The 487587-nt window shown below is 32.9% G+C and overlaps 8 protein-coding genes across 13 annotated transcripts; 6 read left to right on the forward strand and 2 right to left on the reverse strand.

The window, feature by feature from the left end:
• The first annotated feature begins 15964 nt into the window (after positions 1-15964).
• LOC126887648 (zinc finger protein 664-like) lies at positions 15965-61748 on the forward strand. Of its 4 annotated transcripts, XM_050655260.1 has the most exons (3): positions 15965-16357; positions 53835-53906; positions 58384-61748. In XM_050655260.1, the coding sequence occupies exons 1-3, from the start codon at positions 16126-16128 to the stop codon at positions 59646-59648; spliced, it is 1569 nt and encodes a 522-aa protein (XP_050511217.1). In that variant the 5' UTR covers positions 15965-16125; the 3' UTR covers positions 59649-61748. The 4 variants fall into 4 exon arrangements, with proteins under 4 accessions (XP_050511217.1, XP_050511219.1, XP_050511218.1 ...); XM_050655262.1 differs by lacking the exon at positions 53835-53906; XM_050655261.1 differs by lacking the exons at positions 53835-53906; positions 58384-61748 and adding an exon at positions 25821-29203.
• Positions 30221-33886, forward strand: LOC126887645 (uncharacterized). The gene is made up of 2 exons (XM_050655253.1): positions 30221-33003; positions 33760-33886. The coding sequence occupies exons 1-2, from the start codon at positions 30781-30783 to the stop codon at positions 33832-33834; spliced, it is 2298 nt and encodes a 765-aa protein (XP_050511210.1). The 5' UTR covers positions 30221-30780; the 3' UTR covers positions 33835-33886.
• Positions 61749-70410: 8662 nt separating the features above from the next.
• On the forward strand, positions 70411-74431 carry LOC126888718 (zinc finger protein 234-like). The gene is made up of 3 exons (XM_050657102.1): positions 70411-70518; positions 73048-73228; positions 73419-74431. Exons 1-3 carry the CDS (start codon positions 70411-70413, stop codon positions 73910-73912), a joined length of 783 nt encoding a protein of 260 aa, XP_050513059.1. The 3' UTR covers positions 73913-74431.
• Positions 74432-92484: 18053 nt separating this feature from the next.
• Positions 92485-115916, reverse strand: LOC126887649 (proteasomal ubiquitin receptor ADRM1). 2 transcript variants are annotated; one of them, XM_050655265.1, is made up of 6 exons: positions 115758-115916; positions 108962-109188; positions 105816-106021; positions 99431-99768; positions 97181-97332; positions 92485-92881 (listed from the first exon to the last, which is right to left on the reverse strand). In XM_050655265.1, the coding sequence occupies exons 2-6, from the start codon at positions 109121-109123 to the stop codon at positions 92639-92641; spliced, it is 1101 nt and encodes a 366-aa protein (XP_050511222.1). In that variant the 5' UTR covers positions 109124-109188; positions 115758-115916; the 3' UTR covers positions 92485-92638. The 2 variants fall into 2 exon arrangements, with proteins under 2 accessions (XP_050511222.1, XP_050511221.1); XM_050655264.1 differs by lacking the exon at positions 115758-115916 and adding an exon at positions 115491-115748.
• A 330-nt stretch (positions 115917-116246) lies between these two features.
• LOC126887647 (protein misato) lies at positions 116247-149698 on the forward strand. 2 transcript variants are annotated; one of them, XM_050655258.1, is made up of 6 exons: positions 116247-116544; positions 125304-125747; positions 132086-132403; positions 140437-140686; positions 141602-141883; positions 149328-149698. In XM_050655258.1, exons 1-6 carry the CDS (start codon positions 116386-116388, stop codon positions 149534-149536), a joined length of 1662 nt encoding a protein of 553 aa, XP_050511215.1. In that variant the 5' UTR covers positions 116247-116385; the 3' UTR covers positions 149537-149698. The 2 variants fall into 2 exon arrangements, with proteins under 2 accessions (XP_050511215.1, XP_050511216.1); XM_050655259.1 differs by lacking the exon at positions 116247-116544 and adding an exon at positions 116725-116766.
• A 2207-nt stretch (positions 149699-151905) lies between these two features.
• Positions 151906-154393, reverse strand: LOC126887650 (protein BUD31 homolog). Its single transcript, XM_050655266.1, has 2 exons — positions 154177-154393; positions 151906-152360 (listed from the first exon to the last, which is right to left on the reverse strand). The coding sequence occupies exons 1-2, from the start codon at positions 154268-154270 to the stop codon at positions 152020-152022; spliced, it is 435 nt and encodes a 144-aa protein (XP_050511223.1). The 5' UTR covers positions 154271-154393; the 3' UTR covers positions 151906-152019.
• Positions 154394-238949: 84556 nt separating this feature from the next.
• LOC114330165 (cartilage oligomeric matrix protein) lies at positions 238950-351308 on the forward strand. Its single transcript, XM_050655267.1, has 15 exons — positions 238950-239212; positions 270982-271152; positions 276925-277145; positions 287173-287461; positions 288629-288877; positions 296829-296999; positions 318847-318947; positions 321631-321846; positions 328183-328437; positions 333149-333253; positions 338412-338758; positions 338840-339015; positions 341915-342230; positions 344365-344786; positions 351041-351308. Exons 1-15 carry the CDS (start codon positions 239134-239136, stop codon positions 351145-351147), a joined length of 3225 nt encoding a protein of 1074 aa, XP_050511224.1. The 5' UTR covers positions 238950-239133; the 3' UTR covers positions 351148-351308.
• Positions 351309-365133: 13825 nt separating this feature from the next.
• LOC114330164 (excitatory amino acid transporter 3) lies at positions 365134-486349 on the forward strand. The gene is made up of 9 exons (XM_028279483.2): positions 365134-365306; positions 427296-427722; positions 431007-431049; positions 456028-456064; positions 456117-456309; positions 467273-467506; positions 476157-476348; positions 482075-482209; positions 484710-486349. The coding sequence occupies exons 2-9, from the start codon at positions 427298-427300 to the stop codon at positions 484873-484875; spliced, it is 1425 nt and encodes a 474-aa protein (XP_028135284.1). The 5' UTR covers positions 365134-365306; positions 427296-427297; the 3' UTR covers positions 484876-486349.
• The last annotated feature ends 1238 nt before the right edge of the window (positions 486350-487587 follow it).

The following is a 487587-nucleotide window of genomic DNA, read 5'->3' on the forward strand; positions in this document are numbered from 1 at the left end:
AAAATACAGGGTGTTCCATTTAAAATTACTGAGAAAATAATGTACTTACGTTTTGACTCACCCTGTATTTGATATAAAGAAAATTAGCAATATCAATCATTCTTAAAAATTTTGACAATACGCAAAAAAATATGGCATTAATAAATCATTGCTGTTTTGTTTATTTTTTATTATACAGGGAGTTGAACTTGTTACGATTTTCATATAAAATTTGTTATAACTTTGTAAATACCCTGTATAACATAACAAACCTTTATATTTTTGTAATGGAGAAGTTAACAGGATTTCGAATTTAAAATAAAATATAGGGTGTTCCATTTAAAAAAACATATGTTTGGTCTGCCACTGTGTTATCGAACACCCTGTAACATTCTAATAATTTTGTAATGTGAAGCTCAAAGGTGGCTAAAATATTTGTTTTTAACTTTTATTGCTATCTATTACTATAGCGGATCTATTGAGCTTTACCCTACTAATCAATCACCCTGTATATATATATTCAGGTAGGCAAAATAAATATTTAGTACAAAACACTGTTAAAATAATTTTTAATTTTAAGTTAATTATACCAGTTTATAAACCAATGCTGTGGTGTGTTTTTTTTCTTTATACTATACAGTGAGTTGAACTTGTTGCGATTTTCATAGAAAATTAGTTATAACTTTGTAAATACCCTGTATAACATAATAAACCTTTATATTTTTGTGATGGGGAAGTTGAGAAGAAAGAGAACTATACAAAATTTACAATCAACATGCAGTAGAAATAAACAAACCAAGACACGTTAAATGCTACTAGGAGCACTCCCGAATCATAATTTACAATGTATATACATTGTAAATCCCAAATAATGATTTCCAAAGTTTATATATTGTAAATTTTGATTCGAGAGTGCTCCTAGTAGCATTTAACGGGTCATTGTTTGTTTATTTCTACTGCACCTTTAATGTAAATTTAGTATAAATAATTGTCCACACTCCATAGTTCTTTAAAAAAAAAACACTAAATAAATAAAAAATAAAGAAAACTCTTTACCAATTAATATTAAAGTCTAAACAAAACGCGATTAGATAAATTGTAACCACATTCTGACACATGCGATGCTTACAGATGTTTACCACAGCATACACGCGGCTCAAATTAGCGTGTTCCAAAAAGTTACCAAAAAATTAGTCAGAGTTCACGTTAAATAGTGATATCACTGATTTGATGACGTTTAAGCGTGTACCTAACTTTTTTATTTGCGTACACGTTAGCGTGTACGTTAAACCAGGTTTATTTATAATCCTCAAACCAGGAGAAATTAAATGTGTACCGGACGGGACCGGTATTTTACGAGTGTTATGGAATATCGTTATCGGTGTGAAGCGGTTTAAGGGTGTGACAGAATACCTATACAAAATACCTACCTACTGAGAAATACGATTCTCGATATGATTATCGGTACTCGAATACAAAAGTAACAAAAGTAATCATAGTAATCAAAGTAACGAATACTGTTAATGATTACTTTATACAAAAGTAACGATTTATCCCTTAAACAGATCGGTGAAGATTGTTGTTATATCGGAATACCTATACAAAATACCTACCTACTGAGAAATACGATTCTCGATATGATTACCGGTACTCAAATACAAAAGTAATCATAGTAATCCAAAGTAACGAATACTGTAAATGATTACTTTATACAAAAGTAACGATTTGTAACGAATCCGCGAAAGTAACTATAATCAACATCACTACTATGGTGGACATTCCTTTGCCCCTACAGTGTAGGCAACCACAACCGACATTAATATCGTTTTTCTTTATACAATTTTAAATTTTCATTATTTTCAATTAAAGCCAGTTTATTTATAATCCGTAAACGAGGAGCAATTAGGTGATATGGTTATTTAGCAATTTTACGGCTTTTTATACCCAGAAAATTAAAATTTATTTTTAGCGCTGCGCCGAAATCTCAACTTTTTATTTGGTTATATCTCGAAAACCGAAAATCCGCAAATAAAATTTCGAATGGAGGGATTATCCTCAAATCAGGAGGAATTATTTTAGATATGGTGGATAATACTTTTGCTAATACAGTTTAGGCCCACCAAAATGGAAATCTTTTTTCTTCGAAAAATTCTTAATTTTTATGATTTTTAGTTAAAAGTTAAAAATTTTAGTTTAGTAAAAAGGTATATTCATAATCCTCAAACGAGGACGAATTAAAAGATATGATTATTTAGTGGTTTTACAGCTTTTGATATCTACAAAAAGGCAATAAACACTTTGGTGCGGCGCCGAAAATTTTTATTTTTTTATAACTCGAAAACGGAAAATCCGCAAATGAAATTTCGAATGGAGGGATTTTCTTAAGTCAGAAGCAATCATTTTAAATATACATTACAATACAGATAATACTTTTGCAAATACAGTTTAGGACCACCAAAATGGAAAATTTTTTAGTTTTATGATTTTTAGTTTAAACCAGGTCTACTCGTAATCCTCAAACCACGAGAAATTAAATAATATAGTTATTGTTATTTTTACAGCTTTTAATAAATATCTCGATAATGGAAATACAGTAGAACCCCGCAAATCCGAACTAATTGGGGGGACAGCCTGTTCGGATTCCGAAAAGTTCGGATTATCCGAAAGTTAGCCTAAGAAGCTAACGAAGATGATTTTTAAAAGATTTGGACTGCCACCGATCCCTTTATGAAACTCTATCCGCACGTTTATGCCTCCAATATTCTAAAGCTGAAAAATATTTAGATCACTGAAATATTAAATGGCTAAGGCCAGTAGTTTTGTTTCGTCACGGGACATGGGAATTCGGCCATGTACTTAAATGATTCATTTAATTTGTAATCTGGATATTGATTACACTATGTTTCTCATGTTTCTTATCTTTTTCAATGTTTTCGTTCATAGTATACCATGGAAAATGTGTATTATGCACATTCCTTTATTGATTGTGTTTAGTCTAACTCGACGCTTTTATTCATCCATTAGTGTTCCAGTGTTTAATACTGTAATTATATCTTACGTAATTATTTTCTCACATAATAAACATGTTTTTAAATTTTTATTTTGAATTTTTAAAAAATTTTTTCACTTTCCGTTGGTTCGGATTTGCCGAAAGTTCGGATTTGCGGGGTTCTACTATACTTTGGCGCTGTCCCGAGAAATTTCATTTTGATATAACTTGAAAATGGAATATCCGCAAATGAAATTTCGAAGGAGGGATTACCTTTAAGTCAGGAGGAGTTATTTTGACTATGGTACATACCACTTTTAGCGTTACAGTTTAGGTTTACCAAAAGTGAAAATTATTCTGGCATTCCTTAGCTCCTACAGTATAGGCAACCAACATTAATATCGTTTTTCCTTTATAACATTCTCAATTTTCACAATTTTCAATTAAAACCAGTTTATTCATAATCCGCAAACGAGGTGCAATTAAGTGATATGGTTATTTAGTGACTTTATTGCATTTTATACCCTGAAAATCGACATTTATTTTTAGCGCTGCGCCGAAATCTCCACTTTTGATTTGCTTATATATCTCGAAAACGGAAAATCCGCAAATGAAATTTTGAATGGTTCAATCAAAGAATACATATCTCTCACGTATTCTTTGGTTCAATTATCCGCAAACGAGGTGCAAATATTTTAGCTATGGTAGAAGTCAAAATAACGACTTTGAAAAAACCGTTTCGCTAACTTTATGACGCTCCACATCTCTGATATAGGCACAATATAGGCAACTCAAATTACACGGCCTGTCAAAATTTCCAGCACCTTGTATGTCTCTCTCTAGGATCTCTCTCTTGTATCGTGGCTGCATTAATTTTCTTCGTGCGCCTGTTCCATCCGTATTGACATGACAGATGGATAGTTCATCGGGCATAATGCCCAATGAACTGTCAACACGGATGGAATGGGTAATTGCCTTAGACAAGGAAAGAGAGAGGACGAGTAATCCTATGACCAAAAGTGAAGCCAAACTGACACCAGGGATTTTGATCATCGACGTATCTTTGGGGTATTGTTATGCATTGAGTATTTAAAATAAAAACATGAAATGTATTTAAAATGAAGAATTTGTGTATGGTAAATGTTTTATTAAGTTGCTCATATTACGTACATATGTTTCAATACATACATATGTTTTTATTACGAATTTTAGATGATGATTTACTTTATTTTTATGAAATTTTAACCTTCAACGAACACCCACCACTGGCAACCCATTGTTATTTTTGACGTGACCGCCATGTTTCTGGTGACAAACAAACCAAAAACTGGCTTCACTTTTGGAACGTGTGTGTTAAATGGGTGTTACCCGTCCTCTCTTTTTTCCTTGTCTAAGGTAATTGCCGCCAGGATGAGAGAGTCTAGTCAGGGAAGGATAGAAGATAATCGCCATCTTTCGTAAACAAACAAATTGATAGTGGTAATCAGGGTTGCCAGCTTGGGGTATTTTCCTACAATTTTGGAGTAATTTAAAAGCGTCTATGGGATTTTTTCCAAGCAGAAATGGTTGGGGGATATTTTGGGGGGAGAGTTATGGAAGATTTTAAGGAGTCATGGGAAATTAAATTTGCGAATATACATAGAACTGTATATTATGCTCTCATATAATCGAAGAAGATAGGACCTATGAATTATTTCCAGGGTCCTCTCTGTTGATAAGTAGTATAATTTTGGTTTACTGTTCTCTACATTTGAATACTAATTTATTAACATGCAGAAAATATTTTAATTTGGGGGATTTGAGCTTAATTTGAGGGAATTACAGTTTCTAAGTGGGGGATTTATAAAATCACATCTGGCAACTCTGGTCATTATGATAATATCCAACCAATTGAAGAAGTCAAATTTTCCCTGACAAGCTCTGTCTCTCTCTAGGACCTCTCACTTGTTATGTACTTGGATCTACAGACCGAGCGCATCTCATAAATTGCACGGCTTCGCGCAATCGTACTTAATACACTGTGTCAGGTCACGGTTATTAGACTTTAGGTTTGTTCCAACATGAACTTTTGGACGGTCCAGAAACCGTCACGAAACTACTTGTACCGTTTGTTGTGCGCATGTTCGTAATTGTATCGCCCAGTTATCGTCCCATGACGGTAATCATATATTTGTCATTTTTGTTGGTGACAGCTTGTGTGCTTTTAGTCGATCAAAGGCTCAAAAACTTTAAAGAATTAAATCCTAGTGCGCAAGTCAGTCCAACCAGCACATTATGCATTTGCCCGATTATTGAAATGATCATCACGAAACCGTCACCGAAAGATCACAATTCTTGTTGGAACAGTGGGAAGGACGATCCGATGACGATCATATTTTTGTTGGAACGGATTTTGTTTACTGCGCAGAAGCGTTACCGTTTCGTGACGGTTCTCGGTCGTGTTGGAACAAACCTTTTATTACGGTTGTCTTGTCCGACGGTGGTGGGGAGACTTATATTTTTGACTTTACGTCACAAGAGTTTACATTCCCATATTTTTAAATGATTTTCGATCATTGAATGTGTGTTATTGTGTATATATGTGTATTATTTGTGTTATTATGTATTATTAATCCTTTCTCCGCAACTGATAGGGTATCTTATCAACTGTATTGTTTTTAAACAATAGATGATAAAATAAAAATATTGACAGTTCAAAAATGTGAACACTATTGCATTGTGTGTGGCCTAAGTTTGGGCTGAAAACTAAAATGCATTACATTTTTACAAAATTTTGGAATATGTTTAATTACGTAGACCAACTTTAACAGTTATTTCCAATACAGATTTCAATCCTGTACAAATAGTTTCTAATGTCTTTTGATGTACAATATTTATTAGGGAAGCTGGAATTCAACAGTTCAGAATTTTACATTGAGTTAATGCAAAATTTTGACGCATGTCAAAATTCTCAATGTGTTTTAATTGTATTCACTTTTTTCGAATCCTGAGAAAACTAATAAATATTTTTGAAAAATTTAAACTCAGAATGAAAGACTACATTATTACCGAGGGCTGAAAGTCCCTGAAAACTTCTATAATGTTTATTTTAATAAGTTACAGGGCTGAAAATAAAAGAGAAGTGTGATATTTAATTTCAAATATTTCATTCAATAGAATCTGCTTGTTCATTCTAAGGGGCTTTCCGCCCTCGGTAAAAATGTAATCTTGCATCCTGCGTTTAAATTTTTCTAAAATACTTGGTTTTGTCAGGATTCGAAAAAAATTATATTACGATTCAAATGACAGTAAACTCTCGTGACGTAATCTCACCCTTAATGTTCATTGGATAGTCAATTTAGGCAACCGTAGTAATGTCTAAGAACCGTGTTGTCAGGTGAGGTGTTTGAAAATTTGAGTAACTTGATTCTGTGGTGTGAATTTCTAAAACTTTTAAGTGTGGTTTTTGACCGTTGTGAGAAATTATTTATTTAGTGTTGTGTTTATAATTTAAAATTTTGTTTTATTTTCAAAGTGTTCTTTTTGATGTAAGTAGAAAATGAATCGTTGTACTAAGTTGTAACATAAACTTTTTGAAATCTTCTAACTTGACAGCACATGTAAAAAGAAAACATCCAGGTAATATCATATTTTATACAGGGTGTTTGGTAAAGAATGGGCCATAGCTTAACCGTAGATTTCTGAGCTTAAAATAGGCCGATTTAAGCTAACTTACCTTAGTACTAAAGTTGATAATAACCGAAATACAGTTTGTCAAAATTAAACTTTTATTTTATTTATTATCTTGAATATTGAAATTTGGTAAGCGGGGGTTTTTTGGGATGAGAAATCACATACGTCTTTCATCGCTCATTTAATACGTTCAATTTTTTATCCCCTACTTTATACATAAAACTAGTGGAGGTGTTACCTTTAGCTATATATATATATATATATATATATATATATATATATATATATATATATATATATATATATATATATATCAAACAAATGAAATAGAGAATGTGGAAAAATCCCCTTACGAACAATTCACACATCCACCATTTCAGGTTGGGAAAAATTTCTTGAATAGAATCAATGATCCAAACACCTGTTCTTAGAAATGTGTTTCGCCCTCTTCAACCTCTCTGGGCTTATCAATAAAGATGAGAGGTTGAATATCTTTAGACACATTCCATCAAAAAACAACATTCGAGACCCAGACATAGTAGGAGCGTATATCTACGCCGCATAATCTGACCATGACAGCCTCACGTTTTAATTCCCTAATTACTATAAGTAAAATATATGTTTGAAAAACAAAAAAACAAAAGATGTAAATCTTTGAAACACACTCAGTGATCAAAAGATCTAAGTTATTGGTTTACCGACCAAACGTAACTAAATCAAACAAATGAAATAGAGAATGTGGAAAAATACCCTTACGAACAATTCACACATCCACCATTTCAGGTTGGGAAAAATTTCTTGAATAGAATCAAAGATCCAAACACCTGTTCTTAGAAATGTGTTTCGCCCTCTTCAACCTCTCTGGGCTTATCAATAAAGATGAGAGGTTGAATATCTTTAGACACATTCCATCAAAAAACAACATTCGAGACCCAGACATAGTAGGAGCGTATATCTACGCCGCATAATCTGACCATGACAGCCTCACGTTTTAATTCCCTAATTACTATAAGTAAAATATATGTTTGAAAAACAAAAAAACAAAAGATGTAAATCTTTGAAACACACTCAGTGATCAAAAGATCTAAGTTATTGGTTTACCGACCAAACTGTTTGATTTAGTTACGTTTGGTCGGTAAACCAATAACTTAGATCTTTTGATCACTGAGTGTGTTTCAAAGATTTACATCTTTTGTTTTTTTGTTTTTCAAACATATATTTTACTTATAGTAATTAGGGAATTAAAACGTGAGGCTGTCATGGTCAGATTATGCGGCGTAGATATACGCTCCTACTATGTCTGGGTCTCGAATGTTGTTTTTTGATGGAATGTGTCTAAAGATATTCAACCTCTCATCTTTATTGATAAGCCCAGAGAGGTTGAAGAGGGCGAAACACATTTCTAAGAACAGGTGTTTGGATCTTTGATTCTATTCAAGAAATTTTTCCCAACCTGAAATGGTGGATGTGTGAATTGTTCGTAAGGGGATTTTTCCACATTCTCTATTTCATTTGTTTGATTTAGTTACGTTTGGTCGGTAAAAACTTAGATCTTTTGATCACTGAGTGTGTTTCAAAGATTTACATCTTTTGTTTTTTTGTTTTTCAAATATATATATATATATATATATATATATATATATATATATATATATATATATATATATATATAATTTTACAGCTAACAGGGCAAATAAATGATTTAGTTTTTTTCGAAGAATTAAATTAAGGCTGTACAAAAAATTGTAGTCCCGATAAAACCCACCATAGATGCTATAAGAAATCAAAAAGATATCAATTTGGGTTTTCCATCCACATCCAGAATACCCTCTAATAAAAAAATTATACCCCAAAGGAAGTTTTTTCCAACAAAAAAGATTAAAAAGGGAAAGAAAAGTTCAAAATTGCAAAAGCCGTCCTCAGAAGAAGCCAATATGCTAGCTGCAAAAGTTTTAATTCAAAAATAATTTACTTTTTTATGTGTCAGTATATATGTTTTAAAATAAGTTTTGTGTTATTTTTTTGAGAAAAATTAGAAAATACAGCATACTTACAGTACTTTTTTTGAAATGCTATTTTCCGAAGTTTATAAAATTTCTTACGCTCGATTTTATATTAATAAAGTTAAAGTGGACTTTAAATTTAAAGTTTTCTTTAACTGTAACAATTGCATTTTTTAAGGTAACACACACTTTAACTTTATTATGAAATCGAGCGTTAGTCAAAATTCTAAATGCTCAGCAAATAATAACAGCAATTAGGTACTTGTGTTGAAAACAACATATTTTGTAATTTGAAAAAAAAAACAACATATTTGTAACATAGATAACAAAACAACATGCTTTGTTACGTATTTTAAAAACTCTCCATCATGCATGCTCCATGAGAAAAGAAAATATAAAACTAATTTCATCCTTATATCGTGTCTCAGATGGCATAGCTACTTTTGCTATAACTACTCAACGCTTTGCTACTCTACCTACCTACATACAATTTGTATTATTTTCAGTGGCGGCTCGTAGAATTTGAGCAGGGAGGGCGCAGATAATAACAATTGCACACAAAAATTTGCCCTCAGGGATTTAGTAGGAATTTGATCAGGGGCAGCGGGTTTTCATTTTTCTATCGGGTGCAAAGTGGATTTCCATTTACTATTGGAACGGTGTCTTTGCAATTTTTTCCCTAGAATGTTTGCTGAGAACTATTGTAGGTTTATATACGCAGATGGGCAAATATGACGGCAAAGCTTTTGACGCGGCAAACGGTTTCAAGTTCGTAGAAAACATTAAATTGGCGTTACGCAGGTAAACGCAATGAAGGGCAATACTCAAATAGGGGCAATAATTTTTACGATGGGCTGGTCGGCAAATTTCTCAAATTATGGGAAAAACCAACCTTACCGACTTTCGGCTCTGGTCAAAATAAAATAGTTAGGTACAACTTACAGGAATTAGGTACCTACTACATATTTAAATTTTCAAATACAAACAAATTTGATTTATAATAGTTTAATAGTTCTATTCAAGAAATACACTACGACATTGCGTTCATAATAATTAATACATTACAATTACTTTTTAAAATTAAAATCGGCTCTACGGTCTTTCATAGCAATAAATTTTTCCATAACTTTTTCCTCGAAATCATTGATCCCATCATGAAGTAAATTTCGGTTTATGGACATCATAGCTAGGGCATTTAGTCGATCATTAAGCATTGTGTTTCGCAAAAATGTTTTTATGCGCTTAAGGGTTGAAAAACAACGTTCCGATTCTGCAGTTGTCATTGGAGTTGTCACAATAATTTTTAACACCATTATTGTTTCTGCAAAGGTTTCGGCAAGATTATTCTCTAACATAAACGTGAGAATGTTCATAGCTCCAACAATTTCTTTTAAGTCTGGCCTCGAATATATTACTTCTAATTCAGTCTTTAATCTGGTCTTGCATAACACGGGATAACAAGTAGTTACAGCATCTAGAATATTAACTGGAAAAGTTTTCGAATATTTTTAGTACATGTCTTTGTTGAATAGTTCAGCCGCTTGCAAATGGCCCCGATAAGAGAACCTTTCCTTCATTTGTGTTGTTATTACATCACACACCTCCTTGGCAATAACACTTCGCATATTATCATCAGTTCTTCTTCTTTTAGCACTTTCAAAATTTGATTCAACACTTTCTTTAATTTCATCAGTATCATTTCGAATGTTGGTAATACTTTGCTCAAAAATTTCTAAGTCCTTCTTCAATTCAACACTGTCCTTATTTCTTGATTGGAGTTGATTATAAAGTATATCGACTTGCGGCAAGACTTTATGGAAAATCGTTAACCAAAACATAAATTCTGGATCTTCTAACGCTCGCCTCAAGCCAGAAGCCTCATTGGAAGTAACACTCTTTTCACATCTGTCCTCGACCTCTTCAAAAACTTCTATAAGTTTCTCACGATTTTCATATACAGAATTAACCGTACGAATATTATAGTTCCATCTAGTGACGGCCACTCTCGGTAATCTTTTATTTACTATTTCTTCTAAAATATCACATCGATGGGAAGAATTTGAAAAAAACGCTGGGATAGCTGATAGATTATTAAAAAACACTCGCACTTTAGGGTTTTGCGATGCGGCTTTCTGCATAATTAGGTTTAATTGATGGGCATAGCAATGTATAAAATGTGCACTGGGATATTTCTGTTTAATTTGGATTTGAACACCGCTGGTAGAACCGCTCATAACATTTGCACCATCATAAGTTTGCGCTATTAGTTTTTGAGGAGTTTTTAAAATTAACGGATCTATTTCGTTTTCAATGCAGGTTTTTAACCCAGCTGCTGTTTTATCCATAACCCTTAAAAAGCCCCAAAAATTTTCATAAATGGAATCTTCGTAGAAATACCGTAATATCAATACCATTTGACAATTATTTGAGACATCGGTGGTTTCATCGCATTGGATAGATAAAAAGTCGGCCTTTTCAATTTGATGGGAAATTTCTTCCCGACAAACTAGTAGCATACAGTCCAAAATATCATTTTGTATGGTCTTGGAGGTTCCTTTAAACACAGTTGCTTTCTGTAAATGTTCTTTAAGTGTAGCATCCAACTCTGCAGTAAAATCTATCAACTCTCTAAATATTCCTCGATTTTCAGATCCCTCGCTTTCGTCATGACCTCTAAGTGCTAGTTCAAAAGAACCGCAAAATTTTACACAGCTAATAATTCTTTTCAAAATGTGTCGGTTTTTTCTGACTTTATTATTGTGTAGTACTAAAGACTCCCTGTATGCAGAACTCAATTGTGTTAAAATATTGACTTTGCCAAGCAATGCGAACCCTGTGCATGAATTAATATGACCACGAGACGATTCATGTTTTTTTATTTTTGCAGGAAGTTGGTGAAGATCTTTTATCCCTGTTCTTGCCCAATTTCGGTCCATCCTTGATCCGGCATTGTAAAGTAATAAACACGGGAAACAGTACAATAAATTCGAAACGTCACAACCACAAATCCAATTATTTCTTGTATAAATGTCTCTTGAAAAATGGCGGGTGAAACTTCTGTGTTCTGCTTTGCGTTCACTAATATAATTTGCGTTAACTTCAAATTTGGCAACGGCCTGCCCAATTCTTTAATTTTTAACTTATCTTCAAGTGGCAGATTGGAAAAGTTCGTATTTAATATATTATGAACAGTATTCATGATGCTAAAATAAATTCGTTCTAATTAGCCCATGTGTTATAATATGAAAAATATGTGTACTTACGTAATAAGAATAAGTGAAACTTTAAACACTACTACTGCAAACTTTTCCACTGCTTTCGCTTTATTGTTGTCAGAGATAACTGCTTGCAAAGCTTCTTGCCGCGTGCTTTCTTGCTCACTGAGGCCGCTAAAGAAGTGCGGCCAAAATGCAACATCACGCAACGTCTGAAGATCAGTGGGAGTGTTGGTCGACCGTCCTCGATTGCTATGGTTACGTGGCCGCACTTCTCTTGCGCCCAAATATCGTGCGTGCCCTCTCAACGTGGTCTCAACCATCGCCTACGTCCTATAAAGCTATGACAAGCTGGTTGAGCGTCGGAAAAATATCAGACAGTGTTTTTATGTGAATTTCAACAAATTAAAATTAGAATAGAAAATGTTGAAGTTGGTTGTATCAGAATTTTTTAACCAACATTATATCTGGGAGGGCGCGCGGCCATGCGGCCTCAAAGAGGAGCCGCCACTGATTATTTTATAAAAAAACAAGCATTTACATACTCTGCAAATTGTATATTTTGCTTTGCATTTTCATATGAAAAAACCGCGGTATTTTTGAACTTTTTTTGAACAAGGTGCAATACTTAGGTAATATTAAATTAATTAATTATTAATAAAACAAAGTATATTAAAATACAATGTTAAAAACTTTAATAATATTAGCAATATTTAAAAACTTTAATATATTATAGTACATATATACATTTATGAATCAGTAGAAACGATTATATTTAAATTTGGTAAATTATAACTCCACTCGACCAGAGCACGACCACACAACTCAAAACACAAGTACGCAAATACGGTTGCGTGAAGCGTGGCTCGAAGTCGTGCAATTTACGAGACTCGCTCGGTATGTAGATCCGTGTCTTGTATGTTGGCCGCAATCTAGCTTCATGTGATTTGAATGGGTCAATAGGGCTTTTCATCGATTGTCATTTGTTTCGAGCTTCTGTCATGTGTCACATAATATTAACATATCCACGTCATACGTCTTTGGTTTGTATCATTGATATATACCAATAACGTATGACGTAGATATATTAATATTTATTTATTTATTTATATATATTTACGAGCAAAGCTCATTGCCATAAAACATTACAGAAGATATGAAGAACTAACAAAATATTACAAATATACGTAAAATACAATAAACACTACGAAAATAAAGCAAGTCAAAAAGTAAAAATAACAGGTAAAGATATATAATCACAAGTTTAAAATATTCAAGAACATAAAACTAGAGGGTGCAATCCTTTAGCGTTTTTAAAAATCGCGAACTATCCGCAAAGAAATCCACACAATTGGAGCAAGCATTTGCCTGTCTAGAAACCCTCGAGATGAAAGAATTTGCAGTGAAGTTAGTTCTGCTGATGGGAGTATGAAACGTAGATCTTGAACGTGTGATTCTGGAGGGAATATGTAAACCTACTTCCTCCAGGAGCTCGGGGCAGTCGTGAATTGAATTTATAATATTATACAACATGTACATGTCCTTCTTTTTCCGTCTGCTTGATAAGGTGTCAATGTTAAGTTCTAGTTCAAGATCCATATAATTCCAGTCTCTACAGTTTGTTTTGAATGCGACGAACCTAAGGAATAGGTGCTGGATCCTTTCAATCTTACAGTTGTATGTCTCATAGGCGGGTGACCAGACGCAAGATGCATATTCCACGATTGGCCTCACCATTGCACAGTACAACAGTTTAAACGATCTCAACTGCCTAAAGTCTTGGGAGCATCTTTTAATAAAACCTAACAGTTGAAGCGATTTTGAGATGATATTGCTTATATGAATATTGAAAGATAGTCCAGAGTCAAGTGTAACTCCAAGATCTTTTATGGATGTGACTGTTGTGATATTTATATCACCTATTTTGTATGTGAAAGAGATAGGACTTTTCGAACGCGTGAATGAAATGTGAAAACATTTGCAGGAGTTGAGAACCATGTCATTGTTGCTGCACCATTCATTCAACCGATTCAAATCGGACTGAAGCCTTAAACAGTCGAGTGGATTCCTAATGTGGCAGTAAAACTTAACATCGTCAGCAAATAAAAGAAATTTCGCATATTGGAAACAGTCTTTTATATCGTTAATAAAAACATTAAACAACAAAGGTCCAAGATGAGATCCCTGCGGTACGCCCGAAGGGACAACTATTTCGTAGGAAAAATAGCTGTAGAGCTTGACGATTTGTTTTCTGTCCAGAAGATATTCCCTAAGCCACAGCAGAAGTGAACCATGTATCCCTAATCGCTGCAATTTTTCTAATAGAATATTGTGATTAACTCTGTCGAAAGCCTTAGAGAAGTCGGTGTACAGGGCGTCCACCTGTAGTCCTTCGTCCAAGGCGTTCAGTAAGAAGTTAGTATTGGCTCCGTGCGTCTCCCCTCTACGTACAGTCACGTGATACGCTGTCAGATTTTGTAAGGACGTTTTAACATTGAGTCTTATGGGATTATTTTGTTAAACTTGAATATTTTATTTTGTAGTGATAATAACCGAATACAATTGTTAGAATTCATTAGTTATTAATTTATACTGTAATTTATAGTGCAACAAAATATTTTCTTTTTCGTTAATAAATATTTATTGACATAAACTGCGATAGTGAGGTTATGCATACAAAATCAAACTGATAATCAATATTGGAAAGTGAAGAATTTATAGTGCGTTTTTATTTTCTGTTTATATTAATACATAATATCACTAGCGTGACACGACATTTTTTTAAATGTCTCATTTAAACATACACAAAGCGTCCTTATAAAATTTCAAAAAACCGCCACCATGAGCAGGTCGGTCGATTTTGCTTTGACACTTTGTTAACGCTCGGAGCGAATATGTCAGCAAATTGAGTTCAGTTGACTTATGGCGCCTGAAACCAAACTGCTGTTCCAATAGAACACCGTTCAAGGAGGGTGTAAGGAAATCGCAGACAAGTGATTCGAATAGTTTAGGAATAGAGTTTAGGATACTAATAGGTCTATAGTTGGACACAAAACTTTTGTCACCTGTTTTGTGTAAGGGCAATAGGAAACTGGTCTTCCAAACATTTGGAAAGCTTTCACTAGCTAAAGACTTGTTAAAGATGAGAAATAATGGCCGAGCTAAATTAAATGCACAGTACTTGAGCAAGCTTGATGGGATGCCATCAGGTCCCGGGCCTTTAGAAGGATTGAGGTTACACAATTTAGAGTAAATGTCAGAGATGGATAGTTTACATGATGATAGGTTTAAGGGTGAAGAAGTGATGTCTTCGGGGAAATCAACAACAACAGAGGAGTAAACTGATGAAAAGAAATCAGCAAATAAATTCGCAATATCTTTACCAGATGAACTAGTTTTACCGTTGTGAGATAACTCAGAAGGAATTCCATTTGATTTTCTTTTGTTATTGATAAAAGACCAAAACTTATTCAGACCGCCGGGAAGAGAGTTTTCAGTAGACAATGTAAAGTTTAAATAGTCACGCTTGGCAAGTATCTGGGACTGAGATCGGAGCTCTGAGAACTGTTTGTAAAGGTAACTGGTTTTTGGCAGCTTGGACTCTTTAAGTCTCCTGTGTGCTGTCTTCTTTCTAATAATACACGATTTTAGTTCCGAAGAGTACCAGATAGGAAATTTTCTAGAAGAGAATTTTTTAACAGGAACATAGATGTCAATAGCTGAGTACAGAATATCATATAAAATGTTAACCATTTCATCGACTGAACATCCAATCATTAAAGTATCCCAGTTGACACAATCGAGATAGCCTTTAATTAGAGAAAAGTTTGCTGATTTAAAGTCATGATAGTAACCCTCCGGTAAAAGTCCCTCATTATATCTGGTAGTTATGGGTAGTTCAAACACCAGTGGGGGATGATATTGGTCAGGAGGGATTAAAATGTCTGTATGTTCAACAACGGCGATATCTTTATTTTGGACCAGTATCAAATCTATATTATGTGACACATGACAGCAGCTCGAAACAAATGACTGTGAATGAAAAGCCCTATGGGACGCGGACGCCCGGCCATGGCATGGCCATTATTCCATCGATCCGTGTTGACTTTGACAGTTCATTGATAATGCGGCATAATGGGCAACAACGGCAAAATGCAATTTTAAAACGTTGATTAGTCGTAATCGTCGTAATTCACTCTTATTAATCAGTTTTCGGGTGTAGTGTAAATATACAACTAAAATTGGTACATAAATAAAATTTATTACCATGGAAGTAAAACAAGAAACGAGTGAGAATGAGAATACTTGTAAAATAGAAATAGATAATGAGACATGTATTGATCCTTTGGATTCCTTTAAAATTGAAATTAAAGAAGAACCCAAGAAAGAAAGTGCATACGACGCGTTTGTTTATTTAGATGTAAACACTAAAGTGGAACAAGAACAAGATGAATATAAATTTACTCCATTTGAAGAAAAGCAAACAACAAATGAAGAAAGTAAGTAAATAACATTGGTTTTTATTTGGACGGCGTTATGCATAACTCGACCAAGCCCGAAAACATAGTTTTGAGATAAATGGCTTCAAAGTTTTTCGTTTCTTGGTTGCTTAACCCTTAAACGCCCAAGGTTGGGTAAAAAATGTCCACCTAATGCGTATTCCCTTGTAACATATTTATTAGGTGTTTAAATTTTTTTTAAAAATTATTTATTGTTATCATCGAATGTTAATTTGGTTCTACCAATATTTTTGAAAATAAAATCAGCATCTTGAGTTAAATATGGATGGGCATAAAAAGTACACCCTTGGCAAAACTTGTTACTAAAGGTTTCTATATAATTTTTCGTTGGTAGGAAGATGATCCATATAATTATCAATGTATAATTACACAATCTACATAATTATCCGCCAGTGAGATGGCTGAAAGAAAGAATATGGAGAAAATCGACAAATCTGAATTACTGGTATGTTAATTTTGATGTACATTGTAATTTTGTTGTAAGGTTTGTAAATTGTTTATATTAATATTTTAGAAGATGCTGTGTTTATTAAGCATAAGATTTTTAAGTTTAATCCATTTTCAACAACTCTCAATAAATATATTAGCTATTTTCGAGGTGGACATTTTTTACCCACCCTTGGGCGTACATGGAACCTAAAAAAGGTTGGGCGTTTAAGGGTTAATGGTCGCTTAATGGTAAGTGGATTAATGTCACTTGGTTTAATTTTGTTTTTCTTAGTAACCGTTAACGTGACAATAACAGGGATTTTTTCCAAGATAGTTTTAGCTATGTGTCACCAGAATCCGCTGTTATCTCGATATTAAAGAAATGGCACTTGGTCGAGTCATGCATAACGCCGTCCATTTTATTGATTAGCATCAACCAATTTGCTGTACTATACAGCAGAACCCCGCAAATCCGAACTAATTGGGGGGACAGCATGTTCTGGTGTGAATAGGATTAGTTTTTCTTGTCTCCTGAACAATCGTGATTTTGTGGTTACGAGGTATTAGAAAGACACAGATGATATTCATTTTTAAGAAATTTTAAATGACAGTCATGTTAATCCTACATTGTTCAATCTACTGGTTTTACTCTGTATAATAAACATGTTTTTAAGTTTTTGTCTTGAAATTTACATTTTTTTTCTACGACCGTTTAATAACAAGCTCATTATTCGCTATTTTTTCATAGATAATAGCACCTATTACTGTACCCGTGAGTAATAATTCATTACTCACGGGCTGAAGTTACTCACGGGTCATTACTCACGGGCTGAAGTTAGATTCAAGTGGCGCATACCTCTTTTAATATTAATCGTATATAAACTGCAAATAAAATTACATAAACTTGTTTATTTAATACAATAATTATTGTAATTTATACCAATAATTAACTTTGAAAATTTTTTAAAGAAATTTTAACTGTAACAATGTCAGTATATTTTGTACGTTTATATCTTGTTTACTAAAAATTTTGATGTTTATCATTTAATTTAGTGACAGTGACATTAGCGCATTTTGTTTATGTTAATTGGAATTTATAACTAATATTGTGTTTGTTTTTCAAGTTATATTGTGTTAAATATGTTATAACATATTATGTATAGTTATATAGTATTATATTATATATAGTTAAATGTAAATATACATTATAACTATATATTATGAAATACGTCCACCGACAACAACCATTTCATATATTTATTAGATTCACTGACAGTAAGTACAAATTTAAGCTTATAATTTTTCGGAAACGAATAGAACTTATATTGACTATTTCTAGTTGTATTTTTAAAATAAATAGGAATTTAGTAATAGTAGGCAACCAATTATTCAGCCACGTACTAGGGGTAAATAGCATTTAGGTATTTTTGTAAATTATAATAATTTAAATCTCGAGTAGTTGATAATTAAATTTTTTACTAAGTAATATAAAAGAGTCGTGGAAAAAGTATAGTATTCTACTCGCATGTAATGGCTATTACTCACTCTGATGAATTACGACACTCGCCTACGGCTCGTGTCACAAACTTCATCATCGTGAGTAATAGCCATCATTACATGCTCGTTGAATAATATACTATATATTAATGTCGTAATTACTAAGTCACAAATAGGGCCATTGGATTTTGAGATTAAGTAGCTGTGAGATAGTCAGCTATGCCCTATAATACGTAAACACGTTAGTTTCACAAACAGCTGGTGATTTAAGTCTATCTTGTACATACCAAGATTCGATTGAGGGCTTTACTGTGTGTCGAGTTAATTGTTAAAGAGTCCATTCGTTTATCACTTTTTTCTTAACCCAGGAGTAGTCAGATTCTATCTCACAATACGAATTTAAATACGAATTTACAACAAATTTTTATTTTATAGTAGGTAAGTATTTTTATTTACTTGTTATGTTAGAAATATTATTTCTAACAATTATTAAAGCTAATTGGCTCTACCCAAAGCCATAAACTCCACAAAAAGAAGAAAAAAAAATTTAAAAAAATCCTACGCATTACTACACCCTTCTTCGAGGCACTTACGAAATTTTTTCAAAATTGCAAAATTTTTCATCAAGTTATCGTGAAAAAGGATAAAATGTGAGATTCTATCTAACGGCGTGACTACTCGTGGGTTAAGGAACGATTTGTACGAAACAGACACTAAGTTCACTAACACTGAAGAAGCACTGTGTATTGCTTTTTTTGTGTGAATTTGATGGCATTTGCTGAGCCAATAAGCCTTTTTTGGTATTTTAAATAACAAACAATTTTTTTTTTCAATCAGAGCAATTTTTCTGTTTTTTTAACTTTAAATACATGACCTGGCTAATTGGTCTTTACCGAAGCCATCAAATTAAATAAAAAAAATACATGACAAACTAACATAGGTATGTACTATAATTATTATCTAAGTAATACACTGGTTTGGTTGTAGTAAATATTTTTCTGTAAATATTTATTTTTTTGTATTTTATTTTATTTTAGGTGTTTTTAATTTGATTTTTTTTATTATTTTTTATTAAGAGGATCGGTACGTATTTTCGGCTGCAATGCTATTCAAATGGGGATTCATTTTTTTCGAATCCTGAGAAAACTAATAAGTATTTTTGAAAAATTTAAACGCAGAATGAAAGATTACGTTATTAGCGAGGGCCGAAAGTCCCTGAAAACTTCTATATTGTTTATTTTAATAAGTTACAGGGGTGAAAAACTAAGAGAAAATTTAGTGTGATTTTTAATTTCAAATATCTCATTCAAAATAAACTTTTTATTTATTCTAAGGGACTTTCGGCCCTCGGTAATAATTTAGTCTTTCATTCTGCGTTTAAATTTTTCAAAAATATTTATTGGTTTTTTCAGGATTTGAAAAAAATGAACACAATGCCGTGGTAATATTTTCCAAATCTATCTTTGTCTTACAACGCACTCAGCCGAATATAATATTGTCAGCATATACTGTCAGTCAGACACTGACAATCAGTGACAATTTTAAATATTTGACATTGCATCGGGAATATTTTGAGTTATCTATTAAATATTATTGATATATAGTGTATTTGATAAATAATTGATTTAAGACGTGAACTTAATAAAAAGTTATTTATTGTGTATTATTTGTGGAAGCTCCAAGCAAAGAATACATCAGGATAATATATTCTGTGATCCAAGTATTTTGTTGTTAAAGATGTTCAAAATTGTAAGCGTTCCATAACAATATATTATTAAAAAATCACTTTAACACTTTTCCTCTTTTTTCGATTGAGTATTAGTTTTTGTTGTACAAAAAAATTATTACAATCACTGAATACATAGTTAGTGAAAAAATTATCACATTTATTAACTGAATTAATAATTTGCAATTATAAAAATAACAGTTATCCAAGCAAATTCAAAACCCATCTCTTTAAATTAATGATGACATTTTCAAGTAGAATGACATTCTAGTAATGTTTACATATCCATACCAGTGTGAATTTTACTACACGTAATTTGCCGTGTAAAGACAGAAAAAGTAGGGATACACGTAAAATATTTGCGAATTATGTACCCATAGCCTTAATTGTTTTTTACTATGGTAAGACATAAACCCAATTCAACATCTCATAGGTTTACATCTTCTAATTTTTTTCTTTTTTTTTTCTTTTTTTCTCTTTTTTTGCTTTTTTTCTCTTATTTTTTCTTTTTTGCTTATTCTTTTCTTTTTTTTTCAATTATAATATACAATAATTACTTAAATCTACAGGATTTAAAAAAATAACAACAAAACAAACATGTTTGTTTTGTTTTAACAAACATGCCTGTTTTGTTTTAACAAAATGACTTAAATATAGGGTAAATTTTATTGTTACAGTTTATATTTACATTTTTTTACATGTTCGTAAATTGTTTTTGATGTATTAGGTAATACCTTCAGAAAAAATCAAATTGTTCAGGTTGATGGCATGATTGTTTCTCTGGCATGAAAATCTGCTTTCTCATTTCCTTGAAGTCCATTGTGTGATGGAACCAATATAAAGCCTACTTGCTGCTTAGTGTTCTTTAGTACATGTAATTGTTCTTTTATTAAAATACCTATAGGATTACTTGTATATAACTGTTCTATCATATTAGTGGAGTCAATGAAGGTGGATATGAGCTATTACCTCCGATTTTGTTGAACCTCCATCGATTTGCATGAAAATTGGTGAGTGGTTAGAAGATATCTCAAGGAACAAAGGTGACATGGTGCCAACTTGCGCTTTTACCCTGGGGGTGGATGCCACCCCTTCTCGGGGGTGAAAATTATTTTATTAAAAATAACCCCATAATTCGATAGAGGTACAAATTTCAAGCAAAATTTGTTATATAAAGTTATTAAAATAAATCAAAACTTTTTGAGTTATTAATGATCAAAAATTTTAATTTTTCTTGAGAAAAATGCATGTTTTTAACCAATTTTTCATCAATAACTCAAAAAGTATAAGTTTTTACAAAAAAGTGGTTATTATCAAAATTGAAGATAATAAAAAATAAAATAAATCGCTTACTAGAAAAACCTTTTCCCGAGCTCCCGAATATGTTCATAGCGTTAAAATTTATGCTCCAAAATTTTTTCAAAATTTATCTTTTAAAAGTTTTTCCAAAAAATGTTATTGTTTTTTTTTAATAACTTCGTTCGTGTTTCCGATATCAGGTTTATCTAAAAACTGTTTGAAAGTTAATTCTAAGTGCTATTTAAGCACGTTTAACCTAATCTTCTAAACCCCTTACTTTTTTTAAAAAATTAAAGGTTAAATGACCCCGGTTGCATGGTTCCCACAGAAAAATTTAAGATTTAAACGTTTCTATCTCGGTTATTTTTTACCCTATAGAAATATTAAAACAGGTATAATATTTGTCACAGAAAAAACTAAAATTTGGTTATATATAATTTTTTACGTATATTTAGTATTTTTGGAGTTATTATCAAAAGAATAAGATAATTACAATAATTTTAAAAATTATGATTTTTTTAAATTATATCTTTTATTCAAAAATATGCATTCTAAACCGGTCAAAATTATCGAAAACATTACTTATGCTAATATAAAGAAGTTGTAAGGATTACTATAAATTTTAATTTTTGTGGAAATGGCGTATGTTTTATTTTTCACATTTGCCTAAAAAATTCGAAATGGTTCTTTTATTTTCATTATAACTTGCTTAATTTTGACGGTATTACCTTGCTCTGAAGCTCATTTGATAGGTATTTTGAAGTACTTTGACAAATGTTTAGCAGGAATATTTTATACATTGCATCGTTTTCCCGTTATTTAAGCTTGAATACTTAGATTTAAGTACTCGTCGAAAAAAATACACATTCAATTGCCAATAACTCATTTTGAACTAACATTGGTTTAGTTCTTTATGTGAGGAGTGTATTCAATTTTTTATTATCTTCAATTTCAGTAATAATAACTTTTTTGTAAAAGCTTATAGTTTTTGATTTATACGTGAAAAACCGATTTAAAACAGTATTTTTTTACGAAAAAATAAAATCTTTGGTCTTTAATAACTCAAAAAGTGTTGATTTATTTTAATAACTTTATATAACAAATTTTGCTTATAATTTGTCCCTCTATGGACTTATGGTATTATTTTAAATAAAATAATTTTCACCCCCGAGAAGGGGTGGCATCCACCCCCAGGGTAAAAGCGCAAGTTGGCATCATGTCAACTTTGTTCCTTGAGGTATCCTCTAATTACTCACCAATTTTCACGAAAATCGATGGAGGTTCAACGAAATCGGAGGTGAAAACCTTCAGTGACTGCACTATATGTAATGCAAGGGAGAGTCAGTAATTATGTCAGATTTTGGAATTTTTTTAGTACAAATATGAATGAGGGCTTGCAGAATTGAATATAGTTCTCCAGAGTAAATATTGCAAGTGGACGATAATTTAAATTGTAATATAGTGTTCAAATCTACAACTGCTGATCTCACACCATCGATAGTTTTAGATGATTCTGTATAAATATGACAATAATCTGGGAAAGAAGCAAGTATGTTGAGAAAGGATTGAATAATTGTTGCGTGGGGGGTATTAAGCTTATTGTATTTACAAAGAGTTAGGTCACATTTTGGGACTTGAATATTATGGAGAGATATCTTCTGATTCTTTTGTAAAAGGGAGGGTTCATTCTTTTTTATTTACATTAGTTTCTTGAAACTTTCTGCAATAGTGTGATGTGATTTTATTGCACATATGGATGATGCCTATGTTAATGACAAGTACATTCTTATGAAATTTAAAGGTGGTTCTCAGGTTAAATGTTGTAAACTATTAATGGGTCTATTACGGAATGCTCCTGTGGTTATTCTTAATGCTCTATTTTGTATGACTTCTAGTTGAGCAAGAAGTGTCTTCTTTGCAGATGAGTCAAAGATCATTCCTATAAATTTTAAGTGTTCCACATACAGTTGAGTCTACGAGTCTTTACCTGTGCATCATTAATACCTGGCAATATAAAACACATACTTTTTTTTTAGCATCATTCTCTTCCACGCATGAAACTAATGACAAACCAGGTACTGCATGTTATTAAGTAAAAACACATGTTATTTTTATGAACGTTGTATAGGCCTGCAGTGTACCAAAAAAATCGATTAATAGCATGCTGAATATTTGTTAATAGCTTTAACAGTGTCTAGTCGCACAAACTTTGATGTACAGAAACACTGAAACAGGAATGGTGTTGCACAGAATTATTTGGGGCACATATTCAGAAATGATAAGTACAAGTTATTACAGTTGATTGTGAGGGATAAAATCGAAGGAAAAAGGGGTCCTGGTAGACGACAAATATTCTGGCTGAAAAACATTCGCAACTAGACAGCAAAAGACAGAAAAGCAGAAAATAGAGACGAATTTGCAATGGTTATAGCCAACAATCATTAGTAGAGTAGGCACTAGAAGAAGAAGAATGCCCCTATAACACGCTTCAACTCATTATTCAGATCTTTTCAAAGTCCCTAAATTAACTAAATTAATCCATTAGATATTTATTTATAAAACAATAAACATCAAGCACATGTTTTAATTTCGCAACTAGAACAGGGTAGAGAAGTAAATAAATCACGCATGTATTTTTGCAGACATCTGCAAGGTTGTTTATGATATAATAATAAACTTGACACAGTAATGAAAAAACAACTACAAACATATTTACATAACGATATGTTGATAAATAAGGGAACTTGAGTAGATAGGAGAGTTAGTTGGTTGTGGAGTTTGCTACCATTTAGAACAGAATAATATAATCAGCTGTCAACTTAACACACTTATATGGTATTTTTTCACTGAATGTGAATAAACGAGATCTGAGTATTTTAGTGTATTCCTGCTATCCAACCTCACGTAAGGGTAAAACCAACTCCAAAAGCCACCATACTTCGGTAAAATCAACTGGTTCTACTGCCTTCTCGCACTATAATTTTACTTTATTTATTTTTTTCTGTATTTCTGAAAAACAATTTCTGTAACAGTTTACAGTTGTTTTGTATTTTTAGATTGTCACCAAGTGGAAAATAAAATGGAAATTATGGAAACGTTACATTCATCTCATAAAGAAAAATGTACAGGTCAACACGCAGAAGGAAAAATATCAAATAAAGTTATGGAAGTTAGGACTGGGCAAAGATCTTACAAGTGTGAAATTTGTTTTAAGCAGTTTACCCAAGCAAGTAGTTTAAAAACACATTTAAGAGTACACACTGGAGAAAAACCATACAAGTGCGAAATTTGTCTTAAACAGTTTAAACAAGCACATGGTTTGAAAGGTCATTTGAGATTACACACTGGAGAAAAACCTCACAAGTGTGAAATTTGTTTTAAACAGTTTAGTGAAGCAGGTCATTTAAATGTTCATTTGAGAGTGCACACTGGAGAGAAACCTCACAAGTGTGAAATTTGTTTTAAGCAGTTTAGTGAAGTAGGTACTTTGAAAAAACATTTGAGAATGCACACTGGAGAAAAACCTCACAAGTGTGAAATTTGTTTTAAGCAGTTTAGTGAAGTAGGTACTTTGAAAAAACATTTGAGAGTGCACACTGGAGAAAAACCTCACAAGTGTGAAATTTGTTTTAAACACTTTAGTGATGCAGGTCATTTAAATGTTCATTTGAGAGTGCACACTGGGGAAAAACCTCATAAGTGTGAAATTTGTTGTAAGCAATTTAACCTATCATCTAATTTAAAAGTACATTTGAGAATTCACACTGGAGAGAAGCCTTACAAGTGTGAAATTTGTTTCACACAGTTTAGTCGAGAATACATTTTGAAAAATCATTTGAAAGTGCACACTGGGGAAAAACCTCATAAGTGTGAAATTTGTCTTAAGCAGTTTAAACAAGCACATGGTTTGAAAGGTCATTTGAGATCACACACTGGAGAAAAACCTCACAAGTGTGAAATTTGTTTCAAACGGTTTAGTCGAGAATACGTTTTGAAAAATCATTTGAAGGTGCACACTGGAGAAGTGCCCTACAAGTGTGAAATTTGTTTTAAACAGTTCACTTATAAAAGAACTTTGGATGGACATATGAAAGTTCACAAGGGAGAATCGTCTTACAAATGTGAAATTTGTTTTAAACAGTTTAGCCAAGAAAGTAATTTGAACATACATATAAAACGTCACATTGGAGAAAAGCCTTAAGTGTGAAATTTGTTTTAAGCTGTTTCCTGCAAAAGATAATTTGAAAATACATTTGAGGGTGCATACACTTATATGGTATTTGTTCACTGAATAAACGAGATCTGAGTATTTTAGTGTATTCCTGCTATCCAACCTCACGTAAGGGTAAAAGCAACTCCAACAACTACCATACTTCGGTAACATCAACTGGTTCTACTGCCCTCTTGCACTATAATTTTACTTTAGTTATTTTATTTCTGTATTTCTGCAAAACAATTTCTGTAACAGTTTATAGTTGTTTTGTATTTTAGATTGTCACCAAGTGGAAAATAAAATGGAAATTATGGAAACGTTACATTCATCTCATAAAGAAAAATGTACAGGTCAACACACAGAAGGAAAAATATCAAATAAAGTTACGGAAGTTAGGACTGGGCAAAGATCTTACAATTGTGAAATTTGTTTTAAGCAGTTTACCCAAGCAAGTAGTTTAAAAACACATTTAAGAGTACACACTGGAGAGAAACCATACAAGTGCGAAATTTGTCTTAAACAGTTTAATCATAAATGTAATTTGAAAACGCATGCGAAACTTCACACTGGAAAAACGTCTTACAAGTGTGAACTTTGTTTTAAGCAGTTTAGTGAAGTAGGTACTTTGAAAAGACATTTGAGAGTGCACACTGGAGAAAAACCTTACAAGTGTGAAATTTGTTTTAAGCAGTTTACCCAAGCAAGTAGTTTAAAAACACATTTAAGAGTACACACTGGAGAGAAACCATACAAGTGCGAAATTTGTCTTAAACAGTTTAATCATAAATGTAATTTGAAAACGCATGCGAAACTTCACACTGGAAAAACGTCTTACAAGTGTGAACTTTGTTTTAAGCAGTTTAGTGAAGTAGGTACTTTGAAAAGACATTTGAGAGTGCACACTGGAGAAAAACCTCACAAGTGTGAAATTTGTTTTAAGCAGTTTAGTCGAGCGTACGTTTTGAAAAATCATTTGAAAGTGCACACTGGAGAAGTGCCCTACAAGTGTGAAATTTGTTTTAAGCAATTTAACCTATCAAGTCATTTAAAAGTACATTTGAGAATTCACACTGGAGAAAAACCTCATAAGTGTAAAATTTGTTTTAAACATTTTAGTATAGCACATAATTTGAAAAGACATTTGAGAGTGCACACTGGCGAAAAACATCACAAGTGTGAAATTTGTTATAAACAGTTTAGTGAAGCAGGTCATTTGAAAGTACATTTGAGAGTGCACACTGGAGAAAAACCTCACAAGTGTGAAATTTGTTTTAAGCAGTTTAGTGAAGCAGGTCATTTGAAAGTACATTTGAGAGTGCACACTGGAGAAAAACCTCACAAGTGTGAAATTTGTTTTAAGCAGTTTAGTGAAGTAGGTACTTTGAAAAAACATTTGAGAGTGCACACTGGAGAAAAACCTCACAAGTGTGAAATTTGTTTTAAGCAGTTTAGTGAAGCAGGTCATTTGAAAAGACATTTGAGAGTGCATGCTGGCGAAAAACCTCACAAGTGCGAAATTTGTCTTAAACAGTTTAAACAAGCACATGGTTTGAAAGGTCATTTGAGAGTGCACACTTGAGAAAAACTTCACAAGTGTGAAATTTGTTTTAAACAGTTTAGTGAAGCCTGTAATTTGGTAAGACATTTGAGGGTGCACACTGGAGAAAAACCTCACAAGTGTGAAATTTGTTTTAAGCAGTTTAGTGAAGCAGGTCATTTGAAAAGACATTTGAGAGTGCATGCTGGCGAAAAACCTCACAAGTGTGAAATTTGTCTTAAACAGTTTAAACAAGCACATGGTTTGAAAGGTCATTTGAGAGTGCACACTTGAGAAAAACCTCACAAGTGTGAAATTTGTTTTAAACAGTTTAGTGAAGCAGGTCATTTAAATGTTCATTTGAGAGTGCACACTGGGGAAAAACCTCACAACTGCGAAATTTGTTGTAAGCAATTTAACCAATCACAAAGTTTAAAAAAACATTTAAGAGTACACACTGGAGAAGAACTTCACAAGTCATCCTATTAGAGGTAATACCCACTAAGTGCACTTTTTTGAGATTTTGACATTTTATTTATTTATTTATCTATTTATTTATTAATCATACGGCAAAACCCCATTAATAGTGTAATTATAAAGTAAATAATAACAACTAGCATCAACACAATAAAAGTAGTACTCATAAGAGGATACAATGCAATAATACAGTCATAATATACCTAAAATATAAAATGTAACAAATATAACATGTAACACTAAATTTAACAAGAAATATTAACAATAATGAAACAGATGTTCTTACAACAATGAACATCATAAAGCCAGAGATCTCTTCAGTTGATCCAATGATATATTAAAAACATCTGTACAATAAATATATTATACACGGCTCACTAAAATAATTAGTTACGCCCCTGTACTACTGATTTCTTAAAACTCAAGTAGTATTTATGTAGACCTTTCTGGAAATACCAGGTTATTGGGGACACTTGCATTTCAACCCCTCGCAGCTAGCAGATGGTAAAACGTCACCAAACAGTAATCATCTCTCATCATTCGACTCTCCCGCTATTTGTGGAAAAAGCCGCATTTTGCCTGTATTTTTGCTAATCGTTTGTTACCGCTTCATATTGTTCAATTTTGTTCAGTATTACCAACGATAATTTATTTAGCATATTAGTGAGTGCCTTACAACTATTATGGTTCTGCAAATGGATTATGGAATTCTATCAGAGCTCTGATGACGGCAACAAGGAATAAACTGTAAGTGTTGAACTCTACATATATTGTGAAAATAACTTATTAACCGTGATACTGTATGCATTTTGAACCATATACCTCTCATAGCAAATATTCTGTGTGCAATTTATGCAGATAACACTTTAAGTCACATTTGAAAAATGGTTTATCTACTCTTAACCAGCTATACCTATGGAAATATATTTCTGTAACCGTACAATTACAGGTTACCATTGTTGAGGATACTTCATGTATTGCCTTAACAACATCAACATTACTACTATTCAATAATCCCATAAATAGTCGGTTCGCTAAACTCAGACACAACTTTCCAGTGATTTTAGTAAGTAATTTTGCCAATTTGGTATATTAAATAAAAGTATGAAATTTGGGACTAGACAAAGACCTCACATATGTGAAATTTGTTTTAAGCAGTTTAGTCAAGCAGGTCATTGGAAGACATTTGAGAGTGCACACTGGAGAAAAACCTCAAGTGTGAAATTTGTTTTAAACAGTTTAGTCAAGCCGGTGATTTGAAACGACATACGAGATTGCACACGGAAGAAACACCTTACAAATGTGAAATTTGTTTTAAGCAGTTTACTACTACCAGTCGGTTGAAAACTCGCTTGAGAATGCACACTGGAGAAAAACCTCACAAGTGAGAAATTTGTTTTAAGCAGTTCTCTCATAAAGGCATTTTAAAAACACATTTGCGAGTACACACTGGAGAAAAACCTCACAAGTGTGAAATTTGTTTTAAGCAGTTTAGTGAAGTAGGTACTTTGAAAACACATTTGCGAGTACGCACAGGAGAAACACCTTACAAGTGTGAAATTTGTTTTAAGCAGTTTACCGATAGAAGTATTTTACACAGACATTTAAAAAGGCACAATGGAGAAAAACCTCAAGTGTGAAATTTGTTTTAAGGTGAAACAGTAGCGATCAACAGGTAGCGAAAACGCGTTCCAAGATTGCGGCTGTAATTTTGAATATTTTTTCGAGATATTTGGCACACGTATTCGTAATATAATAAAGAATGGCGGTACAGAGCCCAATTTGAAAAATATATTAATATGTGGAAATTACTCTCTAATTAAATACAATATTAAAAAAACGAGCCTGTACCGCCATTAAGAAGAACAAAGAAATACACTTTCTTCAAATAAACTTTTTTATCCGATGCCTAGATTTTGTGTCATTTTGGAACTACTAATGAAATAAAAAATTTTAGTAGTTCCAAAATGACACAAAATCTAGGTATCGGATAAAAAAGTTTATTTGGAGAAAGTGTATTTTTTTGTTCTTCTTAATGGCGGTACAGGCTCGTTTTTTTAATATTGTATTTAATTACAGAGTAATTTCCACATATTAATATATTTTTAAAATTGGGCTCTGTACCGCCATTCTTTATTATATTGCGAATACGTGTGCCAAATATCTCGAAAAAAGATTCAAAATTACAGCCGCAATCTTGGAACGCGTTTTTGCTACCTGTTGATCGCTACTGTTTCCTCTTAAGCAGTTTAACCGAGAAAGTAATTTAAAAACACATTTGAAAGTGCACACTGGAGAAAAACCGTACAATTGAGGCATATAGAATCAAAACCTGCTATAAAATGACATTTTTTGTCTGGCGAGCCACCTTCTGATGTTTGTTCATATTCTCGACCATCCCTCACCTCCATCAGCTGTTTGTTTTTATTCCATTTATTAAAATACATAATAACAATATACAAAAAAATACATTAAAAAACCAAGAGCCGTAGCTGTGCTGGTTTTGTGGTAACATAATAAACATAAATATAATAATAACAGATTACATAACAAAAAACTTTTTAGACTATTTTACACTGAAGGTTAAGTTTTCCTATATAAATTCATTTATAAATTCATTTAAGAGTTGTATTAAATTTAATGATTAAATTATTATTTATTATTAAATTATTATAGAATTATATTCAATTAAAGCTATCTGTTGTAGTAGTTAGTAAGAAGTAACTCTTTTAATTCAGTTTTAAATCTTTCTAGCCTGCAGTCTTTGATATTTGTGGGTAACTTATACAAAATCAGACCACTTGAGTATATACTTCTTTGTGCACCAGTAGTTCGCATTCTTACGGTTTGAAAACTACCTCCCTGTCTGGTATTATGGTCATTAGGGTGGTCCTTATTTTCGAAAGTTCATATTTTTTCAAAATTATTTGTAATTTTGTTCAGTTACACCAAAACATTAAAAATACAAAATTTCAGCTCAATCCGATAATATTAACACGTGCCGCATTGGCCTTGAAGTTTCATGCATCTGACTGTCTAACATGCTACGACGAGTCGGCGCCAAGTGCGTTCGAATTCGCTACAAGCGCGACTACAAGTCTCGACAAGTCAATTTTGTTTTTACATATTATTTGTTCAATGCTACATTCGTCATTCGTTTTAGTTTCGTACTTGAAGTGCATAAGAAAAGACGTGCTATATAAGTAATTGATAAAAGTGCTGAAATGTCCACTTTGCGGAACAATATTTATCTAGTTGGAGTGATGAAAAATCAAATCTGCGGTAGTAAATTACCATGTAAACGAGATGTTTTGAGTGTACTTTTTTATAACATGAGAGTGGTAAATTTAAATCTTAATGACAGCAGTGCTTTAGTTATTGATGAAGTGGTCGTTTTTTGGAAAAAAGCAAGAATCCCAGTTCAAAACCGTTCAAACTGTATTTTGAAATTAAAATCTTTGTACGATAATGTCAGAAATTTAGAAAAATCTAAAAATAGAGATACTGAACGGCAGAGAGAAAAAGAAAATGATTTTAAAGAAGCTTTAGACAACCTTTTCGATATTGCCACCTTAAATGCGTTAAATGAGATTAAAATCGCCGAAGATAGAGAATTTTTAATTAAGCAAAGGGAGAAAGGTAGAGTAGGTTGTATGTTGGGAGTAGATATCAAATTATTACGTAAGGAAAAGCGGAAAGAAGAACGCACAGCTGCAGAGTTGAAAAGAAAAGAAGATTTGTTGGAAAATTCTAGTTGTTCGATTGGACATTTTGAAATGGAAGATAAAGAACACGAAGATTCACAGAAAAAAGTGATAAATCAAGACAACAGTGAAGATGACATATATTTCATATCGGAATCTCAACAGGGTCCATCTTCAAACAAGAGAGGACGAAAGACGTTAATGACACCTCGCCTGGCCGCTGCCTTGGACAAATGTAAAGTGAGTGACAGGGATGCAATGCATATTATTTCTGCCGTCCTAGAAGCTCTTAATATAGATATCACCGAGTTTGTTCTCAATAGATCGTCTATCAAAAGAAATAGAGAGATTTTGCGGAAAATAAAATATTCATCAATAAAATCGGTAGGAAATGATGCAAATTTTATTGAAGTGCATTGGGATTCCAAATTATTGCCTGATATCACAAAAAATGAGAAAATTGATCGGCTTCCTGTGATCGCGGTTGGTTTAGATTTTGAACAATTATTAGGAGTACCTGGAATTGCATCATCAGCAGGATCGGAAGTTTGCTCTGCTGTGTTCCATATCACTGATGAATGGAATTTAACCGAAAAAATTCAAGCCTTTTGTTTTGATACTACAGCATCAAACACTGGACGTATAAAAGGAGCTGCAGTTCTGCTTCAACAAAGGTTAGGGCGAGATATTTTGTGGCTTCCATGCCGACACCATATATTTGAGGTCGTTTTGGCTGGTGTATTCACGAGGACAAAAGCAATTGTAACATCCGGCCCTGAAATTGCTCAATTCAAAGCACTTAAAGAAAACTGGAAGAATATTGATAAAATGAAATTTTTAGATTATACCAGCGATGAAGCCGTTTATAATGCACTGAAAGATGTAGCGCCCGAAATTATTTATTTTGTGAAACAGAAACTTGCAGAAGAGCAACCACGTGATGACTACAAAGAGTTTTTGCAATTGACGCTCATTTTTTTGGGAGATAAAACAAATGTGAGTTTTAGGGCCCCCGGTGCATATCATTTAGCGAGATGGATGGCTAAAGCGATTTATTGTTTAAAACTTTTTTTATTTCGCGATCAAATGAAAATGAGAAAGGATAATTCCAAACTGAATGCAGAAATTTGCGTTTTCGTTGTATACTGTTATGTAGAGGCCTGGTTTTCAGCAACGAATACTACAGGAGCTCCCCTAAATGATATATATTTTTTGAGAAAATTGGTTATATTTAAAAATATTAATGAAAACATTGCAACCATTGCAATAACAAAATTTTTAAACCATTTATGGTATCTAAGTGAAGAGTGTGCTGCCATGGCAATATTTGACGATAGAATTGAGAGAGTTGAAAAAATTAGAATGGCTCAAAAAATTATGGAATGTGCAAGTAAAAACATAGAGACTGTGAATGAAAAAGAAGAAGAAAATGAAGAGACAGAAGTCATTGAGAAAAAACTATCGTTGCAAATCCGAGATGTCCAAAATTTTGTTCAAAAAGATCTACCAACTGAATTATTGTCCGCCAATTCACTTCAGTTATTTAAACGATTCGGTATTTGTGTTGAATTTCTTCAGGACGATCCGCTGAATTGGGAAAACAGAGAGGATTATCGCACAGGAAAAAATATCATTTCAACCTTAAAATGTACAAATGATATTGCAGAAAGAGGAGTCAAGTTGATTGAGGATTACAATGAAAAAATGACGAAAAATGAACATCAAAAACAATTTTTGATACAGGTATGTAGTATGTATAAACAATAGTTATTTATGAAACAGTTCGTGAAGTATGCTTTTTGCGAACGCACGCGATACTTAGAGTACGAGCGATAGCGAGTGCTCTACATCGCGTAAGTTCGCAAAAAGTACTTCACGCACAGTTTCATACAATATTTTATCTACTCTACGATAAATAAATCAAAAAACTGTAACTCTTCGTCACTGGAATTCATTTCAATTCTATTTACAATTTTTAGAACTTTGACATTTAAAAATTCTAATTTCTTTCAAACCACAAAACTGTCAAAATTTTTGTTGTAATTTATTGCTCATTATGTCATCACCATGACAACGCGAAAGTTAAGGATATTTGATTATATGAAAGTGTGTGAAAAACCCATTGAAAGTGTGTGAAAAAGTTAGTCCCATTTAAAATACACAGGTACTTCACGCACACTTTAAATCCTTCACGAACTGCTATCTATAATGACAGTTTTCACAAACTAAAAACTGATACATAATATGACGTAGAGTAGATAAATTTAATTTTTTGTTATTTTTTTCTTAGCAGTTAGTCCCATTTAAAATACACAGGTACTTCACGCACACTTTAAATCCTTCACGAACTGCTATCTATAATGACAGTTTTCACAAACTAAAAACTGATACATAATATGACGTAGAGTAGATAAATTTAATTTTTTGTTATTTTTTTCTTGAACACATTATATAGGCTAGGTTCAGAAAACACATTCAATATTATTTTTTTTTATTCAGGTTGTTCAGGAGTACCGGAGAGAGTTCCCAGTCGCCACAAAAGGAGGCTTACTTAAATCCAAAATATGTATCTGAAGTGGATGTATCATTTCAATAAATAAAAAATATAGTATTAGGATAAACTATATCTTTATTTTACGTTTTCATTTTAATTAGTATGTTTTTATACTAAAGTTTAAAAAAAATGCGTAATTTTATGTTTACAGTCGAGCGTACGCGTACATTGTCGTTCTTATAGGTAATAACTGCCTTACATTGAATCTCACAACTTTAGCGTCGATGCGGCACGTGTTAATATTAACCGATTGAGCTGAAATTTGTTATATTTTCATGTCTTATATAAAGGTACATTCTGGCAAATAATTTCTAAAAAATTCGAAAAAAAATTTTTTTCCTTATAAATAAGGACCACCCTAATGGTCATGCACATCTTCTATACGTCTTAGAGTAATATTTTTAAGTGTTTGAGAAAGCTTAATTTGATGAATGAATATACAAACTTGCAAAATGTATAGCGACTCAATGTTTAGAATTCCTCTCTGATAGTACAGGTCGTCAGTTGGATGAAGTCTTGACAGTTGAAATATATGTTTCACAGCCTTATTCTGTAACACCATGAGAGGATGTAGCTGTTTTGATTTGTATTACCCCAAACGATAGTTAGATATGACAAATGTGAATTTATTAAAGAGTGATAGATCATTTTACGCTGTGGGATACTTATAAATTTTGCAATTGTTCCAAGCATACCCACTGCTGGAGCTATTTTTTGACACGTGTTCAATATATGCTGTTCGCATGTCAGTCGATTATCTATGTGTAAGCCAAGGTATTTGGTAACATTTTTTTTAACGAAATTGAATTTTCCAAATCTGTCAGATCTTTTTCAACAGCATATTCTAGCTTTTTGGGATCTTTCTCAGCATACAAGAGTCCTGTATCATCAGCATATAGAAATAGCGTTGCTTTTAAAGGTATATTGGAAATGGAGTTTATATAAATAAGGAACAATGTTGGTCCCAATATAGACCCTTGAGGAACTCCACGTGATGTCTTCTGCTGTACTAAGCACATTATTACAGAGCACTTTTTGTATTCTGCCAGTCAAATAATCCCTCGGCCATACTAAGGACATACCAGTTATACCATAATGTTGTTCTGAAGCTATTTTCTTGTGGCATTTTTTACAATTTTAACTATTTAGAATATTTATTCATAGTATTTTGTATTTTGACAACGGCACCCGATTTGGGCGTCGAAACGTTAATAAAAATCATTTTTTTAATAATATCGTGGCTTATTTCCCATTCTAAATAGTTAAAACAGTTATACCATATTGTTCAAGCACTGAGATAAGTAACTCATGGTTAACTGTATCAAAAGTTTTTTGTAAATCTAGCGATACAAATACACAGCTTAATCCTTTGTCTAAGTTACTATATATATATCTGTAATCAAGTCGGTAGCTGCTGACACTGTGCTGGAATTATGTCTGAAACCATATTGTCGATTAAACCAGGCCCCAGTTGTATTCAAGAAGTTTACGATTTGAAGATTTACACACGATTCTAATATTTTTGACATAGCTGTTAAGAGAGATATTGGCCGATAACTTCCTGGCTGTTTTGAGTCTCCTCCCTTATAAAGTGGTATCACTATTGCCATTTTCATAGAGTTTGGGATTGTTCCAGTGACAAGAGAAAGGTTAACTAATTTAGTTATGATCGGTAGAAGCTCCTCCTCAAACTCCGTAATAATATCAACACCGAAGCCATCCCAGCCAGGAGATTTGCCTTTTTTTAGTTTTCTTACGACCTCTTGAACATTAATTTCTAAGACTTGTTGCCATTCAAATATATATTCTTTTGGCGATACATTTATCGGAGTGCTTGTTGAAGGTGTTATGTTCTTTGACAGAGATTTTCCTACTTGTGAAAAATATTTGTTTAATTGGTTTGATAGTTCGTCAGATTTATTATATATCGAGTTCTGATAGTGTAGTTCATGTATTGTTATTGGTTTTTTTGTATTTTCGGCATTATGAATAAGGTGATTGATAGTTGCTCATAATTTTTTACTATTGCCTTGTGCATCGGATAATTTATTCGAGAAATAGTCTTTTTTTGCTTTGCCCACTGCTTTCAGTAGTTCATTTTGTACGGACTTATAAGCATCTTGTAAGAACTTACTATTTGGGAATTGTCTATGCCTTCTATAATGAAAATCTCTTTTTAAAACGAGGTTATGTAATGTGACGTTAAACCACGGTGCACTTTTTTGTCGAAAGCGATTTTTAATTGTTTTTGTATTAAGATTATTTAAATAGAAAAAGAAAATAATCGTTTTCGTTTTGATTCAATTCGAGTCTCTTGCCATCCTCTGACACGGTGTTTCTGGATCTTTATCCTTTATCAAAGAGGCTATTGCAAATAGACTGAATTGAATCAACTCGAGACGAAGAAGAACTGCATCTATTAAAATATCTGCAGTATATTGTGGTTAGACTGTCCTCTAACGGGGAATAACAAAATAAATAAAATAAATTTCGACCACGAGTCAGGATTCTGTTAACCGAGATACTATAGTATCAAGCGGCGCCGCTAGGAGGAGCTTCTCCAACAATGCGTCTCAGAATACTTTAAGAACACTTGGTCATTTTGTACTCTAAACCGAGTAAAGCATGAAAAAGAAAAAGAAAGAAAAAGAAGAAGAAGAAGAGAGTCTACTTGCAATAGCCTCTTTGATAAAGGATAAAGATCCAGAAACACCGTGTCGAGGATGGCAAGAGACTCGAATTGAGTCAAAACGAAAACGATTATTTTCTTTTTCATCTGTTAACCGATCTCGGTTAACAGAATCCTGACTCGTGGTCGAAATTTATTTTATTTATTATTTAAATAAACCCGTAATATTTCATCACACAAAGAATCAGGTTCATTCCAAATTTGATTTTGCAAGCTGTATATTTCATTTTTGAATTTCAGTTTGTTTAAAGTTGTTACTGTATAATACTTGTCAGTGGTTATAAATGATGTGTTTTTTACCTTTAATAGCTGCAGTTGATGATCACCGAAACCTTCATCTACTATATATAACATTGCATCAAAGTTTAAGGTGTTTGTCATCATATAATCAATACAGGTAGCCGAATGATTGGTGATTCTGGTAGGGTTAGTTTTATTTAATATACTAAAACCGTTGGACACAGTTGTTTGACAAATTAATTTTTGTGGGATACTCTCTTGAATAAGGACTATGTTAAAGTCACCTAGTATCCAAACTGGAATTTTTTTATTCACAAATATGTTTAGTGCTGTATCCAGTGCATCAAAAAGTTCATTGCAGTAGAAATCTTGAGGTCGATATACTCCACCCACTATAATACTTCTATCTGTAAAAATAACATTGAACAGTTTTTATTATATCTGTAGACTTCTGAGTACTCGTAACAGCTTTTAACAAATAACCCTACACCACCACCTTCTTTATCCCTACAAAAAAAACTGAACTATAACCATTCACATTAAAATATGTTTCTTCACCCACTCTCAGCCAATGTTCGGCCACTACAATTAGATCTGGCATATTTGACTTAACAACTAACGTTTCAAAGTTCAATATCTTATTTCTCAAAGACTGAGCATTCAGGTAGAGTATGTTAAACTCAGTACTATTATCACACTGTACTTATCCAGTTTAAATTTTATTTGCAATTTACAATAGTTATCCATTTTACTAAGCCCGACACATTTGGACCAATTAGTTTCATTTTCGCGAATAAAACTATCCAAGGGATCGAAAATGTCTTGGTCTGTTGTAGTGGTGTTTCACTGTAGTGTTGGATACGGATATTTTACATATCTGTTGATCTGCTTTTTCGTCAAACAGAAGATACGAAATTATTTCTGTCCCGGGCAAAATTAGGTTCTCGCCTGCTGTGTGCGGAGAGCTATTTTTTACTATTAGCAAAGACAGCTGGTAAGAGACCATGATAATTTTATTTATTACCTTCTACCGACGCCACATTCTCCATATTCGACCGAATCATTGAAAAAACATCAAAAGTTTATTTAAGATTTCTATATGTTTAGTTGAAATGTGAAGACTTCATACTTTCGAAAGTTTTAGCCAAGGTTTCGAAACAAAGGGATATATTGTGGTATAGGTTCTTCTTTGGTACCTATTAACGTGAAACCATATATTTACAGACAATATTTTCGTAACATTTTCTTCCCTTTCTTAACATTTGAAAATAATGAAGGTAGTTTAGCGTCGTTACTAGAAGATGGACGAATAAGATCGCCTTCGCCAGTAGATTGCAGTTTTCTGCAGATCACATAAGACTAGTGTTGCCAGGTCTGATTTGTTTTTAATCGGTACATAAGCAAAAACAAATCGGGATTTAGGGTTATAGATCGGGACAAATAAACAACAATAGTTTTGGAGTGTAATTTTCAGAGTCAACTCCGAATTGAATGAAAATGTGGTTTTAGGTTCTACTTACTGTTTACTTCAAAGTTGAACTTGTACCGTTGGTTGCTTTTGCTTGGTGGATGACAGTTACCCCTTCTCGGGGGTAAAAAACGCGCGTTTAAAGTAAGTCTCAAAGTGGATTAACTGACTAACCCTAAAAAACTTTTGTTCTATATAATTTTTAAACTATGTCAATGCTTTTCGAGTAATTTTATCGAAAAAAATATTCTTAGCAAAAATGTAGCTTTTAAAATAGCAAAAAAAAATGTATGTTCAGAAAGTCTATAAAACCAGTAAAAGCAAAGTTGTAGCTCATCAAAAATACGTTCTTATTCGTCAAATTCCAAATCGAATTTTTCAACTTGAAATAACCAAAAAATTAAGCAATAAGTCTCTACCCTAATAGCACAAGGACGTCCAATGTACGTCCATTGGACGTCCTTCACGGACTTTAGGGACGTCCGTTTTCGTCCGAGGAACGTCCTTTATACGTCCTATTTTGGTCCAAATGTCGCGCAACCGAACGTCCATTGGACGTCCATCTAAGGTCCGAGGGGACGTATATTGGACCTTAATCGGACGTAAATTGGACCTTAATCGGACGTAAATTGGACCTTAATCGGACGTCCTAGGGGACGTAAATTGGACCTTAATCGGACATAAATTAGACCTTAATCGGACGTAAATTGAACCTTAATCGGACGTAAATTGGACCTTAATCGGACGTAAATTGGACCTTAATCAGACGTAAATTGGACCTTAATCGAACGTAAATTGGACCTTAATCGGACGTACATTGGACCTTAATCGGACGTAAATTGGACCTTAATCGGACGTAAATTGAACCTTAATCGGACGTAAATTGGACCTTAATCGGACGTAAATTGGACCTTAATCGGACGTAAATTTTACTTTAATCGGACGCAAATTGGACCTTAATCGGACGTCCTAGGGGATGTGAATTGGACCTTAACAGGACGTCCTATTTTGGTCCAAATTCCACGTTGCCAAACGTCCAATGGAGGTCCACCTAACGTCCGAGGGGACGTCAATTGGGCCTTCATAGGACATCCCAGTTTGGTCCAATGCCTTGCTGCCGAACATCCATCTCACGTCCTGGAAGGACGTTCGGTGGACGTCTAGCGATGATATTTAGACCTGTGCAGAATGTATTGTGGGAAATAAAAAATATATTTTTTAAGGAACTTATATTACATCTTATATTAAATTACAATTATTGGATATTACATTATTTACATTAAATTACAATACACTTCTCCAAGAAATTAACGCACCACCTTAAATATGGGATATTTTTGATGTCTCGGTATTTCCTAAACCTGTTGTCCCATCTAAGTGATTTTAGTATAGATTACAGTATAGCTTCCCGTGCATGACAAGCATAAGGAGGTAACCTATAGCCTAGGGCCTAGGCTAGAATATTATAAAAAAATCACTTAGATGCAACAACAGGTTTAGGAAATTCGAGACATCAAAAATGCCCAATTTTTAAGGTGGTGCGTAATGGGCTGTATATACAGGGTGTAACAAAAATACAGGTCATAAATTAAACCACATATTCTGGGAATAAAAATAGTTCGAATGAACCTAACTTACCTTAGTACAAGTATGCACATAAAAAAAGTTACAGCCCTTTGAAATTACAAAATGAAAATCGATTTTTTCTATTATATTGAAAACTATTAGCGATTTTTTATTGAAAATGGACATGTGGCATTATTATGGCAGGAATATCTTAAAGAAAAAATTATAGTGAAATTTGTGCATCCCATAAAAATTTTATGGGGGTTTTGATTCTTTAAATCCTCCCAATCTTTTGTGTACGTTCCAATTCAATTTTATTATTGTGGTGCCATTAGTTAAATTCAATATTTTTGTTTGTTAGTATTTTTCAGATAAGGCAGTTTTTATCGAGTTGTCTACATAAAATTTTTTTTAATATGTCTACATAAAAATTTTATGGGGATTTTGTTCCTTTAAACCCCCCAAATGTTTGTGTACGTTCCAATTAAACTATTACTGAGGTACCATTAGTTAAACAGAGTGTTTTTAAAACTTTTTTGCCTCTGTATTTTTTTCGATAAGGCACGTTTTATCGAGATCTGGCTTCTTTTTTAATATGGTTCAAAATATACCTAAGAATGTAAAGCATAAATAAGTTTGCATATTATTAGCAAGTCTCCATAATCGTACTTAACCATATACAAATATGTGGTGGATTTGACAAATATTCAAAATATTTCGATAAAAATTGACTTTTCGAAAAAGCAATAAGAGGCAAAAAAGTTTTTAAAGCGTTGTGTTTAAATGGTACTACAATAATAATTAAATTGAAACGTTCACAAAAGTTTGGGGGGGTTTAAAGGAACAAAACCCCCATAAAATTTTTATGGGGTGTGCAAATTTTACTATAGTTTTTTCGTAAGTTACTACTGCCATAATAATGCCACATGTCCATTTTCAATAAAAAATCTCTAATAGTTTTCGATATATTGGAAAAAATCACTTTTCATTTTGTAACTTCAAATGAGTGATAAAGGCACAGAGACTTAGATGGTGAGGTCACATTGAAAGGATTGCCAAACACGAGGACTCCAAAAAGGGTACTAAACTACATTATAACTTCAAGAAAGAGAAGAAGAAGGCCGAAAAATAGATGGAAGCAAGAGGTCGAAAAATATTTGGAAAGAATGGCGCTACAGGGTCAGGAAAGAAAAATGAATAACAGGAAGGAATGAAGAAAAATCACATATCAAGTCAGAGAGATCTCAGTACATAAAGAAACGTGAAAATGAAGAAAAAAAACAAACTTTTCAAGCCATGGGCCTCTAAGGCCCTTAGTGCTATTATACAGTAGAATACCGCTAATTCAAATATTCGGCAAATCCGAACCAAGGAAAAGTGAAAGAAAAATTAAAAATTTAAGACAACAATTTAAAAACATACTTATTATAGAGAGTAAAAGTAGAGAATTGAACAATGTAGGATTAATAGGACTTTTACATTTTAAAATTTCTTAAAAATGAATACATACTTTATACGTAGTTCTTAAATAGGTTAAACATAAATTTACTATCCGTTGCAAGATAATTCGGATGGAATCCCGACAAATGTACTTTTTAGTACATATTTAGCCCATAGTAGGTACTTCTAGTCAACTCGAGTCCCAAAAAAATTGTCCACACTCTTGCTAGAACATGTTGCGACTCAAAATCAATGACAACGAAAGCTTTGAATTATTAGTTAGGCTAATTTTCGGATAATCCGAACTTTTCGGAATCCGAACGGGCTGTCCCCCCAATTAGTTCGGATTTGCGGGGTTCTACTGTATATATATAATTTCAAAGGGCCTGTAACTTTTCTTGTGTGCACATTTGTACTAAGGTAAGTTAGGTCCAATCAAACTATTTTTGGTCCCAGAATGTGATTAAATTCATGACCTGTATTTTTGTTACACCCTGTATATATACATAAGTATATAGGTTATATTTGGTTCTTGGGACATCAAAGTATATTTTTTAGACATTCCCCGGATATAGTCACTGATGTGACATACCTCCGATTTGTTTTTTCATGAGTTTTGTAAGAGAGACTAAAAACTTTTTTTATAGTCACCTCCTGTTTTCATATATTTTTTGACATGTTTTGTAGTAAATTCAACTATCTATTTACTACAAAACATGTCAAAATTTACATGGGAAAGCAGGAGATGATCCTAAAAATGGTTTTTCGTCTCCTACAAAATTCATGAAAACGCAGATAGGGGAATTATTGTACATTACAATTCTCTGATGTTTTGGAAAAAGGGCTTAAGTCAGAATTGCACATCGATAATGTTTTGATGATTTCTACAGTACTGTAGTTTTTTTACTGTATACTGTTTACTGTATACTGTACATACAGTTTACGTCTACAACAGTTTTTTTCTGGTCCAGAAATCATCAAAACATTATCAATGTGCAATTCTGACTTAAGCCGTTTTTGCCAAACATAAAAAAACAATCTGGTCATAACTGACCAATGAGCAAATTTAATTTAACCTAAATTACTACTGTTTCTTAAAATGAAGAGCTTACCCCATAGCATCTCTAATCTAACAAGATCGTGCACTATTCTAACATACACAGGCACACGCACTATGCTCTGTTTTTCACTATCACCTATCACTCAAACTAGTTCAAAAGGCTTTGTCCTCTTCAATCTTCTAGTTTGCCCAGTAGTATCAAGGAGCTGGATTTCCTCAATATTCTTGTACTTATGAAGTGGTTGCTCCTGACTTCCTGCTATCTTCTTGATGATTATATCCATGTTCCATTCCTAGGTCTTAATATTTGTTTATAAAGTAATAACTTATTATGCATGGACAATGTGACACAAGGCTATACATTTCCTTCTTGGTTTTTTTTGTAGACCACTTTCAGCGGATTCTAAAAAAAAATTAAAATGAATGGTAATTTTTCTATTCTTTACAATTAAAAATCAAAAGAATTAGGTACTATTTACAGGTAATAATATGCTTGCATAAATGATTCGTTTCATAAAGAATAAAGAAAATTGAAAATGGATTTTATAATACTTACATAATTGTTTAAACAAAAGAGATCCAGCCACAGCAAAAACTAGTATTTAGACAGTACACGTACAGCCACAGATTAACCCAATCGATGCATTTTTTTCCAATCAAAATTTTTACTAAATTTTTAGGTTACCTTATCAGTTATCAACACATCATGAAAATGAAATGTGATGACCAATGACCACGCGACTACGCGAAGCTAGATACTCGCGCGGCAAATTTGAAAATGAATGCAAATTGAATAGTAAATGGCCTATCTTAAAATTTTGTAATGAAAAATTTTACCCCTACAGGAAGACAATTGTACTATGTTCATAGTTCATAGAATATCTTGTGTTAACTTTCCACCCATAATTCAATCAGATGTTCACGAAATAGAACTTTAATAGCACCTACATTCCTGGAATGTTTTGTGTTGTTAGGGTTAAACTTTTATTTAATTCTTGAACATTTCCTATTGTTAAACATTGTAACCAATAATTTACAAATAAGATTTTCATTACATTACATAAAATCAAAAACATGTTTTGGATATTAAACTATACAGTTTATAATTGTAATAATTGTATATACAATTTTGAATTAAGATTTAATCTTTTCGATTTAAACTATACAGTACCACCTGTGTTACCGGCCCCCTGCCAACACTAGCCACCTGTACTAACGGCCAGTTTAAAAATTCCCCACACCAATTACAGTAAAACCTGTCAGTAACGGCCACTAAAAATGAAAAAGCTATTGGCCGATATAGAAAGGTGACCGGTATCGCCAGTTTTTGTAGCCCAGATATAATTGGTTTGGGGAATTTTTAAACTGGCCGTTAGTACAGGTGGCCAGTAACACAGGTTTTACTGTATATCTAGACTACAAAAAAAATGGCAATAACGGCCACCTTTCTATATCGGCCAATAGTTCTTTCATTTTAGTGGCCGTTACTGACAGGTTTGACTGTATTTCATTAACGTAAAGTTAACGCGTAAGTTAATATTCTATTGAATTATTTTGCTATTTGATCCCGTAATTGGTATAATGTGTCCAATATAAGCGTTCATAAAACGTCCGTATTTTCGTCCAAAGGACGTACAATGTCGGACGTCCATATTTATTCCGTCCGAAGGACGTCCAACGTCGGACGTCCATATTTATTCCTTCCGAAGGACGTCCAACATGGGACGTCCAAAGGACGTCCGTTTATAGTCCATGGACGTAAGGACCAAAAATGGACCTATTTTGGACGTCGTGTGCTATTAGGGTAGAATTAAAACTAAGCGAATTACGCTCAAAATAAAATTGGCCCCTTTTTTTGATAAAAAAAAATCGTGAAAATCTCCCCCTATTTAGCACCGTAAATAAAATTAATCGTTGCCGCTTTACCATTTACTTTATATGTGTATTGTTTATACGATCTGTAAGGTTTACCGGTTGGGAGTGCTTAGTTTTGAAAAAAAAATGGTTTTATAGTAAAAAAAAATTTCCGAAAGAATATTGGAAAATGTCCTTTTTTCAAAATAACTTAAAAAGTATTATTGATACTAAAAATCTCAAGGAGTAAAAAGTAGGTAGGCTTTGCTTTTATAAATATGATAGATTTGCATACACTCGTGATTAGTGACTCGTTCAGGCCCTTTCAATCATGTAAAAAATACATAAGTAAAGTAAATTGTTTGTAAAGCGGTAACGATTAATTTCATTTAGGGTGCTTAGTAGGGGGAGACTTTCACGATTTTTTTACCAAAAAAAAAAGGAGTCAACTTGATTTTGAGCATAACTCGCTTAGTTTTGATGCTAGAAACTTAAAAATAAAGCTTTATTAAGAAAGTTTTTCTTGGTTTTTCTTGGAATTGGTTTTTCCCGAAAATTACTTAATTTCTAGGGAATTTCACGAATAAGAACGTATTTGTCATGAGCTACAACTTTGCTTTTGCTGGGTCTATAGACTTTAACAACTTCACAATTGTTTTCATTTTTTTATATTATGCTAAATTTTTGCTAAGAATATTTTTTTCGATCAAATACTTACTTTTTGAGTTATTTGTGAAAATCGCATGGAAACGTGGTTTGTTTGTCGAAAAATAAACATTTTCAATCGTAAATAACTCTAAAAGTATTAACTAAGTTAAGATTCTGTAGAACTGAAATTGCTTAGAATTATTCAATTTATCCATCTCCGGACTTATTTTAAACGCGCGGTTTTTCACCCCTGGTTAGGGGTGACTGTCATCCCCCGAGTAAAAGCAACCAACGGCACAAGCCGTCCAAATTTTTCATGCAATTCGGAGTTGATCCTGAAAATTACACGGTATCGCCGTATTTCCCGTTCATTTACTGGACTGTAAGGTGTTTCTATAATCTGTATTTAATTCTACATAATAGTAATAATCAGACGAAATTCCAAAAAAAATCGTAGATTAAGTAAATTATTTATTTTTTATTAAAATTATATTTTTCATTCGATTTTGCCGCTTTTAGGAGTGCCTTGTTTTTATAACATAGTTATAAAACTCACTGCAAGTCCTCCTGAAATTGGTTTAAGTGGGTGAAAATCGGGACATTTAGTGTCCCGATCAGGTACAAATCGGTACGCGTCCCCAGACCCCTGAAAATCGGGACGTCCCGCGCAAATCGGGACACCTGGTAACGCTAAGACCCACTTTTCAGCCAGTTTTCCATCGTTAAATAGTATAACAAGTAGTGAAAACTTGTTACACTGCTTCTAAACGAAAACAACGCTAGAAAGAGTATTAAGCCACTGTAGTACCTACATATTATGTTATTACTCGGGTAAATACCAGAGCCAGACTGAAAACAAGAACCGAATGTTTGCGACTTTGCGTCCGAGTAAGAGAGCGAGTGGGAAAAACTGACCTGTATGCTACTCAGCTACTGTAAGAGCCACGCCACGACCCACCTGAAATCCACGCGCGACCCACTAGTGGGTCGCGACTCACCCGTTGGGAAACGTTGGTATAGTCATTTTTCTGCATGCTCCTTACATCTTCAAAATGTACTTTTAGTTTGGATTTAGCAGATTTTGATTCTAAGCCCACATAATATTGTCCAAATTCCTCATTTTCAACTGCTTTTAGGCGCAATGAATGCACTAGAAGTGGGCATTTAATAATTTTGATAAGAAAACATACAAAATCACTGAACACACTTGGTGTTTTCAAAATATGTGAAAGAATAGCTCGGCACGACGGCATTGGGAGAAGCATCAATTTTTAGGTCTGGATCCCGAGTATGAAAAAAAAGTTGATTAATAACATGCTGAAAATTTGTTAATAGCTTAAGGGTGTCTAGTCGGATAAACTTTGATATATGGAATTTCTGGAACAGGGGCAGTTTTAATTGTGGAACAGGTTAAAAATTTGGAACGGTCACACCACGAAAACGGCACATTTTTTTTGTCCGACAGAACAGACTTAAACTCTTCAAACAGAGATTAAACTCTCATGCAAAAATCAGACTGCTATTTATCACCAAATGGGCGTTTTAATGAGTGGAACATGTAGAATATGTCAAATGACAGGAATTATGACAGGTGATAAATAGCAGTCTGATTTTTGCATGAGAGTTTAATCTCTGTTCGGAGAGTTTAAGTCTGTTCTGTCGGACAAAATAAATGTGTCGTTTTCGTGGTGTGACCGTTCCAAATTTTTATCCTGTTCCACAATTAAAACTGCCCCTGTTCCAGTGTTCCCATATATCAAAGTTTATCTGACTAGACACGCTTAAGCTATTAACAAATTTTCAGCTTGCTATTAATCAACTTTTTTTTCATACGCGGGATCCAGACCTATTTCAACTCGTTCAAGCAAATTGGGCGAATGTAACACCAAATACTCCTTGTATGAAACAGTGGCATAAACGCTGTAATTTAACAAGAAAATATTATGAAGTACATATTTACAAACTCATCGATATCAGCTAAAGCTTTATCCATACGTTTGTGGTGAGAGTGATCGTGGAACCAATGAGCAGTTAGATTCAGAATCTTCATTGAATTCCACATCTGTGTCATCCTTCTCCGATTCATTCTTCTTTGGCAAAAAAGAAGTCATTTCCATAATTTTTGAAGTTCGAGACCGAAAAAGTTTTTTAGGGATCTGAAAAATTATGATACCGTAGCCTTAGATTGATCATGAGGCCATATGGATACAGTAACAAGTTTTCTTAAGCATATCTAAAAAATAGCTCTTGTATGATCAAGGCTGTCCTAGAATAGAATCGCTAATGAGAATGCTCGCAGCACAAATTTGAAGATCAACATGGACGAGATAAGGGGTATAGGAAAATCGTGGAATGAAATGAATGCTTTAGCCCAAAAATATGACTCACTGTTGAGTTTTAACCGAAGCGCTATGCTCCATTTATGAGTTCAAGTGTGAAATAATTTCTTGTAAAGATTTTGACACAGCGAATAATTTGAAACAACATACAAGAAACTAGAACATATGCTGGATGAAAAGTATAAATTATTATTTTTGCTCGGAGCTTAATTCTTATAGTTTTCAATTTTTACTTTCGTTCATATCACTTTCTGTATCTTGGGTCATTGCTAGTAACCTACTTCACTTTTACTAACTGCTTAATTTTATTGGCGTTGTAACGCATCTTATTTCTCGGAAACGATTGCACTCCGACTTAATCTCTATTTATTTCACGTTAAACCACGAGAAGAGGTAAACTTCAAATCAAAATTTTGTCGAAAAGCGGATTGTTATAACTGCCCCAGTATTAATCGACAGTATTTCAATTTCGTGACTTCCTACTTGGAAAACTCTCAAAACACTCGTATAAGACTGTATAGAACATTGATAGTCCCCCTTTCTCACATATGGATCAGAGGCATGGACGCTAACTAAAACGGATGAATCCACTCTATCGATTTTTGAAATAAAGGTGCTACGCAATATATTCGGAGCGGTCTGTGAGAAGGGAATATGGAGGCGTAGATATAACTTTGAACTACAGAATATCTACAAGTATTCGTATGGTGGAAAAGATATTACCACTATAATTAAGCAAAACCGCCTGCAGTGACATGTAGCCCGGGCCCCTGAATCGAACATGATAAAAAAGCACAACCGTGGGAATGAGAAGACGGGGTAGACCAAAGCTGAGGTGGATGGACGGGGTAACACAAGATGCCAAGAAGATCAGAGTCGGCAACTGGAAAATGCCAGCAAGGGACAGAACAGAATGGCGTAGAAAGCTTGAGAAGGTCGAGGCCCTCTAATAGCCCGGCTACACACACCGTCTTGTCTGAGAGCATGCCTGCAGAGACTCGTTTGTGCAGGTAAGAGCGTGTGTATGGACGGCTGGACTGTATCGCGCGCAGGCCTTCAAGCGCGGACTGTACTCTCGTCGACATGCTGAAGATTTTACCTGTGCAGTTTTAGGTTCTACAGTTTTACTTAAACGTGTGGCCGGCAGTTCAGTCCGTTCTTCAGTTCCGCAAAAGTTTTAGAGGTGGATAGACCAAGACGAGACGAAATAAGCGGTATAAGAAGTGTTTCAAAACAATTCTTAACTGAATTTATAGACTTATTCAAATCTTTGCCGGCTTTATGGAAGGTGAAGAGTGGGGAATATTCCGACAGGAATAAGAAAAATGAAGCATACGCTTTTATTTAATACGTAATATTTTATTTTTTTATTTTTAATTCATTCTAAAATAGGGAGTTCTTGAAAATCATATCATTTTTTACCATTTTTTAAAGATTAACTATTATTATTTCCAATATTGGTAAACTGCCGTTGAAAAAAGTTTATATACTTATATAATATACTGAAACTGTTTTCTTGTGGCATGTTTAATGTAGTATTATCATTGTTTAACTGTCTAGTTATACAATGGTATTATGTTTGTATGGGATTGAACCATAATAATTGTAGGTGTAATGAAAATTACATTTCTTAATTAACTAGTGTTTGACGTTTCGATTTCCACTCTGGAAATCGTCCTCAGAAAAAATTTAAAAGAAAATTAAATATGAGAAATTTTCCTAGAATTTTCAAACCTAATTTTCTTTGAACTTTTTCTGCGGACGATTTCCAGAGTGCAAATCGACACGTCAAACAGTAGTTAATTAAGAAATTCTTCGCAGGAGCCACTTTTTACTCCACTTCTACAGCGTCGTTGCTTGTTTGTTGCTTTTTTATTAATAAACAATACAATAACGCTTCCATTAAAAAACCTCTTCTGTTCTGCTCATCGTGTCGAGTTCTCGAAAGACTGAAGTTTGCGCAGTCCAATTTTTTACGTAGACTGCACGTGTGGACAACGTACGGTGTACCGTCTTTTTGTTCCGTCATGCCTGCACAGGCAAGACGGTGTGTGTAGCCGGGCTATAAGGGCTGTAGCACCAAGATGATGACGATGATGACTTCCTACTTGTTCCTTAAAATTTTTTGTAGGCACACGAAAACGTCGTAATAGGACTGGAGATAATCGTTTACTTAATTACCTTTTTCCTTCTTCTTCTTCTTCTTCTTAACTCGGGCGAGACTCGTTAGTCTCTGGCACTTGGTCATAAGACCTTTGTACCGAACCCTGTTCTTCTCCTTAAACTTTAATGAGTCCTGTGGCCTCAACGAAGGCCAACAGTTTTCTTATTGGTAGTTTTAGGATCTCTTCTGGTTCAAACCTCATTTGACCAGTGAAGTCCTGCCTTACATCACCTAGCACACTGCAAATGGCATAGTATGTGTATGGCAGTCTCTTCTTCCATTTCGCACTTTCTGCACCATGGTTCATTCACCTTGTCTAGTTTGTATAGGTGATTTCTTAAACGGCAATGTCGTCACCATTTCAGTGACCGTTTTGATCTCTCGTCTATTGAGGTTAGTCAAACTGTTCGAGAGTTTTTTATCAATATTCTTGATTATTTTTTAGTCTGTATTTGCCCTTTAGTGGTTCTCCATTTATTTTGATTATTCTTTATCAGCCATTTCTGAACCTCGTTTTTCATAGCATCTTTAATTATGCCACAGAAAAGTTCTGGGCCTTCAAAAGTTTCTCTCGAGCCTTGTTTCGCTAACATATCTGCTCGTTCGTTCCCATGCACCCCTTCATGACCCGGCACCCATATTAAAGACACTTTATTGTCTTTTGCCAGGTTATTGAGATCTTTGCAGTTTCTCACCAGTTTTGATTTGGTGAGAGGGTTCTTTACAGCCAGAATAGCCGATTGGCTATCTGTGTAAATGTTGATTCTCTTAGCTTTAGGGCAGGAGCATCATTTGAAATTTTGATAGGGTGGGCAAGCATTATAAATATATATAATACATTATATATGATGTAATGATGAAAAATGATGTATTTTTTGTAAATTTCAGTCATTTTCAGGGTGGGGGGGGGGGGCAAATCCCCCCCTGACCTTGTCAAATGGCGCCCCTGCTTTAGGGTCATCAATGATTTCATCGATGCAATCCACCAAAGCAAAAACTTCAGCCTGGAACACCGTTGTATGTTGACCTAGGCTATAAGATTTATTATAGTTACATGTTTGCCCAAAGACTCCTGATCCAGTACCATGGGCAGCTTTAGATCCATCAGTGAACCATATTAAGTCCCCATTGATATTTGGGACTTTTTGTTCTCTAGATGGTATAGTTGTGTTAATCTTCTCAGTGAAGATGAGTTCTGGTGTCATCATATCTGAGTTCATCATAAAGATGGATTCCTCAAGTATAGTCCCAGTAATGTTTGTGTGGCTATTCAATACATAATTTGGCCTCCAAGTATTGTTTGCTTTCAATCTCAGGATGGTCATAAAGGCTACCGCCGAAATATATAATTCCAGCGGAGGGAGACCTGTGATAGCCTCTAATGAAGCAGTTCCTGTTCTATTCGAGGCTCCTGTTATATTTAGAAGCGCTTGTCTTTGTAGGGTGGTGATAGTGGTCACACAAGATTGCAAAGCAGTCTTTCTTCACCAGAGTACTGACCCATAAGTTACTGTCGGTCGTATCACTGATGTGTAAAACCAACATCACCTTTGGTTTCAATCCCCAGGTTTTACATACAACTTCTGCAGTTCCAGAAGAGTCGATTAGCCCTATTGGTTATATTGGTGATATGAGTATTTCAATTGAGTTTCGAATCCATGGTTACCCCTAGATACTTAACCTCATTGGTTCTTTCCAGTGCCTCTCCAAATAGTTTCTGCTCACTCAGTCCAGTAAGCTTCCTCTTATTTGTAAAGGCTACCAGTTTAGTTTTCGAAGGGTTCACAGAGAGGTTCTCTTTCAGACACCAGTTCTCTATGTAGTGAAGGGCATATCGCATCTGATACGCAACAGTGCTGGGAAATTTTCCCCTAGTTACTATTTCGATATCATCTGCGAAACCCTGGACCCAGATTCCTTGGGCTCTTAGCTCATGAATAAGATCATCGACAACTATGTTCCATAATGACGGTGACAATACACCGCCTTGAGGGCATCCCTTAGTTGCCTTAGCTAATTATCTTGTTTGGATTTACTTTCATTCATTTTTTAATTCTTTTTTCACATCAACGTAGGTTCTATAATAATATAACTTTTTAAATATGTACTTAGACACTCTGTACTAGGTTCAAAATAATGTCTTTGAATCATATACTTACAATACTTTTTCTCCTTATTTTTTAGCTTTGTCTTATTCGATTTTATTGAAGTAAATATGTAATATGGACGATGCAGAATACAAGTGAACCAAGTCCACTTTTGTATTTTTTGGGGTAATGACATGAAATTTGTTCCCGTAGAAGTTGTTTGGGGCCAATAATAGCAAAGTAAATGTCCAAAGTAAATATACCTTGACTTTCTTAAATGGAATATATACTTTTAAAAATTTTAACAGGTAATTTTTTTATGAAGCTTTAACTTTAAACTTCTGTAACTCAAATTTAACTAAAGTGGACTTGATTCACTTGTATTCTGAACCCTCGATATATAAATACGTAATGTAAAATAATAATAAATAAATGTATAAACTATTGACAGTTGGTTTATTTGATAATAAATATTAATTACTCGGATTTTAATTATACAGGGGTAGTGTTGGAAAATTCTCGAGAATGAAAAATCGGAGAATATTCTCAAGAATATTCTCTTTATGGAGAATTTTCTGAGAATGAACCATATGACGCGCTTAGGGATATTGTTAAAGATGAAATAGGGTATTAAAAATCATGAAATTAGATACAAAATTATGAGACGAAAGAACAGTGTTCTTTGTATATAGAAAATACAAACACAACGGAAAACACAAAATTTATTTGATAAAAAATGAAAGTTTCTTAACAGCAAATAATGGATGTGGTGATCTAATCTGAAAAAGATGAGGCCTCAGATTCATAATCTATTTCTATCATTAGCTCATCCTGGTCATCTACATTCTGCATTTCAATGTACGGATGAGAAGTTGTGGGATTTTGTTTTTCACGAGTCGCCAGCTCAGTCATGGATTAGTCTACGTCTAACAATTTTAAATTGTGGCAATAAAAGTTACCTTACTAGCATGTTCAGCAGTAATCCGGTTTATTTTAGAGGACAGAATATAGAAAAAAAAAAAACCATAAGTACTGTAACTTTTTTCAGTCCCTGCACTTGATGAAGGCATGGTTAATATATCAACTGCTATTTTAGTTAATTTTGTTTAGAAACATGTACCTTTCCACCATTTGATTGGGTCTTAGTTTTTAAATTGATTTTACAACGTATGGTTTTCCAAAAAATCCCTCCTTAGACCGATAAAGTGCCAAATCTGCCTTTATTGCCCGAGTCATTATATTTTAAAGTTGCTACATTATCTATAAACTTCGTTCCCACAACTTATTCTTCTCTGCTTAAATGAATATCATTCTAAACATTTGTAGGTTAATATAGTACCAAAACAATAAATATTAACACTGTAAACACCCTAGCTAGTGGTTCATGGGTTTCCCAGCCCCCCGATTTTTGGTCATTTTATCTAAAATCACGCGATTCTCCGGGCGGCCAAAGCAAATAAAGCATTTCATGAGCGGAGTGGCAAGTAGGTGTTTGGGTTTCAAGAATATTAATGTTTGGGATGCAACAAATATACTAGGTGAATAATTGGCAAAAACAATATACATATTTTTTAAATTATAATAATTTGACCCATATCTAGTTTTTATTTTTATTTCGGTTTTTGTAAATATAGAAAATTCTCGCTGATAATTTTCTGACCGAGAATAATATTCTCTTCTTACATCACTATACAGAGGATATCTAAAATAATGGTACAGCTTACAGATGCTAACCTTGCGAATTGGCAAAAACAAGTGCTTCCAATTGGCATAAACCCTTAGCCTCCCGCTACATTTAGATTTTGACAGTTACTTACCAATGGTACTTTTAAGTCTACCTTATTTTATCGGTCACAACTTTTTATAAGCTAAAAACGTTGTTTGTTCTCAACGATCCTCTAGTAGTAGAGTACCTACAAATCTTATTGTATATTTAAAACGGAATGGTTTGAATGACCTTTGAAGTATTAAACATCAGCTGATAAGTAAATGAGATGTAACAATACTCTCAAAGTAGAAGACAATACTTGGGATATAAGGGTACCAGAATTTGGTGGTACTCAAAAGTACGTTGGGGAGCCTACGGGTTAAACCGTAATGAATATCTAATGGTGGAATAACTTAGAAATGTCAAATTGGGCTAAAATTTTACTTTATTTATTATGTTCGTTTATCTGTGCAATATTTTTTCCGTTACGCCAGAAACTGACGAACCACTTTGTAGCACTACTCTGTGGCACCACAAACTAGCTTCCAATGATTAGCCGTAAATTCTTATGTAAATGAAACGTGCCATTCCAGACAAGCGACAGTGGCCAGCCACTGTCGCCGATCCTCGCTGTTGTGGCGTCCATTACAAAATAATCGCCTGTCTAAGCCACTTTGTGGCTCCACTCAGTAGCACTACAGAGTGGCTCGTCTGTTTCTGCGGTTAAAAGTAAAATGTTTATAGTTTTGTATTTTAGATTGTCACCAAGTGAAAAACGAAATGAAAATCGTGGACACGCTACACTCATATCATAAAGGAAAATGTACAGGTAAACATGCAGAAGGAAAAATGAAAGTTGGGACTGGAAAAACAACTTGCCAATGTGAAATTTGTTTTAAGCAGTGTAATGATAAAAGTAATTTAAAAGTACATTTGAGAATTCACACTGGAGATAAACCATACAAGTGTGAAATTTGTTATAGGCAATTTACTCAAGAAGGTAAATTGAAAACACATTTGAGAGTGCCCACTGGAGAAAAACCCCACAAGTGTGAAATTTGTTTTAAGCAGTTTATCCGTGCAAGTCATTTAAAAGTACATTTGAGAGTACACACTGGAGAAAAACCATACAAGTGTGAAATTTGTTTTAAGCAATTTACTCAAGCATGTGAATTGAAAACACATTTAAGAAGGCACACTGGAGAAAAACCTCACAAGTGTGAAATTTGTTTTAAGCAGTTTATCCGTGCAAATCACTTAAAAGTACATTTGAGAGTACACACTGGAGAAACACCATACAAGTGTGAAATTTGTTGTAAGCAGTTTAACCAAGCAAGTCATTTAAAAGTACATTTGAGAGTACACACTGGAGAAAAACCTCATAAGTGTGAAATTTGTTTTAAACGGTTTAGTGAAGTTGCTAAGATGAGAATACATTTGAGAGTGCACACTGGAGAAAAACCTCACAAGTGTGAAATTTGTTGTAAGCAGTTTACCCGAGCAGATCGTTTAAAAGCACATTTAAAAGTACACACTATAGAAAAACCTCACAAGTGTGAAATTTGTTTTAAACAGTTTAGTGAAGCCTGTAATTTGGTAAGACATTTGAAGGTGCACACTGGAGAAAAACCTCACAAGTGTGAAATTTGTTTTAAACAGTTTAGTGAAGCCTGTAATTTGAGAAGACATTTGAGAGTGCACATTGGGAAAAACCATACAAGTGTAACATTTGTTTTAAACGGTTTAGTCAAGTAGCTAAGATGAGAATACATTTGAGAGTACACACTGAAGAACTTCACAAATGCGAAATTTGTTTTAAACAGTTTAGTAAAGCATCTAATTTAAAAACACATTTGAGAGTGCACACTGGAGAAAAACCTCACAAGTGTGAAATTTGTTTTTAGTGCGGCCGATATGTGAAACAATTGCACATTTAATGATACAAGCATATAATTTGGACCACATATAAAACACATATAAAGGTTCAAATTTAGATATGAGGCCATCTCAGATTTTGCCTTTTACAAAAATGGCGGGCGTTCAAAATGGCGGCTATACTTATGTGTTTAATAGTACCATAACTTTTGAACGAAAAGTCCAATTTCAACCAAATTTGGTATATCGTTTTTTTTTAGATTTACAAGAGGGATGTGGTGAACCGGAAGAATCGGTTTACCAGAAGTTGTGTTTTTACTGGTTGTTTATGTAAAAATATGTTTTTTTTTAAATTTTTTCCCTCTGTATATATTAATTTTTCAAAAAGTTAATACACCGCAATTGAAAAGAGCGTAAAAATATTTTGTAGAAAATATTTTGAACTTTTTAGTTATGTTAATTACCGTTTAATAAATGCATAACGTATCTTCACATGTACCTATGTACCTATGTGTGGCAAATTCGTGCAAACATTATAAGACTTATTGTGCATTTAATGGTAGAAGCATATAATTTGGACCTCATATACTACACACATCAAGGTTCAAATTTAGATATAAGGCCATCTCAGATTTTACCTTTTACAAAAATGGCGGGCATGCAAAATGGCGACTATACATATGTGAGTAATAGCACGATAACTTTTGAACGAAAAGTCCGATTTCAACCAAATTTGCTATATAGATTCTTTTTTGATGTGTAAGACCAAGGTTTTGAACCGGAAGAATCGATTTATCAGAAGTTGTGTTTTTCCTGATTTTTATGTAAAAACATGTTGTTTTTTTACCAATTCTTTCACCCTGTATATATTAATTTTTCAAAAAGTTAATACCGGCGTTGATAACAGCATAATAATATTTTTTAGGGAATATTTTGAACTCTGTAGTTATGTTAATTACCAATTAATAAATGCATAACGTATCTTAACATGTACCTATGAACCTATGTGCGGCGCATTCGTGCAAATAATATAAGAATTATTGTACATTTAATGGTAAAAGCATATAATTTGGACCACACACACTACACTTACAAAGATTCAAATTTAGATATGAGGCCATCTCAGATTGTGTCTTTTACAAAAATGGCGGGCATTCAAAATGAATCTACCGCACATAGGTACATGTGAAGATACGTTATGCATTTATTAAATGGTAATTAACATAACTAAAAGGTTCAAAATCTTTCCTAAAAAATATTTTTACACTATTTTCAATAGCGGTATTACCTTTTTGAAAAAATAATATATACAGGGTAAAAGAATTAAAAAAAAAACAACATATTTTTACATAAAAAAACAGTAAGAACACAACTTCTGGTAAACCGATGCTTCCGGTTCAAGACCTCAATTGTATTCATAAAAAAAGAAACTTGATACCAATTTTAGCTGAAATCTGACTTTTCGTTCAAAAGTTTTCGTGCTATTAGTCACATATGTATAGCCGCTATTTTGAATGCTCGCCATTTTTGTAAAAGCCAAAGTCTGAGATGCCCTCGTATCTAGATTTGAACTTTTGTATGTGTAGTATACGTGGTCCAAATTATATGATTCTACCATTAAATGTACAATAATGATTTTTATATCATTCTATTATATCATCTTTTCATTCAAAAGATATCGTGCTATTAGTCATATATGTATAGTCGCCCATTTTGAATGACCGCCATTTTTGTAAAAGGCAAAATCTGAGATGGCCTTATATCTAAATTTGTACCTTTATAATATGTGCAGTATATGTGGACCAAATTATACGCTTGCATCATTAAATGTGCAATTCTTATAATATTTGCACGAATCTGCTGCACTATTTAAACAGTTTAGTGAAGCAGGTCATTTGAAAAGACATTTGAGAGTGCACACTGGAGAAAAACTTCACAAGTGTGAAGTTTGTTGTAAGCAGTTTAACCCGCGAGTAGTCGTGCCGTTAGTTAGAATCTCACATTTTATCCTTTTTCGCGATAACGAAAAATTTTGCAATTTTGAAAAAATTTCGTAAGTGCCTCGAGGAAGGGTGTAGTAATGCATAGGAATTATCTTCTTCTTCTTCTTTTTGTGGAATTTATGGCTTTAGGGAGAGCCAGTTAGCTTTAATAATTGTTAGAAATAATATTTCTAACATTACAAGTAAATAAAATACTATAAAATAAAAATTTGTTGTAAATTCGTATTGTGAGATAGAATCTAACACGCGACTGTTCACGTTACAGAAGTGAGCGCGACTACTTCCGGGCTAACCGAGCACATAGTTTAAAAACACATATGAGACTACATACAGGAGAAAAACCTTAACCTTCATCGGACGAGCCTCAAAATATATATTACACAAAAGACGTGCTGGGGTCTGAACGGACCTCATTCTGATAATGTGTGAACTAAGCCTATACGAAAAAGAAAACTAACAATCAGTCCTGTGATGGATGACCGCAGTTATCTTTAACGTTTGCGTTAAAATTAAGATAACTATCTCCATAACTATTTACGTAAATTTAGTGGGACGTATCCGTCACCGTTATGAAATGAGTTAGTTCTTAAACGTTAAAAAAGAAGTAACATTTTTGAATAACAAAGTTTGAAGTAACAAAGAGAACCTTATGTAGAAATAGTACAAGTTGTAGTGAGTGCGAGAGATTGATCGGAACATGGCACAGGAGGGGAAGATAACCATAAAAGCAGCGTTGCAAAAGTTGGTACAATTGTACCGATTTGATAAATTTAACAACCAAACTTTTGATACTCTGAACAAAGTATCCTGAAGTAAAAACCTAAAATTTTGTGATATAATAAATTTGCTTCAGATAACATTAAACGACATTTTTTAAAGTTTTTGTACAACATGTGTTGGTTTAGTACATTTTGTGTCACTATTCCAGTCATTCCAGTGCATTTACAAAAATTTCTCTGGCAACACTGGATATAAGTAGGTATGGTTCTACTTAAAATCCCTATGTTTATAAATTTCAACTTAAATATATTAATCATTCAACAATTATATCTCGATTTGATTTTTGTATGATATTTAAAATTGTATTACCCTTCTATTCTTAAAATATTAGCTAAAAATATATGGGAATTTCATGTCAATCCAAGCGGTTCTTTAAAATTTAGAGCAAAAACCGTGAAATAATGTACTAAAAGTAGCTTCCAATGATTAGCCATAAATTCTTATGTAAATTAAACGTGCCCTTCCAGACAAACAACAGTGGCCCGCCACTGTCGCCGATCCTCGCTGTTGTGGCGTCTATTACAAAATCATTGGCGCTACAAAATCGCCTGTCTAAGCCACTTTGTGGCTCCACTCAGTAGCGATGCAGAGTGGCTCATCTGTTTCTGCGGTTAAAAGTAAAATGTTTATAGTTGTTTTTTATTTTAGATTGTCACCAAGTGGAAAATAAAATGAAAATAGTGGACACGCTACACTCATATCATAAAGGAAAATGTACAGGTAAACATGCAGAAGGAAAAGTAAAAGTTGGGACTGGAAAAACAACTTACCAATGTGAAATTTGTTTTAAGCAGTGTAATGATAAAAGTAATTTAAAAGTACATTTGATCAGTCACACTGGAGAAAAACCATACACGTGTGAAATTTGTTTTAAGCAATTTACTCAAGCAGGTGAATTGAAAAGACATTTGAGAGTGCACACTGGAGCAAAACCTCACAAGTGTGAAATTTGTTTTAAGCAGTTTACTCGTGCAAGTCATATAAAAGTACATTTGAGAGTACACACTGGAGAAAAACCATACAAGTGTGAAATTTGTTGTGATCAATTTAACCAAGCAAGTCATTTAAAAGTACATTTGAGAGTACACACTGGAGAAAAACCTCATAAGTGTGAAATTTGTTTTAAGCAGTTCTCTCTTAAAGATAATTTGAAAACACATTTGAGAGTACACACTGGAGAAAAACCTCACAAGTGTGAAATTTGTTTTAAGCAATTTACTCAAGCAGGTGAATTGAAAAGACATTTGAGAGTGCACACTGGAGAAAATCTTCAGAAGTGTGAAATTTGTTTTAAGCAGTTTATCCGTGCAAGTCATTTAAAAGTACATTTGAGAGTACACACTGGAGAAAAACCATACAAGTGTGAAATTTGTTGTGAGCAATTTAACCAAGCAAGTCATTTAAAAGTACATTTGAGAGTACACACTGGAGAAAAACCTCATAAGTGTGAAATTTGTTTTAAGCAGTTCTCTCTTAAAGATAATTTGAAAAGACATTTGAGAGTACACACTGGAGAAAAACCTCACAAGTGTGAAATTTGTTTTAAGCAATTTACTCAAGCAAGTGAATTGAAAAGACATTTGAGAGTGCACACTGGAGAAAATCCTCACAAGTGTGAAATTTGTTTTAAGCAGTTTATCCGTGCAAGTCATTTAAAAGTACATTTGAGAGTACACACTAGAGAAAAACCATACAAGTGTGAAATTTGTTATAAGCAGTTTAACCAAGCAAGTAATATAAAAGCACATTTGAGAGTACACACTGGAGAAAAACCTCACAAGTGTGAAATTTGTTATAAGCAGTTTAGTAAAGCAGGTAATTTGAAAAAACATTTGAGAGTGCACGCTGGAGAAAAACCTCAGAAGTGTGACATTAAATTTGTTTTAAACAGTTTAGTGAAGCAGGTCATTTGAAAAGACATTTGAGAGTGCACACTGGAGAAAAACGTCACATGTGTGAAATTTGTTAAAAGCAGTTTAACCAAGCAAGTCATTTAAAAGCACATTTGAGAGCACACACTGGAGAAAAACCTCACAAGTGTGACATTAAATTTGTTTTAAACAGTTTAGTGAAGCAGGTCATTTGAAAAGACATTCGAGAGTGCACACTGGAGAAAAACTTCACAAGTGTGAAGTTTGTTGTAAGCAGTTTAACCCGCGAGTAGTCGTGCCGTTAGTTTTTAGCTCACATTTTATCCTTTTTCGCGATAACGAAAAATTTTGCAATTTTGAAAAAATTTCGTAAGTGCCTCGAGGAAGGGTGTAGTAATGCGTAGGAATTTTCTTCTTTTTGTGGAATTTATGGCTTTAGGGAGAGCCAGTTAGCTTTAATAATTGTTAGAAATAATATTTCTAACATTACAAGTAAATAAAAATACTATAAAATAAAAATTTGTTGTAAATTCGTATTGTGAGATAGAATCTAACACGCGACTGTTCACGTTACAGAAGTGAGCGCGACTACTTCCGGGCTAACCGAGCACATAGTTTAAAAACACATATGAGACTACATACAGGAGAAAAACCTTAACCTTCATCGGACGAGCCTCAAAATATATATTACACAAAAGACGTGCTGGGGTCTGAACGGACCCCATTCTGATAATGAGTGAACTAAGCCTATACGAAAAAGAAAACTAACAATCAGTCCTGTGATGGATGACCGAAGTTATCTTTAACGTTTGCGTTAAAGTTAAGATAACTATCTATCTCCATAACTATTTACGTAAATTTAGTGAGACGTATCCGTCACCGTTATGAAATGAGTTAGTTCTTAAACGTTAAAAAAGAAGTAACATTTGAATAACAAAGTTTGAAGTAACAAAGAGAACCTTATGTAGAAATAGTACAAGTTGTAGTGAGTGCGAGAGATTGATCGGAACATGGCACAGGAGGGGAAGATAACCATAAAAGCAGCGTTGCAAAAGTTGGTACAATTGTACCAATTTGATAAATTTAACAAACAAACTTTTGATACTCTGAACAAAGTCTCCTGAAGTAAAAACCTAAAATTTTGTGATATAATAAATTTGCTTCAAATAACATTAAACGACATTTTTTAAAGTTTTTGTACAAAATGTGTTGGTTTAGTACATTTTGTGTCACTATTCCAGTCATTCCAGTGCATTTACAAAAATTTCTCTGGCAACACTGGATATAAGTAGGTATGGTTCTACTTAAAATCCCTATGTTTATAAATTTCAACTTAAAATATATTAATCATTCAACAATTATATCTCGATTTGATTTACTTTTCATTTTTAATTGTTTTAATTTCATTATAACCTACGTGCTTTTAATTGTTATTTGAGGTCTATTTTTTGATATTTTTAATTTTGTACTGCTTTATATTTGATATTAAATTAATAACATGCCGCAGAAAATCATAGGACAACCTGAAGCAGCGGTCTTCGTTGAATATTTACGTGATTTCTATCTAAAAACAAGTCAAAAAATGAACCTATCCTTACATAATTACAAAGACAAAGAACTGTCAAGAAATAACGCAGGTAGTTAAGTTAAATATGATACATCACACCAATTCAATGATTTTAACTCAACTACAGGATAACTTTATGTTATATTTAACGTGAGTGATTTATCACAGGGCTGAATACCTTTTAATTTAATTGTATTGCGCTGTAATAGTTTTAAGTTAAATTTAAGATGATTTGTATAAAAATGGCCGTAAATAAACATTACATTACATTTAGCGTAATAAAATAAAAAAAAAATCAAAATGTAATTCCGTACAGGTTGGAATAAATTTTATATCAAAGTTTAGGTGAATACAAAAGATATTTTCAAAAAAGTATCCAAATCATATGAGGGAATCATTGTTTAAATAAATAAAAAGGGGTCATTTTTGCACAATATTTACTTTTTTAATTGCTGAGGTAATTTACATTTTAAAGAAGGTCTTTAGGGTTTTCTCTACAAAGCTGAAGGACAAATATTTCACCTAAGACTTAGTAAATTAAATTTGACCCCCTATTTATTTAATTAATTATATATAAAATTTAAAAATCAAATTTGCAAAAAAATATTTTTTGCGTTTTAAATAAGCACTATAAATTTATTTTATTTAATAGGACAAGTTGCGCTATGTTACCAGTATTAAGCAAAAAAAATTGGTTAAAAAATATTTAATAATTCATGAGATATTTAATTTGCTTATCAATTGTTACTATATTTTTAATTGCAAAAACCCGGTTGTTACCAAAAAAATATAAACCTGCTTAAAATCTCATTACTTTTATTTTTATGCATAATTTCGATAAATGTATTGATAAGTTCAAATTTCAATTTAACTCGCCTCTTAAATGACATTTGAAAATTGTTCTAATTTGTTTATAATTTGTTTTTTTAATAACGTCGCGGGGATTAAACATTGTGAAATTCTGTTCCGATATTCGGGTTGCTGGGAATTTTTCACTAAGTAATAAATTTTTTTGTCGTTTTTTTCTTCTTTTTTTTTCCTTATAGTAAAATATATAGTTTTGCTTATAGAGGGGGTTTAATTAAGAATGTCCAATCTCCGAGTTGTCGATTCTAGACCTCAAAATATTAAGATTTAACCAAAATCACTTCAATAAAATATGGCTCCTTATTGAGTTTTATTTAAAAATTTAAGTTATATTTGCTCAGTATTTTAAAACTATTCGACATACCCTTTTCATACTTGGTAGAAAGTGTAGGTACTATACACCCTATGAAATTATGTTAAATACAGGTTTCCGGCTATTACTAGAGGCGTACGACAGGCGGACAGGGGAAAGCAAATGGTTGACCCTTCCCAAATTCTACGTCACTGGTGAAATTGCCATTTTAGTTCAATTTTTAAATTCTGCAATACTGTCTATGTACACTCACCGGCACAAAATTCCGCCACCCAAAATTTTTGATTAAGTTTGACAGTCTATAACTTTATTATTTGTACTTTGATTTTCAAGATTCTTGCACGAGTTTGTAGGTACATGTATTGATGTCAATTGCTATTATTCCGGTAAAAAATTTTTTGCTTAGATGGCATTATACGGGGGTGAATGTAAGCGTTGTTTTTTCTCCTAACTTTAAAAAATTCTGTGGAAAAATTGGAGTGCTGATTTTATTTCATACTCCTTTTGTATTATCCTGGAGGTATCACTAAGGTCTTGTTTTTTTGAATTATCTGAATATCTCTTTTCTTGTAAGAGCTCTAATTAAAAACACGGCTTTGAAGGTTTATTTATTTAAAAATATCAAACGCACTAAAATTAACAAAACAAATTTAACAACAAAACAATTCAATAGCGGTTATGTCCACCTCTTGCAGCAACGACTGCTCGCAATCTATTTAGCATCTAATAAAGATGTGTTTTCCTTGCCTAGGGAATAGCCCGATATTCCTCTACCAGGGCCATAACTGTACCAAATTTTCTGGAGGCCTAGGATGACGGCAAATAGCTTTTTTTATTCATCCCATAAATGCTCAATATGATTGAGATCTGGGCTGCATGCGGGCCATTCTAATCTTAACAATCCAACCTTAATTGTATGAGTCAATCGGTGTTTTTATTTACAAAAAATGGTACAGCTCTTACAAGAAAAACGATATTCAGATAATTCAAAAAACAAAATGTTGGTGATGCCTCCGGGAAAATATGACAGGACTATGAAACAAAATCAGCTATTCCATTTTTCCACAGAATTTTTTAAAATTAGGAGAAAATATAACGCTTCCTTTCACCCCTGTACAATGACATGCAAGCAAAAATTTTTGTTACCGGAATAATACCAAACAATATGAATACATGTACCTACAAACTGGTGCAAGAATCTTGAAAATCGGAGCACAAATAATAAAGTTATAAATTGTCAAACTTAATCAAAAATTTTGGGTGGCGGAATTTTGTGCCGGTGAGTGTAAATAAGATCCTTTGTACTCGTAACGATAAAGTCATTAGTTTTCGACATATTTGAAGTTAAACATGCAAGGGCACAGTTATTTAGTTATTTTGATTAATATATTGTGCCGCTTAATTTTTAGTTTCAAATATCTCAAAAACTAATGATTTTAGATCTAAAATCATTAGCTTTCAAGATATTTGAAATTAAAAATTAAGCGGCACAAGACCTTAATCAAAATAAAATAACTGTGCCGTTACATGTTTAACTGCAAATATCTCGAAAACTAATGACTTTATCGTTACGAGTGAAAAGTAAGTTATTTACATTGAGAGTATGGGAGAATCTAAAAATTGCGCTAAAGTGGTAATTTCGCCAGTTAGTAGAATTTGGAAAGGGTCAACCATTTGCTTTCCCCTGTTAGCCTGTCGTACGCCTCTGGTAATATCGGGAAACCTGTATTTAACATAATTTCATAGGGTGTATAGTACCTACACTTTCTACCCAGTATGAAAAGGATATGTCGAATAGTTTTAAAATACCGATCAAAAATAATTTTTAAATTTTTAAATAAAACAGCCTGTAACTCCAGAAGGAGCCATATTTTATTGAAGTGATTTTGGTTAAATCTTAATATTTTGAGGTCTAGAATCAACAACTCAGAGATTGGACATTCTTAATGAAACCCCCTCTATAAGCAAAACTATATCTTTTACTATAAGGAAAAAAAGAAGAAGAAAAACGACAAAAAAAAATATGTTAATTAGTGAAAAATTCCCAGGGACCGGATTATCGGAACAGCATTTCAAAATGTTTAATCACCGTGACGTTATTAAAAAAAAAACAAATTATAAACAAATTAGAACAATTTTCAAATGTCATTTTAGAGGGGAGTTAAATTGAAATTTGAATTTATCAATACATTTGTCGAAAATATACATAAAAATAAAAGTAACGAGGTTGTACAGAGTTTTATATTCTTTTGGTAACATCCGCGTTTTTGCAATTGAAAATATAGTAACAATTGATAAGCAAATTAAAAATCTCATGAATTATTAAATATTTTTTAACCAATTTTTTTTGCTTAATACTGGTAATATAGCGCAACTTCTCCGAATAAATAGAATAATTTATAGTGCTTATATAAAACGCAAAAAATACTTTTTTGCAAATATGATTTTTAAATTTTATATATAATTATTTAAATAAATTGTGGGTCAAAGGGCCTAGCCGGGTAAGATGGTGAAAAGTGCCCCCAACTCAATTTAAATTCCATATAGGTCACTTTTTAGCACATATAGAGGAACTCACTTTTTGAAATTTTTAGACCCCTAGGTGGTCACGTGACCCCCCTAGAGCCTAATTAGGCTTTTTATGTTTTTATTTTTTATCTCAGTCGTGTCAAGAGCTAGCCAAAAACTTTATTTAAAAAAGTTGTAAGTCGCAAAAAGGTCTATATGAAAATAATTTTTAAATTTTTTGGCGGGAAATTCGAATTTTTAGAACAATCTTAAACTTTTAAATAACTCTGAAAAAAAACTAAGACACTCGCTTTTATGAAAATCAATTATAATATGTATTTTTGCACAATATTTCACCCTGAATTTTTTCAGATTTTTAAAATTGGTGAAACGTACCTTTAAAAATAAAAAACCGCATTTTTTCGGTTTTTTTTTTCGTTTTTTGATACAATTTTATACATATTTTTCAAAAAAGGTAACACCGTCACTAGAATATGTAAAAAAATGAAAAATAATTGGGGTTTGCTTAATAAAATTTTTTTGTAACGCCATCCATTTTCAAGATACAGGGCGTTGAAGAAAACAAAATTTTACACATTTTTTGCGATTTTGCCGAAACTACTGGCAACATTGCAATAAAATTTGGCAGGTTTTAAGAGGTAGTTATTGTGCATTTTTTGACATACAATTAAGAATTTTATATTCATCATTGGCGCGCATACGGGTAATGGTCTGAACTTTTTAAAGAAAAAAAGATGGTACGCCACTGACATATTTCAAATTAACAATAAATTTTGAATTCTTTGTTCCATTTGTGACAAAAAATCTATCTTCCCATTTTTTCATACGACGCGCCGTTTTGCAAAAAATAAAATATCTTAACGCTTCCAAAGTATTCGAATTAATTTTTATAATGGATTTACCAGTTTATGTACGAGATATGTAGATGTAGAAACTACTAGAAGTTCGAATGCTTGGTAAGGATTAAGATCTTTTATTTTTTGAATAAAAATGGTGCTTCGTATGAAAAAATAAGAAGATAGATTTTTTGTCACAAATTGAACGAGGAATTCAAAAACGATTGCTAATTTAAAATATGTCAGTGGCGTACTATCTTTATTCTTTAAAAAGTTCAGACCATTACCCCTATGCGCGCCAATGATGAATATCAAATCCTTAATTGTATGTCAAAACATGCACAATAACTACCTCTTAAAACCCGCCAAGTTTTATTACAATGTTGCCAGTAGTTTCAGCAAAATCGTAAAAAATGTGTAAAATTTTGTTTTCTTCAACGCCCTGTATCTTAAAAATGGATGCGTTACAAAAAAATAAAGCAAACCCCAATTATTTTTCAGTTTTTTACCTATTCTAGTGACGGTGGTACCTTTTTGGAAAAATATTTATAAAATTATATCAAAAAACGAAAAAAAAAACCGAAAAAATGCGGTTTTTTATTTTTAAAGGTACGTTTCACCAATTTTAAAAATCTGAAAAAATTCAGGGAGAAAGATTGTGCAAAAATACACGTTATAATTTATTTTCGTAAAAACGAGTGTCTTAGTTTTTTTTTTCAGAGTTATTTAAAAGTTTAAAATTGTTCTAAAAATTCGAATTTCCCGCCAAAAAATTTAAAAAAATTTTTATATAGATCTTTTTGAAACTTACAACTTTTTTAAATAAAGTTTTTGGCTAGCTCTTGATGCGGCTGAGATAAAAAATAAAAACATAAAAAGCCTAATTAGGCTCTAGGGGGGTCACGTGACCACCTAGGGGGCTAAAAATTTCAGAAAGGGAGTTCCTCTATATGTGCTAAAAAGTGGCCTATATGGAATTTAAATCGAGTTGGGGGCACTTTTCACCATCTTACCCGGCTAGGCCCTTTAATTTAGTAAGTCTTAGGTGAAAGATTTGTCCTTCAGCTTAGTAAAAAAAAACCCTAAAGACCTTCATTAAAATGTAAATTACCTTAGCAGTTAAAAAAGTAAATATTGTGCAAAAATGACTTCTTTTTAATTATTTAAACAATGATCCCCTTATATGATTTGGATACTTTTTTGAAAATATCTTTTGTACTCATCTAAACTTTGATATAAAATTTGTTCCAACCTGTACGAATGAACATTTTGATTTATATGTAGTGTAATCTTATTTTACTAGACTAATTAGGTACATATAAAATGTTGGTCGCATCGATGTTGTATATGAAATTTGTAAAAAAAATAAATAATGAATATTATGTAAAAATAAATAATGAATATTACCTACTTGTTTCAAATGCATGTGCGCTCAGCGTTTGACATTGAAAATTACCTCGAAGCTAGTTCAGCCGAAATACACGAGAGGTCGTCATTGTGACTTAAATCGTTTGAATGACATGCGAAGTATTAAACATCAGCTGATAAGTATGGGGCTTTTCATTCACAGTCATTTGTTTCGAGCTTCTGTCATGTGTCATCTAATATTAATATATCTACGTCATACGTTATTGGTATTGCCAATGATACAAACCAAAGACGTATGACGTAGATATATTAATATTATGTGACACCTGACAGATGCTCGAAACAAATGACAATCGATGAAAAGCCCTATTAGGTGATATTAGGAGACGAAACAAGCTGTAGATGGATAGACTGCATGCTGAGAAGCCGTGTGATATATGCTACGTTGCTAGGGGATACAGTGTCAGCTCAGGTAGCCAGAGGCTGCCCACAGGGGGAGTCATTATCTCCTCTATTGTGGAATCTGGTCATGGATGGCCTGATGGCTAGACTCGACAACGATAGGCATCACGTCCTGGGCTATGCGGATGACCTAGTCATCTTAGCCCACGGAAAATTTAATGGTACAGTCAGAGATCGAATGCAACAGGCTCTGAGCGTAGTTACAGAATGGACTTCAAATGTAGGGCTTAACATCAGTCCTCTAAAGTCCAAAATCATGAAATTTACTAAAAGAAGGAATTCAGAGGAATTGGGTCCTCTAAGTCTAAATGGTATACATTTAAATCTGGTGAGTGAAGTAAAGTATCTCGGGATAATATTAGACTCAAGACTTACTTGGAATCAGCAGATAGAAAGAATAACGAAGAGAGCGGTATCTACGTTAATGGTAGCCAGACGTACTCATGGAAAAATGTGGGGTTTGAGACCAGACATGGTATATTGGACTTATAACATGGTAGTAAAACCCACAATTACGTATGCATCAGTGGTATGGTGGCCAAAAGTGCAGCAAAAAAGTGCCATCATCAAATTAAGCAAGGTGCAAAGACTTGCTTGTCTCGGGATCACGGGGGCTATGAGGGGCACACCTACGGCAGCTATGGAGGCACTACTGGATCTCCCTCCTTTACATATAACAATAAGAGGTGAGGCGAGAATGGGCTATTATAGACTGCGAGAAAACCTGAGCAACGTACCAGTTAAATCAGGACATAGTAAAATAACGAATGAAATTAATGATGCCGAATGGATGATGATTTCTGACCATATGACATCAAGATATATGCCTGAAGTACCTTTTCAAGTGGACATTTGCCCACGAGACGAATGGGACAGAGGAAACTCTCGACCCAGACTGCAGGGTTGCACCTGGTATACGGACGGGTCTAAAACTGCAGACGGTTCGGGCGCAGGAATATTCTATAGTGGGTGGCAATTTCAACATTTCTATTCCACTGGGAGAATGTACCTCCGTATTTCAGACAGAGATTTTTGCAATCTTGCAGTGTGCAAGAGAAAACAACCTGAGGGCATTCGAACTGCAGCGGGTTAACATATTCACAGATAGCCAAGCAGCCATTGGGGCTCTTGTAAGCCCTAAGGTGAACTCTAGGCTGGTGTGGGAATGTCGACAAGAACTTGATAGACTGGCACAACATAACAGTGTTATACTGGTATGAGTTCCAGGTCATCGGGGCATATACGGCAATGAAAGAGCTGATGCACTTGCCAAGAGAGCATCCGCTACAAAATACCTGGGTCCAGAGCCGGCCGTGGGAGTGCCAAAAAGCACCGTCCGCGAACGAAAAAAAGCCTGGATCCGAAGCCAACACAACTCACACTGAGAGAGTGTACCCGGTCAAACACATGGCAAGATGTATATCGGACGGACATGTGCTAGTAGAGCTGAGTTACTGCTGAAAACAAGCAGGAATCAGCTCAGAGTCATAACAGGTTTCCTCACTGGACATGCGCCAGTTAAGGGTCACCTGCATACAATGGGGCTGTTTCATGGAGACTTGAGCTGCAGACTCTGTAACAGAGAACCTGAAACAGTCAACCATATTTTGGATGACTGTGAGGCATTGGATCGGAGGCGGCAAACACTTTTCGGAGACATCGAAATGACTCCAAAATTATATGGCACCCACCCACTAGACCTGTACAAGCTGGTACAGGGTTCCAGAATCCTGGAATGGGTTTCATAAACAATGGAAGATGTACAATAAGCCAAGTGGCTGCAGTACAACCGGTTCACAACAGACGGATTCCAGGGAAAAAAATTAGGTGATATTTAACAGAATATTGTTAAGGTAAAAGTCAATACTTGGGATATAAGCGTACCAGAATTTGGTGGTACTCAAAAGCACGTTGGGGAGTAAAAAAAACTTGGAAATGTCAAATTGTTCTAAAATTTTACTTGGTTTATTATGTTCGTTTATCTCTGCAATATATTTTTCCGTTACGCCAGAAACTGACGAACCACTCTGTAGCACTACTTTGTGGCGCCACAAAGTAGCTTCCGATGATTAGCCGTAAATTCTTATGTAAATTAAACGTGCCATTCCAGACGAGCGATAGTGGCCAGCCACTGTCGCCGATCCTCGCTGTTGTGGCGTCCATTACGACAAGATCATTGGCGCTACAAAATCGCCTGTCTAAGCCACTTTGTGGCTCCACTCATGGTTCAGTCGGGATAGCATTTGACCTTGCATTACGAGCTGCCCCACATTTTATTTTTCAATCTCAATCTCCCAAATCTCGACTGAATTTCGTCGTCGCCTTAGCCGCCATCTTCATTTTAAACGAGAACCGTTTTTGTTCAATATCTCCGCCATTTTGAACTTTTCGACAAAAATTAGACGAACTAAAATTGTTGAAAATGTGATTTTCTATCATATCTTTTATTACAATATTTTTCGTGCGGTCAATATTTTTCGAGTTATTGCTGAAAATAGTGACAGTTAAAGCATGATTACTGAATTATCTCGTTTATTATTAGTTTTATAACAAAAATTTACCTATACCAAACTCAAGAGAATTAAATTTTATACAATTTTGATCTCTTTCGTTTTTTTTTTGGTAAAATCAATATTATAGTCGGATTACGAACACTCGATACTAGTCGTATCCGCCATGTTTTACCATGTGAATCATCTAATTTAAAAACATATTTGAGAGTTGTTACAGTTACAAAATCTCTACATAAATATATCAGTTCTCACCTCGACACATCGCTTCGTTTTTTGTATATAAATATCTGCATAGGGATTACGAACACTCGATACGAATCGTATCCGACATGTTTTCCTGTAAGGCGCTATGGTAAAATATGGCGGATACGATCCGTATCGAGTGTTCGTAATCCCACCTCTTCTTCATTTCGCTGTTGTGGCGAGCAGTCGTTTGTTAGAAGATGCATTGTACAAGGTAATTATGATTATTTCTTTTCCATACCGGTAAAAATTATTAGTATAATAATTGCACGAGAGCTCTAAAATTATCGATTTGTTTCCCGAGTGACACTTTGACAGTTTTAATTTCAATTTACTTTGACAGTTAAATTATTATGCCAAAGTGTCACGAGGGCAACAAGTTGATAATAATTTTAGAGATCGAGAGTAATTCGCTGAGATTATTTCATGAATTAAATTGTCTTTTTAAATCATTTTAACTAATATTTTATTGATATCTTCACCTGAATATTTGCTAAACCTGTTTATTGGTGTTCTCTGTGACAAGTTGTAAAACATTAATTGCCATTAATGTCACTGAATGTTCATTTTTACGTAGTAACAAAGGGCATCTGACGTAATGCTTGACGACGGGATATTATCAAAAATTATCAGTAGTAATTGCACAAGAGCTCTAAAATTATTGAATTCTTCCCGAGTGACACACGAGGGCAAAAATTATATATTAATTTTAGAGATCGAGTGCAATTTGTTGCGATTGTTTCATGAATAAAACTGTTCAAAACCAAAATTTTATTGTAATTTATTTATGTAAGTACAAATTAGTACAATTAAACACACAGTTGTTATAAATAGTTGACGGTTGAAAGTCATCACTTTTATAATTTTTAAAACATTAATTGTCATTAATGTCACTGAATGTATTTTTTCGTAGCAACGAAGGGCATCTGACGTAATATACTTGACGGGAAATTATCAAAAATTATCGGGTATAATATCACAAGAGAGTGAGAATAAATTGAAAATAATGCGACAGTTTTTCGAAAATTTGTTGTCTGCCAATAGACACGAGAGCCCGCAGGGCTCGAGTGGCTATTGCCCAATGACAACAAATTTGAGTAAAAATGAAGCATTATTTTCTTATTTATTCTTACTGTCGTGTGATATTCGTAACATTATTTTTTAATACGTATATTATGGATATTTTCTTAAATGTGACAGTTGTCAAAACTAGGAAACTGGTTGCCATTAAACAGAAAAAATCTACTTAAAAAAATTCTATGGGTAATTTTCTACAGTAGATAATTCTCAGTATAATTTTAATCTGATTGGACAGAATTAAACACATGATCAAATATCTTACTATACGATTGGAAGTTAAAATCATAAAAAAATAATCAGTTTAATTTTTATATCTGTAGCTTTCTATTGGTCAGAATCTCCTATGAATGAAATAATTCGCTGTAATTTTTATTTCTGTAGCTTTCTATTGGTCAAAATTTCCTATGAATGAAATAATCACTTTAGTTTTTCTAAATCCTATACATACAATTATTGTATTGTTTCAGAGTTTTTTTGGTTTTTGGCTTTTGTTTTTCCGTTACTTTCCCTAAATAGTAACTTCCCGTTCTTCATAAGTAAATGGGTTTACTTTTTGTTTGAATAAACAAAAATAAATAATGAATATTACCTACTTGTTTCAAATGCATGTGCGCTCAGCGTTTGACATTAAAAAATTCATCGAGGCTAGTTCAGCTGAAATCCACGAGAGGCCGTCGTTGTGACTTAATATCGCGGTATGTATATTTAAAACAAAATCGTTTGAATGACATTTGAAGTATTAATCATCAGCTGATCAGTATTAGATGATATTTAACAGAATATTCTCAAAGTAGAAGTCAATACTTGGGATATAAAGGGTACCAGAATTTGGTGGTACTCAAAAGTACGTTGGGGAGCCTGTGTATTAGACCGTAATGAATTTCTAATGGTGGAATAAACTTAGAAATGTCAAATTGGGTTAAAATTTTACTTGGTTTATTATGTTCGTTTATCTCTGCAATATTTTTCCGTTACGCCAGAAACTGACGAACCACTGTGTAGCACTACTTTGTGGCGCCACAAAGTAGCTTCCGACGATTAGCCGTAAATTCTTATGTAAATTAAACGTGCCACTCCAGACGAGCGACAGTGGCCAGCCACTGTCGCCGATCCTCGCTGTTGTGGCGTCGCGTCCATTACAAAATCATTGGCGCTACAAAATCGCCTGTCTAAGCCACTTTGTGGCTCCACTCAGTAGCGCTACAGAGTGGTTCGTCTGTTTCTGTGGTTAAAAGTAAAATGTTTATAGTTGTTTTGTATTTTAGATTGTAACTAGGTGGAAAATAAAATGAAAATCGTGGACACGTTACATTCATATCTTAAAGGAAAATGTACAGGTAAACATGCAGAAGGAAAAATGAAAGTTGGGGCTGGAAAAACAACTTACCAGTGTGGAATTTGTTTTAAGCAGTGTACTGATAAAGATAATTTAAAAAGACAGTTGACAGTACACACTGGAGAAGAACTTCACAAGTGTGAAATTTGTTTTAAACAGTTTAGTGAAGCAGGCCATTTAAAGAGACATTTGATTATGCACACTGGAGAAAAACCTCACAAGTGTGAATTTTGTTTTAAGCAGTTTAATGATAAAAGTAATTTAAAAGCACATTTGAGAATACACACAGGAGAAACACCTTACAAGTGTAAAATATGTTGTAAGCAGTTTAGGGAAGCCGGTAGTTTGAAACGTCATTTAAGATTGCACACTGGAGAAGCTCCTCACAAGTGTAATATTTGTCTTAAGCAGTTTAATGAAAGGGGAAATTTGAAAATTCATTTGAGAGTGCACTCAGGAGAAACACCATACAGCTGTGAAATTTGTTGTAAGGAATTTAACCAAGCAAGTAATTTAAAAACGCATTTGAGAGTACACACTGGAGAAACACCACACAAATGTGAAATTTGTTCTAAGCATTTTAACCAAGCACATAGTTTAAAAACACATTTGAGAGTGCACACTGGAGAAAAACCTCACAAGTGTGAAATTTGTTTTAAGACCTTTATCCATGCATGTAATTTAAAAGTACATTTGAGACTACACAGTGGAGAAGAACTTCCCAAGTGTGAAATTTTTGAGACTACACAGTGGAGAAGAACTTCCCAAGTGTGAAATTTGTTTTAAACAGTTTAGTAGAGCATCTACTTTAAAAAGACATTTGACAGTGCACACTGGAGAAAAACCTCAGAAGTGTGAAATTTGTTTTAAGCAGTTCTCTCTTAAAGAGAATTTGAAAACGCATTTGAGAGTACACACTGGAGAAAAACCTCACAAGTGTGAAATTTGTTGTAAGCAGTTTAACCAAGCAAGTCATTTAAAAGCACATTTGAGAGTACATACTGGAGAAAAACCTCACAAGTGTGATATTTGTTGTAAGCAGTTTAACCAAGCAAGTCATTTAAAATCACATTTGAGAGTACATACTGGAGAAAAACCTAACAAGTGTGAAATTTGTTGTAAGCAGTTCTCTTCTAAAGATAATTTGAAAACACATTTGAGTACACACTGGAGAAAAACCTCACAAGTGTGAAATTTGTTGTAAGCAGTTTCACCGAGCACATAGTTTTAAAGCACATTTGAGAGTACACACTTTAGAAGAACTTCACAAGTGTGAAATTTGTTTTAAACAGTTTAGTGATGCAGGTCAATTGAAAAGACATTTGAGAGTGCACACTGGAGAAAAACCTCACAAGTGTGAAATTTGTTTTAAGCAGTTCTCTCTTAAACAGAATTTGAAAACACATGTGAGAGTACACACTGGAGAAAAACCTCGTAAGTGTGAAATTTGTTTTAAGCAGTTTTCCGATAAAACTAATTTTAAAAGACATTTGAGAGTACACACGGGAGAAGGACTTCACTAGTGTGAAATTTGTTTTAACCTTCCGATGACCAACCTTTTTTTCTAACACGGATGACCAACGGTTGTCAAAAATGACCCCCGGTCAAAAATGAAATTTAGCAAACAAATTAAGTTAGTTTGAGAAATAAAATAATGTATTCATAATTTTTATATTGGTATTATAACAATAAATGATGATTAAACTTTAAACATTATTAATTAAAACACATTTTTAATTACAACTGAACAAAAACAGAAATAGTTATTTTTCTACAACCACTATTCAAAATGCAGTTTTCTGCACAGTTTTATGTTAACAAAGTTGATATTTTCTCACAGTATCAGATATATGACATTAGTGTGCAGAAAAGTGACGTTTCTGTGCCGGAAAGTTCTTTTCTGCACAGTAGACTACCTGATTCTGAGTAAAAAATATATATTCTGTTTACATATGTGGTTAAAGTGTAGACAAATATAACCTGTAAGACAATTATTATACTTAATTATCGAATAGAAATTAAATTATGGATGTTACAACTGTTTTATTTTACAATTTTATTCTTAATAAATATTTTGTAATTATCAATTAACCAATAATGATTTAGCAACCTTAGCAAGTACGTCGAATGAAGTAGGTTTGGTGTAAATCCGTGACTGCGTAAATATAACGTCAAATGTGACATTATTTTGTAATAATTATTTAAAATAGTTTTTCTACAACCGTGTTAAAAATGCAATTTTTAGCACTCCATACGAGCGTTAAATATGCTACTTTAAGGCACTAGTGCTTTAAAAATTTTAAGGCACTGCAGTTCGTATTGACCGTACCTATAGGCAATTTTGATGTAATGTCAAAAAAATATAAAAATGGAATGTCCGTCAAGTTCAAGTAAAAGTTTTTGTAGATATTGTCCTGTAATTACGTTTGTAGAAAAAATATTGTATGATATGCGTGTTAAAAAGTAGATTATTAAGGCACTCATGTGAATTGCAGAACTCGCTTCGCACATTCTGCAAACTTTCTTATGCGTACCTTAAAGTGTACTTTTAACACTTATATCATAAATAACTATTATATTTAAACAAATTAATGTAGTGCATTAATTTTTTAACTGATTTCTGTGTAATTTGTTTAGGGAATTTAAATCGATTAGTATTAATTAAACACAGTTTAAAATTTATAATTTATTGTTATAATAAATCTTCGATTGGAAATTGTGATTTCTAGTTTTAGCAAAATATGTGGTTGTAGAAAAAGTAGTGTGTAACACGTACAGAAAGGTAATTTCTCACACGTTTGAATTGCGGCACTCGCTTGCGCTCGTACCGAACTTTTCAAACTTGTGAGAAATTAGTACTTTTCTGCACTTGTTACACAATATACTATTTTCTACGGCCGTGCTAAAACAACCACTTTCGCGTACGCATTTTGTTTCCAAAAGTTGCACTTGCCCGCACGGCGTGCGGGAAAGTAGAATACCTTTTAATATGGCATTATAATACACTATAATTCATGCAATATGTTTATATATGTTTATATAATGTTTTAATGAAATTAACGCAATAATTCGATGAAATAAAATTATTTTGATATAATATTTAAAAGTCAACTCAGTAGACAATTACAATGGTTTTGAATTGTCGTCATGGAAACCAATATCGTCGTCGTGGTAACCCTTTATATTGAAAGTTTGGTTTTGACAACCTTGTCAAAGAATTAATTTGTGTATTTTCACTCCTAAATAAAAATTGAATTGACTCTATTTTTTGTGGCTTTTTTCCAAACGTACGGCCCTAGAAAAAATATTGTTCGTAACTTATGCGGAAAGTGTCTTCCCCGCACTCGACTGCTTGCCCGAACTCCGCTATCGCGTCGTTCGGGTCAACGGCAGTCTCGTGCGGGAAATTATTACTTTCCGCACTAGTTAGGAAATAGTATATTGTGCAACAAGTGCAGAAAGGTACTAATTTCTCACGAGTTTGAAAAGTTGCGGTACGAGCGCAAGCGAGTGCCGCAATTCAAACGAGTGAGAAATTACCTTTATGCACGTGTTTCACACTATACTTTTTCTACAAGCACAGTTTTTCCTAAAAATAAAAATCACAATTTCCAAACGACGATTATACAGGGTGTAACGAAAATACAGGTCATAAATTTAATCGCATATTCTGAGACTACAAATAGTTTGATTGAACCTAACTTACCTTAGTACAAATGTGCATATAAAAAAAGTTACAACCCTTTGAAGTTACAAAATAAAAATCAATTTTTTCCAATATATCGAAAACTATTAAAGATTTTTTATTGAAAATGAACATATGGCATTCTTCTGACAGTAGCATCTTAAGAAAAAATTATAGTGAAATTTGGACACCCTATAAAAATTTTATGGGAGTTTAGTTCCTTTAAACCCCCCCCAAACTTTTGTGTACGTTTCAATTAAATTATTATTGTAGTACCATTACTTAAACACAATATTTTTAAAACTTTTTTGGCTCTTAGTACTTTTTCGAAAAGTCAGTTATTATCGAGATATTTTGAATATTTGTCAAATCCACCACATATTTGTATATGGTTAAGTACGATTATGGAGACTTGGTAATAATATGAAAATTTATGTATGATTTACATTTTTAGGTATATTTTGAACCGTATTAAAAAAGAAGCCATATCTCGATAAAAGGTGCCTTCTCGAAAAAATACAAGGAGGCAAAAAAGTTTTAAAAACATTGTGTTTAATTAATGGTATCGCAGTAATAGTTTAATTGGAGCGTACACAAACATTTGGGGGGTTTAAAGGAGCAAAACCCCCATACAATTTTTATGAAAACATATTAAAAAAGAAGCCGCAACTCGATAAAAACTGCCTAATCGAAAAAATACTAGGAGCCAAAAAAGTTTTAAAAATATTGAATTTAACTAATGGTACTACAATAATAATTTAATTGGAACGTACAGAAAAGTTTGGGGGGGTTTAAGGGAACAAAACCCCCATAAAGTTTTTATGGGGAGCACAAATTTCACTATAATTTTTCTTCAAGATGCTCCTGCCATAAGAATGCCACATATCCATTTTCAATAAAAAATCTCTAATAGTTTTCGATATATTCGAAAAAATCGATTTTCATTTTGTAACTTCAAAGGGCTATAACTTTCTTTATGTGCATATTTGTACTAAGGTAAGTTAGGTTCATTCGAACTATTTTTGGTCCCAAAATATGTGATTTAATTTATGACCTGTATTTTTGTTACACCCTGTATAATAGGTACCTATGTGATAAATTTTAAACTGTATTTAATTAATACCTACTAATCAATTTAAACTCCTTATACCTAAATAAATTGCACAGAAATCAGTTAAAAAATTAATGCACTGCCTTAATTTGTTTAAATTTAAACAATTATTACACATTATTGACATTATATTTATGCAGTCACGGATTTACACAAAACCTACTTCATTCGACGTCTCTTGCACAGGTTGCTAAATCCTTATTGGTTATTTGATAATTATAAAATGTTTAATAAGAATAAAATTGTAAAATAAAACAGTTGGAACATCCATAATTTAGTTTCTATGCTATAGTTAAATATAATAATTGTCTTATAGGTTATATATTTGTCTAAAGTTTAACCACGGATGTAAACAGAATATAATGTTACTTAGAATGCGGTAGTCCACGGATGTAAACAGAATATAACGTTACTCAGAATGAGGTAGTCAACTGTACAGAAAAGAACTTTGCGGCACAGAAACGTCACTTTTCTGCACACTAATGTTAAATATCTTATACTGTGAGAAAATATCAAGTTTGCTAACATAAAACCGTGCAGAAAAGTGCACTTTGAATAGTGGTTGTAGAAAAATAACTATTTTTGTTAAATATTTCGCACATTTATCGCGTTTCGATAAGGATTTTTCTCTCAGATGATACTACATGGATGCCATATTCTATGCACCATCTGCGGCTGTTTGAATGTGTCTATTGAAATCCACCTTTCCATAAAAAATGGTGGTAATTTGAATCTCATTATATGATGCGACGTTTCATCTCTCGATGATTCTTCCTTCACTACAGGATCTAACGCTAATGCATTGACTGGTGGTTGCACTTTCGTATTGGTTATCATGCTTTCTAATATAGTAAAACCTCCGTTAACCGAAACATCGTTTAACCGAAACGGCTGATTTCGTTAATAGAAAGTAAATTTTTATCGCAAAACGGAAGGAATTTGATGTTAATTTGTCAACATTGTTTTCATACAACTAAAGAACGCAATTGAATATACAACACATTACGAATTCACCTCATAGTATTTTTTAATACCAACTGTGGTCAAGAATACTAGGTAATTTGATATAAGAGAGATACAAAAATCAATGTTATTTTTAACCGAAATTCTTGTTATCCGAAACGACCTTCCCCCAATTATTTCGGTTAACAGAGGTTTTACTATAGTTTGATCTTCTCGTCTACCTTTCTGTATTTCTGTTCTGTTGGATTTAGTATTGATTTTGAATTTTCAATGGCTAGTTTAATTTGTTTTCGGTATAACCCCCACACAAAGATACCCCTGTGGGGTCTTACCCCCCGGTAAGACCCCACAGAAAAATACCGAACACAAATTAAACTAGCCATTGAAAATTCAAAATCAATACTAAATCCAACAGAACAGAAATACCTTAATATTATGAACCCACAACCCCCTAAATTATACTCTTTTATTAAACTACACAAACCTGACCACCCAATAAGACTTGTAGTTTCTTTTTATACAGCTCCGTCATATAAACTTTCAAAAAAACTGTCAGATATTATTACAGAATACACTAAATTTTCACCTAAATTCACCGTAAAAATACACTAGAACTAGTTAATAAAATACAACATTTTCAATTGCCCAAACAACTCCAGACTAATTTAATTTGACGTAAAAAATCTTTTTCCTAGTGTTCCTCCTACAGAAACTTTTGTTTTAGTTAAAAACCTTTTAGAACATAATAGTACAAATCCGATCATTGCATCTGAAATTTTACACCTTCTTGAAATTTGCATAAATCAAGACTATTTTGAATTCAATAATCAAATTTACACAAACAACAGTGCAGGACTTATTATGGGTAATCCTCTAAGCCCATTACTATCAGATATATTTATGAACCAACTTGAAACAACAATTTCTAAACACCCCTTATTTAAACAGTTCTTATATTGGTGGAGATACGTGGATGACATACTAGTCTGCTTTACAGGAACTAACAGACAACTTGACCAATTTCTATCATACATTAATTCACTTCATAGTAATATTGAGTTCACAATAGAAACAGAACAGATAATTCCATAAACTTTCTAGATGTAACGATTACCAGACTACACAACAAACATGAGTTCTCCGTATATCATAAACCTACCCATACTGACACAACTATACACAATTCATCATCCCATCCTACACAACACAAATTAGCAGCCTACCATAGCATGATACATAGACTGACAGAAATTCCTATGACAAAAAATAACTTCGAGACAGAACTAAATATCATTAGACAAATAGCAGTAAACAATGGCTATAACGAACAAACAGTTAACAACATTTTAAACCAAAAACTCCATAAGAAAGCCTTGAAATTAGTGTATCCACCACCACAGAAAGAACCCAGTACCTTCTGCTCTCTCACATATACTGGCAAAATAACAACAAAAATAGCCAGATACATAAAAAAGAAAGGAATAACACCAGCTTTCAGAACTAACAACAACTTAAGCAAACATATTAAAAACAATAAAAGCCGAAAGAGAAAGCAACTACAGAGTGGTGTGTACAAACTAACTTGTGGTGACTGTCCGAAAACTTACATCGGTCAAACTGGCAGAACTTTTGACAAACGGATAGCAGAACACAAAAGGGCTTTCAACAATAGAAAAACAGACACTTCTACATACGCACTTCACCTTCTAGATCATAATCATTCTTTCAATGAAGAGTTTCAAATTCTACATATTCAAAATAAAGGCCTTAAGCTATCACTTTTAGAATCAATGGAAATTAATAAATTGAAAAATACAGATATAATTCTGAATGACCAACTCGAGTCAAACAGCTCCCCACTCCTCAACCTCTTCAGTTAAGACTTAAAAAGGCAAACACATTGTTAAATATATCACTTGAGAAAGGCACTTTGCCGAAACAGCTGTAGTAATAACATAGTTGTAATAAATTTTGTGGAAGTATAGAAAAACAAACGTTTTTCAGTGTTTTATTGTGAGATAAAATGAACTTCCATCAAGTAACGGTCGAATCCATCAATTATAAATTTATGTGCTTAGAACATATAAAGAGTAGGTATATGTGTGGAATGTTCAGAAAAAGTTTGACATTTTTTAAGTTTAAAGTTACTTCGTATTATTAGAATTGCTTAAGTGTGGTTATTATAAGTGGATAATTTCATCTTTGGTTTAAAAATAACTCAGCAAATTTTTTTGTTTATATTAAGATTTTAGGGTTTTTTTCTCACTTTTTAGAATAGTTGCTCCTTTTTCTTAAGGAATTATTTTTGTCAAAATAAATGTTTATAAATATAATTTTTAAATAAAACTGCATTTATTTTAAATAAAAAAGTATTCAATAAGATCCTTGAAGTAATTAAATTTTAAAAATTTGTAAAATTTACAGTACTAGGGCATGTATAAACATACGGTCCCAGAGACGGACGTTAGCACTTATGTCAAAATACTTCACGTTAGCACTGAAAGGTTAAAACAACCAAAAATAAAAAAAAATATATGAATCACCCAGGATTCTAACCCGCGTCGTTCCAATCTCGGACCTAACGCCCTACCAACTACTCTAGCGAGGTCATTGCAATTGACATGTAAGTTTCGGATATAATTACACAACACGGCGTGTAAAAATGTTATGCCTACATAATATTTTATTATTTTACTACAGAGAAACACAAATCCAAAAACACAAGAATTATAATAAATAATACATTTACTAAAAACACTAATATATTCTTTTATGACTTATCTGCACGGATACAGATACATACATACATACATATCTTGAACGATTAGCAAGGAACTAGATACTGTCTGTGTGCGCAGGCGCGCAGATTTATGTACACCCTCAATCGAATTGCCGCTAAAGAAGAATATCTTCAAAAATAAAAGAATAAAACACACAAAAACACATTGAAAAATGCCACATATGATTTCTGAACAATAATTGTTGCCAAAAATTTTAATTAAATACGTATTTTCTGAAAAAAATTATATAATAATATACTTACAATCATAAAATCTATAAGAAAAATAAAAAAATAATAACTTCCTTGGGGCTTGAAACCCAATTCCCGTCTATCCCGCCGTATGAAAGTCGAAGCGATTTTGCGCCACCTTCGCCTATACGTCATGTGGGAATATACACAAACTGAACGTTTACACCATGAACTTTTTGACATTTTGTTTATTTATATGAATTTAATCAAATTATTAGTTTGATTTTTGTCGAATTAAAATACAACAAAATATAGAGTAAGAAAACGATATATTAGATGAAGATTTGTAAAAAGTTTGTTCGTAATCAGATTATGTAAATTAAAGCATTGCCTACTAATAGGTAAGTACATTATTTTTTTTACATTTTCCAAATAGGTATGAAGATAATTTTTTATTGGAATACAACTGAAACATTTAGAATTACGTATCTGTGGCTTTTCAAAACTATTTAAAAAGTCACTATAATTATTATAAATTTGATTTTATTTCTGTCCTTACAACAATAAAAACTAATATATACAACATTTTTGTTTACCGATAACCTCCATATTGAACAATAGGGCTTTTCATTCACGGTCATTTGTTTCGAGCTTCTGTCATGTGTCACATATTAATATATCTACGTCATACGTTACTGCTATATACTATATACAATAATACAAACCAAAGACGTATGACGTAGATATATTAATATTGTGTGACACATGACAGAAGCTCGAAACAAATGACAATCGATGAAAAGCCCTATTATTGACAGATCATTTCAACACCCAATCAGAGCCCGTATAACGACTAATACCATACATACTGTGACCATACTGTCAGTGTGCGCATGCGCACAGAAAAATAAAAATTCACTCCCAATCGCGCCTCAAGAAGTATAACTTCAAAAAACTGATACGACTCTTAAAGCGTATTTTGTAGAAAATTGAGCAGTGTATTTTGAAGGATAAACTATACTATACTTATTATTTACATAGTGTCACTGTCACTGCCAAATCTTAAAATTTGTCAGATAACTTATTTTGTTCAACCTCAAAAAATGGTTCCACATGCTAGCAAAGAACTAAAAGCAAGAATTGTAACGAAATGATGGTTGGCCACTATCTGCCGTAGCGAACCATTTTAACGTAAACAGAACATCAGTTTTTAATACTATTAAAAGATGGAGAGAACAAGAAACTCTTGAAAGAAAGCAAGGTTCTGGAAGACCAAAAATATCTACCGCTCATGAAGATCGTACGCTTTTTGAGTGATTAAAAGAGAATCCTTTTAATATATAATGTTGATATTTATATTATTTTAATATGAATTAACATATTATGTAATCAGTTGTTTGTTTGTTTATTTTATTATGTTTCTGTCTTAATAAATATAATTAATGTCAGACCGATCAAATACACTGCTCAAAATAATCAAATCTTACTAAGAGTCGCAGTTTTTTTTGGAACCAGCTGTACTTCTCAAAAGTTATTTTCAAAGTCTTTTCGAATACCGAACAATTAACGCACTTTAATTATTCCCGACAAATAAAGTTCAAAAGTCTTTTTAAAGTCACTTTTAATTTATATTAAATTAGTACCGAAAAAGTTAATGAGCTGTAAACACGTAGTGTCTCGGCTCCTGATATTTTGTCTATTACCAGTGAAACTACCAGTTTTTAATTATAGTTAAAGTGATCAAACAAACTTTAAGCTGTAAGTTTTATACCAGATGCATTATTTAATCGTATATTTGCGTATTTAAACCAGTTTTGTTAGTTTATATTCCTGTCTACTACAGCAGTTATTGTAAATAGACACAGGTTTATGGATTATAAACAATTTACCAGTTTGTTTTTGCGGGAAACGAAAGTAATTAGTTTCGGTAGTACCGTAAATAAATTATCAATATGTCATCAGATGTTACTATGTATACAGAATGTCCCAGCGAATAAATCTTATTCTGCAGCTTCACAGCAAAATTTCTTCCCAGGAAAAGAAAACGGAATACTTTTTAGCGCTATTAATAATACACCACTTCAAGATTACCTTATTTCTTTAGGTAACTTAATAAATCCCAAAAATATCTTATTCTCGTCTCGCCTATCTAGTAATCGAATATGCTTGTATTTAAGTAGCAAGCAAGCTGTTGAGGATTTTATGACAAATTATGGTTCTATAGAGGTACATGAGGAAATAGTCAGGGCTAGAAGGCTCATAACGCCTGCAAGGACGGATCCAGGAAGGGAGTCATGGGGGCCATGGCCCCCTCCGAGAATTTAGAATAATATAAATTTAAATATTTGCAGTTCAAATGTTTTTAACCTCAAACACATATATACGTACAAAACATGGGATAAATGCGTTTTCTGGACTAGAATTGAAAAAAAGAAGTAACGGAGAAGCTTCAAGAATGACTTTTGGGTTTTTTTATAAATCAAAATGTTGATATTTTACAGAGTGCCAATCGTTAGAACGATCTTGACAGCCATGAAAATCGTATAAATTTTTTATATTCTATACACACAAAGAATAAAAAGAAGTGAAGCGTTACTTGGGTCACTAGCATTTAGAACAAAGGAGTTGGTTGGTATTTTCGCACATTCAAAAGGAATTGTTTTACAAATATTGCGTTTCATTGTTCTAATGAAAATTTGGTCACAATAACGGGATGACAGCCCAAAGCCTTGTCACTAAACCTTTAACATCTTTCGCCAAACTCATGAGCAAAGACGGAGTCATATAAACCCATGAAAAACATTATACCACAAGGAGTGCGTTCAGGTTGAGCTGGATTTTCTAAAAAGTTATCGCAACCCTCAAAAGTCAGTTATTAACCAGATAGACTCTCACAGGTCTAAACAGAAACAAAAAGTAAAGAAAGACTACGACCAATAGTAGGGGTCTATAGTGTTCTTAGGTCGACAAAATATTCCTCATAAGAGACCATCGTGATGATGGCCTTATGCTTCTGGACGAAGATGCTGGACCTAGGAATGAGGGGAATTGCTGTGGTACTAAGGCAAAACCGGATATGTCAAAAATTATCGATTTTTCGTTTTTAATGCCAATATGTACATTGAGCGATGAAGAATGTGATGACAAAACCCTACATGGCTAAACGCATCCATGTAACCAGTAGATAATAAAATTGTTTCCGATATGTCCACTATTACAACAACACCGCGAATTTTTAAAATCATCTGCTGCAAAATCACGTTTTTTAACATATCGGGTTTTGCCTTAGCACCACAGTGTTAAGGTTCAAAATCGCATCAGGAGATAAGACTCTTAAATAACACCTATCCACAGCATCTTCCTGAGCAACATGCATTAGTAGCAGCAGTCAAAATCAATTAATAACATGTTGTGGTGAAGGAATAATTAAACAAATAATATTTGACGAAACGACTGACGTATCCCACGTGGAACAGCTTTCTCTAAATTTGGGATACATACACAATAACAACATTCGTGAAGACTTTGTCAAATTCATTGACGCTTATGAGAACCTAAAAATAATTAGTGAAAATCAAGAAAGAGGGAAAGAACAAGGCCTGGCAGGAGAAGCATTGGAAAAAATAGTATTAAACTTGTTAAAAGAACTGCACTTGGATACGAAGAAATGTGTAGGAATCGGTACTATGGCAGGAATTGTGAGTTTTAAGGCACTTCTCAAAGTGTGTGAAAAGTGACTTAATACTCACCATTGTAACCCTAATTTTTAAAAATTACCCCCCGTACTTCTGTTACTCCTTCCCAAAAAAAGTTTATGGCCCCTCCCGAAAATCGGTCCTGGATCCGCCCTTGAACGCCTGCAGAAAGAATAGTGCTATCAAATGTTTGTCCAAGTATCTCACACGAAGTAATCATCCAAGAATTAAAACATCTCGGCCTAAACTTAGTTTCTCCAATCACTTTCTTAAAGATCAGTGCCTCTCTTCCAGAATATAGCCATATAAAAAGTTTTAGAAGGCAAGTGTTTATTAGTCCGCATAACACAACGATCCCAGATTCAATTCTTCTAAATTATGATAATACTAATAATAGAATATTCATTTCGCAGGATAGTATGACATGCTATATCTGTAAACAAAGAAATCACATTGCTAGTAACTGTCCAAGCAATAAAAATTCTTCTTCTCAGCCTTCAGGACCCTTAGTCTCCCCTACTGTTCAATCTTCTGACTCTCCTACCAATGCTGGTAATCAAGTAGACCAAACTTCTAATAATGATCAAAATAAAAATACCGAAATATTTCTACAAGTATCCACACCAAACACCTCTAACTCTACATCAGTGGAAATTATACGTTTCTGAATCAACCCAAGATTTAAAAACTAACGAAAATACTCCACTGGAATCTTCTGCTACAGCCGAAAATATAGAGATAATTTCACAGACTTCACTAGCGATCACGAAAGAATCACCCTATCCCTCCACCAAACGAACCATAGAGGAAACATTATCTCCACCTGTCGAAAATATTGCTGATAATCAAACATTTCTTCTTCCTGCTGAGCCTCATAAAACCAAAACTCAAAAGAATAAAAAACCTAAACGCTCATTACCTATCCCGGAATCGCTTGAATCATATCTAAGTAAACAATCAACACCGCCCATTTTAAGCTATGACCAATTAATGATGCTTATTGAAAATATTCAAGGCAGCCAATCTCCTATCAAAATTGTTAAAGAATTCACATCTGATTTCTTTGGCCTCATAAATTTGCTTACCGTCTCTTATCAATATATTCCAGACAGAGCTACAAAACATCGTTTTACAAGGCTAAAAACCCTACTGATACGTTTTCTCGGTGAAGAAGCTACTACTGAGAGTGATCTCTCTTCAACTGAAACATAACATTCAACTCAATTTTACAGTGGAATATTGATGGACTTTTCCATCGCTTACCAATGCTCAATATCATTCAATCAGAACACTGTCCCGAAATTATATGTCTACAGGAAATAATCTTGTATCTTCTAACCCATATTCGGCAAAACATTTTACATGATATCGTAAAGACCGAACTAACACAGCTCTCGCAATTGGGGGAGTTGCAATTTTAGTACACAAATCCATAGAACATAAACTTTTACTAGTACCATTTTAGTACCATTTATTTCGACTTTCCCGCATTGCAGTATATACAAAGCCGAATTATTCGCTCTCTACAGAGCGCTTGAATTTTTTAACGACAATAACATAACTAGAGTAGTGATTCTTTCTGATTCGCTTAGTGCGATAATATCGGTACAAAAGATATATCCAAATCATCCAATTGAAAAAATGATCAAGTTGGAGCTTCGCTTATCTCAAAAATGGTAGAATAATCAACTTCATTTGGATTCCTTCCCACGTGGGCATTAGTGGAAATGAAGATGCAGACTCAGGTGCGTGTAGTGCAGTGACTAGTGCGGATTCAGAAACGATATTAAAATGTGCCCCTAATGACTTGAAAGTGTTGATAAAACAATCTGTGTTAAATGACTGGCTCGATGAATGGCAAAATTCAAATTCAAAACTCAGGCAAATTAAAGACACAGTAAAAAAAGTCAAAACAGTTTATAAAAGTTGTTATGAGCAAGCAGTTCCAACCGCCTACGACTAGGCCTTACCAGGCTTACTCATTCATATTTATTTTCAAGATCTGAACCACCTATTTGTGAATCGTATAACACACAACTAACTGACAAACAATGAATGCCAAAATATACACAAGAACGGATTGATTTTAATATTGTGTCAAATATGTCAGTTCTGGGTGCCAATAATAAAGAACCAAAAAATTTAATTGACTTCTTAAAAACAATTGGTGTATTCAATAAAATCTAACAAGTTTTTGTAGATAATGCATGTAACTTTACCTTTGTGCTATACTTATATTGTACTACATTTATGTTTAACCTATTATGTATTGTTCCGTCGCTAATAACCATTAGGTGGATGCAACTTTTTCTTAATAAAAAAAAAAATTATATTAAATTCTACACTGTAACACCAATTGTTAACAATATTTACTGTAACAATTTACAATTATAATGAAACGAGCGGTTCGTATTTATATACGACTTTATTTTTTTTATATAATTTTACACTGCGAATTCTAGCTTATACAGGTCTTTTTATACGCCTACTGTAATCGGGACGGTTGGCAGTGCCGACCCACACATTTATGGACACATAGATTTTTTTAAATATATAAGTTAATCAGAGTTGATGATATTCGTTTCTTTGAAATAAAAAAATATCTGTGTTATAATACAGACTAAATTTTATTCATTGTTTTTAAAAGAATTCCATCGATCCGATACGTTAATGATCCCTGTGCGCTGTGCGTAAGAGACTTTTCAAATTAATGATCCTATTAGCCAGCCATACACCCGACTGCGATTGTGTGAATTCAATCAAGGTCCGCTTCGTCAAGCCGTACCCAGATTGACCATTTGCTTGTAATAAGACGCTATGGAATATTAGGCGATAGGCAACCAATTATACATTCCCCGTATTTATTTGAATGACAAGTACGGCAGAAAAACAATCTGCCGAGCGCAACGGTGATCTGCAAACGGCAATAAGACACGTACTTATAGACCAGGGAGCATCTGTAAAAATATTAGTAACATTAATTTGGACGTTGAGAGCTGACTCGTATTTGTTTGCAGAAATTGCTTGAAAATAATTCATATAATAATATTTGAGTTATCCTCCCACTCAAAAAGGTCCGGAAAATTGTTTAAATAATCAATATGTCAAAAAATGAAGGAAAAATTCGATTTTTTTTCATTTTTTGATTATAACTTTAAAAGTATTCATTTTCGAGAAAAGCTGCACTGACATAAAAGTTGCGTAATTAAATTTCCTACAATATGATTAGCTAAAAATTTTAAAAATTGTCACCCTTGTTGCAAAATAGCAATAACTGCGAAAACATCATAAAAGACAAGTATTCGCATTTTACGTTTTTCAACCGTTTATGCTACACTTAGGATATTCATAATTTTACCCAGAAAAACTATATCATATAATAAAACAATACTGTGAATTTCATTAAGATCGGTTCAATAGCTTTTGCAATCCAGCTTTGGCAAAAATATTCATTTTTTCAAAATGTTGCAGAACTGAAAATAAAGCAGACAGCAAGTTGAATTTATTTTTACGTATAGAAGAATACTATACCTTTCTTCTATATGTAAAAAAAATTCAACTTGCTATCTGCTTTATTGTCAGTACTGCAACATTTTGAAAAAAATATTTTTTTTTGCAAAAGCTGGATTGCAAAGTTTATTTTGCAAAATGTATTGAATCGATCTTAATGAAATTTACAGTATTGTTTTATTATATCATAAAGGTTTTCTGATTAAAATATGAAGGTCGTAAGTGTAGCATATTTATATGGTTGAAAAACGTAAAATGCGAATACTTATTTTTTATGTTTTTTCGTAATTATTGCTGTTTTGAAACAAGGATGACACTTTTTTAAATTTTTAACCAATCCTATATTGTAGGAAATTTAATTACCCAACTTTTATGTCAGTGTAACTTTTCTCAGAAGTGAATACTTTGAAAGTTACAATCAAAAAACGAAGAAAAATGTCGAAGTTTTTCTTCATCTTTTGACATTTTGATTATTTAAACAATGTTCCGGACCTTTTTGAGTGGAAGGATAACTCAATTATTATTTCCAAAGAATTTTCAAAACATCTATTAGACAAATGTGGGCAAATTCTGCCTCAAATGAACGGGATTTCTCTTGTCTCAAAAGAGTCAAAACGTATTGTCGAAACACCATGAAACAAGAAAGCATGTCAAACTGGTCTCAAATGTCAATAGAAAAAAACTTTTAAAATCTCTCCAAAACAATAATAAATTTTACAATGACGTTGTAACCCATTTTGCTATTTCGAAACAACATAGACTAGAGTTAATTTATAAACAGGTTTACAAAAAAAAAAAAAAATAAAAAAAACAAAAACCAATAATCTACGAAATTGAAGCCTTTTAATTAGATAGCATACCTATCTGAGGAGACAAAGCCTTGCCGACCCTGTTCCTAAAGCCACGAGCCGCCACTGGCGGTTGGAATTATCTAGTCGTGGGCACCGTTTATTGCGCCGATTCGAAACTCTTTCATTACAATATTCATTATCTTTGGCTTAAACAGTAAAAACAAGGTGGTTTGGGAGGAAACAACATTTGAAAAAAGGGGAAAGGCAGTTTTGTTTTAATTTGATTCAGAGTTGGACCACCATCTCCAGATAGCTATTTCTGCCTCTCAGGCGTCATCGGTGGAGCTATGCAGTCCCAACATATGAAAAGTTTCAAAAATACTTTTTCTGCAACACGCAAATTGTGTATGTGCAACTTATTTGATTAATCCTATTCAAGATAACGAACAGGAATATTCTTGTAATTAGTTTTTTGCTTTTTAACTATTTTGAATGTATCATAAGTGCTAACTTCGTGTTACGGAATAAAAAATATGTTCAAGAGCGTAGGCGCAAAATTTCGGAACAATACTTTTTAAATGCATTCATTTTCTTCGAATCCTGAGAAAACTAATATTTTTGAAACATTTAAACGCATAATGAAATATTACATTATTACCGAGGGCCGAAAGTTCCTTAGAATAAACAAAAAGGTTCTTTTGAATGAGATATTTGATATTGAAAATCACACTATTTTCTATTTTTTTTTCACCCCTGAAACTTATAAAAATAATCATTATCTAAGTTTTTAGGGACTTTCAGTCTTCGGTAATAATGTAATATTTAATTCTGCGTTTAAATTTTTCAAAAATACTTATTAGTTTCTCAGCATTCGAAAAAAAAATGAATGCCTTTAAGGCTGTATGGCACTATGCATTTTCTTGTATCATTTCTAATATCGTTTCTATTAGAAAGTTACATACATTTTCTTGTATCGTTTCTTGTACGTACATTTGTGCCCTGTATGACACTATGCAAGTTCCTGTACCGAAAATTGTATGAAATTCGGCACTTCGACTTTAAGGCTATGGGTACATAATTCGCAAATATTTTACGTGTATCCCTACTTTTTCTGTCTTTACACGGCAAATTACGTGTAGTAAAATTCACACTGGTGTGGATATGTAAACATTACTAGAATGTCATTCTACTTGAAAATGTCATAATTAATTTAAAGAGATGGCTTTTGAATGTTCTTGGATAACTGTTATTTTTATAATTGCAAATTATTAATTCAGTTAATAAATGTGATAATTTTTTCACTAACTATGTTTTCAGTGATTGTAATAATTTATTTGTACAACAAAAACTAATAATCAATCGAGAAAAGAGGAAAAGTGTTAAAGTGATTTTTTAATAATATGTTGTTATTTTGGAACGCTTACAATTTTGAACATCTCTAACAACAAAATACTTGGATCACAGGATATATCTGATGTATTCTCTGCTTGGATCTTTCACAAATAATACACAATAAATAACTTTTTATTAAGTTCACGTCTTAAATCAATTATTTATCAAATACACTATATATCAATAATATTTAATCAATTTCTCAAAATATTCCCGATGCAATGTCAAATATTTAAAATTGTCACTGATTGTCAGTGTCTGACTGACAATATATGCTGACAATATTATATTCGGTTGAGTGCGTTGTAAGACAAAGACAGATTTGGAAAATATTACCACGGCATTGTGTTCATTTTTTTCAAATCCTGAAAAAACCAATAAATATTTTTGAAAAATTTAAACGCAGAATGAAAGACTAAATTATTACCGAGGGCCGAAAGTCCCTTAGAATAAATAAAAAGTTTATTTTGAATGAGATATTTGAATTTAAAAATCACACTAAATTTTCTCTTAGTTTTTTCACCCCTGTAACTTATTAAAATAAACATTGTAGAAGTTCTCAGGGACTTTCGGCCCTCGCTAATAATGTAATCTTTCATTCTGCGTTTAAATTTTTCCAAAATACTTATTAGTTTTCTCAGGATTTGAAAAAAATGAATCCCCATTTGAATAGCATTGCAGCCGAAAATACGTTCCGATCCTCTTAAAAACTTATAAATTTAACATTTTAATGTCAACCAGAATTTTTACGTTGACTTTTTGATGTTGACTATTTGTGTCTTTATATTTGTGCTAAAATATTTGCAATAGAATTATCTCAGTTTGGTCCAAATTACGAACTACTGTATTTTCTTCTATTAAAAAATTATGCAACATGAAATCCAAAGTTATAGTTTGAACATGGTTTGAACTTTACTAGGAGCTGAATATATGGTTATTAGTAGAACAGTAGTCCATATATTATTAAGTATCAATAAAAGATTTATAAATAATACCTACAAAAACACAAATAAATTCATCAAGACATAATATGATCCTATTTTCAGCCGTCATTATGACATTTAGATGTTTTAAATTGGCGCAGTTCTTGTACAAGTATCTGTGTCTGACACAAATTCTTGTATCTGTGTATGACACTATGCATTTTTTTGACATTTATCAGAAACGATACAAGAAAATGCATAGTGTCATACAGCCTTTATAGGTCTTTCAGACTGGGACACTGGTGTCTGACACCGGTGTCCGCCACTGTGCAGCAAAGCATTGTTTTAAATGAACGACTACAGACAAGCCCTTTTTTGAGTGTCTGGCTGATTTTAGTGGCTCACCAATGTTTTGGCTGCAATTGAAAACCGGTTGCCGGATACCGCTGTCTTGGTCTGAACAGGTACTAAAACAGTAAGTGTCTAAAATTGGTAAACTTTTTTATTTATAATTACTGCTAGTGTCTAAACAGTTAGTTGTCAATATTTCACATCAAAGTAAAAAAATCCAGCAGCATTTTATACTGATTATCTCAGATACACTGCGCCCGAACAAGTCATAAAGTCACTACGCTGACGGAAGGTTAACAAATGGAATAAAGGAACTTATTTTACAGCTTGCAACTTTGTGGCAAAACTTTCAATAAAAAAAATTCTTCCAAATGCAGTGAATTTATTTTATATTACGATAATGTATGATACAGGAAATAAGGCTCAAAAAGTGAATCAATAATAGAAGATAATAAAGTCAGCTAGATTATATTTATATAGTGTTACTAGTTGTACAACATTGCAACTTAAAAACAACATTTTCTAATTAGTCCAACTGCATTTGATCCTCATCATCTTTCTTCTTATCATCTTTCTTCTCAGACTTATCCTTATCCTTGTTTTCTGAGGCAGCTCCTTCGCCCTGGCTTGATGTTTTCTCCAGAGCTTTGACAAAATCAGCCATATTCCCTTGAGCTGCAGCTGCAACTGCATCTGGATTGACAGCTAACTGCGACACAATGGGACCTAACTGGCCCGATTCTAAAGCACTTGAAAACTGGGACACAGCCTGAAAAAAATGTATATTATAATTTTATACACTGTTACCTGACAAAAGCAACTTTAGACAATATTCATATATATTAAAAAAGACTGTACGACTTGTACACACTTCTATAATATAGGTCAAACTGCCAACAGGTGTATTTTCTAAAATAACTTTGATAGTGTAAATTATTTATTAAACTCAGCTAAGTACTTTCGGCATTGCACATGTCATCTTCAGAGCTTCGTCTTATAGGTTATAAATGCCTCATATAAGAGTAATAGGGATGTTCACAAAAAAATTTAATAGTAATTTTAAACATGTAAAACGATTAAGAAACACCCTAGGAATAATTGTCTAAAATATTAAGAAAATTAAAAAGCCTTTCTATGAAAAAACTTCATTAGAAATCTAGCATTATTTTAAATTTCAAGAAAACGCTTCTGACGTCACTAGTCGTACTCGTATACTCCAGCGCGCGCCATATCCACAGTATTCTTTCTCTTTGGGTACCTGTTTGACGTAAGTTGAGGTCATTTTATTTTGTATTTTGTTCTCTTATTGTTTTATCAGGGCTAACGTGGAGTTTTATGGCGAATTTGTTTAGTTTAAAGTGAATAGACTGTTTCTAAGAACATATTTTGGGTGGTACAAATAAATAAATAAAATGAAAGGTTTTAAAATAGCTGATACGCTTAACCTACGTACTGTACATGTAACAATGGTGTCTGATTTCTTGTCATCTTGTAAAGAAATAAATCAACCACAGAGTAGCAAAATGTTTACTTTAATAAGGTACAGGGGCGAAAAAAAAAAGAAAATTTAGTGTGATTTTTAATTTCAAATATTTCATTAAAAGAAAACTTTTTGTTTATTCTAATGGACTTTCGGCCCTCAGTAATTAATGTAATCTTTAATTCTGCGTTCAAAATTGTTAAAAAATATTTATTAGTTTTCTCAGGATTCGAAAAAATTAATGCAATTAAATAGCATTTGCATAGATTTTGCCCTACTAATTTAAATGATGTCTAGTTTATAGGGTCTGTCGGTAATAAATATGTATTTAGAAGTCCAAAATACGAAGTTTTCGACTGTAGGTATTTTTATAATTTATTTTTTTATAACCAAGCTAACTTAACCTTTAACTACACGCGCTGGCGTATTTTGTACGCCAGATATAAGAATTCTACTGCAAATATATTTAAAAATTTAATTTTTGACCTTGTTTATCTCTCTAACCTATCACTGGAATGTGCTTTACAATTTGGTTTTAGTTTCGTTACAACCGGCGTTCTGGGAAGATCGTAATTTACATTTTAGTATTTGTTGTTTTTCGGTGGAGGACGAGATTATACGCCACGATTATATTAAGAGCAAACAGTAGCGATCAACAGGTAGCAAAAACGCGTTCCAAGATTGCGGCTGTAATTTTGAATATTTTTTCGAGATATTTGGCACACGTATTTGTAATATAATAAAGAATGGCGGTACAGAGCCCAATTTGAAAAATATATTAGTATGTGGAAATTACTCTGTAATTAAATACAATATTAAAAAAACGAGCCTGTACCGTCATTAAGAAGAACAAAAAAATACACTTTCTTCAAATAAACTTTTTTATCCGATGCCTAGATTTTGTGTCATTTTGGAACTACTTATGAAATAAAAAATTTTAGTACAGTAGAGTCTCGGTTATCCGCCGCACCATTTAGGCAAAATTTTGTTTTCAAATTTATATAACTTTGAAAATATTAAAGAATGAGTAAAAATTTTTTAAGATGAGATAAAATACGCCGAGCAACAAAAAGCCAGAGCAGTCGATATTATGATGCTACAAGATGGCGAGTATTGGCAGCAACAAAACGAGATACATCGGCAAGGCAGATGAAAATGGCTAGTTTTTTTTCGTTCATCCTAAATCATTCTATCGACAATGTCCAATGTCAGTCAAAACCAAACTGATTCTCTTCTTCTTGTGCCACCCCTATTGGAGACTGGAAATCATCAAGGCCTAAACTTGTGTTTCATTTAACGCTCCCTATTATCCGCCATTTTTGCTTATCCGCCCTTCCGTCGGCCCGTTTATGGCGGATAACCGAGTCTCTACTGTAGTTCCAAAATGACACAAAATCTAGGCATCGGATAAAAAAGTTTATTTGAAGAAAGTGTATTTTTTTGTTCTTCTTAATGGCGGTACAGGCTCGTTTTTTAATATTGTATTTAATTGCAGAGTAATTTCCACATAATATATTTTTCAAATTTAGCTTTGTACCGCCATTCTTTATTATATTAGGGATACGTGTGCCAAATATCTCGAAAAAATATTCAAAATTACAGCCGCAATCTTGGAACGCGTTTTTGCTACCTGTTGATCGCTACTGTTCCCTCATAAGTACATATTTCAACTGTTTTTTAGTCATTATGGCACAAAATATATTTTTCTTTATAAACAATACTTTTTCTCCTGTAAAAAATCACATTTAAAAAAAAATTATCAGTAATTTTATTTATCATGGAATCCAGTTATTCCATGATTCCAGTTATAAATCAAGTATTTACTGATGCCGAATAAGGTTTATAACAAACAACTAAGTGTATTTTTCAAAAAAAAAAAACAAATCTGCTTTTTTTAAGTATATTTTCTTGTGGCGTATAAAGTACGCCACGCGTGTAGTTATGTTATAAGTTGATGCGCGGGTAGTTAAAGGTTAAACCTAAAACATATAGAATTGGGTAAAAATGAGTACTTAATTTAAAAGCCCATTTATTTAGGAGAATATCCATAACTTACAATAAAGAAGTGATCTTCGCAAGAGAAAAGCTTGGTTTTTATTGATACATACTTCTTTTTTACGTTTCTTCATACGATTTAAATTCGCTGAACCTAAAAATCTTGTCAGAATTGTTTTTAGAGGTATTTACACACGAAGGAACAAAACACCACTTATTTGGTTTCATTTTTACTAATTAAATACGTAAAGAACTGCACACATTCAAATACACTTCGTAAATAAGTATACAAAACTAGTCGTCGATCAAAGACGATACGACTGCTGACGTCACAGACCGCATCCTCGCTACAGGGTACCGTTTTTCTAGCCTCCAAGAAAATCAACATTATGAACTCATTTATCTTAAAAAATATACATTTTTAAACAGTTTTATGATTGCTACGTTTTTATATACCTTATAATCTATTGAATTTAACTATATTTAAAAATTAGTGAACATCCCTATTGTCGACATACATTTTAAAAAATTAGATAAAATAGCATTTCATATCGCTGTCCCTTCATTACGTGTCTCTCTATCTGATCACTAAACATGAGTTTGAAACGCATTGACAAGTAGTATCTGATACATACAAGGTCAAGTATGATAACTGAAGCTATTACAGGAATTATTGAGCTTGAAAACCCGTTTTTCCCATAGGAAATAGATTTGATCACACTTATGAAGCCTATAAATTAAAAATTCGAATTTTCCCAAATATGAGGTATACACCGTTAGACGAGTCGAGAGTCCTACAAACGCTCAGTTATTGGCGCAATTCGTAGGTTGAAATTTTGAGTAATTGTCGAAAAACCAAAATTTTCTGTGTAGTTTTTCGGCTTTACTGAGCCGTATGTATGTCTGATCCTGACCGCTTAGGCACCATTTCAAAGCTCAACTCAACGCTTTTGATTTGGTGTAATTGCTATTTTCCTGTCTCTCCTTGAACCCAAAATATGTACCTCCAAAAAATATGCCGTTTTGTACCTATCCAGTCCTATAGCTGGCTTATGGGTGGTCGAAAGTCACAAACTACACTGGTTCTGAATCGGCTCTCATCTCTTGAAACACAGAAAAAAAATCAGATCGATGTAACTTTCCCAGCCGCATACACACATACATACATACAAACATATTCACATTTTTAAATAGAAATTGAGCCATATTTGTGAGCTCGGCAACTTTTGAATGGTACAATAGATTTTCAAAATTAGACATGCGTTGAAAGGTAATGATCAGTACTATCAGAACCCGCAAAGGTCGGACTCAAATTTTCGAAATTTTTGGGAACGAGAACAAAAAACAGACCCTAAAAGGGAAGGGTCGTAAAATCCACACCCTTGGACCAAAATGGATGGTTGACATATTTTCGGCGAGTCTTCTCCTAAACTTTAAGATGTGATTTGGCTCAATTTTCAATTCAGTCAGATTTAGAAAAGCGAAAATTTCGTGTATATATATTGTCGCATGTACAGGAGTTGTGCGTCACTGGCGAGAACTCGTTCTCTGGGATTATTATTTATATTCACAGCTAATAATATTTATACGCACCTGATGAAATTGAGGTGACGCTAGTGTAGATCTCAATGCTTCGTGAGTACTTTCATCAACTGCTGGCAAATGATTCTGTAATTGCTGAAGAGTCTCTGGATTACTCAAAACTCCTGCTAGACTCTCACTGGTTAAAGCAGTAGATAAATCAACTGAAATAAAACATACAAAATCAATGGGAAAATCCCAGTAGTTGGCTGTATACCATAGCTAAAAAACTAATACAGAAGTAAAAAACTTCGATTTGTATGTTGGTATTGATCTGATTCAAATCATCTTCAGTCCCTAGAATGAAGTATTTCCACGTTAGATCGAAAGCAAAAGGTTAAAATTGTGACTGTTAATTAAAGAAAAAACATGTGGTAAATACTTACATTCTGCTAGGTAAATGAAACTAGTCCAGTATTGAAAGTGGTAACACCGAAATACAGTGATGAGCGCGCTAATAACCGGCAAAATAACGCAAAAGATGGAAAACATAACACATTGCGAAACAAAAAGAGATGAAACTATTGGAGGTGGAAATTATTGTTATAAACGTATAAATTAACGTTACATTACATAGTTTCTCACCTTTAGACGTATCAGAGGAGTATGACAACTGTCACTGTGACAGTAGAATTTTATAAAATACTCCTATCATCGACGTCTAAAGGTGTGAAACTATGTAATGTAATGTTAATTATTTATACCTTTGTGACGATAATTTCCCCCTCCACTAGTTTCATCTCTTTTTGTTTCGCAATGTATGTATTATGTTTTCCATCTTTTGCGTTATTTTGCCGGTTATTAGCGCGTTCATCACTGTATATGGTTTAAATTTTATAATCTTATAAAGTATGGCAACTCTAGGTAAATGTTAATGGATTTTATACTATTAGTACTAAAAGGGCAACATGAGTTCCCTGCTCGAATAGAACGCGTGTTTCTTGCCAGTTCAATGGACACAGACCAACTGAGATATAGGAAATAAAAATCTATTTGTCAAAAATGACGTGACATGACATGTGAAGTTAGTCAATTCTTGGTTATGACCTTAAAATGAGTGTGGTTTTGAATTTAGATTTTAGTTACACTGTAATGGTTGTTAATAAATGTCTTAAAATGCAATTTAAATTATTTTACTAATCTATTATAAAAGTCTAAATATGCAACTCTTTATTACAGAAAGTACTTGTAAATTGTTATTATGATGGGATTCACGGTTGAATCTATGACATCACAGCTGGTATGAAAAAGTTTAATATAGTTTAAAACGAAATAAGTGAAATATATTTTACTCTTAAACATCATAGTTTGTAAACGGAAAGAAAAGAAATGACTAGCTGAAGTAAAACAAAAAATGCAAAATTATAAATTAGGATATATTAAGAAAAAATAATGTGAGGAAAAAGCAGTACATAGAAAGCGTCCTGTAGCTTTTTTTTCCAATACCGTTTTTATGATTTAATTTAATTTAATATTTCCCGAGATATTATATTTGTTTATAAGCCAAAAAAATGTTTATAATTTTAAAATATTCGTGAGGCCGCTTACATAGTCCAATTTCAATTCTGTAAAGTACATTACATAGGTACAGTGTGTTTTTATACAAAAATCATAATTATTCTTATGTATCATAATTATTGTGGTCATTATAGCGACCGTAAAATTTTAATTAACAATTCAATTATTGCTACACTGTTCATTCAATTTCCATCGGCTTCTGGAATTATAATCTATACGAAAAGAGCTTTTATGTTACCAAGTTATTTAATTATTGATAAACAGATATTATCTAAAATTTTAGTTGAAAATTAAAGATTTTGTTGGAAAACCCGCATTTCCCGGGGAACATTTTCGTCGAAGTAAATCGGGAAACACACGTCTCTATGCAGAATTTAATTACGATGAATTTTTATTTGGGTGTTTTTGGTGTAAAGTTAAAATCTTTGAAGTTATGGAGCAAAAATTGAATAAAACACGATTTTCGGGCGCCATTTTTTTTATAAAAAAAGTAGCACACTATCTGCTGACTTTGCATACCTATATTATTAATATATACAATCATATGATTCGATTCCAGCAATAAAATTGCTGGTAAATAACTTTTCCCAAAAATGGCCTATTCTCCGATAATCTGCCCAGACTATAAAGGCATATTGTAACAAAACTCCTGTGATTGCGAAGTAACATAATCGCCAAAACTCTGAGAATTATCTGAGTATTGTTTAAGAATAAACAATTCATTTGAACAACAGTCTACTTTACCTGATTGAGCCTGCTGAGCCCCTCCAGCAGGTGCTCCTGCTCCAGGTGGTGGAGTAAGACCTGAAAGAAAGTTCTGCAAATCTGCTAACTGAATAGGACTTGAAGAAGGAAATGATGAAGGAGAACTCTCATCTTGGGGTCTAGTCGTACTTCCTCTTACCCTTGGAGCATCAGGAGTAACTGTTGGAATTGGATTCTGAGGGGTTGTAGTTCCTGGTGCGGGTGTAGTACTAGTTTGAGAGTTGGTCGCTGGTGTTGGTGTGGGGGTAGTAGGTACAGTAGTTCTGTGTGTAATAGCAGGTGTTGTGCTAGTTCGAGCGCTTCCACTATTTGGACCTCTGAAATATAATTTTGAAATTAAAAAAAGCAGTTAAAGTTCATACCAAACCCTTCTTTCAGTGCGTCATCAACTTTGACGTCATATAGGATTTTAAGACTTTTTTTTCCATATGAACTTTTATTTACAATCAACTTCTAAAGAGTTTTAAGTAAATTTGAATGGCATTTTAAACAAGGAAGGAGAAGCATACATTGATGTATCGCCTTATAAACTGTTTTTACGATAATATGGACATGACGTCACATCATGCTTAGGTGCGTCGTTATCAAACTATTTTCCATTTCTGATATTCTTCTCAAACACACATAACCTAACTTTTCGTTTTTTTCTTTTAAAAACAATTTTCTGGGCACAACTTCTTAAAGCTGTAGGCATTTTTGAAAATTTATAAATAATAGTTTTCAAAAGAACTTTATTTTAATTTGCAGCAAAAATTGAAATGACAAATGATGAAACTGTTGCGAATGTGAGTCCATTATACAATTTGGTAATGAAAAAGGTCAATACTCACAAACTTCTAAAAATAAAAAGGATCCAACCCTAAAAAACTGAGTGGCAGGTCTTCCCTTAGGAAGAGGATGACATCTGAATGCTGTATGCATGTTAGCTGCAACAACCCTCTTGGAACTGATATCTATTAACTATTTGTTCACAATACTCTTCTTTATTTTGATCTTAAAAAATGGCGACCGGTTTCGGGACTTACATTATTTGTCCAGTTATCTTCAGACCAGTTAAAGAGGTCTTGTGAACAAATAGTTAATAGATATCAGTTCCAAGAGGGTTGTTGCAGCTAACATGCATACAGCATTCAGATGTCATCCTCTTCCTAAGGGAAGACCTGCCACTCAGTTTTTTAGGGTTGGATCCTTTTTATTTTTAGAAGTTTGTGTCGAGCTAGTGTATGCCTATTATTATAGTCGATATACTTGTTTGTTCTTTATATACATATTAATATTATGTGTTATAGTTGTTGTTGTTGTCACTTACAAGTTGGTTCAAAATTTGTGGAAATCCGTTGTCAATTTCCAAAAATTTTGTGATGTTTAAAAACACAGAAAGTGGCCATTAAACTACACAAAAGATGAACACAATTTTTGAACAATTTAAGTTTTTTAATCTGAATCCATGTGTACTGGGTGGTTTTTGCTGCTGTTCTCTGTGGCCAGTAACGCTGCATCCAATGTACTGATAACTACAAATACTTAACATAACGCTTCAACAGCAGTTTATTATAGACGTTTGGGTACAAACTGCCACTTTCTAGGAATATCTAAAATGGGAGGCCGCTAACCCCTAGACTCGCGGATGGAACGGAAAAAATAATTTTCGGTCCACTAGACAGGGCGTTCTCCTTCAACAGAGACACACCACACTAGTTTTGAATCTGAACCTGACATACTTTTTTCCGAGGTGGAATTCGCTTTAAAAAGACTTAAGTTAAACAAAGCAGCAGGATATGATCTCATTACTGCAGACGTCTTGAAGCATCTTCCGGAATGTGGAGTGAAAATATTACATCGATTGTGTAATGAAATATGGCACACAGGCGTCTGGCCTGAGGATTGGAGAAAGACCATAATCATACCTCTTCATAAGAAAGGTTCAACAAATAATTGTAACAACTACAGGCTATTAGCTCTAATATCACACGCCAGTAAGGTGATACTCTGCAACGGCGTCTAGAAAACTTCATAAGTTGGCAAATAGCACCTGAGCAGGCTGGATTTGTAAAGGGCAGAGGTACTAGAGAACAAATCCTTAATGTAAGAAACATCATAGAAAAAGCCAGAGAATACCAGATCCCGATATTTATGTTTCGTCGATTATACAAAGGCCTTTGATAATGTTAGATGGGACAAACTATGGAACATATTGACGACAATGGGTGTACCTAAACACTTGACTCACCTTATTAGCAAACTGTACCAAGATAACCTGGCATATATTCGAATGGACGGATACCTGTCTGACAAATGCACTTTGGAGAAGGGAGTACGCCAAGGATGCGTTTTATCTCCCTTATTATTTAACATCTATTCGGAGTTCATAATGCCCAGAGTCTTGGATGTTTGGGAGGGAGGAGTAAACCTAGGTGGTGTTAAGATATCTAACTTGCGTTTCGCAGACGACACTACACTTCTAGCCTCTACTCCAGAAGAAATTACTGAATTATTAAAAAAACTCGAGGTAGAAAGTGCTAAATTTGGACTCATGGTAAACTACAACAAAACCAAAATCATGGTTATTGATCGCCAACAACAGTTTCCTGAAACCCAAACTATTGCGGGATGCGAGGTAGTCTCATCTATGATATATCTTGGAGCTCTAGTTAACAACACAGGCAGTTGTAAACCCGAAATTAGAAGACGCATTCAACTAGCAAGAGCAGCAATGAGTGAACTAAACGGGGTCTGGCGTGATCGTCACATTACTATGACAAACAAAAAGAGACTCGTTTCAACTCTGGTCTTTTCCATATTTTACTATGCATGCGAGACATGGACAGTCAAAGAATCAGATAGACGACGTACAGACGCCTTTGAAATGTGGACATGGAGACGCCTGCTTCGAATTCCATGGACGGCTCGCCGTACAAATATCTCGGTTCTGGATGAAATTAAACCGGATCAGCGTCTCTCCAGTACCGTTTACTCTAGAATTTTAAAGTTCTTTGGTCATATCCACCGAAGTGATCACAAAATGGAGCGGTTGGTGGTCCAAAGAAGGCCTCAGACTCAACGCCAACGCGGAAGATCTCCACAGCGATGGGCGGACATTACTAAAAAGCTTCTCAACAAACAGTATACTGAGGCAATACATGTAACTGATGACCGCGACCAGTGGAGAAATATTATCAATCAAACTGTCCGAGCTGCTGAAGCCCAATTATGAACCCCAACACATCTACTAAGATGTTAATGACTATGATGATGATGAGACAGGGCGTTACAGACAAAGGGTTAATAGGGTTTTCCTGTATAATAAATAAAATTAGAAAAAAAATCAATAGTAACAGATCAAAATATCAGGGAAACTAAATAGTGCAGTCACTGAAGGTTTTCACCTCAGATTTCGTTGAACCTCCATCGATTTTCATGAAAATTGGTGAGTAATTAGAGGATACCTCAAGGAACAAAGGAGACATGATGCCAACTTGTGCTTCTACCCTGGGGGTGGATGCCACCCCTTCTCGGCGGTGAAAATTATTTAATTAAAAATAATACCATAAGTCGATAGAGGGACAAATTATAAGAAAAATTTGTTATATAAAGTTATTAAAATAAATCGAACACTTTTTGAGTTAATAAAGACCAAAGATTTTATTTTTTCGTAAAAAATGCATGTTTTAAATCGATTTTTCAGGTATAAATCAAAAACTATAAGCTTTTACAAAAAAGTTATTATTACTGAAATTGAAGATAATAAAAAATTGAATACATTCCTTACATAAAGAACTAAACTAATGTTAGTTGAAAGTGGGTTATTGGCAATTGAATGTGTATTTTTTTCGACGAGTACTCAAATCTAAGTATTCAAGCTTAAATAACGGGAAAACGATGCAATGTATAAAAAATTCCTACAAAACATTTGTAAAAGAACTTCGGAATACCTATCAAATGATCTTCAGAACAAGGTAATAGTGTCAAAATTAAGCAAGTTGTGATGAAAATAAAAGAACTGTTTCGAAATTTTTAGGAAAAAGTGAAAAATATAACATACGCCATTTCCACAAAAATTAAAATTTATAGTAATCCTTACAAGAACTTCTTTATATTAGCATACGTAATGTTTCTGATAATTTTGACGGGTTTAGAAAGCATATTTTTGAAAAAAATATATAATTTAAAAAAAATCATAATTTTTAAAATTATTTTAATTCTCATATTCTTTTGATAATAACTTCAAAAATACTCAATATACGTAAAAAATTATATATAATCAAATTTTAGTTTTTTCTGTACCAAATATTTTGTCTGTTTTACTATTTCTACAGCGTGTCTACTTAAGTTGAAAACATATGGGAAACTTTTTTATTATTAATTTTACGAAAAAATGTTATTTTTCATAAAAAGTTCTGCATGCTCTAAAACCTAAGATTCAATCATTAGATATCAAATTTTATCAATATTATACGAGGTATGTCAAAAAATATGAATTTCGTTCAAGGGTAAAGTAACTTTTATTTCTCTGAATGTCGAAAATTCTTATTATGTAAAGTTGTTTGGAATTAAAAACTAAGATCAAATATGCAATTACATGCTTCTAATTGAAAAAAAAATATTTTACAAATTTTTCTCAAATTTATGAATACCCAACATCGATTTTATTTATTACAAATATTATACTTAACTTTTTTATTATTCATTTTACGAAAAAAGTTATTCTTCATAGAAAGCTCTGCATGGTCTAAAAACTAAGATACAACCATGATATATCAAAATTTTTTAATTTTATACAAGGTGTGTCAAAAAATATGAATTTCGCTCATGAGTATAGTATGTACCTTTATATTTCACAATATTTCAAATAGAAGGATGTAATTTCATATTGAAACATTGTTTTTAATTCTAAACAACTTTTTGTAATAACAATTTTCAATATTGTGACAAATAAAGGTACTTTACTCCTGAGTGAAATTCATATTTTTTGACATACCTCGTATAAAATTAATAAAATGTGATATTTGATGATTGCATCTTAGGGCTTAGGACATACAAAGATTTTTTATAAAGAATACCTTTTTTTCGTAAAAGTAATAAGAAAAGAGTTATGTGTAATAATGAGAAAAGTTTGGAAAATTTTTTTTTTAATTAGAAGTATATAAATATATATTTGATCTTAGTTTTTAATTCCAAACAAATTTTCATAATAAGAATTTTCGATATTCAGAGAAATAAATGTACTTTACCCTTGAACGAAATTCATATTTTTTGACATACCTCGTATAATATTGATAAAATTTGATATTTAACGATTGAATCTTAGGTTTTAAAGCATGCAGAACTTTTTATGAAGAATAACATTTTTTCGTAAAATTAATAATAAAAAAGTTTCCCATATGTTTCCAACTTAAGTAGACACGCTGTATAGGGTAAAAAATAACCGAGATAGAAACGTTTAAATCTTAAATTTTGCTGTGGGAACCATGCAAACGGGGCCATTTAACCTTTTATTTAAAAAAAAATAAGGGGTTTAAAAGATTAGGTTCAACGTGCTTAAATAGCACTTGGAATTAGCTTTCAAAACGTTTTTAGATGAGCCTGATATCGTAAAGATAAACGGAGTTATTAAAAAAAAACAATAACATTTTTTGGAAAAATTTTTAAAAGATAAATTTTGAAAAAAATTTGGAGCATAAATTTTAACGCTATCAACATGTTCGGGGGCTCATTTGATAGATATTTTTAAGTACTTTGACAAATGTTTAATAAGTTTATGTTATAAAATGCATCCATTTCCCGTTATTTCAGCTTGAATACTTAGAGTTTTTTACTCGCCGAAAAAAATATATATTCAATTACCTCTAACTCACTTTTAGTTAACATTAAAAGGTTTTTCTAGTAAGGGGTTTATTTCCTTTTTTATTAGCTTCAATTTTGATAATAATAACTTTTTTGTAAAAACTTATAGTTTTTGAGTTATTGATGAAAAATCGGTTAAAAACATGCATTTTTCTCAAGAAAAATTAAAATCTTTGATCTTTAATAACTCAAAAAGTTTTGATTTATTTTAATAACTTTATATAACAAATTTTGCTTAGAATTTGTCCCTCTATCGAATTATGGGGTTATTTTCAATAAAATAATTTTCACCCCCGAGAAGGGGTGGCATCCACCCCCAGGGTAAAAGCGCAAGTTGGCATCATGTTACCTTTGTTCCTCTAGATATCCTATAACCACTCTCCAATTTTCATGCAAATCGATGGAGGTTCAACGAAATCGGAGGTAATAGCTCATATCCACCTTCAGTGACTCCACTAAAACTGAAACATCAATATTTGTCAGTCATACTAAAAATTTCTACTACTAAAAACTATACTACCTAATGGTTCCCAGAAGACTCGACAATCCTCCGATCTGGCCAACTCCACTGCCAAACAGCTGCATCAGCTGGGACTGGGACATATTATTTAGAAGAGACTGCAAATCTTGATCAGGATTTGGTGTATTTTGAACAGCACTCGATGGATTATTTAGTAGTTCATTAATTCTTTTACAGTTATCTTCATCCTTATCAGTTTTAGGTTCCTAAAAGTTCCAATTATAACTAGAGCTGTAAAAGTAACGAGCAATTATATAACCGTATGTATTCATTACTCTTTTTAGTACTTGTTACTATCGTTAATCATTACTCGTTTGATACTAGCATCAATGGGTCGCAACACATACAAAATATCTGAACATACTGATTCGTTTTGAATGCAATTGGTTTTTGTTCCATAATAACAGTTGAAAGGTTGTAACCCACATATCAACTTTTTCCAGGAAGTAGAAAAAATTATTTTTCAATTTAATTGTGGCTTATTTTCCATCAAAATACATAGTAATTATCAGATAAACATTTCAACAATAAAAATGTATGTAATATTATATTTGCTTAGCAACAATACTTTAGTTTATTTTAGTAATATTTTGTATTTTGACAACGGCACCCGATTTGGGCGTCGAAACGTTAATAAAATTATTTTTTTCATTTTAATTGTGGCTTATTTCCCATATAAATAATTAATTATATTTGAGAGATAATGTGTATTTGTGTAATTTGAACTATACGATAGTAAAAATGACTCATGGCACACGCCGCGCCGGCAGAAACAACAGACACCTGTCTGTAGTATTCCTTTATATATTTCAAACAGCATTGTTTAAAAAGACTAAAAGACAATTTGAAAAATTCTTTTTTCACTGTTCTTAAATAATATAACATCGATTGTGACTGTATTGTGTGTAGTACAGTCTTGTATATTGTTCGCTTTCATTTGCTTATCTACGTTTGTGTTTGCCTGTTTTTAGTAATTTAGATGTGTAGGTACTGTGAATATTTATATAATATATTTCATGTTACTTCAATTCTAAGAGAGTTTATCTGGAAGTATACCGTATTTTATTAATTTTTACCATATTCTCCGGCTAACCCGGATCGGCCGCGGTCCCGATTAATCCGAGTTATCGAGGTTTCACTGTAATTTAAATTTAAAATACAAACATAAAACATTGGAAATAATTTATTAAAACATCATAAAACAGTATTTTTTTTATAAAAAAATAAACAGAAAGAAATCTTTGATTCATTTTTAAAAATAAAATTGTTTCCATCCATTTTGGATAATAATTACTACATTTTTCACTTAAAATTTGACTCTACTTCAAAAATGTTCATTCACATGATACCGGGGTAGCCATTATTGATAAATATTTTTCGGCCAAGTTCGAGAGTTCAAGGTAAAGAATTGCCTGTGGTTGCCACCATTTCAAAGAGGGCATATTTCTAGGAAGAAATTCTGTGTAGTGCCTAATGGTGAATATGCTGCTGTATATTTTGAAATATATTGGAGTTAGAATCAATGTTTGACATTGCTGATGCGTCAAATTTTTTCCAGGAGTCGCTATCAACGTCAGTACAGCCTTTGGTCAGTAATAATATATTAGTTATACAGTATACTCTCTCTATAACAAACACTGATATTACGAGGTTTCGCTTATAATGAGGTACATTAGGTGTCCCATGAAATTCCTCTAACGAGGCATATTTGGTTATAATGAGGGGAAATGAGATCGAAGAACATGTTTCTTGTCTCGGTGCTGGCTATAAATAAACATCCCAGCTGCCTGTATACAGAAATGCCTAAAATCTGTGTGCTTATCGAGGCCAGTGATTTAAAAAACTCCACCGCCTATCAACTTCGTTCTCTTTATCCACCAACTCTTTTTCAAAAGCGCCATTCAAACAATATTTAGCATCTTATATTGCTTGGAATGGCTTCACTATAGGAAGTTAATGTTTTAGAAAACTACATATTAATATGTTTGCACAATATTATTTTTTTCTGATATAAAGAGATAATTAGTCTGCCATTTCATTCTTGTTATAGAGGGAGCCTACTGTATATAACAAAATCTGCAATGCTGCCTAGAAATATTTCAAATTGTCAGCAAATGTCTCTACAGTAGAACCTCGATTATCCGTCTCTCCATTAACCGTCACCTCTGTTAACCGTCAGGGTCTGTACATAAGTTGTATTGCCTAAATAAGCAAAAATTGAGTCATCAATTCATTTTGTTTGAGCATTGTGATAAGTCAAACGAATCGTTAATTTGTGATAAGGAGGCAAACAGCTATCGATTGCTGACAGATGATCGATGAAATGGCAACAGAGGCGGATGAAACAGATTGAGAAGCTGACACAGTCTTGGAATTTACGTAAAGAAACTAGAAAAGCTGCATCACAAATGCAACAATTCATCGAGTCGTATTCTCGAGTAAGTACTCGAGATGAAGAAGCCAATAAAGTAGATTGTATGATCTTATTTCCATTGGGTTTTATCCAAATTGATTTGACTGTACAAACACAAATACCTCTTTTATTTTTAAACAAAACATTTGGCGGTTCGCTAAACTCAGACACAACTGGCTAGTGATTTTAGTAAGTAATTTTGCCAATATGGTAAAAAATAATTACTAAATAGTTAATAATTACTAAATAATTAGTAATTTTGCCAATTTTGACAAAATTGGCCAAAAACAAAAAAATTACCTACTAAAATCACTAGCCAGTTGTGTCTGAGTTTAGCGAACCAACATACAAATAAAATTTGAGAGTTGTACTATGAATTTTTCATTTTTTTTTCTAATGATCTGTTAACCGTCTTTTCGATTATCCGTCATACCCTTGGTCCGGTGCCCTGACGGATAATCGAGATTCCATTGTATCAAGTTTAAAAACAACATGCACCCAAAACTTACAATAGAAAATGCATTAATTTATTCATGCATTACCAACCACTGAAAGCTTCAGCTGATGATGAATATTTCGTATTGGCTCATACAGAATTAACGTGAAACCATCAGTACAAAAGATACCAGTATCAAAATAAATGTGTAATGAATTCTCTGTAATGAATACATACGGTTTGATACAGCTCTATTTATATCTGACATTCAAATGTAAAAGCTGTACTTTTTCTTACCTGTAACCAGAAAAAGAATTTCTTATTTGATGACTTGAATTTTAGCAAGTAAGCACGACCTGTTGTGCATTGAGGAACCTTTACATATTCACAGTCATCTGGAAAAATAATCAGATCATCCTCAACAATGCCTGTAGTTCTGTCTTGCCAACAAAAGTGCATTAAAGAGTCATCACTTTGATACACATACAGTAAACCTTTGCGTTTGTCTGCATTAACCGTCCGCCCTAAACAAAAAGATAATTAAGTCAAAGCTTTCAACTTAATAAAATATAAAATATTACTAAATTATATAGGTACAGTAGAGCGTCGATAATCCAAACCCTGGTAATCCGAACACAAAAAAAAATTATAAAATTAAAAAATATGACTGCAGACCGAATTTTTGGATTTAATATGACAATATGGGCAAAATATGACCGCAGATTTTTGTTTTGTTTATGCAGAAATAATACAATATATTTGTTCATTACGCAGGTGTTTTATTCCTTGTAACTAAAACGTATGTACATTTATTTATTTATTTATTTATTTACGGGCAAGCTTAATTATTCAGAAAATATTATTAAAAAAAATATATTACAAAGACAAAAGGTTTGTTCCAACATGAACTTTTGGACGGTCCAGAAACCGTCACGAAACTACTTGTACCATTTGTTGTGCGCATGTTCGTAATTGTATCGCCCAGTTATCGTCCCATGACGGTAATCATATATTTGTCATTTTTGTTGGTGACAGCTTGTGTGCTTTTAGTCGATCAAGGGCTCAAAAACTTTAAAGAATTAAATCCCAGTGCGCAAGTCAGTCCAACCAGCACATTATGCATTTGCCCGATTACTGAAATGATCATCACGAAACCGTCACCGAAAGATCACAATTCTTGTTGGAACAGTGGGAGGACGATCCGATGACGATCATATTTTTGTTGGAACAGATTTTGTTTACTGCGCAGAAGCGTTACCGTTTCGTGACGGTTCTCGGTCGTGTTGGAACAAACCTAAAAGCAAAAACATAAACAGTGCCAACACAAAGAACAAATATTACAATATCTATTATTGGATAACAAAGCTAATAAGTTAAAGAAAAAAAAAGAACATTACGATATAAAAAACAAACAAAGATTAAGCTTAAAAATTGCTGATAGAAATTATATCATTAACATTGTATGTTCAATAAATGGTTCTTGAATCTATTCAAGGAATTGCAGAATATATTTAAGTCATTTAGAGAATTCGCAAGTCTAAGTGTTCGTGGGAAAAATTGTTGTAAGTATAGTTATACCTATGGAAGCTTATGTGAAAAGTTTGGGTTTGTCTTGTTGACCGAGTAGGTACAAAAAGACCAATTTTTGAAAGAAGATTGGGACAGCTATTATTACCATTATTAATGTTGAATAAGATTGTCAGATCTTTTCTTTTTCTACGGGTTTCTAATGAAGTAATATTCAATAATAATTCAATATCCGTGTAGCTACGATATATATGTTGTTTAAAAGCTACGTATTTGAGAAAGGTATGCTGAACTCTATCAAGTTTATTTTTATGAACTAGATAATATGGAGACCACACAGAGGAACAAAAATCAAGATGAGATCTAATGAGTGAGCAATATAAAATTTTCATTGAATTTATATCTGTGAAACCACGAGATGTTCTTTTAATGAAACCAAGCATTTTCATAGACTTGACATATTTTCGATAATCCGAACAATTTGATAATCTGAACTACCCCTATACCAATTAGTTCGGATTATCGACGCTCTACTGTATATGTATTTTTAAAAAGCCCTGTTACCACATGGTGGTGTAGGGCAAAATAATATTAAATCAAAAACCTTATTGGGACCATTCTTCTGATAACAGTTTAAAATTAGAAATCAACCTCGATGGATGTAATTAGCAATTGCTCCTAAAAAACTGTTGTTTTACAAGTAAATATCAACAATTAATTATTAAAGTTATATCAAATAAGCTGAATTAGTACAAGGAATTTGAAGATCATCTTTCTTTTTTGGAAAAACAATTTGTTTGTCTGTAAATTGCAATAATTGCAATGCAAAGTTTGTACCCTTAGTTTTTCTTTTTTAAACAAAAACTTGAAGCAATTAGGACAAATTGATAGTGATAGATAAGTAATTACCATATACCATTGAAGTGACTTACTATCTTTATTAAAGGGTTTATTTTTGACATTTTGTTGAATATTCAAATATGGGCAAATGCTTGTTATGCAAGAAAGATGCTGCAGAGGATAAGACTTCTTTCAAGTGTGATGGATGTAAGAGGGCTATACATATTAATTGTGCCAGTATAACAGCTACAGAAGTAAGATGTCTTCAATTGGCAGCAGATACTAGGAAATTAAAATATTTTTGTGAGGATTGTGAGCAAGGTTTACTGTTAGTACCAATTTTGAAGTCTATGGTTGAAGATCTAAAGATTGAGGTAGAGAAACTTAAGTGTGCCAATGAAAAATCCTTACACGAAAAGGATAATCAGATTTGTGATCTAAGGAAGACTATTGATGAACTGAAATGCAACTCCAATGCGCCAGGTTTGCCATTTGAGGAAATGTTCATAGAAATAAATGATAGAATTGTAAAATCTAACAATATTATGTTATTCAATGTTCCCGAATTGAATTCTGAGAATATTGAAGATAGGATAAAACAAGACAAAGCCAAAGTCGAGGAAATTATGAAACAAATGGGAAAAGATGAAGCGTTGGAGGATTTAGTGAAGGTTGTTCGAGTAGGAAAGAACACGGGTGGTAAGTCTCGTCCACTTAGAGCTATTTTTTCCAATAATGGTGTTGTTAAGGACATTTTAAGGAGTAAGAAAAGACTACAGAACTCAACAATCAAAATAAATAGTGATCAAACAAATATGCAAAGGGATATGTTCAGTAAAGCTTGGAAAGAATTAAAAGACAGACAAAATAAAGGCGAAAAAGACATTGCCATAAAATACAGAAATGGTGTACCAAAAATTGAATCATTCAAGAAAGAAGGAAAAAACTAATCTCATCCCCATTACAAGTTTATTGTCAGAACGTCGGAGGACTTCGTACAAAAATTCAAGATCTGATTAGTTCTATTTTATGTTCTGATTATGACATTTTTATATTTGTTGAAAGTTGGTTACACGAGGATATTTTAGATAGTGAAATTAAAATACCTTCATATAGAACTTTTAGATGTGATCGTGATAATAGTTATAAGTCAAGAGGAGGAGGCATTTTGATTGTTGTTAAAGACTACATTAAGGTAACTGTGCTGAAACCCTTGTACAAATCTATTGAACAACTTTTTCTTTTATGCTCATTTGGTAAAGAAAATTTTATAATTGGAGGGGTATATATTCCACCAAAATCCGTAGAACAAATATATGAACAACACTGTTTATCAGTTGAAGATATATCCCAAAGGTATAATCATCATAAGACGTATATATTCGGAGACTTCAACCTTCCGGAAGCTTCATGGGATAACAATGAATCAGGTGTCTTGGTGAATTGTCCTCAAGGTTCACATGCATTGTACTTAGCTGAGTTTTATGGGTACTTGAATTTTTTCCAGATGATTAATATTCCAAATGAAAGAAATGTGTTTTTAGACTTAATATTTACAAATGTTTGTGATTTACAAGTAGCAAAAGCCTCAGATCCGATTTTTAAAAATAGTTATCATCACATAAGTTACACTTACAATATTAGTTTGTGTGAACATCGAGGTAAGTCATTAGAATATACTGAATTTTATCATGATTTTGTAAATGCAGACTATGAAGGTCTCAATAACTATCTTTCAATGATACCTTGGGAAGACCATTTGAATTTGTCAAATGTTGATGATGCTTTAACAGAATTTTACAACATACTTAATATGTCACTATCATTGTTTGTACCGGTGAAAAGATTTAAAACTTCTAGTTATCCAAAATGGTTTGATGCCAACTTGCGTTATTTAGTTGTACAGAAAAAAATTGCTCATAAAAATTATTTAGCTTCCTGTAATCAAGAGGATTATGTGATTTTTTCAGAACTTAGGAGATTGTGTAAGGATCTATCAAATCAATGTTATAACACTTATCTGAATCAAGTAAATCAAAATTTATGCAGTAATCCTAAGTACTTTTGGCAGTTTGTAAACAGTAAGAGAGCATCAAATGATTTACCAAACAGTATGTACTATGGTAATGCTATAGCAACAAACGGACAACAGATTGCAAACTGTTTCCGTCAATTTTTTTCAACAGTTTATTCGCCACAATCAAATATTAATAACTTGGAAGTAAAGGGAAACAACAATCTTTTTATACCTAATTTTTCAATATCAGTGAAAGATATTTTCAACAACATTTTATCCCTACCCAATAAGTTAAGCAGTGGTCCAGATGGTATTCCCGATTACTTTCTAAAGAACTGTATATATTCACTAACTAATCCTTTATATCTTCTTTTTGAGTCATCATTAAAGACATCAGTTTTCCCAACTTTATGGAAGCACTCTTATATCTGTCCAATTTTTAAATCAGGTAATAAACAAGACATAACAAATTATCGAAGCGTTTGTAAACAATCCTCTATACCAAAACTTTTTGATAGACTATTGCATGATCAATTAAAATTTTATTGTAAAGAGCATCTAATACACAATCAACATGGATTTTCTCAGAATAAATCAACGGTAACAAATTTAGTACTCTTTGAACAAAAAATATTAAACGCGTTGGAGAATAAAAGTCAGATGGATACTATTTATACTGACTTCTCCAAGGCATTTGACAGAGTAGATCATAACATGTTATTGGGAAAATTAAATGCTTTTGGCTTCAGTCATCAATCCTTACAATGGTTCAATAGCTTTTTAAGAGATCGCACACAGCAGGTGAGAATAGGTTGTTTTACTTCAAATATAATTCATGTGACATCAGGAGTACCCCAAGGAGCTCACTGTTCACCTTTGTTATTTAATATATTTGTGAACGATATATCAGAGTGTTTTAGAAATTGCGATTTCCTGATGTTTGCAGATGATTTGAAATTATTTAAATCCGTAGATTCAAATGTTGATGTAACATTAATTCAAGAAGATTTAGACCGGTTGAGTATTTGGTGTGAGAATAATATTTTGCATTTAAATGTTGCTAAATGCTGTTATATAAGCTTTTATAGAGGTAATGAAAAATATGATACTTCTTACACAATTAATGAAAATGAATTGTCTTATGTTAAAACAATAAAAGACTTAGGAGTCACATTTGATGAGCAGTTGCGTTTTGTGCAACATATAAATAGTGTAACAGTAAATGCATCAAAATCTTTGGGCTTTATCATTCGCAACTGTCTGAGACTATCTGTAGGGGCTTTAAGAACGGTATATTATGCTTTGGTTGTATCTAAAGTGGAATATGCATCTATTGTATGGTCTCCACAATACCAAGCTCATTCTACTACGTTGGAGAGATTGCAGAATAAATTTTTGAGATATTGTGCATACAAATTAAACATACGCATTACTAATCATGATTATACCTATATTTTAAAAACACTCAACATGAATTTATTAAAAACTCGACAAGATAACTCTGATTTGGTATTTGTGTTTAAATTAATAAATGGTTTAATTTGTTGTTCTGAACTTCTCCAATCTATTAATTTATATGTTCCCTCCAGAAGTCTCAGACATGTTGATTTGTTTTATATACCTTTTCATCGGACAAACTATGGTATGCATTCGCCCATTGAGCGAACACTAAAAATTATAAACGAGAATAACTTAGAAATGTTTGGTGTCTCCTTGGCTGGTTTTAAGAATCGGATTAAAAGAGCTTGACAGGTACTTTTTGTTTATTTGAACTGATTTGTGTAATAGATGTAATATGTGTAATGGATAACTATTAATATTTCGTTTTTGTTTAATAAGTATGTAATTAAGATTTATTTTACTCTAGTTTAGTAGATATTACAGAGATTGATTTTATACTGTATGTGTTGTAATGGGGGTAATCCCGTAAATAAATAAATAAATAAACACCTCCGTGGCTTCTAAAAGTGCAAGCCAAACGGATGCTTGAGCAAAGAAAATGAGAGAATTCTATGATTTGCAATTTACATCCCATCTGTTCTGGGCAGTAAAATTACAAGAAAAATGAACCATACGTTACTCAGAAGTGATACTAATAGAAATAAAAATAAATAACCATTTTTATTTTGTCGCAACATGAAGCCAAAGGCGTCTTATACTTCAGTTCGTTTAGAGAGTGCAACAAGCACTCTTACCAAAGAACCGTTTCAAAACTCGTTAGTTTTTCACCAGAGAATGCATATGTTGCTATCTTTGATGAAAAACTAACGAGTTTTGTAACCGTTCGGTAAGAGTGCTTGTTGCACTCTCTAAACGAACTGAAATATAGATGCCTTTGGCTTTGTGTTGCAACGGAATGAAAATGATTATTCATTTTTAAAAAAGATAATTGTATAAATTATTTTAATGCTATTAAGCTTTTAAAACAATGATAAAAAGTACCTTTTAAATTCATTTTTCCAGCTCTCACTTCAATAAGATGTTTATTTCCCCCGGTAGAACCTGGGCCAGCAGCTGAGCTACCAAATAAGGCTCCCCCAGCAGGCATAATTTCGATTATTTGAATAGAGATATATTATCTAAATAATAATTACTACAGAAATAGTTATTAAAATTAAAGTTTTAAAATATATGATACAGCAAACAGCACTCTGAAAGAAACCTACTAGTCATACCATAGAGGTATATATTAACATAGAGGGAGCCTACCTTCCGCGCTTCCTGACGACAAGATCTCATTGACTGGTTTGCTGCATCTCTTTCTAACACATTGTATCGAAAATCTATGATGACATTCAGTGTGAATATAGGCACGGAAGAGGAGGACAACTATAGCAGCTTTACTGTGCGTAAGAGTGAAACAGCACTAATCCAAATAAAAAGATGGTGTCGTCACTTCGCTCTGAAAGACACTCTCTCTATGCTAATATATAACTCTATGAGTCATACAAAGTTATCGGTTGTCACTTGTCACTGTCACTTTGCTGTCACTGTCAACTGTCAGTTATCAGAATTTTTGGGATGGAAAAAAACTGTTTTTCTATTAATACTGTCGAAATGGTTCTCTCTTTATAAAAATAAATTATAAGCTTGGCTATTTTATGGATTTTTTGGCAATTTCCCTTTGATAAATTACAGATTTGATAGAAGATTTTACATCCCAAAAAATGTTCCGTGTTCTAGACTACGTGTTCCGTGTCATAAAGACAGAAGACAGCACAACTGACAAGTACATTAATTTCAAATTTCAAAACATAACCTTATAAACTGCATTCTAAAATAATATTTATATTTTTAGGATTGTTTAAATGATTAATTCATTCACCTGTTAAAGATAATGGGAAGTGAGATTCTCACATTACAATTTGGTCATTATTCCAATTTTGTAGGAACACACTGGTGGAATGTTCAAGAATTAAGTTTCCAATATAACAATGCCTCAAACTGTTCTTCAATTAGTCACGATGTGTTGTATCGAGAAGGGCACACTCACAAAGTATGAATAAGTATACCTATAAAATATTTTTAAGTTCAGTTTTTATCTTAATCTCGATCTTGCGAATATTGGAAATCAGTTTCAGGAATATGTTGGTTTAAATGGTTTGATCCAAGTTCTCCCCATCATCCATAGGCTTTAAATGGCTTTTTCGTTTTTCATAATCTTAGGACAGTGATTACATACTTCTCTGCAATGGTACAAAGAAGAAACATTTATTATGTATGTCTATTGTTAAAAGTAGTGAAACTACACATGTTTTGGCAGAGTTCCTTTCCCAAGTGATGTTTTTTTACTTTATAGTTATAGATTAATAGGTTGAAGTAATTAATAGCTGTTTGTCTCGAGGTGGTCATTCTGAATTATATCTGTATTTTTCGATTTATTAATTTCCGTAGATTCTAATAATTTATTTATTTATTTATTTTATGGATATACCATTTTTACAAAAATACGTCAACCTTTACAAAGCATAGGTTCAATAGGTTGCGTTAAAGAAACAAACCAAAAATTAAAAAACATTCAATAAAAGTAGTAGCTTAAGTTATTAAATAGTGCTCAAAATCTCTCAACTGGTTTCTTACATGTTGCTATAGATATTCCAAATAACTCTAAACTATTGCTGTGCTCATTGACAGTTCATAAAATTCTTGTAATGGGTTCATTTTGATCATAATTTGTAGTGTGGAATGGAATGTTGAAAATCTCAGTGTTACGAGTTCTTCTAGTATTAACATTAAAACTTATTAAACTTAGTAACTCTGGATCTTGAACATATCCATTTATAATCTTAAAAAGGAAACATAAATCCGCTTGACACCTTCTATGATGTAGTGGTGAGATATTTAGTATTGACAGTATATCATCATATGTGTATTGCTGTCTAATAAAACCAATCTTGTAAGCACATACCCTCAAGAATTTATTCTGAACTCTCTCGATACTGTAGATGTCACTGTTATATGAAGGAGACCAAATGAGAGAATCATACTCAAAAACTGATCGGACTAAACTAAAGTATAACATTTTTAAAGTTGTTCTGAAGCTATTTCCTTGTGGCATTTTTATGATTAATTATTTATATGGGAAATAAGCCACAATTAAAATGAAAAAAATAATTTTATTAACGTTTCGATGCCCAAATCGGGTGCCGTTGTCAAAATACAAAATATTACTAAATAAACAAAAATGTTGTTGCTAAACAATTTTTAAAGTTTGTACTGAAAACTGATTACAGTTTCTTAGAATAAATCCCAACATTTTTAAAGCTTTAGCTGAAGTTTCGTTAATGTGATATTTAAAAGTTAATTTAGAATCAAAATTTATACCTAAATCCTTAATATTATGACGTGCCTCTAATGGTATATTATTTATACAATAATCATAATTTACAAACTCTCTTGATCTTCCAAAAGTAATTTTAAAACATTTTTTTATATTTAAGTATAGCATGTTTACCTCACACCAACTAGCTAAGCTTTTACTATCATTCTATAACAAAGAGGCGTCAACTAGGTTATTTACTATTCGAAATATTTTAAGGTCATCAGCAAACATTAGAAATTTACTACTTTTAATTACTGAGGATATATCATTAAGGTGATACAGTAGCGATCAACAGGTAGCCAAAACGCGTTCCAAGATTGCGGCTCTAATTTTAAATATTTTTTCGAAATATTTGGCACACATATTCGTAATATAATAAAGAATGGCGGTACAGAGCCCAATTTGAAAAATATATTAATATGTGGAAATTACTCTGTAATTAAATACAATATTAAAAAAACGAGCCTGTACCGCCATTAAGAAGAACAAAAAAATACACTTTCTTCAAATAAACTTTTTTATTCGATGCCTAGATTTTGTGTCATTTGGAACTACATACTAAAATTTTTTATTTCTACTTTAAGCTAGTTATGACATTGTCAAGTAGACATTCTAATAGTAATATGTACATATCCATACCAGTGTGAATTTTACTACACGTAATTTGCCGTGTAAAGACAGAAAAAGTAGGGATACACGTAAAATATTTGCGAATTATGTACCCATAGCCTTAAGAGGAAACGCAACAGGTAGCAAAAACGCGTTCCAAAATTGCGGCTGTAATTTTGAATATTTTTTCGAGATATTTGGCACACGTATTCGTAATTTAATAAAGAATGGCGGTACAGAGCCCAATTTGAAAAATATATTAATATGTGGAAATTACTCTGTAATTAAATACAATATTAAAAAAACGAGCCTGTACCGCCATTAAAAAGAACAAAAAAATACACTTTCTTCAAATAAACTTTTTTATCCGATGCCTAGATTTTGTGTCATTTTGGAACTACTAATGAAATAAAAAATTTTAGTAGTTCCAAAATGACACAAAATCTAGGCATCGGATAAAAAAGTTTATTTGAAGAAAGTGTATTTTTTTGTTCTTCTTAATGGCGGTACAGGCTCGTTTTTTTAATATTGTACTTAATTACAGAGTAATTTCCACATATTAATATATTTTTCAAATTGGGCTCTGTACCGCCATTCTTTATTATATTACGAATACGTGTGCCAAATATCTCGAAAAAATATTCAAAATTACAGCCGCAATCTTGGAACACGTTTTCGCTACCTGTTGATCATTACTGTTTCCTCTTAACAAATATATTAAATAAGAGAGGCCCAATATGAGACCCCTGAGGAACTCCTGAGGTTACAGATACTTGTTGAGATAAACAATTTCCATATTTAACATACTGACATCTACCAGATATATAACTACCTATCCACTCAATTATTTTACCTCCAAATCACATAGCCTTTTAATTTAGCAATAAGCAGATCATGATTAACTCTATCGAAGTCTTTAGAGAAGTCTGTGTAGATAGCGTCAACCTGACCCTTCTGTTCAACTGAATTAGCAATGAAATTAGTATACAATATTAAGTTCGTGCATGTAGACATACCTTTAGAAAAGCCATGTTGTCTAACATCAATTATATCTTTAGAATTCCATGTCAAAAAGATATTTACAAGGCACTCAAAAAGTTTGGGTAATACAGATTGGTTACAAACCGCTCGATAATTTTCAACATCATTTTTATTACCAGACTTAAAAATTGGTGTTCTATAACGAGTCTTTCAAAAATCAGGAAAGATGCCAGTACTCAGTGAGGAATTAAATAAGTAGCAGATAGGTTTTACGAGAGTAAAAATGCAATGCTTGAGAACATAAGCTGGCAAACAATCTGGTCCAAGCGATAATTTCCAAGGCATCATTAAAACACTATCAATTATGTCTGAGAGCTCAATACTATAATTATTCACATTTACACTCTGCTGATAGTTAAAAATTGGGATCTGATTAACTTTAGAATTAGAATATGTAGTTGAGAAAAACTTACTAAATAAATTAACTACGTCTTGAGCATTATCACCTGTACTATCACCGTAGAACATATTAGATATCAGATTATAACTTTTACATTTATTATTGATATACTTCCAAAAATGTCGAGGATTAGATAGAATCCCAAAATGATAGCTTAAGGCCTTTATTCAGGGCCCCCGCAAGGCTGACTGGCGCCCGCGTGCGGGACATATTTTAGCGCCCTTTAAATCTACTATATAAAACTAATAAATATTTTGGAAAGATTTAAACGCAGAATGAAAGACTACATTATTACTGAGGCCGAAAGTCCCTGAAAACTTCTATAATGTTTATTTTAATAAGTTACAGAGGTGAAAATAAAAGAGAAAATTTAGTGTGATTTTAACCTGGGAGCAGTCACACCGTTAGAAAAAAATCTAAAATTTTTTTCTTTTTCGTGATAACTCAATGAAAAATTTTGCAACATAACTTTCCACTCGTAAGTGCTTCGAGAAAGGGTGTAGTAGTGCGTATGTTTTTTTTTCTTTTTCTTTTTTTCATCTTCTTCTTTTTTTGGAATTTATGGCTTTGGTGAGAATTAATTAGCTTTAATAATTGTTAGAAATAATATTTCTGACATAACAAGTAAATAAAAATACTATAAACTAAAAATTTGTTGTAAATTTGTATTTAAATTCGTTTTGTTGGATAAAATCTAACGCGCCACCAATTTACGTGACAGAAAAGGGTGCGACTGTTCCCGGGTTAATTGCAAATATTTATTTCAAAAGAAACTTTTTATTTATTCTAAGTCACTGTCGGCCCTCGGCAATAACGTTATCTTTCATTCTGCGTTTAAATTTTTTAAAAATACTTATTAGTTTTCTCAGGATTTTGCGCCTTTCCCCTTAAATTTTTTTGCTACATTAATGAAGCACCCTGTATATTAAATTAAAAATATACATTCAAGTAAATAAACAATAATATTTTGTCATTTCAAAATTTTCCATAACTAGGAACCATATGGAAAACTGTTCATGGAATTTTACGAGAAAAAGCTATTCTTCATAAAAAGATCTGCATTGTCTAGAACTCAGAATACAACCATCAAATATCAAATGTTAGGAATCTTATACGAGGTATGTCAAAAAATATAAGTTTCGGTCAAGAGCAAAGTAAGTTTATAGTTTTCACAATATTGAAAAGTTATTATGAAAAGTTGTTCGGCATTAAAAACAATGTTTCTATAATATGCAATTACATCCTTCTAATTAAAATATTGTGATCTAAAAAGGCACTTTACTCTTGATCGAAACTCATATTTTTTACACATATATAAAATTGATAAAATTTGATAGGATTTGAAGGTTGCATTTTAGATTTTAGACCATGCAAAGCTTTTTATAAAGAACTTTTTATCGTAAAATAATTGTACTTTTCAACAACGCCCTTTTCGTTTATTAAAAATAATGTGATAAGTATTTTATTATTATTAATTAGCCCTTTTCATTTATTACAAATAATGTGATAACTCTTTTATTATTATTAATTAATTAATCATTAATAATAAAAGAGTTATCATATTATTCGTAGTAAATGAAAAGGGCGTTGGGTATCTGTAATTTGAGAAAAAAAATTTTCAATTAAAAGGATGTAATTGCATATTAAAACATAGTTTTTAATTAATTCCAAACAACTTTTCATAATAATAATTTTCGATATTGTGAAATACAAGGTACTGTTGATCGAAATTCATATTTTTGATACTCGTATAAGATTGATACAATTTTATATTTGGTTGTATTTTAGTTTTTAGACTATGCAAACCATTTTATAAAGGAAAATTTTTTCAGGAAAATTAATAATAAAAAAGTTTCCCATATCGTTCCAAGTTACGGAGGCACAATGTCTTAATTTTCTTTTTTTCAAAATAAATTGTAAATTGTGGATTTTATTAGAGGAAACCCGATTATATTTAAAATGAATTATTATTATTCTATGTAATGATTATGATACTTACCATTTTCACAATTATTAATTTAATTTCCACACCACTTAAAATAACAACAAATAAAAAATATTGTCCAATATTTTTTACACGAAAACAAAAGTTTAAAATCAGGGCAGAATAAACCCAACAGATATTGCAATAATAGTCGTAATTATTAACTTCAATATAAAATAAAATTTTAAACCTCTCACTGCAGGAAACCATCCGTTCACCAATAACAGTAAATAATGTTTGTGCCTAATAGATGAGAAGGGAAAAGGTATTATCAAATACATAATCATAATTCATATATTATTTGTTTACTTAAGGGTAATTATCATAAATTCGAGTGAAAGATTCACTTTATACGATTAAAACTGCTTGATCCAGCAAGTTGTGTTTTTGTATAAGTAAACTGCTAAGTTGCGTTTTGTGGGTGTTAATGATTTATGTTTCTACTCCTCAAGGAGTGTGATTTGATGTTTATTTGACTATTTTGAGAGTCGAAATAGTCGCTTTAGTTTACAACATAAAATCGATTGGATGGTATGCCAAGCGTAATTCAATCTACTTCAAAGAAAAAAATTAGGAAGGAACAACAAAATATATTTTTGACGGAGTAAGTTCAACATTTCAGGACGGGAATAATTATTTTTTCAGTAATAACACAATATTTGATTTTTCGAGATTTCTCTAGCTGTTCATGACATAATTAAAATTGTTAGCGCCGGTTTGGCGCCCCTTTGGGGTTACGCCCGCGTGCGCCGCACGCGTTGCACGCCCGGTTACGGGGGCCTGCCTTTATTTTGAGTATGGAGAATGTGAAATTGGTCATGAAAATAATGATTTTGATCTAGAATCTAGAAGGTGAATTAGTACATAAATCATGTTTTTCTATTATTGAAAGCCCTTTTGTGTTCTGCTATATATTTGTTAAAGATGCTATCAGTTTGACCACTGTAAGTTTTGGGCAGTCACCACAAGTAAGTTTGTATACATCACTGTGTAAGTGCTTTTTCTTTTGGCTCTTACTCTTGTTGTTCCTAATGTACACTATACAGCAGGGCCGTAACTACGATGTTGGGGGCCCGGGGCAAACGTGATCTGGGGTCCCCCTACGGGGGTATCGGGGGTTTATCCACCAGAGGAAGGGTGGGGGGAGTAAACCCTCCATCTCTCATCTGGAATCATCTGGAAGTCGTTTTACGAAGTTGATTGCTTTGTTTTGAAGGTCTTGTTCGTTGGCATTTAAAATAAAATCAGGTTGAACAATTCGGTACGTATCTTACACTGCTTTCATTCCTTGAATGCGAGTGTCTAGCTGATGGCATAATGTGTCGATCATTGAGTAAAACACGGTTACTCTAAAGCCTGACTTGGGATCTTGAAGTCTTTTATCTTCGCACAGTTCATCGAAATGTTTTTTTGTCTTCTGCATTCTTTTTGGAGCGAATCTTAATGGTATTCCCCAACTTTGACACATATTTGAAGCCACTTCAAAGAAGGTTTCAAATGGTCCTCTCATTTCAGTTAGTTTTAAGAGGCTCTCTTCAAGTAAACTGTAAGCTGTTAAAAGGTCCAAAGATTTTGATTGCAGTGTTTTCGAAACTATGTTGAGGATTTCAAGGATTTTATTTTGTACAACTAGTAACAAAACAAATTTGAATGATTCTATTTTCTATTTTTCAGTTGTGCTGCTTCATCTTTTCATTTCTTTTGTTACTTGTCAGATCTAGACTTGAAAGGCACTTCAAGACATCGCAAAATCTGTATTTTAATGTATTGGCTGCATCAAATCTTCCAGCCCAGCGTGTTGAATTGAGAGGTTTTAGAGTCACTTTCGAGGAACATCTTTCAGATTGGTATGAGGACTTCAGTGCCTCCCAACGAACGATAGGTACTGTTCGTTGGGTGTTGGAAAAATATGAAGATATGAAGGTTTATTTAGAGAAAATACAGTAAGAGGTAAACTAGATTGCTGAGAAGATACAGGAAATTGAAAAGGTGGAAGAAAATTCTAGAATTCGTTAAAACTTGATATGGAAAAGTGGAAGAAAAATTGAAGGAGATAGGATAATGTCAAAAAGGAGGAGACTGTCAGAAAGTAATTGTATACCGCTCTAATGAGAGCAGAATTCAATTTGGCGGAGATTTAATTTAGAAAACGATATCCGATACCTTTCATTAAAATCGTAAAAAACAAATTCTAACATATGCTGAACTTCGAACACTGCAAAGAAATTATAAGAAGCCATCTAAAAGACGGAGCTGCTTTGTGGTTTGAAAGCAAAGAAAATAAGGTGACTTTATGGAGAGATTTTGAGACAAAATTTTTTATAATGGTGCAGGTGAAACAGGTTAAAATCAATCATTGAAGTTGTTAGAATTAATATGCTGTGTACTTATTACAATCGGACAACTCGAAGTAGAACTTGACTGAAAGTACTTTAAAAAGTTTATTTGACCTCGTTGCAATCTATGCACGGCCAACCAAACGGGGGCCCTCTTGGCCAGGGGCCCTGGTTGCCCCAATGGTAGTTACGGCCCTGCTATACAGCAAGATTAACAGAACACCTTAAAATGGGACATGTTAGATGTCTAGAATTTCCTAAACCTGTTGTCTGATTTGAGTGATTTTTTTAATATGTTATAGCCTTATTATTTAAGAGTATCTATGTAATAATATTGTTATTAAATAGGTAAATTGTCATTGTATACCGGGTGTACCAATCAAACTAGGTATGTTTTTTCTCAAAGTTCACCACACATTATGGAATATTCTAGTATTTATAAAATACTGAAATTAAAACCCAACTATAGCCTCAGATTTTCTTCTTCAAAAACATTCTGTTTTTGATTCATTTACTTATACTTACAATAGTATTTTGTATTTTGACAACGGCACCCGATTTGGGCGTCGAAACGTTAATAAAAATCATTTTTTAATAATATTGTGGCTTATTTCCCATTCTAAATAGTTAAAATTATAAAAATGCCACAAGAAAATAGCTTCAGAACAACAATACTTATGTTGGATAATAAAAAAGTTAGGTACTTTAACAACTAGCCATGTTTTCATCAATAAACCCTCATTTTCTGCTTAGTTCAATAAACAAGCCTAAAATAGGCTATAAGAAATTAACAATTTAATAGATGTCTAATTGGTAACAGCCAAAAAGTGTCTGAAACACCCTGTGGAATATTCTAGAATATATAAAATATTGAAATTAAAACTCTGGCTTTCTTAACATTTTGTTTTTTGATTCATTTACTTGATTAAGATTTTAATATATTGGCCATTTCCTGCTGTTATTGTTTGTATTACGATCTCTGTAATTATTTATTTTCTGACTGACTTTACATTACTTTTATATTACTTTATATTTTTAATATTACTTTTTATAACTTTTTTAGGGCGAAGTTACATTTACCCCTAGACTTTTATTAGTAGATCTTCAAGGTAGTTTAGGCAGTTTACCGGAGCAAGGAGACTTGTATGATCCAAAGCCTGACATATCCAAAGAATCAGCCAATTGGTATGATAACTTACTAGAAGTTCAGGCAAGTCCTAGTGAGCATAAAAATAAATTTCAACAAGACTTAGATGACGTAACAAAACTCCAAGATGTGCCAAAGGAAAATTATGAATTAGAAGGAACAACAAAAGTCTGGTCAGATTTTCTCTATGGTAGGTTTCATCCGAGGACTGTAGAGACTGTTAAGGAGTATCAGCACTGCAATGAAAATACTCCATTTGATGCATTTCCATTGGGCCAGAGTTTATGGAAGTCCCATCAATTCTCAGAAGATTTTACAGATAAAATTAGGAACTATGTTGAAGAATGTGATAATTTTCAGGTAAACTTTTTAGATTAAAAAACGGGTTATATGAAATATCTTGTTGTTTGACCCCTGTTGAGCTGCCCCCCTCAATTGCATAATAGTCCAAGTAATGAAGCTTAAAATAGGACAAAATCTCGCAATTTTTACAGAATGGATCGATTTGCTTGAAAATTTGAGAATAAGTAGTGGATAGTCCAAGGATCAAAATCTATATCATGCCGAGAGGCGCTTTTACCATGGGGGTGGTTGCCACCCCATTTCGGAGGTGGAAATTTTTATTATATTTTGACAGCAAGAGTTGATAAAAACATTCATCACAAGCAAAAAACGTTCTATACATTTTTTTGATAAAATTAATAGTTTTCGATTTATTCGCTATCGAAAGTGTTAGTTTTATATCGAAAAAATCAATGTTTTAAATCAGTTTTCTGCTAATAACTCAAAAAGTTTTCGTTTTATCAAAACAACTTTACTTAACAAAAACGTACCCCTTGAAAAAATAAACAAAACAGTTTTTTTTATTTTCTTTAAGACCAACAGTAAACGAGCTTCTTCTTCTTCTTCTACGGCACTACAGCCCAAATTGAGCCTTGGCCTCCTTTATTTTTTGCCTCCACCCTTGCCTGTCTGTGGCTGCTCTTCTCCATACACGGACTCCTAAAAGGGCTTGTGCGTCGCTGTTTACTGTGTCTTCCCAGCGCTTTCGTGGCTTCCCAACCGGTCTCTTTCCTTGCATTCTAGCATTAAGTGCTCGTTTTGGTAGCCTATCCTCTCCCATTCTTATCACATGTCCGGCCCATTGCAATCTTTGTAATCTAATGAAGTCTGACAGGGGCGTTTCCTTATAAAGTTGATAAAGCTCGTTGTTGTATCGACTTCTGACGATTCCGTTTTCCCTCACAGGTCCTAGTATTCTCCTAAGTACTTTCCTTTCGAATGTGTCGAGTTTGTTTTTGGATGTTTCTTTCAGCACCCAGACTTCACTGCCATAGCATGTTATTGGTCGAATTAAGGTTTTATAGATTCTCATCTTTGTATTTCGGTGGACACTTTTTGACCGAAATATAGGGAGAGGGCAAAATAAGCTCTGTTTGCCTGCGTTATTCTCTTCCTTATTTCTCCATCTTCTGATCCGTCGGCATATATTTCTACTCCCAGGTATGTAAACTTTTCAACCGTTTCAAGAACCGTTGGCTCTTCTTCGTTAAATGCTAAATATTGTAGTTTCAAAGTCAAAGGACGGGAAAACTATGCAATTTTCGAGGATAACTTGTTGAAACTAATTTAAAGTATTTAAAAGTATGTATCTCCAGAAATAAAAAAGAATCTCTAGCTAAAAAAATTAAGTGACTTATAATGAAAAGAATGTCAGTCCCTATTTTTTTCAGCAAAAAAGTGATCGTAAACAACCCCCTAATCACCACCCTAATTAAAATTTGTCATTGACCTGATTTGGTTATCTTGATTTATGTATTGTTAATAGGTTCTAGAAGTTTGATCGGCTTAGAATGATTAGTTTTTAAAAAATTTGAGTCAAAAGCGAATAACGAGTTTTTGTAGTTTGGTAAAAAATGCTCTTTTCTTCAGAATAGAAAGATTAGTATCAGAGATACGAAAAAATATTTCAATATGAAATTGTAGCTTATTTAATTCCCAAGAAATAGGTTTGCAAACAATTTTTTTACGAGAAAAATTGAGTGAGCTATTGACAATTAAAACTTGTAATACATGCAAAAACCACCTTTACCAACCCTTTCCATGCCATCTCTTTTTGTGACTGAACATTTTAAAAGGATTTAAATTAATAACCTTATAGTTCGTGTAAATTCCTATTTTTTACCAAAATTTTTTTTAACGAACTTTCTAAGATAAAAAATAAAAAGTTACGGTTAAAAAATCAATATATTTTTTTGAAAAAAAAAAAGGAGAAATTCAATTGGAAGCATAATAATGTAAGTTAGCGATGTTTTTAGTCATGGGCCTTATTTATTCTTCTTTATTTATGTATTTTTAATAGATTCTAGAAGTTTGACTGGCTTAAAATGATTAGCTTTTAAAAAACTGAAGTTTAAAGCGAATAACGAATGTTTGCAATTTGGTAAAATTGCCATTTTCTTCAGAATAGAAAGATTAGCATCAGAGATACGAAAAAATGTTTAAATATGAAATTGTAAATAATTTATTACCCAAGAACTTGGTTTAATAAAATTTGTTCTGCAGCAAAAATTGAGTGAATAGTAAATGAGTATACCATCGAAAAACATTGATTTTTAGATATAAAACTAACACTTTCGATAGCGAATAAATCAAAAACTATTAATTTTATCAAAAAAATGTATAGAACATTTTTTACTTAAAATGAATGTATTTATTAACTTTTGCGGTCAAAATATAATAAAAAATTTTCACCCCCGAGATGGGGTGGTAACCACCGCCATGGTAAAAGCGCCTATCGGCATCATATAGATTTTGATCCATGGACTATCCACTACTTATTCTCAAATTTTCAAGCAAATCGATCCATTCTGTAAAAACTGCGAGGTGAAAAGCTTTGGTTCCTGGACTATAAGTTAAAAAACAAATACTTTCGAAGTTGATTTTTACCTTCAGTAACTGCACTATAGAAAAGAAACTGCAATTCAATAATCGAAATTCGCGTATTTTTTAAGCTCATAAATTACATTTTAAGTACAATTCTCTCTTGGGAGAATATGTGGAGATTTTCTTGCGAAGGGGTTATAGCCTCAATAATCGAAATGCGCGTATTTTAAGACTTTATTCTTAGACTTTATACGCTATACGAATTATATCTGCGATAAGATATATGTTAATCTTTCTCAACTTTTTTCTTGAGTCTATTAAGGGGTGAATAGCTCGTAATTCTGCCTCAAAGATCGATTCAATATTGGAGGGTCTGCCCCCCCACTAAAATATTAAATTCCTGCCCAGTGTAACGAGCTCAAAATTTTTAATGTGCGGGATATGAAAGCTCATAGATAGTTTATAAATCAGCTCTATTTGTTTTTTAATTCCTGCAAGTGAGGGGGGGTGGGAGGAGAAGCTCAACAGGGATTGATGTTTGTTTTTATCCTCTTAAATTCGAACAACTTCTATTTCCTAAAGTAAAATCTGCATTAAATGCAATACAATATTAGTCTGGGCAGATAATCGAAAAAAGGCCATTTTTGGGAAAAGTATTTACCATTTTTTTTTATTACTGGAATTGAATAATAAGATTGCATACAGGGTGAGTCATGAGGAACTGTACATACTCCTACCTCGTATGCAGGCCTCTATGGGGATAGATATAAGATTGCATACAGGGTGAGTCATGAGGAACTGTACATACTCCTACCTCGTATGCAGGCCTCTATGGGGAATAACAAATGACCATTAAGTGCTCCCATTGTTTAATAATATACAGGGCGAGTTGTTAATTTTTACAGAAATTTGTATTCGTCATAATTTTTGAACAGTAAGACTGATGTGTCTCTTATTTTGGTCAATCGTTACCCTATTACCACCCAATCAACTGATTTATTCAAACTAGAAAAAATCAGGTCCGGCTTTAAAAAATTAGTTCGTTTCGGTCTTAGAAAAAAATTTCACCCTGTATACGGTTTTTGAAAATTTAATAAGAATTTTACAAATTAGACAAATAGGCAATTAAAATGGCATATTTATTTTTTCCCCACACAATTACTTAATTTTTTATATAAAAATCAAATTTAATTATGAATTAAAAGTTTGGTGAAAAGAACCATAGATTTAAAAAATTATCTTTTTTTAATATTTCTAAAACCATGCTTTAGCGAAAACAATGTTTTATACAAAAATGTTCTACATAAAATTTAAAACAAAAAAGGTCCATACATAAGTATTATAAAATCAACGGTTACAGAGTTACGGAGGGTGAACAGTGGAGGTTTTCGATACTTTTTAGATTTTCTGGGCAATTTATAATATTACTGATGAAAGAAATTTTCTTTAACAGGATTGTGTTTTGTGAATAAAATTTGCTATTTTAGTGGCCGATGGTATGTTAGTGATAAGCCCTTGAAGAAACGTGAACCTCACCACCCAAAACTATTATCAATTGCCCAAAAAATATAAGAAGTATCGAAAACCTCCACTTTTCACCCTCCGTAACTATGGAACCGTTGATTTTATAACAATTATGTATAGCACCTTCTTTGTTTTCTGCATAGAACATTGTTTACACTAAATCATGGTTTTAGAAATATTGACGAAAAACGTAAAAAAACTACTAATTTACCGACTTCTTCCCCATCTCCCCCCCCCCAAACCGGACGCTCAAAATGGTGTAACTTTTTACTGAACAATATGTGGACCATATAGAACAATTTGGTGTTGGTGGAAAACTTTTACTTTGGATGTCTGGGTTAGGCCTTTTTTGGACCAATTATACTATACTACCTCCGTACCTTTACCGTTCATTTTAGAAGGATTATGCATAGGGCCTTTTTTACTTCAAATTTAATGTAGAACATTTTTGTATTGAAGGTTGTTCAAGCTAAACCGCATAGTTTTAGAAATATTGATGAAATACGTAAAAAACTATGAATTTACCGATTTATCCCCCCCCTCTAAACTCGACGCTCAAAATGGTGTGATTTTTTTCTGAACATTATGTGGACCATGTAGAACAATTTGGTGTTGGAGGATAACTTTCACTTTGGATGTCTGGGTTATGCCATCTTGTGGATCAATTGTATCATACTATACAGAGATATTTTTTTCCGATTTCTTTCGACAAAAATTTTCCTCAAAAAATCCGTGTTTTCCCAACCAAAGCTTTAATTTTCAACTAAAATATAAGGAAAGTAATTCTTTGTGAATAATTAAATAGCTTGGTGACATAAAAAGCGTTTTTGTAGTAGATTATATTTCTGGAAGCCGGCGACAATCTAACAAATAGTTTAGCAACAATTAAGTTGTTAATTAAAAATTTACGGTCGCAGTAATAACCAGAATAATTATGAAACACTAGAATAACTATGATTTTCGCTGGCACTATACACTATATATGTGGCACTATACAAATCTAGCATACTTTACAGAATTGAAATTTGACTATTTGAGCGGCCTCAGGAAAGTGTTAAAGTTACAGATTTTAAGGTTATAAAGGGTTATAAACAAATAGAATATCTCGGCAACTACTAGGTTAAGTTAAATTAACGATATTGGAAGGACGTGCCAGAACTTTTGTTTTAAAAGAAAAAAGTTGAATTGCGAGGAGTGGTTCCTGAGATACAACCGGTCAAAGTTGTCCAGCACTTGCGACGAAGTTATAAACAATAGGATGGTAATCTTTGAACCATTACCTTTTTATGTCTGTCCTCCTACATCTAAATTTTCATATCTTCAAGAGACTCATAATATATAATAATAAAAATAAAAACGACTGGTATTACTAGTGAAAAATACCAAAATCCCAATCAAAAACTAAGTTGAAGAAAATAGAATTTCGAAATCAGTATACGTTAAGAAATTAATTTTATCTACTCTATGTCATATTATGTATAAGTTTTTAGTTTGTGAAAACTGTCATTATAGATAGCAGTGCGTGAAGTAACAATGTATTTTAAATGGGATTTACTTTTTTGCACTGTTTTTTGGCACACTTTCATATAATTAAATATCCTTAACTTTCGCGTTGTCATGGTGATGACATGTGAGCAATAAATTACAATAAAAGTTTTGACAGTTTTGTGGTTTGAAAGAAGTTAGAATTTTTAAATGTCAAAGTTCTAAAAATTGTAGAATAGAGATGAATTCCAGTGACGAAGAGTTACAGTTTTTTTATTTGTTTATCGTAGATAAAATATTGTATGAAACTGCGTGAAGTACTTTTTGCGAACTTACTTGATGTATAGCACTCGCCCCGCTGTCGCTCGTGCTCTAAACATCGCATGCGTTAGCAAAAAGGCATACTTCACGAACTGTTTCATAAATAACTATATTTTCTCGGCTTCCCATAGAGCAATGTTTTTTTTTATCCGAAGTAACTCGAGTAGAACCACCTAACTAACGTATTACTAAATGTCAAAAATGCTTTAGCTTTGTTATAATAAATTAATTTATTTGTTATAACAAAAATGTTTAATTTGTTTAAAAAAAGATTGTTTAAGTAATCATTATACGGCTTTCAAATAAAAAGATTTCTATTTTGAATGTTATAAGTTGAAAGGTACATGTGTGGTAAGTTTTTCTAAAAGAAGTCTACAACAAGAAAATATGTGTAGTTTTATTTAGTTAGAAAAAAGTTCCATAATTAACTGTCCGGACAAGATCTGCAATACTATTTCAAAAGTATTTTTTTTTATTTTTAGGGTTTCCATTTTCTTACAGATTGCACCAATGCTTTCGCTGGTTTGTCGTCTTCCTGTTTAGAATACATTAGAGATGAATACGATAGAAAATCAGTGTTGATACTTCCAATGATTCCATCTTACTTTCCTGACAATGACTTTAGTTCAGAAGAAGAAAAGAATCAGTCCCTTATAAATGATTCTGTTAGGGTATTAAATATGGCATTCGGATTTAACGAATTTAGCGTTTATTCTTCATTAACAGTGCCTTTAAGTATTGGTAGTAAAGGATGGAGACAACCTGGACCTCCGCGAATTTTTCAAAATTTGGATTATAATGTAAGTATTATACCACCATGAATATTGTACAGCTGCGGTTACTGAATAGTTACACCTTCATTTTTACATTGTAATAATGTATATAACATATAATATCTAATGCCTAAATACGTCCAAAACGTCTAAAACAAGAGCAATTGCCAAACTCGAGGAAGGTTGGTCACTAAGGCAAATTGCTGCAGTTTTGAACGTGAGCCAGATGTGGTAATGGAAAATTAAACAAAGATGGGATCATTTTCACTCTATATCATAGTTGGGTAGTTCAAGAGGGCAGATAATCTCCACGAAGCAACAAGATGAGATATTAGTAGATTATCTGAGATAAGCTTCTTTTGCTATAGCTCGAAAACCTAGCGAAGAGACAGCGTTTCCGGGCAGCATTCGCACTACATGTAGAAGGATTGAAGCAAGTGAATTGATAAATTGTGCAGCTGCAAGGAAACCTTTTTTGAGTGAGGCTCACAAGAAAAGACAACTTGCATTTTGTAATAAATTCATAAACTGCAGATGTTTCTGTCTAACGTTTCATTTTTCGATGAGTGTTTTACTCATATAGCAATTGTCAAATAAGAGTTTGTTTTTTTTCTTATTTTTTTTTTTAATACAATCTGTTACATCACAAAAAAGTAACACTAAGCATTTTTGTTGAACGAACAAATGTGAGAGGAGTTTTAGTCCAATGACTATCAACTCCTAGTATTTTTATTACTAATAACTAAACTAAGTCATTTATTTTCACTTAAAACCTAAAACACTTATGTTCTAAATGGCAAGTCAAGCGGAGTTTTAATATTCAGTCTGTTTAGTTGTGTAGAGTTGTCCAATAAATTCACTGCTAATTCGTTGGGGTGCTTTTCCAGTCGTTTGAAATATTTATCACTGCATTTGGTGATCACCTGCTTCACTGTCTCGATCTTGAAGTCCCTGTAAAAGTCTGTATTTGGACTGAACCACAGTGCATTTGTGATAGCACGAAGAACCTTGGATTGAAATCGCTCCATTATTGTTAGGTTGCTGTCTGCTGCAGTTCCCCACAGTTCAATCCAGTATGTCCAGATGGGCCGGATGATTGCTTTATACACTAATATTTTGTTAGATAGAGATAAGGTGGATTTTCGGCCGAGTAACCAGTAGTGTTTTACTTTATCGTACTATATACGTAGTATAGTATAATAGATAAAGTTATAGGATCGTGCAAAATTTTTTTTCAAATTTCACATTTTTTCTAAAAAGCAAATAAAAAACGCTGGACGGAAGGGCCGCCCGAGAACTTTATCGTGCCGATCTATTATCGTTATGGTACTAGATATTGGCATTCTATAAAAATAACAAAGTTACTCGTTATTTTGATATTTTAGAAACACCTACTGTACTTAAAAGTATTTTATGGTTCTACGCATCATTAATTCCTGCATTTGAGAAAATGTTCGATGCCATATTTCGGGGACACACTATAGATGTGTAGATTATTGCATAAATCAATAGAATATTATAGTCATACTTTCATTTCAAATTAGTTCATTTTTCTGAGAAATTAATAGTTTACAATATTTGCATTTCATTCTATTTCGATTACGCCAGTCAATGCGCGATATTAAGAACAAGATATTATCTCCAAATTTTATCCTACTGCATGGATTTTAATGAAATTTTGGGAGTAGCCCAATCTCCTAATTCAAAGTCTATCCTATATACTATGGCGCTTTTATCATGGGGGAAGTTCCCACCACTTCTCAGGGGTGAAATATTTTTATTTTCGAATTACATGGAGAAAAAGGAAGATTTTTAAGAAAATTTAAAAATTCATTCTATAATTTGATCACATTTTTTAAAAAAACCATTCATTTTAAACCCGTTTAACTTTTTGAAAGTAGAAATAACACTATATTAAAAGGTATTGAGAAGAAAAACAATGCATTTAAATTATGGTGGATGGGGAGTTAAATGTATATACTTTTCATTTTTCCTTAAAGTACATTAGTCATTATATTTTTTGCACCATATCTCGCTTAGTTTGTAAGTAACCGACATTTAACGGTGCTCGTTTTAAAGGCCTTTTCAAACACTACAAAAGGTGTTGGTAGCATTATACACCTAAAACCTACCGTTCCTCTGTTATTTCAAGTTGAATACACCAATTTGAGCATGCACCAAAAAACAAACTATTTTCACCTACCATATCTCTTTTTGTATTATAAATAGAACATTTACGAAGGAACGAATCTCTTTATTATTTATAATCTAAAAAATGTTTTATATAGAGTTTTTAGTTCGATGCATAGTTTTTAAGGTATTCACAAAAAATCCGTCCGAAAAGGTGTCATTTTTCAATGAAAATGGCCAATTTTCAACTACGCATAACTCAAAAAGTATTGAGTTCTCAAAAAAAAGTATAGACCAGTTTTTGCTTAGAAATAGGTTCTTCAGCCACTTCCGTGCTTATTTTGACCAACAAATTTTCCACCCCATTGAAGAAGTGGGAACCGCCCCAAGATAAAAGCGCCATAGTATATAGGGTAGATTTTGTTTCTTGAGCTTTTCCCTACTTACTGTGAAAATATCAAGTACATCAATGTAGTAGGATGGAATTGGGATCAATGAGGAATGGGATCAATGAGGATACCCTCATTGACTGCTCTACAATAATGCTCTGCTATGAACGCGTGAGAGAGGACACACATAAGAGCTACGGCTCCACGGGCTGGAAATTGACGCTAGCAGTAGCCCTAAAAGGAACTTAAGGTTCCGCGGAACGGAATAGGAATAGCCGAACTGTACCGACTACAGGACTTGTGCGTAGTCGGTTCAGTTCGGCTATTCCTATTCCGTTCCGCGGAACCTTAAGTTCGTTTTACGGCTACTGCTAGCGTCAATTTCTCGCCCGTGGAGCCTTAGCCTATAGCAAAATTTCTATTTACCGTAACTTTTCGAGATTTTGAGCTACAGCAATAAATTTGATGTCATTGGAAAGGTAATTTTGCATTCTTTCAAAATGTGTTAAAATATACAGGGCGTATCAAAAAAATTAAGATTTTTTATTCATTTCCGGTTCAACCGGAAGCCATGTTTTTGGTAAAATTTATTGTGATAATAGATAATAAAATACCGTATATGTCTGCAAAATTTCAAATTTTAGTTTCTATTAAGAAGGAAGTTACGGGCACTCGAATATTTTTTTATAAAAAATTCATAACTCCCCTCCTATGGAGAGTTAAGATATATGACTAATGTCATTCAATTTACTGATAGGATATCAAAAATATATCAAAAAATAAAAAAATTCCTTGGAGCCATTTTTGAGAAAATCTAGTTCAAATTTATGTCAAAATTTGACCCCTTAAATATAGGCAACCCGTAACTTTTTCTGAAAAACGATAACATCTTTCTTATAGCCCCATCTTTAGGCTATATAACGACTTTTTCAAATTAAACTTATCTTCAAAAACTTTTTAGATAGATAGGGAAATGTGTCGGGGGGGCGGTCGGCCATGTTGGCCGCCATTTTGAATTTGGAAATGTCAAATTCCGTACTTTTATTTACCTATCGATGAGCTTACTTTGAGTTGAATTTCATTTATTTCTGTCAAAATTTGCAAAAATGGGCCCTAAATAACCCCCCTATTTCGGCCCCCCTTTGAGAGATTTTTTTTAAAAGCTTAGTTTCTCGACAAAATTCTCTTAAACTTACTCATACCGAATTTCATCAAAATCGGTCCAGTAGTTTTTGCTGGGCGGTGGCGACATACGTACGTACATACGTACGTACATACGTACGTACATACTTCCGACATGTTTTTTTTATTTGCTTTTTAGACTCAGGGGGACTCAAAACGTCGAAAAAAAGTGAAATCTGAAAAAATTTTTTTTGCACGATCCTATAACTTTATCTATTATACTATACTACGTATATAGTACGATAAAGTAAAAAAAACGTGTCGGAAGTATGTACGTACGTACGTATGTCGCCACCGCCCAGCAAAAACTACTGGACCGATTTTCATGAAATTCGGTATGAGTAAGTTTAAGAGAATTTTGTCGAGAAACTAAGCTTTTAAAAAAAACCTCTCAAAGGGGGGCCGAAATAGGGGGGTTATTTAGGGCCCATTTTTGCAAATTTTGACCGAAATGAATGAAATTCAACTCAAAGTAAGCTCATCGATAGGTAAATAAAAATACGGAATTTGACATTTCCAAATTCAAAATGGCGGCCAACATGGCCGACCGCCCACCCGACACATTTCCCTATCTATCTAAAAACTTGTTTAAGATAAGTTTAATTTGATAAAGTCGTTATATACCCTAAAGATGGGGCTATAAGAAGGATGTTATCGTTTTTCAGAAAAAGTTACGGGTTGCCTATATTTAAGGGGTCAAATTTTGACATAAATTTGAACTAGATTTTCTCAAAAATGGCTCCAAGGAATTTTTTTATTTTTTGATATATTTTTGATATCCTATCAGTAAATTGAATGACATTAGTCATATATCTTAACTCCCCATAGGAGGGGAGTTATGATTTTTTTATAAAAAAATATTCGAGTGCCCGTAACTTCCTTCTTAATAGAAACTAAAATTTGAAATTTTGCAGACATATATGGTACTTTATTATCTATTAACGCAATAAATTTTACCAAAAATATGGCTTCCGGTTGAACCGGAAATGAATAAAAAATCTTAATTTTTTTAGATACGCCCTGTATATTTTAACATATTTTGAAAGAATGCAAAATTACCTTTCCAATGACATAAAATTCATTGCTGTAGCTCAAAAACTCGAAAAGTTACGGTAAATAGAAATTTTGCTATAATCTTTTGTGTCCTCTCTCACGCGTTCATAGCAGAGCATTATTGTAGGGCAGTCAATGAGGGTATTTGGCTCCGAATTCTATCCTACTACATTGATGTACTTGATATTTTCACAGTAAGTAGGGAATAGCTCAAGAAACAAAATCTACCCTATATACTATGGCGCTTTTTATCTTGGGCCGGTTCCCACTTCTTCAAGGGGGTGGAAAATTTGTTGGTCAAAATAAGCACGGAAGTGGCTAAATAACCTATTTCTAAGCAAAAACTGGTCTATACTTTTTTTTGAGAACTCAATACTTTTTGAGTTATGCGTAGTTGAAAATTGGCCATTTTCATTGAAAAATGACACCTTGTCGGACGGATTTTTTGTGAATACCTTAAAAACTATGCATCGAACTAAAAACACTATATAAAACATTTTTAGATTATAAATAATAAAGAGATTCGTTCCTTCGTAAATGTTCTATTTATAATACAAAAAGAGATATGGTAGGTGAAAATAGTTTGTTTTTTGGTGCATGCTCAAATTGGTGTATTCAACTTGAAATAACAGAGGAACGGTAGGTTTTAGGTGTATAATGCTACCAACACCTTTTGTAGTGTTTGAAAAGGCCTTTAAAACGAGCACCGTTAAATGTCGGTTACTTACAAACTAAGCGAGATATGGTGCAAAAAATATATGTCTAATGTACTTTAAGGAAAAATGAAAAGTATATATACATTTAACTTCCCATCCACCATAATTTAAATGCATTGTTTTCCTTCTACAATACCTTTTAATATAGTGTTATTTCTACTTTCAAAAAGTTGAACGGGTTTAAAATGAATGGTTTTTGTAAAAAATGTGATCAAATTATAGAATGAATTTTTAAATTTTCTTAAAAATCTTCCTTTTTCTCCATGTAATTCGAAAATAAAAATATTTCACCCCTGAGAAGTGGTGGGAACTTCCCCCATGATAAAAGCGCCATAGTGTATAGGATAGACTTTGAATTAGGAGATTGGGCTACTCCCAAAATTTAATTAAAATCCATGCAGTAGGATAGAATTTGGAGATAATATCTTGTTCTTAATCTCGCGCATTGACTGGCCTAATCGAAATAAAATGAAATTCAAATATTGTAAACTATTAATTTCTCAGAAAAATGAACTTATTTGAAATGAAAGTATGACTACAATATTCTATTGATTTATGCAATAATCTACACATCTATAGTGTGTCCCCGAAATATGGCATCGAACATTTTCTCAAATGCAGGAATTAATGATGCGTAGAACCATAAAATACTTTTAAGTACAGTAGGTGTTTCTAAAATATCAAAATAACGAGTAACTTTGTTATTTTTATAGAATGCCAGTATCTAGTACCATAACGATAATAGATCGGTACGATAAAGTTCTCGGCCGGCCCTTCCGTCCAGCGTTTTTTGTATTTTATTCCTAATTGCTTCCTCTTCGTCCAGATGTGTGTTCTCCATGTTAGCCCCTTGTCAAGGTGTAATCCAAGATATTTTACAGTATCATCGTATCATTTTTAGGAATATTCTTGTTATGCATTAGGATATTCGGTGTTTCTTTGTAACATTTAAGAGTTTGTAGGCCTAGAAACCACAGGTGCGATGAACGGTTTACTCATCATTTAAGAAATAGTGGAGGACGAAGGGATTACCACTGTATGAAAATAGATAAGTACTGAAGGCCCGGGCGTTTGTTTGAAGGGCTGTTGAAGAAGAAAAATGAACAGGATTATATTTTTGAGAACATGTTGACATCAGTGATCCAAAGATTCCCCAATAACAAATTAATTTTCCAACATGAAATTTCCCGGTGCATACGAGTAGAATTGTTAGAGAATGGTTGGAAGAAACTCATGTTAATATTCTTCCGTGGCCTTCCCGGAGTCCAGACCCATAGGCGTAACCAGGATGATCCTAAGGGGGGGGTTACAACTACTGGAAGGTCTCTGAGGGCTATGGTGTTAAGCGTATAGAGCTCAAAGTACATCCCAATGGGGGGGGGGTTACAACCCCCAAAACCCCCCCCTGGTTACGCCTATGTCCAGACCTTAACCTCATTGAAAATGTGTGGGCTGAGTTGACAAATAAATTCAATGAAAGAAACCTTAGGCCATGGAATAAAATTGAACCATAGGAAGCAATTGAGCAGGCATGAGGATACAATTGAATCATAGGAGCTTACTGAATATAACATGAGGAGATTAGTTTTATCTATTACCAGAAGATTGCAAAGTTGTATTATCAATAATGGGGCTTCCACCAAATATTAATTGTGTTACTGTTTATCATTATTTAATATAAAATAGATTTTATTATTAAGAACATAATCAATATTATTCAAAAAAGCTTCTTACTATAATTTCCATTTTGTTACGTTTTCTAAAATATATATTATATATTTTATTTTGATTTTTAATTATAATAATCAACCTATTCTGGGTTCGCCACTGGCAATTAATGTCACTTTGACGTAAAATGTGAGTTTAAACGAGGCAAAAATTTTAAAAAATCGGCTACTAGATATGTATGTATTGTCCTTTTCATGAGCATTTTTCAGTGCGTAACAAATGATAGGAAAAAGGGTAAGTCCGTGATAATACACATTTATGACATTTATTCTAACATGACATTTTAGTTAAATCTGACAGTTGTCACATTTTATTTTCAATTTGGAATAAAAACAAATCAAATGTGTTTCTTGCATTTGTAAAATGGTATTTTCTTTGATTTCTATAGTCTTATAAATTATACAGATTATATTTGTAATATTATTATCTAATTAAAAAAAAATATTTTTTTATTATGGCGCCATCTATCGACAACTAGAATAACTAGAATAAATGTTGTAAATGTCTGTAATCACGGACGTGCCTTTTTTCTGTCACATACAATTTAATGCGTTAGAAAGAAATCGAAAAACTGTGACGCACTGAAAGATGATCATGAGAAAAAGAATACAATCAAACAGGGATCTAGTGACAAGGCGGAGCTTGGAGTGCGCAGAGAGAGAAAGTATTCGTACAAAAAAGGATGTAATTTACCCGAATATTATACCCGTAAACTATTCAATGGCCGCAGCTGTAAATAAATCGGGACATCACTACGTTGAATTCACATTAAACTATTCTATTCAAATTGATTTTAATGCTATATTAAATTAGTATATTATTACCCATTATAATCAATGAATTATAATCTCATTTCTTTTAGCATAAATTGGCCTACCACTCTAGTGCAATATTAGCAGCTGCATTGGACACTGTAACATTAAAGCATAGGCTGAAAAACTCACCTTTTACTTTGAAAGATTTAAGTGCAGATTTAACTCAGAACGGAAGAAAATTTGTGGCGGCCAGTGTACAAATGCCGTTTCGTATACACGAAAAAAGTGACCTACTCGATTGTTTGGATAAATGGCAAGGACCACTCTATCAAAGTATTACTCCTAATTGTGAAATAGGTAAATTTTAATAATCATTTGTATATGTATATAATTTAGCTAGACGGCTCATGGCTTGGTTTAGGTACTATGTACTTTCCTGTTTGCTGCTTTATTGAAGTTATACTTCTTTACGATCGAGAGTGAAATTTTATAATGCCGGGCGCATGCGCACACAGACAGTATGTAGTTCGTTGCTAATCTTTCCAGTTATGTATGTATCAGCGCTGTCAGCGCAAATAAGTCATTAAAAGGATATATTAGTGTTTTTAGTAAATGTATTATTTATTATAATTTTTGTGTCTTTGGATTTGTCTTCCTCGGGAATAAAATATTCTATAATAATAGTAAGTATATTAATTTAAAGTATTTTTGTATACTTCACTTCATCACTTGGTCTATTAAATTTGTCAGTATGTATGAGAAATCTTGTAACCTGTCAAAGCAAAAGGAATATAGCTCAGTGGTAGAGCGTGTGAGCCGAGATCGAGAGGTCCCGGGTTCAAATCCCGGACGATTCATATTTTTTTTTAAATTTTTGATATCGTTTTAATAAAAAATTTTTAAAAGTGGTAGGTAAGAAAGTTAGTTTAATATTTAAATAAAATACAAATAACCTGTTAAGTATATTTATTTCTTTGAAATTATATAATAGAAGTATAACTTCTTACGTGCGTACAAAGTACACACACATTTCTTTTTTTTTTTTTCATATTTTGGGTCTAACCGTCTTTTTCTTTCCTTCTATTCCTCCCGTTAGTCCTTTTGGCTAGTCTCGTGTTATAGTTCGTCTCAGAGCCTTCTTTCAGATTGTATTTGTTTGATTAGGTTATTGGGGGTGGAAGAGCAATATAGTAATTCTTAAAGAATAAATAAAAGTGATTGGTTTTGAACAATATTACAATGTGACCTTATAATGTTATGTCTTTTTTTCAGGTACCAGCCGAAATATGCAACACATAACATTAAGAGGTGTAAGAGAAGACAAATTGAAAAAGGCTCAAAATATAGCTGGTAAACAAAGAGAGTTGCCTGCCTACCGATGTTCTTCGGTAGACGAAATGTTATCAATGTATTTGTCATATTCAACTGACGCCACAGCTAGTAATGTAACTGTAGCGGATGATCCTCTTACAGTGAAAAATCCTTTTCCACGAATATTTAAGAATAATGTTGGTTTAAATGGATATATAAACGAAAATGTGTCTGGCAATCAAAGTAAGTATAATGATTTTTTATATTTATAATCTTGTAGTGCCTCTCCGTTTCGGATATTGGCGACCATCATGGCAATCTGTACTTTGTACACTGCTGCTCTGAAAAGATTTGTTGTTGTTATGTTTAACCACGTACGTAGATCTTTTAGCCAGAAAATCCTTCGCCTTCCTGGTCCTCGTTTTCTTTCTACTTTTCCCTGCAAGATTAGTTGCAGCAGTCCATATCTTTCACTGTTCCTAATGATATGACCGAGGTATTCGATTTTGATTGTGGTCAACAGATCTTTTTCTTTTTGTATTCTCAGCAAAACGGTATAAGATATCTTTAAGATTCTTGCAGGTGGCGTCTGTGAGAGTCCAAGACTCAACTCCGTACAATAGTATAGGAAAGATGTAACATCGTAGTAACCTGATTTTTATGGGTATTGATAAATCTTAACATTTGAATAGCTTAGCCATTTTTTGAAATGCATATTTTGCTTTCTCTATCCTACATTTGATTTCAAGGGAATGGTCCCAATTTTCATTGATGTTCGTACCAAGGTAGGTGAATGTTTTTACTCTTTCTATTTGTTGACCTTTCACACTGATTCGTCCAAATTGCTGCTACTTCTTAGAGATCATCATACATTTTGTTTTCTAGTGTTTAGTGAAAGTCCGTATCTCTGACTTACTTCTGTGATTCTATTCATTAACTAATGGAGGGCTTCAGAACTGTATTTATAATCGGTAGTCTCATCTGCAACCATTTTACAACCTAAATAAATCCTGTCTCTGCCCGCGGGTGAATGGTTTTGGATCAGTTGGGCTATAACACAATGTTAATGTGGCAAAGGTGGGTAAGTGGGCAAAAGAATGACCAATTCCAAAAATTAGCTTTTAAGGTCGCGTCATATTATAATGCACGTCGCGTTTTCGGCACGTAGCGTTTGCAGACCGGCAATCGGACTGCCCATTCACATTATTATACATAGAACGTTTACGTTGGTTTCAGTTTGGTGCGGTGCAGATGTGTTTATTGTCACAACACATGTTTACATGACAAATTGCCTCGAAAACTACTTTTTAAATTAGACCGGGCAGTATCGTCGCCCCGGCAAGCGAAATTATTCCGATTCGATATTTTTAAACAAACTTACTCAAAAAGAAGTCCTTATAACATATCCACAGGGTGCCGGGCGGTACCGTGGTCGAAAAATTGTTTAAACATTTTTTTTAAACAAATTCACAAAAATATTTTTTTCATTTCGAGCAATATTTTTTTAGATAAACTGGGTCATTCTGGGAAAAAAAGGTCTCTTGTCATTTTTCTCTAAAATTGATTGTTGTCGAGTTACATGCGATTAAAAATTTGAAAAATGCGAAAAGGCCATTTTCAAGGCTTAATAACTCGATTAAAAGTATTATTATGAATTTCAATAAGTAACCAAATCAAGTTTCAAACCCCTTCTTCAAGGTCCCAAAGAGATTTTTGTCATTATTTTACTACAAAGCTGTTATTTTTAGTTATTAACAATTAGCGCTATAGTCCAACTGTCCTTATAACAAACACATCCACAGGGTGCCGAGCGGTGCCCTTGTCAAAAAATTGTTTTAACAATTCTTATACCCTCTACTGCATGAATTATTGCAAACATGAAATAAAAAATATTTTTATGTATTATGATTTTTATTAAGGCATAGAAAAGGCATTAGTACATTAAAAATAACTTTTTAGTCCTATATATAAAAGTTTTTTTGAAAACCCATATATGGTTTCATATGCAATAACTACAAACTGTAAGATTTTTTGAAAATCCATATATGGTTTCGCATGCATTATACGAACATATTTTAATAAAATGTTAACATACAAAAATACGTATTAGTTATGAAATTGTAATAGACAATTCCTTTTTTCATTATAACACAAAAATACTTTACACTTTATACATTTGGTGTAAGTTTTTTTTGTACATATTTGACACTGTTGGCGAAGTTTTTGCCATTCTGGCATGTGTCCAATGTTGTCTGTACGCACAGAATTTAATGGTATCTCCTGATGTCTTGCGGGAGTTTTTCTTGCTCTTTTCGTTGGTGTTGGGGTCCTTCCATTGGTTAACACAGGTGGAGTTCCTTGACGACTAGACGTTGGAGTTCCTGGACCACCAGACATTGGAGTCCCATTTTGTGCTACTGGACGACCTCTCTTTCTTGGTAGTGACTTTCCAGATTTACATAAATGTTCAGAAACGGCTTGTTTGAAGTCAAATAATGGCATATAGCAATTTTCTTCATTTTTTCTACGCCAAAGTATCCAAGCGTTTACCACACATAGATCCAACATATGAAAAAAAATTCGTTTATACCATTTTCTTGATCTTAGTTGGATTCTGTAAAGCCCCAGCATCGAGTCTAATAAGTCCACTCCTCCCATAAGCTGATTATAAACTTCAACAGCTTGAGGGCATGGAATCTCTTTGTATGTTTTTTCTTTTCGGAAGAATCTACGTTTTGTGGTTCTAGGTTCACTACCAACGTAAGTTGATAACATATTTACTGGCTTGTTATCGAACCAATTTGTTAGACTTATGTTTACGTCTTCAACAAGGGCGACTTTTTCTACAATGAAACCACGTTCTTTTTTCTTTAGTTCTTTTTCGGATGGGATTCCTGAATTTGGAACACGGTTTAATCGAACCGTACCTAAAGGCAACAATCCATTTTTTGTAAGATAAATTTGCAATTTTGGACTGTTAAACCAATTATCGAAAAATATTTTATGATTAACGTTCTTCGGCACTGTCTCTGTCAGTCTAGTGACAACATTTCCACTGACTCCTAAATCAGGCGCTCCATTTGGAAAAGTATTGCTTTGTTCACCAGCAAAAATGTCAAAGTCATAACTAAAACCTGATACACCACTAAGTACTTGATTTTTGTATCCCCACTTGTGAGGTTTTGCCGGATTATATTGTTTGAGGTGGTGCCGGCATTTCGTAGGGATAATTTGTTCGTCCACAGCTAGATGTTCCTCCTTGGGAACCAATAAAAGTCTTTGTATAATCTTGTCTAATAGAGGCCGAATTTTGAACAGTTTATCATGGCCTGGATTACCAACAGGAACGGAGTTACTATTATCACTAAAATGAAGGTTTTTCTTTATAATTTCCCATCTATTGCAGGTCATAGATTCAAATACTTGTGGTTGACCTACAGTTGCACTCCAGTAAAGCCTCGATGATGGTAATTTCACCAATGACATAAATATTACAGTTCCTATGAATTGCTCCATTTCGTTTTCGCTATTATTGGCAGGTTTGTTTATGTTATCCTGCAGGGCTTTTATGTTTGATTGTTCAACAATCATGGATATTAATTCTTTTGGAAACAAAAACAAGAAAAAATCTGCAGGAGTTTCTAACTCAAGGATACATTCTGGCAGCTCTGTAACGCCTTTAAATGGATAATCACTTTTATTAAAATGCTTCAAATGACCTGATTTCCATAAAAATTTTTCAGGTTTCTTTTTTTTGTTGACAATTTTATTTATACCAGAGCAACCAGGTAGATTTTCATCCAAATTGCTTTGTTCATTGCTATCACTATCATCAGACTGGGAATGACGACTTCGAGGAATATACTCATCATCCGAATCAGAACCTAATTCGTCTTCACTTAGTTCTTTATTATCAGGAATATACTCATGATCAAAATCTGAACCAACATCGTCTTCACTTAGATCTCCATCATCAGGAATACAGTTAACGTATCTAGACGAGCCATAAAACTTCCCAGGGTCCATTCTGAAAACAAAAACCAAATGATAATTTTTCTATAAATGCTGTAACTAAAGTAAGATTGAATGCATTCGAAACCATTTATGGATTTTACTGATTTATACCAATTTAGACGGAATGCATACGAAACCATATATGGTTTGATAATAGATGACATCATAAACCTACATTGTAAAGTGAAATTCGATGTAGAAAAAGATTTATACAATAAAAAATAATACTTACTTTCTCCAAAAAATTGTTTCCCACAAATAAATTCACTATTTCGATAAAAAATATTACTTCAAAGTGGAGTCTTACACAAGCTACCGTACTTTCATTACATGTGTACGAATGAATGAGGTTATAACGATCTTTCTCTTGACTGGTAGGCAACCAAACATACATATGGATAATATGAGTATTCGTTATGATGCAGTCGGAATTTTCTATGGGCAGTAAATATTATGCATACTACAATACTTCGAAATTTTAAAACCACAAAAGGTTTCGTATGCGGTAGAGGGTTAAACAAATTCACAAAAATAATTTTTTCATTACGAACGATTTTTTTTTAGATAATTTGGGTTATTCTTAGCAAAAAACGTATCTTGCAAAAATGCGGAAATGGCCATATAACTCGACAACAATCAATTTTAGAGAAAAATCACAAGAGACCTTTTTTGCCCAGAATAACTCAAATTATTATTAATTTGGGTTTAATTAAATTATTAATAAAAAATTAATTTTGTGAATTTGTTTAACAAAAATTGTTTAAACAATTTTTAGACCACGGCACCGCCCGGAACCCTGTTGATGTGTTATATAAGGACCTCTTTTTGAGGAAGTTTGTGCAAAAAATCTAATTTCGCTAACGAGGGCGACGATACAGTTGGACTATAGCGGTAATTGTTAATAGTTAAAAATAACAGCTTTGTAATAAAATAATGACAAAAATCTCTTCAGGACCTTGAAGAAGTTGTTTGAAACTTGATTTGGTCACTTATTGAAATTCATAATAATAATTTTTAATCGAGTTATTAAGCCTTGAAAATAGCCATTTTCGCAATTTTAGAGAAAAATGACAAGAAACCTTTTTTGCTCAGAATTACCCAAATTATCACTAGTAATACCACTAGAGGTCAAATTATTTCCGGAAATTTTTTTGAGATCATGAATATTTTGAAAATTTCCCGAGTCACAGACGAGGGAAATTTTCTAAAAATATTCATGATCAAAAAAAAATTTCCGGATATTAATTTGACTTCGCGTGGTATTCGGTAAGAAAATTCCACACCAAATTTGCATTTGAAAATCCAAAGCTGCATGAACAGATTAATAGCGCGCCATAGCTTTGTCAGCAATTATTTAGGCTTTCAAATTCGTAATTTCTACTCATTGTAGTTGCATGGGAATACCATTTCAAGATAGAAAATAGTATATTCTTCAATTTTACATAAGTTTTGAGTAACTACAAGTGATAGAAAATGAATCAAAACTAAATTATATAAACAAATAAAAACCAGTCTGTCAAAAATGTTCTGTTATTGTAAACGTCAAAAAATTTCCACTATAATTCGCTGTTGGGTACCCCACGAGCAAAAAATTTCCGATAAAATACCTCCGTTGCCATGGTGATCTGTCAAAATAACGTATTTTGATTGGTTCAAAATTACAGGTGTGGAATTTTCTAAAAAAAATATTGCTCTAATGAAAAAATATTTTTGTGAATTTGTTTAAAAAAGATTGTTTAAACAATTTTTCGACCACGGCACCGTCTGGCACCCTGTGGATATGTTATAAGAACCTCTCTTTGAGTAAATTTGTGCAAAAAATCGAATAGGAATAATTTCGCTAGCGAGGGCGACGATACTGACCGGTTTAAATACTCGGTATCAAATTCAAAGAAATACCTAAATAAACAACGAGGGGAAAACGACCCGTAGCTGTCAACATCCGAAAAATATTGTTTTCGAATGAACCGAACGCAGACGTAACGTGTCTTATACGCTACGTTACGTGTCTTATACGCACAATATGAATGGTTCAATTTAAAAACCATTAAATTATATTTTTCGCAAACGAAACGTTACGTGCCGAAAACGCGACGTGCATTATAATATGAGGCGACCTTTACAATAGCTTTTTGGAGTTTTTCTGAAAATAAAACAGTGTTTTTGTTCATAAATATATCTCTCGGTTACCAGTAGAGATGTCAACAAATGATATGAAATTCAGAAAAATAAGACCGGTGGGGTAGTCTTAGAGGTAACCATATACAGTGTGTCTGCGTAACTTGGAACCATATGGGAAACTTTTTAAGATCAATTTTACGAAAAAAAAGTTATTCTTTATAAAGTGCTCTGCATATTCTAAAACCTAGGACGCAATCATCAGATATCAAATGTTATCAAAGGTATACGAGGTATGTCAAAAAATATGAATTTCGCTCAAGAGTAAAGTTCCCTTATATTTCACAATATCGAAAATTGTCATTGAGAAAAGTTGTTTGTAATTAAAAATTATGTTATAATCTGCATTTGCACTCTTCTAATTGAATTTTTTTTATTTTCCTCAAATCACGGACACCCAACATCATTTTTATTTATGATGGCTCAGTTATTATTAATTTTACGAAAAAAAGTTTTGCATAGTCTAGTAACCAAGATAAAATTATAATTAAATTTTGTCAATTTTATTCGAGGTATGTCAAAATATATGAATTTCGCTGAAGAGTAAAGTACCTTTATATTTCACAATATCGAAATTTGTTATTATAAAAAGTTGTTCAGAATTAAAAACTATGTTTCAATATGCAATGGCATCCTTCTAGTTGAAATATAGTGAACTATAAAGGTATTTTACTTTTGAGCGAAAGTCATATTTTTGACATAGGTACCTCATATAGAATTGAAAAAAATTGATATCGTATGATTGCATCTTAGTTTTTGACTATTCATACATTTTTATAAATAATAACTTTTTTTCGCAAAATTATTAATAACGGAGTTATCTTAAATAAAAATGATGTTGGGCATCCGTAATTTGAGGAAAATTTTCAAAAATTTTGTTTCAATTAGAAGAGTGTAAATGCATATTTAACATAATTTTTAATTACAAACAACTTTTCTTAATAACAATTTTCGATATTGTGAAATATAAAAGCACTTTACTCTTGAGCGAAATTCATATTTTTGGACATACCTCGTATACGATTGATAAAATTTGATACCTGATCATTGTATCTTCGGTTTTAGACTGTGTAGAGCACTTTATGAAGAATAACTTTTTTTCGTAAAATTGATATTAAAAAAGTTTCCCATATGGTTCCAAGTTACGCAGACACACTGTATACCCTTTCGATGATCTCCAATGAGGGTGAAACGTAAGCGCATTTATGGTCCTCACTGAACGAATTGAAATATTAGAAGTCCGCAATTTCCATTTTATATTAATTTACTCCTATCTGAGTATAGAGAACAAGACTTCGTTGGATTTTTGTCTTGATGAAGAGACCAGTAGTGAAGTGCAAATTTTAGACTTCCCCGTGTCTTCTTTCATTTATCGTTCGTTTGGTTTGCAAGTAACAGAAACCACGAATAGTGTTTATTTCTCTGGAAATAAAACTTCAAATTTTTTTACCATTTCTTCATGCTTTTTTTTGTTAAAACAGATTTTTTTTTGTAGGAGTTGAAAGCATACCATTATTAGCTGGTTTACATAGTGGATCTGAAATCGGAGAAATGTTAGAGACGTTACACACAGCAGCAAGGAAAATTAAAATAGCTAGGTTTCATCAATTTTTAGGCGGCGGTATAGAAAAAGATGATTATGAAGAGTGCCTGGATAACTTATTTACTTTAAGGGAAAACTATGAAGATAGTTATTTAGTTTAATTATAAATATATTTTAAAAATCAATAATAAAAAAGACACTGCTTTTTATTTATATTTTATTTAGATATTAATTACTAAAAAGTATAATTTTTTTAATACTACATTTTACCGTGATTGAATTTTATAAATCTGACATATTTATAATAAAAATAAAATATCAAATTTTTTTTTTATTGGTACCCCATTTTGTTTATTTAAGGTACGTCTCAGTGTGTTAAAATTTAAAATTCAAAAACGCACGTGTTTTTAAGTTACCATGGCAACAACAACAATTTTAAGGTACTAGTACACTTTAAAAGACCAAAAATAAGCATTTTTCAAGATTTTTTCTCTCAGAACCTTTATTAAAAATGAATATAAAACTTTTTACACAATTATATCTAACTCTTAGAAAATACAAAAAAATATATCTTTTTTCATTTATGCATGTACACTAATATTGTAGAGGGTGCCAAAATCGAGGCCTCGAAAAAAAGTAGTTCTGATGGCGGACAGTTAATCTCAGGATTGGGATCTCTAAAACAAAAAAATTGTACGGCATTGGAAAAAGTAGATTTTGTACGTGACAATTTACCACCATTAGTGAAAAATTCTGGAAAAGAAAGATATTACGGAAATTTGAAAAATTTTTGTGAAAAAATCACCAGTTTTCATGGTTAAAAAATATTTTATTTTGGTCAAATTGTGGTAAATTGTCACGTAAGAAACCTTCCTCTTTCAAATGCAGTACAATTTTTTTGTTTCAGATATCCCAATCCTGAGATTAACTGTCCGGCATCATTTTTCGTGGCTTCGACTTTTGCGCCTTCTACAATATTAGTGTACGTGCATAAATGAAAAAAGATATATTTTTGTACTCTCTAAGAACTAGATAATAATATCGATGGCTTAGTGTGAAAACCTCGTATCTCATTTTACAGAAAATTTTACATGAGTGACTTTAAACTTAATTTCTGCATATGCTAACCCAAAATATATATGAATAATGTATGTGTAATGATCTAAAGGTATTCAGAATCAAAAATATGTAAAGATAGTTTTTTGTTTTAAGTTATAGTATGCAGAAATTAAGTTTCTCCTGTAAAATGAAATACTTACGAGGTTTTCACACTAAGCTATCGATATGTAAAAAGTTTTATGTTCATTTTTAATAAAGGTTCTGACCTGACAGGAGTATATTTATATACCTTGTAACGTCAAATAAATAAAATAATATTAATAAATGTTTCAAAAGCTTTATTGCAATATTTGGAAATCTTAGGGCCGGTACTTTATGTCTCCGTTAACAGCCGGTTAGTTAACCGAGGTTTAATCGGGACAGAAATATATGCAAAACATAGACATAAACGCAATTATACTTATTATTATATTCATAAATAATTATAATAATAATTATAATTGCTTTTATTACAACGCAAGAGGCCCTATGGGGTACTTTTCTGTCCCGATTAAACCCCGGTTAGCTAACTGAGGTTTAACCGGGACATAAAGTACCGGCCCTTAATCTTTTAAATGAATGTAAAAAGTACAGTTGGTATTGTTTGAAACATTTGTATTTCGGTTTTTTAAAGCAGAGGAAATGCTGTTCAAATTAATACTACCGATATTCTTGGAAGCCAATGAGGTACATCCATTAATGGCATGCCCAATAATCTTTGAAACTTTCTTCTTATTGACAATACTCTCTTGAATGTAACCAGTCGCCCCAGCTGTCAATTCCCATCCTACTTGTAGTTGGATTTGATCTATTTTGATGACACTGTTCTCCATAATTGTAGCGGATGTACTTCGAAAGGCATGTCCCGAGTTTGTCTCAGGATTATCCAATTTTAGATGACATGCAATTTGCAAGGGACATGATCCAAATGTATTAATACCAACTACTTGATTCGTGCACTTCCCTTTATCAAACTGTAAGAAAACTTGATCTGTACTTACATTTTTGGGGCGCAATAATAAATACTTCTTCATCAAATGCACATAATTAATTGCATAAGAGCCAAAGATATTGCAAATGGCTACTACCTTCAAAAATAAATATGTACTGTCCGGTGCATCTGTGAAAAACTTCTGCAAATCGTCTTCCATCTGAAAATACACACTTCTATCAGCCACACTCTTTTTTTTTATTCTACTGTATATATGATATAACATATTGTACTCATACTGTCACGAGATGCATTTTATGCAAGCAGTCCTGTCTGAAGCTCTTGAGTGAGTAATCAACATATCAGGTGAAGGCCGACAATCATGTGCGTTTATTCTCCATCAGAAAAGCATTGTCTTATCTTAACCATATTGCACTATCAGCGTCAATTTCACTATACAGACCATTTTTAAGTTTAAACACTAAAATGAAACAAATGAAATCTTGGTTCAGAATTTACTGTCATAGTAATTATTGATCGTTAAATTATTCATTACAAAATTAAATAAAAACCACCCATAAAATAAGTCCTCCAACATAAATATTCAACTAAAAACTATCCCGAACAACCTCTGCACCCACAGTGCACACATTCAACAATTCTTCCTTCTTCTAACTTAGATTTAGGTACACGACAAATACAGTTTGTTCCAAAGTTGGTGTCTCTCGTTTGAATACATCTTAGACAACAAAGACTCTCGTATCCTTGCTTCTTCCACTTCGCTATTAAATTTTTATCTGCAATGTTTTCACCAAGACAATAGTCATATAGTTCCCTGCTGATTGCTTTTCTTCTATAAAAAAGATCAAATATATATCTGGATTTTTGATGATGGATTTTGAAAATTGGCCACAATGATTCATTTTTCCTTTTACCCTCATGTGACTGTGTTTCAACTGAAAACAAAAAATATACACATTTAAATCGAAAAATTTATTAGGTAGGAATACTGCTCTAAAAATTAGGCTCACAAATCAATCAAAGTAATACAATAACTGCAAAAATTAACAGATATTTATATATATTTAGGAAATAAAGACTACATAGATTAAAGAAACTTTAAACATCAAACATAGTCATAAAAAGAACGAACATATTGATATACAGAAGCCTATCCTCACTTATTCAAACATCGACACTGACACTAACAAAAATCAATGAAGAATGTTTAGACTGGGAAAATGGGTTATGGAGTAGGTGCTATAATTTTGAGCTATACTGCCTTTATAGTGAACTTAGTATTGGTAGGTATATGAAACTAAACAGGCTGCAGTGGCTAGGCCACATACAGTGCCGGCAAAAAAAATCTTTACATTGACAAATAAATCACCAAATTTGAAGACAATTTGCGTGCGTTCTGTCTGACTTTGGAGTGGAGGGTAGGGGAGGGGGGATAGCGTACTTGCGACAGCAATTATCTGTAGTTCACAGACCACTTGGCTTATTTAGGGTATTATGCGCGTTTGCACTGTAAACAGTTGGCTTTGTGCGGGTAGTCAGTGTTAAACTTATTCTCATTTACCGCATAAAGTTTGAGATTGTCAAATTCTAAATTGAACTGACAAATATGGGTCGCAAGAAACTCACAAAAGAGGAGAAGGTTCGTGCTTTAACGTTACTGGAGAAAGGAGACTGTAATTACCGTAGCACGTGATATTGATGCTTCAAGAGGGGCTTTTTATCAACTGAAACGTTGCAGATGAACGTTTCAGTTGATAAATAGCCCCTCTTGAAGCATCAATATCACGTGCTACGGTAATTACAGAGTCTCCTTTCTCCAGTAATGTTAAAGCACGAACCTTCTCCTCTTTTGTGAGTTTCTTTCGACCCATATTTGTCAGTTCAATTTAGAATTTGACGATCTCAAACTTTACGCGGTAAATGAGAATAAGTTTAACACTGACTACCCGCACAAAGCCAACTGTTTACAGTGCAAACGTGTAGAATACCCTAAATAAGCCAAGTGGTCCGTAAACTACAGATAATTGCCGTCGTAAGTACGCTGTCCCCCCTCCCCTACTCTCCCCTCCAAACGCAGACAGAACGTATGCAAATTGTCTTCAAATTTGGTGATTTATTTGTCAATGTAAAGATTTTTTTGCCGGCACTGTAGAGAGAATGAACAAGATGGAACCATCAAAACAGATTTATACACCCACTAGAGTGAGGAACAGACAGTGAGATGACACAAGTGAGAATATGAAATTGGAAAGCCAAGGAGAATGATAGGATGAAATTGAAGCTGATTTTAGAACAGGCCAAGATCCACAAAATACAAACATGTTTTGAACGTAAATAAGCATAGTTCACTACAACTAACAGAAACAGAAAAACTAACATATAATGGCTGATTTAACATCTTAAACAGAACAGAGCATACAGAAGATGCATGTACAATGACCTTTGCATCAAAAGAAATCAAGACGTGTTGTTACCAATAATAGTTGATTGTATCAATGCTAAAACAGTTCTTTGTTATCATAGCAGAAATTTTACAATTAAAGTAAAATAATTGATGTTTAAATCATTGTTAGGACAATATTAGAGTTCACAAAATCTTGTTTTGTATAGAAAATAAACAATAGGCGAAATTCATTTCAAATAAAAAATATGGTTAAAATGATAAAAACACATTCAAAACTTCCACAAACTGTGCTTTCAAGTTATTTAAGCTTCAAAAGAGTCTTAAAAGCAGTTTTATTACAAATTTACCTTCTCTCATTTTTTGTTCTAACTCGTCTAATGTGGGTTCTATCAGTTCCCAACCCTCAGGTGGAGGTTTCTTACTTCGTCGTACTTTTGGCATATTTTATTATATAAAAACTAAATAAAAAACAACTTTTATTTTTCAGGATATTGTTTTTAAATGTGACAATTAAAAATTTTCGAATATTTGACACTGACGTGACACTGACAGATTGACAGGTTATGATATTTAATGACAGTATACAGTAAAACCAACTGTTAAAACTTTATTAGAACATAAATGTATTTTGGCTCTTTGTGTTCTCAAAAAGAAGAAAAAGAAGAAGAATATTTAAAATGTAAATGGATCAGATTTCAATACATCATTCATTTCTTTTGAAATACCTTAGATAATAGGTGATAAAAAATTAGATAAGACATTAAAATCTAAACACGATAGGAAAAACAAATTATAGAACAGAACATGATACCATGATACTATAAATAACATACATAAATATACGATACATACTATAACTTTATTTATAGTATCATGCATGATACTATAATAGTTATTTATGATATAAGTGTTAAAAGTACACGTTTAAGACACGCATGTGAAAGTTTGCAGAATGAGCGATAGCGAGTTCTGCAATTCACATGAGTGCCTTAAAAATGTACTTTTTAACACGCATATCATACAATATTTTTTCTACAAACGTAATTACAGGACGATATCTACAAAAACTTTTACTTGAACGTGACTGACATTCCATTTTTATATTTTTTTTGACATTACATCAAAATTGTCTATACGGTCAATACGAACTGCAGTGCCTTAAAAATATTTTTTCTACGAGCGTGAAAAAATGTCTACTTTCGCGCACGCATTTTAGTTTAGAAAGTTTCACTTTTCCGCACGCGTGTTACTTTTCCGCACGCGTTGTTACTTTTCCGCACGCGTGTTACTTTTCCGCACGCGGTTTTTACGGTTCCGCACGCGTGTTAATTTAGATATGTTAATATGGCCTTAACGTAATTATAATACATGCAATAAACTATAATATTTAGATATTATTTACTAATTTATTTCAAATATATCTTATTGTGTTCCTGTTTTAATGAAATTAACGCGACAATTCGATGAAATAAAATTATTTTGACATAATATTCGAAAGTCAAACCGGTAGACAATAACAGTCGTTTTGAATCATCGTCATGGAAACCAAGATCGTCGTCATGCTAACTAATTATATTGAAAGTTTGGTTTTGACAACCTTGTCAAAGAATTAATTTGTTTATGTATTTTCATATTAATTAAATTAATTGATTAAGATTTGGTAATTTTTTAAAGACTCTTAGAAAAAGTATTGTTGCTAACTCTTGCAGAAAGTCTCTTTTCCGCACTCGACTGCTTGCTGAACTCCCGCTTCGCGTCGTTCGGCAAACTGCAGTCGCGTGCGGAAAAGAATTACTTTCTGCACTTGTTAGGAAAATAACTATTAAAGCACTAGTGCCTTAAAGTAGCATTTTTAACGCACGCATGGAGTGCTAAGTAGCATTTTTAACACGGTTGTAGAAAAATAACTTTATTTACAGTATCATGGAACAGAATAGAATAGAATAGAACAGAACATAAAATAATTTTTGAAAACGTGATTTATGAAGAACCGTAATTTAATTTCTGAGTTGGACCGCGTAAGAGTTATGGTTTTAATTGAAGAAGGCGAAGGCCATTCACAGCGATGTGTAGCGAAAAGAATAGGTGTTTCCCAGAGTGATGTCGCATGGATGTGGAATAAGTAGGTACGTTTCTGGAGACAAATTCGATACAGAATAGAGCTCGCTCTGGTAGACCCCGAGTTACTAATGAGCAACAGAATAGATAACGGAATTTTTGTTCTGAGAAATTCTTCTATGTCTGTACCAGCTTTCAAAAAACTTCAGGCATGCTACAGGCGTCAGAGTATCGTTAGCTACAATGAGAAGAAGACCAATAACAGTTCCTCTGCTACAACCTAGACATGTTTTGCACCGCCTCCAGTGATCTCAAGAACACATACAACTCCCTCAAAAGTTGTAACGATATAGGCCTTCAGCCTGGCGTTAAGCAGATTAACAGCAGAGAACCGCACACGCTTCGATACCAGCGCAACTCCACTTATTTCCACTTCTACTCCGAGGCCGAGGCATCCAAGTAGGGCAGCCGAGAGTATATTTAAGGAGAGAACCGAAGAAGAATAATCAGTTTTGCGGCGATCAAACTCTAGACTCCCTGAATAACAAGTGTAGTGAACAGGTAGGCCAGTCTGGGTGGTGGAACTCTGTAGTGAAGAGATGCGCCGCTCGTAATTGAACAGAATCCGTGTAGCCGTAGAGTGAACGGTTACCGCAATCTCCGATTCGGAGTTGTATGGCCGTCCGCCAAGGGAGCTTTCTCCGGAACTGGGCGAACATAGAATGATATTTTATTTTATTATTTCAAGTTTAAACTGTATATGTATAAATATCCTCGAGTATACGACTACAGGAAGACACAGAAAAATTCAGCTTAGGTCAAGGAGTAAGACAAGGAGACAATATTTCACCTAAATTGTTCACGGCAGCCCTAGAGTCAATATTTAAGAACACTCAATGGCAAGATATGGGCATCAATATAGATGGAGAGAGATCAAATCAACTGAGTTTTGTGGATGATGTTGTATTAATCGCAGATAACTTACATGATATATAGCTTCTATGATACATTTGCTTAAAACTCTGTCTGAGAGAGCAGGATTAAAAAGCAACTTTGAGAAAAGTAAACTTATGGCAAATCTCGTAATGAGTGGAAATATAACTATTGACAATAATATCATACAACAAAGAAACACTTACAAATATTTGGGGCACAAGATCAAAATAAGCAGAGACAATCAAACACATGAAATACAGAGGCGAATAGGCCTTACATGGGCAGCATTTGGCAAACTAAGCCATATTCTAAAAAGTTCAATTCCAATGTGTCTCAAGCGAAAGGTTTATAACCAATGTATTTTCTCTGTACAAACTTATGGAGCAGAGACTTTAACACTGACGCAAAAATCCGCAAATATAGTTACACAACGAGCAATGGAACGTGGAATGCTGAACGTGAGCCTTCGAGACCACCCAGCAAACCAACAAATCTGGCAAAGATCAGAAGTTCAAGACGTAATCAAAAGAGCTACGACGCTTAAGTGGAACTGGGTAGGGCACTTAGCTAGAACACAAGATGGACGGTGGACACGACGAATCATGTAATGGAGGCCCAGAAACTATAAAAGAAGCCGAGGACGACCACCGACTAGATGGGCCGACGACATAAAAAGAGTAGCGGGAAACTGCGGCTACAAGTGACCCAGTGTACAGTTGAGTCCCTGAATCTTTACCCGTGCGTCATCATTTAAAACATACGAAATAAGTCGATGATAAGTCGGAAATTGAAATTTCCTAAACGCAACAGCAAGTGACAGTAAGTGACTTGCTGTTGATAGTTTAGTAAATTTCAATTTCCGACTTATCATCGACTTATTTCGTATGCTTTAATAAATGATGACACACGGGTAAAGACTCAGGGAATCAACTGTATATAGAGAACACTGGAAACAACTGAGGGAGGCCTATGTCCAGCAGTGAACGCGATTGGCTGCTTGATGATAAATATCATCCATACATTTATTTTATTTTAACCTGTGTTTTACTGAGTCTGATGCAATGAAAGAACTACTCGTTACAACATGGCGCCCGAGAACTTCCCAAGTTCCCATCACAAAGTTTTGGAATTTTGTGCTTTTTTCAGACGTGACCAGAATCTGTTTAAATCAAGAGCCAACAAGAGCTGCACAACTAGCATTTACCTGTTTCATAGGTAGTTCCTTTCTTTGGTGGCAGTGCTATATGTTTTGGGCGGGTATTTATTATGATAAATATTGATATCTTCTTCTTCAAGTGCCCTGTCCCTTGTGAACGTATATATGCTTATCCTAGCATAAAAAAGTATGTTTTAATGATCTTTATAGACGTGTTTGGGGCTTTTGACAATCTTTGGTGGCCGTCATTCTTTGAAAGACTTCGAAGAATGAGATGTCCAAAGAATCTGTACGGAAGTCTCAGAAACTACTGTCAAGACCGATATGCAAGCCTAAGCTGTCCAACAGGAAAAAAGACAAAACATATCATAAAAGGATGTCCACAAGGATCAGTATGTGGACCTATGTTCTGGGATGTAATGCTAGAGGAACTGTTGGAACAATTGACTATAGATCCTGAAGTGCTTGGAAGCAATGCATATGCAGATGATTTGTTGTTGATCATAGATGCAAACTCAAGAAGAGAATTAGGAAATAAATCAAATGAAGTATTAATAAGAGTAAATGATTGGATGAATAAAGCAAAATTAACAATATCAGATTCAGAAATTTATAAAGAGATCCAATTATAAAAATTAGAGGGAAAACAATAAAAAGAAAAATGGAAACAAGATATTTAGGTATTCTAATAGACGAACAAAAATTATTTACAAAACACATGAGTTGTGTCTGTGAAAAGGCAACAAAGATCATGCATAGCATTGCTAGTCTAGCACAGAAGGAATATAGAATTTCGTTCCGACAGATGAGAATATACCTAAGTACAATACTTGGATCAATTGTAGGGTACGGTTCAAGTGTATGGGCACATAGATTAATAAATAAAAAAATGCAGAAAAATTAAATAGAGCTCAGAGAGGATTTCTTGTAAGAATGACGGGAGCATTTGGAACAACTGCAACATAGGCACTCACAGTTTTAACTGGAGTAATGCCAATGCATTTAGAAACATAAAAAAGAGCATGTAATTATTGGCTAAGAAAAGAAAAATATGAAAAGATAATACAAATAATAGGATTAGATATAAGAAATAAAAGAGAATTAAAAGAAATAATAAATAGAAAAAGACAAAATGAATGGGAAAATTCAACAAAATCTAGACGTTTATACAATTTTATACCAATATTAGAAGTCATTACAAATTATTTTAATCCAAAACAAGGATTAGTACACTTTTTAACAGGACATGGACCGTACCCAACATATTTGGAAAGATTTAACTTAAAAGATGATGCATATGTATTGTGAATGTGGAGAACTAGGTACACCAGAACATACATATAGTGTTACATTGTGAAAATACTATAGAAAATGAAGAACATAGAGAAATGAGAAGAAGATTAGAAATAATTGAAATAAAAGATATAGTACAAAATGAAGAATATTTTGGAATATTAACTAACAGAAATAATATCTAAAAAACAAAAAGAAATCTATAATAATAGAAGAAGACAACAAAATAATCCAACCCTGATGAAGTTGAGTAAGATAAAGTTAAAATAAATAAAATAAAATATAAATTCAAAAATAGATATTTACAATTATAATAATAATAATTCAATATAAAATAAATAAATAAAAATAATAATTCAATAAATAATTCATTAAATTAAAAAAAAAAAGACTACCAACTCTCTTCTGAAAATAGAGGGAATGTCTTTATAACTTAGAAGGGAGTTGATAGTACCAAAAATATTTTAACAAATATATATTGTTTATTTAAATTTGTTAAACGTATTTGTTAAATGTAATTAATAGATTATGGCAAATTAATTAATAAATTGTAAAAATAGATTAAGTAGTTTAGTAAAAAATGTAAAAATATAAAAAAATATCTGTAATCCTATCAGGAAAAAACGACCTGGATTAGTCACTAGAGGCCAGGTCATATGTATAAACAATAAATAAATAAAATAAAATGTCCCTTGTGAACGTTGGCTATTAACATGGCAATTCTGATCTTGCTTACAGCACTTCTGAATAGTTCGACCGATGTGAGCCCGAACAACTTCCGCAGATTTTGGAGCCACGAGTGTCTTCTCATGCCTGCCCCCGCTTATATTACTGTCTATTTTCCCCTGGATTGCTCACGATTTCTTTCTCTTTTCCGATTCTGTGGATTACCTCTATTTTGGTGACATGTTCGGTCCAGGATATACGAAGAATACGTCGGTACACCCACATTTCGAATGATTCTAGTTTTTTCGTGAGCGTCTCTGTCAGCGTCCAGGCCTCCACACCATATACCTAGTAAGATCAGAAAAATGTAGCGTTTAACTAGACGTAGTCTTAGGGGAAGAGATAAATCTTTGCTTATGAGGAGCTTTTTCATATTGTTGAATGCTGCTCTAGTTCGTTCTATTCTCGCCTTAATTTCTGTGCCCTGTTCCAATTTTGCATTTACGTTGGTGCTAAGAACCCGTGTTGAGCTGCCCCCCCCCCACTTGCAAAAATCAAAAAATAGATAGCCCTGATTTATGAGCTATTTATGAGCTCTCATATTCCACAAACTAAAAATTTTGAGCTCGTTCCACTGAGCAGGAATTTGATACCTTAGTGGGGGGGTTGAGTCAGCCCCCCCACTACTTAAAAATAGGAATATTGAATCGGTTTTTGCGGCAGAATTACGAGCTATTTATGAGCTCTTGAAATTATATAGTTTCGATTTTTGAGCTCATCCCCTTCACCCCCAAACAACCCTTTAATTGATTTAACTTAAGAGAAAAATGCTGAGAAAACTTAAAATATATCGTATCGCGGATATAATTCCTATAGCTTATATACTCTAAGAATAAACTATTAAATCACGTGCATTTCAATTATTGAGCTACAACCCCTTCGCAAGAAAACCACCCTATCTTCCCGGCTTAAGAGAAAGTTGTACTTAAAATGCAATAAACTAATTATTTGGCGACTACATATCATTTAATAATTTATAAGCTTCCAAATTACGCGCATTTAGATCAGTAAATTGCAATTTATTTTGTATAGTGCAGTCACTGAAGGTAAAAATCAACGATTACCTTCAATTTCGGTGAACCTTCATCGATTTTCACGAAAATTGGTCAGTGGTTAGAGGATACGTCAAGAAACAAAGGTGACATGGTACCACCTTGCGCCTTTACCCTGAGGGTGGATACCGCCCCTTCTCGGGGATGAAAATTATTTTATTAAAAATAACTGCACAAATCAATAAAAGAACAAATTAAAAGCAAAATTTATTATATAAAGTTAATAAAATAAGTCAATACTTTTTAAGTTATTAAAGATCAAAGATTTTAATTATTCGTGAAAAAAATGCATGTTATGAAGCGGTTTTTCGTAAATCACTGAAAAACTGTAAGTTTTTACAAAAAAGTGTTCATTACTAAAATTGAAGCTAATAAAAAATATAATAAATTGCTTACTTGAAAAACCCTTTAATATTAATTTAAAGTAAGTTATTGGTAATTAAATGTATATTTTTTCTGCGACTATTCAAATCTAAGGATTCAAGCTTAAATAACGGGAAAGAGATGCGTTTTATAACACTTAGGAACTAAATACTTGTCAAAGTACTTAGAAATACCTATCAAAAATGAGCTCCGGAAATAGTTGATAGCATCAAAATCCGCTCACCAATTTTCGTGAAAATGAATGGAGATTTACCGAAATCGAAGGCCATAGTTGATTTTTACCTTCAGTGACTGCACTATAGAAAGAAAATGGCAATTCAATAATTGAGATGCGTATATTTTGCGAGCTCATAAATTATTAAACGATATCTAGTCGCCAAATAATTTATTTAAATTATTTTAAGTACAACTCTCTCTTAAGCCGGGAATATGGGATGGTTTTCTTGCGAAGGGACTGCACTATACAAAATAAATTGCAATTTACTGATTTAAATGCGCGTAATTTGGAACCTTATAAATTATTAAATGATATGTAGTCGCCAAATAATTAATTTATTGCATTTTAAGTACAACTTTCTCTTAAGCCGGGAAGATAGGGTGGTTTTCTTGCGAAGGGGTTGTAGCTCAATAATCGAAATGCACGTGATTTAATAGTTTATTCTTAGAGTATATACGCTAGAGGAATTATATCCGCAATACGATATATTTTAAGTTTTCTCAGCATTTTTCTCTTAAGTTAAATCAATTAAAGGGTTGTTTGGGGGTGAAGGGGATGAGCTCAAAAATCGAAACTATATACTTTCAAGAGCTCATAAATCGCTCGTAATTCTGCCGCAAAAGCCGATTCAATATTCCTATTTTTAAGTAGTGAGTTTTAAGTAGCTGAGTCAGCCCCCCCCCCCCACTAAAGTATTAAATTCCTGCTCAGTGGAACGAGCTCAAAATTTTTAGTTTGCGGAATATGAAAGCTCATAAATAGCTCATAAATCAGGGCTATTTGTTTTTTAATTTTTGCAAGTGGGGGGGGGGGCAGCTCAACACGGGTGTGCTAAGATATAGGTACATAAAATTCTGCATGGTCAATTAGTACCTATGTTGTTTATCCGTAACTGTCGAGCAGGTTGTTGCTTTTTGCTTATCAGCATCCATTTTGTCTTTTTGAAGTTGAGGCTTGAGTTGTCTTTTTAGTTTTGCCTATAGCCGCTTAAAGGGCGCCTCTAAAACCTTCCGACTTCCGACACAAACGTAACCTCAATCTTTTGTTGACATAAATCAAGAATTTCATCGCTGTATAACAAGTCGTGTAAATACAGTGAATTTTTGAAATTAGCAAGTTGGTCAAAAAATGGATCTTAGCCGAAAACATTTTCGAGCAATAATTTTTTACAATTTTCGGAGAGAATTATCCCAACAGCAATGTCACGCTGAAATGGTTTCTGTGTTTGGGAATGAAGCATCACACCCGTCAACTATTTACCGCTGGTATTGCGAATTTCAACGTGGTTGCTTCAGTCTCAGCGACGAATCCAGGCCAGGTCCACCCAAAACATCAGTCACGCGGCAAAACATTGATGCGGTTCGTCAGTTAATTAAGAGGAAACAGTAGCGATCAACAGGTAGCAAAAACGCGTTCCAAGATTGCGGCTGTAATTTTGAATATTTTTTCGAGATATTTGGCACACGTATTCGTAATATAATAAAGAATGGCGGTACAGAGCCCAATTTGAAAAATTTATTAATATGTGGAAATTACTCTGTAATTAAATACAATATTAAAAAAACGAGCCTGTACCGCCATTAAGAAGAACAAAAAAATACACTTTCTTTAAATAAACTTTTTTATCCGATGCCTAGATTGTGTGTCATTTTGGAACTACTGGAACTACTAAATTTTTTTATTTCATTAGTAGTGCGTTAGACGTTAGACGCATAGGTTTTAGGGTATTCGCAAAAAACCGTCCGCAAAGGTGTCATTTTTCAATGAAAATGGTCAATTTTCAACCACGCACAACTCAAAAATTATTGAGATTTCAAAAAAAATTGTAGAACAGTTTTTGCTTAGAAATAGGTTCTCTAGCCATTTCCCTGGCTATTTTAACCAAAAAATTTCCCACCACCGAGAAGGGGTGGGAGCCACCCCCAACGATAAAAGCACACATCGGCATAGGGTAGACTTTGTTTCTCGATCTATTCCCTACTTACTGTGAAAATATCAAGTGAATCGATTTAGTAGGATGGAATTCGGAACCAAATACCCTCATTGACTGCCCTATATATATATTTTTTGTTTTTATGGCTATATGGAAAACTAAAAAGACAACCTATCGTATAACCAAAGACCGGATGAAGTGAGGAGAAGAGATAGGCCCAGAGCACGATTTAAGGAAAATTATTCTAAAACAAGCCAAGACCCACCATGGGTTGTAAAGCCCATGATCGGTGGGGGGATGGTGTTAATGCGCAGTATTATAGTCGGGACATGAGAGAGAAAGTATTTAATCTCTCATACACCGGCACCGACTCTAATACTGCGCATAGACGCCATCCCCCACCGGCACCTTTAGAATCTTTCAACTGTACATATCTGATTTAACGTGCCGAATTATTAGTTGCATATTTGGCCTTAAAAACGTCATATGAACATTGCGTGGGATAATTAGTTTTATTTCGTCAAAACATATCAAACGAAACCAAATTTTAAGGAGGTGATTCGTATCTTCTTAAGTATGTTTCCTCAAACACGTGGTGTAACTATTAGACTTAACTACTTTAACATTATACAGCTAACTTTTCCTGGACCTAAAAATAATCAGTGACCTTTGCCGCTTATAAAAAGCGCGACAAATGTGCTGTGTGAATTACGTTGTCGAATTTGAATTTTGTTTTTAAGAGTTCTTTGTATGTTTCACATCTGACGCTATAAGCCATTTTCTTCAACTGGAATCGATCTATTAGTCCATTCACTCACGGTAAAATATTGCAAAACCTCCAAATTTTAACAAGGAACCGTTTTAGTCCTGTCGCCAGGGGGGTACAACGGCCTCCTTAATTCAGATGGACTTACCCAAGTTTTTTTATGTATTTTCACCAGTAGAACACGAATTTTTTGGGTAACAGTTGATCCGGATGTCGATAAGATTGTTATAAACAAAGAACTTGAGGAATTACATAACAGCGATTTTTCGCAAAACGAAACATTTTTTTGCATTTTTTTGGGTGATTCTCAGCAAAAAATGGTCTTACAAGTTTTTTCGTAAGATGCATATTTTTCGAGATAAACGCGGTTGAACTTTAAAAAAATCGAAAAAGTGCAATTTTTGAACCCGAATAACTTCTGATTAAAAAATAAAATAGCAATTCTGCTTATTGCATTTGAAAGTTCAAGTCAAATTCTATCGGTTTTGATTATTTGCATTGCTAAAAATTAAGTTTTTATTTGTTAAACAAAGCTATAAACACATAGTGTTTCCCGTGCCCAATGCATGCGTTTTAATGTACGTAATCTACGTAGAAATTGTATGTATGCGCGCCTACTCGTTCGATTTCAAATGAGAAATGCATTGAAAACATCATTCAATCACTATGTGTTTATAGCTTTGTTTAACAATAAAAAGAATAATTTTTAGCAATGAAAATAATCAAGGCCGATAGAACTTGACTTGAACTTTCAAATGCGGCAATCATAATTGCTATTTTATTTTTCAATCAAAAGTTATTCGGGTTCAAAAATTGAAATTTTTCGATTTTTTGAAAGTTCAACCGCGTTTATGTCGAAAACTATGCATCCTACGAAAAAACTTGTAAAAACATTTTTTGCTTAGAATGACCCAAAAAATACAAAATAATGTTTTGTTTTGCAAAAAATCGCTGTTATGTGATTCCTCAAGTTCTTTGTGTATAACAATCTTATCGACATCCGGATCGACTGTTACCCAAAAAATTCGTGTTTTACGGGTCAAAATACATAAAAAAACTTGGGTAAGTCGATCTGAATTAAGGAGGCCGTTGTACCCCCACTGGCGACAGGACTATTTGGATTGATATGAAGTTTGGCATACCTACACATAGCTCACATATGAAATGATTGTACCGATGTGTGATTTTGCACTGGGGGGGGGGGGGGTTTATGAAAATACATATGTTCAAAATAAGTCCAGAATTGGCAATAGGTTGGTTTTTTTTTCAGAGTTTTTTCACTAAGTCAATACTTTTCGAATTATTTGCGAGTAAATTATGTTCATTTTTCAACAAAATAAAAACAGACGCGTTTAAGAGGCTACAGTAGCGATCAGCAGGTAGCAACAAACGCGTTCCAAGATTGTGGCTCTAATTTTGAATATTTTGTCGAGATATTTGGCACACATATTCGTAATATAATAAAGAATGGCGGTACAGAGCCCAATTTCAGGAATATGTTAGTACGTGGAAATTACTCTATAACTAAATAAGATATTGAAAAAAGGAGCCTGTATCGCCATTAAGAAGAAAAACAAAATAAACTTTCTTCAAATAAACTTTTTTATCCCATGCCTAGATTTTGTGTAATCTTGGAACTACTAAAATTTTTTATTTCTAACAAGAAATCGAACATATAATTAAATAACTAATTAGGCAACATAGAGAAATTATCACTGCCATTTTGACAAACCTGCGTCAGATTTTCTCTAATCTTTTTTTTTAAATTTATTCTGGCCTTGGTTTCTCTAATCTGTTCCGTCATCTTTATCGATATCTGTTCAGTGCAGTACTGTATTAATTTAAGAAGTCGTTATTGTTGTTTCATAGGAAAGTAGTGTTTATTGATAGTTAATTTATTATATAGGGTGTCCCAAAAGTAGTGGAACGGTCGAATATTTCGCGAACTAAACATCGGATCGAAAAACTGAAAAATACGTGTCCAATCATTTTCAAAAATCTACCCAGTGACACCAAACACCAACCCCCGTTACACCCCCTGGAGGTAGGGTGGGGGGTAACTTTAAAATCTCAAATGGAAACCCCTAGTTTTTCTTGCAGATTTTAATTCGTTACGTAAAAGCAAGCAACTTTTATTTAAGACATTTTTTCGAACTGTGGATAGATGGCGCTATAATGGGAAAAAACGATTTATCCTGATACCATAGGTAAATTATAGAAACTGTCTAATATCTCGAGAAATACACTTCCAAATGAGAAACTAAAATAGAGGTTTTTAATATTTTTCGAAAACCTATCGATAAACGCCACCATGGCCCTCCAACCACCCACCCCCTGGAGGTGGGGTGGGGGGTAAATTTAAAATCTTAAATAGCAACCCCCACTTTTTATTGCAGATTCGATTTCGTCATGAAAAATTAAATAACATTTATCCGAAACATTTTTTAAAATTGCTGATAGATGGCGCTAATAAATCGTATTTTGCCAATTAAAGCGCCATCTATCAACAATTCTAAAAAATGTTTCGAATAAATGTTGCTTAATTTTTCATGACAAATCCGAATCTGTAATAAAAAGTGTGGGTTGCTATTTAAGATTTTAAAGTTACCCCCCAACTCCACCTCCAGTGGGTGGGTTGGAGGGTCATGTTTGGTGTTTATCGATAGGTTTTCAAAAAATATTAAAAAGCTCTTTTTTAGTTTCTCATTTGGAAGTGTATTTCTCGAGATATTAGGCCGTTTCTATAATTTACCTATGGTATCAGGATAAATCGTTTTTCCCAATTATAGCGCCATCTATCCACAGTTTGAAAAAATATCTTGAATAAAAGTTGCTTACTTTTACGTAACGAATCCCAATCTGCAAGAAAAACTAGGGGTTTCCATTTGAGATTTTAAAGTTACCCCACACCCCACCTCTAGGAGGTGTAGTGGGGGTTGGTGTTTAATGTCACTGGATAGATTTTTAAAAATGATTGAACACATATTTTTCAGTTTTTCGATCCGATGTTTGGTTCGCGAAATATTCGACCGTTCCACTACTTTTGGGACACTCTGTATATTTGTTGTTGTATAAGTTGTTGGCCTCTTTGAAAGAATAGATTTTTGTTAATTGTCAGTTTTAGTTATATGTAGGTAGGTAAGTATATTTTACGTAAAAATATTTCGAATTCTAATGCGAGTATATAAAGTTTTAGGGGGATTTCTTATTCTAAAAATATTATCAATAGTTTAACAAAATGGAAAAAGTAAATCAAACGAAAAATAAAGTGAAACCTTCCAAGAAAAAGGCCATTAAAAACCGTGCCAAAATTATGCGAAAATCGAAATTTGTTTCGCTTCACAATAAAAAATGATTATTATTGTTTTATTATTAGATATTTAATGTAAATACCTTTCTAAATACCTCTCGTAACATAAAATTTTCACCCATTTTGGTTTATTTTTATAAATATCTATTTATTAATATTAAAATCGTTTTCTATTACAGTGGAACCCCGATAAGTCGGCCCCCGATAACCCGGAACTCCAGCTAACCCGGACCGATTTTTATCAGACAAACATTTCAACAATAAAAATGTATTGCTGTTACAAAATCTCGTGAACCTAATTCATTCATTTGGTGACGTCAATATACAAACGAAACGATTGATGAATCCGACATTACTGAAAATATCAGGGTGCAGATGGGACCCTGTCGCGCAATTCGCAGCAAATAAAATAGTCGTATGTTTTTGGCTTCATTTTATTTCGGTTATACATACGCATTTTCAAGGTTCACGAGGTTTTGTACCAACTCTATGTAATATAATATTTGAGAGATAATGGAACCGGATTGAACTACATATACCATAGTAAAAATGACTCATGGCACACAACAATATCGAAAACAACAGGCACCTGTATTATCCTTTATTTATTTGAAACTGTCTTAGCATTGTTTAGAAAAGACTATTAAAATTCTTTTTTTAACAATGGTCTTAGTCATCACGGTTATTAAATAACATAACATCAGAGACGGTATTGTGTGTAGTAAAGTCGTATTATTGTTCGCTTCCGTTTTGTAATCGTTCGTAAATTTATTCAGATTTTGTGTTTGCGTGTCTTTTGTCTATAAGGGCAACAAAACGTAAAAATGTTGTAGTGACAATGGAAAAGAAACTAGAAGCATTAAGTAGAATTGATAAAGGTGAATCTTGCAGCATTATATTATGGTGTCGGTACATCTACAGTATCGGATTGGAAGAAAAATAGAACTAAAATCGAAGAATTTTTTTTTTTCAAAATGATAACAAAAGACAATTTGGACAATCGGTGCAAAGCTAATAAAGCTAAGAATGAGACTTTTGACGACGCTTTGTATGTGGTGTTTTGTGTGGAATGCGAACGTGGTTTACCAGTGTCTGTGTGACAATTATAACGGAGTTTATCTGTAAGCATACCATATTTTATTAATTTTTACCATTTTCTCCGGCTAACCCGGATCGGCCGCGGTCCCAATTAATCCGAGTTAACGGGGTTCCACTGTACTTCCATTTAGCGCGACTATGATATTGTCAAAATATTAATTTTAGATAATGTCAAAGATTATCCCGAAGTTATATTTTGTTGCTACCTGTTGATCGCTACTGTTTACTCTTAACTGTTTTTCGCAAATAACTCAAAAAGTAAATATTTTATCGAAAAAATATTCGTAGCAAAAACTATAGCTTATAAAAAGTGGACAAAATGGTGTATATAAGAAGTTACTAGACCTAGTAAAGGCAGATTTGTAGCCTGTAGCTAATAAAAAGAAGATTCTTATTCGACAAATTCCAAATCGAATATTTCAACGTGAAATAACCAAAAAAGTAAGTAGGTACTTTTTGAAGAAAACTCATTAGATATAACTTTTTTAAAATGTCTTAAATAAATTTATTTTTTTTAAAGCTTCTAACATCAACAGTAACTTACGCTCAAAATAATGTTGGTCCTTTTTTGGGTCCATATAAAAACAATTGTCAAAATCACCCTCTAATTAGCATCCCAAAATGAAATTAATCGTTACCGCTTCACAAGCTTCTTAACCAATTTTTGCCTTACAGTAAAACAAAAAATTCAACTTATTCAGAAAAGCAAGATCTACATTTTTTTACTCTTATATAATTAATAATTTTGAAGGTTTTTTTTTTCAAAACTAAAACATTTTTATTTTAAAACCAATTTTTTTCAAAACTTGGCACCTTGAACTAATAAAACTTACAGATCACATATTTATACAATACCTTTAAGTAAAGTAACTTGTGAAGTGGTAACGATTAATTTTATTTGGGATACTAATTAGGGGGTGATTTTTATGATTTCTTTTTACCAAAAAAAGGGACCAATTTTATTTTGAGCGTAACTTATTTGCTTTTGAAGCTAGAAACTTAAAAAAAAAACAAAAACAAAGCTTTTCTTTAAATAATTTTAAAAAGTTTTTCCCAAAAAGTGCTTAACTTTTTGCGTATTTCACGTTGAAACATTCGATATGGAATTTGAAGAATAAGAACCTTTTTTATTAGCTACAACTCTGCTTTTACTGGTTCTACAGACTTCATATATGCACCATTTTTGAAGTTATACTTCTTTACGATCGAGAGGGAAATTTTATAATTCTGGGCGCATGCGCACACAGACAGTATGTAATTCGTTGCTAATATTTCAAGTTATGTATGTATCAGCGCAAATAAGTCATTAAAATAATATATTAGTGTTTTTAGTAAATGTATTATTTATTATAATTTTTGTGTCTTTGGATTTGTCTTCCTCGGGAGGTAAGATAATAAAATATCTATTATAACATTTTTATACTTCACTTGATCGATTTGTCACCGTTATGTGTAATTATATCCGAGACATCACTTACACGGGGCTTGATAGCTTGGTTGGTAGAGCATTGGACCAGAGATCGAGAGGTCTCGGGTTCAAATCCCGGACGATCCATATTTTTTTTTAATTTTTGGTATTGTTTTAATAATTTTTTTTTGAAAGTGGTAGGTAAGAAAGTTAGTTTAATATTTAAATAAAATACAAATAAACTGTTAAGTATATTTATTTCGTTGAAATTATATAATAGAAGTAAATATAACTTCTTACGTGCGTACAAAGTACACACATATTCTTTTTTTTATTTTATATAAGATATATGTTTGCTAAGTTTTTTTTTTCGATAAAATACTTTTATTTTCGAAAAACCATCCAAAAACGTGTTTTTTGTTTCTGTTGAAAAATGAACATATTCAGTCTCAAATAACTCGAAAAGTATTGACCTAGTGAAAAAACGCTATAGAACAAAAGTTGCTTAGAATTAGTCAGTTTATGCACTTCCAGACTTATTTTGAACGTATATTTTTTCACTCCCGGGAAGGGGTGAAACACCCCCAGTTCAAAATCACACATTGGCACAATACCACTTTTTTTCTTTGGTATGTTAGCTAGATATGTGTGTGTGCCAAATTTCATGTCAATCTAAGCGGTTCTTACAATTTGGAGCAAAAACCGTGAGTAATTGGACTACTGGCTATTTTCTTCAACTGGGATCGATCTATCAGCTCCCGTAATAAATATTACATAATACATAAATAATACTAATTTTACTACCAGATAATGTATCATAAATCAACCACATATGGTTTTAAAAGGAAAATATACACCGGTTAACCGACTTTAACAGCCGGTGGCGACAAATATGAAAGTTTTTCAAGGTTAAATAATATGAAGAAAAACTGCCATAGTTTCAAGAGATATTCTTTGCCGCATAGTCCAGGTTGTGAGGCCGCCCCCTTAAGAAAAAATAATGGTCCTGATTCGAACTCTTTGCGGATTCCTGTCCAAAAATATCCCCTTCAATCAAATCTGAAGGGCGCCGGGCAAAATTTTTGAACAGACATTGTTCAAACAGTTTTTTTAAATAAATTCCAAACCTTTTTGTGTACCAAATTTTTTCAGGTTTTTGGGTTATTTTAAACCAAAAATGTCTCTTGTCATTTTTGCATAAAGTTGATAGTTTTCGAGTTGTGAGCGATTTAAAATCTGAAAAATGCGAAAATATGCATTTTCAAGTCTTGAAAACTCATTATGCAAATTATTATTGTTGAGGTTGCCAGGTGCTCAAATTGAAGTTTAAACATTCTATTTCATGATTCTCAAGAATAATAAACATAATAAGAAGGGCTTATTTCAATTTAGACCGTTGTTTTTGAATTGTAAATTGTGCGCGTCCACCAGATTTTTAAGCCGCCGCGCCGCGGTGACTATGTTAAGTCTCTGTCGCACTTAATACATAATATTATCCCAGAGAACGGCAGTTCTCGCTAGTAGCGCACAACCCCTCTACAAGCGACACTATAATATATCTATATACATACATGGAATTTTCGATTTTCTAAATCTGACTGAATTGGAAAATTAAATTTTACGAAAAGGCTCGCCCATCCATATGTCAGCCTGTATTTCGAAAATTTAAGTCCTACCATTGCGGCTTCTGATATTACTAATCATTAGCTTTCCAACGCATGTCTAATTTTGAAAATCGGTTGGACCATTCAAAAGTTACCGAGCTCAGAAATATGACTCAATTTCTATTTAAAAAGGAGAAACTATTTGTGGGTATGTATGTATGTGGGTATTTGTGTGGAAAAGTTACACCGATCTGAAGTTTTTTCTGTGTTTCAAGAGGGGGTTAGGGCAGATTCAGAGCAGGTGTAGTTTGTGACTTTTGACCACCCATAAGCCAGCTATTAGACTGGGTAGTTACAAAACGGTATATTTTTTTAGGGCATATATATCTTATAGCAGGAAAACTGCAAGTATACCAAATCAATAGCGTTGAGTTAATCTTTCAAATGGTGCCTAAGTGGTCAGGATCAGACATATACACGGCTCGGTATAGCCGAAAAACTAAAAAACTAAACTTTCAAAATTTTGGTTTTTTGACAATTACTCAAAATTTCAACCTACGAATTGCACCAATAACTGAGCGTTTGTAGGAGGACTCTAACTCTACACGCGTCTAACGTTGTATACTATACCTCATATTGGGAAAATTGGAATTTTTAAGTTATAGGCTTTATAAACAGGATCAAATATATTTCCTATGGGAAAAACGGTTTTTCAAGCTGAATAATTCCTGTAATACCTTCAGTTATCATACTTGACCTTGGACGCATCAGATACTACTTGTCAATACGTTTCAAAGTTAGGTTTAGTGATCAAAATCGGTTATGTCGTTAAGAAGTTATCGAGCTCAAAAAGTATAATCCATTTAACCATTATCGCCCAAATGGTTTATGTAGTTGTAGTGGTTGTGACTCTAAATTTGATCGGGCAATCCGACTTCATTTGCCGGTCATCCCAATATTTTTTTATCTATTTCGAATAAAAAAACTAATGTACATTCGATGGACACAAAGAATTATATTGAAAATAAATATATATTAGGATGGCTGGGATACGAACTCGGATTAACGATTACGAACATTTCATTCAACTTTAAACATTAATTTATAAAAAACTTTGAAAAACACCTGATACAAGAATAAAAAAAAACTGCCCACCCTGTATAAGTCTTTAAGCAACAAGAATGCGTATTTTCACCTTTTTCAGATTTTATACCGCTTATAACTCGAAAACCGTCAACTTTAGAGAAAAATGGCAAGACACCTTTTTTGTTTAAAAGGATCCCAAAAACCAGAAAAATAATTTTTATCTAAAGCAGAAAAAGGGGAGTTTCGGAATTTGTTAAAAAAATTGTTTAAAAAATTTCTGCCCAAAAATTTCGCCCGGACCCTTCTGATTTGTTTAAGGGGACATATATTTTAACAGGAATCCACAAAGAAACCGAATCAGAAACATTTTTTCTTCTTGAACAGCCTCACCACCTGGTCTATTTGCCACAACATCATTTGAAATGGCAACTTTTTTTGTAAATTATGATCTACAAACAAGATAAAATGAATCAACTAGAAATTTATTCAGATTTTTGTGATATTTTCCTTAGTTAATTATTTATCGCCTTTTTGGGTGTCAATTTTCTTTTTCTTGAACAATTTTCTTCTATATAAATATCAACAATCATCTAGATATAGACTATGCGTCTTTTTAATCAATCCGGTCTAAAGGTGGAGAAGAAACGTTGTACATTTTTAATAGTCAGTACAATCTTTCATTATTTCGTTATTACTTTGTAATAAAAATTCAGTATTTGGAATTCTTTTCACACATCTAATACTTAATCTTCTGAACGATATCCTTATCATTTAAATATAATTTTTTATTTTCTATTTCTTTTTCTTTTTCTTCTTTATTGGTGCTAATTAGCAAAGTGCCTTTTCAATCGTAGGTATTTACTAGTCACTCTGGCGTATTTTAAATTCTGCTTCTTTCCCCCATTGGCATTACAAAAGATATAAAACGTTTAAAACTGCTCCTTTTTGTTTCCACAATTACGTTTTTCGAAATTACATAACTTCAGCTACAAGTTCCATCCAATGCCTTCTTCGTGGAATCTTTTCCCGTGAGTGAGTTCATTTTTTGTAATATGAAAGTTTAAATTTAACATTTTTAAACATATTTCGAATGCCTCATATTTATTGCCAAAACTCAAAATAGAAATTTCATGTTATGTTAATTTTATTAAAAAAAATTTCCAGCGCGTAATGGACATTCAAAATCATCGGTTGCTTCAAGCGTTGTTTCTGGAAGAACGGTTAATTCTACACAAAAAGTGCGAATAAACATTTTTTATCAAAAACAAATAAAATTCTTTATAAAAGATATATTTGTTAAAATCACTAAAAAGGGCTACCTCACAGAACTAGTTTTCAATCGGATGACCGATCATCATCAGTACTTACGTGATTTTAACATGCTAACCACAAGAAAACAAAAATATGTGGGTAAAAACACTTTACAATTGATCCGTCATGGAAGCATAGATAAATTACGTTATGGATGTATAAAATATCCAATGTATTATGCTCTAGGTACCATTGAGCTCGAAATTGACTTGTTTACATGTTGACTATATGGTGGCAAGTCATTGGATATTTTATACATCCATGTTTCAGTTCACATAATTTATCTATGTTTCCATGACGGATCAATTGTAAAGGGTTTTTACCCACATATTTCGGAGTACCTGGTGCTCAGGGTACCTACTATTTACCTCGTCTTGTGAAGTTTTCGGAAAATTCATTAAAAATTAGTCAAAAATCATTACTCGGGGTTTTTTTTTGGGTCGCTAACGACGAATATGACATCGGAAGCGTTCTCCGGAATACCTGGTGCCCAGGGTACCTACTTCTTATGGAGTTTTCCTCAAATTCATTAAAAAATTAGCCAAAAATCATTACTCGGGGGGTTTTTGGGTCGCTGACGACGAATATGATATCGGAAATGATCTACGGAGTATCTGGTACCCAGGGTACCTACTGTTTACCTCGTTTTATGGAGATTTCGGCAAATTCATTAAAAAATTAGTCAAAAATTATTAGTCACGAAATAAACAGTAGGTACACCAGGCACCAGGTACCAGGTACACCGGAGATCACTTCCGATGTCATATTCGTCGTCAGAGACCCCAAAAACCCCCCGAGAATTGATTTTTGGCTAATTTTTTAATGAATTTGCCGAAAACTTCATAAGAAGTAGGTACCCTGGGCACCAGGTATTCCGGAGATCGCTTTCGATGTCATATTCGTCGTTAGCGTCCCAAAAACCCCCGAGTAATTATTTTTGACTAATTTCTTAATACATTTTTTGCCGAAAACTCAACAAGACGAGATAAACAGTAGGTAACCTGGGCACCAGGTACTCCGGAAATTACTTCGGATGTCATATTCGTCGGTAGCGGCCCCAAAAACCCCCCGAGTAATGATTTTTGCCTATTTTTTAATGAATTTACCGAAAACTTTACAAGACGAGGTAAACAGTAGGTACCCTGGACACCAGGTACTCCGAAGATCACTTTTGACGTCATATTCGTTTTCAGCGTCACCAAAAACCCCCCGAGTAACAAAATTGAACTCATTTCCGCCGATAATTGACGAGTTCTGAATTTTCTTATTGTCTGTTTGAGATGCACTTTAAGAATGCATGTTTTGTATGCAGTTTTTCAACATTATGTCATACATGGCTCCGGGCCACAAAGTTTCCTGGCGCATTCACGAATCGAATGCAAAAAGAATTATTAAGATCCGTCTTGTCCTTTTTTTTTTCGGGGGTTCAGTGGTTCATTGCTTCGACTATAGAGACTCAGAGAAGCTTCCGATTCAATTTAACAACATGAATTATTTGCTGTTTTAAAAGTTTTCTTGAAAATATTTCTAGTTGATTAACATTTTATTTATGATTTACAAACATTAATTTGATAATTGGGATGTTTACGAATTTGTTTTAAATATAAAATTGAAAGTAGGTTATAAATGTGCGTTGTGTAATTATTGGTGTCCTATGCAACACTTGCTCCAAAATATTTATATTATCTCAAATTTTATTTAATCGTTATTCTGATGTTTTTTTAAAATTTGACAATTTAATTATTTTTATCTTTCGACCCAGTTTTTAACGATTATTTAGTTTATTTTAATTAATTACACAATAAAAGAATGCAACACAACTAACTGCACTCTAAATAAATTACACGAAGACCTACATTCACTATATACACCTAGAAAAGAAGACCAAAAAACACTTGAAAAATCTAAAAATTACTGGCCACTATTTTTCAGCTCTAATGTCGGAGGGAAGTCAATAGAAAAGGCAACCTGACTTCTGCCATATCAAATCAGAATATAATTTTGATTTTGCGCAATTTGAAAATACTTGACTGAGTTTTCCTCTCATATTTTTTATTTTTTAACTTTCGATATCCAACGATATACCTATATTTAGTTGTTATACTTTCTACAGCTTTCAAAATTATTTTATTATTTTTTAGTTACCAATACTCCAAGTTTTTTTGTAATTCAGTTTAAACGGATTTTGTTAGAAACTCCATCATTTTTTTAAATATTCCGTACCACCTTTAATAATAGTAGTAGGTATTTTATTCTACAGCAATGTGAAGAATCATTCCGTAGTAAAAAAATACAGTAATATTAGTCCAGAGAAATAAGATTTTTCTCGTGACACATCCCCCTCCAGGCCGAAACCAAATTTTTTGAATACCATGGACATCTATATTATTAACCTATATGTTTCCTGCAGCCGATTTTGATAATATACATAGTTATAAACAAATGAAGATCAAAAAACGGTAAGTTATCGCTTTTTTGGTCTATTACCAAAAAGTTAAGCACTTTAAACAAATTTGAGAGTAAGAAACTCATAAATCGTATAAAAAACTTCAATATGGCGTTCGCTGAATATGTCCATCCTTATTGGTTGCTTAGAAAATTGCAAAATAAATCATAAATTTTGAGTTTTTATAAATATTCATAACTTATGTAAAAAATAATCTTCTTATTACACGGAATGCCGAGACTTCTTGTACTTAAATTATATTTTAAATTTCAAAGCAATTGGTCAAATAGTTTAAAAGTTATTTAATTTGTTTATCCCAAATTCATTTTTTTTGCAACACTATAAGTCAGAAAATTATGAGGTTACAATAATACTTCGGACAGTTTATGAAAGAAGAACATTTATGCTATTACCTTAAGTAAAAATAAATGACAAAAAATAATTTTAAACAGTGTAAAATTATTTTGCAAAACATGTCGATTTTTTGCTTACTTATAAACAATTAGATTAACTTTTTTACCGTTACCCGTAGAAAAATTATTTTTTCATATTTACATATTTAGAAAGACTGAATTTTTATACACATTTAGGACAATTAGGGTCAAAGTTAGCCCCCCCCCCCATTTTTTTAATTCACATGTTTTTGCAAAATTATTTTGCAATATTTATAATTAATTTTTGTCATTCTTTTTAATTAGATTAATACTGTAAATTTTCTTCTTTCATAAACTATCCAAAATATTACTGTAACTTCATCATTTTCTGACTTACAGTGTTGCAAAAAAAATAATTTTGGATAAACAAATTAAATAACTTTTAAACTATTTGACCAATTGCTTTGAAATTTAGGGTATGATTTAAGCACCATAAGTCTCAGCATTACGTGTAATAAGAAGGTTCTAAGTTAATTTTTACATAAGTTATGAATATTTATAAAAATTCAAAATTTATGAATTATTTTGCAATTTTCTAAGCAACCAATAAGGATAGACATATTCAGCGAACGCCATATTGAAGTTTTTATACGGTTTATGAGTTTATTACTCTCAAATTTGTTTAAAAAGCCCAATTTTTTGGTAATAGACGAAAAAAGCGAAAATTTACCGTTTTTTGATCTTCATTTTGTTTATAACTATGTATATCATCAAAATCGGCTGCAGGAAACATATAGGTTATTATTATAGATAACCATACTACTCGAAAAATTTGGTTTCGGCCTGGAGGGGGTTGTGTCACCAACAGGATATTTTTTTTTCCTTATTTCTCTGAACTATATAAGACAAATTCATATTGAAAACAAGGAAGAATAGGCAGCGGTATAACATACCGCATGAAACATCCACGTTAGTAGTTAATGGTTAAGAGTTAAGTTTCAGTTTCGTTTGGTTTAATAACTTTAACAAGTTTTCACAATGTTAATTATGATGCATTAAGGGGAAAGACGCAAAATGTCGCTTGTAAAAATTTTCAATGTGTTTTAAATGTAGTCATTTTTTTCGAATCCTGAGGAAACTAATCCTGAGGAAAAGCTATATACACTTTGCTTTGCGGATGACCAGGTAGTAATTGCCGAAGACAGCGACGATCTTAGCTATATGGTAAGAAAACTGCAAGAAGAATATGATGTGACAGGTTTAAACATAAATATGACAAAATATGAATATCTCTCAGTGGGAACAGATGAAATATGTGACCTAGTCTTGGAAGACGACAAAATCAAAGGCGTACAATCCTGCAAATATTTGGGGGTCATTTTCAACAAGAAGGGAAATAGCGCAGATGAAATCAGGGAAAGAATAAACAAGGGCAGAGCAGCGACCCGTGCCTTAAACTCTCTTCTCTGGCAAAAAACAATTCGACGAGAAATCAAAAACACATTTACGGAAGTATAGTAAAAAATATATAAAAGTATTACACTTTACGGTTCGGAAGTATGGGACGTCACCAAAGCTAATAGAAACAAACTTATGACGACAGAAATGGATTATCTGAGGTCTGAAACGAAGCTGCGGTAGATCGAAACTGGAGAGAGTTAGGAACGAACAAATAAGAAACGAAATAAAAATGGAGCAAAATATCAATGATGACATAGAGAGAAAACAATTAATCTGGTTCAGACATGTTAAAAGAATGCCAGAATACAGATGGCCTAGAAGAGTACTGGAATTGATCCCTCCTGAAAGAAGAAAGAGAGGACGACCACGGAGAAGTTGGCGCAACGATATTGATGAAGCAATGGCGGCAAGAGACTTAGAAGAGGCAACTGCATATGACCGAAAGAAAATGGAAATTGGGGCGAAGAAGCGGCAACAGCCGTAATCAATCCGTTATATATCAAACAAGTGAAATAGAGAATGTGGAAAAATCCCCTTACGAACAATTCACACATCCACCATTTCAGGTTGGGAAAAATTTCTTGAATAGAATCAAAGATCCAAACACCTGTTCTTAGAAATGTGTTTCGCCCTCTTCAACCTCTCTGGGCTTATCAATAAAGATGAGAGGTTGAATATCTTTAGACACATTCCATCAAAAAACAACATTCGAGACCCAGACATAGCAGGAGCGTATATCTACGCCGCATAATCTGACCATGACAGCCTCACGTTTTAATTCCCTAATTACTATAAGTAAAATATATGTTTGAAAAACAAAAAAACAAAAGATGTAAATCTTTGAAACACACTCAGTGATCAAAAGATCTAAGTTATTGGTTTACCGACCAAACGTAACTAAGTCAAACAAATGAAATAGAGAATGTGGAAAAATCCCCTTACGAACAATTCACACATCCACCATTTCAGGTTGGGAAAAATTTCTTGAATAGAATCAAAGATCCAAACACCTGTTCTTAGAAATGTGTTTCGCCCTCTTCAACCTCTCTGGGCTTATCAATAAAGATGAGAGGTTGAATATCTTTAGACACATTCCATCAAAAAACAACATTCGAGACCCAGACATAGCAGGAGCGTATATCTACGCCGCATAATCTGACCATGACAGCCTCACGTTTTAATTCCCTAATTACTATAAGTAAAATATATGTTTGAAAAACAAAAAAACAAAAGATGTAAATCTTTGAAACACACTCAGTGATCAAAAGATCTAAGTTATTGGTTTACCGACCAAACGTAACTAAATCAAACAAGTGAAATAGAGAATGTGGAAAAATCCCCTTACGAACAATTCACACATCCACCATTTCAGGTTGGGAAAAATTTCTTGAATAGAATCAAAGATCCAAACACCTGTTCTTAGAAATGTGTTTCGCCCTCTTCAACCTCTCTGGGCTTATCAATAAAGATGAGAGGTTGAATATCTTTAGACACATTCCATCAAAAAACAACATTCGAGACCTAGACATAGCAGGAGCGTATATCTACGCCGCATAATCTGAACATGACAGCCTCACGTTTTAATTCCCTAATTACTATAAGTAAAATATATGTTTGAAAAACAAAAAAACAAAAGATGTAAATCTTTGAAACACACTCAGTGATCAAAAGATCTAAGTTATTGGTTTACCGACCAAACGTAACTAAATCAAACAAGTGAAATAGAGAATGTGGAAAAATCCCCTTACGAACAATTCACACATCCACCATTTCAGGTTGGGAAAAATTTCTTGAATAGAATCAAAGATCCAAACACCTGTTCTTAGAAATGTGTTTCGCCCTCTTCAACCTCTCTGGGCTTATCAATAAAGATGAGAGGTTGAATATCTTTAGACACATTCCATCAAAAAACAACATTCGAGACCCAGACATAGCAGGAGCGTATATCTACGCCGCATAATCTGACCATGACAGCCTCACGTTTTTATTCCCTAATTACTATAAGTAAAATATATGTTTGAAAAACAAAAAAAACAAAAGATGTAAATCTTTGAAACACACTCAGTGATCAAAAGATCTAAGTTATTGGTTTACCGACCAAACGTAACTAAATCAAACAAGTGAAATAGAGAATGTGGAAATATATATATATATATATATATATATATATATATATATATATATATATATATATATATATATATATATATATATATATATATATATATATATATTATTATGTTTGCATTTTATCAATCAAAAGCAAAATAAAAATTAAATTAAATTTTTTTTTAATAACGCGGGCACATAAATTTGATACACCCTGTATATTGAGCTGTTTTAAAATTTATTAGAATTTAGTTAGGATGTAAATAGATTTCTCCTTTAACGAGCTTTCCGAGGAACCATTAAAGACTTTTGTGAATAATTAAAGTGAAAAGAACTATGTATTTAGATTTAAAATGGAAAAAAATTGTTTACTGTAATTATCAATTTCTCGAAATTGATAATTGAAAAGAAAGTTGGAATTTTAATATCTTCTTTTCAATACGAGTATATGTGGGAGATTTTCTCCGAAAGTAATTAGGATTGTCGAAACAAATTTGAGGGTGACTGTTGTTTGTCAAAAGGAAAAGTCAATGTTTTGATTCCTGGAATGTGGAAGGGGAAAAGATGGATTGGATGATGGAGAGAGGTTGAAAAATTATTCATTATGTTGTTGGCAGCGAGAAGAAGCGGTTTTCGACGTGTTAAGTGGAGTAGATAGTTAGCATATATCAGTGGCTGGTTGATAGTGGAGAATAGTGTTGAAAAGTGGAACGAGAGACAGATCAAATCGAGACGAAATACCTCTTTGATTCTGTAGTATTGTGAGAAGGAGAGCAGAGAATTTTTGGAGTTTTGTTGAATCGAGAACGTGTCAAAGAAACACGGTTTGTTGGAGAATTAGTGCTGGTATGCTGACAGTTTTGAAGCTGGACAACGGAGAGAGGCTTTGATGAGTAGCTTTTAACATAATCAACGAGGGAGAGCTGTTTGGGGTCACGAGAAGACATCCGAGTGTGGGAAGCAAAAGGTCAGTCAATTTATGTGAAAGAGATTTTTATGTTCGGGAAATAAATTTTTGAGTAAAAAGCATATGAATTAAAGCTCCAATATTTCAAAATATAAATAGTAAATATAGGTAACCTTGCGAAGACATAAATTTGTTTGGATTAATTTGTTTTACCAAAGTCATCGGGAACAAACCGATAAATTGTTTTTTTGTAAAGATAATAATTTTAAGTGGTATAAATTTCATTCGGACATCTGTGTCCACAGGTTTTTTAGATTCGATAGTTTTCAGAGTATTAATTTGATAAATAAAAGACAATTCTGTATTTTTATTTTAATAGTTTGCTTTATTTCTTTTCCCTATTTTATCCCGATTAGGATCAATTCAGAGATACTGAACCCGCGAGAGAAGAAAAATATAACGTAAGATAATTTGGTTTTTTTTTATATATTAAAAGGCACCCTGAGATTTTTTATTCAATTTTGATATATGATTTGCGACAATTAAATGATTAATTAAATAAATAATAATCAATATAAAATAAATAAGAAGCAGATCACAACAATATATATATATACAGGGTGAGTCACCTCTAAGGGGACGGAAGATTACAGCGAAATGGTAAAAGATTTGAAAAATTTTTTAAATTAGTACATTTTAAACATTTTAAAATTATTTTGAAATATACAGGGTGTCCCAATAAATGGCGGCGTATCAAAGTTATATTTTTTCCTATGGAACACACTGTATTTTATTTCATTTTTTAATTGTCAGTAAAAAATAAGGTATAGTTTCATAAGGCTTCCCTATACCTATGTACAGAGTGTTCTGAGTTACGGTGACTTTTCTTAAAATGTAAAGTTTTAAAAAAAGGCTTATTCTCAAGTTATTTAAGAAATTATGAAAAAATACTTTTACATTTAAATAGCTGGATATTGGTTGAATGTATTCCATGATTAATTATTACACAATTATTTACAGGGTGTTCAACATTTACAGTTTCATTATTGGATTATTTAATGTGTCATATGATGCTTATTTTAAATGGAAGACCATGTATATTAATACAACATTATACTAAACGGAGTCACCTCTTTCGAATGGTTACCTAGGTATAATAGTTTTTGCGTAATTTACAATTATTTAAATTCGTAACCTGTAAATCGAGTTTAAAACAAAAGATGTATCTCGTTGTATGGCATCGTCATTTTATGACAGTACGGTCTGGTAATTATCAAAAATATAAACATCCGTGTATGAAATTCAGATTTAATTGTTCCTAAAAATGAATAATCACGTTATCTACGAAAGAGTAGACATGGTACTTTGCATTGGGGAGTGTTTGCAAAATTGTATCTTACCTTCTTAAGTTTACGCTTAAAAGTATCCTGATAGACGACACCCAAAAAAGGACGTTTTTGAGAGATTTCAATATATTCCGTGCTACTAGTAATGTTGCATACGGAAAGTTAAATAAAAATAAACCAGGTATTTGTGATGACGACAAGGAGCTTGATGTCCTGCTTTCTGTTACGGAAAACCCAAATACTAGTAAAGAAAAAATTTCGGGTGAATTGTAAATCAGTCAAACGATTGTTAGAATACTTAAGAGAAACCACTATTATCCGTATAAAACTCAACTACACCAGTATTAGACCAAACAGGATTATGATAAATATTTAACTTATCGTTTATGGACTTTAGACTTTATAGAAGATCCTGATTTTTTTAAATGTATTGTATATAGACCAATATACCTACTTTTCATAATAATGGTCTAGTAAATAGACATAATTTTCATTTCATTATACGTAAACAAACATTTATTTCGTACAGTTTAAAAATCGATATATATATATATATATATATATATATATATATATATATATATATATATATATATATATAAGAAGGGGTGTTCGGCAGGGATATGTGCTTTCCCCTCTTTTATTTAACATTTATTCAGAAGCCATATTTCAAGAGTCTTTGGAAGATGCAGAGATGGGAATCAAAGTGAATGGAGTATTAATCAACAACATACGATATGCTGATGATGCTGTCTTAATTTGCGACAACATAGCAGATCTTCAACAACTTGTCACTATAATCGGAGAATACAGTAAGCGAATGGGATTAGAGATTAATACCAAAAAGACCAAATTCATGATCATCTCCAGAAACTTGGATGCATTTGAAAACTCCACCATAACACTGAATACTAAGTCCATTGAGAGAGTGAGCAAATTCAAATACCTAGGAACGTGGCTTTTTGAAAACTGGGCATCGGACAGGGAAGTAAAATGTCGCATTGAGCAAGCTCGACAAGCTTTCGTAAAATTCAGGAAGGTACTGAGCTGCTCAGAGTTCGACCTTACACCGAGACTAAGGTTTACTAAATGCTACGTGTGGTCGGTGCTGCTATATGGCATAGAGGGCTGGACACTCAAAACGAGGGATATAAACAGATTAGAAGCCTTCGAAATGTGGCTTTATCGCCGTATCCTAAAGATACCATGGACGGCGAAAGTCACAAATGTGGATGTCCTTAAAAGAATCAACCAAGAACGTCAGCTTTTCGAAAACATCAAGAAAAGAAAAACGGCGTATTTGGGTCACATCATGCGAAACGAAAAATACCAGTTCCTTCAACTTATAATCCAGGGTAAAATTGAAGGCAAGAGAGGAATAGGACGCAAGAAAATGTCCTGGCTCCGAAACATAAGGCAATGGACAGGGATTACCGACATACAATCACTGATACACATTGCAAAAAACAGAGAGTTAATGGAAAATGTGATCGCCAACATCCATTAGTGGATTTGCATTTGAAGAAGAAGAAGAAGAAAAATCGAGAGTGACTATAAATATTATTTTTAAAATCAATTTACCGTTTAAGAAAAGTGTAAATTACGCAAAAACTATGACTCCTAGTTATAAAACATCCCTATACCATTCGAAAGAGTGTGCTTAGTACAATAATTTATTAATATAAGTACATGGTGTTTTATTTAAAATAAACATCATATGATACATTTAATAATCCAATAATGAAACCGTAAATTTTGAACACCCTGTAAATAAATGTGTAATAATTAATCATGGGATACATTAATTATAAAATAATTACCAGACTGTACTGTCATAAGGTGACAATGTCATACAATAGAATAGAATAGAATTTATTTCATCAAATATACAAAATTTCTTTTGTTTTTGACAAGTCAAAAGAGTACGTACCTACATTATAAAATTTTGACAAAATTTAAAAGATAAATATTATAAATTATAATGAACAGATATACAAACAGGTACTAACAAAAAATTTAACACACTATGTAAAAACGTAAAGACATGAAATAAACTTAAAAACATGAAATATCGTCATAATCGGCAAAAAAACCCTGACCAAACTAGTGTACTTATTATAATGTATTATAAGCGGTACCTAAGTACTCTGTCTTTGTGTAAAAACAATGTTTTAAAAAGTGTGATTTTATTTTATTTTTAAACGACTGTAAATGAAGACTTTTTACTTCATCTGGCAAAAAATTGTACAAACTAACATCAGTTGAGTTTTTTATACTTTTCGTCAACCTAAAACGTTGTGCTCTAATAGCATTACTCGATCTTGTATGGTGATCATGGAAGTTGGAGTTTATGTTAAACTTACTTTTGTTGGAATGAATTTCAATCAGCGTCTCATATATAGTGTTGCCCAAAATCGGTCTTGGTCTTGCAGTCTTGGTCTTGTTCTTGCGTTTTAGCAAGACCAAGACCAAGACCAAGACCGCCTTATTTTAGCAAGACCAAGACCAAGACTGACTGTGCAAGACTTGAGCAAGAACAAGACCAAGCCTGCGAGACTCTTGCGTCTTGCAGTTTGAGTGTCGTTTTATGGAATAATACAGGGTGTAACAAAAATACAGGTCATAAATTTAATCACATATTTTGGGATCAAAAATAGTTCGATTGAACCTAACTTACCTTAGTACAAATGTGCACATAAAAAAAGTTACAGCCCCTTGAAGTTACAAAATGAAAATCGATTTTTTCCAATATATCGAAAACTATTGGAGATTTTTTATTGAAAATGAACATGTGGCATTCATAAGGCAGTAGTATCTTAAGACAAAATTATAGTGAAATTTAGACACCCGATAAAAATTTTATGGGGGTTTGGTTCCTTTAAACCCCCCCAAACTTTTGTGTACGTTTAAATTTGATTATACTATTGTAGTACCATTAGTTAAACACAATGCTTTAAAAACTTCTTTGCCTCTTGGTACTTTTTCGAAAAGTCAGTATTTGTCGAAATATTTTGCATATTATTTGTCAAATCCACCACACATTTGTATATGGCCACATATATATGTTATGCTCATCTGTGATATGGCTAAGTACGATTATGGAGACTTGATAATAATAGGAAAATTTATTTATGATTTACATATTTAGGTATATTTTAAACCATATTAAAAAAGAAGTCACATCTCGATAAAATGTGCTTTATCGAAAAAATACACAGAAGCAAAAAAGTTTTAAAAACACTGTGTTTAACTAATGGTATCGCAGTAATAGTTTAATTGGAACGTACACAACCATTTGGGAGGTTTAAAGGAACAAAACCCCCATAAAATATCTACGTAAACATATTAGAAAAGAAGCCGCAACTCGATAAAAACTGCCTTGTCGAAAAAATACTAAGAACCAAAAAAGTTTTAAAAACATTGAATTTAACTAATAGTATCACAATAATAATTTAATTGGAACGTACACAAAAGTTTGGGTGGGTTTAAGGGAATAAAACCCCCATAACATTGTTATGGGGTGCACAAATTTCACTATAATTTTTCTTTAAGACATTCCTGCCATAAAAATGCCACATGTACATTTTCAATAAAAAATCTCTAATAGTTTTCGATATATTGGAAAAAATCGATTTTCATTTTGTAACTTCAAAGGGCTGTAACTTTTTATATGCATATTTGTACTAAGGTAAGTTAGGTTCATTAGAACTATTTTTGGTCCTAGAATAGGTGATTTAATTTATGACCTGTATTTTTGTTACACACTGTATATTAGTTCGGGTATATGCTTAGAGACTATGAGATACAAAAAAATATGTAACAAAAATTTGGAAAAATGGATTTATCCGCATTATGAACAATACGATGAACATACATACCGAATTAAAAATATGAACACTTATTTATTGGATATGTACTCAGAGGTCATAATAAATTATTATACAATGTAAAAATAAAATATTTCATTCTTTTCTAATATCAGACGACGCCTTCGCTCCGAAATTAATTACAATTCAGCAATTGTCTAGATTTTGAGAACAGCAACCTTTCATAAAATAATCTTCTTGTGTTGTGTGTATAACAATATCGCATTGAAACTTTTAAAGAAGTATGTCGCCTATAAGGTGATAAAAATATAATACTAACGAATACCATATTCACTGTTACGACAACCACTCAATTGTTTTTCCTTATCCATATCGTAAAGACTAAACCTCCTACTTTTTGCAGGGTGTGCAATTAGATATTAGATCAATCGGCCCAACAAAATTTTTTGCTGAAAAAGCACTAGATAAGATCATGCCTGGCTACCATGTATAGTCCATTCGCGCACGGTACAATGTTAAAAAACCTTCAAATTTCAAAAAAAGAGATATTTACTATTATATAAAAAGAGATATTGGCCGATGTGTGATTTTGCCATTGTTTTTTTCATTGTTAATGAAGAACTTATGAGAGGATGGGTGATCGGGGTGCATTAAAAACTAAAAAACAATGTTTTTTAAAATGAAATAAACAAATTACTTATCGACAACTGATAAATAAAGTTTAAACTTCAGTTTAGGCACTTCGAGATTTCGAAAATAATATTTTTTTCCACCTACCTCTACCGAAAGTATACTTTTCCGGACCTGATTGTAGGGAGCAAAGTTGTACTTTTCCTCCCTAGGGAGGAAAAGTAAAAGTAACGTCATATGTCATTCATGAAATATAACTTATTGACGCCCTGTATAATATCTATTTTCTATTACGTAAGTATCTATACATTTTAACATTTATTTATAAAACACTCTGTATTTTGCAGAATGGTAAAAAACAGTAAATTGTTATTTTGATTTAACAATGTTTACATTAATAATTTGACTTATATTTGACAGTTGACAGTTATATTGTACCTACTTGTTCGATTTAGTTCTAATAAATTTTGTTGGTTAGTTACATAAAATAAATTAAGTAAAAATGAAAAAATGACTTGTTATTTGAGGAAGGTGGAAAAACCATATGTATAACATGGGAGTAAAGTGCCTTTTCCACCCTTGGATGATTACAGTAAACTTCATTCTCGGGAGGAAAAGTAGCACTTTCCTCCCTTGTTATACAAATAGCTATTATAGTATTTTTACTGCAAAAACGTTATTACGTAGGTCAAAATTTTTGACGTAAGAGAACTGTCAAAACATTAGAATGTGACTTTTCATTATTGCCATGTTTATAACAGAACTGTCAAAACATTAGAATGTGACTTTTCATCATTGCCAAAAATTGCCTTACGTCAAAAATTTTGACCTACGTAATAACGTTTTTGTAGTAAAAATACTATACTTGTGTTTTTGAGCCTTGAACATCGTCATTTTTTGATTTTTTTCAGTTTTAAATTTTTTATAACTCGGAAACGAACAACTTTAGACAAAAACTACAAAAGACTTTTTTTGTTCCATATGATTCAAAGAACCTAAAATAAGTCTGCCAGGGCTGAAACAATTGATTTTTATAATTTGTTTAATTTTTTTTTAATAAATATAGAAATAACTCAGAAATTACGGCATTTCGGTATAGGAAATATTACATGAAAATTAATTAGTAGTTATTATGGTTCAAAATGCAAAAATATACAGGGTGTTCTATTCGAAATACTAAAGTTCATTATATTTTCAAAAAAACGCAAGATCTGGTAACAATCTGTAATTACCACTATAATATCGGCCGCATTAGAAGACCTTGACTCACCAAATTCTATAAAAATCGTTCAAGTCGTTTCCGAGATATTTGAGGCGTTCCATACATAAAACTCACTCTGTATAAATGTTATATAATTAAACTGAGTGTATTACTTTGTATTAATTCTTGTTAAAAAAAAGTCAATCTTAAAATTTTCAACTAATAGCAAACAAAAATTTTCAACTAATAATAGTATCAAAGCTATTGCGTACTGTGCTGTAATTTAATTTGTATTTTTTTTTATTTTTTATTTGAATAAATGGCAAATTGTAGAACTCTTTTATTCCATTTCATTTCATATACCTAATGTGAGAGTCTATCAATCCCTTTCTAGACAGATAATGTTCTTTAAAATACAGTCTAGATAAGTTTATGTCATTTGTTTGATTTTTTGTGTTTTAGCACATGTCAGGTTATTAAATGCAAACGTTTATTAAGAAACATACTGACTCCCGTGAGACATGGTAGATAGCCCAGTTAGTTAGAGTATAGGCAGGGATAGTTTAGATCGTGGGTTCAAACCCACCTAATGTGAGTTGTTTATTAATAAATAGCAATATGCTAGTGGGTAACTGCGAGACTTGCAAGACTCTTGCTGCAAGACCAAGACCAAGACCAAGACTGGGAGTGCAATACCAAGACCAAGACCAAGACCAGGTGTACTGGTGCAAGACCAAGACCAAGACTGTCCAAGTCTCGTCTTGGTCTTGCATTTGGGCAACACTACTCATATATATAGAGTGAAGGTAGTGACATAATACCTAACTTCTGAAATAAAGGTTTACAGTGTTCCCTATACTCTGCTCCAGCAAGTATCCTCACTACTTTCTTTTGTAACTTAAAAATTCTGTCTGCGTGACAAGAGCCACCCCAAACAGTTATTCCGTACTTTAAATGGCTATGGAACAGTGCAAAGTAGATCATTATAAGGGTACTTTTAGGGATCATAAAAACTAAGTTGCGTATCAAAAATATAGTTGTAGCAAGTTTAGAACTTAAGTAGTCTGTATGAGCACTCCAGTCCAAATTATCATCTAGGAAAATTCCTAAGAGTTTAACACTATTTCCTAAGACATACTTCCGGTCAGAACTAAACATCAAATTCTGATTTTTGTCTTCATTTAGCTTCAGACCATTATGCAAAAACCAGTTTTTTGCTTTCTGAGTATCACTATCTATTTTAATTTTCAAATTATGATGATTAATGTCAGTATTTATGAGAGTGGTATCATCTGCAAAGCACACACATTTTATGGGAAAAGTGTAGTGAAATAGATCGTTCAGATAAATAAGAAACAAAGTGGGTCCTAGTATTGAACCTTGAGGAACCCCGTATTCGACCGTGTTCAAATCAGAATAGCTATTATTAAGAAAAACTGCCTGTTTTCTATTTGTTAAATAAGATCTAAATAGATTGAGAGTGGTTCCCCTTATACCATATTTATGCATTTTTTCCAACATTAATTTATGCGAAACACAGTCAAAAGCTTTGGATAAATCACACAATGTCAAAGACACGAAATGACCTTCCTCCATGCCGTCGACTATATCTCTCACAATTTTCTGTATAGCTTGTGTAGTGCTGCACTTTTTTCTAAAGCCATATTGGTTACAGTGAAGTATTTTGTGTTTATCTAGATATTCTGTCAAACGAGTATTAAGAATGCTTTCAAAAATTTTACCGAAAATGGGAATGATAGAGATGGGACGGTAATTTCCAATTTCATCTAAAGACCCTTTTTTGAATAGTGGCAACACTTTTGTTACTTTTAGTACATCAGGGAAAATCCCCTCAGTAAGGCAATTATTATAAAGTAAAACTAATTTGTCAATAACAATATCAATAGTTTCGACAATTATTTTTTTGTTTAAAAAATAAAAATCTGTACAATGTGAATTTTTCAAGCCACGCAAAACATTTCTGATTTCAATATCAGTAACAGGTAGTAAAAATAAAGAGTGGCAAGGAGAGTGTACATCTTTCAAAATATCTATAGCTACATTTTCATTTGTAGAACTGAAAGAACCTCTAATATTTTTAGCTACTGAAGTAAAGTAATTATTGAAATCGTTTGATGAGATCGTACTAGGACTAACTTTTTTATTTTGACCTTTATTTCTGTGATAGTTTATAACTTTCCAACTGTCACGAGATATATTTTCAGAATTTGAAAAGAAATACCCATAAGCTAGTTTTTTCTTTAATGATATTGTTGATCTATAATGCTTCTTAAACTTATTATATTCACTATAATTTTTTGTACGTCAGCAATTACCTTGACTGTGGAAAGATTTTCTCGCATAAGTTTTAATTCATCATCAAACCAAGAAATTGGAGCTTTATTCTGACTTCGCAATTTTTTTTAATGGAAAATTGATTTCAGTTAACTTTTGATATATTTCAGTAATAAATTGAGCTAATTCTGTTGCTGTTTTGAGAGAAATAGCTAAAGACCAATCAACGTTATTTAACGAATGTTTCAACTTCAGTATGCCATTACTCGTTATACGTCTTGTGTATGTAATTGCACTATGATTTTTTTCAGATTTTATTTTTAAGTTAATAAATTGAGCAAGATGATCAGAGATACATGGGTCCACAATTCCACAACCAACTATCCCACTGTTTATGTTTGTTAAGATGTTATCTAAACAAGTTGCTGATCTAGTTGTTATTCTAGTATATTCATTAATATTTATTGTTAAGCCAAAAGTAGAAATTAGATCACGGAAAATTCTGAGTTCATTAGAAGATTTTTTAAAATCAATGTTGAAATCCCCAATTATTATTATTTCCAAAAAATTAGCAGAGCAAAACACCAATAAGTTTTCAAAAAGGTCTAGAAATATTTTAAAATTCCCATTTCCGGTTCTATACACTGTTACTAGAATAGTTTTAATATCTGTAATTTCTAATGCACAAAATTCACCCTCATATTCACATGATATATGATTCAAACAAACTGGTCGTGTAGAAAATTTATTATCGCTAAAAATTGCAACACCTCCATGTTCTCTTACCTTCCGACAGAAAAAAGTTGACAAAAAGTACCCATCAAACTTTAATGTTGTTAATTCGTTTTCTCTGAGCCAATGTTCAGAGAAACATAATATATTGTATCTTTTATTTTTCAAAAAAACATTAAGCTGATCTATTTTGTTTATTAAACTTTGGGTGTTTACATGAAAAATACTAACTAGACTAACTTGGTCAGAGTTTGCTAACGAATTTTGTTTATTATAAAATGGTACAGAGTTTTTTAAAATAACACTTTCACTGTTGTCTTTTCCTGTTAAAGTATCTACCTTGGTTAGGAGGTTTATTGACGGAATATTTTCTGCGAAAAAAATATTCACTCACCTCTATTCCCTTTGGCCATGTCTGTGGTTGAAAAAGAATATCCTTCAATTCTGCATCTGCCGTAATCCTGAAAGAATTGGATCCATTTACCTTATTCTCGTATAAAGTGCACGAGAACTCATGCCCGGGAAACTTTGTTTGTAGGTATGTTTCCAATTTTTGTGTACTATAAGATTGTTTATACTTTGCTGCATAAATCCACACCTTGTCTTCAGTGCCGGTTTAACACAGTCTGCCGCCCGGTGCTGATACGGATGCCGCGCCCAGGCTCAAAAATATTTCTTAACTTTATTTCAATTAATAATTAAAACCGGTATAATTTGACTTAAACTTTCAATTGCTGTCAGCAGAATTGCTATTTTATTTTTTAATCAAACGTTATTCGCGTTCAAAAATTGTAATTTCTCGATTTTTTGAAAGTTCCACCGCGTTTATCTCGAAAACTATGCATCCTACGAAAAAACTTGTAAGAACATTTTTGCTTAGAATTACCCAAGAAATACAAAAAAATGTTTTATTTTGCGAAAAATCGATTTTATGTAATTCCTCAAGTTCTTTGTTTATAACAATCTTATCGACATCCGGATCAACTGTTACCCAAAAAATTCGTGTTCTACGGGTCAAAATACATAAAAAAAACTTGGGTAAGTCCATCTAAATAAAGGAGCCCGTAGCACCCCCTCCTGGACACAGCACTAATTTGTTTATAAGCCAAAAAATTGTTTATAACTTTAAAACATTGCTGAGGCTGCTTCAATAATCCGATTTCAATTCTGTAAAGTGCATTAGATAGGTGGAGTACTTCATTATATGTAAAAAAATTGACAAATCTTTGTACGTTCTAGTTTTTGTTGTGCAATATTTTAAAAAATTTTCATTTTTTAAAAAAGTTTAGATTGCAAAATTATTATGCAAAATCTAGTAAGTTAATTTTAATGAAATTTGGTGTACGGTTTTAGCACATTAAAAAAATTTTCTAAGCGAATTAGGAAGGTTCCAAGTGTAACCTAAGTGATGCAAAATAATTGAATAAGGACAGGCTTGTTTTGCCCCCTTATTTTATATTTATTGCTATTTTGAAGCAAGGGTGATAAATTAAGACATTTTTAACAAATCGCATCTGATAGAAAATTTAATTATCTTTGTTTTATTCCTATAGGACTTTGTTCTAAAATGAATAGTTTTTAAGTTATAAGCAAAAAAAGTAGAAAAAAAACGAAATATTTTGAAATTTTTAAATATTTTATCTTTTTATTAATGTTCGGGGCATACTTGAGAAGGAGCATAAATTAATTATTATTAACGAAGTTATCACCTAACTTTATCCGCAAAAATCTGAATGCTACCTCTCACATCCACCTAAAAACAGATTCTTACTGGTCTAATTATATTCTTAAACGCTGTAGAATGATATAATTTTACGGCGCGCGGCATGTTTGTACGTTATCTGACATTTAGATAACATAAACTGAACACAGTGCATAAACCATATAGGTACGTCGACGTTAATAATAATAATTTATTTATAAATTATTGTTAAGTTTTCAAGTTAATGATAAAACAGAAAAATTTTTATTATTATATCATGTGGATTTGTATGCAAATTTTATTTTACCATAATCATATAATGTCGGAGCAGCACGCGCTTCGCGCGTACCGCCCTAGAACCTTCAACCGCCCGGTGCTACAGCACCCAAAAGACCCCTGGTTAAACCGGCGCTGCTTGTCTTTTGTTGCAAGCTCCTCACTCTCGCTGTTATTTCCCACAACTTTTGCATCGGACCGAGTTTTGTTTTGGTTTTGGCCAAGACTGTGGATATCATTCATTTTCAAACTTTGTTGAGCCTGCGTTAGGGCGCTTGAGAATTGCTGGTTTGTAATTGTTATATTCTCACGTGTCTCGTGTATGCCCTTGGTTTTCTTTCCTTCAGCTTTAGCGACGGAATTTGGAGGATGACCATTAATTAACAATGCCATTAATTAACTACATCTTTTGTTTTAAAATCGATTTACAGATTAGGAATTTAAATAATTCTAAATTACGCAAAAACTATGAGACCTAGGTATAGGACAACTATATACCATTCAAAAGAGGTAAAATTGTCTAGTATAATTATTTATGATTATACATGGTGTTCCATTTAAAATAAGAATAATATGACACATTGAATAATCCAATAATGAAACTGTAAATTTTGAACACCCTGTAAATAAATGTGTAATAATTAATCATGAAATACATTCAACCAATATCCAAATATTTAAATGTAAAAGTAATTTTTTTGTAATTTCTTAAATAACTTGAGAATAAGCCTTCTTTTAAAACTTTACATTTTAAGAAAAGTCAACATAACTCAGAACACTCTGTACATAGGTATAGGGAAGCCTTATGAAACTATACCTTATTTTTTGCGGACAATTAAAAAATGCAATAAAATATAGGGTGTTCCGTAAGAAAAAATATAACTTTGATACGCCGCCATTTATTGGGACACCCTGTATATTTCAAAATAATTTTAAAATTTAGATTGTATCAACTTACAAACTACTAAATTAAAATTGTTTTCAAATCTTTTACCATTTCGCTGTAATCTTCCGTCCCGTTAGTGGTGACTCACCCTGTATATATATATATATATATATATATATATACATTCATTTATAGTACAATCCTGAGCCTTCGATAGTAAAACTTAAACACAAACCTGAACCATGTTAACCATCCTGAACCTGTATATTGGTTCAGGATTGTTTTCCTTTTATAACTGACATATATTTTTAAACTTACAATATAAATAATTTTTTTAAACTAGTGGTGTCATCAGCGGACAAAACTGATTAACTTTCAATTCAATATGTCACTTGGAATCCGAGAGAAACCTGTTTTTAGTATGGTTCAGCATTGTATCTTTTAGTTCAGACATTTGCCACTTTGGCGCTGGAAACAATTTCTCGAATATACATGATCTTTATGTATATATCACAATTAATACCATCCTGATCCATACCATGTGGCAACATTGCTTTGTCGTTATTTTGTGTAAAGATTCGGCGAATTCTATTTTTAGCCAGACAGATTTGTTAATAGGTATATATTATATACTTTAGTTTTGCAACTTTGCAAGATTCGTTTGTTTTGGTTCAGGAACGTCGCTGTGTGCGCTCGATGTAAAAGTGAATATAAATAATAAAGGACGTTGTAAATTGATGGTTGATATGTGTTTGTAAGTTAGGTAAAGTTTAGTTATACAGAAGGGATTAAAATAAATTCTCACTTTGACAATAATGGTTTAAGGATTAAATGTATATTAAATTTATTTCTAGACAAAACATAACAGAAAATTTAAATCTTATTTAACAAAACAAAAACAACTTTGACATTTATTAATGTCAAAGGAACAAAATTGGGAACAAAAAAATTGAAGAAAATTGCTCCATGGGAAGCCGAGAAAATGCAATTTTTTTTAACGTATACCGATTTTGAACGTTGACATTCCATTTTCTCCAACCTGATGTTTTATTGAAATTTTGGTATTTTTGGTATTTTTCACTCGTAATACCGATAGTTTTATTATTATAATATATGTTATGAGTCTTTTGACGATATGAAAATTTGTGCGGAGAAAGAGAACCGAAATAGAAAGGTGATGATTCGAAAATTACCATCCTATTATGTATATCTTCGCCGTACATGCCGGTCAACTTTGACCGGTTGTATCTCAGGAACCACTCATCGCAATTAAATAGTTTTTCTTTTAAAAGAAGCGTCCTGCCGCTTTCTTCCCAAGACCGTTTTCATAATTTAATTTAATTTAATATTTTCCGAGATATTATATTTGTTTATAAGGCAAAAAATTGTTTATAATTTTAAAATATTCCTAAGGCCGCTCAAATAGTCCAATTTCAATTCTGTAAAGTACATTAGATAGGTATAGTGCCATTTTATACAAAAATCATAGTTATTCTTATGCATCATAATTACTGTGGTTATTATGGCGACCCTAAATTTTTAATTAACAATTTAATTGTTGCTAAACTGTAAAAGCTCTTTTGGTAGATAGATCTATTTATTGATAAATAATTACTAACCTAAAATTTTAGTTGAAATTAAAAATTTTGTTGAAAAAAACCCACATTTTCCGAAAAAAAATTTCGTCGAAGTAAATCGAGAAAAATCTGTCTATGCAGAATTTCATTACGGTGAATTTTTATTTGGGTGTTTTTGGTGTAAAGTTAAAATCTTTGGAATTGTAGTGCAAAGATTGAAAAAACACGATTTTCGGGCGCCATTTTGTTTATAGAAAAGTAGCACACTGTCTGTGGACTTTGCCTACCTATATTATTAATATATAGGATCATAAGATTCGATTCCAGCAATAAAATTGCTGGTAAATAACTTTTCCCAAAAATTGCTTATTCTCCGATAATCTGCCCAGACTATTCTTGCAGTTCTCAAATTTAAATATTCTACTAAGAAAGAGCCATCCACATAATATATGTGAAGAATTGGTTGACAGCAAGCAGCGTGAGAACGATTCGTTAATATTTGAAGAAGTGGTTGATAGAGCGGATCACGGGAATAACGTTTCTTCAATATCATTTGAAAAACCGGTTGAAAGAGAGAAGCGCGAGAAGGACGAATCCCTAATAATAAAGAAACTCTTAAATTTTGATAGTAAACAAAAAAGTGAACAGACAAGCAGCAGTTCTGTAGCTAAAAGGATATCATCTCTTGTTTTAGAAGAGAAGGTAATAACTCAATTAAATTACGATCATCATCATCATTCAACCCGGATCTATCCACTGCTGGATATAGGTCTCCCTCAGTATTTTCCATGCATTTCTGTTTTGTGCTGTTTGCATCAAATTTTTGTCGATCCGTTTTATTTCTTCAGACCATTTGGTTGGCGGACGACCTCTACTTCGATATGCTTCTTGTATTGGTCTCCAGTGTATTATTTGCTGTGTCCATCTGTTATCCGACATTCTAGCTATGTGTCCAGCCCAGTTCCACTTTAGTATGGCATCCGTCACTCCTCTTCTCCGTCTTATCTCCCTGTTCGTAATTCGATTCCTACGAGAAATGCCTAACATTGAGGCTCCATTCCATGGCTTTAAATTGCGATATAAGCAGTATAATATGGCATCCAAAACAATTTGGTACTTTACGTTTTCCTAAACTCCAATAATTGTCAAACTAATAATCTGTGAGAAAGCCTATAACGTAAGGAAAGAAGCAGAATTGATTTTAATCCATTAGACATGACATACCCTGGTAAGTTTGTTTTGTCGTTTACGGCTCGTAAGACGGTTTTTTGTGTCCAACAAAACAAACCAAACTCAGCTGCATGTATAAAAAGCCTATATGACAAGTCGTAAATGACGAAATAACTTGGTCACAAGATTCTGTGTCTAATAAGTTAAAATCAATTATGATTATTTTTTTAATGTTACTTTACTTAAATCTTTCCTATTTCTTTTAACGTCTTCGATTCATTGTACATTTTTTTAGCCACTTGTTGAAAAAACGTTGAGGAAAAATTACAAAGAACCAAGGGATTTTTGCTTCTATTGCGAAAAGGATGTACAATCTCATTTTGCTAGACATATTTCTAAATGGCACTCAGAAGAAATTGAGGTAGTTAAAATATTATGTCATAAAGTTAATTTGAAAGAGAGACGATTGGCTTTATCAAACTTAAGAAGGGAAATTTTATCAGAAATCGGGCAGATGCCGCATTAAGACCTGTTAAAGGACAAACCTTACTGATAAGTCGTCAAGTGCAGATATATATCTACCGTGCAAGTATTGTTTGGGATACTATAATAAAAAATGTTTACTTAAGCATACCAAAATTTGTCCGTCTAATAATTATGATAAGGATAATAATAGAAGACAAACGTCCCAAAGCGACGGACAAACTACTTTGTTTCTACACCATTTTCTTAAACATGACGATTTATTAAAATCAAAAAAAAAAATCAGGATGCACGCAGATGACATAAATATTATTGCCAAAAAAGATCCCTTAATTTGTCAGTATACATATTTGTACATAAAAGGCCGTCAAAGTAAAGGCAATATGGATTTGGTAAGAAAGAATATGCGAAAACTTGAAAAACTCTTACACTTTGCAAGACTACAAAATCCAGAGATTAAGAAACTTATAGGTATTCTTCGCCTAAAGCATTTTCAACTAATAATTTTTGGAGTTAATAAACTGGCAAAATATAATCCAGAAACAGAAAATTATGAGTCACCAACGTTGGCCATAAATTTTGGGACACTTATAAAAAAAATCTTGCGACTTAGCAGATATTAATCTTGTTCAGATTGAGGACACAAGCGATGAGAGAAAAGACCTTAAAATATTGAAACATCTTATAGAATCCCAATGGTGCAATAAAGTTTCTGCACAAGCATGTACCAACTTCAATCAGAATAAATGAAACAAGGAAGAACTTCTGCCGCTTACTAACGACCTCAAGAAACTTAACATTTTTTGCAAACAACTGCAGAAGAATTATTTGACAAATTGAAATCAGATGAGTATGATTTTAAGACCTATAATTCATTAAAAGACACACTGTATGCGCAAGTCATTCTTCTTAACAGACGAAGACCAGCAGAGATGGCTCAGCTAAAGATCCAAACGTTTAAATGTATTAATTTAGGGGGTGAAAATGCTCCGAATTCGAAAAATGTTTAACTCAAGCTGAAAAATGTTTATTAAAAACTTACAGTCGTTTAGTTAGAGGAGGTAAGCGTGGAAGAGGAGTAACCATGTTGTTATCACTATCAATGAAAATGCATTTCGATTATATTTTACACTGTAGAAATAGCTTTGTAATTGAAAGTGAATTTGTATTTCACACCACTGGAAGAGGATTTGTTGATGGAACTAAAATTATTCATAAATATGCCAAGAAATGTCAGTGCGAGTATAACAGCAACAATACTTTGAAAGCATTTGGCCACCATTACTCAACTTCTCCAATTTTACAATAATGATATGGAGCAATTAAGCAAATTCATGGACATACATTACAAACGCATTGCAATTATTATCGTTTGTCTGAAAAAGTATATCAAACTGCTAAAATTTCTAAACTTTTACTTTTAATGATGGAAGGAGCTGAAAAATACAAAGGTAAAACTTTAGACGAAATTGACATTAACTTACCTCCTCTCTCTGACGCGCAAGGTGAAGAAATGGAAAATATATATTGGATGATAATCTAAACGCCGATTACCAGATTCCATCTACTTCAGCTAACTTAGATAATAATAAAGAACCACCAAAAAAAAAGGGCCATTTAAAAAAGAAAATATTTATTGGTAGGAGACAACCATGGAGAAAGCAACAAAAAAGCATTATCGCAGAATATTTTTCCGACCATATTAAAAACAGAAAGCCTCCCGTTGAGGTAGAAGTGCATCAACTTATTGGAGTCTCGAGGTATTTAAAGAAAGAAAATGCACAAGTATCAAAGCTGTCGTTTATAATATATGTATAAAGGAAAACATTAAATATTAAACACTATTTTTCAAATATTTTTTAGTTGATGTTTAATTTTTTTTTCACTATTTTGAAAGACATTATTGTTTTATTTTTGATCTGTATCACATTATTCTTACGCTTGCAGGCAATTGAAATTGCCATTACTTAAGCTATAATCAATAATAAAATCAAGTAATGTACAAATGTACCTACTTTTGATAATAAATTATTGTACCGAAAACTTTCCTGATTTATTCCTTTTTTGTTAATCTGCATAAATTGCTGTCAACATAGGTACGTCATATTTTTGACATTCATTTCTTTATAAGAACTGGAACCTATAGTTTATAGTAATATGATGCTGCCATTGCTGTTAATTCGGTGGGACATAATATCGTTTTGCAATATTATGATGGGTTCGCCTTCTTTATGATATTCATTATGTGGGACGGATCTTTTGCAGTAATGTGATACCTTCGCCGACAAGTTTGTTACTGTTTAAAACCCTTTTTTAACTAATGAGTTTTATATTAGGTATTATTTTTAAATACTATATAACGTTACTGTGCAATCCACTATGTATTTAATTTTTTTGCATTTTTAAACATTTGTTGTTGTTGAGATACAATCAAAACTTACGCCAACGAGTTTATCATTTTGTTTGATAAAAGAGGTTGCTTTAATTTCTTATATATAATATTTTATTACAATCAGTTTAATAGTTTGTTTTTTTGAGATATTTATAATTTGTAATTTTTTAAAGCCTGTATGTTTATTATTTTGAAAAATAAACTAACTAACTAAATAACTAAATAAATTACTGCTGTCATTACTCCACAGGCGAGTGTTCTTGTAATCTGAGATCCCAATCCCAGGGACCACCATTATAAGACACTAAGTTTTATTCAATTTATTCTTCTCCGGAAAATAAATAAACAGAGGGGTTTGTCTATTTGTTCACTTCATGAACAATACAAATAATTTACTAGATAAATTGTAACTATCCAAAAAGGTGTAAACTTATGCAGATGTAAAAGATAATTCTTGCATTTCTTTTGTTAATTTTTATTTTGACTACTTACTGAAGCCATACGAAAATTTCCCTAAGAATCCCATTTCACTTAAAACTGGCAACATCTATTAGGCTCAGGTTTGTATATATACACATATGTTTGGGTTCAGAATTGACTGAAATAACAAGGGGATCAGGATTATGTCAATAATATGTAAAATCCCTATTTATATATCTTTAAAAATATTAAAAATTTCTTTTGTATATATACATTTTTGAAATCCCCGCTAGAATTAATGAATATAAGCGTGCCGTGGGCAACTATAAATACTCTAGATAATTGAGGTTCAGGATTGTACGGTTTTCCAGATGGTTCAGGTATGATATAAAGATGTATATATATATATATATATATATATATTGTATTTGCGTCCCTCGTGGCTTCTGTATAGTTTTGACTCTTCGTGACTTCCGATCAATATACAGCGTGTATATTAACAAGAATAATTTCATACAGTTAGCGCTCGCTTTGGCATCCGTTATACTGGCAACAACGTACTTATAATATCAAGTAAAATATTTAACCTTGGTCGTGTTTAAGTGCAAATTTAGTTGTAGAACCCAGACAAATTCTATTTATAACTTTTGCCAATTAGGTGGTTTTGCTCGGATATACGATAAGGATTTGCTGTAAATTGTTTGTTTTCGTTTTTTTATACTCTTAAATCAGGTTAGAAAACTTATTTCTAGGGTGTAGTTATGAATGACGTATTTTCTAAACTTTTAGATTTTCTATTTTATTTCGATGGAAGAAGATTATGGATTTCGGAAGATTTCGATGGAATAAGTTATATTGTAATATACTTAACAATACCACTATATACCCTTGACAAATTTTTATTTTTTAAAGTTAATAATTGTTTGATGAGCCTTTCGATAAGTTAGGTTAGGTATATTATTAAATTTTATTTTGATAATAATCGGTACTGTTTCTCTCTCTCCCTCTCTCTCTCTCTCTCTCTCTCTCTCTCTCTCTCTCTCTCTCTCTCTCTCTCTCTCTTCCTGTAATCCCTTCCCAGCGCATCCTTATCTGTTTTATTCTTTCGAAATTTGCTATACAAGTATTTTCCATTGCTCTCTGTTTCTCGCTCTCTGTTTGACTTCTCTCCATCTCAGGCCAATTCTTTCATGATCTCTTATTACAGTTCTTCTCCAGCTATTATCAGGTCTTCCTCTTCTTCTTCTTTCGTCTGGTTGGTATTCGAGTGCTTGTTTGGTTATATTATTTCGATCCTTCCTCAGAGTCCGTGTAATTCATTTCCATTTCCTATTTTTAATCGTGACTGTTATTTTCTCTTGTTTTGTTCTTCTCCGTAGATCTATGTTTTTTATTTTATCTGGCCAGTATGTTTTTAGGATTTTCCTCAACGATTTATTTATAAAGGTTTTTAATTTTTTGCTAGTTGTTTCTTCCTGTCTCTTCCTGTAAATATTTTGATTTTGGTTAATTCTGATATATCGCGTGTGTTCAAGATTTTCCTTAATGCATTATGAATATATAATGAGTGCATATTGTGCCTTTACTATCCTTTTTTCTACATCTGATCTACTAGCGCCTTTTTTTCCATGGTTGATCCCAGATAATATGTAAAGTTATCTACCTCCTGTATTTGTCTTCCTTGTATTTTAATTTTAGTTTCTGGGTTGCTGTTTTTTAAGTTTTGTTTTTTTTTTTGTCTTTATCTTCAGGCCCATTACCCTGGAGTATTTTGCAAGCTTCTTTTGCTTATGGCTGCTATGTTCGGTTAGGGGAAAAATGTCATCTGGGAACTACAAATCCTCCAACTAGTCATGCAATTTCAATCTAATACCTGTTTTATTATTGCTTACTTTCTGCATGATCCAGTCCGTTATTATTAGAAATAATGTCGGGGATAGCACACATCCTTGCTTAACTCCGCTTTGTATAACTACATCTACTACCATTTTTCCCGCATGTTCTAGTCTGGCTGTATATTTCTTGTCAAATAGTCTGATTAAGTTGATGTATTTTATCGGTAGTCCATATAGTTTTAGAATCTTCCACATTTGTTCTCTTTTTATACTATCGAATGCCTTTTCAAAGTCAAAGTCAAAGTAAACATTATGTTTATATTTTTATGCCATTCACTAGCTTGTTCCAAGATAATTATAGAGTACAGGAGATACAGCGGTACAGGTACAAGATACAGAGGTGCTGATAGAGTACAAATGTGGTCGATAGTGGAGCGTTTTGCGCGAAAGCCTTCTTGGTTGCTTATTAGTCTTAGTTTCTTGTCTATTTCTGGCTTCAGTCTATTCAATATGATATTTGACATTATTTGGAATGTGGCACTTAGCAGTGTTATTGCTCGCCAATTCTCGCATTTATTTAAATCGCCCTTTTTTGGTGTCTTAATGGTTACACCCTCGTTCCATTTCTGTGGGAGCTCCTGGTCGGCCCATATCTTGAGTTTGTGTAACATTTCTACTAATTTGTTTGCGCCCGCCTTTATTAAATTTATCGGTAGGTTGTCGCTTTCAGCGGCTTTGCCATTTTTTAGTTGATTCAGTGTGTTTTGTATTTCTTCTTTCGTAATTTCAATTGTTCTAATGTTTATTTCCTGTATTACGTTATCTTCGTCTATATCTGCTGTTTGGAGTATATTTCCTCGCAGTGTTGTTTTCATCTTTGTATTATTTTATGTTCTGATTTAATTATATTTCCTTGTTTATCTTTGATTTGTTTATTACTGTTTAGTGTTTTCCCTGTCAAATTTCGGATGATATTGTACTGTATCTTCAGGTCGTTTTCTTGCGCAGCTTTTTCTGACATTTTTACCATATCATATACATAGTATATTTGTCTTTCCCGGCTTGCTTTTTAACCGCTATATTTTTTCTTTGTATTTCCTTTCTACTGCTTTTTCCTTCTTCGGTTTCTTCTTTTTGTAACATTTTTTTTAAGTTTCTTTCTTTCTTCTCTTAGTTGCAATAGTCCAGAAAAATAAGGTTTTTGTCGGGACACTTGACCAGCCAGGTTGCAAATGGGTTTTTTGGAGTTATACCTATTACATTATAAATACAACAATGCCCGTCACAGTTCGGACGAGAATTTTAGTAATTAACAAATAAGGGTCAAATATGACAGTTTTTCGTTTAAATCGCTACAGGTACAAATAAGGTAATTAAATATCTTATTTAGATTATTCACCTTTTAGTAGATAAGCACAGGTTTAAAATTTTTTAAATTTTGATCCGATTATTTGTTACTTCGGAAATTGCAAAATAAAACTAAATTTCGAAAATAAAAAAATTGTTATAACTTATAAAAAAATTGTTATAAAAATGAAATTAAGACTTTGATATTGCATGAAATGTTGAGTCAAACAGTCCATAATGCACAATAAATTTCAAGACGATTTGTCAATTAGTTTAAATTTTATTCGATTTGTTTATCACAAAGAGCTTTTTTTGCAATGTTATTGTTCAGAAAATTATAATAATACAGCAATTCTGTGGAAACCACAGGAAAGAAGAATACTTATATTTTTAACTTATTTAAAAAATCAATAAGAAGTCTTTTTAGCATTCTGAAAACATTTTACGAAAGTAGAATCATTTTTGGCTTCTAAACAATTTTAATAACCATAGTAACATATTGACTAAATCTGCGTTGGGATTTGAAAAGCTGATATTTTTACACGAATTTTCAAAAAAAAACTTTTCGCCTAGGTTAATTACGAGCAAAGTTAGCCACTTTTATTACTTATTTAATTCACAGTTACTTCTATGTACATAAAATTCTCCTGTAACAGTGTTAGTTATCATATTCCTCCGAAACGGCTTGACCGATTTTTATGAAATTTTACACGTATATTCTGTAGGACTGAAAATAGGTGGTAATCTATTATTTACACCCATACGTTATAAGGGGGGTTGCCCCCTGCCACTTTTTTATTGTTTTGGAGAAAATTGTCTACCTTCATTTTATATTATGTACCATTAAAAATATATACAACCCTTAATTTTCACCTTTCTACCACCAACCCCTATTTTTAATAGTTATCTATTTATTTACATCTATAAAATTCTCCTGTCATAATGTTAGTTGCCATAATCCTCCGATACCGCTTGAACGATTTTTATGAAATTATATATGTATACATATACTTGTATATGTATACATAACATTTTGTATTGTTAGGTGGGTATATGTGTACATAACATACTCTACAAAACTACAGGTATATATAAATTAAAAAAATAATGATCAAAGTCCATCAACAAACTCCGGAGATATTAAGCGCAACATATCTTTGAAAAGTTAATTTCATTTTTTGAGTGCACGGATTTTAATAATTCCGCTCCACAGACCACGAGTCGATTTCGTTAGGACGTCATTTTTAAAGATATATTAACAACTCTGTTCAAGTTTACTCAAACTTTTACACGTAAACTATATACATACCTTGAACTTTAAAATAGCGCTAGTTAGGTTTCTTAATTGTTATAAAGAAACTAGATGTGAATTAAATAAAAAAAGTGCCTAACTTTGACCGTAATTAATCAAGGTAAAAGTTTTTTTTAACATTTATGTAAAAGTACACATCGAAAACAATGTGATAACCACAGGGGTAATTTGTGTTACTAAAAGATAAATTTTTCATATCTACAGTATTTTTTGATAAAATGCATATTTTTCGAGGTATTCTCAAAAAACCCTCTAAAAAAGTCGATTTTTTCGTCGAAAAACTGTTACTTTCAAGCGCGAATAACTCGAAAAATATTAGTTTTACGAAGAAAATGTAAAAAACATTTCTTTCTTAGAATTACTTTTTACATCGATTTACATGGTTAAAATGCAATAAAAATTTCCCGTCCCCGAGATGGGGTGGCAACCACCCCAAGATTTTAGCGTACAGCGGCATGATATAGAAAATGATCCTTGGCCTATTCCCTACGCCCTACCTTCTGTGAAAATTTCAAGTAAATCCATGCTGGACGAAAAAATTGCGAGTCAAAATGCTTCATTTCCTCGACTATAGAAGGAGGAGAAACAATCAGTAAATGTAACGAATATAAATACCTGGGTATGAATATGAAAATCACGAATGATGGAACACTAGACGGAGCCGTTAAAGAACGAAACACTCAGGGCAGGAAAGCAATTAGGCTCCTAAACTCAGTACTCTGGGACAAGCAGGTAAACAACCAAAACAAGAAAAAGATCTATAACGCCGTAGTGAAAAGCATTATAACATACAGCTGCGAAGTATGGCATATGAAGGAAAAATCAAAACGAATGTTAGAGGTCACCGAAATGGATTTCTGGAGAAGGGCTGCAGTAAGATCAAGAAGAGAACATGTCACCAATGAACGGATACGAGAAATAATGAAGGTCACACATACAATAAATGACGAAACCAACGAAATACAACTACGATGGTTTGGTCACGTATAAAGAATGCATGAAGACAGAATCCCAAAACAAGGGCAAAAATGGAAACTGCAAGATAGAAGAAGATGAGGTAGACCGAGGAAAAGTTGGCAGGCAGGAATAAACAAAGCCATGGATGAAAGAGGTCTGCAAGTAGATCAATGTACGGACAGAGAGGAATGGCGAACGGGTATCGGAAGACGAAGAACGTTATAAACCGATAATATAATAATAATGTAAAAGTACCAGCTTTTTAAATCCTAAAGTCTAGGGATGGCGCTTGTTGAACAAAAAACCGGTTTTTGGTTATACCGGTTTTTTTAACTTACGGTTTAACCTGGCGGTTATAACCGGTCAAACAATCGGTTGTTCCAAAAACAGGTTTTCGGTTTTTTTTAATCAAAAGCAAATACTCAATAAGTTATAATGTTACATTTATATTGCACTTTAGTTTGCTCAATTTTCCTCCCGAAAAATTCCCCAACCAATTCAACCTATAAAAATTTTCCCAGGCGCTTTCAAGTTACCCTAAAAATGGGCCAGAGTACCCCAATCTCTGATTCGTCGCTCGTTGTAGACGGCGTCGGCGTATATTGCGTTTTCAATAATTGGGATATTCCCAAAAGTGATGATCCTATCGATCTATCAAAATGTCCCTTGGATCTATCAAGTTTTAAAAAATGTCCAAATGACTTATAGGTATTTTACAAAATAAATTCGATAAACCAATTCAGTATTTACTTCTCTATTGCCATCAAAAAATTTCAGTAGGTAATATTTTCTAATACGTTTGTATAATACCTACCATTTATTTCGTAAGAATTATTTATTGTTTAAAAATTACATAATGGAGATTCCTAATCGTATTTCGGTATTCACATTATACAAGAGTCTCAAGTCTCAAGTACTCAAGTATAAACAATTTTTTAGCTGATGATGGTTGGAATATCGATTTCAAGCAGATCACATACTTTTATGTAAATATTATCATCACATGCACCATTTCACCAGTCTTTGAAACATTTATTAATCTAAATAACTATTCTCAAAATTGTTTCATAAAAGCTGATGTGACACTTTCGTCCAGTTCTCTATTAGTAAATAAAAGTTGAATTATGGTTGTTTGGGTTAATTACTTCGCATTTATTATTTATAATATTATATGATTAAGATCGAAAATATATAGAAATTTCTTCATTTTTCTCTAAATTAATTTTTTTCCACAGGCAACTTATTCGGTTTTTCAATGGTTATTACTTTAAAAAGAAAAAAACCGGTTATAACCGGGACAAAAAAACAACCGGTAAAACCGGTTGTTTCGAATTAAAAAAACTGGGTTTAGGTTATAACCGGTAGGTTTTTTCCATCCCTTAGTCGATTAATTTAGTTTGCAGTCAATACTAACAAAGTTATTCAAATTGTTTATAAGCCAAAAATGACTCTACTTTACTAAAATATTTTCGGAATGATAAAAATGAGTTTTTATTATTTTTTTAAAAACTTTGAAAACATAAGTATTCTTCTTTCATGTAGTTTCCACAAAATTGCTGTATCATTATTATTTTATGAAGAAAAGCATGCTTTATCATTGCAAAGAAAAGGATTTTTTATTAAACAAATTGAATAAAATGTAAACTAATTGACGAATCACCTTGAAATTTTTTGTTATATCTGGACTGAACATGGACTGTTTGACCCAATTTTTCATGTAATATCAGTCTTAAGTTTATTTTTGCAAAAGTTTATTTTTGCAACTTCCGAAGCAACAAATAATCGTACCAAAATTCAAACACTGCCATTTTAAACCTTTGTTCATCTACTAAAAATGAATACTCTATCTGATATAATATCAGTCAGTCTTTGGCCGCGGAGTCAGTCGGTTGTGTTTTGATTTGATCGGCCAGCTGCTCATTGTTTAAATGTTTTGTTTTGTTATTGTTTTATTGTTTTGTTTTGGAGTGTTGTGAAACTAGTGTAAGTGTTCAATTTTTTTTGTTTATTTTCATTCGACCCAGTTTATTGCATATCTAACCTTTAAACCATGTTTTACAACTGTGACAACTGCCTTGAAAAGTTTGCGGATTCAGATAAATATAATCGATTGCGGTGCGATGGAGATTGCCGCAGAAATTTCTGTATGCGATGCACAAAATTAAACAAGTCCACCACTAACGCCCTATTGGAACAAAAATTTCCCCATCTAAGATTCTTTTGTACAGTATGTGACTCGCCTAGCTTAAGATATTTAAACGAAAAGATAACCAACTTATCAAAAAATCAAATACCACTAGAGAACTTTGAAGCTTTAACTCAAGTTACTAAGAAACTTACTGATAATTTGCCTATTTTCATTGAGACTTACGATTTGTTGACAAAAAATGAAGACAAACTGGACTATCTTACGAAAAAAATTGATGAGATCCATAAACTAAATAACCTGCTGAATCCTGAAAAGGTTTTAAAATCTGTTAGGCAGATGGAGCATGATATTTTTAATATATCGTCAGTTTTTTTCGGGGGTTCAGATGAGACTATTAAGGTTCAAATCCAAGAATCAAATTCAACTGATATTAAGTTGGGATTAGATAGGCTCTTTTCAAACATCAATGAAATATCGAATCAAATGAGCAATCTTACCAAAAGTCTATCTACCATACCAACGAAAAAAGAGGTATTGAAGAAAAATACATGTTATGCCACCTCAAGTACCCAGACTGAAGAGCCTTAACATTTCGAAGCAAATGCAGAGCAAAAGTCAAAAATTACAGAAGATAAGTGTCACTTTGTAATTATTAGTAACTTGAGCCCAATATACACCCCTATACAAGTGGTTCACTATATTAAAGAGAAGCTAGGTATCAAGGAATATATAAGATGTTATGCCCTCCTTAAAGATGCCGACACAACAACTGGTTCTTCATTCAAAATAGGTATAAAATCTAGAACATCTATTAACCTATTATTTAATAAGGGCATTTGGCCACCTGGTGTAAACATTAAATGGTCTATCGAATCTTCATATTCCGAACCAACGCTTTCATCTGAGTCACATAAGAATCCGAAGAATATCAGAAGTCCTATTAGCCTGGAAAATTCAAATAGCAGTTTATGCAACAACAAAGATGAAGTTCAGAGCACAAACATAAAAACAGACAAACAGGCCATCGAAATTTGCAAAACTAAGAATCCGTTCCATACCCAAATTAATTTCATTAAGAAAGATACTTTAGAACCATCGACTAATCTGGATCCATTGACCCCACCAAGAGTTAGATTAACCAATAACTCTAATAGTCGATATCTTTTAGCCAGATTAAGGGAACCGGATATCTTAAAGGCCATTAAACTTCATCTTGCTTATTTACACGACCAACCTGCATCAGTATTTTATGATGGGTATACCAACACAAGTGTTAAATTGTTTCTGGCTTCCGAAGGACTTCCTACAAAGAGTGAAGATCTACGAAAAATTCTTCTAGATTTTAATGATGCTTATGGAATTGGTGCAGATGAGGTAGACGCTGATCTTGCTGCTTTTAGGTCTTTTCTAACTTCGGAAAGAATTATTCACCTACAAAAATCAAGGGAATGCCACCGAAACTACTATTCCGCTGCCTCTCCAAGACGAAATTTTTAAACATCACGACGTGTTCTGAGTGACTAGAATCCTCAAATTATTTTAGTGATAACAACTTTAGCATGGTTCTGATTAATATTCGTTCTATAAGATATAAAACTGATGAATTATTTCTGTTTCTAGAGAAATTAGAGTTTCCACCGATAGTTGCGGTTACTGAGCACTGGCTTGAAGTCAACGAGCCTTTTTTTGTAGAAAAATATTCCACTATTGCTAGGTATGACCGTCCAAGTTCAGCTCATGGAGGCACCCTAATTCTTTCTACAAATAATGATTTTTCTCTAGTAACAAAATATGACTTTCTATTAAGTGAAGCATTCTTTGAGTTTTCCTTAGTTTACAGTAAGAACCTTAATCTTTATATTATTTGCATTTATAGATCACCTGACTTCCGTGGAACTATTTTTTCAGAACCTGCTTAATTTGTTAGATGACCTGCCACATAAAAGCAGAAAAATTTTATGCGGGGACTTCAACATTAATTATGCTGCTGCTTGTGCTACACAAATATCCCTGGTAAACATATTTGAATCATATGGTCTATCAATGCACATTGATTCTCCTACAAGGATTTCAAAGACTTCATCTACCATAATTGATTATATTGTCTCAGATTTCTCACCCCTTGATGTCTGTGCTACAACTGTTAATGCGGGACTATCTGATCATGAAGCGGTTTATACGAAGTTTAACATCTTTAGCAAGTCCTCCTCGAAAACTCGACGTTTAGGCAGGATTTTTTCCGGTCGGAACTTTCGTAAATTCCAAAATTTATGCTTAACCTCTGAGTGGCACTTTCCTTCCTTGGACGTCGATCATAATTTCAGTGATTTTTTGAATAAGCTGGTCTGGAAACATGCGTTCACTACTGTATATCAAGAAATTTACTACCAACGTCTCTGTTATTGAATATATCACCAAGTACAGGGCAATCTATTTAAAACTTATAAAATCGGCTAAAAAATTGTATTATCAAAATCGTCTCAGAAGCTCCAAAAGTGTTGCAAAAGAAACTTGGTCCATAATAAACGATCTTCGAAGTAAAACTCACACAGCTCAAACATTTTCCCTTCCAGACCCAGAAAATCTAAATGAATACTTTGTTAATGTGAGTAAAAATATAACATCAACTATTGTGTCACAACAAGATCCCATTTCCTATCTCCCTAATTCAAGAAAGGTTTCGAATTCATTCTTTATAAGACCGATTGGTAAATCTGAACTGATCCAAACAATCAAGAGTAGCAAAAGAAAATCTTCCTGTAGTACCGATGGACTATCCATAAAAATTTTCTCAAATCTCCCAGACAATGTGTTGGGAGTCCTCATCTCTCTAATAAATGATTCTTTTGAGAAAGGTAAATTTCCAGAGTGCCCAAAGACGGCCATCATTATTCCTCTTCATAAGGGAGGTGAAAAATCTATTGCCTGCAATTATAGACCTATTGCATTACTACCGGTACTCTCCAAAATTATTGAAAGACTCATAAAAGCTCGACTTATGTCCTTTCTCGTTGATAACAAGATTTTATCACAAAATCAGTTCGGCTTTTTAAATAATAAATGTACCACCGATGTCATGTTTTCTGTACTACATGAGGTTTATCAAGCATTAAACAATAATCTCCACACTTCCACTGTTTTTTGTGATTATGCCAAAGCTTTTGATTGTGTAAATCACGACATTTTGATAAAAAAACTAGATTTCTATGGAATTCGAGGTATTTCTTTGAACTGGTTTCAATCTTACTTGGAAAATAGGAAACAACTGGTTAGAGCAAATGATACAGACTCTAGTCTCAGAAATGTTGTATGTGGGGTACCACAAGGTTCAGTATTGGGTCCTTTACTTTTCCTTATCTTTATAAATGACATCACTAGTTTAAAAATCGATGGAAAAGTTTTTCTTTTTGCTGACGATACCAGTATCACTTGGAGCAACTCAAATATCGCAACTCTTCATGCTACTATAACTTCTGATCTACTCACAATAAAATCCTGGTCAGATTCTAATTTACTCTCTTTTAACGTAGATAAAACAGTCGCATTACCCTATAAAGGAACTCTTCAACCCTTACCTCTTCATAACAGCCAGATCAGTATCGTTGATTCTGTAAAGTTTCTTGGTATTTTTTTAGATAGCAACCTTAAATGGTCCCTTCATATCGATGTGTTAAGCAAGAAACTATCCTCAGCTTGCTTTGCAATAAGATCTGTCTCGAAGGAAATGGATTTAGCCTCTTCCAAAATAACATACTTTTCATTGTTCGAGTCCCATCTTCGATATGGTCTGCCTTTTTGGGGTTTTGGTACAGCTGCCCAATCCGATGTTATTTTTAAATTGCAAAAAAGAGCAATCAGATATCTGTTTGGCCTCAGAAGAACAACACATTGCAGAAGCTACTTTAAAGATCACAGAATTCTAACATTACCTTCTTTATATATTTTAGAAACTGTTTGCTTAATTCGTAAACATCTACATGTCTTTCCAGAAAGACCTAGACATGACTATTCCACCAGAAATTCTACTTTTGACATCTATTTACCGATCCCGTTCAGTGAGTTAGTAAAGAAATCTATATTATATTCTGCAAAAAAACTATACAACCATCTCCCTCTACAACTTAAATCTGCAACATCTTTCCCCAAGTTCCGTAAAATGACAAAAGCCTATTTATCTGAAAGACCATATTATTCAATAGCAGAGTTTCTTAACCAATAACTAAGAAATTGCAGTATTCTTATGTATAAGTAGAATCTTAATCTATATTTGAGTGTCATATGCAGCAGCATAACTTATTAAATCACTTATTAAATTTCTTAAGGTAGATTACGCAATTTGCAATTTTTTTAAATTTTGCAATAGATTGTTACTGATTTTTATTTGACTTTATTATGTTTTATTTATATTGACGATTTGTATAATTTTAGTAAATTGTATTTGTTATTGTTTTTATTTATGATTCTTGTAAGCTTTGTTAAAATTGTTAAATTTTTCATGACAATAAAGCATATTTCTATTCTATTCTATTCTATATAAGATATTTAATTACTTATTTTTACCTGTAGCGACTTAAACGAAAAGACTGTAATTTTCAGGGCCGTGCCGTTCTATGATGCGGTGAGGCAGCCGCATCAGGCGGCATCACAAGGGGGCGGCATAATCAGTAAAATCTAATATCCTCTTCTTCTTCAAGTGCCGTCTCCTAATCGGAGGTTGGATATCATCATCACTATCTTTAATCTATCCACCGCTGCTCTAAAGAGTTCTATAGAACTGCATCTAAACCAGTCCCTTAAATTCTTTAACCGTGACATTCTCCTTCTTCCAATGGACACGCGCCAACTCGTAACTCTTAATGACAAACTTTTTTAAATCAAAATGTACACCGGCCAATTCGTAACTTTTTTACTACCTGACCCTCCCAACTTGCAACTTATACAGGTGAATTCGAAACCATTGTTTAATTCTATTTACACATAAACATTACATCTACTGGTAATGCAGCAGAGTTATGCTCCACGTAACGTAGAGCCACACCCAGGGCTTTAGTGGCATCTGCGTGTGACACTCAATATGACAGGGAAACTTCTTCCTCGCTTTCTTCATCTTCATTAGTCATTAGGGTTGCCTTGAGGTTGAACCAAGTCTACAATGTATTCATCCGTAAATTCTTCGCTCCCTTTGTCGTCAGCTTCAATCCATTCTGTAATTACACTTTCTTCTTAGTTTTCTGATCCATCTTGTATAGGGGAACGGGGAAAAATGGAGCTTATTCAAATTAGAAATCAAGCCATGGAGTTAACGACTAAGCACAAATGATGACACTGGCTCTGCATCAGTGACATCAATCTGAGATGGGTGGAAGAGCAGGCACAGCGACTCAAAATCAACGACAAAGTAAACTTTCAATTATTAGTTAGGCTAACTTTCGGATAATCCGACCTTTTCGGAATCCGAACAGGCTGTCCCCCCAATTAGTTAGGATTTGCGGGGTTTTACTGTATATAGGTACCTACTATAATATCTGCGTTCCAATCGGCTGGTAGTCTGTTTTGTTCATATTTTTTGTTGTATTAGCTGGTTTACTTCCTTATGTAATTCTCTTCCTCTGTATTTTTTTCCACTGTTATTTCATTTTCTTCTGCTGCTTTTCCGTTTTCTATGTTTTTAATATTTGTTTTTGTACGTTTTCGTCTGTGAAAATTTCTACTTCGTTGTTATCTTGTTCTTCTTCATCTGTTTCCTTCATACCGAATAGCATTTTTTCGTAATATTCTTCTCATATTCTGCCGATCTGCTTGTCTTCAAACAGGGTTTCTCTTTTTTTTGTTTTTTAGTACTCTTATTTTAATGCTGGACGTATTTTTTTATCTGACTTTTTTGTAAAATTGTTATATTTGATGGTTTTCTGTCTTTTTTAATGTCCTCCAGCGAAACCTGTCATTTTTCTTCTTTTTATTTGTTGAGTTTGCTGTGTTTCTCGCTATTTTTTATTCTTCCCTGTTTTGTTTTGACGGATTGGTTGTTTATCCACGTCATTCTAGCGTAGTTTTTTAGTTTTCTGCGTTTCGCAGTCTTGATCGTACGTAAATTACACATTTAAAATTGAAAAGGATTTATAGGTTCCAAATTAGCTAAAAGACGGTGTTTCAATCCCTGTTTGTGTATTATCGCTCCAAACCCTTCTTGGCAGTAGCGCACCCAGGGGGGGTTTGGGAGTTAAACCCCCTTTCCCCCAGGGCATATGAAAAATATATAAATAATAGCAGGAAAATGTAACTTGTCTTTCACAAAATATAGAAAAAAATTTCGACGCCCAAGCCAACCCCCTTCCCCCCAGAGAAAAATTATAGGTGCGCTACTGCTGCTTGGATGTGTCCCGTTTTTTTCAAATTTATGATATGGTCACCCTACAGTAGAACCGCTTCTTAATTCACGAGAGTATTCTACACACTTGTTCTTAATCCAGGATACAGTTTTTTGTGTCAAATTAGAATTTCATAATGGTAGATAAGTCTATTTTAATTTTCTAATCTATTTCAACAGTAGGGCCCCCGCATACTGCAGACTTTTTACCTGCCGATAGTTTAGTCGGGTTAGTCAAAATTAAAGATTTTTCTTTTTAAAATATGTAAGAATGTAGTTCGTTTGGTATGGCATGAGTGCTTTAATTTTTTTTAAGTATGTATTCTATTTGTTTTTAATTTTGTAGACTAGCAGACTTAACTACTTTATGTAATGTGAAATTTAAGACTTACTACTATATTTTAAATATTTTTCAAAATATTATTTTCCATATCCTTACATAAAAAAATACATTGAGTGTATGAAATAAGTAAGCAATGTTTTAAACATTTTTATTATTCTCCAGACACCTTTGCACCTATTAGTTGAACAAATTATATTATTAAAAATTTTGTACTTACTTTACTTAAGCCGTCCTCTTGTACCCTACGCTGTCGAGGTAAAATTTTTGTAATAAAAAATTAAGAATTCAATTTTAACACTTCTATAATATGTTACAATTGAGCAATTAGACCAGCAGATTCGGCAACTGGTTATGATAAATTCATCAATTTTAATGAACAAACTTTTTAATTTTTTTTTTGCAGTGAAAAAAAATACATTGTTAATTATACAAAAAAATATCATTAATATATCACAACAATATTTTTTTCAACATACTACAATAATCAATTATAAAAATATCCGAAGTCTAAATTCCAACATTTGAGGTGACAACAGCGCAGTGGAAGCCATGAGGACATAAACTCAAATATACGGAGACCACTACAACCGCAAACTGAATAAATATATATTTGGATGCCATCAAAACCGTTAAAGTGATTTTAGATATACAGCAAGCGAACATGGCGCGCCTGACGGCAATTGCTCCAAGTAATGTGTATATTATTATACAGATAACGTGACTGAGGACGTCCTGCCAATATTTTGTGTAAGCATTGTAGGAAGTGGTACCTTTCATTTGCGATACATTTTAGGGAAAGTCCTCGTGGCAACCGTATATCGGAGTTCACGAAGACCTGGAAGCCACGAGAGACTACGGTTTAACATGGGGGGACGTCATAAGATGCTAAAAATAATATATATATATATATATATATATATATATATATATATATATATATATATATCTATAGGAAACTAATTAATATTTTTGAAAAATTTAAACGCAGAATGAAAAAGTACATTATTATTGAGGGCCGAAAGTCCCCGAAAACTTCTATAATGTTTATTTTAATAAGTTACAGGGGTGAAAATAAAAGAGAATTAGACCAAAAAAGCCCTTCTAAATATTGAGTACGCACCTTCAAAATCATTTGAAAATGACCATCTTTCTCTCAAATGGGATATCTAAACAAATACAATAATTCTTTAAAAACTAGTAGGCCGATGGGGCCCATCTTTGGTGTTCTAGAGAAAAAAAAACGAATTATGTTAAGACCTTAGAAGAAACATCACGTGATTTTCAAAATAGGTACCTATTAAAAACGTCTAAACATCTAAAAGCAAATAATTTAGTGATTTTTAGCCTCTTCTTACAAATGATCTGTATACACAACAAAACAAGTAAATATATTGATTTGTCTCGTTGATTATAATTTTTTGTATAAATTATCCTACACAAAATACCGACCAGATTACTGGTTCCAGTTGTATATTAGAGTAAAAAGCTGTAAGTAGTTATTTTCTACATAAAATTATGCAAATAATTGTCAACAAAGTGGCGCTCCCAACAGAAGTCAAACCCATAAATGGAGGTACGTATATCACTGACATGACGTTCATATTAATATCTACGTTTTTCATTCATGTAAATTACAATTTAGATTATTATTTTATATATTAGGAAAATTTTGAAACGTGTGTTCAATTTAAACTATGTTATTATAAAATTTTGATTATTATAATAGTATAATTTAAATTTAAGATTAGCGGAAGACAGAAGCAGAGAAGTCAATTTTTGAGAAAAAAAAAACATTAAGTAATAGACCTGGATCCCGCGTACCAAAAAAAAAGTTGATTAATAGCAAGCTGAAAATTTGTTAATGGCTTAACGGTGTCTAGTCAGACAAACTTTGATGTACGGGTACGGGAACACTGGAACAGGGGAAGTTTTAATTGTGGAACAGTTTAAAAAATTGGAACGCCAGATTACGAAAACGTCCCATGTATTTTGTCGGACAGAACTTCCACTTGATTTGTTACCGTTTCATTAAACTCTCATGCAAAAATCAGACTGATATTACTAACCAACATGATTCCTGTCATTTGACATGTTTTTCGTGTTCCACTCATTAAAATGCCCAGTTGGTGATAAAAACCAATCTGATTTTTGCATGAGAGTTTAATAAAATGGTAACAAATCAATTGGAAGTTCTGTCCGACAGAAAACATAAAACGTTTACGTAGTCTGACGTTCCAAATTTTTAATTTGTTCCACAATTAAAACTTTCCCTGTTCCAGTGTTCCCATACATCAAAGTTTGTCCGACTAGACACCGTTAAGCTATTAACAAATTTTCAGCTTGCTATTAATCAACTTTTTTTTGTTACGCGGGATCCAGGTCTATAAGTATTTATTAAAAATACAAAAAAATATCTACTGGTGACATAAAACACACAAGTCAAATCTTATACGTGTGGCTCCATATCAAATAGTGATATTTTTCATACTCACAATTTTATTCAAGCAAGCAAGCAATAGTGATTAACCCAACCTGAGAGACTTGCTCACTCCTTGAGAATGACATTCGGGTGATATAATTCATTGGGGCGAGAAGACTTAACTCGTGTAAGCAGGAATCACTCCACCCCGCTCCAATGCTCAAAACCATCCACTTCCCCCCGATAGCACTCTAATGCGCTATAAGGGGCTCTCAATCAGCAAAGTGCTTATCATGTGGGAGTCCTACACGGACTCGCACACAATATCCTACCACAATCAATGCAGGCCAGCGTGAGGCGCTCTATTCCCGCTATCTCTGCTTGCTTATCTCCGATTTGTATTGCTTAATTAATCTATATTAATGAATATAATGCGATGCCAAAGATGAGCGTGTTGTCTTCTTTTGATAGAGCTATGATTATCTAGCCTTATATTTACTAATATTTGCTCTTTGGGTCTTCTGTGTTTCCATCTATGGTACACATCATATCTTAATATCTTTTGCAGGATCTGGTTTGGATGGTCTTCTAGCTCAGCAAATTTTGTTCTGGCTTTTTCCTCCATCGTATCCAGTACTCATATTTGTTTTAGGTCTCTGAATAAAACCGTTCGACGACGTATCTGGGCACGTTTACAGCTTCTCTGAGGCAGTTGTTGTGTGCCGCTTGGATCTTCTTTTTGTTACTTTGACTTGTGTGACCAAATGCAAGAGATGCGTATGTAATTATTGGCAGTATGATGTTATTTATCAGTCTTGATTTTGTTTTCATGGTTATTTGCTTCTTCCAGTGAGTCTCTTGTTGCCGCTCTGGCCGCTGCTGTTTCCTGGATTGTTGCGTTGACATGTGATGTGAATGTTAGACCTTGGTTCTTTGTGATTCCTAGATATTTAGCGTTGTTTTACCATTCGATGGGTCTGTCTTGCAATGTTAGCTGTTCTTCTGGGTTATCTCTTCTCTTTTTAAAGATAACCGCTTGGGTTTTTGAAGATAACAATTTTATTCAGTTTAGAGATGAACTCAATCAATCAAATCCTTCTATGGTTTAGATCGGCCTGTAGGTACCTGCAATCCACCCTATAACCAAAACGTTTGACTTAACTGATTAGGTGCATTTGTTCAGTTATCAGTGGAATGCTCGTAGCGAAGAAGACTGACCGAGTCATGAGAAAAGGATATTAGGTAAATGATGGCTTCATTTAATTTTTGTAATATGGGTATTCATTACATTGTGTATTTCACGTTTCTTATATCTTTCTGATGTTTTTGATTAATGGTATATCCTGTGCACCCATAACAGCACCCATAGTACACCACTTACTGTTTTCATCAATAGAGCATTATGAAAAATCCTTTGTAACTTTTGCGGACGCTGGCTATCATTATAGCAATTTTAATTTTGTTTGCAGCGTTTCTAAATAAATCGACCGATGTTAGTCCAAACCATTGGTGTAAGTTTTGACGCCATGAGTGTCATCTTCTTCCGGGTCATCGTTTGCTCTCTATTTTACCCATATACTATCAGTATTATACGATATTTATCATGTCTCATACTACGATCGAGGTATTCAAGTTTCCGTTTCTTAATAAATTGTGAAAGAGATTTCTTTTTGTTTTCCCATTCGGCGCAACACTTCTACGTTGGTGGTGTGGGTCGTCCAGGATATTTTGAGGATACGTCGTTACACCCACATTTCGAATGCCTGTAGCTTTTTCATTAGTTTTTCCGTTATTGTCCAGGCCTTTACGCCATACAGCAAGACAGGAAATACATAGCATCTTAGCAGCCATATTTTTAGTGGGAGAGATATGTCGCAATCTGTTAATATATTTCTCATGTTGTTAAATGTTGCTCTGGCCCTGTCAACTCTAGATCGTATTTATGTTGCTCGATCTCATTTCGAGTTGACGACTCTTCCAAGGTATACGTATGTATGAGTCTACGTATTGAATTAATTGATTTTTTATTTTCAATTGGCTGGCAGGTTTTTGAGTTTTGCTCATCAGCATCCATTTTGCTTTCTTTATGTTGAGGTTAAGTCCTCTTTCTTCATTCGCTCTTTGTACCTTGTACCCTGTCCATAAGATGCTGAAGCTCATCAATACTGCTGGCAAGTATGACTGTAGTGTCAGAATATCGGATTTGTTGGAGAATTATCGTCCCATGTTTTTTAGAATTTTAATTAGTTATTCATGTCTTACATTGTCAAAGGCCTTCGAGTAATCTACAAAGCACATATGTTCAAATTTCTACATACCTGTATCAATACTTGCTTGTTGCTTGCAGGCAAAACTTACCTCCCTTGTGCCCAGAGCATTCCCAAAACCAAATTGTGACTCGATGATTTCCGCTTCCCACTTGTAGATTCTGTTATAAATATATGATTTTGATGAAGACATTGGTGATATGATTAATTAGGCTCATCAGTCAATGCTGGCCACATAATTTAGTGTTTGGTTTTTTAGGTATGGCCACGATTTTCCGGAATTCTAACGCTGTCGTATATAACTATTATTAAAAAGAGTGGTTAACGTCTGCGTCTCTAGGACAGGAATGAATTATTGTCCGTTTCGCATGAGTTTTAGCAGTTCAACATGAATATTGTAAGGTCCTGGAGATTTGTTATTTTTGAGGGACCGTTTTGATTTTGTTACCTCTGAATTAGGAATGGAAGGACTTTTACGATGATCATTAGGGCGGTCTAAAACAAAGAGGTCCTTTGTATCAGATTTGTATTTGATTTGTATCAGAACTTAACTTTTTGTTCATAGCGTCGATCTTCTATTTAATGTAATTCATTAACTGTATCTAGGTGAGTAGCGATACACCTATTTGTAAAATGTCAATCATATCAATATTTATTATTTGTTTTTTTTCTATCTTGAGAGTTGACTAGAAATAAATTTATGTGCTATACAGCAACAATGAATAAATGAATGTTTACTTTGTATTTTATTGGAATCTCTGCATTAGTTATTATGATTACAATAATATGTTATATTGCGTAAAAGTATCTGAACATTTTTTATAAAAATTCTAAATATTTCGATATCTTTTTTATGGGATAGGTAGTTATTGGTGACCAGTAATGAGACTTCAGAGCTTTCAGATATGGAAGAAGATGATACGGACGAAGTGTTCAAGATTGAGACAACTATCAATGGAGTCGGGTATTATTCTCCGACGAAAGTAGGATATGCCTATATAGTGGAGTCACTGAAGGTGGACATGAGCTATTACCTCCGATTTCGTTGAACCTCCATAGATTTGCATGAAAATTGGTGAGTGGTTAGAGGATATTTTAAGGAACAAAGGTGACATGGTGCCAACCTGCGCTTTTACCCTGGGGGTGAATGCCACCCCTTCTCTGGGGTGAAAATTATTTTATTAAAAATAACCCCATAATTCGATAGAGGGATAAATTTCAAGCAAAATTTGTTATATAAAGTTATTAAAATAAATCAAAACTTTTTGAGTTATTAAAAATCAAAGATTTTAATTTTTCTTGAGAAAAATGCAAGTTTTTAACCAATTTTTCATCAATAACTCAAAAAGTGTTAGTTTTTACAAAAAAGTTATTATTACCGAAATTGAAGCTAATAAAAAAATGAAATAAATGCCTTACTACAAAAACCTTTTAGTGTTAACTAAAAGTGAGTTATAGGTAATTGAATGTATATTTTTTTCGGCGAGTAAAAAACTCTAAGTATTCAAGCTGAAATAACGGGAAACTGATGCTATTTGTAACATAAATTATTAAACATTTGTCAAAGTACTTAAAAATATCTATTAAATGAGCCCCGACCATGTTGATAGCGTTAAAATTTATGCTCCAAAATTTTTCAAAATTTATCTTTTAAAATTTTTTCCAAAAAATGTTATTGTTTTTTTTTAATAACTCCGTTCCTGTTCACGATATCAGGTTCATCTAAAAACTGTTTTAAAGTTATTTCCAAGTGCTATTAAAGCACCTTGAACCTAATCTTTTAAACCCCTTACTTTTTTAAAAATAAAAGGTTAAATGACCGCGGTTGCATGGTTCCCACAGCAAAATTTAAGATTTAAACGTTTCTATCTCGGTTATTTTTTAACCTATAGAAATAGTAACACAGGTAAAATGTTTGGCGCAGAAAAAACTAAAATTGCGTTATATATAATTTTTTACGTATATTGAGTATTTTTGGAGTTATTATCAAAAGAATATGAGAATTACAATAATTTTAAAAATTTTGATTTTTTTAAATTATACCTTTTTTTCAAAAATATGCATTCTAAACCGGTCAAAGTTATCGAAAACATTACTTGTTCTAATATAAAGAAGTTTTTGTAAGGATTATTATAAATTTTAATTTTTGTGGAAATGGCGTATGTTTTATTTTTCACTTTTTCCTAAAAAATTCGAAACGGTTCCTTTATTTTCATTATAACTTGCTTAATATTGACGTTATTACCTTGTTCTGAAGCTCATTTGATAGGTATTCCGAAGTACTTTGGCAAATGTTTAGCAGAAATATTTTATACATTGCATCGTTTTCCCGTTATTTAAGCTTGAATACTTAGATTTGAGTACTCGTCGAAAAAAATACACATTCAATTGCCAATAACTCACTTTAATCTAACATTAGTTTAGTTCTTTATGTGAGGAATGTATTCTCAATTTTTTATTATCTTTAATTTCAGTAATAATAACTTTTTTGTAAAAGCTTATAGTTTTTGATTTATACGTGAAAAACCGATTTAAAACATGCATTTTTACGAAAAAATAAAATCTTTGATCTTTAATAACTCAAAAAGTGTTGATTTATTTTAATAACTTTATATAACAAATTTTGCTTATAATTTGACTGCACTAATACGGCAACGACACGAGGCGTCAAGTCTATAGAAGGCCAGGAAAGCGATTTGCTCAATGTTGTATACGAGAAACTGTGTCACGTGGAGGTGGTTCTTGTATGTTTTGGACAAACATTTTATGGATGGGAAAACCGAATTGGACACATTTTGGAGGAACATGTGGTTCCATACGCGATATTTATTGGCTAGGCCTCTATTTTATTGCACGATAATGTATAATGCGATACTGCACGAGTCACCACAACCTATCTGACTGAGATCGGTATCATCATCATCAACAGCTATTCCAACCATCGTCGGATGTAAACCTTCCTTAGGTGTGTCCATTCATATCTGTTTGTTGTTTTTTACATCAATTCGTGGCCAGCCATTCGCCTGATGTCATCAGTTCAGTTGTTTGAGGTCTGCCTCTACTTCTTTTGCTCGCCCTTGGTCGCCACTCGAGAATTCGCTTTGTCCAGCGGTTGTCTTCCATTCTTCCTATGTGTCCTGCACAGTTCCATTTTAACATGGCAACCTTCTGGATCACATCTGTTACTTTTGATCTCCTTCGTATCTCTTCAGTGGACTTGCAATCACTGAGCTTAATGTTGAGCATTCTCCGTTCCATAGCTCTCTGAGTCACTTGAAGTTCGTGGACTATGCTGTTGTTAAAAGCCCAAGTTTCGGTTCCGTATGTCAGAACTGACAACACGTACTGATCGAACGTTTTTGCCTTTAAAGTGTGTGGCAAGTTTGATTTAAATACTGTTTGTAATAGACCAAATGCTGCCCATGCTCAGGAACATCTTCTATTTAAATCAGCCTTTAGGTTAAGCTTTGACAGTTCTATTTTTTGTCCCACGTATATATACAACTCAACTTTTTCTATATTACATATTGTTGTCCAGAGTTATATTTCCATTTATATCTAGAGATTCGTTGGTTAGATATTAAGTTTTTGCTTGATTTATTTTTAATCCTATTTTTTTGATTTGGCATTTAGGTCCAATAGCTAGTGTTGCCCAAATGCAAGACCAAGAGTCTTACAAGTCTCGCAGTTGCCTATTAGCCTATTGCATATCTTTGAACAACGTGACAGAGATGTACATTTTAAGCTAGAATATCATAGTCATAGTAAAGACCAACCAAATTAATAAATATCTAGACCAGCGGTTCTCAATTTGGGGTGCATGTACCACTGGTGGTACATATCATTATTTGCGGTGGTACACAAAACGCAAACACAGCTAAAATCAGCACCACAATTATTATTATACTTAATTAGATTACCTAGCTAGATACCTATTTCAGTTAGTTGTTAACAAAAATAATAAAAAGTATTTTATGGTTCATGACTCAAAATTATTGAGAATTACTGATCTAGACAACTGATACCGGGTGGAGTTTGAACCCATGATCTAAGTGATCCGTGCCTATGTTCTAACTAACTAAAGTTTATTAGAAACTTATATATTTTATTATATTAATACAGGGTAGCAAAGCCATATCCATGATGAACGGCATTCTGTGGGACCAGACAATATCTAAAGCGAACAAACAGCTCATATACAATAGCATACTTAAAAGTATAATCACATATGGCAGTGAAGTTTGGCCACTGAAACAAAGAACGGAGAAAATGCTACTAGTAACAGAAATGGACTTCTGGAGAAGAGCAGCAGGCAAATCAAGAAGAGATCGGATACCAAATGAGAGAATACGAGAAATTATGGGAGTCACACATACAATAATTGATGACATAAAAACAAAACAACTAGTATGATACGGCCATGTACAGAGAAAGCCAGATGACAGGATCCCTAAGCAGATTTTGGCATGGACACCACAAGGGAGAAGAAAAAGAGGAAGGCCGAGAAGAAGCTGGAGGGAGGGAATTGAAAAAGAACTAGAGGAAAGAGAAATCCTTCCAGGTCTATGGTTAAACAGAGAAGAATGGCGGTTAGGAGTCGGAAGGCGTCGAAGAACGCTGTAAACCGATAGTAATAGTAGTATTAGTGTATTTTATTATCCAACATAAGCGAATTTAATGTACAATATAAGCGAAAATATGAGGTTATCGTTGTAATTTCAGTATTTTATAAATGCTAGAATATTCCACAGAGTGATGCTAGGCTCTGTAAAAAAACACACTTTTATTGGTACACCCGGTCTACAGTGACAATAATAATTGACCTGTCTAGCAACAATAATATTACAGCGATATTTATAAAAATAAGACAACAAAAAATCACTTAAATCCCACAACAGTCTTAGGAAATTCAAGACATTAACAATGACCTGTTTTAAGGTGGTAAGTAAATTTTTTGGAGAAGTGTATATTGTTAATTTCGGTATTTTATTTACACTGTTCCTTTGTCTCGTTATCATACATCATACTATTCATACTTTTAAATAATAGCCGCGCTGTTTCGGCAAATTTTCTGTAACCCAGTGATCTCATAGCATAGATCATAGCACATTCAGCAAAAATAATACATAATAGTCTTACTATTCTATATACCGATAATTTATCAGCAAGGTGACATATTTTTAAAAAGTTTGGATATGATATTTGATATTACTATCGGCGTCGCAAAGCAAGAATGTTATGTTATGATTAGAAGGCGACTATTCTCATAATAGGTCTGGATCTCGCGTATGAAAAAAAAGTTGATAATTAGCAAGGTGAAAATTTGTTAAGAGCTTAAGGGTGTCTAGTCGGACAAACTTTGATATATGGGAACACTGGAACAGGGAAAGTTTTAATTGTGGAACAGTTTAAAAATTTGGAACGGTCAGACCACGAAAACGTCACATGTATTTTGTCCGACAGAACTTCCAATTGATTTGTTACCCTTTCATTAAACTCTCATGCAAAAATCAGACTGCTATTTATCACCTGTCATAATTCCTGTCATTTGACATGTTCTACGTGTTCCACTCATTATCATGCCCATTTGGTGATAAATGGCAGCCTGATTTTTGCATGAGAGTTTAATGAAAGGGCAACAAATCAATTGGAAGTTCTGTCGGACAAAATACATGTGACGTTTTCGTGGTATGACCGTTCAAAATTTTTAAACTGTTCCACAATTAAAACTTCTCCCGTTCCAGTGTTCCCATATATCAAAGTTTGTGCGACTAGACACCCTTAAGCTATTAACAAATTTTCAGCTTGCTATTAATCAACTTTTTTTTCATACGCGGGATCCAGACCTATAACCCGGACAACTAATTTCAGAGAAGTCGTCTGATGGGAAGGAAAGTACAAAATATTTTATTTTTACATTGTAATAATGATCTGAGTACGTGTCAAATGTGTCAAGTGTTCTTTAAATGGATATTTTGACTCGCTATGTATGTTTATGGTATTGTTCGTAGTGAACATAAGTCCAATTTTCAAAATTTTTGTTACAATTTTTTTTTGTTTCTCATAAAGTATGTAAGAATATAGCCGAACTAATATACATACTCCCTAAAACGACCCTCAGTTCTAACTGCAAGACGCAAGAGTCTCGCAGGCTAAGTCTTGTTCTTGCTCAAGTCTTGCACAGTAAGTCTTGGTCTTGGTCTTGCTAAAATTAGGCGGTCTTGGTCTTGGTCTTGCGAAAACGCAAGAACAAGACCAAGACTGCAAGACCAAGACCGATTTTGGGCAACACTACCAATAGCATTTCCTGCAATTCTTCTCTGTCTTTTGCTATTAGCGTAACATCATCGGCAATTCTCAGATGGTTTAGGTTTTCGCCGTCTATCGTCACTCCTTTATTTGCCCATTCTAAAGTTTGAAACATATCTTCTAGACTAGAGCTAAGGTAAATAGTTTGGGTGAGATAGAATCTCCTTGTCTAAGCCCTCTTTGCAGTTTTATCTTTTCTGTTTTTCCTTCTGTTTTTATTTGTGATGTTGCATTGTCATATATATCGGTATGAGATCGGTATACCTACAATAAATTGGCCTTCGTTGAGCCCGTACTTAAATCCAATAGATAATGTTTGGGATGGGCTTAAACGAAGGGTCCGGAAAAGAAATCAGGCACCAGGGAGCATAATGGAATTGAGAGCTGCGCTTAACGATGAATTTAATCTATTAGAAAAGTCTTCTGACCCATACAAAATCGATTGGAAAGTGAAATTAGGAGTAGGTAGGTAATATCAAATACTGAAAAATAAAGAAAATTAATTTTGTAATTGATGATTTCTCTGTTCATAACGTCTTCCTTGCGTTCGTTCCAATGATGAATATTTAGTAAATTCTGTTCATATTGCATATTGTTTTGATAATGCTTCTCTCTCGCTGTTGAGTCGATTTTTTGCACTTAAGTGTATTTCATATTCTTAATATTACAGTTAAAAATATTTTACGAAAAGAAGAGGCTGTAAGTGCAATCTTTCAAAAAACAATTTTATCGTCGATTATAGGTCAGTCCTCTTTTCTAATTTGGGTGTTGAGTGTTGACCATAAATAAATAAAATTTATGTAGTAGGTATACAACAACAATAAATACAGTGAGGTTTACTTTTTCTTTTCTCGAATTCCCCGCATCAATTACGATTCAATAATAATGCGTTGGGTTGCGTAAAACAATGTGACAGCCATATGGTGCCTGCCTTACTGTAAATGGTAATGTGGAACAGATTCGGGTAGGATTTATCGCATAGAAGGCTATGGGAAAAATTATTATTGTCATGTTACTTAAGTTAATAAATATGTCGGCTACTCAATTAATAAACACTATAAACTATTTAGTTTTTAGATAATATTTTAATTGATTGTTTGATAAAAGTTGACATGAGAAAAACCGTTTGTGGAATTTTAACGGAGCGCTACGTTATGGTTAAAAAATTAAATTAAAACATACTGGTTTAGCGTATAATTTTTTTTTATAATTTAGTTTTTTTGTCAATATGTACTTCCCCAACCACTTTTTTGTGGAGGGGGGTCCGCGGATTTTTACCACATTGTAGTACGTTATTCTTCTTCTTCTTCCTGGTTCCTTAATAGGCTCGCACCTGTTACATCTTCGGATGCCTCCTCATTAGATATCCAGGTTGTCACTCCATCTCTTCCTTGGCCTTCCTATACTCCTTCGGTCGTTTGGTGATCTGTCTCGTGCTATTTTTATCAGTTTTCCTTCTCCCATTCTGTTTATATGGTTATACCATTGTTTTTTTCTTTTCAGTGTCCAGTCATTTATGTTCTCTATATTACAGCTTTGCCTGAGGTATGTGCTACGTTGTCTGTCCCATAATGTTGTCAACCACCTCCCTTCCACTTCCCTCACCTCTTATTTTTAAATAGGGAATAGGGGTCGTGTGCTAGCTCATTTGAAAGGCTGTTTAATTCTCTATTCGGTAATATAAACATTAACATAATTGTTTATACAGGGTGTCCAAGAAAACAATTTTTAAATTAAATTAATTGACACAAAAAGAAGAATGTATGTAATTTATTTAATTCAAAATACACTCTACTGCTGTCAATTTCAATGTTCAAGCTGCCACCCATCTGCCTCTTGGTAGGTTGAATATTGAATTTAAGCAACAAACAATGTTTATTTATCACATAAACATTTTTTTCCGTTTTCTGTCAGCAGTAAAATGTATTTTGAGTTAAATAAATTACATACATTCTTCTTTTTGTGTCAATTACTTTAATTCAAAATAATTTTTCTTGGACACCCTGTATAAATAATTATGCCAATATTAATATTACTGAATAGAGAATTGAATAACCTTTAATGAGCTAGCACACGACCCCTATTCCCTATTTAAAAATAAGGGGTGGGGATGTGGAAGGGAGGGGACCTTAGATCAAAAATCGACCTGTTTCGTCATTTTCTTAAAATCCAATAAATACTGCCAAATATCAAGGTGGGCTCTTTTCTTTTTCCCACTCTGTATATTTGATGCCAATGGACTGTCGAGGTATTTGCTAAAAAAATATTTATCGAAATTTCTATAACCTACAACATTCATTTTTTATTCTTTATATTTATCATCATTCTTTATTATTTATTATTACAATTATTATTAAAACTATACATTAAACGTTTTTCTAAATTTTCTACAGAAAAACAGTCGTAGGTATATCTGATTGTAATTGTTTAAGCATAAACGGAAAAATTTCTTTCTACTTCACATGAAGTTAAGAAGCCAACTTTAAATTTTGTTTAATTAAGGGTTCTACCTATAAATTTAAATTATCTTCACATTTCTTCATAATAATATTTTTTTTAATTATTTTTTGATATCCCTCATTTCTCTTTAACACCGTGCAGATTTTTGATACACTTTGTTGGTTTCACCAAGGTGTTTAATTATTTCATTTAATGAATGGATAATTTCAATACCTACTTTGTTCTAAAGAAATGTTTCGCTTTTTCTAATTTAGTACAAAATACTCGCTAAGCAATATTTACAAAATTGGTTTGGATATGTGTCAAATTACTTTTTAATAACGGTTTTTTTTAAACATCCACACATTTTTCATAGCACCTGAGTTACGTCTACATCGAAACTACAAAAATGACGTCTCTAATTCCCTCAAAATTATCGGTTATGAAATTTACAGAATTTAACCATGTTCTCCATCTAGTTATCACAGGTTCAGGTGGTAAAGGCACATTAGGTAAACGATCTTTATACACCTATACTCGCAGAAAGGCTTTTAAAAATATGTTTTTATATTTGATACAAGGGTATTGACAATTGTAAATTCCATCCTTACAGTTTGTAGCATCCTGCTACTCTATTTGTAGCAGACGCGTGCTCTAGACAAGTAACAAATTTGAAAAAAATATTTTTAAATGTTGTCCACCTTTGGTCATATGGCGCAGCATCACTTAACAATAACAAAATGTTTTCACTAAAAAAATGTGACTGCATATTGTAGAGTCCGCTTCCTCTCCTTTATTCGTCGCCTTATAAATTGTAAAAGTCAGATATTGAGGATGTTACCAGAAAGTGGTTCCACGAGAATTTTCAGATTTATTGTTTAGATCTGAGACTTCTCATTTCTCTTTAAAATGCATCTATGCAAAAAAATGCAAAAAAGTCTAAAAATATGCAATTTTAATAAATGCATATGCACTTACAAAATTTATCCAAAATATGCAAATATGCACTTAATATGCATTTTGGATATTTCCCGAGCTCTAGTAATTAACAACGAACTAATTGAACAAGTCTCGAGATTCCAATATCTGGGAGTCGAAATATGTAGTTATGGAGATGTTAAAGATTAAAGAGAGCGTCCGAAAACAAGCAAATAAAGCCAATTACTTGTCAGGATGTCTGAGGGATGTCATCTGGAGAAACAAAGATATGAGGCTGGAGGGGAAAGTACGCATATACAAATAATGTGTAAGACCGATCATGACGTACGCGATAGAAACAAGATGTGACACAGCAGAAACCAAAAGGATAATAAGAACATCAGAAATGAGAACGTTGAGGTCAATAACTGGGAAAACACTGAGAGACAGAATACCGAACGACAGAATAAGAGAATAATCTCTACCCACATAACAATGATGTTCGTATCATGTTCTAAGCATATACTACCAACATTCGTCGGAGTATATTCTTTTTAGTATATGCGTAGTACAAACATAGCATGTACCTTAAAAAACATTCTAACTGTCATGTTCTTTGCATATACTTTAAAGTATATTCTCGTACCGAATATACTGAGTACATTCGTGTACGTATATGGGTATATATATATAAGAATAAACTTTTACGAATATTCCGAGTTACTATAGTAACTCGGAATATTCGTAAAAGTTTATTCTTAGAATATACCTTTATCGAATATTCTTAGCACATACTTATAAGTACATTCTTAACACATACTTATAAGTAGATACTTTTAAAATATCTTAAAAATAATATGTATGTATAGGAAGTATAATATTAGCCTTATAGATTATCAACTTCGTTATATTTTAGAATAATTAATAAAATTTATGTATGTAGGTAGTATTGGACGAATTTCATTTCATAATTGTTGTATGGTAAAAAAGTTTAAACATTAATTGTATTAACGTTTATTATTAAAAATTCGTTTGGCTGTCAAACTAACGTCAGAACGTGTATGTATCAATCTGTAAATTGGTGCCGAAATTTGTAATTATTACTGTAAATACTAGTTATCAAAATTAGTTTTCGCTCAAATAGTGACTAATAACAATTGTGCTACGTGTTAATCATCAAGAACAAGCTGTAACTTCGGTCAGTAAGAGATGTTTTACTTAATAATCTTCCAACTTAACACATTCAGTGTCAAAGTGTCAATAGTTTTTCACTGTTTCTATCCCGTCCCAACGGACGCCAACGGTTAGGCAACCAGTATTGCAGTGATGTATCCAAGGTTATCTATTATTTCCAGACATCCAAAGCGTTAATATAAACAAATTCAAGTTACTTTTGACTACACGAGTAACAATTTAAATCAATGTTCCCCCACTGTTAGCAACACCATGTCTGAACCCAATTCTTCCAGTAATCTTACTAGTTCATATGCAACTGTTACTATGACTAAACAACGTCCGAAGTATCCCAAGAAGACCGAAGCAATTTTATAATTAGTTGTACGTCTCTATAGTATCCAATGATTGTATATCCAATTTTTTTTTCTTCATAATTTTTACCTAATGTTATTTAAGATTTAGAAATTAATTGTTATAATAATTAGTTTTAAGTCCTTATTGTAATTAATTATTGTATAACCAATATTGTTTGTGTCAATGGCCATTGCTGCCGAGACACATAAATTTAAATAAATAAAAAAAAATTCGTTTTCATGATTGAAATAACTTTACCATTTTGAGTTTATCATGAGTATTTTTACATCGTTGGAATTTGAATTTAGGTACATTCAATTCAATACGAGAGGTTGTGATACGGGCCATTCCAGAACCAAAGCATGCCAAAACCCACAACCAAAGGCTTTGGTGTTGCCAACCATCGAGTAAGCTTTTTCCGTGAACCTTAAAAATTCCCACTTGTATAAAAAAATTCCCTCCTGTTTACAAAATCTGAGAAGATATGTTTAATTATTTTCAAATATTTTGATTTTTTTTTTAATATTTTACAATTTGGACTGGAACAAAAATTCCCTTTTGAGTTAACTTTTCCTTTTATCACCTTTTATGTTGAAAATTCCCGCAAAAAGTGAAATTTCCGTCCGTTTGACAACACTAACCACCGGTGCACCGATGTTGTTATTCCACTTCCACAATACATATCCCCCTAACCCCGTCTTGTCTTATTCTGACCATTTCTTACCTGAATGGATCAGGGTAGGAAACAACGGTAAAATATGAAATCGAAAATATGCATCTATGCAGTGTGGCAGTGTTAAGGATGAAGACGAAAGATAATAAAGTACTAGGACTAAAGAACATACATAATCTCTTTATTTTGTTTGCGGTGCTTCAAAATAGGTATAATCTATTTTGGTAACTCAATATTATTTAATAAATACATATAAGTAAGTACATATATAAGTATATAAATTTTAGTTACTCATACATAGTTTAGTTTAGCTAAATATTATAATATAATAGTTTATATAGATAACTAAAATTTATAAATATGTACTTACTTTTTAAGTAATATTGCAGAATGTAGGTACTAACTACATTCTCATTTGCCATTAAAATATGTAAATATAATAGGTATTTGGTAGAACCAGTAGAACCTAAGATGAGATTAGGTGATGCTGAAAACATACTTCTGAGCAATATAGAACTTGATAGCACTTTCTTAGAATATCCTTAAAAACATATTCTTCTAATACAAAGATGTGCAGTAGTACGTTCTAAATAGAAGGTTTATAGCACTTCCTTGGAATATTCTAAAAAGTACGTTCTTAGTACATATAAACTAAAAAGATGTGCGGTAGTACGTTCTAAGTATATAAATAGAAGATTTATAGCACGTCCTTGGAATGTTCTAAAAAGTATATTCTTAGTATATACTCAAAAGAAGTGCGGTAGTACATTCTAAGTATATACATAGAACGTTTAAGTACTGTAATGTAGTATATACTCAGTATGTGCTCTGCACATTCGCAATGGTAATTACGCATATTCTCAGTATATACTTTTTCTGAAAAGTATGTTCTATGAATCTACTAAGAACATGAAATTGTTATGTTGGTATAACATATAAGATATAATACGGCGAGGAAGACAGAGACGATGAGAAGGCCCTTTAAAAGGTGGCGAGATAGCTGGCAGTCAAATATCACGGCTACGAATACAAGCTCGTAATCGGTTAAGAACAGGCTAAGAGGCCTAATATAAGAAGAAGAAGAAGAATCTAGGTCTAAGAAGAATACCTTTATCTAGGTAAAAATCCAACGAATGTTTGCAAAAAATTGTTCGCAAAAAGTTTAGTCAATAAAGCGCATACAGTTCGAAAGTTAAAACGAAAAGTTCCGTCAAGGTACGTATCCATACGTTATTACTCCGTGCTCCGTGTAGCTGCTCAAATAGCTGCCTACATATAAATCTCAAACCGGTTGAATCGAGGAGGGTGAGCGCCGAGAGGCGAACACCAACGTATCCACTATGTGGAGCTGCTACACGGAGCACCAACGTATGGATACGTATCTTTAGAGTTAACTGGATGGACATTTAGGGTGAGATTGTATAGATAAATTGTAATAACAGTGGAGATAATAAAAAAATGATGAGACTAACAAATATAAAACACAACATCTATTTGTACTTTTACTCAGTAACAGTTGAGTGACTGAGCTACGGATGGCGGCTTTTGACAAAAAACCGGTTTTCGGTTATACCGTTTATTTGCTTACGGTTTAACCTGGCGGTTATAACCGGCCAAAAAACCGGTTTTTCCAAAAACCGGATTTCGGTTTTTTAATCCAATAGGTTACAATGTTACATTTACAATCCACTTTAGTTTGCAATACTCCACTCGACTCGATACTCGATATCAATATGATCAAAATTAGTACTATCGAAAGTACATCAATATCAATATAAATAAAACACAATTTTTAATAAAACCATTTTATTCTATTAATTATTATATTTATTTATTACTTTATTATTATTATTATATATTTATTGAGTATTATTAAATATAATATAGCGTAAGATTAATATACAGAGTTGGGATAAAGTATGGAACCAAGCAAATATTTTTGAAACGAAAAGACCAATATTTATGAAACTTTGCCTGCAAGTACAGTGACGCAAAAGGCCTCTGTTGCCATATTTTTTGTTACTACGCCACTTCCGGTTTCACCGGAAATACCCTTAACTTATTTACTTTAAATGGGACACCCTGTATATTTTTGCAGATTTTAAAAAAACATGTTATTTTTAATTCATACATACCAAGTTTGGAAGAAAAAACTATTAAAACAAGAAATAAACCTCTTTACAGTTAAAAAATAGGTTAATTTATTTACGTTAGACCAATGATATTAAAAATAAAAAAAAATAATTTCAAATGTTGAAAATGTTTGCTGTTCATCTCCTGACAAAGTGCAAGCCTATAAATAAATTCGTGAGTCACTTTTTGCAAGATTTCTCCACGTATTCACATTCATCAATTATTATTCTTTGTCTCAATGTTGGTCGCCTAACGTAAACACGTGATTTTAGATAACCAAAAAGGAAAAAAAAATCTAACGGGTTAAGGTCCGGAGAACGAGCGGGCCATTCTATGAATCCTCTACGTCCAATCCATCGATTTGGAAAGTTCACTTCCAAAAAATGAAAATTCACCATAACCGATTATTATCATTAATATTACAATACGATCTATTTCACTTAAATGAACCATTTTTAATACAACTTATTTCTGTAAATTAGTTCAGTAACCGTTTTACCTACTATACTAAATTCAAATAAGTCATGGAGTGCATGTAAACAAGAATTTTAGTCTACAGTCTACAGCAGTGGTTCCCAACCTTTTATGTCTGGCGACCCACTTTCTGATGTTTTTTCGTATTCGCGACCCATCCCTAACCTCCATCGGTTGTAAGCTCGACACATTTGGACCAATTAGTTCCATTTTCGCGAAAAAAACTATCCAATGAATCGAAAATGTCTTGGCCAGTTGTAGTGGTGTTTAGTATGTGGCAAAATAACATTTCTTCTTCAACTGATTGATTGAAACTAAACCTACTAAGCATAACGAATTAAATTTGTCGGCAATATCTGTACTTTCGTCTAATTGTAGAATTGTAGAATAAAAGTCATTTTCTTGCATAGCAGATATTAAACTCTCCTTTACGTTAACAGACATTTCCTTGATTGGACGTTTCACTGTACTGTGTTTCACAGTGTTGGATAGGGGTATTTTACAAATCTGTTGAACTGCTTTTTTATCAAACAGAAATGACGAAATTATTTCTGCCCAGGGCAAAATGAGGTCCTCGCCTGCTGTGTGCGGAGCGCTATTTTTTGCTATTAGCAAAGACAGCTGGTAAAAGGCCATGGTAATTTTATTTATTACCCTGTCCCGAAGCCACATGCATAGTTCTTTGAAAAAACATTAAAGGTTTATTTAAGGTTTCTTGATGATTAGTTGAAATGTGGTTGAAGTGATGTTTTGAAGGCTTCATACTTTCGAAAGGTTTAGCCAAGGTTTCGAAACAAATCGGTACATTGGAGTATAGGTTCTTCTTCCGTACCTATGAACGTGAAAACGTATTGAAGGTATAGAAACAATATTTTCGTAACATTTTCTTCCCCTTCTTAATATTTGAAAATACTGAAGGCATTTTAGCGTCATTGTTAGTAGACGAATAGGATCACCTTCACCAGCATATTGCAGTTTTCTCTTAACATAAGACCCACTTTTCAGGCAGTTTTCCATTGTTAAATAGTATAAAAAGCAGTGAAGACTTTACTACTTTTAAATGAGAACAACGTTAGAAAGATTATTAAGCCACTGCCGTATGTTTGGGTCCGAGTGATTGGGTCCGAGTCGTGGGACCGAGTAAGGGAGCGAGTGGGAAAAAATCGTTCTGCCTGGGAGAGCACCGGTCTGTACACTACTCAGGTACTGTAAGACCCACGTCGCGACCCACCTGAAATCCGCCCGCGACCCACTAGTGGGTCGCGACCCACCGGTTGGGAAACGCTGGTCTACAGTATAGATGGTACTAGTTTGTTTCATACTAGGTACGTTATATTAATACAAAAAATTATCTACAGACACTTTTTAATAATTTTTTTCTACCAAATTTGGTATGTATAAATTAAAAATAACAAATTCTTTTCAAATCCGCAAAAACATACAGGGTGTCCCATTTAAATTAAATAAGTTAAGGGTATTTCCGGTGAAACCGGAAGTGGCGTAATAACAAAAAATATGTCAACAGATGCTTTTTGCGTCACTGTACTTGCATGCAAAGTTTCATAAATATTGTTCTTTTCGTTTCAAAGACGGTTCCATACTTTATCCCAACCCAGTATACATATTGCAATAATATACAATTTAACCCAACCATTTCAACTTATAAAAAATTTCCTAGACTCTTTCAAGTGGGATTTAAAAAAAATAATATCAACATAAATATTTTAAAAAGACTAAGTTTTCACTCTAATGGAATGTAAAACAACATAATGCTATTCCACACCCTACCAGAATGAAAACAATGGGAACCTTCTCTGGTTACACCTCCGAGGCTTCTACAATTGGCAAGCCATACGGATGCTGAGACTAAGGAAGATGAGGGAATTCTACAATTTACAATTCACGCCCCATCTGCTCAGCGCGGTAAAGTTCCAACGAGAATGGTTCCCTACGTACTCCAATCAGAGTAAATGTAAATCAAAAATGAATAACCATTTTCAATTTCGTTGCAAAACGAAAATACAGCCGAACAATATTCTAGTCCAATCAGAGAGTGCATCAAGCACCTCTACCGGTTTCGAAACTTATTAGTCTCTCATCAGGAGGCATATATGCTGCTCTCTCTGATCCAACCAAAACAAACCCCAGCGTGCAGTCCCGGATTGCAACGAACGAAATGGCATAGATGCCCTAGCGGCAACTGCTAGCAAAAAGACTAAGTTTTCACTCTAATGGAATGTAAAACAACATAATGCTATTCCACACCCCACCAGAATGAAAACAATGGGAACCTTCTCTGGTTACACCTCCGAGGCTTCTACAATTTGCAAGCCATACGGATGCTGAGACTAAGGAAGATGAGGGAATTCTACAATTTACAATTCACGTCCCATCTGCTCAGCGCGGTAAAGTTCCAACGAGAATGGTTCCCTACGTACTATAAATATTTTACTTAAAAATAAATTGGATAATGTAATTTATCTTTTATTTTTACTACCATCAAAAAAATTTATCATGCATTTCTTTTAACACGTTTGTATATTTGTATAATAGGTACATTTTAACTCATTTAATACTTCCTGTATTGGTGTATCGTTTTTAAAACGTAGGGAAATCGTTGGAGATTCGTAGGTATACGTAATTGGTAATTCGATATTCATAGTCAGAACATTATTTTTGGTAATCAGAAAAAGTCATTCCCCCACTTTCAATGTCAAGAGCCAAGTGTGAAAAATAGATGACGTTTGCGTCTACTTCAACCAGATCACTTCTTATGTAGTGATACTATGATTACAAATACCTTTTCAATATTATATTATAATAAAACTTAATTGTTTCTGGCTGATGTGAGTTTGCACTTTCAGTTTGCTTCTGTATTTATAAAATAAAATTTGAATTATGGTTTTGTTTGGAATATTTACTTGAGAATAATAATTATGATTGGGATCCAAAATAATACCTAACCCAATCCTAATTCCCGTAAAAACCTAATAACCAGTTTTTACTTTAAAAAGCCTAATAACCGGTTTTTACTTTACCTAATCCTAATCATCGTAAAAACCTAATAACCGGTTTTTACTTTAAAAAGAAAAAAACCGGTTATAACCGGGACAAAAAAACAACCGGCAACACCGGTTATTGCGAAGTAAAAAACCGGTTTTAGGTTAAAACCGGTAGGTTTTTCCCATCCCTAGACTGAGCTAGATATAAAACAACAAAAAGGAAATAGGAAAGGGAACAACTCTTCAAAATAAAAAGGGTGCCACTGTTTTTAAATGTTTGCATCCTAAAAAAACAGAAATTTATAATTTATTTACGGATTAATTAATTTAAAACGGATATTTACAAAACAAAGAGAAAAGCAAATATCATTAAATAAAAGATGGTAAAATTCGCTATATCAAATATATTCACTAGTAATACCACTAGAGGTCAAATTATTTCCGGAAATTTTTTTGAGATCATGAATATTTTGAAAATTTCCCGAGTCGCAGACGAAGGAAATTTTCTAAAAATATTCATGATTAAAAAAAAATTTCCGGATATTAATTTGACTTCGCGTGGTATTCGGTAAGAAAATTCCACACCAAATTTGCATTTGAAAATCCAAAGCTGCATGAACAGATTAATAGCGCGCCATAGCTTTGTCAGCAATTATTTAGGCTTTCAAATTCGTAATTTCTACTCATTGTAGTTGCATGGGAATACCATTTCAAGATAGAAAATAGTATATTCTTCAATTTTACACAAGTTTTGAGTAACTACAAGTGATAGAAAATTATTTTTTGGCGTTTTATTTTAAATTATGTAAACAAGTAAAAACCAGTCTGTCAAAAATGTTCTGTTATTGTAAACGTCAAAAAATTTCCACTATAATTCGCTGTTGGGTACCCCACGAGCAAAAAATTTCCGATAAAATACCTCCGTTGCCATGGTGATCTGTCAAAATAACGTATTTTGATTGGTTCAAAATTACAGGTGTGGAATTTTCAAAAATATACATATATCATACCTACCACAAAATAATTAAGGGCCGGTTGTTCGAACGCTAATCAAAACTGATCATTATCAAATATTTAATTACAATTATATTTGATTAAGCGTACTTCTGACAGATGTCGCATTTTGAGGTTATGTTGACGGATTTATTTTATTATTTTGGTTTTAATTTAAAATAAAACATAATTAAACTCTTTCTGATGTTAATTTCTTGTTTTTACTTACAAATCAATAATAATAATAAGCAATTTTTAATAATTTAAGAGCTGCGGCTATATTTTAATTACTGTTTTACCTACAATCAATAACTGATTAGTGTTTTACATGTATTTTTCATGTCGCGATTTGATTCCCATCAAGAAAATTGATTACAATAAATGATTGATTATAATCAACTTCTTGATTAGCGTTCGAACAACCGGCCCTAAATGACATATTCAGATGTAGCAATCAAGTATCATACTAAATACATATACCAAAAGTTGTTATCATAGTAACTGAAATAGTTAAGCATCATATCAGTTATATCGCGTTATTTTGTTTCTTTGTTGTCAAAATTAGACAGATATGTTAGGCTAGCAAATAACGGGATATTTTCGGTACTTCTTTTGAGGGATTATTTCAATATTTGCGAACAAAAAGCCACCGGCAACTTGAGTCAAAACAACGTTTTTTCTAACTAGCGTTTGTTTCGTACATAGAAACAAACTGCCCGAAAGGATTACAAATCGTTAAAACTTGAATGTTGAAACTCCATAATACTAATAAGTTATTGCGATAAATGGTAAATTGAATGCATTGAAGCAATATTTACACATATTAACAAAGATAAAACACACTACCTATTTGTACTTTTATTGTAAACTTTAATAAACAAGTTTAAAATCTTATGTGATATTAATTTTTCTACTCTGCAAAAAATATCGCCAATTTAGGTACTGATCAAAAGAACGCCTCATAGACTTTCCAAGAAGGTTGTACGTTGTACAAATTGTTCCTATACGATATGACAAATAAGGAAAAGGTCCACTCATAATATGTAACCCACAAATATGTCGTTCATGTCCCAATAGAGATCTCACCGAGATCGAAGCCGCGAGATCAGGCCGCGAATGCTGATGTCCAGTAACAGTTGAGTGACTGTACCGGGCCGAATCGATTGACATAAGTCGACATCGAGAGCATTGGTTATTACAGTGCTCCTCGGTGGGTAACGGTGAGTTGAGTAGTAGAAGTGCGAGGAGTGCTAAAGACTTAAGTCATGGGGTGCGGGGTCGGAACTGCGATTTTTGTATTTGCTAGTGTAATTTTACTCGCAGAATCTACGTTATTTGATTTAGGTAAATATACCAGATGAAAATTTTTCTTATGATATTTTTAATTAGAAATTGTGATTTTCTCATAGTCTACTTTAAATTTATAAAAAAAACTTAAAAAAAAATAGAAAAAAATAGCTTTTCTTTATTATTGAACATTGTTTCTAAAAGTGTGCCTATTTTTAAAAACTTTTTTATATACTTGGGTTGGTTGGTGTCACGGACTCCGCAAATTTTGTAATCCATTTTAAAAATAGTTCTAGGCTACCTAGACACCTGAAATTTTCAGGATAGCTTAGAACTAGCTAACAGTGCAATATTTTATTGCTATTATACAGGGTGATTAATAATTAGTGGGGTGAAGCTCTGTAGATCCGTTATAGTAATGTGTAGCGATAAAACTTAATAACAAAAATTGTAGCGAACTTTAAGCTTATTACAAAATTAGTTAAATTAGTTAGAATGTTACAGGGTGTTCGATAACATAGTGGCAGACCAAATTTATGTTTTTTAAATAGAATACCCTGTAATTTATTTTATATTCGAAGTCTTCGTAACTTTTCGATTACAAAAATATAAAGGTTTGGTATGTTATACGGGGGGGGGGGCGGTATTTACAAAGTTATAACCAATTTTATATGAAAATCGTAACAAGTTTACCTACCTGTATAAATAAAAGCAAGCACAAGGTCAATGGTTTACTGACGTCATATTTTTTTATTTATTGTCAAAATTTTCGTAAATCGTTGTTTTGGTGATTTTATTTATATTGAATACAGGGTGAGTCAAAACGCAAGTACATTATTTTCTCAGTAATTTTAAATAGAACACCCTCTATTTTATATCATTATCGAAAAGTACCATTACCATACTATAATTTTTGTATAACATTCCCTATGTGTAAATTTATTAACTTTCGAGAGCAAAATTATTAATAATTACGGATCTAAATCTTTCCAAATTTTAAGTAAGCCATGACTGAATAATTGTCTAAAACTTACAATTTACGATTACTGATTATCAATCTGTTATCAAAGTTGGCTACAATTTTTGTTATTAACTTTTATTACCTACTATCTATTACTTATAACGGATCTACAAAGCTTTACCCCACTGACCAATCACACTGTATAGATAAATCGACTTTTTTTTAATTTCAAACTATTTTAAAAATGTGACTAATGCAATGATATTTTAAAGTACGTTAATAAATCAATATCTACAAATTGATGGTGCCTCAGTGGCATTAGACTGCAGATCGAGAGGTCCCCAGTTGGAAACCGGCTGTTGCGTATCTTTTTTTAATTGTTTTAATAAATAATTAAAAGTTTATATTTAAAATTATAATATACCATTTTAAACAACCGTGGTATTATAAAAAATACTATTTTATACTAGTGTAATTTTTGGAATCATAATTATAAATAACAGTTAATACTAAAATTTCTTTTTGGATTTTTTGGAATATATACTAAATAGAATACTAAATTTTTTTGGAATCATAATTATAAATAACAGTTAATACTAAAAATTCATATTTTATATTATTCCTTCCAAACATGTTGTGTCCTATATGTACCCGTGATATTATAAAAAGTACTTTTTTATTAGAGTGTAATTTTTGGAATTTTAAGCATGTTATCGATAAATCGTTTATCGTTAAATTATTTTATATTCTTTCCTATAAATAATAAAAAGGTTTTATTATAAAAAAGTTCTTTTTTATAAAAGTGTAGTTATTTCAGTTTATTTTTGATTATCAATATTTTTTCTTGCAGTATTGTATGCTCGTCTAATGTCGTATTTTTTATAATATACATATACATATATACAACAGCGCCACAAGCAGTCCCGGATTAAGAATCTCGAGGCCCCTATGCAACCCAAGCTATAAGGCCCCTACGTAACCCAAGCTATGAAGCCCCTTAAGAAACCTAGACTTTCTCCGTTTTTAATAATTTTCATTTTTGAAAATGTCCATTCGCCTATTGCGAAATAACCCAAAATGACTGAAGCAGGAATAAATTGTTTTCCCTGCAAGTCTTGAAGCTGGGCTATAAAATATTTGAACTCCTCCAGTTCATCTTCAAGTTCGGATTCAATATCATTAGGGTAGTTTTCATGTAGTTTTGAAGCACACTCCTTTATTTGTGTATCACTCAATTTTGTAAAACACACAAAAGACCAAATACTGAGTTCACTGGACCGTACACTGTCAACCGACGACTCAGCTCAGTAATTTAACTTTGGTCCACCCTGTAGAAAAACTTCATTGGAATTAGCACCATCGAAATGTAGTTTTCTTGCTCGCTTTCGTTTATTCGCGTCGGAATATTCAGAGTATTGTAGATCGCAGGTCTTCTGCTCGTATTAAGCAAAACTATCTCTTTGGAATTTTAAGAACTCCAAAAATGAATTTAGAAGTTGCAGTTTGAAGTTCAATATCTTCTCTCTGTAATTATTTACTGACAACAGCGTTGATACGTTCTAAAATTGTTGCCCACAACTCATTCATTATGAATGTTTCTTATTTTGATATTTCTTTCAACAAACACTTAGCCTAATGAACTGTTTCAGCTTTCTGATTAGTGTCTTCAGCAAGAGTATGAAGAGCAGATTTGAAAGCGTTGTAATCTTTAGACAAAGGTCTTGTTGCATAATGTGCACTTGCTGCCCTTGCAGTTCATCTTGTGCAGCTTGTTCTTTTAAGGACAAGATCGTGCCGAATGAGACCGCTTAGTGGAGTTTCATTTAAGCATTTGATCATAACTTCCCAACGGTGAGTAGAGGCTGAAAAAAAGTTGTACACGAACTCAACAAACCCTAAATACGATATTCTATTTGGGGGAGGATACGTCAGCCAATCTCTTTTAATTTTTGTTCCCCTGATTTGTTTTCGAAAAACCATAAATTGTGTAAAAATCTTGTAATGCCTTCAAAATTTCTTTTTGATGCTGAAACACTTCCATCAAGGTTTTTACATCCTGAAGACCTTTCTCAATGCAAAATTTCCTTACTTCTTCAGTTATTGTATTCCGTAACGTAATCCTATGTCGTTTTCCGAATTTAGCAGCCAATTTATCTTTATCTTCAATTTCTAACTTAGTTTCGATTTCTGGTTCTTTAACTTCTTGACATGGAATAGAACTATCTTTAGATACATGTTGTTTCATCTTCTTCAGTTACGGAAGCTATGTTTCCTTCAGTTATTTATATTTCATTGTGCGCATTTTCATTAATTGCAGCTTCACTAGCTATGGATTTCCGTGTAAAACTGAGTTCAAATAAGTTTTGCTTCTGTTTTAGATCTTGCTTAGGGATCTTTGCTTTCTCCTGCTTTTTATTGTGTTTTCTACTCGACTCTTGGATATTTTTTCTTATTTCCATCTGTATTACTGTTCCTTCTACCAAAGGGCATTCATTACCGGTTTATTCTCACAATACTGACTTTTTATGTGAACAAAAAATTATGCATTGTAATGTAGTTTTAGACGCCCACCACCACTTTTATGGTATTGCGCGATATTTTAATTTTTCAACATAATATGATTTATAGCTTTTATTTAATTCTAATTATTAATATTTCGTTTTAGGCCCTGCGAGACCTCCTTTGGGGCCGAGGCCCCTAGGCAACTGCCTACTTTTCCTAATGGTTAATCCGGCACTGGCCACAAGCCTTGTAAGCCCCTGGCTTGCTTTCAAATCGTAGATATTTCCCTCCCCTTTTTCCGGTTCCTTGCCTTTTCTCTCCAATCTCCTACGCTTATTTCTGACAAATCTTGCTTTACTGCTTTCAACCCTTCTTCATTTGGACGCCCTCTTCATATTCCCCATTTCTCCCCCTTCAATATTGTTTTAACATTTCGATTCTCTGACATTGGTATAATGTTACCAAACCATCTAGCACTTTGGACTCGTATTTTTGCTGTAATTATCGGTTTTACATACATCCTCATTATTTCTTTATTTATTCATTATTATCCCGGTTATTTATAGCGTTCTTCGCCTTATGGTCCCAGTTTCCAGCTTCGACGGTTGTTCTATTCGCCAGGGTGAAGATTCCTTTCCGACATTGGCTTTTGAATGCCGCCTAGCCAGGATTGCTTCGGCCTTCCTCTCTTCCTTCTTTCCCTTGGCGTCCATTTTAGAATTTGTTTTGACAGTCTGTCGTTGTCCATTATTTCTACACGGCCAAACCAGATCAGTTGTCTCCTTTAAATTTCGTCTATGATGGTTGACTTGATTCCCATTATATTTCTGATTTGGTCATTTTGTAATATTTCAAGCCTTGATTTTCTAGCTGATCTTCTCCAGAAGTCCATTTCTTCTAATGCAAGTAGGCGTTGTTCCAGGGATTTAGTAAGTTGCCATGTTTCGCATCCATGTCTTTATTTATTTGCATTCTCAAAATATTCTCTGCCGTTTTGCCCTCACATTTCGCTGGCATCACTGTGGGTCTGATTAATTGATCGTACACTTTAGTCCATTCTTTCACGGTTTTTGCTCTAAATTTTAAAGAACCGCTTGGTTTGACATGAAATTTGGCATACGTATAGCTTACATGTCAAAGAAAAAAAGTGATATTGTGCCGATGTGTGCTTTTGCCCTGGGGGTGACTTTCACCCCCTCTTAAGGATGAAAAATATATGTCCAAAATAAGTCCAGAAATGGGTAAACTGACTAATTTTAAGTAACTTTTGTTCTATAGAGCTTTTACGCTAAGTCAACACTTTTCGAGTTATTTGCGAGTGAATATGTTCATTTTTCAACAAAATAACCGCATTTTTGGACGGTTTTTCGCAAATAACTCAAAAAGTAAGTATTTTGTCGAAAAAAACGTTCTTAGCAAAAATATAGCACATAAAAAAGTAAAAAAAAAATGGTGTACGCGTTAGGTCTTTGGATCTCGTAGAACCAGAGTTATAGTCAATGAAAAATAGATTCATATTCACCAAATTTCAAATAGAATATCTCGACGTGAAATATCCAAAAAATTAAGCACTTTTTGGGGAAAACCTATTATAACTTTTTTAAAGTGTTTAAAAAACCTTTATTTCTGTTTTTACAAACAGTTTCTAGCATTAAATTTAAGCAAGTTACGCTAAAAATAAAGTTGGTCCCTTTTGTTTTTGCAAAAAAAAATCGGGAAAACCACCCCTAATTAGCAACTTAAATGAAATTAATCGTGACCGCTCCACAAATTATTTTACTTATGTTGTGTTTATATGATCTGTAAGTTTGATCGAGTCAAAGTGCTTATTTTTGAAACAATTTGGTTTCAAAGTAAAATTTTTAAAAATTTAAATTTTGAAAAATATGCTTTTTTTCAAAATAACTTAAAAATTGTTAGAGATACCAAAAATCTCGAAAAACAAAAAAATTCAGATTTGCTTTTCTGAATATCATGTATTTTTTTGTTTTTCTGTTAGACAAAAATTGATTAAGATTTGGTGTTTCTAAATTTGCATACATTCGTGATCAGTGACTCGTTCAACCCCTTTTAACTACAGCCCTTTCAATAATAAGGACTTTAAACCGATGAAACTTACACATCATAAAACAGTATATACACTAGTCAAGAAACTTGTGAAGTCGTAACGATTAAGTTCATTTAAGATACTAATTAGGGGGTGATTTTCTCGATTTTTTTACCAAAACCAAAAGGGACTAACTTTATTTTGAGCGTAACTTGCTTAATTTTGATGTTAGAAATTTTTTTTATAAAACAAAAATGAAGTTTTTTAAACACTTTAAATAAGTTGTAATGAATTTTCCCCGAACTATGCTTAATTTTTGTTTATTTCACGTTAAAGTATTCCATTTGGAATTTGACGAATATGAACCTATTTTTCATTAGCTATAACTCTGCTTCTGCTAGGTGTAGAGACGTGATATATACACCATTTTTTAAAAATTTTTACAGGCTATATTTTTGCTAAAAATGTTTTTTTGACAAAATACTTACTATTTGAGTTATTTACGAAAAACCGTCTAAAACCGTGGTTATTTTGTTGAAAAAATGAACATATTCACTGTCAAATAACTCGAAAAGTATTCTTTACGTGTCATATCCGCGACGAAGGTTGACAATAATCATTGCTATTCTAACTTTTGACACTACAGCCCGAAAAAGTTCAGTTGAGCTGCATCCAAACCATTCTCTGAGGGTTCTCAGCCAGGACATTTTTCTTTTAACTATGCTGCGTCTTCCTTGAATCTTTCCCTGCATGATTAATTTTAGGAGTTCATATCTGTCACTACATGTTATATGATCCAAACATAGTAGGTTTCTTATTTTGATGGAATCCAGTATCTCCCTGCTGTTCTCTATTTTTTTTAGTAATTCTTCATTGGTTATTCTGTCTGTCCAGTAGATTCTCAGCATTCTTCGATATGTCCACATTTCAAATGCTTCTAATCTATTGAGACATTGTTTATTAAGAGTCCATGTCTCCACACCATACAAAAGAACAGAAAATACATAACATCTTAGTAATCGTTTTCTAAGATTTAGGCTGGTGGCTAGAGGCTGGTGGCTAGTACATAATATTTGTTTCAATAGACCGGGAGATATTATACAGAAGTTCAGCCACGATTTTCTAAGTCCTGCCCTTTGCAATAGGTAGACGAGGTACTTACAATTTGTGGAAATATCTACAAATTTCCTGTGACATTTTCCTGTAAAAATTAGATTTTCCCAAAAAATAAAATAGGGTTTTGCGGTGAATTTCTCAGTCCTGCCATATCCGTAGAATGACAGGATACTATGGATTTTATGAAGAAAATTTTTTGGGCAGGAGGGTTGCAAACGGGCTAACGGAGTAGCCCGTATACAAACATGTAAGGAAAATAATGAAATTTTCATGATTTTCTGGGTCCTGCCAACTAAATAAATTAAACATATTTATTTCAAAATGATAAAAAAAATATTGGCATGACGTCTCCTACTGTTTAAGTATAGGTACTTGTCCCTCGGAAGATTATGCGCAAAATTTTGACCCTGATTGCGTGATTTTCTGAGTCCTGCCTTTAAAAAGTTATAATACTCAAATACAATAAATACTTTTTCGGTACTCGGCAGGAAGGTTAAAGAGTTCTTATAAGACGGCAGGAGTCCTAGATTTGTAAGAAAATTCGTGAAAAATTCCACGATGTTCTGAGTCATGCCATTTTACATATGTTTCAAGAATCTTAATATAGGTCTATTTACAAAGAGGCAGGATGGTTTTATAGTTATTTCGTATACAGGGTGGGACATAAGTGTGACAAAGTCCAATTACTCGTTTGTCGTAAGAGATACGAAAAAAGTTATTGAGGTAAAACGTGGGGCAAAAAGAGGATCATAATTTAAAAATATTTTCTAATATACAGGGCTATCCGTATTGACAGGTTATGATTATTATACAGTTAAAACTTATGTTTTTTTAATGGAACCCTGTATATAATTTTAAGATTCCTAAGATAATTTTAAGACAATTTAATAAAAGAAGCGGCTCTAATTATGCTAAATGAAACCAATTGTGTCACAAATTCCTCGGTAGAATGCAGCAGGATGTGGTTACCCATACTGAAAGAGGAAGTCGATAGAAAGAAAATACCACGATTAGTACGTCAATAACATATCGAGTTAGTACAAATTTTATATTTTAGTATTACTTATTGTATATCTATGTACTATTAATGTTATTTATAATTTAAACATATTAAAGTCAGAATTTGGTATTAGTTTTTTGAAGGTAAATTAAATATAAGACCAGATACTTACGATGTCGGGATAGTATCACAAGGTTTTTTCCTGGTTTTCCCTCGTGATTTACTATGGAATCTCTAAGGCGAGAATTTTACTGTCATCGTTGCATTTGGTTGTCTTTTTAAAGACAGATCACATGCTATGATTTTTTTGCGACGGATATTCTTGAGTTGGGATTGATTTCATGTAATCGAATGAACTATCTTTTAGTAAAGTCGTCCCAGGAACGCAACTAATAAATATTGGCGATATCATTTTAAAGTCTTCTACTTTAAAATGTATAATATAGGTCTGAATTGCCAATATAAATGAGTCAGATTAAATAAATTATTAGAAGAATTTTTTTTGCTTAGCAACAACATTTTTGTTTATTTTAGTGGTGTTTTGTGTTTTGACAACGAAACCCGATTTGGGCTTCGAAACGTTAATAAATTAATTTTTTTAGTAAAATTGTGGCTAATTTCCCATAGAAAATACTTATTTACAATTTAACACAATTCACATAATCCAAAAATGTTTCCTAAGGGAGCTAGAGCTCTTTGAAGATGGCGCCTTGTAATTAGATTTTTTTTTATCTCCAGAACGCTTCCATTTCGATAGACAAAAACTGGCCCGTCTTTTTATCTTCCAGATATACTTCGATTCCATCAATTGCGAATCTCTAGTACAGGTCATAGGAGTCGGTTTTGGGTAGGGCAACGGTTATTTTATCGCATAACTTTTTTGTCTTTAACTTTTAAGCATTTTTGACACTATATTATTAAATTGTGAGGTATTCTAGTACTAAACGGTACTCTTGATGTAAGTCGGTAGGATGCACCGTTTTCTAGAAAAATCAATTTCAAAATTTTTCGTATTTTGAATTTAAGAAAAATTTGAAAAAAATAAAAAAAACGGTGTATTTACCGACTTAAAGCAAGAGTAACTTTTAGTACTAGAATACCTCATAATTTAATACTCTACTATCAAAAATGCTTAAAAATTAAAGCAAGTTATGAGATTTCGTTGATTTACCCAAGACGGACGCCTATGACCGATACTGGAAATTCACAATTGATAAAATATTCATCTCTGGACGAGAAATAAAGGTACCAGTTTTCGTTTTTCTAAATAGTTTTTTTTTATTTATTTTTTTCAAATTCAAAAACCGAACAATTTTTTAAATCGATTTTTCTAGAACACGGCGTATCCTACCGACTTAAAGCAAGAGTACCTTTTAGTACAAGAATACCCCATAGTTTAATAATCCAGTTTAATCAAAAATGCTTAACATAAAAGTTAGACACAGAAAAGTTATGGGCTAAAATATCCGTTTCCCTACCCTAAACGGACGCCTATGACCGGTACTAAAAATTGACAAATGATGGAATCGATTTATCTGTGGAAGATAAATAAGTGTACCAGTTTCCGTTTTTCTAAATAGAAGTGTTCTGGAGCTATTAAAAAAACTAATTAGAATACGCCATCTTTAAAGAGCTCTAGCTTACTTGGGAAGCATTTTCGGGCGAGGTGAATTCAGTTAAATTTTCTTAAAATTATCTGAGGAATCTCCGGGCTTCAATTGTTAGAAGAGTTTCTACACCCTGTATAATAGGTACAATCCCTACTATAACCAATTAATTGTAAGATTATTTATTGATTTTCTTCCTATTACTTTTATTACGTTTACTTAGATACAAATATGATCTATACCCTATTCCACGAACATACGCCTGTTTTGGATTACTTCTACAACGAATATTTTACTGTGCAAAATAAGAAGAACGAAAGTAAATTGCAAATTACATTGTTGTTTATTGGAATAATTATTAGCGCCTTTTACTTTCGTACTTCTTATGTTGTACAGTAAAATATGTGCTGTCGAAGTAATCCAAAACAGGCGTATGTTCGTGGAATGACCCATAATTGTTTAAAATAAATATGTTATAGTTTGGTATTAGATTTGAAAGGTGTGTAAAAATCCGAAACATTACTCAGGAAAATAATATTTAATACCGTACGATTCTTTTAACGATATAAAAATTAATTTTTATGTATTAAATATCTTTGCGGTTATCCTGCCACATTGTAAACGGTGTGTTTTTAGTGTTTTTTAAGCATACCTGACATGGCATGACTCATAAAATTGTGGTGATATGAATATGTTTGAATAACAACCTGCAATAATTTTACTGACTTAAAATTATATTTTTATATACGAAATAACTACGCAACCATCCTGCCTCTTTGTAAATAGCTTTATATTAACATTCTTGAGATATGTCCAAAATGGCATGACTCAGAAAATCGTGTAACTTTCCACGAATTTCCTTACACATTTTGAATAATGTCTACTTAAATTATTTATTTTATAATAAAGTTTATTTTATGACTCAGAAAATCACGGAACCAGGGTGAAAATTTTCCACAGAATTTTCCAAGAGACAAGTGCAGTTAAACATTAGGAGACGTCATGCGAACATTTTTTTCGATCATTTTCAAATAATTGTGTTTAATTTATTAAGTTGGCAGGACTCAGAAAACTATGAAAATTTCAATATTTTCATTACATGTTCGTATATCCATATACTCCCTTAGTCCTTTTGCAACCCTCCTGCCCAAAAAATTTTCTTCATAAAATTGATAGTATCCTGTCATTCTATGGATATGGCAGGACTCAGAAATTCATCGCAACTCCCTATTTTTTTCCTCATGGAAAATCTAAATTTCACAGGAAAAAGTCACAGGAAACCCGTGGATTTTTCCATAAATTGTAAGTACCTTTTCTAACCTTCCATTATTGCAAAGGGCAGGACTTAGAAAATCGTGGTTGAAGTTGTGTTAATATCTCCCGGTTTAATATTATTGAATGCGCTTCTAGCCTTTTCTATTATAACTCTGATTTCTTTGGTATAATCGTTTGTTTAATTGTTTGTTTGTTGAGGAAACAACTGCCTGACAAAGTAAATTGGCTTGTCTTTACACCTTTTAAAATGACCTATATCTTATAATAATGTATGTCAATATATGAGACACACTTACGATCTATTTGTAGACTTGGCATTGACGTTTTGTTTCTTTGAAGACAGATTTTTTCTAATGAGTCGTTTAGCAAGCGTATCTATTTCAATACCTACGTGTGTTCTTCTAAAGTGCTTTATTCATACCTACGAACGACTGAATCAGACACCACGGCAATTTTAGATTTCACAGAAAATCCGGATGTGCATAATCAGGATATATAATTTACGGTTGTTTCTATTTATTATACGAATGACTAAAATAAAAAGTTATTTTGGTAAAATTGGGCATTTTAAATTTAGTCCAGTTATTAGAAGAAAAACAAATAATGGAAAGATGGAGAGAACATTTCAAAGAGCTAACGCATGTAGACAAGGACAACATAGGGGAGATACAAGAAAGGAATAATAATAATAATAATAATAATAATGACTTTATTGCTTTTTTTAAAAAAAAAATACAAACTGGACAAACAGTAATAATTATAATAAAGCAAAAGGCGACGTTCGCTCTTAGATGATGTTCCTAGAAACACCAGCTAAGAAGCGCTCTTCCACGTAACCGCAATACAAATAATTACTATTCTAGTGTCACCTAAAGACCTTATTTACATGCTAAAATAAATTTATCGTATATGATAATAATACTAATTATCTATTTTTATTGAATAAATTTTTATTGAATAAACTTTGCAATCATTTAAACGAATGTAGCCAAATTTACTTGTTTATAATCTAAATTTAAATTTTATGCTATTATTAAATAGAGACTTTTTTACGTTGGATTTAAATTGAGAGATGGGTAAAGTTTTGAAATTTTCAGGGATCATATTGTACAGATTAGCAATATTGTAAGAGAAGCAAGATCGAAATAACGAGGTTTTATGTTTCGGTATATTAAGTTTATTTTTGAATCTGACATTAATATTATGTACTTCTGACCTTTTTTTAACTTTTTTATATAAATAATAGGGCTTTTTGGTTAGCATTATTTTATGAAATAATACTGATCCGTGAAGAATACGCCTGTTACTAACATTTAACCATCCTAGATCTGCAAGATGCTTAGACGTTGGATTTCGACGTCTGATACCACAAATGAAACGGACACACATATTTTGAATTCGTTGCAAACGATTCTGATCTAGTTGTGTTAATGCTGGTCCATATATTACATCACAGTAATTAAACTGTGAAAGCACTAAACTATTGCAGAGCATAATTTTAGTGGTTCTATTAAACATTTGTCTATGTGAGAATAAAAGTTTTAAATTACAAAATGCTTTCTGAATTATTGATGAAATATGATTAGAGAACGTTAGGGAGTCATCTAATATGAGTCCCAGGTTTTTTTCACAATTAGATAGAATTAAATTTTCGTTATTGATTTTTAAATGTATTTTATTATTTACTCGATTTTTCTCTATTCTACGTCCAAACAGCATGGCTTTGGATTTTGAGGGATTTATGCTTAAGCAGAATTTGTTTGAAATGTCTGAAATAGATTTTAGTTCTTTATTAATTTTAGAACAAGCATTTTCAACTTCTGATTCTTTAAACTCTAAGTACAATTGTGTGTCATCTGCATAATAGTGAGATTTCATATAATTTAAATAACTTGAGAACTGGGAGGTGTATATCGAAAACAACAAAGGTCCCAATATAGAACCTTGCGGAACTCCTCGTGATAGGTATATTTTATTTGACGACTTTTTATTTAAAAACACGCTTTGAGATCTTTGATCTAAATATGACTTCAACATTTTTTGCGCTTGTTTACTAAAAGACATAAAATTACATAGTGAGAGAAGTAGAGGGTGGTTAATTTTATCAAATGCCTTCGAGTAATCTAATAAAACTAGTATGCACAGGTTGTTGGAGTCAATATAAGAGTAAATGTCATCTAAAACTTTAAGAAGTGCGGTAGTGCAGCTATATCCAGGACGGAAACCTGACTGATGTTCTGGTAGGAGGTGAAATTTGGTAATGTGTTGCCTAATTTGTTCATCCATCACTTTTTCTAGGATTTTAGAAAAGGTACAACAAGTGGAATGAAGAACAACAAGTGGAATCCATAACAAGAGAGGAATTAGAGAAAGCAATAGAAAGAGTAAAACTGGGCAAAGCACCAGGCAAGGATCATATCACCCCGGAAATGATAAAATTCATGGGGACAGAGGGAATGGATAGCATGAAATAACTAATGAATGATATCATAAATAGAGCAGAATTACCAAAGGACTGGAAGAAAGACATTATATTACCAATACACAAAAAGGGAGACAAGAGAAACTGTAATAATTACCGAGGTATCACCATATCAAGTATCCCTGGGAAGGTATTAGCAAGAATACTAGAGACAAGAATAAAAACCCAAATAGAAACAACTATGGAAGACACACAGTGTGGATTCAGGAAGGACAGAAGCACGCAAGACCTAATATTCACATTAAGACAAGTAAGTGAGAAGGTAATCAAGAAAAATAGAGAGATACATATGTGCTTCATTGACCTGGAAAAGGCGTTTGACATAATCCGAAGAAAGGACGTTTGGAAGACACTAACAGAAAGGGGAGTCGACAGACACATAATAGAAGTAATAAAGGATATGTACAAAAATAATACAAATACAGTAAGAACCAATAACGAGGAATCCAGAGAATTTTCTACAAGTCAAGGCGTCAAACAGGGATGCGTGCTGAGTCCACTGCTATTCTCAGTGGTACTGGATGAAGCGATAAAGAAAGCCAAGAGAAGAATGAGAAAACTAACATTAGGATACTGGCAAATGAAACAGACTCAACTATCGGAGCTACTATTTGCAGACGACATGGTATTGATAGCAGAAAACAGAGAAGACTTACAGAACAATCTTGAAATCCTAGAAGAAGAACTATCAAACATAAATATGAAAATTAATACAGAGAAAACAAAAACAATGATAATTTCAAATACGAGGAAGACACACGCAATAGAATTAGACGGGAAACAACTAGAGCAAGTGGAATATTTTAAATACCTAGGAGTAATAATCGAATCAAATGGTAAACAAGACATGGAAATAAACGAGAGAATGGGACGAACAGGAAGCTTATTTAACACTATGAAAACAACATTTTTTTGGGAAAAAAGAGATACCGGAAAAAGTAAAAACGGCAGTCGTTAAATCAGTAGTTAGACCAACAATCATGTATAGCAGCGAGACATGGACATTGACGGGGAGACAAAAATCCAGAGTCAATGCTATGGAAATGAGGTTCCTGAGGAAAATAGCAAACAGAAAGAGGACAGACAAAATACGAAACGAAACAATTAGACAAAACCTAAAACTAGAACCAATCAATGAAAAAATAGTAGAAGGACAACTTAGATGGTTCGGGCACGTGTGTAGAATGTCGAACGAGAGGCTAACAAAACGAGTGTTCGAAACGAGAGTGCAGGGGAAAAACAAAAGAGGGAGACCAAGAGTTATGTGGGTAGATGAAATCAGGAAAGAAGTCGAGAAGAAGGGATTGACATTGGAAAGTGCAAGAAACCTAGCGCAAGATCGGAAAGCATGGAGACTACAATGCCAAACTCAACTCCACCAGCCTTACACCTAAAGGTAGAAAGGCTTAGGACTAAGTAAGTAAGTAAGTATTAGAAGGACCCACCAAAATACGAAATTAAACGAAGACACACTGAAATGCACAAAAGAGAAAAACGGACTCCATATAAAATACTTGAACACCAAAAACTATGAGGACTTTGAACTATACAAGAAAAAAATAAAGAAAAGTGGCAAATGAAAAAAATGAAAAATGGGAAAAACATGCACATAGATAGTACAGGATATAGGAGGATCGAGAAATTCAGAGTCATGATATCACTACAAATCGCTACCAAGAAATCAAACAGAGAAACTCAAGTAGAAAACTAATGGCAAGAATACTATAAAAAATTGCTAACCGATAGCAGCCCCAATAGAAACAGAAATAGATGGAATAGAAAACTATATGTACACATGATGAAATCGAATTAGGCTAAGCCTAATTCTAAGCTTAGTTGTGGTAAAAAGAACGATCAAAAAGCTATAGAACAAAAAAAACAGAAGGCCCCGGCAGAATACCAAATGAATTTATAAAAAACGGATCGGAAAAGCTATTCCGCATGATACACAAAATGTTTGACTTACAGTCAGAGTGGACTCAATCATGAATATAATATGACATCAATATATCTTATTCTTCTTCTTCTTCTTTTTGTATAGACATATAAAAACAAAGCAATGGAAAGAAGAAATCTGCAGGAAGGAGACTGACAAAACAGAAAAAACTGGAGCGAACGGTTGAGTGAACGAATACCCCCCGGGTTGTAAGCAGAGCCGGCCCGTGGGTAATATTTCACCCGTGCGAATTAGTATTGTGGCGCCTCCCCCACCTCCCCCCGAGGGGGCATCTATTTTTCAAAAGTTCAACTTTATAGGAAAATCATGGTTGTATAAGTAAAGTAGTATACTTACAACATGTTTTATTTGAACTTAAGTTGACAATACAAGTTATTGTATAAGAGCTGTGAGACATTTTTGAGTAGGTATTTTAGGCAACCTGAAAATTTTTCAGGTGACTTTTCTATGATAGCCTAATACAAAAATGCCGGTCTGGCTGGAGGGTAGCGGTTATTTTCCCCAAAAATCCCCCCCAAAGTTAAAAAAAGGGCAAAAATTGATATTACAAAAAATACCATTGACGTGACTTTAAAGTAAATTTAAATATTCAAATATAAAGAAAATAAACAGACCAGGCGATTTGAGGGCGATTTTAACTCTGCAAGATACTTGCATGGGCGTCCCAGGATTATTTTCAGGGGATGCATCTGAACTTCACAAGATTTCATCTGAATCTGTACATACTATTAACGAGTATAAAATATACAACTATACATGCATAGCTATGTACACTCCTTCCGGGCAGGGAGGTGCAATTGTTATTTTGACAGGGTATTTTTTAATATTAAAAATAAATATTCTAAAAAAGACAGGTTTTTTTTGGTGAAATTTTCCAACTGCCATGTGATCAAACAAATTACGGGTGCATATAAATGAAAAGCGCTATAGGTAAGCACCAGTGTGAGAAAGAGCGTATACCGATAGCTGTTTGCGTCCTCTGTTCTAACTGAGCGAGTCCGTTCGCTCGAGAAAAATCACGTGACCTAGCGATAACCATGTTGTTGTAACTTTTTCTTAATTAAAGGAAAATAATACGTACTATACAATACAGTGATGAGCAAGCTAATAACCGGCAAAATAGCTCAAAAGGTTGAAAACATAACACATTGCGAAACAAAAAGAGTTTCATCTCTTTTTGTTTCGAGATGTATTATGTTTTCCATCTTTTGAGCTGTTTTGCCGGTTATTAGCGCGCTCATCACTGTAGATTTTGCAAATATGATAGAAAAAAAAACAAATGTATTATTATAAATATATAGGTAGAAAAGTATTAAACTATAGACTAAATTAATTCTGTGTCTTGTACTTCTTCTTCAAACTCCTCATCTGAGCTTAAATATTCATTCTCTTCTTCTTTGTTAGACTCCCCTCAAGACTCAGATTCGTCTTCTACCTAATCTGTAAATAGTTATAATATGTATTTAGAGTTAATTAAAAGATTATTAGTGATTAATTAATTGAGTTGCTACGTATTCTTTCTTTTAAAACCAATACTTAATACTTTTCCTTATATAACCAATCACATCAGGTTTTTTATTTCTTAGTATATGACCAAAGTAGCTCATTTTTTTCCTTCATAGTGTTGAGTATTTCTTGTCTAATTTTCATCTTTCTTAATGTTTCCGCGTTTGTTACGTGTTGTGTACATTATTTTTTTACATTATTCGATAACACCACATCTCAACAATGGCAAGTCTTTCTTCAGATGCGCCCGTGGTTGTGCAGGCTTCGACTCCGTACAAAATGACAGAGAATACGTAGCAAATCAATTAATTAATCAGTAATTAATTTTTAATAAATTCTAAATGCATATTACAACTATCTACAGTTCATGTAGAAGAAGAATCTGAGTCTCGAGGGGAGTCTGACGAAGAAGAAAAGAATGAATATTTAAGCTCAGATGAGGAGTTTGAAGAAGAAGTACAAGATTCGGACACAGAATTTATTTAGTTTATAGTTTTATAATTTTCTACCTATATATTTATAATAATAAATTTGTCATTTCCTATCATATTTGCAAAATCTATTGTATAGTACGTATTATTTTCCTTTAATTAAGGAAAAGTTACTTAAAAAACTATAATATATAACAATTACTCTAACGTTTCGAGGCACAACAACATGGGTATCACCAGGTCACGTGATTTTTCTCGAGCGAACGGACTCACTTCGCTAGAACAGAGGACGCAAACAGCTATCGGTATACGCTCTTTCTCACACTGCTGCTTACCTATAGCGCTTTTCATTTATATGAACCCGTAATTTGTTTGATCACATGGCAGTTGGAAAATTTCACCAAAAAGCTGCCTTTTTTAGAATATTTATTTTTAATATTAAAAAATACCCTGTCAAAATAACAATTGTACCTCCCTGTCCAGAAGGAATATACATAGCTATGCATGTATAGTTGTATATTTTATACTTGTTAATAGTATGTACAGATTCAGATAAAATCTTCTGAAGTTAATATGCATCCCCTGAAAATAATCCTGGGACGCCCATGCAAGTATCTTGCAGAGCTAAAATCGCCCTCAAATCGCCTGGCTTGTTTATTTTCCTAATATTTGAATATTTAAATTTACTTTAAAGTCACGTCAATGATATTTTTTGTAATAACAATTTTTACCCTTTTTTAACTTTGGGGGGGATTTTTGGGGAAAATAACAGCTCCCCTCCAGCCAGACCGGCATTTTTGTATTAGGCTATTATGGAAGAGTCACCTGAAAAATTTTCAGCTTGCCTAAAATACCTACTCAAAAATGTCTCACAGCTCTTGGACCATATACAATTAGATTTTATTTAAAAGTCCTGAATACAGTTTGGAAAATGGTTATATAAATTTAATGACTATGGTTATTTATCAAACGTAATAATAAAAAAACAGTTTTAAATTAATAAGAATTGAACTTGAAAATGAATTAAACTTGAGCTTTGGACATAAAGTGGTAGGCCTTGTAAGACAATGAGACATGACATTGTGTTTTTATGGTTTAAGTTTAACAAAGTTAACTGTCCTAGATTTTCTCTGGGCAAACTCATTTACATACAATTGCATTAACATCAATATTCTCGAGCACTGCAAACTCAATTGACATCAAAGCTAGACACACCAATCTGTCTTGCGACATGGAAGACCTCAGATAATTTTTTACTATTTTCAACTTAGAGAAACTCCTTTCTCCACTCGCGACAGACACTGGGAGAGCAAGAAGGATTCGCAGTGCTACACACAGGTTAGGAAAGTTCTCCACAAATCCGTTGTCTGCTAAGTAGCTCAACATATCAACTGGGCCTTTGATTTTGCCTTTGTCTTCTTTTTCGACATTCTGAATTATGCTGTTAGCAAGTTTCAATTTAGAATATAGTTGAAGCCCATCAATGTCACTGTGCTGGCCATCAGTGAGATCAATGTGTAGGTCCTTGCAGCATTTTAATAAGGTTTTGTCATTACCTGTGGTCATTGAATGTAGAAACCCAAACAGTTGGTGATAGTTTTGAAGCTGCTGAAATCTGTCTCTTAGCGAAGAGATACACTGATCCAAGACCGCGTAGAAGAATTTAGTTTTGAACACGATCTCAGGATCAAGAACTGTTTCATCACTTGATTCATAAGAAATCATTTTCTTCTTTTTTCTCGGCCGCAGTTCACTTTCTTTAGGGAATGCTGGGTCAAGTTCAATCATTTCGGCCACTTCCCAGCAATCGACTAATATTCTGTTGAATCCTGCATAACTCCTTGTTTCTTAAAAAGCTTGCTTCGTTGAAAAAATCAAACCAAGAGAGTTTGCTATGTCCGTGTCAACCTTTTGAAGTTTCTTGCTTATGAGGTTTATTTTAAACAAAATCATATGCCACGTTACTAAGCAGCAGATGAATCGGAAATATTTCAACTTTTTGGCTAAACTTGTAGCTGTATTTCTTGCATATGCGTCTAGCCTTTTTTGGTCTTGACTACATTCAAAAAGTGCGTCATAGACTTCCCCAAGCTGATATCTCAGTGGCACAACCGCATTAATTCGAGTCTCCCACCTAGTCTCACTCAAAGGTTTCAGGATCAAGTTTGTTACGTGTTGTTTCAGAACATCCCAACGATGTGGTGATCCTGCGAAGAAATTGTAGACCTCCTGGATGATTCTGAACATGGAAATTGTATGTCTACAATAAAATTAAAACTTACTAAGGCTTTTTGAAAAATTACTAATTCATCATAAATGAATGAAAAATTGGCTTAAAAAATTGACATAATTTATCGCATTTTAATTTTTTTTGGGAGGGGGGAAATTCGCCCCAAACCCTTGGCGCCCTGTTCGGGCGCACGGCTCGCACGGCCCTCGGGCCGGCTCTGGTTGTAAGGATACTGTTATTTAAAACAGTTGAATTGTGAACGCTGGACCTTAAAAAAATGATACAGAATCGAGGGCTGATTATATGGGATTTAAAAAAGTTCGAATATTTATAATCAAATATTTTTAAACCAGTTTTCTGTATATATAGAAAATCAAATTTACTCAATTGAGATTTCGTGTAGTGACTGGACTAAATTAGAATGAAGTAATCGGTCTAACCCATGAGACCATTTAGCGGTAGACACTTATATTAAGCGTTTCATCGAAAGGCTAAAAATAAACTTGAAAAACAATAGATTTTCTTTATTAGCGCGGAAATGCACAGATTTTCAAAATAAAAGACAGCAATAAATCTGTTATAAAATTTAATATAGTTTCGAGTTATGTAGTTTGACTTGTATTATACCATGTTGCGTCAGTTTTAATATTTATGAAGAGACTGAAAAAAATATTATAGTGCAGTCACTGAAGGTGGATATGAGCTATTACCTCCGATTTCGTTGAACCTCCATCGATTTGCATGAAAATTGGTGAGTGGTTAGAGGATATCTCAAGGAACAAAGGTGACATGGTGACAACTTGCGCTTTTACCCTGGGGGTGGATGCCACCCATCCTCGGGGGTGAAAATTATTTTATTAAAAATAACCCCACAATTCGATTGAGGGACAAATTATAAGCAAAATTTGTTATATAAATTTATTAAAATAAATCAAAACTTTTTGAGTTATTAAAGATCAAAGATTTTAATTTTTCGTGAGGAAAATGTATGTTTTTAACCGATTTCTCATACATAACTCAAAAACTATAAGTTTTTGCAAAAAAGTTATTATTATCAAAATTGAGGCTAATAAAAAATCAAATAAACTCCTTACTAGAAAAACCTTTCAAAGTTAAATAAAAGTGAGTTATAAGTAATTGAATGTATATTTCTTTCGTCGAGTACCCAAATCTAAGTATTCCAGCTTAAATACCGGGAAAATGGTGCATTTTATAACACAAACTTATTAAACATTTGTCACAGCTCATAGAAATATTTATTAAATAAGCCCTCGAGCAAGTTGATAGCATTAAAATTTATGCACCAAAAATGTTTCAAAATGTATCTTTTAAAAATTTTTCCAAAAAATGTTATTGTTTTTTAGTAGATAACTCCGTTAAATTTTAAGAAATAAGGTTCACCTAAAAATTAGTTAAAAGCTGATTCCAAGACCTAGTAAAAAACGTCAAAATTAGTCTTTTAAACCTTTTTACTTTTTTAAAAATAAAACATTAAATTGCCCCGGTTACATGGTTCTCGCAGCAAAATTGAAATATTAACCATTTCTATCTCGGTTATTTTTTACTCTACGGAAATGGTAAAGTGAATAGAGTATTTGGAGCAGAATAATCTAAAATTTAATTATATATGATTTTTTACATATATTGAGTATTTTTGGAGTTATTATCAAAAGAAAATGAAAAGTACGATAATTTTAAAAATTCTGATTTTTTAAAATTACATCTTATTTTCAAAAATATGCATTCTAAACCGGTCAAAATTGTTTAAATCGTTAACTATGTTGACCTAAAGAAATTCTTGTGAGGATTACTACAAATTTAATTTTTGTGGAAATGGCGTATGTTTAATTTTTCACTTTTTCCTAAAAAAATCGAAAGGTTTCTCTTATTAACATCATAACTTGCTTAATTTTGATGCTATTAACTTTTACTGGAGCCAGTTTGATAGGTATTCCGAAGTACTTTGACAAGTGCCTAACAAGTATATTATATAAAATGCATCGTTTTCCCGTTATGTAAGCTTGAATACTTAGATTTGAGTACTCGTCGAAAAAAATATACATTCAATTACCCACAACTCACTTTGAAATAACATTAGTTTAGTTCTTTCAGTGGGGAGTGTATTAAATTTTTTATTATCTTTAATTTTGGTAATAATAGGTTTTTTACAAAAGGTTGTAGTTTTTGAGTAATACGTGAAAAACAACTTTAAAACATGCATTTAAAAAAAATAAAATTTTTGATATTTAATAACTCAAAAAGTATTGGTTTATGTTAATAACTTTATATAACAAATTTTGCTTAGAAGTTGCCCCTCTATCAATTTCTGGTATTATTGTTAATAAAAAAAATTTCACCCCCGCGAAGGGGTGGCATCCACCCCCAGGGTAAAAGCGCAAGTTGGCATCATGTCACCTTTGTTTCTTGAAGTATCTTCTAACTACTCACCATTTTTCATGAAAATCGATGAAGGTTCAACGAAATCGGAGGTGAAAACCTATAGTGACTCCACTATTAGTTTTACGAAGTTATTGAAATAGGTATAAAGATACAAGGTGACAAAGAAAATACTGTTAATACTGCTATTTTTTTCAATTTTCCCTATTGTAATTACAGTCCATTTTTAAAGCTCACTGAGTTAGGGGTTTCGTATAATAAAGATTTACATGTTTTATTTGAAAGTTAAAAAAATTAATATTAGGTATGACTTTTGTAATCGCGAAACATAACCTGCAATATAATTAACATATTTACATTGTCGGATTAAAGAAACGAGGCTCTAAATTTGTCGGACTAGAGATCGATCTTGTGGGTGTCGGACTCTAAGATCGCTCCCTCCTTTTTGTCCGACAAAAATAATTTATTTTATTTTAATGTACACCTAATCGTTTGACTAAAATTAAAAATGATAGTTCTGTAATAACAAAATCTAACCGCGCTAGAGCTAACATAGGTCTGGATCCCGCGTATGAAAAAAAAGTTGATTAATAGCAAGCTGAGATTTGTTAATAGCTTAAGGATGTCTAGTCGGACAAACTTTGATATATAGGAACACTGGAACAGGGGAAGTTTTAATTGTGGAACAGGTTAAAAATTTGGAACGGTCAGACCACGAAAACGTCACATGTATTTTGTCCGACACAACTTCTAATTGATTTGTTACCCTTTCATTAAACTCTCATGCAAAAATCAGGCTGACATTTATCACCAAATGAGAACTATAATGAGTGGAACACGTAGAATATGTCAAATGACAGGAATTATGACAGGTGATAAATAGCAGTCTGATTTTTGCATGAGAGTTTAATGAAAGGGTAACAAATCAATTGGAAGTTGTGTCGGACAAAATACATGTGACGTTTTCGTGGTCTGACCGTTCCAAATTTTTAACCTGTTCCACAATTAAAACTTCCCCTGTACCAGTGTTCCCATATATCAAAGTTTGTCAGACTAGACACCCTTAAGCTATTAACAAATTTTCAGCTTGCTATTAATCAACTGTTTTTTCATACGCGGGATCCAGACCTAACAGGTTTAGGCGGTGTGGGGTGTGGGGTGTGGGAAAACTCGTCCAACCTGCACTCTGAAAATTTTCAAAAAATGGTAGACTCGCTCAAACGAAGCAGTTAAAACCATTTTTGAGACTTTTGTCTCAATGTACTGGGGACTATAATATTGTTCTTCTTCTTCTTCTTTTTCTACGGTAGGTACTACAGCCCAAATTAAGCCTTTGCCTCCTTTATTTTTTGCCTCCACCCTTGCTTGTCTGTGGCTGTTCTTCTCCATACACGGAATCCTAAAAGGGCTTGTGCGTCGCTGTTTACTGTGTCTTCCCAGCGCTTTCTTGGCTTTCCAACCGATCTCTTTACCGGCATTCTAGCATTCAATGCTCTTTTTGGTAGCCTATCCTCTCCCATTCTTATCACATGTCCTGCCCATTGCAATCTTTGCATTCTAATGAAGTCTGACAGGGGTATATTTCCTTATCAAGTTGATAAAGCTCGTTGTTGTAAAAAGCCCGTTTTCCCTCACAGATCCTAGTATTCTCCTCAGTACTTTCCTTTCGAAAACTGTGTCGAGTTTGTTTTTGGATGTTTCTTTCAGGGCCCATGCTTCACTGCCATAGCATGCTATTGGTCGAATTAAGGTTTTATAGATTCTCATCTTTGTATTTCGGTGGACAAAATGGGAGAGGGCAAAATAAGCTCTGTTTGCCTGCGTTATTCTCTTTCGTATTTCTCCATCTTTTGATCCGTCGGCATATAGTTCTACTCCCAGATATGTAAACTTTCCAACCGTTTCAATGCCATGATGTATAATTTAAATAATGTTATATTTCTTCTCGTCTGTATCATTAGTTTTGTTTTTTCTGTGTTAACTTCCAGACCTACCTAGTCTTTTTGTTTGCGTTTTTAACTCTGAGTATGTCTCCTGTGCTCCTATTGATGTTCTACTCATACTATTAATATCATCGGCATAAGCGGCCAGTTGAACCGTTCGGTTGGCCAGTAGGTTTCCTCGTCCGGTTTGCATTTGCCTAACCGCATACTCCAGTGCCAGATTAAACAAAGTTGCGGCCAGCCTATCTCCCTGCTTTAGTCCCTGCGAAATTTTGAAAAAGTCTGTCCGGTGGTCTTGTATTCGTATCATGCCTCAGTTTCATCCATTGTGTCTTTAATGAGTCTAATTAGCTTGTGTGGTAGGGCCAATTCAGCTAATATATTGTAGAGTTTTTTCGTTTTGGTACAAATGGTAGACTCGCTCAAACGAAGCAGTTAAAACCATGTTGAGACTTTTGTAATCATTTTCAAAAAATTACGATGTACTGGGGACTATAATATTGTTGCTAATGTATAATACTGTTTATAGAGATCCATTTGTCATAAACAGTTACGGCTTGAATTAAGAAATCGAAGCTATACTTTAGTAACAATTTATTTGAGTGATAGGTATTATGTGCCATATTTAGATAATTTTTAATGGGCTATTTCGAGTGTTATAAAAAATGAAGGAGAACTAATTTTACTACATCATCACTGAGAATGGAATACCATTAAACTATTGCATAATGCAAACCTATAAATATAGTTTTCACCGACCATATATTTGATAATCAAATTTCCTTTTAAATTAGTGTATTCCTGTTGAAAGTTGGGCGTAGAATATTTGCACCGATCCGTTGTAGAATTAGGTGAATTTAAACCAGCGCAGTATCCACGCGGTGAAAGATGCCGTGAAATGGAAAAATTATAAAGAAAACATGATAATAAACTGAAAGAAATTACCTAGATACACTCATAGAAGAATAACTTTTCAAAAAACTAAGTTTTCAATCTAATAGCACATAAAACAACATCAAAAAATGTCATTCTACCAGACTGAAAGCAATGGGAACCTTCTCTGGTAACACCTCCGAGGCTTCTACAATTTGCAAGCCATAACGGATGCTGAGACTAAGGAAGATGAGGGAATTTTACAATTTATAATTCACGTCCCATCTGCTCAGCGCAGTAAAGTTCCAACGAGAATGGTTCCCTTCGTACTCCAATGGGAGAAAACATAAATCAAAAATGAATAACCATTTTCAGTTTCGTTGCAAAACGGAACTACAGCCGCATCATTATTCCAGTTCAAACAGAGAGTGCAGCAAGCACTTCTACCGGTTTCGAAACTTATTAGTCTCTCATCAGGAGGCACATATGCTGCTCTCTCTGAGCCAACTACGACAAACCCCGGCGTGCAGTCACGGATTGCAACGAACGAAATGGCAGGGATGCCCTAGCGGCAACTGCTATCAAAAACTAAGTTTTCAATCTAACAGCACATAAAACAACATCAAAAAATGTCATTCTACATCCTACCAGACTGAAAACAATGGGAACCTTTTCTGGTAACACCTCCGAGGCTTCTACAATTTGCATTGCAACATTATGGCTTGCAAATTGTAGAAGCCTCGGAGGTGTTACCAGAGAAGGTTCCCATTGCTTTCAGTCTGGTAGAATGACATTTTTTGATGTTGTTTTATGTGCTATTAGATTGAAAACTTAGTTTTTTGATAGCAGTTGCCGCTGGGCCATCCCTGCCATTTCGTTCGTTGCAATCCGTGACTGCACGCCGGGGTTTGTCGTAGTTGGGTCAGAGAGAGCAGCATATGTGCCTCCTGATAAGAGACTAATAAGTTTCGAAACCGGTAGAGGTGCTTGCTGCACTCTCTGTTTGAACTGGAATAATGATGCGGCTGTAGTTTCGTGTTGCAAAGAAATTGAAAATGGTTATTCATTTTTGATTTATGTTTACTCCCACTGGAGTACGAAGGGAACCATTCTCGTTGGAACTTTACCGCGCTGAGCAGATGGGACGTGAATTATAAATTGTAAAATTCCCTCATCTTCCTTAGTCTCAGCATCCGTTATGGCTTGCAAATTGTAGAAGCCTCGGAGGTGTTACCAGAGAAGGTTCCCATTGTTTTCAGTCTGGTAGGATGTAGAATGACATGTTTTGATGTTGTTTTATGTGCTATTAGATTGAAAACTTAGTTTTTTGATAGCAGTTGCCGCTAGGGCATCCCTGCCATTTCGTTCGTTGCAATCCGTGACTGCACGCCGGGGTTTGTCGTAGTTGGGTCGGAGAGAGCAGTATATGTGCCTCCTGATGAGAGACTAATAAGTTTCGAAACCGGTAGAGGTGCTTGCTGCACTCTCTGTTTGAACTGGAATAATGATGCGGCTGTAGTTTCGTGTTGCAACGAAATTGAAAATGGTTATTCATTTTTGATTTTTTAATAACTTTTCACTTCATGAGAAGTTCCAAAGCTATAATAATTCTCGACATAAACGAAAATACCAAGGAAGAATGGACTAATTTCACAAAGGAGCTCTTCCTGGATACGAGGACACCACTTAACACCGCGAATAGTCGTCCTAGTATCTTAAAAGTGAAAGTAGTCTAGTCGCAACAAAGGGGGTCCCGTGGGAAATTCTAGCTCGCCGTGATTTGATGGTGGTATTATAGGTTTTTTGGGTCGCTGAATCCAATGGAAGTGGTCTGGAAGCCCAAATATGGCGCGTTTCATTGTTATTAACAAATTATGGTAAAATTAGGTATTTTTCAGGTATTATTAGAAGCCCTGTAAAGAAATTGATAGTATTAAGGTCTTCTCTGGTGTATTTTTGGTCACTGAATCGAATGCGACTAGTCGAGATTACTCAAAATATGTTCTTATTTTGTTAATAACAAACTCTTATTTTGTTAATAACAAAATAATTGTTTATTTGCCGAAAAGCTCGAAATAGTGCGCTATCTACAGCAAGTTTGTCTTGTCTTTTTCATAGTATTTTTATACGCTATATCGATTGCCACTAGTCGTGATACCTTAAACCACGTTCCGACTTTGTTATTAATAAATAATTGGAAAAATAACGGTTTATAGTACCTACGCTACGTTTACTCACGGTTTTTGCTCTAATTTAAAAAAACAACTTGGATTGACATGGAATTTGGCATACGCCTAGCTAACATGTCAAGCAAAACAAGTGATAGTGTGCCGATGTGTTCTTTTACCCCGGGGATGAGTTTCTCCCCTTTTCGGGAGTGAAAAAAGAAACCTTTAAAATGAGTCAGGAAGAGGTTAAACTGATTAATTCTAAGCAACTTTTGTTATATACAGTATTTTCACTAAGTCAATACTTTTTGAGTTATTTGTGAGTGAATATGTTCATTTTTCAACAAAAAACATAAGTTTTCAGATGGTTTTTCGCAAATAACTCAACAAGTAAATATTTTTTCAAAAAAAATTTCTTAGCAAAAATATAGACTACAGTCGAACCCGCTTAATAGAATACCTGTTATAGGAATATCCCGCTTTAAGGAATAGAAATTTAAGGTCCCGAAACGTTTCTACTAGCCACCAATGATCGGTTATTAGAATATTCCGGTTATAAGAATACTTTTGTTTGGCACAAAGGCTATTCCAATAAGCGGGTTCGACTGTATATAAAAAAGTGAAAAAAATGGTGTATTCGCGAGGTCCGTAGACCCAGTAGAAGCGGAGTTGTAGCTAATGAACAACATGTTCATATTCGTCAAATACCAAATCCTATATTTCAACATAAAATAGCCAAAAAATGAAGCACTTTTTGAGGAAAACTCATTACAACTTTTTTAATGCTTAAAAAAAACTTTATTCTTGTTTTTGAAGTTATACTTCTTTACGGGCGTAATGACGGTGAAATTTTATATGGGAAAACCTAGCGACCGGGCGCATGCGCATTATAACTTTGTTCTGATTGGATGTTCAAATGACATGACAAAAGTTATCCAATATGGCAGCTGTGGCACAGCTGTGGGACTGCGTTTGGTTATAATGTATGCTTGTTGCGTTTTAAAATTTGTAGGAAGAGAAACAACAAACAAAAAGTTAGTTAATGGTTATACTGCCTTTTTAAATAGTTTTCATATTATATTTTTGGACTTATTTACATAGAAGAGATGATTGTTTCATGCCAATGTGAAAGCTCATCAAACTGTGCCTAGTATGAGTGCCGCAGATCTCGCTTATTCAAAGCTAAAGAATCTTTCACTGGTAAGTGTTTTATAAATAGTTGATCAAATTTTGTTATGATATTTGAACATAGCCACTTTGCACGACGCAAGTGATTGCGAAATTTATTAGTCGTTATACGGGCTCCGATACCTACCTTGAACCTACCAAAATACATAAGTAGTATGTAATACTTTTATTTACATAATTTATATTTATATTTACATAATATATTGTCTTCTTACTCTATGTTTTGTTGTATTTTTTCAATTCTAAATCATTTCAATTCAAAATCAAAATAATTTAATTTACATAAGTTAAAAATGTCAAAAGGTTAATCTGTTTAGTTAGACGATCTTCGCACATAATGACAAGCTGTCTCTGTGGCGCAGTTTTAATGCGAGAGAATCCCAATACAACGCAAATACCAGCCGCGTGGTAAGTTGGTTCGAATCCCAATAGAAACTTTTATTTTTTTATTTTTTTTTTTATACATTTTATGATTGTAAGTATATTTATTATATAATTTTATTTTCAGAAAATACGTATTTAGTTAAAAAATTTTCCGACAATTAATGTTCAGAAATCATTTGTGGCATTTTTAGTGTGTTTGTGTGTGTTTTATTTTTTTATTATTTTAATTTTTGGCACTGTTTTAATAAAAATGTTTGAGAAGTAGTAAGTATAAATTAATTTAATATTTAAATAAAATATAAATAAAAAGTATATTAATTTCGTTTATAATCATATAATCATATAATAGAAGTATAACTTCTTACGTGCGTACAAAGTACACACACATTCTTTTTTGAAAAAGTATCTAGTACTTATCAAAATTAAGCAAGTTATGCTCAAAATAAAGTTGGTCCCTTTTGTAAAGTTAGTAAAAAACGAGAAAATCACCCCCTAATTAGCATCTTAAATGAAATTAATCGTTACCGCTTTACAAGTTGCTTTACTTATGTTGTATTTATATAATTTGTAAGTTTCATGAGTTCGAATGTGCTTATAAAACCACCAAAAACGTGTTTTTTTTGTTGAAAAATGAACATATTCACTCGCAAATAAACTCGAAAAATATTGACTTATTGAAAAAACTGTATAGAACAACATTTGCTTAGAATTAATCAGTTTATCTACTTTCAGACTTATTTTAAAGCTTTCTTTTTTCACCCCCGAAAAGGGGTGAAACTTACCCCAGGGTAAAAGAACACATCGGCACACTATCACTTGTTTTGCTTGACATGTTAGCTACGCGTATGCCAAATTCCATGTCAATCCAAATTGTTTTTTTAAATTAGAGCAAAAACCGTGAGTAAACGTAGCGTAGCGTAGGTACTATAAACCGTTATTTTTCTAATAATTTATTAATAACAAAGTCGGAACGTGGTTTAAGCTATCACGACTAGTGGCAATCGATATAGCGTATAAAAATACTATGAAAAAGACAAGACAAACTTGCTGTAGATAGCGCATTATTTCGAGCTTTTCGGCGAATAAACAATTATTTTGTTATTAACAAAATAAGAACTTATTTTGAGTAATCTTGACTAGTCGCATTCGATTCAGCGACCAAAAATACACCAGAGAAGACCTTACACTATCAATTTATTTACAGGGCTTCTAATAATACCTGAAAAATACCTAATTTTACCATAATTTGTTAATAACAATGAAACGTACCATATTTGGGCTTCCAGACCACTTCCATTGGATTCAGCGACCCAAAAAACCTATAATACCACCATCAAATCACGGCGAGCTAGAATTTCCCACTGGACCCCCTATGTTGCGACTAGACTAAAATCGAGAAAGCCATCAGACAAAGCAAACTACATAATTAGTTTAATAAGTTACTCTCTTAAACTGCTTTTTAAGATAATGATCAATAGAATTAAGCAGACAGGTGAAGAAACAATAGGAAACAAACAATTCGGTTTCAGGGAAGAAATGGAAACAAGGGAAACTTTCTCTTCTTCTCTTCTTAACTCAGGCGAGACTCGTTAGTCTCTGGCACTTGGTCATAAGACCTTTGTACCAAACCCTGTTCTTCTCCTTAAACTTTAATAAGTCCTGTGGAATAAGGGAAATTTTATTCTCAATGCTAACATTACTTTAAAGATCATGGGAAGTACAGAAACCAATTTACGTCTGCTTTATAGATTTTGAAAAGACCTTTGATATGCTCCAACTTGATAGGTTGTTTGAGTATGTAGAAATAGTTGTAATAGAAGATAAAGATCTGAAACGACTACAAAATCTATATTGGAATCAAGAATCTTCTATTCTGGTAGAGGGCAAAGAAACAGACAAAATTGTCATTAAAAGAGGTCTCAGACAAGGTTGTCTGATATCCCCAACTTTGTTTAACGTGTACTGGGAAATATTTAACGAAACCTTGGAAGGGCAATGTGAAGTTCTAATTGGGGGAGAAACTATTAACAAAATCAGATATGCAGATGACATAGCGATCGTGGCTGAAAATATCGAAGATCATCACTTCCTTATAGATCGAGTCATTAGAAAAGAAGATAAAGATCTGGAACGTCTACAAAATCTATATTGATATCAAGAATCTTCTATTCTGGTAGAGGGCAAAGAAACAGACAAAATTGTCATTAAAAGAGGTCTCAGACAAGGTTGTCTGATATTCCCAACTTTGTTTAACGTGTACTGGGAAATAGTATTTAACGAAACCTTGGAAGGGCAATGTAAAGTTAAAATTGGGGGAGAGACTATTAACAAAATCAGATATGCAGATGACATAGCGATCATGGCTGAAAGTATCGAAGATCGAGTCACTAGAAAATGCTATTTATGCCAAGTCTAATAACGGACTTAACATAAATATATCAAAGACAAAGTTACTTGTGGTTAGTAAACCAAACATTAACAAATATTGTTTCTTCTCCTTTAAGTGTCTTCTTCTTCTTCATGTGCCATCTCCTCTAAAAAGGTTGGCAACCATCACGGCAATTCGCACTTTCGATACCGCTGCTCTAAAGAGATCAGCAGAAGTGCAATTAAACCAAGCTCTCAAATTGTTTAACCAGGAGATGCGTCTCATTCCGCGACTCCTTCTACCTCTTTAAGTGTAGTCTCATTTAAAAAGATTGACTTTACGGCTATCTTCACCTTTGATACTGCTGCTCAAACAGCTCAATAGAGTTACAATTGTATTTTTCGGTCCAGTATCTTTCCCATTTTCCCTGTATAATGGCCTGCAGCAACGCATACCTCTAACACCTCTCTTACCTCTCATGACATAACCCAGATCAGGCAATTTTCATATTTTAATTGTATTTAACATCTCTAATATTTCATATATTTCATATTTTAATTGTATTTAACATCTTTAAACGTTGTGGTTCGTTAATAGGTCTGGATCCCTCGTATGAAAAAAAGTTGACTAATAGCAAGCTGAAAATTTGTTAATAGCTTAAGGGTGTCTAGTCGGACAAACTTTGATATATAAGAACACTGGAACAGGAGAAGTTTTAATTGTGGAACAGGTTAAAATTTTGGAACGGTCAGACCACGAAAACGTCACATGTATTTTGTCCGACAGAACTTCCAATTGATTTGTTACCCTTTCATTAAACTCTCATGCAAAAATCAGGCTACTATTTATCACCAAATGGGAATTATAATGAGTGGAACACGTAGAATATGTCAAATGACAGGAATTATGACAGGTGATAAATAGCAGTCTGATTTTTGCATGAGAGTTTAATGAAAGGGTAACAAATCAATTGGAAGTTCTGTCGGACAAAATACATGTGACGTTTTCGTGGTCTGACCGTTCCAAATTTTTAACCTGTTCCACAATTAAAACTTCCCCTGTACTAGTGTTCCCATATATCAAAGTTTGTCCGACTAGACACCCTGAAGCTATTAACAAATTTTCAGCTTGCTATTAATCAACTTTTTTTCATACGCGGGATCCAGACCTATAATGTTCGTACCCTTATCGACCCAACTTATTTTAATTAGAAATTATTCTAGAAATTCTTCTACAAGCCCACATCTCAAACGCTTCTATTCAGAAAATACATAACACCTCAGTATTCGTACTTCGAGTTGCAGACTCAAAATATGAATAGACTTGAAGACATGTAAACATAACATATTTAAATAACTCTTATATTAATAACACAAATCTTATTTTTGCAGGAAAAACCAAAGAATTAGAAGGAGTAATCAACGATGATAAATTTATAGTATCTTTGAGGCATATAAAGCCACGAAAACGGTCAAGAGGAATGATAGAAACTTTATTTGCAGTAGATTTTCCAGAAAGCAATGACAAGTTTGCACTTCTGCTTGATAGAAAAGTCAAAAAAGGTAAGAATATTTTTTTTAGGTTTTTAACAGTTGTTTTAATAGATATGTTACGGGCCAAACCCGATTTCAGGATAAACTAGTTTGGCCTAGGCCAAACTTGGTCTTGACCGATTTTTATGAAATTATATATTATGTATATTCGGTAGGTCTTAGAAGGGGTCGTAATCTATTTTTCATATCCCTGAGTGATAAGGAGGGTTCCCCCTAACATTTTGTAATGTTAGGTGGGGATGTGTGTACATAACGTACTCTATAACACTACGTGTACATACAAATTAAAAAAATTATGATCAAAATCCATCAACAAGCTCAGGCGATATTAATCGCAGCATATTTTTGACAACTAATGATTGCCCTGGAAAAATTAAAAATCCCACATAAACTCAGAAAATTAATAAATATGACAATGAGAACTACCAAAATTAGCATAAAGACGCAAAGAGGCGAGACAGATGAATTAATTATAAATAAAGGAGTGAAACAAGGGGATGCCTTATCCACGACACTGTTTAATCTAGCTTTAGAATATGTACTACGAAATATAAACAAAGGAAACCTAAGAACAAGAGGTGGACAAATAATCGCATATGCAGATGACATTGTTATTATTGCAAAAAATAGAAACATAATGAAAAAAATGCTAGAAGAAATAAAAGAGAAAGGGGAGACAATGGGACTCAGATTAAATGAAGAAAAGACGAAAATATTAAGACTAGGGAAACCAGCAATAAAAGGAAAAACCAAAATAGGAAATTCAGAGTTTGAAGATGTAGAACATTTCAAATACCTAGGAGTGACAATAAGCAAAACGGGTGAAAGAATACCAGAAATAAAAGAAAAAATATTGGCAGCGAATAAAGCTTATTTTGCAAATAAAACACTACTTAAAAGCAAAATACTGTCTATTAAAACCAAGATGAGAATGTATAACGATGACTAAAAAAGATGAAGAAAACTTAAGAATAGTGGAGAGAAAGATCATGAGAACCATACTGGGACCAATCAGAACAGAGCAAAATGAATATCGAAGCCGAACAAATGCAGAGATTAAGAAAGTACTAAAAGAAGATATCGTGACCAAAATAAAGCAATGCAGAGTTAGATGGTTAGGTCACATCTGGCGGGCAGGAGATGAAGCAGTGACATATGCTATGATAGAATGGAATCCAGGAGGAAGAAAGAAAAGAGGAAGACCAAGATCAAGGTGGTTGCAAGAAGTTGAAGAAGACTTAAAAAACGCAGGAGTCAGAGAATGGCGGGGAAAAACTAGAGATAGGAAAAAATGGAGAGAAATCGTTAAGAAGATATCATAAGCAAAAGGGACTGATCCTCCTAAGAAATAGGATCTAGAAAGCTTACGCGACTTAGCCCCATATCGGGGTGTACAGTCACGATATATATATATATATATATATATATATATATATATATATATATATATATATATATATATATATATATATATATATATATATATATATATATATATATATATATATATATATATATATATATATATATATATATAACAGGTATATAATCTTTGCTGAACAGTTAGGAAACAAGGTTGAAATATTGGGGTAGCAGCAATCTCAAAGAAAACTCTTTATAATAATTCCAAGCTTTCGATAATGTTTATTATCATCTTCAGGAAAATTATTTGAGGATGTAGAGTCTAGTTGTTAAATACTGACATAACAATGAAATTTTGTCTTGGTAAATAGTAAATAATATAAATTAAAGTAAAAACTATATAAAAACTTATAAAAATCTGAGTATAAAGCGATAAAAGCTAAAATATTTTTTAATATTTTTAATACATAATTTTTTAAAAAATATTTTAGCTTTTATCGCTTTATACTCAGATTTTTATAAGTTTTTATATAGTTTTTACTTTAATTTATATTATTTACTATTTACCAAGACAAAATTTCATTGTTATGTCAGTATTTAACAACTAGGCTCTACATCCTCAAATAATTTTCCTGAAGATGATAATAAACATTATCGAAAGCTTGGAATTATTATAAAGAGTTTTCTTTGAGATTGCTGCTACCCCAATATTTCAACCTTGTTTTATATATATATATATATATATATATATATATATATATATATATATATATATTTGAAGAATCAGTTTCATTTTTTGAGTGCACGTATTTTAATAATTCCCCTCCACCGACCATGAATCGATTTCGTTAGGACGTCATTTTCAAAGCTTTATTAACCTCTCTGCTGAGGTTCAAAGTTTACTCAAACTTTTACACATAAACTATATACCTTCAACTTCAAAATGGCTCTAGTTAGGTTGCTTAATTGTTATAAACAAAGCAGTGGCATTAAATAAAAAAGTGGCTATTTTTGACCGTAATTAACCTAGGCAAAAAGTTTTTATTTGAAAATTCGTGTAAAAATACCGGTTTTTCAAATCCCACTGTAGTTTTAGCCTACAGTCAATAATAACAAAGTTATTCAAATTGTTTATAAGCCAAAAATGACTCTATTTTAGTAAAATGTTTTCGGAGCGATAAAAATTATTTTTTAATAATTTTTTTAAATACGTTAAAAATATGTCAATTTATTCTTTCATGTAGTTTTCACAGAATTGCTATATTATTATCATTTTCTGAATTTTGCGAAAAAGAAGCTCTTTGGGATAAACAAATTGAATAAAATTTAAACTAATTGACGAATCGTCTTACAATTTTTTGTGCATTATATGGACTATAATTTGATTCAACTTTTCGTGCAATATGAAAGTCTTAAATTCATTTTCGCAAAAGTTATAGCAATTTTTTTATTTTAGAAATTTCAGTCTTATTTTGCAATTTTCGAAGTAACAAGTGATCGGACCAAAATTCAAAAACTACCATTTTAAACCTTGTCTCATCTGTTAAAAGAAGAATATTATAAATAAGACATTTAGTTACCCTATTTTTGCCTGCAGCGATTTAAACGAAAAAACTGAAATTTTTGACCCTTATTTGTTAATAACTAAATTTCTCGTCCGAACTGTGACGGGCATTTTTGTATTTATAATGAATTAGGTATACAGTGATGAGCGCGCTAATAACCGGCAAAATAGCTCAAAAGATGGAAAATGTATTGAATTGTGAGATAAAAAGAAATGAAACTACTGGAGGTGGGATTTTATCGGTATTAACTTATAATTTACATTACCATTATGAATAGTTTCCACCTTTATACCTTTAAACGTCAGCTAGTTAACTTCAGTCATAATTCTAATTCTACGTATGACGTTCCTTCAAACTCAGTTTTATCAGGTTATGTATATCTTCTTCTTCTTCTTTGGTTTTGTTAGCCTCTACCTACATGGGTATTTTGGCCAGCTCATCCTGTTAGAATAAAAGAAAAAAAATCAACCATCTACAATTTAGAGTTAATAACTCAATAATTCCAAATTTGAATATTTAATTATTGCAAAAAAAGTCACAAATATGGGATTTGAAACAACCTTCGACAGTTCTGTAGTGACATGCGGGACGTCTAAAATCATGGTAGAAATTAAATTAATTTTAGAATAAAAAATTACTACTAATTAAACTGTTTTTATTTTGCTTTATTGTCTTCAATTGATTTTTACTTTATGCGAAATAAAAAAAATGGTAATGCCATGTTAACGTCATACGTAGTTATGAGGAAAGCAAAATATTGGAAATGAATGGATAAAATAATAAATAATTTGAACAATATGTCAAAAATTACATACGACTAGATTACTAGATAATTCAAATCTAGGTAAAATAACAATACAATCTTTTGTATAAACAGTCTGTAATCATCTGGGTTCTTCACTTCAACTAACTGAGGCCACATTACGCAATCTTGTAATGATCATTTTCTTCTTCCTTTATTGGGTTTTATCCCTCCGGATAATTCTCCCAGCTTACACCAGGGAAATCTTGTAATGATCGGCAGTTGTCCCTGAGCTAGAAAGGTTTTTGCCTTTGTTGTATTTGTCCCATGACAATTCGAAATTGCCAATTAACTAAATAACGAGAAGAAGAAATAGAAGCAGATTGTGTAATGGTCGGCAGTTATCCCTGTACGAGAAAAGATTTTACCCTTGTTGTATTTGTCCGATATCAACTATAAATTTTAGGTGAATAGGGGATTTTTCCTTTATTCCAAGACGATGGACCAGCCAAATACCCATACAGGTAGAGGCCAATAAACAATAGAAGAAGAAGAGATACATAACTTATTAAAACTAGGTTTGAAAGAACGTCATACGTAGAATTATGACCCGTGATTATGACCGAAGTTAACTAGCTGACGTTTAAAGGTATAAAGGTGGAAACTATCCATAATGGTAACGTAAATTATAAGTAAATATTGATAAAATCCCACCTCCACTAGTTGCATTTCTTTTTATCTGACAACTTAATATATTTTCCATCTTTTGAGCTATTTTGCCGGTTATTAGCGCGCTCATCACTGTATATAGTACCCAAAAAGCCCATTTGCAACTTGGCTGTTCAAGTGTCCCGAACATGGTATATTTTTGCCTTATTTCCCTTGCGTATAGGTATAAACACTAAAGTAGCTCTATGAAAACAGTACCAAAAAAATTTTACACTCGATTTCTTAGTTTAAACAAAGGAATGTATTTGCACTAGTTTTATGGGGACCTTCAATGATACGGCAAATTTATTTTGCGGTCTGCGGATGCTGTAATTGGACCACTAATAATTTCTTAATGAGGAGCGCTTACTAGTACACATGTTCCAAGAACTAAGATTGTAGAATCTTTTTTTTTTTAATTACTACTAGAAATTCTTGTTATTACATTCCTTTGTGAAGTAAGCACATTGTATCAAAATATCTCAAAGATGAAACATACATAATAATATTTGAGAGCAACAAAGTGTGGAGCAAATGAATGCGGTCATCTAAATAATTTATGAATGGATAGATAACAGAATCAAATATTATAAAGAAAAAAGCGAACTAAAAAAGATATCTAGCATTACATCTCTAAGATATCTACAACATATTATATATGCTACTGGCATGGATAAGCGTCCCATGGCATATCTTATATTGTTCGTTAACTCGCCGTTTATTTTTTGCCCTCATTTGCATTTTCCATACATTTTTTAAACATTTCCTCGGAGTAAATATAAGATACACCCCTGCCGGACACCTCCTTTGATCTTCAAACTTTCAGTAAGTTCATTGCCAATTTTTGCTTTTGCTGTTTGACACCAGTAAGTATAGGTTTGCCACAATCCGAATATCCTTATCGTTAATACCTGTCTTACGCGGAATATCTATTAATTGTTTATAATTGACATTGTCAAATGCTTTTCATATTTTATTGTTTCGTATAAAAATTCTTGCTGTATTTAGTGAAGTTTTACACTTCGTCCTTCACCTTCAGCAGTTGAATGCTACACATAATTAAAAAAAATCTTATAAAAATCCTACTTTTATCTATTTCAAAAGGCATGTAGGTATATGCAGTTAACCAATATCATTTTCAGGTTTTTAGGGTTAGGGTAAAGTTTTGATGTCTTTCCATACTTAGGATTTTTCTTTCCCAAACACGTAATCTTTCTTCGTTTGCCTTTGTTATCGGCCACGTTTCGCTGCTATACATCACAACGGGTCATTTTGGTCATCTTTCCTATAAAAAATTTGCTTGATTGTGAGATCCTTTCTTAAATAATACCTATCTATCTTTTAAATACATGTTTATATATTGTATAAAGTAGCATAAACACTAACAAATTATCTTTCTTTTAGTAACCGTTGAAACTGTGGAGAATGGCAAAAAGAGATCTCAACATTTTAAAGTAGATTCTTTAGATGAAGATAATAGTATAAAATCTCTAATACTAGAGGTCAACCAAAATGAGCCTGGCGCGCATGCTACTCTATATTTAGATTGTACTTCGTATGGTATGGTAGCTCTACCAAAGACGTTAAGAGAGATGCACAAAACACCTGACCGTAAATTAGAAGTGGTAAGTATATTTTTTTGTTTATTATATCTATAATGGATGGATATGACGTAGTATATGAACTGTTCTTCCGCCCACTTTTCATATTTTACGGTAGCCCTAGTTGTCCTACGGGGAGAACTATTTACAGTGTTATGGATAAATTTGAATCCAATGGTTCATTAAAATACTTTACTTTAATTTTTCGAGTCTGAATCCGACTACAGTTTTTCTGCCTAGTATCGGGCTATGTCTGCACCCTTTGTATTTACGAGCCACAAATTATCAAGAGTGCACTGTGATAGACAACTCATACTCTCAGGTGGTCCACATTCTGTATTTCCCCACATTCACAAAGTGCGTCGTTATCTGTGTTTATACCATACCCCATTTAACGAGGTTCTGCTTTACAGGGGCAACGCCAGTGCGTATGGTGGTTGAGTGTCCGCCAGGTTCTCCAGTCCAGGCTCATTCCATTAGGTCGTTCTGGGTGTAGGGGTAACAGTTCGGGTGGTTCAAAGCTGACGTTTCTCATAAATCTTTTCCTTGATTTAGGCTGGCTCGTTCCTGCCGGTTCGTCAAACCCGTATAATTGGTGCCTTTCATCGAAAGTTTGCCTGAATTCCTCCACATATTGTGAGGCGCATCTACGGTTTTCTGGTGATGAGAATCCAGCTGCCCGGTACGCATATTTACAAATGCTCCTATACTACGGCACCAGAGTGCCGAAATCGGTTAGCCTTTGAAATACACTATTACGCTACAAACCCTCATTGATTTAGGCACCTATTAAATTATAAGACATCTATTAAATTATGGTGCCTAAGTTTTTATTGCAATTAATATTATTGTAAGTATTGTGTATTTCAATTTATTGTATTCAAATAGAAATGTCGAAATTGCAATAAACCTAGCATACTTAAGAATGTGTTCTTTGACCCTAACCAGAGAAACAAATAAAACAAAAATTAAAAAAACGCCAATGGATAAAAAACAAATAATTATTTTTTACTTTTATTTATTTATAAGTACAGACATAATTACTCGTATACAGTGCGTCCATAAAGTAACGCATAAATTCATTATTAACTAAATAAACATCCTTAGAAATTACCAAAACAGGTCGATTTTTGATTTTAATTTATGATTTTTTGGCATATATATCATACTAGTGACGTCATCCGTCTGGACGTAATGACGTAATCGATGATTTTTTCAATAAGAATAGGGATCGTATGATAGCTCATTTGAAAGGCAATTCAATACTCTATTCAGTAATATATAAACATTAACATAATTATTTATACAGGGTATTCAAAAACAATTTTTTAATTAAATTGATTGACACAAAAAGAAGACTTTGCGTAGTTTATTTAATTCAAAAGACATTTTACTGCTGTCAGAAAACAGAAATAAAATGTTTATTTCAAATATAAACATTACTTTTTGCTTAATTTCAATGTTTAAGCTGTCACCCACCTGCTTCTTGACAATTTGAACATTTAATTTAAGCGAAAGGCAATGTTTATTTGCCAAATAAAAAAATGTATTTCTTTTTATGACAGCAGTAAAATGTATTTTTAATTAAATTAATTACGCACATTCGTCTTTTTGTGTCAATTAATTTAATATAAAAAAAATGGAACACCTTGTATAAAAAATTATGTTAATGTTTATATTATTGAATAGAGAATTGAATTGCCTTTCAAATGAGCTAGCACACGACCCCTATTCTCCTTTAAAAAATAATCGATTACATCATCACCTCCAGACGGATGACGTCACTAGTATGATATATATGCCAAATATCATAAATTAAAATCAAAAGTCGACCTGTTTCGGTAATTTCTAATAATGTTGTTTATTTAGTTAATAATGAATTTTTGCGATACTTTATGGACGCACTGTGTACGAGTAATTATATCTGTACCTATAAATAAATAAAAATAAAAAATACTTATTTCTTTTTTATTCAATGGCTTTTTTATAATTTTTGTTTTATTTGTTTCTCGGGTTAGGGTCAAAAAACACATTCTTAAATATGCTAGGTTTATTGAAGTTTAGACATTTCTATAAAAAAAATAAAATAAAAGTAAAGCAACAAAATGTACCTATGTATCTATAAAAATAATATTGTAGCAGTTATGTTATGAAATAAGAAATTTATGACTATGAATCTGCAATCAATCACAAACAAGTCTGGCTAATTGGCTCTGCCAAAGACATTTTTCAGAAAAGAAAAGACATTTCTATTCCTATTTTTCAAGCAATAAATTGAAATATAAATATACAATACTTACAATAATATTAATTGCAATAAAAACTTATAAACCAACATTTAATAGAAGTATTATAATTTAATAGGTGCCAAAATCAATGAGGGTTTGTAGAGTAATAGCGTATTTCAAAGGCTAACCGATTTCGGCACTCTGGTGCCGTAGTATAGGAGCATTTGTAAATATGCGCCCGGTACAGCAGGGTCAGAGAGGTAGATTTCATACTGCCTGTAGTTATTCTACATGTTTCATTTAATGCCGTGGTGACTTGTTGGGCGTGTCTAGATCTACCCCAGACGGGACAAGCATATTCCCCTGCTGTTGATTTTAAGACATGTGGGTTTTCACCCCACTTGTTCCCTACAAGTTTTAGAAGGTTGTTTCTCGTAGTAACCTTTTGTCTTGTAGTGACCGGTCTAGCATGACTCCAAGATATTTGGGCCTATCAGTATGTTCCAAGTTTTGTCCCTCCCAATAGATAGAATGCACATATGTACTTGGATTTTAGTAGGGTTTTGTTTTAGTTTAGTTTCATTAAACAATCAACCAACACCTTCAGCGTCGAAGAAACTCAGTATTTGTCACGATTTTTGCATTGTGACTTGGGCTTGTACACAACAACAGAATTGTCGAATTTTGGACGAGAACAATTCAGACGAGATCCAAGAGCGGCAAATGCTTTCCGAAAAAGTCACTGTTTGGTATGGATTTTGGGCCGGCGGTGTCATAGGTCCATATTTTTTTTGAGAACGACGTTGGCCTGACCATCATCGTCAACTAAGAGCGTCTTTGGTAGATGATTACCAACTTCTATTGCACTCCTTGCCACATAGCTCATGTAACATTTCGCTACTTGCCACACAGTACATGTCACATTGGAAATTTGGACGAGCGATTTGACCGTATGATCTTATCACCTAGATAAGCCGCGATGGACATTTAAACGTTGTTATATTCCATCCACGTTTAATTGGATGGGGGCCTTCTTCAAAAGCCACAACCTTTCTCTTGACATAAAAGTAAGAATGCTGCAATGATCTTCTCTTTTGTCTTTTTTATGGTATTGAATCGTAGACCTTGAACAAAAATACTTAAACTCCGTGGACTGATCTGGTCACAAATGAGCAGATCCTCAGAAGAACGAGGAAGAACCAATAGGTACTAGCCATCATCAAATCTCGAAATTTAAAATATTTCGGACACATTATGCGAAATGAATAGAGATATGAACTCCTAAAAGCCATCATGCAAGGAAAAATATTTGGAAAGCTAGGTCCAGGAAGAAGAAGAATATCCTGGTTAAAGAACCTCAGGTTCAATAGGTTCAGGTTAAATATACTGGTTCAATACAACATCTGTGCAGCTTTTTTGCACTGCTGCAGATAAGATAAATTTTGTCATGATGATCGCCAACATTCGTCACCAGGGCCGTGCGGTGCTATGATGCGGCGAGGCAGTCGCATCAGGCGGCATCACAAGGGGGGCGGCATAAACAGTAAAATAAAAAGAATTGTCAGATTGTGTAAAAATGTTGTCAGAAACTATAGAAAAAATGAAAAGTTACAGACAATATGGCTAATGATCAAATGAAAATTTAATGAAATTGTAGAAAATTTTGTTCCGAATTTCCAGCTGAAAATGAAATTCGAGCCAGGATAAAAAAAGTGTTTATTTGACTACGAAAATTCTGTGGACAAGCTCTTAACACATGAAGCTAAATTTGAAATAAAGTTCATCTATATTTTAGACATTGCCATTAATGCTTTGATTGATCGATTTTCGCTTCTAGAAACTCATACTTAATAAAAATTTTAAATTTTTATAAATGATATTTTAAAATTGAGGGAAATAGATGACGAAACACTAGAAAAATATGGTATGAATCTTTATTAAATAATTTCAATAGAAAAAGAAAAAATCTGAAAATATAATGATCTTATAAAAAATTGCGTGATATATTTCAAACGTGGTATCATTGACTCCATGAAACCTTTACAGGTTTTGAACTATTTGTGCCAAAATGACCTAATTTCTTTATACCAAAATGTAGTTGTAAACTAAGAATTTTATTAACACTCCCTGTCTCGGTAGGTACTGGGGAAAAAAGATTTTCAAAATTAAAAACTATTTACGAAGCTCCATATGACAAACAAAATTAAAAAATTTAGCACTTATTTCAATAGAGTTCTCACTAGCTGCTACACTTATCTATCCCCACTAGACTACACCAATCTGATTGACGAGTTTATCAAAATTAAAGTCATAAGGGTAAAATATAATCTTTGTCAATGTTACTTAAGAGCAAAAACGCAAAATTTGCTTGCAATGCTTTGTAAATGCATTCATTTTTTTTTCGAATCCTCAAAAAACTAATAAATATCTTTGAAAAATTCAAACGCTGATTGAAAGAATACATTATTAACGAGGGCTGAAAGTCCCTTAGGATAAACAAAAGGTTTCTTTTGAATAAGATATTTGAAATTAAAAATTACACTCAATTTTCTTTTTTTTACCCTGTAACCTGTTCAAATAGACATTATAGAGATTTTCTGGGACTTTCGGCCCTCGGTAATAATATAATCTTTTATTCTGCATTTATATATATTTTTTTTAAATACTAATTAGTTTCCTCAGGAAACGAAAAAAAAATGAATGCATTTAAAAAGCATTGCAAGCAAATTTTGGGCATCCCCACTTATGTAGTGATAATACATATATTTCATTTAATTTAAAGTATGTTTTTTTAAAATAAAAGTTTTCGTTAATTTTGTGTAGTTTCTTTTAATAAAAATAAAAGTTAAATTTCAATAATATTTAGGGGCGGTATTTAGAAGAATTGCATCATATTGAAAATATGTACCGCACGGCTCTATTCGTCACTGACAAACACATCAAGAAGAATATTCCACACATACATAATGGCGTCAAGAGGCCTTTGAAACAAATAAAAATGTCGATACATCAAAGATCCCATAAATGTAATTTATAATAAATTATAGATTTAAATGTATAGGTATAATACATTTTTATAAAGCGGTAATGCCAATGTATTTGTGGTTCCTACAAGACAATGCCTCGTGCCACAGTAAATTAGATGTTGGAGAATATTTTGTGGCCTACTACATAGATTCCCTGAATTCTCCTGAACTCCTCTGCACTAATTGTTGTTGAGATATTTAAAACAAAAAGTTTAGCGACGGGGACCGTTTCAAGATGTAAATAATTGGAAAGGATAATATCAGAAAAATACCCGTAAATTTAACCAGTTAAAATAAAGGATGTATTACAGGAGTTGACCAATAAACCATTCAAAGAAATTAATGAGGAGAAGGGTATGTCGAGGTATCAGTGGAATAAATGAAAATTAAATATGTATACATTTACTTTTTTGTAATTATTCTTGTTATATTATGTATTAGTTACACAACTTGTCTGTGTGTATTTGCTTATTTTCAATATAAATTCATATGCATACTTTACGTATTTAAATTGCAAAATAGTTAGAGAATATTATTAAATGAAAATATTATCATATTTTAATTACTCTAAAGAGATAAAGATCCATTATTAAAATTAAGAATATTAAAATTAGTTACAAAGTATAAATATAAGTAAAAAATAAACTAAAAATATTTTTTATTAAACACTTTTATTTAGTTCAATATTTTGCGTCAAATCTTTAGACGTTAATTTGACTGCCTTTTTACTTTATCGTACTATATACGTAGTATAGTATAATAGATAAAGTTATAGGATCGTGCAAAAAAAATTTTTTCAGATTTCACTTTTTTTCGACGTTTTGAGTCCCCCTGAGTCTAAAAAGCAAATAAAAAAAACATGTCGGAAGTATGTACGTACGTATGTACGTACGTATGTACGTACGTATGTCGCCACCGCCCAGCAAAAACTACTGGACCGATTTTGATGAAATTCGGTATGAGTAAGTTTAAGAGAATTTTGTCGAGAAACTAAGCTTTTAAAAAAAATCTCTCAAAGGGGGGCCGAAATAGGGGGGTTATTTAGGGCCCATTTTTGCAAATTTTGACAGAAATAAATGAAATTCAACTCAAAGTAAGCTCATCGATAGGTAAATAAAAGTACGGAATTTGACATTTCCAAATTCAAAATGGCGGCCAACATGGCCGACCGCCCCCCCGACACATTTCCCTATCTATCTAAAAAGTTTTTGAAGATAAGTTTAATTTGAAAAAGTCGTTATATAGCCTAAAGATGGGGCTATAAGAAAGATGTTATCGTTTTTCAGAAAAAGTTACGGGTTGCCTATATTTAAGGGGTCAAATTTTGACATAAATTTGAACTAGATTTTCTCAAAAATGGCTCCAAGGAATTTTTTTATTTTTTGATATATTTTTGATATCCTATCAGTAAATTGAATGACATTAGTCATATATCTTAACTCTCCATAGGAGGGGAGTTATGAATTTTTTATAAAAAAATATTCGAGTGCCCGTAACTTCCTTCTTAATAAAAACTAAAATTTGAAATTTTGCAGACATATATGGTATTTTATTATCTATTATCACAATAAATTTTACCAAAAACATGGCTTCCGGTTGAACCGGAAATGAATAAAAAATCTTAATTTTTTTGATACGCCCTGTATATTTTAACACATTTTGAAAGAATGCAAAATTACCTTTCCAATGACATCAAATTTATTGCTGTAGCTCAAAATCTCGAAAAGTTACGGTAAATAGAAATTTTGCTATAGGCTAAGGCTCCACGGGCGAGAAATTGACGCTAGCAGTAGCCGTAAAACGAACTTAAGGTTCCGCGGAACGGAATAGGAATAGCCGAACTGAACCGACTACGCACAAGTCCTGTAGTCGGTACAGTTCGGCTATTCCTATTCCGTTCCGCGGAACCTTAAGTTCCTTTTACGGCTACTGCTAGCGTCAATTTCCAGCCCGTGGAGCCGTAGCTCTTATGTGTGTCCTCTCTCACGCGTTCATAGCAGAGCATTATTGTAGAGCAGTCAATGAGGGTATTTGGCTCCGAATTCCATCCTACTACATTGATGTACTTGATATTTTCACAGTAAGTAGGGAATAGCTCAAGAAACAAAATCTACCCTATATACTATGGCGCTTTTATCTTGGGGCGGTTCCCACTTCTTCAATGGGGTGGAAAATTTGTTGGTCAAAATAAGCACGGAAGTGGCTGAAGAACCTATTTCTAAGCAAAAACTGGTCTATACTTTTTTTTGAGAACTCAATACTTTTTGAGTTATGCGTAGTTGAAAATTGGCCATTTTCATTGAAAAATGACACCTTTTCGGACGGATTTTTTGTGAATACCTTAAAAACTATGCATCGAACTTAAAACTCTATATAAAACATTTTTTAGATTATAAATAATAAAGAGATTCGTTCCTTCGTAAATGTTCTATTTATAATACAAAAAGAGATATGGTAGGTGAAAATAGTTTGTTTTTTGGTGCATGCTCAAATTGGTGTATTCAACTTGAAATAACAGAGGAACGGTAGGTTTTAGGTGTATAATGCTACCAACACCTTTTGTAGTGTTTGAAAAGGCCTTTAAAACGAGCACCGTTAAATGTCGGTTACTTACAAACTAAGCGAGATATGGTGCAAAAAATATAATGACTAATGTACTTTAAGGAAAAATGAAAAGTATATACATTTAACTCCCCATCCACCATAATTTAAATGCATTGTTTTTCTTCTCAATACCTTTTAATATAGTGTTATTTCTACTTTCAAAAAGTTAAACGGGTTTAAAATGAATGGTTTTTTTAAAAAATGTGATCAAATTATAGAATGAATTTTTAAATTTTCTTAAAAATCTTCCTTTTTCTCCATGTAATTCGAAAATAAAAATATTTCACCCCTGAGAAGTGGTGGGAACTTCCCCCATGATAAAAGCGCCATAGTATATAGGATAGACTTTGAATTAGGAGATTGGGCTACTCCCAAAATTTCATTAAAATCCATGCAGTAGGATAAAATTTGGAGATAATATCTTGTTCTTAATATCGCGCATTGACTGGCGTAATCGAAATAGAATGAAATGCAAATATTGTAAACTATTAATTTCTCAGAAAAATGAACTAATTTGAAATGAAAGTATGACTATAATATTCTATTGATTTATGCAATAATCTACACATCTATAGTGTGTCCCCGAAATATGGCATCGAACATTTTCTCAAATGCAGGAATTAATGATGCGTAGAACCATAAAATACTTTTAAGTACAGTAGGTGTTTCTAAAATATCAAAATAACGAGTAACTTTGTTATTTTTATAGAATGCCAATATCTAGTACCATAATAGATCGGCACGATAAAGTTCTCGGGCGGCCCTTCCGTCCAGCGTTTTTTCAATGCAAATGAATGAAAATTTGCAAACATATGCATTCGCGGGAACAATACACGAATATACCTCGTCCAATTTACTTACCGTTGCACGTCATCCGCGCCATAGCCTGTGACACGATACCAACACGAAATATCTAGGCGGTAGGTGTGTTCCCGTTTAGAATCATTTTGATTCTAAAAAATAACACATCCACCGCCTAAATATTTCGTGTTGGTATCGTGTCACTGGCTATGGCGCGGATGACGTGCAACGGTCAGTAAATTGGACGAGGATAGTCAATAAAAATTTTTTTTCATGTTTATTAATTGTTTCAATAAAAAAAAAACGATTTTAATGGAAAACGCTTAAATTCTCTTGTTTTTTACAATGTAAAAACTTGAAACTTTTACGGATTGTATAGCTAATGATATAAACAATACATAATTTCACTTTTTACGTTAATTGTTTACGTTATGCTTCATTATTAAACAATAAAGTTTCACATTTTTTGCCGATTCCGACTACTTTTCATGTTTGTACATCATATTATGTTTTATACATATTTTAATAAACATGACGATATACTTTAATGTTTGAAAAGTGTAAGACTAAAAAGTAAAAAATAAAAAAATATGAAAAAAAATTTTTTTAAGAAACGCTTTCCTTTAGTTATGAGTGACTAAAATTAAAAATAATATAAAAAAATCAACTAAAAAGCAAAAAATAAAAAAAATTGAAAAAATCTAACACATTCGTTAAAGAAAAGCGTGGGGCGAAAACCGTTTATTCGATGAACAAGTGCAACGCTTTTCTTTGACGGATGTGATAGATTTTTTCAATTTTTTTTTATTGTAAATTAGTGTAATTGTACAGTGTGATGCAAATCTATGGAGTAAATTCATTACTTCAGAAACAGACGACTTTTTTAGGTCACGAGACATCTCATTTGAAAAGTCTCCTAATCGCTTTTACAACGACTCAATTATTTGCATACAGGATTAACTAAAACTGTTGATTTATTAATACAATAATTAACTTGTAATGAATGTTTAGTAAAATACAATCAAATTATAAGAAATATTCAACAATGGCGCAATGAGAAAGACGGACAGTAAATTCTTTCCTAACGTTTTCGATGACTTCAGGAGCTATTTATGCACTTTCCCTTCTGACGTGCTCCTTCAATTCGTCTACGTTATTCGATTAACTTTGATACTGTTTTCTCTTCAAATATCCCCATAAAAAAGTTTAACGGAGTCAAATCTGGAGACCTTGGTGGCCATTTCATAGATTCTTTTTACTGAGATATGCTGAGATATTCTTCTTACTGGGATATTCTTCAATTTACTGAGATATGCTGTCTAATTTAATATAAACGTCTTCAATAGATAAACATTTTTTCATTACCTAAATAAAGATTTTGTTTTGTTTTAGCACCACGAACGAAAATATACCATCGAAATCGACGGACATCACAGAGATTTAAGAATGGTTTTAAATCGCAATGACTGTCCTCTGTCGTTATACACGAACCAAAGCAAAAGCTACGACAATTATCTCAATGATGATCTAAACAATAATCTCAATGATGATCCAAATATACAAGCTCAACAACCTGATTATGATCAGTACCGAAGGGGAGGAGAGGATCCATATAGAAGGACATCGCCTGGTGGTGTTCCGTATAGAGGAGATATTCCCTTGGTTTCCAAGTTGGAAGACTGTAAGTGCTTTTTACGTTTGCTTAATAATATAATTTATTGACCTTTTGAACCATACAAGTACAACATTTGGTACATCATCAGTCGTAGGTACGGCAGAGTTGGACAAAACGGGATACCATTCTTGTTTATTTTTATTACGGAAAAAATGTTAAAGAAATTATCATATTATTATTTTTTATAGGTATAACATTTATTGAAGCACACAAAAAACATATTTTTAGCTATTTTTATTGACTGGAAAAAAGTAAAAAAAAAATATTTATTAAAGTCCTGCACATCCCGTTTTAGCATACCACGGTTGGATAAAACGGGATAGGTTCGCAATATTTAATTTTTTGCATAAAATGATCTAAAAAGTATATTTAAGTAGATATAAGACTGCAAAGCAAAATTTACCTTTGAAAAAACAATATCTCCAGTAGTCAGAAACTTAAAAATAGGCCTTTTTTTATGTTTGTATTGCAAAATGGGAAATAATACCTTTTATTTAGGACTAGGTACGTATATCAGAACAAAAGTCACATAAAAATATGTTGTTCTTTTCTGCAGTATGAAAACACGCTTTATTGCTATTTAAAAAATTAATAGGCCAACAAATAAATAGGTGGATAAAACGGGACATAAACACATGTATCCCATTTTATCCAACTTATAAGTGTCCCGTTTTGTCCAACTCAGACATTTTTCAAAACAAAAATGGCTCCTGCCTAAACGTGAAAGTAAAACTAGATAGACTACAATGAGAATGTTCGTTAATAAGTGCTTAATTAAATGTCATAGTCACCGAAATTATATGTTTAGATATGTAGGCAATATAATGTAGAAAACAACGCACTTAAAAGTACAAAGTACCAAAAAAATAGAGTCAAACAATTCTAAACACAACAACTCTTCATCAAATAATGGCATCGAGGTAAAACGAAATCAGAATGTTAAAATGGCGACTGAGAACAAGTTTTCGTTTTTGTCCGATTGATAGCAGCATTAGTTGGGTCTCTAGGCTAGGTATCCCGTTTTATCCGACTATCCCGTTTTATCCAACTCTCCCCTACCTATCCAGTTGCCTCGTGCAATAATCTCCTCTTACACATGGAGATCGTCTTTAAACACATTTTAATATTTCGAAATTCGAACTATTTTCAATATTATACTGAACCATTTTTTAGCTGGTATTCTGCAAGCTCTTAACCTTCTGATCGAACGGGTAAATTTCGAAGTAAAGAGGTGCGAAGCTTCAGCTGCAGCAATCGATAACTTGCGCCGTCTTATAGAACAATGCGAACTGTGCAAAGCTCAGCCAATTCGTCGACCAACTTGTGCTACGCATCCACCAAGATGTTTCCCCGGTGTCCAATGTTATGATACCGAACAAGGGCCTAGATGTGGACAGTGTCCAAGAGGATATATCGGTGATGGTGAGTTATAATATGTAATATTTGTTGTTATACTAAATTTACATTTAAGATGCAGTAGAAATCAACAAACCAAGACACGTTAAATGCTACTAGGAGCACTCCCGAATCATAATTTACAATGTATAAACTTGACTGTAAATTAGTTCCGTATTACTAAATTTTTGAAGATTGATATGTTATGATTGAATACAAACTCAAACCCAAAACACGAACATACCCCTCCTGAATATTTTCCACTCAAGTTGTAAGCGTACAAAGGCGCCATCTACTTCGATTGCTATGTACGAAATAGTTATTTTCCTAACTAGTGCGGAAAGTGATACTTTCACGCACGAGACTGCCGTTGACCCGAACGACGCGATAGCGGAGTTTGGGCAAGCAGTCGAGTGCGGGGAAGACACTTTCCGCATGAGTTAGGAACAATATTTTTTTCCGCAAATCGCCAGGAAATTTTGACAGTCCTGTCAAAATTTCTTGAAGAAAAAGTCAGGACTTCCTTACTGTAAGGAAATGTCATTTCCTTACTGTAAGGAAATGATATTTCCGTACAGTTGTTAGTGTTCTACATAAATGATAGAAAACACATTGCTTATAAGGAATTAATTTATATTTTGAAAACATCAAGTCATTGCTGAATACATTTTTAAGATCAATTTGTTATATTTACAGTAATTTGACAGTTAGTACAATTATTGAACATTGGAGGAACACTCTTAGAACTATGAGAAACATTTTGGACAACATGCAGGGTGGAAGGGTCATTTTGTTGAATATTTTGTACTGTGAAAATTTTATTTGCCACCTCAACCTTATTGTTAAGCGATTCTTCGATATATCCTTCAGCAACGTTTGATGACTTCCATCCGCCATGCCTCTTTAAACTAGTTATGTCGGCACCAGAGTCAACCAATATTGTTGCAGAAGACCGACGAAAGCAGTGACCAGTATATTCTGTCGGATTTACCAAGTTCAAATAAGTAGCAACTATTTTGGCCATTTTTCTAAATTGATGAATTCCTACCACTTGTCTACAACCCTTTCCGCTTTGATATTTAAAGAAAAATCGGTCACTGTTCATATTTTCTGGTCTTAACGAACCATACTTTCGATAAACATTCAAGTAGATCTGATTAATTACAAATGATCTTGGTTTGTTGGTTTTCGAATCAGGTATGCTGATTAAAAGCTTAGATTCTAAGTCTTCTATATCGTGTACAGTCATTCGGACTAACTCATCCATTCTACAGGCCCCAGAAATACCAAATATTACAGCCACCTAAAAAATAAATAAAGCTATAATCTAAATAGAAATTAAAACCTTGTAAATTACCTTAATCATTAAATTTTCTTTATCTGGAGCTTCCTAGATAAATTTTTCAATTTATTCCTTCGTTAAAATCTTAGATTTCTTTGCCCTATAACCTTGAGCTTGCCGTTTCAATAAAGAACGAAGTTTTGAGTATGTAGATATATCTACATTGTGTTTAAGTGCAAGGGTTGACTTCAGCATTGAATAATTGGCCCATAATGTTGAAGATTTCATCTTTAAACAAAGGTCTAGGAAGTATGCCATTACAACATTTTCTGAGAAAGAACTGGTATTTTTACTCATGCGATAATCCATAAAACGTCTGTATGCATTTTCGTACTTTTCTCTTGATTTCTTTGGCAATAATTCTAATGAAGCAGTATTCACTGCCTCAACCAGCTCTGGAGGAGTCCCAGGAATGGAAATTTCATCATCACTTATCATTTTACTTTCGAGAACACCAGCAATTAAATTTATAAGCGTCAAGTTTGACAATTCAACCTCAATACGTTTCCATAGTAACCCAAGTAATTTTATTAGGAATTTCAAAGCACCATTTATTTGGGAATAAAATTATCGCGTTTTTTTTAAATCAATCAATATCTGTCGAATTTTAAACGATTTGCGGAAAAATAGTATGTTTACCTCGTAGGAAAAGCCACATTCCTGGACTCTGTGTTGCTAAGTCTCGGCTTGCGCCTCGACTTAGCAATCTTCACAGTCGTCCAGGAATGTTAAGCTTTTCCTACCCGGTAAACAATGTACTATTTAGGGCCATACGTTTGGAAAAAAGCCACAAAAATTGAGTTATATCAATTTTTATTTAAAGTCGGTTCGCTAAACTCAGACGCAACTGGCTAGATATTTTAGTCGATAATTTTTTTGTTTTTTGCCAATTTTGCAAAGATTGGCAAAATTACTCACTATTTAGTGATTATTAACTATTTAGTAATTATTTTTTGCCAATTTTACTAAAATTGGCATAATTACCGACTAAAATATCTAGAAAGTTGCGTCTGAGTTTAGCGAACAGACTATAGAAGTGAAAATACACAAATTAATTCTTTGACAAGGTTGTCAAAATCAAACTTTCAATATAATGGGTCACCACGACGACGACATTAGTTTCCATGACGACGATTCAAAACCATTGTAATTGTCTACTGATCTGACTTTTAAATATTATGTCAAAAGAATTTTATTTCATCGAATTATCGCGCTAATTTCATTAAAACATGAACACAATAAGATAAATTTGAAATAAATTAGTAAATAATATCTAAATATTAGTTTATTGCATGTATTACAATATATTATAATGCCATATTACAAAATATTTTATTTCCCGCACGCCGTGCGGGAAAATTTACTTTCACGCACGCCGTGCGGGAAAGTGCAACTTTCGGAAACGAAATGCGTACGTGAAAGTGACTCTTTTAGCACGGCCGTAGAAAAACAATTTATTAATTTCGTTTTCTGCCCTTTGTACTATACGAAATGTGCTAATATTTACTTTTACTCGAAAAGCTTTCTATTGCTTGTATTTATGGCTGTATTATATTATATAAGCATACTTTATCAGTTTCTGTGTTTAAATCGGTAACATAACGGCACTACCTATGAATTTTGATCTCATAACATCTCATCGGGTAGGGATATCTGAATACAAACTCAAACCCAAAGACTAACAAAGTCACCAAAAAGAAGAAGAAGGAGAGAAAGACCTAGGAAAAGTTTGAAGGAAGGTACAGACAAAGAAATGCAAAGGAAATAGTTAGTTAGGAGTAAAACTAAGACTGAAGAATTCGCCTTGAAACGAAATCAAGAGACATATTTTAGACATTATTTTGGGTTCTTTGGATCATTGGAAACAAAAAAGGTCTTTCGTAATTTTCTTCTAAAGTTAATCGTTTCCGAGTTATAAACAATTTAAAACTGAAAACAATCGAAAAATGACGATTCTCTAGGTTCAAAAACACAAGTAAAAAATATTATTTTTGAAACTACGAAGAGCCTAAATTTAAGTACAAACCTTATTGTATCAGATACCGATAAGTGATTTGGTCTTATTTCATTTTAAAACATTTAGTCCAGTCGGGTTAGACGAATAACAGGCCTAACCTTGCATTAAGAGCTGCCCTAAATTTTATTTTTTTAATCTTTAGGGGGGTCAATATTAGTGTAAATTTAAAATCTCGACTGAATTCCGCTATTGCGTTAGCCGCCATCTTGATTTTAAACGAGAACCGTTTTTGCTCAATATCTTCGCCATTTTCAACTTTTTGACAAAAAGTATAACAACCAAAATTGTTGAAAATGTAATTTTCTCTCATTTCTATTTTTACAATTTTTTCGTGCCATCGATATTTTCCGAGTTATAGCGGAAAATAGTGATAGTTATATATAAATAGAGCATAATTATTGAATTATCTCGTTTATTGTTGGTTTTACGACAAAAATGTTCCTATACAAAAATAGAGAGAATTAAATTCTACACAATTTTAGTTTCTTTTATTTTTTGCTAAAGTTAATATTTAAGGTATGTATGCGATAATGGCGCGAGCGTAAAACCTGATTGATTTTGTAGGAATTGATTTTGTTCAATATCTACGCCATTTTCAACTTAAATTTTCCAAATATGATTTCCTACAATTTGTTTTTAACAATTTTTTTCATGCGGTTGATATTTTCCGAGTTAAGTGGGAAAATAGTAAAAAGTGGTGGGAGAAGCATAATTACTGAATTGAATCTTTTTTCCAAGCTGCCCCAAATTTTATAATTCTATCCATTAGGGGAGATCAATAGTAGTGTAAATTTAAAATCTCGATTGAATTCCGCGGTTGCATTAGCCGCCATATTGGTTTTAAAAGAGAACCGTTGTTGCTTAATATCTCCGCGATTTTCAACTTTTCGACAAAAACAGTAGGAACTAAAATTGTTGGAAACACAATTTCCTACAAATTCTTTTCCACAATTTTTTTATGCGATCAATATTCTCCGAGTTAAGGAGGAAAATAGTGGAAGCGGTGGGGAAGCATAATTATTGAATTGTCTCATTTATTATTAACTTTACGACATAATTGTACATAAACAAAAATAAAGAGAATTATATTTTATACAATTTTTGACACATCCAATGAAACACCAACCAAACTAAGTACATAAAAGACATAAATTAATAATAACTTATATGCATTAAGTTCACTTAATTTTATTAACTAGCGGGTTTTATTGGTTGAATTTGTCTGTCGATAATTATGTTTCATGTCAGCTAACATATTTTAATATTTCAACAATTTTTTTTTTAATTTTGGACCCCGTTGGGGGAATTTTTCCATCCCCCCTCTTAGACCCGCCACTGGTTTTCTCGAAAAATTGTAGTAAATCGTAATTGCAACAATTTCAGTCCTTACACTTTTTGTCGAAAAGTTGAAAATGGGGAAGGTATTGAACAAAAACAATTGCTTTAAAATCAATCGGGTCTTACGCTCGCGCCTTTACCGCATACGTACTACCTTAAATATGATTTTATCAAAAAAATGAAAGAGATTAAAATTATACAAAATTTAATTCTCTTCATTTTTGTATAGGTTAAAATTTGGTGTAAAAGTAATAATAAACGAGATAATTCAATAAATCAATAATTATGCTTTAACTGTTACTGTTTTTCCCCATAACTCGGAAAATATGGACCGCACGAAAAAATTATAATAAACGAAATTATAGAAAATCGCATTTTCAACAATTTCAGTTTGTATATTTTTTGTCAAAGAGTTGAAAATGGCGGAGATATTGAGCAAAAACGGTTCTCGTTTAAAATCAAGATGGCGGCTAACGCAACGGTCAAATTCAGTCGAGATTTTAAATTTATACTACTATTGACCCCCTTTAAAGATTAGAAAAATAAAATTTGGGGAAGCTCCTAATGCAAGGTCAAATGGTATCCCGACTAGGCTAATTGTTTTTTAGTTGTTAATGCTTATCGCCCGTGCTCTCATATACTCTTCATTAACAACTAAAAAAACAATGTTTTAGAATAAAACGTGACAAAAATTCTTATAGGGAGCTGATAGAAGAAATTTTGAACTTGAATTTAGGATTTCGGTACCTCGTAATTTCAAATCATATTTTTTTTCTTGTGTTTTTGAACCTTAAAAATCGTCATTTTTCAATTTTTTTTTCAGTTTTAAATTGTTTATAACTCGGAAACAATTAACTTTACAAGAAAATTACAACAAAAAACATTTTTTGTTCCCAATGATCCAAAGAACCCAAAAATAATGTCTACCCGGGCCAAACAAATTGATTTTTATAATTTATTTAAATTTTTTTTACAACTGTTAGTCCAGGAACCAAAGCTTTTCACCTCGCAATTTTTACAGAATGAATCGATTTGCTTGAAAATTTGAAAATAAGTAGTGGATAGTCCAAGGATCAAAATCTATATAATGCCGAAAGGCGCTTTTACCTTGGGGGTGGTTGCCGCCCCATCTCGGGGGTGGAAACTTTCTATTATATTTTGATCACAAAAGTTGATAAAAACTTTCATTTTAAGCAAAAAATGTTCTATACATTTTTTTGATAAAATTAATAGTTTTCGATTTATTCGCTATCGAAAGTGTTAGTTTTATATCGAAATAATCAATGTTTTTCGATATTATACTCACTTACCATTCACTCAATTTTTGCCCTAGAAAAAAATTTTTGAAACCAACGTCTTGGGAATTAAATAACCTATAATTTCGTTTGGAAACAATTTTTCGTATCGCTGATGCTAATCTTTCCATTCTGAAGAAAATGGCATTTTTACCAAACTACAAAAATTGGTTATTCGCTTTTAACCCCCGTTTTTGAAAAAATAATTATTCTAAGCCACTCAAACTTCTGGAATCTATTAATAATACATAAATAAAGAAGAATGTATAAGGCCAATCACTGAAAATATCGCTAACTTACATTATTATGCTTCCAATTGGATTTCTCCTTTTTTTTTTTCAAAAAAATATATTAATTTTTTAACTGTAACTTTTTTACTTTTTATCCTAGAAAGTTTATTAAAAAAGAATTTTGTACGTTTTTACAAGCTATATAAGGCTGTTAATATTAAATCCATTTAAAATCCTCAGTTGCAAAAAGAGGTGACTTTGAAAGGGTTGGTAAAGATGGTTTTTGCATGTTATTACAAGCTTTAATTGTCAATAGCTCACTTAATTTTTTACGATGGAAAATATTTTTGCAAACTAAGTTCTTAGGAATTAAATAAGCTACAATTTTATATTTAATAATTTTTTCGTATCTCTGATGCTAATCTTTCTATTCTGACGAAAAGGGCATTTTTTACCAAACTACAAAAATTCGTTATTCGCTTTTAACTCCATTTTTTTTAAAACTAATCATTCTAAGCCGGTCAAAGCTCTAGAGCCTATTAATAATACATAAGTAAAGAACACCAAATAAGGTTAATGACTAATTTTAATTAGGGTGGTAAGTAGGGGGAAGTTTCTGATCACTTTTTCGCTGAAAAAAATAGGGACTGACATTCTTCTTATTATAAGTCACTTAATTTTTGAGCTAGAGACTATTTTTTTATTTCTAAAGATAGATATTTTCAAATACTCTAAATTAGTTTAAACAAGTTTTTCTCGAGAAATGCATAGTTTCCCGGCTTTTGACTTTGAAACTACAATATTTAGCATTTGACGAAGAAGAGCTGACATATAATAAAGTATAGCTCGATTACTATTGGTCTTAAAGAAAATTTAAAAAAAGGGTTTTGTTTATTTTTTTAGAAGGTACATTTTTGTTAAGCAAAGTTGTTTTGATAAAACGAAAACTTTTTGAGTTATTAGCAGAAAACTGATTAAAAACATTGTTTTTTTCGATATAAAACTAACACTTTCGAAAGCGAATAAATCGAAAATTAGTAATTTTATCAAAAAAATGTATAGAACGTTTCTTGATTAAAATGAATGTTTTTATCAACTTTTGCGGTAAAATATAATAAAAAATTTCCACCCCCCGAGATGGGGTGGCAACCAGCCCCATGGCAAAAGCGCCTTTCGGCGTCATATAGATTTTGATCCTTGGACTATTCACTACTTATTCTCAAATTTTCAAGCAAATCGGTCCATTCTGTAAAAATTGCGAGGTTTTGTTCTATTTTAAGCTTCATTACTTGGACTATGTAGCAATAACTCCGAAATTACGGCATTTAGGTATAGGGATTATAACATGAAAAATAATCAGTATTTCTTAAGGACTTCAAAACGTAAAAAAATACAGTGTATTCCACTTAAAATAAGAAAGTTCATTAAATTTCCAGAAAAAGATCCAGAAGATTTGACAACACTGTAATTACCACTACAATATCGGCCGCATTAAAAGACCCTTACCCACCAAAATCTATAAAAATCGTTTAGTAGGTTTTCGAGAAATTACCGTGTTTCCATACATTCTCGCTACCCTGTATACACTCTCTGAAGATCTCTAATGAGAGTGAAACTAGTAAGGGTGTTATGGTGCTCTCTGAACGAGCTGAAATATAATAAGTTTCTTGATTTCGTTTTACGGTGAATTAGTCTTATTTAATATTTACGTATAACAAAATTTGAGGTTAAATGTTGACACTACGATCTTTTTCAGGATATTCTTGCAATCCTGGCCGCAAATGCGAAGACAATCCTTGTTTCTCAGGAGTGGAGTGTAGGGATACAGCACAAGGAGCCGTATGTGGTCGATGTCCACCAGGATACGAAGGAGATGGTTTCTCGTGTACTAGAGTAAATCCCTGCCAATATAACCCATGTGCTCCAGGTAAAAAATGTTTAGTTTAGTACTATTGTGTATGAGCTTAATAATTTTATTGCTTTTTGCATTAAACTCGTACCTATTTTCTTTTGTACTTAAAATTGTTAACCTAAATGTATAAAAGTATATATCCAGAATTTCCGAAAAAGTTATTTAGAAAAAAATGTAACCAATGATGTTCTCTCGGCTTGGAAAATATGCCGAATAACTACTTGCTACACTTGGTAAAGCAAACATACAATTTTTCAAAAATTAAACACCCCGTATATTTTCTATTTTGATTCCTTTCAAAATTCCTTTTCTTACAATCTAAAGTTTCAGACTATTATATACAGTTTTTAACGGGTTATGATCATTTTTTGTATTTTAATATCGCTATGAAATAAACACCCTGTATATAAAGCAGGAATACATACAGAATTATCATTTTACATAAGGTAAACAATATATTTTGTAGTTTTCAAATCCAGTTAACAGAAATTATTGACGAATATACGTATGCATATGCAGGGTGCTCTACAAAAGAAAATTACGATTTCCTTATATTTTCGGTCTGGTCTTCGTCTTGAATTTTCTTTATTTCCATACAGTTCACCTTTAGTCTTATTTTTATTGATTCGTTATTCAAATCTCCAATTATTTGTTGTAATTCTTCTTTTTTTTTTGGATGTAAGTAGAATTTGTGTCAGCATATGGTTTAGGTTACAAATAATATCTACAGATTACAGATTAAAATTAAGGAGGTTCTCGGCTTGACACATTCCAACCTTCACAGATCTGCTGTGATTTCCTTTGTCACTTAAAGCTCCTCATCCAGCCCTAGTCTCTTAATGAGCTTCCGCAGTCTTGAGCGGGGTCCTTTCAAAATAGACTGATGCTTTTGGTTTTTTCTCCTCAGAGTTCTAGATACCGCAGCCGTGTGATGCCTTCACACTGACAAGATATGCAGAACGGCAGGGCCGTAACTAACATTGGGCAGTGCCCCGGTTGCCCCAATTTTAACGAGGAAAATAAAAATATGTATTTTAAAAGCCGATCCCAACGAAATATTTTCAAATGACAAAATTTTAAAAAGACCTTTTAAAAAGACCGCAACATAGTTTTAATTTTTTCACTGGGGAAATTAGTCTTTTCGACTAAAATGCATTTGGAACAGAACAGGGCCCCTGATGCCTGAACTAAGCTGGGGCCCCCAAGACCTTAATATAAAAATTTAAATTATTACTTAGGAAATTAGTTATTTCGGCGTAATAAAACCTAAAATGACATTGGAAGAGGGGGGCTGAGCTGGAGCCCCCGAGACCTTTCGTAAACATATAAATTGTAACTGAGGAAATTAGTTATTTTGGCGAATTAAAAAGTAAAATGCAACCGGAATAGGGGCCCTATAGGTCCCAGCTACTTTGTCTTAACCAGTTTACCCCAGACCACTTCTTGGTATGTGAAAGGAACCACATATTGAAAAGAAAGGTATAGACGTATAGATAAGATAGAATGAGCCCATTAGGATCAGTTCCACCAGTACACTGACTAGCTTCACTGAGTGTGTTTGGCTCACACTGCAGTAGCTTAAGGTGCATTTAAATCAAAGCGAACACGAACGAAGAAACGAATTCGTAGGTGTTCGCTTGGTTATTCGTTCGGTACAAAGTAAGAACATTTACATTGTAGCGAACGAACGCATTCGTTGATAATCCGTCCTCATAATGTCAGATATAGATGAAGATGTAATCATTAGCGCTGATAATTTTATAGTTATTGCAGGACATGCTGAAAACAGAGTCTATTTTACTTCAAACCAGGCCCGAGGCACTACAATATTTTTGGACCCCTAAATATAACAATAATAACTTTTTTAAATGTATTAATTAATAGAAATATAGTTGCACCAGAAATGTAAATTTTTATTAACAATAAATAAAATTTATATTTAAACAATTAAACATTGTTTATTGGTAATTTTTGGTGTTCTTGCCGGGCCCCATTAAAATGCGGGCCCGAGGCAGGTGCCTCACGGGCCTAGTGGTAAAATAGGCCCTGGCTGAAAAAAAGAAAGAAGAGAATGTGGTGTTCACACAGGAGGGAAAATATGCGCTTTCAAGGGGTTAAATACCAAACATTTTTAGGGACCCCCTTGCACTGGGGGTAAATTCCCCAGACCTCCTGGTAGGGGTCCCCCAGATCATATTTGCCCCGGGACCCCCAACATCGTACTTACGGCCTTGGAGAACGAACAGTTACTTCTTCTTCTTCTTGACAGAACTGAGAAGTATTCTCTTCCGTCAATCCCATACTATTTATCAATAGCTGCTATTTTGTGTGTGCTCGCAACCTCAAAGCAGGGCTCCGGTCTAATTAACACCACAGAAGCGCCTTCTGGGGTCAGTTTATCAGCCTTTTTATTGCCTATGTAGCCTTTATCAACTAGAACCCAGATTAGTGTCAATATGTTTCCGATTTCTAGCCTAGAAGATGGTATTTAAACAGTCTCACACAAGTTTTCAATCATCCTGCATAGAAAAGAGGGCTTTTAAAGATCGCTATTGAGTCATTCTCCAGCTGCCGATATATTAGTTCTATAGTAAACATTTGTATAGAGGAAACTTCTACCTGAAATACAGTGACATCTATTCCCAAGCTTAACCGGATTTCTGTCCGTAATGGTATTGTCACAAGCCTTGTGTTGTATATACCAGTCAACCAGTCCCTCTACCTTCATCGGTTTTGAAGCCGTCTGTACACCAATTAAAGTTTGCAAGTACTGGCGTACCCCTCTCCCAGTCTTCGCTAAGACTTTGGTACTTTGATATTAAAATCTAGGTAAAAAAGCTATACCTACCCTTGATCCATTCGGTCTACAAGCATGCCAAGAACGGGTCAGTCATTCTCTCTTGATATAGCTTTGTTTGATCGGCTCCTTGCGTTATGCTTATATAAGCTTGATCCTTTATTATTAACCTATGCACTGTTGACCTGGCCTCTCTCTTAATCTCCATTTCTTCCGACATAGTAGTCTACATCTGCCAATTAGCATTATAGCCTTTTGTGTGATATTTTATTGTGCGGATTCCCCGTCAGCTTTTGGCCAAATATTACACCTAAGTACGGTATGCGGCAAAATAAACAGAACTGAAATTCGTATGCCTCAAATTTGTATGTGTCAGGAGCCGAAACGTATTGAGTGCTTTCCGAACGTCGTTATAACGTATTACTCTGGGCTAATTAGCAAAATACAAGGAAAAGTTATTTACCAGCAATTTTATTGCTGGAATCGAATCTTATTATTGTATGTATTAATAATATAGGTATGCAAAGTCCGCATATAGTGTGCTACTTTTTTTATAAACAAAATGGCGCCCGAAAATCGTGTTCTTTTCAATTTTTGCTCTATAACTCCAAAGATTTTAACTTTACACCAAAAACACTCAAATAAAAATTCACCGCAATTAAATTCTACATAGAGACGTGTTTTCCCCGATTCACTTCGACGAAAACTTTCCCCGGAAAAAGCGGGTTTTTCCAACAAAATCTTTAATTTTCAACTAAAATTTTAGATAAGTAATTGTTAATCAATAATTAAATTACTTGGTAACGTAGAATCACTTTTCGTATAGATTATAATTCCAGAAGCCGATGGAAATTTAATGAACAGTTCAGCAACAATTGAATTGTTAATTAAAAATTTACGGTCGCTATAATAACGACAATAATTATGATGCATAAGAATAACTATAATTTTTTCATAAAAAGACACTATACCTATATAATGTACTTTACAGAATTGAAATTGGACCATCTAAGCGGCCTCAGGAATATTTTAAAATTATAAACAATTTTTTGGCTTATAAAAAAATTAATATTAAACTAAATTAAATCTTGAAAACTGTATTCGAAAAACAGTGGCAGGACGCTTCTTTTAAAAGAAAAAACGTTTAATTATGACGAGTGGTTCCTGAGATACAACCGGTCAAAGTTGACCGGAATTTACGGCAAAGATATAAACAATAGGATCATAATTTTCAAACCATCACCTTTTTATTTTTGTCCTCTTTCTCTACACCAATTTTTATATCTTTAAAATACTCATAATATATATTATTATAATAAAAACTATCAATAATACGTGTGAAAATTGCAAAAAATAGCAAAATGCCAATCAAAAATTAGGTTGGAGAAAATGTAACCCTCAAAGTTCAAAATCGGTTTACGTTAAAAAATGCATGTTCTCGGCTTTCCATGGAGCAATTTCCTTCATTTTTTTTGTTCCCGAATAACTCGAGTAGAGCCATCGAACTAACGTATTATTAAATGTCAAACTTGCTTTTGTTTTGTTATAATATATTAATTTATTTATAAGAACAGAAAACTACATATTTTTTCCAGTTGTAGGCTTTTTTTAGATAAACTTACTACGAGTGTACCTTTTAAAGTAAAAAACATAAATATTCTCATTTGAAAGTTGTATAATTATTTAAACAATTTTTATTTAAACAAATTAAAATTTTGTGATATAATAAATAAATTAATTTATAAATAAATTAATAAATTAATTTATTATAACAAAACAAAAGCAAGTTTGACATTTAATGATGCATTAGTTCGATGGCTCTACTCGAGTTACTTGAGAACAAAAAAAGAATGAAGGAAATTGCTCCATGGAAAGCCGAGAAAATGTATTTTTTTAACGTGGACCGATTTTGAACTTTGAGGGTTACATTTTCTCCAACCTAATTTTTGATTGGAATTTTGCTATTTTTGGCAATTTTCACACGTATTATCGATAGTTTTTATTATAATAATATATGTTATGAGTATTTTAAGGATATGAAAATTGGTGTGGAGAAAGAGGACAAAAATAAAAAGGTGATGGTTTGAAAATTATGATCCTATTGTTTATATTATCTTTGCCGTAAATTCCGGTCAAATTTGACCGGTTGTATCTCAGGAACTACTCATTATAATTAAACTTTTTTTCTTTTAAAAGAAGCGTTTTGCCGCTGTTTTTCGAATACCGTTTTTACAATTTAATTTAGTTTAATATTTCCCGAGATATTCTATTTGTTTATAAGCCAAAAAATTCTTTATAATTTTAAAATATTCCTGAGGCCGCTTAAATTGTCCAATTTCAATTCTGTAAAGTACATTAGATAGGTATAGTGTCTTTTTATGAAAAAATCATAGTTATTCTTATGCATCATAATTATTGTTGTTATTACAGCGACCGTAAATTTTTAATTAACAATTCAATTGTTGCTAAACTGTTCATTCAATTTCCATCGGCTTCTGGAATTATAATCCATACGAAAAGGGCTTTTGCATTACTAAGTTATTTAATTATTGATTAACAGTTACTTATCTAAAACTTTAGTTGAAAATTAAAGATTTTGTTGGAAAAACCCGCTTTTTCCGGGGAAAGTTTTCGACGAAGTAAATCGGAAAAAACACATCTCTATGCAGAATTTAATTGCGGTGAATTTTTATTTGAGTGTTTTTGGTGTAAAATCTTTGGAGTTATAGAGCAAAAATTGAAAAAAACACGATTTTTGGGCGCCATTTTGTTTATAAAAAAGTATAGCACACTATCTGCGGACTTTGCATACCTATATTATTAATATATACAATCATAAGATTCGATTCCAGCAATAAAATTGCTGGTAAATAACTTTTCCCAAAAATGGTCTATTCTCCGATAATCAGCCCAGACTATATGTGCATGTTGTGATAATGTTAGGTGCTTCAGAATGGTTCTTAGTTTTGCAGAAGTTTTTTTTATGGTGGAGTACTATTTTCGGCAAAACAAAAAAGGCCACGAAAACGGTCCAAGCTTATTATAAACAATGGTTTCAGCAGGACGACGGGACAACCTGTCACACTGCCAGGGAGTCTCTTCGAATACTACCCCATCATTTTGGGAGTTGCCACTCATCAGAACTACCGCCACCTCATGCGTACACATGGGGAATGTTGAAGGAGTCAGACAGATCCACCGCGTGCCATTTTGGAATTGCGGACTAGAATTAAAATTTTTTTCGTGACAGAGGCAGTGGCGGTTCTAGAAATTTACCTTGGGAGTAGAAATTTGCCTTAGGGGGAAACTTTCAATGAAAAACCAACCGAAAGACATCAAAAAGATAAACTCATATTACATAAAAGACATAAATAATAACTTATAGGCATTAAGTTCGTCTAATTTTCCTAACTAGCGTGTTTATTGGGTTGAATTTGTGTTTCTGTGGTTTCGGTTTCATGTCAGATAATATATTTTTATGTTTGAACACTTTTCTTTAATTTTGGACCTTGTTAGGGGAGAAGTTTCCTCATTTTCCCTCCCCGTAAATCCACCATTGGCCAGAGGGTAGCTTTAAATAATCATAAACACTTCAATATTGGTTTCAGTACTGTTTATTTTGCCGCATACTGTGCTTGGGCTGACTTACAAATGGAATGTTTATTCCCTGAGCACCCGTGGATGTTACTCTTTTAGCCCCCTTTTTCTGGCAAAGGTAACAACTGCTGTTTTTTCTGGGTTAACGCTTAAGCAATTCAACTCTACACCAGATATCCACGTCTCTCAGAGCGATTTGCGTTCGTTTTGAGACTATTGGCAATATATTTTAATGAAGAGATTATTGCAATTTACGCTCACTACTGAGCGTGGTCTGCTGTTAATCGACTTGTCAATATGTAAAAATGTATCCCCTGCTTAAATAAGGTACTAACGCAAAAACAGAAAACTAACTGCATAATCGGTGTACTGATTAGTAACCGACAAAATTTTGTTGTGTTTTTATTGACAATAATTGCATGTTATTTATAACTAATAAGCTGAATTTAATAATTGGCATTAACATTGTTAGTTTTCTGTCATCCAGGATAAATCCGATTAGATAAATAACATATTGTATATGATTTATTAAACTTGTTTTAAAATTTACCTAAAAAAAATCTCATTTTTGTCTCAGGATTTTTGAACTTATTGTTTTAAAAACCTTTTGAACGTTTGTATTTTTTTTTGATTAATTATTCATCATTTATTATCGTTCATCAAGATGCAAATAATGACAAATGGCGCTAAATCTTAATACTGTTGTTGATGGAAGGAATATAGAGCAGAATATATCTTATAAGTACTTGGGACATGAAATTCGGTTGGGTAGAGATAATCAGATATGTGAGCTCCCAAGTCGCATAGGATTCACCTGGGCAGCGTTTGGTAAATTAAGCTATGTATTTAAATTGGACTTACCCATACGCCTGAAAAGGAAAATATTTGACTACCTGTGGAGCTTATGGAGCTACCTGTGCTGCTTATGGAGAGGAAACATTAACAGTCACAAAATAGATAGTGAACCAGGTTCGCGTAACTCAAAGGGGTATGGAGATGATGGGTGCCTGCCTAACCGAATCCCAAATGAAGAAATACGTCGCAGAACTGGGCAGCACACGTCGCCAGATTGTCAGACAACCGATGGACAAAACGTACTATCGAGTGGAGGACACGACAAGAAGCACTATGGAGCAGAGAACGCTCACCAACCAGATGAAACGACGATCTGAAGCGTTTTATGCGTAACTTGATACAAGCCGCACAAGACGGAGACAGATGAAAATAACTGAGGGAGACCTATGTCCGGCAGGGAACGCATACAGGTTGATATCAGTCAGACATTTATGTCCGCTATCTTCTTTACCGTTTTGGTTTCCCTATCTCCTGCAGTTGCTATCCAGATTCCTGTTATTATCTTTGGATCAACTGTTCATCTAGTAGGTGGTAGAAGTATCTCAACCTAGACCATAACTTTGATCTTCGCCTGATTTTCCTGTGTAAAATGTCAAATTTACAAATATATCCAGTTACAGAATGAGCGAAACACCAAACTTTGTAGCCTCTTTTTATTGGTTTCAAGGGCATACATTGTTTGATAGGTGATCTACTTTTTAAAGGGATCATAGATGCGCTGCCATATGACTCTGGTTTAGTATTTCGATAAGCATCCTAATTGTGTGAAGTTTATCATATCCTCGATCTCTTTTTAGTTTTGTTGTTGTGATGTAATTAAAGTGAATATCGTCTATAAGTGTTTTATAACTTTTAGATGACATAACTTGAGCTATACTCGGAAGCGCAAAATAGGGATCACTGGACCAATAGTTTTCTAACTGTGGAAGCTGAAAGCTGATGAATTCCCATCATAATGCAGGCGCCAATAAGAGGTGGAATTTCATCTGAATATGTATTTATCCAAGTCTTGGATGGCCATGGTCTTTGATTTTTGTTACTTCTTTAATTCAGGTCTTGCGAAGCGTATAAATTTGTCTGGTCTACAATCATTAATCCAAGTTATTTCTCCGTCCTGTTTTGACAACTGCAACTAAAAGCTGAAACACAACTTTCCGGAGTTTCATGAAAGTTAATCACTTCACTAAAAATGCAATCAGTTTCCTGACTCCTGACAATTTCATTTGCCATATAGCCACCACTTGCGCAACAGCTTCTATCGTTTTCAGAGTTTGCAGTGCAATTTAGAAATTCCATTTCTTGTTCGGCTTTATCATCACAGTCTTGATCGGAATTGATTTCATTGTCAAGTAGGCTGTACAAGAAGTTCATAGCCTCCATCCAAATGTTGTGCAATATTCAAATTCCATATGAATGCAAACATTTTCTGAATAGTTGATGACAGAATCAGTGTCAGTGAAAAATATATTTCTCGCGTAAAAATTACACATGAATATATTGGGTAGTTTGAAATAAGTTTCCCACTAATATAATATCCCTTTATCAATTTTTTCAAAATAACTAAATTGATTTTATGAACAAATAATCATGATAAATAACCGTTATATTACATATTGTATACAATATAAACCTTACTAATGACCTAATTCTTATTCGACGAATTTAAATATCACAAAACTGCACAAAACAGACATAAAATTGATTAAAAAATCCCAACTGTCACTTAAATAACATCTGTACAAATTCCATCTCAACCATATAGTGTAATGCAGGACACTAATACTGCTTGGAAATTCTATTTCCCATCACCCATAAAACGAATATTTGACGGTGGGAATTTATTTTCCCACCGCCTATGAATAGACCAGAAAAATTTAGATTTAGGAAAAAATAAATCGATTTTTAAATAGTCATCGCAATTCGTGTTCAGCAACCTCTAAAATCTCCAAGTACTCTTTATCAATTTAGTGTCGGAAAGCCTCGAACTCAAGGTGACATGTTAGCAGTAATCCTGGGCACTAGTGCTCTGAGAGTCGGTTCTGATGTCATATTCGTGTTCTGAAACCCCATAAACCTCCAAGTAATCTGTTTGAACCAATTTAGTGTCGAAAACCCTCGAAACTACAGAAGTATACGTGCCTTAGCAGTGACTCTGGACACCAGGTGCTCTGCGAGTTGGAGATCACAGTAACTCCCAAGTAACCAAATCTGGCCCTTAAGTTACCGATTAGGACAAATTTTCATAAAATTCCATAGTGTCCCAAAAATTACATGCACTTCTGGATGACTTTTATGCAGTGTAGATGGAATTATGCATTTCCACCCATTTCTCTATTGTATACTTTTTCCCTGACGTCATTCTGAAGTCGATAAGGTGCTTTATTTAAAAATCGATTTGTTCCGGTGTTTTTTGTTCTAAATGCCCTATGCCCTGGTTTAGAAAGGTTTAAACACCAACAAGCAGAAAACAAGAAAGTCGTTCTTAAACCATTATTGATTTTTTTATAACACCATATATTTTGGTAAAAATTGTACATCTGAATTTTAACGGGTTTTGATAAAATTTTTTAACCCACGTCTTATTTATTATTAGAAAAAAAAACAATTTTGTTAAGAATTTTGAAAAATTCTTCGGACATAAAGAATTCTTTCGGAATTTCTTAATTTCTTTATCTTTCTGTATAATCACTAATTTTAATTAATATTTCATTATTTAAACAATTACCTTTATATCCAACGAGGGTGATTAACGTTTTGTTTTATTTTAAAACAGGGTGTGCACCCGTATGGAACAGACCACGACAGTGAGGACATTTCTCGAAATCTTGTCATTGGATGCAGAATACCGACATACTTTAATTTTGTACTAAACTAACAGCACCTTGCACGACTAAGTACAAATAAACTGTTTAGATCTAAGTAGTGTGTGCCTTTACTAACACCACATTTGCACTCTGTATATTAATCTTTATAAGATATGTAATTATTTGTTCAAATGTGTTCTACAAAAAGTTAAGACTTGAGAAGAAAATACGACTTAAAATGTATTTCTGTGTTGCGTTGGCCTTTTGAATTGAAAACTTCCTTGGCAGATATAAAATGAAAGCTAATTTTAATTGAGGAAAACGTATAAGTAAAATATTGCTTTAAATGTTGTAATATACTTTCAATATTCGTCAAAAATGGAAACAAATCTTTTGAAGACTTTAAGTTGATCTGTCTTAGTTATTATGATAATACAGACTTGTTAATAAGTACATATTTTCTACTATTTATTAGAATACTAGATAGAGGTAGAGAAGGTACTAATATGGGCCCCCATTTTGTTTTTTCCAAATATTTTTTGCATGATAATTATGTGAAATTAATAATGCTAGTTAGTAAAAGAGAAATAAATTGAAACTATTTGCAAAAACGCAAACGTAAGTGTCTTTCTCAACTCCCGAACATAGTTCATGTGCAAAATCACATTAGGTACACGTAAGATATTGAAATCAAATATAGTAAAATATTCTGTCTGCTTGAAATTGTCCCCTATAAAATATTTATGCACTCTGCATAAACTATTTATGCACCTTGGTCGTATATTGTCTCTTGCTTAACTTTCTCAAGGTCAATATCATCGTCAACTCATTTCTTGAATTCCCAAATGCTTTTATTTTTTCGCTATTAAGTCTTTTGCCTGGAGTTTTATCGAGATTGTATTGATTTGTAGGGAGGGGAGGTCATTATTTGTAAATTGTAACATTTTCATCCCCCAATAGATGTTTTTTTAAAGACTGGTATAGGGGATAATGAAAAAAGTGACATAAATCTTAGAGAACTCTCCGTAGAGCATGACTCAATGGTTCTATGGCATGGACATTTGTCAATGAATTTGAAGCAGGTAGTTGTGATTCCATCAGATTTTCTTGCAGAAAATCAGAAGTTGCTCTTTGGAGAAACACTTGTTGGTTTTCGCATTGAAGCTTCCTAAATCAGCTTCATTTTTGGGTAAGATGACGTTAAGCGATATCATGTTACACATTATTTCGGCTTCACATTATTTACCGTGAATCTATTTACGACAAACTCCTTTCTCTCCTATGGCGCTACAGTCCAAGTTGATTTCTGGCGTCCCCCAGCATCCGCCTTCAAGTATCTCTTTTCCTGTCTGCTCTGCTTCAGATATCCACCCTCAATATATCTTTAGTATTGGTTCTGACTTCGTCTATCCACCTCTTCCTTGGTCTTTCAACGTTCCACTATCAGGGGTGGCCAAACTGTGGCTAACGAGCCACATGTGGCTCTTTGAAGGATTATTTGTGGCTCTCAATAAATGGACCTGATTTACTTTTAATTTTTGTTTTTCAAAATGTCTTAAATTACTGACAACAAATATAAAAGACTAAGTGTAACATCAGGACTTGGACAAGGAGACCCCTTATCACTGTTGCTATTCAATTTGGCCTTAAAATATGTAATAAGTAAAATATCATCTGAGCTGACAGGAGGATTTGCGAATCGAGGATCACAACTATTGTTGTCATTTGCTGATGATATAGGTGCAGTCACTCAATCTACACAAGAGACGTGAGAGAGTTGTTTTCACAACTCGAGGAGAAAACATGTATTTTGGGCCTTCAAATAAATGAAGAGAAGACGAAATACATGCTAATAACCAAAAATCCAAGACCAAGCAGTTAGGCAGAACATAACTATTAATGACCACAATTTGGAATTGGTAAAAAAGAGTTTAAATATTTGGCGGTAATCACACATGACAACTACATCTGAGGCCTATAGAATCAAAACCTGCTAGATCCATGTGTTGAAATTTTGTCAGGAGGCTAAAAGAACATTAAAAATGTAAATTTCATAAATTTACAAAGGGGCGTCAATAAATATCATAAAATGGCACACTAATTTGTAATTTTTCTGCACGCCCCTTACATCTTCAGAAACTTGTACTTTAGTTTGGATTTAGCAGAACGAAAAATTTAGGATTTAGCAGGTTTTGATTCTGATGGGCTTATCTAAAAAGAGGTCTCAGCAAGGATAGTGGCGTGGAATAGAACATTATACTCCCTACCATCATTATTAAGATCTAAGCAGCTAAAACGACAATCTAAATTAAGACTGTATAGCTAATTATTCGCTAAGAAAATATGGGCAGTTCATGTGGTAAATCAGAGGAGGACAGAGTGTTAAAGACGGTGTTTTTTGAAAGACGATAGAAGATAAGTAGGCAGTCCCAAAAAAAGATGGAAGGATGATGAAGAATCGAAGTATCCTGAATTAGCAAAGGCTGCTTGTAGAATTATTTGAATATTTGAAACAGCGATGTTAACCATTTTATTTCACTTTAAAATTCGTGAAATCCAAACAGTGAGAGAAAAATTTAATACCTTCTGTACACTTTTTAGATAATTGTTTAATTGCGGCTCTCGAAACATTTGAAATTTTGAAAAATGGCTCGGACTATCAAGGAGCTTGGCCACCCCTGCATAGTATAGTTCAACTAAGAGTTTTACTAGGGGTTCTGTCATTATCAAGTCAAATTGTGTGAGAGCGCGTTGGTTTACATCTTGAAGCTGCCCATGTAAGGTTAGGTTGAAGATTATGTGTGGCATGATACGAAAGGGAAAGTATAGAAATAAAGTTTTCTCTAGCCAAATTAATCACTTCCAAATGGCGTCTGTGGCTATAATAGCCATCAAGTACTAGAATAAGAGGAGACTCTTTTGTTAGCTTCATAAAATTTATAAAATGTTTCATCAATTCTGCAAAAAATTCTGTTGTAACCAACCGCTTGTTTACACTGCATATGCTGACCCAGGTGGAGCCCCACGCAGTAATTGATCATTTCGATTTTTCCAGGGAAAAATCCACATATGCGGAACGAATTGTCCAGTAGCATTCATTGGTACAATTAAGGTTACAAATGAAGCACTGTCAGCAAATGTTAGAGACGCAATTTGTCATTTTCCTTTTCTTTCTACAACTTGTGCAACTTTGCTCTGGTCAATTGATAATCTAGTTTCATCCACATCGAAAACTCTATTTGGAGAAAAACTATGTATCGTGTTTTTTCTACATTTCTTCGTATTGATGTGCCTATTCGTGACGAATGTTGGCGATCATCATGGCAATTTTTATCTTATTGGCAACTGTGGGGAAAAGCTGCAAATATGTTGTGTTGAACCAGGTTCTGAGGTTCTTCAACCAGTTTCTTCTTCTTCCTGGACCTCACTTCGATTAGTTTCACATCCACTACAACTTCCTTAGTTTTAAATTATATAAACATCATAATTTAAATAAAATTAAATTATACTAACATTATTATTTATTTATTTGGTCATCAGAATTGAACATTTTAATTCGTATTTTCTTTTGAATACAAGTAAATAAAAAATCGTAGCAATTTAAATTTTTTAAATAATTGAGCACAAAGTGAAATATAATCTTTTGTATAATAAAACCTTGTACTTGTAATAAAAGTGACCAATATGGACAAAGATTAGAAAATGCCAACATTCGTGGGCTTCTGTTGCGTAGGTTCCTTGCACAATATGAGGAAAAATAATACTCCCATAGTAATAAATATTCATACATTCAGATCAAGGTGAAAATTCATTCAAAAAAATAGCATGCCCACCTTTGCGGTTCATTCATTAATATGGACAAGCATAAACTTTATCAGTTATTTATCTAACATAATCTCAACTTTACATTAATTACAGGTTACTACATGATTACCCATAATCCAACATGGACTCCAACCATATTTAGCCCAGATTAAAAATATAATATAAATATAGACAACTAAAACGAATAAAATTAATAAATAAATTTATCAATAATACAGGGTGTTTATAAAAAGGTAACATCGTCTCTAGGATAGGTAAACAACTGCAAAATAATTGGGGTTTGCTTAGTAAACAATTTTTGTAACGCCACACAGTGGTCCAAAAACCCGAAAAGATGGTCAAAATATTAAAGCATTTTTTGATTTGCATGAAATTAGGCATCCAGGGGTTTTTGAGATCGCTAATTACGAATCCTAAATCGAAATTTCAAAAAACAAAATGGCGGATGCAATCCGCTAATTTTTTATTTCAACGTTAAATTTGATTAGTAATCATATGAAAGCCAAAACTAATTTTTACTTTATTTTTCAACAATACTGTACCTGACCCTTTTATCTACGATTTTACAATACCATACTGAAATAACTAAAGATCTACAGTCATAACAACTACTTGAATGTTGAGGCATGATGTGTTTATTCTGCGTTGTTAACGATTCATATTGAAACTCATAGCGCAGAACGCTTGTACAAAAAATTCTTGCAAAACCAAAGGGGCAGAGAGTGGCAGCTAATTTTTTTTGAATCTTAAAGAGAGAAATATAAGCTAAAAGATGATTGTAGTAGGGTCTTGGAATTCAATGGAATACATAATTATTTAGCTATCTGAAAACTTCAACTTAAAATCTACTAAATATAACACATACCTATACAAATATTTTGATATTATCGGCTTTTATTAAAGAAAGCTTCACGAATATCCTCCATTTTGCAGAATTGAATTTGCACACTTCGTTTTCGAGATACACGCACAAGACTGTGCGTATAAAATATTCGTTATTCTTAACTGCGCTTTTGTTCCGTACAAAGTCAACTTTGAACTGAACTGGAAATTCAGATATAGGAGATATAGCTCTAGGGTTGCCAACACCGAATAGGGAACTTAATTCTCTTTTAGAAAATTTAATAATATTCTCGAAACGTTAATTTTTTTGACTTTTGGCCAGCTTTTCGGGTTTTTGGACCACTGTGAGCCATTTTGAATTCTTTACTGTCCTATATCTTGAAAACGGATAGCGTTACAATTTTTTTTACTAAGCAAACCCCAAATATTTTTCTGTTTTTTACCTATCCTGGAGACGATGTTACCTTTTTTGAAACACCACGTATATCTATACAATTGTGAGTTAGATTAGATTGCAAGTTCGATTGATGTGCATCCGTACCATTTCCTCAAGTTACGTAGCCATGAGATTCTTCTTTTTCCTATACTTATCCTGTACTGGATCTTCCTATGTATAATCAATTGAAGTACGTCGTATCTCTTACCACGCATGACATGCTTTAGGTACTACAGCTTTCGTGTTTTGATGGTTTCCAATATTTCCATTCTTTTGTTAACTCTTCACACGACTTCGTTATCTGTTACATTCTCGATACATGATATCTTAGGATTCTTCTACATACCTACAGTTCGAATGCTTCTAGCTTCTAGTAGTTGCCGAGTTAAGAGTCCACGATTCCATTCCGTAAAGTAGAGTGGCCAAAATATAGCACCTCACTCCGCTGACAGATTTAATCCATCTTTGGTAACAAGAAATATGTACTGGGTTTCTTAAAATATTTAAGTTTAGAAAAAGAAACTCTTTAGTAAAGTAACATAATATTCAGCAAGCTTTTGTGTTGCTAAATTTTATTCAACTTTTGTCCTCAATTATTTAATAATATATAGGTTTATCATTTTGTTTATCAAAAAAAGGATAAAATCCTTTATAAAAGGTATATTTGTGAAAATCCCTAAAAAGGACTACATCACAGAACAGAACTAGTTTTAGATCGGATGACCGATCATCATCAGTGTTTACGTGAATCTAACATGCTAACCACCAAAATAAAAAATATATGGGTAAAAACTCTTTACAATTGATCCGTCATAGGAACATAGATAAAAGATGTGAAATTAAACATGGACGTTTAAAATATCCAATGTTTTATGCTCTAGGTACCATTGAGCTCGAGTTTGGCTTGTTCACATCATGACTATATGGAAGCAAGTTATGTGAACAACTGATATTGCAGTTTTCTATTTTGGTGGTTAGCATGTTAGATTCACGTAAACACTGATGATGATCGGTCATCCGATCGAAAACTAGTTCTGTTCTGTGATGTAGCCCTTTTTAGGGATTACAACAAATATACCTTTTATAAAGGATTTTATCGTTTTTGTAATATGTGGTATACAGCCAACTACAGGAAAACTTTTTCCTCGTGGATTTTGTTTATAGTTTCATTGGAACATTAAGTAGATTTAAAAATTCTCTAAATAAGGCACTTTTATCGATAAAGGAGTTGTAAGACTTAGTTCATCAACTAACGTTGGCAGCTATATTTATAATATCTTAAACTAAATAAAGTGTTTTGTCAAACTATATTATAAACGTGGAAAGATGGAGCTATTTAGGCTTGCTTGCAACCTTGTACATAATCACATCTCTTCCCAAACTTAGAGTTCTTCTTCTTTTCACTTCTATGTTGTTTTGTTTGTTCTCACAAAATAATATTTAGTCCAGAAAGCCACTGCGCATCCGCTAGGAAAAATATTCTGATTCGGACTTTTTGCACAATCTTACTCAAAAAGGACTCCTTTTAACAAATTTGCATGTTTCCAGGACCAAAAGGTGGTCAAAAATTTTTTAAACGTTTTTTTTTGTTTTTTTTTCCTAAAATTATTTTTTTTGCATGGAAAAAGTTTTTTTAGGTTTTTTGAATCATTCCAAACAGAAAAGGTCTTTAGTGACTTTTCTCTAAAAATGATATTTTTTTACATATAAGCGATTAAAAATTGAAAAATTGCGAAATCGGCCATTTTTAACCCTCAAAAACTATGTGAAAAACTGAAAATTTGGATATTGCCAAAGTAGTTAAATATTCTTTAAACATCGATTGATGAAATCCCGAAGAGTTTTTTGCAATACAATATTCAAAACTCCTTTGTTTTTTAATTGCTAATCAAGCGTGCGCGATACTATTTTCCACCGACAGTATGGTGCAAATGAAAGGAATAAATTCGTTATTTCGTAAACCGGCGACTTTAAGGAAAAATCCCGAAACAGGTCGATTTTTATTTTTAAGTTATGATATTGTGGCATATATCGATTACTAGTGACGTCATCCATCTGGACGTGATGACGTAATCGATGATTTTTTTTAACGAGAATAGGGGACGTGTGCTAGCTCATTTGAAAGGTTCTTCAATTCTCTATTCAGTAATATAAACATTTACATAATTATTTATACAGGGTGTCCAAAAAATTTTTATTAATTTAAATTATTTGACAAAAAAAGAAGTAGAAGGCCACCCTGTATAAATAATTATGTAAATGTTTACATTACTGAATAGAGCATTGAAGAACCTTTCAAATGAGCTACCACACGACCCCTATTCTCATTTAAAAAAATCATCGATTACGTCATCACGCCCAGACGGATGACGTCACTAGTATACCATATATGCCACAATATCATACCTTAAAAATAAAAATCGACCTGTTTCGGGATTTTTCCTTAAAGTTGCCGGTTTAAGAAATAACGAATTTATTCCTTTCATTTGCACCATACTGTCGGTGGAAAATAGTATCGCGCACGCTTGATTAGCAATTAAAAAACAAAGGAGTTTTGAATATTGTATTGCAAAAGACTCTTCGGGATTTAATCAATCGATGTTTAAAGAATATCTACCTCCCTTGGCAACATTCAAATTTTCAGTTTTTCACATAGTTTTTGAGGGTTAAAAATGGCCGATTTCGCAATTTTTCAATTATTAATCGCTTATTCAAAAATTATCATTTTTAGAGAAAAGTCACTAAAGACCTTTTCTGTTTGGAATGATTCAAAAAACCTAAAAAAAAACTTTTTTCCATGCCAAAAAATAATTTTATGAAAAAAACAAAAAAAACTTAAAAAATTTTTGACCACCTTTTGGTCCTGGCAACATGCAAATTTGTTAAAAGGAGTCCTTTTTGAGTAAGATTGTGCAAAAAGTCCGAATCAGAATATTTTTCCTAGCGGATGCGCAGTGGCTTTCTGGACTAGTTGCTTCTGTGTGACATGTGCCAATTGAAATTTTGTGTGATAGTCATACAAACAGAATAGTTATCGCTTCACTGAAAAAAAAAACTGTGATGAAAAATTTGAAAAAAGGGTTGAATAGTACTTAGAACTATAAAAGTTTTTCACTGGTAAATTGACAATGACCATTAATGCAAAAGAAATATTAAATAAAACAGCACAGGGTTGAATTTTAGCCTTTAATATATAGTTATAACAACAATTTTGTTAAGAATGTATTTTATTATTTGTTTAATAAATAATATGTTAATTTTTGTTGTTGTTAATTTTCAAATCTTTATATTTCAGATCTTTTTATTTAAGTACCTACTTTATTTTTTGCTGATTTGACAGTCTAATTCAGTGGTTCTCAATCTTTTTGAGTCATGTATTACAAAATACTTTTTATTATTTTTGGTACCCCCTAACTGAAATACCTCCCTATCTAGCTAGGTAATCTAATTAACTATAATAGTGGTGCTGATTTTGCCTGTTTTTACGTTTTGTGTACCACCGCAAATAATGATATGTACCACCAGTGGTATAGTATTTTTACTACAAAAGCGATATTACGTAGGTCAAAATTTTTGATGTAAGAGAACTGTCAAAACATTAGAATGTGACTTTTCATTATTGCCATGTTTATCTACGTAATATCGCTTTGGTAGTAAAAATACTATACACTTTCCGTCATATAAAACTGGTACACTTTTTTTCCCAATGTAAACCTGTGTTCAGACTGGACACAATGGTTCGTGAATCACTTCGTTGTTGCCATCAAAAATAACGTTCAAAATGTATAAAGTTTTTAGATAGGTATTATTTTTATCATTAACAACAAAAAACCGTATCTAATAAATTTAATAACCAGACAAAGGGGTTGAGTTAATGTCCAAAATGTTTGAAGGATCTTTAAACAAATCAATACAGTTTTGAGCTACACTTTACGAGAAACCAATCACACCTCTCGATTTGAAATTAAACATAATAATTTAAATTCACATCTAGATTTATTATCTATCATTATTTTTGAATTGAAATTTTTCATAGATTATAATAAAACACGAATTAATGTATGGGTACTTAATTGAAATGATGTAAAATTACAAAATTAATAGGAGAATTTTTTAGGATGCATGTTTAAATAAATGTGACTGACTGATCGAGAATGCTAGATATTGTTTTAGTTTATAGTATATAAAAAACTTGCGGTCTGTTGCACTTGCGGTCTGTTTTTAACTGGTTCGATATAATATTTTTTGGCAACGTTGCCGTAAAATTTGAATGACACATTTGACAAGATCAACTTACACAACTTAAAAAACACGATTTTCGGTTATAAGAGTCGTACCAGTTTTTTATGACGCGAAGTGTACATGTACCACAGATTGAGAACCGCTGGTCTAATTCGTTTTGATCAAGGGAAGACAAGCAATGTAATTGATTTTGTATAATTTTCGAAGTGAGCTAACTCAAGAGACTTTTGTTCTCCTTGCTTTTGATGATGAAGTATCCACTAATAGTAAAAGTAAAGTCTTATCCGCAGTTATTGGGATACAATCCATCCATGGGATATTAGGTGTGTCTATTTATTTCTGTTCGTTGTTTTTTTTCATCCGTTCGTGGTCAGCCATTAGCTTGATGTCATCAGTCCATATGGATTCACTTCTTCCTCTACTTCTCTTATTTGCTCTTGATCTACATTCAATAATTTGCTACATCCAATGGATTTCTTTCATTTTTCCTATGTGTCCTGCCCAGTTGCTGCGTGGTCCTGGATGTCACATTTTTATTAATAAGTAAGATAATTCGCCTAATGCTTTGATTTTGATATCCTTTGGAGAATACTTTGTGACCACTTTTTAGTTCGATACATTGGTTTCCTTTTCTTAGTACTTCTGACAGAACTACCACTGTTCAGTTGTTCACTTTATTTTCTTAATTTCTTCTTTTATTATAGCAGCTTCTCTTCCGAACTTAGTGTGTGTATGTTGAATGTATGCAGCTATGATCCACTCAGTTATGTGATGTTTTTGAGGATGTTTTATGTGTTTGTTTCTGTTACTTTTTATCGAAATTCTGTCCCCCTCAGAATCCATGAGACTACCTGAAGTTTGAGTGCGAGATTCTGAGACACTATCTTTGCTCGCCTGGAGTAATTCATTTCAGATATTCGACATTTTATAATGGGTGTTTTAGCATTAATTTGTCACACTTTAAGGGGGGGGGGGGTGACAAGTATTTTACACCTCCCTCACAGGAGGTATTTTATTTCCCTCCTTCCCATCGGTTAACAGGTTCATCAGCTTCCGGTGAACGCTCTCTCTAGAGATTGCAGCTTCACCAGGCACTATACTGCAATCTTTAATATTATTGTTTTAACGCCAAATATAATAAAAGTTGGGTCATTTATTTTCTGAGTGCACATCGAAGTGATAGGTTGTTTGCCCTGGATTGTCACCACATAACCTGTTTTTATTCCCATCAAAACTAAATTATGACTGAACAGGGTTGTTTTGTTTTAAACATTTTGTTTTAATCAACTGTTTTAAACATGTTTTAAACGTTTGCTTATGTTTAAAACAGATTTTGTTTAAAACACTTAAATTAAACAAGTGCTTTTTTCATTTTCTTTATTAATATAACATCAAAAAAATTCTCAAATACATTATATAAACTTTTTAACATATATATTATTTATTTATTAATAATCTGAACACAAAAAAAATTGGAAAACTGAAAATATTTTGCAAAGAAGAGTTAATCAATTTCTCAAAACTGTTTCAGACTCATAGTAATCTTGTAATTTAAATCAGTCACGTCATAACTGATGGAATTAAGCTCTTTAAAAATTGAAACCAACTTAGCAGCTTTGACATTGCCTAGCCGATTACGTAGTTTGAAATGGTAAACCTTATGATGAGAAGAGTCTTTCTATGTTGGCTGACAATGCAACAGCTGTGTGAAGCTGTTGAGCAAGTTTCAATGCTGTAGTATACCTATTTATAGTTTTCTTAGAACGCCACCATGCCAATGGTTTTACATTCTCAATATAGGTGTTTAGAGAAATATATGGTGTAAAGTGTACAAACTTTGCCTGGTAATAATAATAATCTAACAGGTTTCCGGATGATAATTTATAATGGATGGAGGATACCTAAGTTTATTTTCAATAAAGCGATGATCAAGCTTTGCCAAAAAATGAGCTGGGGTCACCAAATCATTTGCATGTTAAAAAAAACACCAGAAACAGCACAAAATAACTGACAATAGATGTTATTGCAATAGCCAACTTGTAATGCGGATTTATAAATAGTAAATAGTCTGGGGTTCCCCAGGCAATAGCTCCTAATTTTGCAATTGGTTTTCTTATCTATTATTTAGTAGAATAATAATAATAGATCAAACACTTTCAATTAATATTATGTTGAGGAAAATATGACTTAAACAATGTTTTGTTCTAAGTTTTATTTGTTTAAAATATAAAATTTAAAAACAAAAACATTTTTAAAGCAAAAAAAAAACGTTTAAAACAAAAAAACATGTGTTTTAAACAAGTTTTATTTGTTTAAAACATATAATTTAAATATGAAAAAAAAACATGTTTAAAACAAAAAAAACTTTTGTTTTGTTTAAAATTAAAAAAAACATGTTTTTTTGCAACCCTGTGACTGAAACTAAAACGTTTATTGTTTTGATAAACTAAATTTAAATTACAGGTGTTCGGTGTATTCCTCAGGAAGAGAGTCCATATTATAGATGTCATGGTTGTCCTGCTGGTTTTACAGGAAACGGAACAACTTGTCTAGACATTGATGAAGTAAGTAGACTCGTTTACAGTGGCACACCACCCATAACTTTCCTCTGGGGGGGTTGGCTTGGGTACCGAATTTTTTGAAGTTATACTTCTTTAGGCGCGATTGAGATTGAGGGTGAATTTATATTGATCTGCGCGCATGCGCACACCGACAGTTTGGTATAGTCTTTATAAGGGCTGTGATTGGGTGTTGAAATGATCTGTCAATAATTGCTCAATATGGAGGTTATCGGTAAACAAAAATGTTGTATAATATATTAGTTTTTATTGTTGTGAGGACAGAAATTAAATCAAATTTATAATTATAGTGACTTTTTAAATAGTTTTGAAAAGTTTTTTTTATAATTATAGTGACTTTTTAAATAGTTTTGAAAAGCCACAGGTACGTAATTCTAAATGTTTCAGTTGTATTCCAATAAAAAATTATCTTCATACCTATTTGAAAAATGTAAAAAAAAATAATGTACTTACCTAGTACTTGCTATGCTATACCCCTAGTAGGCAATGCTTTAATTTACATAATCTGATTACGAACAAACTTTCTACAAATTTTCATCTAATGTATCGTTTTCTTACTCTATATATTGTTGTATTTTAATTCGACAAAAATCAAACTAATAAAAATTCATATAAACAAAATGTCAAAAAGTTGTTCAGTTTGTGTATATTCCCACATGACGTATGCGCGAAGGTGGTGCAGTTTGAAATCGCTTCGACTCTCGTACGGCGGGATACACGGGAAGTAGGTTCAAGCCCAAAGCAAGTTGTTATTTTTTTATTTTTTTTTATAGATTTTATGATTGTAAGTATATTATTATATAATTTTTTTCAGAAAATACGTATTTAATTAAAATTTTTGGCAACAGTTATTGTTCAGAAATCATTTGTGGCATTTTTCAATGTGTTTGTGTGTGTTTTATTCTTTTATTTTTTTAATTTTTGGTATTGTTTTAATAAAAATTTTTGGAAAGTAGTAGAGAAACTGTTTAAAGTATATTGATTTCGTTGAAATGATATAATAGAAGTATAACTTCTTACGTGCGTACAAAGTACACACATTCTTTTTTCGTATTGTTTGTGAAAGACACATTTTCCTACTATTCTTTATATATTTTTTATATGCCTGGGGGGGGGGGGTTAACCCACAAAACCCTACCTGGGTGCCCCACTGCTCGTTTATGTTGGTATTTAAAGCATAATATTAACAAGAAAAGTTGGCAAGAGCATATTTTTTTATAAAAATATCAAATTTGTTACTTATATACCTTTTACAAGATAAGGTTTTTATTTCTTTCTTAATTTGTTATATTTTGTTTTAAAGACAAAAAAGTTATAAATACAATTGTCCCATACCCGTCCTAAACGAGCCGCTTATGACTGCAATTAAAAAATCTTATTCACATCAAAGGATTTTTCAACTAAATAAATATACAAAATATTATCACTTAACCCCTTCGGTACGGTGATGCACCCGTGTGCATCATGCTTGACTGTCCGGCCAGTACGGTGATGCACACAGGTGCATCATGAGTTTTCGTTCGCCTTAAGGCGGTGACACCATCTTCATCATATTTCAGGTATTTTTGTCCCGTCCGAATTACCTTATTCAAATCTAAAAGTGGGGAAACCACGCCCAAAAGTGGGTGATGTCCAGAAGGAGATTATATTTAGTTAATTTGATTGGTGATAAGGTTGTTTCGATGTTTGACTGATGGGATTGTGTGGGAGGTGAAGGTACTGTGCTGCTGTTTACAACTTACCTTACTATTCCTTGCAAGATAATTCGGATGGAATTTCTCAGATTAGGAGACTGGGACGATATCAAGCACAAAATAATCTGGGGAATTCCATCCGAATTATCTTGTTTATCTTTTTTACTAATTTTTGTTTAAAATGGTATTTTATGGATAAAATTTAATTTAACTCACATACTATGTAGAATAATGAATTTAATAAACACCTGACCTGCTCACATGATGGTTCCTCTACATGCGGAAGTTCTTGAGGATTTTACAATACAATAATAACAAAATGCTATTAATAGCTAATTATTAATGAAGAAATGTGTACATCTATATATTTTATAATGTAAACTAGCTGATTCTTCCTCCTTCCTGTTTTTCTGGTCAGTCCGTTGTTTTTATCCTGTATTTAAGCTGATGATGGCTTGTGTAAAGCCGAAACGCGTCCTTTCATATGTTTTTTAACAATAATAAATAACCTTGTGGTATATCTTCGAGTTTTTTGTAATTGGTTTTTTGTAATTGAATTTAATAAAAATAGTTTTATTTCTAAAATTAGTGTTATTATTACATTAACTTTAATTAGTTGTAGTATGATATTGTATTTTAACCGACCGCGCGAAGCCGCTCGGTAAACGGTCGAATCCGTATATAGGAGCCGACTTGCCGAATGAAGATCCGGCACGAAGGGGTTAAAAGATATCCGTTTTGAAGTTATATGAATTAAACGATATTAGGACGTATCTTTACAGAGCTCTGGCTCCCTTAGGAAGCATTTCTGGATAAGCTGATTTAGGTCAAATCAACATAAAATCAGTTTTTTTTGTAAAGAGTGTTTGTATCTTGGGACCATAAATTTTTTAAAAATGAATCTCCCCAAGAATACTAAAATCACTAAAATTAATTTTATTATATTATTGAATATTTTATATTTTTATGTGTAGTGTGACTTGGTCCAGCCATGTGATCCCAGAGTTAGCTGTCACAATCTTCGTCCTGGATACAGATGTGACCCTTGCCCTCCTGGATTCCGCGCAGAAGAAGAATCCCAAGGTATTGGTATAGAGGAGGCAGCACAAAGAACACAGCGTTGTATAGATATTGATGAGTGTCAAACTGGAAGAGCTTGTGTGCCACATTCAGAGTGCATTAATACAGAGGTACGTAATATGCTTTTTAGGGGTTTTGTAATAAAGCATTTAAAATTACAATCAAAATAGGTAAATTCCTGATTTCATAGAATTGTCCTAAATTTTTTGAAATCCAAATTGTTGTTTCGATATTTGTTTATAGGTCGGGATCCCGCATAAGAAAAAAAGTTGATTCATAGCAAGCTGAAAATTTGTTAATAGCTTAACGGTATCTAGTCGGACAAACTTTGATATATGGGAACACTGAAACAGGGGAAGTTTTAATGGTGGAACAGCTTAAAAATTTGGAACGTCAGACTACGAAAACGTCAGATGTATTTTGTCGGACAGAACATAGAACATCCAATTGATTTGTTGCCCTTTCATTAAGCTCTCATGCAAAAATCAGACTGGTGTCTATCACCAACTGGGTATTTTAACGAGTGGAACACAAAGAACATGTCAAATGACAGGAATCATGTTGGTTCAGGCGCGGATCCAAGGGGGTCAATGGGGTCAATTGCCCCTCCTTGAGACTTCGCCTGGTGTCGCCTTTTTTTAAGAAAGAGATAATTACGATTGAAAATAAATAGTGAGTTTTGTGTCCTGTTGATAACTGAATAACGGAATGAAACATAAAACAGAATTCCTTCTCCAAAGTACGTGTTCTCGGTCTTACTGTATGGTGTCGAGTCTTGGACTGTGAATAAAATCGATCTACTTACCTAAATCGCCTTGAGGCTTTCAAAATGTGATTCTATAGAAGAATTTTAAAAGTATCTTGGGTAAAGAAGATTCTAAACTCCACAATACTAGAACGTCTCAGCAAGACTACTGAAATTATAGAAGGCATCAAGAAGAGAACAGTGCAGTATTTTGGACATGTAATGAGAAGTTTTAAATATAGGTTGCTACAAAATATTATGCAAGTGAAAATAGAAGGCAAAAGCAGTCCAGGACGAAAAAGCACTTCGTGGTTGATTTAGGGTGGCAGTGAATAAAATTAAGATAGCTATGATAGTAACCAACGTTCTGAAAGGACATGGTACATTAAGAAAACTAAAGTAACAGCCCATATCGAAAAAGAATCCCGCGTACGCGAGTGACGAGAAAATTTTTATTTCATTGCCCCCTCCTTGCAAGGTTGCTGGATCCGCCGTTGTGTTGGTTAGTAATAGCAGTCCGATTTTTGCATGAGAGTTTAATGAAAGGGTAACAAATCAATTGGAAGTTCTGTCGGACAAAATACATCTGACGTTTTCGTAGCCTGACGTTCCAAATTTTTAACCTGTTCCACAATTAAAACTTCCCCTGTTCCAGTGTTCCAATATATTAAACTTTGTCCGACTAGACACCCTTAAGCTGTTAACAAATTTTCAGCTTGCTATTAATCAACTCTTTTTTGGTACGTGGGATCCAGACCTATTACCTTCATCCAACGCGTTTTGTAATCTGTTTAGGTTTTCTCTAGCGTGTCCAACAAATAAATTGGTCTAAACGTATTTATCTTCTCCATTGATCTTCCTGGATTTAATAATAGTACCAGGTTGGCTAAATTTAGTTCATGTGGAAATTTTTCTCTGCTTAGCAAATTGTTGCAGATAGACAAGAACACTTCTGGTTTATGTTTGATTAATATCTTTGTTAACTCTGGTGGTATTAATTATTAATATCTCTAAAAATGTTAATTTTTCAATTATTATAAATTAATAAATGAAGATAGTTTCTGTCCTTGTGGGATCGGTACTCACCGGAGGGACCGCAGACGTTCGGATACAATTAGCGTCTCTTTGCACGACAATGACGTCGACTTTGCAAAGTAACAAGACACTTACTCAACACACACACACACACACTACACATTACACTAGGTACCTCATATTGTGACTGGCTGAATGACATAAAGTCCATGCCGTTAAAAAAAGCTCTGGTGGTATCCTATGGATCCGGTGTATTTTTAAGTTTTAAAGCTTCTCCTGCCTCTCTTATATATCCTGCCAATCTATAAGGCATTTCCGTCTTTATTGTTTTTACGACTGTTTTATAAGCGTCGCCCCAGATGTTCTGTTCTAGTGCTTCGCATAAAGTTTTCCAGTATTCTCTTTTGGTCTTGTTAATTTACTTCTTTACAATATTTATATTTTCTTTGTATATGTTTTTTGCCTCTTGACTTTGACATCTTTGTGCATTCCTCCATGTTTCTATGCTTTTTTCTTATCTATTAGGTATCTATTTCTTGATTCCACAAATGTGGCAGAATATATTGCCTTCCTTCCCTTTTACCAAAATCACCACCTTTCCTCACTACTTGTTTTAAACTATTTTGCAACTACCCTATTGTTTGTATATACTCCCCCTGTAGCTCTTCTATCATTGTTTGAGCTTCCACCCAATTTACTCCTCCTCTGATTCAATCCACCTTTTTGTGGGTTGTTATATTTACTTTGTATTTTATATATTTGTGGAGTGTAAAAACTTATTCGTTCATTACGTCCTATTCTGAGATTTTCCTTGCTATCTGCTGGCTCGCTATCGTGATATCGATGTGCGCCTTCGATTTATCTCGTGTAGACATTGGTTTATTTTTATTAGGACCACCACGTCCATTTGTGCGATCCACTCGTTCCATTACTTTCCTTTTTTGGTTATTTTCTGGTGCTTAACAAAGAATGGACTTAACGTTTATATCTCCTGCAATTATGTATCACCTATCGACTTGTACTGGGTGTCCCAATAAAAATGGCTCTCGGCCATATCTCAGGAACCGTTTATAGTACAGCTTTGAGAAAAAAAATTATAACAAAAGTTGTCTCGGGAAAAGCCTGGAAATTATTTTCATAATTTTGGGTCCACCGCTAGAGGGCGTAATTGAATATCAAGAATTAAAAAATCTAAATTTTACAGAATTTTCCTAATGAAGGGGCACTGGAAATTCGATCATCGTATTCTTCATAAAATTCTGCGTATACTTGATTTCACAAGTTTAAGTCTACCTTTGCAAATAAAAGGTGGGGGTGAGTGGGAACCTTGTTATGAAAAAATTACTGTAAGTCCGGTTCTGCTAAATCAAATTTTGCAATCTTGGTCTTGTTGAAAGCAGATATTTTTCATCAATGTTAGTGTTATAATTTCGAACTAGCCTAATAAGTAATATGCCAGCTAGGAGACGTTATTTAATTTTTTTCAGAAATCTATTTTTTTGGAAAATATTAAATATAAGTATGCATTTTTAATCTTGTGTTATAAAATTATATTAAATTAGCAGTAGAATAGCGAAAACTGCATGTCGATACCTTTTTTCTATCTCGAGATATCTTCAGAAACGTGTAAATTTTAAATATGATTGTTACTGTCACCGGTAAACTAAGTTAAGGAAAAGTAATGTGCTGTGGAAAAAACAAAGAAATATTTTCCAGATGTCAACGTATATAAATATAATCATTTAAAACAACAATAAATCAAACAACGCTATAAAATATAACAAAGAAATAAAAACAACTATTTAGTGACGACCTAAATGTTCAAATTGTTGCACATCATTTTCGATGCAATCATTTACTACACTACTACTACACTACTTGAGAGAACATGATCCAGAGAATACGAAACGCCATTCAAAGCATTTCGAGAGCAGAAATTGAGACTGCTGTTCAATCTACTCTTGAAAGAGTAAATGCTTGCATCGAAAATGGTAGGCAACAGTTTGAACATGTTTTTATTTCTTTGTTATATTTTATAGTGTTGTTTGTCTTATTGTTGTTTTAATTAATAGGGCTTTTCAACGCTTTTCATTTGTTTCGAGCCTTTATCATGTGTCGTATAATCCGTGTATAATATTAATATATAGGTATTAAGCGTGACTATATATATTAAGCGTATTAGTATGACGGACGCTCGAAACAAATGAGAAGCGTTGAAAAGCCTTTTATAAACTTTAACATCTGGAAAATGTTTCTTTGTTTTTCCATAGCACACTACTTTTCCTTTCGTTCACCGGTAACAGTAACGGTTATGTTTTTAAATTTACACGTTTCTGAAGATATCTCGATATAGAAAAAAGTTATCGACATGCAGTTTTCACTATTCTATTGCTAATTTAATCTAATTTTATAATACAGCATTAAAAATGCATACCTGTATTTAATATTTTCCAAAGAAAACTAGATTTCTAAAAAAAAAAAAATAACGCCTCCTAGCTGGCATATTAGTTATTAGGCTGGTTTCATGAATGATATTAAACCAAAAGTAGGTAATCAGAATTCTTAATGAATATATTTGTCAACACACCGCTCTTAAAGTTAACCGTGAACTTTTTGCGATATTTTACAAACCCGATAATGACATTTCGGATATTAAGTCAATGAATACATCTAATAAAATCATCACTTGGAGTAGTGATATATCCGATAATATGACGACTTTGCTGAAACTATTATTGAAAGAAAAGGTAGGTACCACTTTAATTATTGCAGGCTGCAAAATTTATACACCTACCCATATAACAAAATATTAATTTAAAGACAAGGTTCATTTATTAACTGTTGCATCTGTACAAGTACAAAGTGTATAAAAAATTAACATGTGCTTATAGCATGGCAAATTCTTTGTTAAAAATACAGTATACAGTAAATATTAGTGAAAAGAATAAATTAATAGTATATTGTACAACAAGAGAGAAAAAAGACATATTGCTCACAAGCGCAGAAGTTTGTTGGCACGAGCCGAGGCACGAGGCGAGCGCCGCAAATCAAGCGAGAGAGAAATCATTTTCTCTCGTGTTGTACACTGTACTTTTTCTATGGATGCGTTTTTGTCAAGAGTTAAAACTTCAAAATTAAATAATTTAGGCGCTTTTAGGTATATTATATGCCTAAATTGAAATAAAATACATATATACACATAGGTATTTAATATTCGTATTTATATACTTTATTTATTTAACATTATAATTCACAGTTGAAGATTCTTATAAAAGGTAATTTTTGATAAGTTTTGACAAGTGTCAACACATTTTGTTTGACAAAAATAATTGTGTTTGTATTGTGCATGTTACCATGGAAATGGCGATCATATGTATGTAAACCGGCGGTGAACCCGTGAGAAAAAATATTTCTCACTGCAATGGCCGACTTTTCTCACTGCCTGAGAAATTGTTCGTTTTGAATGTATGTAAGTAGTGAGAGAAGTTGCACATTGTATAGCATCCATAGAAAAAAATGTTTTTTTATGAATGTATTTTTTTATAAATTAATAATTTTTGGCTGGGTATTCTTGAAAATTTCATGAACCAGATATGAGGCTTTTCGACAATCGTACATTAATTCCATTTCATGGCTTTATTATTTTGACAGAGAAAGTGTTTTTAAGAATCTGTGTTTTAAAAATTAATAATATATTTGCGTGGGTCGACCCGCAGAAGTTGCCTTTTAAGGATAACTTTTAAGGAATATACGTACACCATTGGCGTACCATAAGCTTTATTATTATTATACTTCAACTTAATAATTATTATGATACCCTGTTTTAAAAATTAATAATTTTTGGGTGGGTTTAATATTCTTGGACTCTTATGTCAGGAAGTGGCTTCTTTTACGTATAACTTTTAAGGAATACATTATTGCCATTGGGACACCATAAGTTGGCTTCATTATTTTTAATCTTGATTCAATTGTGATTTTTTAAGTTGGATTACAAAGCCTTTATACAAATTTCACATGCTACATAAAGCAGATGGGTTAAAAAGGCTAATTAATTTGACAGGTGCCAAATGATAGATGGTGCTTAGGGTATGCAAATTAACAAGCAGACAGATGTATGCAAATTAGTGACAGGTGTATGCAAATTAGTGAGCACATGGTACTTAGGGCAGGTGTATGAAAATTAGGGAGCACATGGTAATTATGGTATGCAAATTAGTGAAAAGTGCTAATTAGAGGGTAGCTGTATGCAAATTAGTGACATGTGCTAATTAGAGGGCAGCTGTATGTAAATTAGGGACAGCTGTATGCAAATTAGTGACAGGTGCTGATTAGAGGGCAGCTGTATGCAAATTAGGGACAGCTGTATGCAAATTAGTGACAGGTGCTAATTAAAGGGCAGCTGTATGCAAATTAGGGACAGATGTATGCAAATTAGGTACAGGTGCTCATTAGAGGGCAGGTGTATGGTGTATGCTAATTAGGGACAGCTGCGCCTCCTCCTCCCAAGGTCCGCTATTTACTCCCTACTGTCATCATTTTTGTTTTTCCATAGTTTACAATTGTAAACTGGAAGTCGACAATGATAAGAGCAAGAGGTCTATTATATTTTATTTTTAATTACTAAATGTACTTAGTTTAAAGACATTAAACTCATTTTATTTTTCAGGGTTCCTATCATTGTGGAGCCTGTGAATACGGATTTGTCGGCAACCAGTCCATTGGATGTCACGAAGGACGAGGTTACTGTCCATCAGGTCATCGTTGTGACGATAACGCTGAATGCCTTAATCTCGGTTGGGGTCAATTTGGCTGTCGATGTAACCGCGGATTCGCAGGAAATGGTGTCTATTGTGCCCGTGACACCGATTTGGATAGATGGCCTGACATCGATTTGCCTTGCGATGAAAAATATTGTAGGAAAGTAAGTTTTTTTGTTAAATTAAACCAATATTTGTTTATTCCCACATAACAATGATGTTCGCATCATGTTCAAAGCATATACTACCAACATTCGTCGGAGTATATTCTTTTTAGTATATGCGTAGTACAAGCATAGCATGTACCTTCATGTACCATGGGAGGTTGGTCAATTCCGATCTGGCGCCCGCAACTTAGTCTATTTTTTTATCCCCTATATTCTTCTATTTTTATTATATTATTATATTTATTCTATCTATTTTCTAAGCATCTATTTTTATCTTCATATTTCCCTTTCTAGTCATCATCTCTATCTATTTTGATCTACTGTCTTCGACAGGCATGAAAATTGGCCATCCATCCTTGAGTGTCAAGTTGTCGTTCACTTGCATATCTAGCTAGCCTAACTCCATTCAGTGCGCATCTGTCTATTCCTCTATATATTATTTGTTCACCACTCATTTCATCTTATCATTTTCATTCCCCATACAAATACTACTGCAAAGTAGTACTTTTGTGACAATTGGCATTCTAAATTTCATGTTCTTTGCATATACTTCAAATAATATTCTCGTGCCGAATATACTGAGTACATTCGTGTACGTAGTATCTCGGAATATTCGTAAAAGTTTATTCTTAGAATATACCTTTATCAAATATTCTTAACACATACTTATAAGTAGATACTTTTAAAATATCTTAAAAATAATATGTTAGCCTTACAGATTATCAACTTGGTTATTTTTTAGAATAATTAATCAAATTTATGTATGTAGGTAGTATTGGACGAACTTCATTTCAAAATTGTTGTATGGTAAAAAAGTTTAAACATTGATTATTGTATTAACGTTTATTATTAAAAATTCGTTTTCATAATGGAAATGACTTTACCATTTCGAGTTTATCATGAGTATTTTTACATCGTTGGAATTTGAATTTAGGTACATTCAATTCAATATGGGCCATTCCAGAACCCAAACGTGCCAAAACCCACAACCAAAGGCTTTGGTGTTGCCAACCGTCGAGTAACCTGTTTCCGTCAACTTACCTTAAAAATTCCCACTTTTATAAAAAAATGCCCTCCTTTTTACAAAATCTGAGAAGATATGTTTAATTATTTTCAAATATTTTGATTTTTTTTAATATTTTACAACTTGGACTAAAACAAAAATTTCCTTTTGAGTTAACTTTTTCCCTTTATCACCTTTATATGTTGAAAATTCCAGCAAAAAGGGTAATTTCCCTCCGTTTGGCAACACTAACCACCGATGTTGTTATTCCACAATACATATCCCCCGTCTTATTCTGACCATTTCTTACCTGAATGGATCAGGGATAGGAAACAACGGTAAAATATGAAAACGAAAACAGGCATTATTTGTATCTATGCAGTGTTAAGGATGAAGACGAATGATAAAGTACTAGGACTAAAGAACATATACAGGGTGTTAGTAAATAAGTGTGAAACATTTTAAGGGCTAATTCTACATGCAAAATTAATGCCGGTTTGCTTTATAAACATATGTCCGCAAATGTTTTGTTTCCGAGATACAGGGTGTTGAAATTTTTATTTCAAACTGCCAATTTATTTATTGCTCTAAGACCAGTTAAGCTATGAAAATTAAATTTGGTGAGTTTTAGGAGGTAGTTATTACGCATTTTTTGACATACATTTAAGTATTTTGTATTCATCATTGGCGCGCCTACGGGTAATGGTCTGAATTTTTTTAAAGAAAAAATAGTACGCCACTGAAACATTTCGAATTAAAAATGATTTTTAAATTCCACGTCTAATTTATGATTAAAAACCTTTCTTGCCTTTTTTGCATATGGTGCACCGTTTTTATGCAGAAAAATAAAACATCTTGACGCGTATTTTTCATTTTCTGAATACATTATCAAGAAATATCCAATAGTAATACTAAACTGGAACAATAACAGAAAATATTATTAATAAGATTTTAACTAGGTGCAGAGCTACAACAAATGTTAAAAAATACCTCCTTTAGAGGTTATAGAAAAATTTTATATTTATCATTGGCGCGCATACGGGTAATGGTTTGAATTTTTTTAAGAGAAAAATAGTACGCCACTAATATATGTCAAATTAAAAATCATTTTTGAATTGCTGATCCAATTTACGATAAAAAATCTTTCTTGCCTTTTTTTCATATGGGCGCCGTTTTTATGTAAAAAAATAAAACATCTTAACGTTTACAAAGTATTTGAACTAAGTTTCTATTCATATGGAAACTACTACCTCAAATACTTTGTAAGTGTTAAGATGTTTTATTTTTTTGTATAAAAACGGCACCTCGTATGAAAAAAAGGTAAGAAAGATTTTTTGTCGTAAAGGACATCGCACACATCTTATGGAAAATATAATGTCACTCAAATTCAATAAAATTTATACGATTAGATTCGTTTTAATATAACGATCAATTCTTATCATTGCGCCAACTCTTAATTATGATTAATTACGGCGCAAATTGCAATTAAAGTTTATCGAAATCACATTTTTGGAGTCCATAAAATGTTAGTTTACAATCATTATTGCTCTGAGTGCTATTCACAGCTTAAATCCCGCTGGGCCTAAGCGGATTAGTGAAACTAATCCGCTGATTTATGGAGTACCGAAAATCTGGGTATTTTAAAATATTTTTTCTCTCTCTAACTTATGTACCTACCCATTTGATTTCAGATTTGTTTATATCAATTTCTGCTCTTATTTTTGAAAATAGAGAGTTGGCGCAATGATAAGATTTGATCGTTAATTTAAAACGAATCTATTGGTATACATTTTATTGAATTTGAGTGACATTATATTTTCCATAAGATGTGTGCGATGTCCTTAAACGAGGAATTCAAAAATGTTTTTTAGTTTGACATATCTCAGTGGCGTACTATTTTTTTCTTCAAAAAATTCAGACCATTACCCGTACGCGCGCCAATGATGAATATAAAATTCTTCTGTTACCTGTAAAGGAGAAAGATGATCATTTTAAACATTTTTTGCAGCTTTGCACCTAGTTGAAATCATATTACGTAGTAATATTTTCTGTTATTGTTGTAGTTTAGTATTATTATATTGGATAGTTCTTGATGATGTATTAAGAAATGAAAAATACGCGCCAATATGTTTTCTTTTTCTGCATAGAAACGGTGCATTATATGAAAAAAAGGCAAGAAAAGTTTTTTATGAAAAATTAAACGTGGAATTTAAAAATAATTTTTAATTTGAAATATCCCAGTGGCGTACTATTTTTTTCTTTAAAAAAATCAGACTATTACCCGTATGCGCGCCAATGATGAATACAAAATTCTTAATTGTATGTCAAAAAATGCGCAATAGCTACCTCCTAAAACACACCAAATTTGATTTTCATACCTCAACTGGTTTTAGAGCAATAAATAAATTGGCAGTTTGAAATAAAAATTTCAACACCCCGTATCACGCAAACGAAGCATTTGCGGACATATGTTTATAGAGCAAACCGGCAATATTTTTTCATGTAGAATTAGCCCTTAAAATTTTTCATACTTATTTACTAACACCCTGTATAATCTCTTTATTTTGTTTGCGGTGCTTCAAAATATCTATTTCGGTAACTCAATATTACTTAAATAGTATCTAGGTATCTAGGTAAGTACATATAAATATATAAATTTCAGTTACTTATACATAGTTTAGTTTAGCTAAATATTATATAATAATTTATATAAATACCTAACTAAAATTTATACATATGTACTTACTTTTTAAGTAATATTGTAGAATGTAGGTACTACATTCTCATTTGCAATTAAAATATGTAAATATAATAGGTATTTGGTAGAACCAGTAGAACCTAAGATGAGATTAGGTAATGCTGAAAACATACTTCTGATCAATATAGCACTTGATAGCACTTTCTTAGAATATTCCTAAAAATATATATTCTTCCCATACAAAGATGTACGGTAGTACGTTCTAAGTATATAAATAGAAGCTTTATAGCACTTCCTTGGAATATTCTAAAAAGTACGTTATTGGTATAAACTAAAAAGATGTGCGTTAGTACGTTCTAAGTATATAAATAGAAGGTTTATAGCACGTCCTTGGAATGTTCTAAAAAGTATGTTCTTGGTATATACTGAAAAGAAGTACGGTAGTACATTCTAAGTATATACATAGAAAGGTTTAAGTACTGTAATGTTGTATATACTCAGTATCTGCTCTGAACATTCGCAATGGTAATTACGCATATTCTCAGTATGTATATACTTTTTCTGAAAAGTATCTTCTATGAATCTACTAAGAACGTGAAATTGTTATGTGGGTTATATTTATCTTTAGAGTTCATATTTAAAGATATATTGGAAGATTCCAAGGAACGAGTCAAAGTGAATGGCGTAAACATCAACACCATCAGATACGCCGATGATACGGTTTTAATTGCGGATTCCGACTTGGGTTTACCAGATTGGGCCTACTCCGTCTGTCTACAATTATGTATGAAAATTTACATTAAAAAAACCAAAGTGATGTCAATTCGAAAAAATCAATACATAGCTCAACTCTGCAATGCTCCTAGCTATTCTATCTCACTCATAAAACTTTCTTTTCTATTTACGCGCAGATGACTAGCCATGTCTGGCTTGTCTTGCTGTACACGAGATGCATTTTTAAGCGGTTACAACAAATTTATTAACTAAAATGGTATATTAATTTTTAGGATAACTGCATAATTACTCCAAATTCTGGACAAGAGGATACCGATGGAGATGGAATAGGTGATGCCTGTGATAATGATCCAGATAATGACGGTATTACAAATGGCGTAAGTATAACCTTTTCGCATTATTTCAACTATTCAAACTCTATATAGGATTCATATCCGGACATCTTGTGAGCCAATTTGCCTAAAATACGAACCTGGCCAGTGAACTAGTATTTATTGTCTTCTTCTTTTTTTCTCGTAGGACATATTCCTGTTTATTCCTATTTATGACCTTTTCGCATTATTTCAACTATTCAAACTCTATATAGGATTCATATCCGGTCATCTTGTGAGCCAATTTGCCTAAAATACGAACCTGGCAAGTGAACTAGTATTTATTGTCTTCTTCTTTTTTTTCTCGTAGGACATATTCCTGTTTATTCCTATTTATGACCTTTTCGCATTATTTCAACTATTTAAACTCTATATAGGATTCATATCCGGACATCTTGTGAGCCAATTTGCCTAAAATACGAACCTGGCAAGTGAACTAGTATTTATTGTCTTCTTCTTTTTTTTCTCGTAGGACATATTCCTGTTTATTCCTATTTATGACCTTTTCGCATTATTTCAACTATTCAAACTCTATATAGGATTCATATCCGGTCATCTTGTGAGCCAATTTGCCTAAAATACGAACCTGGCAAGTGAACTAGTATTTATTGTCTTCTTCTTTTTTTTCTCGTAGGACATATTCCTGTTTATTCCTATTTATGACCTTTTCGCATTATTTCAACTATTCAAACTCTTTATAGGATTCATATCCGGTCATCTTGTGAGCCAATTTGCCTAAAATACGAACCTGGCAAGTGAACTAGTATTTATTGTCTTCTTCTTTTTTTCTCGTAGGACATATTCCTGTTTATTCCTATTTATGACCTTTTCGCATTATTTCAACTATTCAAACTCTATATAGGATTCATATCCGGTCATCTTGTGAGCCAATTTGCCTAAAATACGAACCTGGCAAGTGAACTAGTATTTATTGTCTTCTTCTTTTTTTTCTCGTAGGACATAAGTATTCCTGTTTATTCCTATTTATGACTTTTTCGCATTATTTCAACTATTCAAACTCTATATAGGATTCATATCCGGACATCTTGTGAGCCAATTTGCCTAAAATACGAACCTGGCAAGTGAACTAGTATTTATTGTCTTCTTCTTTTTTTTTCTCGTAGGACATATTCTTGTTTATTTTACAATTTGTAATGGGTTGTTCTTTTTGGACAACAGACTCAATAAACCACAGGTTCAAAATAAATAAATATATCGTCGCTGATTTGCAAAAAGGTGCCAAGTGACATTTTATTCAAGATAGGGGTTATGTGCAAAAATGATAGGTACGAAGGTTCTACCTATTCTGTAAAAAGGGGTCAAGTGTATTACTTATTGTGGTTGAGATAGTCTCATAGTTTTTTGGTGCCAAGTAACATTTTTTTTAAACTGGTTGTGTAAAAAGGACCTAAGTTCTGCTTAGTAAAAATATAAAAATGTTACTTGGCCCCTTTTTGCAAATCAGCGACGATATTATGGATATTTATACATTGGTCCTTTGAGCCGGATATAGAACTATACGTCACTGCACATACAATTGGCGGGTGTATGGGGAAAAGAATATATGTCAAAAAAGTATAATTTTGGGAAAACGGGTTTTTGTGATTTATGTGACGTAAATGCAATATTATTTTATTTTTCAATAAAATGTGTATTAGCTTCTGTGTATGACTTAATTCTGACGCAAGAACATATTTTATGTAGTATGTATATCGAATATTTTTTGAAAAATATAGAACATACCTATGCCTCTTTTCACAAACATTTTTTATTAAAGCCTAGGTACAAATAAAACATATCTAATTATTACTAGTAATTTATTATTGTTAATTATCCTCTGCTAGTTATCCTCGTGGTCAAATGCATCTGGCAAAGTATCCCTTACACAATCTGACTTATATTTATTAACCCAAATGCAAATTAGAAAAAAAATTGGAACGCGTTTGATCATATGTGAACATATACTCCTATTCACAAAATATTTCATTATTTTGACATATAGGTAAGTCTACATAAAGCCCGTATTACTTTAAAAATCTCATTTTTAGTCAGTTATACCATTTTACACATATCAAATCGCACGTAAATTTGTGTAGAATGATATATCTCTTTTCCTCTAGGTGTAATATCCATTTTGGGATGTATGGTATACTTAACTCATTTTGCCCATTTTTCGACTTATATCCCTTTCTCCGTACACCCGCCAATTGTCTTACTTCGTTTACTAACATACAGGGTGATTGATTAGTGGGGTAAAGTTCAATAGAGCCGCTATAGTAATAGATAGCAGTAAAAGTTAATAACAAACATTTTAGCCACCTTTGAGCTTCACATTACAAAATTAGTTAGAATCTTACAGGGTGTTCTATAACACAGTGGCAGACCAAACTTATGTTTTTTTAAATGGAACACCCTATATTTTATTTTAAATTCGAAATGCTGTTAACTTCTCCATCACAAAAATATAAAAGTTTGTTATTTTATACAGGGTATTTACAAAGTTATAACCAATTTTATATGAAAATCGTAACAAGTTTAACTCCCTGTATAAATAAAAATAAGCAAAACAGCAATGGTTTATTAATGCCATATTTTTTTACATATTGTCAAAATTTTCAAGAATTATTGATATTGCTAATTTTCTTTATATCAAATACAGGGTGAGTCAAAACGCAAGTGCATTATTTTCTCAGTAATGTTAAATGAAACACCCTGTATTTTATATCATTATTGAAAAGTAACATGACCGTACTTTAATTTTTATATAACATTCCCTATGTTCAAATTTATTAGTTTTCAAGATATTTTCATTTTTCAGAGCAAATTATTTTACGTGTCTAAATTTATCTAAATTTTAAGTAAGCCATGACTGAATTGACAATTGACGATTACTGATTAACAATCCGGTAATCAATGTAACAATGTAGCAAATAAAGAAATAAAAATAATTTATTAGTGATACATTTTACAAAAAAAACACAACCCTAACATGCAACATTTTTGAAACAATTAAAAACTACTTTTTTATGTAAATGTAACAAATAAAGAAAGAAAATTAGTAATAAAGTTTACAAAAAAACAGACAAATACAAAATACAACATTTTGTGATTACAATTAAACACTACTTTTGTATGTAAATGTAACAATGTAACAAATAAGGAACGAAAAATTATTTATCAGTAATTCATTTTGCAAAAAAAGACACGTTGGAAAAAAATTAAAAGCTACTTTTAATAAAATATTTTTAATATTTAATTACATAAGATAAGGTGTTCAAAATTACCTTGTAGCACTAAACATTGAAACAAATAAAAATTTAGCAAAGTTGTTATCAACAAAAAAATAAAGTTTCATCGATTTGCAAGAAAACGTAAGAGTTCAACAATAAAAAAATAGCGCAAGTACCTTGACGTGTTCTTTATCCATAGTCCATCCATGCGGCAGTTACGGTGTTAAACATTGTCCTGATGTTACGGCACATTTATTGTCACGCACATAACGACACTCAATTTTACAGACAAAGTACAGGTATTAATTATATTAGAGATGAAATTCCATTGTTCGTTTATTGTATGCAACACTGGTATACTATATTATTATAATTGTGATTAATTAAACTTAATTGAAAGAAACGAAGAACTTTTCGACAAAAGAAAACCAATGGATGTGTTTAATCCATCACTAAAAACACAAAATACGGTCGAGAATTTACATTCTCTACGACCACAGCATCCACTTAAGCCTACTTCGGCTCTGGCACAAAAACTCAAAGAAACTGTACTAAATACACACAACTAATGCTCTCCATTGAACTATTTTCAACAATTTTCTCCGTCAAATAGGATTCATCTACGAAATTCTGATGATTTGTATCTCAGCTCAATACATTCTCACGTTTTTCGCTGATCCAGTTTCTCGCACAGCTGGCCCACTAAGATACCAACAAGTGCAACAAGTATATTATATAAACAACTCAGAACCACTTATCTCACAACGGTATGCACTATGTAAACAAAGCAACTCCAAAGCGTCATATTCTCGTCGCCAGAAATCAATTATAGAAGAATTTACGATTGTAATTCCCTTGATAAAAAAAACCGACAACCCATTTCACGACAGAATAACGGCTAACAAAACATGATACTTTTAAAACCTGCGTTCTCCGGAATAAGAAACTTAAAAAATATTCATATGAATCGAGGACGAATTAAGCAATACTACAGATTCATGAGAAATGAAAAAGAATCACACATTTCCACGCAATAAACAAATAAAATTTCTGAAACGGATTTACTTTACAGGGTGAAGCAACAGTATCAGGAATTCGAAAACGTTAATGCACTTTGCACCCGTTACAACCTCGTAACACATTTATGCGCGCCTAAAAACGATCATTGAATCAGCTACTTACTCTACGAAGTATTTGTAAATTAACACATCGAAATACACTTTGTATTCTATTTTCCATCTCATCCCTTGTTGTTGGAGGTATTCTATAAACTTCATTATTAACGTAACCCCAAAAAAATCAGTCCAGTTTATTAAATTCTGGTGATTTGAGTGGCCACGCTACTGGTCATTGAAAAATGAAAATATCTCGAAAACTAATAAATTTAGACATATGGAATGTTATCTAAAAATTAAAGTACGGTAATGGTACTTTTCAATAGTGATATAAAATACAGAGTGTTCCATTTAAAATTACTAAGAAAATAATATACTTGCGTTTTGACTCATCCTGTATTTGATATAAAGAAAATTAGCAATATCAATCATCCTTGAAAATTTTGACAATACGTAAAAAATACGGCATTAATAAACCATTGCTGTTTTGCTTATTTTTGTTTATATAGGGAGTTAAACTTGTTACGATTTTCATATAAAATTGGTTATAACTTTGTAAATACCCTGTATAACATAACAAACTTTTATATTTTTGTGTTCCATTTAAAAAACATAAGTTTGGTCTGCCACTGTGTTATCGAACACTCTGTAACATTCTAACTAATTTTGTAATGTGAAGCTCAAAGGTGGCTAAAATTTTTGTTATTAACTTTTATTGCTATTTATTACTATAGCGGATCTATTGAGCTTTATCACTCTAATCGTAATCACTCGTAATCAATCACCCTGTATTTGTCTTCATAATTGAACCTTTTTTAGGACAACTGTCCTCTTATCGCCAATCCCGACCAAGCCGATTCTGATTACGATGGAGGAGACAAAGTAGGTGACCTTTGTGACAATTGTCCTTACGTCAAGAATCCGGACCAAAGTGATGTCGATGGAGACGGTAAGGGTGACGCTTGTGACGAGGACATAGACAACGACACTATTCTCAACGAGAGAGATAACTGCAAGACAATACCGAATACAGATCAGGCCGACAGAGATGGTGACGGCATAGGAGATGTTTGTGATAACTGCCCTAGTGCGTATAACCCTGGTCAAGAAGATAAAGACGAAAATAATGTTGGTGATGTGTGCGATTCTCCAATAGATACTGATAAGTAAGTAACGTATAATATAGTCATAAATCTACGTGACCTGTGACCTCTAGAGCTTTATAAATAAAAGAATATTGTTTGTAGGGATGGTGTTCCAGACAATCATGACAATTGCAGACTTATACCAAATCCAAATCAACTTGACACTGATAGAGATGGAAAAGGAGACGCTTGCGATACGGATATTGATGATGATGGTATTCCAAATAACCGTGACAACTGTGTCTTTGTCTACAATCCTGATCAATTGGACTCAAATAGTAAGACACTTTAGTTTAGTATCCATTTTCAATTTATAAAGTATGCTCTTATTTATTTTGTTTACCAACATAGTATTATGGTATTTTGTTAGCCGCCCTACTACACTTGAGAGCAAAAAAATGGACTCACTCGCTGAATTGTACACGTTAGATGTCTCGAATTTCCTAAACCTCTTGTCAGATTTGAGTGATTTTTTTAGTATGTTATAGCCATATTCTTTAACAATTTCGCTGTAATAATATTGTTGCTAGACAGGTAAATGTCATTTTATACCGGGTGTAACAATCATACTGTGTTTTTTCGGGACAAACTGTGGAATATTCTAGAGTATATAAAATATTTAAATTAAAACTCAATTGTAGCATTAGGCTTTCAAAAATTTTGTTTTTTGATTCATTCGCTTATGTTCGATAATAAAAGAGATATGTACTTTTATATTACAAATGAGGTCTTGATCAATATCATATCATTCCAAATCTCGCGAGCTACTGTTTCTACCTCTTGTAAGGTTCTAGGAGGTGGCTAACGCTGTCGTAGTCTTCTGCCAATTATGTCCCACAAATTTTCGACTCGGTTAAGATCTGGACTATGCGATGGCCAATTCAAAGTTCGAAGATTTACTTGTTGTAAATATTCGGTTACAGTTCGTGAACATGAGCTCTTGCATTATTATTGTGCATTAGCAAAAAATTGTTACCAATATAAGGAGCCGATAGCATGGTAGCTAAGTTCTTCGCTATGTAAGATCACTACTTGAACACACTGATTGCGGGTCAAATTCCTTATAGCGCGTTCCATTTCCATCAAACACAAAAAAATACGGACTTAATTGAAACTTTAAATAATAAATTTTCACAACAAACCAGACACTTTTTGACTGTTAACAATTTGACATCCATTAAATTGTTAATTTCTTATAGCCTACTTTAGGATCGTTTATTAAACTAAGCAGAAAATGAGGATTTATTGATGAAGACCATCGCTAGTTGTTAACGTACCTAACTTTTTTATTATCCAACATAATGAAATGAATAAAAAAGAGAATAATAATAAAGCCTAAGACTACAATTGATTTTTAATTTCAATATTTTATATATGCTAGAATATTCCACAGGTTGTTCCGAACTTTAAAAAAACACACAGTATTATTAACTATTCTAAATGGGAAATTCTAAACACAGTATGATTGTTACACCCGGTATAAGATGACGTATAGAGAATAAGGCTATAGCATACTAAAAAAATCACTTAAATCGGACAACAGGTTTAGGAAATTCGAGACACCTAACGTGTATAATTCCTCGAGTCAGTCGATTACTTTGCTCTCAAGTGTATTTCTCATTTGTAAATCCTTACGTATTTTCCTTAGAAAGGCCTCTTTTGGTGGGATTATTTCATTTACCTCTAGATCAGTAGTTTATTCGCCTATATATAATTCTAATACAGTTTACTAACTGTCAAACTACTTGATTCCGTGAGAAGTGAGGGTTATAAAGAAGGATTCTCTTCTATCTTCTCTCCATCTTTAGGATGTACCTAGTGGCGCCATGTAATTTGTTTGAATGTTTCCTTTTAATTAGCTTTCTCCTGTGCGTATTGTTTTGCTTCAGAGAATGAGTAATCAGGCATGCCCTTTATTTGATCCGACCATCGTACCGGAGATCTTCCTGGATCTCCTTCTGGATCTTTTGCCCGCTACGTTGCCTTCAACTGTCATTAGTTCCATGCCTTCTCTTCTTTTAGTTATATGTCCAAAATATCTCGGTATATTTTGGTTGATAGTTGTGGTAAGTCTAGTTTCTATATTAAGTTCTGCTAGTATTGAATTATTTGTGTGATGTGCGGTCCATTCTATGCGCAACTTTCGACGGTAGATCCACATTTCAAATGCCATTATACGCTTCGAATCGACTTTTTTGATGGTCCAAGTTTCTGAAGCGTAGATGGCGATAGGAAAAATAATGCTTGAATAATGCGTAATTTTTGTTTTTTGTAATGTCAGTGTTCTTCCATATTTTTGTAAGTTTGGCTTTTGCCGACCGCGTGTAACGGGATTTAATTAAGCATCCAGAAATTCAGATTGATTAAAGTCAATTCAGTTTCAAATCTAAAATCCTTTTTGATAAAAATATAATAATTATACTCAATACGATTGTTTGTATTAAATTATATGACATTGAATATATTGACGAATATATTGATGTGTAAGTAGTACACGCACTGCAGGCCTGACCTAGAGAAAGTTGCAGAGTGATCATAAGGCTTGTTATTGAATTTATAATTATGTTAATAAAACCGAATGCACATAAACAAATAGACATGAGATATATAGGTACATACGAAAATAACGGGAGAGGGACTCTAAGGAAGAATTTAATGATTATCAGACGAAGCAAGCGATGTCATCCGCCAACTGAGTACTCTCAATAATTTTAATTAGTGAATCAATAAAGTAGATATGAGTATTTAGTGCGTTCAAGTTAATCAGCCCCTTGTAGGGGTAACTATCCCCAACAACCACCATAAGGGCCTTATTTACCACGAATGTTGGGATTACGATGTTGGAACATGTGGATTGTTACTTTATCTGCTGCTGCTTCAAATAGTCGAGTAATCGATAGTGAAAACCATTTTCTGATTATGGAGCCTAGAGATTCTTCACCTGTTTGCACCTCTTCTGCTTTATACTTTCTCTTGAAAGATAGGCACAAGTAGACCATAGCATAGTTGAGTTCTCATTATGTGACCCATATATATCTACCTGTATATTCTTCACAGTTGAAATAATTTCGAATTGCTTAACGAATCTTCTCATGACTTCGCTGTTTAATCAGTATCTTACGTATCTATTCTGTATATCTTATCGTAACTCATTTACAAGATTTTCTATCTTTGTAGGAAACGGATATGGAGATAAATGTGATAACGACACAGACGACGATCACGTAACTAACGATAAGGATGTATGTCCCACCAACTCATTAATCTACCAAACCGACTTCAGCAAATACCAAACCATAGTCCTTGATCCATACGGTGAAACTCAAATCGATCCAATTTGGGAAATTTACAACCACGGAGCAGAAATTGTCCAGACTGTTAACAGTGATCCCGGTTTGGCTGTTGGACATGACAAATTTACTGGAGTAGATTTTGAAGGAACGTTCTTTGTGGACTCTGACGAAGATGATGACTATGTTGGTTTTATTTTCAGGTGAGTGTTAAGCGTTATAATCCTCAAATGTGAATTAAATCTTATTTTTTTTCTACGCTTGAACTTGCTTTATGTTGATAATACTCTCTCTCTCGCTCTCTTTCTCTATCTCTCTTCTTTGGCGCAACAGCCCAAGCCGGGCCCTGGCCTACCCCCAGCATGCGCCTCCAAGTATTTCTGCCCCTGATAGCTCTCCTCGTTATCCACCCTCAATCAAAATCTCTTTAGTATTGGTTCTCACTTCGTCTTGCTTCGTCTATCCCCCTCTTTGGTCTCCCTACTGGCCGTTGACTTTTTAGTAAGCTATAAAGCTAACGGCCTATTGAGAAAGACTAGTCTAGAATTTTTAACTCCCTATATTTCTGATATCATATATTTTTCTCTTTTCTTACTCCTCTCTTCTTTATTTCAGAGACGGAGGTCGGCAATCATCATAGCTATTCGAACTTTAGAGACAGCTGCTCTGAAAAGTTCATGGGATGTACATCCGTACCATTCTCTCATGCCATGATATTCTATGTCTCCCTATGCTTCTGTTTCCTTGGATCTTTCCCTGCATAATGAGTTGGAACTTGGTATCTCTTTTCACGTGTAGTATATCCGAGATATTTTAATTTTATGGTTTTTATGGTTTTTATTGTATTTAAGACGTCCATTTCTTTATTCATTTTTCTCAGAACCTCTTTGCTTGTGATGTGTTCTATCCATGATATTTTCAGAATTCTTCTATACACCCACAAGTCGAATGATTCCAGTTTTTTCATTGATGCCGCATCCAAACTTAGGAACGTAGCATCTAGCCAAACTCTTAGCTCTAACTTCAAATCTCTGGTGCAAGAACTCTTCTCATTTTGTTAAAATTTGATCCAGTATTTTCTATTCTCATTTTAATTTTCTGGAAGTAATCATTTGTGTAGTTGAACATTGATCCAAAATAGCATTCTCACTAGCAAATACCTTTGAGGCGTTATTTACGGCGAAGTCTTTATTGATATATGTACATACAGTTATTTTTCTCTTCTTCTTCTTTCTTGTACGAAGGCTTTAAATACTATTTCTTCTTCAATGTTAGCTCCAATATTAGATCCTAAATTGTTTCAATTATCGCACTATCTTTTTCTTGGTCTGTCAATACTTCTTCGTCCATTTGGTGACTTATATCGTTCTATTCGTACTATCCTATCCTCTGCCTTTCTACTAATGTATTATTTTCACTCCTGTTTCCTTTTTTTTCACCCATCCATTTATGTCTTCTACATTGCATGCTCTTCCTATGTTTTCGCTTCTTTTCCCATCCAACAGACTTTTCCCTAATATTCATCGAAGTGTTTTCATCTGTTGTTTCTAGTATTCGTCTCGTTTTAGATGTGTCAGGTCTTGTCTCCGCCGTTTATGTCAATAGATATAGGTCTAATTGCTGCTTTATAGATTCTTGCTTTTGTGTCTTGTCTTAGGTATTTGTTCTTGCAGATTGTGTTATTAAGAGATCCCGTCGCTTTACTTGCTTTTAAGCTTTGTTATCATACTTCTTCTTCAACATCTCCGTAACTAGTTATACTTATCTATTCCCAGATATCTAAATCTTGCTTCCTGATTTATTATTTTCCCATCAATTTCGATTTTACATCGTAGTGGGTATTTAGATGTTGTCATACATTTCGTTTTTTCTGCTGATATTATCATATTGTATTTCTTGGCTGTTGTATTGAAGATGTGTGTTAAATCTTTGGAGATCGTCTTCTGTCTCGGCGATTAATGCAGCGTCGTCTGCATAACATAATATTTGGATTTCTTGTTTCCCATTCGGTAACCATGACCTTTACGTACTGCTCCTAATATTTCGTCCATTATTATATTCAAGATCAGTGGGCTTAACGAGTCACCTTGTCTCACTTCGATTTGTACTGGTATAAACTTCGGTGTTAGTTTTCCATTTATCTTTGCCTGTATTCGATTATGGAAGTAGATATTTTCGATGGTTTGTATAATATTGATTGGTATGTTTCTTTTATACAGTAGGTGTAACACGTCTATGACTTGACAAAAGTAAGTTTTATCTCCTCTGTGTTTTAGAAGCTCGTTATTTTTCTCAAGATTTTAAATTTTTATTAATATTTTACTATTATAATTTTAGCTACCAAAGCAACAGAAAGTTCTATGCCGTTATGTGGAAGAAACACGCCCAGGTCTATTGGGAAGCGGAACCATTCAGAGCCTTCGCTGAACCAGGAATCCAAATTAAGGTAATCGACTCCGAAACTGGACCCGGAGAAGTGCTTAGAAACTCTCTATGGCACACAGGAGATACTCCTAATCAAGTAAGACTTCTTTGGAAAGATCCCAAAAACGTAGGATGGAAAGAGAAGACTTCGTACAGATGGTTCTTAATCCACAGACCTGCTATTGGTCTCATTAGGTTGAAGATATTTGATGGAGAGAGTATGGTAGCTGATTCAGGAAATCTTTTCGATACGACACATAAGGGGGGAAGATTGGGAGTTCTTTGTTTCTCACAACAGATGATCATATGGTCCGATTTGGCATACAGATGTAATGGTACGTATTCATAAAAATAAATGTTCAGAAAGAAGTGTATAGGTATTCTTCTATATATAGATATATAAAATTCTTCTTATTTTGCTATTTTAACCACATTTGTTTACACATTGTACGTTACATGTTCTTCTAATGTTTTCACTGCTCTTTCGATCTCTCGGCGTATTTCGTGTAATTTTTCTCGGTACTCTCATCTCTGCAGTTTCCAGTAGTCTTTGCATATGTCATCTCTGCATATGTCAGTATTGTCCTTAAATGGTTTTATAAGTGTTAATATGTCGATTTCGCTATATTACGCCAGTCAATATAGCGAAAGAAGGAGCTAGAATAGGATATTAGCTCCGAATTCTATCCTACTGCATGGATTTTAATGAAATTTTGGAAAGGCCTCTACTTATCTTCTAATTAAAAGTCTACCATATGCCGATGTGTGTTTTTATATTGGGGGTGGTTCCCACCCCTTCTCGGGGGTGGAAAATTTTTCGGTTAAAATAACCACGGAAGTGGCTATAGAACCTAATTCTAAGCAAAAACTGTTCTACATTTTTTTTTGAAAACTCAATACTTTTTGAGTTATTCGTGGTTGAAAATTTGCCATTTTCATTAAAAAATGACATCTTTTCGAACGGTTTTTTGCGAATACCTTAGAAACTATGCATCTCACTAAAAAAACTATATTAAACATTTTTATAGCTTATAAGAAAACAAAGAGATTAGTTTCGTTATAAGTCTTCTAGTTATAATACAAAAAGAGATATGGTAGGTGAGAAGAGTTTGTTTTTTTTTGGTGCATGCTTAAATAGGTGTATTTAACTTGAAATAACAGAGAAACGGTCGATTGTAGATGTATAATGCTACCCATACCTTTTTTAGTGCTTAACAAGACCGTTAAAATGAACAATATTGAATGTCGTTTACATTCAAACTAAGCGAGATATGCTGCAAAAAAATTAATGACTAATGTATTTTAAGAAAAAATGAGAAGTATATTTAACCCCTTATCCACCAGAATTTAAATGCATCGTTTTCCTTTTACTATACTTTTTATTATAGTGATATTTCTATGTTCAAAATTTTGGACGGGTTTAAAATGAATGGTTTAAAAAAAATAAGATCAAATTATAGAGCGCATTTTTAAATTTTCCTTAAAAGCTTCCTTTTTCTCCCTGTTACTTGAAAACAATAAGAGATACAGTAACAAAAAAACAAAAACAAAACTTTTATCTAAAAAAACCCTGCATTTTTGTTTTGTATCTTTTTTTCGTATCTCTTATCATCGAGTTACACGGAGAAAAAGAAGATTTTTAAGAAAATTTAAAAATGCGCTCTATAATTTGATCTTATTTTTTCAAAAACCATTCATTTTAAACCCGTCCAATTTTTGTACATAGAAATAACACTATAATAAAGAGTACTGTAGAAGGAAAACGATGTATTTAAATTCTGATGGATTAGGGGTTAAAATATACTTCCCATTTTTTCTTAAAATACATTAGTCATCAATATTTTGCAGCATTATATCGCTTAGGTTGAATGTAATCGACATTTAATATTACTCATTTTAAATTTCTTTTTAAGCACTCTAAAAGGTATTGGTAGTATTATACACCTTAAATCGACCGTTACTCTGTTATTTCAAGTAGAAAACACCGATTTGAGCATGCACCAAAAAAACAAACTCTTCTCACCTACCATATCCTTTTTTGTATCATAACTAGAAGATTTATGAAGGAACGAGTCTCTTTGTTTTTTTATAAGCTACAAAAATATTTTAAATAATTTTTTTGTTAGATGCATAGTTTTTAAGGTATTCGCAGAAAACCGTCCGAAAAGGTGTCATTTTTCAATGAAAATTGCCAATTTTCAACCACGAATGACTCAAAAAGTATTAAGTTTTCAAAAAAAAATACAGAACAGTTTTTGCTGAGAATTCTCTAGCCACTTCCGTGGTTATCTTAACCAAAGAATTTTCCACCAACGAGAAGGGATTGGAACCACCCCAAGATAAAAGCGCACATTGGCATGGGTAGACTTTGTTTCCTTATCTATTCCCTACTTACTCTGAAAATATCAAGTAAATAGATGTAGTAGGATGGAATTCGGAGCCAAATATCCTCATTGACTTCCCTATATAGTCTTATTAAGGCATTACTGCCAGTCTATTTGTTTCTTGTACTCGATCTCCCACTTCTTTGTCCAGGGATTCACAGCTGGACGGTGTAATTTCAAGGTATTTTATTTTTATTACTTGTTCAATACAAAACTTCTGTATTATACAGAATATGGAGTATATATTTGAGTCTTACTATGTCAAACAAATACTTTCTTCAAATCAAGCAGACACAGAAATGCTGGTCTATTTATACCCTAGTGATTTCTCAATAATTTGTTTTACGACGAATATTGCACCTCTACCCCTCTGATTCTCCTCTGATTCATTAGTTCTTGTAAAATTTTAGTTGTAAGTTTTAGCGCTGTTTCACATTATAAGAATTTAAACGTGCGAGGATTAGAACGCACGACGACATTCCAATGGTGGGTTATGTAATCATATGGAGCCTTTGTCACTAGACGGTGGTTGGAACGTTCGATAAAGTCGCCGTGTTTATGCCGTCCCTCGCTTACAACAACAGACGGCAGCTGTGCCGTCTTTACTCACCCAGTAGCATAGGAAACTTAATGCATCCTTTCATACGATACAGTCGTTCAGTCGCACGAAGGTAGTTTACTTGGTTGTTTAGTACATTATTTTCATTTACACTTTGTGGCTGTTTGAAGTAGGATGTCTCATATTGATAGTGAAATATTAATAACATTGATTGAAGCGAGACCTGTTCTTTGGGACAAAACAATAGAAATATATAAATATAGAAACTTGACGAGAAATGCTTGGAATGGTGTATGCCGAACACTTAACAGTGAATTTGACGAATTAGGTGATAAAGAAAAAACACATTTGGTAAGTAGGTACAACAAAATTAATTATTATATGTTACTGATAACAACAGTAATTAAAACTGCTAAGTAAATTATAATAAACTTTATTTTACATAGTTGCAATTAACGTTAAGTATAGAGGGTGTTCCATCAATAGGTTTGTTCTAGCATCAGTTTCAAACGGTTTGAAACCATCAGCGAAGAGTGGACCAGCGCGAGTACAGGGGATAGCACTGGTGACTGTATTATGTTCTCTCACTGACCAACTGTTTGCTGACGGTTTCTGACTAGTTTGACTGTTTACTAGAACAAACCTAATAATATGTGTGAATATAAAAATATATAAATCGCATCTTTTTGCGTTCATAGGATGGACCCAATGAATTCGGTTCCTCTTATTTCTCTTTCTTCGACGATAAAGTAACCACAACGTTATAATTTGATTTCGCCCCATATAATATAACTATACTTTTTATTCTACGAAATTATATTTAGTTTTATAGGGTAAACGACTCGGTGAAGACTGGAGTAGGGCGGCCGTCACGTCTTGTGTGAAATTATTAACAACATTTAAAACGAGGGGAACAACATTTAAAAATGAGTGGATGACGGAGGGTTTTTTAAAGTCTGTACATGAAAAACATAGATTGTAATGTTGTTCTGAAGCTATTTCCTTGTGGCATTTTTGTAATAAACTATTCTAAATGGGAAATAAGCCACAATTTAACAAAAAAAAAATGATTTTATTAACGTTTCGACGCCCAAATCGGATGTCGAAACGTTAATAAAATCATTTTTTTAGTTAAATTGTGGCTTATTTCCCATTTAGAATAGTTTATTACATATTTTGTCAGTGTAACAAAAATGAGAAAACTTCTGTTGGAGTGAAAGTAAAAAGAAAGATATAGGTACTCCAACAGAAGTAAGGAAAAAATATAAAGAAAAGAACTGGTATAAAAATGAAGAGAATGTGGGATGTGTGTAAAGAAAAGGGTGAAGTGGCTTCTACGTTGAGAAGCCGCAATAGGAAAAAATAAAAAAAAACTACTAAAGTGCAGTAGTACTGAAGAAAGGGGGATTAGAAGGGATAGAAGTAGAAGTGGGAAGAGACAGAGGCAAACTGAATAGAGTTGGCTAGCTATAGATGCAAGAGAGCAACTTGACACTCAAGGATGGATACGGCTCGTTTGCATGCTTGTCGAAGAACAGTAGCTCTATATAGATAGTAATGATGACTAAAAGATGAAATAATAAAATAAGAATAATGTACTGAAAATGAATGGAGATAGATAATTGCTAAAGACGAACAAAATAAATAAATCTAACAAATCATGGGCGCCATGAAAATGATTTTCGATCATTTTCCCAGGTATCTTATACTGCTGTCAAATATTAAATATATCAAACCTGTAATAATGAACATAAAGGAATAATAAAATAATTGATATACAAAATAAATACATATTTATTAAAAATAACTACTAGATTTTTGACAATCTCTGAGTTACACAAAGTGTATATCATGTGACTCTAAAATGACATAAGTTATACAAAAAGTTATCTCTAAGATAACAACAATAATGTTATCTGTTACAAAATTACAGGTATAAGTACCTCTCACTAACATATAGGGTACAAAATTACATAAGTCTTCTACCAAATGGTTATAGTACGCCCGCTACGTACAACTAAAGGAAACTGACAAAGATGAAAATACTACAAATAAATAGGCCCAAGCCTCACTAAGGGAAAATACAATAATGAATAGATAAAGTTAAATATACAATTGACTAAAGTAGAAATGAAGTTGAGATAAATACCGACGATGACCTAAATTAACCGAACAAATGGAATAAAGCGAATAACAGTAAAATATTTGGGAAACAAGCAAGTAATATTACAAAATAAATTTAACTGAATTACATAAACCAATATCAAAGCAATAATAAAGTATTAAAAACCTAATTTTCTCTAGGCTTATTCCTGTGCACAAGAAGTTACCGTAGATACAAAGTTTGGGAACCAAATAATCTAATATACAAATATGTAAAAAAAAACCAGAGGTAACCTAAATCTGAAAAAAAAAACATAGTGTATTTAACAGATAGTCTGAAATATAAAAAAACCAATAGTTACTAAAACACCTCACTAAATGTTCCCAAACGAGGTTGCGGTTGCATCCTAGAAAATGATGCACCAGGATGGTGCGACCCCATGACTCCTGTAGGCCCAGGTGCCAAGACGAAAATTGAGCTGGAACGATCCCATAGCTTGTTCCCAAAAAGACGTATTCCCTGGCGACTTATGGGTGGAGATTGGCCTCACGGTGTTTCGAGGTGTTTTAAGTTCTCACATTAGATGAGCTGATCCAAGATCCCGCAAATATCAGTAGAACAACGATTATAAAAACAAATTAAGACTTTTAATTAAAAACATAAGAAATAATAACTGACAAAATAGAAATTGCAAATGAATAAAATACGCATTACAGTACATTAGGACAAAAGTATGGACAAAAAATACCCATTTGTAATGATACATCGTAATGATACATATCAGTCATCGTATCATGTACCTACCTCAGCCACAAAGTGTAAATAAAAATAATATACCAAACAACACCGCAAAATATCTTCGTGCGACTCAATACTTATTAGTATCGTTCGCGGTAACGATTCCGTACTTGTTCAGGACAACTTCGCATGCGCACTTTAAAAATCGCATGCGCACTTTAAAAAAGAGAACGCTCTTTTTTAAAGTGCGCATGCGAACTTGTCCTGGACAAGTACGGAATCGTTACCGCGAACGATACTATTGTGTGAAAAGGACAAGTGCGTCAAAACTACCGCACGAGAAAACCGTCGCACGTTCAAAATTCTTATAATGTGAAACAACCTTAAGTAGTATTTAACAAGTTTTTACCTCTACAGTTTTCTGGCTGTTTTTTATCTTATTTTTTTAATAGAAAAATTAGTTCCCTACTTCTCCATTCTTCTGGTATTTTATTGTTTTTATAATTTTGTTAATTAATGTTGTTAGTTGTTCTGCCATTGCTGCTCCATAATTTATCAGTAATTCGTTTGACATTCCGTCTTTATCTTCAGCTTTTCAAGTGTTTTCGAACTTCCTGTGTATTTATATTTACTTCTTCATTTGTGGTAATTTCTGGTGTTTCCGGTTCTAGTGTTATTTGTTCTTCCTTTGCAGAGAGATTTTTTAGATAGTCAATCCATGTATCCTTTTCTATGTGTTTTGGGTTCCTTTACCTCCGTTATTTAACCTCTTAATCTAAATTAATATGTATTTAAATTTTTCAGAAAATCTCAGAGAAGAAATTTGGAGGGATCTGTCACCAAGATACCAAAAGAAAGTAAAAATTGACAATATTGGATCTTATAACGTAAAATCACCAGATGTTCAATAGAAAATAATATAAGTTAAATCTTGTTTTGTTAATGTTGGGTATTATGCTAATTAACCAATGAGTTCAATTAACACATAATGAAACTTTGTTATGATTCATATTGTAAATAATTTTTTTAATACAATGCAAAACTTTGTTTATTAAATTGCAAAAATGCCAAAGTTGTTTTATTTTTTAATTATAAGCGTATTAGAAGTATGCACAAAGAGGTTTAAAAAGAAAATACTGTAAAACGTTTCTCTAACATCCTTTGTGAACTGAACAGCTTTATTCCCAATGTATCCGGTGCCCATAAACATGCTCATTGCCCGGTAGAAATTTGGAGGGCAGTTAGACAAGGATGTGTTCTGTCACCTCTACTGTTTAATCTTTACCAGGGCCCCCGCTACCATAAGTGCAAAGTGTGTAATGCACACGGGCGCCATCCTTTAGGGGCGCAAAAATTGAGGATCAAAAATTGCAAAATATTTACAAAAAAAATCAAAAAGCAAAAATTAATTTTAAAATAAAAGTTGAGAAATTAAATAGATCAGTTTTACTTTGTTTGGATGACATTATTAGTCTTTCTATAGATATAAAATAAAAAATCCTTCTATAAAAATAACAAACACCAATTCCGTAGACAAAACTGTAGATAAGAAATACCTAACTAAGCACTGATTTCGTGGAAAAATTCTAAACATGTAAGTAGTAGTGTGTGGGCGGTAATTCTATCTCATCTATAAGCCAACGATTGTGTGACACATCAAATAACTAATTAGACCGGCATGGATCGTCGTCCCCGTTAGCGAAATTATTTCGATTCGATTTTTTTGCAAATTACTCAAAATGAGGTCTTTATAACAAATCCAGAGATCCAGGCGGTACCTTGGTCGAAAAATTATTAAGACAAATTCACAAAAATAATTTTTTTCATTCGAACAAATTTTTTTAGATCGCTTGGGTCATTCTGAGTAAAAAATGCCTCTTGTCATTTTTCACTAAAATTGATTGTTGTCGAGTTATACACGATTTAAACTTTAAAAATGCGAAAATGGCCATTTTTAAGGCTTAATAACTCGATTAAATATTATTAATATGAGAGTCAAAAAGTGACAAAGTCAAAGTTTAAAACCCCTCCTTCAAGATCCTGAAGAAATTTTTGTCATTATTTTATTACAAAGCTGTTGTTTTTAATTATTAACAATTAGCGCTATAGCCAAAGCTGTATCGTTGCCCCCGTTAGCGAAATTATTTCGATGGTTTTGTTTTGCAAAAGCTTACTCAAAAAGAGGTCTTTATAACAAATCCACAGGGTTCCAGGACGTACCTTGGTCGAAAAATTGTATAAACAACTTTTTTAAACAAATTCACAAAAATAATTTTTTCACTTCGAACAATTTTTTTTAGATAATTTGGGTTATTCTGAGCAAAAAAGTTCTCTAGTGATTTTTCTCTAAAATTGATTGTTGTCGAGTTAGGTATATGGCCATTTTTTCGCATTTTTCAAATCTTAAATCGCGTATAACTCGACAACAATCAACCTTAGAGAAAAATGACAAGGAACCATTTTTTACTCAGAATGACCACAGTTATCTAAAAAAATTTTTTCAAAATGAAAAATTTTCTTTTGTGAATTTGTTTAAAAAAATTGTTTAAACAATTTTTCGACCACGGCACCGCCTGGTACCCTGTGGATTTGTTATAAGTATTATGGTAAGTCCCGTCTAAAGGTACGTTTTTACTGGCGCGGCTCGCTCGTTTAATCGCTGAAAGATCGTCGCTGAACAGGGTTGCCAGATTGGGGTATTTTCCCACAATTTTTTGGTAATTTGAAACCGTCTAGGGGAATTAAATTTGCGAATGTACATAGAACTGTATATTATACCCTCATATAATCGAAGACGATAGGACCTATGAATTATTTCCAGGGCCTCTGTTAATAAGTAGTATAATTTTGGTTTACTATTCTTTACATATGACTACTACTTCATTAAAATGTGCCAAAAATTTAAATTTGGGAGATTTGAGCTTCAATTTGAGGGAATTTCAGTTTCTAAGTGGGAGATTTATAAAATCACATCTGGCAACTCTGTAGCTGAACAGTGAATGCGGCGTATCTGATTGTGCGTGTGGTTGTGTGGATTGTAGGAGCCGTTTTGACTGAAGCGTCTATAATCTTTTTATGGGCGAGTCGAATAATATATTGCTTATATTATTCCGACGACTTTAAAACAGTACTCCCGGTCGCCTTTCTAAAACCGGAAGTCCTAGGTCAAGTTTCTCACCTTTAGTACCATCTTTGAATCATAAGCTTTCGTTCGACATCTCATCTGTCATTCTACCTAGTGGAATGACGGAGTTATTAGGAGATAGGAGTTATTTTCACGGACGACGAACAGACGGGCAGACAGTCATGAAACCAGAAGTACGTATATATTTGTTCTCATCTTGCTATAGCGCGTCGAATATTACATCGCTTGTACTATTGACTTTAAAATAGTACTTGCGGTTGCATTTCTAAAAGCGGAAGTCTTAGGTCAAATTTTCTCACCTGTAGTAGTATCCTGGATCATAAGCTTTCATTGGACACCTAATTTTCATTCTACCTGGTATAATGAGGAGTTATGTTTACGGACGGACGGACAGACGACAGACGGACAATATTAATATTATTATTCAAAGAAAACAATTATTGTTAAAATACATGCGAGCAGAGGAAACAGAGGATGAAGAAAGAATTGTCCAATGCTACAAGATTAGAAAAACATGCAATATTTAAAATAAGACATGAAGAAGGATACTTCAAAATTGTGATAAACAACCATTTATTAGGAAATTATGAAATGATACATACTTATAAAAACAAGCTTCACTTCACAAAAATTTCTCAAATACAAAACTCCGAAACACGCACCGCCAACAAATCACACAAGCAGTATACCGCAATCAATGCTCAGATTCAGCGACGATCTTTCAGCGATTAACGAGCCAGCCGCTGCAGTAAAAACGTACCTTAAGGCTACGGCTCCACGGGCGAGAAATTGACGCTAGCAGTAGCAGTAAAATGAACTTAAAGTTCCGCGGAACGGAATGGGAATAGCCGAACTGTACCGACTACAGGACTTGTGCGTAGTCGGTTCAGTTCGGCTACTCCCATTCCGTTCCGCGGAACCTTAAGTTAATTTTACTGCTACTGCTAGCGTCAATTTCTCGCCCGTGGAGCCGTAGCCTAATGGTACGTTTGCAAAAGGTGAGCAAAAATGTTCTCGGGTTAAGTCTAATAACCCTCTATGTGTAAGAAGATGGTCCAGCAGAATTAATTCAATAAAGCCCCTTAAATTTTATTTAATTAAGATTTGCTATAGTGTTATTTGTTCCTATTTTGCTTTATTTGCACCTACCTACCTACCTTTAAAAAAAAATAAAAAAAAATTATCAAAATGCCTTAAGGGGCGCCAAAATCATTTTTTGCACACAGGCGCCAGTAGTTCTTACGGGGGCCCTGATCTTTACCCCGAGTTTCCATTTAAAGAGGCACTATAGGATTCCAAGAATGGAGTCAAGGTAAATAAGCGTAAATATAATAAGCATCAGATATGCCGATGATACGGTGTTGATTGTGGATTCATCGATAAGACCAACACGACCTGTGACCAATTTGGTAGGAAAATAAACATTAAAACCACCAAAGTAATCAATCCGAAAAAAACAAAACGTACCTCAACTGATCTAGAAATAAGATTGAGAATAGAACATGCCAGAAAATCTTAAAAAAATGAAAATACATACTGAAATTTGCTAATGAAAAAGGTCAATACTCACAATTTATATATGTGTTTTATTTTGATCTTAGAAAATGGCGACCGGTTTCGGGACTTACATTATTTGTCCCATCTTCAGGCCAATTAAAGAGGTATTTTGAAGAAGTAGTTAATAGATATCAGTTCCATTCCATATGTATTACATACCTAGATATCAGTTCCACAGCTTTGTGAATCTCGAATAAAACACGAAATTCGACTATACGTTTATCAAAATGGTACGTCTGGTCGACTCTTCTTTATGCAGTTGAGACGCGGACCCTCAAAAAACATCAACCGTAAATAAAATGGAGAATCGTCAATTGGAGATCAACCTTTGAAATGTGGATCTACCGGAGAATCCTCAAAATTTTATGGACATCGCATACCTCAAACGAAATATAACTTTTCAACATAGTGAAAGTTAGAAAAACATCATACCTAGGCCACATACCTACTGAGAAATAATGAGTACCAAGATATTTAACTTATAGTGAAAGGAAAGATCGAGGAAAAGAGAGGACCAGGGAGGTAAAGACTATCGTGGCTAAGAAACATTCGACAATGGACAGGGATAAATTTGGAACAGCTAATAAGAACAGCTGAAGACAGAGAAAAGTTTGTAATTGTGGTAGTCAACCTCCATTGAGGAGAAAGCACTTTAAGAAGAAGAAGAAGCAGGGCCGGATTTACATGTTGAACCCGACTAGGCACTAATATTTCTGGCGCCCCACGCCTTGATCCCCCCTCTTCATAACCAACCAACTTTTGTCTTTCGCTGCTGATTATTTTAATAAAAACCCTAGTGTTCTTTTGCACTATTAACAATATGCTATATAAAAGAGAAGTGTGCTAAGGATTGAAAATAATAAATACAAAATTACCGTAATTAATGTTTTCTAACACAGAGAGTCTCTACTTACAGTTTTCTTGAAAAACAAATAATATGGCTACCTAAAAATGTTTGTTAATTACTTAAACCACAGTCTTAAATCTACAGTAGCTATAAATCAAGTCACAGATCATATGGTCTTTCTTCTACTTTTTGCAGCAGCAAACTCAATAATAATTTGGTCGTAATCCACGCTATTTGTAACATTGTTTCAATAGCTAGAATTGCGGTAGAAGACAACCTCTCAGCTCCCATGGTTGATCTTAAAGAAAGAAATAAATAAATTAATAAAATCTTAAAATTAAAATTTGTAAGAAAATTGAATTTATTAGTACTCACCTTAGGTATTTTTGTATTAGGCGAAGTGTAGAAAATGACCGCTCCCCCGTACAGTTTGTAGCTGATGTACTAAGAGCCATCCTTAATGCTATTTGAACATTTGGGAAGACATCAGTTACATGTTCTTTCCTCAATAGTTTATTCAGTTCAAGGAGGCTTAAATCAGTTTTTTTATGTCACTTTGCTTTGCTCCAAATCCAACAAAAAAGATTTAAGATGTAAACACTCTTGAACCAATGACTCTTCAAGATCATTCACGTACACTGTCCATAGTTCTGTAGCCTTCTCGGTAATCGCAGACGATGTCAGCTGCTTCAGTTCTTCAAAAAGAACCAAACAAAGTTTGCAAGTGTTTTGTACTTTTCTGCTCGAATTCCTAGCTCAGTGCTGAGAGAATCTACCATAACATAAAACATGTTTATGCGAAAATTCTCGGATCCTTTTAAAACTTCAGAGTCAGTGGTGCCACATTCAACATGCGATAAGGTTCTTTTCCTTTTTCTTTGTTATTCTGATTTGTACGGAGTCAAACCAGACTTTTCTTTTGCTAAGGTTTCTAATCGCCAAAAATCATTTCTAAGCTCTACCAAAAAATCAGCCAACGACTGGTAATAGTGGTAATTTCCTTTTAGTTTACTTAAAGTTGTAGTTTCCTACTGAAGCTTAGTACTGACTTTTGGAATCGTTTTAAAACGATACTCCAAAATATGGACAAAAATGCTGTCTCTAGTGATTCAAGGTTTAATCTTACAGCAGATGCATAACTTCGGCATGAAGGTTTTTCGTTCCTGTCATTCTCTATTATTAGTTTCAAAGTTTCTATAATTACCGGCCAATTTTCTTTCAGAGCTCAACAGGCATCGTTTCTCGCTGACCAACATGTTTTAGATAGGCTTTGAAGTACCACATAGCATTTGTGGTTCAAATACAGCTCCTATCGATGTGTTGAACTTATGAAAAAATTGTACAGTTCTTGAAGTAGACCAAAAAAGAAATAGCAACCACATATGAACTAACGGCCACAGATCCTACCAGATTTAAGGAATGAGCGGCACATGGGACATACTTAGCCTGAGGACATACTTTTTTTATTCTGGCTTGAACACCTGAGTATATCCTTGCCATATTACTGGCATTGTCATATGACTGACCACTGCATTTTGTGATATCCAAATCGAATTTATCAAAAACATCGATAATATCATTTACTATCATTTCAGCTTTGTGTCCGACGTTCGGCAAAAAACACAAAAAGCGTTGTACGGGTATGCCATCCCTAGTTATATACCTTAGTACCAACGTTAATTGGTCAATATGAGATATGTCTGGAGTGGAGTCTATCACAATCCCAAAATATTTTGCTTCCTTAGCTTCATTTAATGTTTGTTTTCGAACATTTACAACCATAAGAAGGATCACTTCTTCATTATGTTGACTTAGAAATGTATGAAGTTGTACCTGAACCTCCATCGCCATATACTTTCAAATGCTCTGCTAGAAAGGGGCAAACTCGGATAAAAATTGGATTGAACCTAATATTTTTTCTCTTATATTTAATGCTTTTATACAGGGTGCGCCAAACCTCTGGTCTTCTTTGATTACGGCTAAACTATGAGATATACAAAAAAATGTTTATAACAAAACTAATGTGTATCAAAGAGGTCTATAATTTAAAATTATTTTCAATTATACAGGGTGAGTCAGAACGACGGTATGAACCAAAGTTGTATTTTTTTAAATGGAACACCCTGTATAATAAATCATTTTTGAATATAATATTTAAAAATATGAAAAATTTGTATAAGGTCTTATAGGTCTAAAGTTAATAATTTTGGAAATATTTACATTTTTATTGAGAAAAATGGTAATATTTATAGGGTTGTGGATTATGTTTCCAAGGAAATAAAAATTTGGGTGATAGGTCAAAGTTTTTAAAATATAGTGTTATTTTTAAATAATTTAATATTTTTTACTTTTAGCCATAAAATATACAGTGTGATCACTATTTGCAAATACAAAATTTTCTCATTTTTTTTAAATGGGACACCCTGTATATTAGTTTTGCGTTTTGTACTAAATATTACAACCTTTCTTTTGGTATAAGGTTGTATGTACCTAGCATGTTTCGTTTTGTAGATATTTTAAAAAAACTATAGATTTTACGTGTTTGCGGATTTTTTATTTAAAAATTTTTTTGCAAAAAAAAATAATTATAATCTGGTTTTAGAAACATACACTAAAATATAAAATATGAAGATAAAAACGTAATTAAAGATTAAAATAAATCGTATGCTAGTACAATTCAATTGAATTTAATAACTTTAAATTATTTAACAAAAAATATTTTACCATATTAATGAATGCATAAATTAAATAAACAACCAAATTTTAAATCAACCGTAGTAATTTTTCTACTACAGCAACTTTCCTGTACCAAATTAATTGTTAGTTAAATTGTATTTAGTTAAACTTTTACACATCTTTATACATCTTGAGAATATAAAAATTATTATAAAGTATGCTTTGAAACAAATGAATGTTAAATGTATCATCCAAATTATTTATTAATATAAATAGTATTTACTGGTGTCACAAAAACTGGGAATACTTTTGTAGTTGAAATTTTTGTAACAATTTTTTTTATTTTAAATTTTAATTTTTTAACCGAAACATTTTTGGATATGACATTTGTTTTGGGCGAAACCATTAGAAATTATTACCAGATTTTGTGACACGAGTAGGTACATAGATACTATTTACTTCTTAATATACTTCCATAACGTTCATTTGTTTCAAAGCATACTTTATACGTTCTCAAGATGTAGGTAAATTAAAAAGTTATTAACTGATCTTACTCGTAAATACAATATAACTAACAATTAATTTGGTATAGGAAAGTTGCTGCGGTAGAAGAATTACTACGATTGATTTAAAATTTGGTTGTTTATTTAATTTAGTAACTAATTTATGTATTCATTAATATGGTAAATTATTTTCTGTAAAATAATTTAAAGTTATTAAATTCAATTGAACTGTACTAGCATACGATTTATTTTAATCTTTAATTACGTTTTTATTTTCATATTTTATATTTTAGTGTATGTTTCTAAAACCAGATTATAATTATTTTTTTTGCAAAAAAATTTTTAAATAAAAAATGCGCAAAAACGTTAAATCTACAGTTTTTTTAAAATATCTACAAAACGAAACATGCTAGGTACATACAACCTTATACCAAAAGAAAGGTTGTAATATTTACTACCAAACGCAAAACTAATATACAGGGTGTCCCATTTAAAAAAAAAATGAGAAAATTTTGTATTTGCAAATAGTGATCACACTGTATATTTTATGGCTAAAAGTAAAAAATATTAAATTATTTAAAAATAACACTATATTTTAAAAACTTTGACCTATCAGCTAAATTTTTATTTCGTTGGAAACATAATCCACAACCCTATAAATATTACCATTTTTCTCAATAAAAATGTAAATATTTCGAAAATTATTAACTTTAGGCCTATAAGACCTTATACAAATTTTTCATATTTTTAAATAATATATTCAAAAATGATTTAATATACAGGGTGTTCCATTTAAAAAAATACAACTTTGGTTCATACCGTCATTCTGACTCACCCTGTATAATTGAAAATAATTTTAAATTATAGACCTCTTTGATACACATTAGTTTTGTTATAAACATTTTTTTGTATATCTCATAGTTTAGCCGTAATCAAAGAAGACCAGAGGTTTGGCGCACCCTGTATGTGTGGTAAACTGTGCCAACGTCTATTCGGAGATAAGCAATGCGAACAAAATCCGCCCGTTCCGCGCCCCTAACAAATTTGGCGCTCTAGGCCGGTGCCTAGTCGGCCTAGTGGTAAATCCGGCCGGTGCCCAATCCGGATAAAAGATTAGGGATAGCGAAGTAACACATCTACAAAAACCAGGGTTCAGTTGGTCCGGCTGATAGCCGCCTGTAAGGGACCTTTGCCTTACAGATGAAGACCACAACGGTAATGAAGGCGAATGAAAATAAGATTCGAAACGGCCAATTAGCTGGAAGCGTCAGCATGGCCAATAATAAAATAAAAATTAAAACAAGCAATAAGAATTCGTAAGTAGCAGGTTTTCACCCAACGTAACCAGAGGTAGAAAAGGAAGTCGATATTTGAACTTGTGTAACGTTTTGTGGATTGATATACAATTTCACTAATTTTAAGTCATTTTTGCCAAACTTCCGGTCATAACTTTTTAACTGGAAATGACATCAAAGCTGGAACTAAGTATTATCGACTTTTTAATACGTGTTGATTGATATACCACATATATGTACTTTTTCTGCGATTATCATGTGGCACTTCCGGTTACAACTTTTTAATGAGAAAATATAAAATCCGGAAGGAATGCGAAAAAAAAGGAAAACCTAGAACTAGATGATCTGAAAACCATGAATATAATACAATGAAGGAGAAGGACACAAGATAGATCTGAATAGAAGGGCATGGGCAGACAGGCAAAGACCCATCCAGGGTTATGATGACAAAAGAAGTATTTTGTCAAGTCGTGTCAAATAATACATCGCTTTTACTATTTTGGCGACTTTAAAACAGTACCTACTTCCGGTTGAAACTGTAAAACGGGAAGTCTAAGGCCAAATTTCCTTCCTTTAATACCATCTTCGGATTATAAATTCTCATTTGACATCGCATTTGTCATTCTATCTATTTTAATACCGGAAGAGTTATTTTCGCGGACAGACAGACAGGCATGAAACCGAAAAATATGATGTTCTGGAGCTATTTCCTTGTGGCATTTTTATAATCAACTATTTTTAATGGTAATAAGCCACAATTTTACCAAAAAATGATTTTATTAACGTTTCGAAGCCCAAATCGGGTTTCGTTGTCAAAATACAAAATACTATTAAAATAAACAAAAATGTTGTTGCTAAGTAAAAAAAAATTCTTCTAATAATTTATTTAATCTGACTCATTTATATTGGCAATTCAGACGTATATTATATATTTTAAAGTAGAAGACTTTAAAATGATATCGCCAATATTTATGAGTTGCGTTTCTAGGACGACTTTACTAAAAGATAGTTCATTCGATTACATGAAATCAATCTTAACTCAAGAATATCCGTCAAAAAAAAATCATAGCATGTGATCTGTCTTTAAAAAGACAACCAAATGCAACGATGACGGTAAAATTCTCGCGTTAGAGATTCCATAGTAAATCACGAGGGAAAACCAGGAAAAACCTCGTGATACTATCCCGACATCGTAAGTATTTGGTCTTACATTTAATTTACCTTCAAAAAACTAATACCAAATTCTGACTTTAATATGTTTAAATTATAAATATTATTAATAATACATAGATATACAATAAGTAATATTAAAATATAAAATTTGTACTAACTCGATATGTTATTGACTTAATAATCGTGGTATTTTCTTTCTATTGACTTCTTCAGTATTGGTAACCATACATCCTACTGCATTCTACCGAGGAATTTGCGACACAATTGGTTTCATTTAACATAATTAGAGTCGCTTCTTTGATTTTTCTCCTTTTACTATCTGATTCTTTCAGCACTATACTTGAATCTCTCCACTGAACTCTATGTTCATTATCCCATGCTTGTTGACATATTTGAGATCTATCAAATTCTCTATTTTTAATATAAGACTGATGTTCACTTATTCTAACGTTTAATGGTCTTGACGTTTCACCTAAATAAAATTGTTCGCATTCACAAGGTATTTTATAAATGCAATTCTTTCTTCTTTCTTGTTCATTGTTAGGTTTAGTTTTAGATAGAATAGATCTCAATGTGTTTGTTGTTTTGAATGTTGTTGAACTGTTGAATTTATTTCCAATTGTTTTAAATTTCTCGGATAGTCCTTTTATATAATATGGTATTGATATTTTCCTCGTATTATTTCTTGTGAATGTTGTAGGATCCCGCTCTAAGTTGTTCTGTTCCATTCGATCCAATCTTGACAATTCCTTATTTATAAACGATAAAGGATAATCATTTTTTAATAAAACAGATGTTAACAACTGTTTTTCTTCTAAAAATGAATTTTCGTTAGAACAAGTAATTTTGGCTCTATCATATAAGGATTTAATGATTCCCTTTTTACCGTTGATGTGATTTGATTTGTAATTGAGATATCTGTTGGTGTGTGTTGGTTTTCTATACACTTGAGTCTCATATCCAGTATCCTTCTTTGAGACTAAAACATCGAGGAAAGGTAAAGTGTTATTGTATTCTTTTTCCATTGTAAATTTTATTGTCTCTTCTTGATCGTTAATAATATTCAGGAATGTATCCAACAATTCTGATCTATGAGGCCATATTGAAAACACATAATGAAATAATATATAATAAGCCATATGAAAAATATGAGACGAAGCTTTTTGGCTAAATTGGGAACAACGCGGAATTAAAATTGGTGACGTCACTAGATTCACCGACTAGTCAGCATCAATGCAGAGGAACCAATCTACATGCTAAAGGAGCTGAAACAAGAATATACGAATATCTGTTTAAAAATGAATTTAAATAAAACAAAAGCGATGCCAAATCAAAATATCACAATAGACTTAGATGGAAGTGAGATCGGATGTGTCGAAGAGTCTATATGTCTAGGTCACACGATCAAACTAGGCAAACAGTGAAGAGGTAGGTAACTAGAAAAATCCGAATGACTTGAAGAGCAGTGTTGTGTTGAAAAACAAAAATATATCAAATAATCTAAAGAAATGGGTATTTAACAGTTGCATTCTACTAGTAATGAACTATGGAATGAAGACCGTGACACTTACAGAGTTATCAACCAATAGATTAAGAACAACACAGAGGCCCATCGAACGAGCTATGTTAGGAGTTTCTTGAGAGAACATATAGGAAATGAAAATGAAGACGTGTGAAGCAGGATGAAGGTGGAAGAATTGAATAAATGAAATGGAACTGAGAAGGACACGACAAAACAACGAAATGTGGATGAGAAATACAGTGGTAGTAGAGGAAGATGGCTAGACGACATTAAAGTAAAAGTGGGAAGAAACTGACACCAAATAGCTCAACAGAGAGGAGTGGAGAACTCATGGGAGGCCTGTATTTATCCAGGAGTGGATGCTTACATGATGAAGAAGAAGAAAAAGATATTTTGGTTCGTTTTTTAAAATGACCGTTGTTTATTTCTAAGCCTCTTGTGGATATAGTGCAATGTGGTAAATTGTAGATAGAGATTTCTTTTAGATCAAAATGCATGTAACATCCTGTAAATGGTAATTGGTGTAAAAGAAACCGCAGAACCGATCAACAGTATAAATGGCTTATAAACCCTGCACCATAATAATAATTCCCCCGTTCTATTTGCGTGTTGCAAGATTTGGTGGGATTACAACCGCCAATTTTCAATTTGTCGTCCGCCATCGCCATCATCATTTAGATTCAGATTCAGCAGCAATCGCAGTTCGCAGTTCGGTGCGTGCGGATAAACAGAACTAGAAATCTAGAAGTATAAATAGAAGCAAACCAACTAAACAGGAAGGTGAGAAAACAATTATGAGAACGTAGGAGCAAATGCTGAGATGAGTTTGTTCAACATTTAGACCCAAACAAGACGACTTAAACGGAAGATCTCAAAGCTTCTAAGAAATGAAAACAAACCTATTCGACCACTACACGGAGAAAATGGAATAGTGTACATGACAGAAGAAAAAACCAAAGCGATGAAAAATTCCTTTGAAAGACAAACTCATGCTAAACTACCATCAGGATGAAGATAAATTTTTCATAGAAGAAGTAAAACGTAGCTACCAAAGATTATAAAGATACCCAGGAGCAATAGCAATAATTCACACATTCCTAGAAGAAGTCAAAAGTCGTTCATTTACGATATGTGAAAGCTCATGTTCTAGACATATTTTTTCCTGTCAAATCTTGGTTTCCAGTTTCCATAATTAACACATTGAGTTTTAATAAATGCCACAATTATTGATTTACTAAATATGTTATTATGAATCTCTACTACAGCCTCATTATCTTGCATTCCAAATCACCACACTGTTGGCTAAGTGTTTAGTTACTTTGCTTTCAAGGTTAATTTATCAGAGCTCAGAACAAGAAGAGAATGTTCTTAAGCATGCTAGCAAGTCCAGCCGAAACTGATCATCAGTAAGATGGGATTGCTTATGGTAGTTAGCAGATCTATGAACATAGCACATGAGCAATCTCCAAAACTGGAAAACTGGTATCATTCGACTTGTGGGTATATAGAAGAGTTCTGAAAACGTCGAGAACAGAACACGTCACAAAGAAGTTCTGAGAATGATGAATAAAGAAATGAAAATCTTAAATACAATAAAATACAAGCTAATTGGAATATCTCGGACATATTACACGTGAAGATACAGGGATCTAACCATTCTATGAAATGGAGACCGTGACACTTCATCAGTTAAGAACAAGATGGAAGATGTAATTGGAAGAATTGCGCAAACGAAATGGAACTGGAAAGAACACGCGGCGCGGCGAGAAACACAGTCCTAGTAAAGGAAGACCACAAAAAAGATAGCACAACACAGAGAACTTTTGGAGAACTTATTGGGGAGCTCTTTATCGAGGAGTTTACAGGCTGAAGGAGAAGAAAAAGATAAAATGTGAATATTTCGTTTCCTTTAACAAAAATAGACTTGTTTGTTTCTAAGCCTCTTGTAGATATAGTGAACTGTGGTAAATTGCAGATAGAGATTTCTTTTAGATCAAAATGCATGTAACATCCTGTAAATGGTAATTGGTGTAAGAGAAACCGCAGAACCGATCAACAGTATAAATGGCTTATAAACCCTGCACCATAATAATAATTCCCCCGTTCTATTTGCGTGTTGCAAGATTTGGTGGGATTACAACCGCCAATTGTCAATTTGTCGTCCGCCATCGCCATCATCATTTAGATTCAGATTCAGCAGCAATCGCAGTTCGCAGTTCGGTGCGTGCGTATTTGGCGGGTGAGTTCGTTTTGTGTATGTGGCAACAGTTGCTGTGCGTTTCCTTCCAGAGGTTCTCCCTCCAGATTTATTAAGTTCAATTTGACAGCAGGAAATATTCAACTGTTAATACGGTGAGTTTTAATCAATTGTTTAATTCGTGGAGATGCGAATACGGGGGTTATTCTTTTAATATACACCGGGATGTAAAATTAACGGAAATATTTTCGAAATGATGTTAGATACTATTTCAAAAAATATATAATAATAATATAATATCAAGAATTTTGAAATTTTTTAACTGTTGTTTTTTTTTTCATTAATAATAGTTAAAATTTTATATTCTGTATTTTTAAATAAATTTATAAATAACAAAAAGGACTATATACTCTTGGGACCAACTAGGTGACCGTAGCTTGTTCAATTCAAATGGGTCCACCCAAGTTTTTGATGTATTTTTGGCTGCTGATTACGAATTTTTGAGGGTAGATTTCGATCCGAGTGGTCAAAAATTTTTATAAAAAATTTAATTGTTTATAAGGGTCTAGCTCGTAAACTTAAAGAGATAAAAAATGTTTTCAAAAAAATTATTATTTGAAAAAAGAAAACTAGAACTAAATATTTTGTTAAAATAAAGAAAAGTGGTTGCAAATTAAGTATTAAAATATTTTAAAATTATTTTAAATAGGTATCTATATTATAAAATTATTTTTATTTTATAAAAAAATAATAAAATTATTTTTAACTGTTTTGGGATATTTCGTTGCAAGATATCCATTAAATAAAGGCATCTACAGGGTGTAACAAAAATACAGGTCATAAATTAAATTACATATTCTGGGACCGAAAATAGTTCGAATGAACCTAACTTACCTTAGTACAAATATGCACATAAAAAAAGTTACAGCTCTTTGAAGTTACAAAATGAAAATCGATTTTTTCGAATATATCGAAAACTATTGGAGATTTTTTATTGAAAATGGATATGTGGCACTCTTATGGCAGGAACATTTTAAAGAAAAATTATAGTGAAATTTGTGCAACCCATAAGAATTTTATGGGGTTTTGTTCCCTTAAACCCCCCCACAACCAAATATTTGTGTACGTCTCAATTAAAATATTATTGTGGTACCATTAGTTAAATTTAATATTCTTAAAAATTTTTGCCTCTTAGTATTTTTTCGATTAGGCGTTTTTATTGAGTTGAGGCTTATTTTTTAATATATTTACTTAAAAATTTTATGGGGGTTTTGTTCTTTTAAACCCTTCACATGTTTGTGTACTTTCCAATTAAAATATGACTGCGGTACCATTAGTTAAACACAGTGTTTTTAAAACTTTTTTACCTCTTTGTATTTTTTCGAGAAGGCACCTTTTATCGAGATGTGGCTTCTTTTTTAATATGGTTAAAAATATAACTAAAAATGTAAATCATAAATAAATTTTCATATTACAGAAGACCCCCTTATTAGAATACCTGTTAGAGGAATAACCCGGTTTAAGGAATAGAGATATTTGAGGTCCGAAAACGATTCTACTAGCCACCAGTGATTGGTTATTAGAATATCCCGGTTATAGGAATATTTCTGCTTGGCACGAAGGCTATTCCAATAAGCGGGTTCGACTGTATTACCAAGTCTCCATAATCGTACTTAACCATATACAAATATGTGGTGGATTTGACAAATACTCAAAATATCTCGATAAAAACTGACTTTTCGAAAAAGTACTAACAGGCAAAAAGTCTTAAAAACAATGTGTTTAACTAATGGTACTACAATAATAATTTAATTGGAACGTACACAGAAGTTTGGGAGGGAGGTTTAAAGGAACAAAACCACCGTAAAAATTTTATGGGGTGTCCAAATTTCACTATAATTTTTTCTTAAGATGCTACTGCCATAATATTGCTACATATTCATTTTCAATAAAAAATCTCTAATAGTTTTCGATATATTGAAGAAAAAAACGATTTTAATTTTGTAACTTCAAAGGACTGTAACTTTTTTTGTGTGCACATTTGTACTAAGGTAAGTTACGTTCAATCGAACTATTTTTGGTCCCAGAATATGTGATTAAATTTATGACCTGTATTTTTGTTACACCCTGTATAAAGTGAGAAACATACCTACGTTTAACATTTTTTAAGGCATTTTACAGGGTTTTGCAATAATCTGCAGCCTACAAATCACACTTTGGACAAAAAAATTTAGGTGTTTTGTCACTACCTATTAGTGCTACATATTCTTCGTGTGCCTACACATTTAAGGCAAGACCTGCTTTAAGAGTATCTTTTAATGAAGTTTGAATTTTTTCTTTATTTTTCTTGTCATTAGGGGATTTTAGTTTTAAAACGTTCCCCTTTTTCGGGTTTCCTCTATTTTCTTTCAACAGGTTTTTATCGTTCTTAATAGAGCTCTTAATTTCCTTTTCAGTAAATTAAGTAAATTGATTTAGTGACTGTATAATTAAGAGGTTTTGTTTGTCGCTTGACAATTTTTTCTTTTTGACTTCAGGGGTTCAAAGAATTTCTTGAAAGGAAGTCCACAAAACACCTTCATCGTTACTGGATTCATCGTGAAGAGACGCGATGTCAGAAACTAAAGTTGTGCTTGGGTCTGAAGAATAAATCTTTCTGTTATCACACTTTTTATTATGAGATTTTTTACTTGATTTCGTTGTTCTGCCATTAGTGCCTGGGTACTGTCATTGGTCTTCGATAATGATGGAGTTTCTTAATCAATTTCGTTATCTTATTCTTCCTGAAAAGGTCAGCTGGAGCAAACGCTTCAATAAAACCCAGCTGAAACATTGTTGGGTGTAGCAGCTCTTGGTCAGACTTTGGAAATTGTTTTTCCGAAAATTCTTTTATTAATCGTACGCCCGTCGGTAGTTTTTGTCGTGGTCCAGTACAACAAAACCTCTTGGTCACAATCTTCTTCAGAAGGCGCAAATACAGACTTGTCCATTGTCCATAGCTCGTGAGTAGTGTTGACAGGAATACAAAAGAGTGTAATTCCATGTAAGTCAGTCACAACAACAATACCTATTAGTCTAAGTGAGACTTAGCTCCATCGGAAAACAATAAAACGGGACTTTGCGATTTGAACTTTGCAGAGTGATGTTTACAACCCATTCCACAAAGGTTGATGTTGTCATTGATCCTCTGTCATTTCAATGGTCGAACCAGCCGGAAGATTATCCTGCCATTCTGGATGCATTATTTTTCCTTTGAAGATAATTATTGAATGTATGGAAATGACTTGGCCCAGTGCATTTCCACATGAAACTATGGTCACATTTCACCATGTTCAAGGGCAACCAGCAACCATATCTACCCTCTTTGATTCTTTTTTAGCATATACTGGAAAGTCGGCATCCTTTCTCATCCATATTGAAAATCAAATGCGGTTTATCAAATATATCCACTTTAGATCTTCTCTTCTTCTTCTTCATTTTTTATTGACATGATTCCGTCTGTTTTTCAATGTACCTCTAGTAAGTTGTCGTTCCATCGTTTTCGTGCTTTTCCCATTGATCGTCTTCTTATTGGGGAACCGTCTCTCGCTGTCCTCCCTACTCTATTTGTTGTCATTTGACTTATGTGGTTATTCCATTGCATTTTTCTGTTTCTTACCCAGTTAGTCTTACTATCGATTTTTTAAAGGGTTTTCATCTCCGCTGTTTCGAGAAATATTTTTGTCCTCTCTGTGTCGGGTCGTGTTTCTTTCTTTCTGTCTCTGTCGTATGTCTCTCTCATCCATATTGAAAATAAAATACGGTTTATCAAATATGTCCACTTTAGATAAATTAGTAAATTAAAAGTAAATTCATAAAAAAATACTTAAATGGATCTACTGTAAATATGGCGAAACTGAAACCAACATGGCGGTATAACTCCTTAGAGTAGGAAGAATTTTACTCTTCCCTAAAATTCTCCCTACTCTAAGTATAACTCCTAAACTTGGTTTAAGCTGAGAATTAGCCACTAGATGCCAGTAGCGTCCAGAGGCAAACATGTCCTTGAGAAATCATCTGCTTTTTTTTAATAAAAACAATCGATGAGGCTTATTTGGAACCGGGCCTTATTTGGTTTGCGTGCCTTATTATATGACGTTTCCATTTTCATCTTAAAAATTATTTTTTATTTCTTTCTTTCTATCTATCCTCTCTTTTCCGCTCTCAGATATCGGATTGGATTAGTTATATTAATTTGCATTCACCCGTCTCGGCCACTAATTTCTATTTACTACTATTATTTACATTTGCATGTTTTTGAGTGACTTAGCTTGTCGGTTCATCTCTATAATTTGCTTTATCTTTCTCTACAATTTGTTTCTTGGTCTGCCTTTTTCCTTTGTTTGACATTCTTTTTTTTTGTGTATTTTACTTTTTTCCAGCGTTTTAGTAGGGGAGCAAAGTATGCTAAATTTGCAGTCACTCGAGCGTTATGGGGACCTATTGGGTTGTGATTATTAGGTCCTAAAACCAAAAAAAGTTAATTAAAATTTTCCATTTTAGTGGGGACTTTCCATTTTTAATTTAATTTTCCATTTCCAACAATCGTTTTTTCCGATTATAGCGCCATCTATCCATAATTTGAAAAAATGTTTCGAATAAAAGTTGCTTATTTTAACGTAAAGAATCCAAAGCTGGAATAAAAATTTGGGGCTCCTATTTAAGATTTTAAAGTAACCCCCCACCCCACCTACCTGGGGGGTCGTGTTTGGTACCATTCGATAGATTTTTCAAAAATATTGATTAAGTGTATTTTGCAGTTTTTCGGTCTAATGTTTATTTTGCGAAATATCCCCGGATTTGTATTTAAAATTTACCCCCACCCCTCTCCGGGGGGGGTCATGTTTGGTATCATTCGATAGATTTTTGAAAAATATTGAACCCGTATTTTTTAGTTTTTCGATCTAAAGTTCATTTCGCGAATTATTCGCTTTTTTTGTGAAAATTTTTAACTCGCCCATTTCCTTACACCCCGCTCATATCGTCAGATTTTTGAAATATACACTGTTTTGCATGTCCTTAACTTACCTTATCTTAATCTGACAATTTCGAGTATTTTTAAGGATAGATTTTTTTTTCGGGCCCCCCTTAAAGAACTCCCCTGTGTTAAGAGCTAATAGGGGAAGGGCGGGCACAACGGGGTGGACGGGCAAGACGGGGTACCGCAATTGAGAAGGAAACCCCCAACTCTATCTACTTTGTACCGTCACAGGTACTTGCAGGAAACGAGCCTCTGTAATTTGATCGAGTTTTAAACCGGTAGTGCAAACAATACCGTTGTAGGCGACTGAAGTGTATTGTGTGACTAACGGACGAGTAGTAGTTGTAATTGTTAAGAGCGATTTAAACTAAGGTAAGTACTGTTAGGTTATTTGCACATTATTTTTTTTTTTTTTCATTTCAGCTAAACATGTACTATTTTGAGCGTAATATGTCGTAGCGGTTGTTCAAATAAACAATGTTTTAAGAATTTTTTAACACTTAACCTAAAAGTAGTGCAAAGCGGGCTAAACGGGGTAGAGTGGGGTAGGGTAAAATGGGGTACCCCATTTTGCCCTTCCTTAAATTAGGTACTTTGTTTCAGATGGTGTTTAAATACAAACGTGTCACCCAGAGGCAGAGATGGTCTACACAATCTATGGACGGGGCGGTCAGAGCTGTAATCAACGGCGAAATGGGACATTACCGTGCATCGGTTCAGTTTAATGTCCCACAAACCACACTCGAACGTTATGTGAAAAAACGAAAAAATGATCCAGATGTGCCTATTTCAAAAACTATGGGAAATTACAAGCCAGTTTTTACATAGACGCAGGAACAGGAAATCGCTGGTTACCTAAAAAATATGGAAGAACGATTATTTGGGTTTACGATGGAAGAATGCAGAGGTCTCGCCTTTTAGTTAGCTGAATTAAATGGTGTTGATCATCCATTCAACAAAAGAACTCGAATGGCTGGAAAAGCTTGGATGCAAAGCTTCTTAAAGAGACATGCGGAGCTGTCGATAAGAAAACCTGAGGCTACGTCTGGAATGAGAGCTAGAGGGTTCAATAAAGTTGCTGTTTCACAGTTTTTTACACTACTGGTAGAAGTAGTTGAAAAGTATAATTTTTCAGCCGAAAAAATATATAACGTCGACGAAACCGGAATTACAGTGAATCCAAAGGGAAGTTCCAAAGGTATAGCTACGAAGGGTAAACGGCAGGTGGGGAACTTAACATCCGGAGAACGCGGAGAGTTAGTAACTGCGGAGATATGTTTCTCAGCAGCAGGTGCTTACATGCCTCCTATGTTGATTTTTCCTCGCAAAAGAATGCAGCAAGCGTTCATGGATGGACTGGTGCCTGGTGGTTGGGTGGAGTTGAATCAAAAAGGGTGGATAGACATGGAACTCTTTTTTAAATGGTTTAAGAAATTCGTAAAATTTTCTAAAGCGTCAAAAGAAGCACCGGTGCTTCTTTTATTGGACGGCCACTCTTCCCATACAAAGAATTTGGAATTAATAAATTATGCAAGAGATAACGGTGTAATTCTCTTATGTTACCCTCCTCACACAACTCATCGGCTGCAAGCTCTTGACGTCTCATTCATGAAGCCGCTAAGCACTTATTACGATGACGAAGTGAGAAAATGGCTGAGAACCAATCCAGGTAGAGTAGTGACATTTCACCAACTCTCATCATTATTTAGTGCTGCTTTTATAAGGGCGGCTACAATGACAACTGCTATAAATGGGTTTAAAAAAACTGGGGTGTGGCCTGTAGACTTAGGTGTTTTTTCTGACGCAGATTTTTTGCCATCTGCAACAACTGAGATTGAAAAAAGAGAGAGAACTTCTGAACAAAATTGTGAGGTCTATCGAACTAGCAGTAAGCCAAACCAGCAAACAAATAATAATCCGACGTTTTCTGATGCAGTGCCATCAACTTCAAAAACTATTACTCAATTCGAAGAAATAACCCAAGAAAGAAAATGATACCCACCGTTAGTCCACAACCAGACACATCAAGAGCTACTGTTCCATTCGGCGAAAGAACCCCTGAAAAGAATACAACACCAATCAGCAATGCGAAGCCAGGTACCTCTAGTTCCAATGATTCAGCTTTTCCGATAGTATCACCAATCGTTTTTATGCCTATTCCGCAAGGCAGTGCTGCAACTAAACGTAGTTCACACAGAAAGGGAAAAACTGCTATTTTGCTTCTACTCCTTACAAGAAAGAGCTGGAAGACGTTTTAGAAAAAAATAAGCCGAAAAGAATGCCAATGCTTGGGGTAGTAAAAAGAAAAATAGGAACCATCAAACAAACCGATGGTATTAAAGGGAAAACTATCACGAAAAAAGTAAAAGTTTCTAAAAAGTGTGATTCTTCAAGTGATAGTGAATCATGTGCTAGTGACGCAGAGTGCCTTTATTGTGGACATCTTTATTCTACATCCTCTGAAGGATGGGCTTCATGTTCCAGGTGCATTCGTTGGGCGCATATGTCATGCGCTGGGATTGAAGAAGATGACGAAGAGATTTTTGTTTGTGAACTCCAAATAGGTAGTTTACGTGTTTATTGGGTTATTATGCCTTATTTTGATCCTACCCCATTTTACCCTACCTGACGGGTAAAACGGGGTAAAAGGACTTTTCTTAATTTTTTATTGTTTTCATGTTGTATTTGTTTTTTGCTAGGAATAATTTATGTTTTTTTTTTGAACGTCCAAATATGCTTTTATTAATAAAATCATATGATGTTATTGTAAATATACAAATTTTTTTTGTACTGATCTTTCAACCTTAAGTACCCCATTTTGCCCGCCTTTCCCCTATTATATGGTAGAGGTACATCTGCAGGGCACCAGGTTTCTCCCCATATGATAATCTGACGCGCTCGAGTAATTGCAAAAATCCCCGCTTGGGCTCCCCTACCATTTTCTGTCGAAGCAATCGTCAGTTTTTAAATCTCTGGCGGCCACTGCACCTTCGGCATCTTCTCTTCAGGACTGTCTTGGTCTACCTCATTTTCTTCTAGTAGGCAGAGCACGTTTTTCTGCTTTTTAGCCATCTATGTTCATATATTCTCTGCAGGTGTCAATATCAGCTTAGTATTTTGGGCTCAAGTGTCTCTATTATGATCAATTTCCAATGAAAAATACAAGAGTGTAGTCAGACCTGCGTTAGTGTACGGTGGTGAAGTGTGGCGTATTTAAAGCGGGCCATTCACGATCTGATTTGGGGTACCTCTAGTGGTACTACTAATGGTATTACTAGTTGGATATTCGGCACCATTCACGCCCCAACATGTTATCTTTCTAGCCTCCAACTTCAGTCTTACCTTTCAGTCACCTGTTTTCACGGTGGTGTACACTTTCTTCTCAGCCAAAAAATGTATCGAGTAAAGTCTATGCAAAATATAAATCGGAGGATTTGTGTTTTTAAAAATTGGGTACATGAGTTGAGGTTTCATAATTAAGTATGCCGTAAGTTTCGTTTCCCTAGCATTTGTCTAGGGCTGATGTGAACTAATTAATTTTTACGACTCTTGTAATTTTTACGACATTTTAACATGTAGGGTAGTTATATTCTATTTTAGAAAGAAATACCAACTTGTTTTAAGCTGGAGCTGGGATTTACTTTGCTGTGTCGTGTATTTTTAATAGCAGCAATTTTTCGTGCCATTAAAAGTTATTTTCTATTATTTATTTGCGAACCTAGGAGTCTTTGCTCAGCGATGTACCAATTGAGATTTTGTTTGGAGCTGATGTTGTAAGCAAATTGTATACAAGGAGGAAATACTAGTTACAGTGCGGTCTCGTAGAAAATTTACCATTTTAATTGGGAATAAATCACAATGTTAGTTAGACATTAAATTTATTTAACGTTTCGACTTCTACTTCTGAAATCGTTATCAAAATGTTCCGAAATGGAAGTCGAAACATCAAATAAATTTAATGTATAACTAATATCGTGGCTTATTCCCAATTCAAATAGTAAATTTGCATAAGATGCCAAAAGAAAATAGTTTCAGTTTAAGATTAATAAGAAACTGGTCTTTATTTACAGAAAGGAAAATGATTGGTCCCAACAGAAAGTAGATAATGAAGAATCGTGTATTTTAATAAGGGTAATTTTTGTGAAAGTTTATTTTCTATTAAATATTGGCAAACTAGGAAGGTTTGCGTAAAGAAACTTGTAGACATCCCATACATAATATACTGCGAGGCATAAGTTAGGGATATACAAAATGTATGCTCATTTTAATAGTTGATTTTTTCGTGAAAGGATTATGGATCCCGCTAATTTTGTTTACTGTTTTAGATATTTCTTTAGTATTAACACAGTTCTGCAAAGATTTACTCAAACTTCTTTTTTGTACTTATACCGGGTGAAGGAAAAGAAATGTTTTTCTTATGTTCAGTTTGAAACACCCTGTAGGGAGGACGAGGTATAAAAATGAGTATGCATCGGAATCGTATTATAGTCTTATGTTAGGTGAAAATTTTTTTTTATTGTACCAGATATCTTTAGAAACAAAGAATTTTTTTGTATTTTAACTTGTGTTTTAACTGAAACAAAAGTTTGAGGCACCCTTTAGGGAGGAAAAGGTAAAATGGTGGTTATGCATCGATACTATATTGTAGTCTCATCTTTTGTGAACCATTTATTTTTTTAATTTTTCTGATATCTTTAATAACAAAGAAACTAGACGGTTTTACTTTTTAATATGTGTTTTAACTGACGACTGCGATATGTGAGGAGGTCATGTCTTATCATACCACTAAGACGAAATTATTTCCTATATATAGTGCGAAAGAAAACGGGTGTTCAAAGAAAAAGAATATGTGTAATGTACCTCTCGATATTTAAAGAGCCTCCAGGTAGACACTGAATCCGTATTACTTTCAGGGAGATTCTACCCCAAAACATCATAGAGCCTCCATTAAACAATCTCGTCTCTCTTATGTTGTGCTGTGCATACCGCTTACCTGATCGACAAATACCTCTTATAGGTGTCGATAAGAACTGTTTACGTTATGTGCTTTCTGTTTTTAAAGTTTTGTTAACTGTTATTTTTTAGTGTAATTTAGTTTTGTTTCAGTTAAAATACATGTTGGAGTAAAACCACTAATTTTCTTTGTTATTCTCTTTATCTTTAGAGAGCTAAAGATATCAGGGAGATTCAAAATGTTCACAAAACATAAGACCACAATACGATTCCGATCTATACACAGATTTGTACCTCGTTCTCCCTACAGGGTGTTTCAAACTAAACATAAGAAAAACATTACTTTTCTTTCACCCGGTATAAGTACAAAAAAGAAGTTTAATTAAATCTTTGCACAACTGTGTAAATACTAAAGAAATATCTAAGATAATAAAAAAAATAGCGAAATCCGTTAATCCGTTCACGAAAAAATCAACTATGAAAATGAGCATACATTTTCTATATCCTTAACTTATGACTCGCAGTGCAGTGGAAATTTTTAATCTAACATCCAACATCAGCATTCACGCTCCAACTTTCTTAGTAAGACCACTAGTCGTACCACTAGTGGTATTACTAGTAGTACCACTAACCCAACCGGCCCATTCACGGTCTGATTTTAGATCCAACTACGAAAGTCGTACCACTAGAGGTACTACAAATCCCGCTTAAAGAAGATTCAGTAAAATAAGATGAAGGTAGCTGAAATGAGAATGCTATGGTGGATGCTGGATAAGACTAGGAGGGACATGATCAGGAAAAGAGCCGGGATAACTAGTCTTAAAAAATATTCAAGAACAAAGATTGCAATGGTTTAGTCGCTTTAGGCATAGGAATGAATACTATGTTGAACGAGGGATAGAGCTGTTAGAAGTTGGTGCAAGGGGAGTTAAAAGAAAATCGAGAAGAAGATGGGAGGGATATGTGGCAGAGGATTTGAGACAGAAAGGTTTAGGTAAAGAAGACACGATAGACAGAAATGAGTGGCGAATAAGAGTAAAGAACAGCGACCCACGAAAAGGTAAAAACTGAGAAAAAAGACGAATTTTTGCAAGTACATAGCTTTTTGAATTATTTTATACAAATTAAAACAATATTTGTCACTTAATATATTGAAATGTTACATTTAGGGTTGCATTTCTTAGATGAGTCAATTTTATTTTTAATGTGTAGGGGGGTTCAGTAGAAGCTTAAGTTCAAGTTTTTGGGGTCGCCGCCCTTGTCCCCCGGTCGCCATCTTGGAAAAAGTGGTGCAAAGGGGTTTCGAGCTGTATCTCCTAAACTAGCAACCATACAGAAAATTTAATTACTAATAAAATGTAGAAAATTAAATTTTCTACAATTTTATATCTATTACTTTTTATCGTCAAGTGACCAACAAAGAATTTATAAACAAAAATAAGAGAAAATTTTGTAAGTAGTTTCCTTTTGGAGGTTATAACTTTTTTTCCGTTCATTTTACAATAAAATAACATCATAGCGATTTTATAGATATCAACGAACAATTTCCACTATAAAGTTGTTTAATTTTATTTATTTATCCAGGTTTTACAGCGCTCCAAACTTGACCAGATTCTCGAATTCTCATAGGAATACAATAAAAACAAATCCTTGGGCTTACTTTTCCATCTATATATTTATTTATTATGATTTTAACATTCCTATGATGCTATTATTAAGTCATTTTTGACCCTTTTTCCGGCCACCTATGAGGAAGAGTCTGGAGACGCGTTTTTTGTGTGGTATCCCAATAGGCCTACTCCACGGACAATTTCTAGACAAAATAATATTATTTATTATTATATGTTGAAAAATATCTATCATAGTTATTATTTTTTCATTTTTTCATTTTTTTCGATGGTCCAGGCTGCGAATCAAGATCTAAATCAGTATCCGAGGTGAATTTTTGTGGTCTAATGAGAGTTAGAGATGGCGTCATTGTCGGTAATTCATCTACCAATTCATTTTCTTCAATAATTAATGTTGATATGTCCACGACGTTGCTGCAACTTTCACTACCATAATAGAGGCACACTGCTGAATATTTGAGGTCTGCTTTTCGGCAACCACATGCACTTCCAGTTTCCATTGCATCTGCTAAATATGAATTTCATACGCTCGGGGGTACTGGATGCTTGGAAATTTGGATTGGTATCCAAAATTTTCCATGCTTTTTCCAACCCCAATTTTTTGGATCACAATGTTTACCGAGCTATGACTGAATCTGTTGATACACTCGGAGTCTGTGGAAACGGGCTGCATTTTGTGTTGGAGGAAGTGAGAAGACATTAAATGCATTTTTTGTCACTGTTTTAGCGAATCGTTTGTATCTCAGGATTTCCAGAGAATCGTCTTTATTTTCGCCATATAAAGAGACGAAAAACGTTCGCCGACAACAGTGGGTAAAGATGGCTCGACTTTCTCACTGTCAAATAATTTTCCCTATAGTATGGTATAGTTAGACCCAAACCCAGACATCCAAAGTGAAAGTTATCCTCCAACAACAAATTGTTCTATATGGTCCACATAATGTTCAGAAAAAAGCCACACCATTTTGAGCGTCGGTTTTGGGGGGGGGGGGGGATCTGCAAATTCGTAGTTTTTTACGTTTTTCGTCAATATTTCTAAAACTAAGCGGTTTAGCATGAACAACCCTCTACACAAAATTGTTCTACATTAAATTTGAAATAAAAAAGGCCCTATGCATAACCCTTCTAGAATGAACGGTTTCAAAGTTACGGAGATAGTATAGTATAATTGGTCCAAAAAAACCAGACATCCAAAGTAAAAGTTTTCCTTCAACACCAATTTGTTCTATATGGTCCACATATTGTTCAGTAAAAAGTTACACCATTTTGAGCGTCCGGTTTGGGGGGGAGATGGGGGAGAAGTCGGTAAATTAGTAGCTTTTTTACGTTTTTCGTCAATATTTCTAAAACTATGCTTTAGCGTAAGGAATGTTCTATAGAAAAATGTTCTACATAAAATTTAAAATAAAAAAGGTTCTATACATAATTGTTATAAAATCAACGGTTCCAGAGTTACGGAGGGTGAAAAGTGGAGGTTTTCGATACTTTTTATATTTACTGATTTCTCCCCCCTCTCCCCCCAAACCCGACGCTCAAAATGGTGTGACTTTTTTCTGAACATTATGTGGACCATATAGAACAATTTGGTGTTGGAGGATAACTTTCACTTTGGATGTCTGGGTTTTTGGTATAGTTATATCATAAATATTGCCCGAAAAATATAAAAAGTATCGAAAACCTCGACTTTTCACCCTCCGTAACTCTGGAACCGTTGATTTTATAACAATTATGTATAGAACATTTTTTGTTTTAAATTTCATGTAGAACATTTTTGTATATAACATTGTTTACGCTAAATCATAGTTTTAGAAATATTGACGAAAAACGTAAAAAAACTACTAATTTACCGGCTTCTCTCCCATCTCCCTCCCAAACCGAACGCTCAAAATGGTGTAACTTTTTACTGAACAATATGTGGACCATATAGAACATTTTGGTGTTGAAGGAAAACTTTTACTTTGGATGTTTGGGTTAGCCCTTTTTTTGGACCAGGTATACTATACTACCTCCGTAACTTTGGAACCATTCATTTTAGAAAGATTATGCATAGGGCCTTTTTTATTTCAAATTTAATGTAGAACAATTTTGTATAGAAGGTTGTTCATGCTAAACCGCATAGTTTTAGAAATATTAGCGAAAAACTTAAAAATCTACGAATTTACCGATTTCTCCCCCCTCTCCCCCCCAAACCCGACACTCAAAATGGTGTGACTTTTTTCTGGACATTGTGTGGACCATATAGAACAATTTGGTGTTGAAGGATAACTTTCACTTTGGATGTCTGGGTTATGCCATCTTTTGGATCAACTATACTATACTACTAGAGGTTTCTTACAAATAAAGTAACCACCAATCATTATGCGCTCTTACAAAAAACACAAAATGCTTATCTAATCACAAAAATTTAAATTTTACCCACAAGACTCTCAATAGTATTATCTATAAAACTCAAAATACTTTTCACAATTTTTAATACGACTGCACGTAGCCAAATAGGTAGCACAACTGTAAGAATAAGTTAAGTAGAGGGGGACCGACTGCTGTGCCACCTAGGATAAATTATAATAATAAAAGTAATAGCAGACAGATATTCAGTCCGGTACGGAAGAAAATGACGTAACTGCAAATTTTGTTAATTCGTGTTTCTTGCGCAATTAACTTCTAAAATACTATGTAAAGATGATTCAAAAAGACCGAACTGTAAAAATGTGCTGAGACACTATAGGGTAGTTGCGTCGTTACTGAAATACGCGGTATGTTAGACCTTGTTTCAGATGCATAATAACGCAACTGTAGATAGGGTTGAAAATGGGGCGATTAAATTAAGATAATGAAATTCGAACCAATATCGATGAAAATAAAAGCCATCATTGTCAAAAAACAAACGCCGTACTGATCCTCCTGGTCAATTACTCTTCATTTAATCCCTATTTTAAATATTTAAAAATCGTTTTTTGCTCTTCTGAAGAATTTTGCATTTTGCGGTTGTGCAATTTGTCCTCAAACAACTTCTTTGGCCTTTTCTATATATGCTTAGGGTTCTGAGTGTTATAGTAAGGAGAAAGGTCAAAAATAGATCAATAATAGCATAGGAATGTTAAAATCATAATAAATTGTATGAATAAAAAAATTATAAGATAGAAAAGTAAGCCTAACGTTTTGTTTTTATTGTATCCCTATGAGCATTCGAGAATCTGGTCAAGTTTGGAGCGCTGTAAAACCTAGATAAATAAATAGAATTAAACACCTTTATAGTGGAAATTGTTTGCTAAAGAACCCTCTACAAAATTGTTATAATGTTATTTTATTGTAAAATTAACTGAAAAAAAGTTATAAGCTCCAAAAGGAAACTTGTTAAAAAATTTTTACTTATTTTTGTTTATATTTTTTTTGTTGGTCACTTGACGATAAAAAGTAATAGAACCAAAATTGTAGAAAATTTAATATGCTACATTTTATGTTTTATTAGATTTTCCGTAGGGTTTTACCCCTTTGCACCCCTTTTCCAAGATGGCGGCCGGGGGACAAGGGTGGCGACCCCAAAAACTTGAACTTAAGCTTCTACTGATCCCCCTACACATTAAAAAATAAAATTGACTCCTCTAGCAAATGCAAGGTATGGCCTAAAAAATGTAACATTTCAATGGACTAACTAAACAATCACAGAACAAATAATTTTTAAACAATAATGGCACAAACTAAACTGTAATACTACGAGAATAGTTATATTTGATAATACAGAATATGAAATGTACATAGGTACTAAAAATATATTTTCCCATATTTTCCACTGTAAAGCTAAATGGCTTTGTCATTCATCTTCCATTCATTAGATTTAATTGGCAGGTCGCATTCAACTGAAGTTTGAACATAATTGAAAAATATAAAATCCAATAGCTGCGTTGAAATTTTGCTCGGTAATTCAAAAGAGCAAACCTGCTATTTGCAGACCGAGATCCTTAAAGGACGAAAATGAAAAGGAAAAATTAGACAGAGAGGAAATTCTGTCATACACATAAAACTGTGGTATTAGAAAAATGTATGTCAAAAAGCTGATTATCTTTGTTAGCGTATCGAAAAACACGTGGGAGGTAATGATTTTTTATTTATTTTCTGTGTAATGATTGTATAATAAAATTTTGTTTTTCAAAAATTAATCAGAAAATGTTTAGATCGAAAATTAAGACATACTTTTTTGACGGTATTCTTTTTATGGATTATATTAGAGATATTTCGAAGATAGAGATATGAAATTATTTTTCATTGTCTTAATAACCAGCGTTCATCTGTTGATATCAAATTGGGGTCATTCTTTACTACTTGTTTTGACTCGTTCGAGGCTATTTGGGCATATGTTTGGATTTGGTTAACCTCTTTTGGTTGGTTTTGTATAGGATTCTTCATGTCTGGTGTATTGTTTTGTGGTGTGGTGGTAGGTTTCTGTTTGTTCTGTAACTTTTAAAGAGCTGTGGTAGTGGGACAACCTCTATAGTTAGCTGGGTGGACACAGTATCCCATTTAGATTCTTTATTTTGTAGCTTTTCACAATCTTTTGTTAAATGTTTTCAGATTCATTTTAGTGCCCTTTCAGACCAAGACACTGGTGTCTGACACCGGTGTCCCCAACCGGTGTTCAATTTCAGCAAATCATGAGCCACTAAAATCAGCCGGACACTCAAAATGGCCCGTTTGTAGTCGTTCATTTAAAACAATGATTTGCTGCACGGTGCCGGACAACGGTGTCAGACACCAGTGTCTTGGCGCTAACACAGATGGGGCGGCGTACGTCGACTGAACCCCCGCTGAGATGTCGAAAGCGACGCATCCCTTACTATACTTTGATGCAGTGACACACACCAGACGTTCTTAAAATTTTCGTTGCATCGACGTTCCCGCGACCCATCCTAGAGCCTATATGTCGCCAATCAGTTTTACGACTTCGACGGCATATCATAAAGGCGTGATTCGTGGTACAACACATACGTTTGAGCTGTTTTCTAGCGAATTTTGTTGTGAGTGTTGCCAAATCTTGTTTAATGATGGAAATTACAGACTTAAACTATATTTTGACTTGAATTTTTACTCCCATATCAAAATTATTTTTATATGGGACTTATTGTATTTTTAATTTTTTTATCTTATAGCTCAATGAAACTCTTTGAAACTAATTTCGCAAACACTCAAAGAGAATTTTCAAATATGTAACCATTGACCAATTTGACTTGACTTGAATTATTTGTGAGAAGGATTGACTTTAATAAAAATAAAATTATTGCCCTCCGCTACGCGTCGGACAGTAAACCCTATTCTCGGGAGGAAAAGTAGCACTTTCCTCCCTTGTTATACAAATAGCTATCTATTATTATCAATTTTACGAAAAAAGTTATTCTCCATAAAATTCTCCGCCTAGGCTAAAATCTAAAACTTAACCATCAGATATCAAATTTTTATCAATTTTATAAGAGGTATATCAAAAAAATGAATTTCCCTCAGGATTGTTTAAAAAAAAATGAAGCACGAAATCTCGAGTAGAACTTTTTGATATGTTGTTTATTAAACATTTCTTAAAGAAATTACAAAAAGTTCGATCTTGTTTGATTTTTTCCGAAGTGAAAATCTATATGCACTCCCCCATTTGTATTTTCCTCTTCTCTTTGGTAAAAGGAAATGCAAAGAAGGGCATTCGTCCTTTCCTTTTAGTAATTGGGTTACATTTTGTATTTTAAATCACTTATTTTTTAGTCCTTTATTTATGTCCTCATGTGTTCTGATTTTATTTTTTTATTTATCTTACTAAATTATTTCACATATTTTTTTATAACGTTTTTAATTTTTATATTTCTGTATCCCTTAATAATTCTAGTCGGTGTATAAGTAAAAGATATATGAAACTTTTATAAGAAATAGATATTATATCAACACCAATTCTTGTAGAATAAGGATATACCGTAACCTCCATTATAATCCATCATAATCCTAACTTGTCCGTTAAGTGTCTTGATAAAAACTGTTTGCTTGCTTAAAGGACACATTATCAAAAATCGAAAATTCGATGACCAACATAAATGTTTGATGCTATAATATTATGTACTTGACATTAAAAGAGTTTTTTCGGTTAGGTGTTACATATTGGCGAAAAGAGAAATATTTTAATAAATATTTACTCTACGTGACTATTAACAATATAGTAGACTAAGGCCGGTATTTGTGAAATTTCCTAATTATTTTAGGCACGATAAGATCCTATAACTTCATTAGTAGAACATAAAAGAAAACGTATGAACACTGTGCCGTCACATTTTAGTGGCACATGCGTCAACATGTGGCGGAAGCCACTGTTGGAACACTTAACACTTATGGACGGGATACTTCACTTTACTTTACTTAATCAGTAGACCCATTTGTACCTTTCGGTGTTGGACCGTTTATAATACAATTCATTAATAACAATATTTTACAATCTTCTGATGTGTCCTAGCTCTTAACGAACTCTCTCCATTCCTTCCTATTGGCTGCCATCTGTGTTGCTTCCTGCCAAGTCTTACTCTTACTCTGCAGTATCTGCGAGATGTCACTATCCCATTATTTAATGGGTTTTCCTCTTCTGTTCTTCCCTATTGGTTTGGCGTCCCACACTCTTTTTACCTGTCTATTATTGTTCATCCGAGTTAGATGTCCGAACCATGCCAATTTTTTCTCCTTGATTGAGTCGAGTATCGGTTTGATTGTAAGTCTTCCTCTTATTTCTGTATTTCTGATTCTATCAGTTCTTTTTACTCCGATCGTTCTTCTGAGGTATTTCATCTCTGCTGCCTGAATTCTGCTCTGCTGTCTTTTGTTTAATATCCAATTTTCTGCTCCATATGTCACCGTAGGTCTACATATTGTTTTGTATATTGTCATCTTGGTCTTTGTTGATATTTGTTTGTTATTAAGGAATCCTCTATTTAGTGCTTGGAATAGTTTTCCTGTGTTCTCCATTCTGTTATTAAGATCGTCCTCGATGTCTCCTTTGTTGTTGATTACTGTTCCTAAGTATTTGTATGAATTTGTCTGTATTATTTTTTGTTGGTCTATCATTACTTCTATTTGATCTTCCGTCCCTTGTTTCCTTGATATTTTCATTATCTGAGTCTTCTCTTTGTTTACGTTTAAGCTGTATTTGCTTGCTTCTAGGTTGCATTTCTCTAAGTTGTATTTCAGTTTTTCTGCTGTTTCCGCAATTAATACTATGTCGTCTGCAAATATACACATCTCAGCGTTTATCATTTGCATTCTGTTCCAACCGATGCCGTATTTCTTGAAAGTTTTCTTACATTCTTTCACTATCTCATCTATTACATTTATGAATAGCACTGGGCTGAGACTTCCCCCTTGTCTAACTCCTTGAGTTGTTTCAAATGGTTCTGACTGTATATTTAACATTCTTACTGTATTTGTTGTTTTCATGTATATACTTTTTGTTGCTTCTATCAGTTCTTCACTTACTTGTTTCTTTTTAGGCTTTCCCATATATCTTTTCTTTTGACTGAGTCGAATGCTTTTTCCATGTCTATAAAGCTCAGATATATTTCTCTATTTTTCTTTAAGGCTTTTTCTATTACTTGTTGCATGGTGAATATATGGTCTTGTGTGTTGTGTCCTTTCCTGAATCTACTTTGTACCTACGTCCTCTAATTTGTGTTCTATTCCTTTTCTGATTTTTCTTTCTATTATGGTTTCGTATACTTTTGCTGCTACACATAGTAGTGATATACCTCTATAGTTCTTACAGTCTCTTGTGTTTCCTTTCTTGTATATAGGTATAATTACTGCATTTGTCCATTCTCTGGGTATTACTTTTCTCTTCCATATTAGGTTATATATGTATAACAATTTTTCTTTTGCTTTTACTCCTATATATTTCATCATTTCTGGCGCTACTTCATCGCTTCCTGGTGCTTTTCCAATCTTTATCTTTCTTATTGCTTCTTCCAGTTCTTCTTTTTCTATAGTTTCTGGATTTTCCGTGTTTCTCATGGATACTCTCTTGATGTGGCTTTTCTTCTCCATTGTATTCGCTTGATTTCCATTCAGTATCAGCTGGAAATGTTCCTTCCATCTTTCCATTATTGTCTTATTGTCGTTTATTATTGTTCCTTCCTTGTTCATTATTTGTTTCAGTTTCGTTTCTTTGTTGCTTCTTAGGGTTTTCAGTGTTCTATAAAATAAGTTTACGTTTTCTGTGCTGTTTTCTTCCATTTTTTTCTCCGAATTTTTCCCAACTTTTCTTTTTCTCTTTCTTAACTATCTTTTTAACTTTTGTTCTAAGTCTTTTATAATTTTCATATTTTTGTTGTGTTTTGTCTTGTATGTATTCTTTCCATAATTTCTTCTTTTCTTTTATTTCTCTTTTCACTTCATCGTTCCACCAAGATGTTCGATTCCCTCTGTTGTTATTTCTTCTAGTTCCACATATTGATTTAGCTGTTTTTATCATCGCATTTTTAAATTTTCCCCATTCTTCTTCTTTAGTTTCTGTTATTACATGTTCATGGTCCATCTCTTTCTCTAGCACTTCTGTGTATCTTATTTTCGTTGATTCTTCCCTTAGTTTATAAATTTTTATTATTTCTTTGTGTTTTCTGTTTATGTTCTCATTTCTTTTTATTTCTTTTCTTATGGACGGGATAAATAAATTAAAAGGTACCCTCCCTCACTACCAAAAATCAATTTTTTTCACATGTTTAAGTTCCATGTGATCAAAAAATAAGACTCAGCCAAATTTTAACCCATCACCCCCTTCCCCTTCATCAAAAATTTTTTACTTTTCGTTTTTATTTTTTTTTTAATTTATTATTCCAATTGGGAAATAAGCCACAATTTAACTTGAAAAATGATTTTATTAACGTATCAATAATATTTTGTATTTTGACAACGACGTCCGAAGTGGAAGTCGAAACGTTAATAAAATCATTTTTCAAGTTTAATTGTGGCTTATTTCCCAATTAGAATAATACATTTTATAAATGCCACAAAGAAATAGCTTCAGAACAATATTATTTTTTTAGGTGGGATGCAAGCAGTTTTAAAATTTCAAAAATTCACACGCATAATTAAGGCTTTTACAAAACATCTATTTTTTATGGACCCGTAAGTTGACTGTACATAATTTAAAAAATAATTTTTTATTTTTTTTTCAGAAAAAAGCGAATAACTTTTTTTTGGGGATAGCTGCAGGTCTAATTTTTTTAATCTTGTGTATTTTATCAAACACTATATTTCTAATTTTTATCAAATTTTTCTGTAAGGTTCGCCACCTTCAAAAATCCGAAAAACTGTTTTTAGAGAGTTTTGGGGATTTTCTCTATTTTAAAAACTTCAAAATATATCAAATCAATGTTTTATAGATTATATGAAAATTAAAGTAATTGAGCCCCTTAGAACATTAAAAAATGGGAGAAAAACGTTCAAACCCTCCAAAAACCCCAGTTTTTTGGGTCTTTGAAGTTGGCGAAACTTACGAAAAAATCTAAAAAAAATTATAAATATAGTGTTTGATAAAATACATAAGACTAAAAAAATTAGAGCTGCAACCAGCCCCAAACAAAAGTTATACACTTTTTTCCGAAAAAACATTTTTTGAGGTTATATATGTTACAGTTCAAGTTGATTATCCAGTTGGAGTTGACTTTTCCTAGTTCGAGTCGACTCAAACGGCTGGTTTTAGTAAAAGTTGATAATAAATATAAAATGAAGATTTTTATTCAACATTTACTAGTAAAAGTAGACTCCAGCTAGTTAAAGTATACTCTTCCCAATGCCATTTAGTAAAAGTTAATTTAGTCCATTCTTTCACGGTTTTTGCTCTAAATTTTAAAGAACCGCTTGGATTGACATGAAATTTGGCATACGCATAGCTTACATGTCAAAGAAAAAAAGTGATATTGTGCCGATGTGTGCTTTTCCCCTGGGGGTGAAAAAATATATGTCCAAAATAAGTCCGGAAATGGATAAACTGACTAATTTTAAGTAACTTTTGTTCTATAGAGCTTTTTCGCCAAGTCAACACTTTTCGAGTTATTTGCGAGTGAATATGTTCATTTTTCAACAAAATAACTACATTTTTAAACGGTTTTTCGCAAATAACTCAAAAAGTAAGTATGTTATCGAAAAAAACGTTCTTAGCAAAAATATAGCATGTAAAAAAGTAAAAAACCTGGTGTACGCGTTAGGTCTCTGAACTTCGTAGAACCAGAGTTATAGCGAATGAAAAATAGATTCATATTCACCAAATTTCAAATAGAATATTTCGAAGTGAAATATCCAAAAAATTAAGCAATTTTTGGGGAAAACCAATTATGTATAACTTTTTTAAAGTGTTTAAAAACATCTTAATTTTTGTTTTTATAAAAAGTTTCTAGCATTAAATTTAAGCAAGTTACGCTCAAAGTTGGTCCCTTTTGTTTTGGCAAAAAAAAATCGGGAAGACCACCCCCTAATTAGCAACTTAAATGAAATTAATCGCTACCGCTCCACAAATTATTTTACTTATGTTGTGTTTATATGATCTGCAAGTTTCATCGATTCAAATAGTCCTGTCGCCAGGGGGGGTACAACGGCCTCCTGTATTCAGATGGACTTACCCAAGTTTTTTTTATGTATTTTGACCCGTAGAACACGAATTTTTTGGGTAACAGTTGATCCGGATGTCGATAAGATTGTTATAAACAAAGAAGTTGAGGAATTACATAACAGCGATTTCTCGCAAAACAAAACATGTTTTTGTATTTTTTGGGCCATTCTAACCAAAAAGTGTTCCTACAATTTTTTTCGTAGGATGCATAGTTTTCGAGATAAACGCGGTGTAACTTTCAAAAAATCGAAAAATTGCAATTTTTGTACTCGAGTAACTTTTGATTAAAAAATAAAATAGCAATTCTGCTTACCGCATTTGAAAGTTCAAGTCAAAGTATATCGGTTTTAGTTATTTGCATTGCTAAAAATTTATTATTTTATTGTTAAACAAAAGTATAAACACCTAGTGCTGGAGTGATGTTTTCAATGATTTCTCATTTAAAATGGAACGAGTAGGTAGAGTAGGTACAAGTGCAAGCGAGGCTATTTCTACGTAGCATGCATGTAAACGCATGTATTAGGCACGGGAAACACTATGTGTTTATAGCTTTTTTTAGCAATAAACACATAAATTTTTAGCAATGTATATATTTGGAAACGATAGAATTTGACATGAACTTTCAAATGCGGTAAGCAGAATTGCTATTTTATTTTTTAATCAAAAGTTATTCGGGTTCAAAAATTGAAATTTTTCGATTTTTTGAAAGTTCAACCGCGTTTATCTCGAAAACTATGCATCCTACGAAAAAACTTGTAGGAACATTTTTTGGTTAGAATGGCCCAAAAAATACAAAAACATGTTTTGTTTTGCGAGAAATCGCTGTTATGTAATTCCTCAACTTCTTTGTTTATAACAATCTTATCGACATCCGGATCAACTGTTACCCAAAAAATTCGTGTTCTACGGGCCAAAATACATAATAAAAACTTGGGTAAGTCCATCTGAATACAGGAGGCCGTTGTACCCCCCCTGGCGACAGGACTAAAAGTGCTTATTTTTAAAAAAAATTGGTTTTAAAATAAAATTTTCAAAAATTTTAATTTTGAAAAATATGCTTTTTTCAAAATAACCTAAAAATTGTTAGAGATACCAAAAATCTCGAAAAACAAAAACAGTCAGCATTGCTTTTCTGAATATCATGTATTTTTTTGTTTTTCTGTTAGACAAAAATTGATTAAGATTTGGTGTTTCTAAATTTGCATACATTCGTGATCAGTGACTCGTTCGACCCCTTTTAACTACAGCCCTTTCAAAAATAAGGACTTTGAACCGATGAAACTTACAGATCCTATAAACAATACATACACGAGTCAAGAAACTTGTGAAGTCGTACCGATTAAGTTCATTTGAGATACTAATTAGGGGGTGCTTTTCCCGATTTTTTTAACAAAAAAAAAGGCACTAACTTTATTTTGAGCGTAACTTGTTTAATTTTGATGCTAGAATTTTTTTTATTAAAGAAAAATGAAGCTTTTCTTAAACACTTTAATTAAGTTGTAATGAGTTTTCCCCGAAATGTGTTTCATTTTTTGTTACTTCACGTTAAAGTATTCCATTTGGAATTTGACGAATATGAACCAATTTTTAATTAGCTATAACTCTGCTTCTACTAGGTACAGAGACGTGATATTTACACCATTTTTTTAAATTTTTTACAGGCTATATTTTTGCTATAAATGTTTTTTCGACAAAATATTTCTTATTTGAGTTATTTGCGAAAAACCGTCTAAAAGCGTGGTTATTTTATTGAAAAAATGAACATATTCACTGGCAAATAACTCGAAAAGTATTGACTTAGTGAAAAAACTCTATAGAACAAAAGTTACTTAAAATTAGTCAGTTTATCCATTTCCGGACTTACTTTGGACGAATATTTTTTCGCCCCCAAGAGGGGGTGAAAACCACCCCCGGGGCAAAAGCACATATCGGCACAATATCACTTTTTGTCTTTGACTTGTTAGCTATGTGTATGCCAAATTTCATGTCAATCCAAGCGGTTCTTTAAAATTTAGAGGTTTTGCAATATTTTACCGTTAAAGAACAACCGATTCTAGAAATTAAATGTTACTGTATTATGTTCAAATCGTGATATTTATAGTCCAGGCTGTATCGTCGCCCCCGTTAGGTAAATTATTCCAGTTCGATTTTTTTGCACAAACATACTCAAAAAGAGGTCCTTATAACGAATCCACAGGGTGTCAGGTGGTACCGTAATCGAAAAATTGTTTATTGTGATAATATATGATTTTTCTGTAAAATTTATTGTTTCGAGTTATACGCGATTTAAAATTTGAAAAATGCGAAAATGACCATTTTCAAGGCTTAATAACTCAGTTAAAAATTATTATTATGAAAGTCAGAAAGTCACCAAATCAAATTTTAACGACCCCCCTTCAAGGTACTGAAGAAATATTTGTCATTATTGTATTACTAAGCTGTTATATTTAATTATTAACAATGAGCGCTAGGAGCGTATTGAGGCGGCTGTCAATGTGAGTGCAACTGAGATGCACCATTGGACGGTCGGAATGGAGGATCTTACTGGCACTCACATTGACGGCCGCCTCAATACGCTTTTAGTGCTCATTGTTGATAATTAAAAATAACTTGACAAACATTTCTTCAGGATTTTGTAGGGGGGGCTTTAAACTTTAATTAGGTGACTTTCTGACTTTCATAATAATAGTTTTTAATCGAGTTATTAAGCCTTAAAAATGGTCATTTCGCATTTTTTAAATTTTAAATCGCGTATAACTCGAAGACTATCAATTTTAGAGAAAAATCACAAGAGACCTTTTTTGAAAATCCAGGAGGAAAATAAACTTCCTGTAGCTGGCTGTATACCATAAATCACAAAAATACCAAGTTTCTTGTAAAAGGTATATATTAAAATACCCTAAATAAGGGTCACAATACAAAACGTTTTCGGATTAAGGAATCCATCATCAGTGTTTAAAAGCCAAAATTTGCATGCCTGAGCCACCAAAATGTATCGGGTAAAAACCCTTTAAATGTAAATAATAAGGATGTTTTACATATTTATATAAAATTCATTGGATGGTATAGATAAACCTGGATGTTACCCAGGGCAACACAGGACTCTCCCCACGTGGTTGGAACTTTTTTTGGAGAAAACCTCACATATTGGATTTCAATGGCCAACTGGCCAATCAGCCAACAGTTGGCCATTGAAATCCAATATGTGAGGTTTTCTCCAAAAAAAGTTCCAACCACGTGGGGAGAGTCCTGTGTTGCCCTGGGTAACATCCAGGTTTATCTATACCATCCAATGAATTTTATATAAATATGTAAAACATCCTTATTATTTACATTTAAAGGGTTTTTACCCGATACATTTTGGTGGCTCAGGCATGCAAATTTTGGCTTTTAAACACTGATGATGGATTCCTTAATCCGAAAACGTTTTGTATTGTGACCCTTATTTAGGGTATTTTAATATATACCTTTTACAAGAAACTTGGTATTTTTTAGACCTTTTTTGCTCCGAATGACCAAGATAATCTAAAAAAAATTGTCCGGAATGAAATACTTAGTTATTTATAAAACAGTTCGTGAAGTATGCTTTTTGCGCACGCACGCGATGTTTAGAGCACGAGCGGGCCGAGTGCTATACATCGCCTAAGTGCGCAAAAAGTACTTCACGCACAGTTTCATACAATATTTTATTTACCAAAAAACAAATAAAAAAACTGCAACTCTTCGTCACTGGAATATTTTACAATTTTTTAGAACTTTAACATTTAAAAATTCAAACTTCTGTCAAACCACAAAACTGTCAAAACTTTTTTTTGTAATTTATTGATCACATGGCATCACCATGGCGAAAGTTAAGTATATTTGATTATATTAAAGTGTGCTAAAAAACAGTGCGAAAAAGTAAATCCCCTTTAAAATACATTATTACTTCAGGCACACTTTAAACCCTTCATGTACTGCTATCTATATTTACAATTTTCACACAATAAAAACTTATACATAATCATAATATGAGGTAGAGTAGATAAGAATTATTTTTGTGAATTTGGTTAACAAAAATTTGTTAAACAATTTTTCGACCGCGGTACCGCCTGACACTGTGCATTTGTTATAAGGATGTATTTGTTTGAGTAAGTTTGTGCAAAAAAATCGAATCAGAATAATTTACCTAACGGGGGCGACTTTACAGGCTGGACTAATAAATAGTTAAAACGGTCAAAACAAAGAGACGCACACTCATCAAAAAATGCACGTGAGATTATACTCGTATAAATTGTATAATCTACTTTTACTAACAAGAGTTAGGAAGAGTCAACTTCAACTAGTAAAAGTTGATTTAAATTTTTCAAATCAACTTTTACTGCTCGTTTCAGTTGGAGTTGACTCGAACTAGGAAAAGTCAACTCTAGTCAACTGAGAATCAATTTGAACTGTAACATATACACTCAACCTACGCGTCCACAAAAATCAGAGACGGCTTTACCTATTGTGCAGGGTGTGCGACGCACACGGGCGCCGGCATGTTGGGGGAGCCGAGCGCCAAAGAGCGGGTCCTTTACTTTGTTTCAACATAAAATAGGCTTTAAAACGATTAATGAAAAATTACATTGGCAATTACGCGCGATTAATAGATTGCCGCCCGCCCGTGTGTCCGTCCAACGCTCCAATGGACGGGCGGCAATCTTTTGATTCGTTTGAAGACATATAGACAATGATTTCGAAATAGGTTGTGGAGCCTATAAAGGTCAAATTGCTTGGGACTTTCCGGGCATTTTCAACGGCTTTTGTACACATGTCGCGGGGTAATTTTGCGAAGTAAGCATTGACGGAATGGGTTATGTATTATATTTAAGACAACATGTAAATACTAAGCAAAGCGGCTTTTCTTTTGGTTAAAATTATTTAAAAGGAAGATTTTCTTTTACGGAGATTTACGCCACAATTATTGCGACTTCTAGCGGAGTCAGAGCTTCTCAAAAATTATCCGTATTAACAATTTGTTGTTGGTTTTTTTAGTAATACTGACAATACGTAGTTCATCGTAGATTAGATTCGGGTAGGTTGTTCTGACGCTGTGAATACATATTGGCTCCCGACATCATTTATATTGCACTATTTGCATCTGAATTTTTGTGTACCTACATTATAAGCATACATAACACCCTCTGTACCCTATGTACTAGTACTAGGTAGGTGTCTATTCGACTATTCCATTTTGACTGCGCGTCTACCAAATAGTCCTCGGGCCCACATATAAAATTATTATGTATGATCACACCGTCAAAACTTTTTGTACTTGTTATTTGGGTGGAATCGGACAAATTTGGAGCTTGACGCATTATGGTAGTGGGGCGTTTGTCTGTCAATCTGTCACGAAGTTGTCAATTTTATGTAAGAAAAAATGCATAACAACATTGGTCATTTTATTTTAATCCATGGTTTTTATCATATAAACAGCGAAAACAATTTTGTCGGACAAAAATATTGGCCCATATGACGCGTCAGACACGCTAAATATGTCAAATTTATGAAAATAATAAATTTATTACCACATCGCTAATTTTAACAGAATCTACCATAAAACATTTTTACAATAATATGGTAACCATGTCGAACAATTTTCACGGGGCTTATGCGCAGTCGGATGCGCCGAAAATGTCAATTTCCTGGAATTTTTTTATTTACAACCATTTTTCCGGCAAAAATAGGAGGTTATAAGCAATTATATTCTAAATCAAAAAATCTAAGTGTCCGACAAAAATATTGGGTCAAATCGACAGTCGGACAAAAAATTTAATTTTTATTAGTAAACTATACTTTTAAACTATGCTGGGTTCGTGCATCCTTTATCTTCACAACCATTTTTCCGGCAAAAGTAGTAGGTTACAAGTAATTATATTCTTAAACAAAAAATGTAATTATTGTCTGACAAAAATGTTGGGACAAACGAACAGAAAACTTCATTCTTTTAGGTTATCGACGCCCTTAAGAGGAGGCATTGCCAAAAAAAATTTTAAAACAGTTTTTCTCGGTTACTTTTGAATCGATTTAGCTGAAAATTGGTACACACACTAAGTACAACATTTAAAAGAGCGTAGCGTAGAGTTGTACCCAAAATTTTCCAAAAAATTTTGCGACAAGAATGAAAATTTTGGAAAAATTTTGATCTGAAAATTTGTGTACATACTCCTTGAACAATGGCGAACATCGTTATGTAGTTTCTGTTATCGAATTTTCAAAAAAAATTCCGATAAAAGGGAAAATTTCGGAAAATTTTTTGAAAATTTTGGACGCTTTATTTTTGTCCGACAACTGATCCAATATGCAGTACGCATGACAAAAAACAGTACAAAATAAAAATGACATCTGTGATACTAAATAAAAAAAATTCCAGAAAATTGACATCTTCGGCGCATCCGACTGCGCATATGCCCAGTGAAAATTGTCTGACATGGTTACCACATTATTGTAAAAATGTTTTATGGTAGATTGTGTTAAAATTAGCCATGTGGTAATACATTTATTATTTTCATAAATTTGACATATTTAGCGTGTCCGACGCGTCATATGGCCCAATATTTTTGTCCGACAAAATTGTTTTCGCTGTATATATGATAAAAACCATTGATGAAAATAAAATGACCATTGTGGTTATACATTTTTTTCTTTCATAAAATTGATAAATTCGTGACAGCTTGACAGACAAACGCCTCATTACCATAATGCGCCAAGCTCCAAATTTGTCCGACTTCACCCAAATAACAAGTACAAAAAGTTTCGACGGTGTGGTCATTAATAATAATTTTATATGTGGGCCCAATGACTAAAAGAGCGCCAGGGCATCAACTGCACACGGGCGCTATATGGGCTAGAGCCGCCTCTGACAAAAATAGACATGTTTTGTAAAGGCCTCAACTATGCGTGTGAATTTTTAAAATTTTAAAATTTATTGCATCCCACCTAAAAAAAAATAAAAACGAAAAATGAAGTTTTTGATGGTGGGGAAGGGAGTGGTGGGTTAAAATTACGCTGAGTCTTATTTTTGTTAATCACATAGAACAAAAAAAAAAATCAAAAAATTGAACTTTGGTAGTGAGGGAGGGTACTTTTTAATTTAGTTATCCCGTCCATAAGTGGAAAGTTTGATGCGCCACGTCGACGCATGTGCTACTAAAAAGTGTCGACACGGTGTTTATACGTTTTCTTTTAGGCAGGCCGCACATCAAAGAAATATGAAACGTGAAACATGAAACGTAAACCATGAAACAAATAAATTGTAAAAAAAGTAACCGTTTCATGTGATATTACTAATCGAAGAAACAAAAATAAAATTTGTATAGTCGACAATGGAAAGTGATGACGTGGTCGTTGCTGTCGGCTCCGCTCTTTAATTGCTTTTTAATATCAAAGAAACGTGAAACATAAAGCGTGAAACGTGAAACATGAAACAAGTAAATTGTGAAGAACGAAACCGTTTCATGTTATTAGTGTAGGAATCAGAGGTTGAACTTTGCAAACTCGACATAAGTCCGGATTTTTTTCTGGTATATCAAGTGGTGCTTTTAAGGAGACAAACTTTTTCTTAAAAGATTTCACCCCGGAACACCCATTTTCATCCCTATAAAGGGGGTAGTTTGTGGTTTTTGCGAAACGTAGCCCTTCCTGTACGTTATTGCAAAAAATTCCTTAATAAAAATATGAAGAGGACTATATTTCCTACAATTTATTCCGCGACAGTATATATGTCTATCACACACCGTTTAGCGGGGGTGCCTCCCAAACTTGACAAGGTTTAAAAAAGATGTTTTCAAAAACAATTATTTTTCCCTAACCGTAATGGTAATCAAGCAACCCAGCGGCAATTAATCACAAATAAATGGCTGATTTTTTGGTATAGGTTTCATCTAAGGGCAACTGCCCATTTTTTAATTACAGGGTGTTACATTAAAAAAACCCTTTTTTATACCATCTTAACCGCTTATGCTAGCGTAAAAAAACATTCAGCGATTACCCATGTACAAGTGTTATTTACAAATTTGTATAAGTTACTCCCATATTTTCCCCGAAACCACCTCCAAAAAAAAAGGAAAATGAATAAAGAAAATATGCAAAAATTGACTCTGGGCCACCACTATGGTTTTAGGGTGCAAAGAAAGTAAAATATGTATAGGTCATAATATATGCGTTATCAATAGAATGAATAGGTAACGAAAAAAAAAAACAAAAACTGGAGCTTCCCAAAGCATTTCTGAGGTTTACGGCGCCACTGTGCCGTAACGGTTGCTTATACGAAAAAAATGAATGAGACCTTATTTATAGAGCCATTAGTGGTCTTTCATTCTGTATAAGCTTTATTTCAAAAAAAATGTAGGTAATGAGAAAATCGTAAAAACATGCCCGCCAAATTTATTTTCAGGGAAAGGGGTAGTTTCCGCAGGGATGTTGCAATAACCATAATATATATTTATAAAAAACCCTACTCACGCAGTAGAGTTTTTCCCTACCCCCTTTAAAGGGATGAAAATTGGTGTTTCGGGGCAAAATCTTTTAAGAAAAAGTTAGTCTCATTATAAGCACCCCTTGATATAGCAGAAAAAAAAACTTGTGTCGAGTTTGCGAAGTTCAATCTCTGTTTTCTACACTATTATATTAATCAAAGAAACAAAAATAAAATTTGTATAGTAAATAATGGAATGTGATGACGACGAGGTCGTTTTTGTTGTGGCAACTCTTTTATTACTGTCCAAAAATCATAACCATAAAGTACATAATATTTGGTTGCAAACGAATTAAATAATCATCTTGCTAAATTTCAATCATTTTATAGAATGAGTATTTAAACATTTACATTGTTTTATTGCGGGTTCTGGTTTAAAAAAACGATATTTTCTTGTTATTGTCTATTCGGGTACCACTCCAGGTTATAATTGTACAACTCTTCGTTCTGCTCCATCACAGAAACCATTTCATATTCAAAACAATGAAAATGAAATCGAAAAATAGAACACGTCCTATTTCATGAAACACGTTTCAAGAAGATAAAAATGTTTTATGTGCATGAATCACACTCGTTTCATAGATGGGCGGACGTCTATTTGTTTAGCAGTGTTTTATTTCCATAAAACGGGTTTCACGTTTCATGTTTTATGTTTCACGTTTTATGTTTTATGTTTCACGTTTCATGTTTCTTTGGTGTGCGCCTTCCGAAGTTAAAGATGTTTCACACGCATGAATCACATTCGTTTCATTGGTATGCGGTCTTCTATTTGTTTAGCATTGTTTTATTTTCATGAAAAGGTTTTCACGTTTCATGTTTTATGTTTTACGTTTCATGTTTCTTTGGTGTGCGGCTTCCCTTAGGGTCTACTATTTAAGAGATAGGCTCTTATCGTACCTAAAATGATTATCAAATTCCACCTATAAGTAACGTATAGTGTATAGTGATATTCTGGTTCTTCGGTTATTTTAATTTTATCACTGAATTACTTTATCACCTTACCCACCGTTGGCACTGATAGGTCTCGTATTGTCTTTGTTGCTTATGAACCATGGCGCATCAATAATTATTATTACTATAAATTTACGGAAATAAAACGCAGATATCGAGCATTGAGTTTATTAAATCTTGCCCAAGTGAGCTGATACTTTCGCTCCTAGAACATTTTCAGGGGCATTTCGTCAAAACTTGAATATCATAAACATTTGTCTGATTTGGGGTGACAAAACTAACATATAACATACACTAGACAAATATTAGGGGAGGAAAGTATGCTAAATTCAGTTTTTCGATCTGATGTTCATTTCGCGAAATATCGCGGGGTTCCTATTTAAAATTTTAAATTGATCCCCTACCCCTCTCCGTGGAGGGTCGTATTTGGTATCATTTGATACATTTTTGAAAAATATTAAACATGTATACGTTTACTTCTTAAAATATTCGCTTTTTTCTTGTGAAACTTTGTGACTCACCCATTTCCTTACGCCCCGCTCAAACCGTCAGATTTTTTAAATATACACTGTTCTGCATGTACTTAACTTACCTACCTTATCTTAATCTGATTTCGAGTTTTTCTAAGATAGATTTTTTCGGCCCCTTTTTAACGAACTCCTCTGTATTAAGATTCAATATATGGTAGGGGTTCATTTACGGGGTAGAAGGTTTCTCCCCATGTGGTTTTCAGACGCGCTCGAGTAACTGCAAAAATCCCCGCTTGGGCGCCCCTACCAAAAGGACAAACAGATAAAAAATAATTGCCGGTACTACTTCTACGTCAGGTACATCTTGAAGATGGAGGTACAAATATTTAGGTATTAAAATATTTATTAAACATTTATTAAAATTTTATAATTTATTACATATTAACATAGTATTTTTTTAAATAAATTATTTACCTATCTCTCAATTAATTATTGCTAGTGAGGTAATTAAATACATCGAGAATACACCAATCATATAGTGCGATAGGGACGCATTATAACGTGACGCGCGGCGGTGTGGCTTTAAAATTGAGTGGACGCCCATAATTAACAATTAAAAAACAAGAGTCTAAATTGAAATAAACACTGGTTACTCATCACAATCTTGAAATTACATGTTTAAACTTCAATTTAGACACTTGCCAACTTCAAAAATAATAATTTACATAATAAGGTTTCAAGCCTCGAAAATGCCTATTTTTCTATCCGAAAACTATCAGATTTTGGGAAAATTGAAAAGAAAATTTTTTTGTTTAAAATGATCCAAAAAAATAGAAAAAAAATATTTTCCCGAGCAAAAAAGGTGATCTTTTGAATTTGTTTAAGCAATTTCTGCTCAAAAATCTCGCCCGGAACCCTTCTGATTTGTTTAAAGGGCATTTTTGAACAGGAATCCCCAAAGAAACCGAATGAGAAAATTTTTCATACGGCAGCGGCCTCACAATATGAACTAACTAAATTAATTATTTATCATTATAGTCCCGGGCGCATCTGTTTTGAGATATCCGTTGAGAGGTGACTCAAATTTTTTTGCAGAAATTGCTTGAAAATAACTCAAATAATAATAATTTGAGTTATCCTCCCACTCAAAATGGTCCGGAACATTGTTTAAATAATCAAAATGTCAAAATATGAAGGAAAAATTCGATTTTTTTATTGATTTTTTGATTATAACTTTAAAACTATTAATTTCTGAGAAAAGTTGTACTGACATAAAAATTGCGTGATTAAGTTTCCTACAATATAGAATTGGTTAAAAATTTAAAAAATAGTCACCCTTGTTGCAAAATAGCAATAATTTGGAAAAAAACCATACAAAAACAAGTATTCGCATTTTACGTTTTTCAACCATTTTTGCTACACATAGGACCTTCATATTTTACCCAGAAAAAACTTTATGATATACTAAAACAGCACTGTAAATTTCATTAAGATCGGTTTAATAGATTTTGCAAAATAAGTTTTGCAATTCAGCTTTCGCAAAAAAAATCATTTTTTAAAATATTGCAGGACTGAAAATAAAGCAATAAATACTCATAGTACTGAAAATAAAGCAAATAAAATTCAACTTGCTAATAGCAAGTTGAATTTTTTTTTGCTTATAGAAGTGTACTGTACCTTTTATTTGCAATTTGCAAAATTAAAATCGATTAATTACTACGGCGTCAAGAAATTTTTTAAATAAACATTAATTTTTGGTACTACGCGCAGGACAGCGGTGTTCGATTCACACAAGTTGATTTCCACCAAAATTTCTTCCAATCTTTATCCAATATATTATTTTCTTACTCTATATTTTGTTGTATTTTAATATTTTAATTCCACAAAAATCAAACTAATTTTATTATTGTTTGTGAAATATTGTTTAAACATTTGCATATGCTTAAAAATAATTAACTTTTATTCTCTAAGTTAAAATATATGAACAAAGAAAGTTTTTGCTAAAAAAAAGTGTTATTTCAACGGATAGAGTATGTGTTTTTATTTTGCAATAAACAAATTTATTTATTTATATCGAAATGTAATAAAAATTAAAATGTATCGTTTAAATGTACGTTATCAAAGGTCATTGGAATGCCCAATCAGAGCAAACTATCCGCTGTCCTGCGCGTAGCACCAATAATTAATTTTTATTTAAAAAAATTCCTGACGCCGTGGTAGTTAATCGATTTTAATTTTGCAAATTGCAAATGAAAGGTACAGTACACTCCTATATGCAAAAAATATTTCAACTTGCTATCTGCTTTATTATCAGTCCTGTAACATTTTGAAGAATGAAGTTTTTTGGCGAAAGCTGGATTGCAAAATTTATTTTGCAAAATCTATTCAACCGACCTTAATGAAATTTACAGTATTATTTTACTGTGCCATATAGTTTTTCTGGGTGAAATATGAAGGTCTTAAGTGTAGCACAAATGGTTGAAAAACGTAAAATTCGAATACTTGTTTTTGTATGGTTTTTTCGCAATTATTGCTATTTTGCAACAAGGGTGACTATTTTTTAAAGTTTTAACCAATTCTATACTGTAGGAAATTTAATTACGCAACATTTATGTCACTACAACTTTTCTCGAAAATTAATACTTTTAAAGTTATAATCAAAAAACCAAGAAAAAAATCGAACTTTTCGTTAATTTTTTGACATTTTGATTATTTAAACAATGTTCCGGACCTTTTTGAGAGGGAGGATAACTCAAATATTATTATTTGAATTATTTTCAAGCAATTTCTGCAAAAAATTTGAGTCACCTCTCAACGTCCAAATGTACTAATATTTTTACAGATGGGCCCTGGTCTATTTTTTCAGATGTTTTGATTATTAGGCACATTTCAATTTTTGATTGCAATTATTTCTAATTCCGTGCCTTTCTGATATCATAAATGGCTTTAATTTTATTTCTCTTTGCCAATCAATTATTAAAATCAGCTAAACAACATTTTGAACAGACCAATAATTCGAACACAGAGTTAGCTGCTTCATTATTATAATTAGGGCTTCAACAGTATTAAATTCATTTTCAACAAGAAAATAATTACACGATGAGCACTTGTTTCACTGATTTCAACATAATTCATGATATTCAGTAAATGTAGAGAATATGAAAATTTTTAAATTTGTCAAATGACCTAGGTTGATTGAGTTTTGTGCGTTATTAGGTGAATTAGATGCAAAACAAAAAAATAATTATATTTACAATGGTCCTTATCCCTCCACCTTTCTGCTTTTTTCATCTATCTCAGAAGACTATGGTGATTTTATTGATTGGTGTTTTTTGTCTTCTGCTTCTTCTTCCTTGTTGTATGTAGGCCTTAAAGCCTGTTTCTTCTTCAATATTAGCCTCCTAAATTGTTTAGATTATCGCATCATCTTTCTCGGGGTCTGCCAATACTTCTTCGTCCATTTGGTAACTTATCTCATGCTATTCGTACTATCCTATCCTCTGCCATTCTAGTAATGTGTTCGTTCCACTCCTGTTTCCGTTTTGTCACCCATCCATTTATGTCTTCTACATTGCTTGATCTTCTTATGTTTTCGCTTCTCTCCCTATTCAACAGATTTTCCCTGATATTCTTCGGAGTATTTTCATCTCTGTTGTTTCTAGTAGTCGTCTCGTTTTAGATGTGTCAGGTCTTGTCTCCTCCGTGTATGTCAATATAGGTCTAATTGCTGCTTTATAGATTCTTGCTTTTGTGTCTTGTCTTAGGTGTTTGTTCTTCCAGATTGTGTCATTAAGGGATCCCGCCGCTTTACTTGCATTTAAGCTTTGTTGTCGTACTTTCTCCTCAACATCTCCGTAACTGGTTATATCTATTCCCAGATATCTAAACCTTGCTTCCTGCTTTATTATTTTCCCATCAATTTCGATTTTACATCGTAGTGGGTATTTAGATGTTGTCAAACATATGGTTTTTTCTGCTGATATTATCATATTGTATTTCTTGACTGTTGTATTAAAGATGTGTGTTAATCTTTGGAGATCGTCTTCTGTCTCGGCGATTATTGCGGCGTCGTCTGCATAACATAATATTTGGATTTCTTTGTTCCCCATTCTGTAACCATGACCTTTACGTACTGCTTCTATTATTTTGTCCATTATTATATTAAAGAGCAATGGGCTTAATGAGTCACCTTGTCTGACTCCGCTTTGTACTGGTATAAACTGTGTTCGTTTTCCATTTATCTTTGCCTGTATTCGATTATGAAAATAGATGTTTTCGATGGTTTGTATAATATTGATTGGTATGTTTCTTCTATATAGTAAATGTAAGACGTCTTCGACTTGGATGCGATCGAAAGCCTTTGTCAGGTCTATAAAACATATATATGCTGGTTTATTGTACTCAACGGGTTTTTCTGTGATTTGTCTCAGTACAAATACGGCGTCTACGCATAGTCTTCCGGATCTGAATCCTTGTTGTTCATCTGATAAAGTTGTTAATATTTTATTGACTTTGTTGGTTAGGACTTTTGTGGTTAGCTTAAGTGCAGTGTTCAGTAGATTTATACCTCTATATTTGTTGGGGTCTTCTTTGTCTCCTTTCTTGAACATTGGTATCACAATGCTGTCTCTCCATGTGTCTGGTATCTTGCAGTGCAATAGTTTTTGTATAAGTTTTGTCATCTCTAGGGTTATACTTTCTCCTCCGTATTTTAGAAGCTCGTTGGTTATTCCGTCTAGTCCTGGTGACATTCTGTTTTTGAGTGAATTTATGGCTATCTCTGCTTCCTGAAAACTGATTTCTATTTCGTGTCTTAATTCAGGTAGGTTATTGTTTTGATTATTATTTTTCTTTCCTTTAAACAGTTCCGTCAAGTATCTTTCCCATTCTTTTGTTGGTATGTTATTGTATTCCTTCAATTCTGCCATTTCTTTCCGTTGGTTTCTTATGAATCTCCATGTTTGTTTTGTGTTCCGTAAAAGTCACTTTCCATCCTTTTTGTAAACTGTTCTCAGTGTTCATTTTTTGTTCTTCTTACCAATTGCTTTGTTTCATTTCGTATTCTTCTATAGGTGTCTCTGGATTCTGGAGTGTTTGATGTTTTATACTTCATGTAGGCCTCTCGCTTCTCTTTACATTTCTCTTTTATTTCTTTTCTGAACCATGGTGTATTGTTGTTGTTTCTTTTGTTCAGTAACTATGACTTTGCGTTTTCCTAGAGCTTCTGTTGCTGCCTCTTCAATGTTGTTTTTAATTTTCTCCCAGCTCGCGTTTATATCTTCGATGTCATCTATTTGTTTCAGCTGTATCTTCTGTGCTAGTCTCCTTTGGTACATTTCTCTTGTAGAATCGTTCCACAGTGATTCTACATTGAATTTTTCCTCGGTGATTTCCTGTATAAAATGTTTTGGTGTTATTTTCATTCCTATTTTTGCTAGGACTAGTTTGTGTTCACTCCCTGCGTCTGCTAAGTTTAAAGTTCGAATATCTAGAATCTGCTTTGCGTGGATTTTTATATTAGTGACTATTAAGTCAATCATAGATTTGTGCCCCTGGAGTTTTCAAACGTATATTTATACTGAAGCTTATGATCGAAAAATGTATTATTGATTCTCAGTTCGTTAAAAGCACAGAGATTAGCCGTGAGTTCTCCATTTGCGTTGACATGGTTTTCATTGAATCTTTGTTTTACTTCTGGAACTATTTCATTTCCGATACGTGCATTAAAATCACCCATAAGAATTAAGTGTTCTTCATGAGGTATGTCATCCAAGATGGTTTGCAACTGTAAGCCCTGCTATGCTATCTTCACCTTCCTAAGAGCGGTTAGGAGGATAGGGGAGGTCTTTAAGTGACGTGTTGAATTGAAAATAAAGATAAAGTAGGGGTTGAGGTCATGTGTATCTGTGTACAATATTACTAAATCTTATTCTTAAGATCAGGCGCGGATCCAAGGGGGGGTCAATGGAGTCAATTGCCCCCTCCTTGAGACTTCGCCTGGTGTCGCCTTTTTTTAAGAAAGAGATAATTACGATTGAAAATAAATAGTGGGTTTTGTGTCCTGTTGATAACTGAATAACGGAATGAAACATAAAACAGAATTCCTTCTCCGAAGTACGTGTTCTCGGTCTTACTGTATGGTGTCGAGTCTTGGACTGTGAATAAAATCTATCTACTTACCTAGATATAGCACACCTAATTCAATAGTTCCACAAGTGCAAAACACAATATTCTCGAAAAATGAGCAAAACGTTCTGTAGCAAACACGTTATGCCCTGTAAATAATTTATTTTGGGAATGACTGGCTTCAAAATTACAATTTAGGTAGCAAATTATACAGTTATTCGCTGGATCTTATTACACTTTATTAAAATTGTGAAGAAAGTCATTTACAAAACGATACCTAGGAGACACGGCGGCATTATAATGAAAAAATCAATTGATTTTTGCAGTTGTGGCCGTATTGAAGGTATTGAATAATTACATCGGTTGTATTGTGGCAGTGTATATTATCGCCACATCTCCCAGTTATGGCCATATTGCATTTTCAAAACCTCTAAAAACCCTACAGTGAAATACCGAAGTAACTTACTTAATACTTATCCAAAACAATATTTTAGTTCAGGCTGTATTGCATAAGATGGGGCATTATATAGGCAATATTTTACAGCCTTAACACAAGATTCGAATTTTTTGCAGTTGTGGCACAATTGAACTAGGTGTGCGAATATCGCCTTGAAGCTTTCGAAATGTGGTGCTATAGAAGAATATTAAAAGTATCTTGGGTGAAGAAGATTCGAAACTCCACAATACTAGAACGTCTCAGCAAGACTACTGAGATTATAGAAGGCATCAAGAAGAGAAAAGTGGAGTATTTTGGACATCTAATGAGAAGTTTCAAATATAGGTTGCTACAAAATATTATGCAAGTGAAAATAGAAGGCAAACACAGGTTCTGAAAGGACATGGTACATGAAGAAAAATAAAGTAACAGCCCATTCCGAAAAAGAATTCTGCGTACGCGAGTCACGAGAAAATTTTTATTTCATTGTCCCCTCCTTGCAAGGTTGCTGGATCCGCCGTTACTTAAGATAGGGGAATAGGGGTATATCTCTGTATACGATGTTGTAAATCTTACTGAGAAAAGTATTGTTCTTTTATTATATTAGGTTTATTGTATTCCACTACTTTCTCTATTAGGGTTTTAATACTTTGAAAATGGTCATTAGTTTCGTTCGTTTTTCGGAATCCTGCCTGTTCTCTTTAATGATGTGTCAATTTTGTTTCCATTATTCTAACTATTTAAACAAATTATACACCCACCGGCACAAAATTCCTCCACTAAAAGTGTTTGATTAAGTATGAAAATTTATAACTTTATTATTTGTATTCCGATTTTTAAGATTCTGGCATCAGTTTATAGATACATAGACACACCGGCAAAATTAGCCGAACACCTTAAAAATGGGACATGTTTGTCTCGAATTTCCTAAACCTGTTGTCCGATTTCAGTGATCCTTTTAGTATGTTATAGCCTTATTAGTTAAGAATATTGGTGTAATAATATTGTTGCTAGACAGGTAAAGTTATTTTACACCGGGTGTTACAATCATACTGTGTTTTTTTCTTAGAGTTCGGAAAACCCTGCGGAATATTCTAGCACATATAAAATATTAAAATTAAAACACAATTGTAGACTTAGGCTTTCTTAACAGTTTCCTTTTTGATTAATTTACTTATGTGAGATAATAAAAAAGTTATGTGCGTTAACAACTATCCATGTTTTTCATCAATAAATCCTCAGAGTAGGGGAGGAAAGTATACTAAATTTGCAGTTACTCGAGCGTTATGGGGACCTATTGGATTGTGAAGAGTGGGTGCACTCTCCATTTTTTAATTTAATTTTCCATTTCCACCAATGGTTTTTTCCGATTATAGCGCCATCTGTCCATAATTGGAAAAAATGTTGCGAATAAAAGTTGCTTATTTTTACGTCAAGGATCAAAATCTGCAATAAAAATTGGAGGCTCCTATTTAAGATTTTAAAGTAAGCCCCCACCCCACCTCGTGGGGGGGCGTGTTTGGTGCCATTCGGTAGTTTTTTGAAAAATATTGAATAGGTGTATTTTGCAGTTTTACGATCTGAAGTCCATTTCGCGAAATATTGCAGGGTTTGTATTTAAAATTTTTAATTTACCCCCCCCCCCACCCCTCTTCGTGGGGTGACATGAGCCCCCACGGAGGTGGGGTGGTGGATTTAATTTAAAATCCTTAATAGGAGCCCCCAATTTTTATTTCAGATTTGATTCTTTACGTAAAAATAAGCAACTTTTATTCGACACATTTTTTCGAATTATGGATAGATAGCGCTATAATCGGAGAAAAATGATTGTTTCAAATGGAAAATTAAATTAAAAAATGAAAAGTCCCCCACTTTATGGAAAACTTAACTTAACCAATAGGTAACCCATAACGCTCGAGTAACTGCAAATTTAGTATACTTTCCTCCCCTACTCTGAGGATTTATTGATGAAAAACATGGATAGTTGTTAACGCACATAACTTTTTTATTATCTTACATAAGTAAATGAGTCAAAAAGGAAAATGTTAAGACAGCCTAAGTCTACAATCGAGTATTAATTTTAATATTTTACATATGCTAGAATATTCCACAGGGTGTTCCAAACTTTAAGAAAAAAACACAGTATGCTTGGTACACCCGGTATAAAATGATATTTACCTGTCTAGCAACAATATTGTTACAAGGATATTCTTAAATAATAAGGCTATAACACACTAAAAGAATCACTCAAATCGGACAACTGGTTTAGGAAATTCAAGACATCAAACATGTCCCATTTTTAAGGTGTTCGGCTAATTTTGACGGTGTGTGTATATTGATGTCGTTTGTTATTATTTCGGTAACGAAAATTTATTACTTGGATGGTATTATACGGGGGTGAATGGAAGCATTGTCTTTTCTCCTGACTTTAAAAAATTCTGTGGAAAAATTGAAGGGCTGATTATGTTTCATACTCATTTAGTATTATCTTGGAGGCATCCCTAAGATTTTGTTTTTTGAATAATCCGAATATCTCTTTTTTTGTAAAAGCTGTAAACAAAAGCATCGCTTTAAAGTTTTATTTAATTAAAAACATCAAACGCACTAAAATTAACAACACAAAATGTTCGCTGGTTTTATTAATAATGGACTGTAGACTATTTACATTATATTACATTCTTTTTACAATATTTTACAAGGGTAATTTTGTACAATTACATGTATACTTCGTCTAGTTTACTAACCGTTACACGTAATCCGCGTCATAGCCTGTGACGTCACATGGTACCAACACGAAATATTTAGGCGGTAGGTGTGTTCTTTTTTAGAATCATTTTGCCTAGTGCACTGGAATTACAGCCACTAGATATATTTTATTATATACGCGCAGAAATAATATTTGACGAATTCTATTAATGTTAACCTAAAGAAATACACAATAATATGTTTCATTTAATTTGTATAAATGGATTATAAAGCGTTTTTATGAAGCAAATTTGTTCGGGACACACTGTAACTGTAATCGAACGAAGGTGACATTTTAGAATAAATTGGTAACATTTATTCGACAGTTGCGGTGATGACAGCTCATATTTGTTTATATTCTTTACTATAGGTATATGTTTTATTATATTTACTGTTTTTATTATTTACTTTACTATAAAAAGATCCTCTACTATAAAAATATAAATTTCACCTAATTTTATCACGACTTGGAATAATCGAGGTATCTGACAACTTTTTTAGCTGTTATTGTAGACATATACAAAGAACCCTACCGGCTTCATGCCAAGAGTTCGGAGCCTTTTTTTAATTATTAACAATGCAGTGCAAAAACGATTGCACTGCAAATCTTAAAAGATTGTAACTTAATTCTTGTTCTCTATTTCTTAAGTGTTTATTTATTTACATTGAATATTAATTTGTTTTGTTGTATAATCCACGTTTACAATAATTATGTGAATTATTTTATTTAAAATGGATTCAGAATTTTTTTATACTTTAGCAACTATGTCAACTTAGATCTCTGGCGTAGATAATGACGTGCAACGGTAAGTAAATTAGATTAGTAGAATTAGACATGCCTTCTTTCTACCATTTTCTTATATATTTCTTTTCTTAATGACAGCAAAAATGTCACAAGTTGACAGCCATCAATGCAGTGTTGCGAAGCATTTACAAATATATGCGCAACGTAGACTGTGCAACTTTGTTGGGAGTAAATACTTTTCCCAACACAAAACAATTAACAACAAAACAATTCAATAGCGGGTATGTCCACCTCCCGCAGCAACGACTACTCGCAATCTGTGTGACATCGAATAAATAAGATGTGTTATCCTTGTCTGGGGAATATCCCGATATTCCTCTACCAGGGCCATAACTGTACCAAATTTTCTGGAGGACTAGGATGACGGCGAATAGCTTCTTTTAATTCATCCCATAAATGCTCAATAGGATTGAGATCTGGGGTGCATGCGGGTCATTCTAATCTTATCAATCCAACTTCTATTTAACATATTTATGCTTATGAGTCAATCAGTGTTTTATTTACAAAAAATTGAACAGCTCTAATAAGAAAAAGATATTCGGATAATTAAAAAAACAAAATCCTAGTAATGCCTGCGGGATAATACGAAAGGACTATAAAACAAAATCAGCCATTCAATTTTATCATAGAATTTTTTAAAGTTAGAAGAAAATACAACGCTTCTATTCAGCCCCGTATAATGCCATCTAAGCAAAATTGTTTTGTTACCCGAATAATAACAAACGATATCAATACATTGTGCCTACAAGCTGATGCAAGAATCTTCAAAAAACGGATTACAAATATGTAATAACGTTATAAATTGTCAAACTTAATCAAACATTTTTAGTGGCGAAATTTTGTACCGGTGAGTGTATGCTTGTTCCAGTATGTTGCAATATTGGAGTTGTGAACAGTGCCTGATTTAGGGTACTTGCGACCCTAGGACAAATTACTTCGAGCGACCCCCCATAACTTCACGTCACATGAGGTTCTGTTTCTTCATCAAATATCCTTCAACAAAGCCTTTGAACTGTAACTGTGGATTCGATACTTTTTAGCCAAAATAAAAGCTTTTCCCTGATTTCTTCATTGGAAATTGACGATAAGCTGTTTAAAAATCCAAATTCTTCATTAAGACTAAAACAAACTTCGGACCTTGCATTCAATTCTGAATAAAGCCTGTCAATTAAGTATAATATTGAATGCATTAATCTTTAAAACTTCTTTGCCATTAAAGTGGGGTTCAGTGGATTCATCTTCTTTGTCTTTATCAGGAAGAGCTTTTCTTTTCAGGCGCCTTTTTATTTCAAGAATATAGGTTTCATTTTTAGACAACTCTTTTCCCCTTTTTCCATAGGAATCAAAGTTGTCTCTGACTCAATTCGTAATCCTTTAGAGATTTGTATATGTTGCAAGTCATATTCAGTCTGTAGCGGTATTTTGCAATGTTTTGCTACTCTTGTCAAAACGTTGTAAAATATCGTACCACATATTTAGTAGAATAGCGGCCTCCTTTTGCTCGCGGCCCTAGGCCGCGGCCTTGTCGGCCTAGTGGTAAATCCGGCACTGGTTGTGAAGGCAGATTTTGAAAAGAAGTTTAATTTTTCAAGTAGTGTAACATCATGACAAACATGGGATAAAGCACTCGCAAGTATCTTATAATTGAGAGGAAAACCATGGACGGAAGCAAGAACTTTGGTAAGAGATAAGAAGGAATTGCCAGATTATGAATGAATTTTTTAATATAAACTGCTCGTCAAAAGTTAGGGATATAGAAAATTATACTGATTTTCATAGTTGATTTTTTCGCGAACAGACGGATTCCGCTATTTTTTTTAATTTTAGATTTTTCTTTAGTATTTACACAATTGTGAAAAGGTTTGCTCAAACTTATTTTTTGTACTTATACCGGGTGGAAGAAAAGAAATATTTTTCTTATGTTAAGTTTGAGACACCCTGTAGGGATAACGAGGTACAAATGTGAGTGTACATCAGAACGTATTGTAATCTTATGTTTTGTGAACATGTTGTTGTTTGAATGTCTCTGATATCTTTAGAAACAAAAAAAATAGACGGTTTTGTAATTTAACATATTTTTTAACCGAAACAAAAGTTTGAGACACCTTGTAGGGAGAAAAAGGCACAAAGGTGAGTATACCTCGATATTATGTTGTAGTCTCGTATTTTGTAAATATTTTATTTTTTAAATTTCTCTGATATCTTTAATAACAAAGAAACTAGACGGTATTACTCTCTTTAATATGTGTTTCTATGTTTCACATGTGTGATGTGATGCATGTCGTCAGAAACACATATTACCGAGTAATACCGTCTAGTTTCTTTGTTATTAAAGATATCAGAGAAATTAAAAAAATAAAATATTCACAAAATATGAGACTACAACATAGTATCGAGGTATACTCACCTTTGTGCCTTTTTCTCCCTACAAGGTGTCTCAAACTTTTGTTTCGGTTAAAACACATGTTAAATTACAAAACCGTCTAATTTTTGTGTTTCTAAAGATATCAGGGACACACAAAAAACAAAATGTTCACAAAACATAAGACTACAATACGATTTTGATGTATACCCACATTTGTACCTCGTCCTCCCTACAGGGCGTCTCAAACTTAACGTAAGAAAAACATTTCTTTTCTTCCACCCGGTATAAGTGCAAAAAAAGTTTGAGTAAACCTTTGCATAAATGTGTAAATACTAAAGAAAAATCTAAAATAATAAAAAAAATTAGCGGAATCCGTTAATCTGGTCACGAAAAAATCTACTATGAAAATTCAGCAGAATTTTCTATATCCCTAACTTTTGATGAGCAGTTTATATGAGGTATTTTCAAATTGTGTTGTATTTCTGCTTCAGTAGTTTTGATAATACATATGTACATTATATTTTAGTAATGCATTGTCGTTGATACAATAGAGCTTTGAATATCATTTATTGACCACATGATTTAAAATCGTCCTACGCTGCTGCTAGGATACTCAACTACGCCTCGTAACCTGGCAACATTCGACTATTGTAAATCCCATAATCTTCTGGTTATATTACTATTAGATTGTTTCAGATTTTTAAGCCAATTTCCCATTTCTCTTCAATGTATTGAATAATATTTACTTACCTACATTTTAATACTTGCTTAACTAGGAGTTGTACAGGTAGAACTATTACAACAATATTATTAAATAATTGAGTAGGGTCATTCCAAAGTGAGTCTTATCCATTTTTTATAAAAATTAAGTTGGCACTGAATATCGCTGTAACATTGATTTTGACATACTATTATAACAAAATACTGTGGCAAATCGCTTCTTGTTCTATATAAAATAAGTCTAAATATTGCGCATCTTTCCAAAATGCGCGTTATCCACGAGCAGTGTCATCTCAAAGCGAACCTTATCCTTTCCAGCCAATGGCTGCCTCCGATTTTAGCCACGTGATCGTTTAGACGTTTTAACTTGCGTGATTAGGTTAGGTTATTTTACTGTTTATTATTAAGAGTGTAAATTCTGTATACTTAATTAGTGAAGTAAAACCTAATTATTGTTCTTACCGACAAAGTACGTGTTTAATATTTTAAACTGTTATGGAAGAAGCACCAACCTAAAGAAGTACTAAAAGGTTGTGGCAAAAAGAAGGTTTCTAATCCAAAACTGTGGGCAAAAATACAAAAAAAAATAACAGGTAAAGATGTTTTATCAGTTTACTCTCAAATCTGTGCTATAAATAACTAGTAATTGGATAAAACTGTTTATTCAAGTATTATTTTTTCTGTATTGCTTATATCAATCCAATCAATCGTTTATTTCAGATATGCAGCAAAGAGAGATTACTGCGAAAGTTATTTTCCAGAACCTGCTGAATTAAGAGTTTAATAACGAATTGGTTATTAGTTTTAGCTTTAGTTACTAAAAAATGTGTTTAGTGTTTTTGTTTTTTAGCTTATGTGACCATAAAATTATTGTTATTTTAGCCAAAATCTGTTTTAGGTATAAGATTATTGTTTCGAATAAAAATATATTCGTCACACTACTTCCTTTGTCTACATTATTGTTATTCCAAAAAGCGTCTTATCCACTGCGTTGTTCCAAAGTGCGTCTTATCCAAATTATATTTAGTTTTTTTGAGCTAATGACGCAAAAACGAGTTGAAAAACCTTAACGTATACTAATGTTATGAATTATTAATGCACACTAAAAAGTTTCATATAAAAAGAACCATCTGATAATAAAAAAATGGTTTTTTCTAATTCTTCAACATTTTTTTCTCGAAGGGATAAGATTCACTTTGGAATGACCCTACTCTATAGACTAAGAGCCGCTATAGGTGAAATTTCTTAATCATTTTAGGCACGACGGGACCCTATAACTTAAATAGTAGAACCTAAAAGAAAACGTTTGAGCACTGTGCCGTCACTTTTCAGTGGTACATGCGTCTACAGTGGCGCATCAAACTTTCCACTTATGGACGGGATACATAAATTAAAAAATACCCTCCCTCATTACCAGAATTTAATTTTTTTCATTTTTTTAAGTTTTATGTGATTAAGACATAAGATTCATCGTAATTTTAACCCACCACCTCCTTCTCCCTGCCCCCACCATCAAAAACTTTATTTTTCGATTTTATTTTATTTTGGTGGGATGCAATCAATTTTAAAATTTCAAAAAATTCACAAGCATAGTTAAGACTTTTATAAAACACGTCTATTTTTTATAGACCTGTAGGTTGAGTGCACATAACCTCAAAAAATAAAAAAAAAAATTTTTTTGAAAAAAGTATATAACTTTTTTTAGGGATAGCTGTAGATCTAATTTTTTCTTAGTCTTGTGTATTTTATCAAACACTATTTCTAATTTTTTTCAGATTTTTCTGTAACGCTGGTCACCTTCAAAAATCCAAAAAAATGTTTTTTAAGGGGTTTTGGGGGGGTTTGAACGTGTTTTTCTGATTTTTAAATATTCTACAGGACTCAGTTACTTCAAGTTACATATAACCTATAAAAACAAAATTGATTTGATATATTATGATGTCTATAAAATAGGGAAAATCCCCCAAAACCCCCAAAAAACAATTTTTCGGATTTTTGAAGGTGGGGAGCCTTACGGAAAAATCTGAAAAAAATTAAAAATATATTGTTTGATAAAACACATAAGATTAAGAAAAAATTAGACCTGCAGCTATTCCTCAAAAAAAGTTAAACGCTTTTTTGAAAAAGAAATTCTTGTAATTTTTTGAGGTTATGTACACTCTACCTATAGGTCTATAAAAAATAGGCATGTTTTATAAAAGCCTCAGCTATATGTGTGAATTTTTTGAAATTTTAAAATTGATTGCATCCCACCAAAAAAAAATGAAAACGAAAAATGAAGTTTTTGATGGTGGGGGCAGGGCCAAGGGGGTGGTGGGTTAAAATTACGCTGAATCCTATGTATTAATCACATAGAACTTAAAAAAATAAAAAAAAATTAATTCTGTTAGTAAGGGAGGGTAACTTTTAATTTATTTATCCCGTCCATAAGTGGAAAGTTTGATGCGCCACTGTCGACGCATGTGCCACTGAAAAGTGATGGCACAGTGTTCAAACGTTTTCTTTTAGGTTCTACTATTTAAGTTATAGGGTCCCATCGTGCCTAAAATGATTAAGAAATTTCAGCTATAGCGGCTCTTAGTCTATTATTACAAAACATAGGAGGTGTAGTAATTTAGTTTTGACAAAAAACGATGATGCGTGGTGTTATCAGTAGACATGGTCTTATTATAACCCGGGAAACGAAGCCAAAAGAGCATCAATATTTTTTTATGTCCATAGAATGGATGAACTCGGATTTCCCGGTCACAAGTTTAGCGTTGTAACTACTAGACCATTTCGGCAATAATGGTTAAGTGGATTATAATTTTGGAGCTCGATAACTTCTAAACGGGAGGACATCAGTGCGGTTTTCGTCCTAATAAATCAATAATGGACCAGATATTTACAGTGAGGCAGATCCTTGAAAAAACCCTAGAGTTCGACATCGACACCCACCACGTATTCGTGGACTTCAAAGCCGCATTCGATTCAGTTAATAGAGGTAGTAAACTTCTACTTGCTGGCTAGGGTATAATTTCAAATACCTACCTCTTCATCTTGTCTAATTAACTGGACTTACACTCACAGGAGCAGAGAACATGGTAAAAATCCAAAACGATTTCTCAAGGCCCTTCCATTGCAAAAATGGACTATCGTGTCTCTTATTTTATCTGGCATTAGAAAAAATCATTCGGGAATCCCAGATTAATACGAATGATACTATCTTTAACAAATCAGTACACATTGTCGGATACGAAGATGACCTAGGCATCATAGGTAGATCCACAGAATCTCTGACTGAACCATTTCAGGAATCATACTTCCTATTTACAAAGGGGGAGACAAACGGCTCTGCAAAAATTACAGGGACATAAGATCTTTAAATGTCGTCTACAAAATATTATCAAGAATTATATACAGTCGCCTGAAATCGTTTTCGGAAGAAATAATTGGTGAATACCAATGTGGTTTCACACCAAAGAGACCAAATACATACATATGTTAAGAACTATACATGAAAAATATATTGAATATAATATACCAATTTACAACTTGTATATCGATTTCAAACAGGCGTTTGATGGAATAGATCGACAAAAGATGTTAAAGCAACTATCTATGTTAGGGATACCCAATAAGTTAGTTAAACTTATACGGATGACTATGGAAGGTTCCAAAGTTATGGTGAAAATAGATGGATATGACAGAGCAGGCCTTTGACATTGAAAATGGAGTTACAAGGTGATGCCTTATCAACAACACTTTTTAATCTAACTTTATGTGTGTGTGTGTGTGTGTGTGTGTGTGTGTGTGTGTGTGTGTGTGTGTGTGTGTGTGTGTGTGTGAAAAAATGGCTTGGATGCGAGTCCGTTAGCCACAGATTTTTATTTTATTTTTACCTCAATTTATTAGTTTTGTTATATTTATACGTATTTCACTTAAATCTAACTTTAGAAGCTGTTGTTAGAAAATTGGATATAAACGGCTGTATTAATACAAGATCTATGCAAATATGCGCATATGCGGATGATGTTGCCATAATAAGCCGCAACAAAAGGGTATTAAGCGAAAAACCTGAAACAGGAAACTGCTACGTTTGGTCTATATATAAATGAAAGTAAACCAAAATAGATGGAGTGCACAAAGTCGAATCAACATGAGAATCTGAAGGTAAACAACCATACCTGCGAATATGCCTCCACTTTTCCCTACCTAGGCTCAATAATAAATGACAACAACAACATCAGTCAAAAAATACAAGCACGGATTCTGTCGTCACATATGGTGAAACGTGGACCCTCTCAACCAATGATGAAAATCAACCGAGAATATTTGAGCGCAAAATACTAAGGAAGATATTTAGACCAACCCAATGCAGCGATAGTTCGTGGAGAATTAAAATAAACCATGAGCTGGATGAACTAATGCAGAGTGCAGATATTGTTAGATTTGTAAAGTCACAAAGACTAAACTGGCTCGGTCACCTAGAAAGAATGCCAGATAATCGAGCTGTAAAAGTAATCCAGAGATGGAAACCCCAAGGAAACAGAACAAGAGGAAGGCCCTGTAAAAGATGGATAGACGACGCAGAGAGGGATATTAAAACCATGAACATCAGGCAGTGGCGAAGGAAAGTATCCGACAGAGCAGAATGGAAAAATATTGTTAAGCAGGCCAAGACTCACAAAGGGTTGTAGCGCCATTAGAAGAAGAAGAAGACTAGGTCAATCAACTCGATACCTACAAGAATAATAATTGACGACCTAAAACTGAAGGTGTCGACACATTCATATAGTTAGACTCGCTGCTAACTAAAGATAAAAATGTCAGTGAAGAAATTAAAAGAAGAATAGTGCTCGCCAATAAGTGCTACTAGAAAATTAAATTGACTGTTAGTGCAGTCACTGAAGGTTTTCACCTCCGATTTCGTTGAACCTCCATCGACTTTCATGAAAATTGGTGAGCAGCTAGAGAATACCTCAAGGAACAAAGGTGACATGATGCCAACTTGCGCTTTTACCCTGGGAGTGGTTGCCACCCCTTTTCTGGGGTGAAAATTATTTTATTAAAAATAATACCGTTAATTGATAGAGGGACAAATTCTAAGCATAATTTGTTATATTAAGTTATTAACATAAATCAATACTTTTTGAGTTATTAAAGATCAAAGATTTTATTTTTTCGTAAAAAAATGCATGTTTTAAAGCTGTTTTTCACGTATAACTCAAAAACTATTGGCTTTTACAAAAAAGTTATTCTTACCAAAATTGAAGACAATAAAAAATTGAATACACTATTTACTCAAAGTACTAAACTAATGTTAATTTAAAGTGAGTTATGGGTAATTGAATGTATATTTTTTTCGATGAGTACTCAAATCTAAGTATTCAAGCTTAAATAACGGGAAAACGATGCATTTTATAAAATATACCTGCTAAACACTTATCAAAGTACATCAGAATACCTAAGGAATGAGTTCCAGAAGAAGTTAATAGCATCAAAATTAAGCAAGTTATGATGAAACTAAGAGAACCCTTTCGATTTTTTTAGGAAAAAGTGAAAAATAAAACATACGCCATTTCCACAAAAATTAAAATTTATAATAATCCTTACAAACATTTCTTTGTATTAGCCTAAGTAATGATTTTAACAATTTTTACCGGTTTAGAATGCATATTTTTAAAAAAAGATTTAATTTAAAAAAATCAGAATTTTTAAAATTATCGTCATTTTCATTTTCTTTTGATAATAACTATAAAAATACTCAACATAAGAAAAAAATTCCATATAACTAAATTTTAGTTTTTTTTTATGTTAAATATTTTACCTGTTTTATCAACTCTGTAGGATGAAAAATAACCGAGATAGAAACGTTTAAAGCTTAAATTTTGCTGCGAGAACCATGTAACCGTGGCCATTTAATCTTTGATATTTAAAAAAGTAAGGGGTTTAAAAGATTAAATTTAACGCGTTTTAATAACCCCTGGAATTACCTTTCAAACTGTTTTTAGGTGAACCTGATACCTTAAAAATTAACGGAGTTATTTAAAAAAAAAACGATAACATTTTTTGGAAAATTTTTTAAAAGATAAAGTTTGAAAATTTTTTTGAAGCATAAATTTTAATGCTATTAACTTGTTCGGTATCTCATTTAATAGAATTTCTAAGTACTTTCACAAATGTTTTATAAGTTTATGTTATAAAATGCATCATTTTCCCGTAATTTAAGCTTGAATACTTAGATTTGGGTACTCGCCGAAAAAATATGCATTCACTTACCTATAACTCACTTTTAGTTAGTATTAAAAGGCTTTTTTAGTAAGGGGTTTATTTATTTTTTTATTAGCTTCAATTTTGGTAATTATAACTTTTTTGTAAAAACTTATGGTTTTTGAGTTATATATGAAAAATCGGTTAAAAAGATGCATTTTTCTTACGAAAAATAAAAATTTTTGATCTTTAATAACTCAAAAAGTTTTGATTTATTTTAATAACTTTATATTACAAATTTTGCTTAGAATTTGTCCCCTTATCTAATTATGGGATTATTTTGAATAAAATTATTTTCACCCCGAGAAGGGGTGGCATCCACCCCCAGGGTAAAAGCGCAAGTTGGCAGCATGTCACCTTTGTTTCTTGAGATATCCTCTAACCACTTACCAATTTTCATGCAAATCGATGGAGGTTGAACGAAATCGGAGGTAATAGCTCATATCCACCTTCAGTTACTCCACTATGTCTAAAAAACACTAATAAGGCCAGTGCTAACATATGGTTCAGAAACTTGGTAACTTACACAGAATGACCAAAACTGCCCAAACGTTTCGAGCAAAAAAGCCGAAGAAGAATATATGGAGGAATAAAAGAACAAGGTTTGTGGCGTAGGCGTAACAACTTTGAGTTGTATAGAAGTTTTGTAGAACTTGACTTTTGTATAGCATGCCTTAGATGGATAGGGCATGTAATCAGGCAAGAGGAAGATGCCATAGTCAGAAAAGTTTTTGACCGAAGAGGGCCGATAGGACTACGAGCAAGAGGAAGACCGAGACTAGGTACCAAGACAACATAGAAACTGATTTAAAATCTATTGGAATTAGAGCATGGAGAAGAGTTGCCAGAGACAGGGGCGAATGGAGGATTGTTCTGAAAACGACTTTGGCTCGTAAAGGGCTGTAACGCCACTGATAATTTAACGTCATCTTCCGGTGATCGTATAGGTTTATTTGAAATTCTCATTTGACAACATAAAAACTCTTCCACAAATTTTCTTGCCAATTAGTTAATACATAATTTTAAAAATTGTGTGGCAGATTTTGATCTTCTCTTATCTTTGTGTTCTGCACGTATCGAATATTATACGAGTAAACCAAAGGAAGTTTCTAATAAAAATAAATTAGTTATGAAAAATGAACCTCTCCGCATTTACAGGTCGCGCCAGATTGCATTGTGATAAAAGAATATTTAAATAAACTTACAAAAAACTATTCAGTTTATTTTTAGTTTAGTTTCGCTTTAGTATTACTAGTTATTTGTGGTACGCCATTTTTGCATAGGCTTTTTAAAGAATACTTTTAAAGGAAATTGAATGATTAGGTACATTTTTATTTAATGTTTTGGTTCAATCATCATCATCATCAAATCAGCCAATCGCGTCCACTGCTGGACATAGGCCTCTCTCAGTTCTTTCCAGTGTTTTCTACACTGGGCCGCTTGTAGCCAGTTTCCCGATACTCTTTTTATGTCGTTGGTCCATCTAGTCAATGGTCGTCCTCGATTTTTTTTACTATTTTCTGGGCCTCCATTCCATGATTTGTCTTGTTCACCGTCCATATTGTGTTCTAGCTAAGTGTCCTGCCCATTTCCACTTAAGCGTCGTAGCTCTTTCGATGATGTCTTGACCTCCTGATCCTCGCCTGGTTTGTTGATTTGTTATATGATACACATACAAATGGTACAAATCTAAGTATACATCAAAATCGTATTGTAATCTTATGTTATGTGAACCTTTTTGTTTTGTGAATGTCCCTGATCTCTTTAGAAACAAAGAAAGTAGGTGGTTTTACTCTTTAACCCTTAAAATCCCAACCTTTTTTAGGTTCCATGTACGCCCAAGGGTGGGTAAAAAATGTCCACCTCGAAAATAGCTAATATATTTATTGAGAGTTGTTGAAAATTGATTAAACTTAAGATTCTTATGATTAATAAACACAGCATCGTCTAAAATATTAATATAAACAATTTACAAACCTTACAACAAAATTACAATGTACATCAAAATGAACATACCTGTAAAAGCCAGTAATTCAGATTTGTCGATTTTCTCCACATTCTTCCTTTCAACCTCCTCATTGGCGGATAATTATGTAGATTATGTAATTATACGTCGATAATTATATGGATTATCTACCTGCCAACGAGAAATTATATAGAAACCTTTAGTAACAAGTTTTACCAAGGTTGTATTTTCTATGCCCACCCATATATAACTCAAGATGCTACTTTCATTTTCAAAAATATCGATAGAACCAAATTAACATTCGATAAAGAGCTGTCTTTTTAACAATAAATAATTTTTTAAAAAATTTTAAACACGTAAGAAATATGTTGCAAGGGAATAAGCATTAGGTGGACATCTTTTACCCACCCTTGGGCGTTTAAGGGTTAACATGTGTCTTAAGGTGATACAGTAGCGATCAACAGGTGGCCAAAACGCGTTCCAAGTTTGCGGCTGTAATTTTGAATATTTTTTCGAGATATTTGGCACACGTATTCGTAATATAATAAAGAATGGCGGTACAGAGCCCAATTTGAAAAATATATTAATATGTGGAAATTACTCTGTAATTAAATACAGTATTAAAAAAACGAGCCTGTACCGCCATTAAGAAGAACAAATAAATACACTTTTTCAAATAAACTTTTTTATCCGATGCCTAGATTTTGCGTCATTTTGGAACTACTAATGAAATAAAAAATTTTAGTAGTTCCAAAATGACACAAAATCTAGGCATCGGATAAAAAAGTTTATTTGAAGAAAGTGTATTTTTTTGTTCTTCTAAATGGCGGTACAGGCTCGTTTTTTAATATTGTATTTAATTACAGGGTAATTTCCACATATTAATATATTTTTTAAATTGGGCTCTGTACCGCCATTCTTTATTATATTACGAATACGTGTGCCAAATAACTCGAAAAAATATTCAAAATTACAGCCGCAATCTTGGAACGCGTTTTTGCTACCTGTTGATCGCTACTGTTTCCTCTTAACTAAAACAAAACTAAATTAACAATAAAAAAATAACAGCAAACCTTTAAAAACAGAAATTCACATAACTTAAACAGTTCTTATCGACACCTATAAGATATACCTATTTGTTATTTGTTGACCAGGTAAGCGGTATGCACAACGCAACATATGAGAGACGAGATTGTTTAATGGAGGCTTTGTGATGTGGGGTGGAATTTCCTTGAGATTAAGTACGAATTTAGTGTCTACGTTGAGGCTCTTTAAATAGTGAGAGGTACAATACACAGATTTTTTTCTTTGAACACTCTTCTTTCCTTTCGCACTATATATAGGAAATAATTTCATCTTAATGTAGATATACAAGCGTGTCCAATTAAGTCAGCATCATATGGGAAACTTTTTTATTCTTAGTTTTATGAAAAAAGTTATTCTTTATAAAAAGTTGTGCATGGTCTAAAACTTAAAATGCAACCCTCAGTTATCAATTTTTTTAAGCCGTATACGAGATATGTAAAAAAATATGAATTTTACTCAAGAGTAAAGTAGCTTTATTTTTCACAATATTGAAAATTATTGTAATGAAAATTTGTTTGGAATTAAGAACTATATTTTAATATGCAATTTCATCCTTCTAATTGAAAAAAAAAATGAATTTTTTTATGGATAACCAACATTATTTTCAGTTATTTAAATTATGATAACTCTTTTATTATTAATTTTACGAAAAAAATGTATACCTTGTAAAAAGTTCTGCATGGTCAAAAGCCTTAAATACAACCATCTAATATCAAAGGTGATCAATTTTATACGAGGTATGTCAAATAAGATGAATTTCGATCAAGAATAAAGTACCTTTATAGTTCAGATTATTTCAATAAGAAAGATGTAATTACATATTGGAACATGATTTTTAGTTCTATACAACTTTACATAATCACAATTTTCAATATGTATTGTGAAAAATAAGGGTATTTTATTTAAGTATTCTTAAGCGAATTCATATTTTTTTATATACTTCGTATAAAATTGACAACATTTGATATAACATGGTTTTATTTTAACTTTTAGACCATGCAGAACATTTTATACAGAATAACTTTTTTCGTAAAATTAATAATAATAATTGAAATAACTGAAAATAATATTGTTTATCCATAATTAAAAAACAAATTCAATTTTTTTTTCAATTAGAAGGATGAAATTGCATATTAAAATATAGTTCCTAATTCCAAACAACTTTTCATTATAACAATTTTCAATATTGTGAAAAATAAAGCTACTTTACTCTTGAGTAAAATTCATATTTTTTGAAATATCTCGTATACGGCTTAAAAAAAATAATAACTGATGGTTGTATTTTAAGTTTTAGACCATGCACAACTTTTTATAAAAAATAACTTTTTTTCATAAAACTAAGAATAAAAAAGTTTCCCATATGATGCCGACTTAATTGGACACGCTGTATATAGACATGGTCTCCTCACGAATCGCATATCGTCACGTATCGCATTTCACATAATATTTAATAGTAAAACCGTCTAGTTTCTTGGTTATTAAAGATATCAGAAAAATTAAAAAAAAAATTGTTCACAAAATATGAGACTATAACATAATATCGATGTATTTTCGTACCTTTGTACCTTTTCTTAGAACATAAAAAAAAATGAAAAAAAATTTCTGTGAGTAAGGGCTTTTGGCCTATCTTTTCAAGGGGATACTTGAGGGGATACCTACCCTATTCAATCAGTTTTCTGCTAGTTTTTATATTGTCATATAACAGCTCTATTTTTAATTTTATCCAGACTGACTTTATTTTATATTTAAAATCCGTTGTAATCCACTTATAGGACAACTTAAGTCTTGATCAAAATATGTTTTATAATAGTACAGGAAGGTACAATAAGGAGATTGAATACCTAATTCGAAAATTGCACCAATTTTATTTTAATGCTATATTTATTTAGACCCGCTTAAATTGGAACAAAAGGATGTTTCTAAAGACATCACTGATTGAAATAATCAGGTTAAGGTAACAATTTTATTGTCTTTAATAAATGCTTTTTGGATACATCTAAAGTTTAATATTTTGCTATACAGGCTATGACCGGAAGAAAACAAAACAGAGGCGTTATCATGAACTACGACAAGATTTTTGAAAAACTGTGTTGAGCTGCCCCCCCCCCCCACTTGCAAAAATCAAAAAACAACTAGCCCTGATTTATGAGCTATTTATGAGCTTTCATATTCCGCAAACTAAAAATTTTGAAATCTTGAATGGGTTGCATGTGAGAGTTCATTTTAAATGAAGTAAAAGTCAGACTTACTCTCAATCTTTATTATAACTTCCGACGACCGGTTTCGCTCTTTAAAATTTGTAGAGCATCTTCAGGTCAAAGGTAACAAGTTACAAAATGCTACAAACAAAAACCAGAGTTAGGACATTGTCTGGTTGTAAAAGATGCTAAAGATCCATAAGATCAAGCCAATGTTGAATAACATACATAAAAGTAGCGAAATAGCATACCAATGCACATGTATGCAATCATGGGGGGGTTGTAAAACTTACCCCAAGCGCACAAACATGTGCAGAAGTATGCTATATATAATCATGCAATCATAACGTGTCGTACTTACATTCGGATACAAGGTACTAACAACTCAGTATTCATTATCATGATGTTTCTGTTGAAGTTATGTTAACGGGATATGGTGGAATAGACAGAGGATGCAGCAAAGGTAAACAAATTTATGGGATTTAGGAATTCTTGAGGGTGATGAGATAGTTGGTGTAAGTCAACCAACAAATCTGTGCCTGTTATAATGTTTGTGTAGATCAAATTAGTGAATGACATATATACAAGTTTAATGTGTGTTGATTTTAAAGATTTTGTTTTAATTTTATTTATATTTATATATATATATTAAAGAATTCTATTTATTAGTAGATATAAGTTGACAACGTTTGGATAAAAATTTAATTTATGCACTTTGGACTAGACAAGTGCCGTGTTTTGAATATAGTCAAAGGAAAGGTACAGCCTGGTGGATTCGATATGCAAAATGGCCAGAACATCGAGGCCATAGGCGAAAACGATATGTACAAATATCTTGGAGTAAAGCAGGCGCGGAAAATTGACCATAAGCAAATGAAAACTGAGATAACTACTGAGTTTATACGAAGGGTAAAACAGCTGCTTCGTTCACAGCTTAACAGTAAAAATTTGTTTAAGGCACTAAACACCTACGCATGTTCCGCGCTTAGCTATTCATTTGGTATTGTTAAGTTGACAAAAACGGATATAGAAAATCTTCAGCGAAAAGTACGAACACACCTCACAAAGGCACAAAAACACCACCCTAAAAGTGCAGTAGAACGAACGACATTATCGCGGTATTTAGGAGGAAGAGGACTTATGGATATAGGTGAGCAATTAGAGAAACAGATTGCTAATTTAAGAACTTATTTTCAGATGCAGGCCGAGACATCTACTCTACACCGCGCTATTTGCGCAGTAGATGACACAACACCGATTAATCTGAGGGAACCAGAAATGCGCATAAACCACCTTACTAAGGACGAAAAACTGCGCGCCTGGATGGGCAAACCTCTGCACGGGCGACATCCGAATGAAGTCAGCCAAGACTATGTCGACAATACAGCGTCGAACTATTGGTTGACATCGGGAAAGATGTTCCCTGAAACAGAAGGTTCATTACTAGCCATTCAGGATCAGGTTATACCAACCAGAAATTACCTGAAATATATCGTCAAAGACCCTCAGGTTCAAAACGACAGATGCCAATATGGATGTAAAGCCCAAGAAACCATCCAACATATTACAGGGGGCTGCCAGGCATTTGCTGCAACTGAATACAAGGAACGGCATGACGCAGTGGGAAAAATCCTTCATCAAGAGACAGCAATCAAGCTGGGACTTCTCCAAACGGACCATCTCCCATATTATCAATACGTCCCTGAGAGTATGCTTGAGGATGGCAACTACAAGCTATACTGGGACCGCACTGTGCTCACAGACCAAACAGTGGCACATAATAGACCAGATCTCGTACTAGTTAATAAATTAACAAGACAAACAACACTTATTGATGTGGCGATACCTAACAACAATAATCTGCGTAGTAAATTTACTGAAAAGATCGCCAAGTACAGAGATCTGGAAATTCAAATACGAAGACAATGGAGAATGCAAAGTACCCAGAAGATACCTATTATTATGTCTACTACTGGAGTCATTCCGAAGAATCTCCTCGAAAGCATAAAAAGGCTGGGTCTAAATGAACATCTATACAAGACCAGCAGAAAGCTGTACTACTCACAACGGCCAGATGTGTACGAAAATTTTTGGGAGATACACCTGCATACCAAGTCACCTAGGGCTCGATAACATGGAAAGAGTCCCACCAGAGCTCAATCCTTTTGATACCGTAGGTATCTGGGATGAGTCAATTTTCCCCTTAGAGGGAGTGTGAGCCGTATGGCTAAATCTGGATGAAGTTAAAACAGAAATAATCAATTGCAAAAATTTAAATAAATTGCAAATGCAATTAATAAAAAAATTGTTTTTATCGACTATTCGTGTATTGTTCCCGCGAATGTATATGTCTGCAAATTTTGATTCATTTGCATTGGAGAGAACGCAGTCAAAGATTTGACGCAAACTATTGAACTAAATAAAAGCGTTTAATAAAAATGGTTTAAAAGCTGCTGCATATTTCACCCAAATATAGATAAAAAAATAATAAAAAATACTACTTGTGCAAAGGGTACTGTAATTTCTTAGTTATTGACTAAAAAAATCTTCTACTGAATAATATGGTCTTTCAGACAGGTAGGCTTTTGTCAGTTTACGGAATTTGGGGAAAGATGGTGCAGATTTTAGTTGTAGGGGGAGATGGTTGTACATGTTTTTTGCGGAATATAATATCGATTTCTTTACTAACTCCGAGGACGCGGTCGGCAAATAGATGTCAAACGTAGAAACAGTTTCTAAAATATACAAAGACGGAAGGGTTAAAATTCCGTGATCTTTGAAGTAACTTCTGCAATGTGTTGTTCTTCTGATGCCAAACAGATATCTTATTGCTCTTTTTTGTAATTTGAAAATAACATCGAATTGGGCAGCTGTACCAGAAACCCAAAAAGGAAGACCATAACGAAGATGTGACTCGAACAAAGAAAAATATGTTATTTTAGAAGATGCTAAATTGAGTTCATTCGAAACAGATCTTATAGCATAGCAAGCTGAAGAGAGTTTCTTCCGTAACAAATCGATATGGAGGTACCATTTAAGGTTACTGTCTAAAAAAATACCAAGAAATTTTAGAGAATCAACGGTACTGATCTGGCTGTTATTAAGAGGTAAGAGTTGAAGAGCTCCTTTATAAGACAATGCTACTGTTTTATCTACGTTAAACGAGAGTAAATTTGAGTCAGACCAGGTTTTTATTGTAAGTAGATCAGAAGTTATAGTAGCATGAAGAGTTGCAATATTTGAGTTGCTCCAAGTGATACTGGTATCATCAGCAAAAAGAAAGATTTTTCCATCGATTTTGAAATTAGTGATGTCATTAATAAAGATAAGGAAAAGTAGAGGACCCAATACTGAACCTTGAGGTACCCCACATACAATGTTTTTGAGACTAGAGTCTGTATCATTTGCTCTAACCAGTTGTTTCCTATCATCCAAGTAAGATTGAAACCAATCTAAAGAAATGCCTCGAATTCCGTAAAAATTTAGTTTTTTTATTAAAATGTTGTGATTTACACAATCAAAAGCTTTGGCGTAGTCACAAAAAATGGTGGCAGTGTGAAGATTATTGTTCGGTGCTTGATAAACCTCATGTAGTAGGTACAGAAAACATGGCATCAGTGGTGCATTTATTATTTAAAAAACCGAACTGATTTTGTGATAAAATGTTGTTTTCAACTAGAAAGGACATAAGTCGGGCTTTTATGAGTCTCTAAATAATTTTGGAGAGTACCGGTAATAGTGCAATAGGTCCATAATTGCAGGTATTAGATATTTCACCACCCTTATGAAGAGGAATAATGATGGCTGTCTTCAGACACTCTGGAAATTTACCTTTCTCAAAAGAATCATTAATTAGTGAGATGAGGACTTCTAACACATTTTCTGGAAGATTAGAAAAAATTTTTATCGATAGACCATCAGTACTACAGGAAGATTTGCTTTTGATACTATTGATTGTTTGGATCAGTTCAGATTTATCGAATGGTTTTATAAAGAATGAATTCGAGACCTTTCTTGAATTAGGGAGATAGGAAATGGGATCTTGTTGTGGCAAAATAGTTGATGTAATATTTTTACTCACATTAACAAAGGATTCATTTAGACTTTCAGGTTCTGGAAGGGAAAATGTTTGAGCAGTGTGGGTTTTATTTCGAAGATCGTTTATTATGGACCAAGCTTCTTTTGCAACACTTTTGGAGCTTCCCAGACGGTTCTGGTAGTAAACTTTTTTAGCTGATTTTATAAGTTTAAGATAGGTTGCCCTGTACTTGGTGATATATTCAGTGATAGAGACGTTGGTAGTAAATTTCTTGATATAGAGAAGAGAACGCATATTCTTGGAAGATATTCGGATACCTTTAGTAGTCCAGGGTTTGTGATGTTTTGGCTTAATTGCAATTAAAGGAAATGTTTGGGGGGTCTGGGGGTTTGTTTTGGTTAGATCAGAGGGAGCAGCATATGTGCCTCCTGATGAGAGACTAATAAGTTTCGAAACCGGTAGAGGTGCTTGCTGCACTCTCTGATTAGAGTAGAATATGGTTCGGCTGTATTTTCGTTTTGCAACGAAATTGAAAATGGTTATTCATTTTTGATTTAGGCATGTTTACTCTCATTGGAGTACGAAGGGTACCATTCTCGTTGGAACTTTACCCTGCTGAGCAGATGGGACGTGCATTGTAAATTGTAGAATTCCCTCATCTTCCTTAGTCTCAGCATCCATATGGCTTGCAAATTGTAGAAGCCTCGGAGGTGTAACCACAGAAGGTTCCCATTGTTTTCATTCTGGTGGGATGTAGAATAGCATTATGTTGTTTTATATGCCATTAGAGTGAAAACTTAGTCTTTTTATATATATGTTAATTTAATTAAATATATTTTGAAATATGTATATATGTTTTAATTCATTTCGAGTGTCTTACCATCCTCTGGCACGTGTTTCTAGATCTACCCGTTATCAAAGAGGCTTTGTAAGAAAATTGAGCTGAATCAAAACGCACCGGCTGGTTGGTAAATATATCTAAATATTCTACCAACGTATGGCTTTAGCGACCTATAACAAGGAAAGATAAAGTGAGTGTCGATACCGGTTAAAGTAAACTGTGAACTTGAGGCATATCCATGCCATCGCGCGATGCTAGGAATCTATTTCACTAACGCATCAGCAGTTTACCCATCTAAACCGCTATTATTTTGTACTCCGCATCCAGTATAGCGTGAAACCAAATAAATAAAATAATAAAATAGTAACAAATACTAAGAAAAATATATTTGGAGGGACAGAACACATTCTAATCTTTTATTTTTGTTACAGAAATGGCTAAAAGGACATTCCTCCGTCGAAACTTACTAACCATATTGACGGTAGCCGGAGTGGTAGGCGGCACGCTAACCGGCATCCTCATAAGGGCAACTACTGGCAACCACTGGAGTAAACGGGATGTCATGTACCTCGCTTTCCCTGGCGAGATATTCCTCCGGATGCTAAAATGTCTCATCATTCCATTGCTCATGTCATCAGTCATTCAAGCGATAGGATCACTAGATTTAAGTTTATCGAAAAAGATAGCTATGCGGTCGATCTTGTATTACGCGACGACCACGGTCTTCGCGGTAGTGTTGGGAATCGTCTTAGTGTTAACGATAAGACCTGGTGTTGGTGCTACACCGTGGACTGGAGATGCGTCTGAGAGAGTGACACGGCATGTGCTTACGCAAGATACTCTATTGGATCTTATACGGTAAGTTTGAAAGTTTTCTTCTTCTTCATGTACCATGTCCTTTCAGAACGTTCAGAGCTATCTTAGCCATCTTATTCACTGCCACCCTAGTAGCATGCTTGTATCAATACCATACCAATATCGCAAGTTATTCAAGCATGAAGAGTCTATCTTCGTTATGTACTACGTTTGCCTGCTATTTTCCTTTGCATAATATTTTGTAGCAACCTATATTTGGGACATCTCATTACATATGTCCGAAGTACTCCAGCTTTGTCTTCTTGGTGCTTTTTATAATCTCAGTTGTCTTGCTGATGAGACGTTCTAGTATTGTGGAGTTTCGAGTTTTCTAAACTCAAAAAACTTTTAAAATTCTTGTATAGCACCAAATTTCGAAATCCTTAAGGCGACTTAGATCACTTTTGTTCACAGTCCAAAACTCGACACCGTAAAGTAAGATCGAGAACACGTAGCAGCAAAGTAGACGGATCCAAAATGCCAATTTTAGATCTCTGTTACATAATACCTTGGGCATCCTTCTAAAATCGGCTCTGGCCTGGTCAATTCTGAATCGAATTTCACCGTGATTCTCTGCATTACAATTTAACATATCCAAGGTAATTTGATCAACTTGCTCAAGTTGAGCGCTATTTACATATATATAGACGGTGTCATATTTTGTTGTTTACTTATGACGAGTATTTTGGTTTTCCGTATGTTCAGATCCGGACCTGCTTTATTACAGCTCTCAACGACACTGTCAAGTAATGTTTGCAGATCTTTTTGAGTAGAAGCTAGGAGTACTGTGTCGTCCGCATATCGGAAATCATTGATAACTTCATCGTTCACAATTTATTATTCTTTCTTGTTTTTCAGAAAATGCATTTCTGAAAATTCTTTCAGAGTAAACGTTAAAAAGCAAGGGCGACAAGAGAGATCCCTGCCGCATTCCTCTTTTAATATTAAGAGCCTGTGATTTCAAACCGTCTACTAAAACTGATGTTAAACTTAACCCAACTTATCCGCAATATTCGTAGGTAGATCCAAATCTCAAAGGCCTCCAATTTTCTCTTGTTTATTAATTTATTCATTTATTTATTAGTGTCTCTGTAAGGGTCCAGCTTTCCATGCCACACAACAATATGGAGAATATGTAGCAGCATATTAATCTGATTTTAAGGTTTAATGTAATATATCTCTATTCTTTAATTAATAGAAGCTACTCTGGATTTTTCGATGCGTATTCTAATTTCTTTGTTTATTTCCAAATTATCGTTAACGTTGATGTCCAAATAAGTGATATTGTGGGCTCTTTCTAACTTAATTCCATACGGACTGATGTTCACCTAAATAAAATTGTTCGCATTCACAAGGTATTTTATAAATACAATTCTTTGTTCTTTCCTGTTCACTGTTAGGTTTAGTTTTAGATAGAATAGATCTCAGCGTGTTCGTTGTTTTGAATGTTGTTGACATGTTGAATTGATTTCCTATTGCTTTAAGTTTCTCGGATAGTCCTTTTATATATGGTATTGATATTTTCTTCTTATTATTTTTTGTGAATGCTATAGGATCCCGTTCTAAGTTGTTCTGTTCCATTCGATCCAATCTTGACAATTCCTTATTTATAAACGATAAAGGATAATCATTTTTTAATGCAACAGATGATAACAGTTGTTTTTCTTCTAAGAATGAATTTTCGTTAGAACAAGTAATTTTGGCTCTATCATACAATCTGACAAGCGAGAGCTGGCGGGTGACCTTAATCGCAGGTGTCACAAATGGATGGTTGCCGTATCAAAAATTTAGTTGGGATCTAAAAATTACGTTAGTAGATATATTCACTACGATGTGAACTCCTAGCCGACAGCAATAGAAATGAGCAACCCCTTCCACTTTTCAATTTGTTCTACGCGATCCGCCAACACTCACTTGTCGGATAGTACAAGATTTTAATGATTCTCTTTTTAACGTTTATGTTGTGATTTGATTTGTAATTGAGATATCTGTTGGTGAGTGTTTGTTTTCTATACACATCAGTCTCATATATCTTCCTGGATATGGACGTCGAAACGTTAATAAAATCACTTTTTTAGTAAAATTGTGGCTTATTTCCCATTAAAACTATTTAATGGTAACTTGTGGTAGGGGAGCAAAGTATGCTAAATTTGCAGTCACTCGAGCGTTATGGGGACCTATTGGGTTGTGATTATTAGGTCCTAAAACCAAAAAAAGTTAAGTAAAATTTTCCATTTTAGTGGGGACTTTCCATTTTTTAATTTTGTTTTCCATTTTCAACAATCGTTTTTTCCTATTATGGCGCCATCTATCCATAATTCGAAAAAATGTCTCGAATAAACGTTGCTTATTTTTACGTAAAGAATCCAAATCTGGATAAAATATTTGGGGGTCCCATTTAAGATTTTAAAGTATCCCCCATCCCACCTCCGTGGGGAGTCGTGTTTGGTACCATTCGATAGATTTTTCAAAAACATTTTGAAATTGTATTTTGCAGTTTTTCGATCTGATGTTCATTTCGCGAAATATCGCGGGGTTTATATTTAAAATTTTAAATTTACCCCCAACCCCTCTCCGTGGGGGTCATGTTTAGTACCATTCGATAGATTTTTGAAAAATATTGAAGACGTACTTTTTAGTTCTTCGATCTGACGTTCATGTCGAGAAATATTCACTTTTTTTTGTGAAACTTTTTGACTCACCCATTTCCTTACGCCCCGCTCACATCGTCAGATTTTTGAAATATACACTCTTTTGCATGTACATACTTAACTTACCTTATCTTAATCTGACAATTTCGAGTATTTTTAAGGATAGATTTTTTTTCGGGTCCCCTTTAACGAACTTCCCTGTGTTAAGAGCCAATATATGGTACATCTGCAGGGTACCAGGTTTCTCCCCATATGATAATTTGACGCGCTCGAGTGACTGCAAAAATCCCCGCTTGGGCTCCCCTACCATTGTAATTAATTTCCTTGTAATACAGTAAAACCACTCAGATACTTACCTATTGTATCTGTTTAATTGCCAGGTGTGAGGCGGCTTTAATTGCCAGGTTAGGGCGGCTTGCCAGCATCCTTTATTATTGAACTACTGAAGGCTTCTTTTTTGCATAATTTTATTTTTATATTCAGATTTTGTAGAAGATATGCCATATGCAAAATATTATGAAACAAAGATGCAATTGTTATAAAGTTCGCGCTGGACTTTTAAAGTCTTAAATATGTACTGATTTATTTTCGTAAATGTCATATAAAATCGGAATAATAATAAATTCTCTTTTCTAGAAACTTATTTCCACCAAACATCGTCCAAGCATGTGTCTCGCAGGTAAGCACGACTTATTTTTATAAAAAATCTGTATGTACAGCTGCGGCCATTGAATAGTTTATACCCGTACATATCTAGTGGACGACTTTTTGAATTTTTACCTCGTTTAAACGCACTTTTTACGTCAAACTGACGTTAATTTCCGTGGGGACCCAGAATAGGTTGTTTAAAATTAAAAAATCAAAATAAAAGGGGAATAAATAAATCAAAATAAATGTAAAAATGAAGGTGTGAACTATTCAGTGATCACAGCTGTACATCTAGACTACTTCTGTATAAGTTCAAATATCAGAAATATTAATATTTAAAACTTTAAATTTTTTAACATTCTCGTTATGTTTTTGCTTAATTCGGAGTATTATTTGGTTGCCTATTCGAGCGTTAAAATCACTCAGTATTAGCGTTGATTGATAGATTGGGGTCCTCTATAATATTTCAATCAACGCAACGGCATTAGGTATCATTTTCCCCGTGACTTGGTCTACCACTTGTTGTAATTCGTCATAAAGTTTCCTTTGTGGTTTAAGGTTGTGAAAATACAAAAATTATATTGTTGAGTTTACCGATAAGATTTTCAATTGATTGCTTAAAAAACAGATCATTACCATTAAGAGTATTTAAGCTGCTCGTATTACCTGAGACGGATTTGTCAAAATTACTTTTGTTTCTGTTAGTTTCTTATATTTGTAAAATTCCTAGAATCAAAATCAAACCAATGAACTGAAACTATGTTCTTCTTCTTAAGATGCCATTAATTTCTGGGTAGACGTCTACCGTGTATTGTCTTAGCAGGTGAGATGTTAGATAGTCAATATTAAACTATTCTATTATCAGTGTGCAAAGCATTTCATAACTGCGGATTCCTGTCGACTGGCCAATATTGCGCAGCCTTGATATCTTTTTACGTCCTAGACCACTCTTACCATCTATCTCCCCTTCTAGTCCTGGTTACCGAGAGTTGTACTTTTTACTTCTTCTTGTTCTTAAAGTTCCCTTTCCTATCGGAGGTTGGATATCATAATGGCTATGGTCACTTTGTTGGCTGCTGCTCTGAATAGTTGTAATGAACTACAGTTAAACCATTCTCTAAGGTTCCTCAGCCATGAGATGCGTCTTCTTCCTATGCTTCTTCTTCCTTAGATCCTTCCTTGCATAATAATTCTCAGCAACTCATATTTTTCTCCTCTGGTAATGTGACCCAAATATTCCCGTTTTCTAGTTTTTATACTTTTCCTAATTTCTAACTCCTTATTTAAACGTCGTAGCACTTCAACATTGGTAATCCTTTGAACCCACTGAATTTTCAATATTCTTCTGTAACACCACATTTCGAACGCTTCTATTTTTCTTATGTGTTGTCTCTTCAATGTCCAAGCTTCCATTCCGTATAGCAATATAGAAAATATGTAGCATCTTAGAGCTCTCAATCTGAGAGGTAACTGAAGGCCTTTGTTTGTAAGCAGTGTCTTCATTTTTATAAATGCTTGCCTTGCAGTTTCAATTCGGACTTTAATTTCTTTGCTTTGGTCATTTTTGTCATCAATCCAGGTTCCCAGATATTTGTATGTCTTAACTTTTTCTATTTGGGTTTGCTCTATCATTAACCTTTTATTTCCATGTTCTGTTTTTGAGACAATCATAAATTTAGTTTTTCTCTTGTTTATTTTTAGTCCGTATCGAATTCAATAATCGTTATTTCTATTTAGCAATTCTTGTAGCGATTCCAGGGTGGCTTCCATTATAACGGTGTCATCAGCGAATCTTATGTTATTTACTATTCTTCCGTTTATAGAGATTCCATCACTTGGCTCCGCTATCGCTTCCTGAAATATGGCTTCTTTATTCTTTTAGCCTCTGACGTACACGTTCTTCTTTTATATTTGAGACATTAAATCGTGGTGTGTTTGTTTGTTTTTGGACCTATTTCAGTTTTATCTTCATTACGCCTACTAATGGATTATGATCTGAATTTATGTCAGCTCCGGGGTATGTTCTCACAGACTTTATAGTGTTTTTATATCTGGATTTGATTAAAATGTAATCTATCTGGTTTCTTACAATGTGATCTTCCGAATCCGCCGGTGATATCCAAGTATAAAGTCTTCTTTTAGGTAATTTAAATAAGGTATTCATTACTACCAGCTCCCCCCCTTTCATTTCTTTCTCCCAAGCCAAATTCTCCCACACATCCATCCACTTTTCCTTTTCCAATCTTGGCGTTGAAATCTCCCATCACCAACAATATGTCATCTTTTTTTGTGGATCTTATGATTTCGTTCAATTGCATGTAGAACCTTTCTATCTCGGCCTCATCTTTGTCGGCAGTAGGTGCATATATTTGGACAACGTTTATCTTTTTAGAGAATGTTTGTAACTGAATCATCATCAATCTTTCTGAGTAGGGGGTAAACCAACGACAGATTTATTTGCCTCTTTCTCTACAAGTATGGCAACTCCATATCGATGTATTGGATCATTGTTACCAACATAATACATCATGCCGTTGTTTGTGGTTAGTTTTCCTGAATCGGGCCATTGAACGTCGCTGATACCGAATATATTTATCTTAAGGCGATCCATTTCAGCTGTTAGGTTATCGAGATTACCTGGTTGATACAAACTCTTCACCTTCTTAATATTTTTTTATTTATGACTCTGTCCGTTCATGATATTTTAAGTATTCGGCGTAGGTATCACATTTTAAAAATTTCAAATTTTTTAAATGGATCTGGCCTTTAACGTCCATGATTCCATTCCATACAAGAGAACAGGACAAAAGTAACACTTTAGCATATTGTATCTCATTTTGAAATCCAACTTGCGATCGGTAAGAAGCTTGCCTGACTTGCTCGATTTCTTCTCCAGCTGCATATAAAAGTATATTTGCATTTGGATAATTATTTCTATATTTCTATAGTCCTTGTTTTTGTCTTCCTCATATTTATTTTTGAACCCAAACGTTCACTTGCAAGAATTAGATAATTTAAAAAGACATTGAAGGTCTTCGATATTATCTGTCATATCGCTGTGTCATCGGCATGCCTAATGTTAATAAATATACCGTTTATTTTAATACCTACATAAGAGTCTACCACTGCTTCTGCGAATGCTTTTGTCTACGCATAAGTTAAACAACATTGGAGAAAGTATACAACCTTGCCTTACTCCCTCTTTTAATGAGAATTCTTCTGAGATAGATATGCCGTCTGTATTGACCCACCTTTTTTTATAGTTTGTCCATCTTTTCTTTTTTGTAGAAAGTGACATTTGATTTAGCTGTTTATAAATAAGTTCTCAGCTTATACTGAAAGCCTAAAGCCATCACTAAAAAATAATTTTTGAAACTAATGGAAATAAGTCATTTTCGAAAAGGCGCTAGATCGAAAATTGAGTTTTATCAAATTGGTACAGTCGTAGGAGGAAATGTAATATTTAAAGTAATCTGAAGTTATCAACTTATCCGGAAAGTACTTACTTACTTACTTAAGCCGTCCTATTGTACCTTACGGTGTCGAGGGAAGTGGAGACATCAGACGTCTCCATGCCTTTCGGTCAGTAGCTAGTCTCTGCTTCTCTCCACCCAATATTTCTTTTTGCGCAAGCCTTTTAAAATATCCACGTTACATGTTCTTGCTGGAATGCCTCTTCGTCGTTTATTGTCGGATGCCGCTTTCCATACCCTCTTTACAGTTCTATCTTCATTCATTCTCGCCATATGTCCGAACCACTGTTTCGTTTCAAGTATGTGTAAGGTACTTCCAATACCGCACCTTCCACGTATGTCTTCATTTCTTATACGATCACTTCTGATCACCCCATATACCGCACGTAAATATCGCATTTCGCATACTTGAATTTTACTACGGATGTTGTCGTTCACTGTCCACGTTTCACTACCTTATATTAGCACCGGCTCGTATACAGTTTGAAATACTTTCATTTTTCTTCCCAGGCTTACTTCTTTTTTCCTAATAAACTTTTATTTAGTGCATAGTATAATTTTGTTGCACTCATTACCCTGCTGTTTATTTCTAGTTCTATATTTCCTTGTCCATTCATTGTTGATCCTTGATGCTTGAAGTCCTCTACTTGTGTAATGGTCTCATTATTCAGCTTTACATTTATATTTTCTTGAGTTTTCGATACTACTGCAGCTTCTGTTTTTTCAATATTTATTTTTATTCCAAATTTCTTAAAAGCTTCATTCCAAACATTCACATTCACTTGCAAATATTTTTCTGATTTGGCCATAATTACCAGATCATCGGCATGTATTAACTCTGACACGTATACTTGTTGAAGTTTATCCCCATTTACACCCCTACCTTAGTTCTGTTTACCTTACACTCTTTTCTTATACCCTTCTTTACCCTTCTTTACCCTGCATTCTTTTGCAATTTCATCCATTAGAGTGAGAGTGATGAATAACAAAGGACTTAGAACACCACCTTATCTTACACCTGTTCTTGTGTGTAGAATTCTAGAGATGAGCGGAATACTGACCCACCTTTTTATTAGTTATACTTACACATTCTTCGCCGATTTTTTATTGAGCCATCATTTTTTTCTTGTAGAAAGTAACATTTGATTTAGCAGTTTATAAATAAGCTTCTTAGCTTATACTGAAAGCCTAAAGCCATCACTAAAAATTAATCTTTGAAATTATTGGAAATATGTCCTTTTCGAGAAGGAGCTAGATCGAAAATTAGTGTTTTATCAAATTGAAGCAGTCGTAGGAGGAAATACAATATTTAAAGTAATCTGAAGTTATCAACTTCTCCGGAAAGTACTTACTTACTTACTTACTTAAGCCGTCCTATTGTAACTTACGGTGTCGAGGTAAGTGAAGACATCAGACGTCTCCATGCTTTTCGGTCAGTAGCTAGTCTCTCTGCTTCTCTCCCCCAGTATTTCTTTTTGCGCAAGCCTTTCCAATATCCGCGTTCCATGTTCTTGCTTGCATGCCTCTTCGTCGTTTGTGTCGGATGCTGCTTTACATACCCTCTTTACAGTTCTATCTTCTTTCATTCTCGCCATATTTCCGAACCACAATATCCATACCATACCCTCTTTACAGTTCTATCTTCATTCATTATCGCCATATGTCCGAACCACGATATCTGTTTCGTTTTAAGTCTGTCTGTGGTCCTTCCAATACTGCACCTTTCACTTATGTCTTCATTTCTTATACGATCACATCTGGTCACCCCGGATACCGCACGTAAATATAGCATTTCACATGCTTGAATTTTACTACGGATGTTGTCGTTCACTGTCCACGTTTCACTTCCGTAGAGTAGCACCGGCTCGTATACAGTTTTAAATACTTTCATTTTTAAAAATGAATAACCATTTTCAATTTCGTTGCAAAACGAAAATACAGCCGAACCATATTCCAGTCCAATCAGAGAGTGCTGCAAGCACCTCTACCGGTTTCGAAACTTATTAGTCTCTCATCAGGAGGCACATATGCTGCTCTCCCTGATCCAACCAAAACAAACCCCAGCGTGCAGTCCCGAATTGCAACGAACGAAACCAGAGAAGGTTCCCATTGTTTTCATTCTGGTGGGATATGTTATATGCCATTAGAGTGAAAACTTAGTCTTTAGACTTTCATTTTTGTTCCCAGGCTTACTTCTCTCTTCCTAATGAAACTTTTATTTAGTGCATAGTATAATTTTGTTGCACTCATTACCCTGCTGTTTATTTCTAGTTTTATATTTATTTGTCCATTCATTGTTGATCCTAGATGCTTGAAGTTCTCTACTTGTGTTACTTATCTGATCTCATTATTTAGCTTTACATTTATATTTTCTTGAGTTTTCGATACTACTAAAGCTTCTGTTTTTTCAATATTTATTTTTATCCCAAATTTCTTAAAAGCTTCATTCCAAACATTCACATTCACTTGGAAGTCTTTTTCTGATTTTGCCATAATTACCAGGTCATCGGCAATATATCAACTCTGACACGTATACTTGTTGAAGTTTATCCCCATATACACTCCAACCTTAATTCTGTTTACCTTACATTATTTTTTTATACCCCTCTTTACCCTGCATTCTTTTGCAATATCGTCCATTAGAGTAATGAATAACAAAATACTTAGAACACCACCTTGTCTTACACCTGTTCTTGTGTGTAGAATTCTAGAGATGAGCGGAATACTGACCTACCTTTTTATTAGTTATACTTACACATTTTCCGCCGATTTTTTATTGAGCCATCATTTTTTTCTTGTAGAAAGTGACATTTGATTTAGCAGTTTATAAATAAGCTTCTCAGCTTATACTGAAAGCCTAAAGCCATCACTAAAAATTAATCTTTGAAATTAATGGAAATAAGTCCTTTTCGAGGCGCTAGATCGAAAATTAGAGTTTTATCAAATTGGAGCAGTCGTAGGAGGAAATGCAATATTTAAAGTAATCTGAAGTTATCAGGTGCTCCGGAAAGTAGTAATCTAATAGTCGCGTTAAAACCAAGGCGTCTCGACTTACCTTGAAATATATTCAAAGATTGCCTTTTTAAAATGTCTAACAGAAATATTCATGTGAAAATCCACTCCCGATTCATTTTATTGACTAAATAGTTATTTCCGTATTAAAATAGAAAAATCGAATTTAGAAACCAAGTTATTGGGACTAATAACTAGAAATCTCAAAGATTTTTCCACAATTTTTGCTTCGACAAGGTAGACACTTCTTCTTGACAGTGACAGTCTGTTTTTTCAATGTGCTTTCAGTAAATTGTCGTTCCATCGCGTTGTCGTATACTTCCCACTGATCGTCTTCCTATTAAGGAACCGTCTCTCGACCATAGATTTAAGAAGGTGTTTTCATTAATCTAAGCTCTCGACATTCCTACTACTCTATTTGTTTTCATTCGCCGTTGTGGTCATTCCGTTCTAGTCTTCTGTTCCTTACCAGTTATTATGTAGTTCACATTGCATCTCCATCGTATATCTGTACTTCTAGCTCTGTCCTATACTGTATTACCATCGATTTTTCGAAGAGTTTTCATATCTGCGGTTTCTAGAATTCCTCTTGTTCTCTGTGTACCAGGTCATGTTTCTGCCACGTATGTCCTTATTGGTCTGATGACAGTTTTGTAAATTCTGCCTTAAATTTATTTTCCGATATTTTTAGTTCTCCGTATAGTCCAGTCGGGTTAGACGAATAACAGGCCTAACCTTGCATTAGGAGCTGCCCCAAATTTTATTTTTCTAATCTTTAGGGAGGATCAATATTAGTATAAATTTCAAATCTCGACTGAATTCCACCGTTGCGTTAGCCGCCATCTTGATTTTAAACGAGAACCGTTTTTGCTCAATATCTCCGCCATTCTCAAGTTTTTGACAAAAAGTGTAGAAACTGAAATTGTTGAAAATGCGATTTTCTATAATTTCATTAATTATAATTTGTTTCGTGCGGTAGATATTTTCCGAGTTATGAGGGGAAAATAGTGAGAGTTGGAGCATAATTATTGAATTATTGAATTATCTCGTTTATTATTAGTTTTGCAACAAATATGTACCTATACAAAAATGAAGAGACTTAAATTCTACATAATTTTGATCTCTTTCATTTTTTTTGCTAAAATTAATATTTAAGGTAGTACGTATGCGGTAATTACGCGAGCGTAAGACCGGATTGATTTTATAGCAATTGTTTTTGTTCAATATCTACGCCATTTTCAACTAAAATTGTTCAAAATAAAATTTTCTACAATTTCTTTTTAACAATTTTTTTCATGCGGTTGATATTTTCCGAGTTACATGGGAAAATAGTAAAACGTGGTGGGGGAAGCATAATTATTATTGAATTGAATTTTGTTTCCGAGCTCCCCCAAATTTTATAATTCTGTCCTTTAGCAGAGGTCAATAGTAGTGTAAATTTAAAATCTCGACTGAATTCCGCGGTTGCATTAGCCGCCATATTGATTTAAAATGAGAACGGTTGTTGCTTAATATCTCCGCCATTTTCAACATTTCAACCTAAATGGTAGGAAAGAAAATTGTTGGAAATGCAATTTCCTACAATTTCTTTGGCACAATTTTTTTATACGATTAATATTCTCCGAGTTAAGGGGGAAAATATTGGAAGCGGAGGGGAAGCATAATTATTGAATTGTCTCATTTATTATTAACTTTACGACATAATCGTACATAAACAAAAATAAAGAGAATTATATTTTATACAAATTTTGAAACTTCCAATGAAACATCAACCAAACTAAGTATATAAAAGACATAAAAAGACATTATATGCATTAAGTTCACTTAATTTTATTAACTAGCGGGTTTGATTGGTTGAATTTGTCTGTCGATATTTAAAGTTTTATGTCAGCTAATATATCGTGACGTTTAAACAATTTTTTTTAAATTTTGGACCCTGTTGGGGGGAATTTTCCCATTTCCCCCCCTTGTAGACCCGCCACTGGTTCTCTCGAAAAATTGTAGTAAATCGTAATTGCAACAATTTCAGTTCTTACACTTTTTGTCGAAAAGTTGAAAATGGCAGAGATATTGAACAAAAACAATTGCTACAAAATCAATCAGGTCTTACGCTCGCACCTTTACCACATACGTACTACCTTAAATATTAATTTTATCAAAAAATGTACGACATCAAAATTGTACAAAATTTAATTCTCTTCCTTTTTGTATAGGTATATATTTGTTGTAAAACTAATATTAAACGAGATAATTCAATAATTTAATAATTATGCTACAACTGTCACAATTTTCCCCTCATAACTCGGAAAATATCGACCGCACGAAAAAAATTATAATAAATGAAACTATAGAAAATCGCATTTTCAACAATTTCAGTTTCTACATTTTTTGTCAAAAAATTGAAAATGGCGGAGATATTGAGCAAAAACGGTTCTCGTTTAAAATCAAAATGGCGGCTAACGCAACGGCGGAATTCAGTCGAGATTTTAAATTTATACTAATATTGACCCTCCCTAAAGATTAGAAAAATAAAATTTGGGGCAGCTTCTAATGCAAGGTCAAATGCTATCCCGACTGGGCTAGTATTGTTTTATTGCATATTGGGCATGTTGAGCCATGCAAGTACCTTGGAGTTACAATTGCTAAAGAGGGCTCTAGTGCTCTAAATTACGTGCTGTGAACCATACAAATTAGACAAGATACAATAATCTGAATCTCCAAGACCATAGTTGAAAGCATCGCAACTTATGGAGCTGACGCAAATGAGAGAATATTTAAAAAAAGAAGTAGGGTTTTGCTATCAATGGAAGTAGGGTTTTAAAGACTTGGTTGTAATATTAAATTTGGAGTTTACGCGGGAGCTATATATGATTTCTGCGGTTTTCCGGGTTTGGCTCCACGTTGAATAATTTTGTTTTTTTAGAAAAACCATTATTATGACGATGAAGTAGCAGCCTTATTTGTTCCTATGCAGCCGGGACATAAATATAAACTTAAGAACAAGAATGTTAAGGTGCTATGTTTTCTCCGTTCTGCTGTACGGCATGGAAGCTTGGACACTGAAAAAGATAAACATCAAAAACATTGAGGCATTCGAGATGTGGTGTTACAGGAGAATGTGGAAAATACCATGGACAGAAAGAGTAACAAATCAAGATGTTTTGCTGAAGATGGGGAAGGAATGCGAAGTCATAAAAACCATACAAACGAAAAAATTTGAATATCTAGGCCACATAATGAGAGGAGAAAAGTATTCTCTGTTAAGACTCATAATCCAAGGAAAAATCTCGGGAAAGAGAAATGTGGGACGTAGGAGGATTTCCTGGTTGCGAAATTTAAGGGAGTGGTATGGATACAGTTCAATACAGTTGTTCAGAGCTGCAGCCAACAAAGTTAAGATTGTTGTGATGGTAGCCAACCTCCGATAGGAGACGGTACTGTAAGAAGAAGATGACGCTGAAGCAAGAACACATAAATAAGCTACAGTCCTTTGAAATATGGTGTTACAGGAGGATGCTTAGAATAGAATGGACACAGAAAAAACCTAACACGGAAGTATTGCGAGAAATGGACAAACAATACGAAATTATAAACACCATAAAAATAAGAAAGTTACAATATCTAGGACACGCAATGAGGGGACAACGATATGAACTACTAAGACTGATCATACAGGGAAAGATAATAGAAGGAAGAAGGATAGTGTCATGGTTGAAGAATTTAAGGGACTAGTTTAAGTGCAGTTCAATAGAACTCTTCAGAGCAGCGGTAGATAGAGTAAAGATAGTGATGATGATATCCAACCTCCAATTAGGAGACGGCACTTAAAGAAGAAGATTATTATGACGACGGTTCGGTAAGGTCGCACTTGCCATTGTCAAATTGTCAAGTTAGCAGTGGGATTACGAATACTCGATACGATTCGTATCGAGTTCGTAATAGTCCTCTCGGGATAGACGAATAACAGGATTAACCTTGCATTAGGAGCTGCACCAAATTTTATTTTTTTAATCCTTAGGGGGGGTCAATAGTAGTGTAAATTTAAAATCTCGACTGAATTCCGCCATTGCGTTAGCCGCCATCTTGATTTTAAACGATAACCGTTTTTGCTCAATATCTCCGCCATTTTCAACTTTTCGACAAAAAGTAAAACAACCAAAATTGTTGAAAATATAATTTTCTATCATTTATATTTTAACAATTTTTTCGTGCCATCGATATTTTCCGAGTTATAGCGGAAAATAGTGACAGTTATACAGGGTGTCCAGAAACTCTACCGACAAACGAAGACAGAAGATTCTTCAGATAATTTTAAAACATTTTAACCCAATTCGCTTAGTCCGAAAATACTTCCTAAGGGAGCTAGAGCTCTTTGAAGATGGCATATTGTAATTAGTTTTTCTTAAATACCTCCAGAACGCTTCTATTTAGAAAAACAAAAATAGGTATGCGTATTTATCTTCCAGAGATAACTCTATTCCATCCATTGCGAATTTCTGGTACCGATCATAGGCGTCCGTTTTAGGTAGGGCAACGGTTATTTTATCGCCTAACTTTTTTGTCTTTAATTGTTTAGCATTTTTGACTCTGAATTATTAAATTGTGAGGTATTCTAGTACTAAAAGGTACTCTTACTTTAAGTCGATAGGATACACCGTTTTCTAGAAAAATCGATTTGAAAATTTTTCGTTTATTGAATTTCAAAAAAAAAATTAAAAAAAAAACTATTTAGAAAGACGAAAACTGGTACATTTATTTATATTCCAGAGATGAATCGATTTCATTAAGTGCGAATTTCCAATATCGGTCATAGGCGTCCGTTTTGGGTAGGTCAACAGTTATTTTATAGCACAGCATTTTTGTCTTTAATTTTTAAGCATTTTTGACAATAGATTATGTACTCGAGTATTAAGAGTTATTCTTCCTTTAATTTGATAAAATAGATCGTTTTTTTTTATTTTTTTCAATTTTTTTTTTCAAATTGCAAAAACGAAATACTTTCAAATCGATTTTTCTGGAAAACGGTGTGTCCTACCGACTTAAAGCAAGAGTACCTTTTAGTACTAAAATACCTCACAATTTAATAATCCAGTATCAAAAATGCTTAAAAGTTAAAGGAAAAAAAGTTATGCGATAAAATATTCGTTGCCCTACCCAAAACGGACGCCTATGACCGGTACTAGAAATTCGCAATGGATGAAATCGATTCATTTCTGGAAAGTAAATATGCATACCAATTTTTGTTTTTCTAGATTGAATAATTCTGAAGATATTTAAGAAAAACTAGGTACATGACGCCATCTTCAAAGAGCTCTAACTCCCTTAGGAAGCATTTTCGGACTAGGAGAGTTGGGTTAAATTGTCTTAAAATTATCTGAGGAATCCCCTGTCTTCGTTTGTCGGTAGAGTTTCTGGACACCCTGTATATAAATAAAGCATAGTTATTGAATTATCTCGTTTATTGTTAGTTTTACGGCAAAAATGTTTCTATACAAAAATAGAAAGAATTGAATTCTACACAATTTTAGTATCTTTAATTTTTTTGGTAAAGTTAATATTTAAGGAAGTACAGTGGAACCCCGATAAGTCGGCCCCCGATAACCCGGAAGTCCGGCTAACCCGGACCGATTTTCATCAGATAAACATTTTGATTTTCAATATTTTGTATTTTTCAATTTAATTGTGGCTTATTTCCAATCAAAATAGTTAATTATCAGACAAACCTTTCAACAATAAAAATGTATGTAATATAATATTTGAGAGATAATGTGTACTTATGTGTGTAATTTGAACTATAGGATATTAAAAATGACTCATAGCACACGCCGCAGAAACAACAGCCACCTGTCTGTAGTATCTATTCCTTTTTATTTCAAACTGTCAGCATTGTTTAGGAAAGACTATTTAAAAAATTCTTTTATAAACAATGGTCTTTAGTATTGTGTGTCTTGTATTGTTCGCTTCCATTTGCTTACGTTTGGGTTTGATGTTTTTTTTAGTAATTTTAATGAGTAGGTAATACTGTGCATATTTATAAATATATTTCATGTTATTTCAATTCTAACGGAGTTTATCTGTAAGTATACCGTATTTTATTAATTTTTGCCATATTCTCCGGCTATCTCGGATTTTCGATAACCCGGATCGGTCGCGGTCCCGATAAATCCGAGTTGTCGAGGTTCCACTGTATGTATGCGATAATGGCGCGAGCGTAAGACCTGATTGATTTTGTAGCAATTGTTTTTGTTCAATATCTACGCCATTTTAAACTTAACTTGTTCCAAATATGATTTCCTACAATTTATTTTAACAATTTTTTTCATGCGGTTGATATTTTCCGAGTTAAGTGGGAAAATAATAAAAAGTGGTGGGGGGAGCATAATTACTGAATTGAATCTTTCTTCCGAGCTGCCCCAATTTTTATAATTCTATCCTTTAGGAGAGATCAATAGCAGTGTAAATTTAAAATCTCGACTGAATTCCGCGGTTGCATTAGCCGCCATATTGATTTTAAAGGAGAACCGTTGTTGCTTAATATCTCCGCCATTTTCAACTTTTCGACAAAAACGGTAGGCACTAAAATTGTTGGAAACGCAATTTCCTACAATTTCTTTTCAACAATTTTTTTATGCGATCAATATTCTCCGAGTTAAGGAGGAAAATAGTGGAAGCGGAGGGGAAGCATAATTATTGAATTGTCTCATTTAATATTAACTTTACGACATAATTGTACATAAACAAAAATAAAGAGAACTATATTTTATACAATTTTTGGAACTTCCAATGAAACACCAATTAAACTACATAAAAGACATAAATAATAACTTATATGCATTAAGTTTACTTAATTTTATTAACTAGCTGGTTTCATTGCTTGAATTTCTCTGTTGATAAATAAGTTTCATGTCAGCTAACATATTTTAATATTTCAACATTTTTTTTTAAATTTTGGACCCCGTTGGGGGGAATTTTCCCATTCCCCCCTCTTAGACCGGCGACTGGTTCTCTCGAAAAATTGTAGTAAATCGTAGTTGCAACAATTTCAGTTCTTACACTTTTTGTCGAAAAGTTGAAAATGGGGAAGATATTGAACAAAAACAATTGCTTTAAAATCAATCGGGTCTTACGCTCGCGCCTTTACCGCATACGTACTACCTTAAATATTGATTTTATCAAAAAAATGAAAGAGATCAAAATTGTACAAAATTTAATTCTCTTCATTTTTGTACAGGTTAAAATTTGTTATAAAAGTAATAATAAACGAGATAATTGAATAAATCAATAATTATGCTTTAACTGTCACTGGTTTTTCCCCATAACTCGGAAAATATGAACCGCACGAAAAAAAATTATAATAAACGGAATTATAGAAAATCGCATTTTCAACAATTTCAGTTTCTACATTTTTTGTCGAAAAGTTGAAAATGGCGGAGATATTGAGCAAGAACGGTTCTCGTTTAAAATCAAGATGGCGGCTAACGCAACGGTCAAATTCAGTCGAGATTTTAAATTTATACTACTATTGACCCCCACCCTAAAGATTAGAAAAAATAAAATTTGGGGCAGCTCCTAATGCAAGGTCAAATGGTATCCCGACTGGGCCATAATCCCACAGCAGATTAGTTCTGTTTATTCCTGATGTTCGACGAGAACTCCTCTAACTTTCGATTTTTTTAAATTATAATTTTTTGGCGTATAAGTTTTTTTGGTCAAACAATTAGGAATGCATGTAGTGCAAATGAGCTATCACACGACCCCTATTCTAATTTAAAAAAATCATCGATTACGTCATCGCGTCCAGATTGATGACGTCAGTAGTATGATATGTATGCCGAAAAATCGTAATTTACCAATAAAAATCGACCTGTTTCGGGATTTATTTCCAAAATTGCATCTTCATGAAAAAATGATTTTATTCCAACCTTTCGTCCTCATTGTATATTAGTTTCCTGTATCTCTAATATATTCTACCATTATTAACAGCTTTTTTATGGCCCATATTTTGATACAGTCGAATGCCTTTTCATAGCCTACGAAGGCAAGAAATAAGAGTAGCTGGTATTCATTTACCCTCCCTATCAATGTTTTCATTGTAAGTAAATGGTCTGATGACTCTGACCGATTGGTTGCGTCGCTTCCTTTTGCGTTTCTTTTTATTGCTCATTTTCTAAGTTAAATTTACTTTTTATAACTTGGCTGCCCCGTACTGATGAAGAGCAATAGTCAGAAATACTATGCTATCTACGGTTGCCTTTTTCATTCTTATGTACATCAATTTTATTGCGAGATATATTATACAGTCACGGACAAAAATATTGCATATTTTGAAATTAACGCGTGAAATAAAACTTTTTGTGTTGCTCCAAGTGTCATAGGAATGGGATTTCTTTTCCGAATGTGATGTTTTGAAGTATCAGATAAATGGAATAATCCAATTTAAATTTGACATGGGCTATATGGTGGCCAATATAATTTTTACATTGAATCTCATCAAGGTAAGTATTCACTATTCTAACGAGATGAAGACCTGCGTCATGGTGCATTAACACGAATTTGTTATCCAATATGGCTGGCAGATGGCAAAACATGATCTTCCAAAATGTTTTTAATGTACATATCTGGCATAGCGTTCATCATATGGAAGCAAGATTTACAAAACTTCGTCTACAGAAGAGTTGGCGAACAGTATGTCAGTTGTAACCCATATATTGCTTTGAAAGGACATACCGAACATGTGGAGGTGATTAGACGAATGCCAACTTATATGTACATTAAAAACATTTAAAAAGATTATGTTTTTCCATTTGAAAGCCATATTGGAGATGACATATTGGTGTTAATGCCCGTCTTCATGTCGCTAGCATAGTGAATACTTACCTTAATGAGATTCAATTTAAAAATTAGATTGGCCAGCATAAAGCCCAGATTAGATTTGAATCCGATTATAACATTTATATGATAAAAGTTAAAGTTGGATTTAAAGTTGGAAATACTCTCAACCACTTTTTTACAAATACCAAAGATACAGCACATTATATGAACCGTAGTGGAGTTTACAGACTGACTTGTTCTAACTGCGATGCTTCCTACATATGCAAGACTTATAGATCTCTTTCAACTAGATCTGCTGAACATTTCAAAAGAGATAATACATGAGCTTTCTCCCATCACCTTCAAAGTTAACAATCACCATCTTACCATCCCTGATGGCGTCAAATTAATTCACAATATCCAGGATAAGAACTCTTTACGGTTGGATTTGTATGCTGACCTTGAGATTTCTAGAGACATGAGGACTAGCCCCAATTGCGTTAACCGCCAAACTACTTTAAATCGACCTTTTACTCCTATCCACCGACAATTATTCCCCTAACATAAAATCAGACTCTATTTATAATTTATCCATTCTTTTTTCTTCTCCTTTGTAACTGTGTTTTTCCCCTTTTCCATTCACCCCACTAGTATCTAACATTTACTACTTCCTTACTAATCACCCATTAAAATTATATTTCAATATACCCCTGGTTTCTTATCTTTTTCATTCCCTCTTTCACTACCCCATCCCCAACACAGTTTACCTTCTTTTTTTCCAATCCGCCTTCATACTATTTCCTAATTATATAGTTATATTGCCATCCCTAACACAGTTTACCTTCTTCCTTTTATTTCCAATCCTCTTTCATACACCTTCCCAATCTCCTAGTTATTTTGCCATTCCTCATGTCTCTGATTTTTTCAGCTACAAAATTCAAAATTCTCATTTTGCCATTTCAGACAATAACCTTCAACCATCAACATTGATTAGTTAGCTATCACCTTAATATTAATTCACACAATAAATAGTTTGCCTGTTATGTTATAACTCATTAATTTTTCATCTATTCCGTTCTATGACTAATTACAGCTCATTTACAATTGTTTGTCACACATTTCAATTTGCATTTCTGATAATAAAACTTATGTCATTCCCCTTTTTCTACATTCTTTCAAATCATAATTTCATTTAAACTGGCATTTTACATCCCTTATCATTTCAGTAAATACATATCTATTATCCTTTCAGTAATTTAATCAAATTATATTTTTTCAAAATTACCGTATCAGGCAATCACTACTACTTGTTTTTATTTTTTATTTTGTATTTAACCTGCTTTTTGCTAAACCTTTTTTTTAAACTTTTACAGTAATATAAAAAAAAAATTTCTTTCACCCATTTCAGTCTGTTCACTCTAGTACATCTGTAGATTTCAAATTGTTAGTTAACTAATAGGGCTTTTCATTCACAGTCATTTGTTTCGAGCTTCTGTCATGTGTCACATAATATTAATATATCTACGACATACGTTATTGGTATATACAATAATACAAACAAAAGACGTATGACGTAGATATCTTAATATTATGTGACGCATGACAGAAGCTCGAAATAAATGACAATCGATGAAAAGCCCTATTCAAATAATAATCAGCTGAATTTATCAATTTTCTCTTTCTCTGTTACCCATTACAACCATAATCATAGGCAACAAACGTTACTCTTTTTTCAATTTTTACAATATTACTAGTAGTATAGTATAGTTGATCCAAAAAAATGGCATAACCCAGACATCCAAAGTGAAAGTTATCCTTCAACACCAAATTGTTCTATATGGTCCACACAATGTCCAGAAAAAGTCACACCATTTTGAGCGTCGGGTTTGGGGGGAGAGGGGGGAGAAATCGGTAAATTCGTAGTTTTTAAGTTTCTCGCCAATATTTCTAAAACTATGCGGTTTAGCATGAACAACCTTCTATACAAAATTATTCTACATTAAATTTTAAATAAAAAAGGCCCTATGCATAATCTTTCTAAAATGAACGGTTCCAAAGTTACGGAGGTAGTATAGTATAACTGGTCCAAAAAAGGCCTAACCCTAACATCCAAAGTAAAAGTTTTCCTCCAACACCAAAATGTTCTATATGGTCCACATATTGTTCAGTAAAAAGTTACACCATTTTGAGCGTCCGGTTTGGGAGTGAGATGGGAGAGAAGCCGGTTAATTAGTAGTTTTTTTACGTATTTCGTCAATATTTCTAAAACTATGCTTAAGCGTAAACAATGTTATATACAAAAATGTTCGACATGAAATTTAAAACAAAAAATGTTCTATACATAATTGTTATAAAATCAACGGCTCCAGAGTTACGGAGGGTGAAAGTCGAGGTTTTCGATACTTTTTTATATTTGTTGGGCAATATTTATGATATAACTATAACAAAAACCCAGACATCCAAAGTGAAAGTTATCCTTCAACACAAAATTGTTCTATATGGTCCACAAAATGTTCAGAAAAAAGTCACACCATTTTGAGCGTCGGGTTTGGGGGGGAGAGGGGGGAGAAATCGGTAAATATAAAAAGTATCGAAAACCTCCACTTTTCACCCTCCGTAACTCTGGAACCGTTGATTTTATAACAATTATGTATAGAACCTTTTTTGTTGTAAATTTTATGTAGAACATTTTTTTATAGAACATTCCTTACGCTAAAGCATAGTTTTATAAATATTGACGAAAAACTTAAAAAAAATTTTAAATTTACCGACTTCTCCCCCATTTCCCCCCCAAACCGGACGCTTAAAATGGTGTAACTTTTTACTGAACAATATGTGGACCATATAGAACAATTTGGTGTTGAAGGAAATCTTTTACTTTGGATGTCTGGGTTAGGCCTTTTTTTGGACCAATTATACTATACTACCTCCGTAACTTTGGAACCGTTCATTTTAGAAGGGTTATGCATAGGACCTTCTTTATTTCAAATTTAACGTAGAACAATTTTGTGTAGAGGGTTGTTCATGCTAAACCGCTTAGTTTTAGAAATATTGACGAAAAACGTAAAAAACTACGAATTTGCAGATTTCTCCCCCCTCTCCTCCCCAAACCCGACGCTCAAAATGGTGTGACTTTTTTCTGAACATTATGTGGACCATATAGAACAATTTGGTGTTGGAGGATAACTTTCACTTTGGATGTCTGGGTTTGGGTCTAACTATACCATACTATAGTTTTCTGGTATTTTCCTTCCATTAGTTGTTTACATTCAAATTTTTCCAGTTCTCTTTTTATTTCAAAACTAAATTAAACTTTCTTCTTCTTTTTTAAACTGTCATCAATGATGTCATTGATTTTACTATGAATAACATTTCTATTAGCATAACAATAACAACAATTCTTTCTGTAACAGAGAGTTACCTTTTAGACTTTTACAATAGAAGCTAATTTTATTATAATTTAAATTCCACTTTAATACAGTTATTAACATCCATTCGGCTTAACTGATAATTTGAATTTAAATTCATAACCAAAAATTGACTAAGTACCTGTCTTGTCATGTCACTTCAGTCTGATAAATAGATTGTCATCTCCTATATTCTTGTTGGTCTGTGTCCATCTAACTGGCAAGTACCACACGTTACCATCGAGCAGTGAATCATGTTGCCCTTTGAGCACTCTTAAAATTGTATCAATTAACATCGACTTAGAGTCGCCACTAACATCATTTTTTAAAAATGTAAATCATATTTCTCGATGTCACCTATTCTACAAGGTTGCTAGTTTCATGTACTAAGCAGAACGTAAGTATATTCCACATTTTTTCTTTAACTAGTCATAATTTTAACCTTTTGTATTAATTCTAACGTGGAAATACTTCGTTCTAGGCACTGAAGATGATCTGATCTAGATTGAAAACGTTTTGCGAATCCTTTTGGATGACTTTTTAATAGTTTTTCAATAAACGTTTTATACTATTATACAAACGAAGTTTTTACTTGTTCTGTATGATTTTTAATTATGGTATACAGCCAGCTACTGGGACTTTCTCATTGATTTTATTTATATGATACTTTAACACATCGCATTCGGAAAAAAATCCTATTCCTACGTTACGGGGGGCTAATATAAGGATAACAGCACAAAAAATTTCATTCCACATGCATATGCAATATTTTTGTCCGTGGGTATATTAATTTACTATTTATTCGCCAAAATCTCTCCTTGATTGTTATTTTGTATGGAATGATTTTTTCTTTTAAAATATTTTCGAAAGGACCCGTATACCAGAGAACAAGAATTAAATTAATTAATCGTAGTATATTGGTAGTGTTTATTTAGTTTGCCAAATTTGTGTTTACTAACCGGTGTCTCTATTGATTGAAGATTTCGACAACATTTAATTGAATTTTGACCCAATTTAAATCCATAATGACGTTAGTCGATATTCCACCTTTATACCTCCGTTCTGCCTCTTTGTAGGAATCAATTACTCGTTTCCCATCTTCAAAACTTCTAAATCTGGACTTATATTTAATTAGGGAAAGCCTCTCTGTGATATTTAATATACTCAACGAACTTATAATGATTTTCAAGTAATTAAATTCTGTAGTCTACCTACATGCTCCCTACATTTTTGAGTTTAGAGGTAGTTACAAAAATGTCATGAACATTATCAATTATGTTGTTCATGGTCAAATCATTTTCAACTAAATATACCTAGATAATAATAAAATGTACTAATTTTTTAAACGCTTTTCTTTACTTCAATTGTTTGCATCAAATCTTTAGACGTTAATTTGACTTACTTTTCTTCAATGCAAATGAATGAAAATTTGCAGACATATGCATTCGCGGGTACAATACACGAATAGTCAATAAAAAATTTTATGTTTATTAATTGTTTAAATAAAAAAACGATTTTAAGAGGAAACAGTAGCGATCAACAGGTAGCGAAAACGCGTTCCAAGATTGCGGCTGTAATTTTGAATATTTTTTCGAAATATTTGGCACACGTATTCGTAATATAATAAAGAATGGCGGTACAGAGCCCAATTTGAAAAATATATTAATATGTAGAAATTACTCTGTAATTAAATACAATATTAAAAAAACGAGCCTGTACCGCCATTTAGAAAAACAAAAAAATACACTTTCTTCAAATAAACTTTTTTATCCGATGCCTAGATTTTGTGTCATTTTGGAACTACTAAAATTTTTTATTTCATTAGTAGTTCCAAAATGACACAAAATCTAGGCATCGGATAAAAAAGTTTATTTGAAGAAAGTGTATTTTTTTGTTCTTCTTAATGGCGGTACAGGCTCGTTTTTTTAATATTGTATTTAATTGCAGAGTAATTTCGACATATTAATATATTTTTCAAATTGGGCTCTGTACCGCCATTCTTTATTATATTACGAATACGCGTAACAAATATCTCGAAAAAATATTCAAAATTACAGCCGCAATCTTGGAACGCGTTTTGGCTACCTGTTGATCGCTGCTGTATCACCTTAATGGAAAATTCTTAAATTCTCTTGTTTTTTACAATGTAGAAACTTGAAACTTTTACGGATTATAGCTAATGATATGAACTATACATAATTTCACTCTTTACGTTAATTGTTTACGTTATACTTCATAAATAAACAATTAAGTTTCAAATCTTGAACGCTCATATATTTGTTTATATATAAATCGGCGTTTATTCGTGTCAAATTTCAATACGATACGAAACAAAACTTCAACCAAAACTCGAATTCCAAAAATTCGTGTTTTTATCGTAGTCTTAGAAAAACTACCGGTAGAGACGTTTTGTGCTACAATTAACAGTAGAATTCATTTTGTCGTATTAATTAATTAAACGCTTTTCTTTGGTTCAATCGTTTGGGTCAAATCTTTGGACGTTAATTTGACTGCCTTTTCTTCAATGCAAATGACTACAAATTTGCAGACATATGCATTCGCGGGAACAATACATGAATAGTCAATAAAAAAATTTTTGTTTATTAATTGTTTAAATAAAAATACGATTTTAACGGAAAATGCTTAAATTCTCTTGTTTTTTACAATGAAGAAACTTGAAACTTTTACAGATTGGCTAATTATAATAATATGAACTATACATAATTTCACTTGTTGTTCTGAAGCTATTTTCTTGTGACATTTTTACAATTTTAACTATTTATAATGGGAAATAAGCCACAATATTATTTAAAAAATGATTTTTATTAACGTTTCGACGCATAGTATTTTCGAATACAGTAGTATTTTGTATTTAGACAACGGCACCCGATTTGGGCGTCGAAACGTTAATAAAAATAATTTCACTTTTTACGTTAATTTTTTACGTTATGCTTCATAAATAAACAATAAAATTTCAAATTTTTTGCCGATTCCGACTACTTTTCATGTTTGTACAGCATATGTTTTATACATATATTTTAATAAACATGACGATATATTTTAATGTTTGAAAAGTGTAAAACTAAAAAGTAAAAAATAAAAAAATATGAAAAAAATATTTTTAAGAAATGCTTTTCTTTAGTTACGATTGACTAAAATTAAAAATATTATAAAAAAATCAACTAAAAAGCAAAAAATAAAAGAATTGAAAAAATCTAACACATTCGTTAAAGAAAAGCGTGGTGCGAAAACCCATTATTCGATGAAGACGCGCCACTTTTCTTTGACGAATGGTTAGACTTTTTCAATTTTTTTCATTTTTTGCTTTTTAGTTGATTTTTTTATATGTTTAATTTTAGTCAATCATAACTAACAAAAAGCGTTTCTTAAAAATATTTTTTTCATATTTTTTTATCTACATTTAATGAAGTATATCTTATCTATTATTTGTTTTACTAAACAAGAATAAAATGAGTGGCGCACACAATATTCCGTCTACAAAACAGCTGGATATGAATATTACGTGGCGCAAACATGTATTTTTATTTTCATGGAAAATAAAAGTTTTTAGTTTTGTTTTGAAAGATTTTTTACTAGTATTTGCTAAATTTTAAATAGAACACGTCGCAAAAGAGCCTTAAACTGCAAACTTTATCAAAAGTTCCTATTTTGTGGCGCGTATTAGGTACTTCAAATTTAGCAAGTACTATGAAAAAATCTTTCAAAATAAAACTAAAATTTTATTTTCCATCAAAATAAAAATACATTTTTGCGCCATGTAATATTCATATTAGCTTTTTTGAGCAGGAATATTGTGTACGACACTCATTTTTACCGCGTCTAGCGGTTTTTTATTCTTATATCAGGAGTTTTCAAAGTTTTTTTATAAATTAAATATATGAACTTGAATGCAATGTTTCTCGATTACACGTTAAGCGTTATAAATGGTCGCCTTTGTCGCATTCTCGCCCAAATTGTCTAGTGGTTACGACACTAAATCAGCCCAAAAAACAAAAAGGTTAGTAATAGCCAAAGAACCAATAAGATGTAAATTGTAGTTAGATAATCAAATTATACAACAAGTAATGACTTTCAAATATCTGGGAATTAATCTATCAGCCGACAACAATATCGAAGAAGAGGTAAAAGACCAAATAATTAAAGCCAGTAGAACGGCCGTATGAGTAAACGACACAATTTGGAAAAACAAACACCTAAGATTGGAAACAAAGGCCCGAATATATAAGTCAGTTATTAGGCCAGTTACGACTTACACGGCCGAAACAAGACCAGATACAAGCAAAACACGAAGACATCTGGAGACCAACGAAATGAAGATCTTAAGAAGGATTGCTGGAAAAGGACTACAGGATAGGGTAAAAAGTGAGGAAATCAGACGCATATGTGGGGTAGACAATATAAATACCTGTGTAAAGAACAGAAAATAAGAGTGGAATGAACACATAAGCAGGATGTCTGAATCAAGGATAGCCAGGGACAAGTCACCGTTAGGCAGAATAAGTATAGGACGCCCAAGGAAAAGATGGAATGACCACTTAGGGGCAGAATGAAAGGCACCGTTGAAGAAAAACAGGCATTACTGCCTATATAAAAGAAGAAGAAGAATGTAAAGTTCGCAAAATATTCTACCGTTCTTCTTCTTTTGGCTCATCCTATATTACAACTAATTTAAATGATAATTACATTTTTTTTAAGTCATTATTTTAGAAAACGCGGTATGTTAATTGTTAATTAATTTCTTTTCATATCATTGTAGCAATTTTCATTGATAAATTAATATTCCGTTTTAAAATTTAAAAACACATTCATCAAAGTAAAAACTGTATTAAAATAAATAGAGCTAAACTTTTTTGTGAAGTTTTTAACAACCATTTTGTAGTCAGTAAATACAGTTTATAAAATATTGATTTTGAATAACTGTGCAAGTATCCTTGAAGTGTCATATAGGTAGAGATAATGAGAATAATATATTCAGTAAATACTTCTTGACGGCTTCTACATCGGTTGTTATGTACTAAGTACTTGTGCTTCATGTTAAAAGCAATCGCTTCTGGAAACTTTCGTACTTACTTATCAACATCAGTTCAAAACTTTTAAAGTTCATATACAGTTTGTAAAAGGAGGATGCCATATATAGTAATCTTTTATTAACTTATTCATTGATTTGTACAATTTATACATTGATTTGTATTGTTAAATTTCTTTAAAATCTTCTTCTTTTATCGATATATACACTCCCCGGCACAAAATTCCGCCACTAAATATATGTTTGAGTTTGATTAAGTTTGACAATTTCTAACTTTTTTTTTGTATTCCGATTTTCAAAATTCTTACATCAGTTTGTAGGTACATGTTTTGACATCGTTTGTTATTATTCTGGTAATAAACAATGTTGCTTAGATGACATTATACGGGGGTGAATAAAAGCGTTGGATTTTCTACTAACTTTAAAAAATGTTGTGGAAAATTTGAGGAGCTGATATTGTTTCATACTCCTTTCGCATTATCCGAAGGCATCCCTAACATTTTGTTTTTTGAATTATCTGAATATCTCTTTTCTTGTAAGAGCTACACATTTTTTTGTAAATAAAAACACTGATTGACTCATAAACATGAATATCTTAAATAGAGGTTGGATTGATAAGATTGGAATGGCCTGAATGCAGCCCAGATCTCAGTCCTACCGAGCATTCATGGTATGAATTGAAAGTAGCTATTGGCCTTCATACTATGTCTCCAGAAAATTTGGTACAGTTATAGTTGGAACATTGTGTGCCCCACTCATTTTTACCACGCTTATCTGTTTTTATTTTTGTATCAGAAGTTTTTCAAAGTTTTTTTTATAAATTAAATGTATGTCTATTATCTCCGAAGTGGTATAGTGGTTACGACGATCAATTTGTGATCGGGCGATGCGAGTTCATATCCCAGCCATTCCAATATTTTTTAAAGAATGGACATTAGACTTCTTGTTTATTCGGAATAGATTGAAAAAAATTGAGATGGCTGGAAAATTAACTCGGATGGCCCGATCATAAATTCAGCATCGTAACCACTAGACCATTTCGACGATAATGGTTAAGTGGATTACAATTTTGGAGCTCGATAACTTCTTATCGGTTTAACCGATTTTGATCGCTAAACACGCGTTTGAAAGTTATTGACCGCTAGTGTTTTATGCATCTTTCTTATTTACTTACGTATAAGTGGTTTCAGTTTAATTGACTGAAACTTTGCAGAAAAGTAGCTTTGGACGTAAATTTAACTAATTTTTTCTGTTTTCAGTCGCAGACATTTCTGACGCTTCCAAAAAACGAAACTGGTAAGTACGTAAAAGCCAAAATTGCTGTGAAAATAATTAAACAATTTTTAAGTAAAGAACATGGGGCATGAGTATTGGAAGTTCGAAGAGAGGTATGAGCCGACAACAAACGTCTTGGGATTGGTCGTATTTTCCATTACTTTTGGAATCTCTTTGGGGAAGATGGGAGAACGAGGGAAGATTTTGTTGGAGTTCTTTAATGCACTTAGTGAAACTATGATGATAATTACTAGCTGGGTAATTTGGTAAGATAGTTAATAAAAATGGTAATTGTAAATGTACTTGGTAATAGGGAATTTGCATAAAATTTTAAATTCGAAAAAAATTATATAAAGCCAGTGAGGGTACAACGGCCTCCTTAATTCAGATGGACTTACCCAAGTTTTTTTATGTATTTTGACCCGTAGAACACGAATTTTTTGGGTAACAGTTTATCCGGATGTCGATAAGATTGTTATAAACAATGAACTTGAGGAATCACATAACAGCGATTTTTCGCAAAACAAAACATTTTTTTGTATTTTTTTGGTCATTCTAAGCAAAAAATGTTTTTACAAGATTTTTCGTAGGATGCATAGTTTTCGACATAAACGCGGTTGAACTTTCAAAAAATCGAAAAATTGCAATTTTTGAACCCGAATAACTTTTTATTGAGAAACAAAATAGCAATTCTGCTTATCGCATTGGAAAGTTCAAGTCAAATTCTATCGGTTTTAATTACTTTCATTGCTAAAAATTAATTTTTTTATTGTTAAACAAAGCTATAAAAAACATATTGATATAATGATGTTTTCAATGCATTTCTCATTTGAAATCCAACGAGTAGGCGAGCATACAGACAATTTCTACGTAGATTAGTTAAATACATTAAAACGCATGTGGGCACGGGAAACACTATGTGTTTCTGGCTTTGTTTAACAAATAAAAACTTAATTTTTAGCAATGCAAATAATCAAAACCGATAGAATTTTACTTGAACTTTCAAATGCGGTAAGCAGAATTGCTATTTTATTTTTTAATCAAAAGTTATTCGGGTTCAAAAATTGCACTTTTTCGATTTTTTGAAAGTTCAACCGCGTTTATCTCGCAAACTATGCATCCTACGAAAAAACTTGTAAAACCATTTTTTTCTGAGAATCAGCCAAAAAATACAAAAAAAATTGTTTTGCGAAAAATCGCTGTTATGTTATTCCTCAAGTTCTTTGTTTATAACAATCTTATCGACATCCGGATCAACTGTTACCCAAAAAATTCGTGTTCTACGGATCAAAATACATAAAAAAAAGCTTGGGTAAGTCCATCTGAATTAAGGAGGCCGTTGCACCCCTTGGCGACAGGACTAAATAGCATAACGCATATTGTAGAATACAAATCTAATCAATTTCTAAATCTAAATAGAAATATATACGTTTTCTCTACCGGTATGTACAAAAATATACCTATATATTTTCTGCATAAATATAACAAATATTTAATTATTTAGCAAATCGTTTTTCACATTCAGCCGTATTATAAAACTTATAATCTTTATCACAAAATTATCGCCAGATATCACAAAGTAAGCAATTCACATTTACACCTTATGGTTGGTTAAGACTTAGGTACTGAAAGTATTTAAGCTGTTACCAAGACAAAGAATGTGCATATAATATGTGCAAGTCAAAAGATGTTTATGGTGTACAATTTATTGTACGTCAGGCACATCTCTGGGTTAACATAGTTCTAATTTTCGTTGCTTAAAATAAAGCAAAAATTTGATATTTTTTGTTACATTTGTATTGCGGAACGAAGGCATTATACAATGTATTCATAGTTTTAAATGTAGATAACACTGGATGTGTATTATTTTTCATTATTGAACTTTTTCATATTGTAAAACTGAGTTGCGTAATCTAGATTATGAAACGAATTTCATCATAAAAGAATTATACTTTTCATAGATTTGAAAAATCGGGTTTTCTCTTTATACGCCGGTTAATGAGAGAGCAAAAACAGAATATTACCTCTGAATTCTATCCTCATCATCATAGTCATTAACATCTTAGTAGATGTGTTGTGGTTCATAATTGGGCTTCAGCAGCTCGGACAGTTTGATTGATAATATTTCTCCACTGGTCGCGGTCATCAGTTACATGTATTGGCTCAGTATACTGTTTGTTGAGAAGCTTTTTAGTAATTTCCGCCCATCGCTGTGGAGATCTTCCGCGTTGGCGTTGAGTCTGAGGCCTTCCTTGGACCACCAACCGCTCCATTTTGTGATCACTTCGATGGATATGACCAAAGAACTTTAAAATTCTAGAGTAAACGGTACTGGAGAGACGCTGATCCGGTTTAATTTCATCCAGAACCGAGATATTTGTACGGCGAGCCGTCCATGGAATTCGAAGCAGGCGTCTCCATGTCCACATTTCAAAGGCGTCTATACGTCGTCTATCTGATTTTTTGACTGTCCATGTCTCGCATGCATAGTAAAATACGGAAAAGACCAGAGTTGAAACGAGTCTCTTTTTGTTTGTCATAGTAATGTGACGATCACGCCAGACCCCGTTTAGTTCACTCATTGCTGCTCTTGCTAGTTGAATGCGTCTTCTAATTTCGGGTTCACAACTGCCTGTGTTGTTAACTAGAGCTCCAAGATATATCATAGATGAGACTACCTCGCATCCCGCAATAGTTTGGGTTTCAGGAAACTGTTGTTGGCGATCAATAACCATGATTTTGGTTTTGTTATAGTTACCCATGAGTCCAAATTTAGCACTTTCTACCTCGAGTTTTTTTTAATAATTCAATAATTTCTTCTGGATTAGAGGCTAGAAGTATAGTGTCGTCTGCGAAACGCAAGTTAGATATCTTAACACCACCTAGGTTTACTCCTCCCTCCCAACCATCCAAGACTCTGCGCATTATGAACTCCGAATAGATGTTAAATAATAAGGGAGATAAAACGCATCCTTGGCGTACTCCCTTCTCCAAAGTGCATTTGTCAGACAGGTATCCGTCCATTCGAATATATGCCAGGTTATCTTGGTACAGTTTGCTAATAAGGTGAGTCAAGTGTTTAGGTACACCCATTGTCGTCAATATGTTCCATAGTTTGTCCCATCTAACATTATCAAAGGCCTTTGTATAATCGACGAAACATATAAATATCGGGATCTGGTATTCTCTGGCTTTTTCTATGATGTTTCTTACATTAAGGATTTGTTCTCTAGTACCTCTGCCCTTTACAAATCCAGCCTGCTCAGGTGCTATGTGCCAGCTTATGAAGTTTTCTAGACGCCGTTGCAGTATGTAGAGGATCACCTTACTGGCGTGTGATATTAGAGCTAATAGCCTGTAGTTGTTACAATTATTTGTTGAACCTTTCTTATGATCCTAATGAATTCTATCCTACTGCATGGATTTTAATGATTTTGAAAATAGCCTCTACTTATCTCCTAATTCAAAGTCTACCCTATTTCCTATGCCACTTTTATCTTGGTGGTGGTTCCACCCCTTCTCGGGGGTGGAATTTTTTGGTCAAAATAATCACGGAAGTAGCTTCTTCTTCTTAACCCGGCACCTGCCACGTGGCTTTTCAAGGCGCCAACTGCCACGTGGGGTGCTTACAGCACCCCTTAAAAATTTTCTGTGATCTACTTGTTTAAAAAACAAAATAATGTGTTGAGTAACACAAGAATATAAAAAACATGTTTTATTAACTTATTAGCCACTAATATGTTATAAAAGTTAAAAAATAAAATGAAAATGGTGTTATAAGCAAATTAGCAAGTACCAAGCCATAATAAATGAAGTCAAGTAAAATATCTAAAAAAATTAAGATTTAGTGAGTATAGGGTCTATATTAATAATTTAAATCAGTTATTTCAATAAAAAATGTAAATTTGACCTGTTTATCAAAAATACAAAAAAAATTTAAAACTTAAAGTGCCAGATGATGACACCCCAATTCGATTTTACTGCTATAAGTTCAGAATGACACTAAATAACCACTTCAAGCACTAACACATCTATGCTATATAATATTATAGAAAACTACTATGACGCACAGCTCCGTTACCAAACTTGAAATACCAAATATTTGATAAAAATGTGTTAGGGGTGCTGGTAGCACCCCACGTGGCAGGTGCCGGGTTAAAGTGCCTATCCGTTCCGAATGTTGGCGATCATCACGGCTATCTTGACTTTGTTTACCGTAGCGCGGAACAGTTCAGTGGTAGTGGTGTTATACCACTTCGTAAATTTTGAAGCCAGAAAATGCGTCTTCTTTCCGGTCATCTTTTACCATTTTAGTTGGAGAAGGCCGTAACGTTCTTGATTTCTTATTACATGTCCTAGATATTCTAATTTTTTTGTTTTGGTGGTTATGAGAATTTCACACTCTTTCCCCATTCTACGCAGGACTTCCACATTAGTAATTCGGTCAACCCAGGATATACGTAAGATGCGCCTATAACACCACATTTCGAAAGCTTCGAGCCGATTCATAGATGCAACAGTTATTGTCCACGCTTCCATTCCGTAGAGCAGAACTGTGAATATGTAGCTTTTCAGCAGACGGTATTTTGTTTTTAATGATATGTCTCGACTGTTGAAAATGGGTCTCATTCTAACGTATGCTGCTTTCGCTTTTATTATTCGCTGTTTAATTTCTGACGATTGGTCCCATTGGCTATTTAAATTCGTACCCAGATATGTATATTGCTCAACTCTTTCGATATTCTGTTGGTTGACTGTAAGTTGAGCGTTTAATATTGGTTTTTTACTAATTGTCATAAATTTGGTCTTCTTTATGTTAAGAGCTAGTCCGGAAGTAGCTAGAGAACCTAATTCTAAGCAAAAACTGTTCTTTCAAAAACTCAATACTTTTTGAGTTATTTGTGGTTGAAAATTTGCCATTTTCATTGAAAAATGACACCTTTTCGGTCGGTTTTTTGTGATTGTGAATACTAAATATTTATATCTTATTTAGTAAAACTAGATATTTTTTGTTATATTTTTCTTTATACACAGTATATTCATGGTTAAATGTAGATAACTCCGGATGCGTATTATTTTTCGTCATTGGACTTTTTCATATTGTAACTCAGTTGCGTAATCCGGATAAAAAATCATAAAAGAGTTATACTTTCCATAGATTTGAAAAATCGGATTTTTTCTTTATTATTAGATTAATCTTTTAATGAAAAATTCGCATGAATAAAAATAAAAATGAATGGTTAAAACTTTGACGTTGCGTATGGCTACCTCGAATGAAAAATAATTAAATCTCTGCGCTTCCGATGAGACAATTAAACTCTTGCTAATGGTCGAGTGAACTTTTTATAATTTAATTCCACGTTCAGTACAAAATGAAATTACCGCTTTTAGTGATCCAACTTTACAGAGACAAAGATTTTCTGCAATATACCTGCTAGGCCTGGATCCCGCGTACCAAAAAAGGTTTATTAATAGCAAGCTGAGAATTTGCAATCGCTTAACGGTGTCTAGTCGAACTAACTTTGATGTACGGGAACGCTGGAACAGAGGAAGTTTTAATTGTGGAGCAGTTACAGGTTTCGAACGTCAGACTACGAAAACGTCCCATGTACTTTGTCGGACAGAACTTTCAAGTGATTTGTTACCCTTTCATTAAACTCTCATTAGTCGAGGCATTGAAGGATTGAAGTGTCGATTTTTTTGCAGTAAGACGGATTTTAATGCGGATTGGTGCGTTGGATTCGTGAGAATGTCAGGAAATTTTGTGAACTAATGTAATGAATAAGAAATCTCAAATTGCATTTGTGCATAAGAAAAATGCATTTCAAAAATGCATTTCGGTAAATAGTGGGAAAAATTGCCTCAATTTTCTTAGTCGGGGGTTTTTTAGGTCGCTGAAAACGAATATGAGGTCGGCGAGGGTGTGCAAACTACCTGGTGCCTGAAGCGGGTGTATTAAACGTCTTCCTCTGGAGTATTGTGGTAATTTATCATATAATTGGCTTAAACTCATTACTCGGGGGTTTTTGGGGTCGCTGAAAACGAATATGAGGTCGGCGAGACTACAAACTACCTGGTGCCTGCAACGGGTATAATAAACGTCTTCTTCTGGAGTATTGTGGTAATTTATCATATAATTGGTTTAAACTCATTACTCGGGGGTTCTTGGGGTCGCTGAAAATGAATATGAGGTCGGCGAGAGTGTGCAAACTACCTGGTGCCTGCAGCAGGTGTAATAAACGTCTTCCTCTGGACTATTATGGTAATTTGTTAAATACTTGGCCCAAACTTGTTACTCGGGGGTCCTTGGGGTCGCTAGAAATAAATATCGCAACGACTAAATTCTAATTTCATATCATTTAAAGCAGTTTGAATTAAGGCGCAAGTGAATGATGTGGTGTTGCCTTGAAATAAAATTACTAGATACAGAATGTACTTAATGGCTATTGCCAAAAATAAAAAGATTGTCATTGAAAAAATTCTTTCATCTGTTGATGCATTTACCCAGCATTGAAAAAGGGTATATTTACAAACACAAATTTGGCTGCATGGAGAGGACAGTAACATGAACCCAACCGATTGGGGATGGGAACTACAAAATAATGTACTAATTCCAGTTAGAATGACTCAGCCACCTGGTCCTCCATACATTTTAAATTTATTATTCTGTAGTTGTAAGTCAAACTGCGGCAACATATGCAGGTCCATGAAGCATGGGTTAGTTTGTAATTTAGCCTGTAAAAATTATGCAGGCTTTGATTGCACAAATATTGCATTGGACTCGAGAGAGGAAAGCAATAATGAAGAAGAAGATGATAATGATGAAGAAAATGAATTTTAAAGATAAATTACGATAAATTTTGTATAATGAACTTTTTTAACCATAAATATATTATAATAATAAAAATTTATGTTTATTTATAATAAAAATACCACCCTTTTCGATCACTATAGTTACATCGAAGAAAATAGATTACCCCAAAAACTCGCGAGTAACGAGTTTAAACTAATTATATGATAAATTACCATAATACTCCAGAGCAAGACGTTTATTACACCCGCTGCATGTACCAGGTAGTTTGCACACTCTCGCGGACCTCATATTCGTTTTCAGAGACCCCAAAAACCTCCCGAGTAATGAGTTTAAGCCAATTATATGATAAATTACCACAATACTCCAGAGGAAGACGTTTATTACACCCGCTTCATGCACCAGATAGTTTGCACACCCTCGCCGACCTCATATTCGTTTTCAGCGACCCCAAAAACCCCCAAGTAATGAGTTTAAGCCAATTATATGATAAATTACCACAATACTCCAGAGGAAGACGTTTATTACACCCGCTTCAGGCACCAGGTAGTTTGCACACCCTCGCCGACCTCATATTCGTTTTCAGCGACCCCAAAAACCCCCCGAGTAAAAAGATTGAGTCAATTTTTCCCACCATTTACCGAAATGCATTTTTGAAATGCATTTTTATTATGCACAAATGCAATTTGAGATTTCTTATTCAATACATTAGTTCACAAAGTTTCCTGACATTCTCACGAATCCAACGCACCAAACTGCATTAAAATCCGTCTTACTGCGCCAAAAATCGACAGTAAGGCCTATTTTTGTGCTTCAATGCCTCGACTACATGTAAAAATCAGACTGCCATTTACCACCAATATAATCCCTGTCATTTGACATGTTCTACGCAGTGGCGTGCTGGAACTTTTCAAGCGGCCATGTGATTTTATAGAAAAGCGGTCTCCCATCCTCATTTTACCTTCTATTATCAGGATGTTTTATTCGTTATTTATAATGTTGTTCTGAAGCTATTTCCTTGTGGCATTTTTATAATTAACTATTCAGATGGGAAATAAGCCACAATTAAATTGAAAAAATAATTGTATTAACGTTTCGACGCCCAAATCGGGTGTCGTTGTCAAAATACAAAATACTACTAGATTAAACAAAAATGTTGTTGCTTAGTAAAAAATTCTTCTAATAATTTATTTAATCTGACTCATTTATATCAGCAATTCAGACATATATTATACATTTTAAAGTAGAAGACTTTAAAATGATATTGCCAATATTTATGAGTTGCGTTCCTGGGACGACTTTACTGAAAGATAGTTCATTCGATTACATGAAATCAACCCCAACCCAAGAATATCCGTCACCAAAATATCATAGCATGTGATCTGTCTTTAAAAAGACAACCAAATGCAACGGTGACAGTAAAATTCTCGCGTTAGAGATTCCATAGTAAATCACGAGCGACAACCAGGAAAAACCTCGTGATACTATCCCGACATCGTAAGTATTTGGTTTTACATTTAGTTTACTCTTAAAACTAATACCAAATTCTGACTTTAATTTAATTTCAAGCACATTTTTTTTGAAAGTATGGTAGAATTTTATTTTTAAATTAAATAGGCATATTCAGTACAATTCATAGATTATTCAAGAAAAAATTCCAGGAAAAATATTGAAAAATAAGCCAACGGTGGCAAATTTTTAAAGACACCTCAAAAAACAATGAATTTTGCGGTGGACATCAGAACATCATTGGATCATAGTAAACAAAAAATTTAAAAAGATTTTATTAGCTTATGAGTTTTTTGAGGAACGCTGTTGAGTTTTTTTAGTTTTATCGAATTTTGACTTTGTGATATCACTCAGAAGTCAAAACAACGAATTTTTTTGCAAAAAGGGTGAAAATAAACAAAAATATCTCGACAGAATTACCTCAAGGAATGTCTGAAGAAAATATATATAAAATTCCAGGTGGGTTGGTTTTTAACCGATTTTTCATAAATAACTCAAAAACTATAAGTTTTTCAAAAAAGTTATAAAATAAAAATGTATACCATTTTTATTCAGTTGCAATGCGAAGGCAAAACAATCTTACTGTTCAATTAGAATACGGAGCGCAGTCCAGTCCTCTGAATCGGATCCGATGAGGCTCCAATAAGAGCAGAAAATCGCGATTCAGAGGACTGGACTGCGCTCCGTATTCTAATTGACAAGTAAGATTGTTTTGCCTTCGCATTGCAACTGAATAAATATGGTATACATTTTTATTTTATAGTCGTATTACTCCGTAGAGTAACCAGGTGCATTTTCCGTTGGAACTTTACCAAGCTGCAGACGGGGGATGTGAATTGCATAGTGTAGAATTCCTTCCCTTTGTCTTCACTGCAGCATCCATGTGCTTGCAAATTTTAGAAGCCTTGGAGGTGTCACCAGGAAAGTGTACCAATAAGTTTTCTTCAATTTAAAAATCTTTTAGTAATGTTTTTAATATTTTCAATATTATTAATTTTGCTATTAGGATTGAAAACTACTTCATCTTTCAACTTAAAAAACTATTTTTGCTCAGTAGTATTTTAAAACTATTTGACGTATCCTTTTAAAGGAAAATAAAAATAAAGCCGCACAATACATTAATCAAAATAGCTAAATAACTGTGCCGTTACATGTTTAACTTCAAATATCTCGAAAACTAATGACTTAATCGTTACGAGTGAAGAGGATGTTATTAACATTATGCTAATATAACTATATAATATAGTATAATTGTGCTAAAATGGCAATTTCACCAGTGACGTAGAATTTGGGACGGGTCAACCATTTACTGTCCCCTGTCGTACGCCTCTGGTAATAGCCTGGCAACTTGTATTTAACATAATTTCATAGAGTGTATAGTGTATAGTACTTACACTTTATACCAAGTATCAAATGGATACGTCGAATAGTTTTAAATACTGAGCAAAAATATTTTTTTTAATTTGTAAATAAAACACCGTGTAACTCAATAAGGAGCCATATTTTATTTTTAAGTGATTTTGGTTAGATCTTAATATTTTGAGGTCTAGAATATACAACTCAGATATTGGACATTTTTAATGAAACCCCCTCTATAATAGAGTCGTATATAAATCACGAACCGAGAGTTGTATTTTAACTGTAAGCTCGCTATAGTATACAGGGTGTAACAAAAATACAGGTCATAAATTAAATCACATATTCTGGGAACAAAAATAGTTCAAATACACCTAACTTACCTTAGTACTAATATGCACATAAAAAAAGTTACAGCCCTTTGAAGTTACAAAATAAAAATCGATTTTTTCCAATATATCGAAAACTATTAGAGATTTTTTAACGAAAATGGACATGTGGCAATCTTATGGCAGGAACATCTTAAAGACAAATTATAGTGAAATTTGTGCACCCCATAAAAATTTTATGGGGCTTTTGTTCCCTTAAACCCCCCAAAGTTTTGTGTACTTTCCAATTAAATTATTATTGTGGTACCATTAGTTAAATTCAATATTTTTAAAACTTTTTTGGCTCTTAGTATTTTTTCGATCAGGCAGTTTTTATCGAGTTGCGGCTTCTTTTTTAATATGTTTACATAAAAATTTTATGGGGGTTTTGTTCCTTTAAACCCCACAAATGTTTGTGTACGTTCCAATTAAACTATTACTGCGATACCATTAGTTAAACACATTATTTTTAAAACTTTTTTGCCTCTGTATTTTTACGATAAGGCACCTTTTATCGAGATGTGGCTTCTTTTTTAATATGGTTCAAAATATACCTAAAAATGTAAATCATAAATAAATTTTCATATTGTTACTAAGTCTCCATAATCGTACTTACCATATACAAATATGTGGTGGATTTGACAAATATTCAAAATATCTCGATAAAAACTCGACTTTTCGAAAAAGTACTAAGAGGCAAAAAAGTTTTTAAAACAAAGTGTTTAACTAATGGTACTACAATAATAATTAAATTGGAACGTACACAAAAGTTTGGGGGGTTTAAAGGAACAAAACCCCCATAAAACTTTTATGGGGTGTCTAAAATTCACTATAATTTGTTCTTAAGATACTACTACCATAAGAATGCCACATGTCCATTTTCAATAAAATATCTAAAATAGTTTTCGATATATTGGAAAAAATCGATTTTTATATTGTAACTTCAAAGGGCTGTAACTTTTTTTATGTGCACATTTGTACTAAGGTAAGTTAAGTTCAATCGAACTATTTTGGGTCCCAGAATATGTGATTAAATTTATGACCTGTATTTTTGTTACACCCTTTTGTACCTGTACTTTTGTTACTATGTATGTATTTATAAACTTTTCTTTGTTATAAGTTTTTGACATTGATATCGATATTGTTTAGTGGTTTATGATATTATATAATTTTTACATGTTTTAGGATTTCGCCAGTTGGAGTATTCTTCCTGGTAGCCGCTAAAGTCTTAGAAATAGTGAGTTTCGCTGATCTCATTGGCAGGCTGGGTTTATACTTCGCAACCGTATTAACTGGATTATTTTTACATGGATTTGGCAGTCTGTCCTTAATATACTTTTTAGCTGTGAGAAAGTTACCTTTCAAAATTATTGTTCAGCTTAGTCAAGTTTTAGTAACGGCATTCGGCACAGCTTCTAGGTAGGAGGATAGCATGTGCATGTCAATTGTCACAATGTTAATGTTTGTTAATTAGGTAATTATTTTATACTACAAATATTATTAACCTTTATAAAGTGTTAAGGTTTGTGTTCGAATGTACTTATATAAGTTAGGTAAGATTCAACCAAAAAATAACACAAAACGTCACTAAATTTAGTTTTGCTGTATATGTATATGTAGCTTTTTTACAGGCCTTTTAAGCCCAGAGCTTTGTTCTTTTCCATAGCTTTCTGTTACTTGTCAACTTCTTCCAGTTTGTTATTTCCTTTTCTTTTAGGTCTTCTACTACCGCCTCTCTCCATCGCTTTCTTAGTCTTCCTCTCTTTCTTTTATATTGGTACTCTCCATGCTATTTTCTTGACCACTCTCTCATCGTTCATTCTTTATATATGGCCCAGCCAGTGCAACCTTCTTGATTGTATATTACGCTATCTATTTGTGATTCTTTGTAAATATTATAAATTTCTTCATTTGTCCTTCTTTTATATCCTTCCTCTGTTCTCTTCCCTCCTAATATTCTTCTGAGTATTTCCCTTTCTCAACTTCTTATTGTTTATTTTGTTGTTTGGTTGAGTATCCATGCCTCACATCCATATATCGCTGTTGGTCTTATTATAGTCTTATACATCCTGAATTTCGTATTCCATGGCAGCTGCTTTGATCTTAGTAAATAATTCATGGCTCCCGGAGATCGATTGGCTTTACTCAATCTGACTTTATCTGACATCAATTGCTTTCATTTCTTTACACTTGTTTGTTATTCTTGATCCTAGATCTACAAATTTAGTCCATTCTTTCACGGTTTTTGCTTAAAATTTTAAAGAACCGCTTGGATTGACATGAAATTTGGCATACGTATAGCTTACATGTCAAAGAAAAAAAGTGATATTGTGCCGATATGTACTTTTGCCCTGGGGGTGACTTTCACGCCCTCTTGGGGGTGAAAAAAATTAAGTCCAAAATAAGTCCGGAAATGGATGAACTGGCTAATTTTAAGTAACTTTTGTTCTATAGAGCTTTTTCGCCAAGTCAGCACTTTTCGAGTTATTTGCGAGTGAATATGTTCATTTTTTAACAAAATAACTACATTTTTTGACGGTTTTTCGCAAATAACTCAAAAAGTAAGTATTTTGTCGAAAAAACGTTCTTAGCAAAAATATAGCCTATAAAAAAGTAAAAATAATGGTGTACTCTTTAGGTCACTGGAATTCGTAGAACCAGAGTTATAGCCAATGAAAAATAGATTCATATTCACCAAATTTCAAATAGAATATTTCGACGTGAAATATCCAAAAAATTAAGCACTTTTTGGGGAAAACCTATTATGACTTTTTAAAAGTGTTTAAAAAAAGCTTTATTTTTGTTTTTACAAACAGTTTCTAGCATTAAATTTAAGCAAGTTACGCTTAAAATAAAGTTGGTCCCTTTTGTTTTTGCAAAAAAAAAATCGGGAAGACCACCCCCTAATTAGCAACTTAAATGAAATTAATCGTTACCGCTCCACAAATTATTTTACTTATGTTGTGTTTATATGACCTGTAAGTTTCATCGATTTAAAGTCATTATTTTTGAAAAAATTTGGTTTCAAAGTAAAATTTTTAAAAATTTAAATTTTGAAAAATATGCTTTTTTTCAAAATAACTTAAAAATTGTTAGAGATACCAAAAATCTCTAAAAACAAAAAAGTCAGATTTGCTTTTCTGAATATCATGTATTTTTTTGTTTTTCTGTTAGACAAAAATTGATAAGATTTGGTGTTTCTAAATTTGCATACATTCGTGATCAGTGACTCGTTCAACCCCTTTTAACTACAGCCCTTTCAATAATAAGGACTTTGAACCGATGAAACTTACAGATCATATAAACAATATATACACGAGTCCAGAAACTTGTGAAGTCGTAACGATTAAGTTCATTTAAGATACTAATTAGGGGGTGATTTTCTCGATATTTTTACCAAAACCAAAAGGGACTAACTTTATTTTGAGCGTAACTTGTTTAATTTTGATGCTAGAAATTTTTTTTATAAAACAAAAATGAAGCTTTTTTAAAACACTTTAAATAATTTGTAATGAGTTTTCCCCGAAATGTGCTTCATTTTTGGTTATTTCACGTTAAAGTATTCCATTTGGAATTTGACGAATATGAACCTATTTAGCATTAGCTATAACTCTGCTTCTACTAGGTGTAGAGACGTGATAAATACACCATTTTTTTTAAATTTTTTACAGGCTATATTTTTGCTAAGAATGTTTTTTCGACAAAATACTTACTATTTGAGTTATTTGCGAAAACTATCTAAAAGCATGGTTATTTTGTTGAAAAAATGAACATATTCACTGCCAAAAAACTCGAAAAGTATTGACTTAGTGAAAAAACTCTATAGAACAAAAGTTACTTAAAATTAGCCAGTTTATCCATTTCCTGACTTTCTTTGGACGAATATTTTTTCACCCCCAAGAAGGGGTGAAAACCACCCCCAGGGCAAAAGCACATATCGGCACAATATCACTTTTTTTCTTTGACTTGTTAGCTATGTGTATGCAAAATTTCATGTCAATCCAAGCGGTTCTTTAAAATTTACAGGTTTTGCAATATTTTACCGTTAAAGAACGGACTAATTCGTTTATTTCCTTAAACTCAAACTCTCTTAATTGTGTGCTTACCTTTCCCCCCTTTCTCTTCCTACTTTCATAACCTTGCTTTTCTTTTGATTTATTTTAGTCTGAGCAGATTATCGGAGAATAGGCCTTTTTTAAGTTATTTACCAGCAATTTTGTAGCTGGAATAGAATATGATGATTCTATATACACTGGGGTGCAAAATTAACCGGACACCTTAAAAATGGGTCATTTTTGATGTCTCAAATCTCCTGAACCTGCTGTCCGATTTAAATGATTTTTTTAATATATTATAGTCTTATTTTTTAACAATATCGCTGTAATAGCTTTGTTACTAAATAGTTAAATTTTCATTGTATACCGGGTGTACCAATCAAACTGTGTTCTTTTCTCAAAGTTCGCATCACACTGAGGAATATTTTAGCATTTATAAAATACTGAAATTAAAAACCAACTATAGCCTCATATCTTCTTAACATTTTGTTTTTTGATTAATTCGCTTATGTTGGATAATAAAAAAGTTAGGTACTCTAACAACTAGCCATGTTTTTCATCAATACAGGGTGATTTTAAATAAGTGTGGCAAACTTTACGGGGTAATTCTGCATGAAAAAATAATGGCAGTTACTTTATAAACAGTATGTCCGCAAATGCTTCGTTTCCGAGATAGGGGGTGTTGAAATTTTTCTTATAAACTGACGATTTATGTATTGCTTTAAAACTGGTTGAGACATGCAAATGCAATTTGCTGGCTTTTAAGATGTAGTTCTTGTACATTTTTTCACGTACAAGTAAGAAATTAATATTCACCATTACCGCTCATATTATTATATGACGGCTATATTACCCGTATGCGCGCCAATGGTGAATATTACATTCTTACTTGTATGTGAAAAAATGTACAATAACTACGTCTGAAAACCCACCAAATTTCATTTGCACATCTCAACCGGTTTTAAAGCAATAAATAAATCGTCAGTTTGTAAGAAAAATTGTAACACCCCCTATATCAGAAACGAAGCATTTGCGGATATAGGTTTATAACGCAAACTGTCATTATTTTTTAATGTAGAATTACCCCTTGAAGTTTGCCATACTTATTTAAAAACACCCTGTATTGATGAAAAACATGGCTAATTGTTAAAGTACCTAACTTTTTTACGGTCAAACATAGGCGAATGAATCAAAACAAAGAATGTTAAAAAACAGCAGGCTATAGTTGGGTTTTAATTTGAGTATTTTATAAATGCTGAAATATTCCACAGGGTGATGCGAAGTTTGAGAAAAAACACAGTTTCATTGGTACACCCGGTATACAATGAAAATTTACCTGTTTAGCAACAATATTACTATAGCGATATTGTCAAAGAATAATGTTATAACATATTAAAAAATCACTTAAGTCGGACAACAGGTTTAGAAAATTCGAGACATCAAAAATGACCCATTTTTAAGGTGTCTGGTTAATTTTGCACCCCAGTGTATTAATAATATATGTAGGTATGCAAAGTCCGCAGATAGTGTGCTATTTTTTTATAAACAAAATGGTGCCCGAAAATCATGTTTTCAATTTTTGCTCGATTTTAACTTTACACCAAAAACACTCAAATAAAAATTCACCGTAATTAAATTCTGCATAGAGACGTGTTTTAGAATACAATAGAAATATGCTTTATTGTCACTGAAAATTTTTACAATTTTATGGACAAAGCTTACATACAGTCAAAAGAAAAATAATAACAACAAATAACAAATAACAACTACAATTTACTAAAATTAGATAAATCGTCAATATACAGTAAATATGATATAAAACCAAAGACAAAAACAATTAATTGCAAAATTTATATAAATTGCAAATTGAACATACTTACAACAAATAAAATACAACATTAGAAATTGACAGTTTAAGCTACTGCGTATAAAACCCAATTTTCTTAGTTATTCATTAAGAAATTCTTCTATTGAATAATATGGTCTTTTAGATAGATAAGCTTTTGTCATTTTACAGAACTTTGGGAAAGCTGTTGCAGAGTTAAGTTGTAAAGGGAGATGGTTGTAAAGTTTTTTGCGGAATATAATATAGATTTCTTTACTAAGTGAATGGGATCGGTAAATAAATATCAAAGATTGAATTTCTGGTGGAGTAAATATGATTGGACCTTGCTGGAAAGACATGAACGTGTTTACGAATTAAACAAACCGTTTCTAGAATATATATATAAAGATGGAAGTGTTAAAATTCCCTGATTTCTGAAATAACTTCTGCAATGTGTAGATTTTCTGAGGGCAAACAGATATCTTATTGCTCTTTTTTGCAATTTAAAAATAACATCAAATTGAGCAGCTGTACTAGAACCCCAAAAAGGAAGACCATATCGAAGATGAGACTCGAACAACGAAAAATATGTTATTTTAGAAGATGTTAAATTGAGTTCCCTTGAGACAGATCTTGTTGCATAGCAAGCTGAGGCGAGTTTCTTACTTAACGAATCGATATGAAGGGACCATTTGAGGTTGCTGTCTAAAAAAATACCCAGAAATTTTACAGAACCAACGGTACTGATCTGGCTGTTATTAAGAGGCAAAGGTTGAAGAGCTACTTTATAGGATAATGCTACTGTTTTATCTATATTAAAAGAGAGTAAATTAGAGTCAGACCAGAGTTTTTCCCGATTTACTTCGACGAAAACTTTAACCCGGAAAATGAGGGGTTTGCCAACAAAATCTTTAATTTTCAACTAAAATTCTAGATAAGTATGTTTATCAATAATTAAATAACTTGGTAAGCTCTTTTCGTATAGATTATAATTCCAGAAGCCGATGGAAATTGAATGAACAGTTTAGCAACAATTGAATTGTTAATTAAAAATTTACGGTCGCTATAATAACCACAATAATTATGATACATAAGAATAACTATGATTTTTGTATAAAAAGTTACTGTACCTATCTAATGAACTTTACAGAATTGAAATTGGACTATTTAAGCGGCCTCAGCAATATTTTAAAATTATAAACACTTTTTTGGCATATAAACAAATGGAATATCTCGGGAAATATTGAATTAAATTAAATTATGAAAACGGTATTTGAAAAAAAGCGGCAGGACGCTTCTTTTAAAAGAAAAAAAGTTTAATTGTGATGAGTGGTTCCTGAGATACAACCGGTCAAAATTGACCGGCATTTACGGCAAAGATATACACAATAGGATCATAATTTTCGAACCGTCACCTTTTTATTCTTGTCCTCTTTCTCCACACCAGTTTTCTTATCATTAAAATACTCATAATATATTATTATAATAAAAACTATCGATATTACGAGTGAAAATTGCCAAAAATAGCAAAATTGCAATCAAAAATTAGGTTGGAGAAAATGTAATCTCAAAGTTAAAAATGTATACGTTAAAAAAATACATTTTTTCGGCTTCCCATGGAGCAATTTTTTTCATTTTTTTTGTTCCCAAGTAACTTGAGTAGAGCCATCTAACTAATTTCATTATCCTTTCATCATTTTCGGGGACGGCCAACTGATCTTCTACCGTCTGATTTCTCAAAAGACACTCCCTTTAACACTCTGTGTTTCTTTTATCTTACCACATGACCTGTTCATCTTATCCGGTTAGCTTTTATATGTCTGACGAAGTTTTCTGTGCCCTACAGAGTCACCAATTCAACATCGCGAAGCATTCTCCACTCTCCTGTTAATTTCCCGCTGAGGTAGAGTCCATAATCCACTTCCATAAATAACGGGCGAGTAATTGACATGTACAATCTTAATTTAGATTGTCTTTTTAGCATCTTAGATCCTAATAATGATGATAGGAAGTATAATGCTCTATTCCCCGTAGCTATCCTTGCTGAGAACTCTTTTTCTATGTGGTTGTCATCTGTGATTACAGCCCCCAGATATTACTACTTCGAAGCCGTGGTTATTAATAGTTATGTTCTGGCTCTTTGGTCTTGAATTTTTGGTTACTAGCATATACTTCGTCTTCTCTTCATTTAATCGAAGACCCAGACTATCTGTATCTCTGTCCCTGGCTGCTCTCCTCCAGTTATCCAGCCTCAATATCTCTTTAGTATCGATTCTCACTTCGTCTATCCACCTCTTCCTTAGTCCTCCTACTGGCCGACGTCCACCGTTCTGCTAAGCGTTCTATTTATTGCATATTCTAAGGCAAAATCGAATATCATACAACAGAATGACATTTCGTTGCGTCAGAATAACAAGGTTCTATCTGCAATTTTTGTCTAAACTGAGATTTTTATGTAACTTGGTTTTATTTTATGTTCTTCACCTTAATATGATACTAGCACCGACATCCATTAACAGATGGCTGAAATACGTACGTTACAAGGTTCTATCTGAGAGAATTTTAAATGTTGATAAGTTAACAAGGTTCTAACTGACATAAAAAAGAGTCAACTAAGTACACAAGATCCTATCTACAAAAACTGAAAGTGTTTATGAGTTAATAATAACACTTTATCAAATAACTTCAAGTTGTTTTATTATACAGGGTGTCCTGAAAAGATTGGTCATAAATGATACCACAGATTCTGGGGTCAAAAATAGGTTGATTGGACCTCACTTACCTATATACAATAGTGGACAAAAAAAAGTTACAGCCCTTTGAAGTTACAAACTGAAAATCGATTTTTTCTCATATATCGAAAACTCCTACAGATTTTTAATTGAAATTGGACATGTGGCATACTTATAGTAGCAGCATCTTAAAAAAAATAAAGTGAAATTTGTGCACCCCATAAAAATTTTATGGGGGTTTTGTTCCCTTGAACCCCCCCAAACTTTTGTGTACGTTCAATTAAATTATTATTGTTGCACTATTAGATAAACACAATATTTTTAAATTTTTTCTGGCTCTTAGTACTTTTTCGATAAGCCAGTGGTTATCGAGATATTTTGAATATTGGTCGAATCCACCACATATTTGTATATGGTTAAGTACGATTATAGAGAGCTGTTAATAATCTGAAAATTTGTTTATAATTTACATTATTAGGTATATTTTGAAAAAGAAGCCACATCTCGATAAAAGCTGACTTATCAAGAAAAGACTAAGAGGAAAAAAGTTTTAAAAACACTGTGTTTACCTAATCGTACCACAATAATAGTTTATTGGAACGTTCACAAACATTTGGGGGGTTTCAAGGAAAAAAACCCCCATAAAATTTTTATGTAATTATATTAAAAAAGAAGCCGTATCCCGATAAAAACTGCATTATCTAAAAAATTCTAAGAAGGCAAAAAATTTTTAGAAACGTTGTGTTTAACTAATGGTACCACAATAATGAATTAATTGGAACGTACACAAAAGTTTGGGGGGGTTTAAGGGAACAAAACCCCCATAAAATTTTTATGGGGTGGACAAATTTCACTATAATTTTGTTTTAAGATGTTCCTGCGATAAGAATGATACATGTCCATTTTCAATAAAAAATCTCTAACAGTTTTCGACATATTGAAAAAAATCGATTTTCATTTTGTAACTTCAAAGGGCTGTAACTTTTTTTATGAGCACATTTGTACTAAGGTAAGTTAGGTTCAATCGAACTATTTTTAACCCCAGAATGTGTGGTATAATTTATGACCAATCTTTTCGGGACACCCTGTATAATAATTGTTAAACAAGTGTATATCTGGAAGATAAACCTTTATTAAATAAGTTTAAATCATTTCTTAAATCAGAACTGCTTTGTATTAACTATTGAAGTAACCTTTTATGGTTAATAAAAATATATTATTTTTTTTAATTTACATTGTTAACACATACAGGTGGCGATAATAGTAAAATAAATACATAACATAGAAACTTTAAACAGTCATTACTAAAAATGACACCTGAGGCAGATAGAACTTTGTTATTCCAATGCAACGATTTGTTGATATTGTCATTATACAGAAATTTTCTAATTTCGAAATATTACAGAAAAGAAACAGATAATTCTATCAAAAATCGTTAAATCGAAAGTTGTTTTTAGTTCAGCAACGATGCCTATCAGCATCCAAACTATGGACCAGATGGGAGTAGATCCCAGGGTCACCCGGTTTGTTATTCCCATTGGAGCGACTATCAATATGGACGGAACGGCACTGTATGAAGCTGTAGCTGCTATTTTTATAGCGCAACTTAAGGACATACCACTTACGTTTGGGAAAACTGTTGCAGTTTGGTGAGTAAGCATTTTTTTGACAATAAATCTCTTTAGAGTATAAAATATAGACCGTCGGGTTTAGTATAAGATATATAGAGAAGCAAAAAAGAGGAAATTTAGAGCTGAACCAGGCTCGATTTTCTAAAAATCCAATTTTCCTTATTTTCTTCAACTTTTCCCAGGTAAAATTTTTCGTTTTCACAACCTGCCATTATCCCTTTTTGTGCAAGTTCCTTATGATAACTAACAAACTTTCAAGTATGGTGAAAGAGAAAATTACGGGCATTGGCTTATTAACATTACACGTTTAGGTTATAATTAACACCCTTAGGACACCACTGACACCAGTAGCCCTTATGCCAAAATTTTTAAGAAGAAAATCAATACTCCTCAATTGATTCGTTATTATATTTAAAATGATGGATTTTGCAAGTTATTCACACCTATGGAAGCTGAGTTATACTCGGAAAAGCGCCATCGAATGCTTATTTTGTAATTATTTTTCAAGAAATTTGTTATAACTCCGGTTCTAACAACCGGATCAAAGTTATAAAACGCCATTTGGTTAATTTTTTCAAAATGAACAATTTTCATGTTCGTCAAATTTAATATCTCTAATAGTTTACTTAGGAAATACAGTAATTTAATCAATTATAAATTGTTAATAACAAATTATCTGACGCATTTTCAGGCTAGTATCCCAGGTGGGGGCCGTGCCCCACTCCCAGCTTTTCGGGTGCTTTAAACTATATATTGTCATCCAAAGTGTACAAAATGTAATGTGCAAAATCTTCACGCCTGCCCCCTCCTGAAAATTTTTATATGGGCGCCTATGCAGTGGTACCATCTAAAAATCGAATCTACGCACCAAAAAAACATAAAACACTCAAGGGGGACATAAAAGTGCATACTTAACATCCCTCCCACAAAAATATCTTAATTGAGAATGTTGCCCTTCCCATGATACTGCTCCAAGAGGTGGTGAATTAGAATAAATCAAATAAACGATTCATTTATATAACTCTAAATAATCTCAAAAAGGGTTATTGCATGATTTTTTCATTAGTCCGTTCGCTGACGGTAAATTATTGCAAAGCTTCTAAATTTTAAATTACCGCTTAGATTGACATGAAATTTGGCATACACATAGCTAACATGTCAAAGAAAAAAGTGATATTGTGCCGATGTGTGCTTTTTCCCTGGGGGTGAGTTTCATCCCTTCTCGGGGGTGACTTTCACCCCTTCTCGGGAGTGAAAAAATATACGTCCAAAATAAGTCCGGAAGTGGACAAACTGACTAATTTTCAGTAACTTCTGTATTATAGGTTTTTTTACCAAGTCAACTAGTTCACTAATTTTAAGTATTCTGTCGAAAACACATTCTTACCAAAAAATATAGCCTGCAAAAAAGTGAAAAATGTGTATATATTACGTCTCTAGACCTAGTAGAAGCAGAGTTATAGCTAATGAATAATAGGTTAATATTCGTCAAATTCCAAATCGAATATTTTAACGTCAAATAACCAAAAAATCAAGCACTTCGGGAAAAACTAATTACAACTTTTTTAAAGTGTTTAAAAAACTTTATTTTTGTTTTGTAAGAAAAATTTCTAGCAACAAAAGTAAGTGTTACACTCAAAATAAAGTTGGTCCCTTTTTTTTATAAAAAAAAAATCAAAAAAATCACCCTCTAATTAGCATCTCAAATGAACTTAATGTTACCACTTCACAAGTTGCTTTACTCGTGAATGTATTGTTTATATGATCTGTAAGTTTCATCGTCCTTATCAAATGATCGTCAAAAGTCCTTATTTTTAAAAGGGCTGTAGTTGAAAGGGCTTGAACGAGCCACCAATCACGAGTGTATGCAAATTTCATCATCATCATGGCATCCACACTCCTAGCGGAGTGATTGCCGCCCTCTTTGGGCTCTTCCGATTCGTGTGTCGCGATGAATCAATCCGCATTAACATTTTGGTTTTACAATTGGTTGTGTGACTTGGCAATGCAAATTTAGAAAGACTAAATCTTAACCAATTTTTGTCTTACAGAAAAACAAAAAAAATCGTTATTTTGAAAAAAAGCATTTTATTCAAAATTAATTTTTTTTTTTAAATTTCACTTTAAAACCAAATTTTTTTAAAAAATATGCACTGTGAACTGTTGTATCTTATAGATCATATAAACATAACATAAGTAAAACAACCTATGACGCGGTAACGATTAATTTCATTTAAGATGCAAATTAGGGTGTTGTCCCGATTTTTTTGCCAAAACAAACTGGACCAATTCCATTTTGAAAGTTGTAATGAGTTTTCCCCAAAAAGTGCTTAATTTTTTCGTTATTTCAAGTTGAAATGTTCTATTTGGAATTTGACGAATATGAACCTATTTTTAATTAGCTATAACTCTGCTTCTAGTAGGTCCAGAGACCTCATACATACAAAAAAAATTTCACTTTTTACAGTCTATATGTTTGCTAAGAATGTTTTTTTTTTTTCGATAAAACACTTACTTTCAGAGTTATTTGCAAAAGAGCGTCTAAAAACGTGTTTTCCACCTACCTCTACCGAAAGTATACTTTTCCGGACCTGATTGTAGGGAGCAAAGTTGTACTTTTCCTCCCTAGGGAGGAAAAGTAAAAGTGACGTCATGGTATTTCATTCATGAAATATAACTTATTGACGCCCTGTACAATATCTATTTTCTATTACGTAATAGTATCTATACATTTTAACGTTTATTTAAAAACACTCTGTATTTTGCAGAATGGTAAAAACAGTAAATTGTCATTCTGATTTAACAATGTTTACATTAATAATTTGACTTATATTTGACAGTTGACAGTTATATTGTACCTACTTGTTAGTTTTAGTTCTAATAAATTTTGTTGGTTAGTTACATAAATAAATTAAGTAAAAATGAAAAAATGACTTGTTATTTGAGGAAGGTGGAAAAACCATATGTATAACATGGGAGTAAAGTGCCTTTTCTTCCCTTGAATGATTACTGCCCTCCGCTACGCGTCGGGCAGTAAACTTCATTCTCGGGAGGAAAATTAGCACTTTCCTCCCTTGTTATACAATTAGCTATTTTTGTTTGTTAAAAAATAAACATATCCACTCGCAAATAACTCGAAAAGTATTGACTTAGTGAAAAAACTCTATAGAATAAAAGTTGCTTAGAATTAGTCAGTTTATCGAATTTCGAACTTTTTAATTATTTCGTATGTTTTTTCACCCCACCCTCCCCTCCCAGAAACTCAACCCCTGGGCAAAAGCATACACCGTCACAATATCACTTTTTATCTTTGACATGTTAGCCATAGCCATGTCTATGCCAAATTGAGTGTCAATCCAAGCGGTTCTTTAAAATTTAGATGATTTGCAATATTTTACCATTAGAGAACGTACTATAATTAACTTTTGAAAAAAAAAGTTCGTTCATGACGTAGATGCATATTTGTTTTACACTGGGCCAAAATTAACCGGCCACCTTAAAAATAGGTCATTTTTGATGTCTTGTATCTCCTAAACCTGTTGCCGATTTAAGTGATTTTTTTTTTTGAAAAATGGCTTTGGCAGAGCCAATTAGCCAGACTTGTTTCTGATTGATTGCAGATTCATAGTCATAAATTTCTTATAACATAAGTACATTCTACAATTTTATTTTTATAGATACATTGGTACATTGTGTAGCTTTTTTTTATTTTGTTTTGTTTTTTTAATTATTTTATTGTGTTTTTTTTAATATATATTTTAATTTGTGCGAAACACTTTTTTTTACTTCTTTTTTTTCTATTCTTTTTTATTTTTGTTCCTTTTTTTTTCTTTTTTTTTGTTTATTATTATTTTTTTTAATATGTGATTTTTTTAATATGTTCTAGCCTTATTCCTTGACAATATCGTTATAGTAATATTGTTGCTAAACATGTAAATTTTCATTGTATACCGGGTGTACGAATCAAACTGTGATTTTTTCTTAAAGTTTGCATCACCCTGTGGAATATTCTAGCATTTGTAGAATACTGAAATTAAAACCTAACTATAGCCTCATGCTTTATCAACATTTTGTTCTGTGATTGATTCGCATGTAAACCGAATGGAACCAGATAGATTAGCGAACATCTAAAAACAACAAGCGGTATAGCAGATGACCCGTTGGAAGGCCGCGGAAAAGGTGGAAAGACAATGTACAGTCAACAACAACTGAAACAGAATAAGAGGCAGACAAACAGGAGTAATCCTAGTCGCGCGAAGAAGAAGAAGAAGAAGAAGAAGAAGAAGATTGATTCGCTTACGTTGGATAATAAAAAAGTTAGGTGCTTTAACAACTAGACATGCTTTTTACCAATACAGGGTGTTTTTAAAAAATTTTGGCAAAGTTTAAGGGGTAATTCTGCATGAAAAAATAATGACAGTTTGCTTTCAAAACTTATGTTCGCAAATGCTTCGTTTCCGAGATAGGGGGTGTTGAAATTTTTGTGAGAAACTGACGATTTATTTATTACTTTAAATTCGGTTGAGACATGCACATGAAATTTGGTGGGTTTTAATATTTAGTTATTGCACATTTTTTTGAATAGGTACAATTAAACATTTAATATTCACCATTGGCGCGCATACGGGTAATATGATGGCTCATATTACCCGTATGCGCGCCAATGGTGAATAGTAAATTCTTAATTGTATGTCAAAAATATGCAATAACTACGTCATAAAACCCACCAAATTGCATTTGCATATCTCAACCGGTTTTAAAGCAATAAATAAATCGTCAGTTTGTCAGACAAATTTCAACACCCCCTATTTCAGAAACGAAGAATTTGCGGACATAAGTTTATAAATCAAACTGTCATTATTTTTCATGCAGAATTGCCCCTTAAACTTTGCCAAGATTTTTTAAAAACACCCTCTATTGATAAAAAACATGTCTAGTTGTTAAAGCACCTAACTTTTTTATTATCCAACATAAGCGGCTCAATCAAACAACAAAATGTTGAGAAAGCATGAGGCTATAGTTAGGTTTTAATTTCATCATTCTGCAAATGCTAGAATATTTCACAGAGTGATGCAAACTTTAAGAAAAAAAACACAGTTTGATTCGTACACCCGGTATACAATGAAAATTTACCTGTTTAGCAACAATATTATTATAACGATATTGTCAAGGAATAAGGCTATAACGTATTAAAAAAATAACTTAATCGGACAACAGGTTTAGGAGATATCAGACATCAAAAATGACCCATTTTTAAGGCGGCCGGTTAATTTTGGTCCAGAGTGTATGTCATATTAAAGCTAATTTTTTTTCTAATACGATGATATACGAAGGTTGCCTCTGAAAAATGGCCGCAAATTAGGATTGCCATTAAAAACAAGAAGTATCAGAGATAATATGAAAGAGCGCCAGCTCGCAACGCCACTGGTTTGACAACCCTTATCAAACCTTGTCAAACCAGTGGCGTTGATCGCTAGCTCTCTTTCACTTTATCTCTGATAACTCGCTTTTTGACAGCTGGAAACCCTAATTTGCATCCATTTGTTACGGCAACCTTACATCATCGTATTAGAAAAAAATTTAGCTTTAATTTCATATACAAAACATGCATATACGTTATGAACGAATTTATTACTCTTAATAATCTCAAAAAGAGGTTATTGCATGATTTTTTTCATGTTTTATAAAATATCTTATTTAAATAGTATAATAATTATAACAACAACTTGGGTCCATCTTTCCAGTGTCACAGCGACAGCGGCGAGTATAGGAGCTGCGGGCATTCCACAGGCTGGCCTCGTTACTATGGTTATGGTACTAGACACGGTGGGACTCCCTTCAGAGGAAGTCATTAACATCATTGCAGTAGATTGGCTTCTGTGAGTATCAATTTAATAATTGGATATTATATGTGTCTCTCATCCTACGGTAAAATGTACTTTTCAATCGGATACGATTTAAAAAGAGAGATTTTGGCTACATGGAACGATTTTTGTTCACATGACCTCAGATTTATTTTCTTTATTAAATTGTCTTTTGATTCTAACAGCATATTGTTATAATTAGTTTAAATTAACGACGTCAGAATTGAAATTTGGGACATCGTAGAGAATACGTCCCGGTGAAGATAGCTACAAATAATGTCCACAGAACGAAATATTTGCGTTTGGTAGTGTTGCCATGTCCTTAAGCCGGGTAACACATACAGTACGTGTACAAACAATATAGATACCGTTGCACGTGATCCTCGTCATAGCACGTGACGTCACATGATACCAACAGGAAATATTTAAGTCGTAGATGTGTTCCTTTTTAGAATCGTTTAACTGAGTACACTGGAATTACAGCCACTAGACATATTTTATTATATACGCATAGAAATAATATTAGAAGAGTTCTATTAATGTAAATTAAAGAAACGTATCCTGACTTGTTTCATTTAATGTGCATAAATGGAATGTAAAGCGTTTATTTTTTTATATTTTTTTATATTTATATTTTGGTCTTAGCGTAGACGTAGACGCAACGTAGACGTAAGAAACGGACTGGAGACGGAAGAAAATATTATGTCAATTTATAGATCGACGTAGCGGAATTTTTGCGCATGAGTAGAAAGAGTAAACAATGACTTAATTCTAATTCAACAACATAGCCTATAAATTATACGAACAGTAAACAAACTTTGTGTTTATTTATTTATACTTATACTATTATTTATTATAATATTTATCTGTTTTGTGTGTTACATGGATTAGGAAATAAACGAAAGTATGCTCTTATGGTGCCGCATGCCGTGGGATTTCCAACTATTTTGTTTCATTTCCTGGTCTTTAAATGTTTATTGGATTTACCTATCGTATAATATGTGTGGATAACCACGAATTAGGCTAATAAACAACTCATATTTATCTGAAATATTGAAATGACTCTATGATATATTTTTATTAAATTAATAACTTATTAACATCCATTGTATTAACAAATAATTAACAAAATTCGAATATGTTGACAATCAACTTTTTACACAACACAAGGAATGAGGGGGCGGGGCGGATCCACTTTGAGTGACAGAACAAAATTCTGCCTTATGATTGGCCAGACGGAAGAAACGCACTGTAAAAGATGAAAGTTGGTCATCTCTTATGTTACGTTACGTTTCTCTTACGTTCCGTCAGGCGCTTGCGTTCATCTATAAACACGAGTACACAAAATTCGGTGTTGATCTTTTCCAGTGCGTCTCCGTTGCGTCTACGTCTACGCTACGTCAAACTATAAATCCAACTTTAGGCATAAATTGGTATCATTTGTTTGACAGTTGCGGTATTGACACTTTAGATTTATTTTTATTCTTTTCTGTAAGTATTTGTTTTATTATATTTTATATATTAAATTATAACTTAATTCTTGTTTTCTATTTCTAATGTTTTTATTTATTTACATTGAATATTAATTTGTTTTGGTGTTTAATCCACTTCGCAATAATTATGTGGTATATTAATTTAAAATTAATCCAAGAATTTTTTCTAATTGGGCAACAATGGCAACTTCAATCTCTGACGTAGATAATGACGTACCACGGTATCTATGTATATTGTACGGACTGTAGTATGCTCGGAAATTCCCTAGAAAATTTAAACCGAATATAACAAAATTCAATTTGACAACATTGTGTGAATACCAAGTCATCTAGGATATCAACAGAACCGTAATTTAGTCCAGACAAATTAATAGTTTTTACCAACAAAAATAAGATGTTTTAACCAAATAATGTTTCAAATATGATGTGCAAAATAATTTTGAATTCGGTTCCGCAAATGAATTTCCTTTTTTGTCCTTAAAATTAGAAAAAAAAACGTTTAATTTCTCTTGCGTAATCTTTATTGTCTTATTATTTTAACTGTACTAATATCGGTTGACTAATTTACAATGATTAATGGGATATTAAAAAATGTTATCTTTAACCCGGGAGCTGTCGCGCCGTTAGAAAAAATCTAACATTTTATCATTTTCCGTGATAACTTGATGGAAAATTTTGCAACATTACTTTCCACTCGTAAGTGCCTCAAGGAAGATTATTGTAATGCGTAGATTTTTTTTAATTTTTTTTGTGGAATTTATGGCTTTTGTGAGAACCAATTAGCTTTAAAATTGTTAGAAATAGATATTTTTAACATAACAAAAATATTATAAAATAAAAATTTGTTTTAAATTCGTAATGTTAGATTTAATTTAATTGCGGGACTGTTCTCGGGTTAAGCGACTTGTACAATTTCTTAAACATATCGAATTTCACATACCAAACATTGATACTGCCACTTTGTTGCGCATTCTGACCGATTTCCGTTTCAACCATACTAAAGATATTTTTCGTTTTTACAGGGACAGATTTAGGACAACTATCAACGTAATGTGCGACTGTTTGGGCGCACAATTGGTAGACTACTTAAGCGTGGGCGAACTCGGGGCTTTAACAGAATCTGATAAAGTTAACGCTCAACCTCAAGAACTGATTGAAATATCAAAAGTAGATAGCAACGTGAGTTAAGAAGTTTTAGGAAAATTTTAGTGTTTTGTGTTACATGTCGACGTGTGTCAGGGTTAAGTTAAAAGTGTCTCTTGACTGATGTAAATGAAAACAGGTAGCACGCTAAGCATACACAGAAAACAGAAAAAATAATTTAGGAAATCTAAACATTTAATGATATTGGAGAATTACATTCCATGCGTTACTTATTACAAGATTTTTAGTTTAAATTATAAATAATTAATAAACATAAAAATTATAAATAATTAATAAACTGATAGTCTTGGCACCCGCATGGCTTATGATGGTCTTTAAAAACCTCGGAGGTTGTTACCAGAGAAGTTTCCCACTGTTTTCAATCTGTTGGTATGTAGAATGATATTTATTGTCGTTTTATGTATTAGTAGATTGAAAACTTAGTTTGTTTCTTAGCAGATGTAAGCAAACAAGCAATAGTGATTAATCTAGACTGACAGACTAGCTCATCCCTTAAAATGACATCTGGGTGATACAATTCATTGGAGCGAGCAGGATTAACTCATGTAAGCAGGCCTACCCCGATCAACGCAGGCCAGCGTTAGGCCGCGTTCAGAGTGGACGAGCAAAGAGCAAAGAAGTGCTAATAGCGGGTAGTTACGCTAGACGAGAGTTTAGTTCTTTTCCACTCGGCAGGGTAGGATATTTGCTCTTTACTCTCACAGTAGTTCATGTAGTGAGACCGCTCCCGTCTGAAAAAATTTCCGATTCGGTCTCTTTGTGGATTCCTATTTAAAAATATTTTAAAATTTCCTTTAAACAAATCTGAAGGGTGTCGGGCGGGATTTTTGGGCAGAAATTGTTTAAACAATTTTTTTAAACAAATACAAAAGATCACCTTTTTTGCTCTGGAACATATATTTTTAAGTTTTGTGGGTCATTCTAAACAACAAAGGTATCTTGTAAATGTTCTCAAAAATTGATAGTTTTCGAGTTATAGGCAATTTAAAATCTGAAAAATGCGAAAATACGCATTTTCGAGGCCTAAAAACTCATATTTAAATTAGTATTTTTGAGGTTGCCAGATACTTAAATTGAAGTTTAAACATTGAGCTTTAAGACTCTGAACTGAAGAGTGATCGCGTCTAACCTTAATTTATACCGTTGTTTTTTAATTGTTAAATATGCGTGTTTATCCGATTTTTTTGCCGGTGCGGCGCGCTCTATTTCAAAAATCTCCTATTTTCCTCCGAAAATTATTTTTTCTAGATTTTTTGGGATGTTCTAAATAAAATAAGTTTCTTGACATTTTTCTCAAAAGTTAACAGTTTTAAAGTTATAAGCGATTTAAAATCCAAAAATGAGTCTTTTATTAACTTATAACTTTAAAACTATTAACTTTTGAGAAAAATGTCAAGAAACTTATTTTATTTAGAATGTCCCAAAAAATCTAGAAAAAATAATTTTCGGAGGAAATAGGAGATTTTTGAAATAGAGCGCGCCGCACCGGCAAAAAAATCGGATAAACACGCATATTTAACAATTAAAAAACAAGGGTATAAATTAAGGTTAGACGCGATTACTCTTCAGAATCGAAGCTGAATGTTTAATCATCAATTTAAGTATCTGGCAACCTCAAAAATACTAATTGAAATATGAATTTTTAAGCCTCGAAAATGCGTATTTTCGCATTTTTCAGATTTTAAATCGCCTATAACTCGAACACTATTAATTTTTGGCAAAAATTACAAGATACCTTTTTTGTTTAGAATAACCCAAAAAACCTAAAAATATATGTTCCGGAGCAAAAAAACGTGATCTTTTGTATTTGTTTAAAAATAGTTATTTATGAAACAGTTCGTGAAGTATGCTTTTTGCGAACGCACGCGATATTTAGAGCACGAGCGACAACGGAGCGAGTGCTATACATCGCGTAAGTTCGCAAAAAGTACTTCACGCACAGTTTCATACAATATTTTATCTACTCTACCATAAACAAATAAAAAAACTGTAACTCTTCGTCACTGGAATTCATTTCTATTCTACAATTTTTAGAACTTTGACATTTAAAAAGTCTAACTTCTTTCAAACCACAAAACTGTAAAAACTTTTGTCGTAATTTATTGCTCATTATGTCATCACCATGACAACGCCAAAGTTAAGGATAATATTTGATTATATGAAAGTGTGTTAAAAACAGTGCGAAAAAGTAAGTCCCATTTAAAATACATTGTTACTTCACGCTCACTTTAAACACTTCACGCACTGCTATCTAGAATGAGTTTTCACAAACTAAAAACTTACACATAATATAATATAGAGTAGATAAAATTGTTTAAACAATTTCTGCCCAAAAATTCCGCCCGGTGCTCTTCAGATTTGTTTAAAGGGGACATTTTTGAATAGGAATTGACAAAGAAACCGAATCAAAAATTTTTTCAGACGGGAGCGGTCTCACCACATGGACCAAAGAGTGCGAGCGGAGAAATCAAACTTGTTTGGTTTCGCCGCTTTGTTCTTTGCTAGCACTCTGTGTACCTCAATTTCCCAGTATGAGTTTGATATCTCCGCTTTGCTCTTTGCTCTTTGCTCGTCCACTCTGAACGCGGCCTTAGGCGCTCTATTCCCGCTATCTCTAGTGACTCATCTTCGATCTGTATTGCTTGTTCGGGATTTGGGTTGCGTCCAATTCGATGACTCGGTGCTCGAGAATGTTGCCTGTTTTTTGGGTTTTGTTTCCAAATGTTTTGTTAATGT

The sequence above is a fragment of the Diabrotica virgifera genome, chromosome 7, assembly GCF_917563875.1.
Source record: "Diabrotica virgifera virgifera chromosome 7, PGI_DIABVI_V3a".
Classification (NCBI taxonomy): Eukaryota; Metazoa; Arthropoda; class Insecta; order Coleoptera; family Chrysomelidae; genus Diabrotica; species Diabrotica virgifera.

Bases quoted from the DNA above. Each gene is read 5' to 3' on its own strand.
- LOC126887648 (XM_050655260.1), top strand. From the start codon at position 16,126: ATGGAAGTAAAACAAGAAACGAGTGAGAATGAGAATACTTGTAAAATA. The intron at 16,358-53,834 runs GTAAGTAAATAA...TTTGTATTTTAG, and splicing joins GCAAACAACAAATGAAGAAA to ATTGTCACCAAGTGAAAAAC. The intron at 53,907-58,383 runs GTAAACATGCAG...TTTTTATTTTAG, and splicing joins TCATAAAGGAAAATGTACAG to ATTGTCACCAAGTGGAAAAT.
- LOC126887645 (XM_050655253.1), top strand. From the start codon at position 30,781: ATGTCCACTTTGCGGAACAATATTTATCTAGTTGGAGTGATGAAAAAT. The intron at 33,004-33,759 runs GTATGTAGTATG...TTTTTTATTCAG, and splicing joins AAAAACAATTTTTGATACAG to GTTGTTCAGGAGTACCGGAG.
- LOC126888718 (XM_050657102.1), top strand. From the start codon at position 70,411: ATGGTAAAATATGGCGGATACGATCCGTATCGAGTGTTCGTAATCCCA. The intron at 70,519-73,047 runs GTAATTATGATT...TGTTGTAAGCAG, and splicing joins TAGAAGATGCATTGTACAAG to TTTAGGGAAGCCGGTAGTTT. The intron at 73,229-73,418 runs GTAATTTAAAAA...AGTACATTTGAG, and splicing joins TAAGGAATTTAACCAAGCAA to ACTACACAGTGGAGAAGAAC.
- LOC126887649 (XM_050655264.1), bottom strand. From the start codon at position 115,596: ATGCCTGCTGGGGGAGCCTTATTTGGTAGCTCAGCTGCTGGCCCAGGT. The intron at 99,769-105,815 runs GTAGTATAGTTT...ATTATATTTCAG, and splicing joins AGTCTTCTGGGAACCATTAG to AGGTCCAAATAGTGGAAGCG. The intron at 97,333-99,430 runs GTAAAGTAGACT...GTTTTATTTCAG, and splicing joins GGCTCAGCAGGCTCAATCAG to TTGATTTATCTACTGCTTTA.
- LOC126887647 (XM_050655258.1), top strand. From the start codon at position 116,386: ATGGGAAGTGAGATTCTCACATTACAATTTGGTCATTATTCCAATTTT. The intron at 132,404-140,436 runs GTAAGTATTATA...CATTTCTTTTAG, and splicing joins TTCAAAATTTGGATTATAAT to CATAAATTGGCCTACCACTC. The intron at 140,687-141,601 runs GTAAATTTTAAT...TCTTTTTTTCAG, and splicing joins TACTCCTAATTGTGAAATAG to GTACCAGCCGAAATATGCAA.
- LOC126887650 (XM_050655266.1), bottom strand. From the start codon at position 154,270: ATGCCAAAAGTACGACGAAGTAAGAAACCTCCACCTGAGGGTTGGGAA. The intron at 152,361-154,176 runs GTAAATTTGTAA...TTTTGTTTTCAG, and splicing joins AGAACAAAAAATGAGAGAAG to TTGAAACACAGTCACATGAG.
- LOC114330165 (XM_050655267.1), top strand. From the start codon at position 239,134: ATGGGGTGCGGGGTCGGAACTGCGATTTTTGTATTTGCTAGTGTAATT. The intron at 239,213-270,981 runs GTAAATATACCA...TTATTTTTGCAG, and splicing joins ATCTACGTTATTTGATTTAG to GAAAAACCAAAGAATTAGAA. The intron at 342,231-344,364 runs GTGAGTGTTAAG...TTATAATTTTAG, and splicing joins TATGTTGGTTTTATTTTCAG to CTACCAAAGCAACAGAAAGT.
- LOC114330164 (XM_028279483.2), top strand. From the start codon at position 427,298: ATGGCTAAAAGGACATTCCTCCGTCGAAACTTACTAACCATATTGACG. The intron at 427,723-431,006 runs GTAAGTTTGAAA...TCTCTTTTCTAG, and splicing joins ACTCTATTGGATCTTATACG to AAACTTATTTCCACCAAACA. The intron at 456,065-456,116 runs GTAAGTACGTAA...ACAATTTTTAAG, and splicing joins GCTTCCAAAAAACGAAACTG to TAAAGAACATGGGGCATGAG.